Source organism: Lynx canadensis, chromosome A3 (assembly GCF_007474595.2).
Source record: "Lynx canadensis isolate LIC74 chromosome A3, mLynCan4.pri.v2, whole genome shotgun sequence".
Classification (NCBI taxonomy): Eukaryota; Metazoa; Chordata; class Mammalia; order Carnivora; family Felidae; genus Lynx; species Lynx canadensis.
Window position 1 is genome coordinate 62455189 of NC_044305.1, and position 469697 is coordinate 62924885.

At 43.6% G+C, this 469697-nt stretch overlaps 2 protein-coding genes, 3 long non-coding RNA genes and 1 pseudogene across 12 annotated transcripts; 3 read left to right on the forward strand and 3 right to left on the reverse strand.

The window, feature by feature from the left end:
* The first annotated feature begins 18760 nt into the window (after positions 1–18760).
* On the forward strand, positions 18761–20322 carry LOC115510525. The gene is made up of 2 exons (XR_003967747.2): positions 18761–18995; positions 19454–20322. It is a non-coding gene; the product is annotated as an uncharacterized LOC115510525 (long non-coding RNA).
* Positions 20323–27813: 7491 nt separating this feature from the next.
* On the reverse strand, positions 27814–28602 carry LOC115510524 (annotated as a pseudogene).
* A 22544-nt stretch (positions 28603–51146) lies between these two features.
* Positions 51147–64095, forward strand: LOC115510526. 4 transcript variants are annotated; one of them, XR_003967750.1, is made up of 3 exons: positions 51147–51284; positions 59923–60043; positions 63434–64095. It is a non-coding gene; the product is annotated as an uncharacterized LOC115510526 (long non-coding RNA). The 4 variants fall into 4 exon arrangements; XR_004343392.1 differs by having other exon boundaries at positions 59926–60043; XR_003967748.1 differs by lacking the exon at positions 51147–51284 and adding an exon at positions 58154–58379.
* A 25604-nt stretch (positions 64096–89699) lies between these two features.
* LOC116737980 lies at positions 89700–104769 on the forward strand. 2 transcript variants are annotated; one of them, XR_004343394.1, is made up of 4 exons: positions 89700–90286; positions 90509–90598; positions 90677–90819; positions 100202–104769. It is a non-coding gene; the product is annotated as an uncharacterized LOC116737980 (long non-coding RNA). The 2 variants fall into 2 exon arrangements; XR_004343393.1 differs by lacking the exon at positions 100202–104769 and adding an exon at positions 92693–94372.
* On the reverse strand, positions 96670–100667 carry ZFP36L2 (ZFP36 ring finger protein like 2). The gene is given in 7 exon segments (XM_030310498.1): positions 96670–98803; positions 98806–98985; positions 98988–99514; positions 99516–99752; positions 99754–100021; positions 100024–100093; positions 100608–100667. Coding segments are annotated over 7 exon segments (1482 nt in total). The 5' UTR covers positions 100659–100667; the 3' UTR covers positions 96670–98654.
* Positions 104770–104846: 77 nt separating the features above from the next.
* Positions 104847–434816, reverse strand: THADA (THADA armadillo repeat containing). Of its 4 annotated transcripts, none has more exons than XM_030310495.2 (38): positions 434665–434816; positions 431389–431484; positions 430763–430857; positions 429914–430044; positions 424548–424696; positions 424395–424427; positions 424075–424123; positions 420158–420345; positions 417269–417363; positions 416096–416316; positions 413543–414249; positions 411088–411239; positions 407706–407861; positions 406853–406975; positions 401010–401133; positions 394385–394536; positions 391726–391939; positions 387269–387404; positions 386858–386994; positions 382676–382834; positions 381066–381223; positions 370941–371050; positions 351223–351355; positions 347737–347850; positions 343082–343204; positions 331563–331654; positions 289383–289472; positions 287729–287860; positions 255614–255782; positions 203159–203274; positions 183022–183116; positions 160491–160870; positions 159806–159924; positions 159400–159472; positions 156081–156234; positions 153317–153448; positions 111765–111934; positions 104847–105338 (listed from the first exon to the last, which is right to left on the reverse strand). In XM_030310495.2, exons 2-38 carry the CDS (start codon positions 431462–431464, stop codon positions 104946–104948), a joined length of 5850 nt encoding a protein of 1949 aa, XP_030166355.1. In that variant the 5' UTR covers positions 431465–431484; positions 434665–434816; the 3' UTR covers positions 104847–104945. The 4 variants fall into 4 exon arrangements, with proteins under 4 accessions (XP_030166355.1, XP_030166354.1, XP_030166356.1 ...); XM_030310494.2 differs by having other exon boundaries at positions 382673–382834; XM_030310496.1 differs by having other exon boundaries at positions 382673–382834; positions 386858–386991; positions 434665–434783.
* Between the last annotated feature and the right edge of the window lie 34881 nt (positions 434817–469697).

Genomic DNA, 469697 nt, shown 5'->3' on the forward strand with positions numbered 1-469697 from the left:
ACAACATGTGGGCCCAAATCAAACCCTTGTCCTCAGGCCCCTGCTGGCATCTCTCCCAGATCACCCACCTTCCTCCCCCACTCTGCAACCCAGCCACCCTCCTCACCCCCACCCCCGCCATTCCTCTTTGTGGACAACTTTCTAAATGCAGCCAAACTTCCCCTTTCAGTCCACAGGCCCCGTAAAACAGCTGCAAAAAGTCAGCAGCTCTGCAAAAAGTTCTCTTGCAAAGTGAGGCCCGGAGCAGTCCCTCTGGCTCCAGCCATTGCTTCCTGCCTCCCAGGATCTAGAAGGTCAGTCTCCCCCATCCCAATAAACGGCGGGGAGACCCCTCGGTACTCACTCCCAGAGACACAGTCTCCCCAACGGTCTAATCTAGAGAGAACTCCCTGAGGGGCCCAGCAGAGTGTAGTCAGTGGGAGGAGACAGCCCAAAGCCTGGCCTGCATGCCTGACCCTGCGAGGCCCTGCGGGACCCTGGGCAATCCGCTTCCACACCCCGCACATGTACTCGTGCGCAGTGCTTGTGTTCATAGAACGAAAGGATGGATTGGCTGGTTTTCTGGGCCCCTTCCACGTCTAAAATTCCACAAATCTGTCATCTCTTCGTGGGGTGCTCCTGCCCAAGAGAGAAGGGGCTTTGCCCAGGGACACACGGCAAGCCGAGGGTTATCTGACCAGACCCAGTTCTCCCAAATTGCATTCCGTGTTCTCTCTGTGACCCTTGGCCCTCAGGAAACCAGTGGGCCGCACATAATCACTCCTGCCCACACATCACAATCATCTGAGATGTTATATCATATCCATCCCTGGGTCACACTCCAGAGCAACAAAATCAACGTTGGGGCCTGGTTATCAATCTGTTTGGAAAGTTACCCCGGTAGTTCTGACTGAGCAGTCAGAGTTTAGAACCAGTGTGGACAAGGCTCCTAGAAAGTGAAGCTGAAGCTCTAAGCCAGAAGTGCCTGTCTGCTCCCAACCAGGCCCCGGAGGCCTCCCCAGGCCCTTCCCGGGCAGACGGCCCCAGGACCGCAGTCCAGGAACTGGAAACCAACCTCAGCAAGAGGCAGGAGGCCTGGGGGTCACCCCAGCCCTCCGAGGGCTTTGTGTGTATTGAGAAAAGAAAAATGGAGAAGGAAAACCATAGCAGAGCCGAATGCAGTGAAGGAGAAAAAGACAAGAGAAAGGGGAAGAGCCCTGAGGTCAGAGAGTCATGTGAATGGCATTTAGGGAACAAAGCCCCTTCATTGTGCCCTCTGTTCCCCCTCATCAATCATCCACAGGGCCTGGTAAGAAGCACTCTTCCACCAGCGCCCAGGGCACAGAGGGCATCGCTGCCCATAGAGGCCTGGGACAGAAAGCCCACGTCCAGAAATTCGCCCATTCTGAGTCTGTGAGCTCCACACATCCTCTGCCCAGGCAGAGCTAGCAAAGGGCCCTTCCCGCACCTCCTCCGCTCACCAGAGCCCGGGGCTCCTATCAGAGTTTAAGCAAAATCACTCGGCCATTCCTAGACCAGAACAAAGGCTGAATCCAACTCCCCGGACACTTGGCGTCACATCAAAGTCATCCAGGTGGTGCTGTGTGACCTCCAGCGAGCTGCCTCCCTCCCCTCCCGCAGCCTCACTGCCTGATCTTGTCTGCCTTCCTGCAGAGGCCTATTTGGAAGGCAGGGGTATCGCTGGAGGCCAGGGGTCGAGAGCCTGGGCTCCGGGGACAGAGGCCTGGGCTTGTGTCCTGGCTCTAGCACACTAGCGTTGTGAGCTCTGTGCCTGTGAGTCCTCACCTGTGAGGCGACAACCGACAGAGGGGAGAGGGCCCTACAAGCCCAAAGCAACCGGGGGCCGATATCTAGAATGCACGAGGACCGCCCTCTGCCACAGTCGGAAGAGGACGGTAACCCCAAGAGAAAACAGGGCACAGTATGCAAGCAGGCAGTGAACAGGGCTGCCAAAAGAAACACAAACTGGATACCCGTGAATACGCCAGAGAGGTTTCGGTCAGGGAGCGATACCAGTGAGGAACGGGGGGGAAGGGACGGTGGTTCCCAACCTGGGGACAGTCCACCCCGGACCCCTGCCTCCACCTCCACCTCCACCAGAGGACATTTGGCAATGTCTGGAGACCTTTTTGATTGCCACGGGGTGGGAGGGGCTCCTGGCCAACGATGCTGCAAAACACCCTACAGTGCACAGAACAGGCCCCACAGCGAGGAAGTGCCTGAGCCCCAATCTCGATAGTGCTGGGGCTGAGAAGCCCTGGACTAGACAGATGGGCAAACAGGTAGAAGGGGCCTCGCCAGGACAGTGAGGCAAGCGCGTGGGACGCAGAAACATAAACCAGATAAACGGCGGTCACGTGGGTGCCTACATGTGTGGCGCAGAGTAGAGCGCTCCGTGATTGTTCTCTGCTCTGTCGTTGTTCTTTCCTCCCAGGATCTGAAGTCCTCACCCTCCCCTGTTTGCACGGCTGGTGGCCTCGGGCTCAGCAGCCACCCTGGGCCCCACAGAGGAATGGAGGGCAGCGGTCGCTGGAGGGGGCAAGGGAAGGAAAGGGAAAAGGGGGGCAGGAGGGCCCAGGGTGGGGAGCGAAGAGGAAGAGAAAGGAGACGCTGCAAGTTTCGGTGTTTCACAACATCACAGAAATACCCAGAAAGCCAGAGGGGGCCACAGGGAGAAGTTCAAGTTGAGCAATGGCTGCAGTTCTCTTCCTAAATTCATGGAAAATGTCTCTTCACACCCTCTGGTTTAGTGAAGCCAGACCTCCCCCGCCCCCATCTCCACGGGGGCCTAGACAGGGACTTGTCCCCCAGCCGCCACGCTGTGTGCCCTTTCCTCCCCTTCATGTCCTGCCGGCTTCTTCTCCTACCCACCCTGGCCAATTCTCCATCCCTTGCTTTCCAGGATAGAAACTCCCACTCTGGTCCCACCAGAGCCCTGACGCAGGTGACAAGATACATACAAAATAATAATAATAATAATAATAATTAATAATAATAATAATCCCATCTGCTAGAAATCAGCATCTGGAAAGAAATCATCTCTCTTGTGTAACAGGTGAAGGGATCTTCAAGGTTCTTAAAACTGATCCCCAAATCTGAGCTTCCTGGCAGCCCCAGTAAAATGAGAATGGGGGTCAGTTTCGTGAGTCACACTGCCCATAGGTCAGAGGCCCACTGATTCCTCCGAGGACACAGAGCTTTGCCAGGAACTGGAGCCTAAAATATATTTCCCCCCGTCGGTCTTCTAGAGAGCGCTGACTGAGGCAGCAAACTCTAGCAATAGCAGCATCCCCAAATAAAGGCGACAGCCGGACTCCTCCAGCCCTTTTCTGTAAAGCCCCATCATAAGGGAGGGACATAATAAAGATTTTGTGGTGGCTAAATCATGTGGTCCGAGAGCAACTCAGCTTCATGAGAGCCCCGACTCGCTTCAGGGATAAGTCTCATCTGGAAGAATGGATGGAATGCATGGCCTTTAAATAACCCCCATGAACTTCATTTCTCTCAACTGAGCTTTTGATAAAACTCGGGCAGCGGGAGGCAGTTGCTGGTTGTAACCGCTGACAAGGGTCTGGCAGGCAGCGCTCTGGCACTGGGCGAGGGTGGGGCTGTCGGGCCCTGGCACCTGCAGAGGCATCATTCATGGATTCAGCTATTCACAGACTCCCCCAAAGGCCCAGAACGTGCAAGGCTTTCTCATTTTCCTCTGGCCTGATGTGGAACTGGACCAAGAGGCTGGCGGAAAGAGGAGCAAGATGAGGAGCCGGCATCTTGCTGGCCAGCCCGGAGCCCCACCTCACTTCGAGTCATTGTTCAGGGTAATAGCTCGCATTTAGCATTTATTGTGGGCCTAGGCATTATGTCACCACCTCAACTAATCTTCACAACCAAGCCCCAGGGTGGATACTCTGTGCTCATTTTACAGACGAATAAACTGAGGCTCAGAGGTCTGGTGAGAGCAGAAGCTATGACGCCCACTCACATCTGTCCTATTCCAGTGTTCGTACGTTTGTAACCACTACACCGCGATACCCTGCCACGTAGGATGAGAGGCGAAACCTGTGGGAAAAGTGAAAAGGCAGTTAATTTGTGGCATGAGAGCACAGGAAACACATGACTCCCCGAATGCGATTCTGGAGAAAGCCGGAAGCCTGCAGCATCATTTTGAATTTAAGACCTCAGGGCTTCTCGAAGCCCTCTCAAATCCAGGGCCTGCCGGGCTGTAAACGTCAGTTGTATCCAAGTTCCTGTACAAGTCGGGGGGGGGGGGGGCAGGGGCGTTGCAGGGAAGGGCCTCACTTAAAGAAAGGCTGCAGGACAGTGAGCAAAAGGCACCCCACGACCAAGCTCATGACGCCCCTCAAAAACCACTGGGGATCCCACCCACAAGTCAGTGAGTGAGCTGTGCGGCACCCAGCACCGTGGGAGCACAGGGCCAGACTGCGTGGGGTCAGGGATCCCTGCTGGGCACAGCCATTTGTGCATCCTGTCACTTCCTGGGAAACCAGCAGCTGGGAACATCCAGGATAAAATAGAACCAGTGATGTTGTCTTCCCAGCAGTTACCGCTGTGAGCTCAGGACGTAGAGGCATCTCCTTCCTTTGGATGCACTGACCTTCTTTAGAAGGTCTCTTTAGACTGGAGTCAGGAGTGTCTGGACCACAGGAAAGCTTTCCACATCAGTGAGCAATATGCTGACAAGCAGGGCCTGGGCTCAGCCCCATGAAATCTGATGACTCGGGAGGACGTGCAGTCTCTCCATAGACATGTTTGCCAGGCACTGGCGATGGGCCCTCCCCGTGCCAGGTGTGAGGGTAAGGAGAGAAGTCAGGCCCAGGCCTTGCCCTCATGGGGTTTACAGTCTAAAAGGGCACCTACAGTCTAGATGAGGAAACACCTCAGGGTGTCTTTGTGCATCCCTTCTAGAAGACCGAAAAAGGAAGGAAGTGAGGTAAGGAGGGATAAACATACAAAAGAGATCAAGAATCTAACCACTTCTCCCCTTGCCCCCACTCACTCTTATCACCATCATCTCAGTGATTATTGCAGTGGGGCCCTGAACACAGCAGGCCTGCTCCTGCCACAGGGCCTTTGCACTTGCTACTCTTTTTGTGCTTCTACAGATATCCTTATGATTCGGCGTCTTCGTGTCTTTGCTCAAACGTCCCTTCCCCTTATTGAGGCCGCCCAGTTAAAGTTCACAACGCCCCTCTCTCTACCAGCCCGCAATTGTTTTGGTAGGGGTTTGTTCACTAGCTCTCAAAAGGAACTCAGGACAGGTTTCCCATTGGCCTTGGCTGGAGGCTATTTCTGTAGCCCTTGAACATACACCCATCAAGGGCCCTCCCTGCCAAGCATCAGCCAGTGTACTGGGATCAAGCCTGGCCCCTTCACCCTACTTACCCTAGGGCCAGTCCTCTCCTGTCTGGGGAAATTCCAATAGAGCCAGAGTGTACCACACCCCTTGGCCAAGCTGCAGCAGACCTACTGCAGCAGGGCTGGGTAGCTGGTCACCAAACTCATGTCATCCTCTTCCTGGGCACCCCTCTGGACTACATTCCCACCTCCTGTGCCATCAAAGGTGGCCAATGGAGTGTGAGCAGACGCAGCATGTCTATCTTCCGGGCTGAGGGTGTTAAGAAGCTGATGTACCTCCTCCACCCTTCTTTCCCCTTCTGCTGTGACCACATGGCCTAAGGGACGGGAGAGCCCCGAGACAGAAGGAGCCGAGGTGCCCGAATCTCCGCCTGGGGGAAGGCTGCCTGCCACTCAGAGCACCATCTTGGAATTTACATGAGTAAAAACTAAACTCTATGAACACCTTGCGTGTTAAAAGTTGGCTACTGGATGCATTTGGTGTTCAACTGCCTGCCCCTCTATGGACGGTGGGCCCGCCCCTCACTCCAGCACTCTCTTATCCCCTCCCCACCATTGCATGTCCCACCTGAATTTTGCCCTCTCTTCCCACCCCATCCCAGGCCTCCAGTGGTGACAGTGCAACTGATGAGTGAACACTTTCTGCCCTGGGGACCTGCGTGCTGATGCTAAAGGCAGGCCGGCAAAGAGGGAAGGCTCTTCCCATGACCCCCCTGTAAGCCTGCTTCTAAAGGTGTGCAACTTTGGGTGAGACTCCAGCCTTACAGAGATTCAGCTTCCTCATCCTTGAAATGGGAATAATCACTTCTGGCCAGGCCGCCTCACAGAGGAAAAGACCGGAAGCACTGATGTGCAGAAGCAGCTACCCCAAGCTGGGCTCTACATACATCCCATTACATAGAGTACTTATCCCAGATAGGGAAACTGAGGCATGCAGAGGTTTCTGAGTGACCTGACTAAGTTCACCCCGTTAGTAGGTAGTTGCCCCCGCCCCTGACTTGGTCCTCCCTGTCTTTCCTCCCCATCTTCTCTCCCTCGTGAGCAGCACCACTACCCACCCAGGAGCTTGACTCCAAGAACTCAGGTCGTGCCTGACTCCTCCCACACCTGCATCTCCCAAAGCCCAGTTATTTTATCCTCATAGATAGCTCCCCAATCCAGCCCTTCCCTCCATCTCTGTAGCTGCCAGTCTGGTCCAAGCCCTCTGCATGCCTCTCCTGGACTCCTGCATCGACCCCCTCCACGGTCTCCACACAGCAGCCACAGGCATCTTTTGGAAATACAAATCTGACCACGCCAGACTCCTGGTGGCTTCCTACCACTCTTATGACAAAGTCTTGTCATGGTCCACCCAGCTCGAGAGATCCAGCCTCATCTTGAACTCTGTCCTCCTGCCCCTCTCTTCTCTGTGCCGGACAGGATGCACTTCTAGTCCCCTTGAACACTCACCAACTCCCTCTTTGGTGGGTGCATCCTTTGCACATGCTGTTCCTTCTGCATGTTCCTTCCCCTTTTCACCCGGTTTACTCCTAATCAACCTTCGTGTCTCAGGTCTGGTGTCACTTCTTCAAGAACTTGCCCCTGACCTCCTTGTTGAGGTGACATCCCCCTACAGCACTCACCCCCGTTGTTATTTTGTCTATTTGAGTAATTTTTGGTGAAGCTATAGCTCCCTTACGTGACTCTAAGCTCCATGAGGACAGGCACTGTGACCACTGAAACCCGGTGCCTGTACAGTGCCTGACACGTACTAGAACTTCAGTAGCAGCCAAGTGAGTCAGTGAAAGCTGAAGTTGAAATCCAAGTGTGCATGACTCCTCCCTCACCAACGGCATGAGGAATTGTGTCTGCCATAGCAGAAGACCTCATACTAGGTGGTTTAAACAACAGAAATTTATTTTCTCATAGGTCTAGAGGCTGGAAGTCCAAAGTCAAGGTGCCGGTCAATGTGGTTTCTGGTGAGACCTATATCCTTGGCTCATAGTTGTACCTTCTTGCTGTGTCCTCACATGGACTTTTCTCTGTGCACACGAGGCTAAAGGGAGAGCTCATTAGAGAAGGCCCACCCTTTTGACCCCATTCCCCCTTAATTACCTCCTTAAAGTCCCCTTCTCAAACAGAGTCGCACGTCAGATTAGGTCTTCAACATCTGGGGGGAGACACAGTTCAGTCCATAACATTCTGCCATCTAGCCCCCACAAATTCACATCGTTCTCACCTGTTAAATACGTTCACCCCATTCCAACGGCCCCAAAGTCGTAACCCATCCATCAATTCCAGCTCCAAAGTTTCGTTAAATGTCACCTAAATCAGGTATGGGTGAGACTCAAAGTATGAGTCATCCTGAGGCAAAATTCCTCTCCATCTGCAAACCTGTGAGACCAGACCAGTTACGTGCTTCCAGGTCACAATGGTGGGACTGGCATAAGACAGACGTTCCCATCCAAAAGGGAGAAATTGGGAAGAAGGACAGGGTTAAGAGTCCCCAAGCAAGTCCAAAACAACAAGGCAAATTCCATTTGATCTTAAGGCTCCAGGTCAATCTTCTTTAGCTCAATGTTCTGCCCTCCGTGCCCACCCCATGACCCTCAGCAGTGGTCCTGCCCCTTCAGCTCTGGGCTGGCATCCTGGCCCCCTGACCCTGAGGAGGTGGCCCCACCCCCTGAAACCAAGAGAAAACAATCTTGTTCCCTGGGCTGGAGATGGGCGTGACAGCTCTGATAATCTCTGAACCACCATCATGGTCACTTTCCCTCCTCTAGAAGGACAACCGTGTTTGAGGCTGGATCCTCTATTGCCCTGACCTGTAGATCCCAGAAATCTGACAGCCTAACTTCATTCCATTTTCTCCATCCCCTTTGGTCCCCACTGCCAATGCCTCTGCTGGTATAATCCCAACTCTACTCCTGGCTTCCGCTGAGATGACTGACTAATTTGTGGATAATCTTTACAGAAAGATCATCCAGCCACATCCTAGGTGTTTTCTCCAGAACACGCTTTCTCATGTTTTGCAACATGGATAGGCAGATGATGTTCTAAATTTTCAAGTTCTGGTTCCCTTTTGCTGAAAAATTCTCTTAATTTCTCTCTCTCTCCTCTCACATTTTATTATAAGCAGTAAGGAGGGACCAGGCCACCCCTCCAACACTTTGCTTAGAAAAAATCCTCTGCTATGGCACACCTGGTTGGTTCAGTCAGTTAAGCTTCCAGCTTCGGCTCAGGTCATCTCACTGTAAGTTCGAGCCCTGCATTGGGCTTTTTGCTGTCAGCACAGAGCCCACTTCAGATCCTCTGCCCCATTCTTTCTGCCCCTCCCTTACTTGCACTCTCTCTCTCTTTCTCAAAAGTAAAAATAGGGGTGCCTGGGTGGCTCAGTCAGCTAAGCATCTGACTCTTGATTTTGGCTCAGGTCATGATCTCATGGTTCGTGAGTTCAAGCCCCACATCGGGCTCTGTGCTGGCAGCACGGAGCCTGCTTGGGACACTCTCTCTCTCTCTCTCTCTCTCTCTCTCTCTCCCTCTCCCTCTCTGTCTGCCCCACCCCCCCCCTCACACTGTCTGTCTCTGAAAATAAACTTAAAAAATGTTTTTAAAAAGTAAAAATAAAACATTAAAAAAAAGAAAGAGAGAATAAAATCTTCTGCTAACTATCCAAGGCTGTCGCTCATAAGATCTGCCTGCCATAAAACACTAGGAACACAAAGCAGCCAAATTCTTTGCTACTTTATAACAAGGATTGCCTTTCCTTTTGGTACTTTTGTCATTTCCTCCTGAGAGTCTACCAGAAGCACCTTTGGTGTCCATATTCCTACCAACAGTCCCTTCAAGGCAATCAGGATTTTTCCAGCATGTACCTCGATACTCTTCCAACCTTTCCTTATTACCCAGTTCCAAAGCCACATCCACATTTTTTAGGTATTTGTTATAGCAGCACCTATTCTTGGTACCATAATCTATACTTTTCACAATTCTCCAACAAAATAGAACCAGTACGTTATATCTGTATATCTATACCTATATCTACAGGTAAAGAAATTTACTATAAGGAATGGCTTATAGTAAGAATTTGTGGAAGGCTGGCCGGTTAACCTAGAAGCAAGAAAAGCTGAGGTCCCAATTCAAAAGCTGTCAGGCCTGATAGTACAGGTTTTGTTCTATGCAGGTCTTCCACTGATTGGACGAGGCCCACCCACAGTATGGAGGGCAATTTACTTTACTGGTCTAGCAATTTAAATGTTAATTTCATTCAAAAGTACTTTCCGGGAATGTTTGTCCACTTATCTGGGTACTCCATGGCCTGGTCAAGTTGACACATAAAATTAACCATCACAAGAATCACACCAGAAAGTACATGTGATCAACTTAATGAGTATGCAGGACCAGTGTAAGGGATTAGCACTGTGATTTGCCAATCACTCGTTCCATACACATTTGTTACACACCTCCTATAAGCATCTCCATTAACCATTGCTATGTAACAAACTACCCCAAAGCTTAGTGACTTAACACAGCATTAACTGTGTGGGTCAGGAATTTGGGCAGGGCTCAGCTGGGTGGTTCTTCTCCAGCACACTCATTCAGCTGGGCTAAGCTGGAAAGTTCAGGAAGACCCACCAAAACACCTGGTGCCTCAGCTCCTCCACAAGGTGGCTCTCTCTCCAGGTGCTATCCCATCATTCCCTAGTCTACCTGTGCTTCTTTACAGGTTGGTGGCTTGCTTCTCCAAGAGTGTTCCAAGAGACCAAGCCCCAAGAGGGGAAGCAAGCACTTGTCAGATCTACACTTCCGTCATGCTTCTAATGTCCCATGGGCCCACGTGTGGGGGCCCCCAGTGTAACAGTCCTCCAATATATGAGAGGACACTGGTCTCAACTCTGGTCGGATCTCACCATCTATCACAGCATATTGTGAGGAGCACACCCCAGCATGAATTCCTGGTATCTTTCACTAGCGCATCCCATTTTGTAAAGGTGGATTCTCACATGATGATAAGTGCATTCATATTTATATCACTTTTCGTACACATTTTTTTTTTTCAAAATAAATTGTAAGGGAAAATATTGCTAGTTTTGTGTGTTTGTGGGAGAATGCTTTTTCACATTCCTTGACATACTGATGTCGCTCAGAAGACAGCTTTGAAAGTGCTGGCCTGGTGACTCCTAGCAGGGAGGCCCACAGACACAGGTGGCCCATGGTGGATTACAGATGGCTTGTCCCAGAGGGCTGGGAGGCCCAGGTGTTCTGTGGGACCATCTGTTTCACATCCATGGCCATGAGTGATGGGAGGTCAGGGAGCATCATTCCTACACCATTCAAGTGCAGGCTGAGACAACACATGTCAGGTGACCCCAGCACATCATATTGTGTCACCCTGTGCCCTCACTACACCTGGCTCCAGAGGGGGTCACATGTTTCACACACTGAACAGCACCCACCCCATCACATGTGACTTCACTTCAGAATGACTGAAGCATCAGGAGGCAATTCTCAGGAGCTTGAAAGTTCCCTTGCAAACCCAGTCTGTGAAGCAGTGTGTAAGAGAGGCCCCCAGCACCCACCACGGCCAACAGGTCCACTGGCTAGTGGACGAAGGTTGCTCAGAGAGGCCTTGCTAAGGTTGTCTGCAGCAGGATCTCCAGGGGCTTCTAGGAAATTCCAATATATTCATCTGGAAGGAGGCCCAGGAATCTGCCTTCTTAGTCTCCACCGTGGGCAACAGGGTGCTGGCCCCTTGCCAGATTTAGAGTTGCCATGTGGTTATTTCTGAAAAGGCCCCATGGGGTGGGGGCAGGGAGAGATTCACCAACTACAAGACAGGGCCCTCGCTGATGACTACTGCAGGCAGGACATAGGGGGCCCGGAGCCAGAGAGTCAAGTGGCTTCACATGCCAAATAGACTTTTTATTTTCAGACTCCTGAGATATATAAATATATATATATAAATATATATAAATAAATATGTATAAATATAATAATATATATAAATAAATAATATATATTTATATATATTTATATTTATATTTATTTATATATTATAATATTATAATTATATTATATTAATTATATAATATGGGTTTGCAAGGGAACTTTCAAGCTCCTGAGAAATATATATATATATTTATTTATAATATATATATATTTATATAATATATAATATTATGATTATATTATAATATAATATAATTAATTATATTATATTACATTATAATATAATTAATTATATTATAATATTAATATATATATTTATTTATAATATATATATATTTATTTATTTATTTATATCTTACAAGTTCAGAGACAACTTGCCTCTACAGGTTTCCTTCACAGAACAATCCCCAGAGATTAAATCTGTTTTGAGTTGTATTTTGAAAAAAAGAGGAAATTGGATCCTGGTTCTGGGTGGGAGGAGGGATGGGCGGGGGGGGGGGGGGGAAGGGAAGTTCAGAAAGAAGGCAAAAGGCACAGATTTCCAGAAAGTTCCTTATGCTTCCCCCTCCCCCCCCCTGCATTTTTTTCCTATTTACTCCTACCCTATGGAGACAAAACCCAGCTCTAGCTTAGACACACCTTCCTTCTTCCTGGCCTCTCTCCCAAGGTGTCCACAGCCCCTCTTAGAACCAGGGCCCCGTGAACTAAGTCACACGGAGAAAGACAAATACTGTATGGTCTCAGTTACAGATGGAATCTGAAAAGAACAGAACTCATAGAAACATGGGATATTATGGTTACCAGAGGCAGAGGGTGAGGTTGGGGGGACAATTGGGCAAAGGTGGTCAAAAGGTGTAAACTTTCAATTGTTAAAAAAATAGGTCTTACAGATACAAAGCACAGCATGGTAACTGCAGTTTACCAAAACCCTATTGTATATTTGAAAGTTACTAAGTTACTAATCTGGAAAGTTCTCACCACAAGAAAAGAAAATGTGTAGCTATGTAAGGCTGATGGAGGTTAACTAAATGTATTGTAGTAATCATTTTGCAATATATACATATATCACACCATTGTTGTGCACCTTGAACTTCTACAGGGTGAAACTAATACAATTAATCTCTCAATAAAACTAGAATAAATAAAAATAAAAAAATAAAAGCGTTGATTCACAGGGAGTTCAGGATTAATGCTAGTGTCAAATATCTGGAATGCACATAGTCTAGATCAGCTCAGACTTTTGCTTTAACAATCAGTCAAACTGGGGACAGAGTTGATATCTCATAAGAAGGCATATTATGAATTCCGAAATGTCCTCATTATAATGTCTTAATTCCTGTGACAATACCCTTATCAGGTTGCGTATGGACTTTCATACCCGTATTTGTGTTTGTATTGTGTGAATCCTTCCCACACTTAAAAAAAAGAACAAAAAGAACCAGGGCCTCCAGCTCACCAGGTTACCAGCTCTGACTGAGCACCACCCCCCAACTCCAGACTTTCTCTCCAGAAGCCAGACCCCCAGGCCCCAGAACCTCCTGGTCTGACCACACACTCCACACTGGTGGGGAAGAATGTCAGGGGATCGTGCTTAACCCACGAGCTACAAGGCAGCTCGGGCAGTGTGGGTGGGAGCATATTCGGGGGTCTTCCCGAAAGGGGGTCCTGTGGCAGACACAGACCACATACACACTGACCCACACCCTCGGGTTGCCCACCACGTGTCCACCTGATCTCTCCCCGGTTCTGATGCTGGCGTCTCTACAGACAGTTCTTTAACTTCCCTGAGCCTCAGTCGCCTCGCCTGTAAATGGGCATGCTGACGGTTCCCACCTCACGGGCTGTTGCGAGGGTTGGATGAAGGATGTAAGTAAAGCGCAGAGCGTAGTTCCCAGGGGACAGTTAGTGCTCGAGAAATGCTGACAGTTGTGGCTGCAATTACCACGACCATCATTAGCATCCCCATTTAGGGTGACATCTTTCGAGAATCCAGCTCTCAGGTAATCTATTGCTTTAGCCTGATGTGAAAAACAAAGGTCTTCGGGGAACATGTTCAGGGTTTTTTTAATTTTTGGTTTTGTTTTGTTTTGTTTTCAGCAGCTTGAGGAGGCAGGGTTGGGAGAAGCTTTAGCTGAATGGCCTTGGACATTTGGGGTTCAGGATGAGCACCCAGGGGTAGGACGGCTGGGGATGCAGCTGAGATTGGCTATGTCCCCGCTGTCCCCAGCGAGTGTTGCACTCAGCTGGGAGTGTGTGGGGGGCGCTGGGTGTACGTTGGATGGGGGTGCCACGTGGCTGTTCAGTGCAACAATTTTGACCGCGGAAAATACTGAAGGGGTGCTGTCTGGCGGAGAGGTCTCAAGGTAGCTCGGGTTCCTGTTTGTTCTCCTCAAAGACCAAGCCTTTCCTTGACAGTTCTGGATCCCTGCAAGGCAGGTCTGTGCGCTCTGGGGAGAGACTTGCCCAAGGTGCCCTCTCTCCCCACTTACCAGAGACCCAGAGACTCTATGGAGTTAAGGGGGCAGGGAGGGCTGGCCTCGCCCCACCCCCCGTGTGGACCCCTGCCCTAGGGAATAGGAGCCAGACGCCCAGCTCCAGTGAAAGAGCTGCCTCTGTTCAGTTGCCAAGGGCCCTGGGTCACCCAAGCCCACCCAAGGAGGGCGCGGAGAAGCCCGAGAAGCCTCTAGAGAGGGCTGTCTCAGGGTAACCAGTCTTTGGAACATTCTTAGCCCCACCCAAAGTGGGGGGCACCTTTCACCTCCTCCACCTCTGCATGGGGGCCTGGCTAACAGCTGTTTCCAGCTGAAGGCTCCCCCCTCACCACCCAGTCAGCTTTGATGAAGCCTATCAAAGCATTCTTGTTCTTACAGCTGCTCCTGGGAGGGCAATTAAAGCCACAATAACCCCCCACATCTGTTTAAGGGGCTGATGGCTGGTACTCCACCCTCAGCCCTGAGGGAAGGCTCCTGCCCCTCAGCATGGGGGTGCGGGGGTGGGGGGGAGGATTTGTCCATATCCAAAAGGCACAGTTTAGGACCTTCAACCATTAGAACTGAAAGGGAACACCCATCCCCATTTTACAGATGACTAAGCTGAGGCCAAGCTACTCCCTGCTCCCAAAAGTTTCCCCCACGCAACACCCACTTCCCTGTGGGTCCTCTAGACAGGCCCCGCTTCCTCCTCCACTGGCTAAGGTCAGCCTCCACTTACGCAAGACACAACCGAACCGTGTGGGATTGAAAAGGCCATGTGGGGAGAGGCTGTTCTGAAATGCCTGCTCTCTGCCCCCTTCTTTTGCGTGAGCCATTACCCCTTCTTGGCCACTATTTTAATACTCAATCTGTGAATTCATTTAAATCAGGCCTCCTTAACCTCGACACTGTTGACATTCTGGGTTGGATATTTCTTTGTCATGGGGCTGCCTGGTGCCCTGTAGGATGGTTCACGGCATCCCAGGTCTCTGCCCACCAGACGCCAGTGGCACACTTCTCCTAGTCATGACAACCAGAATTATCTCCAGACGTTGCCAAACTTCCCTGGGGGCGAAACCATGCCCAGTTGAAAAACACTGAGCTATGTGGACTGAAAGGAGCATGCATGGTCTTGCCAGGGGTACAGGGAAAGAGGGCATAGCTATTTCCCCCTGAGGCCTGGAGCTCCTATGGGGCAGATAGAATAATAAATGTACCCAGAACAATGCAGTGTGTGCCAGCAGATCATGAAAAAGGTTGAAGTAGGGAAAAATCATTGAGGCTGGGATTCATCCAGGAGGGCTTCCTGGAGGAGGAAGAATGCCATCTCCGCTTTGTATCGGCAGTCTGGGAAGGTCACAGTTTGAGGGAAAAGTCTCAAAAACAGCAAACAAAACCCAGGGTGGGGAATGGTGGAGAATTTCTGGGGAGAGGTGGCCACAGCTGGCTGGATCTTAATCTGGGGACTGTTACATATGGCTGCCTTCCTCCAGAACAGGGAAGATGCTGCGGATGAATGAGCAGGGGAAGATGGGAGAAACAGTGCCATGCCTGAGCTCCTGGGGGACCAGTTAGGGCCTTGCTTGTCCCTGAATAGCCAGCACCCAACACAGAATCAGGCTATGGAAATGCTGAGATAATGAGGCTGCGGAGATGGGGAGGAAAGGTCTGGAGAGGAGGGGGGGAGGGTGGTCTGGGATCTGCCGTGCTGGGAGGATGTGTCTGGATGGTAAGGGCACTGATGAAGGGGTCCAGCCCAAGCTCAAGCAGGGGCCTAACCAGCCCCTCCCCTCCATTCCCCAGGGTCTGCCCTCATCTAATGACTCCCCAGATGGTCCATGGGGGGTGGGGGTACTGGTGGTCCTAATCAAGGGGTAGCTGCTGGGCTTGGAACTGACCATTTCTTTGGGTTTCTGTCCAGCTGCAGACCTTTCTCGGGAGGAGATTTCAGTGGATTTATGGCAGACAATGGGGAACCATTGGCCTAGGAAGCTCCCATCTCACACTGGTTCGCCACCCCCAGTCTGGGCTTCTTGGGCCATGGGTGCCTGTCTACCCTCAGATTGGGCACCCTGAGGGCAGGGGCGACAGCTTCCCTGGGGTCGCCTTAGGGAAAAGCAAAGTGTAGGGCTGGTGCTGCCCACAGGGAGCTTCTGGGGTGACTCGCCAGCAGGGGGCGCTGTGGATTCAGGCACAGGGCTCGGACTGCTGGAAGGGAGCAGGCAGAACTAGCTTCCCAAACTTGTTCTGTCCTGTTATATGCACCCCCCCCCCGCCACCACCACCACACACACACACACACACACACACATACACACACACTCATCCAGGCTCGACTGCCTTGTACACAGCAGGGCCTCCAGCTCGTTACAACTTCCTAGATTAACCCAATTCTCCCTTCCTCCAGATGAGGAAGAAGAAGAAGAAGAAGAAGAAGAAGAAGAAGAAGAAGAAGAAGAAGGAATTATTGTGCCCATTTTGCAGATGAGGAGACTGAGTCGCATAGATGCAAAAAAGACCGAAGGGGATGGCACCAGGGCAGACTGGATAGAGTCTTGGCTTTGGAGCCAGAAGACCTGGGCTTACTAGCTGGCCAGTTCAGCAACGCACTCCCAGTATGGCTGGGGGCAAACTTCGGGGCCTTGTTGAGCACACCGCGGCAACTGCAATGTGTGAGGTGAGCACAGCAGCCACACTGACCCCAGGCTGAGAACAGTTCTGACATTGAGCATGGCCGCCCACGTGGACAGCAGTTGGAGGGGCGGAGAGGGGTAGTGGTATGGGGAGGAAGAGCTCCCCATGGGGGGGAAGGTATGGCAAAAGGGGACCAGGCAGCATTGCCCAAGACCTTGTCCAGGTGCAGAGAGCAGACAGCCAGAAAGGAGATGAACAGAGGGGTCTGAACAAGGGCAGAGGGGACGAAGGGCCTGAGCTGAAGGAGAGCTCTAGGGAAGGGACAGGAGGGCTGAGGTGTCAGCACTGTTTCCTACGTCTTTGTAAGGGGTGGCAACACTGGAATCCGTGGGTGCCATTTGCTACCCTCCCGTGGTTTCCAGGCTCTGTGCTAAGCACTTGACTGGCTCAAATACCCATCCTGAGAAGCAGGTAGAGGTATTAACCCATTTTGATAGACAGGGGAAGGAAACCTCGGAGACAGATAACTTGTCCCGTGTCCCCAGTGGGAAACGGGCAAAACTGAACGCCACCCAGGTCTGCCTGGCACTATCCACTGCTCTCTTGGTGGAATCAGGGTCTGGGTGGCCACAGCTGTGGAGGCGCCACAAGGCAGGGCACGCTTAGCCCACAATGAGCAGAGGAGAGCGGGGCACCGAGGAAGGAGCAACGCGCACAGACGTAGCCAGTCTGAGAGGCCTCCTGGAGGAGGAGGACACTCTCCAGGCTGACAGGGAGGAGAAAGGCATTCTCAGCAGCCTGAGTGACCCTAATGAGCAGTTTCAGCCCAGCCGTTTCCAGCGTGTACATGGTCTGTCCCTGTCCCGCAGAGCTGGGCCATGAGGCTGGCAAGGCTGGCAGGAGCCTCCAGGCGGGGAGGGTTCCGTCAGCAGTCGGTCCCCTGGCAGCTGTGTGGAGCTTGGTCCAGGAGGTCTGCTGGGTTCTACGGGCTGTTCTTAAGGAAAGAGATGGGTATCTCTACTCTTACAGAATGGGGGCAGGGGAGAGGGGAAGGATGAAAACTCAAGATACTGAAGTGTTAGAATCCACTAGATGAGACGGCTAATCAGATGTGATGGACAGGAGGTGGTGGTCAAGGATGACTCAGCCTCTGGCTTGCATGATGGGGAGTCTTACCATGAACTAAGATCTAGCAGCAGAAGAGGCCACTGCAAGGAAGACAAGTTCAGTCTGGGGTAAATGAGTTTGATGTGTGTGTGGGCTTTGTAAGTGGAGGTGAGCTCTGGGCTCAGGATTAAAGAGGGATAAGTGCTCAAACTACAGCCAGAATCAGGCTCTACTCTCCAACTAAGGAAAGCAGTCAGGGTTGACTACAATTTGAGCTTGGTTTGTGGCCTAGGAGGAAAGTACTACAGCAGAACACCCACCCGCTAGACTAAACTGAGGACCCTGCGTTCTCGAACTTGAAAAGGGATCCAGGGGTCTGAGCAGACCACAGGCTAAGTTCAACACTGGTGCCCATCATTCTCAAGTTGTACACCCCCCCCCCCCCGAGAGCACGAATAAGAACACAAGTCAGGGCTGAAAGGGGACCGAAAAGAGTCAAGAGCAGGAGTCACCTGATTTAACGTTCTTAAATCACCGAGGTGTGTCCTTTTCTCTGAAGCTCTTCCTGACTCCCTGTTCCCTTCTCTGCAGGACCCCCGCCTCTTCACTGACTAATGAACACCGCTCAGCACTTTCACAGTTATTATCTCATTGACTCCTGAGTGGTTTCCTCCATCTGACAGGTGGGGAAATAGAGGCCCAAAGAGATTAGGGTGTGTGGGGCTGAGCCCAGGCTTGCTCCTCCAGGCCTCTCTCTAAGCTCACCCCCTTCTCACTTGGAACAGCATTCTACGACATTCCAGGATGCCGAGGCAGCCAGGATTTGGGTGCAGAGTGGCCAGGCTGACTGATGGCTCTTTCTGGCCACAGGGTGAGTGGGGGAGAGCTAGCCCTGGCCCAGGTATGCTATCTGTTCTCAGGATCTGCTCATTGGCTGCTGGGGGTAATAGGAATGACCTCAGTGGTGGGTTTTGAGGTTTTTTTGTTTGTTTTTTCTTTTTCCTTCTAAGAACAATTCATTTGGTCACATAATTAGTATAAAAGTGGCTGGTGTTGAGCAACCTCCCCCTCCCCCTTCCCTGGCCTCTGGCAGTGACATTTGAGGCGCTGTCTCCTGGGGCCACAGAGGATGCTGCCTGGGCAGTTCAAAGGGTTGGCTCTGCTCCCTGCCCAGCCCCACCCACTTCCCCTCACTGCCTCCCTCACTTGCCAAGCTTGGCCAGCCTCCCATCGAGGACTGAGGTCCCGCCCCAGTGGCCTGAGTGGAGCCCCTTCTGCACCTCTCCACCTCACCCCTCTGCTGTCCAGCTCAGATGGCAGGGAGGGGCCAGAGTAGGACGGTGTGGGAAGAGGACTGAACCCTTCCCTTCTCATCCCACCCGGCCACGTGTGTGTGGCCACCCCTGCCACTGCTCTGCCGACTCCATGGCACCTTCCATGTGCCACTGACCACGGGGCAGCACTGAGAAGGGTGACAAGGTCAGGGGAGGCCAGAGGGAATGCTAGGCTGTGGCAGAGGAGGACAGGCCTAGTCTCCCAGGAGGCTGCTCAGGAGTGGGGGCAGGAGATCAGCAACGAAGGAGCCGGGGCCTCTGAGGGAGCTGGGTCTTGGGCACAGTGGCTGGACAGAGAGGCGGGCAGAAGGCCAGCAGGCAGCCCAGTCTGGGCCTGGGAAATCCTGGGCCCATCACAGATAGGCCTGCAAGAGACAGAACTTGGAAGCAGATGCCTGAGGCAGCAGAGGGCTGGCCTTGGGGACCACGCCCCAAAGACACAGGCTCCAGATAGCATTTCCCGGGAAGTAAACCAAGACCTCTGTCCAGCAAAGCAAGAAACTAGGCCAAGCACCTTGGTGCTAATGGCCAAGTGACTGAGGGTCCCAATTTACTTGCCCTGGTAGCTTCTTGGCAAATGACCTCTACCGCCTTCTCTTCCAGGATATGCCAGCCTTCAGGCTTGCAGTGCCGAGAAGGGGAAGACCAGGCACCGGTGATGTCAACCAGGGAATTAAGCAAGCAGAGGAGCCGATAACATCACCCCGCAAGGCTCGCCGTGGGCAAGGTGACTCATCGAAGACGGGCCCCACAAGCACAGGGTGATTGTTGTTGTGCCCAGCCTGTAGGACTAAGGAGGAAGAAGGGGGCCTGGACGGGTTCCTCACCGAGTCCTCCGCTCGGTGGAGAGGTCTCAGAACACAGTGTCCTCTGCCTTCAGAGCTCCCTGCTGGCTCAGGAAACAGCCCTCCCTCCTGCTGTGGTGATAATCTCTGTCCGCAGTGTTTGGTGTGTGTTTGTGGGGTATGTCTGGGTGATTTCCCCACCCGCATCCCACAGGGGTGCTCCAGGTACTAGAGATTGCTAACAGCAGAACGCTCGCTCCCCCTGGTTGGACGACCGTCTGTGGAGACAATGCCACCGGATGGCAAACTGCTAACCGCGACCACGTGGCGTCCTCATGGTGGGTACAGCCTGTTCCTCCTGCTGCAGACACCTGTCGAGCTGCCTCGACTCCTCGCTCCCTCACGCCCTCCGGTCTGCTGAAGGGGCCAAAACTGTTGTGTTCTTCCCATCCCCAGAGTCACCTTGTATTGTCGTCCAAGTTGAGAGCTGAACAACTGGAGGGGACACCATTTACTTTACAGTCTATGTGCCAGACCTCATGTCTGCGCATGCTGGCTCTGCCCCTTCTCTTTCCTAAATTACTTCTCACTCCCCACCCCCACCTAGAATTATCTATTTGGTTTGCCCTTAGCAAGTTCATCTTTACACTAAACTATCCCCCCATAAAGCATAAGACTCTTCCTTTATTATCTGACTTCATTCATTCTTTCATTCATTCCACACAAAAAATGTTGAATTTGTGCCAGGCACTGTTCTATCCAAGGAAACAAGGTAGATGCTCCCTGAGCTCATGGAGCTCACATTCTAATTGGGGTGGGGGTGGGGGGTAAAAAACAAATAATGTGATGCATAGAACTGCAAATGACAGTAGGTGCTGCAAAGAATAAAGCCAGGCTAAGAGGTGGAGGATGATAGGGCCCTCCTTCAGCTAGGACTGTCCAGACTTTTCTCTAAGGTGGTGGCCTCTAAGTGGAGACCTGAAGGCAGTGAAGGAAGAAGGTTTCATGGCAGAGCCCCTCCTGCCAGGGATCTAATGCCAAAAGAAAGTTTGCTAATCCTATCTGGTTCTGCCAGGAGCCTGGGGCACAGCCTAGGGCACTGGCTTCCCGGCACTGGGTATCCATTTCCTCCTTGGCAAACCAGAGGCCTAGTTGCACTGGCTCTCCAAGGGCTCCTCCAGCACGAATTCACTCACCTATAGGAGCCTGAGTTGGGAGGCCAGCTCTGTCACCTACAAGCTGTGTGACCTCAGGCAGGTTACTTAGCCTCTCTGAGCTATTTTCCTTACCCATAGAATATTCACCTCAGGGTATTGTGAAGGATTAAATGCACTCATGGAGGTGAAACCACCCTGTATACAGTAGATGCTTAATAGATATCTTCTAGGGCACACCTGGGGGATGTGAGGTGGTGCAGGTGAGTGAAGAGGTGCTGTTAACTGGTTGCCTTTTACTAAAGGAGCCTGGACAGGGCAAAGTTGACCTGAAGACGCAAAGCTCTGCTGGGTGCCCGGTTGTGCAGAGTTTAGCTGTGGGAGCCCCCAGGCTGGGACCCCCACCTCAAAGATCCGGGGCCTGAGGGAGGAGGCAAGCAGGGTCATGCACTCCCCGCTGACGTCAGCCGGCGAGGTGGGGTTAGGAGCTGTGGTGCACAGGGCCTTGAACTGTCACACCGCGGCCCAGCGTTCAACTTCCTCTGGGGCCCAGGGTGTGCTCAGCCCGTCCTCTCTTCCTTCCTCCTTCATTCAAGCTCTGTTTGGGGTGAGCATTGTTCACCCACAGGCTTCGGTCATCACGCCCCCTTCTCAGCTCCCGGGGCTCCCCGGTTCATTCCAGCCCACCCTGGGCAACAGCTCCTTCCTGACGCCTGCCGTGAGCCTGGGCTCCTGGACACTGCGGGGAGCCCGGGCGCGGCAAGCAGGACCCGCCAGCCTTGGGGTGCAGGCAGTAACAAGAGTTGGCCCTGACTGGCTGCCAAAGCCACGCAGTCTCCATCCATGACCTCCCCTGACGTTAATCCCGTGGTGTGGGAGTTTTTATGCCCTCTCATACTTGAGGAGCCTGAGGCCCTGAGGAGTAGGAACCGTGGGTGCATTGGCAGCAGGATTGACAGGCATTCTTACTGCAGGAGATGGCCTGAGGGGCACCTTGTGAGGCAAGGGGGCTTGGAGAACCAGAAGGCCGCAGGGGGACCAACCCGTGGCTGGGAGACTGGGGGACTCCTGTGCCACAGATGGCTGCAGGCTGAGGTGTGAGCCCCCTCCCTTGGCCCACCTTCTGCGTTAGGATTCCCCAGTATGGCCTGGCACTCTGAGTCTCCAATGAGCTGCTGCTGGGCCTGGAAGCTGCTGGCTCAGTCTGGGAGGCCAGAGCTGGGCTGCGAGCCCTGACCCAAGCCATTCCTCAGCCCCTCGTGGCTCTGAGGCAGGAAACCATCATAGTGACTGCTAACATTTACTGACAACTTCCACAGCAGGTGCTGGGCTAAGCACTTTGCATACATGAACCAATTTTGTCTTTACAACAGCTCTGCCAGGGGAGAAACTGGGGCACAGAGAGGTGAAGTGACTCGCCTAAGGTCATGCAGAGCTGACATTCTCAGAGGAGGCCTGCTTCCAGAGGCCACACTCATCTCCCCTCAAATCGGAGACTCCTGGAACAGGGAAGGCACTGGCCCAGGGGGCTGGGCTGGACCCCACAGGCCCGGGGGGGAGCCGTGGCGGTCCGGCCAGCTGCTGAGCGCACCATGGAGCACAGGAGTGACAGAGGCAGACTTGCTCCTCCCCACCGAGGGCTGAATGCGGGCCCCCTCCTATGGGGATGTGGTTTTGACAGAAGGTAAAAGAGGACAATGCTTCCCCCAAAGGAAAGACCTGACACGTGAGGCTAGGTGGCCATGCTGGGTGGGCATGAAGCCCTGAGGCGGCAGCTCAGGCACTGGGAAAGGAACTTGCAGCCTCTTCCTCTGTCCCCTCTCCCCACCTGCAGCAGGGCTCGGTACAGACAGAGGCATGGCTCCCATACTGACACCAAACAGCAGCCAGTCTGGGCCACCTGGCTGTCCATCTGTGTGTGTGTGTGTGTGCGTGTGTGTGCATGTGTGTGCAAGAAGGGGAGGAGAAGGGACCTCTGCATGTGCTTGTTTGCAGGCGAGCCCGTCCCCCGCCCCCACCTGCCTCTTCAGCGGCAGAAAACAGGACACTCTGTCTCTAATCTGCACCTCTGGGGCCTCGAAACCACAGCCACGTCAGTGGTGGTGGGTGGTGGGGCTGCAGATGCCGGGTGCACAGGTGTGTGCCAGCATGCACGCATGGGGCCAGCATTGTGTGTGGGGGGGTGGCTCCCTGGCCCAGTGCCCCCAGCAGGGCAGGTGGGGTAGAGGGAGCTGGACACCCCCCCTCCCCAGCCCTCACTGGGACCATAGGCCTGGGGGAGAAGCAGCCATTTCTCCCACAGATTCTCTCTTCTCTCAGCAGCCGTCCCAGCAACCAAAACAAATGTCCGTGGAGCAGCTAAATGGCTCCACACAGTTTCGGGCACTGGGGAATAAAAGGGAATACCACAAAGATCCCTGCCTTCATGGGGCCAGCATTCTTGTAGGGGAGACACGATAGACAGAATAGATGAATTCTGTTGTATGTAAGGAGGTGACGGGTGTAGTGAGAAAACGGGGAGGCAGGGCAGGGCCAGGAGATGATACGTGCCGGGAGGGCCAGAGGGCATGAGGGTGTGCGTGTGTGTGTGCGTGCGTGCACACAGGCCACAGTATTAGATTGGGTGGACCAGGTAGGCCCCATTGAGAAGACATGTTGACAAATGTTTGGAGAGGGAGGAGCCAAGCAGGGTCTGGGGAAGAACATTCCAGACAGAAAAAGACTAGAACAAAGACCCTGAGGCTGGAGTGTGCCTGGCCAGGACTGAGGGAAGGGCAGGCTGGCCTGGGGATGGACTGAAGTGACCCCATGCCTCCAGGCACCTGCTCACCTTGCTTGTAGCAAGGCTCCATTTCTAGTGAGTTAAAGAAAAAGGATCCTCTGGTAACTATAGGAGAGGCTGAAGGGCTTTTCGGGGAACCAATGTCTCAGAAAGAAGGAGACAGAGAAGGAAAAGGGCTTAGACCAGAAGAAGCCTGTGAATACTCTGGGGCCAGAGCTTGGGAGGAGGCCCAAGGCTTGGGGGCTCCTAAAGGGAGAGTGCAGGAAGGAAGCAAAGAGTGGGGCCAAGCTGCCCTGGGACCCACAGGGGTCCCTAAGTGGGGACAAGGCTCTGGGGTCCCAAGGCCCCAGCAATGGGCCCCTGGGAACTCACTGAGAGAATGCAGTGTGGACTCCCATCCTCGTCAGCTGGCCACTGTCACGGAGGAAGGAAGCCTGAGGGTGCAACTACCTTCTGCCCCACCTGCCTTGGGCTGCTGGAGGCCACCAAACCCGCCGGCCAGACCCTTCTGAGGTCAGGGCCCCTCCCTCCATTAAAGAAACCTGCAGGGGAGGCAGAAGGAGGGGCCGTTGACCTCAGGAGACACGCTAGACCTAGGGTGGGGTGTGCACGCAGGCCCGCCCTGCCCTGCAGACTAGGAAATGGAATCCCCTCTAAACCAGCCAGACCACCAGCCAAGGATGGGATGCTGGCCCTTGTGTGGTTTTGACAGATGGGGCACTGGGAGGTCAGGAATCAGAAAAGAGGTGGGTGTGGCCTGGGGTTTTTAGGATAGGAGCAAATCTGAATGGGCAGAGGGGAGAGAGAACACCTCCATGCGCTCACGTGTTTGCACACAAATGCACACATCACGCGCTCACACACGCTCAGACCGTTAAGCTCCCACACGTGTGGATTCTCACAGTCGGGAGCATGCACACACACCCTCACACAGCCAAAGTGACACTCAGACACTAGGGGCGTGCCCTGGGGACATTCACACTCATCTAAGGCACACCAACCTGACAAGCATCACACACACATTTACACACTCTCCTAGATGTAGATTGGCTCCTCTGGCCGCCAGAAGTACCTAGGCCCTTTGGAAACAGGCCTGGGAGGAGGATGAAGATGGGTCTGGATGGGTCTGTAAGACATAAGCAGGGCCGCCTGGGTGGCTTGGTCAGCGAAGTGTCCGACTCTTGGCTTCCACTCAGACCATGATTTCACGGTGGTGAGATCCAACCCCAGGTCGGAGCTCAGCACAGGTCCTGCTTGGGATTCTCTATTTCCCTCCCTCCCTCCCTTGCTGCCCTCCCCTGCTTGTGCACCCGTGCATTCTCTCTCTCTTTCAATAAGCGTTTTATAAAAAGATATAGGGTGGGGCACCTGGGTGGCTCAGTCGGTTGAGCGTCCGACTTTGTCTCAGGTCATGATCTCGTGGTTCAAGAGTTCGAGCCCCGCATCAGGCTCTGTGCTGACAGCTCAGAACCTGGAGCCTGCTTGGGATTCTGTGTCTCCCTCTCTCTCCGACCCTTCCCTGCTCATGCTCTGTCTCTATCTCTGAAAAATAAATAAACATTAAAAAAAATTAAAGATATAGGGAGAACAGAGGATGGAAGGTGGCAGTGGGTCACAGATGGAGATGAGGGGACAAATAAGACACCCAGCAAAGGCACGTTGTAGACACACCCACGTGTAGACCACACACAGCCCATTACAGTCAGCCTCAGACGGATCCCACAGCCTTCCTGCCTGCCCCTGACACTGTGCTAGTCACTCAGAAGATTTTCTCTTCTATAAAATGAGAATTTGAGGATGTCTGCTTTCTATACCGGATTGATTTGTTGAGAGTTGACAGTGAATCCTATGCTGACCTCCAAGAAACTATTCAGAATCTGGTCATTTCTCTCACCTCCCCCATGACCACCCTGGCCAAGCCACCATCCTGCCGGCCTCCCTCCCCCTTCCTCGATCCCCACTGCAACCTCCTCCAAACCTGCCCCTACGTTTTTATCTCCTCCACAGTTAAGGCAACACCCTCACAACGGCCCATGAGGAGCTGCCCTCTGTCTCCTGTGGCTCTCCGCTCCTGCCACCTTAGGCCCCTGACTGTTCTGCAAACACCCCAGCCATCCCCTCTCAGAGCCCCTCCCTCTCCCTGGAATATCCTCATGGTTCTGCCTTCAGGATTTACCTGGATGACCTGGCTTCAGGGTGCAGCCCCCTCCCCCTCAGTACTGTCTACCCCCTTCAGTACTGTCTATCCCCCCCAGTACTCTCTATCCCCCCAGTACTGTCTACCCCCCTCAGTACTCTCTACCCCCCTCAGTACTCTCCCCCAAGTACTGCCTATCCCCCCTCAGTACTCTCTATCCCCCCCAGTACTGTCTATCCCCCCTCAGTACTCTCTACCCCCCTCAGTACTGTCTATCCTCCCTCAGTACTCTCTATCCCCCCCAGTACTGTCTATCCCCCCTCAGTACTGTCTATCCCCCTCAGTACTCTCTATCCCCCCCAGTACTGTCTATCCCCCCAGTACTATCTATCCCCCCCAGTACTCTCTATCTCCCCTCAGTACTGTCTACCCCCCTCAGTACTCTCTATCCCCCCAGTACTGTCTATCTCCCCAGTACTGTCTACCCCCCTCAGTACTCTCTACCCCCCCCAGTACTGTCTATCCCCCCCAGTATTGTCTATCCCCCTCAGCACTCTCTACCCCCCTCAGTACTCTCTATCCCCCCCAGGACTCTCTATCCCCCTCAGTACTCTCTATCCCCCCTCAGTACTCTCTATCCCCCCAGTACTCTCTATCCCCCTCAGTACACTCTACCCCCCTCAGTACTCTCTATCCCCCTCTCCTGCTTTTTTCTTAACATCTATCACCACCCAAAATGCCATGTATTTGAGCATATCTTTTGTCTGTCTCTCTTATCAAAATGTAAACTCCATGGGGACAGGGACTTTTGTCTGATTTATTCTCTGTACCTACGGCAATACCTGGGTTGTAGGACTCAAGAGACACTAAATGCATGAATGGAAAGAATGAGATAGCAAGGAGGTAAGCATTTATAAAGCAAGATTAAAGGCGAGCAACCAATCCTGAATGAGCTAGTGGCCATGTTCTGAGGACTGGCAACCACAATATTCCTTTATTCTCTAATGACCCTGGGAAGGAAATAGAAATATTCCCATATTACAGATGAGAAGCCTGAGGAAGAAAAAGATTTTGACCAGTGGTTGTTGAATATTGCCCTCAAAGATGGCCACCGACAATTCCTCTCATCTCTGTATCAAATACTCCCTTCAAGACTTGGAATCTAGGAGTGCCTGAGTGGCTTAGTCTGTTAAGCATTTGACTGTTGATCTAGGCTCAGGTCATGATCTCTCAGTTTGTGAGATCCAGACCTGCGTCGAACTCTACGCCAACAGCAAGGAGACTGCTTGTGATTCTCTTTCTCCCTCTCTCTCTCTCTGCCCTTCCCCTGCTTGCACTCGCTCCTGCTATCTCTCTCAAAATAAATAAAAACTTAAAAAAAAAAAAGAGTTAGAATCTAGGGACACCTAGGCTGCCTACTGAGGCTGCCTACTGGTAAAACATGCGACTCAGGGTTGTGCGTTCAAGCCCCGTGCTGGGAGACTACTTAAATTAAACAAACGAACGAACAAACAAAAACTTGGAGTCTATTTCCCTCCGCCACCCCTTTGACTCTGCACTGGCCTTGTGACTGGCTTTGGCCAATCCATTCTGTGACCTGAGTGATGCTGTGTGAGTTTTGACCTGTGCCTTAAGAGACCTGGTCCCTGGGCCAGCTACATTGGCAGATCCAGACAAAATGAAAGTGTGGAGCTCCTTGTTGAAAAAGTTTTTTAAAAATGCCATTAAAGATACTAAAGTATAAAGCTCTCCTGTCTTCCATAATCTCTCTTTAAGTCATCATGGTGTTTTTTTATTTGTTACTTAATGTTGTTCTAAGAAAAAATTAAAAATTTTAAATATCTGTATGAATTTTACTATTCAACCTTACATTATTAAATGTCACTTTTAAATGAGAATGTAAGAGTATTTAACTCAAATGCAGAATCACCAAAATTATGCGATTCATATTCCACAGCTCATGTATGCATATGTATTTCATTGTTACCAGAACAGTGGAAACACTGAACAAAATGCTGCACAAAACTAACTCAGCTTTATTTTTTTAAGTGTCATTACTTTTATTTGCATTTATTTTATGCTGAATTTATTCGCAGCCATTATTTTCATTTCTTCAGTTTCTTCTAGGATAGTTTTTTCTTCTGTGCAACCTCCTCTTCTGGTTTGGGAATAATCTGCTCATTTTCAGTAAGCATCATGTCAATGTGGCAAGGAGAACTCATGTAGGGGTTTACCTGACTATGAGCTCTGCAAGTTCGGTAGCTGTCTTCACCCAGATATGCTAAATGACCAGAAAATCTACATCTAAGCCCTTAAAGTCAGTATTACACTTGGCATTAAAAAAAAAAATTTTTTTTAATGTTTATTTATTTTTGAGAGAGAGAGGGAGACACAATCCGAAGCAGGCTCCAGGCTCCGAGCTGTCAGCACAGAGCCCGACTTGGGGCTCGAGCCCACGAACTGTGAGGTCGTGACCTAAGCCAAAGTCGAACACCCAACCGACTGAGTCACCCAGAGCCCCCTGCACTTTGCATTTTTAAGCAGGTGCAGCAAAAATCTAGTACTCTTTTTGGGGCCACTGAACCCATGTCCAGCCCCACTGTTTGGCGTGAGCATGCCTGCCGGCCCCACCACCATAACCACAGACCAGCATGCACTGCTTCTGCAAAGCGACATCTTTCATATCCTTGATGGCTTTCCACATATGCATATCCAGGATGGCCTGGGAAGTTTATCGGGTGTTCTTAAAGGGAACACGAAGATTTGACTCTGTTGACGTATGTGATTTTCATGGGGTTTTCTGGGTCAAGCAAACAGCTAACCATTTTCAGCGATCACGGATTTTCGGCGGTCAGGCTGCTCATGGGAAGAGCTTCTCTTCTGGGCACACATTCTGCCAACATTGTCTACCTTCAGCTTGCTGATGAGTAAGGAAGGACTAAAATAAAAAGGATCTATAGGGGGGCAGGGAAGCAAAGGACAGGGTGGAAACGCATACTCTATGGGTCTCTTCCACCCACGTTCCACTGTCCCATCAACCTCACTTCCAAAATACAACACTATATAGAGAACAAATGAGCTGTCCCGCCAAGCCCTGCTCAAATTTTAGAATGTGAGCAAATAAACAGTTACTGGCTTAAAAAAACTTTTTTAAATATGTATTTAGTTTTGAGAGAGAACGTGAGTGGGGGGGGCAGAGAGAGAGAGAGAGAGAGAGAGAGATGGAGACACAGAATCTGAAGCAGGCTGCAGGCTCTGAGCTGTCATCACAGAGCCCGATGCAGGCCTCGAACTCACCAACCGCGAGATCATGACCTGAGCCAAAGACGGATGCTTAACCAACTGAGCCATCCAGGCAGCCCTAAATAGTTACTGTCTTAAGACACTGAGTTTTGTGGTAGCTTGTTACACAGCAGCTGTTGACTGATACAATGGTTGAGACCACTCTGTTAGTGTGAGACCAGGCTGTGGTTGAACCCACATTGGTCTGCTACTCAAGTGCACATTCCTCTGTGTCCTGCCCAGGCTTCCTCACAAATGTTTCATAGTATAACTCCCATTTTTCTCCTTGGAGAGTTTCAGGTTGAGCTGGGGGCAAAGGCTACTTAGCCGCAACAAATCAAAATTATTATTAGAGCTTGGAAGAAGCCACATCTGGACTCGATCTGGGGAACAGGAGGTTGGTGGGTAGGTCAGGACTGAGAACAGGCCCAGCCTCTGTCCAGGGTGAGCCTGGGCCCAGTGGGGTGCTTGGACATCTGTTTTCCATCCTGATTCAGTAAATAAAACTGCTTTCCTCTGCTGACCCTACAGGAAATGGGAGTCAGAAGTTCAGCTGGAAAGTAGACCTCTCCTCTGATAGAAGTCCTTCCACATGCCTGGACAAGATGCAGAGTGCAGGGCCTCAGAACCAGCAGAGAAATAAAAATTTAGGGCCTCCCTTGGTCAAGGAAGCAGATTTTCCTCACTTAACCAATGGCTGCTGTCCTTGTTGTCAGCTATCAGTATATCAGATTATTATGTCAGGTGTTTATTCTTTTGATCCGTGGTTCATGCACCAGTAAAGATGTTTTCAGTGGCCAGAAACAGAGAATTTCTAGTCAGTTGGCTTAGACAATAAGTGTATTATCTCACAGAACAAAAGTCCAGAGGAAGGATAGCTTCAGCAGAGATTAATCCTGCAGCTCAACATCATCATCAAGGACTCAGGCTATTTCCTCTTTTCCTTCCCCTCTGTCATTCTCATCATATTGCCTTGTCCTTGGCTAGCTCTCCTCATGGTCACAAGATGGCTGCCACCACCCCAGTCATCAATTGTCACACAATGATGTCCATAACAGCAAAAGAAAAACAAAAAGAAAAAAGAAAAAAACAAGACCAAACAAAAACAAAAACAAAAACAAAAACCAGGAAACACCTCATCCTGTGTCCCATTTTAAGATCAAGGAAAATTGTTCCCTGAAGCTCCTAGGAGACTGTCCCTTACTGCTCATTGGTCAGAATTGAGCCACATCCCATCCCTGAATATCCCCCATATCCCCAAGCAACGGGGATATTTCCATGAGTACTGCCACAGCACTAACCCAGAGTCCAGAAGAAGGACAAACACTTGGGACAAACCCGGGCTCAGTGGGTGCTGCAGGAAGGGTAGTGAGAGAAGGGCGAGTGGGCAGGCAATCAACCAAGCATGAGTGCTGAAGCCCATTTGTTTGGACCTGAACTTTTTCCTGGTGGGGGAAGAGGAGGAGAGGATTGGTATTTATAAAGTGAGCCAGGCCCCAGATTCTATGAGTCAACCAGAGGGCTTACAGGGAGTACATTTTACTTAAAGTACTCATGCGAAGTACATAAAAACTCAGGGATTGAGGCAGAGACACTAGTCTCTCATCTGAGTGTCTGTTTGGGTTCTTGAGAGCATCACTGTTGGAGTTAGGCCCAGATTTAAATTCTGGCCCTGTCCCTTTCTGATTTCCTGATCTTGTACAAATTGCTTCATCCTTCTGAATACATTCCCTTTCTCTGTATGTAAAATAAGACAACAATACCCATGCCCAGACTGTTTTATTAACCAATACACTGTGTGGCATATACAAAAAGGTCAAAAAATACTTTGGGTGGACGGAACCATGTGATCCGGCTAGTCTGCCTTCTCCTACAAAGGCACCCCCACCTTCTCTGAGCTCATCTCCCTCCTCCCCGCCCTTTCCTCAGTCTCCAGGCTCTCTGCTCTTACATCCCTACTGCCCCTCACTCACAGGACTGCCTGCCTGGGCTGCCCCACTTAACACCTGGACAGGGTGTCCCATCCACATTCCAGATAAGGAAACTAGATTCTTCCGTGGCTGCCCACCAAGTCCCAGTGTGTCCACACTCCAGGCCCCAGCGCCTCTCAATTCCCATAGTACTGACTTCTCTGTATTTACTGGTCAGGGCTCCTGACTGCAAGCCACAGAAAGCTCGCAGACGCCTTGAGCTGGCTGCAGAGCTAGGTGCAGATCCAGGGAGGCCCAGGCTGCAGAAGCCAGAACCTCAGCCTGAAGAATCACACCTCCGGGCCAGACCAGGGAGAACCATAAGGCAGCGGGCTTTGAGGTTCCACTGCCCCCACAACTCTTCCTGCTGCCGCTGCTGTCCCCAATTCTGTCAGATACATCCCATCTCTGCTGCTCTGTGTCACCTGCTTGAGACTCAGAGTTCACACGAGGGTGTATCTGATTGGCTGAGCCAGTTCACATGCCTGCAGTGCAGCTGCAAAGGATGCTGGGAGAGTGAGGTCTGGTTTCTGGGGTGGGAGGAGGGCTCAGCCTCCACGTGAGACCCGCAAGGTAGGGGATGCCCCAAAGGTAGGGGATCTCCAGGGGATGCTGGAGAGCCACAGAAAGGGTAAAGATGCACTCTGCTGGGTGAGAGACGCTGTTGTCCCGGATGAACAGGGCCTGTGGCTGCCTAGCCCATCCCTGCTCCCAGCGTTGGAAGTAGCTGTGTGCTCTCAACTGGGCTTCAGGAAAGTCTCTGGTGATCTGACTCACCTGAAACCAGGGACCATTAACCCTGGAGGAGCCACACCTTGGGATCCCTGCAAAAGAAGTTGAAGGACTAGCATAGGATCGCCCACTTCTTATTTTGCCAAGTAAGAATCTCAAAAGCAAATAACACATAACCCACTCTCCGCTGTCACCATCATTAAGAGGGTGCCTAACAAAGCCTAAACAAAGTAAAACAAAGCAATACGACAGGGCGGAGCACAGTATTGGAGTTAAGCACAATCCTTAAAGGTAAATACATGTTAGCTTTCAGAAAAACTCATCCGGATTTTTCTACTTTGGCTGGAAACCTATGAAAAGGTCCTACAAAATGCCTTTGAACATGGGCTGTGTGGACTAGATAACAGTATTGTATCAATGCTAGGTTTCCGGATTTTGTTAACTGCAGGAGTTATGTAAGTCCTGCACTGTAAGAGAGTGTCCTTGTTCTTGGGAAATACACCCTTGAAGCATTTGGAGGTAAAAGGGCAGGGGCACCTGGGTGGCTGAGTCGGTTAAGTGTTTGACTCTTGATTTTGGCTCAAGTTATGATCTCCCAGTTCATGAGTTCCAGCCCCACATCGGGCTCTGGCGGCCAGTGCAGAGCCTGCTTGGGATTCTCTCTCCTTCTCTCTCTGCCTGTCTCCTGCTCACGTTCTCTCTCTCTCTCTCTCTCTCACACACACACACACACACACACACTCAAAATAAACAAAGTTTAAAAGGGGGGGCATAAGTCCTACAATTTGTTGTCACATAGTTTGGGAAGATACTGTTTACACACATGCACATGTACACAGGTATAGAGAGAGAGCAAAAAAGGCATTAAATGTAAACAAGTGACAAATCTGAGTAAAAGGTCTACCAGAGTCTTGGTACTATTCTTGTGACTTTTTTTATACATTTGAAATTATATCCGAATTAAAAATTACCAAAAAAAAAAAGTTAACAGTGATTCTCCATAAGAGTTGCTTTCACTTGGTACACTACTTATCTCAGTACTGTTTGAACTTCATGAACATATGTGATGTTTGCATCAGAAAGAATGAAACACATATGATAGAAATTAAAGAGAAAAAGGAAAGGCCATGGCAGACTCAGTCCAGCATTTTGACACTCTCTGATCTGGCCTAAACACCCATTCTACAGAGGAGGAAATCGAGTCCCAGGTAGGAGCTGTGGCTTGCTTAGTAGCACACCGTGGGTATCAGCAGAGCCAGAAGTTGATGAAGTCTCCTGCTCCCCACAGGTTCCTTCTATTCCAGGATACTGCCTCCTAAATTAAATGAAAGCCCTAAAGTTATGGAGGGCAGGGTAGAACCGGGCAGGATGCGGGGGATTTGACCCCTCTGAGAATGCCACATCCCAGAAGGATGCATTCCTTCAAAGTTTTGTCCCCATAAGCTTCCTTTAAGCCAAGGAGGGTCATCAAGAATTGCTCCCTACACATTTGCTCATTTCTCAGGTGGGGAAATGGAGACCCAGAGAGGTTCTGGAACTTGCCCAGGATCATACAACAGTTCCAAACTCTGTAGTCAAGAGACAGAATAATTGGCCGATTTGGCTAAATCACCTTAGACTCAAATTAGAGAGGAATAAAGGAAGGGAGGGGCCTTAGGAATTGGAAAAGGACAAGGGAGGTGTCTGGAGTAGAGATTCTTGTTCCTTTCCTTTCCTACTGTTAATGTAGTATTAGTTCTAGTGAGCCTGAAGAATAAGAAACAGTGTTTTGCAGGTACACCATGTGCTACAACTTCAAGAGGCATTACTATGAAAATGGCTCCTCCTGGAGTTGTGCAGTAGACAGCCTGCACAGCTGTACACAGCAGCCCTGAGAGAGTCATTTGCTGTTGTTGTTGTTGGGTGGCAGGGAGCTGTTTGGGGAAGGGACAGGAGTGACTAACACTGTGGTCTGGATTAACCAGTGACTGATTCCATCCATTTAGTCAACCACTATTTATTGCCACAGATTATATGCCAGGCATCATGCTAAGGGCTGGGACTTTCCAGGCTTGAAATAGATGTACTCTCTAGGGAGGAGCTGGGGGAAGCAACATGGATGGAGAGGCAGCCCTCCCAGGACAAAAGCGTACAAACCTACCCCCACCTCCTCCCCATCTGCCCAACCTTGTCCACCCTTCAGCCCCTCCTGGAGCAAGTCTCCAGACCCCTCTCCTCCCCCACCTCCCTCAACAGAATAGACTGGGGCTTTCTGCCTTTTCCATGGGTCTCCTCCACGGGGTGGCCAAAGCCTGTTGGGCTCCAGGCTGCAGTGAAATTCCTTCCTCCACGTGACCTAGAATTCATTCATTCATGTATTGATTTGTTTTACTTCATTATTCCACAGGCATTTGTCTTTTAACTAGATTTTTTTTTAATGAAAAAAGAGACATGTACTGATTGTTAAAAAAGAAAAAAAATTAATATAGGGGCACCTGGCTGGCTTAGTCAATGGAGCATGCAACTCTTGATCTCATGCTCATGAGTTTGAACCCCACGCTGGGTGTAGAGATTACTTAAAAATAAATTTTAGGGGTTGCCTGGGTGGCTCAGTCGGTTAAGCATCCGACTTCCGGCTCAGGTCATGATCTCCCGGTTGATGGGTTTGAGCCCCGCGTCAGGCTCTGCGCTGACAGCTCAGAGCCTGGAACCTGCTTCTCATTCTGTGTCTCCCTCTCTCTCTGCTCCTCCCCGACTCACACTCTGTCTCCCTCAAAATAAATGAACATCAAAAAAATTTTAATGAATAAAATAATAAACATAAAATCTTAAAAAAACACTTTTTGAAAAAAAAACTTTCGAGGGCACCTGGGTGGCTCAGTCGGTTAAGAGCCTGAACTGGCTCAGTCAGGTGGTTAAGTGTCTGACTCTTTGTTTTCTGCTCAGGTCATATCTCACAGTTTGTGGGTTCAAGCCCCAAATCAGTCTGCTTGAGATTCTCTCCCTCTCTCTCTCTCTCTCTTCTCTACCCCTCCCCTGCTCCTGCTCTCCCTCTCTCTCAAAATAAATAAACTTTAAAAAAAACCCACTTTTGGTTTTTGCCATCTGAAAGATGAAAATAATATCTCGTTTTAGGGTCTCCTGGGTAGCTCAGTCAGGTAAGCATCCGACTTCAACTCCAGTCGTGATCTCACGGTCTGTGAGTTTGAGCCCTGCATAGGGCTCTGTGCTGACAGCTCAGAGCCTGGAGCCTGCTTTCGGATTCTGTGTTTCCCTCTCCCCTCTGCCCCTCCCCCACTCACATTCTGTCTCTCTCTGTCTCTCAAAAATGAATAATGCTAAAAAAAATAAAAAGATAAGAAAAGAAAATAGTATCTTGTTTTAATTTGGCGGTCTTCATTGTATTCCCAAACCATTGTATTCCCTTCTCTTACCTCCCTCCCACAGTATTTAGGAGACACTGTGTGCAAAGGCTGCTCATCCTTGCAATCACATAGGCATAGTGTCTGGGACCTGTGAAAATGTTTAAGGACCTACAAAAAGTTTGAGATTCAGGGAAGGGAGGCAGGGATGCATTGCCTTCAAAATCGTTTTTTAAAGGTCAGCTGAGAACCTGGAACTCAGGAACATTTCATTACATTTGAAAGCAATTTGTCGGTTAGATGTTCCCATGCAAAGAACTCCAAGTGCACATGATGCTTTTCCAAAAATTTTTCAATGTTATTTATTTATTTTGAGAGACAGAGAGAAAGAGAAAATGAGTGGAGGAGAGGCAGAGAGAGAGGGAGAGAGAGAAGCCCTCCACGCTGCCAGTGCAGAGCCTGATGTAGGGCTCAAACCCATGACCATGAGATCATGACCTGAGCTGAAATCAGGAGTCAAACACTTAACTGACTGAGCCACCCAGGCAGCCCAAGAAATTAGAGTCTATTTTAAATTAAATGCATTAGTTGGGGCGCCTGGGTGGCGCAGTCGGTTAAGCGTCCGACTTCAGCCAGGTCACGATCTCGCGGTCCGTGAGTTCGAGCCCCGCGTCGGGCTCTGGGCTGATGGCTCAGAGCCTGGAGCCTGTTTCCGATTCTGTGTCTCCCTCTCTCTCTGCCCCTCCCCCATTCATGCTCTGTCTCTCTCTGTCCCAAAAATAAATAAACGTTGAAAAAAAAATTTTTTAAATTAAATGCATTAGCTGTAGTTGGATAATTTCACAATCATTAATTATTTGAAAATCCTTTTTAAAACATGCCCATACAACACCATTCAGTGTGCAATCAGAGTGTGTTTGAGTGTGTTTCATGTGAAGTGGGTGGGGCCTCCAAAAGCAAGTGGTGGTATTTTTCTTTTAAGCCTGTGAGCCAGACAGACAAGGTCTCCGTCCTCGTGACACCTCGTGGCACCTCATGGTGCCAGCACAAGCTGAACTTCTCAGCAAAAATCAGAGACAGTGAAGGGGGTTGGATCTGAGTCTTGGGCTAGCCAAGGACCCCGGCCCTCTCTCCCAAACCCCTGACTGTCATGGAGAAGGAACTGTCTCCTGTCATCCCCACCTCCAGTGTAAGTTCTCAGCACTAGACATGGGACTTTGGAAGCCTAGGTGTAATGGACTCATGTGGGGAAGGATATGGGTGGAAGTGATGCTAATCTGTGGTCTCAGGACCAGACCAGGCCTCAGGGGAGGGGGGAGGAGGAATGGGGGGACAGAGATAGGGAGAAAAGGGACAAATTGTCCCCAAATGACATCTTGAGACATCAGAACAAAATGTGGCTTTTCTTTCCTACTCTTGCCCCCTTTTAAAGGGAAATAGAGCTCATTTCCTGAAAGGGACCAACTGGGGGTCTAAGTCACAAGTGTGAAGGTTTAAGACTGGGAGGTGAGCAATTCAGCACCTCTCCCCTCCTCCCCGTCCTGCACCCCTGTGCGTGCGTGCGTGGGGTCTGTGTTTGTGTGCATCCCCTCCCAGAATACTATCTCCAGTTGCTGGCACAGGGTTGGTGCTGTACACGCAGTGAGGATCCAGTCGAAACCGAAAGGCCCGGTGGAGACCGATGAGCAGTTTTGAATCCACTTGTGCTCTTTGCCTGCTCTGCGGCCTTAAGCAAACTGCTGTTTGTACAAAGAGCACCAGAAAACCTAGCTCATAGGGACCTTAGGCAGGTGAAATGAAATGAAGTCAATAAGGCACTTAGCTCGAGCGTGGCCTTCTTATCCTCACCCTTTAGCTGCACTACAGGGAGGCAGGTGGCAGAGCAGGGGCAAGTATCTGCCTGGGTGAAGAGGGTGTTGCTGCAGAGGAGGAGATGGTGGCAGTGGGAGGAAGGACGCACACCAGCCTGCAAGGCCTTTGAGCTTGCCCTGGTAACTGCCTGTAGGGGAGCCACTGAAGGTTCTACAGCAGGAGAGGGCCCAGAGCATGCCTGGGAGGTGGCTGGGAAAACCCCGCGCACCATCTCACACCGCTTGGACCCCAAATGGGTCCTTCATTCTTTCCTCCTCTGCATACCCCTCCCATGGCCCAGGGAAGGGCCCCTGGGCTACACTCCGTGCCCACCAAGACCACGTGTGGAAACAGGCAGTAAGTGAGGCCAAGGAAAAAGTAAAACTACACCGAGCCCGAACGCCAACTCGGCGCCCTCCTGGCTGGGTGATTTGGATCCCTCTGAGCCTCAGCTTTCTCCCATAAAGTGGGATGACGCATTGACCTCACAGGGTTATTGCAATGGTCAAATGAGCTAATTCCACGTAAAGATGAGCACTGTGCCTGCCATATGGCTGAGCTCAGTGCACATTGTTATTAACTCTTAGACAAACTCTTAGATGGCAAAGGAGAGAGGGGAGACACGTGATACACAAAGGAGAGAATGAGAGGAGGCAGAGGGAGGGGCACACAGGCAGCCAGCCTTTCCACCTGCAACCAGGAAAGGAGACCCAGCCAGGAAGAGGGGCCCAGCCACTTCCCTCCTCTCCCCCAACTTCCAGTTCAGCCTGGCCCACTCTCAGATTGACTGGCTCAGGCGTGAGCAGCCGCAGGGTCCTGGAGGGTTCCAGAGCGGGGCCTCCTGCAAAGGGGGGTGGGGGTTGGAGTGTTCCTGGGAGATGATGAGGTCGGGCCCAGGTGTAGGGTTTGGGAGCTGCGATTCCCCATTGATTGTCAGGGCCACAGGCACAGCGCACTGTGTTGAACTAGAGGCCAGAGGCTGCTCAGTTGGGAGAGTGGGCGTGCGTGGCAGGGAACCAGTGGTGCTGGCTGAGACCGGTCACTCCCCAGCAGGCCAGCTGGGCCTTCCCCCAGGGGCTGGGCACCTGAGCAGGTGTGCGGAGGCGATTACAGCCTGTCACTTCTAAAATTAGAGCCCTGCAGCCTGGGCTGTCAGCCAGGCTGTGGCTGCCACACAGCCTCCCAAACTGGCTGATGGGCATGTGCACGCCAGCTCTGGGCCTGCACAGACACATGCCAGCTGCCAAGCCCAGACCCCAGGGGACCATGGATACTCCAAAGGCACACACTCAAGTCACATGCCACGACTGCTTGGGCCTGACCCTGTTCACGTATAGGCCCTTATCCACAGGTGCCCTCCCACCACACTAATACCCCCAGCACGCGCTGACTACCCACCCAGCCGCTCCTGGGTCTCCCCCTCTAGAACCACCAGCCTTTGGGGGCAGTTGCCCTGGTGGTCTTTTCCACTGCTCTCTTTCAGTGCCTGTAGTAGTGCCCGGCACATACCAGCAGCCCAGGAAATGTTTGCTCTCCATGAATGCACACGCACACACACACACACACACACACACACTTGCACGCATATCTTCTGTAATGAATTAGCCCCACCTTCACCCCATCGCCCTGCAGTGTTCTGGTTCTACTAGGCCCCTGGAGAGAGCAGCACCGAGAGGCCCATCCGTCTCTGGCCTGGACAGTGCCCCACATCCAGAGTCCAGGTTAAGGGAGAACCTGGGGTGAGGGGGGCAGTGGAACCAAGGAAGCAGCAGGCTAAAGCCCCTGTTTGGGAGGGTGTGAGGATCCCATCTTCTACAGGAGAAACCTCCCTGGGGGCACTGTGCTGGGGTTCTGGTGGGGGTCGGAGGGATAAGTGACCTGCCCCACGGCCCTCCCCTAGCCCCCTGCTCCAAGGGAGCTCCCCATTATGGGTGGCCCCATCCTACCTAGGAGCACTCGGCTCTGCTCCCATGGGGCTCCAGCCAGGCTTCCCCAGCTTGCATACTGTGTGGCAGAGTGAGGCTTGAGGAAACAGGAGCAGAGTAGGGTGTTCAGGGAAGACTTCCTGGAGGAGAGGAGCCTTATATGGGCCAAAGACAGGAGAACCTTCTGGAAAGAGGGCTGGAAGGGGGGTGTGCATCTTTGATTCCAGGACTGGCGAGGGAGTGCCATGTCTGTGCTAGACCTCATGACACCCACGGGGTAGAGTGGAGGCCAACTGTGCGAGGCTGAGCACCAGGGATGAGGAGGGTGTGCTGTGACCCCAAGAGCTATCAAAGGTCAAGGCAAGGCCTGTGATTATAGTCTGCATCAGAAGTTTTGAGAATGAAGTGCCTGAGGGAGGCAGGCTAATTTCAGGGGAGAACCAAGAACACATAGGTGGCCAATGGATGGACAAAAAGATTAGCAGATAGGTTGAAAGACACAGGAGGAAGGACAGACTATTGGAAAGACAGAAGTGGGTGGGTGGTCATTGGACATCTCCCACTCAGTCTCTCTCTGGAGCCCCCAAAGAGCTTGAAGATCAAGCTACTCCCACCCCAGTCCCCCCACCCCACTGCCCCCATTCTGTATCTCTTCCCCAGGCTAGGCTCCCAGGGAGGCCAACACCTGCTTGGCCTGATGCCCAGAGACACACCTTTCAGCCAGATACAAGGCCAGATGTGGAATCACCTCCAGGTGTTTTCACCTGAGCAGGTGTGCATAGGATAAGGTGGGGGTGGAGGCCATATCTACTGGCTAACACCTCCAAAAATAGCCCCCCACCTCCTGGGTAGTGCCGCAATCACAGCAGACACACACACACACACACACACACACACTCACACATACTCCCAGCCATTGGCTGAATCACACCCCACAGGCACCCGCTGATACAGGTACAGGTGAGCACCCATTCACTGATACCCAAACACCAGGCCCCCAAATGTCACAGGACCACTGCATTGCACAACTCCAGTATGAGCCACTCGTGCAGTCTACAATGTATGGGGCAACCTTGACCTTCAGTTACACCCGGATGCTACACAGTCATTAACCTGCAAAGGTTCACTGAGTAGCTCCCAGACCCAACCTTGGGGGGATATCAGGAACACCTCTCCACCTTCTGGATATTTGAAGTCTCTCCCTCAACGACTCTTTCCAGGAAAGCAGGGCCCACAGGGCCCTTCCTGTTCTCTCCCTCCAACCCTGCCTCCCGACCGGCCTCCTCAGATTTGCCCTCCCTCCAGCCACATTTCACACCTCAGATGGGCTCTCTGCTTCCCATACACCTTGGCCCACACCATTCCCACAACCAGGAACCCTTTTCTCGTCTCAATCCTGAACTGAGTCCCAGCATCCAAGACAGAGTTCTCTGTATACCTCATGTGATGCACAACAGGGCCTTGATAAGTTGTTGACTGACTGCCCAAGTGTGTAGCTGGGTGAAATCATTGGGAATATAAGGCAGCTAAGAATTATTGCCAGATGGGCTGGTGGGGACTTGCGGGCATAGAATTCCAGTCAGAGTAGGGGAGAACCCATGGGCTGGAGGGCAAAGCCCCCATGGGCACATATTTGTCACTACAGCCCCCGTGGAGCGAGTCCTGAACGCGTGCACCTTCCCCTTTCCATAGACTCTTGTCTATGCTTCTTAGCACAACTGACCAGTCAGCAGGGCCCAGCCCTACAGCGAGGGCAGGACAGGTCAGCAAGCCATGGAAGGAGTCTTCAGCCAAGGCCAGGGTCTCTCGTACTCTGTTCCCTCCACCCCCTGACACTTTGGGAAGCCCGGCACTTTTCTAGGTCTTTCTTCAGGGCTGGGGAGTGCCAGAGCAGGCTCTCTGCCAGCTCAGCAGGTCTGGGGACTTTGGATGTGCTGATGCAGGCACACTGCCACACCCCATAGGGGCCCAGCTGGTCAGAGCTCAGCACTGGCCTGGGTCTGGGCCTGGCACTGATGGATTGACATGGAGTTTCATCCGTTGGGCAAGGACCAAACCTGTGTAAGTGGTCACTCTGCGTGAGGCCCATTTCTAAGCACTTTATTTATATTTGCTCACTTAATCTTTGCGATGACTTTCTGAGGTCGGACACAATTCTGATGGGCATTTTACAGTTTCGGAAACTGAGACATAGAGACGGACGAACCAACCTACCCGAAGTCGTGGCCCGCGGGGTGGGTAGAGGGGTCCAGGTTCAAACACAGCTGTCTGGTCCAGGCCACACTCTTCACCACTACGTTATTCTATGTCACCTTTTAAACTTACTTTTAAAAAGAAAAGATAATGGGGCACCTGGTGCTCGGTCAGTAGAGCATGTGACTCTTGATCTCACGGTTGTGAGTTCAAGCCCCACATTGTGGGTAAGAGTTTACTTAAGAAAAATAAATAAAATAGAATTTTTGAGAAAAGAAAAAAAGAAACGAGATTACTTGGTCCAGGCTGCCTTTGGCACTGGGGGCCTGAACATGTGACATCAGGTCATTCCTAGCCCTGTCTCTCTCTCTCTCTCTCCTCTCTCTCTCTCATGCACACATGCACACACACACACATACACACACACACAGCCTGCCTTGTCCTGGTACCACCAGGCACATCCCTGTAACCTCCTGGTTCCTCCACAGCCAGGCATCAGGCCCGTGGGAACACTGTGCTCTTGGCTTTGGGTCCAAGTCTATTCTGGAACATACCACCTCATGCCCCCCTCTCTCTGCCACCCCAGTTCCACCCCAGGGCCAGCATTCCTGGAAAGCTTCAAGACAGCCTCTTTCAAGGGGAATTTCTTCTGTGGCCGGAATTGGGATAAGCTGAGAAGGGTCCCGCCCACAGCCCACAGAAGCTGCATCTTGGGGCCAGAAAGCTTGGAGTGGCCCTGGGGCATCAGGGCTGCTAGTGGTCCCATCTCCACGGCTGGAGATACACAGGGTGCCCTTACCTAGCCTTGTGTGTCTACTGCGGCTACTTCTGGGCTCTCCGAGGAGCTCGGGTCTCCAGCACTTTGTTTTCACCAGCTTTCCTCGTCCCATCCCATTACCAGAGAGTGTGCTACTGTAGGCCCAGGCCAGGGCTGGGCGCCGTGGAGCCTGCCCTGCTGGGCGGACACAGCCTTCCCACAGACAGTCAGCGACACGGCTGCAGCAAACCCCCAAGGTCAGCCATCAGACTCCGATTCACTTCCAGGACGTCCTCCCGCCATTCAGGGGCCCCAGGATCACGTCCTAGCCTGTGCCCTGACCTCTCACCCCAGCCCTGGCTATTGTTTCAGTGGCAGGAGAGCCTGACAACGCTGCCCCCCAGCCCCGGGCTGTATGGGTGACTACATGGGCAGATGACTACATGGGCTCCTCCTTGACCCGGCCTGAGTCAGAGGCCCGTGAGCTCCCGCTGCCTCCAGAGCCCAGAGAATTTGGGTGGGAAAGAGCTGTCTCCGTGCCAAGGTCTGAGGAGATGGGCCAAGCTCTCACTCCTCACTGACCTGGCCTTCAGCAGGACCTTCTAAGCATTCTTGGATCTAGAAATGCCACATGTACACACACACGCACACACACACACACACACTCAGCCACACTGCGACTGGAGATGAAACAGTGTGGGTATGAGGTGGGTATGAGGCTGAGGCAGGCCAGTGAGGAGTACTGGGCTGGGCCAGCACAACAGAGGCCTGAGCACCTCCTGGTACTGGAGAACACAGCAGCCCAGCATGGGAAACAGGCCCATGCTTCTAGATCCCTCCCCAGAATGGGCACAGGTTCTTATTGCCTGGGGGCCTTGCTCCATAGCATATGCCCTCAACCTTACAGTTTTCTCTCTTCCTTTCTCTCTCTCTCTCTCTCTCACACACACACACACACACACACACTCCTCCTCTGCAACACCCCTTCCCCTGACACTAGCCTCATAGAAAGAGCATCCAAGCCCCACAAAGCCATAGGCCCTTGACTCAACCCTTGGAAGCTGAGAGCAGGCCTGGTGGGCCAGTGTCAGGGGATTTCCCCTCCTGGGTTGGCCCCATTGAGCCCCACTGTCCCTTGGCTGGACTAAGCAATTGCTGCAGAGGCCAGCCTCCACCTCCACTATGCCCACTGTGCCCATTCCACTGGGCCCCAGCGCACAGAGGTCCATGCCAGGGCTCCATACAGCTTCCCAGGATTGCCAGATTGCTTAGGCTCAGGGCCTTTTGTTTTCTCTTGCTTGTGCCCCCATGTACATACTCAAATGCCCTCCCTGTTTATCTTCCTGCCCATAAAGTCATCAGTCAACACTTAAGTACTAGCCAGGCCCTGTTGTAAGAGCCTTCCGTCTATTCTTGCATTTGACACTCACAAGAAAGTGCCGTTAGTTATACGCATGGTTCAGATGAGGAAACTGAGGCCGAGACAGGTTGAGGAATAATGCACTCCTACCCATCTTTCAAGATTCACCTTGAGTACTCTCCCTTCTCCTCTGCACCGCACCTCTGCCCGCTGCCCCAGGCAGGAGAAGCTGACCCCAGCTTCGAGCCACTGCCCTGTAGTGACTCCTGTTGGGGCCATTATCTCAGTCCCCAGCCATTGATGTTTGCCCTTCTCCATTGTCCTGGCCCCTGTGAGGGTCTCAACCAACCCTCTGTCTCGCTCCCCACCGAGTCTGACGAGTGGGCAGCAGGCACCTCTTCACTGCCTGGAGAAGTGGGCTAGAGGAAGGATGGTCAGGACCCACCTCCCTTCTCCTCTTCCTCCGACTTACCCATTCTCCAGCCTCTTTCCTTCCCCTCTCCTCGCCCCTGCATCTGTCCCTGTGCAGCCCTGTCCACACCTCTCCTACCAGTTCCTAGGGGAAAATGATGGGCCCCTGCCCTGCTCTCAGGCTGGGTCTTGCAAGTGGGAAGCAGAATCTGTGCTGGGCTGAGCCTGGGAGAGCAGTGGGGCCCCAGCAACTCCCCCAGCACAAAGGGGGCCTGGCCGGGACCTGAACACTGGGAACTCCACACCCTGTGTGGCGTCACCTCTGGGTGGCCACTTTGGTGTGTATGTATCTGTCTTTCTGTGTGTCTGTGTGTGTGCTCACACGCACTGGGGAGGAAGGGGAGAGAGTGCAGGGGAGGGAGACAAATGAACCATTGGGCCCAAGGCCACATGTATTTAAGGGGCACCGAGTTAAAAATAGACCCCAAGTGCCCGGAGAGCAGGCAGCAGGCACGCTGACCTCTGGCTCAGATAGGAAGAGGGATTCCAGGAGCTCTGAGAACTGTCCACAACTCGCTGCCTTCCTCACAACTCCCTCTCCTGAAGACGGATTTGCGATTCTGTCGAGTGTCACAGACACCCCAGCGTGGCTGGGTGGCACCCTCGATGTTTTGTGAGCTTTGTAGATTACATTGTTTTGTAGCAGAAGAGAGTGAACTTTCGACCGAGATGGGACCCCAGCAGGGGATTACTGGGTAGCTGTCCCCTTCCTATCCCCCATTTGCAGAGGGGACTGAAGTCCCAAGAGAAATGACACTCAAGCTTATGCAGAGCAAGGCTCAAATAAGGGCCCCTAGCTCCCAATTCAAGACTCTTTCCACTGTTACATCATGTTGATCATGTTATATTGCACAACATTCCTATAGATTTTTTTTTATTAGAGGGTGGATCTTTTTTTTCTTTAATTGAGAGCGAGGGATAGAGAATGAGCAGGGGTGGGCAGAGAGAGAGAGGAGACGGAGAATCCCAATCAAGCTCTGTGTTGCTAGTGCAGGGCCCAACAAGGATCTCGAATTCACAAACCATGAGATCGTGACAAGAATCTCGAACTCACAAACCATGAGATCATGACAAGAATCTCAAACTCACAAACCATGAGATCACGACAAGGATCTCGAACTCACAAACCATGAGATCATGTCCTGGGCCAATATCTAGAGTCAGATGCTTAACTGACCGAGCCACCCAGGCACCCCTAGATTTTGTTCTTTTGTGTTATCTTATGTAATGCATGTAGGCAGGAGTGGGGGGGGGTGCACAGTCGTTAGAAGGAGGAGGTGACAACAAAGGGATTACGCTGGGGTACAGGCAGTGAGTCCATATCCTTCCAGATCAGCCCAGCTCCCCCACCTGAGATCTCTCCCCACGTCAGGTGTAGTGGGTGTGACTCAGCTCCCAGTGCCCTAATTAGCACCTGTTGACAGTTTTTTGATTTGTGTGTTATCACCTTGGGTCCGCTTATCTTTATCAGAGCCAAAGGTTGATTGGAGCATTCTGGCTCGGGCTCAAAGCAACTCCACTCTGATTCCACGGAGCATTCATGAGCACTGTTACGAACAACAGCCCCTTTTCTTCAAGACAGCAGCCCAAATGTCGACTTGTCCCAGAGCCGCACTCTGGAGTCTTCGGTTTGACCTCCGTCATGCCCACCAGTAAGACCGTGCACAGTCCTCCTCTCAGCTGCCAGGGTGGGGAAGGCCGTGTGAACTCAGGCCTCCTGATCTCCAGCCTCAGGTATCCACAGCGATGCTCCCAGACACCTGACCCTGCCAGAAAGCCCTACCGGAGGCCGAAACCCCTTCTTCTCCAGCCTCTCTTGCTGGGACAAAGTTCCTGAGCCTTATCAGTCCAAGAGGCAGAATGTTAATCTGGCCACCTATGCTCCAGCCCTGCCCCCTCACAGCTGGCCTCCGCACTCCAGGTGGGGGGGGGGGGGGGTGTCCATCAGGACAGCAGGCCCTGCATGTAGCCTGTATGGCCACCTGAGGGGTTCATCCTCCGTCTCTTCCCAACAGTAGCCTCAGGCCAGGCCCGCAGGTGCTTCCCAGCTCCCCTCTGAGCCTTGGGGGAGGTATCTTCTCTGAGAAGTGACCCATTCCTTTCCTGACACCTGATATTCCTACCTGGACCCCCTTGGTGTGGTGATGTCAGAGAGGACCTGGGTCCTACTCCTGGGTCCGCTGCTGTCCCCTTCCTCTGGATCCGGGGCAAGTCACCGAGCACCCAGACTTCAACTGCATCACCTGTGAAATGGGAATGGACTTTAATCCACCCTAGAATACCTTCCTTTCCACTGAGCCATGGTGCCTATGTCTGACCAAGCCGTCCCCTCTGCACACACCACCTGGAACAGGCTCCAGAGCCCTGAAGGTTCCCACTGACAGCCACCTAAACCCCCTTCGCTCCTGGGCCAAGTCCCCAAAGACCACCCAGAGACAATGACGATGCCTTGCGTGGGCGTCCTCAGAGATCTCAGGTGGAGACAGGTCCCTGCCCAGCTGGGGCGGGCGTGTGTGTGTGTGTGTGTGTGTGTGTTTGTGTGTCCAAGCACACTCCCGGGCATTGTCCGGAGGGCTGGGCGGTTGCCTTTATGGCTAGGCATAAAAGGTAATCATTGACCACATCAATGCCGCCTTGCGCATCAGTGCCCGCCCAGGCTCGACCCTGCCAGGTCCTGGATTACTTTACAGTCACATAAAAGGAGCCTCCAGACTGGCCTCTGGGGACTTTGGCCCTCAAGCAAGGAACAGGAGGGAGCCCTTCCCTGGAGATGGCCTTTTCTTATAACATTTACTTGGTCACTGAAGAGCCCCAGCCTTTTATCAAACACTGCTACGATTGTCTTGGCCCAGCCTGCCTACACCACAGAGTCCCCATCAACAGGGGTCACCGCTCTTCCCTCTCTCCTCCACCTCTCCTATCAGGACCCACCAACAGCCTGGATGCACTCAACAGCAGCCTGGGTGCACCCAGCAAGGCCCCTCCGCAAGCTGAGAATTCAGGACACATCTGGGAGACCTGGTTCCTTTACAAGTTTTATTTCATCGAGTCCTCATTAACCCTATAGGGTAGGAACCAAGATAATTCCCATTTTATTTTATTTTTTATGTTTATTTATTTATTTATTTTATTTAAAAAAAATTTTTTTTAACATTTATTTATTTTTGAGACAGAGAGAGACAGAGCATGAACGGGGGAGGGTCAGAGAGAGAGGGAGACACAGAATCCGAAACAGGCTCCAGGCTCTGAGCTGTCAGCACAGAGCCCGACGCGGGGTTTGAACCCACGGACAGTGAGATCATGACCTGAGCCGAAGTCGGACGCCCAAACGACTGAGCCACCCAGGTGCCCCTATGTTTATTTATTTTTGAGAGAGACTAAGTGAGCGAGAGTGGGGTGGGGGTGGGGGTTGCTGACAGAGGAAGACAGAGGATCCCAAGCAGGCTCCACGCTGACAGCAGAGAGCCTGATACGGAGCTTGAATCCTCAAACTGTGAGATCATGACCTGAGCCGAAGTCAGACACTTAACCGACTGAGCCACCCGGGTGCCCCGATAATTCCCATTTTATAGACAGGATAACTTGTGCTCAGAGAAGTCAAATAACTTCCCTAAGTCACACAGCTGGTAAATGGCAGACTGCAACAATTTTTCACAGCCTATGTGGCAGTGGTCTCCAAGCTCGTGTTTTTTTGGTTTTTGGTTTTTTTTAAATGTTTATTTATTTTGAGAGACAAAGACAGAATGTGAGTGGGTTAGGGGCAAAGGGAGAGGGAGACCCAGAAGCAGAAGCAGGCTCCAGGCTCTGAGCTGTCAGCACAGAGCCCGATGTGGGGCTCGAACTCATGACCTGTGAGATCGTGACCTGAGCTGAAGTCGGACGCTCAACCAACTGACCACCCAGGCTCCCCTCCAGGCTCGTTTGATAGCATACTGCTATTGTGAAAAACAACTCTTGGCACACACATTTGATATATTTATACACATTCATAAATTGTACACATGTCCTACTAAATATCTATATGTTAAATAGTAGCAAATACCTGTACCCCAAACAAACTTTTCTCATCCTATCATTCAAACCAGACCAAATCAACTTCAGAGATGCTCCCCAAGGCTCGATTCTAGCAGCAACACCTGGGACAGAGAGAGAAGGTGGGAAGTGGGCTGAACTGTGAAGGAAAGGTAGGCCTCAGGCAGGTGAACATATTGGGGAAGGGCACTCCAGACAAATGCTTGAGCAAAATCCAAGTGGCCGAAAATGTCAGGAAATGTTCAGGCACAGACAAGAACCCCGGGAACATGAATGGGAATAGCTAGAGACAAAGCAGGAAGGGTCAGGAGGGCTGGAAGCGACTGGCCAGACTGCCAGACCTTGTCTAAAATGTAGTAGGGAGCCACAGTGGGTTCATGAGCGCCGTGTTACTTTGCCAAAGCCGTGTTTGAAATTCTCCCAGTGCAGTATGATATACACTCTCAAACGCTGTCCTTGGAGTTGGAGAATGTGGCCCTTGGAGAGCACCAGACTGAAGGCCAGTTAAGAGTTGCCACACCTCTTTACCTTTGCCCACTGCCCTACTTGGGGTGACTTGGGTACCCTTGCTGGCCTTGATTTTCTTTCTTTTTTTTTAATGTTTATTTGAGAAAGAGAGAAAGAGGGAGAGGGGAGGAGAGCAGAGAGAGAGAGAGAGAATCCAAAGCAGGCTCTGCACTGTCAGCACAGAGCCCAATGTGGGCCTAATCCTGTGACCCGTGAGATCATGACCTGAGTGAAATCAAGAGTCAGATGTTTAACCGACTGGGCCACCCATGTGCCCCTGGCCTTGATTTTCTGACCTGTAAATGGACATAATAAGAGCACACATATTGTGGATATTACTGTTGCTGACAGTAGGCTGGTGTGCCTGATCTAGCCTCTGGCACATAACAGATGCTCAAGAATAACGACTGGTCTCATTATTAGAATACGCCATCTTCTTTCCTCTGCCTGAAGAAATCAAACCAACCCCCCTCCATAATCTAGATCGGACTTCACTTTTGAGAACCCCAGTGAACTTGTTACTCCTTTCCCTGGCTTACCTAGCTCTGGACTCATACAGGCAGAGCAGCATTCGCACATCAGACGACAGTTACCCGCATACATATCTGTCACCCTCACCTCCGGGCTCCTGTACAAGATATTTAGCGGGCCTGGTTAAATTTTTGTGACTTGGTGCAAAGCATAAAAAGGGAAATAACAGCAGAAGAGGAAGAAGAAGAGGAGGAGGAGAAGAGGAAGAGGAAGAGCATGTTTGGGGGCACTTTGCTAAGCTTTTTGTGCGCGTTGTTTTCTGAATCCCCTCCTCGACCCCACAAGGCAGGTATATCAGGCGGGATAGGCTCGTGTGTGCCACAGTAACAAACATCCCAACCTTTCAGTGTTTTAAAACAGTAAAGGGGTGCCTGGGTGGCTCAGTCGGTAAGCATCCGACTTCGGCTCAGGTCACGATCTCACAGTTTGCAGGTTTAAGCCCCGTGTCAGGCTCTGTGCTGACACTTAGAGCCTGAAGCCTGCCTCGGATTCTGTGTCTCCCCCTGTCTCTCCCCTCCCCCACTCATGCTCTGTCTCTCTCTCTCTCTTTCAAAAACAAATGAAACATTTTAAAAAATTTAAAACAGTGAAGATTTCTTTCTCTCCCCTGCCAAATGAGCAGCGCTGGTCACTTGAAGTACGCTGTCCTCACTCAGGGACCCAGGCTGAAGGAAGCCCCCCCCTAGCAACACCTTTCTTCAGCATTAACCGTGGCAGCGAGAAGGAGACCGGAGAGTTCACACGTTAGCTTTTTTGTTGCTACCTGGAAGTGGCATGTGTCAATTCTACTCACATTTTATCAGCCAAAGCAAGTTCACTCAGCCACACTCACTTCAAGGGGCTAGTGAAGTGCAATCTTGCCAGGCCTGTTCCCAACTCTTGTGTCACGAAGGCCACACGGGCGGGTCAGGTCCATCCCTAGCTGTGCCAACGGCCACTCCCAACAGGGTGACTCAAAGCCCCTTTGTGGCAGAGTTGACCCCGCGTCCAAACAGTACTCACCTCCCCTCTGCTCTGGAACCCCCCCTCCACCCTCCCCCTGCCCCATAACATCAACACACAAGAATCTGGGTCAGTCTTTATCTTCCAGCTAAAGTGAACTCATTGAGGAATCAGCCTTGACTTTGGTTAGGCATGAAAATCACAACCATATTTCATGTCTGACACTGAGGCATTGTGGGTCTGGCAAGGAGTGCAGGAGACAGGGGGAAAACGGGACAGCTGGCTTGGGGTTGGAATTCAATTTCTTACCAAATAATTACATGCTATCTGCGGGCTGGGATCACACACTTGAGTCTGTGCCACAAGGAGCCTGCCCCGTGCATTTCTCAGAGCCCATTACCCGTTTTTTCCATCATCATTTGCAACGGGGATTGTGTAGGCTCTGGGGAGCAAGTCTGCTATGGGGTGTGTGTGTGCATGCGTGTCTGTGTCTGTGTGTGTGAGTGTGCAAGACGGCAAGCCAGAAAGGAAGCTACAACAGACAAGGAGCGTCTCTTGTGAGCACAGTCCCTGCTGGTGCCGAGAAGAAGGACAGGTCTCTAACTTCTGACCCAGACTTAGGAAAAGACTTCCACATTGAAAAATGTGGCTCCCTCTGAGAAATCATAAAGAAACACCCTCAACTGCGGGCAGATTTCGTCCCACTCCAGGGGCAAGTTAAAGGAGATGCAAAGTGGTGTAGGCTCAGGGGAAAGACAAGTGCTACAGGCAGAATTTCAGGCAAAGCAGAGCAAAAGGTCAAGGTCAGAAACCAGTGACATTTAGAGGGCAAACTGGAAACAGAGGCGGGGCTGCTGAGGGGCAGGATGCTACCATGGTTCCTTATCAGCTGGGTGGTTTGGAAAACTCCCCAGCCCCTAGAAGCCTCAATTAACAGAGGCTAATGAGAGCCCCCTGTCACAAACAGGTATGCAGCTGACGAGGCCCTGCCCTGCTCTCTGGGCCTGTGGCTGCTGTGTCCCTGGGCCCTGGTCTGGGGGAGAGGGGTGCCTGGTGAGAAATCCTCACTCCCTCATTGTCCCAGCAGAATGGAGCCCTGGCCACGAGAATCAAGTCCAGGGGGACACTGGTTACCTCAAAGGCAGAGTTCCTTGTCTTTCAATCCTTCTTCCATCCCTTACTGTCCATCCCTCAAGACCTTGCGGGGCACCTGCTGCTGTCCAGGACCCTGATGGTGGGGGTGGGGATGGGGTTCTGGAGGTGGAAGAAAAATTCCAGAGCCTGATCATTAGCAATTCATAGTCTACCTGGGAGGAGGGGGTGGCTCACTACCCAGAAAACAAGGAACAGAAACCACGGTTTGGGGCAGGAGCTGGTCAGGGCCAGGAGGCAGCGTCAGGGAAGGAGCTGGAGCCTCAGGGATGGAGAGGATGAGTATGGGGCATGGAGGGCACTGCGAGCAGCAGGCACACCTGGAAGAAAGGGCTGGAGGGGCTCGTGGGTGCAGTTGGGTGGTGAAGGCAGGATCCTAGGGGCAGGGCAGTAGGCCAGGCTGTTGAGTGGTGGTTTGTCCAACCTCAGGAACTACGGTGTAGAAACACAGAAAGTTCTGGGGTTTTGTTTGCTCAGAGATGGGGATGCAGCTGAAGCGTCTAGAGATGGGTACCCAGGAGACAAAACAGGTGCTGGGGATATGGGATGCTGAGTTCATGCCCCCCACCCAGGTGCAGACAGAGGAAGAACAAGTCTCTCTGGATGGGGTCCCCACCTCCTCTGTCCAGTAGGTCTGGGGACAGGATCTCACTTTACCACCCCACCCCCAGGCCAAGCCTGGGTTGACAAATGGGCCCTGCCCCCTGCCTGGAGGAGCTGAGATTGTTACGCTGGAAGTGAGTCACAGAGCTTTTCCTTCCTTCTCTTTCTCTCCACTTGGCTTGACCGACACCTTGCACATCCTCATTCTCTCCCTCTCTCCCCCACCCCACACCGTTCAGAATCCATAAACTATAAATAAGTGGTCTATCAGCACAAACTGCTCGACCCAGCGCTGGGGAAGGTGAGGGGCTTGGCTCAGGGTTCTGGTCTGTGCGTATCGGCAGAATGTGTGCCTGTGTGTGTGCATGGGCACACAGGTGTTGCTGAGACTCTGACATGCTGGGTGTCTGTATTTGTGAGCTGTCTGTGTGGTTGTGGGGAATCTGTGAGGGAGCACAGCATACATGTGTCGTGAGGTTGTGGTTGGAGGAAATTTCCACGGGGACGGGACTACGGTTTATCGGCTACGGGATGGGCACAGGTGTATGCGTCGTAGGTCGCCACCACTGAGGGGGAGGGTGTGGGCGGCAAGAGTGCATTTGTGCCCGAGGCTGTCCGCATGGACATCCGTGTTGTGGAGGGGGTGGGTGCTGGGTGTGGAGGAAGTGCTTCTGTCTGTGTTTGTGTAGGTGTTGAGGGTGTCTGTGCCTGGACCGCCTGCCTTGCCTCTGGCTCTGCAGGATGTGAAAGGACTTAGGACTTGGGTTTGTGACTGAGGCTGGTGTCACACCCTTCAGTTCTTTCCCTCCGCCTGGGCCAGGAGGCTGGAGATAAACCCAAGCCAGCACTGATGGCTATGGTGGCGGTGATGTCACATTCACAGGGGGTGTTCAGGGGGCGGGGGGTAGCTCATCAGAGGGAAGCTCAGAAGGGAGCTCCTCAGACTGAGAACTTGGCCTAGGAAAAGAGTGAAGGTAGAGGCTCTTGGTCTCTCACTCCTTCCTGCTGTCCCTCACCTGAGTCTACCCACATGCAGAGCCCAGCCAGAGAGGGCCCACTGGCCACGCGGGCAGGACTCAGCCTGGGCGCCACAGAGTGAGTAGCCTTCCACCAGCATGAGGGTCTGTCCCCCACGTAGGAGCCCCTCCCGTCCAACCCTGCTCCCAGCTAGATGAAAAGCCCCACAAGGCAGGACCTCTGTCTCCCCAGCATCCCCAGGCATAAAAGAGGGACAATGATATCTACAGAAAGGGGTTATCTGCACCCCAGATGAGCCTGGAGTTGTGGCCACAGGGAATAGAGCTAATCACTCATGCTTCCTTCTCACCTCTCCTACCTCCATAGAAATTGTTCAATTGGATCCTCCCGGGGTTGGGGGCCGGTGGCAGTGAAGGTCCTTGGGCCGTCTCTAGGGGCGCTGACAGGCAACCAGCACGTGCCCGCACCTGCCAATGGATTAAACGGGCAAAAGACAGGGCAGGCCGAGGAGGGGCCAGAGGAGCTGTGTGAATGGGGACAGTCTAGCGGGGCCTGACGGAAGGGCTTGTCTGTGAGATGTGTGACTTCTCTCACCCACCGGCAGTAGGAAGAGCACCAGGGAGCCTCTGAGAATTCAATCCCAGGCTCACACGGACTGGGGTCCTGGGAGGGGCCGGCCAGGTTGTCCCTGGATGCTGGCTTAAGTCCCCACTCCGCCTGGGATGGAGGAGGGAGGGTGATGAGGGATAACTGGGATGTGCCTGCTTTCCCTCTCTTCTGCAGGCCAAGGCACATTCTCCCTCTAGCGCCCCTCAAGGAGATGAAAATCCATTCCTTCAGCCCCAAGAGGTGGCAGCAGGCAGGCTGAGGGATCATTCCCCAGCATGGGCCCTGGAGGGAAGGGTCGTTGGGGGACTCTGCCCTTCTAAACCTGGTTCCTTTCTCTTGGGACCAGGCTCCCTGCACACCCACATTACCAGGAGGAAGGCCGTTCCAGGGTCAATTCTGAATTCTGGGGGTGGTCCTGGTCCAAGGAGGTGGTGTCTTCCTCCACAACCCATCCATAAAGGGCATTTGTGCCCAGGCTACACCGCCCACCTGGGGCTGGGGGCAGGGCTGCTTCGAACACAGCACCACAGTGAAAGCGGGACAAACGCGCCTGTGTGCGCCCTGGCCGAGGTGCCGGAGGAAGCGCGGTCGGGCCGAAGTGTTAATGGGCCTCCTTCCTGCCCTGCCCTTGCCAGCTCCTCGGTGCTCATCCCTCTCCCCTGAAACGCCCGCTTCCTCCGCTCCATCCCTGGCCACAGACCTGTCCTGCTTTAACAAACATCCCTCTCAGGCTTCGGGTTTATGGCTTTTCCATGCGCCCCCTTCATGTGGTTGGGAACCAACGCTCTGGTCCCCAGAGCAGAGGGGTGGGGTGGAGGGGGCTGGGGCTGGCCTTGGAGGCTGGGCCTGGCCAAGCGACCTAAGGGGAGGCTAGGATCTTTGCATCAGGAGAACAAGGCCCAGCCAGGGAACAACACAGGAGGGATGAGCTCTGTCCTGAAGGAGGGCAGGTAAGGGAAGGCCAAGTCAGCTGCAGGGGCCAGGAGGGGTCCCCAGAGAGGACAAGGAGACCACCCCCAAGGGGACAGCACCAGCCCAAACGATGGTACTTGTGACTTTGTTTTTTTTGTTGTTGTTGTTTGTTTTTTTTTCTTTTTTAAGTTTATTTATTTATTTTGAGAGGGAGAGCAGGAGAGGGGAGAGAGAATCCCAATCATGCTCTGCACCGTCAGCATAGAGCCCAACATGGGGCTCGAACCCACAAACCATGAGATCATGACCTGAGCCGAAACCAAGAGTCGGTGCTTAACCAACTGAGCTATCCAAGCACCCCATTTGTGGCTTTGTTTTAAATGGAACGTTTCTTTTTTTTCTTTTCTTTTTCTTTTTTTTTTTTTACTGTTTCTTTCTTTCTTCTTTATTTGAGAAAGAGATAACAGAGTGTGAGTGGGGAAGGGCAGAGAGAGAGGGAGACACAGAGTCCGGAGCAGGCTCCAGGCTCTGAGCTGTCAGCACAGAGCCAGAGGCGGGGCTTGAACTCACGAGCTGTGAGATCATGACCTGAGCCGAAGTCAGACGCTCAACTGACTGAGCCACCCAGGCATCCCTTAAAGAGAATGTTTCTTAAGCACCAAATGTGCCCTATGCAAAGTAAGTCCTGTGATTTTCTTGTCTCATTTCACTCTCACAAAAACTCACTGGTACCATCACCCCCCATTTTACAGATGACAAACCGGGGCCCAGAGAGGTTAAGCAGCACGTGCCCAGATCACAGAGCTGGCTAGTGACAGTGTGATGACTCAAGCCCAGGGAGCGTCCACATGTTGAGGAAGAGCCACTACTCTATGCATTTTTATCAGTCACTGTTGGGCTTTTGTATCTGGGCCTGGGACCACCCGTTAGGTGTCCCTGAGTCCCTGGGTCAGCCTCAGGAGGGCCAAGGAGGAAGCATTCGATCCCAAGACTGTCTCTGCCTTGAGACCAGAGCCTCAAGCCCCCTTGGGTGTCAGCACCACGTATAAGCTGACGTCTCCCATATAAGGGGGCAGTGTTGAATGTATGTAGAAGCTGCTGAATAAAACCACTTTCATTTCAAAGCATGACTGAATATACACTCACTGCGGGTCATGTATATGTTTTTTCTCAAAAGATTTTAAAAGTACAACTGCTATCATGGGGAGCAGGGGCTGCAAAACGTTTCGATTCTGTGAGAGAACGTTTGTGTTCAAAAAGTTCAGAAACCACTTTACAAATTAAAACACGGATGCCCTGAGAGGTAGCACATCCTGGGGAACTTTCAGAGCAAGCTGGGGCCCAGGGACCTACTCACTGGGCTGAGGCTCCCTTTTTGTCTGGTCAGGACACCCACCCCCATCTCATCAGAGAAGGGGGCCTGTCCCAGGGGCACCTGGGTGGTCCCGTCGATTAAGTGTCTGACTTTGACTCAGCTCATGATCTCACGGTTTGTGAGTTCGAGCCCCGCATCGGGCTCTGTGCTGTCAGTGCAGAGCCTGCTGGGGATTCTCTCTCTCCCTCTCTCTGACCTTCCCCTGTTCGTGCTCACTCTTGCTCTCTCTCTCTCTCCCTCTCTGCTCCTACCCCACTTGTAATCTCTCCCCCCCCAAAAAAATAAATAAAAGAAGTACACCTTAAAAAAAAAGGAAGGGCTGCAGGAGTAGGCCCCAGGAGATCCAACATAGTAGGGCATGGGACTTGAGGGACTAAGAGGCTAGGAGAAACTCAGGGGCCTCCATCTCCCAGCAATGCAGGGGGAGAGCCCCGGCCTTACTTATCATTTGCTCCTCAGAGTTTTTCCTAACGTGGGCATTTGCAGGTCCTGCTGGGGAAGAAGCCAGCTGTGTATGGACAAGCAGGAAGATGGGGGGCCTTTTTCAGTGGGGAAGGTCCCCATACTCCACACAACTGGGCCAAAGGGAAAGACCCCTCCAACCCCCACTGTGGAAGGAAGCAAAGGAACGACATTTCTGGGGCATTTACTGTGTGCCTGGCACTGTGTTTTCACAAGTTAGTATTTTTCCTTTGACTTTCATCTCAACAATCCTGCAAAGCAGATCTGACAACTCCCGTTTTTACAGACGAGCCTCAAGAGGTTAAAGGCTATTAAAAAGCAGAGCCAGCACCTAAACTTGACCCTATGCGGTGGCCAATCTGTGTTCTGGGGGCTCAGAGCGGCTGCAAAGAGGGCTGAGGGGGAGGCGGGGGAGGCCCAGCCCCCACAGTCCCGGCCCCAGTGAACATCCTCTCTGCCTGCCTTTGTTCACAAAACCGAAAAAGTGATGATGGTTTTCCTTCCTCTCTTTAAGAAAACAACAGAATCAAAACAAACAGAGAAGGGGAACTCCCCTCCCGTAGCTTTTGCCAGAAAGAAAAGGAAGAAACAGTCCCAGTCATGCTCTGGGCGGCCCTGTTGCTAGGACAGGGCCTGGAAGAGGAAGAGAGAGGGCCCCTCATGAAAGCTGAAAGCTTCAGTGTCCCCACTGCATGGTCCCGCTCCGAGCTCCTTGGCCTCACCCCAGCAAACCTGCCCCACTCGTGGCCTGACCCTCTGAGTTCGGACACACACAGCTGAGGCAGCTGAAACTTTCCAGAGGGCTTCAGTAAATCCCAAGGAAGGACAAAGGGAAATTAAAACACACAAGTCCAAGAATAAAAAAGCAAAACAAAAAACAGCTACCAGAATGCACACTGGCACTGTTGACCTCCCATGGCCTGTTCCCACTTAGGGCTCCCGGGCCCTTCCCCATCTCCTCCTCCTGAGCTACCTTCACTGTGGTCCCCACTGAGGCTGTGAGAGCCTCACAGGGTCCCTTCTTTCCTAGAGTCAGGCTTGTCTGTACCTTAGTAGCCACAACAGTCAAAATCTGGACTGGCCCTAGGTTGGAGATATTGCAGGATGCCCACCCTGACCCTGGCCAGGGCCCTCCCATACCACCTAGCTCAGAGAACAGTTCTGGATGCCTTGTGTTGATTGGCTCGCTTGGGGAGACTGGCAGCTTCAGAGATCTGCACCATGTCCCCCACCCCCCCGCACGTAGGATGGCGGCCTTAAAGGCTCAGCAATGTCATCAGCAACAGGTCCTCCTCTCACAAAAACAGCCCATCAGCCAGCCTCACACTTTGACAGGGACTCTGGGGCCAACAGGACCTTTTGAACACTGCCTGGGTAGATTAAGGAATTCGTGGTCTGGGTTCAAGATCCAATTGTAGCTGGAGAATAGTTTTTCCCCATTGAGACCAGTCTCAGCAAATACTAAGTGAGTAATTAGTCATGTACTCAGTACTGCATCTGGTCCTGTGGGGAATGTATGAAGACAGATGAGGCTCAGAGTCTCCCAGGGACATGAGAGAGATGGTGGCAGGAGAGGATTATTCTAAACAGAGGAGAATCTTGGGGCGCCTGGGTGGCTCAGTCGGTTAAGCGGCCGACTTCGGCTCAGGTCATGATCTTGCGGTCCGTGAGTTCGAGCCCCATGTCAGGCTCTGTGCTGACAGCTAAGAGCCTGGAGCCTGTTTCAGATTCTGTGTCTCCCTCTCTCTGAACCTCCCCTGTTCATGCTCTGTCTCTCCCTGTCTCAAAAATAAAAAAATAAAATAAAATCAACAGAGGAGAATCTGAACAATGGAAACTCCTCCCCTCTTGGAGCTGTGGGAGGTCCAAGGGAGACAGTGCATGAGTAATGTTGCTGTCTGTTGGTTCCTGCACCTCTGGGCTCCAATCTCCCTCTTACATCCTAGGGCTGACCATTCCCTACACTAGGTGCTCAGTTGGTGGCTGCTGAACAAACAGTCACTGTCTGGGTTTGGTGTGGGCTAAATGAGATGCATCCTGGGGCGCCAGGGTGGTTCAGTTTGTTAGGCGTCTGACTTCTGCTCAGGTCATGATCTCACAGTTCATGAGTTCAGGCCCCACATCGGGCTCTGTGCTGACAGCTCAGAGCCTGGAGCCTGCTTCAGAGCCTGTCTCCGTCTCTCTCTTTGCCCCTCCCCAACTGGTGCATGTGCGCGCGTGCTCTCTCTTTCTCTCTCTCTCTCTCTTCTCTCAAAATAAAAAAGCATTAATTTTTTTTTTTTAATAAAAGCAAACAAATAAATCGGGTGCATCCTGCATAGGGATACATAACACTTGCTGGCTTTCCTCAGCATTATGAAGATGACAGTTTGCTGTCCCACCGGCCCAGGAAGCTTCTCCGGGGCAGGAACTGTATGATGGCTGCCCTATATCCTCTCCCCGGTCCCAGCTCAGCATTGTGCCCCTGGAGGAGCTCAGTAATGCTCACAGACCAGGGGATAGAGCTTGGAAAGAGGGCCTGGAAGAGTGGATTCAGTTTCTCCCCAGCACAGAACACCCTCCTCTGCCAGCCCCAGCCCCAGCACACTCTTACTGTCTTTAGGACCTGTTCTATCTGCCTCCTCCAGGAAGCCTTCCCTGTCACTCAGCTGGGATGAGATCCCTCCGTGTCCTCGCTGCATGTATGGTATGTAAGTCTGGATCAGTGCACTGTTATCCAGCCGTTTTCCAGTCGAGGCAGCTGGCTCCCAAGAGAGTGTAGCCCTCTCTCCCATCCCCCCACAGCCCCCGTCCCCGTTGCTTTGGAGTGTGGCTCAGCAGCAGCCCAGCAAGATTCTGATGAATGAATTAATGAATTTGCTCTGTGACCTTGAGAAAATTCCCTCTGTCCCGTTCTAACAAGGGGAAAACACTGTCTTTCTTGGGTAAGTGGGAGGAAGGGGCCGGGAGGTGGAGGAGGCAGGGCCAGGAGAAGAATGGAGTGGTTTGTGACACTCACCATGGCCAGATGGGATCTGAAAGGGGCTCATCCATTGACAGCCAGGGTGGAGACCAGTCAATACCCCGTGTGCTCCCGGTGGGGGGTTTTCCCAAAGGGGGATGGAAGGGCATGGTCCCCTGGCGGAGCCAGTTTCAAAAAGGAGGTCTATGTTTCCAGGCTCTTCCCATCAAGGTAACCTGGGCCTGGAAACCTTCCCACAGGATCTGCCCTGCCCTCCTGCCATCAGCACCAGCTGTGACCTTGAGTCGGTTACCACTCATCCAAGTTCTACTGACCAGGGCTTAAGGTGCCACCATGGGCAGGTGCCTGGGAAGGAGCCCAGGGATGGAATCCTGGCTGGCTGACCACCCCCCACTGGGGTGTTGGCCCAGGCCAGCAGGTTTCAGGTTTCAGCTTTCAGAATGTTTTCCTGTCTAGGGCACTTTCTATTTTTCAATACTTTTCCTATCACAGCCAAACAACAAAAAAGTAAATAGGTGAGCCTTCTCAGAGCGGGGAGGGTGGGGGTGGGCAGAACCCACCCTGGGAAAGGCCGGAGGCCGGCCTGGAGGGGGAGAGGCCCCTCTACCCCCATCCCCACCCCCCCACCCTTCTCCTCGCAGGGCTGACTCATTGTTTTGCAACAAACAGCAGGCGGCCAGGCCCTGGCAGTTTCTCGAAGTCCAGGCTGGGTTCAATCCCAGCCCTCCCAACGGCCCAGCCGGGCCCGGAACGATTGGGTTATCTCTGCCCTCATCCCCTTTGTTTGGGGCGGCCACTAGCTCACCCGAGGTAAACAGACTCTGGCCGAGTGAGAAAAGGAGGTACCCGTTATCTCCTGAGGCCACAGAAGCCAGGCGGGCCGAGGAGCAGGAATCTCGCAGATCCCTTTCCCCCACAGAAGCTCCCCTGTGGAGTGGAGAGGTCTCAGCACAACATCCAGAGCCTGGTGCCTGGGTTCAAATCCCAGCTCTGCCACTTACTGCTGGTGACCTTGGGCAAGTCACTGACCCTGTCTGCTTCCACCTCTCTGTCTGCAAAATGTCGGGATAACAGCACCTACCTCATAGAGTTGTTGCGTTCCTATTTATAAAGGGTTGTATAAATAATGTTAGTTTTTGAAGAGTTATATATAAGCGGTGTTAAGTGGGGGGTTGGGAGAGTCTATAAGTAATGTTAAATAAAATAAGCCCAACGCCCAAGGCCAGGCTCTGAGAGGATTTCCCACCCCCTGCCCCACTTCTCCCAGCAGGCCAGCTCCTTCACTCTGCATCCCTGAGCTGAGGGCATTGACCGGCCACAGCAGGACAGGCGCTGAGGCTCCAAGCTCCTTTTCAAATGGAAGTTGTGCGGGGAAATCCTCGAGGGAGGTAGGCGCCAGCCTGGGAGGGTCTGACCACCTGAGGGGTTGCACAGAGAGGCTTTTTGGATTCCTGCAAGAGGTTTTGGAATTTCACAAAGATACCCGCAGGGATGGAGAGCCTGCAGAGGTGAAGTGATGGAGGAGAGGGGGCAGGGCTGCAAGCTCTCCCTGAAGTCCAGTGTGGGGCCTGTCTGGCCATTGTCTTTTCTGGGCTGATTTTCCCAAAGAGCTGATTTCTTAGGCTTCAGTGCAAGATTCAGGTCTTGATTCTGACACTTACTAGCTGGGAGACTCTGGGCAAGTTACTTCCTCTCTCTAAAGCTCCATTTCCTTGTCTATAACAGGAGATAATAATCTCACCTTGCAGGGGATTGAAAGAGGCAACACAGGCAAAGCTTCTAGTGTGGTGCAGACAGAGCCCGGGCTCCATTAGCGGTGGCCTGTAACCCACCCCCCACCGCTGTCTCATGTGGGACCTAGGAATCTCCTTACCTCCTGTCCAACTCCGTTTAGAGTGGATGCCCACCTCCACCTTCAACCCCACCCTGATTCCTACATCCTTTCCCATGAGTCCAAGGGCCTGAGGCTGGCTTCTCAGCCTCTTCCTTCCTGGTTCCCTAGTGACCCCAATATCACACAGCATTATCAGTGTCCAAGAGATTGGGGTCTCCTCCCTCACCAGCACTGGGACCCTAGGTTACAAGTCATGGGTCTTCTCCAAGCCTCTGTCATTCAATCATTCACTCAGCAAACATTTCTGAGCACCTGCTCTGTGCCTGACACTGTATGGGGTGCTGCAGGAACAATGGTTAATGAAATAGAGTCAAAGTCTAGCAAGGGAGACAACTATTAAATATATATCCAACACATACTTACTGAATGCTACAGAGAGTGGAGGGTGCTATGAACTAATATTTCCTGGAAGGTTCAAGAGACGGTACTCCTGAGGTTTAAGTCAGGACATGAAGGATATCTAAGAATGAAAAGAGCTGGGGAAGTAGAAAGAGAGAACAGTGTATAGAGAGCAGAAATAGCATGTACAAAGGCCCTGAGGTCACAAGACTTTGGTACCTGTACTGAAAGGAGTCCATATTGAGTGAGCAAAAGAGAGACTCAAGCTGAGGTTGGAGGATAGAAAGAATCAGATCTGGTGGGACCACATAGATCTTGGGAAAGGCTTTGGACTAGAACCACTAAGTAGTTTTAAGGAATGGGGTGTGGTCAGAGCTCTTTCAAAAATGTCTCCAGCAACTGAATGGTAATGACTTGTGGTGGATTCATGGAGACCAAGGAGGAGACTATCTTTCAAGGGAGAGTGGAGGTAGCTGGATGAGGGACAGCAGAGCTGGAAAGGGGGCACAGCCAATGTTTAAGAAGTAGGTATACTAGGACTCGGTGATAGGGGAGGTGTGGAGGTTGAAGGAGAATGTGTCAAATATGACCCTCAAGTTTCTGACATATGAAGCTGGGTGGAGGAGAGGAGAGGCAGATTTGATGGAAGGAGGGAATAGCAGGAGTTTAATTTTAGAAAATCTATATTTGAAATATCTAAAAAAAAAAAAACACTTAAAAATTAAAAAAAAATTTTTTTAAAGGCGCCTGACTGGTCAGTAGAACAAGTGACTCTTGATCTTGGGGTCATGAGTTCGAGTCCCATGATGGGTGTAGAGATAACTTTAAAGAAGAGAAAGAAAGAAAGAAAGAAAGAAGAAAGAAAGAAGAAAGAGAAATATCTATATCAAGTAGGTAGCTAGATACATCAGTCTTTTTTTTTTTTTTACAGTGAGAGAGAGGGTGCAAGTGAGCGAGGGTCAGAGAGAGAGAGACAGAGTTCCAGGTGGGGCAGAGGAAGAGAGAGGGAAAGAGAGAGAGAAACGGGGCTCATCTGAAGTGGGGCTCATGCTTTTACCCGAAGCAGGGCTCGACCTCAGCGGATATGGGGCTTGAACTAGCAAACCGTGAGATCATGACCTGAGCCAATATCAGATGTTTAACGACTGAGCCACCCAGGTGGCCTGGCTGGATACCTCAGTCTTAAGCTCCAAAAGAGGTCTAGGAGCTCCTGGCTGGCTCAGTCGGCAGAATGTGTGACTCTTGATCTTGGGGTTATGAGTTTGAGTCCCACGTTGGGTGGAGAGATTACATAAAAAAGTAATAAAAATCTGGGGCACCTGGGTGGCTCAGCCGGTGAAGCGTCTGACTTCAGCCCAGGTCCTGATCTTGCGGTTTGTGAGTCCAAACCCCACATTGGGCTCGCTGCTGTCAGCCTGTCAGTGCAGAGCCCGCTGCTTCAGATCCTCTGTCCCCCTCTCTCTGCCTCTCCCCGCTTGCGCTCTCCCAAAAGTAAACACTGCAAAAGTAATAATAAAAATCTTTAAAACAAAACCAGAAGGTCTAGATTGAGAGTTGGAAATTGTGGACACGGCATCATTCTGACACGGGAATGGACAGGATTGCCTAGGAGAGAGTAATCTATCAGAGCGAGTCCGAGAAGATCAAGCTCAAGGCCTCGGGAACACCCCACTTAAGTGTCAGGTGAAACCGGATCCTCAGTTTTTATCACCTCCAAAACGGAGATAACAGTAGCCCCGGCTCACAGCATGACCCAGGTATAGCAAGTAATGGATGTGAGGCACCAGCGCTCAGCACACAGTAAACGCACAGTAAACCATGGGTGGGAAAGCTGTGAGGACACAGTTAGTTGGCAATTTTCTTCATTTGCAAGTGACAGGAACTCAGCCGAGGCTTAGAAAAAGAAGGGTCTCTTCAAAGGATTCAGGAAGGCTCCTACAACCAGAGGAAGAACGAATCTCCAAACCCCGCACAAAGGGCAAGGAGGCAGTCCTCCACTCACTCAGCCTCTCTTCTCTGCTTCCTGTTAAGATAACTTTTTTCATGAATTCTCTGACTTCCCTTCCGTGACAGGGGACACAGCTGCAGGCCCGGTCTGCGTTTCACATCCCGAGGTTCCCTCTGCCCCAGAGGTCTTACTCGCATTCCCTCTGATCCCAAGTTAACAAAATCTCAAGGGAGAAGGCTGAACAGCTCAGCTTGGTTTGGGAACCTACCCCGGCACCACTCAGTACAAGGGAGCAAAGAGACTGGCAGCCGCAGTCACATTGCTGGATTGGGGGTGGGTGGGTGGCAAAGGAGGCCTGCTACCAGCAGATCACTAGGTGACCCCTCCAATTAACCCGGAAATGTGCTTGCAGTCAAAAAAGGGGCTAATTTGGTCTCTACCAGGTGATTAAAAACGAAACACAACACCTGGCTACGTTGCCACCCATTGATCCGACACTACCTTGATAATGACCCCTCTCCCTGCCCTCACCCCAATCACCTGGACTCACCAGCAACCTCATCGCTTGCCTCCCGGGCCCATGGGGTTTCCTCACAGGTCCCCCAGTCAGGCGGACCTTGCAGACGGACCACCCCTCAGCCCCACTTTGAAGGGTCCCCTCTTCAGAGCCTTCGATGGCCATCCTGGACCCTACGACTGAAGCCAGTTTCCTAGGCCTGACCTCTCAACTTTGACCACGCTTCTCATATCAGTCAAGGCCCAGCTTACCCCGGACCTCCTCCAGCAAGGCCCCTGACCTCTACAGCCTCGTGCCCCCTTCCACTGACCTCCAACGGCCTGCTGCAGTGTTCACTGCTTACATTTCAAGACTGCCTGCTGTATGCGGGTCACTGAGATTAGTAAGTGTCTTTAGCTGCTTCATCTTGCTTCCTCCCTGAGTGACCGGCACCACCACCCCTATTAGGCTCAGTGAGATTTAGTAACTTGCCCCGAATTACGTCATTGGTTAGAGCGATAACCAGGGCTTGAATCCGACTGATGGCCGCCCTCCAACCCTTTGCTCTAAACTGGGGGCCAGCAAACTTGTGACCCCACTGGTTAAATTCTGCCAACTGTCTGCTTCTGCGCCGCCCGAGCTAGAATGGTTTTTACATGGCTGAAAAAAAAGAATCGAGAAAAAATGTAAAATTTTGGCGCATGGGAAAATCACATGAAATTACAATGCCATTGTCCATTAATAAAGTTATATTGGAACACGGTCCCGCCCATTTGTTTCGATACTGTCTATGGCTGTTTTCTCACTACGGTGGCAGAGCTGAGTAGTTGTGAAGGAGACCAGCCTAAAATATTTACTGTTTGGCCCTTCCAGAAGAAGTGTGCCAACGTCTGCCCTAAAAGACACCACCAGACTGCCTCACCTTGTTGTTGTTACCTTACCTTATGGCTCCGTGAGTTCTAAACACCCCACCTGCCTCCAGGGGTTGCTGTCTTTCTGTAAGGCTGAGCCTGCTATGGAAACTTGGAGGGAAAGCAAGGTCGGTTTTAGCACTGTCTGTACCCCCAGGCACCCGAGACTTGACCCAGATGGGACTGAAGTTTCAAGACCTGAGAATGTACAGAAAATCCCTCTCAGCCAACCCCTACCGGCGTCCCCCTGGCTGAGCCAGCCTGTCCATCCCTGGGTGGGCCGCGGGAGACCTTTGTTCTGACAGGATCTGACTCATCTGGAGTACACTCTGGTCTTGTTTGATTTTCAAGGATCCAGCTTCAAGGAAAGAAGCAGAAGGAATGGGTCTTATCCAGAAATGTGAGTCCAAGAGTTGTCCTGCAGACTCAGTGGGATCATGAAAGAAAGTGCTAAGCCAGAAGACTGGCATGTGCTTGATGATGTGCAGCTCTTGTTTGGGGGGGGGGGGGCATGGGGAATTCTGGAAGCTCCTGGCTTTTGCTGGCCTGTGTGGGGCTTTCACGTGTTTTAGGTAAAGTTTCCCCTTCCTCCAGCATATGGGGCTCTGCCCACACAAGGACACCCTTGGCGAATGGAGTAGGAGCTACACTTCAGCTCCCACTCCCACCTCAAGCCAGGTACCTTTGTGCAGTGCACACACTTTGCAACTGTCTGTGGCAGCCCTGCTGAGTAGGGAGGCCCTGAATGGAGTTTCCTGATTCCTTCTCCTCCCTGCCTACCTTGGTCACTACCTTGGGCCAGTCCACACACCCTCCTGGGCTTCAATTTCCTCTCCTGTATAATGACGATGCTTATCCTGTCTTCTTCAGGCAATTCTGAGGATAAAATGAGGGAGCAGATGTGGAAATCAAGGGTGGAGGGTTTTGATGTCAACCAAACGACCAAATGGAAACCTGCCATTTGGGGTCCTCTAGAAGCTATTTACAGAAAGGGCTTTGTTGTTGACGTTTTTAGAAATGATTATGTTATATAAAGTTTGGAAAGCAGAGGGCCTATTACCCGTAATCTACCATGGTTAATATAATTTCTACACGTTATCTTGCTTTTTGGGGGGAGGATGGGGGAGGAGAGGTCCAACGAGGGGAAGATGCTAGAGCAGTACTTGTTGAACTTCACCTGGGAGGTTTGTTAGAAAGCAGGTTCCAATCCAGTAGGTCTGGGGTGGGGCCCGAGAGTCTGCATTTCTACTGGGCTTCCAGATAATGCCCATCCTGGGACTACACTCTGTCACTAGGGTCTAGAAGACCCTAGAGCATCCCAAAAAGGTGGAGCTGGGGTTTCTTTGCTCCAAGGGCCCAGTGGGAGCAGTGAAAATTTCTACCATCCCAGCAGACCTGCCTCTGGCAATGAGGGGCAGGGGCAGTTTCCCAAGACCCCAGAGATCAGCTTGGCCGACTGCAGATCTGGAAACTGGGACTGAAGGCTTCCCTGGCCCCACACCCTCGGTGGGGAGACTGAAGCTGGGGAGGCCGGGAAGGGCCGGGTTTCCCCAGATCAAAGCAGGTTCTCCAGCCTTTGATTCACAAACAAGCAGCCTCTTTGGAGGCTGACTGGAGTTTGGGGATGGCTGGCCTTGGGGCCTGGGGTGAGTGGTCAGAGGCCCCAGCCCCCTTTCTTTTTGCATAACAGCTTGGCTGCCTAACAAAAGGGCGGTCCTTGAAAGGCTGTGAGGGGCTGTTAAAAGCTTCCGGCAATGGTTTAATTGGGGGCGATTAAAGTGTCCTCCCCAGGAAGACCTGCCCTTCAAAGGCCAACCAGGCCTTGCTCCCCTGCCCTCAGCACCTTTCCCCTTGGCCACGCCCGCCATGGTAGCCCTGCCCCAGCCTCTCCCCTCCCCCCTCCTAGCTCCCCTCCACTTCCCTGTGGCTCCCTGCAGACCTGACAGGTTGGCGACTGGCCCCTTTGGTCAGCCTGTCTGGGAGGATTCCGTCCCAGACCATGGACCATCAGCACCATTTGCTCACACAGTTTGGTCTCGTGGTTGAGTCTGATGTAGGAGGGCGGGGAAGGCTGAGTTAGGGATACAAACGACCCCCAAATCGGCCCACCCTGAGCACTCTTGCTGTCTCTCCCCTAGGACACCTAGACTGGCCTCTGGGCCCCTCCTCGAGCTCCCTCACCAGGCCCTCTCCCCAAGGCCCTGGCCTGTCCGGAACTTCACGGTCACTGTTGGGGGTCCCCTGGCCTACCACACATTAATCTCCCAGACATCTGCTGAGGACGCTACCTGCTACCTGCGGGGTGTTGGTGGTTCAGAGGTGACCAGACAGGGAGGTCGGGGTGGGGTACTGTCCACTTACAAGTGGACACGCCAAAGTGATCTGGCGTGATATAAGGTAAAATGAGGCAGGGAAGGCTCCAGAAGCAACAGAGCCTAGAGTTAGAACATGGTCAGCTGATTTGGCCGATTTACCCTGATGTTAATCTCAAGACCACAGCTGGCTCCACTAACAGACTGCCTCACAACCAACCTGGGGACCCTTAAAAGGGGAAGTAAGTAGACTTTCCTTCAAGTCTAGAAATAGGCATCTGGTATATTTTCCTGGAGCCCAGGAGAGTCTCTCAAACACCTTCTTTGGCTGAGCCACCCTATACGGAGCTCTTAAGGGATGATTTGGATGCTATTTTCCTCTCTTATCCCTTTAGCCCCACCCCCCCAAGGTCCAAGGCCTTTCCCTGCAGGGTGCTCTGTTTTTTCCCCCAGGCCCTGTTCTCATCTCCCCCATTAGGCTTTGGACCTATTTTGACTGGCCAGGAATGCTCGGCCCAAGGGTCTCTGGGATTTCCGTATCCCCGGTAAGGAAAGTTCATCCTTTTTCCAGGGTGAGTGTGGAAAAAAAACCAAGCCCCAAGGCTGGGAGGAGGCAGAGAGGCCTAGGACTGAACTGCCAGCTACAGAAAGCCTCCATTCTGATACCTCTGTCTTGCTTTGAGCCCTCTCTACAAGGGTGTCCCTGATTATTCCTCCACGCTCTTGACAGCTTTCCTGCCCTGTCCCCAGAATGTCCTCTGGTCCTCAGAAGCCCTTGCAGGGCAGGCCAACTTAGCAGGGGCACTGAGAGGGGGAGGGGGCTGGACCCCCAAACCAGGCAGGTGCCCTGACTTTGATTTTCAGCAATTTCTGATCTCAGAGATCCGGTGCCTGGTTGTATCTATAGTGTTGTGCCGGCTCAGTACGTCCACCTCTGAGGCTCCTGGCAGAGCAGCAGACATCGAAGATTGTCGCGTGAGCTCTTCACCCATCTCACCCTCAGCCTGGCGAAGACGCCCGCTGGGGAAGCAGCTCCGAGCTTCCGGATTCTTGGACTCGAGGCTGAACCTGAGCGGTTCCCGCACACGGGTGTGTGCTGAGCATGAGTCACGCTTAAGAAACAGGGCTATGGAAACCCGGAAAAGAGCTATCTGCTCTCCATCCTAGCCGCCTACCGGATTCATTCCTTCACTACTAGGATGGCCAACTAGCCCGATGATTTCCCTGGGACTGAGGGGATTCCCGGAATAAGGAATTTCAGTTTTAAAACCTCCACAGTCCCAGGCAAACCATCCTGATTTGCTCGGGTCTGAGGAATTTCCCAGGACAGGCTTCCAGTGGTAAAAGCGGAACGGCTCTGGGCAAAACTGAACCTTCCCGGCCTCCCACCCCCCGCCCGCCCCAGTCTGGCCTCTGTCCCCATCAGTCCCATGAAACACGTACAAAGGCCACCACCAACCTTCAAACGCCAGTTCCGTTGGCCTCTTCTCCCTCCTCCTGCCCCTCTGGGGTGGTGGTAGGGATGGTGGAAGGCTGGGGCTGTGCCCAGCTGGACTGGAGGGTGAGCTGGGGGTGGGGCAAGGGGGCAGGGGAGCAACAGCCTTGCTTGTCCCACCCTCTCTAAGCCAGTTGCTAGGCTTTATCACTCCTTCACACTAGCTGGCCATTGAAGGAGTATCTCCTCCTAGCCCACCCCAGCCCCCTGACTCAGATAAGCTGAGAGGCCACCCGGGAAGACAGAGGTGAAGTTGGGACCTGGGCCCCCCCTGCCCTGAACCTCTCTGCCTGACGCTTGGCCCAACCTTGGCCAGAAAAGAAGCAGGCATCCCCTTGGGGCTCATACCCACGCTTTCGTGGGCAATAGTTCCTGTGCTCACTCACAGATGAAAAAAATGGAGGCAAGAGAAATCAAGTGACCTCCCCAAGGTTGCTGGGCCAGACGCATAGAATGTAGGAGCTGGAAGAGGCCTTGTGGTGAGCAGGCCCAAGGCCCCTGTGACACAACTCCATGGAGGCTGTGTTTAGAGTGTCCCCTGGGAGAAAGACTCGTAGATGAAGATCCAGGACTTCTAAGTCCCTGCTGCCGTGAGGCCAGCCTCCCAAACCCCCCAGTCCCAGGGCTTGGGGCTCTGTCTCCCACAGAGCTCTTGTCCCTCAGAAGGCCCTCTGCCTGGACTTCCCCCACCACTGAGGCCGGCTCTTTGCTGCCAAAACTCAGCCTTAGTGTTGTGGTTCCCATTATTCCAGGGTAGCCTGACTCTCCAAACCTTCCCTGACTACTCCTGGGCCCCCGCCGACCACCAGCCCCACTTCCATCCTTCAGGCCGTGTCTGTAGCCACATGGAATTCCTCGTGGTCCCCAAACATGTTTGCCTCTGCAGGGAAAGTACGCCTTTCCTTCACCTGGATCTGGGGAACCTAGTCCTGCAAGGGTCTGCTTACACGTGTCCTCCTCCTTGAAGCTTCCGCCAACATGTGAGTCAAAAGCACATTCTCCTTCAGGTGCTTTAGAATTTGCCATGTGCCAGGCACTGTCCTGAGTCCTGTCTCATTTAACTTTCACAGCAACTGCAAGCAGCAGTACTTTACTATTATTATCCCCCTACTCTAGATGAGAAACTGAGGCGCAGAGAGGTCAGGTAACGGGCCACGGCTGGAAGAGGACTGAGGGAGGATGCGGCAGTTTGGATACACAGCCCGAGCTCTAGACCACCAATAGCCTGCCCTAGTAGTGTTTGTACCTCCATTAGGGTCCCCGAGTACATTGGGTGGTCTGGAGTCTTTTATGTCCTGTTCCAGCTACACTGGACTAGAAATCCCTCAGGGCAGAGCCGTGGATTGGGATTGGCTTCCTTTGGAAGCCTTAGTATTTGCTTAGAGAGCACAGAGGAGGACCCTTATCTCAGACCCTTACACAGCCCTGGAGGCCCCAGTAGGAGGGAGCACAGGGAAGGACAGAATTCTGTTTCTATTAACTCTCAGCCCAATTTCTCAGGAGTCTTACCTGGTTTCTTTTTGGCTCCAGGGGCCTGGGCCCAGCCAGAGCATGGGATGTGGGTGGGGCAGCCAGAGGGGGTGCTTGGGAGCTCCAATAACCCCCAGGACCTCTCTCTACCCCTCTAGTCCCTCCCTCCTAAAGGACAACTCCATGCACACCCCCTCTAAGAAGCTGTCTTTTCTGTTCCCGGGCCTGCCTCAGCCCCGTCCTTCCCTTCCCTTCCTGCCTATTTCCTGTCCCCTCTGGGGGATGTGTCTGGATCCCATTGTGAACCGTCACACGCACACAGGGCTCTTCGGTGGGTGTCAGCTGGGCTCAGGGAGCTGGGAGAGCGGGGCTCTCCCAGGGGAGCGGGGCTGGGAGAAGACGCACACACATGCCCGAGAGTGCACGTATGTATGCGACCACGTGCCTGTGGGCGTCTCTGTGCATGCACGTGTGAGCATGTGTGTGTAAGTGTGATTCAGGTCCACCATCACACAGTCCGCTTATGTGCTTGAGTGCTCCTGGGTACGTGCAAGCACCCACGATAAGGGAGTGCCCCTGCCCCCAGCGCACCTGACTCCTATGCATCTCTCAGAGCACTCTGCAGCTCTGCCTCACCCCTCCAGCCCACTCTGACCCTCCAGCTCACAGTGTCCTCCCCTCCCCACAACCTGCAGGCCCTGTAGCCCTGACCTGCTGACCTACATCGCAAACACTACCCATTTTGTTCTGGTTCAGGCCTGGAGTTTGGTCACTTTTGCTCCCTCAGGGCAAGGCTAACTCCTTTTCAAATTACCCCCAAAGTCCAGTTTAGGACTGGGGACACAGGCTTGCCAATGCACACTCACTGACCCGGATTAAAACCGCTGCGTTGAAAGGAGCTACATTTCAGTGCATGGGCACACCAGCTTTCCTCTTTCATCTTTAAATTCTTTTCCTCTGTATCTTTCCGCCCGTACTTTCCCAATTTGTTTGCTGTCCCAATCTTCATCTTACAAAGTACTTCCTTGTATACCCATATCTCATTCGAATCTCTTGACAATTCTTCAAGGTAAGAACACTTATCCTCATTGCACAGATGAGGAAACTGAGGCTCAGGGAGGTTACATGATTCACCCAAGGTCACACAACCTGGAAGCAGGGCCTGGAATCCTCATGCATGAATGGACACCACTCCCTGCCAGTAAGAGGCTGTAGGGCAGGAGGGCCATCTGGACCTGGAGGGGGTTCTCCCTGACCTTCTTATACCCTCTCCATGTCCTGAGGTCACCGTGGGAAGGAGATGAACCAGGGCCCCCAGGGCTAGGGGTGACCCCACCCGGCCAGCGCTCCTAGCAGCGGAGAGGCAGTGAGATCTGTGGACATTGTCCCCGGCCCATGGTTACTGATTTGACAACAGTCTCGTTCCTCCTCAGCCAGCCGCACAGTTAATGATTAAGGAAGGGATTAAATATTAACCACCTGTCGGGCCATGGCGTAATGTCTCCGTCTGCACCTGAGCCTACCTAAAAATACCTCCCACCTGCTGTGGGCCATGTGGGCCTCTAAGCCCCTTGCTTCTGACCTCCACCTCCCTGTGCACCCTCCCCAGCCCGGGCCCCTCCTTTTTCCCACTCTCAGCTACCCAATTACACTTCCCATACCCACAGCACAGACCTTAGAAGTTTTTCTGGAGCTTGGCGTCTGCAAACTAAATCACTGGAAGCACTCCTGGTGGGCTTTCTGGAGGAGGAGGATTTACCTGTCACTAAATGCCATGTGCTCCTGGGGCTTGGAGGGTGGCCTGGGTCAGTAGGTTACATTCCTACCTGTAACCTAGTTTATCAGTGTTCTTATCTCCTCTCCCAACTCCTTCCTGCACCTAAAGATCTCTCTGAATCTACCCACACCAGGCCCCAACACCCTGGGCTACAGGGATTTTTTCCTGGAAGAATCACAAAGGAGTAGCACCCTCCGCAGCCAAGCCATTCTTTTCTCTTAGCGGTCAGGTTCTGGGGGCCACCTCCAGGAAGCCTCTCAGACTACCCTGGCCCTCAGCAAGGCCCAGCCCTCACTGCCTCAGCTTCCCTCAGCCCTGGGTGATTCAGACTGGTGTAGGCTGTCCCACAGCTGCAGGAAACTGGCTGCATCTGTTAGAACGGCCCTTTGAAGTTCAACGTGTAGCCCATGTGGCCCTCCAAGGGCTGGGGGCAGGGAGAGCTCTATCACACCCAGGCCTGAGGCCTGCCCTCTGGTGAGCAAGCCCGTGGCGGCTTCCCCACTGCAAGAACCACAGACTGTATGAGCTCACTCAGTCTTTTTCTAGAAAAACTGAATTCTTTGTTTAAGTAACAACTCTCCTGAAAAGCTCTCGGTTTCTGCTCACGGGGAAGCCCCGAGTTTGCCTGCCAAGCACACTCATGGGCTTGAACTACCTTCCCTACATTTCCTGCGAAACTGCATGCGAAACTGCATCCCGGCTGGAAGCCGAGGGCCAGGCATTATCATCCCCATTTACAAACAGGGAAACTGAGGCTGGGTAAGGTTAAAGGACTTAGTCAGGTTCAAACTGCCAGAAAATGGCAGAGGCTGGCCTGTGTGACCCTAAAGCCATATAAAATGTAAAAGAACCTGACACTGCTCCTCTAACAGCTGCCTGAACCCCATATTCAGCTCTTCAAACCACTTACCGATGGGGTGTGTTTCCTTTCTCCTTTTTACTTTCTCTCACTTACATTGATACTCGTACTCTTAATCCCATAGGGACGTGTCTGTGTTGGACTCTCCCAAGCCAATGTGCTCCCTGTCACCTAGGCATTGAGGATGCGACCCAAGGAGACTCCACAGGGAGACCTAGGAGCTCTGGATGGGGATTTCCAAGTCCCTTCGACAACAGGGCTCACCCCTTTAAGATGTTTTATTATGCTTCTTACAGAGACTTCTAGAAGGACCCACAGCCTTCCTTCTTTCTGCAGGTTGTAAATCATCTTACCAGACCTGGGACTGCTTAGAATCAGCATTGCACAATGGTTTCCTCACACAATTGCTTGTGTTTGCAGATGAGGAAACCGAGGCCCCCGGAGGTCAAGTGCCCGGTTGGCTGAGTAGCTCCCACATGAGTTCCTCAGGACAACGGTGGCGCTGAGTGCTGGGTTGGGCCTCTGGTTTGCACCGATGGGGACTTCCAGGCCAACATCTGGGAGGTTTCCTTTGGGGGCAGCAGCCTCTGTCTGACTCAGAGCAGAGCCACCCCACCTCACCCTGGCAGCCGTATCCTGCTCCCCCTTTGCCATGGTACCTCTCCCGAGGCTACTGCTCCTCAGAGTCTGCCTTCTCCCATTTTGACAGTGACCCTGAGGTTTCCCCTGAGTGCTCAGAAGCCCAGGGAGCATGCACTTCTTACCCATAAACAACATCCTTTGATTCAGGCCTCCCTGGGAGAGGGAAGGGTAGCTCCCCACCTTCATTCAGGCTCAGACACACAGATCTCCACCCCATGGCCCCAAGGCTGGGCCCTCCGCACTTTTTGTTCTGCGTTCTGAGTTTTTCTCTCACATACACAGCACGATGACAGACACACACTCACAAATTTAAAATTCTTTGATGTTTATTTTATTTTTGAGAGAGAGAGAGCACGCACGAGCAGGGGAGGGGCAGAGAGAGAGGGAGACACAGAATCCGAAGCAGGCTCCAGGCTCTGAGCTGGCAGCACAGAGGCCCGATGCAGGGCTCGAACTCACGAACTGTGAGATCATTAACTGAGCTGAAGTTAGACACTTAACTGACAGAGCCACCCACAACCCCCTTCTTCTTTTTTTTTTTTTTAAAATGTTTTAAATTTAGATGAATGAGGTAGAGCAGAGAGGAAGACAGCAGCACCCAGTGCCCAGACTTGTTTTAAAGGTGGGGGGGAGGGGCGCTCCTTTTTTATTTGCATCTCTTTTGCACGTATTTGCATGGGCTGCTTTGGAAGCTCTCCACTTTCCCAGAGAACACAGAGAAGTAACGGATTTGTGGGCCCAGGGAGCACCAAGGCCTCAGTGAGGTTCCCAAGTGCCTTGGGTAGGTCTCCAGCAGAGAGGGGACAGAGCACTGAGTTGAAGGCAGTGTAGAGGGAGCAGGGGAAAAGCAGCAGCTCTGGGGATGGGGCCTGGAAGACCTCGTGGGCTTTGGCTGCCTTCCTGTAGCAGGGATCCCTGTTCTATGCACTCTTCTACCTGCAGGCCACTGCCTGGCCAGGCCAGGGGGAGGGCATGGGGTTTTCCAAAAGTTCAGGTGCATGGCGAGGCATATTCCTGGGGGGCAAAATATCGTACGTAGTGGAGAAACAAGAGGATGGGCCCTGAGAGAGGGGGAATTATAAGAGACCCTGAGGCAGGACCAGAGGAAAGGAGTACCCAGGAGAGGCTGGCCCCAGGACTAAGTGTGTCGGGGAAGGTGGGTCCTGCCTTTTAGGTGAACCATTGGTGGCCCGACACTATCTGTCCTTCCACCCTACACATCAGATTTATTCCCCACAGAACCTGAGACAAGGTTCTAGGCAGCCGGAGTTCTGGCCTGACTCTGCAATGCTGGCTGGGTGACCTTGGGTGAGTCTCTATCCCTCTCTGGGCTTTAGTTTCCTCTTCAGTAAATCATCTATGAGCAGATGATTGTCATGGTCCCACCCAGGTCTGACCTTCTCTTCTGCCCCGGTTGCCTGTAGTCCAGGAAACATCTATCTCTAGGACCAAGTTCAAATTTGAGTGTTCAAGATCCTTCTGGATCTGGTACCATCCCATCTAATCAGCCTCATCTCTCCCTGTTTTTCCACAGATCAGAAGGGGCAGTGCCCCCTGCCCCTGCCTCGGCTCTTGCAGCCTCCTTTCCTTTCCCCACAAAGTGCCCCTCCTAGAACATCTGTCCCTCCACAGGCCGGCTCCGTGGACACGTGGCCTGTGCCGGGCAAGACCCTGCACGTAGAAAGGCCCTGTGCTTGGTTTAATGCTCTGTCAATGCCATCCTGAAATTTAAAAATTTAAACAAGGAGCCCTGAAATTTCATTTTATGCTGAGCTTCCCAGTTATGCCCCTGGTCCTGCCGTCCTGTCCCCACCAGCCCCTCCTTAGTCCCACCTCTCTTGAGAGCCCGCTCTGACCCAGGGAGAAGGTCTGGCCTGGGATGGCTGGAATTACTGGCCCATGAGGAAGCAGAGGAGGCCCTTTGCACATCACAGGCCCAGGCCTCACATCACCTGGGAGAATGGCTCAGGAACTGCCTGGGAGCATGGAGAACCAAAAGAGGCAGAGACTCTGGCTCAGAAGGAAACCTGGCTTCTATTCCAGAAGGCCCTAATATGATGGGTGGGGCCCAGCCTCTGGCCCAGGGAGGTGGTTGGGCACAGTGGGGGTGGGGGCAAGCCCACATTTTGAATCTCACTTTTGTCCTCCCTTCCGTCCTTGCTGGGAACACGAGAGCACCCTTGTGGGGTGCTTCAGGAGCCAGAGGAGAAGACGCTGGGTACTCCTCTGCCCCCAACCTCTGCCCTGCAGAACTCTCTCTCCAAAGCTGTCTTTCCTTGCACCTCCAAAGAGAAGCCTCTACCTATATACTACGCTGAAAGGACCGGGGCAATGCCTTTCCTGTGCACAAACAGCCTCACTGATGGGGTGGGTACCACCCTTTGGCAGAAGGGGTCTGGAAGGGCAGTCCTCCCTGCTCCCTCTCCCTGGCCTGAGGACCTGTGGTCTGGCCTCCCCAGGGCCTTCTGAGTCAAGCCCTACCCCCACCCTCACCCCCACCCTGGAGCCAGAGCTGCTGCCCACCTGGAGGAGGCTGACTGTTATGTATGTAAAGCTGGGGCCACCAGGCCTGCAGGGGCTGGGGTCCCGCTGAACCCCAGGCCAGTCCTGGGCCCCAGACTGGAGGAGGGCAGGTGGCATGAGTGTGCTAGACAGCCCCCCGGCTGTTGGCTTCTCCTCCCAGCACCTTCTTTAACCATAGCCCCACCCACATCAGGTAGCCGCCTGTCTCTGGGCCTCTGCTTTGCCTGGCTAACTCCACTCATCCTCCAACTTCTGACTGGAGAGTTTCTTTCCCCAGGAAGCCTTCCCTAAACTGCAGGATCCCCCGGCCTTTCCCACGCTGTTTCCTCAGGAAGCACTTGCCTTTGTATACCTCTAGCCTGATCAGCTCAGGGCTCCCTGAGGACAGGGCTGTGGCATCTCCTCTCCACGACCTCTGGCAGGTCTGCAGCTGGGATCAAGCTCACGGTTGTGTGTCAGGGGAGCCAGCCTGGGGCAGAAGGTGAGGGGCAGGTGGGAGTGGGGTCAAGGCAGGATTTCTTCCCTTCCAACACGGGCACTGCAACCTCTGAACGTATGTACCTGTAGAGTAGGCCATTCACAGGTGATAAAGCTGGGGCTCACCTAGGGAAAGTGGCCTGCTTGAGTCACATAGTGAGAAGGTCTGCCTGCATGGGCTAAACTGGGGCGCAACGATGCTGGAGACCTCAGCTGCCTGGCCCACATATGTCCTGCGACCAACGCAGGGGGCTGAACTAACTGACCTCTCAGGGGCCTCCAGGTCAGAATTTGAGTATCCAAGTGACCACAGGCTGAGGCTCCAATTGACTTGCAGCACCCCCACCCCAAGCCTGCAGCCCTCTGACCCCCCTCCCTGGCAAGACAAGTGTCTCCCTCCCACCGGCCCGACCAGCTCCCGGTTCAGCTGCAGAAACGGCCCCAACGTCTCTCTGGAACCCAAACAGGAAGCTGGGGAGAAGAGGGCCAACGGCCGGGGGATCTCTGAGGCTCCTCCAGGAAACATGTGGGGGAGGGTGGGGCAAAGACAGGCCTGCGCACCGCACACACTGAGCATCCCTGACCCACCTGCCTCAGGGTCCCCTCATGGAAGACACTGTGGAGAGGGTCTTTTGGAACTCTCCCTCCTGGGTCACAATTTTTTTCCTTTTTAATAGACTTTATTTTTTACTTTTAAATTTATTATTATTTTTTAATGCTTATTTTTTATTACTGAGAGAGACTGAGAGAGCAGGGAGGGGCAGAGAGAGAGGGAGAGAGAGAATCCCAAACAGGCTCCGCGCTTGTCAGCCCAGAGCCCGAGGTGGTGCTTGAACTCTCGAACTGTGAGATCATGACCTGAGCTGAAATCAAGAGCCATACGCTTAACCTGCCGAGCCACCCAGGCGCCCCTAGACTTTATTTTTTAGAGCAGTTTTAGGTTCACAGCAAAACTGAGTGGAAAGTACAGAGGTTTCCCATATACCCCCTGCCGCCCCCACTATCAACATCCCCTGCCAGAGTGGTACATTTGTTACATAGTGATGAACCTACATTGACACATTGTTGTCACCTGGAGTCCCCAGTTAACATTAGTGTTCACTCTTGGTGTTGCACGTTCTGTTTGGACAAATGTATAATGACACGTATCCACTACTGTCCTATCAGACGGAGTAGCTTTACCACCCCCACCCATCCTCTGTGCTCTGCCTGTTCACCCTTCTGTCTTCCCAAGTCCCTGGCAACCAGGGTTCTTTTTATTGCCTTCATAATTTTGCCTTTTTCAGAATGTCATATAGTTGGGATCAAATGGTATGTGGGCTTTTCAGATTGGCTTCTGTCACTTAGTGATATACATTGAAGATTCCTGCGTGTCTTTTCATGACTTGATAGCTTTTTTTTTTTTTTTAAGGGCTAAATATTTCCTTATCTAGATGTACCACAGTTTACCCATTCGCCTACTGAAGGACATCTTGGGTGCTTCCAAGTTGTGGCAATTATGAATAAAGCCACTATAAACAGCCATATGCAGGTTTTTGTGTGGACATAAGTTTTCAACTCCTTTGGATAAATACCAAGGAATGCAATTGCTAGACCATAAACAGTATGTTTGTTTAGTTTGGTAAAAAGCTGCCAAACTGTGTTCCAAAGTGGCCGTGCCATTTCGCATTCCCACCAGCAATGAATGAGAGTTATTGTTTCTCTATATCCTCGCCAGCATTTGGTGTTGTCAGTATTTTGGATTTTCGCCATTCTGACAGGTGTGCAGTGGTATCTCGTTTTAATTCACAATTCTCTAATTGCATATGATGTTGAGATGGGTTTTTCTTTAAATAATCCTGAACTTCATTTTTTTCTTTTTTTATCAGCCCACCCTAAAGTGTCAAGCACCCAGGGATGGAGATACGCCTGAATCTCAGGCTCTGTTATGTCACTGGCTCGCCATTGGCCTTGGCAAGTCACTTACCAACCTGGACCTGTTTCTCAGGCTATGAAACAGAACTCACGGCACTCTTCCCCCCTGAGAGAGGTATGGGGGTCTCTATCCGTAGGGTGTGGGTGATGGCTTGGCATGGTGGTCAGTGGGGAATGAGGCCAGGTGCCAAACCAGCTGTGACTGCACAGGGAGCCCCACAGGCCAGGACTGAGAGAGAGTCGGGGCAGCTGCTGCAGGGATGTAGGAAGCTCCCTGAGAGAGGACCAGAGGGCGGGGCTTGTCAGAGAGCACCTGGCCAAAGAGCATATGCTCCACCAGCTACGTGCACCAACCCCTCCTCCCCACCCCAGGGAAAATGGGACCAGAGGTTCCGAACGCAGGACAGGCAGTGAGTGGTGGGTGATGCAAATTGCAGGCAAAACTCAGGCAAACTGACACAGCTCCTGGTTCTTGTCCCTGGAGGAATGGAGTGTGAGCTCTGCGATGGGAAGCTCAAACAGCATGAGAGAGGGCTCCAAAGCCTCAACGCCTGGCCCCCTCAAAGCCCTCCTGACCCAGGTGGGGGTGGGGAGGAAGAATCAGCAAGCAGGGCCCCTCCCCCATTCCTCTTTTTGGGGTCTATGGGCCCTTCAGCCTCTTGCTCCCAGTCAGGCCCTGCCCTCAACAGCAAGACCCAAACAAACCGCACCCCTCTCCCAACTTCCAGAACACGTTTCTTTCTTACCCTACAGAAAAAGAGCAGAATGGCTCATATCCCAAGTGCTCTGATAACGTCTGTTGAATTAAAAAACTAATAATATATGCACATGGTAGGAAAGTCAAACAAAAGAGAAATATTTAAAATAAAACACGCCCTCCCTTCATCCTTTTCCCAGCCTCTGTCTGACAGCAACCAGGTAACAGACGAAAATGTGAGGTCCACACTAGCCCATATAAGCATGCGTATCCGTTAAAGAGAATGTAGAGGAAAGAAGGTTGACGTGTCCCACGGGTCTTCTCTTGCTTTTTTTTTTTTTTTTAAAATGTTTATTTTTGAGAGAGAGAGGAGGGGCGAGGGGCAGAAAGAAGGGGACAGAGGATCTGAAGCAGGCTCTGCACTGACAGCAGAGAGCCCAATTCAGGGCTCAAACTCACAAACTGTGGGATCATGACCTGGGCTGAGGTCAGATGCTTAACCGACTGAGCCACGCAGGTGCCCCAGGCACCCCTTCCCTCACTTTTTTTTTAATTTAATTTTTTACTGTTTATTTATTTTTGAGAGAGACAGACAGACAGACAGAGAGAGTGTGAGCAGGGGAGGGGCAGAGAGAGACGGAGACAGAATCTGAAGCAGGCTCCAGGCTCTGAGCGGTCAGCACAGAGTTTGACACGGGGCTCGAACTCATGAACTATGAGCTGAAGTCAGACACTTAACCAACTGCGCCACCCAGGCACCCCTTCCCTTGCTTTTTTAACTTCACAGCTCGACATCTCTCTGATCAGAACACACAGACCCACCCCATTCTTGGGCCACATGGAAATACCATGCCACAGAAGTGCTGTTAGGGGGCCAGTGCTCTGTAAACAGGCCTCTACACAGTGTCTAGTCTCTTGTTAGAGCGTTTGAAATGTTTGTTCACCTCTTTCCTAATCACCCCTGGTCACCCCTGGTCACCCCCAGAACCTCTGTGGCCCACCTCCGAGTCAAGAAATCAGAGTTGCAATTAACCCAATGCAGGCAGAGAAATTCCTGGAGGCAGGGAGGCCTGGTGGCTTGGGCAAGGCATGCACTTTCTCTGAACCTCAATTTTTTTCTCTATAACATGGGGTGACCCTCTCTTAAAGTGGAGGTGGAGTTTTTTTTGTTTTTTTTTTTTTAATTTTTTTTTTTTTAACGTTATTTTTTTTGAGACAGAGAGAGACAAAGCATGAACGGGGGAGGGTCAGAGAGAGGGAGACACAGAATCCGAAACAGGCTCCAGGCTCTGAGCTGTCAGCACAGAGCCCGACGCGGGGCTCGAACTCACGGACCGCGAGATCATGACCTGGGCCGAAGTTGGCCGCTTAACCGACTGAGCCACCCAGGCGCCCCTGGAGTTTTTTTTTAAGTTTATTTATTTTGAGAGAAAGAGAGAGAACACGCATGCACGCACACAGATCGGGGAGGGGCAGACAGAGAGGGAGAGAGAAACCCAAGCAGGCTCCACACTGTCATCACGGAGCCCAACGAGGGGTTTGATCCCACAACCCGTGAGATCATGACGTGAGCCAAAATCAACAGTCCGATGCTTAACTGACAGCCACCCAGGTGTCCTGAGGTGGAGATTTTTAAAAGGTGGTATGGTCTGAAGCATGGGCTTCCAATATACCCTTCTAGAACATGGAGGCTATTTGGTGAGACGAAATTTCCCCTGGAGTCTCCCAGGAACAGGAAAATAATAGACAAGGAAACAGAGGCCCAAAGGGGTTGAGGAACTTGCCCAAGGTGACAGGGCTGGTGTCGGCAGACTGGTAAGTGGACTGACTGCTTTGTGAAGGCACCACCATGCTGGCATGTCCATCCGGGACTGGACGGCAGGAAGAAGCTGGGCAGAGAAGGCGCAGGAGGCGAATAGGAGCCATGGGAGACATAGGAAGCTTCCACACCGGACAAGGTGGCGAACTCACCCGCCTCCATCCCAGGGCAGGGCGAGGGGGTCTCAAGCCCCTCTGCATCCCTCCTCCTCCAGGAGGATCTGTGAACTGACTTGCTAGAAGGAGTGACCACAGGAAGGTTTGTGGATGGTGCCCAAGGAGGGCTGGGAGGAGGGCTTGACATTATTTAGTGTTATTGTGTGCCACATGTGGTATGTTTTATGCCATTTAATTCTTGTATAAAAGACCATTTTTTTTAAAGTTGGCTCCATGCTGGGCATGGGGCTTAACGTGGGGCTTAAGCTCATGACCCTGAGATCAGGACCTGAGCTGAGATCAATAGTCATACCGTGACCAACTGAGTCACCCGGGCACCTACAACAGACGATTTTACTGGGCCCATGGACATCCCTTCATCCGAGGGTGGGTGACTGTATGGGCCCAGCATGGTAGGGGAACAGAAGCAAGAGGTGATGGATCCTTGGCTCTTGGGACCTTGAGGGCCAGGGTGATTGGGCAGGATGCTTCCTCTGTGTGTGTGTCCGGGGGGGGGGGGTGGTGACCAGAGAGCCAGGTGTTGGCCACCTCTTCCTCTCGCCTCAGCTCCCCCTTTCTTCTGGCTGCCCTGCCCTTTCACTTTGGCCAGGATCAAAGCTGTGTCCTGAGTCATCTTTGCTTTCTAGCTTTCTAGTTTTTACTCACCTGTCCCCCTGGTGTATGTTTTCTACCTTAGTGAAGAGAATTTTCTCTCTCCCCTCACTCCCATGCATTCACAAGGACACACAGCCTCCTTGGTGACAACTTCTCCAAAGGGTTCTCAGGGGAAGACCCCAAGGTCAAGAGGACCCTGAACCTCCCAACCCACTGGAAGCCCAGAGGGCAAGCCTTGGCTGGAGGGTCTCTGAGTCAGCTGAGTCAGAGGCTGGCTTTCTTGGAACCAGCCATCCCACTCATGTTACAAGAAACCTGCGTCAACCGTGTGCTCCCCTGCCACAGACCTGGCTGGGTTGAACTTGAAGCAAAAGGCCCTGATGGTCAAAAGACAAAGATATAGGCCTTATCTCCTGTCCTTGGGCCAAATTTATAGTTATCGGGAGCCCTGGCCTCCCAAGACTTGGATAATCCATACCTGCTCCCACCATGACTCCTTCCCCATCCTTCTCTGAAACTAACCTGAGCTTAGAGAAAGGGAGAACAACTTGGCTGGGCACCATGTGCACTGTGATGAGGTCAGTGAGGGGAGGCTGTGCCATCGGCAGGTGCAATCCTGGAAATCTTCCTGCAAGAGGTGGCATGATACAGTCAGACAAGGGCATTGGGAAGGCATTGCTGGAGGGACATGATAGGGCAGGAGTAAAGTTACATGGCACGAGTGTGCAATGGGCAGGAGGGTGGAGGTAATGCAATCATTCCTTCAAATTTTTGTTAAACACCTACTGTATGCCAGGCTCTGTTCTAAGCCCTGGGGCCGCAGTAAAACTGAACAACAACACAAAAAATTCCTGGAGTTAACAGGAAGGAAACCCTGAGGGGGTAAGACTGAACATTTCCTAAAGGGTCTGAAGCTCAGCTGAGTCAGGGTGGGAGGAAGGACCCATTCTAGTGGCCCCTCACCCAGTAAGATCCAGGCCTGTGGCTCCACCTCTGCCACTAGAGCAAAACTCAGTACAGATGGGGCATGTGGGGGCCCAGGCCAACATTACTTCCAAGCAGTTGCAGCCTGTGCCACGGTGTCTTCCTTCTTCTTCTTGTTCTTCTTGTTCTTCTTCTTGTTCTTCTTTTTTACTTAATTTTATCTTTTTAATTTACATCCAAGTTAGTTAGCATATGGTGCAACAATGATTTCAGGAATAGATTCCTGAGTGCCCCTTACCCATTTAGCCCATCCCCCCTCCCACAATCTCCCCCCAGTAACCCTCAGTTTGTTCTCCATTTATGATGAGTCTCTTATGCTTTGTCCCCCTCCCTGTTTTTATATTATTTTTGTTTCCCTTCCCTTAGGTTCATCTGTTTTGTCTCTTAAAGTCCTCATATGAGTGAAGTCATATGATATTTCCTTTCTCTGACTAATTTCACTTAGCATAATCGCCTCCAGTTCCATCCACATAGTTGCAAATGGCAAGATTTCATTCTTTTTGATTGCCGAATAATACTCCATGGTATATATACCACATCTTCTTTATCCACTCATCCATCGATGGACATTTGGGCTCTTTCCATACTTTGGCTATTGTTGATAGTGCTGCAATAAACATGGGGGTGCATGTGTCCCTTTGAAACAGCACAGCTGTATCCCGTGGATAAATGCCTAGTAGTGCAATTGCTGGGTCGTAGGGTAGTTCTATTTTTAATTTTTTGAGGAACCTCCATACTGTTTTCCAGAGTGGCTGCACCAGCTTGCATTCCCAACGGTGTCTTCCTTCTTTAAGGGTTAGAGTTGTTCTGATGTCCCCTTCTTCCCGGAAGCCCTCCTTGGTTGACCTCTCCCCTCACTAGGGTGGAAAAATGGGAGAGCCCATTTTTCTTAGAGGACACTGCCCTCAAGTTTATCAGAAACTTCTTTAAAGTCTAGAAAGATAGCCTTCTTCAGTTGACCTCACCACCTCTACCTACAAGGACCTGGATGAAAAATGCTGGTCTGTCTTTTTAAGAGTCTCGGCTAGGAATCAGAGGCACCTGGTTAAGCATCTGACTCTTGATTTTGGCTCAGGCATGATCTCACGGTTTGTGAGATTGGGCCCTGAGTCGGGCTCTGTGCTGACAGCAAGGAGCCTGTGTGGGATTCTCTCTCTCTCTCATCTCTCATCTCTCTCTCTGCCCCTTCCCTTCTCTCTCTCTCTCTCTCAAAATAAATAAATAAACATAAAAAAAGAAAAAGGATCTGGGATAGGAATCAGTTATTTGCAGTTGCAAATCCAGACGCTGCAACATCTTGGGGAAGCTGTTTCTCTGGGCCTCAGTTTCCTCACCTGTAAAATGGAGGAAGAGCTTACCCCTCTGGAAGGGGGTACCACTGGAAAGGGGAACAGTGGTAGCAGCTGGCATTGACTGACAACTAAATGCATGCCGGGCACCAAGCCATGCCGGTCACACGTACAGGCTTGCACATTATCTATCCTCTCAGTAACCTTGAGAGGACAGCACGGGGGGCACGCCCATTTTTCAGATGAGAACATTGAGGCTCAGAGGGGTTCGTGCATTGTCTGAAGTCATATGGGTGGGTAATTCCAGAAACCCCTGCTCTGAACATATCACTCTCTATAGCTCTGGATAAAGATCCTATTGCATTCTGTTCAATCAGTTATTCATTCAACTGGCAGTTAAGCGGCACCAACTATTTGGCAGCTGTTGAGTAAAAGCCACAGCCCTTATTTGAGCGTCTGGTGGGTGCCCAGCTGGTTCTCTGTTGGGGGGTGGGGTGGGGGGCAGAACAGGTTCCTACCCTCTAAAAGCCTGGTGGTGTGCAGAGATGGGACTTAGCCACCGGACTCTGTGAACATCGGCCACCAGACACCTCTAGGTATAGATAGAAGCCTGGATAATTCGCGGAACCTCTCTCTGCTTGGGCTCCAGCCACATACTGGTGGTAAGAACGCCACCTTCTAGGGCCGGTGTGAGGATGCCCATCGTGATAACAAGGACACCTTAAGGGACCGGGTTTGGCAGAGAGTGTGTGTAACAAATCGTGGCCATTTTATTAAAGAGAACCACTGGAGAACAAGGGGCGACTGTGCATGGCCAGATGTCAGGTTGTGTGTCCAGAGGTGCCTCAGGAGCTCAGAGCGGGAAGAAAGGACCACGGCCATGAGCAGGCAGGGGAGGCTTCCTGGAAGAGCCAGCCTCCGCGGGGTGGGGAAGGGCTAAGCAGCCGGGAGCTGGCTGGAAGGCAGGTGTCTGGCCCGCGATGAGGTGTGGGGGGCAGGGAGAGAGGTGCACCTGTTTGTGTGTGTGTGTGTGTGTGTGTGTGAGAGAGAGAGAGAGAGAGAGAGAGAGAGGAGAGAGAGAAAGACAGAGGCAGACAGCTGGCTCTGAGGCCATCCCGAGAGTGTGAGCTCACACATGAGCCGTGAGTCTGCACTGGCTCACTGCAGGGTGAGGGGCTCCAATGCCAGGGAGAGGCGTCTGGGACCCAGGAGGCCTCCAAAGGCGTTAACGAGAACGCAGCTCTGGGGGTGAGGAAGGCAGCCTGCCTCATTTGTGGGGGATGCATGGCTTGTGGCAGAGTCAGGAGAAGCCTAGGCAGACCCCGACAGGCCCTCCTCTCCATTCTGCCCCCTGGGCTGGGATCAAGAGCTGTGGATGTTGGCTCCCGGAGAGGTCTTCCGACCCCTGGCCTCGGCTCCTTGGCCTCCATTATCACCCCCTCCCAGGCCAGCCTACGGGGCTAAGGCAGCAGGAATGAGAACGGGAAGAGCTGCTCGTGCAGGGCCTGCTTGTGGCAGGCAAGGGAAAGGCCCAGAATGGTGTTTACATTTTCCCTCCTTTCCTTCTGGTGGCCTGGCTGGCCGGCAGTTACACCACTGCGGTTTGCTGGCCCCGGGGAGTGCCTCCATTACATAACGCCTCACACAACCGCCCCTAAAGCACACGTACACCTCACTTTCACATGTCAGACACACACCCACACCACACCCCCACACACACGCACTCTGTGGTCGAAGAAACACACACCTCACAGTGTCATCACCCTCAGTTGGCAAGGCTGTTGTGTCGGGACACTTTCTGCTGTCCCTACTGACAGTTACCCAGGTAGGGGCTCCCCACCCCACCCTCCACATCGCCCTGGTTTCAGTGGGAGAGTCTTCCCAGCTCCTGGCCCTCAAGTCCCAGGTGCCTCGAGCCCAGGAGGCCTGCCCGGGGCTCCCAGGTGATAGCCTCGGTCTCTGGCACCAGCCCAAGAGGTGGACAGCCACGGGCTGCCCTCTAAGAGCCTGGAGATGTGGGGGGATGGGGCTTAGCCACAGGAGGATCCGAGAACAGGACAGGGAGACAGAAAGACCAGACCCTGGGGCAGGGGGGAGGGGGGAGGGCAGAGTTTCTGTCATGCAAACTCCAGAAGCTCAGAAAGGGGCATACAGGGAGCAAATGGGTAGATACGGCCTCTAGGGCACAGTGGGGTGAGAGGTACTTCGGGTAACAGTTTTGGAGGGCTACTCTGAGCTGTCCCGCAACTTAGCCGTGCCGCCTTTCGGGGTTCACCTGATGGAAATACACCAGGTCTGAGTGTAAGGATGTTTGTGCTGCCCTGTCCACAGAACTGGACTCGTGCGGAACCTTGGCGGCCATCACCAGGGCCCTCAGGCTACAGAGGACCATGAAAGAAGGTGCCAGCACCCCGAGTGTGGAGGGGGGCTGACGGACAGAGGTACAGCATGACTTGGTTCTGTCCACTGCAACAATACATGAGCATGTGTAAATATTTATAGGTATAGCTACACTGTCAAATCTCAGGAATCCCTCACACAAAGAGATTACAAGATAGTCAGCTTGGTTGAGTAGGACTGAGGAGACAGGTGAGGAGGGACTTTTCCCTTTGTAGCATTGGGCTTCTGCGTCTGTTGTTCGGAGATTCAGAACCAGCAGGCATGAGTTCGGAATTAGAGGAACTCAGAAGGAGGGCGTGTCTAGCAAGGAGCAGATCCTCCCTCCCCCTTCCGAATGGCCCAGCGTGCCCGTGGGGCAGGGCTGGGGTGGCAGGCCTTGAGCACGTGTCTCCATTTCCCCCAGCTGCATTTTCTCATCTGTCAAGTATAAGAGAACAATGCCATCTCACAGGGGGCTCTGGTTTCGCTGCAGTCCTTCTAGGAGCCCTTCCAGGAGCCAGGCTGGACCGTGCAAGGAGGCACACGACGACATTCTTGTTCTGAAGGAACTTCCAGGCTAGAGAGTCCACAGAGCCGTAACTAGCTGGTATAGGACAACGTGCTCTGTGCTCCTACGAAGGCCCACGCAGGGCCCTGGGAGGCTGGGGTGGGGGGTGGTGGAGGGACCGTATCTGAGATGGAGATTCAGCTGAAGCAGAGGAAGCAGGGGGACACGGCAGGTGTGTTCCAGGCAGGGACCCGGGGCCCAGGGGTGTGAAGAACATTAGGAATCAGCAGCCCTCAGCACTCCAGGGCAGGTGAGAAGCAGCAGGTTTCTAGGCAGGGCCTCATCCAGCATGTGTGGAAGCTTGGATTTGAACTGGGTGGTGGGGTGGAGGGCAGGGAGGGCATCCCTCAGGAGGGGCGTGATCGCCTAAGTGTTTTAGAAGCTCGCTCTGGGGAATGGTGGCTGAGAGGAGGAACAGCTGGGGGCTCCTGCTTTATTGCTGTCCAGGCAAAAGGGGGAGCCTGAGTTGCTGAGGCAGTAAAGGCAGAGAGAGGGGACAGGACAGTGTCTGGGCATGGTTAGAAAGCAGAGTCATGAGGTTCAGGAAGCCTAGGAGGGAAGGGGTGGAGGGAACGCCAGGTTCTGGTATCAGTGACTGGATGGATGTGGTATCACAGCTGTGGAGACAGGGGGAGCAGGCCGGTCCACATCTCTGGGGCATCTGGGAGGAGGTGGGTCCCAGGCTGCCGGGCAGGGCTGTGAGGGGCCACCATGCAGTGGGTGGTCCCTTCATTTCTCCTCCACTGGCACTGGCAGTCCACTGGACAGAGAGGTGGTCGGGGGATATTTTGGACCCTCTTGGCTGAGGGATGGAGGGGGAGCCATCAAGGGCGTCATGGATATGTCCCAGGACTGGCTTTGGAAAAGGACAACCCTTCAAGGGTTAGATGCTAGAGGTTACCTTCCTTATAGTTATTTGCATTTTACAGAACACTCTAGAATAGTAGTGCTGTTCAGTGCATGTGGCTGTCAAGAACTTGAAATGTGGCTAGTCGACTGAGGAAGGGAGTTTTAAATTGTGTTTAATAGGTACTAAATTTAAGTGGTCACCTGTGGCTAGTGTCTACCATATTGGACAGCACAGATGTATCTAGAATTTCTGTAGAAAAGCAGTTGCCACTCTTACTGTAAGCCTCGTGTGGTTGGGGGAGTTTGGTAGAGGCGGGCTAGGGGCCTTCCTGACCCCCCTCAGATTGCGTGTCTGTTGGTTAAGTGTGGAAAAAAACCAAGAGATTCAATAACAAATTGTTATATTGCATTTATGCATGCATGTATGTATGTATATATTCATTCATTCATTCATTCAGTCTAGCTGACACACAATGCTACATTAGTTTCAGGTACACAGTGCAGTGATCTGACAGGTCTATATTGTTACACTATGCTCACAAGTGCAACTGCCCTATGTCACCACAAAACACTGTCACACTACTGTTGACTACATTCCCAATGCTGTGCCTTTTATACCGCGACTTAATCATTCCATAACTGGAAGCCTGTATCTCCCACTCCCCTTCACCCATTGTGCCCATTCCCGCCGCACCCCCACCACGTCCATTTTGTGTGCCAGGTTCTATCCTCACTACATGAGTTAATTCACTTAAGCTTCATGAGAGCCCTAGGAAATAGGCCGGGTATTTTATAGATGAGGACATCGAGGCACAGAGAGCATCGGCAGCTGGCTCGCTGTCTCACCGCTGGCAGTAGCAAAGCTCAGCTTTCAACCAGCCATTTCAGCTTGCTAACCGCTCTGCTAGTCTGCACAGTTTCATCTGTGGGACCCCGAACCAGGGAGGGCCTTTCCTAGACACTTCACACGTGGCATCTTATTTCACCCTCATGGGCGCTTCGTATAGCAGGAACAGCATTGTCCTTCCGTTTCCTAGATGAGGAGACGGAGGCTCAGAGATTTGCTCAGGATTACACAGGCAGGGAGTGGCAGTGGAATGAGATTTGAATGGAGGTCTGTTGTAGTCCCTGTGTGACTAGGCCTCTCGCAGAGCAGTGGTGACACCGGCCTGGAGCCCTCCCGTGCCCTGCTCCTGCAGTAGCTCTGGGCTCAAAGGGCTGTGCTTTGTAAGCTCCTGGCCATGTCCATCCAATGACCCTCCAGGCCCTCCCTGAGAGGCTGGATGGACAGAACATCCAGAAACCAGCCGCTCTGAGCCTCCCAGCCCAGAGGGATTTAGGTCTGCTTTGGTGAGAGTTGATATTTACATTTTTACCCACAGCCCTGTGGCACAGATCGTACCTGGGAAGAGTGTCCTGAGGCGGGGTGGGTGATCTCATTTTCCAGAAATTGGAAAATCTCCAGAGGGGTTCCCCCACATTCTCTAAGCCTTAGTTTTCTCATCTGTGGGATGAAAGGGATACACTAGGTCGTGATTTTTTAAACATTTTTTATTTTTAAAAATTTATTTACTTCTTTATTACTATTTTTTAATGTTTATTTATTTTTGAGAGAGAGCGGGTGAGGGGCAGAGAGAGAGGAGGGCAGAGGATCTGAAGCGGGCACTGCCCTGACGACAGAGAGCCTGATGTGGGGCTTGAACTCATGAATTGTGATCTGAGCTGAAGTCGGACGCTTAACTGACAGAGCCACCCAGGTGCCCCTACTTATTTACTTTTTAAAGATTTTATTTTCAAGTAATCTCCACACCCAGTGTGGAGCTTGAACTCACAAGCTTGAACTCACGGGATCAAGACTTGCATGCTCTACCGGCTGAGTCAGCCAGCCAGGTGCCCCTAAACCTTTTTTAGCGTTAAAATGTTGTGTGCGTGTGTGTGTTTTTTAATGTTCATTTATTTTTCAGAGAGAGAGACAGTGTGAGCAGGTGAGGAGCAGAGAGAGAGGAAGACAGAGAATCTGAAGCAGGATCCAGGCTCTGAGCTGTCAGCACAGAGACTGATGCGGGGCTCGAACTCACGAACTGTGAGATCATGACCTGAGCTGAAGTTGGATGCTTAACTGACTGAGCCACCTGGGTGCCCCAAACTAGTAGGATTTTAAAAGCACAGATGAAGCAGGAAATAGACTTCCCTGGAATGGACCCCTGGAAGGCTTCTTGGAAATATGGGTTTATAGACAGTGTGAGAAAAGGCAGGTAGAGAGGAGCGAGAGAAGTAGCCCCAGGAGATTTGAAGGAGCAACAGTTTAGATTCCTTTGAATTTTGCTCCAGCCTTTCTGGTTTCAGGCATATGACAACTACACTGAGCTCAGTTTCCTCATCTTTGAAATGGGGATAGTAAAAGTACCTCAGTCTTGGGAGATATAAAGGACTGTCCTTAACATATGTAAAACTTTAGTTCATAAGAGAAGCTCCAAGGGGCACCTAGGTGGCTCAGTTGGTTAAGTGTCAGACTTCGGCTCAGGTCATGATCTCACAGTTTGTGGGTTCGAGTCCTGCATCCAGCTCTGTGCTGACAGCTCAGAGCCTGGATCCTGCTTCAGATGCTGTGTGTGTGTCTCTCTCTCCGCCCCTCCCCTGCTCACGCTCTCTTTCAAAACTAAATAAACATTAAAAACAATTAGAAAAACAAAGAGAAGCTCTATAAATAGTAGCTATTAGAATCTTTAAGGCATTTCCACCAGAAGACCTGTGGGCATGAGCTGGAGGAGGAGGGAAAGCCAAAGGTGATGAAGCAGAACGATAATAGAGTGGTCCCCTCTTATGGACGGGGATACGTTCCAAGACCCACAGTGGATGCCTGAAACCGTAAGTAGTACCCTACATGTGCTATGTTTTTTCCTATGCATACATGCCTATGAGAAAGTTTCACGTATGAATTAGGCACAGTAAGAGATGTACAATAACTAATAATAAGACAGAACTACAGCCATATACACATAAAAGTTATGTGAATGTGGTTTCTCTCAGAATTTCTTACTGTACTGTACTCACTCTTCTTGAGATGATGTGGGATGATAAAATGCCCACGTGATGAGCTGAAGTGAGGTGAATGACACTGTGATGGAGCATGAGGATAATGTGAAAAAACAACAGTGGAGAGAAATCATTGACCCAAAATCTGATGTTCTCATGGAGGAATTGGTGGGAAGAAGGCAGGTGAGAGATCTTTTGAGGCCTGAGCTCACTGCCCCAGCCCCATCCTGTGCCGCCTTGCTCTGTTCTCCACCCTTTGGCACCATATCCTTCTTTCCTTCCCTCTCTGGAACCATGTATCCTCTAACCACAGGGCCTTTGCACAGCTGCTCCTTTTACTTGGAAACTCTTTCATTGGCCCTTTGCCTTACCGTTACTTACACTTTGCCTTTCTTACTTTTGTAGGGGCTTTCTGGATCCTAAGTGAGGTCAGTTTCCCTGACAGAGGCTCCCTCAGTATCCTCTCCTTCCCTTTTGCAGCCTGGATTTCAGCCTGTGAGTATATATTTTCTAAAAATAAAGATATAACTCGTATACAATAAAGCTCATCAGATATGAATCTACAACTTTTAGTATGTTCACAGGTTGTGCAACAATCACCATTATCTAATTCCAGAATATTTTCATCAACCCCAAAAGAAACCCCGTCTATCAGCAGTCGGTCCCCATTGATCCGCTAGCTCCTGGCCACTACCAATCTACTTTTTGTCTTACGGGTATGCCCACGCTAGACATTTCATAGAAGTGGAATCATACAATATGTGGTCTTTTGTGTCCAGCTTCTTTCGCTTAAGTGTTTTTACAGTTCCTCCATGTATCAGTGCTTCATTCCTTTCTATGACTAAATACTAGCCCATTGAAAGGACATACCACATTTTGTTTATTTATTCATCTGTTGATGGACATTTGGGTTGTTTCCACTTTTTGGCTATTGTGAACAAGTGTAGAAGTTTCTTATGTGGCCATCATGGAGCATGCACGAGGTCGAGAGGGGGAAACTAATATTATTGTAATAGTTATGAAAACCGAAGTATCACTTTGGAAAATAGTAAGACACTTCCTCAAAAAGTTAAACACAGAGTTACCATATGACCCAGCAATTCTAAGTCAAGGTATATAGCCCAAAGAATTGAACACATGAACACACAGGGGTGCCTGGGTGGCTCAGTCGGTTGAGCATCTGACTTCAGCTCAGGTCATGATCTCACACTCCCTGAGTTCAAGCCCCGAGTCAGGCTCTGTGCTGACAGCTCAGAGCCTGGGGCCCGCTTCAGATTCTGTGTCTCCCCTCTCTCTGCCCCTCCCCTGCTCATGCTCTGTCTCTCTCTGTCTCAAAAATAAAAATAAAAACATTAAAAAAAAATAAAAAAAAAAAAAAGAAAACATGAACACACAAAAACTTGTACACGGATGATTATAGCCATATTGTTCAACAAGAGCCAAAAAGCAGAAACAACTCCAATGTCTATCAACTGATGAGTGAATAAACAAAATGTGGTGTCCGTATAATGGAATATTATCCTGCTACACGAAGGAATGAAGGCTGGTTCATGCCACATCATGAATGAACCCTGATGACAACTGATGACAGTGCACTCCATGAAGGCAGGGGATGACAGCTGTCAGCTCACCTGTTTACCCAGTGCAGACATTTACTAGACAACCAAGAACGGTCTGTGGGATTGTTGAAGGGTCCCAGCCAACAGCCCCAGCACCCCATCCCTTGGATGTCTGGACTGGATCTCAGGGCAGCAAGTCTGCCTGAATCACACCAGGTCTGGCCCTTGATGACACAAGCCTCCTACCCTGCACTGTTTCTGATTTCTGCTTCACCACATGGTGAAGCCATGGGAGCCATTGGGAGCCTGGACGTCCTGCAGTCCTGGAGTCCTGGCACACTGGCCTGACTGGACCTGAAGCTTCTCGTTAGCAGCCAGGCCAGGAAGGGGCAACCAGGTAGCACAGGATCACCTGTCGCTTACCTCGGTGGAGTTCTCCCCAAAGTGTGCCCCTCCTATGCTCAGTGGTGTAGGTTGACAAACAGCAGGTTCCCAATGACCCCACAGTCCCTTCTCAAGTGGTGCGGGCCTCAGAGACTGCCTTGCAAGCAGCCTCTCACCTGTCACCAGGAGGGTGCTGGGATTCGGTGACACAGGCCCTGGACTTGCATTTCAAAGGGTCCCCCTTCTTCCTATAAAACTGGCACAGGGCCCAGAGGAGGGGTCACAGGCCACCCCCCGGCCCAGCTCAGCCTCCTGCAGAGGGGTCACTGGGAATTCTGTGTTTCGTCAAATATTGCTAGGCTAAGGAGTTTTATTTGAAAATAATTTTAATTAGCTGGAAACTAGGAGTTTAATAAATGGAAAACAGAGAACTTTCCAAGGCCATGGCTGGGAAACACTTGCTTTTTTAAAAATTCCGCCTGGCTTTGCAGGCCAGCTAAGCACCCTGACACAAGGGCCCGATTGCCAGAGGAATCCACAAGGAAAACAAAGCTTATTTTTAGAGAAATATTTTAAACTCGGTTTCAGCGAGCTCAGGAGTTTTCTTGTCTGTCTAAAATCCTTAATATCTTTCCTTCTATTTCAGAACTGCTTCTCACCCCAGAGGGTATAAGAACTCCTATCTGATGAGAGCTATTTCTGTACAGATGAAAATAAAGGGGTCCCCTCCCCCTCCAACCAGAGAATTGTTTCTAAATATGTCCCTGCAGTCAGGCTCAAGCAGCCTGTCCTTGACAGGTGTGCCCAGCAGTAAGGTGGGTCTGGGGTCCCTGCAGGTCTGGAAGCCTGTCTGCCACCCTCCCACTCTCAGCCCTGTTCTGCCCACCCCCCTGTAGGAAGCAGATGACAGCCTGGCCACCATTTCCGGGTTTTGAAAGCAGTTTTTAACTTGAAAGAGGCCTGCTAAAAAGGGCTGCTTTTCCTCTGTAGGTGTTGTTAACACTCTCACCCCCATGCAGACACATCTAGACCCAAACATACAGCAACACCCAGGTCCTTCCTCACACCCCACAGACCCACACACCTACCCACACAGCAACAGTTACAGATACACCCACACATAGATCCACCACGCGCGCCGCACCACACACACACACACACACACACACACCCCACACACACACAGATACAGCCACAAACCCTGACCCCCGACTCACACACAGACCCCTGAACACACCCGTATCCACCCACCGCACACACCACACCACACACACACACCCACACACAGCAGCAGCAGATGCACCCAAATCCAGACCCCCACTCACAGGCAGACCCCTGAACATACCTACACACACATACCCTGAACATACCTACGCACACATACAATCACAGACACGCCCAAGCCCATACCCACACTCACACCCACGGACTCTCAAGCTCTACAGACATACATACCCCACACACATATCGACAGCCTCACGTACCAGTGTTCCCCTATAGCATACAGACACAGAACTTTGAACACCTGCATACAGAATGATACCCTCGAACAGGTGCACTCCCAGCTAGACACACAAGGACACAGATACACGCCCTGACAAACCTCTCTCCACACACACAGACACACCCTTAGACACAGACACACTCATATGCTTTCCAGGTTTAGCAAAAACTGTCAGGAGAGGTTGGAGAACCCACTGAAGCAGGCGTGGGCCCTGGAGGGGCAGTGGCTTCCTGCTGCCCAGCCCCTCACCTACCTCCTGCCTGCAGGGTTCCTCCTGGGCAGGCCTCTGGGCCCTGGCCCTGCCTCTTTTTCCTCCCTTCCTCCTTGGCCTTGCCAGCAGCACGAAACTGGAACTGCCCTGGATGGCTACGGGTCTGCACATTCCTCAGAGTGTAGACAACAAAAAAATAAACACAATTAAATCAGGTAACGACAACTGGAGAGTAGCTACGGTCCTCCGATGGAAGGGGAGGCTGGCTGTGGCTCGACCTCTAGGGGTCCCATGGGCTCCCCTAACTCAGGCCAAGGAAGGTGCAGAGACCCAACTTGTGCTTTCAAGAGGACTTGGCCAGAGTCATCTCTCCTTTGCTCTTGTCACCATGAGCTAAAGTGGGGGGCAATATCTAGGGATGGTTCCCTCCCAGTTCAAATGCTCTCTAGGGTTTCTTCCTTGCACACATCCAGCCTGGAAGGTTTTCTCAGACCTCCAGGCAGATTTTAAGACCCAGTTTCCTCTGCTGGGCCAGACCTGTGGCCAAGAGCTGTGCCTGTCTGTCCTTCCTTCTCTGGGCCCTCCCAGGCCTGGACCTTTTATCTGGACTCCTGAACCTCTGCAGGGCTTGAAATCCCCATCTATTCCCATCACTGGGTGGCGGGGGCTTTGGCCTCCTCAATCATTTGTGTTGTGGCTTTTTTTTTTCCCTTTAACATACTCAGCAGTCGATTCAGACAGAGTGAGGAGTGGCAAATATGTCCATGCATGCATCCCTTCTCTAAAATAATCTAGAAGGTGGCACGTACTAATTGAGGCTGCTTAAAAAAGTACCTTATTTTTTTTAAGTTTATTTATTTTTGAGAGAGAGAGAGAGAGAGAGAGCAAGCGGGGGAGGGGCAGAGAGTCAGGGAGACAGAATCCGAAGCAGGCTCCAGGCTCCGAGCTGTCAGCACAGAGCCCAACGCGGGGCTCTAACTCACAGGCCACGAGATCATGACCTGAGCCGAAGTCAGATGCTTAACTGACTGAGCCACCCAGTCGCCTAGGCGTCCCCCCAAATACCTTATTTTCAAACAGCCCAGGGCAATGCCACTATGAAGACATTCTAAACACCCTCGCATCCTGGGCTCACTTTCACAACTGGCTGCAAAAGAATTTATCTGGAGTGTAACACAGTCTTGGAGCCAGTCAACTTCAGTTCCGCTCTCCAGCCCGTGACAGGAATCCTGGCTTGTCCTTACTTGCAATTTTTACTTCTAGTCCCCTTAATTTACAAGAAAACTTTCCTAAGAGCGATCGAGCAATAGCAGAGAGTTTTGTTTGCTGTTAATTCCAGCCGCTGCAGAAAGACAATGACCTATATACCCTCCATTGATCTGTGGCAAGAGGAAATTTCTGAATGATTCCCCCCAGCTTTCCATGCTCCACTGAGTCTCAAATACAAAACATCAGATCCTAGCAGTCGGGCTCTCAAACAAACCAATTTTTAAAAATGAATGTGGCTTATCCCAACAAGTCTGACATTCCAGCCCATCAAAAGTGCTTGTTTAGAAAAATAAGTTTTGGAATGAAGTGGCAACAAGGCCTTTGAAAGCAGCTTCGCCTAAATAGCACCGCATTTTAGACTTTTCCTTCCCAGTGCACATTCTTTATGGGGAAGAGGCCAGGGAGCCCGCAGGGTCTTGCCGCCTGAGCCCTTCTCCGCCCCAGGCTTCCCCTCCCCCCACGGCTGAGGCCCTTAGCCAGGGGCCGGGCATCTGGGAGAACTTTGAAACTGTTCCCCATCCCCTTTGGCAGCCAAGCACCAAAACGCTCCAGTTAACGTGAAACAGCTGCCCGAGGCCTGGCGGGCTCCAGACCGCCCCTCCCCCACCCGCCCGCTCAGCTGGGAGACACGGGAGCCCCCGCACAGGGGTGCAAGCAGTGGTTGATAGGGCCCAGCTGTTGCAGATAAGAAAACAAACTATCGCTAAATCTTTTACCTACTTTGGAAGAAGTGTCTGAACTGGGGGGTGGGAGGTGGGGAGGAGGGAGAAGGGAAAAATGTGGGTTGATTTATGAACCTGATTTTGAAGTTTCGAAGGGGATTGTAGGGGGAAAAAAGTTACCAAGGTTTTGTTCAATTGTGTGCGAATCAGCAGACAAATTGGTGCCCTTTCTTTTTTCTTCCTTTTCTAGAGGCCTGGGTTGAATTTGCTTTCTGGCCACTTAGAGTCGCCTAAAGCAGACACAAATCCTTTTGCATAAATAACGTGTGTGCTCACTCCCAGAGGAAGCTGTCTGCATAAACAAACATTACCCAGATATAAGTTTGACCTGTTTAATCTTCCTCCCCTTTCCTTCCTCTCCGGACAAGGACACAGCCAGCCTTCCCAAAGTAGAGGCAAAACCCTGGTTCTCCAGCCCAAGAAAGTTTGTAACCCAGCCCCCTCCTCTTCTCCAGCTCAGCGTTCTAGTGGCCCTCGATACCCTCCTCCCTTCCCCACCCTAGCTGTTCTGGTCCCTGGGTGTCCCAGCAAAAAAAAATCGGACCTTCAGCTGCCACTGCAGACACGTGATCCGCTTGGTGACTCACAGGCGGGCCACACCCCCTCAGGCCTTGAGCCAGGGCCTGCCACCAGCCAGTCAGCCAACACTGGGATGCATCTTATTACCAAGGGGAACAGCTAACTAATGCCCTTGACAGTCCAAATAATTACTTTCTTTCAGCTAAAAGAGCTTGCTATAACATACATAGGGGCAGGCTTTTCTGAATTCTCACCTTGCCAGCTCCCGTGGAAACCTTAGCTCCCAACGCCTGCAAGGCCTGGGCAATGCCCGGAAAAGTGGTGGTAATTAAGGTAAGAGGCTCCATGTTCTGGTTTAAAAAAAAAAAAAAAAAAAAAAAAGCTGGCTTACACATGAGTACCTTTTTTCCCAAAAATTTTATTGGGGGAAAACTACAAAACATTTACAGTACAATGTTTACAGCCACAATCTGTAGTGAACTGATTTCCCCAAAATATTTACAACTCAAGTTGACTTATCTTGTTACATTCAAAAACCTACTTCTGTCAAAGTAGTCCAGAGTCCATACATACATAGTGCTCCAACTGTACCTACGTACAAACAAACTAAAGCTACTGCTCATTCATCCGCTGTCCAGGAAAGCATTCCTGCCTTTCTACGCACACACACAAAAAAAATACAAGTTTTGGAATCTTCTGTAATGAAACAAGGCATATTCACTACATACCATTTTAGCACTAAGAGGTGGCCTCTTCACTTTATATCTATATAAAAAAAAAGTGGTAAATATCTTTTCCTTTTGTGCAGTTGAACCCATCCTACATTCAAATTCTCTCAAGCACTAATAGAAAAATACTTATTTGGTTGAGGAAGATTTAAGGCAAGTTCTGGCCCTTCCAAAGGCACTGTGAGACTACCCCCACCCCATTATTGCTACATGTCTTTATACGCAGAGTATGTCACAGTAGAATTGGTGGAACGAACAAACAAATGGGTTTTTTTTTTGTTTTTTGTTTTTTTTTGGCTCATGTCAAAAGTTGGAATGAGAAAAGCATGCCACATTTAAACCTGATTGCAAAGTATGTGGTCACCTTTTTTTTTTCTTTAAAGTTGGATGGGCTACAACCATTATACATTCTAAGAAAACTCATAAGATATTCCTCAAACTACTTCCACAGCATCAGGATAGATTTCTGTGAAGAAATCATGCAATCTTTCAAAATTTACGTAAACAAGGAAAGAAATTAATGAAATAAATATTACATACAATCTCTTAAATTAAGATTTTTTTACTCATTTACAATAAAATAACCAAGTGAAGTTACAAAAGGCATATATTACTGTGAAAAGAACATACACTCCACATTTTGCCGATTAATAATGGCAATCATAATTTAACATAATAAAAGAATATATATCTATTGCTTTTCATCATACTTGATAAATACAGTATGAACAAAATTTTCAATGTATACTTTTCACAAGATAATAAATAAGTTAAATAGTTTTTTCATATTGAGTTGTGGTGCAGTGGTGCGAATCAACTCAAAACAGCTAAAAATTCAGCAGTTATTCCCCCAACGATTACAAACTAAGCTCTGCCCAAGGCTTCCAGAAAGAGCAGACAAAATGGTTCTAAAATTAAACATCCACTAAGTGGTGGCAACAAAACCAGTAACCGGTATGAAACTTTGGAATGCAAGGGTTTTTTTTTTTTTTTCCCAGACGTATAGAACGTTGTGTCAAACAAAACCTGTCACACTGAAGACTACAATCAAGGCATATTCTTGGTAGAATACTGGATTCCAGAAGCTTATAAGTTTATTAGCAAGGTGGTGGCTGGCTGGTTTGTTTACACTGGTCTGAGACAAACGACAATTAGGAACTTCTCTCAAGATAAGAGTTCCCACATCTGGACTGTAACTAATGCTTTCAAGTGAAGATATGGAATGGTGGTTGGTAGCTGCTGGTGCTGGGTTGATTTTTTTTTTTTCCTAAAGTCCCAAACTCATAGGAGACCTAAAAGTTTAAGTGTTTGGTTCTTTGTTCTGTTCGCATCACAACTGCCCTGTTGTGAATATTTTGTTCATCAATACAAAAGTTCGTTGGCTTTTTTGCTCAACAAGAACGAAACTTCGTAATAATAAAATTAAAAAAAAAAAAAAAAAAGAGGAAACCGAAAGGGGAGGGGTGGAGGCCCCTCCCGGCACACAAGTTCGAGTCCAAGTGCTCGGTGCGGCCCGCAGTCTGCTCAGGGCCTATCACCAACCCCACTCCCGTGCCTCCCCCACCCGCCCTTAACGGGGGTCGAGACGACAGGGGCGCCCTCCAACATCCCCAGAACAGCCTTCCCTTCCTCCTCCTCGCTGGCGCCCTCTTGCCTCAGTCGTCGGAGATGGACAGGCGGCTGAAGATAGGCAGGCGGCGGCCGGGGTCGAGGCTGGGGGATTCGGAGCCGCTGAGGCTGCCGGAGCTCAGGGAGCCGCTCAAGTAGCTGTCGCGGTCAGACAGCGAGTCCGGGGGACTAGGGGCGCGTCGAACACGGGCGACTCGGACAGGCGGCGCGGCAGCTGGAAGCTGAAGGGCGGTGAGGGCGGCGCGGCAGAACTGGCAGGGAGGGGCGCGCTGGGCGGCGCCGGAGGCTGCGCGGGGGGCACCAGGCCCTGCTGTTGCTGCTGCTGCTGCTGCTGCTGGCTGCGATAGTACGCCGCGCTACGGCGGCAAAGTTGTGCGTCTGGATGGCGAGGGGCGCGATGAGGCTGCTCAGCTCTGGGCCGAATGCAAAGGCGTTGTTGGCGCACGAGGCCGACGAGCAGGCCGCGCACTGGGCGCCCGGCGCCAGCAGGTCCTCGGCGCCCCCGGTGCCGTACAGAAGCGCTGCCGCGGCCGCAGCTGCCGCCGAGGCACAGCACGTCGGGGCGCCTGATGGCGTGGAGGCCGCTGAGGCCGAGGAGCAGGACGAAGCGGACGAGGAGCAGGAGGAGGCCGAGGAACAAGAGGGCGGTGGCGGCGGCGTGCGCGACGTGGGGCTGTCGAGCAGCAGTGGCGACTCGAGGCCCCCGGGGGGCTGGTGGTGGCCAGACGGGAAGCCCGAGAAACTGAGGCTGTGATGCAGCTTGGGCCGCGGCTCCCGGGGGAAGCCCAGGTGCAGCGCGTCACGCGCGCTGAAGGCGCGCAGGTCCCCGGAGGCGCCCCCCGACGGCGCGGGCCGCCGCTCGTCGGCGTTGTGGATGAAGTGGCAGCGGGCCGTAGGGGCAGAAGCCGATGGTGTGGAAGGTACGGCACAGCTCCGTCTTGTACTTCGGGTGCCGGGTCAGGCTGCGCAGCTCGTGGAAGCCGTGAGCGAACTGGCACTTCTCGCCGTACTTGCACGTGCCGCTCTCCTCGAAGGGCCGGCACAGCTCAGTTTTGTAGCGCGTGGAGTTGATCTGGGAGCCGCCGCCCCCCTTCTGCTGCTGCTGCTGCTGCAGGTGCAAGAGGCTGGCTCCGCTCTCCGTTCTCGCTGAATGAGCGGTCCCGGAATTTGTTCTCCTTGTTCAGCAGGGCCGTGCCGCCGCCCCCTGACTGCTCCTTGAGAGTGCCGTAGGAGGCCGGGCCGCCCGCAGCCCCGCTGCCGCAGCTGCCGCCGTTAGCCGCGCCCGGGAACTTGGGCGAACAGCTGCCGGGGCTAGGCGCGGTGTGGGCGAGTGCGTGCAGGTTGCTGGCCGAGTGCCGTCGGAGAAAGCCCGGTGTGAAGCCCGAGCTAGGGCGGCGGCCACGGGCGTCCCCACCGCCTTCTTGTCCAGCATGTTCAGATTGAGGTTGGCCAGGGATTTCTCCGTCTGCCAAAAGGAGGGGGGAGGACGGGATGAAATATGGAAAGGGAGGGAAGAGTTGGGGCGAGTTGCAGAGGAACTTCCAAGCCTTCTGATTCTTCTTCCTTTTTGCAGATTTCGATTCGGCCCCCACCCTCCGCCCCTACACGCGCAAAAGAATCATGTTCGCGTTGGGAGCCGACTCCCACCCCAGGCCGCGCTCGGTTTCGACATGTGATCCTCAGCCCGTGGGCCGCCAGTCTGGGCGGCGCAAACCCCGTCCGGGAAGCCCCGGGCAGCGTGGCCGCGGTCGGCGCCGGAGGAACTAAACAGCGACAGCGGCTCCCCCCTGCCCTTCCTCCCAGCTCCTTCTCCCCGCCCACAAGGCACGAGCACACACTACAGCAAACTCCAGGATTTTTCCCGACCCCGAAGTCAAGGTGGGGATGGGTGCCCCAAAAGCCGAGGGCAGAGGCAAAGTCTGAAAACTCGAGGGGCTTCCTGCCTGCCCGCTTTACTCCCTCCTTGCTCCCTCGCGTACCTTGCACAAGAAGTCGATATCGTAGAAGGCGGACAGAAGTGTGGTCGACATGTTTCTGGATCCTGTAATGGTCGGCGCTGCAGGCAGGGGTCCGGAGGAGCCCTCGGGGCGGCGCGGCCGGGCTCGAGCCACGACGAATAACGGGTGAGGGGCGGGGGAGGAACCGAAAGTTTGCCGGGGTTCGAGACAAGAGGAAGAGGGAAGCAGCGTGGACTGGCTGAGGGTGCCCGGGAGTGCGGAGTGGGGGAAAGGAGAAGCAAATAGCGCTCCTCCGCGCCCCGGGTGCCCGGCCCGCCCCCCCCCCCGCGCGGAGCCGACGACAGCTCGCGGACTGCTGGAACTCCGCGGCCCTCGAGCGCGCGCCCTATATAGAGCCCGGGAGCGCAGCGGCTAGGCGTCTGGCCGGAGGAGGGACTGAACGCTGACCCCCGGGTCTCCAGGCAGCCGCCCGCCGGCTCGCGGACGTCAAGCGCCTTCGTGGCCTCCCATTGGCCGCCGCCAATTTTTTTTCTCCGGGGGAGGGGGCGGGAGGCCGTGGGCGGGGCAGGCTGCCGGGGCGCCCGGGCGTGGAGAGCTCGGCCCTGTTGGGTGCTGCTGGGTGGCGGCGGAAGATAAGGCTCCTCTTCTCTGGGCTGCCCTGTTGGAAATCCCTGCACGTTTAAAGTGACCAGAGTTCTGCAGCCCTGGACTTGTCTCCTCGCGCCGGATCCTGCTAGGCGAAATTGCGAAGCTTTTATCTCCCACTCTCGGTTTTATACTGGGCGCGGGAATTGCAAAATGCAAGAATATTGCAACCGTCCGTGCGGCCCGGCTGGCTTGCAAAGGGTGCTTGGGCCGGGAGGCGGGGCTCTGGCCTGCGTCCGGTGGGTGGTGGCTCCATCCCGATTGCACGTGGAGGCGCGGTGGGGTTGGGCGGGAGCGGCCACGCGGGCGGCTGCCGCGGCAGTCTCGCCCGGAGGAGCCTGGGCCCGTTTCTCCCGCCCCGTCCCCGCCCAGGCTGCAGTAAACAGGGCTTGAGCGCCGGGGCCTGCAGGGCAGGGCTGAGTGTCTGAGGACAAGGCGCTGGCTTTGCTAATCACATCACAAGACCTTGAGCTAGGCCAAAGCGCGGAGTGGCGCGGGCGTCCCGGGCGGGGGAGCCGGCTGGGAGGACGGGAGGAAAGGCCAGGAGAGCTGCGCAGGCCTGGAGGCGACTTCCCGCCACCCCGTCCGTCCGCCGGTCAGCTCGGCCTTCCCCAGCCCTCCCAGGGGATGGGGTGCAGCTGCCGGCTGAGGCTCCCCGGCCGCCGCGGCCGTGGCCGGGCGTGCCCTCCACGTCCCTTTCCTCCCTGGCCGTTGGGGGCCGCGCCCTGCCTTAGCTCGTCGTGAGCCGCAGGCTCGGGCTGAGGCCGGCCAACTGCCCAGGCAGTACAGGGCGTCGAGGACGCTCAAGGTGGGCTTGCCCTCTTTTTTTCCCCCCCTCTCACCAGTCCCACACCCCAAAGCCCTGCTCTGGGTAATGCCTTTGCCAAGGGGCCCCCTCAAGGGTACGGGGCAGACAGCCCCCCCTAGCGCCCAGTTAGGCAAAGCCGCTGACAGCCCGGTCGGCAGATGTGGGGTCTAGGCCAGGACACTTATCACTCGTCTAAACATATGCTGCCAAAACCTGGAGCGGGCCCATGATCTCGCACACCTGGTAGCTTAGGCTTCATTTGGGCCTAAGTTGGAAGGCCCAGTTCCCTCTAGGGAAGGAAGCAACCCACGCCCCCTTTCCCAAATTGAGGTTATTTCTTGTTTCCTCTTGGTCATTTCCATTCGTTAACCTGGAAGTGGGGGAAAAAGCCATTAGGCCTGTCACTCATGGAACTGACGCCTCAGAGTTCAGTTTGCATGCAGTTCCCCCTGCTGTCACTCCCTAAGCACCCACTCAGAGAGCTAGAGTCTGCAGTGGGCTGCAAGCACTTTAGGACCAGAAACCCAGGGCTGGCGTTCAGGGCTGCCCTTTCCAAGTCATGTGGTCTCAAGCAAATCACATAATCTCTTTGGTACTTGGGTTTCCTTGTAAAACTAAGATAATTCCTGCTTTACTCATCTCTCACCCTTGTCAAGGTGCAAATGCGTTATCTGTTAAAGTGTGTAAGAGATGTACAGGTATAAATCCATATCATTTATTAAATTGACAAAGCATAAAAATAGAGACAGCCGGGTCTCTGGACTGTGGCCAGATGGGTAGAGGTCCACAGGATCATATGCAGACCTGAGGGCACCAAATCTTGGACCATCTAGCTTGGAGCCAAGAGCAATGACCCCGGAAGAGGGGATTGCTTCAATCTGGGTGATTGCACCACCCAGCCTGCACTGGCCCCCAGGCAGCTGTGGCTGACACAGCCCAGAGCACTCAAGAACCCCAACTGTTCTGTTTTGTTCTTTGTTGAAATGACCCCAAACATGGAGTCTGAGGTTTGCCCTGATAGTAGTATTCTAAGATTCCCCTGGGAATGCATCAGGCAAGTGTGAAACAGCCATTTTACTGCTATTGTAGGTCAGTATTAAGATTTCAGATATAAAACCAGTAGAAACTTCTGTACCTCCTGTCCTCCCAGGCTGGCCACAGCCAGCCATCATCAAAATCTGGGGTAATTCCCAGTCCACAGCCATGAGAACACCCACTTTGCAGGCTTGGTAGAAGGATCCTAGAGATAACATGTACATATGCTATGGTACATGTTTTGGTAAAGAGCACCTGCTGGTATAAGGTGCTTTTATTATTATGTATCTGCTTTTATTTCATTTTAAATGGAGAGAAAAGGAACGCTGGCCGTTTCCAATGAGTTGGGCTTTACTGGGGCCAGTTTCATAGTTATTGAAACATGGTCATCACTGCATTATGCCAACAATTTCCTGACTTCTGACCCAGTCAGTCCTTCTCAGAACAAAAAGAAATGTTAGACTGGCAACTTTCCATCAAGTGTGGGCTACACAGGATCCTAATTAATTCAGGATCACAAAAAAACACATTTTGAGCTGAATAGTCAAAAATACCTAGGGAATTTCCTGCTCTCTTTAGGACAAAACTTTGGATTCTAAGTTTACTCCTTTCCTTGCCTTTTCCTACAGAGCTATTTTTCTGTACTTCCAGTATGGCTGTGTTTTTAGTGTTAGGTGGTTTTTTTTAAAGAGAAACACATTTGAAATACGAGCTTTTCTGCAGTAGGAAATGATACCAAACTTTCTCTCTTTTAAACTGCCCCTTCAGACCGTCAAACATCAGTAACGTAGTTCCAAGTGATTGCTCACCTGAGAAGTATTTAAAAATATTTACAGTACCTAAAAGCTGGTATCATTCTGATAACCAGGATGAAAAATGAATATGGATGAGGCTCTGACCAATCCAAGCTATGAATTTCAAGATAGCTGTCTGTGGATAACACTCATTCTGAAATGAGAAGGAAAAAATGGCAAGCCAATGAAGCAAAAATGTATGCAAGAGCGACACCTGCTGGGTGTCTGAGGCAGAGGGCTGGGTTGGGCTTGGAAAAGGCAGAAAAACCTTAAGGTTGCTAGATTCAAACACTGAAATGGATAATTGTGTTTTCTGACATCTTAAATGAGAATCTTTTATTGCCACCAAGAAAATGACAGTAAGCAGCGTAGGAATAAAACAAGTCATTTATTCTGGCTTTTCTTTCCCTGGATTTCCTTCTCACAGCCAAGGGTCTAGGCTTTCACTGGGTGGCAACATCGAAGTTTCCTAGCATTGCCAGAAACACTTTTGGTGGGTAGGAGCTCTTTTAATAAATCAGACGTCATGTGCAGGTCGCTGCAGGACTTGAACATGTAGATGGTAAAAAAAAACCATCTCTATGAAGTAGATCTATAATTTTCCCAGGATCCAACATTTGGAACATACTTCTGCTGTAGCTAAAATGGAATAAAATTTAGAGTTCTGACCCAGTGGGCTGTTTGCCAACTAATCCAGCTCTTCTATTCAGTGGGAAAGAGGAGAGAAAGTCACGAGCTAAAACCTAGTTCTGTACAGTCAATTCACAGAAAATGTGGGCTGACTATGCCTGGACGTTAGAGGCTGTGGGGGAAGAAAAAGCGAATTCAGGTCCGCAGGTGGCCTGCACCTGGGAACAGAGTAAATATTCAACGTGGTAGCCACACTTCCTACAGTAGCTGCTGCAATAAACCAGGCTCCCCTGAATGAGTGAGCTGAAGAAAAATTCCTTTGTAGGAAGGGACAGAAGACTAGACTCATGAAGGGGAGAAAATATTTGAATTTATGTTCAACACGTTTCCTGCAGATTTAGTGGGGGAATAATCCGCACCCCCCCCACCCCCAAAAGTCTTCTTTCTTCAACAAGCTGTTTCTGTTCTTGCAAGAGTGAACGGATTCGTTTCTGCAACAGAGTCCGAAGCACTGAGAACAAGGGTGTCTTCCCTCTCCTTTCCTTCCAGAAAGGCCAGCAGCCTCAGGCAAGCCAAAGTCCTTTCTTCCTGAATGCGCAGTCTTGTGAATTCCACCGTCTTCAAAAACTCAGCAGTAGGTGGCAGTTCTCTGAAGAGCTGGGAAAGGAGGTGGCACTGCTCTGATGCTGTCCTGTGAAGATGACGGAGGCTTTCAGGACTGAGGGGACACCAGCTGGACTTGGAGAGGAGATGGGAGAGGTGCTTGTAGAGGTACTTCACGAAGGTCAGGGTCTCAGCCCAAAAGTTGATTTCTGCTTTTTCAAACAGGTAGTCTTCCACCTAGATTGAATGACAAAGCCCAAAGTCAACATTACAGGGGATGTCGACAGGCTCCAATCCAGACCAGAGTCTGGCCAGACTCAGAGGATGTCCCCTCCCCACTCCTGAGGGAAGGCCCACTCTTGCCTGTCAGCACCCACATATACATGCCACTCGCAGCTGAGAAGGTCACTTTCTATTTTCATTTCGCTGTACTTCTCCACCAGGGAGGAATTTTCTTCCCCAGACTTAACATGACCTTTGATAAAGATGTGTTTGTGGTTTCAAGTCAAGATATTTTGGGGGCCTGCTGTTGAAAAGGGAACCTCGACATGGGAGTGGGCCCTAGAACCAAAGGTGCCTCTCGAAATTGGAGAGAGGGGGAGGAGAAATCTCAGCAGAAGAAACAGCAAAGGATTACCAAATATGAGGCACTACTCTGAATATGGAACCAAATTTCTATAAGGCTGGGGACTTTCAAGGTTATTTTCTTACAGACACTTAATCTTGTGTCCACATTTCCCATAAACAGGCTGCTTTTTCAGCTCTTGGCCTGTTGGGTATGTCAAGAGAGCCAGCTGAGTCAGACACTGATGGACGGATACAAATTTCAGTTGACAAGATGCTTTTGCTGCTTCTCTTGGTCCTCAGTTTCCCTATCTGTTGACTCACCTGGAGGGGCTAATAGTTTTCTCTAAGCAGCAAATACCCGGAAGGACCCTGACTCTGCAAATGTTTCACCTTCAGACCTAACCGTGGGGCCGTTAGCTATTCCAGTGCTGACTAATAAACATTCTCCATAATTAAACACTCAACTTCCAAGGGGCCTCTTCCTTTCTTTTTTCCCTTCTATTGAGATATAACTGACATAGAATATTACACTAGTCTCAGGTGTACAACATATGACATTTATATACATGGTGAAATGATCACCACAGTAAGTCTAGTTACCATCTGTCACCCTACAGAGTTAATATCTTACTGATTATATTCTACATGCTATACAGGAATCCCCATGACTTATTTATCTTATAATTGGGAGTCTGTACTTTTTTTTTTTTTTAATGCTTGTTTATTTTGGGAGAGATACCATGCATGTGTGCTCAGGGAGGATGGGCAGAGAGAGAGAAGGAGAGACAGAATCGCAAGCAGGTTCCATGCTGTCAGTGTGGAGCCCGACATGGGGCTCAATCCCACGAATTATGAGATCATGATCTGAGGCGAAATCAAGGGTTGAATGCTTAACCAACTGAACCACCCAGGCGCCCCAATGTTTTCTTTGTTAATTTATTTTTAAATGTTTATTAATTTTTGAGAGAGAGAAAGAGTGCAAGCGGGGAGGGGCAGAAAGAGAAGAGGACAGAGGATCCAAAGTGGGCTCTAAGCTGACAGCAGAGAGCCCTATGCAGGGCTCGAACTCACAAAACATGAGCCTGTGACCCAAGTGGAAGTCGGACGCTCAACCGACTGAGCCACCTAGGCAGCCCTATTTTTTAAGAGTAGGGTCATCGTGGGTCTCAAACTCTCAACTCCAAGACCAAGAGTTGCACGCTCTACCATTTGAGCCAGCCAGGTGCCCATGTTTTCATTTTCTCTGCATAGATACTCAGCAGTGGAATTGCTAAATCACGTGGTAGTTCTATTTTTAATTTTATGAGGAACCTCCATACGTTTCCTTAGTGGCTCACCAATTTACATTCCCACAAACAGGGTATGAGAGTTCTCTTTTTTCCACATCCTCACCAACAATAACTTTTTGTCTTTTAGATCATAACCATTCTGACAGGTGTAAAGTGGTATCTCATTGTAATTTTGATTTGCAATCCCCTGATGATAGTGATGTTGAATATGTTTTCAGGTATCTGTTGCCCACCTGTATGTCTCTTTTGGAAAAATGTCTAGATCCTCTGCCCATTTTTTTAATTAGAGTTTTCAGATTTTTAAAAGTCAGCATAGAGCCAGTGTGGGGCCCACACCCATGACCCTGAGATCAAGACCTGAGCTGAGGTCAAGAGTCAGATGCTTAACTGACTGAGCCACCCAAGTGCCCCTTAATTAGATTTGTTGTTATTGTTGAGTTGTATGAGTTCTTATTATTATTTTTTGGATATTAACTCCTTATTGGATGTATCATTTGCAAATATCTTCTCCCATTCAGTAAGTTCTGTCAACATTTTGTTGATGGTTTCCTTTGTTGTGCAGAAGCTTTTTAGTTTGATGTAGTCCCACTTGTTTGTATTTGCTTTTTTTCTCTTGCCTTTAGAGTCAGTCACAAAAATCACTAAAACTGATGTCAAGGAGTTTACCACCTGTGTTTTCTTCTAGAAGTTTATAATTTCGGGTCTTTTTATTTATTTATTTTTTTTAATGTTTATTTTTGAAGGAGAGAGAGAGAGAAAGACAGAGTGTGAGTGGGGGGAGGGCAGAGAGAGAGGGAGACACAGAATCTGAATCAGGCTGCAGGCTCCGAGCTGTCAGCACAGAGCCCGTGCAGGACTCGAACCCACAAACCGCGAGATCATGACCTGAGCCGAAGTCGTACGCTCAACTGACTGAGCCACCCAGGCGCCCCATATAGTTTCAGGTCTTATATTCAAATCTCTAATCCACTTTGAGTTAATTTTTGTGTATGGAGTAAGAAAGTGGTCCAGTTTCATTCTACTGCAGGTAGCTGTCCAGTTCTCCCAACACCTTTTATTGAAGAGATTATCCAGTCCTCATTGTATATTCTTGCCTCCTTTGTCAAAAAATACACATTCATGGGTTATTTCTGGGCTTTCCATTCTGTTCCACTGATCTCTGTGTCTCTTTTTGTGCCAATGCCATTCTGTTTTGATTACTATAGTTTTGTAGTATAGTTTGAAATCAAAGCACATAATATCTCTGGCTTTGTTCTTCTTTCTCAAGATTGCTTTGCTATTTGGGGTCTTTGGTGGTTCCCTATAAATTTTAAATATATGTTCAAGTTCTGTGAAAAATACCATTGGAATTTTGATAGGAATTGGAATTTTGATAGGAATTTTGATAGGAAATTGACAGATTTCAATTTCCATTGAATCTGTAGACTGTTTTGGGCAGAAGGATATTTTAACAATATTAATTCTTCTAATCCAAGAGCATGGAATATCTTTCCATTTATTTGTGTCTTCTTTAATTTCTTTGATCACTATCTTACAGTTTTTAGTCTTACAGTGTATAGGTCTTTTATTTCCTTGGTTAAATTTATTCCCAGGGAAATATAAATTATTCCTATGTATTTTATTCTTTTTATGCAAGTGTAAATGGGATTTTCTTGATATTTCTTTCTGATAGTTTGTTATTAGTATATAGAAATGCAACATGTTTTGTATTTTGTATCCTGCAACTTTACCAAATTCACATTTATTTGTTCTAAAAGAGTTTTTTTTTTTGGTGGAGTCTTTAGGATTTTCTATATATAGTGTCATGTCATCTGCAAATAGTGACAGTTTTACTTCTTCCTTTCCAATCCATATGCCTTTTATTTCTTTTTTTTGCATAATTGCTGTGGCTAGCATTTCCAAGACTATGTTGCATAAAAGTGGTGAGAGTGGGTATCTTTGTCTTGTTTCTGATCTTAAAGTGTTCAGCTTTTTTCCACTGAGTATTAGCTATTTATCATATGTGGCTTTCATTATGTTAAGATATGTGCCCTCTGTATCCACTTCATTATTATTATTTTCTACCATAAATGGATATTGAATTTTGTCAAATGCTTTTCTGCATCTATTGAGATGATCATAACTGTTATGTTTCATTTTGTTAATACTGTGGTATCACATTGACTAATTTGTGGATGAACCACACTTGCAGCCCTGGAATAAATCCTATTTGATCATGGTATATAATCTTTTTAATGTATTATTGAACTCAGTTTGCTTATATTTTGTTGCGGATTTTTACATCTATGTTCATCAAGGATATTAGTCCATAATTTTCTTTCACTCATTCTTTCTTTCTTTTTCGTGGTGTCCTTATCTGGTTTTGGTATCATTTGTAAAATGAGTTTGGAAGTGTTCCCTCCTCTTCAATTTTTTGGAAGAGTTTGAAAGGCTAGGTATTAAATCTTTGAATGTTTGGTAAAATTTACCAGTGAAGCCGTCTGGTCTTGGACTTTTGTTTCTTGGGAGGTTTTTAATTGCTGATTCAATCTCTTTACTAGTAATTGGTCTATTCAGATTTTCTACTTCTTCATGATTCAGTTTTGGAAGATTGCAAGTTTTTAAGAACTTATCCATTCTTTTTCAGTTGTCCAGTTTGTTGCCAGAGTAGTCTCTTACAATCCTTTGTATTTCTGTGGTATCAGTTGTAATCTCTCCTCTTTCATTTCTGATTTTATTTATTTGAACCCTCTCTTTTTCTTCGTGCGTCTAGCTAAAGATTTATCTACTTTATCTTTTGAAAGAACCAGCTTTTAGTTTCATTGATATTTTCCATTGTCTTTTTAGTCTCTACTTAATTTTTTTCCACTCTGATCTTTATTACTTCCTTTCTCCTCCTAATTTTGGTTTTGTTTGTTCTTCTTTTTCTGGTTCCTCGAGGTATAAAGTTAATTTGTTTATTTGAGATTTTCTTGTTTCTTGATAATAGGCATTTATCACTTGAACTTCCCTCTTAGAACCACTTTTTCTGCATCCCACAGATTTTGGTATGTCCTATTTCTGTTTTCATTTGTTTCTAGGTGTTTTAATTTCTCCTTTGATTTCTTCTATGACCCAATAGTTGTTAGTAACATGTTTTTAACTGCCACGTATCTGTAGTTTTTCCAGTTTTCTTCTTCTTTTTTTAAAGTTTATTTACTTATTTTTGAGAGAGAGAGTGAGAGAGTGTGCATGCAAGCAAGGGAGGGGCACAGAGAGAGAGGGAGAGAGAATCCCAAGCAAGCTCCACACTCAGTGCAGAGCCCGACATGGGGCTCTTTCTCATGAATGGTGAAATCATGATCTGAGCCGAAATCAAGAGTGAGACAGGATGCTTAACCAACTGAGCCACCCAGGCTCCTCTATGACCAATACATTGAATTCTTTATCAGGTAGATGACTTATCTCCATATCATTAAGGTCTTTTTCTGAGGTTTTGTCTTATTCTTCCATTTGGAACATATTTCTCTGTTTCTTCATTTTGCTTGACTCTGTCTTTGCTTCTATGTATTAGGCAAAGCAGCGACCTTTCTCAGTCTTGAAGGAGTGGTCGTATGTGTGATGAAACTTCTCACTGAACCTTGCCCTAGTTCTTGGTTGTCTCTTCAACCTTTCTGATTGTCTAAACCACCTGATTTATTCTTAATATTCCCCTGTTGCTGACAAAATGCCAAGACCTGTTCCAAGGGGAGGAATATCATTCAGTACCTATTTTCAGGCTGATTGGAAGCCAGATCCTTTGGTGGCAGCTTTTAAAGTCAGCAAATATTGGGGCACCTGGGTGGCTCAGTTGGTTAAGTGTCTGACTTTGGCTCAGGTCATGATTTCATGGTTGGTGGGTTCGAGCCCCACATCAGGCTCTGTGCTGTACGCTCAGAGCTTGGAGTCTGCTTCAGATTCTGTGTCTCCCTCTCTCTCTGTCCCTCCCCTGCTCATGCTCTGTCTCTATCTCTCAAAAATAAATCAAAATGTTAAAAGAAAATAAAATAAAGTATGCAAATATATACAGTCCTGAGCGGTGGCAATTGTAATCCTGCTGGCCTCCAGACCAGGAGATCTAGAGGTGTCCCCTGGGCAACCGTTGTAAAAACTGGGGCTCCAAGCTCCTTTCTGGGAGGTCTCATGGAGCTGTAGCAAGGCCAAGGGGGCATGCAAGGGTGTCACCTCCTGCTTATATTCCCTGGGAGCACCTCCTTAGTCTCTAGATGTGTGGGAAACCTGGAGCCTGTCCCTTAGGCTAAAGCTCCAGGCTAAGTAAACAGCCCTTTTTCCCATGAAGACTCGGGTTGCATTTCAGTCTGCTGTCTGTGCACTGCCCTGGCGTGGTGGACTGCCAAGAACTGTCTTTCCAGCTGTTACCTTCCTGTGGAGCTCAGGAATGCCAGTCCCGTCGGCCACCGGGGTCAGGCGATCAAGGGGTGTCCTGGGTGTGGAGCAGATATGGGTACTGGCTTTAGTTAGACAGCTGGAGAGTGCGGGAGCACACTCACTGGCTTCGGAAACCAAGGAGTCTCTTTCAAAGTCCTCTCCCCTAGTGATCTGAAGACTTACCATTGGAACCCAAAAAGCCAGCATGAGAGCTGCCCCAGCATCTCCAGGGCCCCCAGCGGATCTAGCAGGCTGCTATGTCATTCAGACAGTTTCCTAAGCCATACTTGATCCGTACCTAAGCATCCAGAAGCACACGTTCAGCAGGCACCTGAAGCCCAAGTAAGCCTAATGTGCTGCATTCAGCAGGTTTGACACTCTGACCCCCCCCCCCCCCACTGCCCTGAGACCCTAGGATTACCTGATGTGTGCTTTCTACATGGACCACGAAGTCCTCCCCCTCTCCCAACAGCCATCCCAGCAAGACTGGGAGTCCGGGGGCCAGCTGGTCCCACTGCTGGAGCAGGTCACACAGCACAGCCAGGGCCAGAGTCAGTGCGATTGAGGCATCCACCTGGCAGAAGGCAAATTCTGTGGAAGCGAGAGAGAAGCAAACAATGAATGTGCTGCTCAGGGCCACCCCACGGAGGCTCTGAAGGACTCTAAACACGAAGGGCCTCGAGTTAATCACTACCACCAGCCTATGGGGAGGCTGGTGGGATAGGCTCCTCAGAGATTACCAACCCATTTCTGAGTCCTGCTGTCTACACAGCTAGAGTGAGTCACAGGCCCGAACCCCACCATTTCCATGCCCCCTAGCCCAGTGCGGTCAGTAGCAAGTCCGCCTGCAGGATTAGACATTTACCTCCTGTCAGCTCCTCCAGTGTAACTGGGAGGAAATCAGGAAAGCTCCCCACCCAGTGTCTCCTCTGCAGGCCTGCCACAACGCCTGGATTCTGTTGGTTTGCCTGTCTCTCTGAAAGCAAATCTTGCTGACCACAAAACACATAAATCTCTTAACATTTTAGAGTGGGGCATCAGCAAACGTTTTCTTTTTTTTAACTTTTTTTTTTTTTTTTTGAGACAGAGAGAGACAGAGCATGAGCAGGGGAGGGGCAGAGAGAGAGGGAGACACAGAGTCCGAAGCAGGCTCCAGGCTCTGAGCTGTCAGCACAGAGCCCGACATGGGACTCGAACCCACAGACTGTGACATCATGACCTGAGCTGAAGTCGGACTCTTAACCGACTGAGCCACCCAGGCGCCCAACAAACGTTTTCTTAAAAGGCCAGATAATAAATATTTCAGACATTGGGGGTCTTCAGGTCTCTGTTACAACTACTCAACTCTGCTAGAAGCAGCCATGGACAATATGTAAACTTTTAATGTTCCAGTAAAATTTGAATGTCATGTGGTTTTCACATGTCATAAAATATTCTCTTTTGTTTTTTCCCCCCAACCATTTAAAAACATAAAAAACATTTGTAGTTTACGAGCTGTACAACAAAAGGTGGTGAGCCTGATTTGGTTCACATTTTGCTGCCCTCTTTGAATTCATTTTCAGACACTCATCTTCCTAGTTGGCTGGGAAAGGGTGCTGAAAGAGTAGATTAGGGTGCAGAAAGAGGAAGCAGGCCTTGGGGGAACCATTGCTTACTTCATCATTTTGCCTTAGACAGTCCTAAATATGGATTTGAAGGGAGGCTCTGGGTTGTTGGCACTTCCACTACCGACCCCAGCCCTCCCGCCCCAACCTGGTGGAGGTCTGAAACATGGGATTGAAATCCCACCACAAAATGAACCTCTTTGGATCCATCCATGCACCAGTGCTGGTCTTTCGAGGACCCACTTCTGTTGAGGCCTCATCTTTTCCCAAATCCACATTTCCAACTCCAGCACATAGACCTGGCCCTGACCACTGGCTCCCAAAGAGACATGCTCAGCACACGGGGAGGAGCCTCCAAGTCTGGACTGAAAGCTTTGAGTTCTCAGGGTACTGAACCAGACATAGCAGGATGGCCTCCCAAGGGCCCATTATGTGCCAGGCCCTAACCAAGTATCTTCTGTCCATTCCTTCAACATCCTATCGGTTGGATATTGCCATTCCTACTTCACAGGTGAGGGATCCTGGGCTCAGAATGAGCCACTTTTGTATAGTCACAGAGCTGTAAGTGGCTATGAAGAATAGGAATGGGCAAAATGTTTCACGGTGCCTGTGGAACACAGATTTGGAAACAGCACCAACATTCTAGACATGCAAGTCGTCACAGTGAGATAAGCAGGGTTGGTGACCCTGCAGAGGGGCCAGTGTTACCTGGAACACACCAAGAAGAGCCTACACTATGGAAGCAGCTAAAAGACTGATGTCACCATCCCCAAATCAATCCCCTGGGACAACTGCTCCTTAGTGCCCATGCTCCCTAGGCTGCTGCCTGTGCAGCCTGGAACCAGGATTTAACTTGGGCAACAGAAAAAGAGGAGGGGGATGGGAGGGAAGTGGGGAGCAAAGGTGCATTTTGGCTGTAGGTCTGGGCCATGTGTTGGTCTAGCCTTTACCTACAATACAATCTCTATTTTTTATTTTTATTATTAAAAAAATTTTTTTAAATGTTTATTTATTTTCGAGAGAGACAGAGTGTGAGCTGGGGAGGAGCAGAGAGAGAGGGAGACACAGAATCTGAAAAAAGCTCCAGGCTCTGAGCTTCAGCACAGAGCCCGACGAGGGGCTCGAACCCACGAACCGCGAGATCATGACCTGAGCTGAAATGGGACGCTTAACCAACTGAGCTGTCCAGGCATCCCTACAATATCTGTTTTTATCTCTACCTGACCCCTCTGTGTAGTAGCTGTATGGGGAGACGGTACAATTAATTGGCATCCTTCAAACCTCAAAGAACTGAAAATACGCACGAAGACCGGCATGGGATTAAACATAGAGCAGAGGCTCAGAACATTCCAGTGTGTGGCCCCGGAGATCATGAAATCTTTTCCTTTACTGCTGCTTGATTTAATAACATAGGGACTGCCACAAAGCAAGCATTCACTAGATGGTTAACTAGGGTTACCGTTGATAATAATGAATACTGGCCTATCAGATCCTTACTGCTCCCACCACTAGGAGGGAGGCATCCTTATTTAACGAATGAGGAAGTTATGCTCATGGAAGCGGGGTAACGGATCCGAGTTTGCACAGTTAGCTGTGGTGGCAGTGAGCTAAGTGGGCCTCAGTGCAGAAGCTGTCCCTACCCCACAGGGAGGCAATGGAGAAACACCCCCGGCACCCCACAGAGATGAAGTCAGACTTGGCTTTATCACTCTGATTCACAAAGAAAAGCTCCCAGCTGGGGGCCATATTTCAAAAGACAATCAAAGCAGCAGGTATTGTGCAGCAGGTGGGCTTATGTGAAACCTTTCACAAAAATCTACCTTCTGATTTACGGCCTGCTCTCCTTTCGGTCTCCTCAAGGCAAGGACTGGAAATGCCACAGTCCACCAGCAAAATCTATGCCTGCAGCTCAGCAACACTCCGGTTGGCTCCATAAAGAACACACGAGAGTGACCAGAGAAGCCGCCAGGAAGGCCAGACTGCTGCACCTGCCCTACCCAACAGGACAGATATCCCCCATCCTGCACCATTTCGTCATGAATCGTGCTGAGGAAGTGGCAGGAGAGTGGCAGGCATGACAGAGGTATAAAGGAGTGCTGGTGCAATGTGGCTAGAGGTGGATCCAGAGAGAATTATAACCGCCCAAATACTGACTCTGCAAGATGAAGAAGGAAGGGAGAAAAAGCTGGGTGGGGGCAGGAGGAGAACTGGTTGGATTTAAATCTCTTTGAGGGGCCAGATGCATCCCACCAAGTTTCCTCTTTTATTACCTTGCCCTGGACTAGGACACCTCAGCCAGAACAACCCAGATCTCTACTGGCCAAATGCCTTGTGAAGAGAGGCAGGAGAGTGGGGGGAGGAACTTTTGAGCTGACCATGCAGGCCAGCCAGGCTTAGAGCCTGCTTGGGCTTCTCTCTCTCCTTCTCTCTTTGGCCCTCCCCAGCTTGTGTGTGTGTGTGTGCACGCGCGTGTGCGTGTGCATGCCACGTGCCCCCCCCCAAATAAATAAACATTAAAAAAACTGAAATAATAAAATACAATAACCCAATGAAAACACATACAAAGGATCTGAATAGACATTTCTCCAGAGAAGATACACAAATGACCAATAAGTTACGGGAAGAGATGCTTAACATCGTCGACCATCAGAAAAATGCAAATCAAAACCATGGTGAGATACCACTTCACAACCACTTGGAGAGATATAATAAAAAGACAGATAAGTAATAACTTTTGGTGAAGCTATGGAGAAGATGGAACTCTCAGACATTGCTGGTGGGGATGTAAAATGGTGCAGCCACTTTGGAAAACAGTCTCAAAGTTTTGCTCACTCCTAGGCACATACCTAAGAGAGATGAAGCACGTATGTCCACACAAAAACTTGTACATGAATGTGCCTAATAGTCAATACACAGAAGCAGTCAAAATGTTCATCAACCAATGAATGGATAAATAAAATGTGGTATATCCATACAATGGAAGATTATTCAGCCTTAAAAAGGAATGAAGTAGTGATGCATGCTACAACACGGAGGAACTTTGAAAACACGCTAAGTGAAAGAAGCCAGACACAAAAGCCTGTGTATTATATAATTCCACTTATGTGAAATATCCAGAACAGGCAAATCATAGAGACAAAAGGTGGATTGGTGGTTGCCAGAAGTTGGAGACTAGGGAGATTGAGGAATGATTGATGATAGAAATAATGTTTCTTTTTTGGGCTGATGAAAGTGTTCTGGAATTTAATAGTGGTGATGGTTGCACAGTCTTGTGAATATACTAAAATGTGTACACCTGTGCAGTTATTTAAAAACATTTTTTTAAGTTTCTTTATTTATTTTGAGAGAGACAGAGATGGTGCAACAGGGGAGGGGCAGAGAGAGAGGGAGAGAGACAGAATCCCAAGCAGGCTCCATGCTGTCAGCACAGAGCCTGATGCGGGGTTTGAATCCACAAAACCACAAGATCATGACCTGAGTCGAAACCAAGAGTCAGATGCTTAACTGACTGAGCCACCCAGGCACCCCTGTACACTTTAATTTGGCAAATTTTGTGGGATGTGAATTATTTTGGGCCAGGGGCATGGGCAGTGTGGTAGGCCAAAAATTGGCTTCCCAAAAGATATTCATGTCCAGTCCCTGGAACCCATGAATGTTACCTTACTTGGAAAAAGGGTCTTTGCAAATGTGATTAAGTTAACGGTGTTGAGATGAAGGAAATAATCTTCGATGATCTGGGTGGACCCTAAATGCCATCACAAATGTCCTAACAAGAGAGAGCAGAAAGACAGCAGACACACAGAGGAGGTGGTGATGTGAAGCTAGAAGACTGGAGTGATGCAGCCAAGGTATGCTGACAGCCTCCGGAAGCTGGAAGAGGCAAGGAATTCCCTAGAGCAAGATTCTTCCCCAGAGCCTCCAGTGTGGCCCTGTCGACACCTTAATGTTGGACTTCTGGCCTTGTGAAACCAGAAACTGCTGTTGTTTTAGGTCACCAAGTTTATGGTAATTTGTTACAACAGCCCCCGGAAACTGCTACAGGGAGAATGAAGGGGGACTGCTAAGGGCACGGGTTTCTTTTGGAGTGATGAAAATGGCTGAACTCGACTGTGGTGATGGCTGCACAACTCCATGAATATGCTAAAACCGGTGCATGGTACCCTTTCTGCAGTTGACTCATGTGGCACGTGTATGGCGTATCTCAGTGAAATTGTTGTCTTAAAAAATCTGTGTGCACGGTTGGTCCCAACTGCTGAGCACAGTGCATGCCTTGAAAGAGCACACAGAATATTTGAGCCTGGACAAATACTTCAAGCCCTCATGCTTGCCTGTAGGGCCCGGGCCTCGGGCGCTAGAGGACTCTGCAGAGGTGAGTGGTTGCTCAGCGGGTGGGGAGGGCACCTGAGAAGGCTTCCTGGAGCAGCTGGCCCTTCACCAGACAGTCAGGGCGTAGGTGCTGAGGGTGTGCTATGTGGCCAGCACCGTGCTGAGCACTGTGGGAAAAGCAAGGCAAGTAGCTGACAAGTCCTGTCCTCAAGAAGGTAGTGGTCTGAGAGGGAAGGGAAGGCTTAAACTCAAGCAACAATGAGACATCAAGTGCTCAATGGACTGGTCTGGATCTCATGAGCTGCAGGAATCAGAGGAGGGAAGAAGTCAGTGTGGGAGAAGTATTCATTGGCTCCCAATGGCTACACAGCTAAGGCTAGCATGAAATAAGCCTCTTCAAATGGCTGAGGTGTACCGGTACACATTCACATCTGTGGTAGGCCTACACAAGGGGGATAAGCAGTCAGTCATTTGGAAGTGAGTTGGAAACCCAACGAATCAGCATTTAGAACTAGTTAATCCTTGCCTTCCACCCTTGTGAATGGGTAACTTGGTTGTAGGGTAGGGGAGCAAACACAGGGCTTCAGGGCTGCTGCAGTGGGGATTTCCTCTTGTTACTGCCCCAGCCGCATCAGGGCTCTCCTGCCAAGGCAGGCACCTGGCTAATGGGAGACCTTACTTGCTGACGCTCTTGAGGTGAGCATGGGGAGCCCCACAGCCCCGCTGCCCATCTTCTTTCCCACCTCTGTGACGAGGCCCATCTCGGGGCTAGCAGCTAAAGACACAGGCTTCACACAGTGGACTGGATCCACGTTAAGTCCCAGGCTTCGAGGACTTCTTCAACCGTACTGATTAAAATGAAAATGCCAACATTGACTTGTTCCAGATGCCAACCTTGAAAACTGCTTCAGACCATGGATTAGACAGTCTGATTCTAAACTGTCATGGGGAAGGAAGATGCCCTCTAGACTAAGGCCACTGGTCAAGTCTCCTTCCTGAGAGAGCCCAAGTCAGCACAGTAAATGCTGAGTAAATGGAGATGGGTTGGATGTTCCCTGCCCCTAGCTCTGGAGAACCCAGTTTTGGGCCTTTGTCAAACTCCCTCAACCTTGCCATTCAACCATCTCTCTGTCCATCCACCCACCCATTCACCCATCAATTCAAGCTTCTCTCTGCCCATAGTACTTAATGTCACCTGCTGTGGGGGGGCACTGTGAGAAACACAAGGAAAACCCCAGTCCCTTCTCTCAGAGACAGAAGAGTTTAGTCAGAGATGAGCTGACACATACAAAGGGTCATGAAACAGTCTAAGATGGCGTATCATGATGGGACTGACGATATCATTAGTAGCAGCAATGAAAGACTAGAAAAGGGAAAAAAAAGGTGGAGAGTGGGAGGAGGGAGCTTCATGGAGGGGTAACTTGGGCAGGCCAAGCGTAAGGGGCCATGCACGGCTGGGACGAAAGGGAGGAGCAGGGAGATTAGGCCTACCCCTGAGGAGAGGTGTCCGCCAGGGGAGGTGGAGGTGTAGCCGGAGGGCCAGACAGGCTGGAGCAGATGCCGGGAGGCAAAGGCAGTGTTTGAGTGAGGGAGTATTACTGTGCCTTCTTTTTTCTGAGCGGAAATATTTTAAGGTTGCACGAGGCTGTTTCCAGACCACTTCATTATTTTGGTCTTCTCCATACACTTCTTTACTTCCCCTCAGCAGAGCAAGAGCCTGGATTTTAATTAGTCATGAGAAACAAGTGTGGAACTGAAGCTTGGTTCAACTGCTGACTCTGCCATTCAGTTCTTCCTGAGGCTGCCAGAGCCCCTCTGTCCCTTGCCTCTCCTGACCCTTGGCCCTAGAGCCCATGGCTCTCTGCTCTTCAGGGCCAGCAGAGCCAGCACTCAGAGGTGGTTTCCTGGCGTGGCAGTCAGTGACAGGACTTCATGGCTATACCAAAGGTCATTTTCTCAGCCTTTACCACCAAACAGAGCTCCCCAGTGACCCTTACCCGAGACAAATGGCCCAGAGGAAGGTCCATGTCCTAAGGAAAGAAAAGGGGTGACATCTCCAGTTCTGAAGAACCCAGCAGGAAGTCTGGGTGGGGGAACATGGGTATTTGTGATATTAGCCTCTGTTCTTTACCTGAATATTTAAAAAATTTCATCAGAGAAGAACCAAATGTGCTGGTTAGTGCTCTCAAGGGAAGCCCCAGCCCCAGCCCCAGCCCCAGCATGCACTGGGGCAAGTGCAAGGAGCGCATACAGCAGACTACTGTGCACCCACTCACTGTTCCAAGTCTGTGTGCCTAGGCTACAGCCAGCCCTTCCCTTACACTCTCAACCTGGCCATGGTATTAAGTCTGGAGGGGAACTCTTCCTCCTACTTCTTTTTCTGCTTTTTTTTTGTTGTTCATTTATTTTCGAGAGGAGAGAGAGAGAGAGACACGGAGTGTGAGTGGGGGAGGGGCAGAGAGAGGAGACACAGAATCCGAAGCAGATTCCGGGCTCTGAGCTGTCAGCACAGAGCCTGAAGTGATGCTCGAACCCACGAACTGTGAGATCATGACCTGAGCCGAAGTTGGATGCTTAACGGACTGAGCCACCCAAGCACCCGTTTTGGTTTTTGTTTGTTTGTTTGTTTGTTTAAGCTCTGAGAGCTATTGTTCAGAAGACAGTACACAAGGAGGCAGAACCCAACCAAACACAGAGCTCAAGGGTTCTAACGCCCCAAAGGGCCCCTCAGAAGCTTCTAGACAGGGGTGCAAATAAACTGTTTGGTGTCCACACAAGTCTGGTATGGTATGGCTTATATGGTTTTTTAAAAGTCAGGAGATTTCTCATAAAAAATCTGAGTTGCTAGCATCATTTGAAAATTCAGAAAATTAGAACCTGGTGTCCTAGGCCTGCACTTTAATGTGGTAATAGATGCCTGGAGCACAGCAATGGCTCTGCTCTACAGGAGGCATCAGTGCAGTGAGTGCTGCCTCCCACTCCTGTAGGCATGTGAGTTTCTGACTCCTACACCTGAGTACTGAGGAAGGCAGCTAGCCCAGATACAGCCCCTCATCTTCATAGACCAAGACCATCTACCAAAGCTGTCTGCTCACCAGTCTTCCCCTGGGGCTCTCTGGGCCTTCCCCCCTCCCTCCAACTCTCATGGCTTCGGTTTCCTCATCATCCCCCGTCTAATAGATCTGCTTCCTCATCCTGACTTAGCCAGACCTACTCGTCCCTTGGGACCTGACTCAGGTCCTGTGGTCTGGATTTTTCTAGCCCTCTGTGACCTTTCTCTGCTCATATCTGCACAGCACTCAGTATGCTGACAGATGGTGAAAGAGGGCATTCTGTAGCTGAGCCCCATGTCTTTGCTTTTCCCACGATCATCCATAGAGCAGCACTGGGCACACAGCAGATACCATCCACTTGGCACTTGATTAGAGTCATGTACTAAGCAATTTACTTAGGACTTGTGTTTCCCCGGGAAATCTCCAACACTGCAAGACTCAGGCACATATAGACAGAATAACTGTTGCCATTCTACATTTGAGGTTATTGAGCGTTAAGGAAGTCACTCATTCAAGATCACACAGGTTCGTGGTAGGGCCAGATACAAACCCAGGCTTGTCTGACTCCAGAGCTTATATTCTTGACCATTTTGCTAAGCCAACTATAAATGTTGAATGAACATATGGAGGGATGAGTAGACTGATTAATTTCATATAATCATATTTTTGCTCCCACCATCCATTCTTTGTCTTTCAGCCTCCCGCTCAGTGCCCCAGGAGGCTGACTTTATGGACCCAGGTTTCCTCACCACCTGGCTTCTGGCAGGATTTATGCCACGGGGAGGGAACACAGAATTTGGAGGGGAGAAAGAGAGAGAAGTTGGGTTTTTCTTTCCCACACTCTCCCCTGTGAGTCGCCAAGGTTCTGGCATGGCTGCGCCCCTCCCAGTTTAGCTCTTCTTGGGTTCAGGAACCCCCATTCCGTCTGCTTTCAGGGTGGTGGGGGCAGTAATACTGGTCTCTGGGTGCCTCAACATCACTTGTTGCTTCCCTCCACCTAGTGGTTCTCAACCACAAGCAGAGACGATATTGCCCTGTAGGGGACATCTGTCAATGTCTGACACATTTTTGGTTGTCAAGTCAGAGGAGGTGGTGGCTGGAGGCCAGGGATGCTGCTAGCTACCCTGTGATGCACATGATACCTCCCGCCTCACCCAAATGTCAGTACTGAGGTTGAGAAGCCCTGCCTTAGCTCTGCCCACAACCCTGCACAACTGTAAATAGTCCCTTTGATGAAGTCTCTCCATGTAAACAGTCTGGTAGGTGGATGGATGGAACTTTCCAATGTTCATCAGGAAAACAGGGGCCTGGGTCTCTATTTGGGGCACATGAGAAGGAGCTCATCTCCTCTCATTCCCCCCCCCCCCCGCAAGGCAATCCCTAGCTCCCCCCACTCCTCATCAGCTCTCTGGGCAGAAAGGTGGTAACAGGTGAAAAGCAGCCACTTGAGATGAATAGCTTATTACAGAGCCCTTTCTGTCTGGAGGTGGAAACATTTTCCAGGTCTGAAGGGAAAGGATAAAAACACCACTGGAAATTCTAAAAATAGTTGGGGGGGGGGAACCTTTCAAATATTAGTAATTTGCTTTTTCTTAATTTTCTAGCCATTTTTATACAGAACAAATGGACTGGGTTCCCCCAAAGTTCCTGCAGACCTAGCTCCCAAAGGCTGACACCCCCACAGAAGCAGTCATAACCCTGGTGCAAACATTTTCCTGGTTGACCCGTCATGAAACCAAATCCTTGGTTTTCATTTGAAAGAAAAGATACATATTTTTAAAAACCTGTATTTTTAAAGTTAAAAAAGCTATAATTTAAAAAATGTGGGCCCACCTCAAATCACTGGGTAAATATATATATTTTCCCCTAATTTTAAAAATGGATCCAGCCAACATGAATAAAAACAAACAAGCATTTCATATGAATTACAAGTGTGCATTTCTTCCTTAGGAGGGCCATACTTCACTGAAAAGGGGTTGATAAATTAAATTACAGCTGGTTAATAGTACACTCAGCTCAAAGCTTATAAAAATGCTTACAATTGTTCACTTCCAACCACACCAAAGAATGAGGAGTGGATTGAAACGAACGTCACTCTCAGGCAACAATGCCTGTGACAAAAGCTGGGTTCTCCTGGGGGCATTCAGTCTGGGGAGAAGGGGAGCACCATCCACCCGTCTAAACCTTTCAGGGTACCTGGTTATACCCAATTTTGTGCGCAGCTCACTGTCCTGTTTCTTGCGGCTACCTCCTAAGTCAGTGGGAAAGAGTAAGGTGCATGTGAGCTTTGTCCATGGCCGCTCCAGAGCAGGCTAATGAAGACCTATCCCTGGAGCCCTGGTGTGTGACAGGGTCACAGGGTGAGGAGTGAGTTAGGTCCAGCCCAGAGATGCTCTGGACAACAGCATCCGGCCCATGCTTGATGCCCTTGCGCAAGGTGCGACCCTTGCCAGCAGCACTTCCCCTGCGCTCTGCCTGTTCCTCGGTGATTTTACTCTGCTGGGCCTCCCAAAGTGTTCAATCACCTCCGCCTCTTCGTGAAAGGTAAGCACCTTGCACTTAGGTCACTCATCCCAAAGCACTCCTGGAAGGTGCAATCGGAGTCTTTCTCCCCATCTCCCTGACACTGCTGGATGAGCCAGTGAGGAGGTCGAGTACAATGAGGATGCCTATAGACTGAGACGCTGTCCTGGGGAGGGAGGTGGCACTGGGCAACTCGAGCTCTCCTTCTGCAATTAGCCTCCTCTTCCTCTGGGCAGAGTTCAAGGGTTCTGCAGACACATTCCATATTCCTCAGGGACTAGCCTGGATCCTACTATTTCTCTTCTCCCTTTCCTTGAAGTCATTCCAGTTTTCTTTAGTTTATTTCACGACTGGAACTTGTTAAAGGAAATTTCTTCTCAGCCTGAGCTCTGAAGACTGACTAGCTCCTTCTGAGTTCTTCCTAAGCTTCTCTGACCCTCAGCGCCACTCTCCACCCACCATATTGCCTACCTTGGTCCCCTACTCCCTATCTTCAACCCTTTCAGCTTATTCAAATAGGGCTTGAGGTGGGAGAGAAGAAGAAACCAAATGGCTGATTTATTTCAGCAAAGCTGTCATGAGCACAAGGCGCTGTGCCAGCCAGAAGCCAGAGCGCCCCAGAACACATGTCCAATCTAGGCATGGGGCATGCAGTACCAAGCACAAGATGGGGGTCTGCCCAGCTCCCCCAACACACCCGTGGGCTATGGAAGGTAATGGCTACAGATGGTTCTGAAGTGTAACCGAAGACTAGAAATTTGAACTCAGAAAAATTCAGGAAGATAATTTTTGTCTCTTGAGGGCATTACCACTACCATCTCCCAGCCTTATTCAGAATCCAGAAAGCTCTCTCACTCTCAGGCTTTTACAGCTCTAAACAGAACAAAAACAGTCATTGCTAATATAGCATGTTCATCAAGGTATAAATGATTCCTAAAGTCACAAAGTGATTTTAAGATTCATAAACAGTGCTCAAAATGTTAAGCACTGGTGATTTCAAAGTTTCTGGAAATATTAATTTATTTTTGATGTTTATTTTTGAGAGAGAGAGACAGAGAGACCATGAGCAGGGGAGGGGCAGAGAGAGAGGGAGACACAGAATCTGAAGCAGGCTCCAGGCTCTGAGCTGTCATCACAGAGCCCAATGCAGGGCTCGAACTCACAAGCCTTTGAGCTCTGAGATCATGACCTGAGCCGAAGTTGGCCGCTTAACTGACTGAGCCCTCAAAGTTTCTGGAAATTTTAGATCTTGAAACTAAGTTCACTCCCAGACCCCTGTGGCCAGGACCCCCCACCAGCCTCCCTTGAATTACTGCCCACCTCCAGAGGCATCGGAAAGCACCTGTTGCCATGGCCCTGGGCTGATGGAAGCGGGGTGGCTGAGGCTGGAGAAGGCTGGGGTGAGGGAAGGGAAGGGAGAGACCACAGAAAAACCTCTCTTCAAGAACAAGCCAAGGAAGAGATAACAATTCAGAGAATATGGGGCAGTGAGTTACTTGTGTTTTTAGCCAACTAAAAAAAGGAGAACAGATCAAACTGTTGCAGGTTGGATTTAAACTAGCTGCTAGGGAGGTGGCCTGGGTGGCTCGGTTGAGGATCTGATTTTGATCTCAGCTCAGGTCTGGATCTCAGGGTTGTGAGTTCAAGCCCCACATTGGGCTCCATGCTGGGCTTGGAGTCTACTTAAAAAAATAATTAAATTAGCTGCTAGGAAGGGTGGCTGGGTGCTCTGAGGCTTCAGAGCCCATTGCCCAGAAGGGTCCACTATTTCTTTCCTTTCAGAACCAGTCTTTGATGGGAAGGGTGGGAGGGAGGATTAGAAGGAAGAGGAATTCTGGGAAGAAGAGGATTGGTTTTGACCTTGAGGATGTTTTGATCTTGCCATGAATGTCACTGCTAAAAATAATCAACACCCAACTAAGCCAACAATGGTTAAATAGCACACGATAAATTCCACAACAACTGACCAAAGAAATCATTTTGTTAGTAACACTGAAAACTGCAAATAATAGCAATAACAATGACAATGGGGAAAATGCAAGTTGATGGAAACACACATTAGAAAATATAGAACTGATGAGATTTAAACTCGGGTGTGGTAAAACTCTTACTGACTAAAATTTGACCAAAAAAAAAAAAATCAAGTCTTTATTGTTAAATTTACACTTAAATTTAACAGAGCTGACACTTAAGAAAATAAGGGAGAACATCAGAAATGGTTTAACGGCTCCATGTAGAAAACTGATCAAGGAATGAAACTAACTTGATGGGAGTTACACCAGAAAAGAATTTCTTGATGAAAATTAACCAATGTTGGCATAATTCAGATGAAAAAATGCATATTTAGCTAGAATTTCTGACTGTAGTCCTCCATCAAGAAGGAGCAGTCTGGCATGCGTCCACAACCTGTCCCTGAACTCACCTCTCACCTCTTACCCGACGGGAATCTCCGGCAGTGTGTGCGGTGCTCTGGAGCCCCGGGGCCTTCTGAAGCCCTCTCCTCTGCGTGCAGGTAGTGGACGTGACGACGGCAGTCAGTCTCCCATCCTCACTGCCTCTCCTAGGACCACCCTCACCCATCGTGTTTTAAGAGCATTGGTAACCTTCTGACCAGCCCCCTTGCTTCCAGTTTTGTCTTCCTCTCCTCCAAGCCATCCTCTTCCACCCTGTAGTCAAGACGATTCCTCTAAAGCCTCCTTTTATAAAAGCCCTCAGTGGCTCCACAAGGATCTGAGTTTCCCAATTCCTCAGCCTGAAGGACTCTTTCTGCCTGGATCCCCTGCCCCATCGTTAGAGGGACAAATGAGTCTATAGCTTTCCTCTATCACTCCTCCATCACCAGTAGAGCGGCCATAACAGCTTTGGGGATTTTAGGTTTACACATTCCTTCATTCTGGACAACTGAGTTCCTTTCTCGATAAATTCTTCCCCTGCCTTGGTCCAGTCTTCTTGTGGCCCCAGATCCCTTTAGCATCCTATCTCTTCCCAGATTGTCTTTCTTCTGATTTCCAGCATCTCTTTGGTGACCTTACTCACTTCCAGAGAGACTCCTGGCTTCTCAGCCTTACTCTTTCAGTTTCTTTCCAGATCTAGCAGGATGAGGTCAATGTGTCTTGGGGGCTGGGGCTGGGGTGGTAGATGCCTACTATTCCTTGACAGAACAGACCCAGGAGAATGCCCATCAAGAAGGGACTTCCAGGGGCTCCTGGCTAGCTTCGTCGGTGGAGCACGTGACTCTTGGTCTTAGGGTTGTGAGTTCAAGCCCCACGTTGAACATAAAGCTTACTTAAAAAAAAAAAAAAAAAGAAGGGACCTCCAGTTCCTCAAAAGTTAAACACAGAATTACTATATTATGCAGCAATTCCACTCTAGGTATTACCCAGAAGAACTGAAACCACGTACTCAAATAAAAAATTTATATCTATGTTCATAGCAGCATCCTCACGGTAGCCAAAAGGTGGAAACAACTCAAATGTCCATCAATGGGTGGCTAGATGCACAAATGTGGGACATCCATGCAAGAGACTAGCACTCAGGCATAAAAAAAAAATGAAGTACTGATATATGCTACAACATGGATGAACCCTTAAACATGAAAATCCAGAAAAGGAAGAGTCAGAGCAGGAAGCAGACTGGTGGTTGCCAGGGGCTGGGAGGAAAGGGGAGGACAGGGAGTGATTGCTTAAGGGACAGTTGGCGTTTTTGGGAGGCGAGGGAGCATGATGAAAATGCTCTGGGACTAGATAGTGGTGATGTTTGCACAATATATGAATGTACGAAATGCCACTGCATTTACACTTTAAGATGGTTAATTTTATGTTAGGTGTTTCACCTCCATAAAAAGAAAAATACAAAAAATAAAGGAGCTCCTTGGGAATGCAGCCAGAGAATGTGCCCAAAAACAGAGGATGGCAGGTGATTCAGTTCTGTGCCTCTATGCGTTTAAGGAAAAGGGGGTGGGTAAGAAAGACCCTCTTCAATGAGTCGTGCTCCCCAGGACACACTTCTCCAAGACTAAACCTGAGCAGGGGTGTGAGGGGTGGATAAAGGTAACATGGGGGTTAAACGAGGCGCCCACGGGACTAGCCCTCCCTCCTGCTGCTGGGCTGGGATCATACAAGGATGAGAGGTTTAAGACTTGTGAGGACTGGAGAAAGGTGGCAAGCCTAGGAGGGTGGTCTGAATAGCCGCTGATGAGGGAGCCCGTGCTTTCCTGCACGTTTGGTAATAAAGCAAGACATGTTATGTCGAAAAGCACCTGCAAGGTAAAGCTCATATGTAAGTGGATCTCGTGAAATAGAGTTTTATTCAGAGAGCAGAGATCGGATCACAAAGCTGCAAGGAGAAATCTCTTTACCCGAATTACACAGACCCACTTGTCTGGTTTCCATTTCATTGCCTGAGTCTGTTTTATAGTTGTGCTTTTTCATGAGAGCTTTTAAGGGAGGCTATTCCTGAGTCATGAAAAAAAAATGTCCCGAATACAATCACATTACTGAGCAGTGCTTTGGAAAAGAACACGGTCACGAAGTCGCTGGTGTCTGTTTCTCTCCCTTTAAAACCCATCTGTCTGCTCTCAAAGCAAAGTTGCACTCCCAGCTCTCCCGGTCCCTTTATCCACCATTGCGCCGGTGGCACCAACGCTGGAAATGCACACGTCACAGTGTGCTCCCGCGAGCAGAAGGGGTGGGTGGGCCGGCAGGGGGGGGTGTCGGTTGGGGCATGCCCCGGCACCAGCGCCCAGTCTGAGCCAGCGTGTCTAATGCTGCATATCCTACAATCAAGGTGAGGGAACAGAGCCCCATCTACTGGCTTTTCCAGGAATCTACTCAAACCTCCTTCCCACTTCCTCCCTTACGCGAAAGCCTTCTTCAGACTTGCCCCAGGCTTTGGGAATGAGTTTTCTTAAAAGCTATTATGAAAAACATCTCTTCTCAATCAAAATCTGTTCTACCATGAACAACTACTCCACCTTTTTTCAACCTTGGCCCGTTTCTTCCTCCTCCTGGAAGAATACTCCTGCACTTCCAGTAGAAGCTGTTTCTTCTTTCCCTCAGTCTCTGACTCAGACAGATGAGCCCCTCCTTCTGCCACTTGTAGACAGCCCTCGCTCCTTCTCTCCACCAGTGTGTCTTCCCTTGAAGCCCATTATAGCCGCATCCCCGTTTTTGTTAACTTCAGCTAGAGACCTGGCCTGTCTCAGTGACGCGGAGTCATTGGCCAGCCCACTGGTGACTTCCACACCTGTAAAGACGTCTCTGCCAGTTATTCATGTGCACCATTCTGCAACCCCCTCGATTCAATGCTTTCCACATCCAATTTCCCTCCTTGTGCACAACAGGCCTGACAGCATCTGAGAGCTTGTATCCTCAGAATGGTTTCAACCTCAAGACCTCAAGTTCTAAGTCTTTTCATCACTTTTAAATGAACAATCACCCTTCACCAACATTCAGTGAGCACTTACTACTGTGTGAGCACTGTCATAAGTACCTCATATGTATTAACTTACAACGAACTTCGACGGTTTTATGAGCCTCATTTTCTAACCAAGGGTAAGTGGAGAAACAGGTTAGGATATGGGATTTAAACCAACGTATCACACACCATTGTGGCCTTTCTAATATCCCCAACACAACTGTTTAACCTTCTATTTCTTCCACTGAGACAACCCCCTACACATCTTGACCACATCTTGGGACTCTTGCCTCCTCTCTGAGGCTGTCACTTGCCTTTCTTACATACCCTGGGCTCCCTTGGTCTGCGATGCTCTTCTCGACCCCAACCCCCACGTCAAGTTGACTTCGGCCAGGCTCAACGGCGCTCCATAACCATCTCTGCTCAAACCAGGTCACTACTCTACTCTGCGCCAATTCTAGCCAAAAAGACGCGGGACACTGATTAGGCTCTCCATAATTCAAGCTATTTAATCTCAGCTGGCCTCCCACTGGCCCCTGGCAATTCTTTCATTCATTTTTTTAAATTTTTTTTTTTTTTTTTTTTTTTTAGAGAGAGAGAGAGAAATAGAGACAGTGGGGGGGGGGGGAGAGAATTCCAAGCAGGCTCTGCACTGTTAGTGTGGAGTCCTATGTGGGGCTCAAACTCATGAACCATGAGATCATGACCTGAGCTGAAATCGAGTCGGATGCTTAACCACCTGAACCACCCAGATGCCCCTCATTCATTTGACTCCTAACTGAACCTCTAAATGAACTGTTTCAACCTTCTCCCTGTCCCTGTATCCCACTCCCTAACCACTCATTCTTACAGATAATCTTGTCTTCCGCAAAGGATATAAGGATATTCAACCTAAGCTCAAACTTCTGTCCTCCCTAACTTCAAGATTCCTCTAATGATTCTTTTTGAAACATTAACTTAAGGCAGAACAGGGTCTAAGAAATGTTGTCTTAGGACAAGATAGTAATGTTAATATTTATACGAGAGATAGCCCTGGAGAGGGAGGAGAGCCTAAAGACACACGGGAGAAATGGACATCATGGCTGGATAAAGGTCATGGGGAGGGCATCGGGTGCTTCGTGAAGAATGTGTGGAAGTGAAGGGTTTTTTTGTTTTTTGTTTTTTGTTCTTTTTTTTCTCTGAGTCTGAAGCAGGGAGGAAGAGAAGATGGATGTTATTGCAGGGTGGCCTCCTACTTCTGAACTCCTTGAAGTTGGCTTCTGACCATCCTACTACTGGACCTTCTTTCTCAACTCTCCATTCTGACATTTTCTCAGTCCCTTTCCTCCTTGATCTGGTCTTTTGACAGTGTTTGGCATGGCTCACCAACCCTGTCCTCTTGATAGGTTTTCCTTATGTGCGTTTCATGACAGTGGAACCTCTTGATTTTCTTGATGAGTCTTCGTTACTTCCTTTGCCAGCTACCCTCCAAAACTATTACAATGGTCTCCTAAGAATGCGTTTCTCTCTCTCCCTACCCCCAATCCACCCATTTACCTCCCTCATTCATTACATATTTATTGAGCCCCTACCATGTGCCAAGCACATGGCAATTATTAAACCGTAGCTGAATTAATCTCAATGCATAGTTCTGATCACTATTCGTTCAGAAATTTTTACTGGTTCTCTGCTGCAAATGATATCCAGATTCTTTGGCCTGGTACTCCAGGTTTTAGTGGACATCTGTTGTTTCTGTGGCCTAGCTTCCATTCACCTTCTCTGGATAACGGTACCCCACTCTCCCCCTAGAGCCAGGCCCTCCATGTCTTTTAGTCTATGTGGTTTTGGTGGGGCTAGCCTTACTTCACACTCTAGGCATGAGCTCTTGCCCCAGGTCTAAGCCAATCAGGGCATCATGGCCCCTGACCTCAGAGATTGATTCTGGGATGGGCCTGGAACCCAATGGCAGCCATAAAAGAGCATTAAGGGGAGCCTGGGTGGCTCAGTTGGTTAAGCATATGACTTTCGGCTCAGGTCATGATCTCATGGCTTGTGGGTTCAAGCCCCAGGTTGGGCTCTGTGCTGATGTCTCAGAGCCTGGGGCCTGCTTCAGATTCTGTGTCTCCCTTTCTCTCTGCCCCTTCCCCATTCACGTTCTCTCTCTCTCAAAAATCAAACAAACATTAAAAATAAATAAACAACAAATAAATAAATAGCATTTAAGATTAAAGGAACTTTATTGACACAGGCCTCAAAATAAATTATGATGATTGTAAAGGCCAAAGCTGCTGCAGCCATCTTGTAACTCCAAGGGCAGTGAGAGCCTACCTTAAAACAGAACGAACTGAAGAACAGAGGGGGAGAGAAACCAGGTCTTGGGATACTGTTTGAGGCCCTTGAATTGTGGCACATGTGAAGCCAGCACTAGCTCCAGAATTCTCATTTACGGACCCAATATGCCCCTCTGTGCCGAAGTGGGTTGGGTCAGACAGACTCTGTGACCTTTGCGCGTTGTGTCAGTCCTGCTGATCCAGAGGTCCTCAACTGCATCCTGGCCCCATCTTACCTCCACCCTACTTGTTCACTCACACTTGTACTATACTAATTTATTCCTCTTCTGAACAGGCCTCATACTGGCCCACCCTGTCTTTCTGGAATGTCCCCCATCTTTCCTCATTGGAATCATACCTACCCTTTAAGGTCCAGTTCTAATGAACTTTCCTCCAAGTGGCCATTTTTCTCCAATTTCCCCCAATCACAAATGTTAAAATATACAACCAAACGAACAAAAAATGACACAGAGAGGGGTGCCTGGGTGGCTCAGTCAGTTAAGAGTCCAACTTCGGCTCAGGTCATGATGTTGTGGTTCACGAGTTCGAGACCCTGTCGGGCTCTGTGCTGACAGCTCAGAGCTGGAGCCTGCTTCAGATTCTGTGTCTCCCTCTCTCTCTCTCAAAATAATAACATTAAAAAAAATGCCACAGAGAAACAGGGCCCAAGGTGGGTACGGGTGCTCCAAACTGATATGCAGAGCTGGGTTCCAACAATCATACCCATCATCCCTCAGGGCTGGGGACTTGTTTTCCCCATCTTCCACTGGTCTAAATCTCTGCTTCCGACCCTCCTTGGCCACTCATTTTCCAAAAAGTTTCCTTGGGGCACGGAAATGTGAATAGATATTTAAATAGATATTTTTAGATATCTTTTTAGAATGTGAATAGATATTTAAAACAAAACAAAACAAAACAAAAGGAAAAACCTCCAAAACTCCAAAACCAACCAGAGGTTTAAAACAAAAGATTTGGCATTAAATGAGTTTGGAAAATTCTGGGTTAAACAAAGGTTTTTTGTTTGTTTGTTTGTTTGTTTGTTTTAAATGCAGGCAGTGCGGGTGGGGGCCAGGGTATGTAGCCTTTCTCCCACTTACCCATAAACCAGGTACCAGTGCAGAAGGAAGTGCCACATTCTTCCCTGCAGACATGCTTCAGGGTTTAAGGGAGTGCGGGTTATTTTATATACACATATAAATACCCTATCCTTTGTTCAAGGTGCCTATTTGCTCTGCACAGTGACTATTATGAACACAGAAAACTGTTCATTGTTAAATATGGCATGCGAAGTGGTTTTGCTTTCTGGCAAATCTCCAAACCATAATTATTAAGGGACTCAAACTGCTGAGGAATTCTTGGGTTACAAAGTGGCTTTGATCCTGCTTCTGCCTACTTTCCATGACCCGAATTTCCACGGGCGTGGCAGATTCTCGTTGTTTCTCATGCTGAGGGGCAGCGAGCTTCGAAGGTGAGGATGTGAACAGAACTCCCAGGTGACGGGGCTTGGGCCACACGACAATGGAGATGAGGCCCTGGCTAAATCTCTGTGCCTTTCGGAGCCCCAGATGGCTGTAACCAAGGGAATGCGCGGGATCTGTCCAAGATCGGCGTCGGAATGCTGTGGCCTCTACGATTCAGTTTCCCACACACTCCGGGAACCCAGATTCTTCAGCCTCACTCATTACCGGGTTTCAGCTGGGATAAAGCCTCCCGTACTAGACGGCTGACAGGACTTTGCTCAGCAAAGGCCATGGGCTTCGGGCGGGTGGGAGGCTTTGTTATTTATTCCCATCAAAGTCAAGAGATTGATCCAAAATTCTTTGTGCCGCCACTTGGCAAGGGTTGACCTCAACTCACATAGCTGTCTCTCCGCAGAGTGAAGGAGACACCTCCACTCAGTCACTCAGTCTTAAACCGTTAGGTCAAACTTTTCAAAGAGCCAAACTCCTTTCTACTGAAATATATGATGAAATGTCAAGGCGGACATATCTATTCCTTTAGCTTCTTTTAATTTCCCCTGCCTGGAAGGAGAGATAGGAAAGAACACCCAGTGTTTAGGAGTCCATGACAGAAGGATAAAAGACACCTTCAAAATAAAGTGGCAAGGTTTTCTAATCAGGTGAAGGAGGAAGGATTCTATCACCAACAGCAAGTTTCTGGCTTTCCAACATTAAAAAATATCATTTAGGGGCACCTGGGAGGCTCAGGTCGGTTAGTGTCTGACTCTTGATTTCTTCTCAGGTCATGATCTCACAGTTCATGAGTTCAAGCCCATGTCAGGCTCTGCACTGAAAGCATGAGCCTGCTTGGGATTCTCTCTCTCCCTTTTTCTGACCCTCCCCTGTTCACTCTCTCTCTCTAAAAAACAAACAAACAAACAAACAAAACCCTCGGGAAACAAAAAACCAAAAAATCATTTAGCATTTGGATTGGGGATGGAACTATGTTCACTTTTTGACTCTTGTTTTTATTCATATTTTTATACAGCTTTTCTGTAAGACATACGGGTACTCCCATTTTACAGATGACCAAAACTGAGGCCAAGAGAGTAGAAGCAAATAGTTCAGGATAGAGGCGACTCCCTGACTCCCAGATCACTATTCTCTCTCCAAGATGGCACTGCCATTCAAGCTCTGCTTCCCAGATGGGAAGGCACCTTCTGGGTCATGGTCCCTCCACTGGTGGGGGCAGAGCAGGGATGGAGAAACAAGGGCAAGCAGGGAGAGGATAGGAGAAACATAGGCATTGGAGTCCCTCAGGGCAGCGACTAGAAAACATAGGTTCTGATTCAGGGGGAGGCTCAGAGAATTGCCCGACCCCCATTCATTTTGGGGAGGAAACAGAATAAAGTTGCCTGGAGAGGCAGAGAATGGAAGCAGAAAGACACTCCCTAGTTATTAGCCACAAACCATGCTCTTCGCTGTCTTTTAGAGGCCGGCTTCCTGTTGGAAGGAGTCAGGTGATCAATCACAAAGGGGAGAGAGCTGCACTCTGCTCTGGGCAGCTGGGCCCAATGCCAAAGGCAAGGCTTTACCAGTACAAGAGGCTTCTGAGCCCCTTCTCCCCTGAATGCATCAACTTAGCAGGCCCCCCTCTGCCCCCCATTCCAATCTCTCCCACTGTCACTGTGCCCTGCTGGCACCCATCTTAGGAAGATGCATATGAATTCACTCTGGAAATGGGGGGGACCTTTTTTTCTAGCTCAAGGTGAATGAAGGTCAATGATTCACACAGCTAAAAATGAACTTAAAGCCACCTATCAATAAAGGGAAAATGAAACACACACAGAAAGTTAAATTCCTCTGCTGTTTAAATACAGCAAGGAACATAAAACCTTATTTAGTAATTATAACCAACACTCAAATATGTAAACTTAATTACATGTTACGGGCCAGCGAGAGCAAAACGAGGAAAAAGGAGAAGTGAGGGTAGGGGAAAGCCAACAGACTAAAAGAGAGGAAGCCAAGAGGCAGGACAGTGAGGCAAAACTCAGAAGTAGGGAAGCACGTGAGTGGTGGGAGGGGGGGACGGGGGGGGGGGGTAGGCACAAACAGGGTGATGGGCGGGGCGGTTCAGGAGGCTCTGGGTGTGAGGGGCTTGTGGGTAACTAGCACTTCAACTCCTACCGATCTTCACCCTTCAACTTTCAGATGTCCCCTCTTGGAATGGGGGAGCCACAGGCGCCCACTGGACTAGAAGTGCTGGATTAAACGGAGGACACCCAGTTAAATTTGAACTTTGGATAAACAATGAATAACCTTTTAGCATAAGTGTGTCCCAAATATTGCACACTTACACAGAAATATTATTCGTGGTTCATGTGAGATTCAAATTTATATATTTGCATATTTATTTGCTAAATCTGGCAACCCTACACTGAAGGTCAAACCATTCTTTGGACCAAAGCCCCACTGGCCAGTATTTACACTGATGGGGGCAGAAATCAAGCTGAAGGTCACTTTTAGAAATGAGAAGCAGCACAGAAGTTTTGCTAGCAGGATAGGAAGCAGCGACTGGAAGATCTCAATCCTTGAGCTTTATATCCTCCTCAAGCTGTTTATTTCCTGCTATCCCTTCTCCACTACCGCTAAGGCTGTTGGCTCCTCTCCCTTCCAAAGGGTTACAGAGACTAAAAAGAGTAACTCTACACACGCTTATGTTGGGACTGTGGGTAACTTGGTTGGTGTGCGGCCTCCTGAAGATTCTGGAAGATTCTGGAGGCTCTGAGGTGGAGTGAGTTTGCAGAAACACTAAGGAACAAGTAAAGCCAAAACAAAACCTAAGTTCTAGGGTGCTAAAAAAAAATCTTCAGGATGCCTGGGTGGCTCAGTCGGTTTAAGCATCCAACTCTTGGTTTGAGCTCAGGTCATGATCTCATATTTGAGTTCGAGCCCTGCGTCAGGGTCTGCACTGACAGCATGGAGCCTGCTGAGATACCCTCTCTCTGCCCCTCCCCTACTCTTTCTGTCTCTCTCTCAAAATAAATAAATAAACTTAAAAAAAATCTTAAACTCAGTTTTAATCACTATAATGTTCCGAGTGACAGGACTGAGCCCATGCCACCATGCTCGTGGGAGATGGGGCAATGAGATGTCGACAGGGGCCCTCCCTGCTGCCCTTGCAAAGGGGCCAAGAGGTCATCTTGGGGCTGAAGCAGAAAGAGCTGCCAGTCCTGAGTCATGATCCGTGGACTCCGGGCTGGATATGGCAAGGGTTACGAATTGCGACAACGGAGAAGGCACCTGCTCTTCTGCTCACCACTGTCCCTGCTCTTTACTGTGGACCGCCACATCTAGCTGGCTCTCATGCTCCATGCCAGGTCCCCGTGGGCACCAGAGACCGTCATTTGTAACATATGGCCTTCTAGACCTTTAAAAAACTGTATATTACCTCTAATAATAACTTAGTTTTTCAGACAACTACATGTCATGGGCACCATTGCCCGTCAGTTCATACAGATTTACTTCATTGTTTTTAACTGCCTCATGCTATGCGCATGAAATGTAAGTTTATTAATTCTCTGAGTTGTCATGTATCTTTGCGCATGTGCACATATTTCTGTAAGATCAATTCCTCTGGATTACCTGAATCAATTAGTAAAAATATTAAAAATTTCTGAAGATACCATTAAACTCCCTTTAAAATATGCTGATTTAGAGCCACAGGGTGGCTCAGTTGGTTGAGCCTTGGACTTCAGCTCAGGTCATGATCTCGCAGTCTGTGAGTTCGAGCCCGGCATCGGGCTTCGTGCTGACAGCTTGGAGCCTGGAGCTTGCTTCAGATTCTGTCTCCTTCTCTCTCTGTCCCTCCCCTGCTCATGCCCTCTCTCTGTCTCAAAATAAATAAACGTTTAAAAAAATAATAATGTACTGATTTATAGCCACTCCAGCTGCTATGATCACATCTTAGCAATCCTGGTGAGAATGGTCTTTTTATTCTTTGCCTGTAAGATGTGGGGAGAATGACAGGGCCCTGTTGTGTGGTAGACATTTGTTACTATTCAGGGTGAGTGTGTTTTGTCTTATGTGTACCATTCTTGGCTGTTTTTTCTCCACACAGTGCTTGCTTTTTATCTTTTATTTCTATTATCTTCACTATTGATTTTGAAAGAATTCTTTGTATATTTTGGAGAAAAATTTAATTGTCTATAACATTTCAAGTATTTCCTCTGAGGACAGGTTCATCTGCTTAAACACTGATAGTGATTTCATCTGTTTAGGCCTAAAAGGAGTCTTTTAATTTTTGTTTTTGTCGTTGGCATAACTTATTTAGAAGACTGTGTATAAATATCCAAGTGGCATTTTTGTTATATTTTTATTTTAAATGTCAAGTTCGCTTATGATTTGGTTAGAATGTGGCCTAGAAAGATTCTTACCTTATGGAATTGAGATTTTCTTAGGGGCTCAAAATATAACCAATTTTTGCACATGTTTTGTAGCTCTTTGAAATGGATGCTTATTTGTGTCTGCAGAGTACATATCCAAGCTTTTATTAAAAACGTTTTTTTTTTAATGTGATTTATTTTTGAGAGAGAGAGAGTGAGACAGCATGAGTGGGGCAAGGGCAGAGAGAGAGGGAGACACAGAATCCGAAGCAGGTTCGAGGCTTGAGGCGGGGCTTGAACTCATGAACCCCGAGATCATGACCTGAGTTGAAGTCAGACACCTAACCAACTGAACCACCCAGGTGCCCCCATATCCAAGCTTTTAAATACAACATTTTATAACCTTATTTATGTTTGGTCTGCCTGACCTCATAAATTCTGAGAAGATAGGTTAAAGTATCCTACTATGTTTGTGATATTAACAGGTTTCCCTAATATTTTTTACAGTGGTTTTTGGAGGGGATTATACTTTGATGCTATTTTACTTGATGTATAAGGTTCGTGCCTGTGACATGTTCTTTGTGGATCATACCATTTTACCATTATCATCATCCAGTGTTCCCATTCCTGTATATCTTTCTACTTTTCATCTGAAATTTTAGTTTGCCTACTCTTACTATTCCCAGCCCTTTCGTTTTGTTGTCATTCGCCTGGAGTCGTCTTGTTCGTCCCTTTATTTTCAACCATTTCACGTCGTTTTCAGTATAACTCTTGTATCAATGTGGCGTGTGGCCAGATGTGCTCCTTTCTTCCTGAGTAAGAGAACCCTAGGTGATGTGCCAGGCCAAAAGAATGTATTTCTTTGCACATCTTGCAGCTAAAGAGGACCATATTACTAAGTGCGAGGTCCACAGAAATGCCTTGTGGGGCCTCGGGAGGGCCCCTTCAAATGGAGAGGGCTGGAGCCCTCCACTCCTCTCCCTTCCTCCCCTTCTTCCCATCTGCAATGAGGATGAGATCGTTAATTCTTCCTGCAGCCATTTGGGACCAAGAGGTGCCCCTGACAATAGAGGCCACATGCCAAGACAGTGAAGCAGAAAAACACAGGAAGCCTGGGCCTCAGGCCTCATGACTGAGAGCCGCTGATCACCCTGTAGTCCTCCTTATGGACACCATAAACTTGAGAGAGAGAAACTTCCACTGTTTTGGCTTTTCTGTTATGTGTAGACATCAGGACTCCCGAAAGATACATCAGATTTTGACCCCCCGCTCCCCCATTTTGGGGAAAAACTCAATTTAAGAGTTATTGTCATTTTTCCTTTATATTTGAGTCTCAATTTCTATACAGTGATATTAGTAGTTACATTAAAATTCTTACCAACACATTTGGGCATTTATGTTTCAGGAGACTTACTTTAGGATCTTGCTGCTCTGGGTCTGGTCCCTTGACCAGGTGCATCAACATCACCTGGGGGAGTTGGTAAGAAATGTGAAATCTCGTGCCCTCCTGAACCTACTGAATCCGAAGCTCGTGTCACAAGATCCTCAGATGACCTGTGTATACACGGGGGTGTGGAACCACTGCTTTAGGGGACACTGGCATCCCCTCTCCTCTTCTGGGTAATGTGTAGTGATTTCCTGGGTTCCCAAAGACAGCCAAGTCCTTGGCAGGGCATTCTTGGCCCCTGAGGTGGCCCTCTCTGGTTTAGCTCTTGTCCTTCCTCTGTCCACCATCGTCCACTCCTTCCGAGGGCTACTTCTACAGTTGCTTAGGTGTGTCACGGCACTCCCTGGGCACATACTCAGCCTTCTCCTAGTAGCCCACCAGTAGCTACCCCCTCTTCCTTGCACACACAAGTCCAATTTTGTTCTGGGAGGCGATGTGTGCACCTGTAGGTGATATGCCTAGCCCCTTCTGGTACCTTTGTAGCTAAGATGGCCACGTACCTAGTCCTGGCCAAGGAGACATAACAGAGATGGGCTTTGGGGGACATATTCTCTTCCTGGATGAAAGGAACCTTGGGATAAGAAAATTTTATGTTCTTCCCCCTTCTTTCCTACCTAGAATGTTGGGGAGATGGCTGAAGGTACAGCTGCAATCTTGTAACCATGAGAACAAGCATGAGGCCAAAAGCCAACATGCTGAAGATGACAAAGCAGAAAGACAGAAAGAGCCAGGCCTTTGACTGGGAATCTGTTTCTCTATACCCCCACCTCCTTTCTCTTCTCATCTGCTCCAAACTGATGGCTTCATCTTCAACTCTCCTCGAGCTGGTATAACATGGAATTGAGTATATTCTAGCCCATTAGCTACATATACTATATTCCTTATTTTCAATTTATAGTAACAGCTGCATTAAGCCTTTCCTATAAATATTCACACCCATCTCCCCCAAATCTCCCTGCCCACCAACTCCACCACTCGAGAATGAGAACAGTGGGCTTTTAGTTCTCTGAGACTTGGAAATTATTGTCCCCCCTGGGTTAGAGCCAGCCAGCTCCATCTAGGCCAACCTCCCCACCCTCTCCCATCCCCAGGTGGCCGGCCCTGGTTCTCACAGGCTATGTCAGGGGGCACCTCGCCTATTGGGACTGGTATTTTTAAATTTCTGTGGTTTCTGGGGAGTGGATGTTGTAAAATGGAGTGAAAAGAAATTGAAGTTTGAAATTTGGTGAACTTTCCCCTGCCCCTTACATGTGAATAATGACTTGCTGATAGAAGCGGCCTTTTCAAGATGAAAAACAATCTAAGATTTATGGACAAGTCTGTTAAAAAAGACCCCGCACTGCTGGTAGCCAAGGTGGGAACGTCAGGAGATTCCCAGATGCATTCTGGTTGGAGGGAGGGATGGACAGGGAGGAGCCTGGGGGAGAAGAAGGAAAAAAGACGACGGGAGGGGTTGGAACTGGCCAGAGAAGAACTAGGGAAGGTCAGCACTGGGAAGATTTCTTATGCCCGTTTTCTAAGCTCTATAGTAGCATGAACATGACAACCATTTCCAGCAAACGGTAGTGAATGAAACAAATGAGACTGCCTCACTGCCATTGTTTTTACGAAGTGCCACTTGCACACACCTTCTGCATGGATGGTGAGGGAAGATGGGGCCAGGACAACTGTACGTATGTGGATGAATGAACCCTTTACAGCGAACTGGCAATTCTGCTTCTAAGGGTTCTGACCCCCTCACTGTGTGCTTGGGAAGCCACCAGAAAAGTATTCCTGACAGTTTCTCAGGGTCAAGTCTACATTACTTGGTCAGCATTCTGCTCCTTGTTGGACCAGTCTTTCACAGAAACTGCTGTCCCCTGGTCCCTCCTGTCCCTCCCCCAATGGCAGGGGTGCAGGCAGGACACTTGCAGGAGCAGTCCCCACACTGTGCATCTGGACAGCCTCCTGCGTCTTGTGGGGCAGAGCCAACATTTTTGAGTGTATATTTTACAACCGCAGCTTCAAAGTATAAAAATAGAGTGTGAAAAATAAAAACAGGACCCACAAGCAGAGCCTCAGTCGCGCTGCTGGTTAGAGAGGTTAGAGAATAATAAAATGAGAGTAACCAAACTGAAAGCTTGAAGAGGGCTCCACTTGCCTCGGCAAGGAAATTCCAGGGCCGGACCTGTGCACGCTCTCCTCAGTGCTGAAGGCAGCTCGGCTCCCACTTAAAACGTCTGTTAGCACTCCTGTCTCCCCTGGGAGTTATGTACGAAGGAAGGTTTTCTGGCCAGACTGCCAAGCCAGGAGTCTTTCACAGGGACCAACCCAGGCAGGAGGCGCGGAAGGAAAAGCCCACAAAGGCTGTGGGTCGAGGTGCCGCCCGCTTCTGCTTCTTCAAACACACCCAAGCTGGAACTCAAAACCTGAGAACAACCCGCATCCTTTTCCAAACAAAAAATCCAATCTTCTATGTCAGGTTCCATATATTTTCCTACCTCCATGCCCCATCCCAGCCCCTCTCCACAGCAGAAATCAATTTGCTTAATGGAGTAGGTTCGGGGGGGGGAGGGGGGTCTTCCTCCTCAAAGCTCTCATTGGGAACAGATTAAGGAGGAGGGAGCAAGAATAGGATTTTTCTTTTACTTTTGAAACAAATTAGCACACTTGCGACTTTGAGGCAGAACCACTCTGCTCCATGACTGGCTTTTATTTATTTATTATTATTTATTTATATTTTATTTCCTTAAAAAATATATTTATTATTCATTTTTAATTTACATTCAGGTTAGTTAGCATATAATACAATAATGTTTTCAGGAGCAGAACCCGGTGATTCACCCCCTACGTAAAACACCCAGTGCTCATCCCAACAAGTAGTCTATGACTGGCTTTTAAAAGAAGAGGGGAATTTCATTTTCTGGTATAATGGGACTGCATTGCTTGGGGAGCCCTTGTCAACTCATCCCAATTTAGCCTGACCCTCGAGGCCCAGTGCTGGATCATGAGGTGCCCTGGGGTCTGCATGAGGCTGGGGAGGGGCCTTCCACTCAAAGGTAGCTGCTCACCTCAACCCCCATGCGCACATTAAACCGTGCTTCGGGGGCAAAGGTTAGCCTGACGTGAAAATTTAACACGCCCATCCTCACTGGGATGGAGACCCAGTCCTTAAAAGCTTACAGTGTGTGTGGGCTCATAACCAAGAAACAATATAAGAGCTAAACAGTGTGGGTCTGAGAGAGAGAGAGAGAGACAGAGAGAGAACAAAGGCCTGAAGGCTTTGTGGGAAAGGAGGGCCTTGGGGGCTGGGCCTTGTGGAACCAGCAACATTTATGTAGGTTGATGACACACCACAAGGCCAATATGGACCAATCCACAGAGAGGGAACTCGCAGGGTGTGTGCAGAGAGATGACCTCGGGGCTCTCTCCTCTAAGTTCCCATTCTTGGGCTTTCTAAGGGTGGCCCCCCCCATGGCCGCCTTAAAGAGATAACTTTCTCTCAGGGTAATGCAATTACAAAATTGCCGTCTTATTTTCTAATAAAGTTTTGTGTTTGTTTTTTTCCTGTTTGTTTTTTGGGGTTTTTTTTGCACGATGTGTGTGGTCGTAAGAAATGTAATGGGGATAAGCAATTAAATTCGTCAAGTTATTAAAAAATTGTGACGAGAATCCTTGCTTCTTACTGCCTTTTCTTATAAAAACGGTCATGTGAGTTATTAAAAAAAATGTGGATGCCAATAAAGGGAAGCCTGTTGACTTTTAGGAATGACACCTGAGAGGGAAGAGTCCCAACAGTTAAGGCCAGAGGCTCTATCGTATTATCTCTGTGTCCCCAGCTGTTAGCAAGCAGCCAGGACTTTCTAGGAACTCAGTTAATTAGTACCTTTGTGAAAAGAAGAAGATGGGAAACGGCAAGAAGTGAAGGTCCTATGTCCCCAAATCCATTCTTCCTTCTTTACATAGAAATAGACTTTGTAGCTATACACACGTCCACTTAGTTCAAAACCATCTTTGCGAGCCTCCCTCGCTGAGCCATGTGGCACATGACCGAGTCCTGGCTGATGAGTCACTGCCGGACGTGGTGTATATCACGCCCAGGTGGGCCTTCCCTTCCCTCCTCCTCCCTGCTCGCTAGGCTGTGGCCGTGGCAGTGCGAACTGTAACTGCCGTCTGGATCATGAGCAGGACGGTGCCTACTGGAAACGGCAGAGCACCAAGCAAGAAGCGGTGGGCCCCTGGTGACCTGTGGACCTTTTATGTGAGGAGGGAGAAATAAGCCACTAACTTGTTCAAGCTACTTCAACTTGGTCTCTGTCACAGGTGCCAGATCTATACCCCAATCAAACACCAGCTGCTTCATGCTTGAATGCCGAGAAAATACTTCAGAAAGTCTGTCTCGAGATCCTTGGTTGTACTCTACTAACTTGAGTACTTCGGCTGGAAGTAGGGGTGGGGTGAGGGGAGAGGGAAATGTGGTGGTGGGGGTGGTGGGGAGTGGGCAAGCTTCAGTCAAGGCCAGCCTTTGTCTCTGATTCCCTCTTGACGCTCTCCACCTTTGCTCCTGTAGACCAGCTCACAAGAAACCACCCTGGAGGGGCGCCTGGGTGGCGCAGTCGGTTAAGCGTCCGACTTCAGCCAGGTCACGATCTCGCGGTCCGTGAGTTCGAGCCCCGCGTCGGGCTCTGGGCTGATGGCTCAGAGCCTGGAGCCTGTTTCCGATTCTGTGTCTCCCTCTCTCTCTGCCCCTCCCCCGTTCATGCTCTGTCTCTCTCTGTCCCAAAAATAAATAAACGTTGAAAAAAAAAAATTTTTTAAGAAACCACCCTGGAAAACCTGGATCACCGAACTACGGGAGGATTTCCTGCTCATTTAGATGACGCTGGGAGTGAACTGGCCAAAGTGTATCTCCTCCAATCCCGTTCTCCTCCTAACGCCCATGGACACGTTCACGTCCAAACGGCTTCTGTGTCCTCTTACAGAGAGCCACTCTGAAAGGCTTCCAGATGTACAACACACCAGCCTACACGTGCATCTAAATGCACACGCACGCTCTATGAGTACAGGTACAGGTACTCCCCGTGAAGGGCTGTCACCACCAGAGCCACCTCCCATCCTGTTCTCCTGCCTACGAGAGCTTCTGCCATGTGGATTCTTATAGTCAAAGGAGAGCTGTTGGAGCAAGGAAGCCCAGGTGATCATGCTCGGAGACTGAGGATAGAACGTGGGGTTCTGTGGGCAGGACAAGGGCTTTACAGGCTCTGGTTACCTTTCACACCTCTTGGGATAACAGCAGGATGCTGAAGAACAAGGGGCTACTATAGTGCCCAGATAGACTTTCTTGGGCAGGTATGTTGTGACAGTCCCGGTCTGACACTCATTTGGTTTGGGGGCCTGGAGGAAGAAGGTCATCCTCTGGTCAGTCTGCAGGTGGACAGAATAGGGCTGGTACAGTGGTTGCATGCTGCTCTATGTGGATGAAAGGTGTGGAGGAGTGCTGGGGAAGGGCTGACTCCCTGAGGAGTTGGCCTGAAGCTGGAGTGGGAGGGGGTGTGGCTGGCCACCCTGGGGGTGAATGAAGATGGGTCACCCTGACACCCTGACAGAGAAGTGACCCTAATTCCTGAAATGGGCTTAGAAGGAGGAAGGAAGACTGTTTGCAATAGTTACAATTTTTTTTTTTTTTATGTTTATTTTTGACAGAGAGAGAGACAGAGCATGAGCGTGGGAGGGGCAGAGAGAGAGGGAGCCACAGAATCAGAAGCAGGCTCCAGGCTCTGAGCTGTCAGCACAGAGCCCGATGTGGGGCTCGAACTCACAAACCGTGAGTTCATGACCTGAGCCGAAGTTGGATGCTCAACCGACTGAGCCATCCAGGCGCCCCGACTGTTCGCAATAGTTAGAAGAGGAATCCTGCATCCTGGGTGGCCTAGCCGAGGAAAGTGAGGGGGCCCGAGGTCAGAAGGGGAAAACAGAGACTGGAGCTGAGGCCAGAGCGGGAGAATGAGGATCACGGGCACTGGGCTTGTCCTGACTAAGCACGTCAGTGCCAGAGAGCCTGAGCCCCAGACCGTGGGCTTATCGTCACCCTCAGGGGTCAGTCACCTTGGGCCCAGGGAGCTTGGCTTTCAGGAGCAGCAACAGTGGAGGCAAAATGATGCAAAACTGACCCTTATTTCCTCGAGAGGAGCCTGTTGTTGTCTTTCTGGGGCTTAGTCACCGGGAGGCCATGGAAACAATCCTATCACCCCAGCAACCAGGCTCAGCCAAGGCACTCAGTGGCAGTGGCAGCCTGCTGCCAGAATGAAGATGGGAGCATTAGTTCGCATCTACTTTTGCACATGGGGTGGGGGGGGACAGCTGCCAGTGACGCACTCGCTGAGACGCAGGTGAACGTCACGGCCAGGCTTCCGGGGACACGGTGATGGGCAGGCAGTTTGGTGCACGGTAAGTGGAGCCGTACTGGGAGAAGAGAGGACCAGCTCCTGACAGCCACCCTCCTTCAACAGCGGTTTCCCTTCACCCTCTTCATGTGGTGCCAGGGGCCCGCTGGGAGTCAGAATCGAGATTCCCAGCTTGCTGGGTTTCCTCCCCTCGAACCCTTACTGACGATACAGATGAACACCCAGAGACCCTGAGAGAGAGGCCCGAGAGAGAGCAAGGCCGAGGAGCGCCAGGGCTCACTGCAGGTGTGGTTTTATTGCTGGGAGATGCCTGGTTTGGTAGAACATGCTGTTCTTCCCACCCCTGTGAGGTTGGAGCTCCTCCAGGCCCTCTCTCCAAGGCAGTGTTCCCTCTCCTCTGCCCTTACCCCACAGCACCTACCTCACACCTTGACCCCATCCCAGGAGTCCAGATTATTCTCAGGGGCACCCCTACGTTTCTGTCATTTCTTTTCTTTTTTACAGGATTTTTTTTAATGTTTACTTATTTTTGAGAGAGAGACGGAGTGCAAGTGGGGAGGGGCAGAGAGAGACGGAGACACAGAATCTGAAATGGGCTCCAGGCTCTGAGCTGTTAGCACAGGGCCCGACATGGGGCTTGAACTCGCAAACCACGAGATCATGACCTGAACTGAAGTTGGACGCTTAGCCGACCGAGCCACCCAGGTGCCCCTCTGTCATTTCTTTTTTTGTAGGGCAAGGCCTGGGGAGCAGTAGAGAGAAGTGCCATTCTGTGTCTCAGTGGGTTTGGGTTATAGACCTTTTCCCCACTAATTATGTGACCCTGGGGGCAATCATTTACTTTCCCTTGGCTTCAGTTTCCACAGCTAAAATCCTCAAGCCCTGTGATCCCCTTTAAGAAGGGGATTGGGAAATGGGGACAAATCAGCCTTGATATAGGACCTTCTGCCCCCCCAACCCCTACCCCCCCCCTGCAGCCAACTCCCCCCGCCTTCCCCAGGACAAGCTCTGTGTACCTGAGCTCCTGGGTCCCTAAGCCCGTTTTCCTGGGTTGATTCTAGTGTCTTCCTTTCAAAGACAACAACAGTAAATTAATTTAGAAGACTTTCAACACCCCTCCTCTGTTAACTCCTAGGCTCCAAACCTAGAGGGCTGGGCCTAGAGCCCCCTGTCTGTCTCAGAGGAAGTGCCGAACGCGAGGCCTTGTCACTATGGAACCTGAGCTCCAACACTGCCTCGATACTTCTCTTGCACGGGACCCTGGGTCCATTGCTTCAACTCTCTGACCTTCAGGTGATTCATATTTAAAATGGAGCCAAAAGTAAAATATCTCACAGTGGCTGGGAGAATTAAAAGAAGGAAGAGTGCCTGGTGGGTAATGTTCTGTGTCTCCCTACCCCTGCCACTGGCCTACTCAGAGTGGGGAAGAGACTACCACAAGAGGCCCCAGGAGGAAGGCGCCCCCATTCTCAGAGCTACTGCCCCCAACTCAAGGCCTTCCAGATGGATCCATTTGGCACTGGCCCCAGTCCCCTGACCAGGGCCTGAGGATCTACTGGAACTCTCCCCTGGCTGGTCACCTCCCAGTGCCAGGCCCATGGGCCGCTATGGGTGAAACTCTTGCTCAAGGAATTCCATCTGGTGTGAGGCAGAATGAAACGATGAGAGAGAGGTACAGCTAGTACCTGGCTCTGCCACAGTGGCCTTGCCTCAGCATGTGCTCAGTTCCTTGTTGAGTTAACGTCTCTGGGAAGACAGGGGCCTACCTCAGGACACCACCTCAGGAAAACTTCACAAACAAAGAGAATCCAAAGAGCTCTGCGTCCCTTGCCTTAGGTTGACTCTGAAAACACTCATCTCTTTACTGTGTTTAGCTGCTGCAGTTGACACATTCCTCCACTCGTTCATCCAACTGATCGTCCAGCAGTTTTTGTGGAGCGTCTACTATGCGCCAGGTGCTGGGAATACAGCAGCCAGCAGAAGAGACAAAAATCTTACCCTCTTGGAACTTTCATTCTGGTGGAGGGAGACATAGAACAAAGTAAAGAAACAGTAAAAGAAGACAGTGAAAGGACTAGGTGGAGAATTAAATCATCAGGGTGAAGTCACAGCAAATGATTAGGTGGCTGCTCTAAACTGGGTGGTCGAGGCAGACTCTGTGGAGGTGACACGGAAGCAGAGATAGCAGAGACTGAAACAAGGAGGTTAGCTGTGTGGAACCAGGAAAGACCCGGTTCTTCCTCAAGCAGAGGAAGTGGCTAGTGCCAAGAGCCTGAGGCTGGAAGGAGCCCGGTGAGTTAAAGAACCCTGAGGAAGGCTGGAGTGGCTGGAGTAGAGAAAGAGAGGGAGAGAGCATAGTTGGAGATGAGGCTGCAGAGAGGCAGGGGTGAGTTCGGGTACGGCTTTCTATGGTACTTTAGGAATTGGCTTTTATTCTGAGAGAGAAGGAAAGCCAAGGGACAGCTCGCAGCAGGACAGCACCATCATCCGACTTACTTCCTAAGAAGAGCCCATTAACAGCCTCGCGGACAAGGGACTGCAGGTAGGTAGGAGCAAAGGCAGGAAGACCAGGCTGGAGGTTTCTGCAGAAGCCCAGGAGAGAGGTGATGGTGGCTTGGACCAGCAAATGAAACAAGCCTGGGGGCAGGCACTTTGTAACTATTTCTTGAATGAATATGTCTGATGTCACCATTTTTTGCTTCATACTTAAACAGTAAGAGAAAAAAGCTGCGGACCATCTAGGCAGGCATGAAAGGGGGATTGAGAAAACAATTCAGAATTTAAAAAACAGGCAAAAAGAAATGACAGAGGCAGGTCAGGCCTGGAGACACGTGTGAAGGTTCATTCTGGTGCAGTGGTTATCTGATTTGGGTCATTCTTCTCTAGAAGAATATACTTGGTATAGACAAATCAGGTTACACTCAGGGAGCAGAAAGCCCTCTAACTCTGAGCCTGGGGCCGGCTCTGGCACCCCAGCACAGAAGAGACACTGTGGACAGTGTACATGAGCAACTTAGGGAAGAAGCTACAGGGAGGCAGAGGGAGGAGGTAGGCCATACTGTGAGGGCTCTTCTCCCAGGACCACCAGGGAACTGAAAACAGCAGAGGGCCTCTCCCTACCCGCCCCCCCCCCCCCACCAGGCTCATAGCTGGGTGGGCAGGAGGCCTTGGCGGACAGTCCTAGAGGTTCCGGGGGTGGAGCTGCCCATGACTCAGGCCCACAGCCCTGGGGCTTTGCTGACCGGGTGTCACTGCGGGGCCGCTGTGTAATGTCACAGTGACCTGGCCTCCCAACGTGCTTGCTCAAGGGTTGGAGCCTATGAGATGTGTTGGTGCTGTCATGCTGTCGGGCTCTGTGTGGGTGGCAACTGTGCACGTACGCACGTGTGTGAGGGGGTGGGGCGTGGGTGTTGGGGGAGGAACACAGTTTTGGGGAAATTGGGCAGGCATCGGGTCTTTTCTTCTTCACCTTGCCATAGTCTAGCTGACTGTTCCAATTTTGCCCACAAAGCCACCTGCCTACGGCCCCCTCCTCCAACCTCTAGGTCTCAATTTTTCTACCTTCTTCTCCTGTTCTGCCCTTTTGCCTCCCTGCTAAGCTCCTTTGTTATTCTGGAGTCTCCAGGGGTCCTCAGGCCAAGCCCGGACTTCCTGCCATGTCTCCTGGGTAACTGGGGGCTGCAGTCCCTGCAGCCCCGGGCTGGTTCCCTGGCCCCACAGTCAGGAGACCCAGACCTGAGAGGTAGGAGTGAGGAAGAACTGAGCACTACAAGGGCTGCAAACTGTTAGCCTGCAAGACCCAGACAGTGGTCACTCAGGACAGCTGTTCCAGTTGTCGCTGGAGCGGATTCGCGCCCAGAGCGTCGGGCTGCCTGTTCTGGAGCACTTGCTTAGCTCGGAGGGCGCTCCAGTCTCCTTAGGAACTGGGGACTGGCCAGTTACTGACTGTTAGGTGGCCTACTGTGGTCAAAGAGAAGTCCATCAATACAAACTGAGCACCCACAGTGTACCTAATAGGAGACAGTCTAACTCATGGGCAAGTTAGGAAGATAAGGCTAAAACAAAAAACAAAACAAAACAAAAAAACAAAAAACACGAAAGAGGAAAGTGATTGGAGGGCAGACAAATGAATGGCAATGTGGGGTGATTCAGTAACCAAATAGAGCAGGGGTTCGGAGAAGGGGAGATCCTGGGAAGCTGGGGTGTTATAGGTGGGGCTGAATGTGTCACCACAGACGATTTCTATTTGGCAGGAGGAGCAGAAGTTTTACATGATTTTTGTGGGTAAGAGACCTGGTGGGAGAGAGGGATCAGAATTACTCAGGGCACCAAGACTCCAAGGAGAAGAACTACCAGTTAGCTGTGCTTGAGCAGGTGGCTTGCTTCTCTCTCCCTTCCTTTCTCCCTCCCTGTGTGTTCATGCCTGTTTGTCTTTCTTAAAAGTCCTTTCCATTTTTTACAGGAGAAGTTTCTCCCAAGAAGTCATCCTTCTTGAACCTAAACACTGACAATAGGTATGAGGTCTGGAGCCCTTTCAATTCCTCCCCTGCTGCTTTTACCCAGAACACTGCCTAACTGGAGAATCGCACACATTTAGTGAGTTAAATGTAAACACTGTCCAGGTTGGTCCCTCACCCCTGCCCAGTGGAAGCCCTTGTTCGAATGGAATCCAACATGAAATGCTGATGTGCACAGAATGGATGGGAGTGAGCTGCTCAGGTGAGAGTAGGGGGCCCAGGAAAGCAGGAGCCACAGAGCTGATGGGTGATTCCTACTCTAAAAACTATAGCTCTTTCCACAGCCACTCAAGGCTGGAAGTGAGGTCAGTGCAGGGAAAGAAGGTGGAGCCTCACCTGGAGCCCTGCCCATACCCTTTCTTGTCCTGGTTGCAAATTTCAATCCCCTACTGCTGAGTCCTAGAAACACCATCTCTGCTGTCCCTCTCGGGGTGCTCTGTGGTTGATCTAGAGTAGGGAGGTGGAGAGCGTCGTGCTGCTGGGGCTTCCTGAGGTACAGCTGGTGAAGCTGAGAGAGCCCCCGGGGTGCTCGGAGAGTTGATGGGCTGTGAGTCTCACCTTCCAGGTGGCCGTGTGGGATGAAGCACGTGCAGGAGGTCAGCAGGCATAAATGTGAACAACACACACACACCTTCCCGAGGACTATTTAGGCACGAGGTTATTTTCTCCAGGCGTCTCAGAATCATCAACTAATGGTTCCACAAATCTACACCTGAAGCCAGACGTGTGCAAAGCGACATGCTAGGGATGCAGTGTGAAACCACTGATTTAATGCTTGCGTCTTCTTCTGTATTTTCCAGCCCCTGCCCTGCTAAGGAGTGCCAGGGTTCCCAGGATAACTGTGCAGTGTGCTGCACAGGGCAGGACAGAGCCGGACAGTTCGTTCTGTTCCTATAGCAGATAAAGGCCCCCTTTTGCCCTCGCAATTTCTGTCACCCCTCTCCCCGGCGCCTAAAGAATATTCTGTCCTGGATCACAGTGCCTTGTGGCCTCTATGGACCCTTCCCAATTCCTGGTAGTTTCATTTCCTGGAAGGCTGCAGCTCAGAGCCAGAGGCTCACAGGTTTGAGGCCTAGAAGTCCTCTCTGCTTTCCCTTCTCTCCCACCTCCCACTAGCACCAGCAGCAGTCTGCAAACCGGTGAGTCTACCTGCCATGTTCTCCTATCCAGTCCCCAGGGACAGCGGCTCGTGAGGACCCTCGCCACCCACTCCCAGCTGGTCTCCCTGCCAGCGGTCTCCCTCCCTCACCCCAGCCAGAGCCATCTCGCATACCGCTGCCGGAAACAGCTCCTCAGATACACGCTGCTGACAGCGCTGCTCCTGTTTAAAGCCCTTTCCAGCCTCCCATCACTGACAGAAGGAGGTCCTTAACTTGGTGTTCACAGTCACCCCAACCGTGCATGCCCTGTCTTCCCGCTTCATCCCCCACTCCACTCCCCTGGCCACACGAGGCCACTCTGCTCCCCAGTCAGCTCCCAAGGTCCCTCTGACTCCAAGTTCTGGCTCCGGCTTCTTCTTTGTTGAAATGCTCCCAGCTGTGTCCCATTTATCCTGTCTTTTGGGCCAGCCCCACTCTCAGGGACCTGAGACCGCACAATCTCTAGACCGCACAATCAAGATGCACCTTGCATGTCCCTGTGCCCCTGGCATGCTACTACACAGTGTATTCGCAAAGTTCTCTGTCCACATCCAGCCCTCATTGTAGGATGGGATCTGAGGCAGGGAGTCCTTGTGTTTTATTTTATTCTTAAGAGGAAAAGTGAGAATTCTTATTATTTTTAACAATATTTAGCTTCCTCATCGAAGACATTAAATACTACCATGATTTAGTAATAACACTGTACTATGGCATTCATTAAACCATTGACTTGGGGACAAGATGAGTGACATGTATTTGCAAGCTATTCATGATTCAGGAGTGACAATTAACTTTGAACACCACAGAGCAAACCATTAGTGGTGTATTCTACAAAATCCCTGCTGCTGAAGGAATGTGAAAGGTTCCCATCAGCTGCTTGATATCCTTGAGAGATGTCAAAACAAGACAATACTGTTCTCACGAATCAGCTGGCTGAACTTCCGACTTAAGCGAAAAATCAGGGTGATCCTCAGGCTTTGGCTACTTTTCAGTCCCAAGCAGAAATAGATGTATATTTTTTGCTCGAGAAAATCAAAGTTGTATTATGGAGGTTCTACGCATTGCTACCAGGCTGAATAAAGACTACATGGGGAAGTGCTGAGAGCAAATGTCCCCACATGGTGACATTATACGTTGCTGGGACCTTTGAAGAATCTGGCTTGGGTCTGATTTTCTGGAAGCAAAAATTCACTAAAAATGAGTAAAAAGGGAAGGGGTGGGCAGGATGTTATTATATAATTCAGGGGAAAGGAGTCACAGCGGGGGAGTCACGACACAGTGGACTGCTGATAAGCCAGTCGGATGGTTCTAGCGATATATGCTGTGTTGGTGTTTTCAAGTTGTGGAATTGGATTTTTAAAAGACATTTTTATTTTGAAATAATTTCAAACATACAGAAAAAATGCAGGTATGGCAACTCCACATCTGTGTCTACTATTTATACGCACACACAGTTTTTTTTCTGAACCATTTGAGAGTACTAGCAGGCAGTGTGTTCTTTTACCCCTAAACATTTCAGTTGTCTTTTCCTAAGAACAAAAATATTCTCTTACAAAACCACAGTACGGTTGTCAAATTCAGGAAATTTAACATTGATCTTAATCTACAGACAGTATTTCAACATTATCAGTTGTTCTAGAAACTTCCTGTACTGCTTTTCACCCCTCTAGTACCGGATCTGGTCCAGGGTAACATACTACATTTATTTATTTATTTTTATTATTTTTTTAAAGTGTTTTTTTAATTTATTTTTGAGAGAGAGGAGAGAGAGAGAGAGAGAGAGAGAGAGAGAGAGACCGAGTATGAGGGGGGGAGGGGCAGAGAGAGAGGGAGACACAGAATCCAAAGAAGGCTCCAGGCTCTGAGCTGTCAGCACAGAGCCTGATGTGGGGCTTGAACTTGTGAACCACGATATCATGACCTGAGCCGAAGTCAGATGCTTAACCAACTGAGCCACCCAGGCGCCCCATGGTAATATACTACATTTAACTGTTACAGATTGCTTGTCTTTTTCACACCTCAGATCCTCTTTTCATAGGTCACGGTGAGGAATACAAAAATAGACAGGTAGCCTTTTACATTTATTATTCTCTCAGAGGCTTTTATACTTGGATTTTTCCATGTGAAAGGCACTCAATATATAATTATTAATTTGTATTTCTTGAGGAAAACTTCAAACTAGAAGGGGGGGGAACACGGTAATACTCTTTTACTATAGGTGAATTTGAAGAAATTCTGAAAGAAATAAAAGTAGTCGGGCAATAACTATAAAGATGAGGAGGGACTAAGTCCACTAATGAATTTCAATATGCAATAACCTATCCTGTTTTTGGTGGAGAGGGTCTTAGAGAAATCTAGTGAGTGTTATATTCCACCAAATATTTACAGAGCAATTGCTGGGTGCTCTGTGTGTCCTTCTAAGGAAAACACACAACTGGAAAGTGGAATGAATCACTAACGGCAGAATTACATATCCAAGAACTCTGACGGGTGGGAAGCGGGTGGGGAGACGGCCGCTTGCGCATCACTACCGCGCACCAAACTGCACGTCTTCCCACTGAGAGGCGAAGCCAGTCCTGACCAAACCTGCTCTGGAGCAGCACCACCAAGAGATGATTAAAAAGTCAGCTTCTCCCATATATGCCATTACAACACAGGACTCTGGTAGGAGGATGTTCACATACTCCAAGGGAAGCTTCCAAGATCGTCAGCCACTGGGACGAGGAACCCTGAGTTGGTCACAGACCCTGCATGGCTATTCCCCCTCCCATTCTGCTGTCTATTGAGGTAAACTTCTTTGCTCAGCCTGTGACCTCTTGCCTCCAAATGGTGTTCTTGCTTCTCCTTGGGATGGCTGACCCAGAGAGCTTTCCTGACACCCCAAGTGCAGGGAGCCCAAGTCCACCAGAGCGGTCACCCTCCCAGAGGGCCACTCGTCCAGAGGTGTGACCTTGCTTCTGCTCCAAGTTAACTTGACTCACACTCAGCTGTTTCTGCCACATGTAAAAACTCACAGAAGGACAAAATGATGGATCTACGATTCCTGGGTTATGCAACCACACAGATAATCAAGACTTGGCCTTATTTAAAAAGGATGACCACGTAACTAGCAAAAGGCACTGTTTATTAGGTTTCTATCTTCGAAGACAATTTTGTCTATGATGTCCTAGAGCAGGGGTCAGCAAACTACGGCTAACAGATCAAATCTGGGCAGCCACCTATTTTTTGTAAATAAGGTTTTATTGGAACACAGTCACACCCCATGTTTACCTATTGTTTAGGGCTGCTTTCCCACTAGAATAGCAAAGTCGAGACAGAAACCAAATGGCCAATGAAGCCTAAAATATTCACTCTCTGGCTATTTATAGAAAAAGTGTGCCAACTTCTGTCTAAGAGCAATAAGACACTGCAAAAAAGGGTAAGAACGAGGTACCTGTTGACTGGCAGGTGTTTTCTTGTGACATGGCGGTTGCCACAGTCTCCGTGGCAGCATCTCTGACGGCCTGCTCTTCACTCTGCAGGAGGGTGAGGACACATCTCCAGAGAGCAAGTGTATCCTGCAGTTCTAAGAAGACCAAAAGGAATTCAAATGACTTAGGGTTCAATTTACAAGCAGGTACCAATACTGCTTCAAATCTAGGGTGGAAGAGGGCAGTATTTAATGAGCAACAGCCATTCCTTTCTTCCTGGATACTGCAAGAACGGAAGACTTGGCAGTCAGATAAACACTGGAAGAGAGAGGGTCCTAAGGGGAAAGGTTTGGAAAGGTCTGTTTTTTGAGGGGAAGGCTTCTGGAGGCAACCAGCCCCAGGCAAGGCTCCCCACAAGGTGCGGCCTGGCTGACTAAGGCCCCGGGCCCAGCTGTCCACAATGACTCATGATTCTCAGGAATGAAACTTTATGCATAAAGAGTGCTTTAGGGAAACTAGCCCAGTGTTGATTTGAGTGACTGCTTGAGCTTATAAATTCTGAAAGCAAAGTTTCAATCAAGATTATACTTTGGGGAGCAAGAACTTTTGAAAAGGGGAGAGAACCACGCACGATAAAGATAAAGACGCCAGCCTGTGCCACCTCTATGTGGAGCCCACTATCTGACCACCACTGCCCCTGGGCAGGAACTCTGGCTGGTCCCCATGCTAGGTGCTGCTGTGGACAATGGGGTAGGGAAAGACAGTATATGCCCCTGAGCCCCTGGGTGGCTCAGTCAGTTAAGCATCTGACTTCGGCTCAGGTCATGATCTCGCGGTTCGTGAGTTCGAGCCCTGCGTCGGGCTCTGTGTTGACAGCTCAGAGCACGGAGCCTGCTTCAGATTCTGTGTCTCCCCCTCTCTCTGTGTCTCCCCCCCACTCACACTCTGTCTCTCTCTCCCTCAAGAATAAACAAAATGAAAAAATTTAAAAGAAATCACAGATGGAAATGTATGGCTGTGCCTCACAGCAGGGAAAGATCACAGTGGACTGGTGTGCCCCAGGCAGCTTTGATGAGGGAGGTGAGAGGTGGACAGGGCCTCACAGAAAGGATATATGGTGTATAGGGGGTGGGCCCAGGCTTGGGCAGAGTCACAATGGGAGGGCCACAGGAGACCATACTCATCATCCCTAGCCTTTCAATGGGGGCCTATCCTGTTGAACTCTCCTTAGGTCTAAGGACCTCATCTGCCCACGGAGAACTTGATATTAGAGTCACTAGTGCTTTAGTCAAACCAAGAACACCAACGTTCCCTCTGGGGTTTTGTTCTCTCTTTTCTGTTATAAATCTGGCTTTAAATTTTACACAGTCTTTCAGAATCTATGCACTCTAATTGTTCTCTCAGGTTTAATATTTTCCTTTCTTAATAGTTTCCTCTTTAACATGGTCATTTATACTCTCAGAGATCTTCAATCTTCCCTTTTTAGTCCATTTTGATTTTTCTTTTTCCTTAAATGACTTTGTTCTGTCCTTGACTTGTCCCCATGCACTTTTATGTCCTTTGTCTTTCAGTTCTGTACCTATTTTTCATGCTCTTACAGGCCCTCAGCCACCACTGACCTCCTTCCTTACTGCATATAATGCTATAACCAGCTCCAGGAACTGATTATGAACCAATGGCTCTTAACCAGTACTCAATTTCGCTCAGAATTCCAAGTTATTTCACACACATTTTGCCTCATCCGAGCTAGGGTTACAGTGGCCAAAGTTACCCAGAAAATGCTACAATTGCTATCCCCACTGGAGAGGCTTCACCAAAGTTTTTGGTAAAGCTTTGCTCTTATTCCTCTGGGTCTGATGATTAAATCCCAATCACTGAAGGCCCCTTCCAGCTTTCCTTTGGGTGTAAGAAAAATGTGTGGAAGTCACTTAGAGGAAAGAATTAAAAAGATATCAAAGACAACTTTGTTTCCCAGAGATATCCAGACACATGAGACATTTCAATGGTCTGAACTGTGCTAACACTGAAAATTTGAGTCTCACCGTCTAAAAGAACAATTCTTTCCTTGAGTCTGTAAATCCTTTCTCCACAACTCCACTGAGAGCTCTCTGCATGCAGGGACCATGGCTTATTCTTATTCTTTGAATCTGCTTTTCACATTAACCTCAACACCAAGTCCTATTGATTTGCTTCCCAAACGCCTTTTGAGCCTGTCCTTTCTTCTTCTTTAATGCCCTGGCTTCACCCTGACCCATTCCTTTCTCACCAAGATCATTGCATCAGGCTTCCTGGAAGAGGTGACGGTTAGGGTGAGTCTTGAAAGACAAACAGAAGTCATTCAAGCAGCAGTCTGTTTAAAGAACTGTTCCCTACCGATGATGCACGGAGCCTATGTTTGGGAGTGGTGGCCTATGAGCAGGGAGGGCTGGGCAGGGCACCAAGCCATGTGAAAGGGTGTTTAGATTTTATGCTGAAGGCAAGGGGAACCCACTCAAAGGCTTTAAGCAGTGGAGTGAAACGATCAGATCTGTATTTCAGAAAGACCGCAGAGGCTTTTGGAAGCATTAAGGAGAATGGCTTTGAGGGCAAGATTGAAAGAGGCTGTTGGGGAAAAATGAGGAATTGGCAAGGGTTGGTAGGGGCAGGGGCGGGGGTGGCATTTGAAAGAGACGAAGGTACTGTGCACATGGGTAAATTTTCACCTTCCCTTCTTCTTAACCCTGGAGTATCTATTCACACTTCTAGCACATTTGGCACAATGGACCTCCCTGTGCCCAGGACACTTACCGAGAACGGGATCCGGGCTGGTGAGCAAGAACGGTGTGGTGCTGGTGAGGGCTTCGGCAGCGGCCAGCCTGGACTCTGTGGGAAGGTGTTCTCCACAGGATGCGGCGACCAACCGAACCCACTGCTTCAGTGTGGGGACCATGGAGTCCCTGGTCTGAAAGCACAAAGCATATGGCAGTTCAGCAGATGCGGTCAGGGGCTGACATGGTGTTAGGGACGAGCTACATACACCCCATTGGATCTGCAAATTAGCTCTTACTGCAGGGGGAAAATGGTTTTTTAGTTGCTTTTCCAACCCCAACTAGGGAGAAATAAACAAGCCCAGGGGAGAAAATCTGACTGTCTTTCAGTAATACTGAGTCAGTAGAACTAGCGAACAAGTTTCTGGAGTCTTTCTGATGCAAATCAGGTATCAGAACATCAGTGTATCTGACAGCTTCAGTAAAGACAAGCCTTTTGGGGAAAGACTGTGGCAGCAAGTAATACTGTTGTCCCCAGGAATGAGATGCTCCTGTCTTTAGTAACAGAACCTCAGATTTTTGGCTGGGCATGTGGGTACCCAGCTGAAGACTACATTTCCCAGACGCCCCTGCACTTGGGAGTAATATGTGATTAAGTTCTGACTAACGGTACACTTTTAGTCATGCCTTAGGAAACAGCTATGACCTTCCCTTCCTAGGTTTCTCCTTCCTGCTAGCTGAATAAGGACAAGATGGTGGAAGTTGAAGCAACCGTCTGGGACCATGAGATGGAAGTCATGTTGAGAACAGCAGAAAAAGGAACAAGGGCCTGACGGCCCAATGCAGTCCAGCCACCATAACTGCTTTGACTGCTGTGATCTAGTTTAAGCCATGGTATTTGTGAGTTTCTGCTACGACACTTACAGCAGCTTCCTAACTAACACTGTTGTTTAAACAAAGCTCTATTTTTTTTTAAATACTAATAGCTTTCTTTATTGAGATACAATTCACCATATAATTTACCCATTTAAAGTATATAATTGAGTTTTTAGTATATTCACTGGTTTATACAACCCATTTGCCACAGTAAATTTCAGAACATCACCAAAAAGAGAAATCCCACACCATCCTCCATCCTGTCAGCTCCCCAATGACCCAGCCCTAAACCACTAATCTACTTTCTGTCTCTATGGATTTGCTTATTCTGGACATTCCATATAAACTGACCAATACAATGCATGATCTTTTGTGACTGGCTTCTTTCATTTAGCATGTTTTCAAGGTTCATCCATGCTACAGATGTATCAGCACTTCATTACTTTTTATGACTGAATAATATTCCATTGAATGGACATACCACATTTTGTGTACCCATTCATCAGTTGATGGACATTTGGATTATTTCTATCTTTTAAACCCTGGTTTTCTATTTATTCTACAAAGGGGATTATTGTTCCAAATGTACTTTATTTCCCCTATCAATTTAAATGTTCAAAATAACCATCTATGGGGCTCTGTGGAACTGAACCAATGAGCAACTTAGACCTTGAGGAACAGGCCGGCTCCCAATGTACAAAGAAACTCAGGTCTTCCTGGGAACTTCTTTTATGTGTTTCTCTATGGTTTTGTTAATTTTTCTCTCCCTGGAAAACTCCCAATTTTCATCAAATATCGTTTCATTCAAGTACCACGCAGTGCCTTTAAGATGCACATGACAACTGGTTAAAAGCAGCTGTAGATGAGAACACTGTCTTCTGGCAGATGTGACAGGCTGCCCTGTGACTACTTTCTTAGAACTTGTTTTTTATTCCCCTCGGGGATGTAGCTTTGTTTTTTTCCAGTAAGTCCTCTCCCTTCCTACAAACCTCTCCCCCTCAAGCCCCCAACACACACCACTGACTTTTTTTGGCTCTTTTCTCCTAGTGACCAGCCAGCTTTAGCCTCCTGGCACACTTAGCTCTCACCCTCTGTTCCTTCTGAACTCAGTGACCTCCTCTGTGAAGTCTTCTCTTTAGCATCCCTACACTCCCTTCCTCCTCTGAAATCCTCCAGCCTCCTCTCTAACAGGGCATTTAATATCACAATCTAACCCTCCTTCTCACTCATGCCACTGTCCCTCCATCCTTGTTCATCTTCTGATCTCCAAGTACCTCTGGCAGTGCTCCTGTAAGGGACTGGAACCTGTGAAACTGTGCTGCCACTATCACGGTGTGGTCACGTGTAACCAGGAGCTTCAGGTACTTTTACTACAGTATCTACCGCCTTCTACTTATAATAATTCTCTGATGGAGGGGTGCCCTGGGTGGCTCAGTCAGTTAAGCATCTGACTCTTGATTTCAGCTCAGGTCATGATCTCACGGTTCATGAGAGCTCCGTGTCAGGCTCTGTGCTGACAGTGTGGAAGCTGCTTGGGATTCTCTCTCTCTCTGCCCCTCCCCTGCATGCATTCTCTCTCTCTCTCTCAAAAGTAAACATTTAAAAAAATAATAATAATTCTCTGACGGTGGCAGCTTTCTTGTACACCCCTAAGTACACATGTATTTGTCTTAAGGCATCTTCCCAGGAAGTTGTTTCAGTTACTTTGGTTCTGCCTCTCCCCCAAAGGACACGGGAGACAGATGAGGCACATCCGGCCCTCTATACAAAGCCAGCTAGGCCATGTTTTGGGGGAATATTTAAGCCTTAGCAATGTATTGTCATGCTCGGTTGGCCAGGATGCAATCCTAGTGACTTGCTCACTCATTTTTTTTTTTTAATTTTTTTTTTCAACGTTTATTTATTTTTGAGACAGAGAGAGACAGAGCATGAACAGGGGAGGGGCAGAGAGAGAGGGAGACACAGAATCAGAAACAGGCTCCAGGCTCTGAGCTGTCAGCACAGAGCCCGACGCGGGGCTCGAACTCACAGACCGTGAGATCATGACCTGAGCTGAAGTCAGATGCTTAACCGACCAAGCCACCCAGGCGCCCCCCGCTCACTCATTTTTTAAAATAAAGAGTTTAGCTAGAAAAATAGAGGGAAAAAAAAGGGTTTGAGCATGTGTGTGTGAGTGTGTGTGAGTGTGTGTGTGTGTGTGTGTGTGTGTGTGTGTGTGTGTGTGTTCCATGGGAGAAGGCTGTGTTATCCTCAGGGACTCTAATCAAACGTGCCCAGAACAAGAGAAAAGACATGCCAATGGTGGAAAATTCTTGACGAGTTATACCCAAAGTGAAAAATCCACCTGAATAACATTTGGTAGAGGCCACATGTGCATACAGCAGTGGTTCTGCTTGCTGAGACATCTCACTTTAATTGACACCTTCCCCGCAAATGTGAGCACAAAAACCTAGGTCCTAGGCCAGAGGCAGAATCAGCCTTACCTCCTCACACGTCTGCATGCGGTGGGCAATCACTTTGGAGGCAAGTCTCAGAGCTACACTTTGAATTTCAGACCTAGAAAAAGCCAAAACACACACAAAATAAAACCAAACCTACTTTATATACAGATGGGTTTTTGCATCAGTCTGTAATCGATGCCACTGTGAATGCTAGAAATGCTCAGCTCATGACCATACAAATGCCTCCAGAAGTAATTACCTTTTGATTATTAATGTGAAACTCTGACATCATCCTATGACTTGAGCTTAGAACATGCTCCTAGGTAGAGTTTTAGAAAGAAACACAGGACCTGAGCCTTTAGGCCAGGACTGTGCGCAAGTTCATTATATAACTGACTGCTGGGACCACGTGTGATGCCGAGGTTGCACAGGGGTATCGGGCGCAAACCTTTCATTGGAAGCAATATCCATCGTCCAGATCAGGAACTCCTTTGGGGTTAAATGGATACAGTGCTCCGTCTCGGGAAGCCACTCACTGGGGTCCATGCGATGAAGAATTTTCAGTATCTGTGTGTGTCAGATCCATGGGGGGAAAAAAGCTCAGGAGAAAGTCTTCAGAAGCCCAATAATCATCACTTGTACCGTTAATAGGAATCTATCTTTCAAATAGGTCCACTGACTTATTTCTCCCTTAATACTTTTGGGAGACCAAGACAGGGTGGAGTAGTGACATACCCGAGGGACCTTAGTGACCTGGGATCAGAGTCTAGATGCCCCAATTCCTAATCAGTGCCCTTTCCCCTTTGATGATGCTTTCTCGGTGGCCATGAATAAAGCCATGTCAATAAAGACCACCCTTTGCCACATTCTACAGCCAATTTTCAATGCTGTCTTTCTTAGAGCACAGAGTGGCTCACTCCCGTTCTCTATCTTGGCTTATTGCCATCATCATTACCACTGTCATGAAGCCATGACAAGTACTATACGAAGAGTTCTTGCCCACTAGACACTGCATCTCCTTCCTGCGGCTGCAGGAGAAGCCAAACCCAATCATGCCTACACAGTCTTGTTACGGCGAGCTTGCCAAAGAACGTGGGGAGTGGAGGGGATGGTGAATACAACAGAGACTTTACCTTGCAGAAGCATTCTGGGTGATTTTCCTTCATGGCCAACATCAAGAATGTCCCTCCCATATTCCACAGCAAGGGTGGCAGTCCCTTCTCTCCTAATCCAGAGGCTGCTGTTGAAAACCTTTCCAACAGGGCTTCTAAGGTCAGCAGGCGCACTTCAGGGAAAGAAGACTCCAACAGCTGAGGGAAGGATATGGGAATGTCCCTTGCCTGCTCTCCAGCCTGGGCCTCCACTGCCCACACTGCAGAGATGGCTAGTTTGGTGAGGCTCTGGAGGTACTGGGGCAGGCCTGGCACTGTGAAGGTATAGGGGAATCCTGTTATCAGCTCTGATCTTGAGATGATCCTTCTGATGTCCCCCCAGAAGCCAAGATGCTCCAGAGCTGAAAGAGCAAAAAAGCAAAGGGAAAGAGGTTATCACTTTATTCAAAGTTCCACAAAAGGACAGTGGACACTGCAAGGCTTTGGGTACATGGGGGTGGCACTACCAGATGCCTTTCTTGAACAGATTTCACATGAATGATGTAATAAGCGACTAGCCCACTTAGGCTCAGAAGTCTGAACTTACTACATTTGCCTAGAAGCAATTTCTGTTTAGGTAATTCACAATGTTGCTATCAGAAGATGTGGTCCTGGCACCCCTCCCCAACATTCAATAGGTATGGACTCAGGAACCTCTTGAGTCACTAGGCCTCAGAGTTGAGCAGGATAAAAGGCCAGCTAGTCCAAACTTCCTTTAGGGGCTCAGTTCCCTCTCCAGCACCTTTCCTTGGAGGCTCCTGATGGACCCCTACAGTGACTCGGAGCTCACAAGACAGGCTATTCCATTGTTAGCAGATCAAAGTGTCACCAAGTTCTTTTGGGAGTTCCTACTCACTGGCCTAATTTTGCATTTTGTGGTTCCCAATGAGCCCTTCAGGCATTACAGCCCCGGTCTTCTCTGGACAAAACACCCTTGCTTCCTTTAGCTACTCCCCACACGGTGGGGCTTGCCTTCTCTCGCTATTCTAGCTGCCCTCCTTCGGACATGCTTCACCCCTCTTGAGGTTTGGCTCCGTAGAATGGAACATGATTTTCTCACATGATATGACCCACAGGACGATGGCTTTCCCTGTTCTGACACTAGGTTACTGGAGGCACATCACACTTGTTGACTCATGTGGATCTTAAAGTCAACTGAAACCACAGCCTTTCTTTTTTTACATGGTCTACTGAGGGTGGTGAGTCATCTTTCTCCCACCTTGTACTCAGTACTTAGATCAGGACTTGTTTTCTTTGTTTGTTTGTTTTAAACCCAAGTAGAATCCCTGTTAAATTTTATCTCCCTGTTAAGTTTTATGGCCTGCCTTTTAGATTGCCAAGATCTCTTTGTACTCTCACTTCTGATCAAAAAACACTTATTGCCTGCTTACTATGCACTGGGTGCTAAGTAAAATAAGAACACTGCCCATAAGGAGATTATAGTTCACTTTGAGAGTGAGAAATGAATGACTAGGTGATTCCAATACAGTGGTGTAAATGATAATGAGTCTTTAAGGGGAAGGGAGGGGAGAATGTGTTGGAGCCACCAAAGCAGAGCAAAGGTTCAAAAACATGAACCAGAATGGACCACGTGGGGAACCACAGACAGTCTGCTATCACTACAGCACAGAATTCGAGATGGTGCTAGAGAAGTACTGTGGCCAGGACCTGCAGAACCTCCTGGGCCACATGAAGGAGCCTGGACATTCTTCTGGAGGCAAGGGAATGCCACTGGGGCGTTACTTCAAGTGACAAGGTCAGGCAGTCATCTAGGAGAGAAGGGATGAGGGCCTAAAGTAAGGAAGGGCTAGGGGAAGATGGATTTGAGAAGCAGTGAGGGAATCAAATTGGCAGCACTGGGCACTGAATGGGGGAGGAGTCTTGGGTACCTCCCAGAACCCAGATGCTTCACACAACACATTCATCATCCAACAGAAGTTACGTAAACCTCAGTTTGACAAGCATGCCATAAATGGCCGCAAAGAATTAGTGAAACTGTGGACTGGGCCAGTGTGGAGGGCAGAGGGTATCAGTGAGTGTTACAGGCAGCTCCTAGCCCCATCCCCTACCTACTCTAAACTCTCCCCAATTCATTAACCAGCCAGTTATAAATCCTCCTAACTTTACCATTTACCTAACTGTGCGTGGGATTTTACCTACAAGAACATCAGGACAGACTTCATCAAAGGCCTTGCTGAATTTAGGTATCTCATAACTCAGTCAACACTACTGACTTCTAGAAAACTATCATAAACATAATAGAAATATAAAAGATTATGATAACAGAAAAAACTTACTTGAAATTGCAAAACCTTACAGGCTTGCGATAATCCAGGGATTAAGAATACAGAATATTCATGTTACACATCAAATTGCTGCAAAAAGAAGTTTGCCCCAAAAGGCAAAGTGGGGGCTCAGGCTCCCATATGACTGTGCCCCACGGAAAACACCACCACCAACTGCCGCCTGTGGTTGCAGACACACCTTTGCTCTTAACTCAGAGTCTGTAGAAGTCCGAGTTCAAGTGGGAGGGCAGCCATCTTTACAAAGCAGCAGGGAAGCCCCAGACAGTTGGGATCCTCAACCTCTGTGTCACTATCTCTATTTTCTTCTTCTTCTTTTTTTTAAATTTTTCAATGTTTATTCATTTTTGAGAGAGAGAGAGAGAGCGAGCGAGCGTAGCGCACAAGCCACGAGCAAGGGAGGGGCAGAGAGAGAGGGAGACACGGAATCTGAAGCAGGCTCCAGGCTCTGTGTTGTCAGCACAGAGCCCAATGCGGGGCTCGAACCCACAAACCGTGAGATCGTGACCTGAGCCGAAGTTGGATGCTCAACCAACTGAGCCACCCAGGTGCCCCACCATCTCTATTCAGTGCCTAAAAACCTATCCCACTACAATTTAGTGAGGAGACCACACCATGTGGTCTTCAGGTGCCACTTCCTCACTCTTCCCACCCACTGCTGCCTCAGGATAACACTGCCTTAAAAAGGAATTTCATTTGGGGGCGCCTGGGTGGCGCAGTCGGTTAAGCGTCCGACTTCAGCCAGGTCACGATCTCGCGGTCCGTGAGTTCGAGCCCCGCGTCGGGCTCTGGGCTGATGGCTCAGAGCCTGGAGCCTACTTCCGATTCTGTGTCTCCCTCTCTCTGCCCCTCCCCTGTTCATGCTCTGTCTCTCTCTGTCCCAAAAATAAATAAACGTTGAAAAAAAAAATTTAAAAAAAAAAAGGAATTTCATTTGTTGGCAAGGAGTCAGAAACATGGCTCAGAGATCTGCTCTTTAGAACATAATAAGAAACAGGAAGAACTGTCTAGGCCATTCTGGACAATTTTCAGACGAACCTGTTATCTGAAAGAGAGATACTCCAAGCAGAGTGCATCATTCACTACACTCAAGAGCCAGGCACCCAGCCCCACTTGCTTCCTCTAGGGCCTTGACAAAGGATGACATCATCAAGAACCCAAGGACTGAAGGCACTGCCCTAAAGAAATGGAAGATGGGGGACAAGCTTAGGAAGGTCTCCTTTGGGACTTCTTGGCCTACGTTGCCAGTGCAGTTCAGTACAATTCCATAAGCATTTACTGAGCATAAGCATTTACTACGTACTTTGGGAGAGAGAGATTCAGAGTTGAGAAAGAAAAATTACTTGCTATTAAAAAGCTTTATAACTAATGGGAAGATAAAGACAACTACAAAAATTGCAAAATGCTTAGAGCTCTACAAATGTTAGCAAGAAAAGCTACATTTATGTGGCATGCACTATAGAATGTTATATACCCATTATTTAATGCTAGGAATAATAATTACTTTTAGAATTGACACTTGAATACTATTCTAATTCCACAAGTATTAACTCATTTGAAGAAGTAGGTGCTATTATTATTCCCATTTTACAGATGATGAAACAGAGAGGTTAAGTTACTTGCCCAAGGTTGCAAAGAGAGTACATGAGTCAATGAAGGACCAGAACGAATGTGATGGGCACTTACTTTCTACGGGGGTGAGGGGGAGACAAAATAAAAACTTTCACGAGGAAACAACATTTAAGATGGGTCCTGAAGGCTGCCCAGAGGTGCCTGACTGGAGGTGGAAATGGCAAATGCTCCAGGGGAGGTTGAGAGACAAAGAGAGACCAAGAATAGGTTCGCTGAGTTAGTGTGTCAGCCGAGGAGGAGCCAGGTCAGAACCACAAGCTACGAGTTATCAAATGACATTCATTTAGATACTTTCTCCTAACTACTTCATTGTGCACCAAGACCCAAAGAGATGACCTAGAGCACAGTTTCTCAAACTGGAGTGAGCATGAGAATCACCTGGAGGGCTTGCTAACCCACAGACTGCCGCCTGGGCCTCATCCCCAAAAGTCTGATTCAGGAAGTCTGGGGAAGAAGCTGAGAGTTTGCATTTCTTTTCTTTATTTTTTTAAACTTTATTTATTAATTATTATTATTATTATTAATGTTTACTTTTTGAGAGAGAGAGAGAGAGAGAGAGAGGAGGAAGCATAGAGAGAGAGGGACACACAGAATCCAAAGTGGGCTCCAGGCTCTGAGCTGTCAGCACAGAGACCGACAACAGGGCTCGAATCCACGAACCACAAGATCATGACCTGAGCCAGTCTTATGCTTAACCGACTGAGTGAGCCACATAGTCGCCCTTATTTTTTTAATTTTTTAAAAATTTTAGTGAGTGAGAGAGCATGTGCACGAGTGGAGGAGAGCACACTCAGTGCAGAGCCTGATGAGGGGCTCGACCCACGACTCTGGAATCACTGAAATCAAGTGTCCCAAATCAAGTGTTGGAAGCGCAACTGAATGAGCCACCCAGGTGCAGTTTGCCTTTCTAATAAACTCCCAGGTGATGCTGATGCTGCCCAGCCAGGTGCTTTGAAAACCACTGCCCTCAAGTGATAGTTCTTAACCAGAGGTTATTAAAACCACACACACCTGAATCCCACTCTGGCCTATTCTAATCCAGTTGGCTTCAGTTGGGTGCAGACACCTACAGTCTTAAGAAGCCAACAGCTAATTCTGCTGTGTAGCCCAGCTGAGAATCATGTTCCTGAGACACGACTTTCATAGGGGGTCTGTAGGGTTTATGCATGTGTGGGTAGGCAGGGGTTTGCAGTCCCAAGCAGAGTCCAACTGATTCCAGCCCAGTACTTCTTTATAGTGTAGAGAATTCACCACACCCCTTTTCCTCTTACAAATAAAAACATCAAAGGAGGGAAACCACTAGGAACTCAAAAGAATGAACAAGTGCTGGAATAAAGGCCCCTGGCAGGCCTCAATGCTGGCTCCCGGGGTACAGGTTGTTTTAGGTGCAGGATGTAGCGGTGAAATAGAAAGACCAGGCTCCGGTCTCATGGGGTTCCCACTTACATGGGGACCACAGTCCACCTCTCCCCCTGGGCCTACATTGAGGGCGTCTCGAGCTGCAACAGGAGGCTGGAGTTAGAGATGACCAATACTTTAACATAAGCAGCTGCAGTGACTAAAGAAGAGGTACGTATTGCTTTCCTCTCTGACCCAGTGGCTTCTGGGCCCAGGAAGTGCGTTCAATTCACCTGGAGAGCTTTAGAAAAACACCTAGGACAGGGGGCACTTAACTACATGGCCGGGGCAAACCTGGTTTTAAAGGGACCTGGGTGACTCTAGTGTAATTCTTCCAGGCTTGCCAGCTCCTGCTTTACCAGCTCTGCACCCACAGCAGGCAAGACAGAGTCCACCAAACGTTTTTCACAACTGGGACCTCTCCCTGGCCAAGCACGGTTTGGTGTCCTGTGCTACCAAGTGCGTTTGAGAGCCTAGGTCAACACAGGGTACTTATTTCCATTTCTGTCCGTGACTATTGTCCACAGCATGCAAAAAACCGAGGTTAGTTCTTCAGTGGGGTGCCTCAGTCTGAGGTTTAGCACCTCTCTCCTCTGGAAGATAACATTTCTGTTTGCAATTTCAATTTTGATTGCTTTGGGTTTCTTCCTTCCGATCTTTCTTGGAAAGCCAAGTGTTCCAATGAAAGAGTCCAGTCCCTCCTTTAATGGCCCCATCTTATTTTTCATAAATTAGATGATTTTTTCAAACTTATTAATTGGGAGTTTTTTCCAGCCCTCCTTATTTGGAAAGTCTTTGGATTTTCTCACCAGTGCAGTCACCCAAGTATGTGTGACCGATTTTAAACATCCAATTTGATTTCGTTTTTGAAATTAACTTTTTGTTTCTTTAGAGCAAGTGTATTTCTAGCCTTCAAAGGCACGGCTTAATGCTGGATTCACTTGGAAGGGTAATACCTCCGGCTGTGCTAAGTCCTGATTCAATGGGGAAATAATTCCCCAAGTTTGGAATCCAAGGACCGAGAAAATGTCAAAAACAATGTGACAGACTGGTGTATGTTGCCAGCTTTTTATCTTGTCAAGGAAGGATGTTAAAAACCTAACATCTATTCATCATTTCATAAAAGAAAGGCTATCTTAACACGGAAAAAAGTAGCAAACCCATGGTGGCATCATAAAGGGCAATTCTTTTTTTTTTAAATTTTTTAATGTTTATTTATTTTTGAGACAGAGAGAGACAGAGCATGAATGGGGGAGGGTCAGAGAGAGAGGGAGACACAGAATCTGAAACAGGCTCCAGGCTCTGAGCAGTCAGCACAGAGCCCGACGCAGGGCTTGAACTCACGGACTGCGAGATCATGACCTGAGCTGAAGTCGGAGGCTTAACCGACTGAGCCACCCAGGCGTCCCCCCAAGGGCAATTCTTTAAAGACATTTGGCTTTAAGAAAAATTTGCCATAATATCATTTGGTTATAGTTTTATTATGAAAGCATCACCAGGGTGCAGCACAAGGGAACTGTAGTTTCGGAGAAGCTGGTAACAGTTTCCTGAGTTTGATCTGTTTGGACAGCATGACAACCCTAACAGAGGTCTCCTCTGGGGGAACCGCAGGGACTTTGCCGTGTCCCTTGGGACAGCGAGCAAAGTGTCTGTGTGAAGGAGCACAGTGGTCCATTCACACAATTCCCTCTGGTAATCTCTGATGTGTTATCTTAGCAGTTCTTGGTTCTTTGGCAAGCTGCAGATTTCAGTGTTATGTCTGCAACCTGAATAGAGATTGCTAAATTAACTGCATTTCAAAGGTGCCACTCCCTAACTAACCAAGGTAGGGTGCTAACATCAACCTGGTACCGAAAGAGGATTTAAAAGCAGCGCATATATATAATATAATATAATATAATATAATATAATATAATATAATATAATATAATATAATATATAAAATATATATAATATATATATATTTTCTAGTTTATTTTTGAGAGAGAGAGGGAGACAGAGCGAGTGAGTGAGCGCAGAGGCTGGGCAGAGAGAGAAGGGGACAGAGGAACCAAAGCCGCCTCTACACTGACAGCAGAGAGCCCGATGTGGGGCTCAACCTCACAAACCATGAGATCATGACCTGAGCCGAAGTTGGACCCTTGAGCCACCCAGGCACCCTGCAGCACATACTCTGAGCAGGGACAGTCAGTGTCCTATGTCACAAATCCTGTCTTATTATTTAGGGAAGTCTGTCTTCTCCCCAGAGGAGGAGCCTAGCCCCAAAGGGCAGGCCTGTGGGTCATTCATCTTTGATTTTGAGCTACTCATATGGATCTGTTAAAATTTCTTAAAAAAAAAAAAAAAAATCAACATAATCTTAAAAAGATGCATGTTAATCTAAATAGCTTTAATAAGGACCTTCTGGGAAAAAAAACATGGGATGATATCATTGCTACATAATTATGGATACAGTGGAGTTTCGCCATAGGAGCATTTAATTTAGGCGAATTTAACTCTAAGCACTCAGCAGATAGATCGGAAAATAACAATTAAAATAGAAGGCAGTTTCACCTGGCACCCCAGTCACTAAACACATTCCTGGAAGGGTGGTTGTGCTGCTCCCACAGACCAGAGGTTCTCAGACTTTAGTGTGCTTTCTTGCAGAGCTCCTGACTCAGTTGGCCTGGGGCAGGGCCCCCCAGATCACAGTTCCAACAAATTCCCAGGTGATACTGATGCCGCTATGCAGGAACCACATTTTAAGAACCACTGTCTCCACCCATCTGAGATCATCTGCGCTTCCTGCAGCGTAAACACCTTGCCGCCATGCTGAATTCGTGTGTGACTAGTGTTTACTGGTGTTTGTTTTTGAACACCACGGCTCCTAATCATAAGTCAGCCCCTTCATCTAGTGTTTGGCCAAAAGCTCCTGGCTTCACTGTGAAGTCACGAATCCAGATAGCCTGATTTTGTGTTGAACTGGCCCAAGTAAAATAGGAAAGAAAGAGTAAGTGTGCTGGCCCCAAGACCGCACTTCCTTGGCCCAGCAGAGATGGTTATAGGGGACGCCAAACTCCCGGTAATCACATTAAACCCGTTCTACTTCTAAGTAGCTAGCTTTTGGTACCCATGAAGGGGGGAAGGATCCCCAGGATTGAAAAGGCCAACCAAACAGAAAAAAATGGTTTCACTGCTATGGAATAAGTCACATACCACGATATTGTGTCAATGACAATGATACTGATTATGTCACTGTGGTAGTCACTTGCCACTAAGAATCAGAAGTTTTTTTTCTTTTGCCTGACCTTGCACATGCTGTTGCCTCTGCCTCAAATGAATGAATGAATGAACAAATGAATAGATTTCTCTTTCACATACTGAAAAGGCTCTGAATTCTCTGATACCAGTAGGTCAAGAAAAGTTTGCAGATGGAACTGTTCTAAAGTTTCTTGGATCCTCCCCCTTTCTCCCAGAATCTCCAGCTTCCTTAGAAAAGTTGGGCGTGAGCAAATACAAAGCAGACTTCATTTTTAATTCACAGCAACATGGACAGTGTTTTCTATTTCAAAGGACTGTAGCTCTGGTCAGAGAGATCTGCAGTCAGATCCAACAAAAGTTCCTACCTCAAACAGTTGACAAACTGGTTCTAAAAATAATCACAGATGACAATTTGTACACTCTGTGAATGTTAATGTCCCCTTGCGCAATTTGTCAGTAAAAAGTATATATATATTTGGGGAGAAAAGGAAACCATAGGAACTGCAACAACAACAACAAATCAACTGATTTAATAAATCTTGGCTTCTCCTTATCGAAGGGAAATTCCATTCCTGGATTTAATCCTCTGCGCCTCCCAAAGCACTGTAATCCTGACCCTGGGGGCCCCTCCACTAACCAACATGTAGAATGACCTGGTGGAAGGATCTGGAGACTAACTTTGTCTTGAGAAACACCATGAACTGGTGCTGGCTGCTTATTTCTTGCCTACTTCTGTTTCCAGGTCTCTGAACCCCTTTATGCCCTGTTTACCCGTCCCTTTGAAAATATTCCCTCCTTCCCTTGCCCCCAGCATATTCTCAAAGGCATGTATTTTTTTTTAAGCACAGAATTCCTTATCTGCTGCTGTGGAAGGAGGATGAGCTTCTGAGAATACCATCTGAAGACTATCTTGTCAACCCATGGAAATAAAAACCTAGTCCCTGTGCTTAGGGTGCTTGGGAGACTGCTCTGGGAGTGATCTCTAAAAGGATTTGGGCTAAAAATGAGCTCATCAGGCATTGGGTGGGACCAAGGTTTACTTCTGGACTCCACCCACCATCCCATCGGCCCCTGTCCAACACAAGGGGGAAGTCAGGAAATACTTGTGGATAAACACATGACAACCCAAAGACACAAACATAAAATTACTTCTGAGCAAACAGCGCTTCTGGTTCTTTGTCAGTGACTGGCTACTAAGGACAAGATTAGGAAATCAGGAATTTCCCTAGCATCACACTCTAGACGTCCTTGTTTAGATCTGCCTTTTCCCCACAAAGACCTGGGGCTTCTGTTCCACCCTTAGGCAATGAGATACAGTATGAAATCAACTTGAAAGGAGGTAGCTAGCTGGGAAGATTCCTTTAAGTAACTGGGGCTTACCTCTGTCTTGTCTCCTGGGATAAGAGAGAAGCCAGAACCACCTATCTCAGTCCCTTGCAGGTGCCACAGTTCACAGTTCTGGGAAAAACTGACTCTAAGACTCAAGAAGTTTCTGGCACTACTGGGCTGCGGACTAACACCCACATGAATGATGCTGTGAGGTACAGCAGAGCTGGCAGATCCAACAGAGTCTATGCTATTTAGCGTGAAGTCCAGCCCCATCACGGAGGGAGAAGTTAAGTACATTCTGCCAGATGAGCAACGGAGGTAAGCCTGGGAGTAAGTGTACCTGGCCATGGGACCAACAGAAGCTTTGTCTCCTGCTCTGCATGAGATGATGCATTTCTTTGTTTTTGCTATCAGTTTTAACTGCTGATAGCTGCTTTTCTTCCAACACTGGATTTTTTCCTTTCTTGGGACATAACTTTTCAAGTTTTCATATATATCTTTTTAATGTGACCTTCATCACCCCGGTCTTCAGAGCATATTAGCCCCATTGTACAGTTGAGGCATCAAGAGGTTTCAAAACAAAGTGATGCAAGTGATTTTTGCTTCAGGCCACCAAGGTTTAACTGTTACAAGAATTGCCCTTGTGCCATAAACAACTAGAAAACTGGACAAAATGTGACAAATTACTGTTTATAAACATTAGATATGGGCAGTGTGATCCTTCAGAGACCAAACAAACAAGGTAAGCCTCACCACTGCCCCAGACTACTACCTAGAGGCAATTTCCATAGCAGGGGAGCCCCAGAGCCCAGAGATCTTGCTGAGTGGAGAAGATGAAAGCTCTGAGTTTGGGGAGGCAGCTGGAATTTGTGGGTCAGAATAGTGACGACGAGGTATCTGTACAAAAACAAAGATCTGCAGAGGCAACCTACTGAGTCTCTGCTGAACACCGATGTGCATGTACGAGGGGTGAAACTCCATGAGGCTGCGGAAAGAACCGTGAGAGCCATGGGCCCAACAATTCTGGAAGCTCAGCTCGGCTCCTGGTAGTTCATGCTCTCACCAGTTAGAGTAGAAAAACCTTGTAATACATGGGGCATCAGGTAGAGACCGAGAAAGGTCTTGTTAGTGGAGCTACATTTGCATTAAACTAAAGGCTCCTCTTCAGATTGGACCCGCCAAAACAGAGCTTATTAAAAGCAAGCCCTGGGGGACCTGGGGGCTCCGTGGTTAAGCATCTGACTTCGGCTCGGGTCATGTTCTCACAGTTTGTGAGCTCATGCACCGCTCTGGGTGAGATCCAAACCCGCTTTGGGTAAAAACACGAGTCCCATGTCTCTCTCTCTTTCTCTCTCTCCCTCTCTCCCTCTCCCTCTCCCTCTCTCCCTCCCCTTTGCTCACTTATGCCCTCTCTCTCTCTAGGAAAAAAAAAAAAAAAAAAAAAAAAAGCAGGCCCTGGAATGGATCTAAAGCAATCCAATGGATCCTAAGTAACAACCATATGTCAGAACAAAGTCCAACACTTTTTTTAATTTTAATTTTTTTAACTAAGTTTTATGGCCAAGTGGGGCTTGAACCCACAATCCTGAGATCAAGAGTCACAGGCATCCCTAAAATCCAACACTTTAAAGGAATAAAATAAATCCAACACTCAACAACATAAAATTAATATTGTCTGGCACCAGTAAAAAAAAAATATGCATGCAAAAAAATGGGAAAATATGACCCATAACTGGGAGAAATATTAATAAAAATAGACCCCAAAGTAACAATAATAATAATGGAAGTAGAAACAAGGATATGATAACAGCTACTATAAACATGCTACATATGGGCAAGAATCTAGAGAAACATGGAAAACGATAAAGAGAAATATGAAAGATATTAAAAGGACACAAATCAAACTTATAGAGCTGAACAAGATAATATATGAAATAAAAAAAATACACTAGATGGAGTTAGCAGCAGATTAAAAACTGCAAAAGAAAAGACTAGTGAATTTAGAGACATGAATTAGAAGCTATCAAAAACGAAACACCGATAGAAAAAACTGCCAGGGCATCAGTGATGTGTGGGACAACTCCCAGTGACCTAATACACATCTGAGTCGAGTCCCAGAAAGAGAAGAAAAAGGGAAAGGGCTGGAAAAAATATTTGAAGAAATAATTGTGTTGGAACAATTGGCCTTTTGTATGCTAGAAATGAAAAGAGAACTTCAACCTTATCTCATGAGATACATGAAAATCTGGTTGATGTCAATCAAAGAGCTAAATGTAAAACCTTATATATAAAATTGTAGAAGAAAACATGACCAAACATCTTTGTGACTTTGGGATAGATAAAGACTTCTTTACTAGGGCACAAAAAGCATAAAACAAAGAAAAAATTGATAAATTGGACTTCATCAGATTCAAAATGTTTGCTCTTCAAAAGACATTGTTAATGAAAAGATAAACAACAGACAGGTAGAAAATATCTATTTGTATAAAGGACTTATATTCAGAATAAAGAACTCTAAGACTCAATAAGAGAACTCAAAAAGAAATATGCAAGAGATTTGAATAGACATTTTACCAAAAATATACATGTATAGAAGAACTGCCAGAGGGACAATAATACCAAGTCTAGGTAAGGATGTGAACAACTAGACCTCTCATATAGTGCTGGTGGGGATGCAAAGTGGTACGCCCCTTTGGAAAACAAGTTTGGCAGTTTCTTGTAATTCTTTTTTTTTTTTTTTTTTTTTTTTTTTTTTTATGAAATTTATTGACAAATTGGTTTCCATACTCTTGTAATCTTATCCTAACCCAGTGATCACCTTCCTGGGTTTTACTTAACAGGAATAAAAACATGACCCACAGAAACACTTCTACATGAATGCTCAGAGCCACATTCTTCACAATCTCCAAAAAGTAGAAATGCCCAAATGTATTTCAACTGGTGATTTAATATAAACCATACAGATAATGGAATACTACTCAGCAATAAAAAGTCATGAGTCACACCATACTAATAAAAGTAAAAAACAAAACACATGATCCATCTCAATAGATACAGAAAAGAATTTGACAAATCCAACACCCTTTCACAGTAAAAAGACACAACAAACTAGAAATAAAGGAAACTTCTTCAACCTGTTAAAGGATTATCTATGAGAAACCCACAGCCGACAACATACTGACTGGTGAAGAAAGCTCTCTCCTTAAGGTCCCAAAAAGACAAGAATGTCTGTTCTTGCCATTTCCATTTAACACTGTACAGGAGGTTCTAGCCAGGGCAATTAGGCAAGAAAAATAAATAAAAGGCATCCAGATTGGAAAGGAAGAAGTAAAAACTCTGTTGCACATGACATGATCTCATATATAGAAAATCCTAAGGAGCCCAAAAAATTCTAATAAATGAGTTCAGTAAGGTTTCAGGATAAAAGATTAATATACAAATATCAACTATAGTTCATATGGTAGCAACAAATAACCTAAAATTGAAATTATGAAAATAATTCCACCTACAACAGCATCAAAAAGAATAGCATAGGAATAAATTATTTAACAAAAGGCGTTCATGAAAGAAACGTCACTGAAAGAAATTGCTGAATATCTAAACAAATGGAAGGACATCCTGTATTCTGATCTGAATACCTGAAGACATAATATTGTTGTAATGACAACTGACCTACAGATTTAACACAATACCTATGAAAACCCTAGCTAGTCTTTCTTTCCTTTTTTGCAGAAGCAGACAAACTTCCTAAATTTTATGACAATATAAGGGACCCAGCCAAAAACTCTTGAAACAGAAGAATAAAGTTGAAGGACTTATATTCTGATTTCAAAAGTTACCAGAAAGCAATGAAAATCAAGACAGTATAGTTCTGCCATAAGGACAGACATGTAGAACAATAGCATAGAATTGAGAGTCCAGAAATAAATTCATATATTTATGGTCAATTGATTATTTGACCAGGGTACCAGGACAATTCAATGGGGGAAAGGATAATGAAAGTCTTTCAACAAAGAGTGCTGGGATAAATGGATAGCCACACGCAATCCTGAGGTACGCTGGACCTGTACCTCACACCAAATACAAAAATTCACTCAAAATGTATCAGAAACCTAAATGTTAAGAGATAAAACTATATAGTCTTTAGAAGAAAGAAGAAAACATGGATACAAATCTCTGTGACCTTGGATTTGGCAATGGTTTCTTAGATTTGATGTCAAAAGCACAACCAACAAAAGAAAAAATAAACTAGATGTCATCAAAACTAAAAATTATACATCAAAGGACATTATCAAGAAGGTGAAAAGACAACCCACAGAATGAGAGAAAATATTTGTAAATCATATAACTGATAAGGGATTAATATCCATATATATAAAGAAGTCTTACAACTCAAGAATAAAACGACAAATATCCCAATATAAAATGGGCAAACGGATGGAACTAGAGGGTATTAAGCTAAGCAAAATTAGTCAGAGAAAGACAAATATCCTATGACTTCACTCATACGAGGACTTTAAGATACAAAACAGGTGAACATAAGGGAAGGGAAGCAAAAATAATATAAAAACAGGGAGGGGGACAAAACAGAAGAGACTCATAATATGGAGAACAAACTGAGGGTTACTGGAGGGGTTGTGGGAGGGGGGGATGGGCTAAATGGGGAAGGGGCACTAAGGAATCTACTCCTGAAATCATTGTTGCACTATATGCTAACTAACTTGGATGTAAATTAAAAAAATACATTAAATTTTAAAAAATGGGCAAAGAATCTGAATAGACATTTCCCTAAAGATGATAAACAAATGGCCAGTTAGCAGTAGAGAGTATGTTCAACATCACTAGCCTTTGATAAAGGAAATGCAAATCAAAAGCACAATGCAATATTGCTTCATGCCCACTGGGATGGCTATAATAAAAAGATGGATGATAACAAGTGCCATCAAGGATGTGGAGAAATTGAAACCCTCATACGTTGCTGGTAGGAGGAACGTAAACTGATGCAATCTCTTTGGAAACAGTTTGCCAATTCCTCAAAAAGTTCAACTTAGAGCTGGCATACGGCCCAGCAATTCTACTCCTAGGTCAATACTTAAGAGAACTGAAACCATACATCCCCACAAACACTTGTCCATGAATCATGACAGTATTGTTTATAACAGCCCAAAAATCCATCAACTAATGAATAAATAAAACATGGTATACTGATCCAATGGAATACTATTCTGCCATAAAAAAGAACAGTGTTGATTCATGATCCAAGATGGATGAACCTTGAAAACATTAAGAATCCAGACACAAAAGGCCACATGCTGTATGATTCCATTTATATGAAGTGTCCAGAATAAGTTTTCAAAAACAATTTGCTTACCTAATTTAATGGACACAGATTATCTGTGATGAGGGCTGTTGGAGTGAGCAATATAGGAATGCTGAGAAAAACTGAAATCACAGATGATCTGAGACCCCAGTTGCTCATTTGAACAGTATTTTACTCTTGGGGTGGAAATGTGGGTAAGAAGGTTTCATGACATAGCTCCGTTACAGGTCTAGACACTCGGCCCAACTCACGCTACTACGAGGCTCTTAATTTTGGTCATGGAAATGGGCACTGCACCAGGAACCAGGGAAGCTTGACTATTTCACTAACTAGCCGTGTGACCTTGGGCAAGTCACTTAATTGCTATAGTTTCCATTCCACCTACTGATTAAATGGTCTCAAAACTCTAAAATTCTAAGAACCGTGGGCCTATGTACTCAGCACCAAGGCTTGGAATTAACGAGGGGTAAACACCACATGAACCTAACAATCTAATAACACATCCTGTATTATTCTGACTTCCGAAAGGCAGCTAGAATCATCTGCTTATTTTAGGAGCTCGCTGTTCCCTGGGAAAGATACTTTTGGCAAAAGCAACCATTCAGATGACAGTTAAGTGTTTTGGAGAAAAGCAACTAATTTATTGACAACAAAGCCTGTTTTTTTTTCCTTGAAATTTCATAGCTGTAGGCCCAGAAATAAAAAGTCCCCAGAAGACTTTAAAAATATGTTCTCAATTCCCTTTTATCTCCCACCCAGAGCTGAGAGAACAGCACCAACTGTGTCATATTAAACACATCTGCATCCAACACCGATAAAAGTGCATGACCAAGGGAACAGATAAGAATTGTTTTCAATTTGTTCAGATGGGATTGGTTAAATTTAACCTAATTAGACCAAATAATCAAAGCAGGTGTTTGTAAGTTGCCAATGTTTTATACTCTGTAATTGTTTGGCTATATTTCCCAGGAACTTAAGTAAAGGAAGTTGGTATGTCATAAAAATCATTGACCTTATACTTATTCATGTCACACATATATTATTCACATTCCAGGTGGTACAAATACAAGGCATTGTGAATACTTGTCACAGATTTTAGCATTTGACCATCATCAACATCTAAGCTGGCCTTTGGAGTGCTTACATTACCTAACTTCCATTATATAAATACAAGCAGTAATAAATGAGAGCCTGTCTTCTAATCTTACATTGATCTACAAAGCACATTGACTTGGCATTTAGACTACTTAGGGATTCTGACTTCACTCTCATAAGCTGGTCACTTTTAAGGCATTTAGAGGAAAAATAATAACAATAAAAGTTACATTCTAGTAACACAAAATGCTTATTGCATTTGGCGGAATGATGAGATCTGAACTATAAATCTCAACTAACAAAGGAACCACAGAACGCAGTCACCAGCAGCCTGGAATTGGGAAGTGCTTCATGTAGTGGCCGTAGGTCCACTTGTGAAGGGAAAAAGGGCAGGTGGCTGCCTGGGAGCGGTCAAGCTTTCTCTTTCTAGTAACTGCTTGTGTCCCCGGTACACTCTCATGTTATTGCATATACTGCTGGCACAGGAGAGACAGAAATGAGGCAAGAAAATCCCCATGAAAGCCTATGATCTGGAAACTCCTATAGAGGGGATCCCTCTCTAAGGCCTCGGGGTTCTACAAGAGAGGAAGAGGAATGGGAAGACAAAACAACCAACAGGGTTCTAGGGCACTCCTCCCCAAGGTAGAGATTTTCCTAATTCTGGCCCCGATTGGGCTGCAGGGCCACAGCGTCGACGCCTGGAGAGCCAGGCTCTTCTGTCTCACTACACATGAGACACTTGGCCGGTTTTCTCTGTGCCTTAGGTTTCCTCACATCTAACACGAAGGACCACTAGTACCTCCCTTACTAATGCACACAAAACGCTTGGCACAGTGCTTGGCATGGCGGTAGGCGCTCAATAGCTGTTGGTCAAAAATTATGATGATCCCGGGGCACCTGGGTGGCTCAGTCGGTTTGAGCGTCTGACTTCAGCTCAAGTCATGATCTCACGGTTGAACCCGCGTCAAGCTCTGTGCTGACAGCTCGGAGCCTGGAGCTGCTTCGGATTCTGTGTCTCCCCCTCTCTCTACCCCTCCCCCGCTCACGCTCTGTGTCTCTCTGTCTCTCAATAATAAATACATGTTAAAAAAAATTTTTTTTTTTTAATTACGATGATCCCTATAAGGAAGAGGGTATTGAAAATGCTTCCTGAGGACAAGAGTATGCCGGATATCCTATATACATTTCAGGGGAGGGAACAGCCTTTTGAGATCACTTATACTCTGTGGAAGGAGGATGGAAAATGTCCAGCCTGAGAAGGAAAAACTGAAGGTGGGTTTCCAGTGAGAATGAAAGCTCTGTCTCCCATCCCTGCCCAGGCCTGCAAGGCAACCCCAAAGTGCTTGTGGCAGTTAGTCCTCTTCTTCCTCACCCCCCAGCTCCAACTGGAGACTATAATTTTCTTTCTAGCAGGAAACTGATGCATACGAATGATGACAGATGGATTCAGAAGAGGAAAAAGAATACAGGGGACAGAGCGTCCTTGTGGGTTTAAATCACGTTAGAACTCAAAACAAAACCCCCAGATCTGGAATTTTTAAAACCTAGTTAATGGCTGAGGAAACCTCAAAGGCTGGGGAAGCATGAAGATAAAAGTCTGAATCACACAAAACACATCATTATCTTAAGCTTTTCTAATCGTCTTCTCTGCCTTTCCCCCTCAATGTTTTTCTCATTGTTTATGCCCCAGCCCCTCAATGTGGTTCTGAGACACTTTAGAGATAGAAATAGCTTTCCAAGGTCACGTACAGAATAGTGTTTGAGAGGAGATGGACAGACCCTCCTCCAACCAAAAAAAGTTTCCCTGAAATTGATACTACTTCACTTCTTTCGGAATAATTAAGCACTTTCAAGATTCAGTTAGATTCATTTACTGCTGAAATGCAAGTACATACACCCATATGAATAAAACAGAATCATGGTGTGTAAGATTCATAAAATGGAAATAAGAGAAAGAAACTCCCATGATGGCACCATTCTAAGACAAGTGTTTTGAAGCACGGTGCTGCCTTTAACTTCAGTCTGGTTCTCTGCTCCCCACTCCCACCTCCTAGACCCCCAGTGCCGATGATCACAAGGTCTGGACAAATCCCCCTGACATTCCATTAATGGATTTTCAGTTACATTCTTTTTCAGCGACAATAGGAACTTGGTTCATAAGGGTCCTAAGAATTCTATGAGGACGAGGGCAAAGAAGGAAATGTCTCCTTGTCTTAAAAAACCACACAATGCCACTCTCTGTCTTACGTCCTTCAATAATCTCCTTTTGTCTACAGGGTCAAGTCCAAGCTCCTCAGACTGGCCTACGAGGTCCTTTGTGATTGAGTTCCTGCCTCTGTAGCCTCCCTTCCAGTCACACCTGCCTGGTCTTGAACTGATACTCTGGTCATTGTCCTAGCTCTTTGAAGGCTGTGCTGACTCGTGTCTCTGTGGCTTTGGCCATGGTCTTCCTTCTGTCTATGATGCCCACCTTTACCTTGACCATGCGGTTAATCTCTACTCACCCTCAAAATCAGCTCAACTGAAGTCTCCCCGCCTTCCCAAGAAAAAATGACCTTCCAGGGGCGCCTGGGTAGCTCAGCTGGTTGAGTGTCCGACTCTTGATTTAGGTCATGATCTCACAGTTCGTGGGATCGAGCCCCATGTCAGGCTCTGTGCTGCCAGCATGGAGCCTGCTTAGGATTCTCTCTCCCTCTCTCTCTCTCTCTCTCTCAAGCCCCACTTGTGTGTGCGTGCTCTCTCTCTCAAAATAAATTTAAAAGCTTAAAAAAAAAATGACTTTCCATTCTTTGGTGCTTCCAATGTATCCCACACACACTTCCTTTGTAATACCTGCAAACCCTACTGTGCCTACTTACAAGCCCAAATCATATGCATGTGTATCTCCAGCTACAGGTGCTCAATGAGTCTGATGCCAACATGTCACTTCTGATGAATAAAGAAATAAATGAACAACAACAAAAAATGACCCTTTTTTTGAATCAGTCAGAGGGCAGGAGCATCCTTAATCAAGTGGATTTCCTGACATTCTGTCCCAGGTATGCCATGCTTCAGTATTTTCCTAGGAAAGCAGGCATTTCTTCTTTCCCAAAGATGTTTAAAATAAGAGGAGAGCTGTGAATGTGAGGGGCTGCAGGGTACTGGATTAGATGCATGTTTCTAGCTAGTGATAATGATAATAATATTAACAGTAGCTAATATTTATTGAGCACTTATTCTGTGTGATGCAAAGCACATTCTATACATAGGAATTTATATATGTTAGTTGAAAACCAGTCTAAGATATAGATCCTGTTATCATCCCCAATTACAATTGAGAAAAACTGTCTCAGAGAGGTTCATTGACTTGCCTAAGGTCACAAAACTAGTAAACGGCAGAGCTGGGATTCAAATCCAGGGATATGGCTTCAGAGCCTAAATGATATACACCCTTACTCTCAGCTTCGTGAGCTAATAATGGAGGTAGATATGCATACATTTACAAACATACACATGATATAAACATAACATTTGAATCAGAAAATAAATTTACATCTGACTGATGCATGAATTTAAATAAGACTTTGTATCTTGATGACAATTGTTATTATTCTAAAAACTGAGGAAAACTCTGCATTTCTATCAGTTAATAACAAACCCTCATAGTTAGGGCCTGCTATGTACTTAGCTGGGGGACAAGGAATCTACAGCACGATCCATACTTTCAAGTTACTTGCAAGGTAACACTATAATGTCATGACATTATTTCAAAATCATATTGTAGTCTACTCATCCAAATAAGTGATCATCTTGTTTGGTGATATATTTAGCTGTAGCTCAAACTGCCTTTGGAAACAATTTATGAAACACATAAGAATAGATTTCATTACTTTAAGCTCATAGTTTGTTTTTATCCTAAACAGTGCCATCCACTTTAATTGCCATCACATTTGACATTTGGTTAGTTCTAAAAATCTAGTTCCATCCTCAAAGAAGGAAAATTTGTTAGTACTATTTGTGTGAATGTACTATAAGATTACATACATTCATACAGATAGACACAGACATGCACACGCATCTGTGGCTTATGTGGGCAAACACCAAAGGACTGGATAAAATCCTTACTTGTCTGTTAGGAATATAACATGAGCCATATATATAATTTTTTATGTTCCAGCAGCTACATTTTTTAAAGTAAAAGGAAACAGGTGAAATTAATTTTAACAATACATTTTATTTAGCCCAATATATCAAAAATATTATCATTCCAACATGTAATCAATATAAAAAAATTAACGAGAAATTTTACATTCTTTTTTTCATACTAACTCTTTGAAATGTGGTGTGTATTTTATTCTTACAAAACATTCCAATTTGGATGGACCACATCTCAAGTGCTCAGGAGTCCTGCCATATTGGGCAGTGCAGGATAAAATAGTTAGGGCTATGGCTTTCAGAACAGAATAAGGGCAAGAGTACCCACCCCCACGCATCTTACTCTGCAAAGTACCTGAAGAGGGATGATGCATCGATCCAAGTGCAATACTGTTGAGTAATAAACCACAGCTTGTGACCACATTTAACTGGGGTACAAATTCCAAATATGCAAGACTTTGGAGGGAAGGATGGCTCAAAAAGGCCAATGTCATCTTCCTGAAGGAGACCAGCCATCAATAAAGGGTGGGTGGTTGGAGAACAGAGTAGGGAATTCCAAAACATTCAAGGAATGTCCCTCCGGACAAGGAATAAAGGTACTAATACATCAAGAAAAACTTAGTCCAAATAAACTGATGATTACAGTCAACCACTCTAACGACTGGACTTGTTACTCGTGAGCAACTCTTTCACCGCCAAAGTCCTTTAGCTACCAAGCAGAGAAGTATCATAAAGCTATATGGAATTTGGAACTGAAATATAAAAATAGAGGAAACCCAAAAACAACTTATTTGGTAACACCCAATTTATAATCTCTGCACCCTAGTTCAAGTGTAAAATATGGTGGCGCAACCCTGGGATTTCCTACAGCGAAGGTGATCTATAACTTATTGTGCAAACCGGGACACTCGTAAGAGGAAAGGGGGGCACCATTAATAATTATGCTGGGACAAGAGGCATAAAGTAGGCCCGTTTTACAACTATAAAACTATATGATCCTATTCTACCAAACGGATACAACAGCTCCCCCTGTGCAGGGATGTGGAGCTGATGAAAGCCCAGGCAGGTTCTTCTTACCTCTGCATGGCCACAGGGGCTTTGTGGGCTAATATACATTGATCTGGGTGAGATGGTTTCGCACCTCCCCCTCAAGCAATTTAAATTGGTTTGAATTTGGGAACAGGGTTCCATATGGACAGAGCCGGACTCTGACAGCCTGAATATATTTACTGAAGACAAGAAATCATTGACAGACTAAATGTAACAGAGGAAAAGCCTGGCCTGCTTGTACTCAGAATGTGACTTTGTAATTGTAGCCTCTTTTAGACAGGCCTAATCAATTAGAAGAGGCTGATTTTAACCAGTTGCAGGCTCATTACCCTGCATTCCAGTTTGTGTTGATGAAAATCAGTTTCAGTCTGTGGCCTGGAACTCATGTACAGCACTTCCTGCAGCCTCTTATATAAACACATCAAAAAAAAATTTTTTTTTTTTTAATTTGGAGTTGCCCTTCTCCATTTTAGAAAACCACTCTGTGAATCATGATTAAAATAGAACAATTGTAATATGGATCTGGGGCCCCATACCAGGAAACATACTTGACCAAGGAACATACCTCAAGGCAGAGCTTAAAGCAGTGAAGGGCAAATTTGAGACAGAGTCTCAGGTATGCAGGCTCCAGGATCAAATGAGCCCAGCTCAGTAAGGTCCACGGAATGGAGCAGAATGGACTCTCAGTTACTGAAAATGACAAACTACCAAAGAAAATGCATGGAAGAGGAAAAAAGCCAAGGTGTCTGAAATACAGAGGGCATCTGAGTAGAGTCCAAACTCTTTCCTGAATGATCAAATTGAAAATAAATAGCAAACTTCTAACTAAACAAGGACAGGTTTCCTGAGAAGCTTCTATGAGGTAGCCATACGACGCTATGCTTAATTTTGATGTGTGGTTAGTTTTACAAAAGTAGAAGCTGGGGGAGTGTGTGGTACAACCACTCGAAACCCCACCTGTATTTCAAAGATCCGTAATTGTTCCAAAATATGATGTAACTATGAATCATACCTGGCTGGTTGCCTTTTGTGGGTTTGTCAAGGCAGCGAGTCAACAGGAAGAGAATATCAATATATACAGCTCTGGTCACCAAACATGGATTTTGCCTAGAAAGGTAAAGAACAGCAGATAAATTGATATTTTCTCTCCCCGAGGCCTGGGTCACAGAAGAGAAAAGGTATTTTGTAACAGGCATATCATGAGGCTTACGGAGTTACGGTGAATGCTAAAAAAGACAGATAATCACCAACGGTGAAGACACGTCAGTAAGTCAAGTGAGGAAATGAAATCCTAGAGCATATGGTGGAGGTTGGGGATACACATGTAAAGAACAGATAAAACTCTATGCTCTGGTTCCAAATAAAACAAACTGAAAACAAACAAAACCAATATCCTATCCTAGTTATTTGAAAACAAGGAGATTGGCAGAGGGAATTAATTCTATTATTTTCCTCTTAAGTGGACAGATCTGGGGGAAAAATCATTGGTTACGAGTATCACTGACTTAGCATTTTGGAGAAGGAGAACTGCAATCACATAGGACAAACCATACCTATGGACTTAAAATAACCAGCTGAAAAACAAACACACAGAAGGGCTAACAAACACTGCGACAGACATTCCTTTCCCAATAAATGGAATTTTTTCTTCTTTCAATATGTGGAGTTCACTTTACTCTTTGAATCACATGCTGGAAAAAAGTGGGCCTGGATTTAGGGGTCTGGATTAAAAAAAAAAAAAAAAGGAAAAATGAAGACTTTCTTTTGAGAACAGTGCTGAAGGTCTCCTGGCTCTGAGCCTCAGTTCAGACTGACCATGAAAAGGGCCCCAACCTCCTTGGTTGTACTAATAATTCAGCCTAAGTAGTAAAACAGTAGGGACAGATCTGGGTTTGAATCCTGGCTTTGCTGCTTACTCCTGTGACCTGAATCACATTCCTGACCTGTACAACGGGAACCCTAATCACCACAGAGTGAGTCACTGTGAGCTTCCGAGGTGGCACAGCGACCAGAACACCGCCTCGCTGCCTGGTCATGGCACATGCTCCATCGGTGCTTGTTCCCGCCTGGTTCTGCTCCCAACCTAAGATCATGGCATGGCACAGGGATGCTGCCAGTGAGATTCCATACACTTGGCCCCTAAACCCATCCTTCTCATTCCTTGCATTTTAACAGTTTTACCATTTCCCTACTCTGTCCCAAAATGCCCGTATTCTAGGCTGGCAGATGAAAAGCAAGTCAGATACTTATGATTTAAAACAAAACTATCTTGTGTCAAGGTCTCTCTGTTGCTGACCCGCCTCATTTCTGTCCTACTGACTTGCTTCCTCTATAGTATCTGCTCGCTCTGACTCTTACCCTACCATGACCCGTGGCTTATATGTATACCCTACATTTGGCCTAATTTCATACCTGCACCTAGCTACTTTTTTTAATGAGCTTTAAAAAATAGGTAACATGTGCACGTGGCATAAAATAATTCAGCATAAAAGGGCATGTGGTGAAAATTAAGTTCTTTTCCAACCACTGCCCTCTACTCATATTTTGCTCCTTGGAGTCAACCACTATTACTAATTTTCAGTATGTCCTTGCAGGGACATTCTGTTCATTTATAAGCATCTATCTATAGTTACCCACTTGTTTATTTTTACAGAAATAGTGGTTTTACTATATGCTAAGTTCTAGGTATTACTTTTTTTCACTTCTATATTTTGGATATCATTCCATTTAAAAACAGAGATTTGCCTCATTTTTAAAATGGTTGTAGACTGCTCCCTGTCAGAGGGTACCAATCCCCTTTTGGAATAACGCAGATTGTTTAAGATACTTGGCTAAAACAAGGAAGAATATATGTACATCAATTTTGTAAATATAAATCAGTACTCAGGGGAGAAATTCTAGAAGCTGAATAGATCAATCAAGGTATTTGCACATTTAAATTTTGATGGATTTTTTGACAAGATGCTCTCCCAAAAGATATACCAATTTACACTTTCACCAACAGCATGTAAGAATTCTAGTCTCCCACAACCTGACCAACACAGTGCACTATTAAACTTTTTGACTTTTGCCAGTGTGAAAAACAAGATCTCATCATTTGAAGTTGCAATTATTTTCTTATAAGTGAGATTGATCATCATTTCATATGCTTTTCAAAAAGATACTTGAATTGCCTTTTCTATGTAATGTTTTCAACTCCCCTGTCCGTTATGTTGTGGGTCTTTTCCTTATTGGTTCATAGGAGCTCTTTGTATATTAAGGAAATCTACTTTTTGTCACATGTGTTACAAATGTTTTTGCAGTTTATCATTTGTCTTTTAACTTTATATTTTTTTTTGCAATTTAATGTTCAATTCTATGCAGCCAAATATATTAGTATTTTTATTATGCCTCCTGGGTTTTACACTTTTATATAAATTTATACAAAATTTTTTAATTGTCCCACATTTTCTTATAGTACTTTACAGTTCCATTTTTTGTTGTTGTTGCTTAAAACTTTTATCTTTTTGGATTTTTCTCCCTAATCCTCCCCCTATCTTTTGTTTCTATCTCATTTTCCCCAGTTCTCTTAATTCTAATTTCCTGTCTTTATTCTTCTACTCCCTGTGAAAGGCCCAGCTTATGAAAACTTCTTTGATGGTATAATTTGCAATTCTAGTGTTGCCACTGTTTAACAGGTAGGACTTCCCTCTGCCAAAAAAAGGGACACTGAAGAAAGAAAGTGAGAAGAGCCAATGCTGGGGTTAATGAATCATTAGATAGGTAGCACAGGGCTGAGTAAGTGGCCTGCAGGTAGCAGATGGAATCCCCTCAAAGCACTAGCTTTGAGCTAAGTCCTGGGAAGTGAGGTATATGAGATGATTTCTGACCTCAGAGAATTCTGTCCAGTTATGGAGGCAAAATAACGGCAAAACTTTGGGACAGGATGTAAGGAGTTAAGAGAAAGAACATCAAGGTGGACTGGAGAAATGAAAAAGGTTTATGAAGATGTAATTCCAACCAGGCTGTGAAAGATGGGAAGAATTTAGCTAGACAAAGTTGACAGGGAAGGGCATTCTAAGAGGCGGCAACAGACGTGGGAAGGAATTAGTCTGGCTTGTCCACAGACCTGGGAAGATCAGGGTGGGAAGATTAGAGAATGTGCTGAAAAGTAGGAACAAGAATAAGGCAGGCTGGGCTTTCAGGACACAGGATACTTCATTCCAACTGGGTGCTTCTTAGTATAAAAATGCACTGCCTGTTCCCATATGGCCTTAGAGTCATAGCTTTTCATCCTGGATGTTTTCCTGTTGGTGGAGCCATACAGAACCATAAAGGGAAATTTCTGGAAAGCTGGTTTGATTTTCAACTCTGATGAGGAGCCTAGTTTCCATGATATTTTTAGCTAAGTTAATGTATTTTTTTAAAATTTCTAAATGAGTAGAGGAAAGGTAGGCAGTCTTTAGGGCTCCATGCCTGGTTGAAGTGCTCTGTATCTTTTTTGGACCTGGCACTGGTTGTCGACCTTGCTGGACTCTTGGGACACTTCCGGGACCACTCTGCCCCCATAAACAGAGAGGCTCTGGGCCAGGTCTGACACAGTCAACGAGACTGTGGGGGACTCCCTCAAATGCTGCTGCTTTGGATTCCAGGAAACGGAGGGTCGGGGCCACAAAGGAGTCCATCCTTGGCTTTTCCTCTGAGACGGAATCAGAGAAAATTCTGGCTTAGAGTCCACTGTTCTTGGCTCTACCCTCAAGGATAGCCATGGCCACAGCCTCAGCCACAATCACAGCCACATAATATCCCTGTCTGGAGTTAGAGTTGGGCCTCACTCTGAACTGGCTTCTAGGTCAGGAAAATAATTGTGTTGTCTTTTTCTTTCTCTCACTATTACTTGGTATTTATTCGGACTTGGGAATGGTACACTGAGAGTTCAGGGGGAGCCAGAGGTTGTTCTCGGTCTGTGAAGCCACTTTGATGATGGGAATAAAATCCCAGGGAACAGCAAGCCAGCTGGACAGGAAACCAACCCACAGGGTTTTTGGTGGGCTTGGGGATTTTTTTCTACTCCCAATGGAAAATCCTGGCATGGGGTATGGTATAATAGAGATTTAGAGTGTTCAAAAAAAAAAAAAAAATCAGAAATGGTCAGGGTCTAACAGATGGGCTGAAAGACGGCAGAACGGAGGCTGTGGAAGGAGCAGCAGGACCCGGGTACTAGGAGGACCAAGTTTACATATATAAAATCGAACAAAGGGCTTGTTAAGAATCTCACTTTCTTCTATTTTTTTAAACATTTGTCCCTTGACAAATAACCACCTGAGAACCTGATTAATCCATTTCTGCCTTGGAAATCTCTGCACTTCATTAAACCTCCTGCCCTCTCTCCTGGAAATTGGGGGGAGGCAGAACGCAGGTCGGAGAGAGTAGGGCTCCCCAGACACGTCCACAATGGCCCCAGTGTCTAGAGGACAGCAGGAGTTCCTGGGAAGTCTGAGATAAATTATTCACTTCTCCTGTCCCTTCCGGAATCCCGGTGGCTACAGAGGTTCTTAACTGAGGGCCATTCATTCGGAAAACATTAACTGAGAGGCTACTGAGAGCTCTCAGTAGTGCCAGGGTTTGGAAATATGAAGATAAAATGATTCCAGTGACATAGTCACTGCCCTCAAGGAACTTAGAGTCCTGAATAGTGTTCTCAATTGTAGGTTATGACCCATTTTGTTGATTATGAAATCAACATTCATATGAGTGGTGACCAGCATAACAGAGAGAAAAGAAGGGAGGGGAAGGAGAAGAGGAAGGAGGGAGGGGAAACAGAGAGGATTTGGGGCAACAGAGGGAGGGAGAGGAGGAGGATAAGAGGGACAGAGAGGGAGGAAAAGAAGAAGGGAAGGAGGGAGGGAGGGAAAGGGAAGAGGAAAATATAATCAGAGTTCATCAAGGTGCACTATTTCCTTCACTTGTTTCCATAAAGTCCTTGCCCGGGATCAGTTTTTAATAATTACCTTTGGTGTTAGAAGTCAATAATTTATGAAATGCAATTATTTTAAATAAAAACATTGATTGATTTGTTCTCCTTTTTCGCTTCCAGGTAATAAACCACCCCGCATTATACTGAATGGATTCAACAGGGTTATGCTTGGTATCCAAGTGATGGTGGATATGTTGAAAGCAAACATTCCTGAAACTAAATATGCTACAACTTGAATAAATTTCCTCTCTGTTGCATTTTTTTAACAGACTGTTCATGTCTTATATAAATATTATCACAATCTCAAACTATGCAAGAATTCATGTGTGTATACATATATACACACATAGATACAGCACACATACACATTAGGTCATATGTAAAATTATCTGTTCAAGTGATTGTCAAAAAATCTTGAAAGCCACTAGTTTAGTGGGAGAAACAAACAACCAATCATATTAGAGTATGAGGGGTGGCCCAAAAGAAGGGTTTGACAGAGTAAAAATTAAGGATGGTTGAAGAGGGACCTGCCTAGTCCTCCTGGGTGAGTCAGGAAGTGACTTGGCAAAAAGCTGGAGAATGAGAAGCCTGGGATACAGAACATGGGCAGAGTGACCCCAGCAGAAGAAGCAGCATGTCCAAAGACACATGACATGTTTGGAGAATAATGAGAAATGCAAAGGAAACATGGGAGGGGAAGACAACAGGAAATCATAGAGGATGAGTGAAACACCCAATGGGAGAGCTTAGGAGTGACCTTTCAGAACTCAAAAGCCCCAAAGGGTTGAAGCTGCCGGTGGGACCCCACCAGCCCAATCCATGCTGGAAAGCTGAGATCCCCACTCACTAGTGTGAAGCTTTGGTGGGCCCCCTAGAAGGGACAGACAGTTCACTTTGGGCATACTACACTCTCCCAGAAGCATTCACTGTCATCTTCAGAGGGCTGGAAATAGCTGTTATGGCTGTAGACTGCTAGTGTCTGTTAAGGTCTCTAAGTCAAATGACTGTATCTGGACTTCAACAGAGTCAGGGTCTGAGATCACTCTAATATCAGGGAACTACTCCCCCAGAAGCCTAATCAGACTCATGACTTAACCTCATTAATCTAGAAACATTTACTGAGTACCATGGGGGATATCCTACTTGGGACAGAAAGGGAGGGAGAAGAGAAGTTCTGATCTTGCAGAGCTTATGGTATAAAAAACAATCAGAGGGAATGTCATGGAGGAGGGGGTCTGGAGACACGGAAGGATTTGGCTCGGGAAGGGGAAGAAGGAATCCAGGGAGGAGAGCTCACTGGAGCAGATACAATGGTGAGAACATGCCTGCCACATGCAGGGACAAATGAAGGCCAGAAAGTCAGACAGGTGCAGGTGACAAGCATGACGGCCTTAAAATGACTCTGGAGCTCGAGGTCCTAGTAGGGGCTCATCACAACCCACTGCGGGCTCTAATGCTGGCCCCTACACAGCCTCACTCCTACTCAGACGGCTTCCGCTCTCAACCACAATGCCAAAAAGCACTAGCAGCCTCTTACCATGGAGCCAGCCAGGGTGTTAATGAAGTAATATCCCAGGGACCACCATCAGCCCAAATAGGCTGGAAAGAAGAAAACCAGAAAAAGTAGGTGGGGAGCAAGGGGAGAGAAGGCAGGTGAGAAGTGGGGGGAGGGGCAAGAGAAGAATAATGAGGGAGAGGAGGTGGTAGGAGAGGGAGAGGGGGAAAAGAGTCTAGAAATCCTCCCATATCCTGCTACAATCTCCCCAGTGACATATGTCCAGCCACACCATGTCCTTTATTGAAAGTTCACTTCAAAGCCTGTCCTCCAAGAAAACCTTCCCTAATTAACCATCAGAAAACAGTCTCCAAGGACAATCCAAATGGGCGACTGACACAGTGTTTTGCTGACCATCCTTTGGTCTCCCAGAGATCCCGCTGGCCATCTTTGCAAACCTAGGCAGTCATGTCTCTGCATTGGTAGCTGCCCACAGACCAGAGTTGCCTCTCCTTACATTTGGATATAAAAGGAAGAGCTGTTATGGGTTAGGAGCCAGGAGGTACTTCTTTGATGCAGGCCACATTAAGTCATATAAATGTGGAAGTGTAAATTAAATAAAAAAGAACCCCTCTCTCCCTGCTGATTTCCATTTTTTACCACAGCCCCAGCCAAGCAACCATCACATGGCATTCTTGGAGGAACAATAGTGGATTTGTTTAAACCAAGATGCCAAATGGTCATGAATTGCAGAATGTATATTTTTAAACAAGTTATTTTCCCCCACTGTAACATCCAGAATTTAGATCTGTATGCAGGGCCAGCTGGCAGCAGCACGCAGGATCTGGCTGGCTACCAGGGCTGCTCGTTTACCTTGCCCTCCCCTGAGGGGGTGTGACGGCTGAGCTGCATTTTTATGGTACGCTCCAGCTTCCATCCAGCCTTCCTTGGTCGGAGCTTTGCAAGTGTTATACTCACACCCACACGTAGAGGCTGCCCTGTAGCCCTCCTACTTGAATTTTCCTTTTAAAGTGAAGCCATCTTCATGCCCTGCTCTGGTGGTTGACCAACTTATAGGGAATTGACCGAGCTGCCATGCCCAAAGCAAGAGACCAGGAGCTGTGAGCCCCCAGCTTCCAGCATTGCGCTGCACAAGCACATGGGGCTTCCCCTGGAAAAGCAGCTTTTGTTCCAGGGAATGGAATCTGTGAAAACAGGGCCCCAACCACTTTACCAGGGTTCTGGGTAGGCACTCCACAAGGCACAGGCAGTCTGTCGAAGGCACCAGGGCACTGCGTAGGTCAGGGCCCAGGCCACAGCTGCCTCTGCTTCCCTGGCAAAACTGCTGCTCAAGAGGAAGCCCGCAATCTCAAGGCCAAGGCTTTGCCCTTTTCCCTCCATTAAGGCTCAACCTGCCTTTTCAGAGGACCCCCAGGGAGCCTCCCACACCCCCCAGAGGCCCTCATATTTTTCCATCTTCTATTAGGCATCTTTTTCTCATTAATGTACTAACACTCAAGTTATGTGCAGAGAATGAGGAAAAAGAGACCTTGTGTGGGCTTGGGATTGTTCAAAGCCTGGGGAAATCGTTTTAGAGGGTGTATGTTTTTTATTCCTTTTATGAGAGATGCATGTTTCCCCCCCTCTGTGACTTGTTTAAAAGTAAAGTTTAATATGCTGCCAGAGAAATTGCTGGTTAATAACTTAATAAGCTATGTGCTAGGAATTATGGGAAAAAAGTAGTATCCAAGAAAACTTTATTGTACAGTTTGGGGCTTGGAGGATATATAGCTTCAGTTATTATAGAAAATGTTAACAGAAGTCCCTTTTCTTTTCAACCCTACCTTCTCCCCAGGATTATTAAAAAGGATAATAAGTAAGGTGAATAAAAACTTCAAGAAGCTGCATGAGAAGTCTGTATGTAGATCACAAGGTGAGAATTTCCAACAGCACAGTCAACAGAACTATGTTAACGTGCACTTGGCAAAGCACGCACTTGGAAATGATCCCTGGTAATAATAGTAATGATGATAATCATAATATCAACTACCTTTTATTAAAAGTTTTGTCTTCAAAAAATACTTCTACTTTATAAGATTCTTAAGAGGGAAGAAAAAAATAGGCGTTATTATTCCCATTTTTTACAGATCAACAAAGTAGCTCATATAGCTCAAGTGACCTGCCCAAGATTAAGGCAAAACTAAGAATAGAATCAAGGTTTTTTAGACAAATTATATCTATGTGTCCCAAACACAATCAGATGAAAAGTGAGACACCATGCCAAACAAGGAGAGTATTTTGGTTTGCAGCCACAGGCTGTGGTGTTGTGTCCTGTATCCAGTCTGGTGAAAAGCCAGGCTCCAGGCACAGCCGTTCCTGTAAGGGCCAACAGAAAGGCCCATTTTCAACCTGGCTGATTATGTTGATAAAGACTTAATTATCTGACAATAGATGTTTCCTCTATTTGCTCAGCTCTTCTGTACGTTCATGCCCATTTCTCACACATCCTTCCTTGCCCTCATCGGTTTCCCACCATCATGTTACAGCTTCCCCCTTTACAGATAAAAAAGGAGTCCCAAACAAAATGGCTAGCCCCGCGTGGTTGGTTAGAACTGAACAGGGACCAGAACCCAGACCTGCTAACCTCGAGTATACTCTGCCTCTACTCAACTTCACAAAGTGCATACGCAGGTTAGAGACTTTTCCGTTCCCCAAGTCCCTCTCAACGTGGACCCTCCCTGTGGTCACCCAGAAACACAGGGGCTTTGGGTTCAGGCAGGGAGCCCTGGAATAAGTACCCCAAACTGCTTGGGAAATGTTATTTCTAGGGGTGTGCGGGCCAATCCTATCGCTAAGGAAGCCTGGGTATCATGCGCAGGGGATAGGAAGGACAGTGAGGCTCTGAAGGGTTTCTCTTGAAGCTGCTCCTTTGGTCTATTCATGTAAGACCAGTCCACATGCCCCAAAAGCCCTCCTGGAGGCAGCTGAAGCCTGGCCACACAGGACACAAGTGCCAGGGCTGAGTCAGCTCAGTATGAGGGCAGAGAACCAGGAGGCCAAGCAAGGCCTAAAGAAGCACTCCTGCCAGGTCAGTGTGTTGCCTGAAGACCTGCCTTCAGCTAAGGGTACTGTCTCCAAAGACTGCTGCTGAAAAACAGCAGTATGATCCGGGAGAATGAACTTACGTACATATTAGAACTTAGTAACATGCTAGCACGATTTGTTGGCCGGCTCAAGGGGCAGTGGCAGTCAGCTAGCTGAAAGTAGATTTCTAAAGGAAGAGGGTCTTCGATAGCTAACTTTTGATGGCAAAAGGTCTAGAGCATGGGTCCCTGTCCAAGGAGGGCAGTTCCTGGGAAAGGGTGTCGGGCAGCCCAAGGGCACGGGGTTGCAGAATATGCTATGAGGATGATCAGGCCACAGTAGAAGAAGGAAATGGATCATGAGGCAAAAAACAAATTTGCTATTTATAGCCCAACATGGGCCACCTCCGGAGCCAGCCACATCTGTCAAGTAGAAAGCTGGCTGGCTCGTCCGAAGAAGGAAGTAGGAAGTCAAGTAGGAAGAAGTCACCTGCCCTCTTGTGCCTAATTTCTCATCTACAAATACTGGTTTGGATTAGATTCCTATTTTGAATAGGGATGTTCCTCTTAGTCCCTTTTGGGGCCCCCAATGGGTGAGGGGCCATGCGGGTGGGCCTCTAGGCCCCCACCCCTGCTTGTACCACATATGTTCTCTCTACTATCTTCAACATCTTGAACTCCCACTTAAGCTTCTACTTAACGAAGGATTCCACTGGACTAGATGATCTCTAAATTCCCTTCCTGTTTATACATTCTGTGGCTTGATGGTCCTCTTGGCAATGCTGAGAAGACAACAGCCATGCAGTCTACGAAGCACTCAGGAAGCATTTCTCTTCCCATTACCAGCTGCCAGGCAGGCAACAGGGGCTTCCAGGTGACAGAGAGCTGGTAGATGGCTACCAGGGAGCTTTTGCTAACCACTAGGAGGGGCTGGAAATTTTGTTGATCACTGGGAGAGGCTGGAAAGATTTAACACACTCCTCAGTGTATCTCTTGTGCATGGAGACAGCAGCCTATTTACCAGTGTAAGCCTAAGCTCACTGACTTCCTCTTAACTCTTGGATCAAATCCAAATTCCTCTGGCTGACATTTAAGGCCTGCTACAACTGGTCTCTTATCAAATCTTGTACTGCTCTCCAAAACACACCAGGTCTTCTTCAGCTCTATCCCTCACTGGCACACAATATATCACACGTGTTCTCTACAGTGTGCCCTCACCCATGCCGTCCACAATCTGGACATGCTCTTTCCTACCACCTTAGTGTTTCCAACTCACACCAAAGCTCCAGGACCCATCTCAAATACCTAACTCCCCTATAAAGCAAAGCCTCCCCTGACTGTTCCAGTCCACATTCTTTTCTGAATTCTTGTACTTATTATATGCACTATAGAATTAGAACTTCTTTATGCACGTCACTGTTGGTTGTTTCACATGGATAAGCTCTCTTTTCAACCAGACTGAACCATCACTAAACTCTGACAACAGAGACTCCATTATATATGCCTAAAGTGGTTCCCACAATGCTGAGCACTGTGCTAAGATTCCTTCCTTTGTACTTGGGCAATGAGACCTTCACAATTTATTTAGCAACACAGGCTCTCCTATCAGTCTAACCTCACTCAATTCTCCAATCGAAGAAAATTAACTTATCTAACAATTAAATCTCAGCCAGCCTTTAAAGACTTTTCCCTCCTCCTAGAAGACTTCCTTGGTACCCCAACCCCACAAACTAGCTCCTGTCACACCCTCTGACCTCATTCCGGAATCCACCAGATCCTTATTTATTTACAGTTGATGAAATCCATACCTGTTTTATTTACGTGGTTTCTGAAATAGGGATGACATCATTCATCTCTATGTTCCCCACTGTGCCTACTACATGGCTTTGTACTGTTTGTGAATCTGAATTGGCTGGAGTTCATTGGGAATGGTTCCATGGTGTTGATTTATCCAAAAGATGGAACATGTTACATGCTACAGGGAAACAAAATAACCCACTATATTAGTGTTTTACATAACATTAGGAAAATGTGTTGAGGACACTTAAAGCCTGCACTCCTTTGCAAGCTGGGCAATGACAACATTGCCCAAATCTTCCAACAGCAATACGTCTATAAGCCAACAGCTACAGGTGGAGCAAGACAGATATTTCAGAGTCCTTTATCGAACTAAGTGCCATTTCCAGGTTAGAGTTGCAGATTTCTATATTTGAAAAGTAGAAAGCATCAGCAGTTGGCAGCGGGATTTTTGATGTGTCATTGCCTGGAAGACCTATTTTTATTTCTCACTGCAATATGAAGAAGCTTTGATCTTGGGCAACTTGCTCAAAGGCTCAGTTTAATATATTGATCTCTTGTGACTACTTTTACCTGACAAGTTTCCATAAGCTCAGACTGTCAACAAGAAATACCTCATATATTCTCAAGCTTCACTTCTTCTCAAACACCTTATTCCTTCAAAATGTAATCTATTTTTTTTTTTTATTTTTTTTTCCAACGTTTTATTTTTATTTTTAAGACAGAGAGAGACAGAGCATGAACGGGGGAGGGGCAGAGAGAGAGGGAGACACAGAATCGGAAACAGGCTCCAGGCTCTGAGCCATCAGCCCAGAGCCTGACGCGGGGCTCGAACTCCCGGACCGCGAGATCGTGACCTGGCTGAAGTCGGACGCTTAACCGACTGTGCCACCCAGGCGCCCCTGTGATCTATTTTTAAAAGGAATATAGAATGAGGAAAATGTTTTGCATCTCGTCCACTGGTTTGGGTTGAAACGTATTAACTCAATGGTTCTCTCTGTTTTTAAAAAATACAAACAGGATCTCATCCCGAGGTATCTTGCTTGACCTTAAACATTTCTGAGAAGTTTGAGAGAGAAGCAAACAAATCTCAACAAGCTTGGGTCTGAGATACACCAACTTCATCTCTCTCATCTTTCAAATACGTGTGAGGCTCAAGTAGGTTGAGCGGGAGGGCTCAGAGTAGTCCTAATGGCAATCTCCGTCCCCTGTAAAATCTGGGGGTTGAAAGAAAAACAGTTTTAAAAAAGAAGGGGGGACAGGAGTACTGGGAACACATCTTTTTTGGGAAAAAAAAAAAAAAAAAAGAGCAAAGAAACAGACCGAAAAAGCAAAACCCAACCCCCCAGCAATGCCTGGAAACTTGCTATGTAACCAACCCATCCCTGTTAGGACTTGCTTCCCTTAAAGTTTTGGCAGGGACCACAAATGATAGCCTTAAAATGCCACATGAGCATCAGAATATTTTAACAATCCTTCTTGACTGGATTCATTTCAGCAGCATGGGAGCGAAGCAGCAACCTGCAGCTGTGGCATAGGGCTGAGGCCTCTCTTTATTTCAAGCAGTTGCAAACGAAGGACCTCTTCCTTGGGGGGTGGGGGAGGCAGTCCAGGAGGCACGAGGGATTTGAGAAGGGCTAAGGAACAGTGGGAAAACCAAATCGGACCTAAACCCCTGTATTCCTGCCTGGGAAGTATACTCTCTTGTGTGAATAAATTTGGTGGCTAGAAAGTAAAGGCCATCTTCAGCTGTCAAGCAAAACAGAATCCCAAACCAGAACTTCTGCAGCTGGCCACCAGACACCCCCTGGGGCAGAAGTGGATTGCCTCACAAAAAAACCACCCTAGCTTCGTCTTCTGTGAGCAGATTTTCCTTGCACATTTAAACCCAAGGCCTTCAAGGAGCTCACCACTCTGCTTAGTTGGGCCCAATAACCAAGAGAGAAAATGGGGAGAACAGATGAGAGTGGACAAGGGGGTGGACAGGGAAGGAGATGTGGAAGTGGCTGGCAGTGAGCACTGGGGACAAGGAGGAACACATGAGGAGCACACGCAGGAGTGAACAGGGGGTGTCAGGAGCACTGATGGGGAAGCCGTATGGAGAGGTGGAGGGATCATATAGCCAATACTTTTTGCAAAAAAGAACTAACTTGCCGTAGCAAATCATTAAGTCTAGCACGAAGAGTGGTCTTCAACAAACATTAGTGCCCTCCACCATCTCTTCTCCCCATCAGGACTGTTTTACTCAAAACTGTATTGCCCAAGGTTGTTTTCCTAGTAACCTTGGGACCTCTTCTTGTCTTCCTGAGAGGCTGTTTTTCTCACCAGATTATCAGACTGTTATTTTCATAATGATAATACTCCCTGCATGCCAACAAGCACTGGTCCTACCCTAGGCACTGAGGGCACTGGGATGGCTGCCCAGACAAGGGAGTGTGCATTCCTCATAGGAAGTGCTGGAGCCATGCAGCCCCTCCGGGAAGGTCATTCCAGGTGGATGGGGAAAGAATTCTGGGCTGACACCTTCAGTAGTCTTAGCCTTCTCCTGTGTCCCTAAGCTCTAGCTCTTAAGAATGAGGGTGTGAAGGTGGGAGTATTTCAAAGAGGCATGGATTGGATGACCACAGTGACCCTTGACCCTCAAAATATGTACTGTGTTCCAGAACCAACAGCATCAGAATTGCAAGAGAGCTTGTCAGAAATGCAAGATCTCAGGCACCATCCCAGACCTACTGAACGAGAGTCTTCATTTTTAAGGAGATCCCCAGGTGATTCACGTGTACATTAAGGTCTGAGAAACACTGTTCTAGACTATATGTAAGCTGACACCATTTAAAGCCTGACATAAAGAAACCGAACAGCTGTAGAGAATGGGGTCCAGTATAAAGAGCCCCACAAGGAAGAGGGACCTAATGTTAATTGTTATCAGATAGAATCTCACCCCTGCCCTGGTCAGCTGTGAGAAAACAAACAGATCTCCTAACCTCTCTGAGCTATATACTCTCCCATATGCATGGGGATGGGAGTGGACTGCAATGAACTTCATGATTCTTTCCAGGTGAGAGTTTTTAGGTCTAGGATTCTATTGAACAAGACTCTGTTCTGTTGACTACTCTACAGTGAAGTCTGGTTTGAATAGATAGTTGCAGTATTTAATACAGTCTGGCATACAGCAGGGCTCAATAAATATTTGTTGAAGAAAGTGATACAGGTATATAGCCTATTCCATTCAAGCCTTACCTCAAAAACCAAAAATGAGCCATAAGCTTCTAGGACAGTAGACCACACCAGAGCATCAGGTTTAAATGGCACTTCTGATGGCAACTGACATAACTTAATATATCTTTGCTGAGGCATCTTTCAAGTAATCTATCCCAGAAATTCACTCGTATATGAAAGTGCACAACGGTGTGGCCCCTCACACTGGCACATCTGTCGCACTAAAGAGTTAATGACTGTATCTTCTGGGTAGCAGGCTACAGGGATGGTCGTTCCAACTTTCTTAAATGAATCTGTGGCCTTAGAAGAAAACACAAGTGCCCTCTAACATAACTGCTACTTTGCTCGATGTTCATCTTTCATCTTCTTTCTCAAGGAGATGTGAGACACAATAGGGCACAAGAACACATCAGTAGCTCTCAATCTGACTGAATTTTACTATCTCCTGGAGAGTTTTAAAACTACCAGTTCTTGGGCCACACCCTCAACCAAAAAAAAAAATCAGAAATTTGAGGGGGAACCTGGCATCAGGTTTTAAAACCTCTCCAGATGATTCTAATATGCAGCCATCAGCATTAAGAACTACTGCCTGAAGTAAAAACTCACCATCAGCCAATCTGGGTACTTAATAAATGCCAATACCAAGAGTCACAAACTCCAGAACTCTTTCCATCTTGTAAAACTACAACTCTATACCCTTTAAATGCTGCTTCCTCATTCCCCCTCCCCCGCCCCTGGCAACCACCACTCTACTCTGTCTCCATGAATGTAACTACTCTAGGTATTTCGTGTAAGTGGAATCAGAACCACATTTGTCTTTTTGTGACAGGCTTATTCACTTGGCATTATATCCCCAAGGTTCATCCATGTTGTAGCACTTGTCAGGATTTCCTTCCTTTTTAAGGCTGAATAATATTATGTTGTCCATATATATCACATTGTTTACCCATTCATCCATCAACGGACACTTACATTACTTCCACCTTTTGGCTATTGTGAATAATGCAGCGGTGAACATGAATGTACAAATATCTCTTCAAGACCCTGTTTTCAATTCATTTGGGTGGAATTGCTAGATCATATGGTAATGCTATTTTTAATTTTTTGAGGAAACACCATACTATTTTCCTTCTTGGCCATCATCAAGAGTTTTTAATAATAATAGCCAATACTTTCATGATACTGTTAAGTGAAAAAAGTAAGCTCTAACTTTTAGCTACAGCAAAACCTCAACTCTGTTAAAAAAAAAAAAAAAAGGCACAGGAGAAAAGATGAAGTAAGTACATAAATAAAACTGTGAACTAGAAATGGTGGTTTCCGGGGCGCCTGGGTGGCTCAGTTGGTTAAGCGGCCGACTTCGGCCCAGGTCATGATCTCGCGGTCCGTGAGTTCGAGCCCCGCGTCGGGTTCTGTGCTGACAGCTCAGAGCCTGGAGCCTGTTTTGGATTCTGTGTCTCCCTCTCTCTGACCCTCCCCCGTTCGTGCTTTGTCTCTCTCTGTCTCAAAAATAAATAAACGTTAAAAAAAAAAAAAAAAAGAAATGGTGGTTTCCACCCGAATGTTGGTAAAAGCAGACTTAAATTCTCTTCGCTTTCAAATTTCGCACTTGCCTACTTTTCTAGGATAAGCATACACTACACTGACAACCAAGAAAAAAAAAAAGGTGAAAAAAATTTAGTGGGGCACATATTTCTTCCTGGTCATCCCATCATCCATTGTACTTATTTAGTCTGATGGTTCATTCAGTTCACCACATTTATCTAAACACACACACACACACACACACACACGCACACACGCACGTGCGCACAGACACACACACACACACACACACTTCTTCCTTTTATAACCAAATTGATTTCCGAAAAATTTTAAGCCCCAAATAATAATTCCAACTCTTAATCAAAATAGTAAGTCTTTTCACCTCTTAGTCCTATTTGACAGGGCTTTCGAAAAGTCCTTCCTATTTAGGTGGGGCCTACAATCCAGTTGGGGCAGCAGGGCTAGAATCTGTCATTTGCAAGGGTGGCAGACGGGGCCACACGGGGGGGGGGGGGGCTTCGGGGGGGGGCAGTGGCGGCAGGAGACTGCTGATAGCCCTCGCAGAGCACCTGCAGCCAGCCTCTACAGGCCTGCCACGGACCCCAATGCACACCCCACTTCTGGCCTGGGTCGGCTTCATTTTCCTTCAGTAGCTGGTAAACTGCCTTCTTGCCATGAGAGAGACACTGACCTGGACTGAGGAGGGAGGGATGGAGGAAAAAGGAGAAGGAAGGAACTTGAAGGATTAATGAGCTGATTTCCATAAAGGCTTTGACATCTTGGAATGAAAAGCGGCCTGTAAGTGCAGAAACCCAGGCCTCTCCTCAGGCCATGTTGCCAGCTGGCCGTTCATCACCAAAAATTCCCTAACAACTCCATGGCTATTGCTTAACCACCTCATATAAATCCCAATTAATCTTGCAAAGTCAAAACATAAATATATGACAAAAGTCTTTATTTTATGTGCCCTCAGTTTCAGGGTCAAAATTTTAAAAACCGAATTGGTTATCCAATGGCTCCAAAGAATTTTTTTTTTTTTCAAAAAACCTTCTTCGGGAATAAAAGGACAAATAAATGACACCCTCACTAATGTTTATGTACTTATTGGACTGAATGAACTTAAGTCAATAATCAAATAAATTGTAGAAGAAAAAATTTAAACTTTTTTTTTTTTCAGTAACATTAATGTTTCATAGCTTATACTCAAAAGATACAGCAAATCCTTAGTAGGCACAAAGGAACATTTATTCTTCTTTCATATGTAAATTGCTAGGGACATAAAGAGTCTCTTCAGCATTAGAACTGAAGGTTACCATCCCATTAGAACCGGGAATACTCCACATTGCCACGTCTTTCACGGGAAAGGCAGGTGATAACGTGAACACAGGGGTTGGCTTCAAGAATGGCCCATTAGGACCCAGAATGGGCTCACGTGAGCATGGAGGTATTAGACACACAGCTTCCCACAGCAACACTCTCAAAGGACCTCAGGGACAAGGCAGGTGTGTCTCATGGGGCAGGCTGAAGCTTCATCACTTATATACAATTGTACACTTTTCTATTTGGGGACCTCAAGGTTATCATGTCAATGAGGTGGATAATACAGAAAAACTGATACACAGCTTTGGAATGAATTGTGCTCTGGCAGTGTGCTTTCCTCCCAAACTTTATTTCAGGCTCTGAACACATCCTGATTAATACGGTAAAAGTGTGTTGGGAGCAAGAGGAAGCCTGGTGTTAGGAACCACCTACAGACCACCCACAAAGTATAAAGTTCACACTTGGATAATAAAGAGTTGACTGTACTGGAAACATAAAAGTGGCTTTCCTAGACTCTCAGCAAGGAAGGTGGAAACACAGTGAACTGCGGTGATTCATGCTTTTGTTTTCTAGGGCTGGAATGTCATGGAGAAAAATCAGAGAAAGTGCGTGTGTGTGTGGGGGGGGGGTAGGGGGGTGGGGAGTGATGATGCTGAAAAACCTAAATAGAAAACTGCAATAGGGACCAGAGGGAAAGTTAAAGAGGCCACAGGGTCCTCTCCAGCTGAAGAGGAGGCTGAAGGCAGCTTGGTCATCCATCTTTAGGCACTGACTGCACAGCACGAAGGTCCATTCAAATGCTGGCCTGTTACACCATCTGCTCCTTCCCACCCAACAAGAAGGAATGGGCTCAGGAAGCCAGCAGATGATGATTTTTTATGACAGCCATGAAAGGGTAGCAGGCTAAGGGGGCAGAAACTCTTTTATAGCACTTGAAGAATAGGAGATTCAGGTTCCCTCTTGGGGTATTCCTGGATGGAAACAGAGATTTCCATAGGATGATTCCTGGAGAGCCCTGACTTCCGGATCCCCAGAAACAACAGCTAGGAGGACCCGGCCTGCTAACTGATAAACAGATGAGAGCACAAATGTGATTATAATTCCCTATTCTCCCAAAAAAGGCAGCTTAGGGGAGTTACCTAAAAGCCACATGAAAAGCAAACGATACTAGGCTCAGAGGCAGTTTATGGTCAATCAACTCGCTCTCTCTACATAAAAGAGAGAAAACAAAAACTGGTCTAAAAATAAGAGGTAACCATCACTTTATTGGCATTTCAGACATGAGAGAATTTCCCCATCAATATCCCCATCCAAAGCTATAGGTATTTAGACAGACATGGAGACTCATATCTACACACTGAGAAATTCTTCAGGGGCTCCCTTCGCCTAAAGGTTTCCTTTAGGAGCTTTCGCCGAGTGGTCTCCACGTATTTCCGTGGTCTCTTGTACCTTCTACTAGGTTCCAGAAGAGCTACCTTTATAGCTCTCCATCGTCGCCTTGCCATTTCACGCAGTCATGTTCTTGACTCTGACATTACCCGAGCCCGGAATGCCCTCCCTGCCCCGGCCACTTGGTAAAATTCTACTCATCTCTTGAAGGCCCTTCCCCGTCCCTCCTCTGGGCTACTCCTGTGCTTATTACATACATTTCTTATTACCCTTGTCATATGGATGCAAATTATTACCTTACCTCCTGGATGTGAGTTCCTTGAAGTCAGAGCTAGTTCTTCTATATCTGCGTCCCTTCCATCTCCTAACACAAAGGCCACAGGCTACAGCCTGTGTTCAATAGACTTTGTTGGATTACACTGACTTTCGGGCCTCATACTATACCCGTTTCTTGCCTCCAAAAGGTAGGGAGCCAACAAAAGGGAACAAAAGTTCGTTTTTGAAAAACAAAAAAGGTTTCTATGTTAGACAACCAATGCACTGATTCCTAACCAAATGCAAGACACTCCAGCATGGAATGTGGTAGCATGTGGGCCTCTGCTGGACCCAGTGTGTTGGAGCTTACAGAGGACACAGTGTGTGTGTGTGTGGGGGGGGGGGGGAGGGGTCCTTGCAGTAACACTCTCCTACCAACATCAGAGTCTTACAGACACAGATTTGAACACAATGTTATAGAGAGGACTCCCTGCGTATTCAATGAGAAATTCTTTTTGTTCCATCTTTCACATAGTAAATGTTCTAAGTTCCACGATAAATTGACAATGGCCAGAGTGAAAAAATAAATGTATCCACACTCCTTTGCCTTGATTATTCAAAATTCAAGCTATTCTACTACCTACCTTACAAGGGGGCAACTTCCACGTCTTTTTCTTATTCACACCCTAGTGGTCTCCCCGTACCTATTCAAGTCTTACCCCAATCTTTAATCTATGAATTGCCATGGCGCCTAAGAGTTTGTACCACATGATTTAGTCAGTTATTGCCTTTCATTGCCATAACATCTGACACAGGCTTGGGCACATGGCAGGTATTAATAGAAACAAGCTGATTGGTGGACAGATAAAAAGCCATATTACATGCCCCCCAGCCATAGAGCAGTTTCAGAAAAATTGTCAGGAAAATATTTTTCTTTCTTTACCACAACCCAAAGTTCTAAAAAGATAAATACTCCAATAAGTTTATAAAACTCATGCCAACGACTTTTAAAACTCCCACAACTAGAAACAGCAATTCTCCAATGTATTCCTAACCCCTGATAACTCCTCGCTCATGTGGGGTTTTAACATACCTCTTGGCCAGCCAGAGTTTGGCTCTGGTACAAACAGCAACGTCAGCCAGCTCCTGCTGAAAGTATGCATTCAGTCTGTATTTGGAGTCTGAGAAGGCTTGTAACAAATGGAAAACCTAAACCAAAAAAGAGAAAAAGCAATATCCTGCTGTGAAAATATATTTTTCCTAAATGCTCAGTTCCTCCCTGTTAGGTTTCCTCAAAATATTCCCCTCAAAGAAAACAGACACCTGCAGAACACAGCTCTGGTTTCTTTGCAGAAAACCACGTTGGTGTGGGAAGACACAGCAACTGGTAAGAACCCTATGTCCTCGATCCCGACCTATGCCCTGGGTTCCCTGCACAATTCCAAGCAAAGGGGACTATTCAGGGACCAGTTATTTGATCCAAGAGCTTACTAGCTACAGAAAACCTATACATTGATTTTAGCAAAGAAAGGCAAACGACTTGCTCTATGTTAGTGGTCTCATATAAAAAAATGTACCTTTTCAAAATCAAAGTCTTGCTGAAGAGGGAAAAATCAACGGTCTCACAGTCCAAACTGGCTCATGTGCTGGGTTTATCAGAACAGTCCTGGCCAAAGAAGCAGGCCACAATGATGCCTGCCTTTGCAAGCACAGGGTAGTGATGTTTGTAAACTGTTTAGATTTTATTTTTAGCAGTTCTCCACGGAGATGTCCGGAATGGAGGCACCAAGGCAGACGCATCCTATTCTCACTCTACACGGCATTACATATTAGAATTGAGCAGAGAAAGACAAATCCTGTTGTATCTCTAGGTGGCTTCTATTTAGAATGAAGGCCACAGATCCAGCAGACCCATGACTGTGTGCGTGTGCACGCAGCTTACGTAAGCATGTTGTGGATTCACGCTCAGTGATGACATCAACAACACTGTGAGGAGCACAAACCTGCACCTGCAGCAGAGAGAGAGATCCTCTGACCTCAGCCAGTGCCAAGGAGAACGACGCATGTCACAGAAACCCTTCAGCCCCATTATGGAAATCAAAAGGGGGGGGAGGTGGGCGGAGCAACACAAGTATGGATAAACACACTGAGAACTTTGAAAGTCTATTTTAATAATTAGTCTGTTTTCTTTCCCTATTGTGTCCTTCACCAGAGCTACAGATGACTTCCTAAGCAACAAGATTCAACTTTTTCTCTCCTGCCAAAGAGGAGCGTTAAGTGAAAGTTAAATATGGAAGGGAATAATGAGAAAAAGGAAGAGGCCAAGATAAAAGAGATCCAGAATCATCAGACCCCTAAATGGGAGTGAGCTGGCTGTTTTCCTGGGTCAGACGTCTGCAATTACCAACAATAAACACATGCAGAGCACCTCTGGTTAAAGAATCAAAATGCACTGTGATTACTTTACTATATGTAACTACTATTTTTTTTTTCTTTTTGTCGTCTAAACACAAGTAATCGTATAGGAGAAGGCACACAATCCCGATGTGGAGACTTGAAAATGCTTCCTCTAATAATGGATCTGTTATTCAGAGGCAACAGATCAAGTATCACTACTTCACCACACCCCCGCAGGGACACAAACCGCCCGTCGAGAAGTCTGGAGAAATGGGTCTGGCTGGGGCTTCTGTTCTTCTGTGGTGACTGCCAGAAAAAAAAAACACCTCCCTCTGCCTGAATCCGCACTATCCTGAAGGAGTTGGCAAACTCACTGGGCCTTGCTTTACTTTTCTCCACAGCTGCACACAACCAACCACCAGGGTTTTTCATGGTGTCACAGGATCGTAATTAATCAGCAGACACCAGCAAAATACATGACTGTGGAATTTACTTGTAAAGAAAGCTGTGAGATTTTCGAATGCCTCTCATTTAGAAGCAATCACCTCAAAAATAACTCCTGATGGATGTTTAAACTTAGTCCTATATTTGCTCACCTTACTTGGCAAAAACAAGGCTGTTTTTGAAACGCTTCATAGCTCTGGTTTATGAAAATCAGCCTCCAGGTCCATCAATTCTGTCACCTTGGGCACAACCCAGACAACAATTGTGATCCTGGTTATTCACCAGGAACGGAGAGCGATCTATTTACATGGGACAACTGCAGAGGGAGGTACACTTAAAAGAACCGCGGTGGAAAGAAGCATGTAGGAGAGACAGGGCCAGAGAAGTGAAAGACAGGGTCACAGAAGTCAAGGGAAAACCGGGCAGGGAAGGAGAGGGAGAGGAGAAGACGGGGAGAGGGGAGAAAAGCTTTGTAAACAAATGTCTGAAACAAGTTACTGTATTTGAGATCATTTTTTTTTCTTTAAGAAAATTAATGACTATATTTGAACACACGGCTACCTTCACATGACATTTAGAGGGTTTGTTTTAATTTGTTCAAGCAAAATGAGGCCATCGTTTGGGGTGAAGTCCAGAGGTGAGGCTGGGCCTCTGGAACTACGGTCCAAGGTCAGGTCCAGGAGCACCAGGCAGCTCCCAGGATCTGAAAAGACGGTGGGGGCAAAGCAATTCCTCCTCCTCCCTCCTTCTCTGAAAGTTCTGGTTCAGGAGAACTTCCAGGCCAGGAGTACAGTCTGGCCCAGGCCTGGGACAATTTGCAAACAGCCTATGATATAGGACTGCACTGAACCCAAAGAGAAAGCGAAGCTGTGTGACCCACTGAATGCACGTGAGCAGTCTAGGAAGTGTAGTGTCACTTCAGGTGGCCCAAACTTGTCACAAATATTTAAACAACAATTACTACTGGGCACTGTCCTAGGAGCCTCTGCACAGAACAAATGAATGCCTGCTCCCCGCAGCTTACATCCTAGTCACAGATAAACAGAAAGTCCATAGCTTCCCTGACTCTGCCCGGTTGCAATTTTATGACCTGCACACAGCATCGCCATCACCTTCCTCTTATGCTTGGCCTCACCCTCCACCAAGTCCGGTGCAGAGCAGGAACTGAACAAACCTCTGCTGAACTGACGCCGGTAAGTGGTGCCTCTTCCCATATGGACTCTGCCTTTGGGACACATGCCCTTGAGTTTGGTGAGCTGCTGCAAACACGTGTGAGGAGAAGACAGAGCTGAACAACACTGCACCCCTCACTGCAGTAGGGAGAGCAGGGAGGCCAGATCAGGGTGGGGAAATGCAGCCCTGTGGGAGGAGTACAGGCTCTGGCCAGGTGGACATGGGTGTCAACCCAGTTACTAGCCGTGGGGCTTTGGGCAACTTACCTAACCTCTGCTTCCTCAGTGAAACACTGTACAATAGTATCTGCAGAAAGACTCAAAGGAATATATACTACTACTTGACACATTAGGCACATGATAAAAATGTTAGTTCTCTCCCTTTTCCTGTTTGCTCCCTCCCTTCCAGCCCCCATTCCAAAAATAGTCAGAGAAGGCTTTGCAAAACAAGTGATATTCCTATTTGGCCTTAAAGCAAATCTTGCCAGAATCTGGGGAAGACCGTGCAAGCAGAGGAAACTCAATTATAAAAAAAAATCTGAAAGGGTATTAAAATATCAGTATCACCAACAAAAAGAATAAACTTTAACGTGAATTATGGACTTCAGTTAAAAATAATGTGTCACTAATGGTAACACACATACCACTCCAATGTTAAATATTAATAACAGGAGAAAACTGGAGAGGAAAGGAAGATATGGGAACTCTCTGTACTACCTGCTCAGTTTTTCTGGAAATCTATAATTGTTCTTTCTTTCTTTTCTTTCTTTCTTTCTTTCTTTCTTTCTTTCTTTCTTTCTTTCTTTCTTAATGTTTATTTATTTTTTGAGACAGAGAGAGACAGAGCATGAACGGGGGAGGGGCAGAGAGAGAGGGAGACACAGAATCAGAAGCAGGCTCCAGGCTCTGAGCCGTCAGCCCAGAGCCCGACGCGGGGCTCGAACTCACGGACCGCGAGATCGTGACCTGAGCTGAAGTCGGATGCTTAACCGACTGAGCCACCCAGGCGCCCCTATAATTGTTCTTTAAAAAACCTATGAATGGAAGGAAAGCATCAGGACTGCTCAGGGAACAGCAAGTAATTGTGTGTGGCGAGAGCACCGTCAGCGGTGTGTGGGGTGATAGAAGACACAGCTGGAAAGAGGAGTCAGGTCCGAATGAGGAGGATCTTAAATGCACCAGCAAGGGACGCGTCCTCTGTTCTGTAGGTGGCAAAGGCCGCTTTAGAAACAGTGCTCAAATAATTAGATGTGTCATTTGGAAAGGAAAGACCAGGGCAGTGTGGAGGCTGGAACTGGAAGGGGCAGGATGACCAAGATTACTATTAGTCTAGGCTAGAGGTGGTGAGGGTCAAAACCAGATACTGAGAGCCAAGGATGGTGGGTGGGCTCAAAGCAGCTGCAGGTGTTTTCTTTGACCTACACGGTAGTTTTAGCCCGCCATTTACGAACTGGGAGATTTCACATCAGAATCATCCTGATTTCCAACTTCTTTTGAAAAATCAGAAGACCTGGGGGTCAACAGTCACCTGCGGGGGTCCAGTTCACTGTCACACCCACGACTGCCTATTATTCGTGGGCCTAAGGTGGAGTGTCAGTGTCATTTATCACTGCTTATGTGCCTCTTTCTTTCTTTCTTTCTTTCTTTCTTTCTTTCTTTCTTTCTTTTTAACTTTTGGAGAAACAAGAGGAAAATAAAATATTTACTGAGCTCAGACTTCTTTCAAAAGTTTCAAAACAAAGGATTGGACTCGGAGGGCCGTGTGTTTATCCTCGTCTCCCTTCATTCACTTATCTGCCTGGTGTTGATAGGACTCTGATTTTGTGAGAGCCCCGGTCTGGATGGTAAAAGGAGTGGAACGGAGAGGAAAGGATACATTTGAGAGACATTTTGGAAGCTGAAGAAGCAGTACTTGGCAACTTGGTGTTAGACATGGAGTTGCAGGTCAGAAAAGAGCCTCTTAACTCAGGCAGCCGGTGATGGAGAGCAATCCTCCACAACGGGGCTCACAAGGGAATAATATCCCGTGGCAGGTCTGGGAATGAGGAAAAGGATCTCATGAGTTGGGTTAGGAATATCCACTTGATGATTGCTCTAGTCAGGGTAATTTATCTTGGAAAGCACGAATTCTTTTGAGAGTGAAAAGGAGCTCTATTAATGGCCACCCTGGGACAAAGGCCAGTGGGTTGCCTCTAGCTTCTGCAGACCCTTAGAAAAAAAAGACTAGAGTGGAGGAAGAGGTGTCTTTGGCAAAAGAAGCAGGAGGAAGCTTTGCCGACTTAAGATGGTTGTAACCCAGTCAGAAAGACAGAAAGCGCACGCAAACAACCAAGGGCAAACCAGCAGCACCACCCAGGACTATCGCAGGCAGTGGGACTGGCCAGAAGATGCCCTCAGGACGGGAGGCCAGGAAGCAGCTGGCAGCAGGCTAGTGTCCTTGCCCTTGAGATGCAAGCCCCGAGAAACTCCGGGAGAACCAAAGAGGAATCTGGAGAACCTGGAAACAGTTACTCCTTGCCGACCCCCATGCCTACTCTAAACACAGAGAGACTCGGGGGAGCCCCCAAGCATCTGTATGAAGCACTGGGTCCATTTGGGCAGCTTTGAATCTTAAAAGTGACTCCACAGGAGCGAATGTAATACTCTTTGAATAAGTGCCACAGGCCTAAAAAGAGTCATGAGGCAGATCTCTGAAAAAACTTGCACTGCACCAGTAAAATATGTCTGGTTTATGCTGCTAGACTAAAATAGTGACTTGTGTTAGACAAGATCAAGATGATATATGGCTGTTTGGGAATGCAACGCCGAGATGGGTTTTCCTCTTCACCAAGCATGGCTTCCAGGCAATTTTCCCCCTTATAAAATCAACAGCAGCTGAGCTCCAGAAACAGCAGGATCCAGCAATAGCAGGACCAGGTTAGGCAGGCTGTGAAAAAGGACAATTCCAAAGAGAAAAGAGATGTTCATTTCAGAGGTCAGATATAAATGAGCTGAATGTATTGTAATCATTCACCATCCCAGACTTGGAAGATCAGCACCTGTATCCACTTTTGCAACTATATTTTCTTAACCACAAATCCTATTCTTCTTTTGCAGCATGCAGGCTTTGGGAGAACACGTTTGCCCCTATCACATTCAGCCAAGTATAAAATTTCTGTATCTGCCATTTTGCCTTGCCTTCTCTCTGCATTGCCCCAACCCCCACAGCTAAGTCAGAGCCACATTTTTCCAAGCTCAGTGTTTACACAGGATTTTATTTCGGCTGGTAAAACATCTGTATTTTTTCAGGGACTTGAATAAATGATCTATGCCGGGAATGTACAGTATAGGGTGATGTCAGGCCCCCTTTTTCTCTCTCGACTCACTGGGCAGAACAGGCAAACATTGTTGCAGCCTGTAGTTGGGAATGTGAATATTTATCCTGTCGACTTAATTCATACAAACAGAAGGAAAGGCAGGCAGGCAGGAGTATTTTATGGCTTTGAGTCAGACTGAAAGGGGGAGGGTGTGAGAAGGGGGGATGGCTGAGAAAGGAATCTAAACTTTCTAATTCACAGAAACATGCTTAATCATACAAATGTGGAGAAAGAGATACAGCAAAAATTATTTAAAAGGTAGACTGCATTTGTATGTGGGTGTGGGGTGTGTGTGGGCGGGTAGGAGACGGGAAAGCAAGAGACAGTTCTCCAACTTATGTATCTTTTCTAATCACTACAATGAGGTTTAGGATTTAATTGTTTTCTGCTTCAGGTCTATTAATCGTATCCATAACCAGACCACAGGCTTCTTAGGAACACCTTTCTTATCTTCTGATTTCCACAGTGCAGGGCACGGTGCTTACTGGAAGTATGGACCCACCCATGGCATCTGTACAGGGCTCAGCGTATTGTCCTTTTTACTGACAGTCCAATCGACGGGAGGCATGACCATGGGACACTTCAGCTACTCAGCCTGGTCACCCCTACAAGAAAGGGCTTGGTGGGCAAGTGCCACCCATAGTTACCCACCAATCCTAGAGGGCAGGACAGGAAGCATTTCAAGTGGTTACTCCTCCAAACCTCAACCTATTTATCAGATGAGGACAAATCCTTAGGAAGGTCTCGGGAAGTTCCCAAAAGGTGACACTTGGCTGTTGCTGCTGTCAGAAAAAGGGTGCTAATTGTGATGTGTAATTACTTCCTAGTTGACACTGGCTTGGGGAAGAGAATCACAGGAAACAGGCCATGAATATCTTTAAGGACTAATATGTACACACACACAAAGTCTGTAGGGGTCTGAAAAGTCACTTCGTGCATCAATTCATTCCCTCCTTTCTGTGAACACTCCCCTTGTTCTAGTTCAGGAACCAAAGATCTTACACCTGGAAGATGAAAACAACTCACTGGTCTCTGCCTCCAAAACTTATTTTACACTTGACTACAGAGAAACTTCTTAAAGCCCTGACTGTATCACTCCCAAGTTCAAAATCTCTCAATGACTTCCAATTGCCTGAAGAATTTGCTGGGCACTGAAGTCTCGACTTACTTTTCTGTTTTTACCTCCTATTTCCTCCACTTCGTCTATCTATTTTGTAGCTGAATGGGACAATTTCCCATTCCTGACAACTTACAAATGCTTTTCTGTCCAGGATGCTCCTTCTATTTCTCCCCCCACCACCCTCTCCAACTCTGCCTACTGAAATTCCATTCATACTGTAAGGCCCAGCTAACATCACCTCCTCCATAAAACCTTCCTCAGCTTTCATCAACCACCACCCCCCTCTCTGACCCAAGACATACTCTTCTCCTACTCAGTGCCCAACGGCTTATTTAATTTGATTAAAAAAAAATTTAATCCTGTCATCATAGTTATCAATCCACAATTTCCTTTCCTGGAGTATAGCTCTTTGAAGGCAAGGACTGTGTCCTGTTCTTCATAGTCCTTGAGCCCCAAGGATATGGAGCTTTGTCTGGTGTAGAGAGGGTCTCCATGAATGGAGCATTTAGTGAGTTGGAACTGTAGCATGCCTCCCTTCCAGGGGTGGCAGAAGCACAGCCTATGTTCAGAGCAGCAGCTGGAGTGCTAAAAATGACTTTCTAAACTCTCCCCACACAAACGGGTAGGAGAAATACACAGTATTAATGAGAGAGTGAGTATTCATTTGTCTTAGATCATCTTTGGCCTGGTGCTCCAAATTTTACAATGCAAATAAGAGTCCCCTCACCCAGAAGAAGTCTCAGGGGCCCTGAGCTACTGGGTAAGAGTGAGGTTGAGAAAGTGATGTTAGGGGCACTTGAGTGGCTCAGTCAGTTATACATCTGACTCTTGATCTCAGCTCAGGTCATGATTTCACGATTCGTGAGTTCGAACCCACATCAGCCTCTGTGCTGATAGCACGGAGCCTGCTTGGGATTCTTTCTCTCCCTCTTTTTCTGCCCCTCCCCTGCTTGTGCTTGCTCTCTGTCTCTCTCTCAAAAAGAAATAAATAAACATTAAAAAAAAAAAGAAAGTGATATCAAAGGTATTCAGTCTTAACCTCACTTACAAAAGTTTACATGTAAAGTATTAACAATTTCCACTGATATAATAATATCTGTTCTAACCAAAGAGTTCCTAACTTTGGAACATAAGATACATTTCTGTAAAGGTATGGATAAAATGCTTTAATTGTTTGTTTGTTTGTTTGTTTGTTGTTTAATGTTTATTTATTTTTAAATTTTTTTATTTATTAAAAAAATTTTTTTACTGTTTATTTTTGAGAGAGAGACAGAGAGACAGAGTACAAGTTGGAAAGGAGCGGAGAGAGAGGGAGATACAGAATCTGAAGCAGGCTCCAGGCTCTGAGCTGTCAGCACAGAGCCCAATGCAGGACTCAAACTCACGAACAGTGAGATCGCGACCTGAGCTGAAGTAGGATGCTCAACCGACTGAGCCACCCAGGTACCCCAATGTTTATTTATTTTTGAGAGAGAAAGAGAGACAGAGCGTGAGTGGGGGAGGGGCAGAGAGAGAGAGGGAGACACAGAATCTGAAGCAGGCTCCAGGCTCTGAGCTGTCAGCACAGAACCCGATGCAGGGCTTGAACCCACGAACTGTGAGATCATGACCTGAGCCGAAGTCGGATGCTTAACGGACTGAGTCACCCAGGTGCCCTGGATAAAATGTTTTAAATTACAAATTATTTTTCTGTAAAAGATATCCCAGTTTAACTTATTTAGGAGAAGCTTTATTATGCTTGCTGATTTATCTCTTCTATCTATCTGGATCTTCAACTCTTGAGTTTCCTTAACAACAATACTGAGATAAATAAGGATCTCTTTGATGTACCAAAGCTTGTTGATGAAAAATAATAAGGATAATTTGTTTAGTCAAGACAGTTTACTTCAGCAATCCAGGAAGGAGGAAGGAAGAAAGGAGAAAGGAGGAAGGAAGGAGGTGGTGGAATAAATGAAAAAAAATTAGTCATAAATCAATAAATGTTGAAGTTGAGTGACAGGTACATGAGGTTCATTATATTATCCTAACTACATTTGTGTATATTTAAATATAAGTTTTAGAAAAAGGCTTTAGGAGAGAAGAAGGTAAAGAGAAAGCAGCTATAGGTCACAGAGATGAAATAAGTATAAAAAGCTTATGATGTAGTACAAGAACTTATGTATATTAACAAATAAAATGCATAAATTCTAAGACAGAACACTAAGCACTGGAAGGGAGAGAAGGGAGTCCAGAAGATGGTAAAAGTGACATTTAAACAGTAGTGAAGAGGAGTGCCTGGGTGGCTCAATTGTTTGGGCATCCAACTCTTGATTTCGGCTCAGGTCATGATCTCACGGTTTGTGAGTTTGAGCCCCAAGTTGGGCTCTGTGCTGACAGGGGAGGCTGTTTGGGACTCTCTCTCTCTCTGCCCCTCCCCCATTTATGTGTACACGCTTGAGCGCACACACACTCTCTCAAAATAAATAAATAAACATTAAAAAACCACTATAAACAGTAGTGAAGAGACTAATGTATTCAACAAAGGGTATTAAGACAACCAACTAGGTCTTAGGGAAAGAATACAGTTGGGTCCCTACCCAAAGCCTTGCACTGAAATAAATTCTAGATGGAGAAACTAATCAAATGTAAAAAAAGAAACTACAAAAGTGCTAGAAGAAAACAGGAAAATATTTTATAATCTTCTGGTAAAAAATGGGCTTTCTAAGAACGAACACAAAGCCACAAACTAAAAAAAAAAAAAATAGATGTATAAATATGTCAATATAACAACTGAAATCTCTGGGACAGCAAAAATTAATAGGAATATTCAAAACCAAAAAAATAAGGGGCAAACCATTTGCTAATTCCTTCAAGGAACAAACCTCTTGCAAACCAGTAACAGAAATGAAAGTCATGGAATGAAATATGGCTGGGAATTACAAGCTTTCTCCATTCATAGCACCCTTACACCTCAATAATTTTTTCATGGTGCCTCCAGGCCAAAAGAAATATCGAACAGTTCCATTTATTAAGTAGTTAGGTCCAAACAACCTAGTAAGTATTTATGCCCTAACAACTGCGAAACTGTTTGAAAAAATAATACACATAAGTTGAAAGAAAAAATATTTTGATTTCATTCTTTAATAACCACAATTACTTACTAATGAGATGTGTGTGCCTGTTGGATACTTCCTAACTTCCCAAGTCTTGGAGTCACTGGACTCCGTCACCCTCATTCCTATTCCTCATACCCTTCCCATGGTACTTGTTTTTACCACAGCAACTATCAAATACTCAACTTTGCAAAGATATATGGCATCATCAAAAGGAGTACAACGTGAGCTAAGGTTGATAACTGTATGTTACTTCAAGCTAGTAGCTCCCATAGTATCTCACAGATGGCAAGTATCATTGGGCTTCTCACAAAAATTTAAAATATCCCACAGCACTTTGGCATACTCTTTGGGAACTGCAAATATTTAGCAAGGAATATAAACAAGCAATTCACAGACGAAATACAAATAGCCAATAAACACATGAAGAAATGTTTCATTTCATTAATGTTTAAGGAAGTGCAACTAAAACAATACTCAAAAAAAAAACTGATTTGCACAGAAAATTTTCTTAAGTGGGTAGGACCCACTTAGTAACTGGGTAAGGAAATGGCCACTCTCATTCATCACTGCGGAGAGTATAAATTGGTCACAGACATGTTGGGGGTAGCCAGCAGGGCCATTTTGTTGCACATATGATATATTCCATACAAATGGTAACCCTCGGAGTTGGACAAAGCGGCAACTTGGAAGTCTGGCCGTTGCTATCAAAATGTAAAACATGCTGCTTTCTCAGTCTTGCAATACCCACTTCTAGGAATTTATTTCACAAGAACACTTAGAGGTATGGGCAAAGATAAAGACGCCCAAGGATGATCTTCGGCAGCACTGACTGCAACGGGAAAATTCAGAAACAACCAATACAAGACCAGTTGAAAAAATTATGGAATACTACTACAGGTATCTCATCATATAGAGTCAAGCTATACAAACATTTTTTTAAGTATTTATTTATAGATAGAGACAGCATGGGTGGGGGACGGGCAGAGACAGAGGGAGGGAGGGAGGGAGAGAGAGAGAGAGAGAGAGAGAGAGAGAGAGAGAGAGAGAATCCCGAGCAGGCTCTGTGCTGTCAGTGCAGAGCCCAATGCGGGGCTCGAACCTACGAGTTCATGACCTGAGCCAAAACCAAGAGTCGGACGCTGAACCGACTGAGCCACTCAGATGCCCTACGGGCATTTTTTTTTTTAAGCTATAAATTTATATGGACAGACATGAAATTATCTCCAAGACATACTGGTAAATGAGAAAGCAAGCTGCAAAAAATAACATGGTCCTGTTTTTACTGATGCCAAATTATTAACGGCGAGGGTGGGATTGTTTACAATCAATGTTGCATGTTTCTGGAATTTAGAATGTTTTACAATAAGAATGCATTACTTTTTTAAACAATTCATTTTGAAATAATTACAGTTTCATAACAAGTTGCCAAAAGAGGAGAGTTGGTGTACCTTCACTTAGCTTCCCCCAACTGTGACGTCTTACCTGTCTGTAGTACTGCATCAAAACCAGAATACTGACAGTGGCACATTGCTGTTAACTAGACTACACACCTTACTCAGCTTTTGCCATATTTTACATGTATTCATGTGTGTGTATGTGTGGGGGGCGGTTACATCCCATGCACGGATTTGGGTAACTACCACCACCACTAAGACACGGGACTGTCCTAGTACCACAAAGGAAGAATGCATTATTTCTGGAGTCAGGAACAATAAAAGCTAAATAATACTCTTTTTATCATGTATCCCCTAACTCCATACTCAATGTGAAAATTCACACGCTACGTCAACTGGGACAGGTGGCTGTGTGCGATTTCTCACCAAGAGATAGAAATCAAAGAAAAGGAACTTTTCAAGGCATGAAAGACAAGACGTTAGGACTTTTCCAAGGCTCCTCCTGCTCTTCTCGGACTTTTCAGATCTGTGCCCAGTGTGGGTGGAAGAGCAGCTCAGAGGAAAGAGCCACGGAAGGTAGAGAAGGCTGGCATGGTGAGGTGCCACCAGGGGTGGGGGAACAGCATTCCTGAGAGATGCAGTCCTATCTCCAATACTGTCTCTCGGGCAAACAAGAGCAAAGGAAATACAAAGTTATTATATCAATTTGCATGTCCCAGATTTTAGAGCAGCTGTAAAATTTGCCTTATAAAAAGAACTGACCCACAGAAAACTGGCTTTTAGCATGCTCTCAGGCTGGTAATGCACATTACTCCGAGCTGCCCAGTGAGGGGGTTTGGGGCAAAAGGCCCTGCAAGCCTGGACCCAAGTGACAGCCAGCCTCAGGAGCCTGCTGGCTTCCAGCAAGCTGTGGTAACAGAGACTCCTCTTTATGAAAAATGAAGATGGAAAAAAAATCTTTTGCGTCTTTGGGTTGCAGCTTATTTCAAAGGTCATCAAAGTAAACAAAAGGGAAAGACAGTGAATCTTTATAAGTCAAAAAGTGACAACTGTTTATAAAGCAACTGTTTATATTTTCACATGGAGGAAGGAAAAAAATGATTCTTCTAAGCCCCTAGGAATGGAGGTTTGGGTGGCTCCCCCTCCGCCTCGTTTGTTTGCTCATTTGCCATTCAACACCTCCCGCAGTGAGTACAGTTGCATCCATCTTATGCAGAATTGTAAACGTCTACTGGATGGCTGGGATTTGTGGAATAAACCAGGCAGGGTCTTGAGAAGCAAAAGCCTCTGTCGCCCTTGTTGATAACCGCCTCCCACCATCATGCTGAGTACTGTGTAATGCCCAAAGCCATACAGACAGGCTGCAGTAAGGTCTCTCCAAATCTTGAGCCCGGTTTCCAATGAGGGCACCTTTGTTCAGAGAGGGATGATTCTCTGAATCTAATGAGGGCAAAGGGGTCAGTGAAACCAGTCCTTACAAACCTCCTCTAATACCTCAGAGTGAGCAAAAAACCCTTTTTGCTTATGGGTTTTTCTGACAATGAACTGTGGACAATTATCATGGACGAGCCTCTACATGAATTTCCTATTAGACATATTCTAAAATAATGGGACTAGATGGCATTAAAATAATCATCAAAAGGTACTTTTTTACATGGGGAGCTGTGTGATCCCCAGTCCACTATACAGATTTTGTATTATTTCCATTTATCCATTAAGCCTCAGCTAGTCAGCCCCTTTTGTGAAGTTCTCCCTGAGAATTGTGGGTAGAGCAATTTCTCCATCCTCTCATTCCATAGTATGTATTATCTGAACCACTCATTTGGCACCTAAGATATGTTGCCTTGATTGCTATTTATCTTTTTGTGTAAACCATGTCGTTTTATCTCCTACAGAGCCTTACTGGAATGCAAAAGTTTGTTGATTTGATTTTAAATTTAAGGCAATTACCATGTGGGCTGAGATAAACAGTACTTTCAAGGCAACAGTTAACTCAATAGTGAAAGTAAACACCAAGACTGCTTGCAAATGGGGTGGCTTGCAAAGTAGAATGACCAATGAATGCAAGTCCTCCAGATGGGAATATGTTTATGGCCTGGGCCTTCAGCCCACTACTCCTAGCCTACCAGCACGTCTTGTTATCTACATGAATTTATCATCCCCCAAGCTCATCTCCAGGAAACTCATGATCTTTCCTCTCAACCTACTTCAGCTCAACCACTGGTGTCTCAATGAAACCATTCTCCCAGGCACTGGTAAGTTTATTTGTTGAGTAACTGGATGAACAAGACAGCCACTCTCTCTAAGTAACCATCCACAATCCACTCTGGCCTGCCCCTTTTCCCTATATTGCTGGAAGGCTATGAGAATCAAGTTTAGAAGTTGTCATGCGTCTCTCCCCCCCCCCCCCCAAACAAGCCTCCTTGGCCAGTTAAGAGACTGACTGCAATGGGGCGACAGGACATTCCTCTTGATGTCCTTTCTGCTGAGAAACTTGAGACTTTGGACCAGTGGTCCTAAATGTGGAGTGGTTTTACCCCTGCGGGCCATTTGGCAATGTCTAGAAACATTTTTTGGTTGCCACGACAGGAACGGGGTACCATCAGCACCTCGTGGGTGGAGGTGAGAGATGCTGTGAAACATCCTACAGATCAAAGGGCAGTCCCCCAAGACAAAGAATCATCCAGCCCCAGATGTTGGTAGTGCTGAGGTGGAGAAACCCTGGCTGCTGTAAGAGCACAGGCTTTGCAGTCTAGTTGGTGACTTCGGGAAAATTATTTACACTCTCTGAGCCTCTGTTTCCCATTCTATAAAATGGAGCTGATAATACAACTCATCTCATGAGGCTATCATGAAGTCTAAAAGATAATTAATGTGAAAAGTACTTTGTAATTACGCCTTTAAAAACATTCTTATTAATGGTTAGCAGCATGCCCATGTGTGATTTTAATTTTGCGGTGCACTTCAGGCACTGCTAGGTGTGGGCGTAGAAAGGAAGCTCACCTCACCTCTCTCCATCTATCTGGGGTATCCATGTTCTCCCAGTTCAGCATTATTAAGCAGCTTTCTTAACTCCTTTGTGGAACCTGCTTATATTCTTTTTATTTGGCAGTTGTTTTTGCTTGGCCACTGGACTTCTGCCTCGTGCAGTATTATTCCTCAGCAATACTTTTCTTAGTGGTCTCTGATGATTTTCCCAGAAACCGTGCTTTCTGAGTAATCATCTTACTACAGCTCATAATAATGACCAAGTGTATGGCAAGGATGAATTAATGATTATCCCTCAGGGTAATCATTTGAGAAGTATAAGTAGAGTACTTATTACCAAGTTTGCCCTTTTTGTCATAAGCTACATTTTCCACCTTTGTGATTTATATCTAAGAATAAGCTGTGCCATTCAGTGTCTCAGAAGAATCATTTGGTGACCCTTGAAGATATTAGTTCTATTAGTTATGAGTCTCAAGAGGCTTATCCTTGATACTTTTTCCAACTGAGCACGTTCCATAAATTCACATATCCAGAGGAACAATTCCCAGCTCATTTGTCCTGCCTAGGAGAAGCAAACACTTTAAAATAGGCTAAGTAAGCACATTCTTATTTTCCTATTTCCTGAATGACCCAAATCAGGTAACACTTTAACGAATACTTTAGCTTCTACCCATTTCATTTCTTGGGTAAATCTGGAAAGTCTGCTTTCATTTTATTCAAAGGAAGCAAAGCAAAGCATCTATCCTGGGGCTTTTTATCTCACAAAATGGATATCTGGATATTTATAATAGCAAAGCCTTATGGTCTTAAATTGTAGTCTTTTTTTCCTTCCTATTTCAAATTTTTATTTAAATTCTAGTTAATTGACATACAGTGCAATACTGGTTTCAGGAGCAGAATTCAGTGATTCATCATTTACATACAACACCCAGCGCTCATCCCAACAAGTGCCCTCCTTAGTATCCACCACCCATTTAGCCCATCCCCCACCCACCTCCCTCCATCAACCCTCAGTTTGTTCTCTATGATTAAGAGTCTTTTATGGTTTGTTTCCCTCTCTTTCTTTCCCTCCCCTTCCCATATGTTCATCTGTTTTGTTTTTTAAATTCCACATATGAGTGATATCATACTGCATGTCTTTCTCTGACTTATTTCACTTAGTATACTCTCTAGCTCCAACCACATCATTGCAAACGGCAAAAATTCATTTTTTGTGATGGCTGAGTTATATTCCAGTGTGTGTGTGTGTGTGTGTGTGTGTGTGTGTGTGTGTATACACACCACTTCTCTCTTTTTTTTAATTTTTTTTAACGTTTTTATTTATTTTTGAGACAGAGAGAGACAGAGCATGAATGGGGGAGGGGCAGAGAGAGAGGGAGACACAGAATCGGAAGCAGGCTCCAGGCTCTGAGCCATAAGCCCAGAGCCCGACGCGGGGCTCGAACTCACGGACCACGAGATCGTGACCTGAGCCGAAGTCGGACGCCCAACCGACTGAGCCACCCAGGTGCCCCTCTCTCTTTTTTTTTTCTTAATGTTTATTTATTTCTGAGACAGAGAGAGACAGAGCATGAATGGGGGAGGGGCAGAGAGAGAGGGAGACACAGAATCTGAAGCAGGTCCCAGGCTCTGAGCTGTCAGCACAGAGTCTGATGTGGGGCTCGAACTCACAAACCACAAGATCATGACCTGAGCTGAAGTCGGTAGCTCAACCAACTGAGCCACCCAGGCACCCCATCACACCACTTCTCCTTTATCCATTCATCAGTCAGTGGGCATTTGGGCTCTCTCCATTGTTTGGCTATTGTTAATAATGTTACATAATAGTTTTATTTGTGTATGCATATGTCTGCATGTATTTAAAATTCTGTAGATTCTTGATTTTTTTTTAAAAAGATAATACAGTGGTTAGTTCCAATCTTCTTGAAATTAATGGTGGCCTCTTAGTAGAGTAAATCATGTCTCCATAATGGGCAGAATCTTAGCTATCATGAAAAAGAAGTTTACTCCGAAATCTTTGAAGTGGCAGAGGAGGAGGAGGATTTCTTGCTTGATCCAGAGGGAAGGCCTTCAACTTTGGGGATCAGCGGTCATTTTATCATTAGAAGAACAAATGGAAAGGCTGAGCTCATGCTAGCATTATGAGGAAGTTGAGCAATATGTTCACCAACAGGGGAATCTCAGTTTGTACGTTTGTGGACTAAGAGCATTGCTCTTACAGATACAACATAGAGTCCCTGAGGATGGGAAAGTGGTCTTTAATCAAGGAGATTAAGTTTCCTGGTATTATTCAAATAGGCTGTTTATGTAATGTGATGAACTTAAAGGCCCAACAGAGGTACTAAAACTGACTTCTCCTAACTCAAATATATTAGCCTAAAGTAAGGTTTTCCAATCTCAGCACTATTGACACTTGGAGACAGGTCATTCTTTGTTGTGGGTCCTGTCCTGTGCATTACAGGATGTTTACCGGTATCTCTGGCCTCTACCCACTAGAGGCTGATACCATACTGCCAGTTATGAAAACCAACAGTATCTTCAGACATTGCCAAATGTCCCCTGTGGAGGAAAACAGCCCCCAGTTGAGAACCACTGCACTAGGCATTTTAATCTATATACTTATACCATGTATCTTCTCTATTTTTGAGAGGTGGCATTTAGTATAGTCTTTGTCCTTAAGAAGAACCTGACTCATGGGGCGCCTGGGTGGCGCAGTCGGTTAAGCGTCCGACTTCAGCCAGGTCACGATCTCGCGGTCCGGGAGTTCGAGCCCCGCGTCAGGCTCTGGGCTGATGGCTCAGAGCCTGGAGCCTGTTTCCGATTCTGTGTCTCCCTCTCTCTCTGCCCCTCCCCCGTTCATGCTCTGTCTCTCTCTGTCCCAAAAATAAATAAACGTTGAAAAAAAAATTAAAAAAAAAAAAAAAGAATAACCTGACTCATTCATTCTGCAAATACAATGTTTCTTGAAAACCTGCTTATGTCCCTTCTAGGCAGAGTGACGAGAATGCACCAAGGCCCTGGGGCAGGACCAGGCCGGGGTACTGAGGAAGGTTCATGAGATTAGCATCAAATGAAAGGAGGAAAGCAACATGAGATGAGGTTTAATAAGCAGGGTGGTCAGGTCATTTTGGTGCTTATAAATTATTGTAAGAAGTCTGGGTTTATTTAATGTGTGATGGAAAATGACTAAAGGGTTTTAAACAGGGGATTAAGTTAATCTCATCTGTGTTTTACAAAAGTCCTTCTGCTCTAGATAGAGAGTGGATAGAGGGGGCAAGAATATAAGCAGACAGGCAAATGCAATTGTCCAAGCGAAAGATGAGGGTGGCTTGGACAAGGATAGTGGTGTAGAATGAAGAGTAGAGAAGTAGATGATACTGGGGATTAGGTGCCAAGCCAAAGAAAAGGAAAGAATCAAAACTCGATCCCCAGATTCCATCTTGAAAAACTGAGTGAATAGTGGCTCCATTTACTGAGAATGTGGAGATCAGCAGAGGCTCAGGTCTGTGGCTTGGTCAGGGGGTGGGACAGAATCATCTTCTGGCCCAGTGAAAGTGCAAGTTAAGGTAATTTCTACTCCCTAGGAGTTTACGAGTTATTTGAGGAGACAACATACAAGTACAATACAGTCACACCCTCTGTGGGAACAGGGTCTAAAGCCAGTGGCTAAGGTGAACGCTGTGTATAGTAAGAATTGCCTTGAATTGTATTCAGCACAGCCAGAGACACTGAAGGGACCATACATTTACAAGTCACATCTCACTGTTCACTCCAGGATACATACTCACTGAGAGAAAAGTCAGTATTTAATAGGCAATTTGTGAACAGTCTTTTCTTAGTTTGGCACAGATTTAGCAAGTTAAATGGGTTGCATGCAATTTTATTAAATAAAAAGTAAATCAATTTCACTTTAAAAAGTAAAATACAAACAAATGAAAACTACTGTCTAGTAAACTATAATACCTAGGGATTCAGTTAATAAAAGATCTAAGTAAGGTGGGGTGAAGGAAAGGCTCATTTTCTGAAGAATGTGAAGTGTTCCAATAAGGAGAAAGCCATAATAAAGAGATTTGGAATTGGATCCGTATAATTGGTAGTTACCTTCCATGACCATCTGGGTCTTCCTCTTTCTCAGGTTTCCAAAAAATTTCAGTGAAAAACATAGACAATTTAATTGTTTCAAGAGAACCGGGGTGCACAGGTGGGTGGAGAGGCAAGGTACCCATGACATAGTGGAGGAATACCAATAAAAAAGTATAAGTTTATGCACAATAGTTCTTAATCTTAGAGGAAAATGAGACCCAGAAATAAACCAACCATCAAGGTTCCCAATGAAGTTACTATCTAACTAAAACCAGAAATTAAGATTCTGTACATTTCTGTGGGAAAAAAGGTACTGCAGTTCCTCAAAAAATTAAAAATTAAAAATTGACCCAGCAATTCTACTTCTAGGTATATATTTAAAAGAACTGAAAGGAGGGTCTCAAAGAGATATTCCTACACCCATGTTCATAGCAACATTATTCATAACAAAAGGTGGAAGCAACCCAAGTGCTCAATGACTAATAAAGGAATGTGGTACATCCATACAATGGAATACTATTCAGCCATAAAAAGGAAGGGAATTCTGACACAGGCTACAACATGGATGAATACTGAGGACACTGTGCAAAGAGAAATAAGTCAGTCACAAAGAAGAAGAAGAAGAAGAAGAAGAAGAAGAAGAAGAAGAAGACGACGACGGAGGAGAACAAACAGCATATGATTTCACTTATAGGAGGTATCATGAATGGTGAAATTCATAGAAACAAAGTAGAATGATAGTTGTCAGGGGTTGGGGGAAGGGAGAAATAGGGAGTTGTTTAGCTGGTATGAAGTTTCAATTTGCAAGATGAAAACGTTCTGGAGGTTATTTGCACAACAATGTGAATACACTTAATATTATTGAACTGAAAACTTAAAGATGGTTAGGATGGTAAACTATATGTGTATTTTATCACAAAAATTTAAGAAACAAACTTTTAAAAGCTTCCTTACATTCAAGTCACCGATCTTCAATAGTGTAACATTGCATTCATATTATTTCTGGGATATGTTTTAAATTCTCTGATTAGAGAGTTCCTCATCTACTAAAAAGCCTTGGGGGGGAGGGTAAATGTACCAACTGGCATTGTGAGCTTGTATTAACTAGATGCTCATAGAACCACATTTTGATTTCTTTTAATCCTTAAAAAAATTAGCATCAGGTGCTAATTAAAAATAGTCAAATCTATCCTTCGAGGCAAGCTATAAGGTTATAATACTAACTGTAGGGAAAGGAATAATTCTCAAGGGACACATATGAGCAGACAGTAAAGATCTGTTTTACTGATTTTCTAGTGTCTGCTACTTTTCCAGTCTCTCTGCTACTATGGAGAAGGAAAATGACAACCATCAGACTAAATTCAGAGACAATATCAATTTTTAATTTTTATTTTTTAATTAATTAATTAAAGTAGGCTCCACACCCAACATGGGGCTTGAACTCACGACCCTGAGATCAAGAGTTCCATGCTCAGGGCACTTGGGTGGCTTAGTCGGTTAAGCGTCCAACTTCAGCTCAGGTCATGATCTCACATTTCGTGAGTTTGGGCCCCATGTAGGGTCCTGCACTGACAGTTCAGAGCTAGGAGCCTGGAGCCTGCTTCAGATTCTGTTCCTCCCTTTCTCTCTTTGCCCCTCCTCCGCTTGCTCTCTCTCTCAATAATAAATAAACATTAAAAAAAAAAAAGAAAAAAGAATCCCATGCTCTACCGACTGAGCCAGCCAGGCGCCCCCAAAGTCTATTTTTTAAAAACTTTCTCCACTGCAGACTATTTTTTAAAGTATTATGCTTACCAAGGAAAATGTGGTTGAGGCTATTATGCTGATCAGTATAATATGTCATATATAAGTCATCAGGAGGCACAAAAGTTTGTTTTATATTCACATATTTGTGAACCATCAACTCTACTTCCTATTCAATAGTTACTCTGTCTGCTCACAGCTAAAGACCTAATTTTCAGCCCCTTTCATTATCCCCACTGCACACCACTTTTTGTTTAATCTGTTGATAACTTTTTTGCCCCATTCACCTATGCTGAAATCTGTTCACAATTGCACAAACTCACCAACTCAACTTAACATCCAGATTGTCTTTTACTGCTTTTTTCCATCACCCCAACTCTTACCCAACCTAACACCAGAGGTCAAAGAACCTATTGGCCTATTGTTAACCTATTCTTAACTTTCCTCTCTAGGTTCACAGTCTGTGACAAAGACACCTCTTTCAATACCACCAGGTCTCCAGCTGTAAAACTGGAACAATATAACTGACCACCCTCTACTGCTCTGGATGAGGACTGAGGATGTGCACTGCTGACCTCCTTGATCCTCAGGAGATGTGTCATGCACAATTATTTGTGTTATCTCTGCCCTGGTTTCACATAACCCTTACTTCATGCCCCTTGATCCTGACCAGACAACACTGTGTTATTAAACAGCTCACTCAGTCTCCTGCTTCCTCCATTCCTGCCTTTGGGCAAGTCTTGCCAGCTGCCCTTTAAACTTGGAAGAGTCTCTCTTCGCATCTGCCAAGCTACTATTTCAAATGCTTCCTCCTTACTCATGTCTGTCTGCCTGCTCTCCACATGAATGACCAGGAGGAGCACCCTTCCTAGAGCAGACAGGTTTGGGGTAGAAAGTAAGTGAGGCAATGAAATCCAGAACTTTTTTGCCCATTCAATATTTGAGCTTAGAAATTCAAGATTTTCGGGGCGCCTGGGTGGCTCAGTCGGTTAAGCGCCCGACTTCAGCTCAGGTCACGATCTCGCGGTCCGCGAGTTCGAGCCCCGCGTCGGGCTCTGGGCTGATGGCTCAGAGCCTGGAGCCTGCTTCCGATTCTGTGTCTCCCTCTCTCTCTGCCCCTCCCCTGTTCATGCTCTGTCTCTCTCTGTCTCAAAAATAAATAAACATTAAAAAAAAAAAATTAAAAAAAAAAAAAAAGAAATTCAAGATTTTCTTATTGCTCTTCATGGTCCTTCAACCTCGGTGGCAAACTACGCTGGGACATAATAGCTATTATTAGGGGATAAATCTCTGTTATCTTCTGGACCTGACATAAGAATCTGGACCTGTCTCTTAGATGAATTTAGTCTTGTACACTGAATCCTTCCTCCACTCTTAACCCAATGCCTTCCAAACTTCCCTGATCATAAGAATCACCTGCTTTCTTGCACATTAGAGTTTTTTTTTTTTTTTAATGTTTATTTTTGAGAGAGAGACAGAGTGCAAGCAGGGGAGGAGCAGAGAGAGAGGGAGACACAGAATCCAAAGCAGGCTCCAGGCTCAAAGCTGTGAGCATGGAGCCTGATGCGGAGCTCGAACTCTTGAACTGCGAGATCATGACCTCAGCCAAAGTCGGACGCTTAACCGACTGAGCCACCCAGGCGCCTCCCTTGGTTGCACATTAAAATGGCAGATTCTGAGGTCCTATCTCAGACCTATACACTCAAGATTTTCATGAAAGGAGCCTGGGAATCTGTATTGTAAACACTGTCCCAGTAACTCTTGTGTCTAGTGAGTTTGGGAAACATTTGAAAGTCTATCAGGTCTTCCTGTTTTCGTCAGTGTCTTACCAACCAGAGGTCTGAAGACATATCAGCCAGAGGACCTAAGTTATTAAGGGATTAGTTATGAAGATTGTACCTACTCCAGCCATGCCGATAATTTGACTTAAAATTAATACTATGTGATTTTCAGTTTCAGATTTGCTGGTTGTATCTCATCAATCATACTCCAAGATTCTGGGGATAAAGTTATACTGTTTTATATTCACTCAATGCTTAACTAGCACAGCATGCAACGTTTAATTGGAACTCAATTAAAAGCTTACTGATTGATCAGTAAAGTACCACCCAACTCAAAACAAAACAAAACAAAACAAAACAAAACAAACCACCTAAACACTCCATGTCTTAAAGCCTACTTGAGTAGCACTGATTCCTTCCCTCACCATCAGGTTAAATGAGAATGAGAATGCAAACTTAGGGTTTGCCTCTTGGCTTGAAAGAGTAAGGCAATTATTCAGCGATTTGGCCAGATTTCTAGAAACTATTGTTATGCTTTGTCTGACTGCTTAGATTTTTCATAATAGAGTCAACTTCCTTTCATCCCTCAAGGATTACTGCTTTGACCCTGTGTTCTTTCCACCGTCATGCTGGGGAGATCTCAGAGTTAATGATTTGCATCTGATGGTGCATCATAAAAATTTGAGTAGCAAGCCTACTTTCAGGCAAGGACACACAGGAACACTTCTCAGAAACTAACAGAAGTTTCATGCTGATCACTGCAAATGTTCAAGGATGCTTCCTTCAAAACATACTTATTCAAAACATGAAGCCCATGCTAGAGTAAAATCTAAATGAATTATATCACATAGAAAGGAATGTAGGGCCCTTGCTAAAAAGTGAAAGATTACCATTTATATACTATTCAGGAAAATAAAGCTGAGCGAACAATATGAAGCCAATTTATTCAAGAAGTTAATACTAAAAACAAAAATTTCAGTAGTATTATCACAGCTATGTTCAGTATTACACTTTTCAAAAGGATGAATCCATTCTCTGTTAAATAAAAAGCTTCAAATGTAAACAATGAATAGTCTGTATGATGAGATCCATCCCTGAAACTGAGCAGATTTCTAAATCAGTGCATAGACCAGGCTATTTATAAACTCTACTTCCCATCAACCTCAGCACGATGTCAACTAACAATAACAAGTTAATGTTTTCCAGTAATCTTCACTGTGCCATTTAATTGCCAGCACTCAGGCCAAGGTAAACTCAACGGCAACAAAAGAGCTAACATCACAATCAAAGAATAAGATTAATGAATACTGCATTTCTGCTTTGAAGTGAACACTGAAAACCATGCCCATAACATACTCTTTTTCAGCCGTTGGACTTCAATTGTGCCTACTGGTCTATACAGAGATTTGAAGGTAGAATTTAAAAATATTCTCCCTGTTTTTAATTAACTACAAGCTTTAGTCTTTGAGGAACTTTTTAAAACGAAGAACATCCTCTCTATAAAATTATAAAGTGTGTAACTCTCCAAGTTATCACACACAATTCCTAAACCTTGACCACCATTCCTAAAGGTTTTTTTTTTTTAACTGAAATACAACTAAAAAGTGCCAAGTCTGAAGTGTAAAGCTTACTGAATTTTTATATCTGCTTAATTATAGTTTTTACTTATAATAACATAACTCAACAAATGATTCATTATATAAGATTATTATAAATTATCACATTTGCTCGAAAAAGTACATTATAACATTCCTTTGCATTGGTGGTTAAACGATAGAATTCCCACCTCCCACATGGACTTAAATATTAAAAGCGGATACTGACTGTTCATAATACAATCAATAGCAGCACTCACTCTTTGTGGGGATGGGGAGATGAATCTTTAGAAGTAAATAATTTGCCTTTTTATATTAAAAATATACAGTAAAAAAATGGTCTTACAAAAATGTAGACAAAAAAAGAAAATCCAAAATATGCCATCTTTTGCTACAGAGAAGTATCATTGACTCTGATTTTCCAACTCTTTGATTCCTTTTTTTTGCCTTTGATTCTTTTTTATAACTCAACCCTGAACACATCAACTCTTCAGTAAACAAAATGAATTTAACCTTTACATTTTTCCAACTAAAACCGTTTTACTGACTGTGGACCAAATCACTTCAGTCTGTTTTTCAAAACCTCCACAATTTTTTTGTCACTTAATTGCTAAAAAGGTCCACTATCATTTCTCTTTTCTGGTGCCCTAAGAAATCACTTGTCCTTTTAGGAGCTATGTTTATATGCTAACTTTCCTCATTGTTTAAATATCTCCCACCCAAGCCAGTGATGGATTATAAAACCCAGGTCCAGGCCTATACACCTCATCCTGGGTTTCTGATGGTTGAGATAACTCATCCCTAGGTGTTAGGTTTTTGTCATCACTCACCCAAACACACTCTCACATCTTTTAACTGCCTGTTGTCACCTCTTCATGATAGAAACTTCTTTCTTGGTAGTCTACAACAGTGATGTGTTCAGCTAAACAAAAGTACACATATCAGTGGCAAATATCTAAGAAACAGAAACACTCACAGGATACAAAATAATTGGGAAAAGACCAGTCTGAATGCACAAGAAATTTTTTTAAACAAAAACAGTTAAAAAAAATTTTTTTTTTAACATTTGTTCATTTTTGAGAGACAGAGAGAGACAGGGTGTGAGTGGGGCAAGGGCAGAAAGAGAGGGAGACACAGAATCCAGAGCAGGCTCCAGGCTCTGAGCTATCAGCATAGACCCTGATGCAGGGCCTGAACCCATGAACCGCGAGATTATGACCTGAGCCAAAGTTGAATGCTTAACCAACTGAGCCACCCAGGCGCCCCAAACAAAAACAGTTTTTAAAGACCTGCTGGTCTATTATTCAAATATGGTCAGTAATGCGAACTACACTAAAATAAACAAATGGCTGTCAAATAGTGTATCTGTTAAGCTGAACCTGAATAACTTCAGAAGATTAATTTGTAATGACCATTCATGGAGAAAAGTAAATTTGTGTGCAGTCTTAATGTCAGAATCACAAAAACAAAACTAAAACAGTAAAATCCAAATTAATGAGATTTCCTCTTTAATTGAGAAAAATCTTACTTTTTTAAATGAATACAGTGAGAGTGAACGTGGCTGTTAAACTAGAGTTCCAAGGTCAGGAGTTTCTAATCTCTCTGAGAACTTTGCATTGTAGGTGTAAAGGTCCTCAATCTTCAACCGAATCAATACAGCTGACAGAGGGGAGCTTCCTTGATCTACTGCACAGCATTTCTATGTTCCATGTCACATGCATGCATATGTACATACATACATAAATGGGCCATTCAAACTATATCTCAAAGTCATAGAAAGCTCAGCCTCCAAAGTGACAAAAGTAAAGCATTAGTCTAGTAAGTATTTAAAAGCTTTAGATTATCCCAGAAACACTTACTTCTAACACTACCAGTAGGAAAACATAGATGAAAAGAAGAAACACCACCATACCTTTTGGATTACTGAAAAACAATATTAATCTAGCTCATTTATTCAATAGCCTTTACTGAGGGTTTAATGTCAAATGCTATGGAAGTGTATGACATAATCATGACGTGTTCCCATGGTTATTTAAGGTACACTATACAATGTACAGTTTAAATCACAAATGGTGACTCAAAGATTAAAACACAAAGCCCAACATTTTCAGTATCCCTATGAAAACTGGGCTTTACAGTACTAACAGAACCTCCAATATAACTTTCATATATACGAGGGTCTGTTTCTCCATTTTGGCCTCTGATATTTCTTTCTAATGACGAGTTAGTATCATACTTTTTATTATGGAGAATAATTATAAATATTAATGTATCTTTATATTCTGTTTTAGGATTTGATGTGGCCAGTTCTATAATCCGTGAGCTTCTTTAAAAAATTTTTTTTTCTAGACACTAAAGGCCTCAATAAAATGTTAGCAAATCAAATCCAATAATTAACAAAAAGGATAATACATCAAGAAGAAATGGGTTTATCTCAGCATGGCAAGGTTGGTTCAACATTTAAAAATCAATGTAATTTGCCATATTAACCCATTTTAAAAAAATCTAATTCTCTCAGTAGAGGCAGTAAAAGCATTTACAAAATTCACCATCTGTTCCTGATAAAGATTCTCAGTAAAGCAGAAATAGAAGGAAATTCCTTAACTTGATAAAGCACCATCTAGGAAAAACCTAGAGCTAATATCCTATGCAATGATGATAGGATGCATGCTTTCCCCCTTTGCCTGGGAAAAAGTAAGAATGTCTACGCACACGACTTCTACTCAACATTATACTGGAGGTCCTATCCAGTTTAATAAGGGGAAAGAATGTATATATATGGCACGCCAACTGAAAGAAAGAAATAAAATTGTCTTCTTCATAGATAACATGATTCATCTATGCAGTAAAACCCTAAAGAATCTATTTTTAAAAGATATAAAACTAGTAAGTTCAGCAAGATCTCAGAATATGAGGTCAACATATGAAAATTAACTATGTTCTCTAGAGATTAGCAATGAACATTTAGAATTTGAAATTTTAAAAAGTTATCATTCTTGATAGTATCAAAAACATGAAATATCTTGGGATAAATCTAACAAAATATGGGTAAGATGCATCATCCAAATATTGTGTATTTATAAAAATTTCTATTAGGGGCCAGAGAGTAAATATACTAGGCTTTCTGGGTTATATGATCTCTGTTGTAACTACTCAACTCTGGCATTATACTGTAAAGGCGACCATAGAAAATATGTAACAAATGGGCATGGCTTTATTTGTAAAATAGGAGGCAGGATGGATTTCTCCTTGTTTGCTACTGATTAAAGGTCCCAGGCTTAGTGAAGTTACTTGTGAAGGGGTAGTCTTTTGTGGAGTGGAGACAAAAATAATTTCTCTCTAGTGGAACAGATGACCCCAGAGATTTATGATCTGCTGGACATTAAACTGTCTTATATCTAATTCAGCAATCTTATTCTAACATTCTGTTAAATTGCCTCAGATACTCTTTGAACTGATCAGCTATCTGTCTGGTCCCTCATTAATTAACAAATTAGATAATATATTTTACATGTTTATTTTATATTTGCCTGAATGTAATGATTTTACCTTCATGAAAATTTACTTTCACAATGTCAATTCTCCCCTAAATTGCTCTAAAGATTCAATGTAATCCCAATCAAAAAAACATTCTGTCTATTCTCTTACTATTTCATCTTTCATATAAATTTAATTGTGAAAGTTTTATTATAAATGCATTAAACCCATGTTAAAATATGGAGAAAATGGACATCTCTGTGATATTCAGTCCTATCAAATACACATAACATCCTCAGAGAAAAGTCAAGAGAATCAACAGAAAACATATTACAAAGGGTGTTTACAAACGATACTACAATTTTAGTATATGTGCTGCCGAAGCGAGCACTACAAATGATATTCCAAATGAGAGTTAGGTGACTGAGTACAGCACAGTGCAGAATTTACGACTATTGGCTCTAAAAAACCCTGGATCTGCCACTTTCTAGCAGTGTAACCCTGAGCACAGTGTGACTCTTAACTTCTCTAAGCTTCAGTTTCCTCACTGTAAAACAGTACTCACTTTCTAGGACTGTTAGGAGAGGTTAATGCGTAAATATGTATTAAGTGCATAGAATAGTGTTTGACACAGATGAAGTATAAGTGATGATGAACACTATTATTACAAAGTACGTATGTGGAAATCAATCCTTTTCAAAAGTAAAAACAGCACAATTCAGAAGACAAAACATGGAAAAGTACTGATAGTAACAATAAATATAAAAATAGAACATATCATCTACATGAAAAAAGCTTTAAGATATGATGCTATTGAGGAACATAAGACAAATGAATGGAAAGGTATACCATATTGTGAAATAGGACAGCAGCATAATAAAGGTGTATGTATATTCCATAATGTAATACACAAGTCTAATGTGGTCCCAATAAAAAAGAAAAATATCAGCATAATGAAGGATGAGGAGCTAGATGAGCTGATTTAAAGTTCATAGGGTACTGAAAAAGTAGTGAACGAGAATTAGTCTCCAACAAATTGTAAGACATTACAGAGCTACTATGGGCAACTGGTGCAGAAGGGGACAAACTGTTCAATGGAACAGACTAAAAATCTAGCAAATAAAAGCGGCTGCATACTGAAATTCAGCATATGACAAAGATAGCCTTTCCGTCAGGGGAGATAAGATATGCTTTTCAGGGGCGCCTGGGTGGCGCAGTCGGTTAAGCGTCCAACTTCAGCCAGGTCACGATCTCGCGGTCCGTGAGTTCGAGCCCCGCGTCGGGCTCTGGGCCGATGGCTCGGAGCCTGGAGCCTGTTTCCGATTCTGTGTCTCCCTCTCTCTCTGCCCCTCCCCCGTTCATGCTCTGTCTCTCTCTGTCCCAAAAATAAATAAACGTTGAAAAAAAAAAATTTAAGATATGCTTTTCAACGAATAAATTTGGGACAAAAAAAAAAAAAACAACAAACAAAAAAAAACCCATACAATAGCTATTTTTTATTTTCCTCAATTATATTAAGTATTTTTGCATAACAGTATTTTTAAAATTATCGTAATTATAAGTGATACTTACCATTTATTAAGAAACGATATCATGAAGGCCACTACACTGGGAATTGTACATATAACATCTCGACTCTATATATGGACCTTGCAAATTATGTGTTATCATTATTTTAACAAATGGTTAAGCTGCAGTTTAGAATTGAAGTGATTTGGGACGCCTGGGTGGCTCAGATGGTTAAGCGTCCGATTTCGGCTCAGGTCATGATCTCACGGTTCATGAGTTCAAGCCCCGCATCCTACTCTGTGCTGACAGCCTGAAACCTGCTTTGAATTCTGTGTCTCCCTTTCTCTCTGCCCCTCCCCGACTTGTGCTCTGTCTCTCTGTCTCAAAATAAATAAACATTAAAAAAAATCACAAACTTAAAAAAAATAATAATAATTGAAGTGATTTGCCCTAGGCCAAATATCTAGAAATGGGGAGACAGTATGTCAAGTCCAGGTGTGGCCTCAGTCCAAAACCTCCTTCTATATACCATTATCTCTTCACAAAATAATCCAGTCTGTCAATGAGACTCTCAGAAAGGGGCAATAAAACAGCCTGAGATTACAGTTGTACATACCGACTAGGAATGAGGTAACTATAAGAAAACAAAGTATCTTCTCTTTGTGCTTTTTAGTTAAAAAAAAATTTTTTTTTATTTGAGAGAGAGAGAGAAAGAGAGAGAGTGCACACAAGGCAGAGGAGAGGGACTGAAGAAGAGAGAGAATCTTAAGCAGACTCCATGCTCAGTGAGAAGCCTGATGAGGGGCTCAATCCCACGATCCCGGGATCGTGACCTGAGCCAAAATCAAGAGTCGGATGCTCACCCGACTGAGCCACCCAGGCACTCCGCTTTTTAGTTTTAAAATGGTAAACACACTGGCGGCCATGTCTTATTTATACTCTATCATGGTTGCCTGGCATTTCAGTCACTGGATGACATCCAAGGTGAATCCACGGTACAGCTCATTCTTTCCGATAAAGAAGATAAAGTGAAGCTAGAGTGGGCGTCAACATATTCTACACTGAGGAAATTCTGTAACTGTTTTCATTTTCTATGTACAAGGTCCCAATGTGGGAAACTGGAAATCTGTATGCCAAAAGAACATAACGCTGGCTATTTTGACTTCCCTCTGCTGGGCAGTAACCTCTGAACTTCTATTTTTGGGAATTGAGGTATCCCTTTAATCCTGTTACAGAACTGCTGACGGCAGTAGGACACCAAAGGAAAATCGGCACAGGGCCTGAGCCAGGAAGGTCTCCAAGAACAGGGATAAAACAAAGCATAAGCAAGCAAAGCATTTTGCAAGAGTTTTGTGAAATCGGTGTCAGTGTTCACAAACCCAACACAAGAAACACCACCCAACTGCAAGCCATTTCAGACTAAAAAGAGCCCCTGACGCTGGACCAACGTTGTGAAACTCCCAGAGCCAATATTTACAGCATGGTTAAAGTTGTACTTGCAGAAAACAGAACAGCCCTTCTCTAGGTCTGTCCCTGCGTGCTACAATATACCAGCAGTGTTCTCTCCTGCTTTTCTTGGTATGTGTAAAGACACAGTTCAGAGAGCACAGGCCTTCTTCCGTATAGACTATCAGGGACGCAGACACCGCTGCCTACACTCCTGAAGTAGGCCCCCCACCCCCTTTCTAAAAGACCCTCCTGATGATGATTTGTTTTCTACATGCAGCTGAGACAGTTGAAGCCCACTTCCTTTTTTTTTTTTTTTAATGAAAACAGCCTCATCTTCAAAATTGGTCTCCAGTTAACTCAATTCATTTTCAAAGTTTTCTATGATTCTAAAGCTGAAAAAGACACAGAACTAATCATGTCCCTTTCCCAAATAAAGCTGATGTTAGGGGTTTACTAGGATGCCCCCAGTCAATGACAAAGATCCATATTCTAAACATTCAGTCTCAGTTACTGAAGGCCACATGTTACATGAATGAGGCCTAATTCTATCCCACTTAGAATCAGAATAATCAACACCTGCTTGGCGTCAACAGCGAGGACTCCGACCGAGGCCAAATACCACACTCGAATCAAGTCCAACGTCAATAATTATTGACATCCGGAGAAGCCCTTCAGAGGCTCTGGCGATCCGGGTGCATGCAGCTTGCTTACCTCTTCCCATCACTATACTCTATGGGAAAGCTGTCCTTCCAAGTGAAGGGACTAGAGAGTGGGGTGTACTACAGTGAGTTATAGATGTGACAAATTCCTCTACATCCCTCACCCAATTCCCTCACCTTCACCGTCTTACATTACCATGGTACATTTGTCACAACTAAGGGAGTAATTGGTATCTTACTGTTAACTAAACTCCACACACTTCACTCATATTTCACTCGTTTTCAGTTAATGTCCTCCTTCTGTTCCAGGATCCCATCCAGGCTACCACATTACATTTAGTTATCGCATCTCCTTAGACACTTCTGGTCTGTAGCAGTTTCTCAGACTTTTTCCCCGTTTCCCTGTTTTTGATGATCTTAACAGTTTTGAGGAGTTCTGATCAGATGTTCTGTAAAAAGTCCCTCAATTTGGGTTTGTTTTTCGATGTGTTTTGGATTAGACTAGGCTTCCAGGTTTTGGGGAGCAAGACCACAGAGGTGACATGCCATTCTCATCCCATCGTCACAAGGGTACATGCTCGTACGTGCAACCATCGTGACCAATCACTGTTGGTGTTAGCCTTGATTACACAGATTAAAGGTAGTGTTTGCCAGCTTTCTCCACTGTGGGGTTATTTTCCTTGCCTCCCTCTTTCCATAGTCTGTGGAAGCAAGTCCCCACATGCAGCCCACACTCAAGGAATGAGGGAAGGGAAGCTGAGCCTCACGTCCTAGAGGAGGAGCTGGGGGGAGAGTAGCTACATAAATTATTTGGAATTCTTCTGCATGGGAGATTTGTCTCTTCTCCCACATTTATTTATTTGTATCAGTTATGGATACTTATTTTACACTTTGGGATACAGGCCCACTACAAAATCCTGCAAAACGCTTATTTGAACTGGTACTTCTTAAACTTTAATGAGCATGTGAGTTTAAGCGGGCACCTCCTGAAAATGCAGATTCTGATTCAGTAGGTCTGGGGTGGCCCTGGATTCTGTGTTTATAGCAAGATCCAGGCAATGCCAATGCTGCTGGTCTGGCACTCCACTCGAATGACAACGCTCTCTAGCCTGGGCTTGACTTCCTCGGGGAATGAGTGCTCACTACACTCCACAGCAACCTATTCCACCTTTGAAAGTTCAGCCAGGGATGAAAAATAAAATGAAAGTGTTTTCAGTCTTCGAATCTATACCAAAATAATGAAAACTATTAATGTGAATACAAACTCTGAGATGGACTCTTTGGTATCCTTTTTGGTTTTGTTTTAAACTAAACTGTAGATGTTTTTAGGCCTCCACCACTACACACGCGCGCGCCCGCACACACACACACACACACACGCACGCACACACACCCACACACCGCACAACACACACACAGATCATCTCTACCTTCTTTACAGGAATTCAAAAATGACTATACTCCTTGTGACTGATGAGGTGATACCTGAGATTTAACTTCTGACATGGACAGACAGCTGGGGACTGTGCATCTCTACACACTCTGTGCTCTCCTTCAGGAGGGAAAAAGTAAACATTAGAGAAATGACAAAGGAAAAGCTATGACAAAGGAAGATTAACAAAGTAATCATACATTCATATCAAACAGATGATGTGAGTCTTAAGGACACATTTGCAAAACAATATGGCCCTAATGAGGCCATGGAGTCTGGAGGAGGAGTGAGTTACCCGAGCCAGAGTCTCACCACTGCTTAGAGAGGAGACAGTGAAGGGCACTCGTACTGATTTTCTTCAAAAATCTATCTACCTCCTGTCCTGGCACAAAAACAGACAGATCAATGGAACAGAATGGAGAACCCAGAAATGGACCCACCAACGTATGGCCAACTAATCTTTGACAAAGCAGGAAAGAATATCCAATGGAATAAAGACAGTCTCTTCAGCAAGTGGTGCTGGGAGAACTGGACAGCGACATGCAGAAGAGTGAACCTGGACCACTTTCTTACACCATACACAAAAACCACTCAAAATGGATGAAAGACCTAAATGTAAAACAGGAAGCCATCAAAACCCTTGAGGAGAAAGCAGGCAAAAACCTCTTTGATCTTGGCCACAGCAACTTCTTACTCAACACGTCTTTACAGGCAAGGGAAACAAAAGCAAAAATGAACTATTGGGACCTCATCAAAATAAAAAGCTTCTGCACAACAAAGGAAACAACCAACAGGGGCGCCTGGGTGGTTCAGTCGGTTGGGCGTCCAACTTCAGCTCAGGTCACGATCTCGCGGTCCGTGAGTTCGACCCCGCGTCGGGCTCTGGGCTGATGGCTCAGAGCCTGGAGCCTGCTTCCGATTCTGTGTCTCCCTCTCTCTCTGCCCCTCCCCCGTTCATGCTCTGTCTCTCTCTGTCTCAAAAATAAATAAACGTTAAAAAAAAATTAAAAAAAAAAGAAAGAAACAATCAACAAAACTAAAAGGCCACCGACAGAATGGAAGAGATATTTGCAAAAGACATATCAGATAACGGGTTAGTATCCAGAATCTATAAAGAACTTATCAAACTTAACACCCAAAAACCAAATAATCCAATGAAGAAATGGGCAAGAGACATGAATAGACACTTCTCCAAAGAAGACATCCAGATGGCCAACTCACACATGAAAAACTGCTCAACATCATTCATCATCAGGGAAATACAAATCAAAACCACAATGAGACACCACCTCACACCTGTCACAATGGCTAACATTAACAACTCAGGCAACAACAGGTGCTGGCAAGGATGTGGAGAAAGAGGATCTCTTTTGCACTGCTGGTGGGAATGCAAACTGGTGTAGCCACTCTGGAAAACAGTATGGAGATTCCTCAAAAAATTAAAAATAGAACTACCGTATGACCCAGCAATCGCACTACTAGGTATTTATCCAAGGGATACGAGTATGCTGTTTTGAAGGGGCACATGCACCCCAATGTTTATAGCAGCACTATCAACAATAGCCAAAGTATGGAAAGAGCCCAAATGTCCATTGATGCACGAAAGGATAAAGAAGACTTCACTCATATGAGGACTTTAAGACATAGAACAGATGAACACAAGGGAAGGGAAGCAAAAATAATGTAAAAACAGGGAGGGGGGACAAAACATAAGAGACTCTTAAATATGGAGAACAAACAGAGGGTTAGTAAGGGTTGTGGGAGGGGGAATGGGCTAAATGGGTAAGGGGCACTAAGGAATCTACTCCTGAAATCATTGTTGCACTATATGCTAACTAACTTGGATGTAAATTAAAAAACAAAATAAAATTTTAAAAAAGAAAAGAAAAGAAACTCACCTCCTGAAGGTGCCTGGGTGGCTCAGTTGGCTGAGCATCTGACTCGATTTTGGCTCATGATCTCATGGTTGAGCCCCATGTTGGACTCTGCACTGACAACACGGAGCCTGCTTGGTGTTCTCTCTCCCTCTCTCTCTGCCCCTCCCCTGCTCATGCTCGCATGCTCTCTCTCTCTCAAAGTAAATAAATAAACATAAAAAAAAAAAGAAATCTACCACCTGGTACCTTTTGATTTGGTGGCCCTGGATTATATGACATCTATAACACCATCAGAGCTTCCTTTGAAGAACATGGGACTTGAATTTCTAGCACCTTAATTCTGAACGCACATACCCACACACATAGGAGCATATGCTCCATCATAAATTTTAAAACAAATTACTGCCTTGTATCTCTGGTCTCTAAATACACATTTGAAAATCAAACTCGATGACTAAGTTTTCTCTCAAACAGATTGATCAAGGAAAACTGCTTTTCAGTAGGAAAAGAATAGTTTGCTAACTGGACTAGTAAGTGTCTCACATACTTGAAAAAATCAATTACAAAACAGAAAACCAAAACTACATTTCAGAAACAATGTGTTAGATATAAAAATTACTATATATCCTATAATAGAAGAAAGGAAAGGCATAAAGTCTATTTGCTATAAACTGACTTAAACTTACAAGTAAAACCTGTCTTACCATCTACATGAAATAAAGACACTTTTAAAAGGCTCAAGTAGTGCATAAGGAAAAAAATATCAAACAGCATATTTAAGATGTTAATTATACTGATTTCTTTGAAGATTAACAAAGGTGATAGAATTTTCTGGCACTTACAAACTCTTCAAAGTCACAATTAAGAAAACACACTAAATCCATTTGATATAAAAAATAACCAAACAACTTTAGATCTTTTTTTGGAAATATAATTCTCAGAAAGTTAATGAAAGATATCCCCCTTACCAAGAAGTTTACTTTATGAAGATTAAAAAGGCATCTCAAATAGGAGACTGACCAAGAGCCTAGAGAAAATACAGGATTACCTATTCAGTTATGAACATGGGTCCAATATTAAAATCTGATACCTGTATATACCTAACAACTGTTCCAGAGTGCTATTAATTCAAGTATAAACACATTCCTTTCATTAATAAGGAAAAAAAGTAGAAGATGAAGCAGGAAGATAAGTCTACCTCATTTAGCAAAAAAAAAAAAAAAAAAAAAAGAAGAAAGAAAGAAAGAAAGAAAAGAAAAGAAAAGAAAAAGAAAAAGAAAAAGAAAAAAGAAAAAACGAACACATAGGAGATTTAGACTTGCTAGGAATCCCCAGCAGCATACTCCACTCAAGAAAGATCCCAAAACCCACCCGTGCACACAGAGGTCATGACCAAGGAGGCTTTAAAATAGTTTCAGAAGACCCACCTCCCTCTCCCCTTCTTGCCCTAAAAATCATTCTTCCCTGCTCTCTCCTGGAGACAGAAGATCTGGCTATTAGAGACACTCCATTTTCTTAATCTGTGCTGATTTTCACAAGTAGCCCCAGAAAATGATTTCTTTCTCAATTTTATGGAGGAGAAAACAAAGGCTAATAACTCTAAGCTATCAGTGGAACTGGGATTTGAATCCAGATAGTCTTAACTCCAGAGCCTTCTCTTTCATCCACTGTTACATTAAGCAGAACTATTAATTGGGAAAAGACAAATGAAATACAAGAGCAAAGATTAAACCTAATAATCTAAGAGCAAAGGTTCAAGTGTGGAACATGGAGGAGGGGGCCCAGGGTAGCCAGGAAGTCAGAATGGTCAGCACTGTGCTAAGAACTGGATGCATCCATGATTTTGTTGAAGAAATGCATTATACTATCTGAGGGTCCAGTGGAGCACAGGAATAAACAGAGCAAAGAAATAAGAAAGGCATGAACAACTATATGGCAACAAATTGGACAAGCTAGAAGAAATGGATAAATCCCTAGAAACATGCCTAGAGGGGCGCCTGGGTGGCGCAGTCGGTTAAGCGTCCGACTTCAGCCAGGTCACGATCTCGCGGTCCGGGAGTTCGAGCCCCGCGTCGGGCTCTGGGCTGATGGCTCAGAGCCTGGAGCCTGTTTCCGATTCTGTGTCTCCCTCTCTCTCTGCCCCTCCCCCGTTCATGCTCTGTCTCTCTCTGTCCCAAAAAAATAAATAAACGTTGAAAAAAAAAAAAAAAAGAAACATGCCTAGAAACCCACCGACACTGAATCAGGAAGAAATAGAAAATCTGAACAAATAATGAGTAAGGAGATTGAATCAATAACCAACAACCTCCCAACAAAGAAAAGCCCAGGACAGAAAGATTCACTGGTGAATTCCACCAAACATTTAAAAAAGAATTAATGAGGGGTGCCTGGGTGGCTCAGTCGGTTAAGCGTCCGACTTCAGCTCAGGTCACGATCTCACGGTCCGCGAGTTCGAGCCCCGCGTCGGGCTCTGGGCTAATGGCTCAGAGCCTGGAGCCTGCTTCCAAGTCTGTGTCTCCCTCTCTCTCTGCCCCTCCCCCATTCATGCTCTGTCTCTCTCTGTCTCAAAAATAAATAAACGTTAAAAAAAAATTAAAAAAAAAGAATTAATGACAATCCTTCCCAAACTCTTTCTAAAAACTGCAGAGGAGGAAACACTCTCAAACTCATTTTACAAGACCAGCATTATGCTGATACCAAAGCCAGGTAAGGACATTACAAGAAAACTACAGGCCAACATCCCTGATATAGATGTCAAACTACTCAACAAAATCTAGTAAGCTAAATTCCACAGCACATTAAAAAGATTACACTATAATCAAGTGGGATTCATCCCTGAGAGGCAAGGATGGCTCAACATAGGCAAATCATCAATATGATACATCATCTTAATAGAATGAAAGATAAAAATCATAGGATCATCTTGATAGACACAGAAAAAACATCTGACAAAATTCAACGTCCATTCATGATAAAAACTCTCAACAAATTGGGTAGAGAATGAATGTATCGCAATATAATAAAGCCATATATGACAAGTCACAGCTAACATCATACTTAAAGTAAAAGGTTGAAAGTTTTTCCTCTAAGATTAGAAATAAGACAAGAGTGCCAACTCACTACTCTTATTTAACATAGTAATAGAAGTACTAGTCAGAGCAATCAGCAAGAAAAAATAAAAGGCATCTGAGTTGGGAAAGAAGTAAAAGTGTCTCTGTTTGCAGAAGACATTATCTTACATAGAGATAATCCTAAAGACTTTGCCAAAAAATTGTTAGAACTTAAATGAATTCAGTAAAGTTTCAAGATACGAAATCAACATACAAAAATTGGTTGCATTTCTATCCGCTAACAATGAATTACCTGAAAAAGAAATAAAGAAAACAATCCTATTTGCGAAAGCATCAAAAACAATAGAATACTTAAGAATAAGCTTAACCAAGGAGATTGAAGGTCTGTACACTGAAGACTGTAAGGCAGATGAAAGAAACTGAAGATGACACACAGATAGGGAAGGATATCCTGTGTTCATAGATTGGAAGATGTATTATTGTTAAAAGTCATTAATTAATTAATCAATTAATATTGTTAAAGGTCCAAAGCTATCTACAGATTCAACACAATCCCTCAAGATTCTAATGGTAGTTTTTTGCAGAAATTGAAAAAATAATCCTAAAATTTGTATAGAGCCAAAAAACCCCCAAATAGCCAAAGCAATTCTGAGAAAGAGCAAAGCTGTAGGTATCACACTTCCTGACTTCAAACTGTATTACAAAACTGTAGTAATCAAAACAGTATGGTACTGACATAAAAACAGACACAAAGACCAAGAGAACAGACTCAAGAGCACAGAAATAAACCCATGCATATGGGTCGACTATTATTTGAGAAGGAAGCCAAGAGTACAATGGAGAAAGATATTCTATTCAATAAATGATGTTGTGAAAACTGAATATTCACATGCAAAGGAATGAAAATGGACCCCTATCTTACCCCACTCACAAAAAACGTATTAATGGCTTAAACATAAGACCTGAAACCACAAAACTTGTAGCAGAAAACACAGGGGAAAAAGCTCTTTGACACTGATCTTGGCAATGTTTTATGGATATGACACCGAAAGCGCAAACAACCAGAGCAAAAATAAACCAGTGTGCGTACATCAAATCAAAAAGCTCTGCAGAGTGAAAGAAGCAATCAACAAAATGGAAAGGGAGAAAATATTTGCAAACCACATATCTGAGTAGGGGTTAATAACCAAAATATATAAGGAACTTGTACAATTCAAAAGCAAAAAACCCAAATAATCCAATTGAACAATAAACAAAGGACCTCAGTGGACATTTTCTCCAAAAAAGGCATTCAAGGGGTGCCTGGGTGGCTCAGTCAGTTAAGTGTCCGACTTTGGCTCGGGTCATGATCTTGTGGTTCGTGGGTTCGAGCCCCGCATCAGGCTCTGTGCTGAATGCTTGCTCAGAGTCTGGAGGATGCTTTGGATTCTGTGTCTCCTTCTCTCTCTGCCCCTCCCTGGCTCATGCTCTGTCTTCACTCTGTCTCTCAAAAATAAATAAATGCAATAAAAAAAATTTTTTAAAGACATTCAAATGGCCAATAGGTACATGAAAAGGTGATCAGCATCACTATCATCAAGGAAATGCAAATCAAAACACCGAGATATCTTCATACCTGTTAGAATGGCTAGTATCAAAAAGACAAGAGTTAACACAATGCTGATGAGGAAAACCCTTGTGCACTGTTGGTGGGGATGTAAACTGGTACAGCCACTATGGAAAACACTATGGAGGTTCTTCAGAAAATTAAAAATCAAGGAGCACCAGTCAGTAGAGTGTGTGTACTACTCTTGATCTCAGGGTTGTGAGTGTGAGCCCCACTCCAGGTATAAAGCTTACTTTAAAAAATACGATAAAAAAAAATTAAAAATAGGGATACCTGGGTGGCTCAGTCAGTTAAGTGTCCCACTTCAGCTCAGGTCACGATCTGACAGTCATGGGTTCAAGCTCTACATTGGGCTCCATGCTGACAGCTCAGAGCCTAGAGCCTGCTTCAGATTCTCTCTCTCCTTCTTTCTGTCTGTCTCTCCCCTGCTTGTGCTTTTTCTCTCTCAAAATAAATAAATTTTAAAAAATTAAAAATAGAACTATCATATGATCTAGAAATTTCACTTCTGGGAATATATCTGAAGGAAATCACTATCTCAAAGACATATCTGCACCCTCATGTTCACTGCAGCATTATTTACATTAGCCAAGACATGGAAACAACTTAAGTGTCCATTTTTTTAAAGTTTATTTATTTATTTTTGAGAAGGGGGTAGAGGCAGTGAAAGAGGGAGGAAGAGAGAAGATCTCGAGCAGGCCCCACACTGACAGCATGGAGGTTGACGTCGGGCTCTAACTCAGGAAATGTGAGATCATGGTCTGAGCCAAAATCAAGAGTCAGACACTCAACCGACTGAACCACCTACGTGCCCCTCTAAGCATCTACTGATGGATGAACGGATAAAGAAAATGTGCCATACATACACACACACTCACATACACACTTATACACGCATGAATATTATTCAGCCACAAAAAAGAAGGAAACCCTGCCATTTGCAACAACATGGATGGACCTTGAGGGCATTAAGCTAAGTAAGATGACTCAAACAGGGCAAGCAAATACTGTATTATCTCACTAGATACGTGGAGTCTAAAAAAAACTCAAACTCTTAGAAATAGCAGAGTAGTGGTTGTGGGGTGGAGGGTAATAGATAAAGGTGGTCAAAAGGTACAAACTTCCAGTTATAATATGAATATGGTCTGGGAATGTAATGTAAGAGCATGGTGACTATAGTTAACAATATTGTATTGTATATTTGAAAATTGTTAAGAGAGTACATCTTAAAAGTTCTCACCACAAAAACAAAATTGTAATTACATGAGGTGATGGATGTGCTAAACTAACCTTAATGTGGAAATTATTTTGCAATATATACATATATCAAATTATTACATTGTACACAAACTTATACAACGTTATATATTAACTGTATGCAAATAAAGCTGAAAAAAACCCACATGTATATAAGAGATGGACTTTTTCTTCTTACCAATTTAGACAGGAAAAACTTTGTGGATGACTTTGGTGGACTTCCTCATCCAACAGTAGTTTTGCAAAGTCACAAGACATTTGGAAAAGGGATGTCAATGAATGTATATTTCAAAAGAAATAGGAACTCAACAGTGGTCAACTTGAATGGACTTCTTACTAAAATGGGGAAAAGCATGCCACTGTCCGTATGTTTGTTCTAAGGACTTTCATGAGCCTGGATCTGTATTCTTACTAACTCTTTATATTTTGATGTCAAAATCTGTAATTAACCTAACAGGGTGACTGATAAATTAACTATGCATAAGTTTGAAGAAAAAAAAAAATTACCAAACATTCACAGGTGCAAACCGTTACCCCAATTATCATATCTCTGGATGTGAAGAGAAGGCACAGAAAGTTCTTGTTATTGACAGCAACAAGAGAAATTCAATTAAGATTTAATTTGCTTATTTTTTCAACCATTGCCTTTAATTAAAAACAGAAAGTAAGACTCCACTTGAATATCTGTAGTTAAATCCTTTTAAACAAAGAAGCACACACAAGAATTATTTGATAATTTTGAAAAGAGGTGTTAAGGATATGCTTTGAAAACTTATTTTTTATATATTGTCACATTTTTGAGAGTCAAGGTACAAATTTACTATTGGCTTTCTAGACGTTGACATATCTGAGACACATACAATTTTTAAGAGCTTTTTGAAAATACAGTTATATAATTATTGTCTTCACTATGTACTTCTAGCACCTTCATCTAGATTTATCCTCCAGTTTCCTTTTTGAGGTCTGAATCTGGTGGTCTGGAGAAAGCTTTGTGTTTAACTCAAAATTAAAATTTTGATGTCCTAGGTTAAGTTTTCAACAGAACCTCTGTTCCTAGAGAAGATCATTCCACACACCCTGTTGCCTCCAGCCCAAGACAGGCTCAATGAAAGAGACAGCAATTGTACCCAGTAACAAAAATACACTAACATTTCAAAAAACAGAAGTGAGGAAATTCTAATTATGTGTTATTTTCCAAAGCTCCCTTAGGTAAATAGAACCCAGAATTTTATCATGCTCCCTGAGTCTGGGGAAGGCAGAAATGTTTCAACTATACATTATGCAAGGGGATCAGGGGCAGGTTGGGACAGGGACACAAAGCCAACTATAAAAAGCTAGGATTTTGAAAGTGTGTTGGCTTACACGTCCACAGCATTTCTCCAGCAGAGAGAGACCGGGAGGAGAAAGGTGCTCCCTTTGAGATTTCCAGCCTGTTTTGGGTTGCTCCTCCCCTTCTCTTATTCCTGTGTCCAGCTCATTGTCGTCTGTTGGGCCAACAATCTGTTCATGGGTCAGGAATGGTTTCTTCTTTGACCATCGGTATTTAAAAGAGCAGCAGCACACCTTGTCCACACAGGATGATGGAGAAAACCTACAGGTACTGTGCAACAAAGGCTCTCAACCTTGGGCAATTTTGCTTCCACTCACGGAACAGGTGGAAATGTCTGCAGACATTTTTGCTATCACAGCTGGGAGGGTGGGTACTACAGGCATCTGTCGGGAAGATGCTACCAAACATATTACAACACACAGCACAGTCCCCACAACAAAGAATTACCAGGCCCAGAATGTCAGCAGTGCCAACGCTGAGAAATTCTGCCATGAAAGGACAGGGTTAGAGAGGAGGGAGGTACATAGTACGGGGAAACAGAAGAATGTCATGAACGACAATATGGCTTAAAATAGAAAGAGTTTTATTACTTATTTACTTTCCTTTAGGCCCATGAGCTGATTTTACTTCAGGCCTCGGGAGTGCCTGCCAAATTGTCTGGCTATACTCAACCACAGTGCTTTTGAACAGCCAACTTAGTCCTCAGTAACAGAAATATGCTGGGTGCTCTAAATAAATCCCAGGGCAATGGAACAAGTACATATGCTCTGCAAGCTCAAAATGCTTCCACAATAAAACGGTAAGGTATTACTGTTTGACTGACATAGCTGAGAGCAAACAACAAATAATGCTATTTTCATGGGATGGAGACCGACCCAATAAATCGCACCACATAACAGGACGATACACCATCAGATATTTTATAGAAATTCTGGGAAATGACAGGAGCCTGCTAGCGTGCCCGCAATGATGTTTTGTTGCTTTGTAGTTTTTAAAGTACGTTCAGAATTATCTTTAGTCACAAAAAGTCCCAAACAATAAGGCTGGGAGAGGATGGAAAGTTTGTCTTCCAAGATGAAAAATGAACTTGGAGAAGTGCTAGATTAATCTATCTAGGAGGATCCCATAACCCCCTTTCACTTTATGAACTTCAAATTTCCCCCTCTGAATGATGAACGCCTCCTTTGTCTGGGACAATGTGACGGTGTTCCTTTCCTGACTCATCAGGTTTGTGATGGGGTCTGAGGGAGGGGCTGTAATTCAAAACAGAACAGGCAAGGAGTAACGGCCCGCTAGGCAGGAACTCGACCCTCAAAAATCAGAACTACTCTTGGTCTTATAATCTTTAATATGATCTACAGGAAGGTAGAGAACACTGACCGACCAAAGGAACCTCTTTGTGAAGCATGCTAACACATTAAGTCAAAACTGCCGAAAATTGACTTACTTCTCTCTTACACACACACCTATCAACAGGAATCCTCATGTTGTGAATAGCATTACTCAATGCACAACGTTCGTTTTTCTACAACACGGCTTTTCTTAGTGCAAAATCTTTCACTCACCATCAGTACCAGTGGTCTCGGCACTCTTGGATCGTAAACCCCTCTCGGGGGTGGCTGTGACAGCGGTGGTTGCAGCAGCACAAGTCGGAACAGAACTGACTAACACTTTCTGGGCACCTAACTCTGCCAGAGACGATGCCGAGCACCACTCCTGTACAAATTCATTTAACCCCCACGATCAACCTATGAGGCTGTGGTACCTTCCCATTTACCGAGGAAGACGGCCGGGGAGGCGCAGATTTCAACTCACCCAGAATAACACGGCTGGGACGCAGCAGAGAAAGGATGTGCACGGACACAAGCTGGCTCCAGAGTCCGAGCTCCTACTTATGTGGAGTCATCTCTTCGAGCACATGTTCCCAGCTTTTATATACTTATTTAGAAATTATATGCCAGTCTGTTGATATGTACATTATTACACGTCTGCTCTAAAATAGTAGTCAAAGGGATAAGGGAGAAAAATAATGTGCCAACCTATTCTTCCACACCTCACTTTGAAGGCCATGGCTCACACGCTGTGAATGCCCGGGCCTGGCGTTTGTCGTCCCTCTGATGCTGCTGACCCGTGCCCACCTTACCATCACACAGCCCACCTCCCCAGTGCACTCCGGGACCCGAGAGGCTAACCCACTGTCACAAACACCTTCTGCATGCCCCACTCCGTGCCTCGGCTCACATCAAGTCCCTGTCAACAACAGGAAATTGTTGAAAGGTTTATCCTAAGATGCGGTGTCCTCACAAAGCCTTCTCTGAGCTCTTCTCTCAGATGCGTGTCCTCAGCCACCTGCCTGGCACACGCCAGGCAGCCATGTATTTCTGTGTAATTGTGTGCGGTATTGATGGCTTGTTTTCCAAGGCAGCTCATAAGCCTCTTGAGAACAGAGAACATGTTACATATTAACTTTTCTTTGTACCTTCCATGGCACCTGGCATAGTACTATGCACTTAATTACCACTCAGTAAGCATGTGCTAAATAAAAGAGTAAGTAAACATTCTCTCTATTTACTCCACGTCTCTAGGGCCTAAGGACAGAGAGTCAAAGGGAAGATCATCCTGGGAAACAGATTATAGGAGATACTTTCCTCTTTACCTATGCTCACGGAATGGAGACAGACTGCCTTGCTTGTACAGGGAAATGCCTTCACACAGTCCCCATAATCTGCACATATAGCACGGGGATTTTACACAGCATTCCAGTTTCTAAAATAATAGTGTCCTTCCACACCTTGTTTATCTACTGCTTGCTGCCTACTCTGTTAGCACTTTTTATAGTTAAAGGTAATCTTGAACATACAGACATGTGTAACAAACCCAATTTCAGGAGAAAAGGGGTTTACCCTTTATTAAAAAAAAAAAAGTTTCCCCTTGTCTATTAATGGGATTTGCTCAAATGCTACCTTCTCAACAACTATTCTGACACCTCCTTTGATACTGTCATCTGGCCTCTCTTACCAGCTCCTGATTCCCTTTATCCCACTTTGCTTGTTCTTTTTGTCCACAAAAGTATTATCTTCCAATAAATGATACAATTTATTTATTATAATAAATTATATGATACTATCATTTGCTCTGGTTTGTCTCCCTGCCTCTAGACTGCAAGGTCGGTGAGACCAGCGATATTTGCGAGCAAGGATCTGTCTCCTTGGTTCTCTGATGTATTCCAAGTATCTAGAACAGGGTTTGGCATGTAGTTGGTACTCAACCAACAGAAGGCACAAATCAGTAGACGATGTCAACTTCCATTTCACTCCACACCTTGAAGGCCTCAGAGAGAGTCACTCTAGCCTGAGAATGTTCTTTCCCTCATCCTGAGAAGTGGTACAGTATGGCAGTTAACCACAGAAGCTTGAAAGCTCTGAATCCTGGCTCTGCTTTTTCTAATTGATCCCTGCATATCTTTAGTCAAATCTCATAACCCCTCTCGTCCTCAGTCTTCTCATTAGTACAATGGGAGTAATATCCATCACTCAGAAGAGCCTCCAAAGGCACTCAACATCCACACACCCCAGTATATAAGATTCAGTAACTGGCTGAATATTATATATAAAGAATATATAATATATATTCTTTACACTATTACTTCCCTCACTCTATCCCAAACGGTAACACATCTTCTGATAAATCTATAAATTCCACAGACTATGAGTTCAGAGCACTACAAAACAGCAGTAGCACTTTGGCTGGTGACAATGACCGTGTACTATCATCAACGCTCCAGACCTGGCAGCGAAGGGCTGTCTCCTACACCCAGAGAAAGCTCCCTAAGTAACACATACCAAATAAAAGCCTTTCGATATTTATAAGGAAAGGATTAATTCATCTTCCAAAGTAGCATTTTAATTAAAAATGACTTTTCTGGGCTTACATCCAGAAAGGAATATATTGCCAAAAGGTAAGATTTAACAAGGTTTAGTTTAGTTTTGTTTTTTAAATTAAAGTGCTTCCCAATCCTTTCACGTCAAGGCACACACACAGAAAATAATCTTTCTTTGGCACTCTGGGACAAACAGATGCGACTGCTCCCAGCTGCAGGTGACGGCCTAGAGCCCCCAGCCCTGCCAGGCCCTACTCAGACTTGCTGGGAGCTGAAGGAATCAGTCAATACTTGAAGCATGTACAAGCACAGCATTGGAGAAGCTCGGCCTTAGCCCTTCTTGGACTGGAGACCTTCCTAGCAACTTAGATTTTTCTCCTTTCGGACAAACACCAGTCCTCAGAGAGAATGAATCTGGCCACCAGTGACCAAAGTGAGCACTTTCTTTATGACTCATTCCAGAAAAAAAGCACACTGACCAGCAATCCATTTATAACTTACAACATCAGCATAATTTCATGCTTTTGTTTTTACTTTCCATTCTGAAATTTTATTTTCCGTGCATAAAGTAAACAATGGAGACAGGCCAACCTTAAGTCACCAAATGGAATCTATCAAGTAATGTTCTATTTCTAGGCAGCTTGAGGACTCTGCTTTATGTTTCACAATTTTGTACTTTTAAGAAACACAAAAAAGATACCATTTTTCAAGCATAAGGTGCTATCTTATGGTCACATTTGAAAAGATGGAGTGGATCATTCTTTTAAATTTGATTGTAAGTTTTAGTACAACCTTAGTAAAATATACACTTTTTTCTAAAACATTCATTTCCTTATATTTAGAAAACACTGACAGAATTCATACTTAAGACTACCTCTATCACTGGTTTTCTTTTTGTTTCCACTACTTCTCTCTATGGCACAGAGTCAAGGATGGTTGGTATTATCCCTGTTTCCTGAACAGTGATTCCTTCAGAGAAGTGGCTGGCTGAATTGACCTACCTTTATTTCTTTCCAGGTTTTCTGCTTTTCTTTTTCACAAAGGTAATGCCAAGATCTACCTCTATTTTTGTTCTCCTGCTGTCCTGCCCATCCCTGCACAGCTGTTCTCACACCCATAAAGATCCCAACTCTAGGCCTGAAACAGAGTTGTTCTAGATTCAAGCAGAATGTTATCTTAGTCTCAGTCTCCCTCATGCCTGATGCCATATCTGACAGCTTTCTCTCTTGCCTCATCTTCATTTCTGTTATTCATATGCTCCCTGGTGCGAGGGTTTGGCTGGCTCGCTTGGTTTCTAACCCACAGCTCCCTCCCTGGGAGGTTAGAAAGGCAAACTCATGTCTTCACCTGTACCTGGAACTGGGGATGCAAACCACTGAGTGTGCTGAATTGAATTCAATCTTGACCTCTTTTTCATGTTCCCTGCAGCTCCTAGGCTTAGAACCCACAATTTCTGTGGGTGTCCATGTCTGAGTGTTTTGTCTCACACTCTTAAGGATGACAGAAGGTATGGCAACTTCATGCTTGCCTATAACCGAGGTACCAATGGAGGATTCTGTACTTTTAGACTATTTAATGTATTTAAGACTATTAAATGAGACACCAAAGAGAAATCATGAGAAAAAGATGAGTGGAGGGAGGGAAGGTGCAAAACTGCTATGATTTCACTCTCAAGTGTAATCTAAAAAACGAACAAACCACAATGGATAACAAACAAAAAGCAGCATCAGACTTGTAAATATAGAGAGCAAACTGGTGGTGGCCAAGAGGAGGAGGGTAGGGGATGGGTATAATGGATGAAGGGGAGTGGGAGATACAGGCTTCCAGTTATGGAATGATTAAGTCACAGGAATAAAAGGCAGAGCATAACGAATTATCGTCAATGATATTGTAACCGTGATGTAATGGGACAGATGGTAGCTACATTGTGGTGACCACAGCATCATGCATAGAGTTGTTGAAATCACTACGTTGAAAACCTGAGAATAATGTAACATTGTGTGTCAACTATATGAAAAAAATGTCTTACTAGTTGGTTGTAGCCTCTCAGGTGTCAGTGACTTCCTCTGTCCCTCTGTCTTTTTTTTTTTTTTTTTTTTTTGAGAGCAAGAGAGAGCAGAGAGAGAGAGGCTCCACACTCAGCGCTCAGTGCAAAGCCCAACTCAGGGCTCTATCTCATAACCCTGGGATCATGATTGGAGCCGAAATCAAGAGTCAGACACTTAACTAACTGAGCCATCCAGGTGTCTTCTAATACCTCCTCTGTCTTTCTAATACCAATAGACTTACTTTGTTTCTAGCATCAAATCAGATTTCAGGACCCAGGGACAAGGGATTAAAGACAAAGCAAAGCTGGATTCTTTGCTTGGTTTCCCTAAGACATAAAAAGTTGTTATTCACATCAATTATCAGGAGGTACCATTTTCTAAACACCTTGCAGGATTGCTGAGAGTATTAATGAAATCACATATTCATCTTATGCAGCATACAGGTGGTGCTCAAAATGTTCATTTTACTTCTCTTATGGCAAACTCACCAAATGTGTGGGCTTAGGCTGTCTGAAGTCCATCTCCGGTTAATATTTCATGTCAACCCAAGAGTGCAATACTGCCGCTCAGCTCCACAGCCAGAAAAGTGGCTCAGGATTCCCAAAGTGCAAACATCAAAGCTCCCAATTTGGGTAGGGGGAGGGGATGGAGGAGTAAGAGAATTAAACACGGTGTTCAACAGATTCTGCTGGTAAAGACTGAGAAAATTTAATCCCAGCAAAGGGGTGTTTAGAACTATGGAGATTGTCTGGATTAACTGAAGAAAAAAGAATACCTTTGCCTAGAATGTTCATTCAGAGAACTGCAAAAGTGGTTCTTCTGCTTCAACAGAGGCTGAATTACCTCAACTGTCTTTTCACCTTACTCATATAGAGAAGCTTAGGTAAGAAAGAGTAGGGACCCCGCTTGTGTGGTTTATGTCATGAGAAAAAGAACCAAATAGAAAATGAAAAAATCCCGGGGCACCTGGGTGGCTCAGTTGGTTAAGCGCCCAACTCTTGATTTGACTCAGGTCATGATCTCACAGTTTGTGGATCGAGCTCCGAGTTGGGCTCTGTGCTGTCTCAGAGCCGGTTTGGGATTCTCTCTCTCCCTATCTCTCTCTGCCCCTCCCCAGCTCGCACGTGCATATGAGCATGCTCTCTCTCAAAATAAATAAATAAGCTTAAAAAAGAAAAAGAAAATGAAAATAACTCAAAATTCAAACTTCTATTTCAAATGGTATATATTTCCTTACGAGACACCAAAATGTGACTTAAGTGCCCCCAAATCAGAATACATCCTACCTCATAAATCATTGGCCAAAACTCTTCTTCAACACAAGAGAACTTTTTTAATGCCAATATGATTTCTCGGGAGTGATAAGTAACCTAGTAATAATGTTAAGGCCCCAACATGAAGAATTTTGGCAGAAAAACAGACGGTTTAATTCTACTTAAAAGACAGGGTAGCCCTGCCAGCCAGTGTTGTTCCCAAATGAGGTAATGTCCATGGCTCTTATCTAGCCTTTATGAGATTTAATGTCATTTACCATTGGCTCTTATGAACCGGCTGCATAATCTCACCTTTTCTCATGTGTGTTACTTCCATCCATGTCAACACTGCAATTAGGAACCTCTGGTTTTTAAAATGATTAGAAACGATTTTCATATGTTTTCTTTTATGCATGTCCTATAATTTGAGTCTTTCTTCCATCGCCTCGGAAAATTCAGAGATCAGCATATTTCTCATTTTCAAGGTATTCTATAGAAATACTCTGAGGTTTGATATTTTTATGTAAACATTTTTCAAAGAAGCAAAATGTATAATTCAAGAAAATGTTCTGTGGAAGAATTTGTTTTCTGATTACAAAATGATTTCCTCCCTCTGAAAAAAAATAACACTTTTATATTTACTTAGCTGGCTCTGAAAGTCCCATGGAGATTCTCATGCCTTTCAATCCCTAACACCTCTTTCCCAGCCTTTACTGATTTCAAAGGTAACTCCATGTGGAGAAGGAATCCATAAACTGTAGAAAGGAAAGAGAAAAAGAACCCTTTCCGTCTTAACCCCTTGCGTTTTCCCCATAAGAACCAACAGAGTGAAACACAGCTATTACAACACAGATGAGACACCCAAGTGGATATGACAGAAGATTTTCACATGCCTTTGAATTCCTTTTTTCAACCAGGGTATAAACCAATCTGGGTAAAGACAGGAATCTGTTTGACAAACATGAACATGATACCCAACACCCATACTATTTTTGTTTTGTTTCAACAAAACATCTCCCTTTACCTCCCAATACTCAGGAACAAAAGCAACAGCCACAACCAACCTGGAGTCACAAGGCTTTTACTTTTCCATGGTGTTTCACCCTTCAGGTCACAGAAAAAGTAAATTGGAGATATCAAAGGCAGCCCAGAGACAGAGCAGAAGACCATGCTCTGTGCTGGGCAGACTGGTGAGACACAAGCCAGACCTGTTAGTGTGTGTGTGGGAAACGAGGTTGGGAGGCCCATTTGTACAAGTGGCGAGCCAGCCAAAGAAGCAATCCCAGCCTCTTCTGACAAGATTGAGCCAAGAATGGATCTGCAATAAAGAAGATCTGATGGCTGATCCCCACTACCCGCCTCCTGCTTGACAATCTGACCCCCGCCTCTAACTCAGATGCAGAATCGAGGCATCTTTGAAAAGCATGTCCTTCGTTACTCACTAATTGCCAGCTCCTTCCCTTCAGAGTAGTGTCCAACAGAGAATCGAGACATCTAACTTGTGTGGGCCTCAGGGTCCCACGTTTAAAACCAAGATAATACCCTCAGCCCTCTCGTCATCACTGAGATATAGTGAGGACCAAGGGAGATGAGTGCTTGAGAGACTGCACTGAAGAGACCACCAAAGACCCCCCAATATATACCACATAGACCAGAGGATCTGCTCTGGTCGCTTGGGGGCCGCAGTCTTTTCAGGAGGTCTGCAAGATCAAACTATCTTCAACGCCAATAAGACATTCCTTTCCCCTTATTCTCCTTCTCACACAGACAGCACATGGTGGGGTTTGCCAGGGGCTACAAGGTGTGTGATGATGTCAGCATTCTAATAATGACTAATGGAATGTGTGCTTGTGAGTTCTTGTGTTTTAAGATTTCCTGTTTCAGTTTCTAATTAAATATTGATAGACAAAAGTGTTTTTGGAACCACAATAGCTTTTCAGAGGGTAAAGAGGTCCTGAGACCAGTTTGTTATCTGCCAACCTAGAACTTCATCCCACCCAAGCCTGCAGTTCCCAGATGGGCTGACTTGTCACCCATCCTGAGCCCTGCTATATGCCGTTCTCTCTGCGTGGGGGGCTCTCCCTCCACCTTTTGCTTGGCTTTTTTCTGCCTTTACTTCGAGGTCACTTTTTCTGGGAAGCTTTCCTTTGACTCCCTCAAACCAGTCAGGTGGCCCTGCTAGGTGCTCCTCTAGCACTTAGCACACTACATGGTGATTGCTCGTTCTCAGAGGGCTGTTTTGTCCTGGATTCCTTCAGTGCAAGAACCGACTTAGTCACTGTTCTGATGGACACAGTGGTACGTAGGAGGCATTTAATACATTTAACAAATACTTGCTGAATATATGTAACAACCAAGAAAGGAAGGCATGAAGACAGGCCTATCTTGCATTCATTCTCACCTGGAGGGAATTAGTTACTAAAAATCTTAGTTTCATTATAGTACAGGCTCATTAAAACTATAACAATAGTAACTCTATATCATATATGTACCAGGTACTATTCTAAGCACTTTATATGCTTTAATTCATTTAATCTTCACAAAATCCTAGCAGGTTATATCACTGTTGTCCTTGCTTCAAAAATGAAGACACGACACTGTATGTTCACTATATTGTAATTAAAATAAAAAACTTAATAATAATAGTAATAACATAAAAAACAATTGCAGATGTGCAGGCAGTGAGTAGTGACACTGACCCTGAGACAGTCTGGCTCCAGAGTCCCAGGCCATTACCATTCTATACGGTGCCTCTCGTGTCAGCAGCAGAGACCTCAACCTATGGCACATCCTGGATCTCAAGGCCACCTCCTCAACTCCTGCTCACAAACCACAAACATGACTTGATACTGAATCTCACCCCCAATCCCGCCCCAACATGAGTGATCCCAGCAGCCACATGAACAGACGTGTCGAGTACCACCCGTTCCCAAGTTTATCGTTAGGGTTTAAAAAAGACAGTTCCGGTAAGAAGTTTCTTTCTCATTCATTTGTTGTACTTTCGGTCCTTTGTGGGGGGAAATGTTAAGTTAAAAGCAGTAAGTGTATTTGTATATTTATTAAAAATAAAAAGTCTCTTTTGTAGCACTGAGAAAACAGGAGAGTAGGGCTTGGCATTTCTGTGTGATGACACAGCACAAACTCTCCTGATGTGGTCTAATTCTCCTTCCTCTCTTTCAGGAATGCTCACAACTTCACCTTGAACAGGGAGTGGCCCAGAATAGTCGGTAGGCACTTGATGGAAAAGACAGAACTTTATCTGGTTCAGAGAGCTATGTACAAATGGGAAAGAAAGCATGAAGTAAAAAATACGGGATTTAATGCAAAAGACGATCTGACTGAATCACAGTGTGATGCTGTACTCATGTTTGTAATGAAAAAAGCACACCTAGGAAATACCAGTCCTTTTCAGCAATAGAAAAGAGTTCTACGGATAAAGTTAAAAGCTTGTATATCAAATCTTCACCTGCAAACAGTAGGTGAGAAACCAAAGTTTATCCTGTGCGGTTTGACACAAAGTAACTTTATTTACCTGGAGAAGCGTCCCATGAATATGGTTTTGCCGGAAACACTGATCGGTGGAGTTGGGGAGTTTGGCCAACAGAGTTCGGATGGTATTGGGGATTTCATCCACCATAACAAACGGAACCAAGGCACGAGCTGCCATCTCACGGGAGCGGTAGACAGGGGAGTGACCGCATCTGGGGAGACATAAAAACACAAGACCATTCAATACTCCTTTCCACATCCATGCCTTTGTACGTGCTAATGTTCTTTTTTGTTTGTTTTGAATTTTTTTGGATATATGTCATTCTGTACATGCTGATGTTCTATCTAGCTCCAGCTGGGACATCCAAGCTGAGGGGGAGTGGGGTAGGGAATGGGAGTTCCTCCTTATTCCAAATGTTGGTGTGTTTGTTTTTTTTTAATACTTCCCTTATTCCAATGATGGTGTGTATGTGTTAGTGTTGGTTCTACAGGTGATTTTCTTTTTCATATAAATATCATTAATATCTATGATTCGATCACAGAAATAAATGCGGACAGGCTTTGGGAATGATTCAATAAATAGTAGCAAAAAATAGCTTCCTCCTCAACAATCAAACAACTATTCACTGAGCACTCAAAATGAACAAATAGTAGGTGCCATGAGAAATAAAAGTCATTGTGGTCTTTGGGGTGCCTATACTCTGGATGGCAAGAGGGGCAGTACATTTGAAAAGATGCCCCAAAAGCACAAGACGGTCCTGGAAGAACGATATGCAAGTGATCTTCATATTATGGCTACATGAGGATAAGACTGTAGATTCTGGTATTGAGAAGGATTGAAAGAAAGCAAGCATGGTTCCCAGAAGGCCGAAACCAGGAAATTGTTTCAACCAGAAACGGTGGTATAAAGCAAGGAGAAAATGCTCAAGGTATAGGTAGATGTATCTGACTGAAGTAGAGGCTCAGAAATAACAGTGGAACTTCAGGCTGAGAAGTGGGTCTGGCCAGACCGGGGAGTGCCACAAACAGCAGACTACAAGATCTTGAACTATTGTCAAGAGAACAAGAGCTGGACCCTCAAGTCACTGAATCCTTGCCTCTGGGCTGACTCACACCCAAAGAGCTTGAAGAAAAGCCAGTTCTTAAAGTGAAAGTCACGGACAAGTGGGATTTTGAGATTCTACAAAGGTCATCGGAAAGGCAGGTCATCTAAGAGCCTCTTGACTTTGTAAACACTCAGAACCTGAGAGTCCACAACCATTTTGTTGAAATGGTGCACTCGAAAGCCTTCACAGAGATAGTATTGTTTGAGAGGAAAGCCCAATATGGTAAGTCTCGGCTCAAGTAAGTTCTTAACTAGAGAACTCTCAAGACTCCATGATTTTTTACCCAATTTAGAAAGTAACTCAACTTATAGAAATATCTTAGACGTCAAGACAAGGATGGGGAAGATCAGAAGATGGTAGACTCTGTGGAAGAAAGAGAGGTCTCTCGTTCTGTTTTCAAAATTAATTAGTATTCCAAGAAGGTATTACTGCTAAGATCTGGGTCATTAGGGCCATGTGGCCACGTAGACTTAGCATGCAGATGCACAAAGTCCTACCACTGTAACGTTTCTAATACCCCAGAGGGAACACTGACATTTACCTTAATATGACAATAAAAGAACAGATTAATTAATGTACAAATGGAATGGTCCAAAGAGAATTTCATCATGGGGAGTGGGGTAGGAAGAGTGGAGAAAGAGGCACAGGGGAAGTCAAACCTTGGGTCATTTTTTCCCCCTGCAAGTGTACATCTGTGAGACAGGTCAATCAGCACACACTTTATGGATGGAGAACTCACCTTACATCATACCATGGGAAGACACTGGGAGCTAACGTTACAGCAGGTAGCTAGAGACGTCCTAACGGTTTTTGACAGAGGTTCTGCCAAATCACGCATTTTTATTTTTCCTTTAAAATGATTAAATGTTTAATCTTTAATGGGCAAACGCAATAAAATGTTTGCTCTGGCCCATGATGGGGGTGGGGGGGGGAGTGAGAAAACTTCACTTGACAGAGAAAAGAAAATACTCTGAAAATGCTTTGAGATTTAATTAGCAAATGACCTCACTCAAGCCGGGTCATTTGTAGGAAGCTTCCCCATCTGTCTGTTCCCCACCCTTCCAACACACACACTTTGGGTTAGAGTGTGTTTTATGTTGCCGAACTAGGCTCTTGTATATAAATGTTTCTTTTCAAACACAAATAACTCTGACATGGTTACAGATGTTTAGTTTCTAATTAGCAGTAACTGAACACTAAGAACGCCCCTCCTTTTGCTCCTGACCTTTAGCAAATGATGGTTTCCCAAAGGAATCTGGCATCCATACAGAAGAAGGAATGGAAAGTGGGAAAAATGTCAGAATTTTCTGCGTTCAGATACCCTGTGCTAGGGTACTTTCCAAATGCACACAATCAGGTTAAAGAGCAAAACAAAATCTCCCCCCCCCCGAAAAAGTAATGCAATTATAGAAAAAGAAAAGCCTATTTTAAAAGTAATATTTAATTATCATTCATTATAAAACAATGATTAAATGTAATTTCAAACTCCTCCACTGCACGTTGTTAAAATGGATGGATAGATTATAGTCAATACACACACACACACACACACATGCACGCACACACCCATTAAGCAAAAAAACATTTCCAGGTTACTGTTTTGTCAGTTCCTGGGGGGCAGGGAGGGGTCTGATGAGGGGGTCTGATGAGGTATATGTGACCTGGAGTGTGAGAGGATATAAACACAGTCTTTTTAGCCCTAAGCAGAATATATTTGCACCTAAAATCTATCTCTCCCTTGGCTAGAGTCTCCTAGTTTGATTCAGTAAACGTGCCAAAATCAAGTAGAGATGCTCTGTGGGGACACAGAGTCTAGCAGCTATAAAGGATGGAAAATCAGAGCACCTGGATTTCCATTTTGCTTTGTATACTGTGTTTTATGGCCTGGACAAATCACAGTAACCTCTGGGTCTCAGTTGAGCTGACAGTGGTAGCAATAATCTATACCAGTGTTCTCATGTGATGTCTATGAGAACATTCCAAGAGGCAAGGCACTTTGGAGATACAAAGTTTCCATAGTGAAATGTGCCTGTGTCCAGTACAGGATCTGCATGTTCTAAGAATTGCAGGCCTCTAAATGGCCTCAATGAGAGAAAGAAGACTGTGGTGTGAAGGCTGTACCATTTATAAGAAGATAAAACAACAAACTGATGATATGAAGGCAATGAGATTGGGGGGGGGCGCTCCATCAAAAGTGATGAGGAGAGGGGGGTGCCTGGGTGACTCAGTCGATTCAGTATCTGACTTTGGCTTAGGTCATGATCTTGCAGTTCGTGGGTTCAAGCCCCACATCAGGCTCTGTGCTCCAGCTAAGAGCCTGGAGACTGCTTTGGATTCTGTGTCTCCCCTCTCTCTGTCCCTCTCTTCTCTCTCTCTCTCTCTCTCAAAAATAAATAAAACATTTTTTAAAAATGGTAAGGAGGAATCTCAAGCCCTTCTGAAAATAAGTAGGTCTGCTTCTGTCTCTCTAAGCCTCAATTTCTTCAGGAAAATACACCAAATGGATCTGGGATCTGAAGGTCATGTCCCTTTTACTACTATTTGAAAACCATGTCCTCAGTAGCCCTAGCTGTGTTCTAGGCCTGAGCACTAGATCCTTGCACAGGGTGTGCGGGACATGCAGACACCTGAACCTCTAGAACTTTCACTCCAATAAACCCTTCCCATGTTAATTTTAATCTATTTACTGAGTGCCTACTGTGCTCTCCGCACTGTGTAACGTGAAAAATGACACATCTGTCACCATAACACTTGCATCCCGCAATTACAGAGCCCTTGGCAATTTATAAAATATATGAACACCCCTATTTCTTTACTATGCAACATTCCTGCAGGACACGAGGGCATTACAAACCTAAATGAACAGACGAAACATAAAACGAAGATCAGAAAGCCTAAGTGGACCCTCCGGGATATGTCAGCAGCAGCACCCAAGCCAGAACCACCATGCACAGCTCCAAGATGGAATCTGTGGGTTATTCCGAGCAGTAGCTCACACCTGGAAATCGAGGGAGCATAAAAATATCTCCCAGCTAATAAAAACACAGGCTTTACTAGTATGTAGGAAATCTCTAAATGTGTGTGTTGAGTTTCTTGTTTTTGTTTTTAGTATTTGTAGGATCCCCAAAACATTCCAGAATCTAATACAAACTGTGGGCTCTCTCCAAAGAGAAATAGATCTATGAACATACACATGCAATTTCTCATATAATTTCAGGAGGTTCATGACACACACCCAAAACCCTTGGGGCAGTGTCTCCCAGACCCAGGGCAAGAATCTCCAGTTGCTCCTTTGCACGCAGTGTGACTGTCAGGTATGTGCTCCGCTTCCCAGAGAGCGAGACAGAGAACAGGACTCTGCTCACAGAATACCACCAGTCTAGAGGGGAGTGAGGCAGATAACCCCATGATCCCAAATCAGTAGTACCCACGGAGACCCACACAGCTAGGAGCGGCATAGAGAAGCCAAGCGGCAGAAGGAGTTGGAATGGCTTTCTGGAGGAGATAAAGGACCTTCAAGTGAGAATGATACACACCTCTGGCACCACGGAGAACCCTGGAGAGTTTAGAATATTCTGAGCAGGCAACTGTTCTTCTGAGATCTTCCCTACACTTCACCATTTCCTAGAATGGTGGCTGACCTTTATCCACATGTTTCCCTCTATATTTACCCTCAGATTCTATTCCAGTTTCCTTGGAAGGTTTCACAGGTAAGTGGCTGGCCATTCCCCAAACTTTCTCTGCTCACCAGTACCTCCTAGATGAGCATGGAGACATCTGAGTGCCCCACACAAGCCCACACCAGGTAGGTACCAGAGAAGCAGACAGAAAAGCGACTACCCATGCCCTGGGAGCCCACAGTGCAGTGGGAAAGACAGGCCGATCAGCCTGTACTTGTCAGGGCCACGAGAAGTAAACACGGGCTGTTGTAGAAGGGCTGAGGGGAGACACACAGAGAGGAGGGTGGGTGGTCTGGGGGATATGGTCCAGCTGTGATGAAGCTGGGGCAGGCGGAAAGAGCATTTGGGTTGGGCCTGTGTCTTCCCTGCATGAGCCCAAACTGCCCCTCAGTGCATCCAGACAGAAGGAAGGGATCTGAGGTTTATTAAATGACTACTGCGTGTGGGGACCGGCTACGTACTTTAGACACACTATTTCATCGACTCTACTAAATCTTCATTGCAAGGTCATCATCATCATCATCATTGCTATTTTCAGATGAGGAAAGATTTCTCAACATATTTCAGATCATAAAACTAGCAAGTGTCAGATCCTGCATTCCAATTAGGGTCTGTCCACTTGCAAAATCTAGTTTTCTAAGACTTGACATGCAGCCACCTCAAAATCCTCAGTCTTGGAAAAGCTTTGGACAAGTTCAACCTAGACCCAGACTGGCTTTTGAAGGCATCCGGCCTCTAATTGGTAGAACATGAAGCAGAACAATAAAATGATGCTGATAACCACTAACACTTACTAAGCATTGACAGAGGGCCAGACTTTGTGTTAAAATCTTTGCACGTATTTCCTCATCTAATCTGCACGACAAGGCAGAATGGCTGAGAGAACATTTTTAGGCAATGTGAGGGAGGTATTTTTGAAAGGACTTCATAAGGCCCAGTGACCTTGTGTGAGTCCCTCATTTCACAAGAATCAGAGAGAAAGTCTTGAGAAAAGTCTCAGAATGACTTCACGATCCAGCTAATACCCCCTTCCACTCTCCCTCACCGATAAAATTAATGCTCCCCCCCAGGTCCTCTACGTTCCCAGGCCCAGCTCCAGTCCTATCCTTACTTTGCAGAGGTCAAGCTGTACCTTGTACAAAACAGAAGCCCCCAAACTCCTGCTGCTGCTGCTGCTGCTGCTGAAGATGGTCATCCACTTTCTCTAGATGCCCCTACTTGACCAAGGGGTTGGCGTCCTAGGAGCTGGGCCGAGTTTAAAGAAGCTATGTGTGACTTCCTCCCAAGTCTTTCACTAGATTTACTCAAGAATGCCCTGCCATGATTGTCTGTTTCTCATACAGTAGCAGCACCGTCTGCTGTTGGGGAATAGTCATCTATTGATAAAAGTTGAGATAACCCTACCTAGCGAGGTATTTCTGCAGGCTGGGTGAGAAGGCATAGGCTGAGACCTCAGGCTATACTACTTTAAGAGAAGAATCTTGAGGGGCGCCTGGGTGGCGCAGTCGGTTAAGCGTCCGACTTCAGCCAGGTCACGATCTCGCGGTCCGTGAGTTCGAGCCCCGCGTCAGGCTCTGGGCTGATGGCTCAGAGCCTGGAGCCTGTTTCCGATTCTGTGTCTCCCTCTCTCTCTGCCCCTCGCCCGTTCATGCTCTGTCTCTCTCTGTCCCAAAAATAAATAAACGTTGAAAAAAAAATTAAAAAAAAAAAAGAAGAATCTTGCTATAAAGTGGAACCTTGAACAACAGGGGTCTGAACTGCACGGGTCCACTTATATGCAGGTTCTTTTCAATAAATACATTGGAGAAAATGTTTTGGAGATTCGTGACAATGTGAAAAACTCACAGATGAACTACGTAGCCTAGAAATACTGAAAAAAACTAAGAAAAAGTTGGGCATTATTGTAAGATGACAGTATACAATACACACAACATACAAAATACGTGTCAATCAACTGTTATGCTATCAATATAAGGCTTCCAGTCAACAGTAGGCTACCAGTTACGTTTTGGGGGAGTCAAAAGTTATATGCAGATTTTCAACTGCGTGGGGTGGGAGGGTGAGCGCCCCTAATTCTCAAGTTGTTCAGGGGTCAACTGTGCATGTTCTGTCAAACCAACTATTGTCTACTGTCCTTGGTACCTCTGCACAATGCAACTCGTCCTCACTGGAATGAATGTCATTTCACCCTCTTCTGAACTCGGCTCAGGTTTCACTTCTTTTGCAAAAATCTTACTGCACCTCCTCTGATCAGAATCCATCCCTTCCTTTCTCATACTCTGTCCTTGCAACTGCACACTTAGATCCATCGGAGCTGGGGGCACATCTCATCTGCCTTCCCCACAGCAGCCTCATGCACCATGCTAGAGTCTACCAAAACGACCTGGAGAGCAGAAGCGGGGTCTTCATAGTTCTGAATAACACAGCACATAGGACAGGAGCCAAGAACATGTTGTGAAATCCAGCAGAACTAAGTTTAAATCCAAGTCCTGCCACTTAACTAGCGTGCGACCTTGGACAGGTCAATTTTTAGCTTCTATAAAATAGGCAAGAGAAATGACCTCATAGGGCTGTTGGGAAATTTAAGTGAGATAAAGCACATAAGATGCAATGCCTATAAGTTAGCGGTCAGTAAGTGGTAGCTATTATTGAAGCTAATAGCTGGAATACCTTTCAAACTTAAAAGCTTTATCCACAAGTACAAACTCTCTAGTGTTCTCTATCTCAACCACTGCCTGAGGACACAGAGCCTTGCTTGTACCAAACGGGCTTCAAGTGCTCACAAAGGCTACCCTTCTGCCAACCCGCCAAAGGAGCTGGAAAAGACAGATGGAAGGTTGAGTTTCTTTGGGGCAAGTGCCCTGTGGGGCCCACAGAATTTATTCTCAGGTCTAGGGCCCAAATTCTATTCCATGCTGATGCTGTTTCACCAAAGATTTCTTTTTCCTTTTCATTGTGTATAGTTCCTGATTTCAAATCTTGCCTTCAGGAAATATGTACGTGTGTGTGGGTATGTGTGCATGAACAAAAGAGAGAAACCACTAAAAAAAATGCCCGTACCAGTGAATTTGAAAAAGCAGGCATTTCAGAATGTCCTGTGACTATTATGTTTTTGTTGTAAACGTGGCATTGCTATAGCCCTTCTCCCACATTTTCAGGTGAGTTCATGCCCATCAAGGTCGCCAGATTCTCTACTTGTCCTTTCTACACCAATTTTCAGTTCATCAAAGGACCTACCACCACCTGAACAACTTGTTCCTTTTCTTGAACTCAAACCGCTAGCATTTAGAAGCTGCATTTACTGTAATCTTGCCCTCTGCACAGCTCATGGATTTCTTTATTCAAATATATTTCTTGGAAGCATAATGGGTACAGCACTTTTGAAGTTTGATTTTTAAAAGTCCTTGGTTTGGATAGCCAGAGGGAATTAAGAGCAGTAGACAGAAGCTAAGCTAGAAATTGTACGTTTCCAGCTTTTGTGGACAAAAAATATATATATGTATCTCCAGGTAGAATGCTTAGTTTAAATGTTTATCCATTGGACAGCTCAAAACATAATTGCTCTTTGCAAATTAACTGCAATCAACACAGTAAAACCTTTTAAAAAAAAGTGTTTTTGGGGCGCCTGGGTGGCTCAGTCGAGTAAGCGTCTGACTTCAGCTCAGGTCATGATCTTGCGATCTCGCAGTCCGTGAGTTCGAGCCCCGCGTCGGGCTCTGGCCTGATGGCTCAGAGCCTGGAGCCTGCTTCCGATTCTGTGTCTCCCTCTCTCTCTGCTCCTCCCCCGTTCATGCTCTGTCTCAAAAATAAATAAACGTTAAAAAAGTGTTTTTATCAAGAAACGCTGACAATAATAAGCCACAATAGAGCATCTGAAAACTTCAGTATGTAACCACTTGGTACAGTATAACCACAGAGCTAGGCCATAGAAGACACATTCTTTTAAGGTTACCTCCACTCTGCCTCTAAGTTATCAAGGCTTTAAGCAGGCTGACTAGTCACAGGCTGTTAAAAACGGTGAAAATGGCAGCTGGTCAAGAGCTGGGAATGAGCCTCCATCACTTTGACACCCCTCCACTTGCTCCTGCAAGAACTGGGCACAGCACTAGGCCACACATGTGGCAAAACGCAGGGTCACAGATGCAAGGACAATGGCTACTTGCATTCATGCCATGCCTTTTAGTGTTAGGAAATAAAGCAAGGGAATTTTCCAACAGGGAGGGAGGAAGGTATCTAGTGTGGTACTTAGTTCAAAAAGCTCTTTGAACAATGCTCTTTAATTATTTAAAATCACAAACGTGGGGCGCCTGGGTGGCGCAGTCGGTTAAGCGTCCGACTTCAGCCAGGTCACGATCTCGCGGTCCGTGAGTTCGAGCCCCGCGTCGGGCTCTGGGCTGATGGCTCAGAGCCTGGAGCCTGTTTCCGATTCTGTGTCTCCCTCTCTCTCTGCCCCTCCCCTGTTCATGCTCTGTCTCTCTCTGTCCCAAAAATAAATAAACGTTGAAAAAAATAAAATAAAATAAAATCACAAACGTGTCTTAAATACATGAAAGGGTACACGATTTCTGAGTGCTAATCCCTGGTTACTTGCTGGTATCAAAATACAGAGATGAAGTATGAAAATTGTATTTCATCTGAAATTTCACTTCATTCTTTCGTTATTTTTTTGCCTAGATAACAATAAATACAATTTGAAACGGAATTTTTCAGATTCTAAACAAATGGTCTAGACAGTTGGAAAGAAGGGTTTTTTTCCTCTGGAACACTGAAATGTGGTGTCCTTTAACAATGATTCTTTCCCGACTCTGGGAAAAGCGTGAGAAAGACTTTACAGCAACAGAAATACACAAACATGTGGGAAGCCATAGAAATTAAAAGGGAATCATTAATTTCAGTCTTTACCCAAAACACAATGGAGTATTACAAAGTGAAAAAAAAAAAAAAAAGACAGATATCTAACACACCCAGTTTAAACTCTCCAAAACAATGAAAATAATCACAAGATTTAGTCTGAAATTTTGGCATAATCTTCCCAAGCCCAGTCCACGTGTGGATCTTCTCTCTGACTCTGAATCCATAAGCTGCGTACTGGTCTACTGGTCTCTGCATGGACAGCTGGAAAACTGTTCTGGAGCTACCCTCAGGACTCCCAGGCTGGGATAAGTGGCGTGCAGGAGCTGGGGGGCGGCAGCTTGTGCAGAGTAAGTGAAAAGAGCTGCACATTCCTCTCAATAGCAAAAGCCCTCACATTGTTTCTACTCTGGCTCCACAAAAGACAGAGATGAGCACATTCAGGCAGCCGCTGATTCTCTAAAGGGGTTGAACGTAATACCTGGCCCCAGCATGTCTTCTTTTCCTGCAGGTAGTGAGTGGCTCAGAGAAAAAGTCCTGACCACGCCGGGTCTCCTTGGGATGATGGTCCCTGCTCAAAAGCCAAGTTCTCGAAGCAGTTTCATACAGTTGAAATTCACTCCATTAAACTTCACAGCATATTTACCATGAGTGGTTTTCAGTTCACAAACACAGGACTGGGTGGTCAATTCAACAGACCACACAAAGGTATAGACAGAATTTGCCTTCTTTTTAACCTAATATATATATTTAGGGGGAGGGTTTGGAAAGGAATGTTTTTGGTCTGGTTGAAAAAGTTGTGTTTGTTTTTAGCTTTCAAATGTTTCAGAACCTATGATAGCTCTCTATTGCCACATTAAATACAAATTTCTCATTTTGGCATTCAAAGCGTCCTAAATCTAGCTCAAGACTGGCTAAGCAAATCACAGGTGCTGAGTAAATCTTTCTTGCACTGACAGAACCTGACTTTTCAGTTGACTGTATCTGAAAAGATATTAAAATCTCATAAAATCTAAACATCCTGTGAGTAAAGTGAGTGCTCAACAGACACTGGTGGTAATTTTTAAGTAAATACTTTTAAATGTGAACAATTTTATTAACTTCCCTTCTGACAAGAATTTGTTAGATTTCTGAAAAATCCCAATACCCACGGCTAAAACCCAAGAAAGGAAAGAAAGAAGGCAAAGTAGGGTCATCTACTGTGTGTCTGCTAGATGTCAGGAAATGTGCTAGGTACTTTTGAATATTTTATCACATTTTTTTAGTGCTCATACAAACCCTTTAAAATAAGTACATAATACTATATAAACATATGTAGGTTTTTGTTCTAGGTGGTCTAGTGGGAACATGTACAGAATGATGAGCTACCAAATAAAATGTAACCACAATTGGGGCGCCTGGGTGGCGCAGTCGGTTAAGCGTCCGACTTCAGCCAGGTCACGATCTCGCGGTCCGTGAGTTCGAGCCCCGCGTCAGGCTCTGGGCTGATGGCTCGGAGCCTGGAGCCTGTTTCCGATTCTGTGTCTCCCTCTCTCTCTGCCCCTCCCCCGTTCATGCTCTGTCTCTCTCTGTCCCAAAAATAAATAAAAAACGTTGAAAAAAAAAAAATGTAACCACAATCAAAAAAACTGCAGTGTGCCAATTTCTTTCAGTTATGGTAATGGATGTACAATCCTTTGTAAAGCAATTTATTGCACTTAATGCCAATGGTTAGAACTCGTATTTGCAAACCCTATATATAATGAATTGGTGGCCTAAAAGTGTTTCCTATGGCTCTAACTAGTGTTTTGCAAAACAAAACCTAAAGCTTTTTAATATATTATCTTTAAGGAAGGCAAATGAATCACCAGAACATGACAACTGACCCAAAGTCATCCACCAAATTACAGGCTTTATAGCGCAGAAGTTTATCAGCCAGAAATGTATGAAGAACCCCATATCAGACTGGGACAGGTTCCCCAAAGGTTGTGGCAGTATCCTCTGCTGACCTCGATCAATATTGGTCACCTCAGGTCAAACCATTTACAGTCATTTCAGGTACAGCATTTATTTAGAGACAAATTCAAAATATCCAAGAATAAAAATCATTAGCATTTTTAATGACAAGAAGAGACACATATGGGTCAGTATACTGGCTCTTCATTGGCTTGGGGAAAAATTACACACATAATCATCAGATTTAAGGGACTATTTTGCTGGAGGGAAACCTGCTGTGAAGTAGAAACTCTCCCATGGTCTTGGTGTCTCTTAAGTGAGGCTACTTTGAAAACATTCTCAGATTAAAATATTAGCGTCTAGCAACGTGGCCACAGGCAAGTTACATAATGTCTTTTCACATCCTCATCTGTAAAAGGAGATTAGAATAAGTGATCTCTAAGGTCCCCCTCAATAACCAAATCCTATAATTCAATGGACATTTGGACATCCCAGACAGATAGCTATCTTTTTTATTTTAAAAGATCTTTATGATCTCTCCTGGCTTATTCCATGGCTTAATCTCATAATAATATTGATGCCAATAATAAAAGTTTTAAGTCCAACACTACCCACACTCAATCTTTCTACACTGGGAGCCAATTTTCTCTAGTTTGAGTCTCTCTGGAGTTGGAGAACAAATGACCAGTGTTTTCGACACACAGGAAAACCCTTCATTAGCTATATTGGAATCCTGTCATTAAATCACCCCTTGCTCTTCCCTTCCGCGGGCTAAAACCACCCAACTCCTTTAATCAAGTAGAACCTCTCCTCTAGAATCTAGTTAATTATTTTGCCTCTGCAAAGAGTTAAATGAATCTTCCCAATACTATCAGTTAAAACAATGATTTGTGCTACTGCTGGATGAGAGAAATTTGAGCAATTTCTCTGAATTTGATTACTCTCCAGAGATTGTAATTTGTTTTTGCTCAAACCAATTAATGCCCCTGAATGATTCTTCTATGTTTTGTAGCAACACTTCAAGCTAAAATCCGAAAGAATGAATTAAAAAACAAAAAACAAAACGTAAAGTACATGGAAAGTTTTGAAAAATTCCAAGAAATTACAGATTTTTGGCCTGAAAAAAGAGCACAAAAGAGCGAGGAATATTGAGTGTTAGCAATAGACCCACCCCAGGGAAGATTCTTTCCTCAAATCAAGACTGCAATTAGGTAAATTGAGTCATATATCAGCCAACCTACAGCATCCAAACAGACCATTGTCAGCCCTATTTTTAAATACCTTCAGGGAAAGTTTTACATCCTCCTTTGGTTGCCCCAATGCTCATGTTAGTGTCACAGTTAAAAGTACTTAAGTATAATTATACTTTTTCCTGCTGCAACTTAATTTCATTTTGCTGGTTCTACATGCCAGGGAAATAAATGAATCTATGTCTAAAAGCATAACTTTCTGACTTGTGTCTAGAAGATATTCTGAATAATAAGAAAACAAACAACCAAATTTAAAAAAAACAATGGGTCAAACTCTGAACTGACACGTCAGCAGAGAAGATAGATGGATGGCAAATAAACACGTGTACAGATATTCAATACCCTTAGTCATTAGGGAAGTTCAAATTAAAACCACATAGAGATACTACAGGACACTCACGAGAAAGACTAAAATTAAAGACTGAGCATATCAAGAGCTGGCTAGGATATGGAACAACTGGAACTCTCATCCTTTCCTGATGGGAAGGTAAGACGGTACAACCACTTTGGAAAACATCTGACATAAAAAGTTAAACATACGCCATCCATACAACCCACTCACTCCACCCCTAGGTGTTTATGCTAGAGAAAGGAAAACATATGTCAATACAAAGACTTGCATATGAATACTCCTAGCACCTTTATTTGTAATAGTCAAAACTATACATAGCACAAATGTCCAGCAATAGGTGAGTCTATAAAAAAAATTGATACATGGGATACTATTCAGTGATAATAGGAAACAGATACACATAGTAACATGGATAACTCTCATCGCTTAGTCAGGGTTCTAAGTTCAGGGTTTCTGGGGTTAAAAATATGCTGTAAATATGCTGAGTGACAAAGGCAGACAAAATAGAATGCATAATGTAGGATTCCATTTATGTGAACGGAAATTAGGAATGCAAATTAGTCTGTGGTGACAGAACACGGACCAATAGCTGTTGCCAGGTGATGGGAGCCGGGAGGCTGGAGATTACAAAGGGGCACAGGAAACTTTTGTGGGTGATGGATATGTTCCCTATCTTGACAGGCATGATGGTTTTATGGGTATATAAACTTATCAAATAGTATACTTTAAACATGTGCACCCTATTTTATAACCAATTATACCTCCATAATGCTGGTTTTAAAGAATAACCTTTCACGCACTTTAGAAGTCACCAAACTATACACATCCCGTCTGGTTTTCCCTTCTCTGCCTCCAATCCCACCTGCACATCATCCCAAGTCTTCCTTTCCTTAGATCAAACAAGCCCAGCTATTTCCTTTGAACGTTTATGACCAGAATTAACTTTTCCTTGTGCTCTCTTAAATCAATGAACACCGAAATCGTAATGGTTAATCGTATAAGAATAAAAGAACAAAAGCTATTTTTTTCTAGGACAATGCCTCCAAATCTTCCACATGCTGTTCTAGGACATGCTCAGTGAGATTAAGTGACTTTGCCCAAGTTAAAAAAGGGGGGTGATTGAACAAGCTGGGATTCAGAGTCAAGTCTGTCTGTCTCTACTGCCCATGCTAGTTGAGAAAACCAGTGCACCTCAGCTATAAGACATTTTTATCACACTAGGATTAAACAGCCGTAACACATGTTAAAAGAAATTCAATTTCATTACACTTACGTACACTTGACAACTCAAACCATTCAACCAAGCACTGCCAGATTTGTTGGGCCAGCTTTAATAAACACATCTGCATTTAGCAGCGGGATTTTCCATGTGGTTATTAAGGTTAAACAGATTTTCCCCCATCTTGAGTAGATTAATCCTGCTTCCTAATATCTTTTATTTTTGCTTATTTTAATATTTTGCTTATTCCATAGTGAAAAGGCAAATTTCAACTTATCCCAGTTTGAATCATGCCAAATTCTAAGAAGACAGAAGCCAAGGTAGTACACTGTTATTTAATATAGTCTAAATGAATACACAATGGAGACTGCTGTGCAAAGTTTAAAGATGAAACAAAACTGATCACTCACACACACACACACACACACACACACACACACCCTACCACTAATTAAAAATATACTAGTGTTACAAGTATACAACTTCAGTGGTGGTATTATCTTTGTTCAGAAGCAAGGTACAGTGCTATATGACTAAAGCTCTCCAGCATTTAATTAGGTTACTAATTATAAGGAGAATCACATTACCTTTAAGTCCTCCCCTGGATTGTGACTAAGGCTTAATACATTAATTTTACGGTGATTGTATTTTAAGATGGGGAACATGTCAATGAAGAATTCTGGCCACATCCTCCAACAAGTACATGTGACTGAAGGTTTGGGCTGTCACACAGCTTGATACATTTAACTAGGGAAAAAAATCACGAATTCCCACTTTCCCACTGCTAATTTTAGTGGCCAAGAGATATCTTACATTGCATTTTAAGCAAAAGTAGCATTCAAGGGAATCTTCACAGAAGGTATGCATGTGAATGTAAAAAGAAAGAAGAAAATTTGTAAGCAATATTTATTTATTTCCATTTGAATTCAATTAATAAATTTAGCCTCAATTCAGTATCATCTTACTCCCCAGGTTCCCTCCTGGCCCATCAAAAAAAAAAAAAAAAAAAGTGCAAATTATATGAGTCATTCTTCAATCATGCCAAGGATATAACCTTCAACCTAAGATTAAAAATAAAGTGCTACGTGTGATATTCAATACTGTTCAACTTCTGGGTGCTAAGATCTAATAAATACAACATTTCAAAGGAAATTAAACAATCTGGATCACTTCCATTCATCTTCGTGATTTCATCAGTAGATTTCTATGGCTTTGGTGACATTTGCTAGTATTTGGATGCTGGGTAAATTGGTGGAATTTGCCATCATTTAGTTTATAATCTGTATCACCACTTTGTACAAGGCACAGAAAAGTTCTCTACTCCCCTATATACTTCAAAGCATTTCATTTATTGTTCAAATGATTACTCTGACAAAACCATTAGTCAAGAAGAAAGTAAAGAAATCTTGTTTTTTAAAGGGGAGATTTTTAAAGATGCATCTTTCACACCAGAGTGCTTTAACCACCTATGCTATTTCTGGCAAAATCTTTATTTCCTAAAAGAATACTTTTTTAAAAAATTCCAGTTTTTTTTACCTATAAGAAAAGGTCAGGGCTTATTTTTACTGGTTTCACTCAAAGTGAGCTTATATATTTTAAATTTACTTTAGCTTCTTCCTAGGCTCCTATTATTTTCTTGCCTTTTCTAAGGAAAACACTAAATTTGAGAAAAGTATTGCTGAAACCATGATGAATGTCTCACGACCGCCTTCAAACGATGGTAGGAATAAGCGCATAAGCACACACATACACAGGGGAAAAAAGCATCTTTTAGTCAGGGTGCTGGGTTCAGGGCTTCCAGGGTTAACAAGAGAAAAAGTTTTGGGATCTGAACAGGGCTATATTCATATTTCTTTCTTTTTTTCTACCCTGAAATTCATACTGCAGCTATGTCACCAGGGAACATGTTTGCAAGGCTTGAGAAGTTTCTTGGCTTAGCAAAAAGCAAACAAACAAACAAACAAAAGGCAACAGTGTAGTCCGCAAAAAGAACCCCCATCACCAGTGAAGCCGAAAGAGCTGGCTGAGTCACAGGTCAAGGGCCTTATAGCAAAATGGGTTGGACTGAGGATACAACCTAACAGGAAAGCATAAGGTCAGATGTGAGTTTAATTTGGTGAAGAAACATGTGCCTGACCACTTAATGGCTGCCAGATACCACAGAGGAGGTTCACTTAACTCATACCACTTCTGGTCGTGGAGCATTTCAGTGCCATTCTTTGAGAATCAGAGCAATAGATGCTACTATTCTGGCTATCAGGAGACCTTATTCCCTGCTTTTGTTACATTTGTAGAAGGAAGCAATCATTTTCAAGATAGGGCTCTGGCTCTCCCAATCCCCAAATTTCCCAAGTACGCCCATATGATGGTGGCGAAACAGTCTCTTCACCATGTGAAGGTTCTCTGTGATTCTCTGTGCTCAGAGTCTCACCGCTTTTAAAAGAGTGAATAATGCCTCATATCCAACAACAATTCCATTCAAAATAAAGCGGACTGTGCAGCCCAAGCTTTGGTATTTCCAACCGTGACCAAAGTACTGGAGCTATTTATCCATTTGTTCATCTATTTTTATTGTGGTAAAATACAGATAACATAAAACTGACACATTCTTAAGTGGACAGTTCAGTGGCACTGAGTACATTTTCCAAACAGTTTCAGAGAATTTTAGACTCTGGCCTCCATGTCTAGATACGCATTCCCTGGTTGATACTCAGGGCTTCACAGTGAATAAATGTCATTCTATTTCCAGGTAACTTCTCAGCTAAGTATTCACAGTCAGAGTTCACTCAACACACTAGGGTTTGCATGCTTGAGGTGAAGAATGAACCACCAAACCCAAGCATTTGTCCATTTTCTTCCAGATGGAAGATAGAAACTCTGGTAGACTCCTCCTTGCCAATAAACCTTTTGGAAAATAAGGAACCCACTATTCTGACCTTTGGGATTTTTATCAACATCAGACTGCAGTTCAGAACACAGACAGGAAACTGTCCAAGGAAAACATGCCCCCAAATGAACAGGACATAAACAGAGCTGTAACTAGGTAATTAATGGTAGGGACTTGACTCCCCTCACTTCACTTCTCTGATAACAATCTGGCATTTTATCAGCAGGGTCTTTTATCTGGAAGGATTCACTGTGTTCTGCTGCCTGGAACTATTCTGGGAGGGGACAACGACAAGCTTTCATCTTGGAAAGGAAATGGAACCACATCTAGAAGGCATAAGGAAGAGTCAGAGCTGTTAAAAAACCTTCAAGTCTCTCCCTGCCAGAAGGAAGAGGTAAGTAGAAAATAGGAAGCCCCCTTTCACTGAAGGCAAAAGAGCAAGTTCTGGTGGGAAAGAAGTCACTGCAGTCCTCACCCATATCACACATGTGAACGTGGCAACTTGCTTTCTGCTATTGTTCCAAGTTCTGCATCCTCTCCCCACCACCGACCTTATCCCTTCCTCAAACACTTCCCCAAACACCCAACCGATGTCTTCTATTTCTCTTCCCGTCCAAACCCAAGAAACTTAAACTAAACCATACGGTGGTATAACTGACTAATAATAACTTAAAAGTACTATGTCTCACAGTGGGATTTCCATTTTAGAAGGGATCAAAACCATGTACTTAAATAATGAAAAGTCTATCTGTGAAACTCAAAATGGAGGAGGCATCTGAGAAAACTGGGTGGGTAGAAGGCACCACTTAAGGCTTCTGAAATCGTTTCAGATAGTTTTCAACTACCTTAGGGGTAAAGCTGGCCCGGGTGAATGGCTATGGCCATTAGGCTACTGGCCCTCTGAGTGGCTTCATTCCTAACAGGAAAAGGGACCATTAGGGAGGTGAAATTAATTAGTAGTAGAAAGCATTCCCTTATCCTCCCTCCACACACGGCCATTCCACTCAGCCCTCATAAAAACATGTCACGGATTGGTCGTGGAAGGACTTGGGAAAAACAGGGCTTTGAACTCCCCATCCTACTTAGAACCCGGGAATATTTACCCAGGGTTGAGCCAGGGTGGCCGGCCAGTTCCAAAACCCACACAGCCTGGGGCTTATACACCAGAGCACAGCTTCTGTCAGGCTGTGTAGCAATCCTGTGGAGGCCCCTTGGTCCTACTCAGGGCTCTCATGACAGATGGTTCATAGCAGTACAGACAAGGGGACGGCACTAGGAAGCCTCTCTGCTGGTCAGTTTTCAACAGGGCCTTCTAGCAGGACACGACATTCTAACACTGGTACTTTCAGGACGTGTTCAACCATGCAGCAGAATGCAAATCCCGCTCCGGTCTTTTCAAGTTTTCCCTAAATCCGGTTTTTATTCTGGCTCTGAACTAAATTCTTAAATCATGCAGGGGGAAAAAAATGGGCACAAAGTGACTGAATTATATTAATTATATGGCATGGAGGCTCAGCTAGAAAACAAGAATTACATTTCTTAAGTTTCTCTTCACTAGACTTATGCAGGTTATAATTAGTATTAAATGAATTTCACTTTTCATTTCATCCAAGCTGAAAAGAAGCTGAGCCTTAAACTCTGTCTTTAGAGAAAAAAAGAGATTCTTCTGGCAAAAAAATAAAATAAAATAAAATTAAATTAAAATAAAATAAAATAAAATAAAATAAAAATAATAATAATTAAAGTTAAGCAAAAAAAAAAAAAAAAACAAACCAAACCCACACTACTTACCCATCACCCAAAAGGACCGCCTTAAGAGACTCATTTGTTTAGTGTTTGAAAATATTTTCTACCCACTGCTTGTCTGTGTGACACAACCTTCAGTAACAATTCAGCTTTTTCTTGGCTACCTGGATATATTTCCATAGTTTCTACCCAGATGGGCTTCTCCTAAATGACTGTAATAATCAAAAACAAGATGCTTATTTATTCAGCAGCACCCCTCATACAAATATGTATTTTTGTTAATGCTCTGGACATTGTAGAAACCAAACAGAAAAATCTCATTCGTGTGGGCCTGCCTAATTTTGATTTTTTTTGCTTATTTAGACTGAGAATGAGCTGCAGTTTCCCTTTGCGACTGAAAGTTTTCATTCAAAGTTAGGGAACATGTGGCTATCTCTTGGGGACCGGTGGCCAGGATATGAACATGCCAGGCCAGGAATTCTCCGACACAAAAGAAAACACAACCCTGAGGGCACATCTCGCTCCTGGTGTGCCTTCCAGCAGGTTTCGGCTAGTAATTTTTGGTTAGTGAACGAGCAAGGTAGGACTGTGCACATGAAAAATGCAAACCTGAGAAAGAAGCGGGGTGGATTTCAACCCACAGTCAGAGGTCTTGTGGCATGGGTTGTCAGCTACTACAGTAACCCGGTGCCGTTGTCTGGCCACTGGAGCAGCTACCCGAAGTTACTCTATGCAGTTTGGAGTAACGGAACTTTCACATCATAATAGTCAGTGATTTGAACACTTCACGATTCAGACTTGCCATTTTTCCACATTAAGTGTGGGGTTACCACACAAAGAAACGTTGACAATTTTTCAAAATTTCAACATATGCTGGCTGATAGCGTTGAGATTCTATTTTCTTTCCAAGAGAATCAAAAGAGGATGATCGACTAAGCTGCTGTGTGTGAAGGTACTCTGTAAATATCAAACTTTTACCTAAATGTTTGTAGCTGTAAATTTTTTTCTTTTTCTTTCAGTAACTTGGGAGGTTTTCAAAGTTATGTGAAGTTTCGACTGTGGAAACTTATGATGGTAAAGACAGATGAAAAATATATTCTCTAACAGTTTAAAAGTTATAAATAAAGAGGAACCCACAAATAATCTCATTAAGACTTTATGCTTCTTGGGCCTCAAGACACATTTTTCTCTTTGCTAAGACACGCACAACTGTGCAATGACCCATGATTTCCTATTCTAAGGAAAACTTCTTTTGTAAGAAACTCTCAGTATTTCTCAAGAATCTCAGAACTTCAGTTGAGCCAGTCTTATTTAGCAACCTGTCACAACCACTTGGGCTTAACTGCGAGCTTTTCTTCCTTTTCTACTGATTTCAGATTAGGAAGTGAGACCACTGCCAAAGCAATGCCCAAGATGGGATGGAGGGAGAGCTCAAGAAAGCAAAGTGAGTCCAAATATTTGTCATTCGAAACTGTAGGTTAATTCGGGCATGTGGAGAACTAACTTGCCATGTAGCATCAGAAGCAGGCATATTGTGGTGTTAAGCATTAGTGTAGCTAAGGGAGTGGCAAAGAGCCTGGGTTCTGGAGCCAGACTGCCTGGGTCACATCCTGGCCTTTTCACTTCCTAGCAGTATATGACCTAGGGCACATTTCTAAAACTTCCTACAACCCAGCTTGTCCTCTCTGGAGGATGGGGATAATAACATTACAGACCTCTCACAGTGTTGTCATGATGATTAAGTGAGTATGTGTCAAGTTCTAAAACACTGTCTGGCCCATAGCTAAATATTATCATTTATCACTAATTTGATGGAACAAATCAGGGCAAAGAAGACAGGGACCAAGAAGCAGCATACCAGAAAGGATAGTCCATTAGACCAAAATCTTATCTGTCTGATGCTCCACTGTATTTCTATTGTGCCCAACACACAATTGATGTTTGCAGTAAACACCTATTGAGTAAATGAATAAATGAATCAGTTCTTATAGACTGACTCCTCAACGATGTTTTTACTGTGGACATATGATGCTTACTCTTTTGGTGCCTTGGCTTTTCTATCTCCAAAGAAAGGTACCGACACCTGCTACCTTGCTATCTCAAACTGATGGTCGTCAATAAGAGAAAAAAGGCAAATCATTTCAAACTTACTGAAGGGATATATAAGTCAGTGACTTTTTTTTTCAATGTTTTTATTTGAGAGAGAGAGAGAGAGAGAAAGAGAGGGAGAGAGAGAGACAGAGCCTGAGTGGGGGAGGGGCAGAGAGAGAGAGGGAGACACAGAACCTGAAACAGGCTCCAGGCTCTGAGCTGTCAGCATAGAGCTCGACGCGGGACTTGAACTTGGGAATGGCGAGATCATGACTTGAGCTGAAGTCGGATGCTTAACTGACTGAGCCACCCAGACGCCCCCCAAAGTCAGTGACTTTTTAAAGCAATGTTCCTTTGTTAGTGAGTACATATGAACACAATGACATGGGGAGGACCCCTGTGATACCCTGAGTCCTGATTTCCTCTGACTACAGCTGGCCCGATGGAATGTGATGTTAGACGTTGTGCTAGGCCCTCAGAGATGGCTGTTTCAAGCCTCAGGGTGCAGAGGAATTACCTGGAGACTTGTTTTGAAATTGCTGACTTTTAGGTATCTATGGGACATGCAGAAGCAGTTGTCCAGTAGAATGCTGAATCTATGATTCTGTACGAGTTCTAGATCTAGGACACCGCTCACTGTATGTGAGGAGCAACCCCAGACAGTGCAAGCAAAGTGAAAATGAAGAGAGTAGAGGGCAGGGCAAAGAGGCACACCAATATTTAGGAGGAAGCAGAAAGAAGGGGTCCTGCCAGAGGAGAAAGATATAATGGCCAAAGAAGGCCACAGAGGAAAGAGCGTCACGAAGAAGGGGATGTGCAGTAGTGTCAAACTCCAGAGAAAGGGAAAGAGGGATGAGCACTGAAAAGCATCCAGAGGCTTCTATGACGAGGTCACTCCCACTGCACCCTTGTAGGGGCAGCTGCAGTGAAGTGGCGGAAGAGGCATCCAGGGTGCAGTAGTTTAAGGAATGACTTCAGGGGGGGAGGGTGGGAACGGAGCCCGTGAACACAGAAAACCTTTTCCAAGCATCTGGCTATAAAATACGGGTGAGAACTACGGGGGCAGGTGGGGCGGGTGCCTCCATGGAGAGTCTAGGCCTAATGGCCTCTAGTTTCTCTTGCAAATGGGAGGTGACAAAAGTAGGGGCAATGGGTTTAGGCAACAACACAAAGTAGGCCCTCAGCAAATATATTTACGGGACAGATGAACTGATGACAAGAGTACTCACAAAATAAAGTGAAAGACAAGAATAAATGGCGAAGAATAAATCTGTAGCTGGTGTGGAGGGGAGGCGAGAAGCACAGTCAAGAGTCTCAGGGCTCAAGGCAAGTGAAGAAAATAAGATACGAAGGAAAAAGTAGAAGGATATGGGGGTGAATGCATCCTGGGCAGTTGATGTGACTAATGCAGCTTGTTTTAACTAGATTATAAATAGACTGGGAAGGGTCAAGGCCCAGAGGAGAGGGAGGAAAAAAACTGTGCCAGTCAGGGAAAGATATCCCAAACATGCTGGGTCATTTTAAGCCTACTATAATTCATCTTTGCCTTCCTACTCTATTCCCTAATTTGTATTTGCTGCCTAAAGAGAAAGACCTACATTTTTTATCTTAAAACACTCCCTACCATGTAGGATAAGATGACCGCACATCAGTCAGCATTTGGGACTTGCTATTGTCAAATCCTTCAGTTCAGAATTAAGAATGCCTGCTGAGCACCTTGGCTACAAGTCTTGAGAAAATAATTAAGACTAAGGAAATAAAAGCTCCTTAGGGAAAGACATTAATAAAATATTCTGAAATTTAAATGTTACTATATTTGTAAGAGTTTTCCTCCTACTAGTTATTATTTCCATATGCCTTAAATGTATACCTCGGAGCAAATAGTGTCCTTTATTAAAATTAGCCAAGATTCTCTGCCATCGGTGTCCCTTGTTAAGCAGCAAACCATTTATTTTCTGAATTTCCTGGGTCATCCTTGATTCAAGTGGAAGCAAGTCTCCTTACAATGACTTCCAAGTTATGAATCATAAAACTCTCTACCACAATCTTTCTCTTGTTAGATCCAACAGTCTACATAGTAGACAGCATGGCTTTTCTCTCGTTTTGCATGAGCTGCTAATCACCATGGGAGATTTCTGAAAGCCCTCGAGAAAGAAAACTGAATTCCCTTCTTTTCCTGCCTTGCTACTTGGGAGAGCCTCCTGTACTTCTCCAAGAACACTGGCACTCTTCCCCTTATTTACTGGCCGTTGGCCCTTAGTGTATCTGTCACATAATTCAGTGGTTAAAATTCACTATGTCAGGTGCAGAAGCATGGGTTTTATCTCACTAGCTAGGCCATAAGTTCTTCAAGGACGAATGCTTTCTTCCTTTACTTTGCATCTTACCAGAGACCTAACGCTAGCTACGTATGCAATGGATATTTAACAACTACTTTGTTAATCTATTAACTGATTGGATTCTAACTTTTAGAATGAATGGCAGCAATAGGCCATGGATTATCATCATTATCAAATATTTCACCTAAGAATGAAGCTGTTTGCAGATCAAATCACTTGTTCTAACATGACCTGAATTGGCCTGTTGAAGTAGCAGATAACACCGAAGAAAAGCTGGTCTCTACAAGTTTTGTTTTTTCAGCTTGCTTTGTCAATGCATTCCGTAAGAGGTGAATTCCTCATTCCTTTTGCTCAAAAACATATTTAGAAAATGGTCTTAAAGAGATCTGGCACCAGAGATGAAGTTGGCCAGGCCCCTCTCTAGGAACTAAGAGATAAAAATCAGTGACGGATGACAGAGTATCCTTTTATGCCAGTACTCTTTGCAAAAAAAGCTACACAATACAGCAAACATGATTTGATTTCACATGCTGAAGCTCAGCTACCCCTGGGTAGAATTCAGAAGTTCAGAAGGCCATGAGCACAGTACTCCACATGAAGCACTAGGTAGACAGGGCGAAGGTAAAAAGGAGATGGAGCAGGTAGCTGCATGAAGTGTGAATTAACCAGCATTAGGAAACAACCTTCTAGTCTCTGCTTTTAGGTCCTCCCCTGTATAAGGCCTAAAACTCCAAAACCAATGGTCATTGCTTTATTTAAAAATGTATGCCTCTATAATACAACAAGTAGTCCCAAGGAAGTTAAAGACTCGGGTCTTTAACATATCTGTATGAAAGGAAGAAGTGAGCACAGGTTTGGCTTAGAGGCAGAGGGGAAAATGGAAAAGCCAGAAACCCCCCCGAGGGGAACTGAACATCTGCACCTTGACATCTTGCCCAAAGCTGGAACTGGTATCAGGGTCACATTAGTAAAACCAGAGGTCAGAGTTTCCACACACTGATAGGATGGCAGTTCCCTTCCCTTCATGCCTCCATTGCTGGCAGATCAGGATGGTATAGGGACATTTCTGACCTTTAAGCCCAATCTCTAAGGCTCGTGGAATTTAGCAGTAACCACAGGAGGGGTGGAGTTCTGCTGGACCTCCAGGCTGGCCAGGTGGGAACAAGCTCTCCATTAACAGCACCAGCAAAGACCTATTCTCAGTTGTCTCTTCTTGTAATGGGCTAGGCTTGAGGACGCTTGTGTTCTCTCTATAGGCATCTCTGTTCAAAGAAGATCCTTCAGGAAGTTTGGGCAACAAAGAGTTATCTATTTTAATCACTTTTCAGAAAAGCATCTCTGACTCTTCTCAAAGACTCAGATGTTCCTTGTACTTGTCAGAAAACAAATGTGGTTTAGGCCAACATCTGGAATGGAGAAAAATATAGCAACCACAAAAAAGATAATTAAATTAATAAGGAATGCTTTTCAGACATAACATCCCATAGGCCAAAAAAATGTTTTCAGAACTATCCAGAACAAAGTTATAGAAGTTACTTAGAAGCTAAATTTAAGTGAATTAACTGCTGGAGGGCACCCTATAGGAGTAGACCACTGTGACCTTGTAGGCCATGACAAGAATGGCACCCCAACAACCTGAGTTGTTCAGCTGATCTGAAATAAAACATCTCAAAAAGATGCCCTGCTGGTCATCTCAGATGTACTACAGAAAGCCCAACAAGGGATCAGTTTTTCTTGAATGCTTTCAATGACCAGCAGCTCAGCATTATGGAAATCTGTTCACTCTCTTGATGGAGAATGCTAACTTTCACAAAATTCTTCTTTATGTTAAAATCTGAAATCTATCTCTTACTTTCCCATTGGGAGCACAAGAAAGAAATTATGTGCCTTCTGCCATATGGCCGCCTCTCAAGTGTGTAAAGACCATTACCATGTTGCCTCTAAGTCTTTTCCAGTCTAACTATTTCCAGATGTTAAGCTTCCTCCTCATCTTGGTCACCTCCTCTGGATAAATATTAGTTTATCAGTGACCCTCCTAAAATGGGAAGCCCAGAGCACAACAACACAATAGGCACAAGGATGTAGGTTTAATCTGACCAGAAGAATTCAGGGGGACTACAGTTTCCACTATCTGGAAGCAGCAACTGCTTCCTCAGGGCTCACCAGGAAAGCCTACTCCCCAAGATGTTTTCATAAAAACTGCTAGGGAGCCAGACAGCTCTCATCCTGTAGGTACACAACATTGGCTTTTCTTTAGAAAATCAGAATATGATACCTATCTCTACTAATTGTCATCTTGATCATCTCAGCCTATCGATCCAGTCTTTCAAGACTCTTTTGAATCTTGTTTTTAAATTATGAACAATGTCAGACATATCAAATACAAAATAAGTATACAGAATACTATGACAATCAACCACTTGCCCAGAACCTACCTTAAGAACACACCACAAATAAAATTGAGGCTCCTAGTATACACTTCCTCAAGTTTATCCCCTTCTTCCCCAGCCACATAGAAGTGATGGCCACTAGCCTGAGTTTGCATTACGCCCGTGCTTAAAGACTATTTTGAACTTTGATTCTATCACCACTTATATTTATGTTATATACAAACCTGATAAGCATGTGTCCTAGTCTGTGCTCGTTTAAGTAAGTAATTCAAATGTTGAATAAAGCAGCATTGCCTTCATCTATCGGACTGGCAATCCCATCAAAACAGTGAGCTGACTCAGACATGACTTATTCTTAGGGAATCCTTACTTGACCTCAGCAAACAAAGTGTAAAGCTCTTACAAGTAATACATTGAATGACTCAGTCTAAAACAATCAATATCAATACAACTGTTTGGTCACTGATAAAGTATGCCTTTCCCCTTGTCTTTTAAAAATCCTTCTGCAAGCTCCCAGCAGAATATTCCCATCCCACATTTCACCCAAATTACTGACATGGATCTAGGCTCATAAGTACCCGAGGCTATAAGTTACCTGGGTCCAGGAATTTGCCATCAACAGGACGACAGTGCACTCTTTTTTAATCTGCTCCCCTGCATCTAGCTACAGGGCCTTCCTTCCAGTTTACTGGTTGGGACAAGCCAAAGCAGAAGTTTAAAAAGTCATCCCTCTTCCTATCACCATCAACCCCTTCCTCTGTATAGAATTTTTCTTAAAAAGCAAACCAAAGGGACTTTTATCTGCTACTTTGTAAGTAGTATTATCCCCATTATATAGATTGACAGCCTGAAGCACACAAGGGCCTTCTTATTCATGCCATAATAATCGGGAAGGCGTTTTTTATAGATAGTTCTATGACTTTCAGCAAAAACAAAACAAAACAGCCAAAAACAAAAAAACACAACATCACCCTCCTTCTTCCATTCTTACCAATCCAGTCTCCTCTTGTTTAGTGCTAAACCCTGCAGCAGGTGGGTCTCCAGAGCAGTTTGCCAGATAGCAGTCAGGGAAAAGGGCTTTAGAGGCCAGGAAGGCCTCAGGTCACAGGCCCATGAGGCAGGAGAGGACCTACACAATATCTAATACTTTAATCTGATACATAAGGAAACAGAGGGTCAGAGAGGTGAAGCAAAATAAAAGTAAATGTCAGAGCTCCTACAGACTCCTCAAAGGCCAGGTAAAACACAAGACCCAGCAGACCTTCCTTTCTACAAAACCATTAACCAGTGAGATATGAAATGTGGCTCCAATACTGGAGGACTAGGAGTCCCTAAGTATTTCACAGATACACAGATCTGCTAAGACACAAAATGTCTCAATTTACAATTACTCTCATTTCTAGGTTAATAATTCAGTCTCTGTGCCCAAACCTGGGCGAGGCAGAGAAAGGTACCAAGGAACAAAAACAAACCAAAAAACCCAGAGTGGCTTCTACATGGAAAGAGGTTAAGATTTACTTGGAGAGAATAAGCACTGAGCATACAAATTATGTGATGATACAATAATGATGAATACTAGGATGAGAGGTTTAAGGAACAAATGCTATAGCCATTCAGAGGGAGAGATGAGCCAGGCTTGAAGTGAACAAAAAGGGAGGAGGGCAGGTCTTCCTTTCCAGCAGTGTTTTAGCAGCCCTCTGCCTGTTTATCTCTCCGTAAGGCAAAGTCAGCCCTCTACTTATCTACAAGGATCCTGGGAAGACAGAGCAGATAGAAATGGGCCTCCAGCCTTGAAGGGGAGTTCCCAGTATTACAATCACAAATGAAGGTAGAGGCCATCTATTGTCTACTGCAAAAACCCCAACTCTACACCAAGGAAAACAAGTTTCTTCAACTCTATAACATGGGCAAGGAGTAACATGGTAATCCTTGAATTATGTTGCAGATCCTTTTGAAAGCACCCAGAAGAATGAATAAAAGGCAGTGGAGGGGTATCTCTCATGGGTATTAATCCAATGCTGAGATGTGTTGTCAGCAATAGAAGGGGCTCTCTGTCTCAGTGGACACCCTCACACACACAGGTACACACGGGTCCAGAGAGGGGAGAGATCCTTGTCCAAGTGTTGCAGCTGGTCAGTCAGTGGCAGAACTCAGACAGAACCAGGTCTCTAAAATCCAGGGCCTTTGCTCTGGTCAGGACTCCACACTGTGGTCTAGGTTTGGGGCATACTCAGTTTCCTATAGCTTTTCAATTCAAACTTGAAACTCCTTTGTGAAAGGGAATTCAAAGGTACACATACAGAGATATTCTGGTCTGTAGAAAGCCCTAGACAAGCAGGACATATTCGGGGAGCCAGTCAGGGTCCCCTTTAAAGTATGAGTCACTCTGCTCTGTGGTATTTGAACTAAAGGGTGAATGGTCTTAAATGGAAGGCATCATATTTGCAAGGTAGAGGGCTGTGAATCTGCACCCAGCACAGCAGCAGACACATAAAATATCCTGGGTTAAAAAAAAAAAAAAACAAACTTGTAAACAAAACATTGTGATTAGCATTATCATTTCTCTTCCAAGATGATGCAACAAGCATAACTGCAACAGGCATCACTTTGGAAAACCCAAATCAGAACTTCTAAGGTTTAAGTCAACAAAGCAGATCAGCAGATACAAGCTTATACTCCCAAATGTGGGAAAAGGGACAAAAATACAAACAATACCCACAGACATCTTACAGAGAGGAAGGAAATGGCAGGTATGTATACATAAGTCAAAGGGAAATAAGCTGTCACTGGGGCTTTTAATCTTCTTATTGTGCAACTCACTTTAGCATGGTCAGAGCAACCTTTGTGGTACTCCTACTAGCTGAAGAATTTCTATTTCACTAAACGCAGACTATCCAAGAGCCTGATTAGACTCTTCCAAGTACGTAAATTAACACCGGCAATGTTACAAAAATAAAGCACTGCCTATCCACTCATGCATACATCCATCTTTTCAGCTATTATCCCAAGTCAAAATAAGCCACTCTTTACCATCACTAGAACTGCAAATATTGCCTAAAATAATAGGCAATCTTTCACTTCCTTCATGAATAATTTTCTCAGAAGTAATTTAAATCAAATGTGTACACTTTTATCAAATTCAGTATTTTTTATTTATTAAAAAAATTTTTTTAGCGTTTATTCATTTTTGAGAGACAGAGTATGAGCAGTAGAGGGGCAGAGAGAGAGGGAGACACAGAATCCAAAGCAGGCTCCAGGCTCTGAGCTGTCAGCACAGAGCCCAATGGGGGTCCAAACTCACGAACCGTGAGATCATGACCCGAGCTGAAGTTGGACACTTAACCAGCTGAGCCACCCAGGCACCCCTAAGTTCACTATTTGCTAAAAATCTGTTTTTGGCTCATCTGCCCAGAGTGATTGTGAACATTTTAGGGTAGCATGGGGTTGCCCCTGTACTAGGTTGATGAAACCCCAAGCTGGAGTTTTGACTGAACTCCAAGTCTAGGATCCTTCCACTTTATCACAAAAGATGGTCAAGAAAGTTAAGCCAGCTTCTCCATACCTGGTCACAGACCAACCCTGCTACCTCCGGCAATGATCTTGCAGATGTGAGCCTGAGAGAAAGGCTGCATCTGATCAAGCCATCCTCACCAGTGCTAGTGGGGACATGACTTCTACATTCTAAAAACAGCCTACACTCAGATCCACCAACTCCGGATCTTCCTCCCTCCTCCTCCCTCCTAACTGCTCCTCCTCCCTCCTAATTGCCCAATCACTTACTCAGTGTAGCCACTACTCTTGGCTACACAAAAGGGAGCTGGTTATTTTGGTGTAACAGAAAGAGTACACCCAACACTCTTGACAACCCTATGTTCTTGGGTTCATATCTAGCTCTGTACCTGACTTGCTCTCTGAACCTCAATTTCCTCAACAGGAAAGTGGGGGTGATAACACCTCCTCTCAGAGTCATTGTAAGCAAAACGCCCAGTTCGGTGCTTGGCAAATAGTCAAGGTTCAACAGACGTTGGTGTACTTCCTGCTAACCTCTCTTGCTCAGAATACTCTTTTGCTTGTTTTCTGCATTCCTGGGTCAAAATCTACTTCTCATAAACCTCCTGAATAGCCTAATCAAGTACCAAGTATGAGCCGACTACTGTCTAGTTTATTAAAATTGTGTGTGCAGGGGTAGGGGAGGGGTTCTGATAATGTTTAATGTTTAATATCCCAAATTTAATCTTGGTACTCAAAGCGTGATCTATAGACTAACAGCATCAGCATCACCTGGAAGTCTGTTTGAAAGGTAGACCCTCGGGACCCACTCCAGACCTAGTGAACCAGAATTTATGAGATTCCTAAGTGATAGGTTACCTCTTAAAGTTTGAGAAAACTGCTCTATACCACAAATGGACATTCATTCAATAAATCAGAGCCCATTGATTCTCTAAGGAATCAATTGTGGCACTCATGCTATTTGGTGGCACTCGATGAATCTTTATTTGGGTAGAAAGCAACCGTTGACCAAAGCATTTTCCCTGGAAGGGCAGTAAAATGGATACTTTGTGCCTTTTGAGTTTAAAAAAACGATACATTAGGGCTCCTGGGTGGTTCAGTCAGTCAAGCGTTTGACTCTTAATTTCGGCTCAGGTCATGATCTATCGGTTAGTGAGTTCGAGCCCCATGTCAGGTTCTCTGCTGACAGCATGGAGCCTGCTTAGGATTCTCTCTCTTCCTCTGCTCTCCCCACCCTCTCTCTCAAAATAAACATAACAGAAATAAAAATAAATTAAAAACGATACACTGAGGACACTGGCTTTACGGCAATATTTAAATTATATTAATGTGATCTTTGTTATATAATAAGTGCTTGGAATATAATAAGATGAGCATTCTGATTATACTAATAAATATACTGAAATATACTGATTATACTAACAAATAGCAGGAAGGATACTTTCAAAGTAGTAATTTCTGGTTTCTAGGATACAACACATAACACTGGTTAGTGATGAGCTTCCATAAATTGAACGTCCTCAACACAGGATGACAAAGTTCTAAGGCACATCTTTGTTTCTAATGGACGCTGTGATTCTGACCATGTGCCTTTCTCCCCCGCCCCATCAACCTGCTGAAACATTTTTCAGTTCTTTCCAGTTATGTGTGAAAGTACAATTTTTAAATGCTCCTGAAAGTAAAAAATTTACGACCCAAATTCCTAAAATGAATCACCAAAATGCTGGATCCAAGAGACTGGTAACTTTGTGTATCAGGAAACAAAAACCAATCTGAGTGAGTCATCTCTGTGATCAGAGATAACAACACAGCCACAGCCAGAGCTTGGCGCAAACAAATGGCTACAGCAATCGTATGCCAGCATCTCGTGTTTAATGGTTTCTCACATTAGAATGCATCAGTCAGCTCTGTGAAACCAGGAAGTGGAACCCAGGATGCCACATAAATAACAAACACATTCTCCTGAGTTTGGTGTATCTTACCATTCAGCTCTAAGTCTATTTCCATTTTGGTAGATAAATAAAAATGAAAGTGTTATTTTATCAAGAGGCAAACAGAAAGGTAAAAGCTAAGTAATATGACTGTGCTTCTGAAATCTTTCATAAGAAAATTTCAATACTTTTTTGGAAGCCTATTTCTTGATGCCTTTGATCGAAAATGAAAAAGGTGATAAGAAGTTGGCAATGCCTCAAAAACTCTAACAGAGAAAGGGGTAATAGGCTCTAGAAGTAGGAAAGCCTGCTGTCATCTGATTCCATGTATAATCCACATGCATGGCTCTTTCTCAGGCGCCCCAAGCTTGAAAGAGAAGTTGAGCAGGAAATGAATTTGTGCCACGCAACACTGCCCTCTAGATGCTACCCCTCGCACCCACTAGCAAACTCCTCTGGAGTGAAGAGACAAATGTTCTCTTCAACACCTGAACAGGGGATATAACACCGGGACCGAGCCTGCCCCATGCTGGCCAGGCTCAACACAGGGCTTACTGCAAATACCCAGGCTATGGTTTTCAAAAGCGGGTATCTCCGATCACATCCGTTAGCAAGCAGAGTGCCAAGGAAACATTACTTAAACAGTGGATATGGGCTTCTGCACCCAAGACAGAGGCACCTTCTTCTGAAACGTTGGAGACCACCTGGGGGCAATGGCAATAACCCTCAGGCCCCTGCTTGGACAAGACACCTCCCCCCCAAAGTAAAAAAAAAACAAACAAACAAACTATAGTTTCTGAAATAAGAACAAGTTATAATACCCCATAAGGCCCCCATACCCACCCCATTATTTCCAGGAAACACATGCTACCTCATAATGAAGGGAATGAAAGGTGCCATGCTGAGAGTGGAATAGGTGCCGTCCATCGGGGAAGGGTAGAGTCTCCCCAACACCAGCAGTAAGAGAAACATGCTTGGATGACGGTTTAGTTCTCCTGCATCACTGAAAAAAATTATTGTACATAAAATATTTAAAATTTAAGAGGTGCAGTACTTTCTTCAAACATTTTTCTCATTAAATAATTCTGAATATCAAGTGAGACTATGATCAGAAGATAGCTTTCCTTCTTTTCCCTCCGTTTACCTCATGTTTTCCTAATGTGCAAATAAGGAAGAGCTACCGGCAAAGCCATGGTTTGGGCTTTTGCACACGACTCTTCTCAAAGCTAACTGTTAATTTGCGTCTGTGTTTTGATTTGAGCTGTTCATACAGTAGAGAGGTGGCTGTTCCAGAATATGCAATGTGAAACGTTCAACAGCCAAATGTACTTATGAAAGCTTGAACAGTCACTTACTGGGGCCAGAAAAGCCTGTCTGTACAAATTACTCATGTGAGGAAATGTATCATAAACAGAAGTAAAATTCATTGATGTTACTTTGCTTTCCCATTACGGATAATTAGTATGAATTCATATCAAGTGCAAACACTGCTAGAAGAATAAAAAAGCCCATGTTCTAAGATGTCCATTCTAACAATTCCACCATCAGTACAGAATGTGATTGAAAGCACAATGGTAAACTTTGCTATCTGCCCTGATCGGACTGGAAGCCCTCTGAATGGCTTTATTTTATGTTTCCAGGGTCACTGGCCACCTTTGCTCAGGTGGGCTGGTACCATTTCTGATCACAGGTGACCAGATTAGTCAGCTATTTGCTTAAGGTCACAATGGTCAACTGTAGCAGGCCAGTAAGAAAAAAATGGCAGGTGTTTGTGACAGCAAACTCAGTACGTAAACACAGATTTTTATTTTTTTAACTTTTTTTTTAATTTTTAAGTTTATTTATTTATTTTGAGAGAGAGAGAAAGAGAGAGAGAAAGAGAGAGCACGAGCAGGGGAGGGGCAGAGAGAGAGGGAGACAGAATCTGAAGCAGGCTCCAGGCTCTGAGCTGTCAGCACAGAGCCCGATGTGGGGCTTGAACCCACCAACCGTGAGATCATGACCCAAGCCAAAGTCGGAAACTTAACTAACTGAGCCACCCAGGCACCCCACCCCCCTTTTTGATAGTACCATCCTGCCCGGTGTGAAGGGGCATCTCACTGAGGTTTTGGTTTGCATTTCCCAGATAACCAGTGATGCTGAGCATCTTTCCATGTGTTTATTGGCCATTTGTAAACACATAGATTTTTAAATATCATGGGAAGAAAATTATTTCTAGAAGAAATCACCATGTGCTTCTAAGAAGCTGGTTCCTGAAAAAACAGTATTACATTTGATAAGACAATATAAAACAGGATTTAAAAAAATATAAAATATAGTATAAAAACAGGATTTTATACAACTTTTCAGGTACAGGAGTACTGTAGAGAATCTGGCAACATGATGTAATAAAGAAGTAGTTTTAAAAAACCCAGCTATGTTACAAGGAAGGAGGGGATTAAAAACTGTTGCCTGGAGGGAAAAAATCTCGATGAATGAAGTAATTCACTTCCTTGATCTTACTGTGTCCCACCCTATTCTCTTACCTGTCCACAGTATTAGCTACAGCTTCCAACTGCTGGAGAAGAAAAGGATAGAGTTCTGGGAAACGAGAAAAAAATTCGCTTCCTGTCATTCTGTAGAGGGAAGAAAAAAGAAATTACTATCATTTATTTCCTCTGAATTAATGATAAAGCTTTTTTATTCTATTTAAAGAAAGATAACCAAGATCATGCACGTGAATATTTAATGAAACAAAAGTTAAGAACAAAACCTTACCTTAAGAATTTAACAATCAAACAAAACATTTAATTTTGATTTTGGAAGTGCTCTTAACACATGGACTTTTCTCTCAAAATTTAAGATTATGTATATTCACAAATATTTGATATTAAATTCTGTTGGGGAAGAAATAGGTAATTTGTGCAAATGCTGTTTCCACAACTGATGTGGACTATGAATAAAGTCAACACCTGGTTGGCTGAGGTTGACTTGGCTTCCATAATAAGGACAGATCTAGAACAGGTTTCTCCAAGCTGGCACCGGTGACATTTTGGACCAGACAATTTTTTGTTGTGGGGTACTGTCATGTGACGGTAGCATGTTTAGCAGCCTCCATGGCTTCTACCCACCAAATACCAGTAATACAATACCGCCTCACCCCCGCCCAGTTATGACAATCAGAAATGTCTCTGGACAATGTGAAATGTATCCTGAGGGGCAAAATGGTCCCCAGTTGAAAACCACTGGTCCGGAGTATGGGTATCAGAAGCACAGACTTGGCGTGTATGCTTCTGGATACCCAATCCCAGCTGACTCTTGTGAGGATTACCTTTCCATCTTTATACTCTTGAATTCTGACAAGATCATTCAATCGGGTTTCACAAATGCTTATACTCATGTAACCCACACTCCTATGAAGATTCATAAAATTTCCATCATCTCAGAAAGTTAGCTTGTGCCCTCTCCCAGTCAACTCTCAATACCCAAAACAACCAATGATTTGATTTCTATTACAATTTGGTTTTGTCTATTCTAGAATTTCGTATAAATGTAGTAATACATAACCTAAGTTTTTTGCGTCTGAGGCCTTTTTCAGTCAGCATAAAGTTTATCCATGGTATTTGAGGCAACAATAGTATGATTCTTTTTTTGTTGAGTAGTATTCCGTTGTATGAATATACAGGTTTGTTTACCAATTCTCCTCTCAACAGAAACAGGCTATTTCCATTTGTAGGCTATTATGAATAAAACTGCTAGGAACATTCTTATACAAGGTTTTTGTCAACATCTGTTTTCATTTCCCTTCAATAAATATCTGAAAATAAAATTTCAGCATATCTAACATTCTAGGAAACTGACAGTTTTCCAAAATAATTATAGCATTTTATATTCCCATCAACAATAAACAAGAGTTCTAATGACTCTACATCCTTTCCAACTTTTGCTGGTGTCTTTCTTTTTTTTCACATTAGCCATCCTAGCCGGTATATAGTGGAATATCCCTGAGACTTTGACTTACATTTCCTTGATGACTAATGATGATACTGAACACTATTTATGTGCTTTGGCTATTGATATGGTCTTTTGTCAAGTATCCAAGATTTTTGTCTATTTTTATATTAGGATGCTTGCTTCTTTTGCCATACAAGTGCATTACATGTACTTTTTCTTAGTTTGTGGCTTGCCAATTTATTTTAATAATGTCTTTTGATGAGTAGAAGTTTTCAGACCAATAACTGAATCAATTTTTTTCTTTTATGATTCATGCTTTCTATGGCTTAAGGAATCTTTGCCTATCCCAATATCACAAAGATATTCCGTTTTCCTCTAAACGTTTTATACTTTTAGCTTTTATCTTGAGGTCCATGATCCATCTTAAATTAATTTTTGTGTATGGTGTGAGGTACAGGCAGATTCTCTTTTTCTCTTTTTCAGATTTATTTTTTTTTATAGTTGACATACAATGTTACACTAGTTTCAGGTGCAAAATTCTTTTTCTTTTTTTTTTTTTTAATTTTTTTTTTCAACGTTTATTTATTTTTGGGACAGAGAGAGACAGAGCATGAACGGGGGAGGGGCAGAGAGAGAGGGAGACACAGAATCGGAAACAGGCTCCAGGCTCTGAGCCATCAGCCCAGAGCCTGACGCGGGGCTCGAACTCACGGACCGCGAGATCGTGACCTGGCTGAAGTCGGACGCTCAACCGACTGCGCCACCCAGGCGCCCCAACAAAATTCTTTTTCTTCTACATTGGTGTATCATAATTTTAATAGGGAGATGCCGTAAGAAAAGATACAGGCCTTAAATAGGAGAGATGCACCAAGTTCATGAACAAGAAGATTCAATATTTTTTTTAAAAAAAGATTCAATATTATAAGGAGGAAATTCTCACCAAATTCAATGTAATTCCAATAAAAATAATAATTGTGCATGTGTATGTTTGTAACTGGACAAGCAGGTTTTAAAATGTATATAAATGCATCAAGGGCCAGTGGTTGCAAAGATAATCTTGAAGAGCAAGGAGGGAGGACTCACCTAACCAAGTAGTGAGAAATATTATAAAACTTTAGTAATCAGGACACTGTGGTGACAAGTAGGCCCAAAATCAGAATCGAGAGCACGGGAGCAGACACGCATATGCACGAGAACTTGACTTCTGAAAGGGCTGGTGCCACAGATGGTGGTACTGTAAAGATCACCAGGGCTCTGACAACCAAGTATCCACACAGACAAGATTAAAACTGGATCCCAACCTCCCACTACACACAGAATTAAATCCTTGCGAATTCAAAACTTAAAAGGCAAAACTGCCAAACCCATTAAGAAAACTGTAGAGAATAGAACTTATTAAACAAGACCCAAAAGCATCAACTAGTAGGAAAAATTTCTATATTCAACTGCATCAGTTAATAGTTTTTAAAATTTTTACACCAAAAAAAGAAAAAAAAGCACAAATAAAAACACAAAATAACACATGTACAAAGCACTTTTGACAGAGGAGTAGTATCAAACATTATGGAATAAAAGAGACTAAGAGACTTAGCTGACTTTTGAGGCCAAAAAAAGACTAAACACAACTTGTGGCCTTTGTTTGGATCCTGATTCTAGCAAACCAATTATAAAAAGACATTTCTCTTTCTTTTCTTTTAATTTTTTTTAATGTTTATTTACTTTTGAGAGAGAGAGAGACAGAACGTGAGCTGGGGTAAGGGGAGAGAGAGAGGGAGACAGAATCTGAAGCAGACTCTAGGCTTAGAGCTAGCAGCACAGAGCCTGATGCGTGGCTTGAACTCATGGACTGTGAGATCATGACCTGAGCTGAAGTCGGCTGCTTAACCAACTGAGCCACCCAGGTACCCCATAAAAAGACATTGCTAAGACAATTAGCAAAAGTTGAAGATCAAGGAATTATTAACTTTGTCAGATGTGATAATAGTATGGTGGTATTTCTTTTTAAACTCTTATCAAATCAGTCATGCATCCTGAAGTATTTACAGGAAAAAAAATGACACAATGTCTGTGACCTCCTTCTCAGGACAAGAAATGGACAAATTAAGATTGGCACAATGTTGGGGGCGCCTGGGTGGCTCAGTCGGTTGAGCGGCCGACTTCGGCTCAGGTCATGATCTCACAGTCCGTGAGTTCGAGCCCCGCGTCAGGCTCTGTGCTGACAGCTCAGAGCCTGGAGCCTGTTTCAGATTCTGTGTCTCCCTCTCTCTGACCCTCCCCCGTTCATGCTCTGTCTCTCCCTGTCTCAAAAATAAATAAAACGTTAAAAAAAATTAAAAAAAAAAAAAAGATTGGCACAATGTTGATAAGCGTTGAAGTTAAGTGCTGGATGTGCAGGGGTTAGTTAAACTATTCTCTTCTTTTTAAATATTTTAAAAATTCCCATAATAAAAAGGTTTTAAAATGATGGAAGTAAACATTTTATTTGCCAAGCCACAAATGGAAAGAAAATGTGTAATGCATGTAACCGAGAGTTATATAGTTAGTATTAGACTATGTGAAGAACTCCAGTGAAACCAGTAAGTTAAAAGACAAACAACTCAATATAAAAATGGTAAAACCTGTTAAAACATAATTCAGAGAAAATAAACATTAGTGGCCAATAAACATAAGATGCTCAATCATACTGAGCAATTGGCAAAGATCGAAAAATCCAATATCAAGTATTGGAACTCTTAGACACTGTCGATGGAAACAAAAATTACTACAACAATTTTAAGAATAATCTGGCATTTTCTTGGAAGCCACGGATGTGTTTAGCCAGTGATTCACAAATGCTATTTCTAGGTAAATGGCCTAATAAACTCTTGGACATGGGCACCAGAAGGCTCGTACAGCATATGCATAGCAGCCATATGTCTATCAATAGCAGAGTGATTAACTGTACACTCACACAATGGGTTACTGTAGAGCAGTAAATCTCAATGAACTACAGATGTATCAACAGATGTATCTCAGGAACATAATGTTAAGTGAAAAGAGCAAGTTAAAGAAGAATACAAGCAATATAATCCTTCTATGCAGCTTCCAAGAAAGCACTACATAATACATTGCTTAGAGAAATAAATTTAAGTGATAAAAAAAATGAAAAGCAAAGAAGTAAGTAAAATAAAATTGGCAAAAGTAATCAATCACTTCTCCAAGGGGGAAAAGAAAGGAGATGGAATTAGGAAGGAATATATAAGGGGCTTCAAAAGAAATGCTCCATTACTTATACCCCTAAAAGTGTTTGTTGCATAGTTACTTACTCTTTATAGCTTATACACACTATATAAATTTTCTTTTGTACCTATTTCACATTCAGTAAAACCAATTTTTTTATAAAGAAGAGAAAGTCTTTACTCCCTTCCAAATTATAGATCATTTATTGGACGTCTGTGCAAAAATATGCTCACTTTTTTTAATTAGATATTTTTGTGGAAAAAAATAACAAACACAAATGTTAAAAAAAAAAAAACCCACAGACACACTAGACCCCTCAGTGTCCCTCCTCACAGACAACTATGCAAAAGCATCTCTGCTTTCCTTTTAAAAAATTTGTTTATACAAGTACCTACTTTCAGTTTAGCCCTTTTCCCCCCAGCAAATATGCATATTATACATACAGTCATGCCCCTTGATTTTTTTTTTCATTTAAACTCTACCTGAGAAATCATTCAATATCAGGCACACTGTTCTATTTCTTTCCATTCAATGGCTGCAGAGTAATCCATTGTATGTTGACTGTAATTGATTTCAAACCTGAATGATAGGCTTTTTGGTTGTGAAGTTACTTTTACAAACAATGACATGTAAATTTCCTTGTTAATAAATTGCAAACCTGGGGTTTGCAGGGTCAGTGTTTTATACAGGGAGACCACAAAAACATTCCGCTACAGGCCACTGTTACATTCTATAGTACCTCTAAGCAAAACTGGTCAGGAAACTCCTCAGTTTCCATTTTTAGTGGTCACTTAAAACTTTATATGAATTAAATATTGAAATCCCTGCATACACTAGCCCATACAGAATCTCTCCATCTATACCACAAGGCCTGGTGGATATGTCTTCTTGAGGAATCAATATTTCCAGGGGAGTAAGCCACTCCTTAATGGTCTGATATCTCCTGGTTGTGTCAGAAAGAGAAGTATTCTCATGTAAGCAGACCATATGATTGCATCACCATGATCTAGAAATTGCCTTGGTAAATAACTGGCTCTGCTGACCACAAATACTGCCAGAGAAAAGGGTCGTGGAGCTACTATTCTCAAACTATAGTCATTGTTTTCATTGAATTAAAACTAATTGTTCCAAACAGCAAATTACCTCATTCAGTTACCTTAGCAGGTATTTATCAACTTGTCTATGTTGAAGAATATATGAAGAAGGTACGTTATTCAAAGTTAAACATTTGGTGAATGTTTTAAGTAACAGTTTTGTTCTTAATAACTTGCTGGGTTTTGACTACATCTTTAGAAAAATATTCTGTTTAAAATTATTGCGCCATGCTTGATGATGTAGGACTCTGAAGCACCAATTGTGCATCTGACAGGGTTTAAGAAAAACTGAAATTATTTTCTAAGGAGAATTCTGACCTTGCTCAGGTACTCTGAGCACATAGGAATTGCTTTCTATTCTAGCATTCTCAGACTTCTCGAAACTTGTTAAGAAAATGTCAACTCTATTTCTGACCAGGGCTCCAATTCACTGCAAATGCAGAAGAGTTGAGTACTCACCGGGTTAGCATCATCTCAAGTCTGCATCAGCCAAGGGCTACTAAAGAGTTGGCTAAATGTGTACAGAGTGCTGCCTGAAGGATATGCGATATTAACAATTCTCATGTATTATAAAACAGAGCCTCAAGAGGTACGGTGTAGGAGGATATCAGAATTGTCTAAGGGGCTAATTTAAACTTCACTCACTACTGATTCTCAACTACACAAAACGCCTACGGTTCATGGGCACCTCATAGGTTTTGCGCTGCCTGTAACCTATAGCTTTATTTTAAAAGGCCCAAATCACGAGACTATTTCAGTTCATATGTGAATCCAGGAACATGTGAGTCTTACCTCTCATTTCTACTTCATCAAACCTGTAGTATGATCATATTTTTCTCAGGAAAGTAGCAAATATTTTAAGTACCTACACACTTCATGTTAAGCACTGTGCTAGGTCCTATGTAAGATAGTAACAATATGAGATAGTCACTGCTCTTGGGGCTTAAGATCTGGTTAGGAAGACAAGACACATGCATAGACTACAACTAACAAGGTAGGGCAAGCCAGTTTAAGGGTCAAATAACTGAAGCTTACAGTAACAGTGGAGTTGGGAAAGATATCACTGGGAGCCGGAGAGGTTAGGGAATGGTTTGTGGGAAACGTGGAAACCAAGACGAGTCCTGAAAAATTGGTAAGAATGGATTAAAACGGAGAGAAAACAGTATGGAGAGGGTGGGTAAGTACAGGATCCCACTGGGTAGATACACTGGCTGGATGAATCGAGGAATTCAATGACATGTGAAGGTAGAAAAGACAGGATGGCATACAAGTTTTTAGAAATGTTAACGCCAGACTAAGCAGCTTTCCCTGTGTCTTAGAGGTATCGAAAGTTTCTGAACAGCAGAGAGATATGTCAAGAGAAGATAGGCTGGACTAGAGAGAGGGTAGAACACGGTGACCCAATTGACCCACTGGACATTCACTGAATGTATCTTTTCACTTCAACCAGAGCATAAATATCTATAGGTAAGAGACCATATTCATACCTCCTTGCATCGCTCTTCATACAAACCACAATTCTACGTAAACACTGGATGACTGGTAAATATTCTGGCCATGAATGAGTAAGTCGTATTAGCCAGAGAAGAAAAACATTCTAATATAGATGCCCTCAAACCTATGTGTTATGCATTTTTTCTTTTCTCTGGGACTGATACCCACCCAACTGACACCTAACTACCCAACCAACTTCAACACAATTTATCCTAATCAAGGAGAAAAGGAATTATTACTAAGATGGGAACAAATTAAAAATGCCTTAAAGTGAATCACTAGCTGTATCTAAGGACATTCAAAATCATGATCTGAATTAATAAACTGAGTATCCTGCCAGGGCTTGAAATTTCTGAAACACAAATATATAAAGCTTGTCTCACGCATTTGCAAACAGTTCAATTCTAGTTCACCCATATAAGAAAACAGGCTGATAGGTCATCTCCACAAATATAGCAAGGCCTGGGGGTAAATTCTCCAGTGACAGGCATTTTCAAACCTGTTCATCTCTGTGGCCAGAAACTAGCCTGGCAACTTTATGGAAACAAAAGAAGCAATGACCAAAAAGGAAAAACAGAATCTCTGTAAATTCAAGCTTCTAGGAAGACAAAAGGAGACCACCAAACACCAAAAACAGACAGACAAAGGTGAAAACAAAAAAGCTGGGATAGAGAGTGAGAAGAAAGCAGCTTTAACCTTGGGACTGTCAGACTCTACAAAAGGGGAGTTATTCCCCATCTCGTCAGGTAAGAACTATGCAGGCACGACCCCTGAGAGGCCCTTGGGGAAACACAGGAGCTCCTTGAGGGAATCCACTTGCCCAGCACCAGGAATAAGGTGCCAACAGCAGAGTGGTTGTGAGCTGCCCCAGGGCACTGCTCCTCCGATTCACTGAGTGGTAGGCTCTCCCAGAGCCCAGCTCGGGCTATGAACAAAGCAGGCAGGCAACAGAGGTTTACTGAATGAATGAAAATGCCTGCCCAGCACTGTTTTGTTTTATTTTAAAAGCTTTTTAAAAATTAGTCTAGCCCTACTTGTTCATTGGGGAAAAATTAGATAGTAAAGGGTAATGCAAAGAAAAATCTGAAAACCACCACAAACTCACCACTCAAATATAGCTGCTGGTCTATTCTGTTGTCTGTCCACCTACACCTTTCTCCTCCTCATACATTCTTCTATAATCTGCTTTTTACACTCAACACTGTTTCAACAACACTGTTCCATGTCAGTATGAACCCATCTGAATATAGTAGCCTCAGTGTGGTATACTCTCTGTGCTTTTCCTACGTTCGAACATACATCTTGGGCACTGACCCAGACACCGGCCCAGAACAACTCGTCCCCATCCTGCTAAGCCACATGTGGAAGGCAGTCCTGACTCCAGCTACCTTCGGAGCTTCCCTTGGCCTGCGCATTCCACATCCAATTTTGGTAATGCCAAGGGTCTAGTTTTTGAGAGCCTCTGAGCTTTCGCTGTTTTGGCGGGCTTTGAATCCCCCCTGCCATCTAACAGCCACGGAAAATCTCAGTTGAATCAAGCTTCTCTATCTCTTAGAGACCCTGTCCTAAGATCTGCCACACGTACGGAAGTTGAAATGCCAGAAACACATGCTTCTGAGCTTAACAAAAGCATCCTGATAAAAATGATGATGCAATGAAAAGAAGAATTTGGTGAAATGTGCTACAAGTAAAACGGAGCTATCTCCATCCCCTAATTCCTACATACAGATCCCCTATCATTCTGAATCATCTCAGGAACAGGGATCAAGAGAGTAATGTGCAAAGGTATAAAGAGAGAAAGCTTGCAAAGGCAAGCAAAAACATGCAGAATAAGGAACTCCATAGTAAACAGCAGCAAAGGCATAGCTTGTGCCTGGTTTTTAAAAAAACGGGACTTATTCACAGGCCATGGAGTAAACACCATAAACCTGGTTTCATTAGATGAAAACAAACGCTGAAGGCAAAAGCCTGGTGGTTTTCAGTCGGTTTTTCAAATGGGAACCCAATAAACTATTAAAACCTAGCTACTCCCCAGATTCTGGCCTATAAAACCACTCTAGAAGAGAGAAAGCAGCTCAGGGCCTGTGTCTCCTTGCCACGGTGATTGCTGATAAAAAGAACAAGCGCATCTTAAGAAAAACAGTACCCCCAAATGGAAACAAACCTACAAAGAAGACAAAGCACACACACATTTCAAAGGATGGGCAAATGCAAACTAATAAAACAGAAACAGCTAATAAAGAAGAAATCTGGGCTTGGAACCCTACCAGGAGGACCATCCATCTCTGACTCTGTTCCTAGAATCCTCTCTCTGCCACTGAGCGGGACTGACACCACCATTTCTGCTTCGAGTAGTGGTCATTTAAACAGAATGAGTGACTGGACTGAACAGATGTCAGAGGCCCCAAGGTCAGAATCTCACACCCAGCAAGCATTTGTGATCCTTGCAATGGTTCCACCAGGAAGTCCTGTTACTAAATTTCAGGCAAACCATGACGGAAATTAAAGGAAAGGCATCTTCTTCAGGGCCTCTGCTCTGAGTGCACAGACTCTGACCAGGTCTCCTGCCAATCTCATGTCTCTTCCTATCCTCCGTAGATAGCCATGAAATGCTTGGACTTCTTGAATGTTTCCCTCATCCTTCCCTTCGGGAGCTGCTTTCCAGGTGGAGAATCTCCTTAAGCCCAAAGTCAGCCATCACTATACTATACACATGGAGGGAAGTGGAAGAGCCCTGCCATTCTCCTTGTAGGAATCCCTGGCCCAGTGGTGGACCTAAAAATACATTGCTACCCATCACACAGCCAGATGATCAGTAAACACGCATCTCCTGAATTCCTCGTGTGTGCAAGGTCCCATCTGGGCAGCTTACACGGATTTTTTTTTTTACACTAGAAATTTGTTTCTTGGGAAATGCTCTTTTTTAAATCCCATCATCTATAAAATCTCAGAATCGGTCCACCTTCAACAACTAATTTGATAGTCACTTTCTAAACGGTTTGTGGTAGACTGTTCACAAAGATGGCCAGCAAGAATTCCTACTACCCGCACTACATGTACATGCCTCCCTCCCTTCAAGAGGTAGGGCCTATTTCCTCTCCCTGTGACTCTAGACTAGATCAACTCAACAGAGGGCAGCGGAGGTGATGCTGTACCAGTTCCACCTCAAGCTTCAAGAGGTACACCAGCTTCTGCAGTCACCGTCTTGAAGACTTGACTTCTGTGCTACCCACACCTCCCCCTGCCCGGTCATTTACCCCCCAGCTGAGGTTCCAGACGTGTGAATGGGAAACCATCTGGGTTCCTCCAGTCCCAGCTGAGGTCTCAGAGAATGCAGTCACCTGAGTGATCCAACGTGACACCACATGGTGAAGCTCAACCAGCCGAACCCAGCCAAAACCACTGAACCGTGAGAAATGATGAGCTGTACTTGAGTCCACTATATTTCGGGGTGTTTGTTATGCAGCAACAGGTTACTAAAACATGGGACCGAGTTAGACTCTGTGGAAAAGGTAATACTAAATAAAAGGGATGCTGACGTCAAGGAACATACAATCTAACCTGATTACTATAGTTATTCTCTCACAGCTCTGGCAGCCAGAAAACTGCATCAATAACATGGCCCAAAGTCAAAGTGCCAGCAGGGCACCTCCAGAGGCTCTAGAGGAGACCCTGATTCTCACCTCTTCTAGCTTCTGGCAGCTGCTGGCCTCCCTTAGCCAGTAGCTGCGTGGCTCCAATCTCCAATTCTGTGGCCACACTGCATTCTCAGACCTGTCTCACACTGTCTCTCAGACCTGCGCCTGCCTTCCTCTCATCCATGATTGCACTAGAGCCCACCCGAACAATCCAAGATAATCACCCCACTGCAAGATCCTTAATTTAATCACATTGACACAGACCTCTTGTCTTTACCAGGTAACACTTACAGGTTCCAGGGATTGGGACTCATGGGTGGGGGGATTATTCTGCCTATCTATCACAACCGCCAAAATATAAAAGCTAAAGTACTAAGGGGCAAGAATGAACATAAATGATTTATTCCAAGGCAGTGGTTTTCCAAATCTCAAAGCAAAGGGCAACTTTTTTCAAATATAATTCCTGTATTTGAAACAAAACAAAACAAAACGAATCCAGAACTGTTCTGGTTGAAGCAGGCTTGAGGTGAGTGATGATCACCTTGGCCTCCCTCATCCTTAGCAAGCACAGGCCCTGATACACCTCTGTGGACTTGAGAGGCACACTTTACAGTCTGAAGGCTTTAGAAGACGAAGTCCACATTCCTCACCCCCTTCCTTCCTATTATCCCCATTGTTCCAACCTCTTTAGCTAAAGAAGCACACTCCGTGCACCACTGCTCACTATTCCCTACAATACCGTTGCTTTATCAAACATGTTTCAACTCTGTCTCCTCTCACTAGGAAGTTCGCTCCTTGAAACCGAAAGCTGTCTTGTTTCTTCTCCAACCCCAACACCTAGAGTGGTGTCGGCACCTAGGAGGCACTCAGGAAATACCTGCTGCCTTCTGAATGTTTTCTCAGGGCTCCCTCCACAAATTGTGCCCCCAATTAACAATGGGCTATCTTCTTTTCAACCACAGGAGTCCTATCCCCATCAGGCTGACTCTATAAACCGTGCAGGATTACAGACATTCTTATTTGATAATTCTAAATTTTTTTTTAATTTTTATTTATTTTTGAGACAGAGGGAGACAGAGTGTGAGTGGGGGAGGGGCAGAGAGAGAGGGAGACACAGAATCTGAAACAGGCTCCAGGCTCTGGGCTGTCAGCACAGAGCCCGATGTGGGGCTCGAACCCACGGACCGTGAGATCATGACCTGAGCTGAAGTCAAACGCTTAACCGACTGAGCCACTCAGGCGCCCCCTTATTTGAAAATTCTAAAGAGCATCGTATAAGCATTAATCCCCTAGTTAAGCATATGCACTCAACATGCAAACAGTTCAAACAGTGCTGAAACTGCCTCATCCAAAACGCGAGCAAGAAATCACCTAGAAATTTCTTTTACTCATTAACAATATACTAATTTAGCATAAGGTCCAATATTTCAAAGTAAGTTTTCTGGTTTCTATCCCTGTAATACTTTTGTTCTTTTAACTTTTTCAAGATCCTACTCTAAACTTTATAGACATTTTCACTAAGGCTAGTATTAATTGGCCAGTTTGTATTATTAAAATGAAGGGAAGGTGCCAACAGAGTTCCAGCCTTCAAGGAACATATTAGAACTAGAAGGACTCTCAGAGAAGTCTGTTATTCTGATCATTTAATCTCACAGATGAGGAAACTGATGTCCAAAGGAATTAAGGGAGTCTCCCAAGATCAAATACAGGTTGGGAGGAAAGTGCAGGCCTAGAACCCAATTCTCTTGTTCTGCAATCTAGCCACCAGACTCTTCAGGGTTTCTATTACACAGGGAACCCAACCATCCCTGTGCGAGGCATCTGCATAACAAGCAGAGGACCCTGTGGCCCAGACAAGCCAGTTTTCAAAGGAGTGCATGTCCCGCCATTGGGTCAGACAGCCATCTCTCCATTGCTGTCAATCAGCCTGGTCAAGTTAGATTAAGGTTCCCAACTTGAGCTTCCACTCCCATGCACTGAGCCAGGCCCACCCACCGACTTTAAAGGGAGTAGATGAACAGGCAAACTGCCAGCTAAACTAATCTTTCAAAATCTATCCATCTGCTCCTACATTTTCAGAGATCACGGGACGACAGATCTTCCATTTGGTCTAATCAGTCTCAAGTCTCTCCTGTATTCAAATTAAGAGAATCTTACTAACACATTATAACAATACCTCTAACCACCCTCCACGCAACCCCCAAATCAAAAACAAAAATAAAAACCAAAAAAAACCTCTAACTCTCATGCAAATCAAACCAGAAAAGAGGATATAAGAGGGTATGGACTTATGTAGGCTCAATGCTTCTTTTTCCCCAGTGAACCCGTGTTGTTTGTAAGTTTGTGAGTGCTTAGGTCAAGGCTTATTTACAAGGAAAACAAAAACAAAAACATTTAGAAAAAACAAGTAGTCACCAGGCAAATGTTACACTCCCAATTAATACACAATGTTGTCCACAACTAAGTATGTTACGATGTCCGATGTACATTCTCCCAAATTCATACAGAGAAAGAATGAAATAAGACTCAGAACACAAAGTGTGATTTTCTTCTGCTGCAGAAGTATGGAAGAGAGTCTCCATTTGTGGCTGTCCATCCCAGACTGCAGGATTTAGTCTTCTCTCTGAGCAGCTGCCTGGAAGTACTCAAAAAAATGGGATAATTTTCAACAGATTGGCTGGATCTCCAGACAGAGAGGAGAAGCCAGCACTTGGCAGAGTTGCGAAAGGAACATTTTGGACATCTTAGCCATTTGTTTTTTGGAGAGCCAGAAAATTAATCTGGAATAAGTATAACTCATTATTGTTATTATTATTAAAAACCCTAACCTCTGGCTCCTGGGGTTGGCAGCAGGAAGCACGATGGTTTCTATAGAAATGCAAATGAAATTTATTAAACTAGACATTCCAAGATCAGGATCCTGTGTTTGGTGTTCTCACGAATGCTGGTTTTTTTAAAGTACTCTGAAGTTACTAGACTGCCATCTCTTTACAGACCCTGGAAAGCCATCTGCTTGGCCCTGGGAGTAGCCTGTACGTTGAGATCACACAGAGGCAGACTTTCAACACGGCTGGGAGCGATTCCCTTCCATGCGTGTTTCCCCTTACCAGCCAGACCCAAAATCCTTCAAAGGCTGAGGCTGTGTTTGCTACTTCAACTGTATCTCCTACAGCACCTAGTAGAGGAGACAGACATAGCATACACTTCCTATATTTTAAAAAATAAATGAAGGACTAAGTCATGTCTCTTTTCTTCCCTTCTTTTAAGTTATATCCTATTGATTACAATTAATGTATACTTTTTTAAAAAAAAAATCAGACAATACGCAGAGTAAATAAGAAATTTCACCCTGCCCCATTCTAGACCTTTCCTACACACATATAAAAACATTAAAATTATACATGGAATATACACAGTTGTTTTGGAGGAGTGGCAGACATTGGTGTGTTGAACAAATGCTGTTTGGGAACTTGCTTTTTACAAAATATTTAGGTGCTCCTCTCACTTATGTTCTGGAAGTAGAAAGGAAAAAAAAAATCTAGTTTTCCCTGTCCTTAACTAAAAAAACGTTTTGAATGAAAGTACATTCCTACTACTTTATCTCCACATTGGAACAATAGCCTAGCTGACTCAAGAGTACGAAGAAGGAAATCGCATGCCTTCAGAATTTTTAAGGTAATGCTCCATTAACTTCTTTCATCTAAGTCCGTGGCCATTCTGATTCTTAATTCTCTATATGTGAACTGTTTGGGGTTGTTTTTCTCTCTCTTCAAAACTGAAGACACTGAATAATGACGTGTCCCGGTGTGGGTCATTTTCTATTCATTGTACTGGAACTCGCATCCTTTACTTCTAGGAAATTTTCCTGTGCTAGTATTTCTTTGACAATTTCCTGCCCTCAATTTTCTCAGCTCTTCTATAAGCTGGATATTTAACTTCCTGAAATAACCTAATTTTCTTATTTTTTTTCTCTCCCACATTCCATCCCTCTTGCTCTCTTTAGTTTTACCACTGAAAGAGTTACTTTACTCTGTCTTCCATCCTATGTATTGAAACTTTTATTTGGGTTATCATATTTTTAAATTTCTTGAGCTTTTTCTTATTCTCTGGTTGCTCCTTTAAAGATACCATCCTGTTCTTAGTTCATGTAATCAATTTTATCTTATTTCTCTGAGAATATTAACTTTTTTTTTACATTTTCTTCTGTTCCCTATATTATGTCTGCTTCTATTTAATCCTTTCAAAAAAAAAAAAAAAACTCTATTCTTTTCCTAATAGTGGTTATAATTTTAGATGGCGGCTGTTTGATTGTAGTACTTCACTCCCTGTTACACAAATACACACATACACACATGTACTCCAATGCAAAGAGTAACTCTAGTATTGAAAACCAGAAACCTGAAATTCTATAATGTGTTAAACAAAGGTTATAGACAGGTCAACAAAAAGAAGGCACAAATGATGACCACTTGGAATAAGCAACATGGCAGAAGGGTATTTTTATTCAAAGGACAGGTCTGGTTTATACTCATCCACAGAAGCTTTTCATTGTATCAATCTAAAGAACACTAATTCTAAAATAAAGAACACCAACTCTAAACACAAAATGTTTTACTTAAAAGATTTTTCCCTTCTTTCCAACTCGGCTATGACTCTAAAGAAACAGAGGCACAATAGTTATTAAGGAGGCAGGAAATCCTTTCAGCTAACCAACTTTTACATAGTGTTCCTTATGGTCAAAATGTTGACCACAGTGCGGTAACTCTTTTTTGACTCTATGACCTTATTACTAAGACCATCAATTATACTCACCGTTATTTGAGCAGAGGAACTGCTTGAATGCCAAAAGACTACTTACTCCACAGTGCTATTTAACCTTTCCCAACAGAGGCTTCTTGAAACTGGGAGTTTGGTAAAATGTTTCACCTAACCTTGCAAAGATACATCCCAATAAATATTTGAAGTATATAAATACCCCCAAGTAAAGTCTTAAAAATGTGTATGACTCCCCAGTGTTAAGCCAAATACTCATCTTAATTATATAATCACATTTAAAGTAAAGTAATGCCGTGAGTCTGACAAAGGTAATAATATGCCACATAAACTTAGGTAGTTCAAATATTCATTATCTGCCTATATCAAGCCTATTTCCAATGCCAACATATTTTTTTTATAATATGCACAGCGTAATATTTTAGAAAAGGCTGCTACTACATTCAGAGTAAAATTTGAGACCATATTCCATTTATTATTTATTCTGTGGTGGAGTGGGAATGAGGATACACAATGTACAGAAAGAGCAAAGGTTTGGAATCAGCTAGACCAGACCATTACTACTTATTGGCAGTGTAACCTTGAATGATTTGTCCAACTTTGCTGAGCACCTTTCTGTTTTGTTTTCTATAAAATGGGAATAATAGTTCCTACTCTTGTAGAGTTACTGTGAGAAATGAGATAATACATGGGCAAATCTAACACTGTACCTTCTCAACAAATTATACTTGCATTGTTTGTTGGCCTTGGCTCCTGCTACCCGGCCCTCTTTGTTTCTCTCCCCACGTTAAAGAGAGATGAAAGGAATAGAGAGGAGATTGGTATAAATTACCATTAAGGTCAACACACTTTGAGATTCTAAGATCCAAGAGTACCAGAGAACACAGGTCATTTTCATTCTTGCTATGCAAATAGCCTTTAAAAATACATTAAGTGCAGGCATTTGGAAATATGGATAAAATATCTGGGTTTCACATAAAAAAATTAAGGTATTATTTTGAGTACATTAACACCTATACTTTGCAGTAATCATACACTAAATTATATATAAGAACCAAAGGCCAGGAAGAAAGCTATAAAATGAGATGGATAAATCCGTATGGGTAGAAAAAACACAGTTCAGGTGTCTTAACGTAAACATTCTCTCACACACACACACTCACGCACACCCACAGCCCCCCCATACACACATACCCACACACACAGATGTGTGTGAGACAATGAAAAGGGCAGCGTACAATGCTGTTCTCACACTCCTCTCACATATTACAAGAAAACAGTATTTGTTTTTGATGTGTCCATTCTAGTGGCAACACCAGACACTTCCATAACTGAATATACACAGAAATAGCTGCAGATGCTTCAAAAAAAGTATATTTCATCCTTAGAAAATAATGCCATAGTTCTCATATAATCATTTGTGATTACAACAGATTGGCTAGCAGTTGAGTCTGTACGGAAATAATTTCAAGTCACTCTAATGGTTTTCCAAAAAGTCTCCAAATCTGCCAGAAAACAAGGAGCCTACAAAATGATTGATATAAAGCGTAAATAAAAACAACTAACTGAAGGAACAATTGATGATAGTTTTCATATGTAAATTCTGGCATTCCATCTTATTTTTAATTAATTCCATTAAATTGGTGTTTCATAGGTCAGAGGATTTTATGACTGCACACCAAAAATGTTGTTTATAAAGCCACTTACAGGGAACTACCCACAAATATTTTCTAATACATTTTTTCCTTTTGTCCAATTCAAATTGTTATTGCTTCACTTTTTCCTTCTTTTAAGCCCAATGTTGTTCTTTTTATTTACTTCCACTTCCTTTCTTTGTCTTTCAACAAGAGGCAGTCCCTTATAAAGTCTATTCTAGTCTTTTTGGAATTCAGATAGCACCAAATTACTTTAATCTGCAAGTATGCTAAGGAAGAAAAGGGAGGGGGGGAAAAAGCCAGCAAAAGGAAGAAAAGGGAAGGGGGAAAAAAAGCCAGCAAACCAGGTGGTAGGAGATAAATATCCTTACATACACACAGAGCCTCATCACCTCTTCACCACCACCCCCCCCCCAACAAAATCCCATAAATAGGGTGGCCAAGGCTTATTTATAGAAAGGACAAAGGGTAACACAGGATAAAAATGAAAATACAGCCAAAGAAGCCTCTTAGTCTCCTCTGACCTAATTTAAATAGGGTTACTCAAGTTCATGGATCCGTAATGGATGATATTGCGAAACAAGACTGAATCCAAGAGTCATCATGGAAATACTGTTTTATTCTAAGGATGGACTATATCATATGTTTTGTCCTAAAAGATATGACTCACAGGAAGCCCATGATTCCTTTTCCTCTCTTCCCTGAAATTTGAGCAAAACCAAAAAGGTCAAGGTGGGTGAGCCACACATCTAAAGTCCCACCCACTTCAATGGGTTGTTATCAGACGTGACTTAAGTAAGTCACCTAACTTCTGAGTCTCAGTTTCCTCATCTGTGAGGTAGGGATAATTATACCTAGCCCAACCACCTCACATGGCTACCATTCGGATCAAATGAGGTAAGAGATCTGAAAGCACTTTGAAATCACCAAGTTCTCCTGATTCTACTTCCTCTCTCATTTGTGGTCCCTTCTTCCAATCACCATTGTCACTATTCCAACTCAGATCACCAACATTTTTTCCTAGGCTATATCAAATGGTTTACAAATATCAGACCACACAGGTGCCCAATGATGAGGAAAATGGAAAAGGGGGGGACAGGGGACAAAACAGGGCCATGTAATAAATTTTGCATAAAGCTACAACGTATTCCATTTAAATAGCTAACATTTATTTGAGACTCTCCTGTGTGTGTGGTGTGTATTTGTGCATATGTATGGTAAGATGTTCTTTATTTTATGAAATGATTCTCACAGGTGGGTTTTTTTTTTTAATGTCTTTACTTAACCAAATGAAAAGGTCAGCAACTCTATTATATTGAGCCTCAAAATTTTAAAAAACATTTTTGCTGGCTCATGAAATCCAAAAGTCTGAGTACCACCAGTCTACATTATTCTAACAAACAAAACTATTCCAACAAACTGATCTCCCAGTCTTCAGCTTTTATTTCCAATCCAGCTACAGTGGGTTCTCTACACAGCAGCAAAAATGATCACACTGAAACAAATCTAGTCCTGTCGTGGGGCACTTGGGTGGCTCAGTTGGTTGGGCGTCCGACTTCGGCTCAGGTCATGATCTCGCGGTCCATGAGTCCATGCCCTGCATCGGGCTCTGTGCTGACAGCTTGGAGCCTGGAGTCTGCTTCAGATTCTGTGTCTCCCTCTCTCTCTGCCCTTCCCCTACTCATGCTCTGTCTCTCTGTCTCTCTTTCTAAAATAAACATTGAAAAAAAATTTTTTTTAATCTTAAAATGCTTTCCTTGAGGTCATGTCCTTGAGTTGGCTACCAAGGCTCCCACCTCACCTCCTGCCCACCTTACTTGTACTCTGCACAGCAGTCATGTTTTGTGATGGCTCATTTCACCCCCAGACTTCTGCATAGGAGCAGTCCCCCCACTGCTTCACCTCCTCTTTCCCTGCTAAACATTGCATATCCTTCTGCTCAGTCATTATCTTCCCTGCTCTGGGGTGCCTTCTTGATTCCCCCAAGCCCAGGTTACACGTATCCCCCATGTGCTCTTACAGCAATACTTCCCTCACCGTAGAACTTCATTCATACACTGATAAAGATTTACTGGGTTTCTGCTATGTGCCAGGCACTGTTGTAGATGCTGGAGACACAGCAGTGAAGGAGACAAAGACCCATCCCCAAGGAGCTGATGTGCTAGTAAGAGGAAACAGATTAAAAATTATAATTTAAAATAACAGAGAAGAAAAATATGTGGTGACTGCTCATCATCATATCCTAGGAACTGAGCACTATGCCTGGCTCCTAGCTCATGCTCAAGAGGGATGTTAGTCGGTAAATGCAAGAGTGTCAAAAAGCGTTACACAGGTGTGAAGGACTGACCGCTGTGTGCATGGGTTCATACTGGCACATCAAAATCTCTTCTCCAAGTCTTGCCTGAGCTTTCAGAAGCCTCAAAGCATGCTGTGTCAGTCACACCAGGGCACTCGCTATTCTAAGACTTGGTTTTATACTTGGCAAAAGCAGTAATTTTACCAGTAATTTTCAGATCAAATGAGTTAAGCGCCGAAGTCTTGAAAGTCCCAACTTGGCAGAGTCTGCATCTTCCTCAAACTCAAAACACAAAATTAAAAGAAAGCCAGTTCCTTATATGGTTCAGACACCAGGACGCTGGCTCCATGGCTACCTAAAAGGTTAATACTGGAAACGTCAATAACTACCACGAACAAGGACCCTGTCAGATCACCGTCAAGGAATAATCCCACCTGAGTTATCACTTGCTAAAGTGAATTAAAGTCAAGAAAGTAAACGTTTAATGAATACTCCCTTGCCTTTGGTTCAAGAAAGGGCTCAGAAATAAGGTTTCCTTTAATTAAAAATAAAAGTAACACGGAAAGCTGAAATGAGATGTGAGGAACACTCAACGTGGGTCAGCTAGTCAGCCTGAGAAAGAGTTGGCAATACCCAGGTCAAGCTGCTCCAGGGTGTGACTATAACACCATTCCGTTGATGCAAAGATTTGGAAAAGAGATTTTCTGGAAAGAACTAGGCCTAACATCTCCAACACCAAGCACGAGCCAAAAAATAAACCTGGTACAAAGGTACCCAGTGGTTCTGAAAATAGCTTGGTGTCTTTACAGACTGCAAATATATCAAGCCGCAGGCCTGAGATGTGCACCAATCAACCAACCAACTGACAAATCTGTATTAAGCATTGGGCTGAGTGCTCTGGAGGACACTAGCACACAGAGGTTACAATTCTACGCCTCACGGAACTTAAAATCAAGTTTAAAAAACAAGACGGAAATTAATGGAAAAACAAAACCAAGCTATGAGTGAAGGGCCGGTGTGGTAAGAGCCAGAGCGGTGCTCTAGCCTTGCTCAGAAGGCCAAAGCAGAAGGGAGAGCCTACAGAGGGATGCTCAGGGAAGGCTAGTTTCACAAGAAGTGAGGCAGCCAGGAGCTTGGCAGATCTGGAAAGGCAGAGGAAGAGAGGTCCCGAACTCGTTTAAGTGAACCTTGGCCATGCGGGGTGGTTGAAGGAGGAAAAGAGTGTGTGTAGGAGAAGGGGGCGGATGGCATGAGGACACTGAAGAGGCAGAGATGTGTAAGGCCTGCCTAGGGCCATGGAGAGGGCTGGAACAAAAAGTCTCCTCTAGGAGAGAACAGGTTGGTCTGTGGAAGGTCCTGAATGCCAAGCTAATGAACTGAAGCCATATTTCTCAAATACCATAAAGAGGCTTGAAGTTTTGGCAAGTGAGTAACATGATGAATTGTGTTTGGGTCTGTCCTAGGCGTTTTCACATAAGCCTACACTGCTCACACAAAAGAGTTTAAAAAAGGATTTTTCTAAACAATGTTTGAAAATTTAGAAGCCAGCATATTTTCATTGGATATTTAAATAAAGTCATATTACTGTGACTCAGTTTTAGGTCATTCAGTAAATCACACATACTTGAGAAAATGCAGCAACCATTGAAAGGTCCATTTTAAGCAGCAATGAAAAGTGACTTTTGAAAGGCAAACCCATTCCTAACTATGCCCACTCCCTTACTTCACCCTCCCCCAAACCTGACTAGGGTCTTTTCTTTTTTTGCTTTAAGTGTTACAGATTTCCTTACGTACCTGGAAGGAAGAGCTGTTAGTCATCAATCTGGATGGTGTACGTTAATAGGGTCTTTGTTCAGAAATTTTAATTATAGGTTTGAGCCTTGGATGAACGTAAAATGAAAATATTAGAGGGGACTTTCTCTCTGCTTATCTGCCAATTAAGCAGTACCGGGGACTTACAAAACTGTCCCTCTGTGTATCGACGGCGAGGCAGTTTCTGCCCTGGTGTCTGGGCATGGCCGACCCACGTTTACTCCTACTTGCTTCTCTGGCCTGATATTGGGCTGCCTTGTGACACTCAACTTCCAATCAAAGGCCTGAAGATGCTCAAATGTAATTTTGGCAGTTTCATACATTTTAGAGGCTCCTGCCTCAACAAAGGCAGCATGACTGCACTCGCTTGCGCTGGCTCCAGGCAAGCCCAGGGCTTTACCACCTTTGACCCCCATAAGCTGTGTAAAGGGAACACAGGGTTTAGAGCCAAGCTTTAATCTACCTGAGAGTTTACGAAACGATTTTACTCTGGCAAGTGGTTATCTGGGGAAGGCTGCTGAACCAAAGGTATCTGGGGCTACATTTTATGCTTTACACTTCATACTATGATCATTATCATAAAGACACTAGCATTTAAAAATTATAAACAAGGAACCAAATAAATAGCAAAGGTACCGGTTACAGACTCTGGATTTTGAAAGTTTTCTGAGCAACAACAAAGCAAGGAGAAAACTCTGGTTAATAAAAGACCTGATTGGGATGTGTTCAGGCACCCTTCCACAGAAAATCTAATTCACACCAGTGTCACAAAAGGGAGAGTCGCTGACCAAAAAATGTCAGTAAAATCAGTAAGAAAAGTATAAAGAGAATTTCCCAAAGTAGTAGGGTGAAAAACTAGAAGTGCCCTCAAATGTCTATGTCACTTCCCCCAAAAGCACCAGAAGAGGGATTGGCAAAATTTTTCGTTCAAAAAAGATAGAGGAAGCTTTTTAATTTCAAAGTCAAATAAAATTAACCACCTCTCCAATATATTCAAATGTTCAGATTCCTAGAGAAAAGCAGTATGTAAACATAATATAGAGGAACTATTAGGGCAACATTTAATCGAAAGATGAAAGAAACTAAACTCAGCAGATGGTTTTGGAAACAAGACCAAAGAGACTTTTGGTTTCTCTTAATTTCTGCCATTCTTCATTCACTGAACCCTTATGCTATTAGAGGCACTAAGTTTGGCATAGTGGGGTTACAAAGATATATTTGGCTTTCAGTTCCCCTCAGTACTGGGGGGCAACTCCAAATCAAAATCATAAAACACATAACAAAAAGCCACCCTTTTTTGAAACCTATCTTAAACATTAAAAGGCATTTGCAGTTGAAAATGCAAAGGTAACAACGCCCACAGAGAGATGATTATTTGGACAGAGACATGTGGTAAACATTTCCTAGGGAAGGAGCAAATGAAAAAAGGTCAAAGGTAAAAGTCAACTGAGAAGTGCTGCAACATCTCAGCAATTTACAAATCTAAAGGAGAGCAGCAAAGGGTGGGGATACACACCCCACCACCACCACCTCCACTCATTACAAACAAGATTTAAGAGACAATCTTTCCCTTCTCTGGGTGAATACCGTAACATCTGTTTCCTTGTCATGACAGCAACTAAGTTGATTCAAGAAAATATTCTCTCTCTCTTGTTAAAGTTGTTGGTGCATAATTACATGATTTCTCTTGAGCCTCGGTTTCCTTAAGACATATTTATTCTGCACATCTGCTCTCCCCATACCTGATTACACAAAGGTATCATAAATAGCAAACCAACAGGTATAAAGAGACCAGCCCTCAAAACAGATCAAAGCAAACAGCCCGTGGAGTCCTTTGGAAATCTTGGCTGGCAGTTCTTGTAAATAAAAGTGCTTCTAAAGCAGAAAGCATTCAACTACCGTATTTATATAGGGCGTGATTGACAGGTCAGTTATTAACTGCATAAAAACACAGGCAATGTTAACTAGCAAGAATGTTTGTTCTAGCTGTTCTATCTGAAGGAAAATGAAATCCAAGATAGAATGGCCTGCTCTCTGTTTCTTTTAAGTATTTATTTTAGAACCGTGCAGTATAAAAGAATGTTTTTTCAAGTCAGTGAACTTAAGCTATTTTGCTTACTGTTCTGGAATTTAAGTATGTTGTTATAATTCTTTAGAAAACAAACGTTACATTTACTAAAGGCACATTCCAATGGCGCACCATGAGCTTTTCAACCCCTCAAAAAAATTTTATGCTTTTGAATTACTAAAACTAAAGAAATTTTACATTAATTAATGTCTCTTCCAGTAACTAAAGTATATCAAATCGGAGGATCAAAGAACAGGAAGGTTTCCTCCCACTGCTCCGGAAGAAGGCATGTGCTTCTTGAATTGCCTATGGTGGCAAGTCTAAAATTTGCCAAAAGGAGGTAAGAATAATAAAATGGTTTGTATTTTATTACTATTGTTTTCTTCATTACTAATATATCCTATTATAGGTGATCATTTACTTCAATATTATAGAATGCAGTACATTTTGTTTTAAAAATTCTCTCTAAAAACGATGTCGGTTGTATACAGATATGTGGTCAGGAAATCCTCAAAATCCACTTTTGCATGCAATGGTTTTCATTCTTGAGGCTTAATATGGTTAGCCCCCACCCCCATCCCAGTGGAAAGTAAAAATGCCAGCCTATGTTTCTCCAACTTGAAGAGCAACTTCTATAATGGTAGCTTTAAGCAACTATATTGCAAAGAAATCTAAAAACCTTGCATTAACCCAATCTGTAATTTTACTCTTCTGTAAAATGATTTTTTTTTTTTTTTAAGGTACAAAGGAAGAAGTAGAAGGAAAAGTTAGGAGGGGGGGGAAACAAGTTTTGCTTTTTTTTGAGCCAATCACCCAATACTTTTAAGACTGAGATTATATAAAGTTAGCATTTTCCAGCCAAATAAATGCTTATGAAGTAGACTGTGTGTTTATGTGTGTGACTGTTTATACATGTTTAATATCCTCAGGTCTGAGAGTTTTTCCATGTAAACATTAAGTTTTGTTAAATGGCTCTTAAATTAAAAGGCTTATTTGTTATCAAAATGTTTCACTCTTAGCAAAGGCTGTCATCATATGAGCTGGATACAAAACACAAAAATCCCCAGAAAACCCATTCTTGCTCATCAGTACATTTAATGTAGCGCAAGCTTGCTTCCTCCAGCATTCCTACAAGCAACAGTCTTTCAGAACACAGAATTCTTATGAAATAAATACGCAGCCTCAGAACATGCCCTGGCCTCCTCCACTATCCGCCCCTCTCCCTTCCCCCGCAGGACTGTATTTTCAAACTAGAATATTTGTTTTGACAGACTTCTGCTTGCTTAATTCTCTGGCAAAGGATTTCTTGCACACCCCTTGCCAGTAATGAACATTTTGCCAGAAATATGCAACTTTTGGCATGACAAGAATAGGGAAGGAAAAAAAAGAAAACCCTGCCGGCAGAGACTTCCAGAACTGAAGATAAAAGCAGGCACACGGGATGAACAGAATCCTTTCCCTTAACATATTATAATTTCCTCTTGTTTTCCCTGCTCCTGGCTATCATGAGGAAAACCTTCATTTGGCAGTTTCACATACCTTCCCCACGCTATAGAAAGCAATGGGAAACTATTCCCTAAATCTTGGTTGCTAATTAAAGAACTACTTATCCAAATGAAAAATGTAGGTTAGCTAATCCTACTCAGAGAGTAAATCTCCAAAACAATTTCTTAATAATAGTTTATCAGGAAAATTAAAATCCACTGAACTTGTTTAATCCAGTGGAATACTTCTCGTTCATTATTTCTCCAGCTACATTTAAGGACCTAACACTCAAAAACTTAACAATTCAAGATGGCTCCACCTCCCAGCACTGAGCTCGGAAGGGCTGGGCAAGATACCACAGGGCTCTCCTCAGAGAGCTTAGGGTGTGGGTGAAGTGCCTCTTTCTGCAACTTCCCAGATTCTTGGGAGAAGGAGTAGCCCGCAGAGTAGATATCCTGCATGGGTGGAGTCAGGCTCTTTCCAAAAAAACAAAACAAAACAAAATACTCATGGCTCACAGAGGAAAAGACAAGCATGTCCCAAAGAATACCAGATTGCTGAAATACTCAATCTCTGCTGAGAGATCCTCTTCCTCCACAGGTCACCTAAACAATTATGCCCCTAGGAGTCTATACTCACCCCTCTGGGTTATTTCATGCACTCTCCAGGCATAAAATACCATCTATACACGGATGACTCCTTCATCCAGCCCAGGGACTCACTCGTATGCTCCAGACCCAGTACACCGAACTGCTTCGTGAATATATTCCACTGGATGTCCCTCAGGCATCTCAAAACACAGATCCAAAACTGAACATGGTATCCACCAACCTCCCCGCCGCTGGGCCCCGAACATGCTTCTACTCCTAAATCTCTTACCTCTGCAGATGGTACCATCAGCCCCAGACTCTATCCCAAGCCCCAAATCTGCCCAATCATCCCACCATCTTTCCTCTTCCCTGGTCCTCTCGTTTTTTTATCAAGTCCTGTCACATTTACTGCCTTAATGTCTCTAATCAATGTCCCCAACTCTGTCCTCCTTGCCCACCCCACCTCTGACCTAAACTGATTTCTCACCACCCAGCCCACCCAGAGTTTCCCCACCTGTGTTCTTTAAAACATAGTTCTTCCTAAGATACTCCATAAAAAAGGATTCTGTGATTCAATATTTTTGATGAGTAACTGCACTGTGACTGGAGAGTCACAGTACATGGCATCATATTAAAGTCCTCAAGAACCCCTGGCCTGAAGAAACATGCTTATACCAAGCTTTCACCACCCTCATCACTTCTCCCGGCCCCCTTTCCGAGACTGCCTTTCGCCTTTCTCCACTGGGCTAACCTCTACTTATCCTTCAAGCTCAGACCCTGCCTCTTACAGGAAGCCTCCCAAGAGTAGTTACTCATCTTTACTCTGTGCTTCCGAATCCCTCCTTGCATGCCTCTAAACAGAACCTTCATGCTAATGGTGTGCAGTCTGGCGTATCGATCGTCTCCTCCGCTTGGTTATGAGACCATGGAAGGCAGACTCTGACTTACTATCTTCCAAAGTCCAGCATGTTACCTGGTAGGTAGCAATGAATGAATAAATCCAGCTGAGTAAATGAATGCTAAAAATAGCTAAATGTATTATCATGTCTCTGTGCCAGGCCTCTGCTAATTTCCTTGCATGTATTAACTCATTTAATCCACTCAAAAACCCCACGAGGTAAGTGCTAGTATTTTCCCCATTTGGATACATGAGGCAAATGAGGCAGAAGGAATGAATATGTTTCATTATTCCTCCAGTACAATCTCATTTTCTATCTCCAGCAACCTAAACATGAGTAATTTTACCCTGCTTCTCAGGAAAGAGGATGTGATGAAACCACTGGAAAGCTGTTTGGCAGAACTTTGTAACTTTTAGAAATACTATATATTATACAACAAAAAGTTTTAGTGTGACGGGAGAATAACCGGAGTTAGGAGTCATATCTGAATTCAAACATCAGCTCCCCTTCATATTAGAAGATATGAGACATGTAGCAAATGTCTCTTATTTAGAACGAGGACAGTTATCTTATTGAGTAATCCTACCAGAATTACATGAGGTAAGTGTATGAAAGTCCTTTGCAGCCTCTGTGTTATAAAGTTGGGAACAGTGGCATTATTACTATGATGAACAATACAATGGAATGATGTCTGACCCGCCCCCCCCCCCCCCACATAGCAAATATTTATAAGTGGTTACTATATATTTCTATGTTTATTTTCCTTATGGATAAACTGGTCCAAATCTACACAGACATTTCTACTGAAAGTTAAAAAACTTTCTACTAAGTTGAACCAACTGAACTACATCTGTTTTGAGGCTCACAGTATAAACTTAAAAATAAGGAAAAATCATTGACTATTAATAAAAAAGCTTGACAAAAGTCTTAAAAATGTCAACAAAACCATGGCCAGCACAACTGACTCAATTATCTACACCATAGAGACTGTCTACACTCTCCTGTCATTAATGGAATCTTATATAATATAGCCGGTGCTCTCAGCCCTACAAACTATGAACAGCTCAGTAGATAAATCTCAATAAGCCTCCACATCAAACAGACTGGAAGAAATCAAAAGACCGCTGAGCTAAGCCAGACCAGGCTGATATTTTGGTTTATTGGTTAACTGTTATGTTTGGAAAGGCATAAAGCTTAATTGCGAGGCTTGAGGTGTATGTCAAAAATGCCTGACTTAAGTAGAAATTCTGATCATAGCATCTGTCACTAGTTAAAATACATGGAGATCTTTATCCAGGCTATTTTTTGTTGTTTATGTTTTCAATAAATGAAAATAACCCAGTCACATGGTGACTAAATATGAATCATTGTTACAGCTTTTTGAGAAGGTTTGGAAATCCCAGGTGTAAATTAGGGAGTAACACTGTTGTTAATCCAAGTCATGTAAAAGTTAAAAAGGGGGAAAATCTGGTTTAGTTTATGACTTCTTGTGGTATTAACCATAGGTTTCTCACAAATACTAATGAATGCAACACTTTGAAACACTATATGGAAAAGTGAAATCCGGTGGTGTTATTTAGATATTTTTACCATTTTCTTACTGAATAACTAACTCCATTTGGCTGGACAAGCAACAAAACTAAACATTTCTTAAAAGGCCCTCGGAGAACATAATTTCTCTTAGTAAAGGTCCAGTAAAGGTTTTATTTAGACGGAAAATGGGGTGCTCATCCCTGCTCTGCCTTCATTTTCAAAGCTTCTCAATCATACTCAACACATCAGTATTTACACGGTACATCAGAATAAGCAACAAATTTGGAAGACAAGCCCTCTCAAGACCTTGGAATTGATTCCAGAGTCCATACCTAATTCACAAGAAGCAATAGCAGCCCAAGAGAGACAGCACACCCCATCTGCAGTACACCAGGAAGAGCCCGAAAGAAAGGGAGGGCAGTGAGTGCTGGGATGACCGGTTTACTCATTCAATTAATTTAAAGACAATTCTCACTAGGGACGTCTGGGTGGCTCAGTTGGTTAAGCGTCTGACTCTCGATCTTGGCTCAGGTCATGATCTCAACAGTTCACAGGATCGAGCCCCGCAATGGGCTCTGCATTGATAAGCATGGAGCCTACTTGGAATTCTTTCTCTCCCTCTCTGCCCCTCCCAGGCTCATGTTCTCTCTCTCTCTCTCTCTCTCTCTCTCTCTCTCTCTCTCTCTCTCAAAATAAATAAATAAACTTAAAAAAAAAAAAAAAAGACAATTCCCATTAAATGAAATTCCTGTACAGCAAGCATTAGTGCACCAGGCCCATTATAAGCATTGCGACATTTACTCCTCGTAACAACTCTGGAGACAGGTCCTATTATCATCCCCAATTTATGATGATTCTGAGATTAAGAAACGGAGGCTCAAGGGACTAAATAACTTGTCTGAAGTCTGAGCCAAAATTTAAATCTAGAGCTAACTCAACATACATTTTCTTAGTAACATCAATCTATCACTTCTTTGCCTCCTATGTAAGGCAGACCCTTCACAAGGCACGGGGGTGGAAAAGGGGCATCAGACACAGGCCCTGCTCTCAAGGAAGCCACAGTTGGGTCAGGGAAGACTTTCTGGAGGAAAAAAGATTCAGGCTGAACTCCACAGAATGGGAAAAACCAGCATACTGTAAGTAGAAGGGACAGGCATTTTAGGAGCAGAAAAAGCAGGAACAAAAGCAACAAAAAGGAAAATCATAACATATTCAAAGGAACAGTAGGGAGATTAGCTTGGTTAGAGTATATGTATTTGTTGGTAGTTGGTAAGAGTTTAATACATATTTGTGGGTTTGAATATTTAGGAGATAAGGTGAAAAGGGCAAGTCCAAATTACATAGGGCCTTGAAAGCTAAGCTGAAGAAAATACAATTAGCCAACAAATAATGTGGGCAAATGTTCAGTCTCACTACCAATAAAAGCAACAGAAATTGAAACAACATGGTGATTTCCCCCTTTACACTCCCTTAAACTTACATTAAAAATTAATAATACCCACTGCTAGGAAGACTACACATGGTAATGAATATATAAATTGTATCTTCTCATTTAAAAGAAGCCTGGCTATCAGTTTTCTGGAATGTTTACATTCTTGAACCCACCATTTCCATTTCGGACAATTTATCCCAAAGAAATAATCCCAAAACACAAGCAAAGCTAAAATGCATGAAGATAGTCCCTGCACCACTTTTTATAATGTGGAAAAATTAGATGGAATGTAAACGCTCAGTGTTAGGCAGGTGGTTAAAACAAAAAAGAAAACGTTTAACAAAATGGGGAAAGGCCAATTAAAGGGGTATGGGCTTTAGACCAGAGGCAATGGAGAGCTAGTGAAAATTCCTGAGTAGGAAGGTAAAATGGGAAACTCTCAAGAAGATCAATTTATCAAGAAACATGAAAATACATAAATAGAATCTGAAGACTACTTATACCCTAATACCAAGAAATTACACCTAGGTGAATCTATCTGCAAGAAATAACCCTACATATTAAAATACTTTGTAAATAAAGATATTCACCACACCGCATACATTGAAAAAAATTAGCAAGGGGTCATCTGGGTGGCTCAGTTGGGTAAGCATCTGATTCTTGATTTGAGCTCAGGTCATGATCTCACGCTTCAGGAGATCGAGTCCCATGTCAGGCTCTGCACTGACAGCGTAGAGCCTGCTTGGGATTCTCTGTCTCCCTCTCTCTCTCTTTCTGCCCCTCCCTTCCTCACACACAGGCACTCTCTTTCTCAAAATAAATAACATTTAAAAAAAATTAGGAAGGAAATTGAATATTATAATAAGACAATTACCAAGTAAACTATGGTTTGTTCATTAAAGGAATGTTACTTTACATGCTAGAATGATTGATATTATACACAAAACCCCGAAAAATGATTCATTTCAATTTAATGAGGGGCAAAGGCAAGAAGAGATTTCTAGAGAAAGAAACCTCCACAGAAAATGCCATGGATCCCATGGAATTCAATTTTCTTGGGTGAGCCAAATGGTTTGCCAGTGCATGGCAGCACAATTCTGAAGGCAATTAGGGCTGAAAACAAGCAAGTATTTAAGAATGGTATGTCCATCTGTGGAAAGGCCACAGCCAATAAATGATCATACGCCCACTGAAATACATTCTTCCCAAGACTTAAATCTATTTACTTTCCCACTGAAACATTGTACTTCCACAATGATGAAAAACTGAAACCTATGCTATTGCAATATTAGTAACTAATCAAAAGAAGAGCATACCACTCCGAGAGAAATTCTCCTTTATTGCCCTGATGTGTTGAAGCTAATGGAAAAGTTGGTCAAGTTAAAGCAAAAAGGAAAAAGAGATGATGACTTGTGCTATGTTTCTGGGGAAAGCTGGGTCCTCACCACCTTTATTTGATAAGTCAGTGACACTGTTTTTTTAGCACAAAGAATTTCATTTCCGAATACATAGAGGGGAGGCATATCAGTCACCAGTACTGCCTTAATGTTTAATGTTGATCTGAATCATTGATTGTTATATAAGATAGGACAAAAGAAGGCAGCAAGATAAAGAAATAGTCAGGTGAGAGGTTCCCACCTAAATGTCAGAACAGAGAAGGGGAGCAAGAAGGGGTTTGTAGAGGCCACGTGTTTGAAGAGGGTGAGGAAGAGCTCACAGAAGCGAGGAAGCGGCAGGCAGGCTCCTCCCTAAGAGAGAGGAAGGGAGTTAACAGAGTACTTAAGGCTTTCCACCTTGCATTGCAGTTGAGTTGAGTCTTATCTCTTCAACTGTTCCTCAAATATTTAGATTATATTTTATAAATATCTGTACTCCTTCCAGTGCTCAAACCCTTTAACCTGGTAAGTATTTTTATTGAACAAATGATTAAAAAAAAAAATGTTGGGTTACCTAAACAGGCCACCAATTATAGAAATGAAACCAGTGGCCGAGGAGGGCTTTGACTGCAGGGGGTGAAAGAGAGGATCAGGGCGCCTGGGTGACTCAGTCGGTTGAGCATCCGACTTTGGCTCAGGTCATGATCTCGCAGTTTGATTTTAGAGGCCAAAAAAGTACATCAAAATACTACATTTGATTTAAATGAAATAGGGATTTTGGGTTACTAAATGAAAATAATTAGGTACCATTTCCAATTTAGAAAGATCATTTGACTTCACACCATTTGGCCTCACAATCACAAAATCAAGGTTGTAATATACAGGTCAAATTCCAAAGTGAATTCGAGTTTCATAAGAAACAGTGTTAGCATTCTGTCAGCTTGTTAGAGATCAGCCATGAACCAGGGAGACGTTTCACATTGCGGAGGAGCATTTTCTGCCTTAGAAGTTGATTATATTGGGGGGCACCTGGGTGGCTCAGTCAGTTAAGCGTCTGACTTCCGCTCAGGTCATGATCTCACAGCTTATGAGTTTGAGCCCTGCATCGGGCTCTGTGCTGACAGCTCAGAGCCTGGAGCCTGCTTCTGATTCTGTGTCTCCCTCGCCCACTCTGCTCTCTGTCCCTCCCCCGCTCATGCTCACTCTCCCTCTCTCTCTAAGAATAAATAAGCATTAAAAAAAAGAATTTGATTATATTTTACTGGGAATCTCCATTTTAATGCTATACCACAATACTTTTTTCATGTGAAAAGACATATACTTTGTTCTTGAGTAAAATTTTTGTACTGCAACCTTGCTTACAGTATGAATTATATAGAATCACATAGCCAGACACACTTGTACTTCATATCTTTTTAAAATTACATGAAGGAATTGCATAAGTAAAAGAAAAAAGACTATGTTTTCCTATTAGACTAAAACACTACACATATTTCTCTTCCTATTAAGCTGCTGTTCTTAATGTACATGCTTTCAAAGCTTTTGAAATAGCCTAGAAGAATGGAGCAGCAGACTTCATTAGTCACCTACTTAAAATTCATTCCCCCATCCCATCCTTCCTTTTAACAGTATTTGAGTTTGGTATGGTATATACCCTTCTCTGAGTAGTCATATGCTTCAGGGAAGACTGGCACCAACCCCAGACTCAACTGGAGAATCCTGATTAGTCTAAGATAATTATGGTGTATCCATTTCCCTTGTCAGGGATAAGTTGGGGCATGATAAGATGTTAACTCTGAACTATGGAAACCAATTTGACAATAAATTCTATATATATATTAAAAAAAAAAAAAGATGTTAACTCTGACCAAAAAGATGTAAAGGGAAGTCTGCATGACGTGGGATTGAGAGTATGGGAAAGCATGTAAGAGGTGGTGGTGTCACTTTTAAAACCAAAGATGGACAAGACCACTGGATATTGTCCCTAGACACTGTTGCATCTAGATGTGATGGCTGGAACTGCAGCCATCTTGCAACCATGAAGGAAGCTTGCTTCGGGCCAATGTCATCACATCAAGGATAGCAGAGCAAAAAAATGAAAAAATCTAGGTCTTTGATGGTATTATCAAGCTAGAATGAATCAATCCTCCTTAAAACTTCCTGGTTATATGCGAGATAATAACTTTTCCTTATTTAAATTTTGATTTTGGTTTTCTTTTACTTTCTTTTACTTGCAGTCAAAAGCATCCTAACTGCTACAAGTCTGAATTATTTCAAGTCTCTGTTTAAATATTAACAAGTGGAGCTATAATCTGGGAAACGAGGGACAACAACAGAGTCTAGTGCTTAATTTACTAGTAAGACATACAGTCCAAAGGTAGAAAAGTCAGTTTCATGAGTGAATTCTAAAGCCTCACCTATTATATTTCAAAGCTGGTTACTATTCTGTTCCCCTCTATCTGCCCTCCCTAAACACACACACACACACACACACACACACACACACACACACACACACACACAATAATGGTTTGGAATTGACCCCACCCCCATACCAATGATCTAAGAAAATGGACACTGTCTTCTGACAAAATGGTAGAATATTCTAAATGTAGAATATAAAGTTTTCTTTCCCAAAGAGGCACTTTAAATATCAGAAGATCTGAAACAGTCTAAGATTATAAAGTTTTCATTGATTAATATTTATTGACTATCTACTATATGCTAGGATACTATTTTGAATTTTTATCTGACAACTTGGGATGAACTTATACTATACATAGCTGCAACTAAAACTTAGCTTTTCTGTTCCTGCCAAGATATATCTGAAACGAGTATCTTTCTTTCTCACAGACAGTGCTGCTCCTAATGATCTGAAACATGCATTCCACCTTCCATTATCAGTTGTCCCCATAGTAGTTGCCCCCAAACTACGTCTGATGGACACAAGACGGTAAAAGATGTTCTTTAAAAGAGAGAGGAAGACAGATTTCCATGGTCAAATAATTTGGGGAAATACTGCATGTTATATCCCACTCTTGAAAATTCACAAAAAACATTATAGCACACAAAATGTCCTAACAGTCCTGTAATAAATTTTTCTTCAATTCAAAGTTTCTGAAACTTACTTAACTCTAAAATCTATTTTTCACTAAATATCTTTCAGTATCTTGGGGAAATTAGTAATTCTTAAAACATAAGACATATGCCTCTCTAATATGGCCACTACTCAATTTAGAAATAATAAAAGGATGGGTTGCCTGAGTGGCTCAATCGGTTGAGTGTCTGACTTCAGCTCAGGTTATGATCTCGCGGTCCATGAGTTCAAGCCCCCCGTCGAGCTTTGTGCTGACAGCTCAGAGCCTGGAGCCTGCTTTGATTCTGTGTCTCCCTCTCTCTCTGACCCTCCTCCCTCTTGCTGTCTCTCTCAAAATAAATACACATTAAAAAAAATTAGAAATAATAAAAAGAATAAATGCTAAAACAACCACACCAAGCTAGAACTATGCTTTAACAATCTACAGAGACTACAAGTTATTCTTAAGTAACTCTCTTCCACAGTCTTGCATCATATTCTCCAATCCTACCAGCCAGGGACACAGAAGTAATCTCTACTCAAATGATTCCAAAAACAATGCTTTTATTATGGAATACTACAATACAAAAACTTCTAAATGATTCCTAATGTCATGTACAATTCAAACTAGCCTCTTTAGCATATCTGTTTTACTCACTGACAAGCCCCAGAACCTAGTATAGTGCTTACAAGAGAGTAGGTGGTCAGTGAATATTTGCTTCAAGAATGAATGAATCAATCAATGAATCAATGAATATCTCCATCGCATCCTCCTCTCCACCTGTGCAAATCCTGCCCATCCTTTCAAGTGTAGATTAAGCCCTGACTCCCGCATGGAGCCCAATTCATCCTCCTCTGATCCCCTATCAATACTGGAGAGTTTGATACTCATTTTTCCTAAACCAGTTCACATGTTGGTTTTCTCTCAAAAAATGAACTCCTTGGGGGCGCCTGGGTGGCGCAGTCGGTTAAGCGTCCGACTTTAGCCAGGTCACGATCTCGCGGTCCGTGAGTTCGAGCCCCGCATCAGGCTCTGGGCTGATGGCTCAGAGCCTGGAGCCTGTTTCCGATTCTGTGTCTCCCTCTCTCTCTGCCCCTCCCCCATTCATGCTCTGTCTCTCTCTGTCCCAAAAATAAATAAACGTTGAAAAAAAAAAAAAATTTAAAAAAAAAAAAAATGAACTCCTTGAAATCCAAGATTATGTTATAAACTATTTTTGTATATATTAGAGTGCCAAGGCTCGGAAGTAAGTTTTCAATGACAAAATTTTATTCATTATATTTCATTAAAAAATTCAGTGTGTGAGGTGCCTGAGTGGCTCAGTCAGTTAGACATCTGACTTGATTTCAGCTCAGGTCATGATCTCATAGTCATGAGCTTGAACCCCGCTGGGCATGGAGTCTGCTTAAGATTCTCTCTCTCTCTCTCTCTCTCTCTCTCTCTCTCTCTCTCTCTCCCCCGCTCACGCCCTCTCTCTCTCTCTCAAAAAAAAAAAAAAGAAAGAAAGAAAATTCAGTGTGTAACAAGAATAACTGGAAATTCCTGGAATTTCTAAACCTATATACTACTAAAATCAGTATTTTATACGGACCAAGTTCTGAATAAAGAAAAAATGTTATCCAAGTTCTGAAGAAACTAGTCCCTCTGGCTTTAACCTCTTTGACTCCATTTTCTCATTTGGAAAATAGCTCTGTGGTATTTCTCTACAGGCACTGAATGAGCAACAAATACTGCTTGCAAACCCCCTGATAAAGGAAGACTTTATCTCATAGTCCTGGAAGCAATCCTGACGTCTTAAATTATGTAATCCTGGTATTACATTATATTAGTCTGGTTCATATAAAATGTAAGCTACAAAAATACCAAAGCTAAGAAAAAATATTTACTCATGCTTTTACTAAGATGCAGAGAGAGGATGCATGCATTGCCAAAATTCCATAGAACATGCTCAAACTAAAGCAACAATGCCTTAGTTATTAAAGAAGGCAATGGCCTGAAGCAGTACTTAGGAACAAAGATTACTTGGTCCATGCAAGAGTCAATATTTAAGAACACAATGACTAATTCCCACTTCAAGTTCATGAACATATTTCTTTTTAAGAGCTTCTTTTTGGTTAAAATTTTTATTTGTGGTTTTTCTACCTATGATCCATGAACCTAAGAATGAACAAAAACTTGCAACATGAAACTCTCCAGTAGGCCAAAGTGTCAATGTAGACTTAATTCTGATTTTAAGGACTTCTCAACGAGGGTTACACAAGACTTGTACTTTACTTACTTTACTTCTTGGTCTCCAAAAATACTCATTTATCTACTCGGCCCAAAGAACCAGACTGAATGTTCTTGAACAACTGTGGAAAATGCATGAATGACACCTCCAGACCATATCAAAACACTGGGACTCTTAACTCAATTCCAGATTACTTGAATCCAAACTACCATTATTGTTGCCAATAGAAACTCCATTTACAAATAATCAGCTGGTTTTTTAAAAAATGTTCTAGTTGAACTTACTATGAGCTAAAAGTAATCATTAGATTCATTTCCAGCACTAGCTGCGTGACCTTCAGCAAATCGCTCAACATTTCCACACAATTTCCACCTTAGGTCGTCTCAAAGATAAAAACTAGTAACAGTTATTATTATCATTTTTTTCAAAAGATATGAATGAAAAATATAAGCACAGACTTGAAAAATTTAGGTTAAGCGTAGAAGACATCATAGCACCGGCAAGGATTATCACAAAACCCCCAAATCCTCTCCCTATAAGCACTGACCTATCATCAAATTCAAGAGGTGAATGTCTCACTGGCCACACAGATATCCTATTGAAGCAATTTAACTCGTCCCCTACTCACCAACCAGAAAACTAAGATTTCAACACTCCTGACTTTATAGTGTGACATTAGAAACCCTGTGACCTGCTCCTCCCTTACCTTGGTCTGTATGAAAACAGAGTATACAGCTCCCTAGGAAGGGAACATCCACGGGACAAAAGCACACAAAGCCTTCCACCGTGCACCACCACCATGAGGTCACATAGTTACCTCAAAACGAACTTCTCATTGGCCCTCTCCCACCTTTCCTCCTAAAAATCAACGTGCCACCTGGGCGATGTGAGATTCTTGCTCCACACTGAGACCTTAGGTGAAGTGGCTCATTTCCCATAGTTTGACAATGTAAAATCTAAAGCCGGACGAACAGGGCGACTCACACTGCTCACGAGGGGCCATGTGTGTTGGTGTGTAAATCTGCACGCGCTCTGCAAAGGGAACCTGACTTGTGCTCTAGTTCTGCCACTTCCTGGCTCTCTGACCTCGGGCAAATAACTAAATCTCACCAACCTCAGTCTACTTCTCCATGAAGTTAGGATGATTATTCACTTTGTAGGGCTGTGATGGAGGCTAAGTTAGTTACCCATAAAGGGTCCAGCCAGCCAAGCACACAAACAGGCACTGAAGATATGCTCCCCTCTTCCTTCTGCACCAGTGGAACAGAGACCACAGCACAGGAGATAACTACAGATATTCTCCATTAGACTGTCCGCTTCCCCGTGGCCAAGTGCATGTCTGATTCATCTTTGGATCCCAGTGCCCAGCCGAGAGCCTGGCCCAGAGTAAACACATAATAAATGCTTTTTAAATGGAGAAAATGAGAATCCTTTGGGTCTGAGGATGTTAAGATTATCCTGGCCACAGTCAAAGAAAATTTTGATTTCCAGGTTGACCAAACAGGCGCTTGCTACAAACTATTATATAGTTCAAAGCAAATAAGCTATTCTGAATTCTAATAATTACATTCTCTAGAATATAAAAACCGAATTGCCCTACAGCTCTCAACTTTAGTTTTGAGAATCCAATTATTTCCTAAACAATGGAGTGGGAAACCACAGAAACTTGTGGAATCCCTTTTCCTAGAAAACATGAAGAACAAGAGAGAAGCCAGTCTGTTTGGAAACTGCTTTGAATTCTGTCTATAAGCAAAGACTGGACCAGATCAGATGCCCCTCAGAGGATCCTTCCAGACCGACACAACCAAGATATTGAGAGAAATAACTAAAATAATTCTTTGTAATTTACACCCAGGAAAGTAAAATAAATACAGTTCTACATCTCCTAACATAGTCATTTAAATTAATTTTTCATGGACCTAGTAAAGCTTTTACAAACATTTTCTTCTTAAATTGTACTAAACCATCCCAGGATACTAACTTAAATATGAGCTTTCTTTAATAAGGCAGAATAGAGATCATTATACTTAATAATACAAAAAACAAGATTATTATTCTTTTGTTCCATTTTTCAACCCACCTATTTCCACGTACCCCAAATGTATTCATTTCCAAAGCTTTACAAGAAACACTACTTCCCCCAAATATTCCACTCAATTCTTCCATTGAGGATTCTCCAGTGCATCTATTACTCATGTCACATTGTACATTCGCTTATTACAAATTGTCTTCAACTTGTATCTTTCACAGATAACAATTTCTGTTCCCTTAGTTAAAACATAAGCTCCTTTAGCAAGGTCCAAGTTTTATACTTCTCTTGTACTCCTCTGTTGTGTCAATAATGAGTTTATGACAAATGCTAACAAATTCTCACTGGCTAAGTGACTTAAAATGAAGACAGAAAGCAAGAGCTGTAGAATACACTGAGACCAACGTGAAGCTTTGGCAAAACCTGGAAGCGTTCAGACTGCCACATATTGATATTTGTCATTTACCTGGGACTAGAATAGTTGAAGGTTAATACCACAGGGACTAAAGAGAAAGACCTAGAGTTAAAGATCACATTGGTTTAGCTCCTGCCCCGTACGGAAAGAGGAACCATCAAGGGTAGACCCCTCACAACACTGAGGATGGAGGCCATTTTGGAAAGCCCACCACACTCCCTGCATCACAGGGCTATGCAGGCTCTGCTTCTACGTAGGATCAAAGGTTCATCCAGTCAGGCCAAGTCAGTCAGGAGGTAATAAATAGAAAGGAAAGGAGATTTAGAAAATTAAAATGCTGTAAAATTATTTCAAAACAAGTGAAACTTAAGTGTTCTCATTCTTCATAATCCAAGGAACGCATCTAGAACAAGACTAAGGAGCTCTAGAGTCCCATCATTACGAGTGCACTCTACATACTTACAAATGGGGATGCAGAACCTTCTATTCCCTTCTTTACATACGTAAAGGGAACTTCTCGTCCCCACTACAAGGCAGGTACTGTTCTAGGAACTGGGAATATAGCAGGTTACCAAACCACAATTCCAGTAACAATTACATAAAGCCTTAGCTTGGTATTTTACAGAAATAGGAGACCTCCAGGACAGTCCAAATCTCTTATCTTAGAGGAGAAAACCACGGCCCAGAAAGGTTAACTAATTTGTCTCAGTTGGTTATCGTGGCTACATGGCAACAAAGGCAGGAATAGAAACCAGATTTCTTATCTCTCCTCTCATAACAAAATTTACTTACTCATTAAGCAACTATTTCTGTGCGCCTGTTATATGCCACACATATGCTAGGTATACAAATGGGTAAGATATTGACTCTGTACTCCAAAATTTCACTATAATTCTAAGACGATGGGCCGAGTACTAGAATAGAAGTGGTAATAGAAAAAAAGCAACTCTGTCTCTAATTGTGTAGGACTTCCAACATTTTAAAAGAAATGAACTGTTAATCATTTGTTTTATCCCCACCACAGCCCTTTGAGTACAGGGCACAGATCTTATTATTCCCGTTACATAGATGGAGAAATTGAAGTACAAAGAGGATAAGGGAGTCTATTAAGGTCATCTCCAGCAGCAGCAAAATGCCTAGAAACCAAGTCTGTTTACCCCAAGATAGACATTTTTTCCCCACTAGATGGGAAAGGCAGATGTTCTTTTTATGACCAGTTCCCTTCTGACCAAGAACACACATTTGCAAGACGGTGTGCAGACCAATCTGTGGCTGTGAAAGTAGATTTAACTGGCCTGTGAGGTCTCATCAGCTGAGTGTAGTTATTCGATGGGTGAGTGACCCACCAACAAGACATCATTATTACTAGCATTCTGAAAGTGCCCATGATGTATACACAGAATAGATGAGAAACGTTCTGCCCTCACAGAATTAATAGTGTAGGGAACAAGCTTATAAACATTTCAACAAAAAGTGATAGACTTAAACAAACTACAACTAGAACCACTACAAATAACAGCTAATCTAAGACACTAAAGGTTTTGCAGAGCAAATCCAGTGGGTGCTTCCAGGAAATATACTCTTCAACAGTTAAACAGAGAACAGAAGCTCTGTATACATAATGATATATACCAATCTTCAGATTATTAAAGTAAAGGCTCTCACCAAGAATGTTCATCACATTTTTAAAAATTATTAATTTCTTAATTCCTTCATTTCACTTTTCAACTTTACTCAAAGCAATTATATGAATATTCCATTTCCATCTTTCTAGGAAAGTTACATATTTTGTAACCTTTCCTATTTAAGAAAAATGAATTTATAATGGTGGCTCCCATCAGCATGCCTTTGGCAAATAGATTAAAGCAGGGTGGTTTCATTGTGTTATTCTTCCAACCTCCTTCAGACGTAACCTAAATGGAATGATGATTTTTCTCCTGTACATAGTAAAATCTGTGTACACATCCATGTATCACTCATTCTATAAAAAGTAAAATGTAAAAAAGCATTTCTTCACTGTCAAATTTAGTTTTAAACATTAATTTCACTTGTTAATTATCTCATATTTTACTTATGCTGTTATTTATTTATCACCGTCTCTTTTTTTTTCATGTTTGTTTATTTTTGAGAGAGAGAGAGAGAAAGAGCGTGCACACATGCACAAGTGGGAAAGGGGCAAACAGAGAGAGCAGGAGACATAGAATCTGAAGCAGTCTCCAGGCTGCGAAAGGCCAGCCCAGAGCCCGACATGGGGCTCGAACCCACCAACTGAGATTATGACCTGAGCCTAATCAGATGCTTAACCAACTGAGCTACCCAGGTGCCCCTATTTATCACAATTTTATAACATGACCAAACTGTTTTAAACCTCAACACTTTAGAATTATTACAAAATAAAGAAAGCTAAGGAGAAAGAAATCTTAGTGATTTCAAACTACTGAGAAGAATTTCTTTAGAAACCTACTAAATAGTAAAAATTGTAATCATCCTTTCAAAGGAATAATGTTAGCATTATTTTAAAAATATAACTTGATTAGAAAAAACAAAACTCTCTGGTATTTCCTGAATATACTCTGGGGATTCATACTTATAGCCAGTTGCCTTCTTTTTAAATATTTATTGAATTTCATAGGGCAATAAATAGCAATTTAAATGACAATTCAGAACTATCTGTAGGTTTCATTAGACTTACCAACAGTACATCATAAAATTATTCCATATTTTCTAATTCCTAAAACTCACTTCCATCACAAGAAAATATTTTAACAAATAACAGCTTAAAACCTAAATTAAAAATGTGATAATCAGCCTTTTTAGGGAGGAGAGGAACATGGCCAGGGTTATCTTCAGATCCTTAAGAGAAAGCACTGGGCCTAACTGGATCCTAAATGAAGTTAAGAAAGTAATTATACATGCAGCGACAGTGACATCTAGTGTCCGACCTTGCACGCCGCTAGACTACCATCAAATCCTAAAGGCTAAAGAAAGTTATTCAAAACTTCTCTTCTTTAAAACCAACAAACGGAACTTGTGCATTGTATCTAAAGATACAACCCATTGTCAAAGTGTTTCTATAGGTTTCTTCCCAGACATTAAAAAAAAAAATCTTAAGAGTAAAACATCTTAAAAAAAAACTGTAACACTAAAGCCCTAAAAAGTAAAAAGCACTGTTTACTCCATGTGGCCAACATCTACCTGGAACTGCTCCCCTTGGCTGCAGAGTTTAACGCAAAAATAATCTGGGACATGCTCTGATGGGTGTATCACAAACATTTAAACTTCCAGCTACAAAAGTAAAGATACTACACAAGTTAGTACGTGGTTAAAACATCAAGAAAAAACAATTTAGGACATTAAAGGAATACCTGAAGATGCAAAGAAAACAAAAAAATACTTTAACTGTTGCACTGAGAAACCAGCTCGACATTTCAGCCCATGCTACCTTGCCATATTTTTGTTGCTTTGAAAGGTCCACTTATTAAACAGTAGGTATTTTTGCCCAAGAGGTTAGAATTTGGCAGCTTAGGTTAATTTACTATAGTATTTTAATAGTTTTATGCTCTAGATGAATCCATAAAAGTAAGCAAATTTCCAAAAATTATTTTTGGCCAGGACAATATTTTGTAAAAAGTAAAGTTAGCGTTAGATGAAGCTTACCTATTTTTTTTGGAAAGTTCATCCTTTCCCCTTTTAACTCCAAATATTCTTGTGATCAAGGTACTGAAAAGAAGTGTGGATGAATTTCTCACCTAATGTAAAAATAAACGCACAATAAGGATTAAGAAATATACATGGCATGAAACCAACATTTACAATGTTCAAACTTGATATTCAAAGTCATTACCCAACTGGCTAGTGTGGGGCTAAACAAAATATGGTTTGTGTTCATGAAATAATTTTCAAAAACTACATAGTAACTGACTCCATGACTTCCTCTTACATTAAGCTCCGCAATCCAAACACACGCACATAACACGGCCCTTGCCTATACTTCTAACATTACCACCAATTGTTTTCAATATCTCTTTGTACTTGTATCATCAAATAACACTTTCTTTTAAAAAAATTCATTTTCCCATATCCTTTCTGACAATGATTATCCCCTTAAAGAGCTCAGCTCTTTCCATTCATTTTCTGTAGTCATTTACCTGTGGGATATATTCATAAGACCTAACTCAATCCACATTATTAAGATGGCCAAGAAAATATTTAATATCCAAAATGTTGTTTATTAACCCTACAATGTAGTAATCTAATAAATTTTAACCCTAAAATTATCTGAGACAACTGGTTGATAAAAATAAGAGGATGAAACTATCATTAATAAACATAAATCATTTCTCCAAAATGATAATAATAGATATCTCTATTCTAAACCAGTGTGTCAAGATGTTGTTTTGCTGGATTATAAACATGTCTTGGGGCACCTGGGTGGCTCAGTTGGTTAAGAGTCCAACTTTGGCTCAGGTCATAAATCTCGCAGTTCCTGAGTTCAAGCCCCACATCGGACTGTCTGCTGTCAGCACAGAGCCTTCTTTGCATCCTCTGTCTCCCTCTCTCTCTCTCCCCTCCTCTGTGTGCACGCGTATGCATGCTCACTCTCTTTCTCTCTCTCAAAAATAAATAAACATTACAAAAAAAATTTGTTAATGTCTGAATGCCACGGCATATTGGGCTTCCTCAATTACCTTGCCAAATCCGAGCAGAGATCTATAAATACGTACTGACTTCCCTACAATATGTAAGGCACTATACCAGCATCATGGAGAATATCTAGAAATAGAAGACACACTTACAGCCAACACAGAGCCTACATTCTAATGAGATAGGTGTCATAATCATGTGGTATGTTTAAACAGCAACATAAGAAGAAAGGTAATTCAAAGTAACGCTTTTAGATTTAGACTAAGACTTAGAAAATAGCCCTCTAAAACCACTACAGTAGGGGTCACAAACTCAAATGTCCACAGGAACCAGTGAGTGACAGGAGCAGCACAGGACTAGGTCTAATGCAGCCACTATTCAGCTTTCACTGAGTAGCATGAGGGAATGTAAGCCCAGTGTTGCCAGATCTGCTTTTTTAAGAGAAGCCAGAAAACCCAGTTTTTATGTGAAATCCATTATTTTGAAATGTTGGCAACAGATTAAAGGGGGGGGGGGGGAAACCACTGAGGAGGCCAAATAAAACACAGTTGTAGGCTAGATTTGACCTATCAGCCATTTGCAACCTCTCCTCTAGAAGCCCAAGACTGACTCAATTCATGCATGGTAACTCTAAAAGTAGACTATAATTCATACCAAAGTGGTATAATTTATACCAATATTGCAATGAAACCCTAAAATTGGATAAATTCACTTATGTTCATTCCACAGTCAACAAACATTCATGAAGACACTACTATGTGCCCTAACCAATATCCCCGAACAACAAATCTATCCTGTTACACTGTCAACGTGGCCTCTGGCCTACTCAGATCTTGATTATCTCTTACCTCATCTATTGACTTAGTACCCAAAGACTCTTGGGTTTAAGATGACTTGATGAAGTCACATAAAAACACTGTCTCCTCTCAGGAATCACACAAAAACATAAAAAGAAAAACAGGAGCACAAATTCCATTCTGCCCTGAACAAAACTTTCTAAGAAAAGCTGCTAGATGTAGTGTAAATGCAAGCTAAAACAGGAGTTCCTGGAGATGAAAGAGGATGCCTGCCCTTAATCAAAACTTAGACGACTGTTTTACAAAGTGAATGGGTACCCCCAGAAAGAAAACCCCTTTGTGTGATTCCATAGGCTAGAGGCAGGAGACAGTCTTTCTGTAATATTAAGATGGATCTGAGGGTTCCAGTAGTAGTACTCTGATTCATTCATTATCAAGTTCCCTCATTAGCAGCCAATAATCGTCATTGCCTTTTCCAGTAGGTGTAGCAAAATGGTGATTGATATTCTACCATTAATTAGCTATACTTTTCAGAAAAATAAAGTTTTCCTTCATCAGCTCTTTGATTACCCTGTTACTCGGTTACTACAGAATCATTTCCATAAATTTACCAGTTTGCTGGATAATGGGTTCATGCCATGGCAGCCCCCAAAGGTCACCAAATCATGATCTTTTAAGACATTAATAAAATTAATTTTCCTTCTACTCAGATATGATCCACATACCATAAAATTCACCATGTTAAAGGGTACTAACTATTCAGTGGTTTTTACTACATTCGCAACATAGGAAACTACCACCACTACCTAATGCTACAGTATTTTCATCATTGCAAAATGAAACCCTATACACGTTAGTAGTCATCACGCACCCTCCCACACTAGGCAAACACTAATCTACTTTCTGTCTCTATGGATTTACCTATTCTGGACATTTCATATGCACGTGATGATGTAACATGCAGCCTCTTTTGTCTAGCTTAGCTGCTCTTTACTCACGTTGTAACATGTATCAGTATGTAATCCCTTTTCATGGCCAAATAATATGCCATTGTATGGATATACCACATTTTTAAATCTACTCATCATTTGATGAACATTGGGGTTGTTTCCATTTTCTGGCTAGTATGGATAATGATGCTACGAACACTCCTATATGAGTTGTTGCGTGAACGTGTTTTCATTTCTTTTGGGTATATACATAGAAATGGTATAGCTGAGCCATATGGTAGAAAGAGTAGGCAGTTAGACACGAGCTGGAGGCAAAGGCAGTGATAAAGAGGCGACACATTAGAAGCCTGAGGGCACAACATCCTGACTTTGTGGCTTCCAACACCCTAGGGCTTACAGACCAAGAGCCACAGGTGCAGAACATGCACTCTCATCCTCAACCTCTACCCCATGGTAACATATGGCCTCATTATATTTACCTTGCGGTGTTGACCCACCTCCCTGCCCACCCCTGTGGCAGAAGACGGTCTTGACAGTTCTGGCAAGAACCCTGTAGGGAAAGAAACTACCCCTCCCAACAAGTAGGAGTACTTTAGATGACTGGAAACAACCTCAGCTGGAGACAACCCTAGCTATGACCCATAACCTACACAAACATAAAAAGACATTCCTAACCCCAGTACAGTTGCCACCTCTGGGCCTGTCCACTCTCTCACTTCAAGAGTGTAATGTTCTTGATAAACTGCTTTGTGCTTGCCACTTTCCTTCTGGCTATCTTTATTCAAGTGTGGATCCTCACATAAATCTTTTGTGGGGAACCCAAGACCCAAGACCTCCATTCACACAATGCATACTCTCCCATTGGTAACCGTAACTCTACGTTAACCTTTTGAGAACCTGACAAAGTGGTAGTACCATTTTACATTTGCACCGGCACTGTATGAGGGTTCCAATTTCACCAATTCTCCAAATGCTCCCCAATAACTGTTACTGTCCACCTTTTTTATTGTAACTATTCTAAGTGGGTGTGATTTGCATGTCCCCAGTGATCAATGATGTTAAGCATCTTTTCATGTGCTTATTGTACATTTACATACCTTTTCTGGAGAAATGTATTCAAGTTCTTTGCCCAATTTTTAACCAGGTTGCCTTTTTATCATTGAGTTTTAAGAGTTCTTTATACATTTTATATGCTAACCAAATATCAGATACATGATTTGCAAATATTTTCTCCCATTCAGTCAGTTGTCTTTTCATTTTCTTGATGGTATCCTTTGAAACACTGGCATTTTAAATTTTGATCAAGTCTAACATTCTTCTTTTGCTGCTTAGCTTTAAGTATCATATCTAAGAAACTGTTACCTAATCCAAGGTCACAAAGTTTGACAGTTAATATTTTCTTCTAAAACTTTCATCATTGGGGCACCTGGATGGTTCAATCGATTGACTCTTGATTTTAGCTCAGGTCATGATCCCAGGGTTGTGGGATCCAGCCCCTCATCCACGAGGGGCTTCTGCTCAGCGTGGAGCCTCTTAAGACTCTCTCTCTCTCTCTCTCTCTCTCTCTCTCTCTCCCCCTCTGTCCCTCCCCTCTCCCCTGCTAATGTGCTCTCTCTCTCTCTCTAAAAATTAATTAATTAATTAATTAATTAAGGAGTTTGATCTATTTTGAAATTTTTTAATATGGTATAAGATAGGATGCAAATTCATTCTTTTACAGGTATATATGCAGCTGTCCTGGTACCATTTGCTGAACAGACTATTCTTTCCCCCACTGAAATGTCCTTTTTACTAAATGTTAGGTTTTATTTCTGGACACTTAATTCTATTGTATTGATTTATAAATGTCTTTCCTATGCCAGTACCACATTATCTTGATTACTCTTGCCTTCATTGTAAGTTTCAAAATTTGGGCATGTGAGTCCTCTGTTGTTTGTTTTGTTTTTTTTTTTCAAGATTGTTTTGGCTAGTCTGAGTCCCTTGCATTTGCATCTGAATTTTACAATCACTTGGTCAATTTCTGCAAAAAACCCCAATAGGATTTTAACAGAGACTATTGTATCTGCAGATCAATTTGGGGAGTATTGCCATCTTAACAATATTAATGAAGTCTTCCAGTCCATGAACATGAAATATATTTCCATTTATTAGGCCTTTATCAATTTCTTTCAAAAATGTTTTGTAATTTTCAGTGTACAAGTCTTACACTTCTTTTGTTAAATGTATTCCTAAGTATTTTATTCCCTTTGATGCTATTACAAATGGAATTGTTTTCTTAATTTCATTTTTTTAATTTTATTTATATTTGAGAGAGAGAGAGAGAGAGAGACAGTGTGTGAGCAGGGGATGCTCAGAGAGACAGGGAGACACAGAATCTGAAGCAGGCTCCAGGCTCTGGGCTGTCAGCACAGAGCCCGATGCAGGGCTCGAATCCATGCCAGAGTCAGAGACCTAACTAACCAACTGAGCCATTCAGGTGCCCCTTTAATTTCATTTTTGGATTATTCATTGCTAGTCTATAAAACTACAATTGATTTTTGTATGTTACTCTTGTATCCTACAACCTTGATGAATTTGTTTGTTAATGATTAATTAATTAATGGTTGTGTGTGTGTGTGTGTTCCTTAGGATTTTCTATATACTGTATATGATTACATCACTGAAAAATAGCGATAGTTTTGCATCTTTCTTTCTAATCTTGCTGATTTTTATTTCTTATTCTTGCCTAACTGTCCTACCTACAACTTCTAGTACAATGTTGAACAGATGTGCCAGAGTTGATACCTTGTCCTATTCTTGATCTTAGGAGGAAAGCTTTTTTTAGTCTTTCACCATTGAGTATGTTATTAGCTATGGGTTTTCCATTGATACCCATTGTCAGGTTGAGAAAGTTCCCTTCCATTCCTACTTTATTGAGTATTTATAACAAGAAATGGTGTTGGGATTTCCACATCTGCTTAAATGATCATATGGTTTTATCCACTAGCCTATTCATAGAGGGTACTATATTGATTTTCATATGTTGAAAATATATACTCTATATTCTAAATGTGTAGAAGTAATATAGCACAACATTAAAAACAATTACTGTAAATATAGAGCAAAATAACTAGCATGGAAGACACTACTTGTTACTTAAGACAGAAGAGCGTCCCTATGTTTCTGTGCTGTAGGTAGTATAATAGTTCCAGGACATCTGTGTAAAGTACTCCTTTTATTTTCTAATATTTCATCCATATTTTCTGGCCTTCTCCACTATAAAGCTAATTAAGGAGGGAAAGTACGTAGAAGTACAATTGAAGGAGAGGTGATGATTGACAAACTGCATTACCAACTCCTAAATCATTGTTAGTAGATACAAATATGCCTCATTGATATATCCATGTGGGTAATGAAAAAGGTCATTATCAGCACTAATATATTTTGGAAAAATAATCATAGTAACGACAATGAAAACATGTCCTATTTGGGAAGGATGGATCAAGGAGAATACAAGTAAAAAAAGAGAGTAACAATAGAAAAAAGCAGTAAAGTTAAAAATGGAGAGAACAGAATGGTTGCCAAATAACCTCAGCTATAGTCAATTCTTATCATAAGGAAAATACCAGAAAACCTTCCTGTTTTCTTACCTCCTTCCCCATCAAGCCCTGAACACAGTGTTGATAAAGACTTGATATTCAGCTACAAACTGACAACTGCTATCAGTTTTTCCCTTCTATTCATTAAGTATATATACTTTTTCTTTCCTTTCTAGCATGAAAAGGCTAACCATACAGTCTTGTGTAAAATATAGGAGGGTTAGGCAAAGGAAAAGAAAATTAGGTTTCACAAAGCAGTGTGTGTGTGTGTGTGTGTGTGTGTGTGTGTGAGAGAGAGAGAGAGAGAGAGAGAGGGAAAGAGAGAGAGAGTCTGTGTGTAGAAGTGTGCATGCATGTATATATGTTTATGTGTAGACAATACATTTTTCTTATATATGTATGGCTTTACTTATATAACATAAATGCCCCCTTGACAAATAGTTTTAAAATATAAATGCACAGCCTATTATGTGCAATCACTAAGTGGTACAGTCATTTATACACCATACACCTTCACCCTTAATAGACGGTCACATCCCTGACAATGGGATCTACATACAATATAAAATATTTTGTGTAGTGTACATGGTACCAGTTTATAGTAGAAAGAAATACTCTGTGAAAAAAATGAAATGAGATTTGGTTCTAATTTGCCTTTCATCACTTCTTAGCCATGTGACTTTGAAGAAGACACTTAAAACTTTAGGTCATAAATCCCTCATCTGTAATGCAGGAAAGCTGTACTGAAATTTCTGGGCCTATGATTAAGGGGAGGGCCAGCCAAGTTCTGCAGTTCATGGTGACCTCCTTCCAAAAGAGTAAGACAAAGGAAGAGACAGAACTTCCACCCGTCCATATACCACCTATGCAAGACTTAAAAAACATTTTTTTTTAATGTTTATTTATTTTTGAGAGACAGGGAGACAGAGAGACCAGAGCGTGAGAGGGGGAGGGGTAGAGAGAGGGAGACACAGAATCCCAAGCAGGCTCCAGGCTCTGAGCTGTCAGCACAGAGCCCAACACGGGGCATAAACCCAGTGACCATGAGATCATGACCTGAGCCGAAGTCAGACGCTTAACCAACTGAGCCACCCAGGCGCCCCTGCATGATCTTTTTTTTTTTTAAGTACTTTCCTGTGAGTAAAGCTCCATGCCAAGGCATGCCGTGTAATGTAGAGCATGGCTAGGTTTAAGCACCACACAGTCTTCAGCCTGGCACCCTTGGGGCAAACTCACAACTATCAGAGAGCCTGGACATGCTGGTGCCAACAGAGGCACAAAGTACACATGGCTGTGCTACTGGGAAGACCCGAAAGACTCCTTTTCCCCCTCTGAAACCCACTGCATATTGTGGGCCAGAGCTGGCCTGAGGTAAGCAACTAAAGACATACCAGATAGAAATATAAACTCAGTGTGGGTCTTAGTAGGATGCCAAAATGGCATACTCGGTAGAGTTTCTAGGAAAGCTGGGAAGACGAGTTACCTGCCCTGCAATGACGATGTGACGATGCAGGGAAAGAAGATCAGGTTTTCCAGTCACTGAACTAACAAAAAAGGGGAATGCTCAGAAATACCTCAGTGTGTGTGTGTGTGTGTGTGTGTGTGTGTGTGTGTATGGAACTATAAATTACTCTCACCTATATTTTTATTTAAATTTTTTTTTCAACGTTTTTATTTATTTTTGGGACAGACAGAGACAGAGCATGAACGGGGGAGGGGCAGAGAGAGAGGGAGACACAGAATCGGAAACAGGCTCCAGGCTCCGAGCCATCAGCCCAGAGCCTGACGCGGGGCTCGAACTCACAGACCGTGAGATCGTGACCTGGCTGAAGTCGGACGCTTAACCGACTGCGCCACCCAGGCGCCCCTCACCTATATTTTTAACTAGCTTCATCTCCAAAATACATGTCAAAGATCATCACATGTCACCATTTTTACTAATATTTTTCCATTCTGAGCCATCATCATGACTTGGCAAAACTATTACAACAGCTTCCTGATTAGTCTTCCTCCTTCTCTCTTGCCACCTTACAATTGAGTCTCCATTTTTAACTGCATCAATCGGATGCCATCACTCCCCTACTGTGAAACTCTCTCATGAAGGATTTTTCAACAGCAGTAGGAGCCACAATTTGAAACCCCAGGTCTGTCCCAATTATACCCATAGAGGCTGTAGAACATCCAGACATTTCCAGACTCAGATGAGACGCTGTATCACAGGGCATGGGAACTGCCTTCTCTTGCAGCTGCCCAAAGGTTGTGCCAACATGTGCCCCAACGGTTAATCTTTGGCCAGTAAGAGAGAGGAGATGGAACTGTTCCAAGAGGTGGTAGTTTCACATGGCCCGGTTAGAAGATGTATCACATGACCAGACGACTAGCTTGGTTTTCCTGCAAGGTCAAGGCCTGCTTAGTAATAATGTCTTTCCTCTTTCCTTGTCTCACCTTCCCTTTTTCCTTCATTCCTGCTGCTTTGGATTTGTGCCACTCAATAAAACCTTAGCACCTAGGCTATAGTTCCAGCTCTGTTTCCTAAGTAACAGGGCCAAAAACCTATAAGGTAGGTAAAATGAACCTCCTCTGTATTCCTCTAACACCAAAAACTTTCCCCTATAATAGCCCAGATTCTGGAGTCAGACAGATAATAGTTGTGTGTTCTTACACAAAGTTATTTTGCCTTCCTGAGCCTTGTTTTCCTTTTCTGTAAATGACTGTAATAACAGAATCTACTTTGCAAGGCTGTTCTGAGCATTAACTGAGATTATCAAGGTAAATGATGCCAGGCACACAGAAAATCCTCAATAAAACAGACATCATTATGATCATGTCTTATTTATCCTTGTATTTCTAGTGTTTAACATATCATCTGCAACACAGTAGATGTGCTTAATGCTAATCTGTTTACAATACCTTTCCCCTGTATTTTAAAAATGCACAAGGGATGGCAAATATCAAAAAATTTGTATGGTCTCAATACACAGGATTGAGGAATCTGTAAACAAAAAATAAAATTATACATGAATGCTTGTTGGAAAACATTCCTTACTGCAAAATTAAAATTAAGTTAATTTTACTTGTGTTTTCCTCTGCAACATGGAAAAACAGTTAGGTCCAAAGTACAAATGTAGTCACATTTAGGCACAAGATATATTCTTGAAAAGACGTGCACAAATTAGGTTTCAGTAAATTAAACCACATTTCACATGCATTCAGGAAAAACCACTCTGTAAATGACTTCAACAGAGAATGCTGTGGTAGGTTGTTTTAAACTGTTATACATTTCAATTGCCCTAAAATGAAGCCCTCTTCATGTTCATTGATTATGTTGATTTATAATTTTGGCATATCTTAGATTAAGTTTTTATAAGAAAAAAAGGCTAACAATCAATATATTAAAGTCACAGTACTGATCATTAGAGCTATGATGTTTATTTTCTCAAGTACAGCAAACTGAATAGAACCAAAAAGATCCCTTCATCACCAGTGTTAATAAGGAAGATTCCCCCCCCCCATAAAACTACACATGAGCACTTATATATGTGAATGCAGTCTTTTGTGGATATATGTGTGTATCTGAGTACTACACACATTTGAAACCCACATTAAAAAAAGGCAGAAAATACATCAGAATGCTAATAATGATTATCATCTGTATCGTGGTTAAACAGGTGACTTTTACTTTTCTTTTTATGCTTTTCCATATTTTCAAATTTTCTGCAGTATATGTGTTACTCTTTCAAAAGGGCTCAAAAAAGATTTTTTTAAAAATAAGGCACTCATTTTTGATACTTTCAGTTTTGCTTAAATGTTGGAAAAGTCACCAGGTTTCACCCTCTGAAAGCATTTCTTTGTTCATCTTGAATTTACGACTTGTTGAAAACAATATTGATATTGCTGGCAATCAGTTTTATGATCTCTAGTTTTCCGGATGGTAAAACCGCATTCCTACCTCTATGACTCTACTGAAGGTACACAGGTATTGCTCTGCTTCCTGTAAATGCAAAAGGTAAACACTGTGTCCTCAGGAGTAGTTAGGCAATGCTCCTAGACAGGATTTCAGACATGTATCTCTCTTACAGGAAGATGCACAATTTTCCAGGCAGAAGTTGGCAACCTTGAGGATTCCTCTTTACCTTGGAAATCTGTGCCTTTGGCTACACTACAAAATACTGACTCTCAATTAGAGCAGCATTATTCATGATAGCCAAAAAAACCCCTAAATGTTTATAAACAGATGAATGGATAAACAAAACGTCCTATATACATACAACAGAGTACCATTCAGCCTTAAAAAGGAACGAAATAATAACACAGGCTACAACATGGATAAACCTTGAAAACACTACACTAAATGAAATAATCCAGACACAAAAGGACAAAAATTCTGTAATTTCACTTATATGAGGTACCTACAACAGGCAAATTCATAGAGCCTGGAAAGTAGAACAGAGGTTCCCTGGGGCAGGGAGTACCTCACCAAGGAAGTGAGGAGTGACTGTTTAACAGATACAGAGCTTCTGTTTAGGGTGATGAAAAAGTTCTGAGAATGGATAGTGGTGATGACTGCACAACACTGCCAATGTACCTCGTGCCACTGAACTGTATATTTTATTTTTATTTATTTACTTTTTAATGTTTATTTATTTTTGAGAGAGAGAGAGACAGAATGTGAGGAGAGGAGGAGGGGCAGAGAGAGAGGGAGACACAGAATCCGAAACAGGTTCCAGGCTCTTAGGTGTCAGCACAGAGCCCAACGTGGGGTTCAAACTCACGAACCATGAGATCATGACCTGAGCCAGTCAGGTGCTCAACCGACTGAGCCACCCAGGCACCCCTGAACTGTATATTTTAAAATGGCTAACATGATAAATTTTGAAAAAGAAATAAGTGACAGTTTAAACAAAAATAATAACAATGTAGTGTGGGTTTATAACATACATAAACTGTAATAAAAGCACAAAGATTGGGAGGAGAGAAAAGGAAATATGTATCATTAGGTTCTTACACTTCAACTGACGTGATACGATATCACTTGAGGGTGAACAGTGATGGTAAAGATACATGCTAAAACCCCTAAGGCAATCACTTAAATAAGAAAACAAATAATTATGGCTAAAAAGCCAACAAAGAAGATAAATAGTAGCTTATTGAAACCTACTCGGAAGTATAATTAAGTCAATGAAAAAAAAAATGGCAAAAGCACTTACTGCCCAGACTGGTGATGTAAAGCCTAGAATTGAAGCCTTAGCTCCATCAGCCACATATGGAATAATATTTTCTCCCAGACGTGTATCTCTGAACAAGGCTCTAAGGATATTTAAAGCATGAACCTAGAATAAAAAGCTAAAAATTAGATGTGGTTGAAGACCCTGGTAATTCTAAATCTGTACACGTTCAATAACATAACCTCAAAATAAAAAAATTACTGAATTTGAGAAGAAATAAATAATCCACAAATGAAATAGCAGATTTTGATAAAATACAATTAATCTGATAAATTAATTTTTTAAAAGATTTAAACAGTGCAACTAAAAAGCTTGATTCAATGGACATATGCAGAATCCTGCACCTAACAAATAGAGACAACATGTTCTTTTCAAGTACACATGAAACATTTATTTTTTTAAATGACTTAAAACCTAGCCACAAATAAAATCTCAACAAATACCAAATAATTAAAATCTTACATATTATGTTCTGATCACAGTGGAACTAAGTCAGAAACTGATTTCTTTAAATACTTTCAAAACTGATACTTTATTTTAAAAAAAAAAAAGTGGTCAAATGAAAAAAAAATTAACATTTAGGGCTGACCAATAACCAAGGTGCTACACATCAACATTTTGAGACGCAATGTAAGTGGAACTTAAAAAAAAAAAAATGCATGCCTTACATGCTTCTATAAAGAAAAAAAGACTAAAAATGAATGTTCTCGGTGTCCAATTCAGATGACAAAGAACAATAAATTAGAAAAGAGAAAGAAAATTTAAAAGAGCAGAAAATTTTGAAAAAAGCAATGACATAACCAAGACCATTAGCAAAACCTAAAGCTGATTCTTTGAAATAGAAACAAACCTCTGGCTAACCAAGAAGAGAGAAGAAAACAAGCAGTATCATGAATGCCAAGGATGATATGACTACAGATACTACAGAGAATAAAGCAAAAATACTACTGTGAATAATGCTACCCAAATCGATTTGAAAAATTAGACAAAATGAACAATTTCCCAGGAAAAGAATGTATCAAAACAAATAGATAGATGCTTATCATTATATAAAGGAAATCAATAGATAAAAATCCTACCCAAAGACCAAAAACAAAAAAAACAAACCCAATATAATAACTACAACAATTACCAAAAAATTGACCCACATGAATTTATAGATGAATTCTACCAAATATTCAAAGAATAGATAATCCCAATTTATATAAACTATTTGGAGAAGAGAAGACTCCCAAATTTATTTTACCAGTCTAGCACAGCTTGGCTAGAACAGTAAGGACAACTACTTTGGGAAAATGGTAATTTCTATTAAAGCTTAATATACAACATACCCCAAAAACACTTGTAGGTATCTTCTGAAAAGAAATATATATATGTTCACCATTAGGCATGTACAAGAATGTTCTTAAAAGTACTATTCTTGGGGCGCCTGGGTGGCGCAGTCGGTTAAGCGTCCGACTTCAGCCAGGTCACGATCTCGCGGTCCGTGAGTTAGAGCCCCGCATCGGGCTCTGGGCTGATGGCTCAGAGCCTGGAGCCTGTTTCCGATTCTGTGTCTCCCTCTCTCTCTGCCCCTCCCCCGTTCATGCTCTGTCTCTCTCTGTCCCAAAAATAAATAAAAACGTTGAAAAAAAAAAATTAAAAAAAAAAAGTACTATTCTTAATAACCCAAAATAAAAACCAACCCAAATGGTCATCAGCAGAATAATGAATAAATTATATAATATCATATAGCAACGAAAATAAATAAATTACAACTTGGATGGATAATATAAACATAATGTTGGCCAAAAGAAACCACATCAAAAGAGTACATAATGGTATGTTTTCATTTATTTAAAACTTAAAAAAAACAGGTAGAACTAAAACTAAGGTGTTAAAGTTAGGCTAGTAGTTACCCTTGGGGAAAAGGTACCGATTAGAAGGAGCGTGAGGAGGCTTTGAGGTGTTAAAATGTTCTGTCTCTTGCTAGTTACACCAGTATGTTCACCTCGTGAAACTTTACTGTTGTACAGATATGATTTCTATATGTCTTTGTATATGTTATAATTCAACAAAAAATTTTACATAAAAAATAAGGACAGGTACAGCATGAAAAAGAAAAACCACAGGCTAATCTCATGAACCCAGTGAAAATATGCAAAAAATATTTTTTAAAAGATTTTAAGGGAATCTAGCAATGTGTAAAAACAATTCACCATGTCAAAGTTGTGGGTTAGGATTCCATAAGCAAAGATGGTATTGGATCAAAAATAAGTATATTCATGATTATTTGCAAATTCGAGAAGACATTTATCTCAAAAGACACTTGAAAGCATTCAAGGAAATGTGATTTCCTTAATGAGCTATATGACAGATTTAAACCTACAGCAAATATCAGCAATCACATAGGGATAACTGCTATTTCTATTGCTATACAAATCATACTACAAGTTCCAGCCAGCAGAATAAGAAAAATATTTTATGAATAAGAATTAGAAAGGTAAAACAAATTTAGCATTATTTACTGAGGATATGATTATCCATAAAGAAAATCCAAAAGATTTACAGACAAGTCATTAGTTGTAATACACAATAGCTGGCATGACTTCTTTTTTAATATTTAAATCTTCTAGGGGTGCCTAGGTGGCTCAGTCAGTTGAGCATCCGGCTTTGGCTCAGGTCACGATCTCACGGTCCGTGAGTTCAAGCCCTGTGTCAGGCTCTGTGCTGATAGCTCAGAGTCTGGAGCCTGCTTCAGATTCTGTGTTGTCTTCTCTCTCTGCCCCTCTCCCACTCATGCTGTCTCTTTCTCTCTCTCTCTCTCTTACTCTCAAAAATAAGTCCATGAGCATGGCTAGTTTTCTCCATTTATTCAGATCTTTCTCTATGTCTTTCGTTATTTTAAAAATTTTATTCTGTTTATTTATTTTTGAGAGACACAGTGAGAGCGGGGGAGGGACAGAAAGAGAGGGAGACACAGAATCCAAAGCAGGCTTCAGGTTCTTGAGCTGTCTGCACAGAGCTCAACGCAGGGCTCGAACCCACGAACAGTGATATCATGACCTGAGCCGAAGTCAGACACTCAACTGACAGAGCCACCCGGGCACCCCTTTCATTATTTTTAAAAACAGCCTCCTATAAAAGTCTTATAGATATTTTGTGAGAGTTAATTCTACATACTTTATATTTTTTCTAGTGATTATAAACAGTATTTTAAGGATTGTATTATATGTTGCTGGTGTGTATAAATGCAATTAATTTTTTTGCTTATTGTTGTGCTTATATTCAGCACAGAGTCATTTTCCCCAAACAAATCAATAAATTTAAATTCCAACAAAAATTCAAAAGGGGGTTTTGTTAAACTTAGCAAGCTGATTCTATAACTTATATGGAAGAGCAATGGAAAAAATATAGCCAGGATAATTGCAAAGGAAAAAAGGGAAATTCACCCTACCAGATACCAAAAGTTATTGAAAAGATAGTAATTAAAATAGAGTTTTTGGCTCAGAGATAATATAACAGACCAATAAAACAAAACACACAGACATGCATGTCAACAAGAACAGTATATCAGAGATAGAAGGGTGCTATAAATCAAGGGGAAAGGATATACTGTATCAAAAACACTTGTATATTAATTATCCAAATGGAAGGTAATAAAATTATTTTCTTATTTTACACACAAACAAAAACAAATTACAGACAGTGTAAAGACAGAAATGTGAGAAATAAAATTAAAACTTTAAAAAGAAAATACAAAATATGTTCTGACCTTGGTGTATTTATTAAACAAGATCCGAATGTACAAACCATAAAAGAAAAAGCCGGCATATTCCATTTTATTAAAATTTAAAACTTCCATGCAATAATAGAGACCATAAGCAAAGTGAAAAGAGAAGCCACAGATTGGAAGAAGAGGTGTGTAACTCACTAAAAAGAACTGTTATCAGGAAGATCATTTTATTTTTTTTTTAACGTTTATTTATTTTTGAGACAGAGAGAGACAGAGCATGAACGGGGGAGGGTCAGAGAGAGGGAGACACAGAATCTGAAACAGGCTCCAGGCTCTGAGCTGTCAGCACAGAGCCCGACGCGGGGCTCGAACTCAAGGACCGCGAGATCATGACCCGAGCCAAAGTCGGCCGCCTAACCGACTGAGCCACCCAGGTGCCCCGGAAAATCATTTTAAAACAACCAAAAAAACCCAACTCCTGAAAGACAAAGACAAATAACCAAATTAAAGATAGCCAAAAAGTCTTTCAATGGGCAATTCACAGAATTAATTCAGAGGACTAACACATGAAAAGATGTTAAAGCTAGCCAGGTATTGGAGAAATGTGAAATAAAACTGGCAGAGTAGCATTATAAAATGCCTTTAGTTGGATGTTTTCACCAAAGTTTAAAAATAGGTCATTTTGGTTAACATAGATCAACTAAAGCAATGGTTTATTTTGTGGACAGGAAAGGCCAACAAAACAAAAGCATCCAGAGCAAGCTTCAAATACCTACCCTATTTTCAATAATTCTATATCTAGAGCAAATACTTTTCTTTTCTTTTCTCTTTCTTTCTTTTTTTTAGCAGATACTTTTTTTTTGGACAGCAAAGATTTAAAATCACTGCCTTCCTAGCAGACTTTGTGTATTTCCATTATTACCTGGGAGACTGTGCTCTGTGAGTCATCTGTAGGCCCAGCCAAGGAGATTAACTCTTTCATTGTTATTTTCAACAAATCCATTTTGCCTTTCTTCGGTTCAGATGCCAATAGTGCCTATGGAAAAACAAGACAAAAATTAACTGGGCTACTGTTTTACATATACCTATTTCTAGTTCCTAGAATCAATCCCAAAATGAAAAATCCCCTTATGAAAACATGTGGTATCAAGGAAGTTAATTAAGCCATTCAGCCTTGGGCAAGTAGTTTAACTTCTCCATCCCTCAGATTCTTCATCTGTAAAATAAGGTGATGGTGATATCATGGCATCTTTAAGGTCATTTCCAGTTTGCTTGTTAACTATACAATTCTAAAAGGTTGAATGAATGGTTCTTACTGAGCACTCTCCTAGGACCACAACTATGTGACAGGTCTCAGATACAATAAGCAAGTCAGTTTTGGGTTTTGTTTTTTGTTTTTTGTTTTTTTTAATTTGACAGAGAGTGCACGTGTACACAAGTGGGGGAAGGGGGCAGAGAAGAGAGAGAACCTCAAGCAGGCTCCACGCTCAGTGAAGAGCCTGATGTGGGGCTTGATCCCACGATCCTGGGATCATGACCTGAGCTGAAACCAAAAGTCCAGACGCTCAACCGACTGAGCCACCCAGGAGCCCCCAGCAAGTCAGATTTTGTAACAAATTTATCAACAAGAAAATCCTCTTTACTTAAAAAACAAAAACACCTGTGGATTAAATTTCTTGCAAGGATTTAGAAACTCCCTGGAGATTGATCAGTTGTTTAATTTTTTACCAAAGAGTCTCTACCTGAAGGACCATCAAACCATAATACTGGAAAGTCCATGGAGCAAAAGGAAATACTACAAACTCCAAAGGGGTCCTATATTTGAATTTTCAAGAGCTGCTAATTTACTTTGTGTCTAACATTTTGCCAATATACATTAAACATAAAAATAGGATATCAAACCACCTGAGCCAATAAAAGGGAATGAAGTACTGATATATGCTACAACATGGATGGATTTTGAAAACATGCTAAGTGAAAGAAGCCAGACATAAAGGCCACACAGTATATGATCCCATTTATATGAAATATCCAGAAAAGGCAAATCTGTGGACACAGAAAACAGATCAGTGGTTGTATAGAGCTAGGAGTAGCAGTGGTTATTTCATTTGTACATAGCTAGTAGCCCCCAAGAGTGAAAGTTTCAAGCTATTCAGCTTTTTGGAAGCTTTTATAATCCATAAAAGAGGTAAACACATCCAAAACAGGTAGGTTTAAAAGACAAATTTATCGGAGCACCTGGGTGGCTCAGTCAGTTGAGCATCCGGCTCTTGATTTTGGCTCGGGTCATGGTCTCACACTTTGTGAGTTCAAGCCCCACATCGGGCTCTGCACTGACAGTACAGAGCCTGCTTGGGATTCTCTCTCTCCCTCTCCCTCTGCCCCTCTTCTGCTCATGCATGCTCTCTCTCTCTGTGTCTCTTTCTCAAAATAAATAAACTTAAAAAAAAAAGACAAATTTATTATAGTATATTTATGCTATTTATGCTCATAAAACATATATACTATTTTTCTAATGACCACTCAAAACATTTTTATATCTCTCTGTACAGAAGATAAGTTCATAAACTAGGCAGTTTTTCTCCGTAGTTAACACTAAGTAGAGGTTTCCATGAGAACATAACTTATTGGTAAGTTATGCTAAGAGGAATGGGGGCCTCTCTGAACAGATTTTTCTAATAATTTAGATTTTACTCAACTAACATAAATAAAAAAGCTACACGCAATTACTGAAATGTCTCCTTGGAGCCATGGCTTTCCCCACCCCCCCCAAGAGTTGTGTGCATAGTTACGACATTCTTTCCAAGGATGGACTAAAAAAGGACATGTCCTGGGGCGCTTGGGGGGCTCAGTCAGTTAAGCATCTGACTTTGGCTCAGGTCATGATCTTGCGGTTTGGTTCGTGAGTTCGAACCCCACGTCAGGCTCTGTGCTGACAGCTCAGAGGCTGGAGCCTGCTTCAGATTCTGTCTCTCTCTTTCTGCCCCTCCCCTGCTTGTGCTCTGTGTCTCTCTCTCAAAAATAAATAAACATTTAAAAAGTTAAAAAAAAAAAAAAAAGAAAGTGTGTGTCCTAACTGCTCTGTCACTATGACCAATATTTAGTACTAGACGGGAGCCAGAGGTGGAATAAGCACACTGCACAAACATGCAACTAGACCTTGCTACTATCTTAACATTTGTCCTCAAGTGAGGCAAAAACACACGAGGTCCAAATGAATTACAGGCAGGAGATGAACCAAACTGATGCAGAATGGGTCAGATCAGAGAGTTTTCATTTCGATGAGCTCTGCATCACATCAACAACCTCTGCAAGTTGGTGTCCATTGTCATCACAAAATGATGACTGTGGAAATTTGACGAGTAAGAAAGAGAAGGAAAAAATGTAGAGGCACTAATAAAACACTTTGTTGCACTTATTTTCATTGCTTTTATTATACCACCACCATTCCTGGACTGAATCTTACTAAATATTAAACAAAGACCTTCCAGGTTGGGGTCTGATTTAATATTGTGAGGACTTTGGTTTTTATTCGTTGAATTCATGAGGACGATAGCCTCTTAATTTCAACACTGTAGAAAAAAAATATTTTCCTATCAACTAGCAATATCTGGGTGTGCTGATATGCAATGATCTTTGAGGTAAAACAGTAAGTGGAAAAAAAGCAAGGGCAAAACAGTGTGTATAATATGCTTTCTTCTGTATTAAAAAACAGAAAATGCACTACCACACACCCATTTTCACATGTAGAGTCGTTCAGGATTCAGGCTGCCCAAGCTTCCAGTCTTAGTCCTGCTCACACTATCTCTGGGGCTTTGGGCAAGTCACTTAACTTTCCTCAGCCTCAGTTTCCTCATCTGTAGTATACAAATGATAACAGGACATATCTCATAGGGCTTGAAGAAAGATTAAATAAGTTAATATATGTCAAATAACCATTTATAAATGTTAGCTACCATTAGGATTAAAATTATTTTACGCATGGACATTTTATGGACGTATTGAAAAGAAATTGCTAATACTTGTTGCTTTCAGAGGAAGTGTTAAGGGTCTTGAAATAACAGGAAGACTATTTTTACTAACTCAAAAAGAAAAAGGCAATGTGCACCCTTCCTAGAAGTGAGCCATGAATGTGCCACAGTGATGTCTGCCTACTTAATACACAGGCGGAAATCTATACCACCCTCTGTTCACATTACAAGACTGACTTTGTAGAGAGGGTTTGTTCCAAGAACAGATCTGTCATGGGAACATACTGTCCACACACGCAACAAAGCCACATACATAAAAGCCAGAATTATCTCTTATGCAATATGCTCCCTCACATGTCAAAGGGATCATCAAAAGACAAATAAAACAAATTATCAAAAGACAGACAGACAGACAGCTATGTCCCGAAGATAAGTACCTGTATGTAGAAAGGAAGTCCGGCACTGCGCCTTGTAGCACAGAGTTTAGATGAGGGATCACTGCATTTAATTTCCTCTAAAACATTCCATAACCAGTGTTCTGGCAGCTTTTGCAGACTCACATTGGGGCACCTAAAAGGAATAGATAAAGCAAACATTTGGAATAATCGGGTACCAAAAGATAAAAGTACGAACTATTAATACACATTAACATTGTTAGAGAAGAAGAAATATCCTTATATTTGGAAGGAGGAAAACTAAAACTTGTCTCCCTTTCTACTTTTCACTTACCTTCCTCTTTACTATGGGTCTTAAGCTAGGTCTGAAGCTATTAAAGATTCCATTTCTTACAAAAGCATATAAAGCATGTGTCTTGTCTGCAAAATAAGCTTTAATACCATGGCTTACACTCATACTCAAAATGTTCTGATGAAGGTTAATGAAACTCTTACAGATAATCTATACTGCAAAACACAAAGAGAATATAACTTTATTATAACTTATGTTCGGTCTTTACAGAGATTATATTCAAAGAAAACACATTTTAAGGTATATCTTAATAATCATTTTCATGTCTCTCAAAATGTGGCCTCCCACAAAATTTTCTTTTTTTTTTTTTTTTTAAATTTTTTTTTTTTTCAACGTTTATTTATTTTTGGGACAGAGAGAGACAGAGCATGAACGGGGGAGGGGCAGAGAGAGAGGGAGACACAGAATCAGAAACAGGCTCCAGGCTCTGAGCCATCAGCCCAGAGCCCGACGCGGGGCTCGAACTCACGGACCGCGAGATCGTGACCTGGCTGAAGTCGGACGCTTAACCGACTGCGCCACCCAGGCGCCCCTTTTTTTTTTTTTTTTTTTAATTTTTTTTTATTTATTTTTTTTTTTCCCCACAAAATTTTCAACCAAATCCTACGGAAAATTAATAAAGCAAGTTAGTATAAACATTTTTAGATTATTTGGACTTTGCTGTTGGTGAGATTCCACTCTACTATATGAAGTGTTACTTTGTTGTGCTTAAGAATATTTAATTTTAATAAAAATTTTTAACCTTATGCCTTACCAGATCATATAACATTATCCTAAGAAATAGCATATTCTGTGGTAGACAGACAATTATTTTAGGAGGATCATAACTGGATTTGACTAAAGTAAATATATGAAAATAAAGAGATGAAATCCAAAGAAAAAATACTCTGTTTTTAAATTGAGGAAAACATTCTGCAGAAAGATTTTTCTTTTTTTTTTTTTAATGTTTACTTATTTTTGAGAGAGAGAGAGAGAGAGACAGAGAGAGAGACAGAGAGAGAGACAGAGTGTAAGCAGGGGAGGGGCAGAGAGACAGACACAGAATCTGAAGCAGGCTCCAGGCTCTGATCTGTCAGCATAGAGCCCAACGTGGAGCTTGAACCCATGGACCATGAGATCACAACCTGAGCTGAAGTCAGACCCTTCACTGACTCAGCCACCCAGGCAACCTGACAACTTCAGTTCCTAATTAAATATTCCAAATAGTAACTCAAATTTAGTTGTTTGTGTCTTGCATAAAACAAATCATATATAAATAATAATACTCTAAGGGGTGCCTGGGTGGCTCAGTCAGTTAAGCATCGGACTTTGGCTCAGGTCATGATCTAGTGTGGTTCACGAGTTCAAGCCCCGCATCAGGCTCCATGCTAACAGCTCAGGTCCTGGAGCCTTCTTTGGATTCTGTCTCCCTCTCTCTCTCTGCCCCTTCCCCACTCACACTCTGTTTCTCTCTCTCTCAAAAATAAATAAACATTTTAAAAATTAAAAAAAAAAATACTACTCTATAGGAAACATTTTTAAAAGTTTGACAGGGGCCTAAAAATATATTTCGGCCGTAGAGGCACCTGGATGTCTCAGTCTGTTTGAGTGCCCAACTCTTGATTTCAGCTCAGGTCATGATCTCACAGTTGGGGAGATCAAACCCCACGTCTGGCTCTGCACAAACAGCACTAAGCCTGCTTGGGATTCTCTCTCCCTCTCTCCCTCTCTGTCCCTCTCCTGGTCATGTGCATGCATGCACGCACGTTCTCTCCCTCTCGAAATAAATAAACATTCAAAAATATGTTGTTTCAGCCATAAACTTTACAATCAAATCTCCCTACTGCCAGCATGCTCTGTGATTTTAAAGGTTTCCTTTTAGCATGGCTTAAAAAATTCACCCCACCCATGCTTCTTCCCACTCACCCCCTCAGCCACCAAAACCAGCCATCCACAATCTGAACTATGAGATTAAAAGAGATCCAAAGGCATAACAACCAAATACAAAGTGTGAACCTTGGTTAGATGCTGGCTTGAACAAAACAAAGGTAAAAGAGGTATTTTCAAGTAATAGAAGAGATTTATATGTACTAGATACTATAGGACACCAAAGAATTATTTCTAGGACGTGTCAATGGCATTATGCACGTGGAAGAAAGTGTCTATTGTTTAGAGATGCACAGAGGAGTGCATAGGACTGGAAATACAAATCAGAAATGCACTTTGTAACAGTTCAGCAAGCCATCAAGAAAGGGACAGACGAAGCAAGTGTGGCAAAACTCTGATAAATGTTGAATCTATCTGGGTGATGGGTAAACGCAGTTCATTTTACTATTCTCTCTACTTTTATACATGTATGTTTGAAATTTTGGTATGTTTTTTGTGTTTATGTATTATACATGTTGAAAATTTACATTTGAAACTTCTCATAATAAAAATAATCCATTCATATAATGTCTGAAATCTTTCATAATATAAATAGTCCTCCTGCACTTTTATATTTATAGGAGTTGAAGTTACTTCTCATCACTGGATTTATACCTCTTAAAAATTAAGATGAATGCATTGAGTTCCACGGAATTGTTTTCTAGTTTATTACTAACATTGCCAGCTTGGTATAATCCTCACACAGTTGCCCAATCAAAAACTGAAATCCAAATGCCCCAGAGCTGTTAAGTGCTAGTGATATAGTCATGGATTACTGTCTTCTATTGCTCAGTCTTCACAGTCTTTTAAGTATATTTGGATTAAAATACTCCACAATGAGTGAGCAGGGAAAAGAAAAAAAAAAAGAAAGAAAGAAAGAAAGAAAAGAAAAGAAAACCAAAGCAAAAGTCATCTTTTGTGATCTAGTCATCCGAAAAAACTGGAGTCACGGAGGTAAATAAAGTAAAAACTAATTGATCTAAGATTACATGTGGATTTAATTTACCTATTCTCTTTCCCACCACAGGACCACCAGCCTTGTAGGACTGGCATTAAATAGTGCTGCAATCTAAGGTCAAGTCTCCTACAGGGAATCACTCTACAGGAAAAACTAAGGGGGAAAGGAACTGTAAGAGGTAAGGGTTTTTTTTTCCTATTTCCTTATGTTCCTAGCAAGTGCACTGAAATACTAGCGCAATAAATACTAGCTTAGTAACGCTCCCCAACACTATCAGTGAGGGGTGACTGGGTGACTCAGTCGGTTAGGCATCCAATTTTGGCTCAGGTGATGATTTCACGGTTTGTGACTTTGAGCCTCACGTCGGGCTCTCTACAGAGAGTCTGCTTTGGATCCTCTGTCTCCCTCTCTCTCTCTCTCTCTCTCTCTCTCTCTGCCCCTCCCCCAGCTCATGAGCTCCCACGCGCGCGCGCTCTCTCTCTCTCAAAAACAAACATTTAAAGAAGAAAAAAAGGCACTGTCAGTGCACCTCTCCTGGGCCTCCCTGACTTGACCCACAGAGGTTCTACCAAAACCAACCAATCTGAAAAGGCAGGCAGATCTGAGATAAGAACAGGCCACCTCACCATGCATCATCCTTCCTCATCTGAACTTACAAGGGCTTGTGACTGTTAACAAATCTCGATCTAATTCTTTTTCTATCTTGATCAACTATTCCAGCTTGAAGGGTCACCTATGGCCTGGTCCCAACCCTCCTACTTGATTGTAACCTTAAAATTCTTCCACATTCCTGTACAGACTTTCTGTTCTAGTAAGGTTGTGCACTTTGCTGGTTCCCATTCTAACACATGTGCTACACACACACATACACACACTCCATATTCTCAACTAAGCATTTGTTTATGATCTCCGTACTTATCCCTATTCATACAAATTAGTAAAACTTCCTCCAAATATTACATCTCACAAGGACCTTTCCTTTCTCAAAGCCTCCAGTGTATTTCGAGCATTACTAGGCACAAGGTGTACAAGGGGTCAGTACAGTACCATGGAAGGGGTGGAGTGTGAGCTGGACTCTGAGGATGTGCGGGCAGAACAGTGGAAAGCCCACATAAGTGGGGTTGAGGAAGGAGGAGATGAGATGACTGAGGAAATAATTGAAGGCCCCAGAGGCAATTCCTTAATTTAGATTCTTGGCTACTGTAACTATAAACAGTTAACCAGGCCTATTTAGTCCCTTATGTGCTGCAAACTAAGACTAAACTCTCCTTGTTAACTTGAGGAATTTGAAAACAAAGATCCGAGAATACTCAATGAGGCCAAATCTGGCAAAGTGCCCTCACCAGAGCCCTCTCTGCCCATTGCCAAGGATCCAGGAGCCTCAGGAGCCCTGGGAAATGATCAAGACACCAGCTCCTACCATCTAGTCCACACGGTGTTTTGCTCTGGAATCCCCCAGGATCAATCCAGCTTTTCTGTAGAATCCTTCAGTTGTCTGGTCTTCAATTTGGACTTTACACTTGACCCTATTTCTTTGATTCCCTAGCATCCTAGCTCTGCATTTCTCCCAGGCCAGTCCTGCCCCCACCACCACACAAGAAAACTAGTTCAATCCTAGAACTCCCGCTCTTTTACTAAAATGAAATGTGCTATATTTTAAACAAAATAAACTTACACAGAGGTGTTTAAATTATCATACTGAAAATGTATTTGCCTGCACTAAAGAAAGAAAAATAAACCTTTACTGAATGCCTAGTATACATCAGATACAACACTAGACTTTTCGCATCTTATCTTGCACAACAACAAACACGGTATGATTTTCCCCAACTGACAGGTGAGACAGTCTATCATAGTGGTTAGGAGGACATGCTATGGAGCCAAGTTATTTTAGAATCCTTGCTCTGCCATGTAATAGCTGTGTGATCCATGGCAAAATATGAAACCTCCCCATTTCTCACTTTTCTATAAAATGAAAAGTGTTGGGAGGATTAAACAAGTTTGTTTTGGTGAAGTGTTTAATACATTCTGAACAGGTTGTTTTCTAAAAGTATTATCTATTATTATCATGAGAAAAGCAAGCTTTATTTTTTTTAATTTTTTTTTAACATTTATTTATTTTTGAGACAGAGAGAGACAGAGCATGAGTAGGGGAGGGTCAGAGAGAGAGGGAGACACAGAATCCAAAACAGGCTCCAGGCTCTGAGCTGTCACCCCAGAGCCCGATGCAGGGCTCGAACTCACAGACTGCGAGATCATGACCTGAGCCGAAGTCGGACACCCAACCAACTGAGCCACCCAGACGCCCCGAGAAAAGCAAGCTTTAAAGAGCTTCAATTTAACTGATAAAGATGGAACAGCTGGTTTACATTTTGACAAGCCACATCCCCAATATATATTAATAATAACCAAAATAGGCAAATAGAACCCCAAAACCAACTGAGCTCAAAAACAAGATAATTATCTGGGTAAAACAGAAGAGAAATGCAAAGCAGCAAGAATGCTGACACCAGAGATCTGGTGGGTTACAGGTCCAGAAGCAGCAGTGATGGCCAGGAACTAGTTCCTGGGGGATAACTCATCTCACTCCCAGGAAATGGGAAATGTCAGGGGCTTCCTCTCCCATGAAGGGAAGTTGGAAAAGGGCTACTGCCAGAGCTCCAGCAGTAGGAAAAGCTGTGGGCCCAGAGAAACCTCGAACCAGGCTGACTTCTAGCTTGGTAACAAGATCTGTAATATTCCCAGTATTACTTTGGGTGGAAAACCCAAAATGCCATTATCTAATCTAATTCCTCTGATAGAGAGGAATGGGCCAAAGGAGAATAAAAAGATAAACCAAAAAGACTCCCAATCATATAGTCAGCAAATCAAAATTCAAAACACAGCCATAAGTTTTACAGTAAGAAAAACTATCTTAAAAAACAATAATTTGAGCATAAATTCATTCCACACGAAACAATTTTATGGAGCAGTCTGACAAAGACCTTAAAATAACTGTTTAGAATACTCAAGAGATAAGGAATAACTTCTATTTTAAAAAGAGCAAGGGGAGCCTGGGTGGCTCAGTTGGTTAAGCGTCTGACTTCAGCTCAGGTCATGATCTCATGGTTTGTTGAGTTTCAGCCCCCTGTTGGGCTCTGCGCTGACAGCTCAGAGCCTGGAGCCTGCTTCGGATTCTGTGTCTACCTCTTTCTCTGCTCCTCCCCCACTCACACTCTGTCTCTCTTTCTCTCAAAAATAAATAAACGTTAAAAAAAAAAATTTAATGTACTTTCAAAATTAAAAAAAAAAAAAAAGATGAATTCTAGAGAATTAGTGACTCAGACGACAGTTTTCTGGTAAAGGTACCCAAAACAGTACAGAAAAAGAAGACAAAAACACCAAATATATATGTGTACAAATGTACCTGTTTGTATACATACATACAGACAATAGCTTGAGAGAAACCAATATATTCTAAGAGGGGTTACAGAAAGCAGGAATAAAATAACTAGGAGAAAAATACTCAAAGAAATATCTAGAAAATTTCCAAAACTGAAAAAAGTCACAAGGCCTCAGATTCAAAGTATATTCCAAGTATCTACTCCAGGTAAATAAACCCATACCTAGGCATATCACAGTGAAATTGTGATTAAGAGAAAACCTTAAAAGCCACAGGAGAAGAAAGAAAAAATAAGATGCCTACAAAGGAAACCAATTACGCCAAAGATAAGTTTCTCACTGGCAATAATAAAAGACACAGATTTTTAAAGCACTGAGGGAAAATAGCTGTTAACCAGAATTCTATACCCAGTTAAACTATACTCAAAAGTGGAGGTAGATAAAGACAATTTGAAACAGTAAGTCGGCCTCCCAGACACCATTATGAAAAGAAATTCTGAAGAACATGCCTCTGCAAAGTTAAGTAGACTCAGAGCAGTGTCAATGTGGTATCTACTAGACATCTCAAACTTAACATACACCAAACTAAATTGCTGAACACCCTCTAAAAATCTATTCTGCCCATATGTAGCATATGATGTAGCATATGAATGATACATATTACGCCAAATATTTTGTATTTTTTTTCTTTTTTTTTTCAATATATGAAATTTATTGTCAAATTGGTTTCCATACAACACCCAGTGCTCATCCCAAAAGGTGCCCTCCTCAATACCCATCACCCAACCTCCCCTTCCTCCCACCCCCAGCCAAATATTTTGGAATCATCTTTTTTCTTAAACATCAAATCCAATCGGTCAATATCTCCTTTCTGTTCTTCCTTCAAATTACATCCAAATTCAGACTACTCTTTACTATCTCCACTACTCTTCAAGCCATCATCATCTCTTTCTTGAATTATAATCATATTGTAATTTCCTAACTGCTCTCTCTGCTTTGACTATTATAGTCTATTCTCAACACAGCAGTCAAAAAAATCCTTTTAAGAGACCATACCATAATACTCCTCTGTTCACAAACCCTCCAATGGTTCCCCATTTTATTCAGAATAAAAGCCAAAGTCCTTTCTATATCTAATACTATCTAGTCCTCATTACCTCTCTGATCTTATCTTCTACAACTTTTTTCCTTATTCCACTCCCATCACAAATGGTTTGCCTGCTGTTGCTTGAATACCGACCCTAGTCCATGCCTCTCAAGACTTTGGCACCCAACCTTCTCTCTACCTAGAACAATCTTCCTCCAGTTATATAACTGTTGATTATAGTGTTCACTATACTTACCAATATGTTCAAATTTTTAATGCTAATTTTTAAAAATCAGGTTTAAAAAAGAGAGAAATTAGATTATTTCCCCAACGTTATAAAGCTTGTGAGTGACAGAGAGAGGATTAAAATGTAGATTGACACCAAAGACCTTGCTTAATAAAAAGGCATTACTTCAAGGTGCCTGTCTTAGATTCTGTTCCACATTTGGCTCAATCTGCTCATGACAGATATTCTATCAACTCTCTATTCTTTGCTTCTGTGGATTTCATTTATTCATTTGGAAAAAAGACCTATCAGGTATCTAGTAGTCTGCTTGGCACTATGCTGTGCCTTAGGAAGGGGAGAGTAGAATAAGAATACCAAATTACACATAATTCAGAAAGCAAGTTCCTGTGGCTTTAGAATGTATTACCACAGTATATGGGGTTTAAGAAATTTACCTTCCTAATCATATTTTATTGTTATCCTTCAGATTGATTTCAATCCCTGTACATATACCATCAGAGTGGGGGTTAGAACAGTTTTTAAACAAACTGAGTGACATGGATGGAAAACTAGCTGGAGAATTAAAATATCCTGCAGAAAAACCACTCAGTGGTTAACCTACTTGTAACTGACTTGACGTGAACTGTGTCTCACTCATTTGGAAGTATTCCAATTCTCTTGGACAACTGGGAACATTTATGTCTGTTAATAAACTTTCCAACATTAACTCATCGCTGGCCTAAAGAAATTATTCCACCTGCACACACAAAGCAACTAATTTCACATTTTAAATGCAAAGTACATTTAAATTCAATACACGAAGCAAAATTCCAGAAAATTATCAAGATTCCATTGCCAGGAAACTAATTATGTGTAAAGGTTAAGCCTTTTGCCAATATCTTCATTTCCCAAATAATAATTTATTTACCAAGCTGTTATCACTAAGGGCACTAAAAGGAAGAAAATCCTTTCCTTTTCCCATATACAGAAAATTTCACTTTGCCAGGTGTAAGAGTGACTCCAAACGAAAATTCATTCAACTAAGTAAGTTAATGGCTTGTGAAAAATGAGTATCAATAAAAACAAAGCTATTTATTACACTAATTGTTAATAAATTTTTCCCCTACCATGGTTCCTTGTTTCATTTTCCTTATGTTTCATTTGCTAATAATTTAAATAATTCTAAATAATGCAAAGAAAAAAGGAGCTTGTTTTGGGGATCAAACCAGAATTTGTCCCCAATCCTGATACAAAGCCAATGATGTGTGTTTACTCAAGCTCACCATTATCAATCATCACCATCATCATCTGAGTGTAAACAGCAATAAGCCATAATTTCAAAAAATAACAAACTCTTAATCTGACTATTCAGAATAATACACTTAGAACCTTAAAACAGTGTATATCACATCAGAGTAAATGATACACAGGCAACCAAGTGGGGAATAAATTGGTATTGGTCCGATACCCAAAACAAAGACAAACACTTTGATTCCTACAGATGAAAACAAAGGAAATTGAAAAAAACATGTACCTAGTTACATTAAAGCAAACAAACAGACTGAGGCTTTCAGGGCAAGTAGAAGAAGGATAACCTGATAATTTTAGAATCATCTCCAAACCTCTACCACATTAATGTTGTTAGGAGGAACTTTCTCACTCACCCAAGTCCAAAGTTTTGTAAAGCAAACCTTTAGCTGCCTAAAACATAAAAAACCAAGTCAGACTTTAAACTAAAGTGGGGGCTCTACACCCTTATACTTGGGGGCAGCATACCCACTAGGTTTAGAAGAGAAAAATTATCCATAATGTAAAAAGAGGTATTTGCTTTCACAAGCTACATGCTTTGAATCAATATTCCATGCACTAGCCTAAAATCATCTACCAATGATACTGAACAAATGAATCTAAGATTCCAAGGACAGGTAAGAAAAGAGTCAGGCGGAAGCTAAAAACAGCTTGGAGAGACATAGTACACTTTCTGGGAATGAAAACTTTATCTCCATTTATTTTACACATCCATGTGGTTTCTCAGATGTCATCTAGCTTCTCTGCCTGCCCTCTTCCGTGCAACTCCATAACACATACGTATGTACTTTCTTTGTTGATGGTCTTAAAGCTAACATCCATACATATTAATGTTTGTACAAGTCTCAAGATACCTTCTATTTTTATATCCACTTGGTTGGGGACTTTCAGGAAAAAAAAAAATCAAAAGAGGACACAAAGTCCAAAGTCCGTATCCTGACTCACAAAGTCCTACATATTTGAACAACCTCATTCAGCTTCATCTTAACACCATTCTGCTCTTTAATACACCACGGGCTTTTACATTAGCTGCTCCCGTTGTTTAAAAAATTCTTCCTTCAGAAAGCTGCTGTTTCTTGCCATTCAAGCCTTGGCTTATGTTAGCATTAAGAGGAAAGAGAGGGGCACGCGGGTGGCTCAGTCGGTTGAGTGTCCGACTTCAGCTGGGGTCATGATCTGGCGGTTCATGGGTTAGAGCCCCGCGTCTGGCTCTGTGCTGACAGCCTGGAACCTGCTCCAGATTCTGTGTCTCCCTCTCTCTCTCTGATCTTCCCCCGCTCACTCTTCTCTCTCTCTCTCTCTCTCTCTCTCAGCAATAAACACACCCTTTAATATATAAACTCCATGATACCAGGGACATTTTCTGTCCTATCCACTTCTTTATTCCCAGCACCTGTAACAGGGCCTAACATCCAATCAGGAACTCAGCAAATACCTGTTGAATAAATGAGTGACCCATAACTTAGAAATTCCTTTAAGAGTGCCATTCTAAAAACCTAGGTTGACAAAGAAAGAGTGGTATGGTAACTGGAAAAGAAGGTATAAACAGAAGTGCTTTCCAAAAACCAGAGGTGCCACCATTAGAACCAGTAGATGCCGTTAATTATTCTTCCCATCACCTGGGATAGACAGCTCAGTTAAAGGGACCTTTTCTTTCTTTTTTAAATGTTTGTATTTATTTTTGAGAGAAAGAGAAAGAGACACAGTATGAGCGGGGGGGGGGGGGGGAGAGAAAGAGGGGGACACAGAATCTGAAACAGGCTACAGGCTCTGAGCTGTCAGAGTCCGACACGGGGCTTAAACTCATGAACCGCAAGATCATGACCTGAGCTGAAGTTGGACACTTAACCAACTGAGCCACCCTAAAGGAACATTTTTTTTGGCCTTTCATTTCTGCCTTGTAATTTATGTTTACGTCTCTAATCCCAAAGATTAAAATGCTGAGCTGCAAGTTCTTCTAAGAACAAAAACCATGTCTTATCTATATTTTTTCTGTGATGCCTATCACAATTTCTTATATATAATAGGTGATCGAAACTTTTGTTAAACTGCTAATCTCTGAAGCAGTATGAATTTCCAAAAATATTTGGATTCTAGTGCCAGCTTGTTCACTAACTAGATGCGTGGCTATCAACAAATCGCTTGATTTCTTAGTACATAAGAATGAAAAGGAGATAATTACAAGATTGCTTTGTAATTCAATGAGATATTATTATCTGGGTTACTAATCCAAATAAAGAAAGCAATGACCCTAAATTATATAAGTATCCAAAGCTCCTGATGAAAATGTCCCCCAAAACACTGCGTCCCTCATGGCCTCAGTTCTTTGCTCAGGTTCTCACATGTCCCTCTTAGTTCTACAGAGTTAAGTGTTTCAAATTTGGATCCTAGTAACTGCCTCTAGGTTCACAGCAATTCTGAACTACCACATCATATTCTCAATGGTCAAACACAGCGTTTCCTAACACAGCATGTGGCATACAGGAGATGTTCAAGGAATCTTTTATTGAATGATTAAACAAGGACAACTAGGGTTGGTGCCAGGGGCTGCACACTAGTTGCGGCTTTAGTTAGGCAAATAAATGGGAAAAACAAAAACAAAAACCAGGTGTAGAAAAGGAGGGCTAGAACTTTAAGGTTTCTCCATGGTGAAGCCACCACGGTGCCTATAAAAACACAATAGCCTAATCTAGAGCTCTGACTGGCCAATGAACCTTCTGTCTACAACCTTCTGTCTCCAACAAGGAAAGATTACTTTATAAGGAAGTGATTTCAAAACTCCAGAGTTGCTGGTCCTTACGATAATGAAGGGATTGAAAGGTAAAAATGGAACCAGGCAAGGCTCCCAAGAACAATGCAACAACTCTGGTTGTTTGTTTCGGTTCTTCATCACACAATCCAGGGGCAGCAAGGAAAAGGGAAAGGTTCCTGAGTGAAGCAGTCCTTGGTTCTCTGTGCCATCTCTCCGCAGTCACCAACCACAGCCGTGGAGAACGCCAAACCTGATTTTGGTAGCAAGCGCCTCTCCACAAAAAGAGGAGACATCCTCTCTGTCTGAAGGATCATTTGTTTTATTTCACTCCCATGTCCGCTTAATACAAAATACACAGTGTCTTCAGTCTTGAGTACATCATACAAATTGTAACTTTCTTACAAAGGATTCCAGGTTCTTCATAAGAAACTCTCCTTAAATGTTATTAATCCACAAAATACTCCTAAGAGATCAGTTTACCAGTTCTAAAGGAAGTTTACTAAAAATGATCCAACTTCCCTCAATCTTCCATGGCCCAAATACCCAGACTTTCCCAATCAGGAACTAGAAAGCAGCACTGTACAATGAGTAGGACGCTCAGAGCTGCAAACAGGCCTCAGAAAGCGGTACCCTCTCACTTTCTCAGAGAGCACACAGCACCCAGAGAGGTTAAATGGCTTTCCTCTTGTCAACAAGGCTGGTAGGGAGAACTCAGCTCTAATTCATAACTCAGTATTCTCTTCTCTAAACACTGAGAGAGGGACACCTGGGAGCTCAATCAGTTGAGCATCCGACTTCAGCTCAGGTCAAATCTCCCAGTTCGTGAGTTTGAGCTCCGCGTCAAGCTTTGTGCTTTGGATTCTGTGTCTCCCTCTCTCTGCCTGTCCCCTGCTCGTGCTGTCTCTCTCTCAAAAATAAATAAACATTAAAAAAAAATTTTTTTTTTAATAAACACTGAGGGAGACGGTGGTTGAGGGTGTGGGGTGGGAGGAATCAGACCATTCTGATTCTCCTGTTCAACACAGTCAGGAAAAAAAAAAAAAGGAAGAAAAAGGCTGACAATTGGGGTGTGGGAGAGTTGTTTTTCGTTTTTCCTATGCTAAGTGCTATGGCCTCAATCTCTACTACAGAAATAAATAGGGCAGGCTATAGCTGGTGTTTAGGCCTTTGTGTTGTCTTGAGCAAATCACTGGAGCAAATTATTGTTCCATAAGCAGATTAATCCAATTTCTACCCACAAAGCTATCTCACTCATAGTGGATAAGCATTCTAAGATAAGCATAAAACCCGCAGACTGAAATCAAATTACATTTGCTGTATACTCAACTAATTGGTCATTAGACTATTTTGTGCCAGTAAATCAGGTTCCCTGACTACAAAGTGGCTTTCCAATGGCTTAATCCATCCACCTAAGTATGGTAACACAGAGCTATTTTTGTTGAGTTCTGATTAGTTTTATTACTACTGTTAATTGAGAAACATTACTTTCATTTCCTCAAACTCTTTCAGTATGGTCATTTTTCCTAACTTAGAGATTTTTCCCAATTTCCAATTATTTCATAAGCTAAATTCTCCACTCCATTCGTTCTTTGGTCAAATATTATGTTTATGATCTCAAGGTTCACGTTTATTATTTCCATTAAACTAAACAAGGACAGATGTGCAGGAAGGCTGTGTGCATGTGCATGCACATTTTAAAAAGGTAACATAACCCTGAAGCATGGAGAAATTTTAAGCCTGAAAAATGATTTGTCCAAATGAGATCCAGTGAGAAAGCTACATATCAACAGAAGTCATCTGAACCTCCCTCACCACCATCAAATATAGTTGAGGTTTACTGCAGACTAAAACATTTTGAGCCTGAGCTGCAGGCACAGGCAATAAGGACAATGACCAAATCTAAATTGAATTACCAATAAGAAGGCCATAGGGAAAGAGCAAGATACAGGGGATTAAAAAAAGTGCTTAGAAGTGCAGATCAGATTGTCAGTTCTCTTAATATTTAATATAACCATTCCCTGAGATCAAGGAGAAAAAATTAATAATAAAAACTTTGGGACTTCACTAACAGAGCTGAGATAGAGGTTACTCATTGAGAACAAGAATCCTGTTATGTCGAAATGACTCAATCCCATTATGAGAACTTTAAAAACAAGTATCAAAGTTCTAGAAAGAAGGTAATATCTGACTCACCTACGGAGTGGGCTTAAAAATGAAAATTCAGGGGCCAAAAACCAAAGACACCAAGATTTAGAATTTAAATATTAAAACATCTCAGTTTTCAATAAATCCTTTCAATTCACTACATAAATGGGAAGTTTAAAGAATTTTAAAGAATTATGAAGAATAAATACAGCTTCCCAGAGTGATTATTGCTTTGTTATTCTTTATATAATTATTCATGTTTTAAATAAAATTCATAGGACACTCAGAAATTTAAAAAACTGTCTTATTTAGGGATGCCTGGGTGGCTTAGTTGGTTAGGTGTCTGGCTCTTGATTTCAGCTCAGGTCATGATCTCATGGTTCATGAGATGAGCCCCATGTCAGTCTCTGTGCTGACACCGTGGAGCCTGCTTGGGATTCTTTCTCTGCCCCTCCCTAACTCACATGCATGTGCACGTTCTCTCTCTCTCTCTCTCTCTCTCTCTCTCTCTCTCTCGCTCTATCTTAAACTAAATAAACATTTTTTAAAAGTGTCTTATTTAGACACATTTGCCAAAGCAGATGTAAATAAAGGTTTAGACATGACTGTATATTACTTCATCAGGAGTTAAATGACTTTTTCATCAAATCTAATACATTACAGTCTCCATTTGTTTCTTGCTCAATCTCATATTCTTTAAAGACTTGGTCTTTCATTCTGCAGCAAATTATTTTTTCATTACTATAATTCAGTTGTTCATAAGAAGTTTTCTGCTGAATTTAAATTGTAGTAGCTACAGGGGTGCCTGGGGTGGCTCAGTCAATTGAGCATCCAACTTTGGTTCAGGTAACGATCTCACGGTTCATGAGTTTGAGCTCCACGTCGGGCTCTGTGCTGACAGCTCGGAGACTGGAGCCTGCTTCGGATTCTGTGTCTCCCTCTCTCTCTGTTCCTCCCCTACTCACACTTTGTCTCTCTCTCTCTCTCTCAAAAATAAATAAAGATTAAAAAGAAAATTTAATTGTAGTAGCTATAATTAACTGATGAAAGTTTAAGTACATATTTAAATTACTTCTGTCTACTATCATTGTTGATGTCCATGAATTAGAACTAGCATTTTTATGACAAAAACTGCTAAATGTCGGCAGTTCATTTTTTCAGGCCAATAACTGAAAATGATTGCAATTATTGCAATAAATAGCTGTAGGCTAAGCTATATTTCAACAAGCAGAGCAATTCAAATATGTGTAGAATAAGACAATATCAAGTATTCACAAAACACTCTTCTACATTTAGAATTGTGGTCAACAATTTAGCCCCTTTACAGTTAGGATTAATTCATGATCGTACAAATGAAAGCTAGAGTCCCTGGCCTAACACCCTAGTTTAAGATTCTTTCATTTTCACTGAAACAACAACTTTAAATACTAAAGCCATAGAGGGTAAACAAGCAAACATAAATTTCACCAGAAACTTGAGAGTTATGAGTTTAATGCACTTAACCACTTCAATCAAATGCTTACACTGGTTTTTGAAGAAGAGTATGCATATTTCATCAAATTCTAAATAGAGAACACCATATAAGAAAAGCAGAATCTAGAAAATTAACTCAACATGTTGTTTGTATGTGTGTGTGTATGTATGTGTGCGCAAATGTTGCTTTCAAAAAATTCCCAGAGAAAAAGAATAGCATCTCCCAATCCTATTTATTCTTAGATGATTGTTTAATAGTGAAGTCAGTTTACATTTGAAGACGTTTTGAATAATCCTATTAAAAACCAATTCAAACAACGTGGCTCATGTTTAACTCCAGTTATTTATCCATCAATCTCTTTAAGTGTTTCCTTCCCTAACACAGCTGTAGTTCAAGAGGTGGCCAGCAGTTGGCCTCCATTTCATGAAAATCCAGCAGTGGATTTTCATGAAAGCCCAGATTTCTTTTTGCAAACTTTTTAACAGTTATATGAAAAATAACTTTTTCATAACTTAAGAGCTTATAAAAAGCTTTTAAAAGGATCCAAAAGAAACACATTTTCTCTTAAAAATCAAAACCAAACAAAAGGAAGCCACACACATTGTTAAGACGTTCTTGCAAAACATTCTGTTTGGCAGATCAGAAATGTCTCCAAAGGGACCAAGAACCACTTAGTTTGGAATTCAACAGTTGAGAACTCAGAACAGGCTGGTTAAAAGCCAGTAGTGACAGCCATGAGGAGATCTTTAAAGCAGATTAGGAGTGGCTGAGACACCAGGCACTGGGCCTTGCCTGCTCTTCCTGTTCCATTTATTTCGAATGCCTTCAAATGTACCATTCAACCACCCAGTACAGTACCACTGTTCAAAAGCCTCTGTCCTTGGTCCTCTGTTCTCTTCTCCTTTTATGCTCTCCCCTAAAGACTGCAATCCTACTAACTATAATGTTTATGGTGATAACTGCTAAGCCTACATCTGTTTGTTGTATCCCCCAAATTTAATCCCCTATCTCCCAGCTCTGACTTAAATATTTCCACCAGGATATGCCATCACCAGCTCACATAAAACACATACAAAACAAATTTATTCATCTTTTTAAAAATGTTTATTTATTTGAGAGAGAGAGAGAGAGAGAAGGAGAGAGCACACGAGTGGGGGAAGGACAAGGAGAAGGAGAGAAAGAGAGAAAGAGAGAGGGGGAGAGAGAGAGAGACAGAGAGAAAGAGAGAGGGAGAGAGAATCCCAAGTAGGCTCCATGCTGTCAGCACAGAGCCCAAAGCGGGGCTTGATCTCATGAACTGTGAGATCATGATCTGAGCGGAAATCAAGAGTCGGACATCTAACTAACTGAGCCACCTTGGCGCCCCTGTTCATCTTTATCAAACTAATTCCTTCTTTCAGTTTCTCTGCCTCTGTTAACATCAATCCCATTGTTCACCAAGAATTAAACCACTGGAACAATCATGGACTCCTGGTGCCCTCCATCACTCACGTTCACTTGGTTCATGTGGTTCAGATCTCATTTTTCAAAGATGGCCATTGCAATATCCCACATGCATTTCTATAATATGATCTCGCCACTTCACCGTTAAACAAAAAGTAGAGTCTAATTCCTCTCTTCTTGAATCTGGACTATCCTGAAGACTCACTTATAACCAAAAGAATGTGACTGAAGCAGGGCTATGAGACTTCTGAGGCTAGGTCAGAAATGACCATGCAGCTCCTGCATGGTTCTCTCGGGACTCTTTCTGGGGAAGCCAGCTGCCATACATGAAAGTCAACTACCTTAAGAATGCCATGCTGAGAGACCACATGTAGTCCCAACCTTCCAGCTGTCCCACCAAGGTAACATAAATATGAATAAAGCTGTCCTGGATCCTCCTGATCAGTTCATCTGCCAGTTCAATGCCACCAACTGAACTCAGTAAACATGCTGAGAAGAATCACCCAGCGGAGCCTTGCCGTAACCCTTGACCCATAAAATCATGAAATACATAGATATATTATGCAAATATAATAAAATGCACAGCTTCCTTCTAAGCATTCAATACATCGTGTGTGGAGTTGTTACGAAGTGGGGCTAAATGCTAACTGACATGCCGTCTCTTTCCCTCCATTCCCAGGGCCATCATCACAGAGGAAGCTCTCATCACCTTAGATCTAGATCATTATAACTGGTTCCGGGCTCTCTTCACTGTAATCTGTCATTACAGATCTATCTAATCTAACAGTTCCAACTGGAAAACCACTTTTACACACCAACACCACCATCAACCTCAATCTCATTGATGTTTTCCATTTGTGGAAAGTTTCATAATGCAAACTTGATCCGCACGACAATAGCCAGAGATACATCAATAGGGCGAATATTCTTTTTGTTACTTTAGAGATGAAGGGATCAGAGCTAAAGAGATTAACTTTTGTACAATCTCACTGCCAATAAATGGAATGGATACAAACAGAACTGAGAGCCTATGTCAAAGTTTACTGCTATTTCTCTGTTCTGTGATGCCTCCTATAGTCTATTTCAGATTAAAAAAAAAAATATTCAATGCCTTTCTCCATCCCTACTGCAGCAAACCTACTTTCTAAATATCTGTAATACGGTCTCAATCTACCCAGGGGTACAGTATTGCCTGCTAACACCACCACCACTACAATAAGAATGGCCTATTTATTCACCTACCAATATGTCGTGCTGATTATAGCCTCTGAACATCTGCTCATTAAGTTTCCGCCTCTCTCCTGCTATCTACTTAAACTTCCCTCATGTGTTAGCAGAAAATCTACTTCCTCCATTAAGTCCTAGCAGCCTATTGCTGTTACTTTCTCTCTGCAAGTCCAACATCATTTGTAAATTTGACCCACATTTTGACAATTACACTGGATTGTTGATCTTGTTCAAGTGTGTTGGCCTCACTTTCCAAACAGGTATTCAGCTAACACACATCCATACATAAAGCGATGTTAGGTGCTTACAGCCAGTGTCTGTTCTGACCAGTCAGTACCCATGAAATACCCTCTGTTAAATATCTTACGTTTCATCCCTGCTTATCTCATAAACAATAAGCTCTTTAAGAACAGGACCCTTGTCTTATAAAGAAGTATTATAGCCTCCAGACCAAACACACTACTAAGCACACAACTAGTGTTCAGTATGCATTTGATAATGATTTGAAGGGAGTGAAGTGTGTTATCAGAAAAAATATCCCTAAAGTCATGTCTACACCAGAAATAAAGAATAGAAAAGATAATAAAATATTTTCAAGATCAGCATTTTAATGTCAGGGCCATTCTATAACATATCGTTTAAAGATATTCTGTGCAGCCCATAACTGCAAAATGTTCTCTAAATGTTTTTACCAGGAGTGTGAAAAAAAAAAAAAAAGTTTCAAAAATATTCAAGGAGTAGATGTCTTACCAGCCCAAAATAAAATGTTTGCTGAGGCTACAAGACTGGCAGAACTCTGCTTCATTTCAAAAAGTTTCCAGGCAATGGAAATGTTTTCCTGGAAAATACTACCTTTTATTTAGAGAACACTTGCCATGAACACTTAGTCATTAAGTAATTTAAGGTTTCCTCACAAGTTCTTTAGAGGAAATCTATTATATGAATGAATGAAATTATCAGCACCTATAATGTCAAAAAAACACATTTGGCTAAATACATGAAATCTACCTAAGTATTTTTCCAGGTGGGGGGGAAATATATTTGATACTTTTTGGTCTATTTACTCTTCTTTAAAATTTTTCTATAAGATAAAATTATAAAGGAAAACACAAAATCCGTGTTTCTCTGTCTGTAATATACACAAATCCAAAAAACTGGAAGCTTATTTTATTCCAAATGCCAGGTAATTTTCAAACAGACAAAACAGTCATTTCATTCAACGAAAAGAAATGGTAACTTCAAAGCTATTTTTAGCAAAAATCTCTTGAGTTTGCTTCAAATCACCTTTCAATGGGAGAGCAACTTGGTTTGGACATTTCACTCAATCATCTGCAGTAAAGCACACAATGAAACCTAAGAAAACAATTTCTTCCAAAAGTTTGAAGCCAACTAAGTCTTATTCTTTCAAACATCAAAAGACACAAGTAAATTTTAACTCGAGCACATGGTTTGTACCTTTACTCTTTTTAAAATGTACACAAAAGGATATTTGTTTTGTTTACCTGTTTAGTATTTCAGTGAGTTTCACAAAGCCAGTGTAAGCCAGTTCAAATGCTCCTCTGTGCCTGGACTGTAAGAGGTGTTGTTTAAAGTAATCTCCTATTTCTTTTACCTTTAAAACAAAATGAAAAATAAATGTCTGATTTGTATGTATATTTACAGATATATTTATGTCAGTATTATCATTTAGAACTCAGGACTAGTTCTCTATCCATTTAGCACTTACTCTGTGACAAGTAGTATTTTAAATGTTTTTATAACATCACATTTAACCTTTACAGTAATTCCATGAAATAAGTACTATTATTATCTCCACTTTTCATTGGGGAGGGGGCCCAGAAAGGCCAAGTAACTTATTCAAGGTCACACAGCAAGTAAGTAGTAGAGCCAGTACATAAAGCCAGGCAGTCTGGCTCCAGTTGGCCGTCTTTAACTGTTACACTAGAACTGCCTCCCTATGCCAGCTGCACAGACCTCACTGTGTTCTCTGTTAGCTCCTATCACTCAACACCAATAGCAAAGCACACAAGGCGACAACCCTCACACACCTATGGCTAGGTGTGGTTAAAATATACATAACACAGAATTTAACATTTTAACCATCTTTTAAAATGTTTTTTTTTTAATTTTTTTTAACGTTTATTTATTTTTGAGACAGAGAGAGACAGAGCATGAATGGGGGAGGGGCAGAGAGAGAGAGGGAGACACAGAATCAGAAGCAGGATCCAGGCTCTGAGCCATCAGCCCAGAGCCTGACGCGGGGCTCGAACTCGCGGACCGTGAGATCGTGACCTGAGCTGAAGTTGGACACTTAACCAACTGAGCCACCCAGGCGCCCCTTTTAGAATGTTTTTAACGTTTATTTTATTTATTTTTTTTTTTTAAATTTTTTTAACGTTTATTTATTTTTGAGACAGAGAGAGACAGAGCATGAACGGGGGAGGGTCAGAGAGAGGGAGACACAGAATCTGAAACAGGCTCCAGGATCTGAGCTGTCAGCACAGAGCCCGACGCGGGGCTCGAACTCACGGACCGCGAGATCATGACCTGAGCCGAAGTCGGCCGCCCAACCGACTGAGCCACCCAGGCGCCCCTAACGTTTATTTTTGAGAGAGAGACAGAGCATGAGCAAGTGGAGGGGCAGAGAGAGAGATGGAGACAGAATCCGAAGCAAGCTCTAGGTTCTGAGCTGTCAGCACAGAGCCCTACGTAGGGCTCGAATCCACAAACCACGAGATCATGACCTGAGCCGAGGTCGGACGCTTAGCCAAGCCACCCACTCATTTTAACCATGTTTAAGTGTACAGTTCTGTGACACTCAGTACATTCACACTGTTATGCAACCATCAGCACCATCCATCTATAGAACTTTTTCATCTTCCCCAACTGAGACTCCAATCCATTAAACAATAACTTCCAAAAATTACCTTTAGAGATATACACTTGTTAATGGCAATGCAAGATTTGTGCAAATGGACTCCTGAAAACTGAAAAGTGATATGCTTTATTCTGAGTCGGAACCATGGAATTTTCCAGAATGCTACCTAATCACTTTCCTACATGTTGCAAGTTTAGACAAATAACAAATATGGCAATTTATTTTAAAGAAGACATGATTAACAATTAGTTGTTGATGAGGTTTTGTACAGAATTAACTATTAAATGGGCTAATTGTACTTTTATACCAGTAAGGTTCGGCGGCTACAGACTTTAGAAAAATCCAAATTTTGTATAAAGCTCAGGACCAAAATTGTAACTGGCTCTCTCTTTTTTCTTTTTTTTTTTAATTTATCTGGAGTCGGGGAGAGGGGTAGAGAGAGAGGGAGACAGAGAATCCCAAGAAGGCTCCACGCAGCTACCATCCAGAGTCTAACGTGGGACTCAAACCCACAAAACTGTTGAGATCGTGACCTGAGCCAAAATCAAGAGTCGGACACTCAACTGACTGAGCCCCCAGGCGCCCCTGTAATTGGCTCTCTTGATCCAAGACTCCCCAGCAGATCACAGTATGGTGAGAAGGCAAGATGTCCCAAGATAGTTCAGATATGCTTACCTAGAAACACCTTCTACCTCTGCACAATGACTAGGTTAGTGCCCTGAACACATTAGAGATAACAAACAGTGCAAGGTGTAGTTAAACATGTGGCCATGGGCAAGTGTCTCAGTTTCCTCATCTACAAACCGGCGACAGCAGTAGCACTTGCCTCAAAATTATATATTAAAATGAATTAATAAACTTACAAGTCCAGAACAGGACCATAACTTATAATCCAATTCAGTTCTGGGTTTCCAAATAGAGGAAAAGTAAAGACATTACTCCATACTCAAAATATATCTGATTATAGAGAGGCAACAAGCAATACATTTAGAGAAGTAAGAATCAGATATAAAACAACAAAGAACCAGAAAAGCAGTTAATAATAGTAATTTAAAAAGTCTAACACTTTAATATCCCAAAGAATGAGGGGTCACGTTTTTCAGCTCAAGTTTTCAGGTAAAGATCTGATGATACTCCTACTTTTTAATATATATTTTTTAAGACCCACATACTACTAGTTATCAAAAGCCACAGTCAAGGTAAGCTTTGTCATTTTCTCTTCAATACGGTAATTTCAGAGCATATTTTCATCAGAATTATCAAGCCTTAAATCTGAATTTAACCCCCAAGATAGATCTGAAGCTCAGTAATCCTACAAAATGGGGACCAGAAGGAATTCCAGTTAGCTATATTGTTATGGCTATCGTTTCTATTATTAGAGAAATAAAAGAAGATGTCTAAGAAGGTGTTTTAAGCCATGGAAAATAAAAACAGGAAGTCATAAAGTTGGGGTCTAAGCTCCTTAACTTTTTTTTCTAAAATGTTACAGATAGTAAAACATACTTCAGGAAAAGACAAATGTTAACTATTAAAGTGCTATTCTGTGAACTTACAGTGGTTCACCATCTAGTTCTTAAGCAAAGATTTTCTTTTCATTACTTCCTTTATCCTAACTCTTTTTAAAAGGGCCTAAACCAAAAAGCATATAATAAAATCAAAGACCTCAGAAGCATGAACAGTGGACGTTCTTCTCAAGGGTGGACCTCGATATTTTAGGTAATCCTGGCCTCAGGAAACAGAATGAGGTTCTCAGAACACAATTGAGAAGTAGACAGTTTTTCCTCATTTTATACTGAACATAATCTCCCACCAAACCCACCTACGTAATACTGCGAATTTGTGCCTTTGAAGAGAATATACAATGTATGTTAATTAGACAGTAAATATTTCTGGAGCACCCAGCCAAATGCTTAGTAGCTTAGTGCTAGGGTAGATGTGGAAGAACAAAACAAGACATCTGTCCTCAAGAGGCTTTCAGTTCAGAGAAAAACACTATGCTGAGTGGTACCCATTAGATGCCTAACAACTCCAAGAAATGAAAGATCCTTCTGCTCTGGAATAAATTATTGCAAGAAGCTTTGTGTTCAGACCTTGAACCACATATACTTGGGTGGATCAAAATGGAAGAGGGTAAGTAACATGAGAAGAGGCTGGGTGGCTAGAAGGAATGAATAAACATTTATTAAATACCTGCTACCCGCCAGACACTTTACTGGATCTTCCTATATGAAGGAACACAGATTATGTAAGAGAAGGCTAGGAGACCTGGCTGAATGACCTTAAGGTTCCATTCTAGGAAACAGAGAAAGATAAGGTTGCAAACTGGGAATGAACCCCATTACCAAGGGTTGAAAGAGTCAGCAGGGCAGTGTGGTCTCTGAGCAGCTGGACAGGAAAAAGGGCCATGCTCACACCTCCCACTGGATAATCAGATGACAGGCACAGATTTGACCCTAACAACTTAGAAAATTAATGACAACAGTCAGAATCAGAAATAGATTTTTGGGGCGCCTGGGTGGCTCAGTGGGTTAACCGTCTCACTTGGCTCAGGTCATGATCTCACGGTTCGTGAGTTCAAGCCCCGCATTGGGCTCTGTGCTGACAGCTTAGAGCCTGGATGGAGCCTGCTTTGGATTCTGTGTCTCCCTCCCTCTCTGCTCCTCCCCCAGTCATGTTCTGTCTCTCAAAAATAAATAAACATTAAAAAAAATCTTAAAAAAAAAATAGAATTTTTAAATGTATCTTAAAAATGAAAAAGCCTTCTGAAAACTCCAACCCAACTGCCTTTTTATTAGATGCGACTGAGGTCCTATCTAAAGTTGACAAAAACATGGATGATTTCTTCACAAAATATTTCTTAATGAATAACATACATCTCAAGATTTCTGAAAGAGAATTAAGGTATAAATGCAAAAAAAAGGGGGGGGGGCACTGATTTCTATTCTTAAATTCTAGTGACTATCTTTTTAAGTTTAGCAGATCCTGGTTCTAAATGTTCATAAAACCTATTTCTATAGGTCAATTAACACGCTTTCTGGATTTACAGGGTGTAAATTTCCACAGGGGAAAACAGCTACATGCCATGTCTCTAGGCATCTATAATTTACCACTAGGCTAATTAGAGGAGCTAAATGTACAATCAAGAGTCTAAAACCCATACAGGACAAATTTAAATACATTTTTAAGTATCTGTCCTTTGTCTATAGAGAGAAATTCGGCTGAAAAATCAAGGCTAATTCCATTCATTTTAAAGTAGATAAACCAAAAGGGATTTAAGTGTTGGTGGAACATTTCTACAAAAAGCACATGCGGTGGTTAAGCTCTGATACTCTGATATAGTGGGAGGTCTGGGTTCAGGAACCCTACTCAGCCTCCTTACTAACATAAGCTAATTCAGCTGACATTATTTTATTATATTATTTATATGTGAAATGGAGATAAAACTAGAACCTACTTCATAGGATTGTTCTAAGAAATAGGTAAAATTACACATAAGCATTGTGCAGAGAACCTGTCAGAGTAGCAAACACTAAGTGTCCGTTTTGTTTTTATTTTGTATCACCAAGTAGTGAGACTTAATCCCTTAATTTAAATTACAACTTTAGGACACAGCCACTTCTTATTACCTTAGGAATGTCACTAATTCCTCTTTGGTTAAATAGAACGGTTTGTAAAAGTTTATGCCACAGAGGTTAATTAATGTTTTAAACTGTACATTCTCTACTATAGGGATTTCTTACTAAAACCGGGGATTCTTCAAAGCCCAAATGTTGCTCTCCTACATAATAACAACAAAGATTATATTTTTCTGGTATTTAGACATCTTCTTAGCAGTTTATTCTTTGCTTTCTAGCAAATTCCTAACCACGTGCCATTTTAACTGGTGTCCTTTAGTCTAACTTTCTACAAACGTTTATCTTGTATCTCCCATTACATTTCTAAGCCCTTCGAGGTCAGAGAACCACATATTACATTTCTTTATGTTCCCACAACACCCTTGTCGTATGGCAGTCAACAAACAGGTGACTTAAGAGATGTGTTTAATTCCATTTCACAGCTTAAAAATGGTAACCTGAATTCAGTACAATTCAATGCATACTTATTCATAATTTCTAAAAAATAAACCCTGGCAAAATACAAAAGGCAATTTCTTTACGACTTACAAATGCCAATAAACCTAGATCTCCTGTTGCAGACCATTACGGAAAATCTAAAACGGTAACCAAGACACTGAGAAAACGTGTAAACCCAATTAGCCACGAGCATCATAAAAATGACAACAGAATCTAAAGTAGGAATTTAAAAAAAAATAGCTGATTTCTAATCGGTAATGATTTTCATTCACGTGAGTTCTAGGGCAATAATTAGTAGGAAGGGGAAAACAGATACAAAAATTTTACCCCAAAGCTTCTTTTTAGGAATATTAGAGGAAATACATAAACATATGAATTGATACTCCGGATAGAGGGAGCTGTTTACAAAAAATCAGTAGACGCTGGGTATCCAATATCCCTTGGGAAAAGGACCAACGAAATGTATCAAAAAAAGCTCTGCCTCAGCGAAACATCCAGCTTGAAACCTAGACACACACCAGCCAGGAAGTTGTGAGATAAGGTTGCGCGTACCGCCCGCTCTTTAAGGGGCTCGGCTTACATCCCTCAAAGTTGGTTTTATCTCTGCCTCTTGCACAGAACATTATGAAAGAACCTTTCATTAGGTGATTACCTTGCAGGAGGAAAGTCTGACATGCCTCTGAATGAACACATTTTCCTCTTGCCGAAGCCGTGGAGGACACACTGCTTCACAAGAAGTGATTTAGGGAAATGAATCATTTGCTGAAAAGTTCAGTAGCAAGTTGCCTTACTGTCCTGTTGCTTGTAAACGTCTGGCTGGGCATGGGAAGTAGGGAAAATTAAATTTAAAGAAAAATTAAACGAGCAGTTCAGAATAAAGGCAGCACTGTGCCGTGTCCGAACACAGGCTGGAAAGGAGAACCGGGTTCCGGTCCTGCAACTGCCACAAACCAGCTTTGTGATCTTGGGCAAACCAGGTGACATCCAACGGCTTCAGTTTCCCCTTGTATGAGAAGGCTAGATCATATAAGAAGGCTAGATCATATCATCCCTGTGATCCTTCCAGCTCTCACAGTCTGTGAACACAGCACTGAAAACTGAGTCACGAACAGGCACCAGACCTTCTTGTACAGCAGCAAACTGTAATCTTCAAATTGTATCTCACTGCCGGTCAGCTGGCTAGAAACCACCCCCTCGTGTATGCAGGATTTAAGTGGTCATCCCTTCAACAAACGGCCCTAAAACCAGGATGGGATTAAAGGAATCAGGCTACAAATCTGAGACATCAAATTTTAAATTAGAATAGAACCATACTATTTTCAAGAGTGAAGGGTGAATTGAGAGTAAAAGAAGCATCGGGCTGAGCGTCAATATTTTAGGTCGTATGGAAAAGCCTCCATCCACTGAGAGAAAAGTAGAACACAGTTATTATTATTCTTGGGAATAAGAAATACACGTCCCAGATTCCTCCCACAAGTGACTTCTGCCTACAAGTCACTTCACTGCTTCTGTCTGTGCAAGTCTATTATGGATACACTCACCTCAGGTACTGACTCTTAAATTCTTAGTTTTGCTGCTAGGTGCACAAAAGATGTAGTGTCATAAGGGTGACTGTGCCCTGGGGAGGAAAGTGGACTTCAGGCATGGCTCAGCCACTTCAATATAAATTATATCCTCTCTGTCATATATATATTTTTTAACTCTTAAAGGTTTTAAGTACATGGAAATATTTTTATTTAAAAGAATTTCATGGAGCAAAATTCTATGTCTAAAAGTAGGAATCTTCTAAGCAATATGAATAACACTAATTTCTTGATGACTTTGATTTTCACTGACTAAAGACTCCTAAATGGAGGCATTTCTTTAAAGACAGCATGATCAAGAATAAAGTCTTCCACAGGCAGCATGGTTTCAAGGTCAGAACAGTGCTATCACGTACATTCTTGATTGCTCATTCAGTTGTTAGTTTCCTCTCAAACCAAAAATGTGATGTCATCATGTGAACAGCGACGTGGAAAAATGGCTGAATCTCATTAGGAAAGAAATTCGTAGTTTACAGAAAAACAAGATTCTATTTTGTATTCAAGAAAACAGCCATTAGAAGAATCCTTTGCTTTATGGGAACCTCTCTGCTATTGTTGCTATTGTTGTTGTTGTTTTGTCTTTTTTTTTTTCTTTTTTACAAACATCTCTTTTAGTTTATATTAATTCTCAGTCCCAACACCGTTATCCCACGTAAATTAAATTCAAACCATTTGGGTGCTATGTAAAAAGTGTCAAGGACACACGGTTTTCACAGAAAGCTTTCAGGTCTTTCTCGACTATAGTGAAAGCAAAATATGCTTCCTTTAATTTTTTTAAGTGTAGTTATTTATTTTGGGGAGGGGAAGGGGAGAGAGAGGCAGGGAGGGGCACAGAGGGGGGAGAGAGAGAGAGGGAGAGGGAGAGAGGGAGAGAGAGAGAGAGAGAGGGAGAGAGAGAGAGAGAGAGAGAGAGAATCCCAAGCAGGCTTTGAACTGGCAGTGCAGAGTCTGACACAGGGCCCAAACTCAAACACTGGGAAATCATGTCCTCAGTTGAAATCAAGAGTTGGACGCTTAACCAACTGAGCCACCCAGGCTCCCCTAATTTTTCTTAAACACTACGCAACAAACCCCAAAAAACTAGACGTTTTAACTTGTCCTTGAAAAGGGGAGTTGAACAGGGAAGAGACTCTTGCACATGTTTACTTCTTAGTAAGACGGTACACATCAGTGAAGTAATCATTAATCATAGCTGGATTCCCCCGCGAAGGTGTTGGCATTGGCACTGCAGCTGGTCACCAGCAATGACTGCAAGTAACTCTAGAACACTGACGCCTATTTGATTTGGAGGAGAATAAGGAACACAATGATGCTGGCAGTGCACTGTTCTCCTCCACCATTCTCCGCCTCAGGGCCTTGCAACATCACAGGACCAGCTGTTAACCAGATGCAAGCACATGGCCACGGAGAGTGTGTGAATAAAAATATTAGCATTATTTCCATGGAACTAGTCACATGGTTATTACAGAAATAATCAGCATTTAGTGTACTACGATATTTGTTTTGTTCTTAAATGTAACACCCTAGGGGAAAAATTACCTTACTTGATAAAGCGTACAAATGAAAGTACGTGTTATATATCTTTGCTGGAAAACGGTGGGAAATAGATTTGCTGAAACCATATGGAAAGGAAGAGAGAATCAATTAAAAACAGAAATCTAATAAATCTAAAATATTTCCAAATGAAATGCTTGTGGTAAGCTAATTTCTTGTAAACATTGCACTCAAGTCACTTGAATAGTCCCAGATGGTGACCTGACTTTGTGGTCTTAAAATAAAAGTCAGCCAAAAAACCAAAGTGACTGCAATTTTATTATCAATGTAGTAGGAAGCAAGAGATCCATAAGTAACCAATATAGCACTTTTTTTTCCTTTCCAAATTTTTTTTTAAGTTTATTTATTTATTTTGAGAGAGAGAGAGAGAGAAAGACAGAGAGAGGGAGAGAGTGAGTGAGTGGGGTAGGGGCAGAGAGAGACAGACAGAAAGAATCGCAAGCAGGCTCCAGGCTAACAGCGAACCGAACTGTGAGATCATGACCTGAGCCAAAATCAAGAGTCAGACACTCAATCAACTGAGCCACCCAGGTGAACCATTTTCCTTTAAGAAGTTTAAGAGGTTTGGGGCGCCTGCGTGGCTCAGTTAGTTGAGCGTCCGGCTTCAGTTCAGATCATGGTCTTACAGTTCGTCGGTTCAAGGCCCACGTTGGGCTCTGTGTTGACAGCTCAGAGCCTGGAGCCTGCTTCAGATGCTGTGTCTCCCTCTCTCTCTGTCCCTCCCCCGTTCACACTGTCTGTCTCTCTCTCAAAAATAAGTAAACATTAAAAAAAAAAAAATTTGGGGCGCCTGGTTGGCTCAGTTGGTTGAGCATCTGACTTTGGCGCAGGTCATGATCTCACAGTTCATGAGTTTGAGCCCCACGTCAGGCTCTGTGCTGACAGTGCAGAGCCTGGAACCTGCTTCGGATTCTGTGTCTCCCTCTCTCTCTGCCCCTCCCCCCCTTCATGCTCTGTCTGTTTCAAAAAAATAAACATTTAAAAAAATTTTTTTTTTAATTTAAGAAATGTAAGAGGTTTGTGGAGTTTTGCTAAATAGACAATTTCATTTAAATTTACAATTTAAATTTGGGGCTCCTGGGTGGCACAGTCGGTTAAGCATCCGACTTGGATTAAGGTCATGATCTCACAGTCTATGAGTGCGAGCCCCGCTTACAGTACAGAGCCTGGAGCCTGCCTCAGATTCTGTCTCCCTCTCTCACTGCCCCTCCCCTGCTCTGTCTCTCTCTTTCTCATAAATAAACATTAAAAATTTTTTTAATTTATAATTTAAATTTATATATGGTAAATGGAGAAATAAAAATTAAAATGATAATCTGGAAGACAGAAGGTAAAATCGACAGTTCTTTATAACTTAGAAAAATAAAAATTTCTAAAACTGCCATCGTTTGGAAATGTACTCCAAGGCCTAATTTCTATACTCCCATGAATTTTCTTCAGTTGACATCTGTATGATTTTATTCAAGAAAAATTCAAAACTCATTTGTTTTCGAGTCATGGGACCAGAAATTATACCAGGTGGAATAAACATATACCTACCTGCTCCACTGTCAATAATCCGCTGCGGGGTTCTGGCGTGGACTGCATGGGGAGAAGCTGGCACAGTGTGCCTAAAAGTAAGGCAACTTCCTTCATACTTCGCCAACAACACACCAGCACCATCTGAGCAGTTACATCGCATGTTTTTCTTTCTTTACCTTAAAAAAAAAAACAATCTCTTGCAACACTAGACACTTGATTACTCACATCCCAGGTTTCTTAGAATAAGATTATTCATAATTTTCCCAAGAATAATCTGCTTGAACAAATCAATTCTTATATTTATTCATGAGAAAACAACTAACATTTGTTGAGCATGTGCTCTCAGTAGGAATCATGCTAACCATTTTTTAATATAGTTTGTTTTCAAAATAAATTTTGAAATAAAACACAACACCATTTCAAAACTTAAGTCTAACTTTCAGAAATTAATGAAACAAACTCTCTCTGCCTCGTGGTCACCCATAAATTGACCATAATAAATATACTTCATTATTCATCTTGGTGAGGGTGGCTGTTATATCAGTAAAGGGGCAAGATAAAACTTTTAAAATCAAAGGAAAATACAAATTCTCTTTCAAAACATATTTAAATTCCACGGCCCGTAAGTAATAATTATGCTTACTCTTTTTTTCTTGCTTTAAGAATATTTTAGCACTGACATTAAAAAAAAACCCAAGACAATTTAAAAGGCAAGGTAACAAAACAATATTTATAATGTAACCCCATTTGTGTTTTTTAAAAGCCCACTAAACTCAAAGAGTAAATGTACATACACATCAATACATAGAATAGATCTAAAAGCACATACATTCAAAAGAGAAGAAGTGGGATGGGGAAGAAATAACAAATTTTAATTTCTTTTTTTTTTTTTTTGTTTTTTAAGGTAAAATGTAAACATTGAATTGAAATTTTAATTAAGGCTTTAATTTGTTTTTAATTAAAATATACCTCTCTATTGCTTGAAACTATTACAATAAGCATATATTTAGATGTTATAGTGTGTAATTTAAAAAAAAATAAAAACACAAATTTTGTTAAGTCAATATCTCCATCTAGTGGACAATGTAGGATATGTAATAAATCACAAGGATATTACCAGTGATGACTTTTTATAACACTATAGAAAATGACACAATAACAACTAATGAGAAAACAAGCAGTAAGAACACAACTTCTGGATGCTTGATACAACAGAGCAGCTCACACTTTACTGAGTAATAAGGCTGATTTCCCTTAAAAGGCTGCCTGGTTGTAAGGACTCTCACTGAAGACAATGAACCACACGGAGGGGAGGAGCCGACTGCTACCCAAACCCAAGTTCACAGGGCACCACTGCTCTTACACAACCTGGCTGTCAAGACAGCTGTTAGCACTAAAAAGCTTTCTGTTGGAGCACCTTCTATGCCACACTGGGATGCACCATTTTCTGGTAAAAGTCTTAGAAACTCATTCCTCAAAATAAATCATTGATAAGCTCAAAGGCTTTATTTTCTAGAAATGCTCTGCAAACATCTGCAGCCTGATTTACTATATAAAAAGAGCCTTTTGTACATTTTGTCACTAAAACACCGATTACAATATTACAATATTGATTTTATACATGCTACCTTTGATCTCTGCAGAAGCACCAATATCCGGCACACTGGCATTCAAGTCCTCCAAATCAAAACTATCACGTTCTTTCAGTATTTTGGCTTGATTGAAGTAGTCATTAGTATCTCGTGGCTGAATCTCACTCAGAATCGTCTGTAAGCGGCTTGCTGACTCTGAGGAAAAAAAATGGGAGTGCACAAACTCCAGTTCCGAATCCCTTGCAGATTTCCCTTGGGGATATTTGCCTTCCCAAATTTTGTAATTTTTTTTTTAACGTTTATTTATTTTTGAGACAGAGAGAGACAGAGCATGAACAGGGGAGGGGCAGAGAGAGAGGGAGACACAGAATCTGAAACAGGCTCCAGGCTCTGAGCTGTCAGCACAGAGCCCGACGCAGGGCTCGAACTCACGGACCGTGAGATCATGACCTGAGCCGAAGTAAGACGCTTAACCGACCAAGCCACTCAGGTGCCCCTGTAATTTTTAATACTTAATAATCAGCTCTATTAGAAGGGACACATGGGGTAGATAATGTGAAAATTATTTATGTAAGGTCTTCATGACACTTGAGTATGCTTTTAAAATATGACAAAAATTTTAAATTGGTTGAAGACAGGACAAAACAATACAACAGAAACTCTCCATAGGACAAAGACCACCATCTCATTTACGTTGCTTTTCTTAGTGTTGTCTAAGAATCTCCAAGACGGTGCTCAATCATGTGAAAAAAGAGCACCAAAGTGCAATTTTGTTTTAAGAGGTAAGAAACCACAACAACAAAAACAATCCTTAATATAATATCGTATTGTCAACCATGCTTCAATTAGAAATAAAGAAAAAAATGCTTTTATAGCCCAGAAAGATTATAAAGACTCTATATTTGACTTTGAAATACATTACACAATATACTGCTTTCTAAGTATGATTTACAATTCTGGTATTATATTGAACTTCATATTTATTCCTTAAGCACTTAATGGATTAGGAAATGCAAGCTCCATGAATGCAACACTTTGTTTGCTGCTGGGTCTCCAGCGCCTACACCAGCCACGGGCTCATGGCAGAGGTTCAGTAACATGGACTAAGGGAATGAATACGTGACACAGTAATAAGAGCTAGCCAGGCTCAGATATTTTAAGAAAAAAAATAAATAACGACAGCTAATCACCTGAAACCAATTAACGAATCAAAGAATGGGTATTTCATATACCTATTATACAAACTTACATTTTAGGTCTAAAAGGAGCTATAAAGACCCAAACTGCTACCATGATGATTCAACCAATGTCTTCTGTTCATTCGTGACCTCCATGAAATATTGTCAAAACAAATTTTGACAGCCATGAAAATGTATCACTGGCAGAGCACCTGGATGGCTCAGTTGGTTAAGCATCCGACTCCTGATACCGGCTCAGGTAGTGATCTCGCAGTCGTGGGATCGAGCCCTGAGTCAGGCTCTATCCGGGCTGAGGATGAAGGCTGCTTGGGATTCTTTCTCTCCCTCTCTCTCTCTGCCCCTCCCCTGGTCATGTTCTCTCTCTCACTCGCTCTCTCTCAAAATACAAAAAAAAAAAAAAAAAAGTTATCACTGGCTCCAAATAGAAACCATGGAAAGACTTAGAAAAAAAGGATAATCAGAATAAAATGTGACCCATTCATTTTTATGGCTTTCAGAGAAAAGAAACATTTTCAAGAAATTCAGAATGCATGGCAGATAGTGTGGGGGGAAAAAAACACAGGAAAAACGGAGACAACCAGAGGAAAAAAGAAAAGGCAAAAATCAAGGAAAAGTCTGTGGGCCACAGACTGTTTTTGAGACCAACAGGTATTTTATTTTTTATTTTTTTTTCAATATATGAAATTTATTGTCAAATTGGTTTCCATACAACACCCAGTGCTCATCCCAAAAGGTGCCCTCCTCAATACCCATCACCCACCCTCCCCTCCCTCCCACCCCCCATCAACCCTCAGTTTATTCTCAGTTTTTAAGAGTCTCTTATGCTTTGGCTCTCTCCCACTCTAACCTCTTTTTTTTTTTTTTTCCTTTCCCTCCCCCATGGGTTTCTGTTAAGTTTCTCAGGATCCACATAAGAGTGAAAACATATGGTATCTGTCTTTCTCTGTATGGCTTATTTCACTTAGCTTCACACTCTCCAGTTCCATCCACGTTGCTACAAAGGGCCATATTTCATTCTTTCTCACTGCCATGTAGTACTCCATTGTGTATATAAACCACAATTTCTTTATCCATTCATCAGTTGATGGACATTTAGGCTCTTTCCATAATTTGGCGATTGTTGAGAGTGCTGCTATAAACATTGGGGTACAAGTGCCCCTATGCATCAGTACTCCTGTATCCCTTGGGTAAATTCCTAGCAGTGCTATTGCTGGGTCATAGGGTAGGTCTATTTTTAATTTTCTGAGGAACCTCCACACTGTTTTCCAGAGTGGCTGCACCAATTTGCATTCCCACCAACAGTGCAAGAGGGTTCCCGTTTCTACACATCCTCTCCAGCATCTATAGTCTCCTGATTTGTTCATTTTGGCCACTTGACCAACAGGTATTTTAAAACCTGAATAACAAACAGAATTTTGGCATACTCTATAGGCCCCACCCACAATAGGTGACAAACATTCAAGATTTCTCATTCAGAATATACTGGTACTTGCCTGATCCAAATATTAGCTTTGAGATTGAATGTTCCTTACTCCCATGTACTGTTTAAGTAAGAAAACTAAAACATCAAATTTTGGTCAACTCTCAGCCAAAATTAACAAATAACTGTGTCTTAAGATCATGAACCATCATCAATCTGCCAACTCATTTTTAGTTAAGAACAAAATCTAACATTTTCACACAAACACACAACTCCAAGTTACTTTAATTGGGTATTTATGATATATGCTTAGTGTGTTTTTAATACAAGACTCTCATTTGCACTCCAAAATGCATTCACTAACTATGTTTCAACGCCAAATGTAAATTTTCTTCATGATTTTCTAGGTGTTCAAAGGAATACTCCTGTTAGTATAACACCTTTAGCATCCAATCCCTCCTGACTGTTGTAATACAGGTATATATATGCCACCTACGACGTCCCACACACTTAGTTCCTAACCTTTCAGGAATCATTCCTGCATTGGTTTATTCATTATAACAAATATTTATTGTAAACCTCTTTCTACCAGGCACTTGCTAAGCACAAGGGAGGAAAATATCGAGAAGATCCCTGTTAATTAAATTGTAACAACTCCATGTGGAATGCTTTGGGAAGAAGAAAAGTGTAAGAAATGAGACTGGCAAGGTTGCAGGAGCCCAACTATTATAGGATCTGATCTGAGGTCACTCAAGTATTTTAAATAAAGGGAGATGGAGAGGGGCAGACAACAAGGGTTAAGCAGAGATAATGTGTAACATGATGAATTATATGAGAAAGGACTGCTGTGAATACAGTAAAAAGGAAATGGAATGAGCCAAGAGATGGGGAGAAACCAGTTGGGAGGCCCGTGGAGTCATCTGAACAAGAGAGGAGGAGAGCCTGGAGTAAGGTTAGAAGATACAGATAAAAAGAGAACGGACTTGAAAGACAGTTAAGGGGCACCACTGAAAGAATGTGAGGACAGGCAGTATATATGGAGCAAGACAGAGACGTCAAGCAGTCCGAGGCTCTTGACTTACGTAAACAGATCTTTGGTAGGGCCATTTACAAAGACACAGGGGTTGGGAGGGAAAAGACAGATGAAAGTTCATGAGTTCAATTTGGGGCATTTTGAGTATCTTCTCCTATTTCTTTTTTTTTAATTAAATGGTCTTTGTATATCAAATGCTCTTTCCCCATTCCAGATTCCTAACAGGTTGCCCTCTCTGACTGAACCCCACCTCTCTGATTTATCCTGCCCACTCTCCCAGTCCCAGCTGCTATCTAGTAGGTGGTGCTCCGAAATGACAATACTAGAAAATCCAATCTACCCCAGGAGAAAAAGTACTTCACTCATCCTGCTTTATTGATTTGTTTGTTTTGGTTATTTTTTAAGAGTAAAAAACAATACTAAAGTGGCAGCAATCTTACTAATCATAAGTAATTCCTTAACCAACCTATTTAACTTTTATATCTTCCCCAAAAAAATGGTTTGGGGGGTACGTTGGGGGGAGGTAATGAGGAAAAATATAATTACGGTTTCTTTCATCTGCTGACCTGAATCAGTGTCCATTGGGATGAGGCCTTCTGGGGAGGAACTCTGAATGACCGGAGACACCACGGCAGAAAGCCTATACGACACCAAGAGGAGCTTCTCTACCACAGGTCTCCATTCACTCACCAACTGCAGGCTGCTGCAACAGAAGTCAGTAGGGAAATTTGTAGTAAAAGCAAACAATCAAAAACTGCAAATGGAAATTATGACACATAAGAAGTTGAAACAATTTGTTTCTAAACTGTGCAATCTATGAAATATTTAAGACATATAAAAATATGTGTACATAGGTACCTATTAAAATCTAACTTTGAATTCTCTTTAACGCAATACATTCCTTTCCTAGGACACATTCCAGTAAGAGTTGAGAGCTCAGAAATGCGTGCTCAGGAGAGAGCTGTGGATATACTTACTTTAGAGACAACCTCTGCAAAGCTCCTGTTATACAGTGGGCTCGCCCATATAGTGGAAACGATGCTGCTGCCTGAAGCAGAGAATTTTCAGCCTGAGATATTTCCTCCTCAAGATTTTCCAACAAGCATTTGATAACTAGAAAAAGCAAACAAAAACCCAGACTAATGCCAACTTAGAAACACATTTATAAATTTGTGAATAGTTCAACAGTGCCCACAAAAAATCCAACTCAACTAAGCTTTATGTTCAAGGTTTTTTGTTTTTGTTGTTGTTCTTGTTGCTTTTAAAAGAGATCTTTCAGGGGCGCCTGGGTGGCGCAGTCGGTTAAGTGTCCGACTTCAACCAGGTCACGATCTCGCGGTCCGTGAGTTCGAGCCCCGCGTCGGGCTCTGGGCTGATGGCTCAGAGCCTGGAGCCTGTTTCCGATTCTGTGTCTCCCTCTCTCTCTGCCCCTCCCCCATTCATGCTCTGTCTCTCTCTGTCCCAAAAATAAATAAACGTTGAAAAAAAAAATTAAAAAAAAAAAAATAAATAAAAGAGATCTTTCAGCGGCACCTGGGTGGCTCAGTCTGCTGTGCTTCTGACTCTGGATTTTGGCTCAGGTCATGATCTCACGGTTCATGAGATTGAGCCCCACATGGGGCTATCAGCACAGAGCCTCCTTGGGATTCTCTCTCTCCCTCTCTCTCTGCCCCTCCCCTGCTCAGCTCACTTATGTATTCTCTCTCTCTCTCTCAAAATAAACATTAAAAAAAATAATGAAGAGATCTTCCAAAGTTATCTAGCCTCTTATGTATTTCCAGTTAAGGTAGAACTGTGTCTTTCCTTAACTTCCTGGATCCATTTATAGCATTCACTCTGAATCCTTCCTAGACATCCTCTATCTGGGGCATCAGACCCCAGGCCCATGTGCCATGTGCTATTAGAACAGTTGCTGTTGTTTTAAAATAATGGCTTTATTGAGATATAATTCACATACCTTGCAATTTATACACCTAAAGTGCACGAGCCAATGGTTTTTAGTATATTCACAGATATGTGCAAATATCAATACAGTGAATTTTAGAACATTTTAATCCTCTCCCCATCAAAAAATCCTTACCTATTATGAGTCACTCCCCTCCCTCAACCTCTCACCTTCCCCAGGCCTAAGCTTATCTATTTTCTGTCTCTGTAGATTTGCCTATTCTGGACATACCTAAATGGAATCATATATTATATGGCTTTTTTCACTTAGCATAATGTTTTCAAAGCTCATCCATGTTGTAGTGTGTATCAATATTCACTTTTTAATGGCTGAATAACAGTCCGTTGTATGAACATATCACATTTTATTTATCCATTTAACAGTTGATGGACATGTGAGCTGTTTCCATTTTCTGGTTATCATGAATAATGTTGCTATCAACATTCACGTACAAGTTTTTGTTTGGGCATAATTTTCATTTCTCTTAAGTATATATGCCCAGTATGGACTAAATGTTTGTGTCCTTCCCAAAGTACATATGTTGAAGCTCTAATCCCCCAGTGTGATGGTATTTGAAAATGGAGTCTTTAGGAAGTAATTAGGTTTAGATGAGGTCATGAGGGTGGGACCCTGTGATGGGATTAGAGTCCTTAAAAGAAGAGGAAGAGACCAGAGCTTGTTCTCCTCCATGTGAGCACAGAGCAAGAAGGGTGCTCTCTGAAGCCAGGGTAAGGGTTCTCACGAGGCATCGAAACTGCTGGCACCATAATCTCAAACTCTTCAGCTTCCACAACTGTGAGAAATAAATGTCCATTGTTTAAGCCACCCAGGCTATGGTATCTTGTTAGAGCAGCCTGAGCGTGGAACTGTGGGATCATATAGTAACGCCATGTTTAACTTTTCAAGGAACTGCCAGACTGTTTTCCAATGTGGCTACACCATTTTACATTCCCACAGCAGTGCGTGAGAACGCTATTTTCTCCACATCCCCATACACACGTTATTATCTATTTTCTTGTTTAGAGCCACCCTACTAGGTATGAAGTGCTTCCTCAATGTAATTTTGATTGTATTTCCCTACTGGCTAATGATGCTGAGCATCTTTTTATGTGATTATTTTTCACATTTGTCTTTTACGGAGAAATGTCTATTCAGATTCTTTGTCCACTTTTAAATTTGGTAATATGCTTCCACTAGTGAGTAGTAAAAATTCTTCATATATTTTAGACACAAGTCCTCTATCAGATAAAGGAGTTGCAAATATGTTTTCCCTTCTACGGGTTGTCTTCTCACTTTCTTGATGGTACCCTTGACATACACAAGTTTCAAATTTTGATGAAGGCCAATTTATCTATATTTTCTTTGTTTGCTTGTGCTTTAGGTGTCAGATCCAAGAAACCACTGCCTAACCTAAGATCACAAAGATTTACACCCATGTTTTCTTTTTACCTTTTGCAGTTAGGTCTTTGGTTCATTTTAAACTAATTTTTGTAATATGATATGAAGTAGTGGGTTCAATTTCATTCTTTTGTGTGTAACTATCCAGTTATCCCAGCATAGCTCAGCAGCTTTAAAGTTTAGAATTATGTTTAACCAGTAAATTATTAACATTTAGAATATATAAGTCCTAAAAATCAATAGGAAAAAGACAAACAATCCTATAGAAAACTAAACAAAGGCATTTCACAGAAGGGGAGAAGCAAATGGCTTACAAACATGTAAAAAGATGTTCAATTACATTAGCCATCAGAAAAATGCAAGATGAAACCACAAGATACTACTTTATATTCCATAAACTTTTAAAATCTGACAAGGGCAAGTTCTGGTGATGATATAATACACCACAACTCACATAATTTATTGGTAGGAATGTAATTTAAAAATCTATTTGGCATCATCTAGTTAAACTGAGGATACACATATTTTATGACTAGGCTATTATCCTTTTTTGTTTACCATAAACTCCTAGACATGTCTAATAGAAGATATACATACGAGAGTGTTCACATCAGCATTACTTATTTAGAAAGAAGAAGTCCATCAACAGGAAAATGTACTAATAAATTGCAGTAAACTTGTATAATACATATGGTACTATTTATATAAAATTCAAAATCATGTAAAAGTAAATAATACATTGCTTAAATGATATATACATGGGTGGCAAAATCTAGGTGAAATAAAGATGAAAGACTGACATAATATATAGGACAGTAATTATACGGCAAGGGGAGGCAGCCAGGATAAAGGAGAGGCTTCAAAGGTATGGGTGCTGTTGTACTTCTTAAGTTGTGTGTTATCACCTAGCTTGGGAATAAAACTTGTGAAATTTTTATACTATTACTATTTAAATCCCAAATATATTTAAATATTTTTTGTATGCGTGAAAAATTTCACAAAGTTTTTAAATGCCTTGAATTTAAAAAATCCTGTACATGAGGGGCCCTTGGGTGGCTCAGTCAGGTTAAGAATCCGACTTCAGCTCAGGTCATGATTTCACGGTTTATGAGTTCGAGCCCCGCCATTGGCTCTCTGCCATCAGTGCAGAGCCTGCTTCAGATCCTCTTTCATCCTCTTTGCCCTTCTCCCACTTGCTTGCTCACTCTTTCTCCAAAATAAAAAAACATTAAAAAATGAATAAAATAAATCCTGTACATGAACTCCCCAGTTTACCCGAAGTGCAAACCTCTTCCTCTCATGTATCAGGGTCTCCTTTTGAACCCAGGCCTGAAGCAACTAGAGTGGCTAAGTGCCATCTTCCATGGCACTGTCACCTCTCTATCCCCAGATCCATGGCCACGTTTCCACCAGAACTACTCAGGGCCTCCTAATTTTTTCCCATTATTAGTTCTCTTTTTCACAGCATTTTTGCCATCTTGGAGAGAACAACTTTTAATACTCTTCCTACATCTGACCTCTCTCTCTTTTTAAATAAAAATCCATATCTGTCCTCACAATTCCAAAATGAAGATTTACTAGCACAAAAGTAAATACATGAATCCTCAACAAATATTCATTGGAAGTCACTAGGCCTCAGCCAACTTAGACCCTAGGTCCTGGAACAAGCTATGGGAAGAGTAAAAGGCAGGAGTGGGACAGCCAGTGAAAGCATGAGCCCTGACAAAGGAACTCTGCTCTATATAGAAACAGCAAAGATGATCTGGCTGTAGATACAGTAAAATTTCTGCAAAAAAAAAAAAAAAAGCACAATTTTTGGCAGAGAAAGAGGTCCTATTTAAGTAAGAGCTGTATTAATATACATTTGTATATCTACTTATTTAACACGAACCCTCTGTGTAGAAACAGTGTCATAGCTGAGTAAACTATTTACTTGCAAAAGAGAAATTCATGTATTCTCATATGCTGGTAAACTCTTAAGTAAAAAACACCAAGTAAATGTTTAACCACTAGCAATGCTAACTAAATGAATAGTGAGAAAGATACTGGTTTTGATAAGCGACAGCAAAAGGTCATTTATTCAATACAAACCCATTAATGTGTTCTTTTCCACCACAATAGCAGATGTATCTCCATCACCACATGCAGCTTGTTGAGTTTGTAAGTAGGCAGACAGAGATGAGGGCAGGGCATTCTGCCAGATTAAGAAGTTCAGCAGGTAGGAAGCTGTCACACAGTCATATGGCTTGGTGCTTGTGCTGAGCTCCAGTGCTGCCTGGAATAAGCCTTGCAGTTTCTCTGAATCCTAGAATAAATCACAGAGTCAGTAACTGTCACTGAAACATTTCTTTGATTTGAAGGAATAGTACATATTTAAAAACAGAGCCTGCCACATAACTGTACTCAGTATAAACATTAATTCAATTCCCTTTCTCCCTGAATATAGGTTAGACTTTTTATTATAGTAATTATTGATTATTATTATTCAGCTCTAATGATGAGGATCTTGAATGTAATTTCTTTGGGAAATTCAACATTGATAATGCTTTTCTTTTTTAAAGCACCTCTTTCTCCAGCAGAAATACGCTTTTTCCTGTAGAAATGGCCAGATCATCTTTGTTATTTCCACATGGAGTTTTTTGTACACTGAAGTTTATTTTACCTGTGTTGTGTCCACACAAAAGGACAAATCCACCAGGCTATTCCTGGTGAAAATCCATGTATATGTGTAAAAAATAAAGTGCTCATATCAGCCTCAGAAATTCTGCATCAGAGCTCCCCCACCTCTATCTCATAGAAACATCCACTCACATGTCTGTCCTAACGAAGAAAAAGGACAGTTCACCGTAACATGCATGGAAAGGCACTGGGCTGAAGTCAGGAGATGTGGGTCCTAGTCCCAAATCCATAGTAGACAGACTGTATATTCAGTACACTGGGACTTAGGGTTTCATGGCTCAATTATATTACTTCTACTAGGATTATTCCAGAACTGTCTAATACAAGGGGAAAAAATCATTATAAACTTAATTTTTAATTTGGTTATAGGTATATAGATATTTAATTAAATTGGAAATCTATTTATTTCTAACAGGTAACAAACATACTGATTCAAATACCTATTTCTTTCAGTTTAAATTCTTTGCCATTTGATATGTTTAATTTTCTGTGACCTAAAAACTTAAAGATAGGGGCCAAAAGCTCAAATCTAAATAAACATTAGAAAGAACCAATTGAGCACCTAAGCCATTTTTTTGTAACTTACAGTTAAGTCCCAGAATTGCTTAACTAACAATTAGTAAGAAACACAATACATGGCCTTTGGAGTCTAAAATATCTTTGTTCTATCATCTGAGGTCAGTAAAAATATAATATAAAGACCTTGGATATGTAGCTCCACAAGAAAAAAGGGCAACAGACTATCTGAGTAGTAAAACCATGTATTACAAAGATATGCCATCAAAAACATACATACACAGAAAAAAAAAAAAAAATATATATATATATATACACACACACAGGTCCTTAGAATAGTTAAGATTTAAAAACGTTTTAAAGTTACATCAAAGGACCAAGTATTTCATATAGGTGCTATAATATACCCTCCCCACACAAGATATTCTCGAAATATTTGCCAAGTATGAGTCATCTATATGATACAAGGCTTCAGTGTGATGAATGGTAAGGGGCAAGGAGGATGGGAAGGTGGGAGAAGAGAAAGGAAACAGAGGAAGAGAAAGCATCTCCTTTAAAAACTCTATATGGTACAAAAGTTTGAAGCCTAAGCACCAAAAGAAGCTTCTGCTTAGCAGGGCACCTGAACGATGCTCTAAGATACTGCAATGCCATCTAGAAGCCAATGAAAGAGACACCTTGTGCTCTCTGACATGCGCTCCTATAGAATCCCATTGTATCTATAAGCTGTCCCACCCTAAATAGAGCCTAACAGCCAGAGAACAGACCATGGCTCAGCTGCAGCCCCTGTAGGCACCTTTGGCCTCTATACAGTTCTAACAGAAAGCCATAGCAAAGCTCTGGAGCCAGCGAATCCACAGCTGCTGGTGGTCACAGCCTCAGAATATACCTCAAGGGCAGAGCCAAGCACCCCATGTTGTGCCATCACTCCTAGCCCACCTTCGCTTCTCACCCTACAGCTAGAAGTGCCAGTTGTCAGGAAGAGACAACTTCTCTTAGGGGCTGGGGCTGGGGTAGGAGGCCAAGGAAGAGAACTGTTGTTAACCTCAAGCACTCTGAGTTTCAGTCTCAGTTTAGCTACTGCTTGTTGGAAGATCAGAAACATGTTCTCTACCTCACTTACACTCAGCTTCCCAGTCAACTTGGCAAGGATGTTATCTCAAAACACTCAAGTTACTGTAAGTGATGTGTTTGGACTGAATATTAACATGTCCACGGGAACTGGGGAGACCGCAGTTAACTGAAATCTATGAAAAATCTTGTGGGTAATAAAACCTACTGCTTCTTACACCTCCTTTTTTTATCAAAACAATAAAAAAAGCAAAGCTCACGGATGTGGACTTTGTTTTCTCTTATGGTATTTCCTCCTTCCCTACCATCCATCCCTACCTACCACCCTGCAACAGTATATGTATGATAACTGAAATAGTCAGAAGATGTGAGAAGGCAGACGAAAAGAGCCTGGACAATCCACAGATTGCTCTATTTGCTGCTAAAACTAGAAAGCTTTCATGCATATACCACATTTACGTTTATATAGGAAAAGACCAAAGACCTGGAATTGTACAACTGTTTTTGGTAACTTCATCAGAAGATCAAATGCTAAAATTTTCACTTCTTCAAAAGTACTGGTAAAACATTCCATTAGTGTTTGGAAACGACCGACATCGATATCATGACTCAGCTGATACACTGTTTGGACTTGACCTAAAAAAAGAAAAAGATTTAAAAGTGAATAAAAGAGGGAGGCGCTTGGCTGGCTCAGTCAACAGAACATGCAACTCTTGATCTCAGGGTCGTGAGTTCAAGCCTCACCTTGGGTGTGGAGCTTACTTTAAAAGGTAAATAAATAAAGGTGTCTGGGTGGCTCAGTTGGTTAAGCGACCAACTTTGGCTTAGGTCATGATCTCGCAATTCATGAGTTTGAGCACCACATCAGGCTCTGTGCTAACAGCTCAGAGCTTGGAACCTGCTTCAGATTCTGTCTCCCTCTCCCTCAAAAATAAATAAACATTAAAAAAATTGTTTTAATAAATAAATAATAATTTTTTAAGTTAATAAAAGAAAAAGGAAACCAACATGTTTAAATTATTTGGTCAAATTTAAAGAAAAATTCACACTTCACAGTTTATCCACAGTAGCATATAAAAGAATAATTTGTCCTTTATTTCCTAAAATGATAAAATAATAAAGTTCCCCAAATAAAAAATACTTCTTAAAATTTTGTTTAAAACCATTCTCTTTCAAAGATTATGTTGTATATAAAAGATCCCAAAGTTGGTTTTTAAATAAATAAAAACAAATAAATTTCGGAATTCATCTTTTAAAAAATCTTTGTAAAATGTCTTGATCTGAAATCCAAAGTCCTACCATCTTAGTTAAATCAATGCAGAATAATCAATGACATATCCTAATAGAATCACAGAGCATCAAAGATGAAGAAGGAATCTTTTGGTCATTCAGACACAAAATTCATCTACAAAATGGAAAAAAATTAAGCTGGCTTTATTCTTTGCCTTAGCAACACGTGAGGCTAGAAGACAGTGGAGCAATGCTTACAACATCCTCAGGGAAAGTTGTGGTGAAAAATTATACATCAAAATCCTATTCCAGCATCATGTGTAACAGCAACATAAGCATTTCTGGAGGTATAAGAAATTAAGAACTACATTTCCCCAAAAACTCTTCTCAAAGAAAAGATGAATTTCAGCCAACCAAGAAATGAACAGAAAAACTATCACAAAAGAATGATGGTAGTCACCAAGTCCACTTAAATCTAAGATTAAGACTAAACAACTATGGGAATAATGGGCTTCACAGCACAATGTAAAGAACACTTAACAAATTAGCCACTGATCATACCTGAAAACATTCCTATGTTGAGGCATGATATTCAATATGATGTGCATTTCTTATTTAATCTTAACAAGTTAGTGGAACCCTGTGAAACTCCTAGAGCAAGTAAATCAAGTTTTTGTCATTTATTTACACCTCAGTTCAAATTTGCTTCTTTTCCAACTCAGATGCTTTTCTTTTTCTTGCTTTACTGCTCTGGCTAAAGCTTTCAGTACGATGGTGATCAGTAGTGGTCAAAGTGGACATCTGTATCTTGTTCCTGATCACAGAGGAAAGGCTTTCGATCTTTCACCATTGAGTATGGTGCGATTTTCATGAATGTCCTTTATCCTATTAAGAAAGCTCCCTTCGGGGCACCTGGGTGGCTCAGTAGGTTGAGCATCCGACTTTGGCTCAGGTCGTGATCTCAAGGTCCTTGAGTTTGAGCCCCGAGTCAGGCTCTGTGCAGACAGCTTGGAGCCTGGAGCCTGCTTTGGATTCTGTGTCTCCCTCTCTCTCTGCACCTCCCCCAACCCCCCCCCACCCCGACCCCGCTCGTGTCTGTCTCTGTCTCAAAAATACATAAATGTTCAAAACAACTGAAAGCAAGCAAGCAAGCAAGCAAGCAAGCAAGCTCCCTTCTATTCCTAGTTTCCTAAGTGTTATTTATCATGACAGGGCGCTGCTGAATTTTGTCAACACTTTTCTGCATCAATACAGATTATCATGGTTTTTTTTTTCCCCTTCATTTTAATGTGGTGTATTACATTGACCTTTTTTTTTTTTTTATGTTAAACCACCCTTGCATTCCTGGAATAAATTCCACTTAATTAGCTATGGATATAATACTTTTAATATGCTGTTGGGTTTGGTTTGCTAACATTCTGTTGAGAATTTTTAGATTTATGTTTATAAGGGATACCAGCCTATAGTTTTCTTGTGGTATCTTTGTCTGGCTTTGGTATCAGGGTGATGCTGGCTCCACAGAATGAGTCTGTAAATGTTCCCTTCTGTCCAGTTTTTTGGAAGAGTCTGAGAAGGGCTGATTTTAAGTCTTTAAATGTTTGGTAGAATTAGCAGTGAAGCCACTCCCTCTAGACTTTTCTTTGCTGATACGCTTTTGATTACTGACTCCATCTCTTATTTGCTACACATAACAAATTCTCTGTTTAAGTCAGTAACTTTATGTTTCTAGGAATCTGTCCATTTCATCTAAGTTATCCAATTTATTGAAAATACAATTGTTCATAGTATTGTCTCATAATCATTTTTATTTCTATAAGGTCAATAATGTCCCTGCTTACATTTCTGATCTTAAGTTATTTGCACCTTCTTTTGTTTTTTTCTTGTAGCTAAAATTTTGTCAATTTTGTTGGCCTTTTAAAAAAACCAACTTTAAAAAAAAAACAACTTTGGTTTCATTGATTCTCTATAATGTTTTCCTATTCTCCATTTCACTCATTTATCATATTATTATTTCCTTCCTTCTGCTAATTGTGGGCTGTTTGCTCTTCTTTTTCTAATACCTTGAGGTGTAAAGTTAAGTTATTGATTTGAGATCATTTCTCTGTTTAATGTAGGCGTTTACAGCTGTAAATCTCCCTATAAGCTTTTGCTTCATCCTGTAAGTTCTGGTAAATCGTACTTTGGTTTTCATTCATCTCAAAGTATTTTCTAATCTCCTTTGTGATTTCTTCTTTGACCCGCTGCTCGTTTAGGAGCTTTGCTCAAATCTGAAACCATCTCTGACACCACGGACAGAAACAGCTTCCCATCCTAGCAGACACTCAATATTCCCCCCACTTTCCTTCCTGAAATATTTTTTCATAATACTTCTCTCCATCTGAAATTCTATACATTACTTGTTAATTTATTGTCTGTCTCCCTTCACTGAAATATCTAAGCTCAAAAATAGGAAGCATTTTGGGGCACCTGGGTGGCTCAGTCTGTTGACCATCCAACTCTTGGTTTTGGCTCAGGTCATGATCCCAGGTTGTGAGAGTGAACCCCACATTGGGCTCTGTGCTAGGCATAGAACCTGCTTAGGATTCTCCCTCTCTCCTTCTCCCTCTGCCCTTCCCTGCCCATTCTCACTCTCTCTCTTGCTCTCTCCCAAATAAAAACAAAATTTTTTTAATAGGAACCATTTTGCTTTGTACACTGCATATCCTTGGCTGCTTGACATGTAATAAGCACTGAATAAGTATTTGCTGAGCAAACCTTTTTAATATAACTGTGGAATCCAATTTTGCACCATGAATACCATGACATTTTACTCTGAGTGAAAAAGGAACATGTGGCTTATTCTTCTTGAACTTAAGATATACTTGAGTAAAGGCAGAAACCATCTTGACAAATCCCACATCAGTAAAATAAAATAAAAACCCACATTCAAGTTCTTGAGACAAAGATGAAGAATGAATTTATGTTTCCCACACTGTATTTCACAGCCATGCCTCTTTGGCCTCCTTTAAAGTTAATGGGTAAGTGTGGCCTGCTCCATTTGCATTACCTTCCAGTTGTTTAATTAACATAATTACTGTGATATCAGTCACTGCCCAATTATATGTGACTCACTCATTAGGAAGATGACTCAGGTTTTTCACTTTTAAAGTACATTTAAATATATTAAACTACTCACAGAGCCTGGGTGGCTCAGTTGGTTAAATGCCTAACTCTTGACTTGGGTTCAGGTCATGAGTTCAAGCCCCAAATCCAGCTCTGTGCTGGTAACGCAGAGCCTGCTTGGGATTCTTTCTCTCTCTCCCTCTCTCTCTGCGCCTCCCCTGCTTGCACGTGTTCCCTTTCTCTCTCAAAATAAATAAACTCTAAAAAATAATAATAAAATTAATTAACTAAACTACTCTCTCAATTAAAAAATAACAATATTGGGGTGCCTGTGTGGCTCAGTCAGGTTAAGCACCTGATTCTTGGTGTCGAGCCCTGCATGGGGCTCTGCACTGCCTGCTTGAGATTCCCTCCTTCTCTCTTTGCCCCTCCACCATGCACTCTTTCTCTCTCTCTCAAATAAATAAACTTTAAAAAGTTACCAATATTAATTCAGCCTACTATTATTGCCATACACCTAGGTGCAACTATAACTACACTAAACAGAAAAATTTTTGTTAAATGGATAATCAATCATTCTCAGGTAAAACCTTATCTTCTAGGGGCTCAGTCAGTTGAGCGTCTGACTTCGGCTCAGGTCATGATCTCACAGTTCATGGGTTCACACCCCGCGTCAGGCTCTGTCCTGACAGCTCGGAGCATGAAGCCTGCTTCGGATTCTGTGTCTCCCTCTCTCTCTGCATTTCCCCCTCTCATGCTCTCCCTCTCTCTCCTTCAAAACTAAATAAACATCAAAAAAATGTAAAAAAAAAAAAAAAACCAAAAAAACTTATCTTCTAAATTAAGTTATGATACGACATAAATTCCTTAAACCGATGGGATAGCCCCGTATTCATTTTCTGTGCATAAAGTCACAAATTACCATAAACCTGGTGACTTAAAACCAGAGAAATCTATTTTTTCACAGTACTGGATCCATTTTGACTAATGTCCAATTAGTCTGATATGAAGGTGCTGGTGGAGCCACACTCGCTCTGGAGGTTCTAAGAACTCATTGCTCACCTCTTCCAGCTTCTGATGGCTGCCAGTATTCCATGGCTTGAAGCCATATCACTCCAATCTCCATGTCCGCTGTTGACTCCTCCTCTTCTGTGTGTCACATCTCCCTCTGTTCCTCTCTAATAACAACAGCTGTGGTGGATTTAGGCCCACCCACATAATCAGGACTATCTTAAGACCCTTAACTTAATCATATCTGCAAAGGCCCGCTTTCTAGGTAAGGTTCACATTAACAGGTTCTAAGGATTTGATGCTATCTTTTGCAGGTCGAGCTTGGGCCTACCACACTTACCTTAATCAGGTGATCAAATTAATCACCATGAATAACAGGACAAACCAGTATCATATATCTCCTGATAACATGCCCTGAGAAGAGCACCACATTACTTATGCATTATACCTACCAAAAATGCACAACCTGAATCAATCATGACGAAACAATAAGGCAAACCCAAATGGAGATACATTCTCCCAAAATGTTAATGTCACGAAATAAAAAACTTTCCAGATTAAAGGAGGCTTAAGAGGCATAACAGTGAAATGCAATGTGTGATCTAGGATTGGTTCCCGGATCACAGTAAAAATATTCTTCTAAGAAAGGCCACTCATTGGGACAACTGGCAAATTTTGTTGTGGATTATATAATAGATAATAGCATATCAACATTAAATTTCTTGAATTTGATCATTGTGTTGTGGTTAAAAAAAATAATGAAAGAGAGATGAACCAAATATAGCAAAATATTAACAACTGATGAATCTAGGTAGAGGGTACATGGCCGTTTGTGAACTATTCTTGAAACTTTGCTCTTGGTTTGAATCTTTTCAAAACAAAAACTTGGAAAAAAAATGGTGTTCTTTAAATGAAGCAGGGCTGCATGAACAGCAAAAACCATCCTCCTCCCTGCCAAAACATTACACTTTGCCTAAAAATTTAAACTAAAAATAATAATAACCCAATTACAGTGTAAAGCCTCCTGGTCCTCTGGCCATTCCCTCCAAAAGAACAGCTGAGCAGGATATTTTTCTATTTAACCACAGTCAAGGAACACTGAGCACAAACAAGAAATCCACATTAAAACGTACACACTTAATTAAGTGCAGGGATAAAAAGAACTATTTGTTGTCAGAAAGGAAAAGAACTGACTCAGAAGGAAGTTAAATGTTCATCCTCTTGAGTACCCCACAGGCGAAATAAAGGGTATCATTAAACCAGAATGCCTGGAAATGACATCCACATACTGTCTTTCTGAAACCAGATTGGGACTTATGAAACTGAGAGCATGTAAGGGAAACCACATTTTAACCACAAAGACTCACTGAGGAATGTTTTACATAAAGAGGCTATTATTTTTTTTAAAGAAGCTATTATTTTTTTTAATTTTTAAAACTTAAAGGACAGATTGTACACTATCTGAAAACAGCAACACATGGATTGGGGGTTGAGAGAAGCCACTCTTCTCATCATAAGCATAATCCGTGAAAACTGTAGTTTTGGGTTGGGAAATAATGATCACTGAAAACAATTCCTCAGCCTTACGTCCCTAAATGACAAATTTAATTATGTCCAAGGAAGAATTATATAGTGAGAATAAAACCTCCTAAAAGAACCTAAATAAAAGATGACAAAACTAAAACTTTAAGTAAGACAAAATGTTGAAAAAAGTATGCGTTTTGCAAGAAAAAAATACTTTTCTCCAAACATTATTGAAAGCTTACCTTCTGGGACTGGAAAAACTTCAGCTACTGAGCCTAAAATGGTTAAAGCTGAAAATCTAGTTGGGTAGGAAGAACCAGGAAACAGCGCTTCAAAAAGACTGTTGCAAATGGATGACATGAAATTCTAAAAAAAAAAAAAAATTATAGTAAGTATAACTTAACTCATAATAGGTTATCTTCAAAAACACCTTTAAGAGTGGGGTTCTTTTTTTCAGCAAACCATAAAAGACTCTTAAATACAGAGAACAAACAGGGCTGCTGGAGAGCTGTTGGGTGAGGGGATGAGCTAAATGGGCATTAAGGAGGGCACTTGTTGGGATGAGCACTGGGTGTTATACATAAGTGATGAATAACTAATTTCTATTCCTGAAACCATTATTACACTATATGTTAATTAACTGGGATTTGAATTAAAAAAAAAAAAAACAGTGGAGTTCTTTTTTTTTTTTTTTTTTAATGTTTATTTATTTATTTTGAAAAGACAGAGACAGTGCAAACTGGGGAGGGGCAGAGAGAGAGGGAAACTCCAAGCAGGCTCCACGTTGTCAGCGCAGAACTCGATATAGGACTCAAATCCATGAAGGAGTGAGATCATGACCTGAGCCAAACCCAAGAGTCAGACACTTAACTGACTGAGCCACGCAGGTGCCCGAACTGGGCTTCTTTTTTAATTAACAGGGAAAATATTTTTTAAAACAATACTAGTTGTTCACTTCCTTGACAATTCAGATTGGTACCCTTGACCGTAACCCTATCTCTATAGGGTCAAGGAGTACAATTTCTATTGTAGTCTATACAAGAAAAAAGTACACATTTTTAGTGAGAACAAGATCCGTTCTGCTCTGACTTGTGCTAAAGCCGTACGAATATTGGTTTCTTCACCAGAGGCATTCGAGTATGTATATTTTTTAAAGTTTTTTTTAATGACCCCCCCAAAATCCAATACATACTACTTTGATAAGTTTGGTAAATACTTGATAAATGTGGCTCTAATGACGCAGATCATAAAAAGATCCAACTATTCCACTGTATTCTATCTTCCCCTTTGAGACTCTGGCTCTACCATTCTCTTTATATAAATGTTAAGGAAAACAATGGAAACTTTTAGTAAAATGCAATTTAAAAAGAAAGCAAAATGGGAAATAGTTTATCCAAGATAAAGTCTTCTTCCTCTGGTTAAAATACTAATAATTATTACTATTTCTGTGTAAGACTGAAGAGAAAACTTAGAAGGAAAAGCTATGATTCTCAAGCATCTCATATACCACTATGCCCCAACAACATATAACTGAGCAGCACATAAGCAGTTCTAGTCCCAACTGATTCCAGAAAGGACCTTGGCATTCATTTCTTTGGTCAATGACATACAATCATGGGGATTTATCTTGTAGGCCCTTACTAGCCCTAAGTAAGACTTTATTAGTCTATTAAATCTATTGGGTTTTGGGGTACCTGTGTGGCTCAGTCAGTTGAGCTTCCAACTCTTGATTTCAGCTCAGGTCATGGGATCGAGCCCCATGTTGGTCTCCACACTGAGTGTGGTGGAGTCTGCCTAAGATTCTCTTCCTCTCTGGGGTACCTAGGTAGCTCAGTCGATTAAGCATCTGACTTTGACTCAGGTCATGATCTTGCGGTTGGTGAGTTCAAGTCCCACATCGGGTGAGCTTGAGCCCCGCTTTGGATGAGCCCTGCTTCTCTCTCTCTCTGCCCCTCATGGGATTCTCTCTCTCTCTCCCTCTCTCTGCCCCTCACTCACTTGTTCCCTCTCTCTCTGTCTCAAGAAAAGAAAAAAAAAAAAAAAAGACTCTCTCCCTGTCACCCCCTGCCCCTCTCCCCTACTCGTGCTCTCTCTTTCAAAAAAAAAAAAATTTTTTTTAAAAACCTATTGGGTTTCAAAAAGAATTAAAAAAATAAAAAACCTATTGGGTTTCAAAGCAATAGGGTAGTTATTGAAAGTATCCTAGTTAAAGTAGTTTTCTTTATAAATGAATAGTATAGTGTTCACATTAAAGGACAAGTTCATCCTTTAAGAATGATCTTATCCGGGACAGCGGGTGGCTCAATCGGTTGAGCGTCCAACTTCGGCTCAGGTCATGATCTCGCGGTTTGTGAGTTTGAGCCCCGAGTCAGGCTCTGTGCTGACAGCTCGGAGCCTGCAGCCTGATTTGAATTCTGTCTCCCTCTCTCTCTGTTCCTCCTCTGCTCATACTCTGTCTCTCAAAAATAAATAAATGTTAAACAAAAAAAAAGAATGATCTTATCCTGGGGCGCCTGGGTGGTTCAGTTGGTTGAGTGTCTGACTTCGGCTCAGGTCATGATCTTGGGTTCATGAGTTTGAACCCCACATCAGGCTCTGTGCTGACAGCTCAGAGCCTGGAGCCTGCTTCTGATTCTGGGTCTCCCTCTCTCTCAGCCCTTCCACCACTTGTGCTCTGTCTCTCTTTCTCAAAAATAAACATTAAAAACATTTTTTTAAAAAAAGAATGATCTTATCCTAACTGTACTATCATTTATATTTTTAGAAATAGTTCTTTCTCTCAAGCAGACTCCCACAGGGAGGCATGGACCACACAGTTCATACATTTATATCCCTAGTCCTAAGCATATTGTCCTATACATATAGGAGAAGCTCAATATATGTTCTTGTCACTTTTAACAGCTCCTAGTGAGGCTCCCAAATACCTTAGCCTAGCATTCAAAATCCCTTTAGATTACTCAGGTGTTTTCCCTACTTGCCTTTAAGACTTTTTGCCATGTTATAATTGAGGCTATTGAAAAATAACGTTAAAATTGTTTAAAGTGATATATTTCAAATTACAAATATCTGTATGTTTAATTCTACTATTATGCTACATTTTCATGCATAGAAGATGGAACACTTAGGTGACCAGAGAGGGAAGCCAACCACAGATATGAAATTGGTTTCTATTTCCAGCTTTGTCACTTGTTAACTGTGTAACTACAAGTATGAAATTCCTGAACCTCCATGACATATCTCCTTATAGATAAAAACAAACAAACAAACAAACAAACAAAAATACCTGTATTCCCTAGGGAAAAAAAGGAAACTTTATTTATACATACACACACAGTGTGTTAGTTAAGCTCTGTTTTGATTATTATAGCAAAAAAAAAAAAAAATTGCTACCCATCCCCAACTTGATTCTCTAACTTATTTCCTGTTACTCAGCTCCTTTGGTCCTCCAAGTACCTTACGTGTCATTCACAAATTCTCCCTGCACTTTTTCACTTCCAAGCTTTCAAATAAGCAGGTATTAGGGAAAACGCTATTCAGATTTTAGAAATAAGAGCAGATGTGGATAGGAGTTTGGCTCTACCACTTAGTAGCTGAGGGACCTTGGGCAGGTTACTCAACTTTTCCAAGATGCAGTTTTCTCATTGTCTTGAAGTTTATTTATTTTGAAAGAGAGAGTGCAAGCAGGACAGGGGCACAGAGAGAGGGAGAGAGAATCCCAAACAGGTTCCGCCCTGTCAGTGCAGAGCCCGATGCAGGGCTTGAACTCACAAACAGGGAGATCACGACCTGAGCCAAAGTTGGGCGCTTAACCAACTGAGCCACCCGGTCACCACTCATTTTTTTTTTTTAATTTTTTTTTTTAATGTTTTATTTATTTTTTGAGAGAGAGAGACAGAGTGTGAGTGGGGGAGGGGCAGAGAGAGAGAGAGGGAGACACAGAATCTGAAGCAGGCTCCAGAATCTGAGCTGTCAGCACAGGGCCTGATGTGGGGCACGAACCCACAAGCTGTGAGATCATGACCTGAGCCAAAGTCAGACGCTTAACTGACTGAGCCACCGAGGCGCCCCTCATTTTTTTTTTTAAGTGGGCTCTACACCCAACGTCGGGTTTTAACTCATAACCCCGAGATCAAGAGTCACACGCTCTTCCAACTGAGCCAGCCAGGCGCCCTAATTTTCTCATTTTTAAGTGAGGATAATAATGCCTCTCACAGTTGTGTTATTAAAGTTTAAATGAAAATGTGGATACAAAGCATTTTGTAAATTTAAAAGTACTCTAGCTATTACTATTAGTTATTTAGGTATGAAATAATCTCCTTCACTAGACTAGAAGACACCTTTCCCAACTAATAGCCTCCTCTTCTCCCCCAGGACTCACTCTGTTGACTGGCACCAAGCCTATCATACACTGTGCATGACACCCACTATTCCCACTATTATAAAGATGATGATAAATAATATAGTGTCAAAGTCACAACTGCCAAAAGCCACAGGTGACTACAGTTGGGAAAAAATATCAGAACCATGAGATTGACTCAGGTGAAGACTCTAAAGGACTATTTTCAAAAACATATATATTCACAAAGACAAACTAAGAAACCAGGTATCCACACAAATTCAGAATGTCAATCCATAATAAACGTTTTATCTTTCTAAGTACCTAATTCAGATTTCACAAATGTTATTTTACCCCTTGCAAAAACAGGCAAAAGAGCCATGTTTTCTTAGATCATCTAGTAATGATCTAAGAAAGGCTAAAAATGAGTGCTCCAAACAAAAAGCAAGTGCTCAGTATACACGCTAATCATTTTTAATGACTCCCAGCAAGGCTTTTTAGGGTGATTTAGAGTTTACAAACAGCTTTCTCGTTTAATCCTCAAGAGCAACCTTTCTAGAGAAGGTACTCACCCCACTTAGAGTCTAACAGACTCATAAGGTAAGCCAACTAGCCAGTGGCAGATATGGGACTACACCGATGTCTTTCATGTTTAGGTTGTAACTTTCCAATCTTCGCTGTTGGGATTTTACAAAGCTGAAGGTGACTTCAACCTTGGTATAGAAATATTCTCCTTTACATGATTTTTTTACCTTTCAAATACAAAGCTGAAAGCTAAGGCCATCCATACTAATGTTTGGAATAGGTTGTATGTAATGGCTCCAATGTATCATTAATTTATCACAACTATTTCACTAAATGAAAGAAAATAAATGAACTCGTGTCCTCTGAATCTTAAATTTTTTTACTGTTCATGTATTTTTGAGAGAGAGAGGGAGTCAAGCTGGGAGGGGCAAAGAGAGGGAAACAGAACCTGAAGCAGGCTCCAGGCTCTGAGCTGTCAGCACAGAGCCTGGTGTGGGGCTTGAACTCAAGAACTGTGAGATCATGACCTGAGCCAAAGTCAGAGGCTTAATGGACTGAGCCACCCAGGTGCCCCTGTCCTCTGAGTCTTAGAAGAAGTCCTCTGCTTCTGAGAGGCTAGATTTGGAGTAAGAAATCAGTGAAAAACTCCTGATGGACAGAAATGGAAGGTTGTCAAGCTAAGCTTTGGCCCAGTCTAGAGCTTCTATGTCTGGGGTTCCATCCATCCCATTAGCACAGCACCCTGAAACCTAGTCCTACTCTTCACACTCCCTCCCAAATGGAATAGACTGGAAACTCCATAGCTGGACCACAGACCAGGAAGCACTAATATCAAGCCACTGTAGGTCATGTTAGTCTAAAGAAGAAGCAGGCTCCGATATAGCAATCTTCTACCCTGGGGAGGGGTGGACAAGTTCAGGGCCAGCAATTACCTTTCTGTTAAAGTACTAAATTAATATAGCCCCCATTAAGCTGTAAATGATTGAGGTGAACCCATTACTGTTATTCTGTAACAGGACTCAAGTCCAGCACTGGTTCTATAACTCAGAATACCTCGAGAGAAGTACCAAAGCACCAGAAAGAATATGTAAAACCCAGATTGAAGGGGAAAAAAAGCACAGAAACGCTATTCACTACAAGACTTCCATTTATTTCCCTTTAACGTTTATTCATAATTGCTCTAGGTTTCGTAAAAATCCTTAAGTCCAGAAACAGGTCACCTACCTTATACTGCTGTAAAGATACAGAAGGGTGCTGTTTGGATAACTCATTCTCTGGCTCATGTTTGGATCTACTTTGCTCCAGTTTATAAAGCACCTGAGAACTCTCCTGTATCCTACAAAACAACTTTTGAGAAAAAGAAAAATAAAGCATATATGAGTTCCATTCATCTTAAATGTCAGTCTAAAAAAAAGGCAAAGGACAAGTTTTCTACATTCTTTAGACTAAACCTCAGGCAAGGAGAGTACTGGTTTCTAAACTCTTAATATTTATACAGTGTTTCTCTCTGACAGAAAATGAACACATATTTTTAAACCCCCCCCAAAAAAAATCACTGCAAATCAGAATACAGTCATTAAACTACAGTTCTACTTCCTTTAGGTTGGCATGAAACTACAGATATACTCACTTCTATACTCTCCCAATTCTGCATCCCATGAAAGTGGCATGTGATTAATTCAAGTGGAATTAGTCAACAGTCACCATCTCATGAGGCACTTAAATGGTAAAACTTCAAGGGCATCTTTCCTCCCCTCACCAAAGTTTTCTTAAAATACCTTTCACCCTGAAAGATCCATCACTACAGTATTTTTTTACTTTCAAACATTAAAAAAAAAAAAAAAAAAAAAGAGCTCAAGTTTGATTTATTTTACACCAAAACGAAAGGACTTTATACCATGGACTTGAATCCCAAATGTAAACTTTAGGGAAATGGTTCACAGAAGGGCCATGAAGGGATGTGCATCCAATCCTATGACCATTATTCCCACATTCTCTCAAAATCTGAGCTCTTTTCAAAAATGATTTGCAGAGCAGAGTCCACCACTTTCCAATACTTTCTGATGAGAAATTCTACCTTTTTAAGAAGAGAACAAATCTGTTGCCGCACTCCTGGGGACTGACTGTTAAGATTGTATGCGATAAAGAATTGAATCCACTGCATTTCTTCTGTGGAAACGATTTCTGTACTTCGATTACTTTCACAAAGCAAGCCTAGCGTATCTATCCGTACCTAAAACACATCAAGCAATAAAACGTTACTTTTTCAATGAAATAAGCAAAATGTAAACTACTTGACATATTTATTTACCAAAAAAACAGTAAAACACAGTTTACCCACATGTACTTCAGAAAGGTTCCCTGAGGGGTGTGTGAGTGGCTCAGTCGGTTAAGCACCCAAATGTTGATCTCAGCTCAAGTCATGATCTGTTTGTGAGTTCGAGCGCCATGTAGGGCTCTGCACAGACAGTGTGGAGCCTGCTTGGGATTCTCTCCCTCCCTCTCCCACTGCTCCTCTGTGTGTGTACGCTCTCTCAAATAAATGAACTTAAAAAATGAAATAAAATTTTTTTTTAAAAAGACAGGTTTCCTAATCCCAAAGATCCTGTGGTTATATCCTATAAAATTATTTTATTAAATGTGTAAGTTGGGTATTTGCAAGTCAACAATCTTTAAGATTCTTATTCCATGGTAATGCTCAATTTCATTCTTTTTTCCTCTTTTTTCTCAGGGACTAGTCTACTCCAGGACCTTATCACTTCACTCTTAGATTACAGTTATGCACATCTTACCAGTCTTCTGGTTTCTTTTTGCTCTCACACTGGAAACTCATCTGTTTCCATTAATTCCACTTTTTTGCTGAAGGCAGAATGGCTCTGGTTCCTAGTTACCAACTGAGTGAAATCTGAAGTCTTCAACCTAGCATTGGAGGCCTCCATAAACACTCCACTCTTACCAAACAATGTCCTGAATCATCCTCCTGACTTTGTTTTGTGTTCTCCCATTTTAGTATTTTTTTTTTTTTTGTAAATCATTTTATTCTTTTTCATCACGATAACTATACTCCTTCATTCCCATCTCCTATTTCTCCCTTCCCCCAAATCACTTAGCCTCTGGTAACCATCTGGTTGTTCACTGTAGTGAAAAGTCTGTTTCTTCGTTTGTCTCTTTTTTTTTCCCTTTGCTCATCTGTTTTATTTCTTAAATTTCCACATATGAGTGCTATCACATGATATATGTGTCTTTCTCTAAGTTTGTTTAGCATTATACTCTCTAGCTCTATCCATGTTGTTGTAAATGGTAAGATTTCATTCTTTTTTTATGGCTGAGTAATATTGCATTGCATATATATATAATATATATACCACATCTTCTTTATCCATTCATCTATTAGACACTTCAGCTCCTTCCACAGTTTGGCTATTGTAAATAATGTTGCAGTAAACATCAGGTGCATGTGTCCCTTTGAATTAATGTTTTTGGATTTCTTGGGTAAATACCCAGTAGTGTGATTACTGGAAAATAGGATAGTTCTATTTTTAATTTTCTGAGGAACCTCCACACTGTTTTCCACAGTGGCTATACCAGTTTGCATTCCCACCAACAGTGCAAGGGGGTTGCTTTTCCTCCACATCCGTGTCAACACTTGATGTTTCTTATGTTTGAGTTTGGTCATTCAGACAGGTGTGAGATAATATCTCATTGTAGTTTTGATTTGCATTTCCCTGATGATGAATCAGATGTTGAGCATCTTTTCATGTGTCTTTTGGCCATCTGAATGCCTTCTTTGCAGAAATGTCTGTTCATGTCTTCTGCCCATTTTTTTGTCTTTTTTTAAATTATTACTATGATTTCTCTGCCCATTTTTAATTAGATTATTTGTTTTTTGAGTATTGAGTTGTATCAGTTGTTTATATCTAACCTTTTATTGGATATGTCATTTGCAAATATCTTCTCCCATTCCATAGGTTGCCTTTTAGTTTTGTTATTTCCTTTGCTGTGCAGAAGCTTTTATTTTGATGTACTCCCAATAGTTCATTTTTGCTTTTGTTTCTCTTGCCTCAGGAGACCTATCTAGAAAAATGTTGCTATAGCCAACATCCAAGAGATTACTGCTTGTGCTCTCTTCAAGGATTTTTATGATTTCAGGTCTCACATTTAGGTCTTTAATCCATTTGAGTTTATTTTTGTTTAAGGTGAGAGCAAGTAGCACAGTTTCATTCTTTTGCATGGTGCTGTCCAGTTTTTCCAGCACCATTTGTTGAAGAGACTGTCTTTCCCATTGGATATTCTTTCCTGCTTTGTTGAAGATTAATTGACTGTATAATTGTGTGTTTATTTCTAGGTTTTCTGTTCTATTCCATTGATCTATGTGTCTATTTTTTTGCCAGCACCAAACTGTTTTAATTACTACCACTCTGTAATATAACTTGAAATGTGGAATTGTGATACCTCCAGTTTAGTTTTTCTTTTCAAAATTGTTTTAGCTATTTGAGGTCTTTTGTGGGCTCCATACAAATTTTAGGATTGTTTGTTCCAGTTCTGTGAAAAATGCTGTTGGTATTTTGATACAGATTGCATCAAATTTGTAGATTGCTTTGAGTAGTATAGACATTTTAACAGTATTAGTTCTTCCAACACATGAGCATGGAATGTCTTTCCATTTCTTTGCATTATCTTTAATTCCTTTCATCAATGCTTTATAGTTTTCACGGTATATTTTACTGTTTTTGGTGCAATTATAAATGGGATGGTTTTCTTAATTTCACTTTCTGCTGCTTCATCATTAGTGTATAGGAATGAAACAGATTTCTGTACATTGATTTTCTATCCTGCGACTTTACTGAATTAATTTGTCAATTCTAGTGTTCTCCCATTTTGTGTACTGCTCCAACACTTCCTCTCCCTTAATCGCATTTATCACATTTCTAATCAACCACCACCTACTCTGCTCTAAGCTCCCCCCCAAATCCTAACCCATAAAAGCGCACTTATATCTGTATAGTCTTCTAAGAGTTTCCACTTGTGTTACACAGGTTTTCTTATTCCTTCAACTAAAATTTAAATAGCCTGGGGGCGCCTGGGTAGCTCAGTCGGTTGAGCAACTGACTTCGGCTCAGGCCACGATCTCGTGGTTTGTGTGTTCGAGCCCTGCATTGGACTCGCTGCTGTCAGCCTGTCAGCACAGAGCCCCATTCGGATCCTCCGTCCCCTTCTCTTTACCCCTCCCCTGCTTGTGCTCTCTCAAAAATAAATATTTTTTATAAGTAAATAAATAAATAAAATTTAAATGGCCGGGATGCAAACTCTACACTTTTCACTTTCAATTTACCCTCCCTATGGACCCCTTAAAATAGTGCTGGGCTCAACAGAGAGGCCTCTATAGTGGACTGCTAACTGAATAAATGACTTAGGGATCTACTACATGTATGAAATTCTCATACATTTTGTTTGCTTACTTGGCAGTGCTGGTGAATTAAGCCTTGTTTTATTCTTGCACTGGACACAAGGTTCCTCCAGACATCAGTTGCAGACCGAAGATGTCCATGAGCTCTAGCTGCTCGCAGACATGCCATCAAAGCTCCCAGAGCCCCTGTACTATTATAAGATCCTAAGGATGGAAAAGATTGTTGCCTCAAAAGCACAATAACACAGACCACTACTGTGCTATATAACATAACAACTACCACAATTTTCATTTGCAATTAACATTATATTTCCAGAAAAAAATTGTATTTTAAATTCTAACGTGAATTAAAGTTCCTATTCTAAGGGCACCTGGGTGGCTCAGTCGGTTAAGCAGCCGACTTCAGCTCAGGTCATGATCTCACGGTTTGTGAGTTCAAGCCCCACATCGTCAGGTTCTGTGCAGATAGCTCAGAGCCTGGAGCCTGCTTCAGATCCTGTGTCTCCCTCTCTCTCTCTGCCCCTCCCCTACTCATGCTCTGTTTCTGTCTCTCTCTCTCTCTCAAAAATAAACATTAAAAAAATTTTTAATAAATAAAGTTCCTATTATAAAAGAAACATTATTGAAAGAGATTTAATAGTTCTTGTGTCAATAACTTTCAGTAAGCATAATCCCCTTATGTTAACTTAAAGAAATCATTCTTGGGGCGACTTTCAGCCAAAATCAGGAAAAACACTTCAGTGGCCAAATATCATTTCTCTAAAAATAAACACTAACCCTCTGCATATTTTGGAGGTATTCTTCCTCCCTCACAAAAAAGACAAAAGGAGGATTATAAAGAACCTGGTGCTTGGGGTGTCTGGGTGGCTCAGGCAAATAAGCATCCGACTCTTGATTTCGACTCAGGTCATGATCTCACGGTTCATGAGATCAAGCTCTATGTGGGATTCTATGCTGACAGCACAGACCCTGCTTGGGATCCTCTCTCTCCCTCTCTCTGCCCCTCCCCCATTCACACTGGCTCACGCTGTCTCTTAAAATAAATAAATGAACTAAAAAAAAAACACCAAAAAACCTAATGCGTTTGGAAGTTAGGACATCAGCCATTACTAACAGGACAGGGGGCTCAACCTCACAAGGTGCAATGATATAAAAATAGAGACTGCCTTATTTCAGAACAGATTCATGAATCTTGAACTTTAGATGGCTTCTCAGAAAGGCGGGAACAATTGTTGTTAAAAACTACAAATAATGAGAAAAAAAACCCAACTACAAATAATGGCTTATTTTTGGGTATAGGAATCAGATTTTTATAGCTACCTTGTGGTTACTGTTTGAAGTATTGAAAGTTTTCAACTATTTTTAGTTATAAGTTTTCTTAAACTGTGATGCAGGGTACCATATTCCTGCTTCGTTAAACAGAAAATAATAATTTTAAGATTTACATGATAGGGGCTCCTGGACGGCTCAGTCGGTTAAGCATCCGACTTCAGCTCAGGTCATGATCTCACATGATTCACCACCCATGAATTCGAGCCCCACATCGGGCTCTGTGCTGGCAGCTCAGAGCCTGGAGCCTACTTCGGATTCTATGTCTCCCTCTCTCTGTCCCTCCCCAGCTCAATTCTATCTCTCTCTCAAAAATATAAATAAACATTAAAAAAAAATTTTTTTTAAGATTTACATGATAAGTCAAGATCCATCATTTACATATTAATTACTGATTTATGCTTTAATGTAGTACTTCCTTCCGGGTTACTGAGTTTCAACGGAATGTTTACCCCTATTCTAATTGACTACAGATGGCTGTTTCTTGAGGTCACACATGTTCTACATATTTTTTTCTCTTTCCCAGAGACAAAAACTTGCTACTGTCAACCTGTCTTCATCCTTGCCTAAAACAATACTTAATTACTGTTTCAATCACTAGAATAAGGAACTTATATAAAACACTCACTTTTATTCCAGTCTGACAACCTAACAAATAAGAACTCAGTAAAATGAGATAAAACTAGTAATAAGAGGGGAGGAGGGGGGGCGGGCAGCGTGGATGGTTCAGTCAGTTAAACATCTGACTCTTGATTTTGGCCCAGATCAGGATCTCACAATTCCTGAGATCGAACCCCGCGTCCGGCTCTGAGTTGACAGTGCAGAGCCTGCTTGGGATCCTCTCTCTCCCTCTCGCTCTGCCCCACTCCACTCTCAAAATAAATAAATAAACTAAAAAAAAAAAAAAAAAAAAAAAAAGACTTAAAAAAAAAACTAGTAATAAAGGGAACCTTATACTCATAACTGAAATCAATCTTTAGCTTATAGAAATGACTTAAGCCAAAAAAATTCTATTCCACTCAGGACAGGAACATTCATTTCAATCTGAAATCTCTATCATTGATGTCCTCTTTTGCAATTTATGGAAGTGGTAATATTGAAATGTGAATATCGTCCACATCTACTGAGGTACCTACCCTTTCTTAACTAGAAATTACTAAAAGAATGGTTCATCTTACCACTTTTAGCATCAGCAGAAGACTGAAGAATCTTTACCATGTAGCTTAAGCTTTCGGGGCTGCAATTCAACAATTTTGGCAAGTAATAATCGATCACGTAAGATTTCTGGTCCAGATTTCCTTCACACAGTATAAAAAGGAGAGGAGAAACCCAAGTCTCATGCCACTCATCAATCCACGTACTGTCAACAGCCTGGGACTTCAAATGACTCTTGTGACTTCTGAACATGGTCTCCAAGAGGTCACTTGCATAAGGTACCAATGACTGGTCTCCCATCACCTCTAAGATTTGTGATGGAATAGTTTTGGCTAGTGCCAAAATATGTCCAATTCCTGTATAATCTACTAAACAACCAAGACACATGTATTTCCCTTTAACATGCCATTCCAGTCGCAAAAGACTCTCTGTCAATTCACAAATGAAACGATCGGCAGCCAAACCTGACGCTTCTGAGTCTGATTTTTCTTTAGTGAGCTGGTGTATTTGGAGAACATTTCTGAATATAATTTTGGTTTGGTGTCTCAAAGCATCCAATGGATGTTCCCAGTGGGTATAGACATATTCCAAAAGTTTCCCAACTATGCTTGAATTCCCATTCAGACTGTCCTTTAGGCTTGGGGAACTTGATTCAAGGACATGTATGGCTGAATTAGTCCAAGATGCCAAAATTCTAGAGAAAAACAATTCCAGAGTTGATTCCTTGATCCTGAAGAAAAATGAGCCGTGTTATTATAAACTGACTAGTAAAAGAAATTTCATTTTATAACCATTTAAATTTTAAAAATATAAAAGACAAAGAATGACCAGAAAATTCAATCATTATTAAATTTACAACAAAAATTAAAAACAAGGCCAAAATAGACTCAAATTTATAAATTAGTCTTTCCACCTTATAGTAATAATCCAGGGGCACCTGGATGGCTCAGTCGGTTGAGCATCCATCTCTTGATTTCAATTCAGGTCATGATCCCAGGGTCGTGGGATCAAGTCCCACGTCGGGCTCCATGCTGAGCATGGAGCCTGCTTAAGATTCTCTCTCTCCCTCTGCCCCTCTCCCCCGCTCACACTCTCTCTCTTTCTCTCTCCCTAAAATAATAATAATAATAATAATAATAATAATAATAATAAAGAAAAGAAATAATCCAAAAACGGACTAAGGAAACGTTTGGGAATGATAGAAATGTTCATTACTTTATTCTGATGATGGTTTCACAGTGTTTTAAAACATAGTGAGGGGTTAGGGCTGGAGAAAGTTAGGGGGAATGGGGTTTCTTTTGAGAGTAATAAAAATATTCCAGAATTGATTGCAGTGATAGTTGTACAACCCTGTGAATCTACTGAAACAAAACTGAATTACACACTTTAAATAAGTGACTTTTATGGTATATAAATTATATCTCAATAGAGCTGTTATACAACACCACAATAAAAAATATTTTTTATAATTTAAATGATTTTTATATTATATTTATATTATTATTTTAAAAAATTATTTTAGAACATTGTGCTTTTTTTCCTTTACCTACATGTTCACTACTATCAAGCTGTATCTATGGTTTGATATTTTAAGCACACGATCACTTTCAGGCATTATGAAAAAAACACCCAAAAAACCCACAAAACACAATCCAGTGAAGTCAAAAGAACTGGTTACAATTCCGCCTCAGGTGCTTATTAGCAATACACTCTTAGGTTTTAGCATTTACTTTTCTGACTTCACTTTTTCCACACAACACATCTGATTTCCTATCCTATCTATCAAGACATGTGAAGCTCATACTGAATTACCTATGTTGACGTTGTTCATAAACTCCAAAGCACTATCCATATAAAAATTTTCATAGTTTTTTAAAAATGCTAGCATTAGGGGCGCCTGGGTGGCTCAGCCGGTTGAGCGTCCGACTTCGGCTCAGGTCATGACTTCGGCTCAGTTTGTGGGTTCAAGCCCCACGTCGGGCTCTGTGCTGACTGCTTGCTCAGAGCCTGGAGCCTGCTTCAGATTCTGTGTCTCCTTCTCTCTCTGCCCCTCCCCCGCTCACACTTTGTCTCACTCTGTTTCTCAAAAATAAATAAAATGTAAAAAAAATTTTTTTTTTAAATGCTACCATTAGAGACTAAACGTTAACATTAGTATTAGAAATGTTCAATACAGGGGCGGCTGGGTAAGCCTCGGACTTTGGCTCAAGTCACGATCTCACAGTTGATGAGTTAAAGCCCCACATCAGGCTTTCTGCTGTCAGCACAGAGCCTGCTTCAGATCCTGTCCCCTTCTCTCTCTCTGCTCCTCCCCGTTTCGTGTTCTTTCTCTCAAAAATAAATAAACATTAAAAAAAAAAAATGTTCAGTACAGGTTCACCTGCCCTAGTAATTTCTGTAACTCTCTCTCATCTCATCTTCTTTCATACCTGCTTCATTGCCTACATATATCACCCTTTCAATTCAGGATTATCCTGAGCACTTTGCATTGAACTACTAAGTATGCAGGTTCAGTTGCCATCTTTTAAATGTCTGGCAAGCAAAAGAAAATATGAGACAACAGCATGAAAACTCACTGTGAACTCAAGGTGAACAATACATGGACGATATTCAAGAGCAGGGCCTCCCCGCTTGGGCCCATCCTTCCATTCTGCCAGTCCAACATGGTGAGTGTCCCTTGACACAGGAATAAGAGAGTTGACTGCGAGACATCAGCACAACAAAGGCTCCTGCAGCAGTTCAAAAACCAGTCAGGGATGCTGGTACAGTCCACTGAACGGAGAAGCAAACTACTAATCTGGAAAAACATAACAGAGCTAACATGTTACAAAGCCTCTAAAACTGTACAGATATTTCAAGATGTACATCCAAAATTCCCTTTCCCCTGAAACATCCTAGGAAAAATAACTGAACCTAAAGATGAGAAGCCACAAGTGTTAAAGTTATTATTACCAAAAGGGAAAAAATTAAGTCTTAGGATTAAGAATTCTAAGTACGTGAACCATTTTGCTGGTTTGAATGTACTAGTGGAGCAAAACATATCATCCCCTGCAGGTGAATGACCTTAACACTTTTTAGAGGTGATATGAGAAATCAAATTATTAAATTTTATCCAATGGTAAATACTTTGTGTGATCTCATAGAAGAGTACACATCTATTTTGTATAACATCAGGTAAACAGCTGCTTTGCATAAAGTCAGGTAAACAACTAAAATAAGTTTCTAGATAACAGAGTAAGGGAAGAAAACCCTGCTAGTACTAAATATAAGGATTAGCGCGCAAACTATCAAATTATATTTTCCATGTAATTAAATTCACCGAAAAATTGATTCTCACATGCTTCCAGTCTAAAGTTCAAATTTGGGTTATTCTTAATAAAAAGGACATACTTATCAAAAAGTTAGGACTTCATGTATGTATATATTAATCTCTGCATAATTTTAATATTATAAATATCTTTTATAACACTGAGAGATGGAACTGAACAAACAGCACTAGAAACATGAAGAGGCACCCCTAAAAATGTTGATAGTGATTATCTTTAGGAGATGGATTTACAGGTGACTACTCTGGTCTTCTTTCTGCTTTTTCTGCATTTTTGGACTGTCTCTTACTACAAGAGAAAAAGATCATCAGAAAGATTCTACTATGCAGAAAGAAATTTTTAATTCATGTCTTTAAAAATATTTTTAAAACATGTGTCTAATTATCAATGAAGTATACAATTCTACAAAGGAGATGCACTCACCAAATCAGGAATCTCTTCAGGTGGGTGAAACATAGCCTTAATAAAAAGAATAACAGCTAATCCAGATGTACTCTGAATTGTCTGTAAGAGGTGATCTATTTGGTAAAAAAGTAGAGAGTGTGGATTAAATGACAATGGATATTCTGGTACAGTGGAAAAAGCACACGCTGCAGGGACAGAGAGTCCTGGGTGCAATTTCTAGCATGACCACATCCTAGGTGAATAGGACTTGGGCAAGTTATTTCACCTCCCAGGGACACAGCTTTCTCTTCTGTAATATGGGAAAATATAACTCCTATCTGACAATTATTTTAAGCTTTAAATGCATAACGAACATAAGACTTTTATGCCCAGCACATAAACACTTAATAAATGTGATTCCTTCCTCTCTCCACTAACACCCACTCTCCCTTCTTCTCCCCGCAGCACATCTAGCAGCAATACCGCTCACTCTCTTCCCTGCACTGAGGCCTCTCCAGCCCAACCCCTACATGCATTACTCTTTCTTAAAGTGATTTCGGGGCTTGTGTAAAGAGCCTGCATCAGTGCTAACTGAAAGCTCTGCTATCATTGGCATGTACCCAATGCAACCAATCTTGACTTGCTATTTTCTCTTTGTTTTCTATTAGCCTCTGGTCTGTAATAAAGTTTACCAAATATGGTAAATTATTCAACCGGGACTAAGACTCAAAAATGTCTACCATAAACTACCTACTAAATATCCACTGTGCCCTTTATCCCTGCTAACAGAACTGTGACTTTGATTGGGGCATCCACATACTCAGCCAAAGGCGGGACACTTGCTTCCTCAATCTTGCCTGCAAGTAAAGGTAGCCACGTGAGGGTTCAGGCCAATGGGATAGAAGCAGGTACTTGGGAACTTTTGTTTTTCCTGATTAAAGGTAGGGATGCAACTGGCCCTCCTTCCGGCCGTGAACATAGACATAATGTCTGGAGCTACAGCAGTCAAATGGCAACCAGGAGGCAAAAAACGTGAGTAAAAGCCAACATGCTGAAGATGGCAGAGCAGAAAGGCAGAAATGTTTGGGTCCTAGACTGCATACAGTTCGGGATCACCTGCCTCGGAACTTCAAGTTATGTGGGGACGAGGGAGGCATATTTGCTTAAGTGCCTGAAGTGCCTGAAGTTTGGTTTTCTGTTACTTGCAGCTGAACATTTTACTAATACATGAAATTTTAAAATCCTGGGAAAGAACAGCAATGAAGAGGTCCCATCGACGGTTCAGAAAAGGGGCTACCTCTTATTAAAATCAGGCCTTCTCTGTGTTTTACCCATCCTATAACAAATTCCTCTTTTAAAAAGCAAATATCCGGGGCGCCTGGGTGGCTCTGTCAGTTAAGCGTAGGACTCCCGGCTCAGGTCATGATCTCGCGGTTTGTGAGTTCGAGCCCCACATCGGGCTCTGTGCTTATAGCTCAGAGCCTGGAGCTTGATTCGGATTCTGTGTCTCCCTCTCTCTCTGACCCTCCCCTGCTCACACTCTGTCTCTCTCTCTTTCTCTGTCTCTCTCTCTCACAATAAATAAACATGAAAAAAATTTTTAAAAAACAAATGAAACATCTGAACCAATTCATTAATTTTTTCATTAATATTCATACATACATGATCATATAGAATGAGAGATAAAAATGAAAAAGTAATTTAACTTTTTGTGAACACGATAAGTATCTTTTTTTTGTTGTTAATCTTATTGTAATATAAAACACTGATATAGGAAAACACCCAAAACAAGGGCACAGCTTAATGAATTAACTGAAATGAACACCCTTGTACCTACCGCCAAAAGCAAGAAGCAGGACTCAGACACCCTGCCCGGAAGGCTCATCCACGTGCCTCATCTCAACCACAATCCCCTTCTCTCACCCTGAGTAAGCATTATTGTGACTTTCACAGTAATGGCTTTCTTCTTTTCAAATGGTTTTATTAATCAAATGTGCATCCCGTCCATTTTTTTAAAACCGTGATGTATTTTTTAAATGCGTTTTAATCTACAGGTGCCATCTCTACCCCTTTCATTGCATAACAATTTCTCTATTCAAGAACTCTGGCCTTTGACCTGCAGCATTTCCCACAATCTAGATGTGGGTTTGTTTAGTCCTGATGCAATTCCACACGTTCTTCTCTCTTCTACAATTGCTGTAAACTGGCAGGTGACCTAGAGATTGGTCTCAAGTTCAGTCACTTTGGGAAAAGTACAGGTGGTGAAACCAAGACTAGATCTAAGGGGCATATATTGTCTGGTTGTCTGTTCTGTAAAGTTAGCAGTTGATGATGCTTAATGCCTACGTCAATTCATTGGGGGTTACAAAATGGTGATATTCTACCATTTCATCTTAATTTATTATTTGAAATACTTTTATAAAGACAGACTTCCTCTCATTAACTATTTGGTTTCCAGTGGCACAGTTCATATAAAGAAAAGCAACATATGAGAGATACAAAGGGGAATGATGAATGGCCCCACAAGGATTACTATCATTACTTGAGGATAATACCTACTGCTGAGGAGAAATGTACAGATAACATTTACCTTTCCAGATTTTCCTTCCAAATTTGGAAATCTATTCTTCTCAAGAATTTTCTTTTGCCACTTAAAGTCTCTGGCTTTTCAACACTAAGACTGTCAGATTTCCTTCTTTACAATACACATACACACATTTAGAAAAGTCCTTCAACATTACCCCTTGGAGAACTGGTACATTTGAAAGAAAAAGCATTAAAACCTCATAATCCAGGGCCTCCCCACTTTAAGGGGCTAGGGGAGAAGTAGTTCTACGTGTCAGTTAAGTATCAAACATTTCATACCATTATTAGCGTAAGCTGAACGACACTCAATTATAATCACCATTTTTACGGTTTTACACTTACCATCAATTAAAAACTTGGTGAAAATACTCAGCAATCCACACATACTTTGCCATGTAGGGGAACTGGAAATCCTCACATGAAGTGTCTGAAAGTCTTGTATCTTCTGTACCAACATCACAGAAACTCTAGTGCCTACCGACAAGTCATTCATCAACTGCGTCTGAACAATATGATTTCCGGCAAATTTTCTATAACGAAGAAGAGACATTATTACAAAAGAAAAGTCACACGAAAATGTCACCATTTCCATCCCTCGATAAAAAACATTTCTCAATCAAAGGGCCAAAATTCATTTTAGGTTATAACAGACATTCATACCTCTGTTCCACTCCCATAAACATTCCAATTCTATGGACATTTACTACAAACTTTCAACACTCTTACCTCAACATTTCCCTCCTTCTCAGCCAATGACCAACCTCATTTCTCTCCTTTTAGAGTAAAAGTAGCAGATCCAGAATGAATGCCACAATTTCATAACTTGAACACTCCCTCAACCTTGGTACGCTCTCTTCACCTGGCTTCCAAGACACCAGGCTCTCCTCCACTTTCTCCTACTTCACCATCGCTCCTTCCTAGACACCTTGGCTAGTTCATCATCTTCTCTCCAAGCTCCTTATGTTCTAGCTCTCCACAACTCAGTCTTTAGTCCCCCTCTCCAGCTACTTTGTTCCCTTGATGCTGATCTCATCCAGCTCATAAACTTTAAATTATAATCTATATGCTGACAATTCCCCAATTTTTATCTCCAGGTTAGACCTCTCTTTCTAATTCCAGACTTGTATATGCAACTTTCTATTCAATATCTTTCCTTGGATGTCTAACAGACATCTCCAACTACATGAACTCATCTTCAACTCCAAACCTGCTACACCTGCTAGGATCTCTATCCTACAAAAACCCTGTGACCATCCTTGACTTCCTCCTCCCCATCCCATCTGTAAGAAAATCTTGTTTGTCCTACCTTCAAAATACAGAATCAGACCACCTCCACTGCTACTCCTGGCCTGAGTCACTCTTGTCTCTCCCTTGGATTACTGCAGTGGCCTCCTAACTGGTCCCCCAGCTTCTATCCTTGGCCCACCCTCAGTCTATTCTCAACACAGCAGAACACAGAGTGATGATATTAAAACACAGGTCAGGGAAAACAGTCTAAGGTCCCCCAGAAAGTTAAACACTAGATTACCATATGATCCACTAATTCTACTAATTACCGAATAATCCACTAATTCTGAAAGTAGAGACTCAAACAGATATTTGCATAACAATGTTTATAGCAGCATTATTTACATTAGCCAAAAGGTAGAAGAAACAACCCAGCTGTCCATCAACAGATGAATGGATAAACAAAATGTGGTATATACATACAATGGAATGCTGTATTCAGCCAAAAAGAAATAAAACTCTAATACATGGCACAATATGGATTAACCCTGAAAACACACAAAAAAATAAAAATCGTATTCTATTTGCGTGACGTATCCAGGATAGGCAAATTCAAAGATACAGAAAGAAGAATAGAAGTTATTAGTGTGTGGGGGTAAAAAGGTAGTGAATTTTCTTTTGGACACACTGAATGTGAGACACCTATAAAACATCCCAGTTGAGATGTCCAGGAGGCAAATGACTATATGAAGCCACCACTTCAGGGAAGAGATCTAACTTGGAGTGAGAAATGTGAGAATCTTGAATATTAGCAGGTGCCTAACACTAAGGAGGTAGATGGTATTAATCAGTAAGAACAAATAGAATAACAAGGAAAGAACCCACATTCAAGAGATGAGCAGAGGAAGAACCTAAAAGGAGACAGAGAAGGCACTCCTGGCAAGGCAAAAGGAGACCTTGGGTGAAAGATCTCCCAGAGATGGCACACAGAGGCTAAAATCAAAAACACAGAAACAGCAAGTACTGCTGAAGGTGTGGAGAAAAAGTAACCCTCGTGCACTGTTGGTGGGAATACAAACTGGTGCAGCCACTGCAGAAAACAGTGTGGAGTTTCCTCAAAAAATTAAAAATAGAATTACCATATGATCCAGTAATTCCACTACTGGGTATTTACCCAAAGAATATGAAAACACTAATTTGAAGAGACATATGCATCCCTATGTTTACTGCAGCATGATTTACGATAGCCAAGATACAGAAACAACCCAAGTGTCCACTGATAGATGAATGGATAAAGAAGATGAGATATATACACATATATACATACACACACACATGCATACAATGGAAAATTATTCAGCCATAAAAAAGAACAAAATGTTGCCATTTGCAACATGGATAGATCTAGAAGGTATAATGCTAAATAAGGCAGTCAGAGAAAGGCAAATACCATAGCATTTTACTCATATATGGAATTTAAGAAACAAAACAAATGAACAAAGGAAAAAGAGACAAATTAAAAAAGACTATTAACTATAGAGAACAAACAGATGGTTACCAGGGGGGAGGTTGGTGAGGGGAGGGGTGAAATAGGTGAAGGGGATTAAAGACTACACTTATGGTGAGAAGAACTGGGTAATGTACAGAATTGTTGAATCACTCTAATAGGCTGAAACTAATATAACATTGTATGTTAAGTATACTGGAATTAAAATAAAAATTAATTAAAAAAAAAAAGAATAGCACACACATATTACCTCTATTCCCTGCCAGAACCTCAGTAAACCAACCACATAAAAAGACATAAATACACAAGGGCAACAAATAGACAACAAGACAATAACAATAAGCCTTTGGAAGCCACAAAGCAGATAGATAATAACTAACTTAGCAGAATCAACAAAAGTAAATACTAGGCCAGAGAATAATCCCCAAAACGCCCTGATTTGCAGCCTCAAAAGGCTAAGAAACTTGGCACCAGGACTCCTTGATGTGGAAATAAATGTAGGGCTGAAAATAAGAAGACGGGCTACAAGTCTGTTGAAGAAGAGTAAGAACCAGCAAACAAGTGGCTTACCTCTAGGGAAGGTAAAGCAACACCAGATTGCAAACAAGCGAATTAGGCAAATATATGAACAATGAATGCCAAATGCCATGACCTCAGCTTTTTTCACACCCTCAGCAACCAGAAGATTAAGCCAACGGTTTGGTTCCATGGTGAACCCACTACCCATGCACAAAGACCTAAAGATATTGACATCGGAGGTTTTCCAAAGAAATAGCCCAGCTAAACTAGCCTACAATAAAACCTGCCATCAACCCCACCCATATACACAGTTTCAAATCAACTCTCAGTGCCCCATCCTTAAATATGAGCGCTAGGCTAAAAATCACCAGACTTCTAAAGAAAGCTTCCAGTTTCATATAGTGAAGTGACCGAAAGCATCAAACAGAAAAAAAATAGCAACATAAAAGAACTAGGACTATGCAAAGGTAAGAAAACTATATTTAAAAACAAAACAAAACAAAACCCTATCATTAATATCCCCAGAAAAATAACAGGATGTTTCATTTATAAAAGAACAGACGCTATGAGTAAGGAACACTCAGGGAGGAAGGAACTCTTGCTCATATTCTCCTAAAAATTTATTTGATTTTTTTAAGTTGATTTATTTATTTTGAGGGTAGGGGGGAAGAGAGAAAGAGGGAGAGAGAGAATCCCAAGCAGGCTCCACGCTGTCAGCACAGAACCCGACGCGGGGCTCAAATCTCACAAACTGTGAGATCACGACCCAAGTCAAAATCAAGAGTTGGACGTTTAGCTGACTGAGCCACCCAGGTGCCCCTTTCTGATTTTTTAAATTAAATATCAAACCTCTAAGAAATACATTTAAATAATCAGGTCTAATATTAACAGAGAGGAATGGAATGAAGCATGTTCTGGAAACTTTTTAAAAATTTCCTGTGTACAAAGATAATGCACAACCACAAGTGTTCACGCACACATGCACAAGCATACAGATACTACTTGCCTATTTTCTTCAGAGATTTCAGTTAAACTCTTCTGCATAAAATGAAGCACTGAAACAAAAAGAATATATAATGACAAAGCAGAACCTAAAACTGTGAATTTTAATGTCAATATAAGAAAATATTTTAAGTCACTATTACCTACAGTGATATCATGGTATAGAAGTAGAAATCTAAAAGGAATATTTAAAAGGAAGGGACGTGATGTACGTTGGTAATCTGCAAAACTCTACCCATTGCCAAGAAACCGAAAACAACCAGTTCCAAAATGACTCATACAAGCAGTTACATCCTCAGAATAAAATAAAAGAATGGGACTTACCATTTTTAAGAAGATTACTAACACCTGCTCTACCTGTGGGAATAAAAAAAATTAACACTGGTAGGGAGCCTCAGGACCAAAACTAACATTAACAAAATTGTTTAAAAACAATAATGTAATGATAGAAAAAATACTACAAAAGAGCTGGCTTACCTACGTCAAAGTTCTCCATACAGGAAGATATATTGTCAATTACTTTCCTATAAGAGTACACATCAGTAGTACTCAATTCTTCCTGAAGACGAGAAGTAAAACTTTGTACAGCCTCAGTTAGAAAAAATTCAGGTAGGCCATTTAGTGAGCTAGAAAAAGAACCAAGCATTAGAAATCTGGCAACCATGTAGTATGTAGAAGGGAATCATACAAATGAAGTAATACTGGACTACATCTTCAAAATACAGCCAGAAAATTTTAACTTCATGCCACAATTGTTGAACTCCTTGCTTCCATCTTGCTTCCCTCCTCAATAGAGAAGCCAGAGTGATATTATAAAAACACTGTGTTAATCTTCGGCTTAAAATTGTTCCACATGTCCATCTCAGTCCAGTTGGTTGCCATAGCGCTGACAATGACTTACAAGACTCCACAAACTCTAGCCCCACCACTATCTCTCCAGCCTCATCTTGATCCTTGTTGACTTAGCTCTAGCTGCATGCCCTTCCTTGTGGCAACAATGTAACAAAGTCTTTGTTCTTGCTATTTCCTCCAACTGACACTCCTCCCTCAAATAGACCCAATAATAATCATTCCCTTGTCCCTTTCAGGTCAATCTCAAATATCACCTTATCAATGTCATTTTAGCAAAGATATCTGAAGTGACCACCATATTTTAAATTGCAACCTTCACCCCATCCTTGATGCTCCCATCTCCCATCACTGCTTTATTTTTCCCAATCACATTCATTTCATCTAATCCTATATATTTTGACTATTTGACTATTTTCAATCTTCCTCTTAGAATGTAACCTCCATTCTATACTGCCTTATTCACTGTATCCCCAATGCCTAGAATATTTATTTGACATAGAGTAGATAGTCAATAAAAATTCACTGAATAGGGGCACCTGGATGGCTCAGCTGGTTAAGTGTTGGATTCTTGCTCTGGGCTCAGGCCATGATCTCACAGTTGTGAGATTGAGCCCCATGTTGTGCTCAGCAAGGAGTGCAGAGCCTGCTTGGGATTCTCTCTCTCTGTCCCTCCCCTGCTCGTGTACACATGCTCTCTCTCAAAATAAACAAATTTTTAAAAAAATTTTTGAAAAGATAAATTTAATTTAGTGTCAATTTTACCTCAATTAATCTAAATCAAAACCACTAGGGGGAGCCTGCGTGGCTCCGTCGGTTAAGCTTCTGACTTCAGCTCAAGTCATGATCTTGACATTCATGGGTTTGAGTCCTGCATCAGCTCTGTGCTGACAGCTCAGAGCCTGGAACCTGCATCAGATTCTGTGTCTCCCTCTCTCTCTGCCCTCCCCTGTTCACACTGTCTCTGTCTCTATCTCTGTCTCTCTCTCAAAAATAAATAAACATTAAAAATTTAGAAAAAAAAAGTAGGAATTTTTTTTAATTGCCTAAAGAGTTCTAAAGCTCTTCTAGAAGAAAAAGAATTTAGAAATAGGAACAGTCTGAAAAAGAAAGGTCACCAAAGGGGTGATGTGCTTCAGTATATAATTAAACTACATTATCACACTATGAAATGAAAGTGTGGTATGGGTGAGTAAACAAATAGACACAAATCTAAAATTGAATCTATGTTTATACAGAAACACAGAACATAATGAAATGGCATTCCAAATAAATGGGAAAGATGGACTATTCAAAAGTTTGGGGATAAGTGGCTCCCCATTACAAAAAAGAAAACTAAATTGGATTTCTAACGTATGGTCCACTCAAAGCTTAACTCCAGATGAATTTAAAAATTAAACAAAAAAAATAAATTTTAAAAGACAAGCATGTAGGGGCGCCTGGGTGGCTCAGTCGGTTAAGCGTCCGACTTCGGCTCAGGTCATGATCTCGCGGTCTGTGCGTTCGAGCCCCGCGTCGGGCTCTGTGTTGACCGCTCAGACCCTGGAGCCTGTTTCAGATTCTGTGTCTCCCTCTCTCTCTGCCCCTCCCCTGTTCATGCTCTGTCTCTCTCTGTCTCAAAAATAAATAAACGTTAAAAAAATTAAAAAAAAAATAAAAATTAAAAAAAAAAATAAAAGACAAGCATGTAATTTTATATGATCTTATCCTAGAAAAAGTATACATAAGCAAGGCATGAAACTCAGAAATCTATACAAAGAAAAATATTAGTAGATTTGATTACCAAAAAAATAATTTGTAATTTTTAAAAAGCAAACACACTATAAACAAAGGAATACATTTGGTACATAATCTATATAAAACTGTTATAAATCAAGAAGACATTCTGTGGTTGCTGACTTCCTGCAGGCATTCCCAATGCCCTTTTTTTTTTTTTTTTAATTTTAACGTTTATTTATTATTGAGAGACAGAGAGACAGAGCATGAGCATGGGAGGGGGAAGAAAGAGGGGCAGACACAGAATCTGAAGCAGGCTCCAGGCTCTGAACTGTCAGCACAGAGCCTGGCGCGGGGCCTGAACACACGAACCGTGAGATCATGACCTGAGCTGAAGTCGGATGCTTAACCGACTGAGCCACCCAGAGGCCCCCCGCCCCCGATGCCCTTTTTTATTGGCAAAACCCACCTCCCACTACAGAGGTGTGAGAATCTTGCTTCCCAGCCATTCTTAAAACCAGAAGGAGGGTATATGACCCAATCTTGACAACAGGTCTACTGAGACCTTCTGCAAAATGTTTTCTCTCCAATAAAAAGAGTTGGAAAAGACTTTTTTTCTGGATGCAGTCATGTCTGTCTAAGGTGCTTGTAACTGCTACAGTCCCTTGTAATTCTGAGGGAAGATACGGCCAACACATGGGAGACAAATGGAAAACATCAAGATTTTTGATGACATGGTTGACTGCTCCACCAAAACCCTAGAACTGGCCACTATCTGATCATTTGCTTTTTGACACATTAAATAAATTTACTTAAGTAAGAAAAAAAAGTCATTTAACAAGAAGACACACATGGGGCGCCTGGGTGGCGCAGTCGGTTAAGCGTCCGACTTCAGCCAGGTCACGATCTCGCGGTCCGTGAGTTCGAGCCCCGCATCAGGCTCTGGGCTGATGGCTCGGAGCCTGGAGCCTGTTTCCGATTCTGTGTCTCCCTCTCTCTCTGCCCCTCCCCCGTTCATGCTCTGTCTCTCTCTGTCCCAAAAATAAATAAACGTTGAAAAAAAAATTTAAAAAAAAAAAAAAAAAAAAAGAAGACACACAAAAGATATGTAATCACAAACAGTCAAACTGTGCACATTAAAAAATATTCCATCTCAGCAATCTGGGAAATGAAAAGTAAAACATAATACTATTTTTTACCCAATAGATTTTTAAAGATATAAAGATTGATATTATCCAGCATTATAAATAAAGGTATGAAGACACTGGCACTCTGGTTCACTGTTAGGGGGAGTACAGATTAGCAATGTTTTTGGTGAAGAAATTCCACTTCTAGGAATTTATCTCAGAAAATACACAGAACAACTATATACGTGATTAAGAATATCACTGCATCACGGAATAATGAAATTGGAATAATGAAAACAAAACACTAAATATCAGTGAGAAAGTGATTAAATTTTGTATACCCATATTATGGAATACATATAGCTGTAAGAAAAGATAAGGACTTTGGGTGGGAACATAAAACAGTGAAGACATTATGGAAAACAATATGGAGGCTCCTCGGAAAATTAAAAATAGAACTACCATATGATCCAGGAGTCCTATTTCTGGGTGTATATATCCAAAAGAACTGAAAGCAGGATCTCAAAGAGATATTTACACACCCAGCATGTTCACAGCAGCATTCTCCACAACAGCCAAGAGGAGGAAGCAACCCAGATGTCTATCAACAGATGAATGGATGAACACAATGTGGTACATATGGACAATGAAATATAATTTAACCTTAAAAAGGAAGAAAATCCTGCCACATGCTGCAACATGGACGGACCTTGAGAATATTATGCTAAGTAAAATAAGCCAATCAAAAAGGGACAGATACAAATATTCCACTTATTTGAGGTAACTAAAGCAATCAAATTCATAGAAACAACTGTGGTAGCTAGAGGGTAGGGAGAAGGAAAATGGGGATTTGCTGTTTAATGGGTATAGATTTTCAGTTTTGCAAGATGAAAAAGCTCCAGAGATCCACTGCACAACAATGTAAATATACTTAATACTCAAAAATGGTTAAGATGGCAAATTTTATGTTATGTGTTTTTTAACACAATTTTTAAAAAAGAATAAGGACTACACTGATACGAAAATACCTCTAAGACATTCCTTTTTTTTTTTAAGTTTATTTATTTATTTTTGAGAGAGAGACAGAGAGAGCAAGCAGGGGAGGGGCAGAGAGACAGAGAGAGAGAGAGAGAGAGAGAGAGAGAGAGAGAGAGAACCCCAAGCAGGCCCCGTATTGTCAGCACAGAGCCCAATGTGTGGCTCAAACTCACAAACTGTGAGATCATGACCTGAGATGAAACCAAGAGTTGGGCGCTTAACCGACTGAGCCACCCAGGCACCCCTCTAAGACATTCTTTAGTGAAAAAACAAGCTACAGAGCAATAAGTAGGGTATAATCACATTTATGTAAAAAAAAAAAAAATCAAAATTAAAATAAAATACAATACACCTATTAAACCCAAAGGAAAGGTCTAAAGAGATAGATACCAAAATGTGAAGCGATGACCTTTACTAAAGAAAGTAAGATAGGGGTGGCTGGATGGCTCAGTCAGTTAAGTACCAGACTCTCAGTTTCAGCTCAGGTCATGATCTCCCGGTTCATGGGATGGAGCCCCACATCAGGCTCTGTGCTGACAGTGTGAAGCCTGCTTGGGATTCTCTCTCCCCTACTCTCTGCTCCTCCCCAGCTTGGCTTGCACACGCACATGCCCCTCTCTCCCTCAAAAATAAATAAACTTAAAAAAAAAAAAAAAGTAAAGTATGATAGGCCAGAAAGAGGGAAATAGAAGGCTCATTTTTCATTTTGTTCACTTCTGTATTGCTTAAAGTCTTTACATTAAGCATACATTTCTATATTACCTGTGTAATTAAAAATATGCTTAAACCAAGAACAAATGGGAAAAATAAAGGAAAAAGAAATAGCAGGATGACAGTTTAAACTTAACCAAGAATTGCATTAATATAAATGGACTAAACCAAGCGTCCGTAAACTTGAGCCCAGAGCCTGTTTTATTAAGGTCTTTGGCCTAAAAAGCCTTTTTACATTTTATAAAAGTTGTAATATATACACAAAACAGAGACCATACAAATGAAATTGCTAGTAACATATTTCAGTTCAGTTTTACCAAACCAGGAGAACTTTAAATACTGGTTACTTTTGCTCAGATTGAACATTAATGATGGTTAACTTCCTTTCCTTTTTGTCCTTACCTTGCCAAGACTTTCTTCAAGGGATTCTTTAGACTCAAAGAAAGATAAATTCCTGCTAAAATATCCAAACAACTTCGAATACTGGGATCACATGCGCCATTTTTATCTGCCTTTTCCAGTAAAGGCACAATCTACAATCCAAAAAATTCAAAGTCATGGTACTTTTATCTAATATCAAGTATATACAGCAAAGTAACAGTTTCAAACACTCTTTTAAGTCTCAATGTAATGTGAAATATTTCCTGCCCTATATTGTTAAGGATACTGATTTAAACACTGATTTTAGTATTTTTTAACTTTTTAACCCATACCCCCAGCTCCCATTTTACTCTCCAGACCCACCTCTATTAAGAATTAGACTTGTTAATGGTTCAAGTTATAGGAATTCTGTGGCACTATTGAAAAAGCAAAAATATATATAATTGCTTTCCAAAAAAAATTACGCAAGTTCAAATGGTAAATCCTAATACTGAAACACTTACTGGTAAGGACAGTCTTTATATTTTAAATTAACCTTTTAATGTGTCCGCTAAAAAGTTTTAAAGATTCAGATCAATATTCAGAATAATTTTTTTTAATTTATCTCCACAAAAGAGGTATGCACAATTGTCTCAATGTCCCATCTATTTACAGCTCCAATGGCAGTGGAAGTCTGAATATGACTTCTATTGATACCCTGAGTAAAACGAGATTATACAATGAACAGAAAAGGAAAAAAAAAATCTATTTTTTAATGATACATTGATATTAAAAATCGAGAGCCAAAAATTATCAGTTAATTTTAAAAGTTCATAATAGCATGATATGATATTCTTCAAGATGCATCAATGAATATCAGTTCAGTCTTACCTGTTTAACACAATGGATTTGTGACACTCCATCTGTGAGTTGTACACAATGTAACAGCAAAGAAGCTAGATTCTTTCCTTCCACATCAGCCAAAGCTAGATAACGCACATACAAAAACATTTCAAGGATTTAACAATATATGCAAATAAGTTTACCTTTGCTATGCATTATGCAAAATCTAAGTTTTTTTTTTAATTTTTTTTTTAACGTTTATTTATTTTTTTGAGACAGAGAGAGACAGAGCATGAAGGGGGGAGGGTCAGAGAGAGGAAGACACAGAATCCGAAACAGGCTCCAGGCTCTGAGCTGTCAGCACAGAGCCCGACGCGGGGCTCGAACTCACAGACCGCGAGATCATGACCTGAGCCGAAGTCGGCGGCCCAACCGACTGAGCCACCCAGGCGCCCCTAAATCTAAATATTTATAAACCAAACCAAAACAAAAGCAGGTCGAACTTCATCTGAAGACAAAATTTTTAGGAAATCATTTTACATGCAAAACTGAATGTAAGGAACATGGAAAAATTGAACAGAAAGAGTCTGAACGTTATGTGATATTGAGTCTTGACATAAAAATACTCTGCAACCCAGAAAAGAAATAAACAAATGAGGTCAGAAATCACTTACAACGCAAAGTTTCAAGGTCTTGATGGCAAATGGTCAGTGCAGTCACCTGCATTTCTTTCTTCTTCTTTACGCCCATTTTAAATAGAATAGTAGACACTGTAAAAAAGAAGAATTTAAAGCATTGTCTAATTCAGGATTTCTGAACTCAGCACTATTGGCATTTTGGACCAGAAACTTTTTGGCTACTTTTTGGGTGTCTATGTATTGTAGGATGTTTAACACGTTCCTCGCCTCTACCCATTAGATGCCAGCAGCATCCCCTCCCCCCAAGTTATTACAATCAAAAAATATCTCCAGGCATTGCCAAATGTCCCCTGGAGAGCAGAGTGGCCCCAGGTTGAGAACCACTGATCTAAGGATTTCTGCTTCAAAAAAGAAAAACATTTTTAAGCTCAGCAACAGCTTATTATTTTCCAAAGTTACTCCTATTATGACCCAGTCTTTGTATTTTAAAAATACAGCAAACCTTCATTTTAGTAATGACAGCAACAACAACAACAGCATGGTTTTTCCAAAAGTAAACTGGGCTCAACTAACTTCTGTGCCTTCTTGGACATATCAGGAGATGTCATAACACACTGTATCTTGACTTTTGCAGAGTATTTGATAAAGGAAACTTGCATACTATCCTTGTGAGTTTGCTTTTAGTTAACAGAATTTGCTTTTAGTTAAAAAGGTTTTAGTTAACAAGGTCCGTAATGGGTTTGAATAAATGTTCCTAAAGAATACACACATATAGTACCATGACATCTGGGCATCTCTAGGGAAATGCAACACAGGGCTGTTTTCTTAGCACAGTTAGCATGTTTAGCAATGTTTGTGATTCAGACATTGGAGGACATAACATAGAGAATTTGTAAAAGCTACAAAGCTGGAAGGTCATGTTAAATGTTGAAATCAGGATTAAAGTACAGCCCAATAAACTGGAATGAACTTAGCAAGATGAAACAGAAATAAATGTAAAATGCTGCATTTTTTATTAGAAAAAAACATAAAACATTAATACAAGACAGGGAGACAGCAGCCAAATGTGATTTGAAACAAATCAGTATGTGAGCCAACAGAACAACATGTCTGCTAAAGACCACATTATAAGTCAGCCTGATCAAGGGAGTGCACGATCCCTTGCTCACCCCCACAGGTCAGGTGACATGTGGAGCATCAAGTAAAGTGCTAGTGGCTATCCCTTAAGGAGCCATAACAAATGATAAAACTTTCAAGGAACTAACAGATTTCTGAAGGGCCTAGAGAGCACCCCCTTCAGAGAACAGCTCAGTTAACCAAAGGTGTTTGGTCTGGAGAAAAGAGGACAGGACAAGTGCCATAAGGCAGCTGCTGTTGCTGGAGGACTGTCAGAAAAAGAGATGTCTTTTGTCTTGCTATAGAATTAGGAAAAGTCAGTGCAAGATTCAGGGAGGCTGAATCCAGCTTCCTGGATTCAGGGAGAACTCTCCCTGAACTCTCTGGTCTAACTATGGAATGGACTGCCTTTTTAACAGAGAATCGCCCAGCTCTGAAAATATCCAAACAGAAGCAGAATGAACCCTTTGCACCTGAACTCCTGCAATGGCCTCACAACTGGTCTCCTCTCTTCTCCCTTGTTTCTGAAGAGTCCCCTCTTTTTACAGTCTTTTTAAAACTCTCATCAAATCTAATTACTCTCTTGCTTAAAACTTCCCAAGGGCTTCCAATTACACTTAGAATAAAATCTAGCTTCAGACCTTGGCCCTCAAGGCCCTAAGTAATCTGGTACTACCTTCCTCTGCATTTCATCTCAAATCAATCTTCTCTTAACCATCTAAGGGACCTTGCCCTTCCTAATACCTCTGCCTGTTAATGTCTGTTCCACCTGATCTTTGCAAGATCTTAGCACCTCATCTTTCAGGTCTCTTTTCAAATACCACCTCCTGTGAGAAGCCTTCCATGACCACTGTCCCTAAAATGCCACCACTCCTATTCACAGATCATTTCCATTAACTTATTTTCTTCATAGTACTTACTACTACCTGAAATTGCAGTAACTTGGTTATTTGTATATTGTCTGTCTCCCCTAGTAATAAACACTATGAAGGCAGCAACTTTAATCTGTTTTATCCACTGTTTTAATCCTCAATTCCTAAAACAGTACCTGGCATATATTCAGTGCTTAATAAATATCTGATGAATAAACGAATTAACTAACAAACACTGTCAGAGATGTTCTAGAAGGGAGGTATGCCTTTAACAACAGAAAAGTGCACTACCAGATATATTCTATATCTAAATGACAAGTTAGTCCTGACCTTAAAAAAAACTACGGTCCAGGGGCGCCTGGGTGGCTCAGTCGGTTAAGCGTCCGACTTCAGCTCAGGTCACGATCTCGCGGTCCGCGAGTTCGAGCCCCGCGTCAGGCTCTGGGCTGATGGCTCAGAGCCTGGAGTTTGCTTCCGATTCTGTGTCTCCCTCTCTCTCTGCCCCTCCCCCGTTCATGCTGTGTCTCTCTCTGTCTCAAAAATAAATAAACGTTAAAAAATTTAAAAAAAACAAAACAAAACTACGGTCCGTCTGCAAAGTAAGAAATCAATACAGCAATGGAACGTGAAAAACTACTTAACAGAAAATGGTAATAAAAATAAACACATAATGGCAACAACAAGGGAAGAATTTGGAAAGTGACATGATTATATCTAGGGGAATAAATGGGGATCACTTCCTAGGAAAGTGACCAATACACAAACTTAAGAAGGGATAGAGACAGATAACTGGGGAGACTATTTTCTGGTGAATGGCGAGTAAGTTTACAGCAGGATTTGATCTTGAAACCCTCAATACTACACAAAAATAGGCTCGGTGCTTATGCGTGCTCAACAGATACCTAAACGTCTGTCCTGATGAACTGGGCCTCCCCAAAAGGGAAAATCCCGTGCCCACCCTATGACACTGCTTCAGTAGCCAGAAGATGCTCGGCAAATTGTAGTCCTAAATCCCACTGGCTGCTTTCCTTTGACGGCTGCTTTCCTCCCATTTACACCGTCTGGTTGACTCCCACATTCTATGGGTAATTTCCGAACCACGTGGAATCCAGAGAATGACAGGTGATCAAAAAAAGTAGTTAAAGTGCTGTCTCCATGGAGACGTAAGCGACCGGAAATCAGTACCAAAACCTCCAAATTCTCGCGATAGCCCAGGACTGGGGGAATTGGTGCGAATCACCTAGCTGCCCCAGCTAAGTGGCCGAGCAGAGCTGTGAAGAGTCGCGCGCTACCGCGGGTCTGGCAGAATGCCTGCGAGCCAAACCTCGTGCTTGTGAGCGTCTGAGAAGAGTCGCAGCCGTCTAGATGATGGCCGGAGCTGCTCTGGTTCTACGGTATCTCCGTGGCCCGCAACGTGGTCTGTTGACTACCGGGTAGGGGTGATGGGAGGGAAGCAAGGGGACCTGGACCAGGAGTGATCGCGAGAATTGAATGACTGAGCTCTTCCAATCAGGAGGCTGGAACGTCGTGATGTCACTGGGAACGGGTGTTGCCGAGTGGATTTGTGTAGACGGCGACTTTAAAAGAATGCGCGGTGCAACCCCTTCTAAGCCAGGGGCGAACTCAGCGGTTTGGAACCCTGTCTGTTTCATTCGCTTTAGGGCAGTCTAGACCTCGAGCACCTGGGAAGCATCTTTGCTTCAATCTGACGTTCCACTCTTCTCCCACACATTTTACCCAGCACAGAGACAGGACGAACTGCCTCCGGGATGCGGAAACCAGCGATTGTAGAGCCTGGGAGATGGTGTCGGGAGAGGGGGGTAGTGAGAGCCGAAGCCACAGTAAGAGTTTGGTTTGGTTTGAGAGAGGGAGACACATAATCCGAAGCAGGCTCCTGGCTCTGAGCTGTCAGCACAGAGCCTGATGCGGGGCTGGAATTCACAGACTGCGAGATCAGGACCTGAGCCGAAGTTGGAGGCTTAACCGAATGAGCCACCCAGACTCCCAAGGGTTTTAATTAAAATGAGAAACTCTGAAATGAGCTAACCTGTAACCAAGTGCGTTTGTTCCTGAGTTCAAGCCCGGCATTGGGCTCTGTGCTAACAGTGTGGAGCCTGCTTGGGATTCTCTCTCTCTCCCATTCTCTCTGTCCCTCCCCCCTTGTGCTCGCTCTCTCTCTCTCTCTCTCTCAAAATAAGAGATCCCATAGTTGGTGAGTTTGAGTCCCACATCAGGCCCTGCACTGATGACATGGAGCCTGCTTGGGATTCTCTCTCTCCTTTTCTCTGCCCCTCCCCCGCTTGTGAGCGCGCTCTCCCCCCCCCATAAATAAATAAATAATTTTTTAAAGTTTAAGAAATAAATAAATAAATAAATAAATAAAATACACCATGAATTTGGGCCATGAACTTCTTTCTAAATAGCTATCTATTTTATTTGTAAAAATGTATTCCAAGGGAATTTTTAAATTTTTTTTAATGTTTATTTTTGAGAGACAAAGAATGAGTAGAGAGGGGCAGAGAGAGAGGGAGACACAGAATCTGAAGCAGGCTCCAGGCTCTGAGTTGTCAGCGCAGAGCCAGACTCAGAGCTCCAACCCACCAGCAGTGAGATCATGACCTGATCCAAAGTTGGATGCTTAACTGACTGAGCCACCCAGGCGCCCCCCAAGGGAATTTTTTAAAGAATCCATAGTCTTTAGTATGTAAAAGTGTAAAAGAAAACACTTAAATGACATCTTCTTGTAAAAGTGGACTACATAAAATCATGAAAAATAATATATACATGTTTGGTTCAGTGTAGTTTAGCTTTGGAAATATGTACCTGTTGAAGCAGCATTTTCCCCCCAATTAGGGAATGGATTTTTTTATACTTAATGACACATTTTCACACATTTCACACAGATTTTTAAAATCTGTGACATTTGAATGATTAAAATTTGACCTCCGAATACCACAAAAAAGGGCTTTAACTGCCTACTCATTTAATACTTGTTCCTAAGCATCTCTATTCAAGCCAAACTTCAGACCAAGCCAAGGTAAGTTTTTCCTGTAAGTATTGTTTTCCTAGACTGAAAAACATAATATGGTCTGTCAGTCAGTTTTACATTCCCAGTACCTCCTAAAAAAACACAATTTATGGTAATCAGCCAGGAATACATGATGATTTACATAATTAAAGAATCCATCATAAGAAGCGTTATGGCACCTGGGTGGCTCAGTCATTAAGTGTTCAACTCTTTTTTTTTTTTAATTTTTTTTTCAACATTTATTTATTTTTGGGACAGAGAGAGACAGAGCATGAACGGGGGAGGGGCAGAGAGAGAGGGAGACACAGAATCGGAAACAGGCTCCAGGCTCCGAGCCATCAGCCCAGAGCCTGACGCAGGGCTCGAACTCCCGGACCGCGAGATCGTGACCTGGCTGAAGTCGGACGCTTAACCGACTGCGCCACCCAGGCGCCCCAAGTGTTCAACTCTTGATTTCAGCTCAGGTCATGAACTCAGGGTTTGTGAGTTCCAGCCCCGCATTGGGCTCACGCTGACAGCACAGAGTCTACTTGGGATTCTCTCTCTGCCCCTCCCCTGCTGTCTCTCTTTCTCTCTCAAAATAAGTAAATGAGCTTTAAAAAAAAAAAAAAAAAAAGCCTATTTAATGGTTTCATGCCCATCTAGATGTCATATCTAGAACTATGAGTATGAATATTGTGTTATTTTTTAATAGAAGATGAAATCTTGTTACTTGTTAAAATATATATATATGTTATTTGTTAATGTGTTTGTCCCTGAGTCAACGAAAGAAAGAAGAATTCTTCTGGTATTTATCTTGCTGTGTAATAAGTTACCCCAAAACTTAATGCCTTAAAACACTACTTTTTTTTTTTTTTTAATTTTAATTTAGAGAGAGAGAGAGAGTGCAAGTGGGCGAGAGGGTCAGAGGGAACTTGCTGTGTAATAAGTTACCCCAAAACTTAATGCCTTAAAATACTACTTTTTTTTTTTTTTTTTTAATTTGAGAGAGAGAGAGTGCAAATGGGCGAGAGGGTCAGAGGGAAAGAGAGACAGAATCTTTTAAATTTTTTTTTTCAACGTTTATTTATTTTTGGGACAGAGAGAGACAGAGCATGAACGGGCGAGGGGCAGAGAGAGAGGGAGACACAGAATCGGAAGCAGGCTCCAGGCTCCGAGCCATCTGCCCAGAGCCTGACGCGGGGCTCGAACTCCCGGACCGCGAGATCGTGACCTGGCTGAAGTCGGACGCTTAACCGACTGCGCCACCCAGGCGCCCCAAGAGAGACAGAATCTTAAGCAGGCTCCATGCTCAGTGTGGAGCCTGATGTGGGACTCTATCCCATAACCCTGCGATCATGACCTGAGCCGAAGTCAAGAGCAGGAAGCTGAGACTGAGCCACCCAGCTGCCCCTAAAACACTACATTTTTACTATCTCACGGTTTCTATGGGTCAGAAATTCAACAGTCATGTATGTGGTTGAGTGCTGCTGGCCAGGAATCTCTCATGAGGTTACAGTCATTGGAAGATTTGGCTGGAGCTGGAGAAACCACTTCCAAGATGACTACACCCAGTGGCTCTGATTGGTAAATGGAGGCCTCAATTCCTTCCATGTGGCTTCTCCCCAGGCTGCTTAAACATCCTTACAACATGGTGGCAGACGCCCCCACCCCCAGGATGAGCATGAGACAGCAAGGTAGAAGCTTTAATGGCTTTTGTGGCCCAGCCACATGTCAAACATCATTTCAACAATATTTTGTTAGTTACAAAGGTTAACTCTATTCATGGTGAGAAGGGATTACACTCAAGTGTGAATACCCGGAGGCCAATACAATTGGAGAGTGCCATTTTGGAGGCTACCATAGTACTATAACACATCTGCAGGGTTTTCCTCAATGCTTAAAATATACTAACTAAGGAATCACAACTATGGAATGATTTATTTAAGAGTTGTTTGAATAGGATTTCCACAGTACATCTTAAGGACACATTAATGCTCATGTTTTCTTACAAAGTTATTTGCCTTTAATGACATACATTTTCATAGAAGACAGCCACAGAATTTAAACGTGAAACTAGTTTTATTGTGGGTGAGGAACGTTTTAGATGTTCTCCAAACTTTCTCTTTTCAAGCCATGCTGATCTTTTCCCTTCCCTACTTGAGAGCACATAGTGTCTTGTCTTCTATGTGATAGTCTTTTCTTTCCCTATATACCAGGCTCTGCTCCAGCCTGAGTGACCTTCTCAATAGTCCTTGAAAGCACTGTTCTTTCCTGTGCTGTTCTGTGCTCTCTGCTGGGAGGGTCTTTCTTACTCCCACCTGAGAAACTTCAGCACACTTGAAGACCCATCTCAAACGTCACCTCCTCACTGCAACCTGACAAGAAATCCCTGTTCTTCTGCCATACTTAAGATTTTCGTCTCAGTTGTAACATTGTCATTTTGGTAGTACGTGCCAGTTATTTGTATGCTTGTCAAACTTCCTATGAGTTTATGAACTTTTCCAAGATAGGGACCATCTTTAGATCCCTAGTGCCTAGCCCAGTGCCGAGCCCGCGTAACTCAGCAAATATTTGTTGGGTTAGGGTCAAGTTCTTTACAGCGTTATTGGGCAGTGGTGCTTACTTTACCACTCTGGGGCAGCCAACTACAGAATTGTTTCCACCTGTGAATGAGGAGTTCCGCCGGGATGGATATTCACCAAATTGTAGTCACTGGTTTTTTAGGGTAGTGAAATTCAGGAGGCCCTCACTTTCCATGCTATTTTTGCATTGTTTGAATAATAGCATAATTTTTCATAGGGAATATAGCATTCCTACAGAAAAGTACAAAAAAACAAGTATTTGTGAGGAAGTTTAACTTCCTAGTTTCCTACCTGAAAGTATGTTAGAATAACTTGTCAACTCAGTTTAAGTAATATACTATGAAATATAACATCCAAATAGAAGATTGCTTCGTGAAAATTGCTCAATGCTGTGTGTATGTGTGGTTTGTTTGTTTAGTATTAGTCTGGTTCTGTGAAAAATGTTGGTATTTTGATAAGGATGGCATTAAATCTGTAGATTGCTTCGGGTAGTATGAACATTTTAATAATATTGATTCTTCCAGTCCACAAGCATGGGATATCTTTCCGTTTACTTGTGTCATCTTCAGTCTCTTGCATCATTCTGATACAGTTTTCAGAGTACAGGTCTTTCCTTGGTTAAGTTTCTTCCTAGGTATTTTATTATTTTTGGTGAAATTGTAAATGGGATTGTTTTCAATATTGTGTTTTTAAAATTCAGCATTATTGCTGTTTATACTTATTGCATCAAAAAATAAAATCTTTAGGGGCGCCTGGGTGGCGCAGTCGGTTAAGCGTCCGACTTCAGCCAGGTCACGATCTCGCGGTCCGTGAGTTCGAGCCCCGAGTCGGGCTCTGGGCTGACGGCTCGGAGCCTGGAGCCTGTTTCCGATTCTGTGTCTCCCTCTCTCTCTGCCCCTCCCCCGTTCATGCTCTGTCTCTCTCTGTCCCAAAAATAAATAAACGTTGAAAAAAAAATTAAAAAAAAAAATAAAAATAAAATCTTTAAAAGAAAACTTAAGTAATTTAAAAAGTAATAAGGAAAAATATTTGTAAATATGGCCTGAAAATATTAGAACAAAAAATTATGTACACATTTATTAAGTTTACAACTTCATAAAAACATAGATACTATGAATAAGGATTGGAAGAGAATGTGTTTTAGGAAAGTAGTTTATCAAGCTGGTGAGACTGAGTGAAATTTTTCTCTTCCTTTTTTCTTCTTAAACTTTCTTTAATGTTGTAACACTGGGCTAATAAACTTTTCTTTTAAGGCCTGTTTTTATAATCACCGGAAAGGTAACATTTTTTACCATTTGAATTATGTTACTATCATTTTATTTTATTTTGTTTTTTTAGATTTGATTTCTAAATAATCTCTATACCCAGTGTAGGGCTTGAACTCACACCCCCAAAATCAAGATGTTACTGTCATTTTATTTTTTTATTATTTTTTTAAATGTTTATTTTTTTTGAGAGAGAGAGAGAAAGGGGGACAGAGGATTTGAAGCATGCTCTGCTCTGACAGCAGAGAGCCTGATGTGGGGCTCGAACTCACAAACTATGAGATTATGACCTGAGCCAAAGTCCGATCCTTAACCAACTGAGCTACCTAGGTGCCCCAAGATATTACTGTCATTTTAAAGAAAGGCAGCAGTTGTGTAGGGCACAGATGGAAAAACATAAAAATTTTTAACATGTAGCACCATCCTTGATTAAAATGCTTTTGAAAGAAAATAAATGTTTTTCATTCTTATTTTAAAAAGCAATCTCATTTCCCCCACATTATTCTGCCACCCCAAACCAGCCATCATTTGGGAGCCCATGTATGGACTTTATCTAAGAAAGACAAATGAGGGAGATTTGCATCACTTGGTCCTTATGACCATCCCAATTCTCAGCCCTCCCATGGAAGGAACTAGTAGATGCCTACCACTATTTCTTTGGGACATCTGAAATGGAGATGGAAAATGTGGTATAAATTTTAGAGAGTAGGCTTCCACCCTACGGGGTTCTGCAAGGGGAGAAAAGAGTTTGTAAAACATAGTTCTATGTATTAGAAAAGGTGAAGATTGTGTTGAGTTTTTAATACCCATATTTACTAATATTATCCTGACTGCATGTTTTAGGTTTCTGGAGCAGAGCAGATTGCTATTATTTACTTTCAGCCAACAACAGCCACATGGTTCCCCAGTGCCCAAATTCTTATCCCTGGGATGAATCAGAGCTGGTTAAATAAAACTCTACATATGAAGTAATGCATTTTATAGGTGAGGAACCCCCTAAAAATGCATCCGGGCACTTATACAGAAGGGAGAAGCAGTTGTACCTCTCCCCTCTTCTTTAGAGAGTTTCCTTAGAAATGCCATAGGAAGGATCCTGGATTCTTACTCTTAATCTTTAACCTTTTGGAATATAAGTAAATTTCTCCAGGGGAAAGATAAACCTGGTGTCTCCAGCTTTACTACCCAGAGATGCCTCCACAATACAAGTCTCATTCCTCCCCTTGAAATGCAAACACAAACACATACACATCCAGGAGGTAAATCTCTGTAATTTACCTCCTGTGGATGTTACAGAGTAAATATTATATGTGTAAATTTTATGTGTGTATGGTAAATCTCTTCTGTATGTGTCACAGAGTTCTCTCATTAATCAGTCATAAATTAACCTTCCAGGGCTTGATTTTAGTCCAAGTCCCCAGTACAATTTTCTTAGAAAGCCCAAACTGCAAAAATATTTTCTCTACTGTTCCACAGATTGGTTAGAACATCCCAAGACTTGCATTTCCAAGTGAGTGTGACCTTTCACGTTTATGTCAATCTGCTGCAATTGCTAAAATTTCTGAAACTCTTCTTTTATCATTCTTTTGTGTTATTCTGACTACATAAGGAAATCAGCCTTGCTATTTATGGCCTAGCTTTGCTTTTGGCCATTTGATTGAGCACACTCCTTGATCATACCTACCATATCTTTTTTTTTAATGTTTATATATTTTTGAGAGAGAGACAGAGCATGAGCGGGGGAGGGGCAGAGAGAGAGGGAGACACAGAATCTGAAGCAGGCTCCAGGCTTTGAACTGTCAGCACAGAGCCCGACGCGGGGCTCAAACTCATAACCGCGAGATCATGACCTGAGCCAAAGTCGGATGCCCAACTGACTGAGCCACCCAGGTGCCCCTATACCTGCCATATCTTAAAGTTACTTTTGATGGTTTTGAAAAATCAAATCCAGTTCCAAAGGATAAAGATTTTTATATCATCAGCAATCCTGAAGAGAATGATTTAAAAAGAACATCCAAAAAGATTTCCAAAAATTTTATGAGCTATACTAATATTTGAAGAAACAAGTGTATGGCCTCCCAAGGTGATTTCTCTGATAGGGACTATTTTCATTTGGTTATGTAAGTTTTGGGCTATTTTGTTTTTAATTCACATAGCTTTATATAAGGAACAGAGAAAGGTATGTTCTGGTCCTGACTTGATGTCACCAGCACTAATCCTTAACCCAGTGAAGGTAACCTGTAAAGTTCACCTCAGTTCTCTCCTACAACTGAATGGAATATTCTTTTTCCAATATCTACACCATTGCATTCTAGGAGCTGCCATAATACCTTTCTTTTTCCCTGAGGTATGAGCAAGACAGCCACGAGGGTAGCTAGCTAATCCAATATTGGTGACTTGGGTTGAATGCATATAGATATCAGGGAGGCAAGAATTCCAGTGGCAATAATACCAAGTGGGCATGAACAACCAATCTGGGCTGTCCATTCACAGCAGGCTCTCAGCCAGTGCCTGAGTGTGTAGGGAAAAGGGTCTGACCACTGGGGTGAAGAGTGTGCCAAAGGAACGGTAGGCAGGGCTTCAGGGCGGAAGTGGAGGCTCATAAAGCAGTAGCCCAGTGGCAGTAAAGACAGTGCTTCCTCAGTAGACAGGCAGAGGGATCCAGAACTCACTCCTAACAGCCAGGTTATCAGTCTATCTCAAATCCAAGTGTGGTCCAGCCACAAAAGGAAAGAACTAGATCTGAACTTCCTAAATGGTGTGCTTAGCAGACTGATGGTATTGCAAATGGTCAAGGTTACACCAAGATCAGGATCCCTCAGCCTTCAGGTCAGCCAGGCCATAGCTAGGGACCCCTACACATACTTGTCCATTTATCCCCGAGTGCTACTCCATATTCTTATTTTCCGTGTCTGTGATGAGAAGCCCGGGACAAGTTCTTTCAGCCTTGAGGACAGGAGCTGACCAGTTTGGGGTTATTTTTTGGAGATACAAAGTTTAATAACCTGAATACTCTTCCTCAATTGCTGTACTTGTGAGCCATAGACATGAAAGGTACCTAAGTGGATTTAAAAGATGATTAGGAGGCCTGATCCACAGAATTCAGGAACTAGTTGAATGCAGGCAATAAGTGAAAGGCAAGAGGATGGTTTCTAGGTTTCTGGTTTGAGTGAAGACACATATCATCTTGGGCCTTAGCAGCACTGAATTGAGAGCCAGTGGAATACCTGCTTTGGACATTTTTGGGTTTGAGTTAAAGTAGTTAACATTCTTGCCCCTTTCAGACAAAGCTTGATTCACTTCTGTGGGCACTTCTGGAAAAAGGCTACAAAATAGGGACATTCACCTTTATTTTAAAATAATACACAGGGGCACCTGGGTGGCTTAGTCAGTTAAGCGTCCAACTTCAGCTCAGGTCATGATCTCCTGGTTCGTAAGTTCGAGCCCCATGTTGGGCTCTGTGCTGACTGCACACAGAGCCTGGTGCCTGCTTTGGTTTCTGTGTCTCCCTCTCTCTCTCTGCCCCTCCCCTGCTCATGCTCTCTCTCTCTCTCTCAAAAATAAACATTAAAAATTTTTAAATAATACACAAAATAGTACACAAAAAATAGTACAGTCAAACCTTGGATTGCGAGTAACTTGTTCTGCGAGGGTTCTGCAAGACGAGCAAACATTTCTAATAAATTTTAACTTGATAAACGAGTGATGTATTGCAATATGAGTAGTACATGACACCGAATGTCACATGATCACAACTGAGCCAGTGGTTTCCCCCCCCGTCTCTCTGGGATTGTGGGTGATCATCTGCCATGCTCGGATGCTCAGTCTCAGGCTGTGGTGTTTGGCAGAAATCTGTGATTTTTTAGAATGTTGGAAGGTGCCTACAACTGGTACTAGTGTATTTTTTGTCACTTCAAAGTACCTACAGACAGTCCTTTGCTCATCCATACAAGAGTAAGCTTAGGAATGCTTTGCTTCATTCTAGGCCTGGCTGTCTTTCAGATATAGACCCTTTCCTCTACTGCCTTATTGCCAGTTACACTGAATACAGTAGATGACAAGAGTTTATTAATACTGTACTGTAGCCAACATTATGTAAACATATACAATGGCCCCCATGCAGAAGAAGGTTGAAAAGAAAGGGGTGAGAAGGAGATGATTACAGTGAAAGTTAAGAAGGAAATCACTGAGAAGTGTGAACAAAGTATGCGAGTGGCTGAAATTGCAAGATTTTATAAGAAGTCTACATCTGCATCTCTTATGCAGAGGAGGAGAAATCGGTGGAGGAATCCCTCATTTCAAATGATTAGGGAGATGTGTACAATGTGGGAAACAATGTAAAGTTTTGTAGAAAAGCAGCACCCAAATAAAGCTGTAACAGTGTGAGCAACGATTTTGTTTAATGACAATGCAATGTCACATTTCCGCAAAATCCTTTAAAAAAGGCAAAAGCAAGTGTCATTGGATAGGTTCCTTGTTAAAGTTGCACAGAAAGAAAAAGATCCACTGAGCCAAGAGATAGCGGTGATTCTGTTAGTGAAAGTCGTCCTACACAATAACCCTCCTCTCTCTTATCTCCCTCAAACCAGCCACGAAGGTTTTCAAAGGTAAGTGGAAGTTAATTTAGTTATTTTTCTTTATATTTTGTGTTTTATTATTTTGCATTAGATTACAGTATTGTAATCATTTTTATATGAATATTTTTGGGTTGTGGAACAAAACATCTAAGTTTCCATTATTTCTTATGGGGATATTCGCTTTGATATACAAGTGCTTTGAATTACAAGCATGTTTCTGGAACAAATTATGTTCACAAACTAAGGTTTTACTGTATTTTTTCTTCAGCTGAATGCTCTGCCCTAGTATTTCATGGTACCAGCTCTGTAACAGCATACTAATTTAGAGCTTACAGCCTACTTTGCCTAGAATTACTATACCAGAGCTTTTGCCCACTTTGGTTGGGGTGCCTAGGTGGCTCAGTCTGCTAAGCATCTGACTTGAGCTCAGGTCTTGATCTCATGGTTCCTGAGTTCAAGCCCCACATGGGATTTTCTCTCTCTCTCCCTCTCTCTCTGTGCCTTCCCCACTCTCTCTTTTTCTCTCTCTCTCCCTCAAAATAAGTAAATAAAGGGGCACCTGGGTGGCTCAGTCAGTTAAGCATCCGACTTCAGCTGGGGTCATGATCTCGTGGTCTGTGAGTTAAAGCCCTGAGTCAGGCTCTGTGCTGACAGCTCAGAGCTTGGAGCTGCTTCGGATGGATTCTGTGTCTCCCTCTCTCTGCCCTTCCATGGCTCATGCTCTGTCTGTCTCTCTCTCTCTCCCTCAAAAAAATAAACATTAAAAAATTTTAAAAGAAAAAATAAATAAAAATAAAAACTTTTTTAAATTAAAAAATTTGAAAAGAATTGGTTTAAACTGGGTGAGGCTGCCTGCCAGAGAGAGAGGAAGCTCTTCAGCTGGGAGGGATGAGGGCAGGTTAGGACAGGGTGACAGTAACAGTAACAGCTGTCACTACTGGAACCTTTGGCACGAGCCACCCCCTCTACACATGTCAGCTCAATTAATTCTCACACAAACCTATGGCTAGTTACTATCTCCATTTCACAAGTGAGAAAACTGATTTTCCTAGAGATTATAGGAAAGAATTGAATCAAAAAGACCCAAATGCAAAGCTTTACCACAGACCAGTGAACTATTTAACCTCCCTGAGCCTCAATTTTCTCACCTTAAAAAAAACAACCTGTAATTGGGGCGCCTGGGTGGCGCAGTCGGTTAAGCGTCCGACTTCAGCCAGGTCACGGTCCGTGAGTTCGAGCCCCTCGTCAGGCTCTGGGCTGATGGCTCAGAGCCTGGAGCCTGTTTCCGATTCTGTGTCTCCCTCTCTCTCTCTGCCCCTCCCCCGTTCATGCTCTGTCTCTCTCTGTCCCAAAAATAAAATTAAAAAAAAAAAAAAAAGTTGAAAAAAAAAAAAAAAACAACCTGTAATAATACCTACTTTGCTACATACCTGTGAGAATTAAATGAGATAGCACATGTAATATGCCTATCATAGTTTCTGGAATATAATCCACATTCAACAAATGGCCTATTATTTTTCTCATTCACATTTGATACTAGACCTATAGCCCTCTTTAATTTACTCTCAATTTTCAGAACTCCCTGGGATAGACTGCATAAAGCTTTACAAAGATGTCCCTGGTAACACGGGGGCCTGTGGATGTCACTTCACATGGCAAAAGGATTTTGCAGATGTGGTTAAATTAAGGATTTTGAGATGAGATTATCCAGGATTAGCTGGGTGGTCCACTGTAATCAAGGGCTCTTTATGAAAAAGAGGTAAGAGGGGGGTGGGAGGGAGGGGAGGGTGGGTGATGGGTATTGAGGAGGGCACCTTTTGGGATGAGCACTGGGTGTTGTATGGAAACCAATTTGTCAATAAATTTCATAAAAAAAAAAAAAAAAAAAAAAAAAGAGGTAAGAGGATCAGCATCAAAAAAAGGAGCTGTGTTTCTAACTCCGTAAAATCCATTTGCTGCTTCTGACCTCCGGACTACAATATAATAAATGTATATATTAAACTACTAAATTTGTGGTATTTGTTACAGTAGCAATAAGAAAGTAATGCATTGCCCAACTGAAAGAGGTGAGAGCGGACTCCAGGCTGCACACCTCCATTGACCCCAGTGTCCAAGCCAGACTGCTGCAGGGTACTCACTTGGCTAGCTGTCCCTGGCCCCTTGGCTCAGGCAGCCTCAGGGCTGGAGAAAGTAAACCTATGCAGCTGCGGTTTTTGAGTTTGGGGCTTTTTCTCCAAGAGATTTTTTTTTTTTTTTTAATTTAGGGGCCAGATATCGAGGAGAGAAAAAACATGCTACAGAGAAATATGAAATAGAAAATAAATACAAATGCAAGCTGTTCTGCTAGTTTTATAACCGCGACACACTGGTGCTGAGACAAAACATCACAATAAAGTTTCGAAGGTGGTGGTGTTCCTTTAGCACGGCTAAGTGTTCGGAACGTTGACTGCAGTCCTTCTTTGGGGGGGGCATCACTGGGTCCTTGGCACAGTCCAAGCTTTGAACCGGATTTGAACGGGAGAACCACCACATGGTTCGGGTGCTAGCAGCGGAAGTGGGTGCGTTGATGGGTCGCGTGACCGCAGAAGCTCCTCCCCTCGGTGCCGTGGGGTCCTCCAGGTCGCACTTCTCCAGCGCCTGAGTGACGTGCCCCTAGAGTCTGGAGGCACGTCCGGCTATTTGCGCCTCTTTGATCCTCGCCTTCCAGTGGCACGTCGCCCAGACTGCCCTGGCTTGGCTGGCCCTGGCCTCTTCCCGAAGCCCGTCACTGGTGCGGGAATAGGTGAATCCAGGCAGGGGGGTGACCGTCCCCTTCCAGTGTGAAAAATGCACCCAAACTCCTCCCCCCTTTGCGCGTCTCACAGCACGCACACGCAAGCAAGGACTGGAGTTGGGGATTCTTGAAAGAAGTGAAGCCTCCCAGCATGCTGGAGGGGAACAAATTTCAGAGGGGGAGCACAAGCCAAGGAGTAACTGCCCCGCCGCGCCCGGGAGCCTGGCTTGGACTGGAGCGCGTGTATCAGGAGCCAGGGCCTCCTTAAAGGGCACCACACACACTAGCCCCTTCCTCTGGGAGCCAGGTAAAGTCAGTGTACGCGTAATCCATCTCGGGCCCCACGCCCAGAGCTCTCCTGGAGTAGGGAGAGATACGTGTGGTCCTTTCCACCAGGCCCCAGTAATTTTCATGTATTCCTCTCAACAGACCTGGGAAGCGCCGTTCTTATTTTACCGAAGAAACCCTTCAAATGGGGCAAATGGCCAGTGTGTAGTGTGGTTCTGATGCTTACTTAGTCTGGGGCCCTTTCCATTATATTCCAAACGCTCCTTTTTATATGCAAATGAGGACAACTGTGTCGGTGACACTTTCCTACGAAATGAAACAATGCCATAATTACGAAGGCTTGGGAATTAATGGTACTAAATGGGTAATTTGGGTTTAATGTTGAATCTTGGAGTAGGTGACCTAGGTCCAGAAAGAGTGGCTTTCCAAGTGTCACCTCTGCCATCTGGTGGTCAAATGACAATATAACTAAAACAAATGGGTATTAATACTATCATCTTGTACAAGTCATGCGTGCCCCCGAGGCTGGGTGAATGATTGGAGTGTGAACTCTTGACTTTTAGAGCCTGCGATGACAAAGTAAAATGTTAAATATACAAATAAAGGTCAGAAGCCTTCCATGATAATCTCTGCTTAGGGTGAAGAACCTCATGGTTTACAATGGAAGAGTCCATTCATCCATTTATTCAACGAATATTTATTAAATCTTGTCTTACGTCTGTTTGCCAGGAAACCGATTCTAGGCAGAGATTTGAATGAGAGAGGGTTTCTGGAGAGTGCTCTTGAGAACAACCCCTGGAAAGGCATGAGGGAAAGAGAACTAGTCAGAAAGGATTGAACTGGGATGAATTTGCCACAGAGGACTTAGCCAATCCTACTGGGAGCTCTGGAGTTGGCTTGGCAAGGGACGGAGCCTCTGTCCCACATCAATCAGTAATTTGATCATTGAGTTGTATCAGTTGACACTGGCTGTAGCTAGGGGAACGAGTGCCTTGGTCCTAAAAGGAGGATCCAGGAAGCACACCACACCATCCACTACAGACCCCTACTGCTTCTTGGGCACTGTGCCATGGTCTAGGGATGTGCTATTGAACAAAACAACATCTCTGCCTCCAAAGGTACCCAGGGGTGCAGAGTTAAAGAATAAACAAACAAATAGGTAAATATTTAAAAAAGCAGGAAACAAAATTGTCTTGTAGCTAGTAAATGTATCCTGTAAGATTAAATAAACAACAAAGAAAAATCCTTGCTTTTTATTGGTGGCAATAAAGAAGGTTGAAAATATTTAGGGTGAAAAGTGCATTCACTGTCTGACGATGCAAAAATTGGAGATGAAGGACAAAGTTTGTCCAAAAACAGTTCTAGAGAAACTTGCCTATGAAACGCAACCAGAGCAGTGGGAGATCACTTTGGCATTCATCTCTGGATGGACTGTAGCTCTACCCAAGACTCCGTAATGGGGTTTTCCGTCTATGCCGTGACCTGCAAGTGTTCTGAGCTATTGGTAAGAAGGCTGCCCATAGGCAGGGGTCATTCCTGAGTGCAGCATGGGGTGCGCTGGCTGCTGATTTGGGGTTGTTCTCAGACATTGCACTTTGGTACAATCAGGAAAGGCAGGTCCTTGGTGCCTGCTTAGGTGGAACCAGGGAAGTCCCAGTGATGATTCTGCTCCCCCATTGGCTGCCACCCCACCAAATACTGTTGTCCTGGCCATCCCCCCTTTTTTCTTTACAGAGAAAAAGTACTTGGACTTGCCTGTTTTCCCAGGCTGCTACTTCTAGCATGACAATGCACTCTATTCCTTGAGCTCATCAGGGCTTAAATATTTGAAATGCACAAAACTATTTCTCTGCCATGGGTTTCAGAAAAATCATGTGAGACTTAAAAAGCCAAAAATGACCTTCCTTGTCCCCTGGTTTGGTTGTGGTGTCCATTCTCTGAGGCAAGACGGATGGAATTGTCTCAGAGGTTTGGGTGAAACAGAGGATCACAACGGGTGCTGCTGACAGTTCTAAAACATCTCTTCAGAGCTTCAGGTGCTGGCCTTCAAACATCCCCGTTTGATGTCCTGCTACCAACTCCTCTCTCTATTTGCCTCGCTTCTACCTAACTAGCTCCTCCTTCTGAATTCTGTCCTCCAGCTCATGCCTAAGTAAATAAGTGACTAAGTAAGCAAGTAAGTAAGTCTAAGTAAGTGGGAGCCATTCTTTCCTTCAGCCTCCACTCCCTCCCCGCTGGTTAATCATCAGGTTTTAGACAGTTGCACATTTGCTGTCACTGCTGCAATTCAAGACACTGCTAACAACCTCCTTACTTGTCCCTGGAGAGTAGAGTTTCTTAATCTGAGCGCTATTGACATTCGGGACAGGATCATTCCTTATGAAACTGTCCTGTGCATTGTAGGATGTTTAGTAGCATCCTGGCCACTACCCACTAGATGTCAGTAGCATCCCTTAGTCGTGATGATCAAAAATGTCTTCAGACCACTACAGGCCAGCCATATTGGAGCCTGCAGTAAGAGGAAAAAATGTGTGCCCTGTGTACATTTACCAAAAGGTCCTCTCATATTTTTTTTTAATTTTTTTTTCAACGTTTATTTATTTTGGGACAGAGAGAGACAGAGCATGAACGGCGGGAGGGGCAGAGAGAGAGGGAGACACAGAATCGGAAACAGGCTCCAGGCTCTGAGCCATCAGCCCAGAGCCTGACGCGGGGCTCGAACTCACGGACCGCGAGATCGTGACCTGGCTGAAGTCGGACGCTTAACCGACTGCGCCACCCAGGCGCCCCTCATATTTTGAACCGAGTGTAAAAAGTTAATGAAAGGTTTGCAACAACGAAAAGACTGAATTCACTCTATGCTGATGTAAAATTTGAAGGGGAAAAAAAACAACAAAAAGAAGACATCGGGAAACCAGTCCACGAGAAACTTCGCAAGACCCAGTACAAAATGAAAATACAGGTCTCCTTCTTCAAAAATTATGAAGAATTTCAAAACAGTGACAGAAGAATGTTAAACCAAGTATGGGGCCTTTTGAAGCATGGGGTCCTTCTGAACATGGGGCCCTAGTCAACTGCACGGGTCTCACACTCGTGAAGCTTTCCCTGAACCCCATGTTACCCAATCTTCCTGATGGGGAATGTGACAGCTGTGTGGGCCCTGGGAACCCCAAGCTGATTGGAACAACTGTTCGCATTGCACAATAACACAGCATCCTAGAACAAACAACATTGTGAATTCTTGGCATTAATTTTGATTTTTAAAAAATATTGCACTAAAATATTATTTATCTTGATTATCAAGGATTTGGGCCCCCTCTTAAATTTTGCCCCTGATGGGAGTTCCTCACTTTCCGCACCCCAATCTGAGACTTTGTCAAATGCTCCCTGCTGATTTGGAGGAGTGGTTCTCAAACTTTGGCCAGTGTCAAAATCACCTGCGGAGCTTGGTAAGACACAGGCAGGTGGGCCCCACTCCCAGTTTCTGATTCAGGAGGTGGGGGTTGGGGCCTGAGGATTTGCATTTCTAACAAGTCCCCAGATAATGTTGAAGCTGCTAGTCCTGGGCACATTGAGATCCATTACTTTCAAGCCATCCTTCATTTGCCAGTGAGAATGGTATTTCCAAAATAGAAGTGACTTCTCTGCTTAACTCTTCATGGGTCCCCATGGCCTATAGAATACAATAGATGCTCCTTGGCATGGCAGACATTACCCCAGAGGCTACCTTTCCAACCCCTTCTTGTTTCCTCCATATGATGCTCTGCACTATGGGACAGGACGACTCTTACACATCCTTTAACACTCATATCATCTGTCATGCCGAGAAACCTTTCTCAAACCTCTAGGTTGAGCTAAGTGCCTTTTCTTTGCCCTCCCACCGCACATCCAATATGACAAAGTCAACATTTAACTTTGTACTGAAGTGTTTATGTGAATGTCTACCCCATCAGATGGCAGGATCCGGGAAAGGTTATCTTTATTCCTCTAGTCCCCATTTACCTTCTATGGCAATAGAATTTACCAGTTCTATTTACCAATAGCATCTGATGAACTGAACTGAACTGAACTAGCCGGAACACCATTCTGTTACAGTACAGTGAAAACAGAGAAAAAGAACATAACCTTGAGGGACAGATAGAGATGTAAGTGCATAAGGGGAACACAGCTGAGTGTCAAGAGTCTTGAAGCTTAAAGATCTGGCAGTTTTTCAATGGTCTATGCATCTAATACTTTTTTTTTTTTTAATTTACATCCAAGTTAGTTATCATATAGTGTAACAATGATTTCAGGAGTAGATTCCTTAATGCCTCTTACCCATTTAACCCACTCCCCCTCCCACAACCCCTCCAATAACCCTGTATTTGTTCTCCATATTTAAGAGTCTCTTACGTCTGAACCCCTTCCTGTTTTTATATTATTTTTGCTTCCCTTCCCTTATGTTCATCTGTTTTGTATCCTAAAGTCTTCATATGAGTGAAGTCATATAATATTTGTCTTTCTCTGATTAATTTTGCTTAGCATAATACCCTCTAGTTCCATCCAGGTAGTTGTGAATGGCAAGATTTCATTCTTTTTGATTGCTGAGTAATACTCCATTGTGTGTGTGTGTGTGTGTGTGTGTGTGTGTGTACATATATACACACCACATCTTTATCCATTCATCCATCAATGGATGTTTGGGATCTTTCCATACTTTGGCTATTGTTGACAGCACTGCTATAGACATTGGGGTGCATGTGCCCCTTCGAAACAGCATACCTGTGTCCCTTGGATAAATACCTAGTAGTGCAATTGCTGGGTCATAGGGTAGTTCTATTTTTAATTTTTTGAGGAACCTCCATCTTGTTTTCCAGAGTGGCTGCACTGGTTTGCATTCCCACCAGCAGTGCAAAAGGGATCCTTTTTCTCCATATCCTCACCTACATCTGTTGTTGTCTGAGTTGTTAATGTTAGCCATTCTGACAGGTGTGAGGTGGCATCTCATTGTGGTTTTGATTTGTATTTCCCTGATGATGAGTGATGTTGAGCATTTTTTCATGTGTCGGTTTGCCATCTGGATGTCTTCTTTGGAGAAGTGTCTATTCATGTCTTTTGCCCACTTCTTCATTGGATTATTTGTTTTTTGGGCATAAAGTTTGATAAGTTCTTTATAGATTCTGGATACTAACCCTTTATCTGGTATGTTGTTTGCAAATATCTTTTCCCATTCCCTCAGTTGCCTTTTAGTTTTGCTGATTGTTTCCTTCACTGTGCAGAAGCTTTTATTTTGATGAGGTCCCAGTAGTCCATTTTTGCTTTTGTTTCCCTTACGTCTGGAGACGGAGACGTGTGGAGTAAGAAGTTGCTGCAGCCAAGGTCAAAGAGGTTTTTGCCTGCTTTCTCCTCGAGGATTTGGATGGCTTCCTGTCTTACATTTAGGTCTTTCATCCATTTTGAGTTTGTTTTTGTGTATCGTGTAAGAAAGTGGTTCAGTTTCATTTTTCTGCATGTCGCTGTCCAGTTTTCCCAGCACCACTTGCTGAAGAGACTTTATTCCATTGGATATTCTTTCCTGCTTTGTCAAAGATTAGTTGGCCATATGTTGGTGGGTCCATTTCTGGGTTCTCCATTCTGTTCCATTGATCTGAGTGTCTGTTTTTGTGCCAGTACCATACTGTCTTGATGATTACAGCTTTCTAATACAGCTTGAAGTCCAGGATTGTGATGCTCCCTGCTTTGGTTTTCTTTTTCAAGGTTGCTTTGACTATTTGGGGTCTTTTCTGGTTCCATACAAATTTTAGGATTGTTTGTTCTAGCTCTGTGAAGAATGCTGGTGTTATTTTGATAGGGATTACATTGAATATGTAGATTGCTTTGGGTAGTATTGACATTTTAACAATATTTGTTCTTCTTATCCAGGAGCACGGAGTATTTTTCCATTTTTTGTGTCTTCTGCAATTTCTTTCATAAACTGTCTATAGTTTTCAGTGTATAGATTTTTCACCTCTTTGGTTAGATTTATTCCTAGGTATTTTATGGGTTTTGGTGCAATTGTAAATGGGATCGATTCCTTGATTTTTCTTTCTGTTGCTTCATTGTTGGTGTATAGGAATGCAACCGATTTCTGGGCATTGATTTTATATCCTGCAACTTTGCTGAATTCATGAATTAGTTCTAGTAGTTTTTTGGTGGGATCTTTTTGGGTTTTCCATATAGAGTATTATGTCATCTTCAAAGAGTGAAAGTTTGACTGAGTCTAATACTTTTTAAGCAGAGATAACCCTTAATGTGTTATTGATGACCTCTAGATCCTATTGATAGCGATAACTGTATAAGCTGTGAAAGAAAACAGCTAAGAAAGAAAAACGTGAAACCCTGGTTAGAACCAATAACAAATGCAGCAAGAAAGAAAGAGCAACAATAGAATAGAATGGTCTAGGATGACACAGGTAGAAAAACAGAGCCTGAAAGAAAAAATTCTTACACTCAGAGGGAAAGCGGCGTTTTTTCCCCACTAAAGGTAATTCTTACTAGGTCAAAATTCTTCAATTATATCTATTATATTGAAAAAGCACCAAGAAGGGCATCTGGGTGGCTCATTGGTTAAACACCCGACTTCAACTCAGGTCATGATTTCACAGCTCGTGAGTTCAAGCCCAACATCAGGCTCTGTGCTGACAGCTCGGAGCCTGGAGCCTGCTTCAGATTCTGTGTCTCCCTCTCTCTCTGCCCCTCTCCCACTCACACTCTGTCTCTCTCTCTAAAATACATAAATATTAAAAAAAGGAAAAAAGAGGGGCGCCTGGGTGGCTCAGTTGGTTAAGCGTCCGACTTCAGCTCAGATCATGATCTCACGGTCCGTGAGTTCAAGCCCCGTGTCGGGCTCTGTGCTGACGCTCAGAGCCTGGAGCCTGTTTCAGATTCTGTGTCTCCCTCTCTCTCTGACCCTCCCCCATTCATGCTCTGTCTCTCTCTGTCTCAAAAACAAATAAACGTTTAAAAAAATTAAAAAAAAAAAAGGAAAAAAGAAAAAAGAAAGCATTGCAGACTCTGGGTCTGAAGTTCTCTCTTCCAGCAAGAGAGCAGGGTGCAGGATTGAAAATGCAAGAGAGGCTAATGTCCGGGAGAAGACAAGAGCCCTGAGTAAGGGTCCTTGCTCCGTTTTTATTAGGATCAGAAGGCTTACAAACATGGCGATGGGAGTGCACAAAGAGACCATGAAATCATGAACATTAACTCATGGGTGTGAGGGAAAGGGGATTTTGAAGACACGCAGTGTTAGGGGTTTGGGTCAATACAAAACAAAATCCTGGCACCAGGCAGAAGGTTGTTTACAGCAGACATGGAGGGGGGGGGGGGGGGAACCATCTCTGTTTACCTAAACTGGCCTAGGGGACAAGAAAGACCAAGCATGCTACCTCAGGGTCAAGAAGGCACCTTTCTTTTGGTAATTAGCTCCACTCTGGGCAACTTTGCCCCATGGCTGTCCAGAGCCCTATTTACCTGTTCACCTAATTTGGTCCTTCCTTCCTGTGAAAGCAGCTTTCTGCTATAGTACTAAGTTGGGGGGCATTTCTGCTCTGAATACCTAATCTTGTTTACCTCATCTTGAATGTTTTCACCCTGAGATTCCCTATTCCTATACCTTTGTCCTATACTGGGACTTTTGCTTCACTTCACCTATTCTTACTTACCTAATCTTGTTTACCCAGTCTTGGGTGTGTACATCCTATGGCTTTCTAATTCTTTATGCCTTGTTAACCCATCAGTGCAGGCTCAGGGAATTCCTAAGCTTATTCCCCACAAGAAAGAAAAAGTACCAAGAGATCAATTGGTTTCATTGCTTTAAAATGGGTTTTGGGGTGCCTAGGTGGCTCAGTCAGTGAAGCATCTGAGTTTGGCTCAAGTCATGATCTTGACATTCATGGTTTTGAGTCCTGCATTGGGCTCTGTGCTGACAACTCAGAGCCTGGAACCTGCTTCAGATTCTGTGTCTCCCTCTCTCTCTCTCCTCTGCCCCTCCCTCACGCAAGCTCTGTCTCTCTTTCTCAAAAATAAATAAACATTAAACATTTTAAATATGTTTGAAGAAGTATTTTACAATATAAAAGATTAACACTAAACTTCAAAGTGCAGAGCTACCATATGAATCCGTTTAAGTGAAATTTGTTTGGATACTTGGCTCTTGATGTCATGGAAAAGGGATGGAAAATATGAAAATCACAGTACCTCAAAGGAGAGAGTGATCTGCAATCTACCATGGAAAATGTTAGATGTCATTTGGGATAAAGTAAACCAAAATCCTGGCATAAAAGTATTGCCCATCAAACTTTAAGAAAGGAAGCGACATGGTGATGCTTCAAATTCCAATAATGTCTCTGAGAAAAGTGTGTTTGTAGTGTATTTCCAATATAATGATTTCCATCATACATCTTTGTTGCTTTCCACACCTTTTTAAATAGACACATTCTTAGGGAAATCTGAATATAACCTTCCTCGTTGGAAATTGTGACTGCATGCTTATGGAATAATACTGCAGTGGACACAGAGGTCCTACTTCAAGGAAGTACTTGCTGCCCAAGCTGTTCAGAATTTGGTGACCAGATAGCCCCCAGCTATCGCTCCAATCAGGGTTTCCCTAAACTATTGCCACGCCCAAGCACACACCCTTCCATCCAACCGTTGATAAACTGATAGCATTCTTGGTATATTTCAGGTCACTATGGGACAACTCCGATTGAGGTCGTATGTGCTCTAGGACTCCCCATGGCATTTCCTGAGGCTTCGGTGAGCCTACATCACATTTCTCTCTCCAATCCTACCTCTTCACCTCCAACAGAAAGGTGGGCCCTAATAAATATCCTGAATGAAAGCCCCATCTCACAGAATACAGATGTGTTCACAGAACTAATTGGAGGCATATATTGACAAGTTTATGGAATATGACACATTTGTGGTTCTTTACCTCTTTTACTAATTAAGCGCCAGCTAGAACATGGATAGATGGATAAATGGATGGCTGGATGGATAGATAGATAGATAGATAGATAGATAGACAAAATAGATACACCAATAGATCTGTCCATATCTATATTTAGATGATTTTTCACTCTGCAGTCATTCTGTCTCTTTTTTTTTTTTTTTTTTTTTGATGTGGGATGGTCATGGGATTTTCCAGTCATTACTCCTCCCTCCAAGTAATAGAATCAGGAAATGACATTCAGAAGCAGAACTAATTATTCACTCATTCATTCAACAAATATTTAGTGAGTGCCTACTCTGTGCCAGGTCTTTCAGTTTCCTAGTGCCTAATGATACAAAGTACCTGAGACATATTTTCTGTTCTCTAAGGAAATCCATCTGGCATTGAGGAAAAACATTGCTAGGGGCTTGAACGGAGGAAACACTGGTCATAGAGATGGGACAAAGAAGAAGCCAGAGGTTTCTCAGGATGTAGAAGTGACTGTGCGGTAAACAGGTGGCATTCCAGCCATTTCCGGCAGAGGGAGCACCACATGCAAAGACTTGAACACATGAAACAAATCCGTGCCCTTGGGGAGGAGAAGTCTTCAGTTTTCCAACATCCTCTCTCTACACCCTTTTCTAAGAGTGAAACACTTTTGACTCTCCAAACTGCCCGTCTGGATTAGCTCCTTGTCCTTTGTGTCTTTGTTAGAACTGTACTTCCTCCAGGAATTCTTTGATTCCTTCAAAACTAGGCTACACAAGGGGTGCTGGGTGGCTCAGTGGGTTAAGTGGCTGACTTTGGCTCAGGTCATGATCTCATGATTCATGGATTTGAGCCCTGTGTTGGGCTCTGTGTTGACAGCTTGGAGCCTGGAGCCTGCATTGGATTCTGTGTCTCCCTCTCTTTCTGTCCCTCCCCTGCTTGTGCTCTGACTCAATCTCTCTCTCTCTCTCTCTCAAAAATAAATGAACATTAAAAAAAAATTTTTTTTTTTTAAAGCTGGGCTACAAGAGTCTGCTACATGGTCCCACAGTGTCCAGTATATCTACCTAACACAACCTCTATTATACTGTGCTTTAGTGGCCAATTTACTTGACATTTGCCTCTGACTATACTGTAAGCTCCCTGAAGGCAGAGGCTACTCACTGTTCATTATCAGATCTCAGCACAGTGCTGAAAAGATGAAAGGTACTGTTTGTTGAATGACAAAATGAAAACTGCTAAGTGCAATAGAGTTAGGAAGGTATTTTATTTATTTAACAAACATTTATTCAGTGCCCACTGTATACTAGGCATCTCCAGGCATTGAAAATGGCAGGACTAAATAGAGCAAAGAACCTCATGGAGTTTATATTCTACTGGGAAAGACAGACAATACACAAACTGCTATAAAGTAATATAAAGCAGGATTGGGGGAGGAGAAGTTTCTTATTTCATATAAAATAGTCCGAGAAGGGGCACCTGGGTGGCTCAGTCAGTTAAGCGTCCGACTTCGGCTCAGGTCATGATCTCACAGTTCCTAAGTTCAAGCTCTGTGTCGGGCTCTGTGCTGGCAGCTCGAAGCCTGGAGCCTGCTTCGGATTCTGTCTCTCTCTCTGCCCCTCTCCCACTCACCTCTGTCTCTTCTCTCTCTCTCAAAAATAAACATTAAAAAATTTTTAAAAAATAGAGAAGACTTTACTCATGAGGTTATATTTGAGCAAAGTCACAAAGGAAATGAAGGAATGAGCTATAAATATTTGACAAATAGGATATACAATACAAACATCAGCAATACTTCTTAAAATTACCCCACTAATGTTGCCTCTATATCATGACTAATTTCTTTCTCTCAGCTATTGCGGGTAATGTCAGAAAGGATTTTTGTTAAATTCTCACTTTTATTGTGTCTATCCCAAGCAAAACATCTCAAGGTTCTTTATTTCACAGTCTATTTTATAAGGATTCCTGAGGTGGTCAGGAACTCTGTTTCTAAAGCATTTTGAAATCATAGACTAACAATATCTTCTATCAGTACAAATATTTTATCTTTTGTTAGTTGGCAGGCCTAGGCAAGAGAAGTTAATATGGCCACTGAACTGATTTAATTTCTGTGAGAAGCTTAAATTTCCAGGGTAAATTCAAATCTGTGATAGCCTAGCCTCTTTGGCAACTTTTAGTTTAAGTATAAATTATTATAAAATTACATCAGAGATATGCAAGGTGTTTCTCCAAGATCTGTAAGGGACAAGGAGAGTTCCTTGGTAGGGGTTACGTAATCACAGGGTTCTCTTTTCATGGAAAGGAAGGACAGTGGCTATGTTAGTGCTGCGGTGATATAGAAAGGGCAATACAATATTGTATAAAGATTAGGTGGTGACCCGCTGAGAAGCGATGAGCATTTTCTATCAACAGAAGAATCTATATAGCATGGGAACCATTACGTTTGGTGGAGACCTTAAAACAATATCAATTGAAGTTTTTACACCTTTTCCTACTGCTGTCACACTGTCAGACAAGGTGGCTATGTTTTGATTACTCAATGAAATGCTGAAATAAACAATAGATCTCTGAAGATTACCAGGAATTTGAATTAATACTGCTAGTGTTTATTCAGACTTTTCATGAACAAAGGGAAATACAGATTGTGAATCTAGGATCCTAGGAAACACATTTTGACAGAAAGTCATTGTACCAATCTTTGTGATTATACGTGAGCATGTTTAAAAAAAAAAGACAAAACTTCAAAAGTATACAATCCTAGAAAGTACACAATCCTGCATATTTGATTTTGAGAAAGACATTTTACATAAGCATAATTTGCCTAAGAAGATAAACTTTTTTATTGTCAGTTTTTTTTTCTTCATCCTAAATTTGCCAAAAAAAAAAAAAAAAAAAAAAAAAAAGAAAGGAACTCTCATACAGGTTTTGGAGAATTTTACAATTTGGAGAATTTTAGACAAACCTGATATTCCTATTTTCCTTTCTTTTATAGCGAATGGAACAATTCTTTGTCTTGCCTACTAGTCATTTAGGAAACTGAAAAATAGTTCAGTCATAAAAGGCATCTTAACAGCTTTATTATTCAGAATTTGAGGGTTGAATTTAGAAAAGGCAACATCAAGAATGATTAAGAGACAGATTGATAAATATCTAAAGACTAACAATTTGCAGCAAAGTTGTAAAAACATTGCAGTAAACAATGATTGCTAGGAATTTAACTTTTTTCAAAAGTAAGGACTCTTTTTTTTTTTTAAAGATTTTACTTTTAAGTAAGCTCTATACCCAATGCGGCACTTGAACTTAATGCTGAGATCAAGAGTCACATGTTGTTCTGAGTGAGCCAGCCAGGCATCCTAAAATAGGGACTCTTAAAAAATGATTTAGGACTATGTCAAGAAGCACCATGAGTGAGCAAAAGAATTTAGTGACTTCTACTGATCTGTACCTAAAACAACATACCCATTTTATAGAAAAAAAAAGATCAAAACTCTAATATTATTCCTTTTGTAGATTAGTCACATAATGGTCTGCAGTAAAGGATTTATTGATACACCTTTATATGTATTCATTGCCACATTCATATACAGATCTATAAATATGCAAATAGGTATTCTTTTTAAGCCTTTATGGTTTTAGAATATAAGTAACTTAGTAATAAAATAAATGAAACAATGTATATATCACAGTAAATTTACCATGTAAATAAACTATGACTGAGGCGCCTGGGTGGCTCAGTCGGTTAAGCGGCAGACTTCAGCTAAGGTCATGATCTCACAGTTTGTGAGTCTGAGCCCTGCATCGGGCTCTCTGCTCTCAGCGCAGAGCCTGCTTTGGATTCTCTGTCTCCCTCTCTCTCTCTCTCTGCCACTCATGCACTCTCTCTCTCTCTCTCTCTCAAAAATAAATAAGCATTTAAAAATAAATAAATAAATAAATAAACTATGACTTTCTTAAAAACAGAAAAGCATATGCATTATCATTGTGTATATACTTATGTTTTAAAAAAATATTATATTGTCACATTTATCCAAGGTAACTAACTTTTCTTTTTTTCAGGCACAAAAGAAAGCTAAAGAATTGAAAACCAAATGCTGTCTAACTATTTTTTTTCCTTCAATATTTATTTCACATAATTTTAACAAATCTGAGGAGGAAAAATAACTAAAATGTGTGTATCATCCAAGTGTATTTGCATATTTTGTTAATCTATTGTCAATTTAAGCGATAAAGGTAACTTAAAACTACGTTTAGTGACTAATGTTTTATATTTATTTCTTCTTCTAGAAACTGCCTGTACATCCAAAGATTATTTATTAATTAAATTAATGATTTGCCTAAGGTTTTGAAGTTAGTTAAAAATCTGGAAATGATAACATAGCTAACACATTAAATGCCTATCATTGTAGCATTGTAAGAATTTCACAAAATTAAACCTTTTGAACAGACAGTCATTTCATTCCATTTAGTTGAATACAATTTTATACATGTAACTTTTTACTTAAAGCAAGTTGTGGAAACAGTGGTAATTTACTTAATTCATAAAACCAAAATAAAAAATTTAAGAAGTTTGAATCATAAGAAATTTAACCCTGGTCTTGAACAAACAAAACTGTTGGGCTGACATTTTTATATGGTAAACTAATTTTTAAAGACTCTCAATCATGACAAAAATTATTCTTTCGTCCTAAAATTAAAGGATTTTCTTCTCACCTCATAGCGTTATGCAGCCTATTGTGTAGATATACTTTTTAGTGCCAATAAGAAGAAACATAGTTTAATAACCTTTTCTTTTCTTTCTTTTTTTTTTTTTTTTAGATACTTTTGACTGCTTGTCTGGACTATTCTTGGGCTGAGCACATAACAACTGAATGCTTCTTTAAAATTATTTAATCTCTAAAGTTTCCCAAGAGAAGGAAAAAGAAGAAGAGGAAAGGAAAGAAGAGGAAAGGGAAGGGAAGGGAAGGGAAGGGAAGGGAAGGGAAGGGAAGGGAAGGGAAAGGAAGGGAAACATGAGGGAGCCAGCTTCAGACAAATGTGAAACTGTTACTGTAAAACTGATTATGATCCCTCTGTGAGGAGGGGGAAGAAAGTTTAGATAGAGAAGAATAAATGTTACCTATATACACACAAAAGAGAGTGATACATAGTTGATTTGGATGTAACTTGACTCCTTGACACCTCTATTGAGCCATAAATCAAAACGTGAGGTCTCATTCATTCCTGAAGCACAAAAAATAAAGAAGAAGGTGTCTCTAAGCTTAAACAAAATTTTCTCTCTTTTAGACAAACAATCTCCTTAAGAAGCTTTCTTTCTTTTTTTGTTCTGAGGTACTTCTCGAATGAACAACCTCATTCGTGTCAAAATTTCCCCAAATTGGCCACCGCATTTCCAATTGTCCCTGGTGAAATTGTGCCAGTTAGAAAGTTAAGGGTGCACGTTAGCGTATAAGGAGAAAACATGAAGGCAACATGTGTCTCTTGGAAGACATGTGGTTTCATGTTGAGAAAGCCCCCCAAAGATGGAACGGTCTGTAAGAATAAAACCTGGTTAGCTTTGTGTCTGCGGAACTGGGCCAAAGCCCAATTCTTGCTAATCCAGAGCTGACCAGAATTTCCCGATTTGGTGCAGACAAAATTAAACAGCGCAAATCTGTGCCTACACTAAAAATCATCGAATTGTACACTTTAAATAAGTCAATTGTGTAGTATGTGAAGCATATCTCAAGAAAGCTGCTATGAAAAAAGTCTTCCAAAGGACTATTATATTTGGAAAGCACAAAAACATTGAAACGGTTATGTTGTTTTTATACTAGGGGGAAACTGGAAAGAATACAATTGTATGTTAACAAGAGAATAGTTAAATACATTAGGGTAAAATTGTATGGTGGAATATTAGCTAGTCATTAAAAATGTTTTTAAGTAATACTTAACAACAAAGAAAAGGCTCACAGTAGAGTCTTAGTGTGAGAGCAGGATAAAAAGTGTGCATTCAGCATAATTTTACAAGGAAATCTCATTAAGGGAAAACAGCATATAGAAATAAACACTGAATGGAAAGACAACAGCATAACAGTGTTTATGAATGATGGACTGTGGGTAATTTAAACTTTTTTCGTTGTTCTGTCTCTATCGTTTCCAGTGAAAATGAATTTTTATTGCTTTTATAATCGGGAAACAAAATGTAAAACAAAAATGGCTATGGAGAACTAAAACAAGGTTTTTATATTGATTTGAGTGTACAAGAGGGAAACATAGCACTAAAGTTCCAAGTACAGGGTCACCATATGAATTTGGTTAAGTGAAGGAAGAGACTATTGAAAACAAGGATCCAAGTAATTACTTTTTCCTTTCAGTTGCTCGAAATACTGCTGCCAAATCATCTCAGATTACTCCAGCTAGGCTCAGAGCAAACCCACCTCTTGAGTTCAACACGACATTGTCCCTCTTCTTTCTCTACATACAGCCCTCTCATTTGTACATTTCCTTACTTCATCTCCCCACTTCTCCTCACTTTACCTCGGGATTTTCCTGCTATGTACCTGCTATCCTTCAAATAAATGCTTCATGTAAGCTTACAATAGCTTGTGTGTACTGGCATTGTACTTGATTCAGTTCAGTGCCAATCAAATACCTCTTCAGTGGCCCCACCAGGTTTTCTGAATCATCCATGCTATATCCCTATCCCATAGGCAATGACAGAAGAAACCTGATACACACACTTTGGATAATGTTTTGGTAGGTCTTGCTTCTCAACACCTCAGTGTCAGTTGTTAGGACTGGACTGTAAACTGATGCAAACTGATGTAAACTGATGGTGTAAACCTCTTTCCTTCCAGCTGTGTAGGATGGTTTAATCTACCTCATGGATACCACATTCATTCATTCATTCATTCATTCATTCATTCATATATATGGGCTATTGCCTCCTGGGCTCAAGAGGTTCACCCAACCCCAAACCACCAACGAGGTAACCAGTTCCTTCTGATTCACCAAATCTTTCCCCAGCTCAAACCCCACCTCCTCACCAAGTATTCTCTGCTTGCCACCATCCTGTTCACTTCTGCTTTTTCCAGTCTTTTAAGGATACTTTTTCTTTTCTTTTTTTTTTTTAAACAATTTTTTTTTAACGTTTATTTATTTTTAAGACAGAGAGAGACAGAGCATGAAGGGGGGAGGGGCAGAGAGAGAAGGAGACACAGAATCAGAAGCAGGCTCCAGGCTCCGAGCCATCAGCCCAGAGCCTGACGCAGGGCTCAAACTCACGGACCGCGAGATCGTGACCTGAGCTGAAGTCGGACGCTCAACCGACTGCGCCACCCAGGCGCCCCTCTTTTCTTTTTTTTTTTAAGGGAAAATTTTCTTCCCTTGTTTTTAAGAAAAATTTTAATGTTTATTTTATTTTTGAGAGAGGAGAGAGAGAGAGAGAGTGTGTGTGTGTGTGTGTGTGTGTGAGCAGGGGAGGGGCAGAGAGAGAGAGGAGACAGACTTGGAAGCAGGCTCCAGGCTGAGCTGTCAGCACAGAGCCCAACGCAGCGCTCAAACCCACGAACCATGAGATCATGACCTGAGCTCAACTCAGATCCTCAACCAACGGAGCCACCTAGGCGCCCCGAGATCCTTTTTCATTAAAAAAAAATTTTTTTTAATGTTTATTTATTTTTGAGAGAGACAGAGTCAGAGTGCGAGTAGGGAGGGTCAGAGAGAGAGGGAGACACAGAATCTGAAACAGGCTCCAGGCTCCGAGCTGTCAGCACAGAGCCCAACGTGGGGCTCGAACCCACAAACCGCGAGATTATGGCCTGAGCCCAGGTGGGACGCTAGACCAACTGAGCCACCCAGGCACCCCTCCTTTTTCATTTTACAATTATTACACAGCACACAATAATGTCCTTATAATGTGTCTTTTCTCTACTTGTGAGTGTCAGGGGATGTTGTGGTCAGTTTTGCTGTGTTTTTCATTCCTTTACTTCTGGCTTAAACGGACCCTTTGTGCAATATGAAAAGAGAGAGGGAAGATTTTTAGTTACTGGCTGTGATATGGATCTGTATCAGAATGGCTGCCTCTGTCTGGTAGGTACTGACTCCAAACAGAATAAATCATCAGTTCACATTTAACGCTTTTTCAAAGAAGATGACTTAATTTTTTTAATGTTTGTTTAGTTTTGAGAAACAGAGACAGAAAATGAGCAGGGGAGGGGCAGAGAGAGAGAGAAGGAGACACAGCATCTGAAGCAGGTTCCAGGCTCTGAGCTGTCAGCACAGAGCCTGATGGCCCAATGTAGGGCTTGAACTCACAAACTGTGAGATCATGACCTGAGCTGAAGTTGGATGCTTAACCAACTGAGCCCCCTAGGCGCCTCTTATACTATCTGGGTCACAGTCTTCCTGTGTGACCCTCACGTGTGGTGTCTTTGTTTTTAGCTTCATGGGTCCTGACCAAGCCATGGCCGACTACCCCTCAATCTTCTCTTCCTTTCAATTGCCCTTAAAATAAGTGATCTGCAAAGCTCTGCCCAGTGTTTTTCTTTTTCCTCTGTACATACTTGTTCTTTCTCTGTGGTCTTACCAATGCCCATTAAATTCTTACCTCCACCAGTGTTGGCCTTGACCTGGACCCACCTATGAGCTTCTCCCCACATCAATCTATGATAGAGGGGGTCCAGCTCACCTGTGAGATAAGGTGAGTTTGAAGCGGGTCCTGCCTCCACTGCAGACCCAAAGGATTGAGTAGGTCATTACAACCTGGGTACTGGGAACACACCATCAGCCCAGCCATCTCTTTTATCCATCTCTACTAGGAAGGCCAAGTTCTTTGGTGCCCAGAATTTGCTGCTTTCGTGGGATGCAGATAAATAGCTTGGAGTGTCCAAGCCTACAGTCCAGGCTTGCATTCCAGTCAGCAGGTGAAAATGTATTCCTACCAGCTTTATTTCTTTTTCCCAAACTTCTTCCCCTTGTCTTTGATCTATTTCCCCAGGAGCTGGGAATTCTAGTTTCTGAACTGGGGTTTCCACTCTCTCTACTCCAGCTGCCACATGCTCATTCTAGGTGGGGGTCAGTGTCTCCTCCCTCTTGGATTTTATGTGTGATCGAATGAAAGAACAAGATCTTTCTTCCCAAGTATTTACTCAGCTCCCTTATTCTTGCTCCTTCCAACCTCTCTGTTCCCGCTTCCGGTATGCCAAATGGCTGTGTGGTCCGCAATCATTCTGCAATCCACAAGACTCTCCCCTCTATGCAGCTTACCTTGAAATGTATACCCCAACCCAGACCTTTCTCCCCAACTCAGCCTGACTAATTTTCCGCCGGCTCTCCTGCTGGACGTTTCACTGACATCTCAGCTTGTGCTTGGCACATATAAGCCAAATCGTATTCTTCCTGTTAACTAATTCCTCCCTTCTTGCTTCTCTACTTTGGTTAATGGCACCTTCATTTCCCAGTTACACAAAGCCTCCCAGACCCTCATGTTCCCAATCTTCAAATCAATTGTTAGACCTTGTAGATTTAATTTCTTGAAAGAAGTTGAGATGTAGTATAGAGTAGTGGTTACTGTCAAACCAGAATTCCCAGTTCCATTACATAATATGTGTGTACCCTTAGGGCAGTGATTTAACCTCTGTGCCTCAGTTGTCCCATCTGTCAGGTGGGAATAGTAATGGTCCCTATATTACAAAATAGTCATGAGTTTACATTTGCTAAAGCACTCGAAAGAACACTAGGTGCATTGTGTCACCTGTCTACTATTTTTATCTCTTCCACCCAGAGCCTTCCAATTCCACCATGGCCTGCACTTCATTCTCACCCTGAGTGCCCTAGTTCAGATCTTCACTGAAACTCTCCCTTAGCTCCTAATTGTTCCTCCCTCTCCTAGCTATTCTTGCTGCATGCTACATAGAGCTTCCTAAAGAACAGCTTTGGTCACCCGCCACATTTTTCCATAACCTCTGCTACCCAGCTGCCACCATTTCTCACCAGAATGACTGAAATAGTTCCCCATCTGGTTGCGTTGAATCTACTTGTGTTTTTCTAATCACCTCCATACTCTTGTCACATCTGGTCTTATCACGTCTCTGTTTAAAACACTTCAGTGGACTCCCTGTGCTCCTGGAATAATTGTAGTCACAGCCTTGCTACTCAAAGTGTGTCCCTGGAGCTTGTTAGAAATGCAGATTCTTGGTTCCCATCCCAGACCTACTGGCGTCTGAATCTGCATTTTAACAAGATCGCCATTAAAGTTTGAGAAGCCTTGTTCTTCAAGGCCCCAGATGGTCTGGCCTTCTTTCTTCAACAGCCTCCTCCTCCTCTACTTCTCTCCTTGCTCACTGTGCCTCATTGTGTTCTGGCCTCTCTGGTCTCCATTAGGTCCCTCCAATGTCTCAGGCTCCTCCTCACCACAGGGCCTGGTACCTGTGCTTCCCACAACCTGGGATGCTCTGCCCATTATCCTTTTGTTTTTGTCTGGCGAGTTCCTTCAGGCCTCAGCTCAACTATCATTCTCTCAAAGAAGTCCTTTTTGACTCCTAAGACCAGGCCAGATCGCCTTATTATTCAGTTGCACAGCATTTTGTGCTTTTCCTCTAGAACACTGAATGCAATTTGTAATTATATATTTATTTGTGTGAATATTTAATGAATGTGCATCTCTCCCCCTGGACCACAACTCTATGAAGACAGAAACCACGTTTATTTTGCTCATCTTTGTAGTCCTCAGAATCTAGTATGGTGCCTGGGATATTATAAGTACTTAATAACCACCTTTGTTCATTCATTTAACAGATATTTATTGTGCACCTACTATATGCCATTCACTAGATGCTGGATATATATGCTGGATATTAAGGAGGGAAAGCCAGGGGTGCCTGGTGGCTTGTTCAGTTAAGCTTCTGACTTTGGCTCAGGTCATGATCTCACTGTTTGTGAATTTGAGCCCCACGTCAGGCTCTGTGCTGATAGCTCAGAGCCTGGAGCCTGCTTTGGATTGTATGTCTCCCTCTGTCTCTGCCCCTCCTCCACTCACACTATGTCTCTTTCTCAAAAGTAAATAAATATTGAAAAAGGAAAACCACACAGTTTCTGCTCTCATTACAGTTTGGTAGGGGGAAACAGGCAATCAAATAATCACAAATAAATATAATATTACAATGAGGTAAATACTATGCAGCAAAGGTACAGACTGCCATGAACATTCAGGAAGGCTGGTCAGAGATGTTTTCCAACTGCCACTACTGAATATAAAAACCATAAAATTCAACATGTATTTTTCTTTTATAGAACAGCTTTATTGAGATTTAATTCACATAGCATTACGATTCACTCATTTAAACTGTACCTGTCAATGGCCCTCTAGCATATTCATAGAGTTGTACAATCATCACCACAAGTTTAAAATGTTTTCATTTCCTCAAAGAAAACCCTTCTGCCTTTAGCCATCACTCCCATCCTCCCAGCCCTCACAACCACTAATCTACTTCCTCGCTCTATAAATTTGTCAATTCTGGACACTTCATGTAAATACGATCACCTAAAATGTGACTTTTTGTGACTGGCTTCTTTCACTTAGCATAATATTTTCTTTCTTTTTTTCTTTTTTATTTCAGAGACAGAGAGTGTGTGTGTGAGCAGGGGAGAGGAGTAGGAGGGGGGAAAGAGAGAGAGGAAGAGGGAGAGAGAGAGAATCTCAAACACTTTTTATGTTCAACACAGAGCCTGATGCGGGGCTCGCTGCCATGACCCTGGGATCATGACCTGAGTCAAAATCAGGAGTTCAACACTCAACCGACTGAGCCACCCTGGCACCCCAGCATAATATATTCAAAATTTATCTATGCTGTATCATTTATAAATACCCCATTTCTTTTTGTTGCTAAATAATATTCCATTGTACCGTGTATTTTTCTTAGCACGTCCAGAAACCGGATGCCATTCCACTGTATTCACCATAGCCAAACAAATTCAGTCATGTTTCTAGAAAAAGGTGACAGTAAGTAAATGTTGGCTGAAGTTTACAAGGGTGGCAGCCATGTGTAGAAAGCTTCTTTTCATGAGTGACTTTATTCACTGAGCTCTCTTAGTCTGTTTAGTATTCTGACTCACAAACGGAAGTGATTCTATTTTGGCATTCTTTCTCTCGCACTTAGTTCTTTGGTCTCTACTGACTTGCTGCGTTAAATTATGCAAGTTACTTAAACTCTGTTTATTTAACTCCTGCATGCTCTGTAAAATGAGCCCAGTCCAGCCTGTTTGTTGGCCAAAACTGTTTGGAGACAATTTTTCATGTGATATGCATCATCAGCTCCCACAGAAGGCAAAAGGAATTTGATGTGTGGGGGTAGTCTGGGATCCAGTCCAAAATTAGTGCTCATCTGGAAGAAATATGGAAGTTTGATACTTGCTCACTGGCCTTTTAGTTGTACTCACTTATTGCTTTCCCTCTAAGGAAGTTTGTAAATCTTTATCTCTTATGCATTTTCTATATAAGGTGAGATAAGATTAAAAAAAAAAAAGATGGTAATGGAAAAAGCCCTCTGACATTCTTAATTGGCCAGCTGTGAACCAAAGAGAGTAATTTGTCTCACCTCGCTTTATGACCTGCAGAAGGATTACCCGTGGTATTTAGTATTCTAATTTTCCCCCTTGAGATTGTCCTTGCCAGACCCCATCTTGGGATGTAAAATCCAATTAGATTAAAATTATCACTCATCTTCTTACCCAATGCTCTGTGCTGGGTGCGGAGGAGGCTGCAAAAAGGAAGAAAATGAATCCTTCTTTCAAAGAGCTCACAGTCTAATGGAGAGATAAGGAGCGGTACCTAAGGCAGAATGAGCTAAGTGCCAAGGGGAGTAAAAACCTAAATGCTCAGGGAACAGAAACAAGAGAAGGGATTATTGCTAGGAGTAACAGTCATGGTTATGTGGAGAAGATAATCTGAGTTGT

Excerpts from the sequence above, each read along its gene's own strand:
- THADA (XM_030310494.2), bottom strand. The coding sequence starts at position 431,464 with ATGGGCGTAAAGAAGAAGAAAGAAATGCAGGTGACTGCACTGACCATT. Across the intron at positions 382,835-386,857 it reads CCCAATGGACACTGATTCAG|AGTCAGCAAGCCGCTTACAG; the intron begins GTCAGCAGATGA and ends TTTTTTCCTCAG. Across the intron at positions 381,224-382,672 it reads TTCTGCAGAGATCAAAGGTA|GTAAAGAAAGAAAAACATGC; the intron begins GCATGTATAAAA and ends TTTTTTTTTAAG.